The sequence below is a fragment of the Dipodomys merriami genome, unplaced genomic scaffold (assembly GCF_024711535.1).
Source record: "Dipodomys merriami isolate MVZ:Mamm:240054 unplaced genomic scaffold, mDipMer1.0.p SCAF_104, whole genome shotgun sequence".
NCBI lineage: Eukaryota > Metazoa > Chordata > Mammalia > Rodentia > Heteromyidae > Dipodomys > Dipodomys merriami.
Window position 1 is genome coordinate 467,253 of NW_027202316.1, and position 555,248 is coordinate 1,022,500.

At 41.6% G+C, this 555,248-nt stretch overlaps 4 protein-coding genes and 3 long non-coding RNA genes across 14 annotated transcripts in view; 2 read left to right on the plus strand and 5 right to left on the minus strand.

Annotated features, from left to right (window-relative positions):
- Positions 1-6,342: 6,342 nt before the first annotated feature.
- On the minus strand, positions 6,343-7,407 carry LOC138810807 (uncharacterized). Its single transcript, XR_011367242.1, has 2 exons — positions 7,006-7,407; positions 6,343-6,553 (listed from the first exon to the last, which is right to left on the minus strand). It is a non-coding gene; the product is annotated as an uncharacterized lncRNA (long non-coding RNA).
- A 4,681-nt stretch (positions 7,408-12,088) lies between these two features.
- On the plus strand, positions 12,089-43,888 carry LOC138810811 (uncharacterized). The gene is made up of 4 exons (XR_011367244.1): positions 12,089-12,220; positions 13,915-14,029; positions 39,766-39,918; positions 41,388-43,888. It is a non-coding gene; the product is annotated as an uncharacterized lncRNA (long non-coding RNA).
- An 81,326-nt stretch (positions 43,889-125,214) lies between these two features.
- Positions 125,215-147,582, minus strand: Stk17a (serine/threonine kinase 17a). The gene is made up of 7 exons (XM_069998106.1): positions 147,234-147,582; positions 141,910-142,122; positions 139,568-139,712; positions 129,913-130,039; positions 128,055-128,103; positions 127,789-127,968; positions 125,215-125,883 (listed from the first exon to the last, which is right to left on the minus strand). The coding sequence occupies exons 1-7, from the start codon at positions 147,431-147,433 to the stop codon at positions 125,562-125,564; spliced, it is 1,236 nt and encodes a 411-aa protein (XP_069854207.1). The 5' UTR covers positions 147,434-147,582; the 3' UTR covers positions 125,215-125,561.
- A 12,720-nt stretch (positions 147,583-160,302) lies between these two features.
- Hecw1 (HECT, C2 and WW domain containing E3 ubiquitin protein ligase 1) lies at positions 160,303-466,472 on the minus strand. 7 transcript variants are annotated; one of them, XM_069998155.1, is made up of 30 exons: positions 466,389-466,427; positions 389,459-389,504; positions 372,216-372,273; positions 333,927-334,251; positions 325,227-325,334; positions 287,243-287,337; positions 263,856-263,931; positions 261,807-261,976; positions 248,514-248,656; positions 244,165-244,265; positions 241,017-242,372; positions 235,812-235,913; positions 231,345-231,495; positions 227,499-227,638; positions 224,960-225,081; positions 223,063-223,248; positions 219,088-219,222; positions 210,441-210,546; positions 209,117-209,213; positions 203,749-203,832; positions 203,278-203,387; positions 198,756-198,876; positions 197,867-197,980; positions 196,941-197,093; positions 175,759-175,857; positions 174,771-174,900; positions 171,674-171,820; positions 168,070-168,184; positions 165,392-165,590; positions 160,303-161,445 (listed from the first exon to the last, which is right to left on the minus strand). In XM_069998155.1, the coding sequence occupies exons 3-30, from the start codon at positions 372,240-372,242 to the stop codon at positions 161,334-161,336; spliced, it is 4,824 nt and encodes a 1,607-aa protein (XP_069854256.1). In that variant the 5' UTR covers positions 372,243-372,273; positions 389,459-389,504; positions 466,389-466,427; the 3' UTR covers positions 160,303-161,333. The 7 variants fall into 7 exon arrangements, with proteins under 7 accessions (XP_069854256.1, XP_069854238.1, XP_069854247.1 ...); XM_069998137.1 differs by lacking the exon at positions 389,459-389,504 and having other exon boundaries at positions 466,389-466,472; XM_069998146.1 differs by lacking the exons at positions 389,459-389,504; positions 466,389-466,427 and adding an exon at positions 464,952-465,038.
- A 41,458-nt stretch (positions 466,473-507,930) lies between these two features.
- On the minus strand, positions 507,931-518,799 carry LOC138810862 (uncharacterized). 2 transcript variants are annotated; one of them, XR_011367250.1, is made up of 3 exons: positions 518,637-518,799; positions 512,319-512,507; positions 507,931-508,569 (listed from the first exon to the last, which is right to left on the minus strand). It is a non-coding gene; the product is annotated as an uncharacterized lncRNA (long non-coding RNA). The 2 variants fall into 2 exon arrangements; XR_011367252.1 differs by lacking the exon at positions 512,319-512,507.
- A 26,883-nt stretch (positions 518,800-545,682) lies between these two features.
- On the minus strand, positions 545,683-551,483 carry Mrpl32 (mitochondrial ribosomal protein L32). The gene is made up of 3 exons (XM_069998200.1): positions 551,323-551,483; positions 548,178-548,359; positions 545,683-545,988 (listed from the first exon to the last, which is right to left on the minus strand). Exons 1-3 carry the CDS (start codon positions 551,450-551,452, stop codon positions 545,734-545,736), a joined length of 567 nt encoding a protein of 188 aa, XP_069854301.1. The 5' UTR covers positions 551,453-551,483; the 3' UTR covers positions 545,683-545,733.
- Positions 551,484-551,623: 140 nt separating this feature from the next.
- Positions 551,624-555,248, plus strand: part of Psma2 (proteasome 20S subunit alpha 2) — an 11,340-nt gene continuing 7,715 nt past the window's right edge. Inside the window, exon 1 of the mRNA XM_069998185.1 lies at positions 551,624-551,730. Coding sequence (XP_069854286.1) covers positions 551,690-551,730 — 41 coding nt within the window. The 5' untranslated portion in view covers positions 551,624-551,689. The remainder of the gene's footprint in view (positions 551,731-555,248) is intronic.

Below are 555,248 nucleotides of genomic sequence, written 5' to 3' on the forward strand. Positions count from 1 at the left end.
CATCTTGAGCAAGGGAGATGGTGCATATGGGAAAAGATAGCATACAGGGAAGGGAGAACCCAGAATCTAGAGGCAGAAGGATGCCAAGGGTCTCCCTCCCCTGCCCAAATTGCCCACGGTGGAAACACTCGTCCACTTCCCTGTTACTTGAAAAGTGAAGGCCTCCCATCTCCACATTTCTCCACATCACCAAATCCAAGTCCAGGCTCCAGCACTCTCCACCTACTCTCCCCCTGCTCCATGGCACCAGAATGATCTCAGCCCTAGGATCTTAGTTGCGCTCATTCCCCTTCATTAGTATGATCGCCGTGTGTACTTTCCACTTCTGCCTCAGTGAACGTGGTGCAGAAATCACTGGCTCTCCATGCCCTCGCCCCTCATTCCATCAGCCCACTGAATGATCCCAGAGAATGGCCTCAAATCCTCTTGGACCCCAAACTGCCACATGTTCCCACTCTCCAGAAGAGTGGAGAGCTGAGGATACAGGACACTGAACAAACAGCCCATTCTTTTCAGCTTCCCACCTTTCACCCATCCTCTCATTAGCACACAAACATTGTGGCAGGCAGAGCTGAATTCAGCATCTCACTCTAATGCATGCATGTGAGGACCCATATGGATGCACATTGATGCGTGCTACTGTGTCTGTGTGGATGAATGTATGTGAGGTCATGCATATACCTCTCTCAATAGGTGTGTTGAACAAACCTCGTCTGTGTCTACACTTGTGAAATTCTCACCCCATGTGAAGCTCAGATCTTGCATTTCCTTTTTGTTTCTTTTGTTCATTGTTGGCTTGCATGGATTTGAGACAGAATCTCTTGCCTAGGTCAGACTAGCCTTGAACTTGGTATCCTCCTCCCAGAAGCTCCCACTGCAGGAATAAGAGGTCTAGACAAGGACAACTGGTTGGCAGTTTATTCTGTCTAGACACAATGTGCAGGGGCTGAATGTCTACAAGAGTGCAGTGAAAATGATGGACACCAGCTGTAGGGTTCCCAAGCCTTGGATGGGCACAGAGTCCTTTCAGTGTATGACATCCTCAAGCAGGTGCTGGGTGGAAGCCCTAGGAGTGAGTGGGTGACTGGAGGAGGCAGGCAAGCACAGGCACTTGTACATGGGGAGACAATTAAACTGGAAGGAGGGATCGGATGTGAGCCCAGTGTGTCCTCATAACCACAACATTAACTGGATAGAGGACAGAGGTTGGAGTGTGTCTAGATTTTCTCCTGACCTGCCACGGGGCCCAGCCAGCACTCAGGGGCCATTTGCAGAGGTCTGGTCTGAGGCTGAGGCTCAGAAAAGGGGACCTCCATTGGTGCTGTCATCTCCAGAGATGATGTCAAAAGGGCCAGGTTACCAGCACCCACATTGCTGTGCAGCTGAGCCAGCTCAGTTGTATGGAAAGCTGAGGGGCAGCAGGATGTTTTCCTGCTGTTGCCTGCTATTCCGCAGAACAACTCCACAGAGAGTTTGATTATAGTTTGAAGGCACTGGGTAATCCCCTGTCCAGGTCACCTGAGCAGAACTCAACCATGCATCCCACAGGTGAATCAAGGAGGAGGGAGGGTGAGTCCCCTCACCTACTACCTTCTGGCAGCCTCAGATCCCATATGTGGGTACATTCATGAGTGTGTGTGTGTGTGTGTGTGTGTGTGTGTGTGTGTGTGTGTGTGTGTGTGTGTGTGTGTGTGTGTGTGTGTGTGTGTGCGCATGCATGCGAGCCCAGCCCAGGCTATTTTCATGGTATGGCCCCAATCCTTTTCCCAGTGTGCTGCTGTTTCCATGTTTGAACTGTGTCTCATTTCTTTACCCCAGTTTGGGTGGGTTTTAGCTCCAACTGATTCTGATCCCTGCAAGGCAGGATACCTGCAGGGAGGCAAAGTGGAGAAGCTAGTAGACCACTTAGTGCCTGCCCTGCTCTTCGGAGATGCCTTGTTTATCCCAGTATTTCTGGGGACATACCACACTTTCATGACTGCCCATCCGTATTGAACCTGCTGTTCAATAGGTAAGCGCCACCTCTGATCCTTGGGACAGGCCCACTGGCTAGGCCTTGGCATGTGCTGCACCAGTGCGGATCTGCTTGGATCCTGGCTACTGGCATGCTAGGACTAACATCCTCACTGCCTGAGGCTGGAGCGGTGCGATGGGCCCTGAACAGGCCTGACCACATTATGACCTTACACCCCGGGGAGCGCAGGGCTGTGGGCGGACTGGGAGAAGCCCCTTCTCTCATGAAGGCCCCCTTCTCTACATCGAGGCCTCCTATGAATAAGACCTCAAGAAAAGCATTTTCCAAATTGACAGTGGTGGTTGATGTCCCATATGGATGTCCTGACCTACATGAACCTCACTAGGAAGCGCAAGGGAAACCCTGACAGACCCTGTGCTAATTCAGGTATGTGGGAGGAAGGTACTGGGCTCATCACCTTGTGTGGGGATACATTTCTAGACACTTAGAACCACTCAGTGAAAAGAACAGGGAAATCGTTGTTATCCTGAGTTCCATCCTGTGGCCAGAGAGACCACTGGGACTGTAGACTTCACATGTAGACACAGTGCATTTGACAGTCTCATGGTGACCCCTAGATACAGCCGTTTCCTTGATTATGAGGAGAAGGCAGGCATGCAGGAGCACCTGCAGCAGTGAGTGTGCCTGGGGGAGGAGGGAAGGCATGTGTCTTCATGGTGGGTGCAGTGGAGAGCTGGCTTTGGAGAGGCCTGGGCAAAGGGAAATAGCAGCCACTACTAAAGGAATGCTCAAGTCCAGGTAGAAATGTGTCCACGCAGGGAGTTAGTTTGGCTTGTTCTGTACTTGAGAGTGTGGGAGAAGCCTCTGGCACTGTGACCAGCCAGTCCCACGTGCCTGCCCTGGGAAACCTCAGGATCACACAGAGCAGCGAGGCCTACACTGTGCCATCATGGACAATCCTCTAGGATTCCGTGAGTGCACAAGGGCCAGGGTGTGCTGTTTTGGTTGAGAGTCAGGCAAAGACCAGTCACACATGGCTCTAGGACATTGAGGCCACTAGAGGCTGCATGAGTGAGGACAGTCTAGGTTCTGGGGACAAGGCACCCCAGGGCTGACAGTTTGAGGAGCATGCCCAGGGACACCAGGAGCTCCGTGTGGGTGGGGGGGTTTTACCTGTGATGTAGGTGGAGTAGCATCCCTTGTGTAGACAAGGTCTTTAGTGCAGCCAGGTGACCAGGCCTGCCATGGGCTATGGACTGGAGCAGGCCCAGGAGCCCAGCTCCCACACCTGTGCTTGAGGGGGTCCTGAGAGGAGGAGAGGCCCAACCTCTAACTCTGCTGCTTCTCCCACTACATCTAGAGCTTTCTTTCATATTGGGCTCATGGATGAGAGAGTACCCAGAGGATTTCACTGAAGCACTGGACATATCTGCCTGTAACACATGGTAACATATCTAAACTGCAATGTGCCTGGCTCTGTGGAGGAGCAGCGGGCCCACACATGCATCCCAAGCAGCCAGAGCTGGAGGGTGAGTAGCATGGGCTGGCAAAGGACAGAACAGGTGGGGGATTCCAAGCTTTCTCCACCTGAAGGCAGCTCCCAGCCTACCATGGTGCCCTCATCAGGACAGTCCAGGAGCCTGGATGGCTTGGCATGAAACCTGTCCTTGCTAGGCTTCCTGGGGTGGAGTCCAGGAACTGGGGCTTCTCAGGCAGGCAGGGGTCTCATGGCCTTAGGAATGACTGAGGGCAGGGCAGTGCTGTAGGAGATCATTGCTTGCAGCTGTTTGACCAGCTGCAAGGCTTGATGAGAAAACCAGTGTACAAGAGTCACCTGAACCACTGGATCCAACACTCCGCATAGAAGCAGGGCTACCATGACAGAGCTGGAAGTAGCTACATGGCCAGCCTGGGCAAAGCAAATCCCTGAGAACCCCATCTCCATGGAGGGAAGTGGGATGCAGTGATGCATGCTTATGATCCCAGTCATGATGGTAGATCATACTTCTACCCTAAAAGTGAGTATGGGTAGGAAGCAAGACCCCATAGTGAAAATAGCTAGTGACTCTGAAGTTCAACCCAGAGGGAGAGGGAGAAGGAGAGGGACAGGGAGAGGGAGAGGGGGAGAGGGGGAGAGAGATTGCACCAGGCACATGGCTAGTCCAATGCCAGAGGCAGGATTAGGATAATAAATTCTAACTCCAGAGTCCACTTTCCTATTCTTTGTGAAATGAGAACTAAGGACAAGAGACAGTATAAAAATGAGAATTTTAACAATGCCTAAAGACATATATGGTCATTCTCATTTTGCTAATGATTTGGTAGCAATAATATCTGTGTTAAATAACCTTTAGCAGTAATTTAGATAATCTTGCTGATAGCCGAGAACAAATCACTTACATGTGAGTTTTTTTATGCAAGTGGGAGGGGTACTGAAAAACTATATTCAACAACCTTCACTAAATCTGGAATATTTAAGACTAAATGTTCTAATTACATTCTCTGATGCTACACTCAAAATATTAAAAAAGGAAGTATCTAAGTGAAACTCATCTATTCCTGCATACTGGATTTATGAAAATTTGCATACCAGAATAGCTTTTAGGAATAGCTTAAAACAACACAAAGCTAAAAAAGTACCAGTGGGTTCCTTAAACATTTTCCCAACCTTTGAGCAATCCATTGCATCAGCCTTGAAGGCAAATTCTAATAAGAAAAGCTGAAATCCATCTTTTGCTTAAGAGATCAATCAATGTGCACTCAACAGAGAAAGGAAGTTGGGAGATGAGGCCTGCCCAGAACAGTTGCCTCCTCAAGACAAATGCCATTCAAATGTGTACCTGTAGCTGTTCTATTCTGAGAGCAAAGGGAGACAACTCAGTCATGCAGAATGTTTAAGGTAGGCAGACAGGCAAGCCACCATCCACGCATATAATCTTTTTTTTTTTTTTTTTTTTTGTAAATGCTTTTGGGTTTTTATGAATCACATAGCATTGCACAAGAAGTACCTCAAGCTGGGGCTGGGAAGATGGATCAGTGGAAGAGTGCTTGCCTTGCATGCCTGAGGCCCTGGGTTCGATTCCTCAGCACCACATTAAGCAAAAAGAAAAAAGCCGGAGGTGGCGGTGTGGCTCAAGTGGTAGAGCACTAGCCTTGAGCTGAAGAGCTGAGGGACAGCTACCAGGCCCAGAGTTCAGGCCCCACGACTGGACCCCCCCCAAAAGAAGTACCTCAAGCTCTGGATGAATTTGTGGTTTTCATGGGGGAGATGGTTGCATTGGCTTATTTGCCAAGTGCCACTGGAATGACAGACACTTAAATAGGAAGTGAGAAGACTGAAAGGAAAGATGATATGTCCAGAAAGGCTCATGGCCAAAGTGTTATAAACAATGTTTTCAATTTTCAAGGAAAATATGTGCCCATTATTTCAGTTACAAAGGAAAGAAGTAAAACGAACACAATTCATATACAGAGCTTTGATGTTCTTGAGTATATATTTTTTTATTTGGCAAGTGATATCCAGACAGACTTCTGTTCAGAGCTGTTTAACCTTTCATTATATGGGTGCACTGAGAATGATTATACCTGTGTGGGAGACCAATGTAGCCAAAGTATGGAATCATGCTGAAAAACCAAAGAGTTAAAGCCGTAAGGGACAGGCTGGCCTAGGACTGGAAAGGAATGAGTGTTAGCCAGTGCTTGGAAACATTTGTAGATAGGGGGTGTCTTTTAAAGTTTTAGAAATTAATAAAATAACTGACAGGAAATATTGGCCTAAAATGTGCAATGGGAATTTAGAAATTGCTACAGTATTTCAAGAAGACAATTTTGTGATATGTACCAACATATCCAACACATCCACTTTTTGATTCAACAATATCATTCCAGAGGGCTTTCTTCTTGTTGTTGTTGCTGTTTTTGCCAGGGGGCTTGAACTCAGGGCTTGGGCACTGTCTCTGAACTTTTTTTTTTTTTTTTTTTTTTTGTCGGTCGTGGGGCTTGAACTCTGGGCCTGGGCGCTGTCCCTCAGCTCTTCAGCTCAAGGTGAGCGCTCTACCACTTAAGCTACAGTGCCACTTCCGGTTTTCTAGTGGTTTATTGGAGATAGGAGTCTCACGGTCTCTCCTGCGCTTGCTGGCTTTGAACCGCGATCCTCAGATCTCAGCCTCCTGAGTAGCTAGGATTACAGGCATGAGCCACCAGCGCCTGGCTCTCTGAACTTTTTTGCTCAAGCTAGCACCCTACCACTTGAGTCACAGTGCCATTTCCAGCCTTTTCTGTTTATGTGGTATGGAGGAATCGAACTCATGGCTTCCTGCAGGCTAGGCAAACACTCTACCACTAAGCCACCTTCCCTGCCCCAAAGGTTTTCTTTCTTTTGTTGTTCTTGTTTTTGTTGGTGTGGGGCTTGAGCTCTGCACCTGGGTGCTCTCCCTGAGCTCTTCTGCTCCAGGCTATCACTGTACCATTTGAGCCACAGCACCCCTTCCAGTTTTCTGGTAGTTAATTGGAGATAGGATTCTCACAGACTGTTCTGCCCAGGCTGGCTTTGAACCATGATCCTCAAATCTCAGCCTCCTGAGTAGCAAGGATTACAAGTGTGAGCCACCGGTACCCAGCACTGAAGGTTTTTTAAAATAACATTTTAATGTTTTGGTACTGGATATTGAACCTGGGGCTCTCATGCTATACAAGTTCTCTATCACTGAGCTAAAGCCCAAACCAATTTAGGATATTTTTTGAAAAAATAGGGAATATGAAACAAAATAATAGAAAAATGTTTAAGCTGTATATGCAAAGATGTTCATTGGATCATTACTGATAATAAAGAAGAACATTTTAACTAATTGATGATATAAAATTCTGTGGAGTAGTTAATTCAGATTTAAAGTCATTTATTAACTCTGAGATAGCTTTCATATATGTCACTGAAAGCAGAGGCCAAGGAGCAGTATAATCAGAGATCTTTCGCCTTTACATACATCTATACCTAACATTTCTGTCAGCTTTATGTGGCTGTGACAACGTACCTGAGATGAGTGAGTTAAAGTGAGAACAGGTTTATTTTGGCTCATGGGTGCAGAGGCTTCTGTCCATGGTGCTTGGCTTTTACTGTTTCAGGGATTGTAGAATTGTGTGTGGAGTAGAGGAACAGAGCTGTTTACCTTTTGGCAGCTGAGAACAAGAGAGGATTGAGAGAGAGACAGAAACAGAGAGAGACAGAAACAGAGACAGAGAAACAGACAGAGGGCAGACAGAGAGACAGAGATAGAGAGAGGCACACACATAGACGGCTTGGGGTCCCTCAGGGCTTGCCCCCAATTACCTAACTTCCTTCCATGAGGCCACACCTCTCAGAAGCTCTCAATAGCAGCACAGACTCATAACCAAGCCTTCAGAACACCCCATCCCATCCCACTGATTCTTACAAAACTGTCACCACAGTGGTGGTTTATTTTACTCAAAAAGTAAGGTGGCTGGGCACCCATGGATCATACCTATAATCCTAGGTACTCAAGAGCCCAAGATCTGAGGATTGTGGTTGGAAGCCAGCCTGGGCAGCACAGTCAGTGAGACTCTTATCTCCAATAGTCCACCCAAAAATCCCTCTGAGGAAGTGGCGCTGTGGCTCAAGCCCTAGAGCACTTGCCTTGCGCTGAAGAGTGCAGGGACAGCATCAAGGCCCAGAGTTCAAGCCCCATGACCAACAAAAACAAAAACAACCCCCCCCAAAAAAAACCCAAAAAACCCTCTGAAAGTGGAGCTGTGACTCAAGTGGTAGAATGCTAGTCTTGAGCACAAAACCTGAGGGACAGTGCCCAGCCCCTACACACACAAATAAGGTGGTCAGCCTTATTCAAAGGAAGTTTCGGTAAATAAATACATGCAATTCCCTTGTTCATTCCTATAGAATGTACTAAAATCCAGCAGAGGACAGATCTTGTTGAAGCACAGTCCCCGCTCCTAAATGACACTAAGTATGTACCTAGTAATATCAAAGTAGTTCACGTTCAGCAATCTGTACGTCTGCAATCACTTATATCACTTGCCAATTCTGCTTCACTCCTATGACAGCAAAGATTCTTTCCCCAGGTCCAGTTTAGTCATGTGACAGTCTTTGGCTGGAAGACCTCTGCAGTCTCCTGGAGACTGGGTGGATTTCTGTATGACGCTATTGCAACATGAGGGTCACTGGCTTGGAGCTGAGAAATCTGACTTCACTTCCATTCTGTCACTTGATAACGCCATCGTTGGGTTCTGTTTCATTTATAAAATGGGTATAATGAAACATCTTTCCTTGGGTTGCTGTGGAACTGAACTTCAATAAAAGAAACCCTTTCTTTACTTCATTTTTGTGTCTTCAGATGTAAAATTTTGGACAAGGAATGTTAGTGTCTACAGTGGTTCATTATTGTTTATTAAAAAGCCACAAAGTCACAACATGCTGCCTGCCTGTATGCTGAAATCCTTTTCCTTTATACTTAGTCTCTTTGGAATAAACTACAGAATTATCATTCCTAAGTATTACAAAACTTTCCTAATTTCCATAAATGAATATGCCAATGGAAGAGATTCTTATCTCAATTATGAGTATTTAAGATAATGTAACTATGCTATTCATGTAACCTAACTCTTTTTTTTTTTAATTTTTTTTTGTGGTCCATTTGTGGGGCCTGAACTCTGGGCGTGGGCGCTGTCCCTTAGCTCTTCAGCTCAAGGCTAACACTCTACTACTTGAGCCACAGCTCCACTTCCAGTTTTTTGCTTATGTGGTGCTGAGGAATCGAACCCAGGGCCTCATGCATGCAAGGCAAGCGCTCTACCACTGAGCCACCTTCCCAGCCCCCCCCCCACCTACCTCTTTCTTATATTCAAATCCATAGTGTATTTTTCTAAAAGTAGGCTTTCCTTCTGTGTGTGTGTGTGTGTGTGTGTGTGTGTGTGTGTGTGTGTGTGTGTGTGTGTGTGTGCTCAAGGATATAAAATGCTATTTATGCATTCTGCCTTCAGGCAAAAATAAAAAAACCAACCTAGTGATTTTTCCTTACTCTTGACTTTCCTCACTCATGCCCCAAATTCTAGGCTTAGAAGAAATAACTACAGGATAGCAGACCTTTGGAAAGCAACCCCAAGTGGATGCAAGTGACCTAGGTCACACTACCTCCCTCTGACTTGACAAAACCGAGGACTAAGAGATTTCTTTGAGGGTCACCAATAAACAAGGACAAGGGAATGAATCCATAACTGGCACTGAAATTGGACGGGCAGTGAACTCAGTGGATGCTGCCTTAGGTTGAAGAGATTCAGAAAATGAAGAGAAGTCATCATGAAATAGTTAGCAGGGCCAGTCAAGGATGAATTTGAAAGTGCTACCATTAACCTCACAGCAATAGAAGAGGTTACATTGATAAAACAAGAGCTGATGTCTCAGGTCAGCTTTCCTAGGAAACAGATTCTGAGACAGAGGCTGACAGATGGGAGGTTGACCTTGGAGTGCCCTTGAGAGCTATGTTTGAGAAGGCCGGAAGGAAGCAGAAGTGGCAGAGGGAGGAGTTGAGCTGCAAGACCCCCATCAGGGACCTCTGAACAGCCAGAGGTGAAAGGTAACTAGACCACCCAGCCCTTAGTTACTCAGGGATGTGGTACCAAGGAGATACATATAGCACCCCACAGAGGTAATTAGAAAAAATAATTCGATGATTGGAAATTTTAAATGATAATCATCGGAATAAGACCCCATTAAAGTTTGTGGAGAGAAAGAATGGAGAAAGTGGAAGAAGAATTTGCACTCTTGCAAGGATGGGGAGCCTTTTTTTTGGCCCAGGGCCATTGGGACATTTACAACATCATTAAAGAATCATATGTATTGAGGCAGACAGATGGGTCTCTGACAGTCTAAGAGAGCCTAGAAGGACCAAATATGTCCATCCTGTCATGTCTGGTGGAACGGATGTTCCTTGTGCCTGGGGGTTATTTTTTTAAAAAACCTACAGGGTGAGAATAATGACAGAAAAGTTAGATCACAGAAATGCTGGGATCAGAAAAGTCAGGTAACCGAAAATCCAGCAATAAACATCTGATGATGTGATCAAGAACACAGACTTGAGAAAGATGGGGCTCATAGATGAAGTAAATAAAATGAGAACATATACACAAAACCATGGCATTTCATCATTAAATGAATTCAAACCAGGATGATTAAATGTATTGATTGTGAGGAACTATAGCTGGAGATGGGGATGGGGAGTGTTTTTGTTTTTCCTTTGCTATTTTTTACACTTGAAAAACATACAATATTATTGTTATTATTAAGGTGTTTGTTGTACAGAGGTGTGACCATTTCATAAGTCAGATCATGACTACATTTTCCTTTTTTGGACAATGTCACTATTCCCTTCACTTTCCTCCAGTTTCCTCCTCCTGTCCTTGCCCACAAGTTACTTCTATACTTTTTACAAGAGACATAATGAATAAGGAGTACTGAGATTTTTACCTGGATTATCCTACAATACATTAATAGCCATTATAAACACATTTTCCCATTGGCTCCATCTGTTGGGCATTTAGTATGTGCTCAGCACTGTCTGAAAGAAGCATTCTGATCCCAGCATCCCTCATCTTAAATCTCAGAAGAAAAGACAAAGTCCAAAAAATGTCAAGGTCTCATGGCTACAAGTACAAGTGGGATTTCCATCCTGTCCCCTCCAATACATGGCCCTTGAAAGATTCTGCATCATTTCCCTGATAAGACTGGATGGTCAGTCTACTTGTTGGCATTCATTGTCAGGTTGGAAGGATTCTTATGTTTTGTATTTGCTTTTAAAGTTATGTAATTACAATTTGTAGACTCTATTACTACTTTTAAGTAGTTATGTGAGGGGTTTCAGTTTAGCATACGAGTTTATGAGTACAGTGCATGTTGATGAATGTCACCCTTCCTGTCAAACTATGAGTGCAATTTCCTTGGCCACTGGCCCTTGAACAGGCGGATTAGACAATGGGTACAGGACTGGGTAAAAACACATTCTGTTCAAAAGTAGAGTGAAAGGACTAGAGAGAAGGGGTGGAGATAGTACACAGAATAATTTTCTGTTTGGAGGCAGATGATGGGAATGTGTTGGGGATGAATTCAGGATAATGGTGCCACAAAGAGGACCAGGAGTCTAACAAGAATGGTGTCATCCTTTTCATTTCCTGTGCAGGTCACTGACTTGGGGGCAGATGTAGGTGTAAGTATGTTGGCCTTCAGGCGCCAAGAAAGCAGACCGAGTTCAGTGTTCCTTTGACCAACCCAGAAAGATAAATACTTGCTCATTTGTGCCTCTCCCCAACCCACATGGCTATCTCCTGGACCTCATTTGAATTTCTCTCATTGTCCCAGCCCTTCCTTCAGTTGAGGCAGGACAGCTTTTCATTATTTCCAGCCTCGCTTTACTACAATAACTTTCTGTGAGTTATAGATTTATGTTGGTTAAGCCACCCAGTCTATGGGTTGTTGCTAGGGCAGACCCAGGCTGAAGAAAGCACTGTCCTTCCCACAAGCATTTTTGTCTCTGCCTTAATCCATTCTCTGCCCAATAGTATAGTCAGCCTTAGCAACAAAAGTGACCAGCAGATTCCCTTGCTTAGAACATTTCAGTGGAAGCACAAAAGCAAGCAAAACACTTACAGCACTTTTGAATTTAATAATTTATCCTAAATCCAGTTCCGGGCAGGTGGGGGGACACATGGCTTTCTATGCAAGGTGCAAACTTCAGCAGGTGGCTGCTTGGTGGAGAGACATGCTGGTCGTCCAGTGACTGAGCACACGCAGGGCAACCGGCTCTGTGTTGTTTCTGCCCTGCCGAAGGGGAGGAGCTGAGTGAAGCCCCGCAGTCGTCTCCGAGTGCGAGGCTGAATGGAAGCCTGTGCAGAGCTGCAGGCGCTGCTGGCGGCCCCGGCGGCCCCGGGGGCGGAGGTGGCCGGTGGCCGGCCTTCTCCCTGCGCCCTCGGTGCGTGCGCGCAGTCTGGGCGCGGGCTGTGGCCGTTCCCTCTGTGTGAGGTGGGGACGTGGGGAAGTCGGACCCCGCCCTCGGCGCGGTGGGCGGCGGGCGGGGGCGCGAGCGCCGGGCGGGCGGTTGGGGCCGGCGGTTGGCGAGAGTTCGTTGGGGAGCGCGCGGTGCTCTGCGCAGGTGCAGGCGGACCCTGCGGCGGGCAGGCGGGAGGAAGCGGAGGTGAGAGCGGCGGCGCCGCCCGACCCGCAGAGTGAGTGCGAGCGGAGCCGCAGGGCCGGCTGGGCCGGTGGGGGTGGCAGGCAGGAGGCTCCAGGGAGAACAGGCTGGGGACAGAGCCGGGCACGCGCTGCGGAGCCGGCGGGGAGGAGGTCTGGGCCAGAGCGGGCCTGGAACCTCCCGCCCCTCCCCCAGTTCCCCTATCCGACGCCCCGCCGCCTCCCTGGACTAGGGGACGACGACCGGGACGCGCCCGCCGAGCTCCGGACTGGGGGGAAGTCTGGGCGCCGAGGGCGGGAGTGGGGGTGCGGCGTCCCGGGCCGGGGCGCAGGGCCGGGGACCCAGCGAGACGTGTGCACCGGGACTGGCTCGCGGGACGTCGGGACGGCGGAGTCCGGAGCCCGGGCAGCTGCTCCGGACGCGGCCGGCGGGGACCTGGGCCGGGCTCCGGGTCGTGTGGAGCGGAGCAGCGCCCGGGAGCGCGTTCCGGGCCGGCTCGGTGGATGGGGCGGGGGGGGGCGAGGGGGAGGCGCAGGGGGCGCGGTGGACAGCTGCGATCCCCGCAAACTCCCGCCTCCTGGGCACTCGCCCGGACCCAGGTGGCGGGGGCTCGCGGTGACCCGGGCGGGAGGCGTGGCCCCGCCGGCGCGCCCCGCAGGACCAGGCAGCAGCGCTCGGGGTCGTGGAGCTGGAGCTGAGAGCGCCGCCCCTGTGGCCCTGGGTTGGCTTCCAGGGCTGAGGAATTGATGCCTCCTGTCTGGGGCTGGGTTGGAGCCAGGAAAGTCCCTCAGAGCCAAGGGCGGGAGCATGCACAGAGTGCAAGTGTGGCTGACCACATGGGGGGGGGGCTCTGTCTCCAGGGCCTCCCCTCCCACTGATCCTGTCGCCCATGGAAGTTGGTCAGGAGGGTCAGGGGCCTTTGGTTTCAGGAGCAGCCCTGGCTTATTGCCAAAGGACTTTCCTCCAGCAGGGCAGGTCCCCGCAGGGCCAGCCCAGGGCCCTGGACAGCTCCCCAGGCCTCAGCCTGCACAGGCCTCCCACCCCTGCCTTTGCTGAGACAGTAGGTCCATTCAGCTTTGTTACCAAAGCGCAAGCAACCAGATTTGAGTGCCCCCAGCCATCCAAGCAGATAGCTTGGCTTAGCAGACTTCCTGTTGAATTTGGAAAAGGTTGAGAATTGTTCAATCTGGCTGCCTTGCAGAGCAGAAGGTGCTTGCAACAGCTGGGCACATTCAGTTTGGCTTCTGTCTACTAGGCTAGGGCTTGCATGCTTAAGGAAGATGTGACATGATGACGCTAATTTTGTAGGTTCAGACTAGTTATTTAAAACATCATTAGGCCTGACGTGGCTGCTCATGCCTATAATTCTAACTGTTCAAGAGGACCAAGGTTTGAGGCCAGCACAAGCAGGAGAGGCCAAGTAACCCTTATCTACAATTAAACATCAAAAACCTAAAGTGGAGGTGTGGCTCTCAAGGGTTAGAGCACCAACCCAAGGCGGCAGGGCCTGGGACCTGATTAAAGCCCCACTACTGGCACAATAAACAAATAAATAAATGGTAAAACCTGCAGTGGAGTGAGCAGAGGAGAAACTTTCACAAACTATACACTGGGTTTTGGTTTTTTTAAATATTGTTATTGTAAAAGTGATGTACAGAGGGGTCAGAGTTATATAAGTCAGGTAATGAGTGCATTCCTTTTTTGACAATGTCATCCCTTCCCTTGCAGATCTTATGCCCAGATAAGGATCCCCAGAGACCACCAAGGAGCCGATATTCCTTGCACACGAGAGTCATTTATTACAAGCTCCAGCCTGGACTCACAACCATCACCAACGCAGCGGGTGAGAGTTGAGAGCTGTGACCCTTCCTTCAGCAGGGTTTTTATAGGGTTTCAGGGACATTCTATACATCATAGCATCACTTAGCAAATTATTTCACACCGCGGGAAAATAATAAAATAATTCTAAAAGATGATTAGTTTAACCAGTGCAGGAATCAACCAGAATTGGGGTTGGCTGGTTCATGGGGCTGATGCTCTTCAAAATGATTGGCTAAAGCAATGATCTGAGCTGCGACCAAGTGGTCTTTATCTTGCAGGAACACTTGGAACTTAGCTGTAGTTAGTGGAATTAACCATAAAGGGGATTGTTCCTGGTATTTGGGCTCAAGGGGAGTTGCTGCTACAGTTCCTGGAGTTTCAGATATCGTGCCTTAACAGGATGGAATCGAAACCTAAAATGGCTATATTATATTTTGTTCAGGCTTCACACATTCTCCCACTTTTCCCTATAGTCCCCACCCACAAGTTGAATAGTCCATTTTCAACATTGTGTAGTGAATACTGCTGCTGCCTTTGTTCATCCTTTGTGAACACCCTCCATTTCTGTGCTCCACCTTACCCTCCCAAAGACAGATAAATGAACAAGACAAGAGGAAGAGAAAACAAAAACCGCAACAAAGGGGAAAAAACCCACTTTTCCTGGAGTTCATTTTGATAAATATTATTTTATATGACCAGATGTACATAGATGTTGCGCCTCTGTGATCCTCTCCTAAAAATATCCTCCTGATCTCACTCTGTGCACACACTTGATCTTAATGACTAATGTATGGCTTGATATGTGGTGTGTGTGTGTGTGTGTTTAATACCATGCTGGGATTTAAACTCAGAACCTTGTGATATTGCTTGGGATTTGTCTGCTACTGCTGGCTCCAGACCTCAATTCTCAGCTCTCAGCCTCCTTAGCAGCTAGAATCATAGATGTGAGCAGCAGTGTATCTTTTCTTTCTTTCCTTTTTTTTTTTTCTTTTTGCCAGTTCTTAGGCTTGAACTCAGGGCCTGGGCACTGTCCCTGAGTTGTTTTTGCTCAAGGCTAGCACTCTACCACTTAAGCCACAGCACCATTTCTGGCTCTTTTTGTTTATGTGGTACTGAGGAATTGAACCCAGGACTTCATACATGCTAAGCAAGCACTGTACCATAAAGCCACATAGTAGGCCCCTCTTTTTTTTTTTTTAACTTTTTAATAATCCAGGAAGTTCTAGGAACCTATACTTTTTTTTACCAACTTTATAGTGACTCTGTGACAATATTGAAATAAGAAAGACATAGCTGTTTCCTGTAGACCACATACTGTTGGTTTAATCTGTAAAAGTCACTATTTCTAAAGGTTGAAGCAGTAGCAGTGTCAGTCATTTGCTTAACTTTAAAAAAATGCCTCTTTTAAGGCAGTATTTTTTTCTTGTATGTTCAAGTTTGAAGTCAGAGCTTTGTGTTGCAAGGCAGACACACTACCATGTGACCCAGGCCCTTAGTTCTCTATATTTTCTGTAGTTATTTTTTTGAGATAGGGTCTCACTTTTCATCCCTGCTGGCGTGAATGGACTGCTGGTCCTGGGCTGGCAAGGTGCACACTGCTGCTCCCTGCTGAATTTTCTGTTGAGGTGGGATCTCAACATCTTTTTGGCCTAGGCTGACCTGAAACCGAGATCCTCCTGATTTTTCTGTCTGCTTATGGAACACAGCAGTGTGCTAGGCCCAAACATCACCCTCCTGGAGGGATCAGAAACCAAGGACATGCTTTTCACTGTGGTGGTGCAGAATTACTTAGTTACTGTACTTTAAATCTGTGTGCTAGTTTAGAACTTTGTAGATCTTCAGAAATTTACTCTGCCATGCCTTCCTTTTCCTATTTTATGCCGAGCAGTTACCATATATGTGATTTTAATTAAGAGATTTGCAGAGACCCTGGAAAATCTCTTTTGCTAGTAGCCACAGTGCTGTGTTATGTGATTCAGTTAGGCATTTCAGCCAGTCAGGACTTGAACCCCTTTATCTAAAGAAGCAAGCCAAGGGTTTCTAACTTCAGCATTGTCCAAAACATAAGGATGTGAAAGCCAGCCCTCCATCCAGAGTTCCAGTGTGACCTTGGACTTTACCCATCCCCAAGCCTTCCAGTATATCAGCGTTGTGTTTGCAGGCGAAGCAAAGCCAGGTCATGTGCAGCATGCACACAAATTGCTCTGCTGAGTCAGTTCTGAGCATAATTTAAGCTGTGTGAGTATTAGCTGTCATGACCTACCTATCATAACCACAAATGAAGCCTGCCAGGCTTCAGTTCTCACAATCTATGATTAAATTAATGGCCTGTGTCTCTTCTGATGTTTTGCAAAGTTAGTGCATGGATAATTTGAGCAGTTTTGTCACTGTCCTCAAGTCAAGGAGGGCGGAGGGGGTAGGGCAGAGGGGTGATGGGAGAGTAGAGTAGGAGGGGAAGTACGTGTGGGCACAGGAATTCTAACATAGTGGTGAGTGGAGAATTAGTCATATGTATAAATAGGAGATGCTGCTCAAGGTTTCTGAGGCTCCATTTCCTCCCCTACTTCCCCTAACACTGGCTTCCAGAAATGGAGTGAAATTATTATTGGAACCACAACTTTAAGAATTGAGGCTACAGTTTGGGCTATTTTAGTTGTAAAAGTTAATAATGAAGTGTTGTAAGTTAAATCATTCCAGAAGCCACATCTTGGAGTCTTTATTATACAGTTAATAGGCTGCAGGCTGTCAGTTGTTACAAAGGCCTGCAGCATGCAAATACTCCTAACACAGCTAGGAAACATACTAAAGTGGAAAGAGAACAAAAACAATACCAACAAGCCAATTCAGCGCCAGTGGAGAGCTGAATTGGGACTCCATGATAACTGGAGACAAGCCAGGAGACAGGACAGAGGACACAATTACAGAGACACTCGTTGCATGGATCCAGCGGCTAGGCTGGTCAGGGCCTAAATAGGTCAGCACATGAGGCAGATCCTCAGGGAATTCCCAGTCCCAGGCACTAGACTGACAGATTCAGTAGCCTATCAGCCAAGTGCCTGCCCCTGCCTCCAGGGGTCCGGGCATTACCTGGGAGGCAGATGAAGGTGGGGGGGGGGGGTTCCTTCTCCCAGCATGAAGACAAGATGCCAGACTCTACCATCCACCATGTGGCCAATATGGCACCGGCCAGACCTGACCTCCTTATTTCCCTAGGAACAAAAGTTTTCCTCAGTTGAAAATGCTGGAAATGCTGGGTGCTGGTGGCTGGCGACTATAATCCCAGCTACTCAGGAGACTGAGATCTAAGGATCATGGTTCAAAGCCAGCCCAGGCAGGACAGTTCGTGAGACTCTTATCTCCAATAAACCACCGGAAAACTGGAAATGGCACTATGGCTCAAGTGGTAGAGCACTCGCCTTGAGCTGAAGAGCTGAGGGACAGCACCCAGGCCCAGAGTTCAAGCCCCACAACCTACAAAAAAGAAGAAAAAATGAAAATGCTGGAAACTTGGTACTTGATCCACTCCAGGGAGAACTGTATTTCTGCACAAAAGAGCAGTATTTGGAGGGATGGTGGGTGGGTAAGCACTAGCACATGGTTTGGAGAACCAGCATGGGGTTGATTCTTCCCCTGGGCAGGAACCCTTTAACCCTCATTCAATTTGGAAGCCACAGGAGAGTCTGCACATAATCTCCTTTTATCTAGGGTTTGGAGGTTGAACGTCTCAGGGGTATTTGGAGAACAGATCTGAGCCTAAAGCCAATTCTGTTGATTCTTTTTTCTGCTACCGTTTCCCTCCTCTACGTCCTGATGTCTGCATGTACTGGTTGATTGCTTCTCTTGTTGGTTTTCCTGGACTTGCCAGCCTCAGAGACTAAGATGCTTGAGTCAGACTTTTACTGTAGTAGCTTCTGGGGAGGATCTTCATTCCTGCATGCTGATAGAAATGCTCAGTGGGCATTTGTGGTTGTTAGCACCTGTAATCCCAGCTATTCAAGAAGCTGAAGCTGGAGGATCAAGAAGATGCATTTATGCCCATGTAATTGTAACCCCTCTGTACAGTATGTTCACAAATAAAATAAAAAAAAAAAAGAAGATGCATTTGTCCTAGTTCAGCTGAGGGAGTTGCTCAAGTTGCATGCCACCTTGGCTTCTGTCCCCAGCACCATTAAACACACACACACACACACAGAAGAAATGAATGCTCTTGGTTGTGAGGGCTGGGCCTGTGGTTGCCATGGAAACCAAGGGCTACTTGTTGCCACCAAGGCAGAGCTCTGCAGACCTGACTTGTCTTTGGATGTGCCATACTGCAGATGGCCTTGGCCTTCCCCGTCCCATGGGGACAGGTGTCCCTCAGCCTAGCCCAGGATAGATGTACTCTGGCATGTGAGCCAGAGTATAACTTAGTTAATCAAAAGGAGAACTATTGCCATGAAAAATGATTTTTTTTATTTTCTCATTTTTTTCTTATTCTTTTTGTACCGGTACTGGGGCTTGAACTCAGGGCTAAGTTCTCTCTTAGCTTTTTCACTGGTGCTCACCAGTTGAGTCACACTTCCACTTCTGGCTTTTTGGTGGTTAATTGGAGATAAAGAGTCTCATGGACTTTCCTGTCCAGGCTGGCTTTGAACAGGGATCCTCAGATCTCAGCCTCCTGAATAGCTAAGATTACAGGCCACCGAGTCCTGGTGAAAGCAACAGCATAGGCCCCATGGTGTTGCTGTTGTTTTAGACTATAGATGAATACAGAGTGTGTTAGGCAGGGTGGCTTACCCCGGGGACAGGGGAGGGGGGTTGTTCAGGTTTCTAGTAATGTTCTTTCTCTACTTACAGAACTGCCCTTGAAATTGGCCCTCTTATTTCACAAAGTCTGGGTCTCAATGCTATTGACATTTCAAGCTTTATAACCAAAAAGTTCCCCTCCCCTCTTCCTGGGGAGGGCTTTGCCCATTGTGTTGGGATAACCAAAAATGTGTCTACCCTGTCCAGATTGTCCACTGGGGGAGCTCCCAACCCTCTCCCCCCTCCTGCCTAGATGAGAACCCCTGCTTTGTTCTCCCTAAGAAGTGAGAGCAGTTGTATGATATCAGAACATCTAGACTTCTGCAGCAGGTGTAAGCTTTGTTTTTGTTTTCATTCTTCTGAGCCTAGAAGGAGGATTCCCACGTGGAAGATTCCCACTAGGAGGCTTTGCTCTTTGTGTTCACTTAATTTTCCTGGGGTTCTTTGCCCTTTGTGTTGATTTATTTTCCTTAGGCTCTCCACATTTCCTCCCCAGTTTCCTTCACTCCTACAAGGCCATTCATTGTCTTCCTAACACTCCCTAAATGCTTTGCAATTTCAGCCTTCCTGTTTCTTTCTCTTATTTACCTACATGATGGTGGCAGGGAGAAGTGGTGACTGGTGAGTTTGAGTCTTATTTTTCTAACAAGGTTTGGATTCTGAGTGCTGGTGACTGAGTTGATAGCCGCCTTTAGAGGATAAGAAGAGTAAGATGGGTGGAGGAGGGTGGGTAACTGGGCCAGCCTGGCTTACTTAGTGGCCAGAGTCAGAAAAGAAAGACATGTATAGAATAGAGGCAGTGACTTAAGGGCCACACACCTCTTTCTCAGTCTCTCAAGTCCTCTTGGCTAGCTGGGTAATAAGGGATAATTGGTACTTGGTTAGTGTCCCCAAAATATTGCAGCAGAAGGCTGGAGATACTTGTGTACTTGATTAAATTAATTAATTATTTTGGGTTGCCACTGGGGCTTGAACTTTTTCCTTTCAAGGCTGGTACTCTACCATTTGAGGTATACCTTTACTTCCCGCTCGTGGCTTTTTATTTGTTAATTGGAGCTAAGAGTCTCATGGACTTTTCTGTTCTAGGCTGGCTTTGAGCTGTGATTCTCAAACTTCACCTTCCTAGGTAGTTAGGATTACAAGCATAAGCCACCAGCACCTGGGTCCCAAAATCTTTACCCAGTTTGTCTGTGGAGATTTGTGTCCTAACCCAGCCACATTCTTCTCTTATATAATGACATGCCTTTTGTTTACCTTCTCTCTGGCTGTTGCATCAGGTGGCTTAAGCTGCATCCCTGGGCTGTTGATAAGCTGAGTATCCCCAAGCAGCCTTCTCAAAAGTCACAGCCCCATACCAACCGTTCACCCTTCCTTCCTTCCTTCCTTCCTTCCTTCCTTCCTTCCTTCCTTCCTTCCTTCCTTCCTTCCTTCCTTCCTTCCTTCCTTCCTTCCTTCCTTCCTTCCTTCCTTCCTTCCTTCCTTCCTTCCTTCCTTCCTTTCTCTGAACCTTTTCATTTTCAGTTTGAAATTGCCAGAGTTTAGGGTTCTGGGGTTTGATGGCTATGAAGTCAAGTCCTATGTGAACTATTTTTTTCCAGGCTACTACACACAATTAGCCTTGATTTTGAAATGTAATGCATTTCCAAATAATGTGTGTGTGTGTGTGTGTGTGTTAGCCTTAATTTTGAAGTGTAATACATTTCCAAATTGTGTGTGTGTGTGTGTGTATGTGTGTGTTTGGGCTCTTTAACTGAAATGTGTACTGACAGGTGGCTTTGCCCTGGGCCCTTCAGGAATCCTATGGCTTGGGAGGTAGAGCCAGTTGAAGGGTTTTGGGCAGATTGCATATATTTTGGCTGAGCAAGAAGTGAATTCCAATAAGACTTGGTAAGGATGGTTTCTCCATGACTCTTGACCACCCTGATCTGTGCTGCCTCACTGTGGCCCAGACTTTTCCAGTAGATTCACGGCCTAGTTCTTTCTATGACCACTTATGGAAGTCACCACTGACTTATTAACCATTTCTGACTAGGGGGAATGAGACTCTTTTTTCCATATGCTAGGTGATAAATTGGTGCTGAGTGTGTCAGATGCACACATCTACACACATTCAAGCAGTTATACTTAGAATGGAAGGTGGTCAGCAGCAGAGAAACAATTCTGTCAGCCACTGAATCCCATTTATTCTGGTGTGTGTCGCTTTTACAGTAAGTTGAATCAAATCTCATCGAAGCAAAGCTTTAGCCAAGGAGTGGGGGTGTTGTTACCACATCTGGCCTTCATTTATGGTCAGTGCTTTCTCAGTTCCATTCCTCACCTGAACCTGTTCTAGAAACCTCCCCTCCGTTCTGAAAATGCTTTATTTCCTCTAGGTGTTGGGGTTGTAGGTGATGATAATGCGCAAACCTAGCATGCATAAGGCCTTACTATTCCAGGCCCTCCGAGATAGGGGTAGGGATGAAGAAAAAAAAAAAACAAGAAAAAGGAATTGGGAAGCATATCCTGTGTTTTAGCAGTACTTAGGGCTTGGACCTCACTGTAAATACCTTGGTGCTCCACCACTTGAGTCATGCCTTTAGCCAAGCTTTTTGCTGGTTATTTTGGGAGAAGGCATCTCCTACACTTCTCTGCCTATGCTTGCTTTGAACTGGGATTCTCCAGATTTCAGCCTCCTAAGTAGCAAAAATCATAAGTGTGAGCTACCTCTGGGTCTGGCTGAAGGAATTGTATACTTAAAATCCATATAAATATTTCATTTGAGCTATATAACACTCCATCAATCCATCATGCACCATCTATTCATCATCTATCCGTCCATCCATCCATCCATCCATCCATCCATCATGCATCATCTATTCATCATCTATCCACCCATCCAGTCAGCCATGTGACAGTCACTCTGATTATATTGTATATTCTTTGGTCAGAGGACTCTTTGTGAGGAGCATGGGAGTGAGTGCTGAATTGGAGGAAAACCTGTTAAAAGACAGCAGTAATTAAATATACTAAATGTATGCTTACAGTGTTTGTTTTTAGAGGAAGGAGTTCACTACTGATCTGAGTATTAAGGAAGATAACATGCCCATGGAATTCTGCAGGCAGTGTAAGGAAGTCTGAAAGGTCCTGTGCCACCTCTGCTGGGAGCTGGGCATTTGAATTGAGTGGGAAACAAAGCTAATGGATCTTAGGGGAGAGAAAGAGGCAGTCAGATTTCCCTGAGAATTCTTCACTCCCAGAGTGACCAAGAGGGTGATAGATTAGCTAATATAGCCAGCAGGAAGAGGCCCTGACCAGTGTGAACTGTGAATTTCTGTCTTTGAGGCCTACCCAGGTAAACACCATGGTCTCTGCTAGATCAATCAGTCAATGAAGCAGTGTGCTTGCTGTGAAAATGCCATTTGAAAACAGTTCAGCCCTCCCCTACAACACATTTCATGTGTTGATGCTAGGTCAGGAGGGGTGGACATTTGCTCCTGATGTTCACAACCAAGCATCGATAAGAGCGAACCCTAAAGGATTTGCTGATTGATTGGATTTGGGGAAATAGGGAAAGAAGGAGTCTTTGAAGTCAAAGCTTAATAAGGGTTCAAATCTCTTTCTGAGTATACCAGATGGGCGATTGGGGTAATTCAGTGATCTCCCCCCCTCCTCAGCTTTTACTTTTCTCAACCACAGGTGGTCTGAGCTGTACACTTCATGGTGTTGAGGTAGATAAATGTAATCCAATGGAGTGCCCCAAATGCATCAGATTGGCCAGTGCTGTTGATGTTATTGTTAATCATTTTGTAATTTCTACTCAGGTTTTTAATTCAGATACCCTCCTAGAATCACCTAGAGATCCACTTGGTTATTTCATTGCTCCTCCTAAAATCTCATTATTTTTGTTCCATAATTCCTTCAAGAATGCAGAAGTTCCCTGCTGGCATATAGACCAGGATAAAGTACAGTCAGTTCTAAATGAAAAGAACTGGAGTAATGAATCCTGTTACCAGTTGGTTTGCACTTCCCTAAAAGCCTTGGTAAACTGAGGCTTACATCTACTTCCACTTGAACCAACCTGAGATTCTGCTGTTTTATTATATTTTTACTTTGGAGGGAGAGAATGGATGTTGCTGAGATTCTCTCCTTTTTCTCTGTTCCAGTTTTCTGGGATGTTTATGAAGGATTTACTTCATTCAAGCTGGATTTCCTGTGATTGCATGATATGTCAAGCAATCTCAGGTGTTATAATCACCCTTTATGTATGTGTATGTGTGTGTGTGTGTGTGTAAATGTGCTTGTGCATGTACTTGCCAAAACTGGATCTTGAACTCAAAGCCTCATGTTCTTGCTTACTTTTTTACTAAGGCTGTTGTTCTGCCATTAGAGCCACACCTCCACATTCATCTTTTTGCTAGTAAATTGGAGATAAGAGTCTTGCAGTTTTTTCTGCCTGTCCTGTCTTGAAACTGAGATCTGAGGATCTCAGCCTCCAGCGTAGCTAGGATTACAGCCATAAGCCACCTGCCTGGTGTATCATTGCACTTTGCACCACTTGGAACTTTCCAGTAGGTAGGAGATTATTGAAATTGGCTGTGGGCAGTGACAAGCTGTTAGATCTTTCTTCTTTGAGCTAGTTCATCAGATTATCAGCCAGATTAGAAATCACTCCCAGCATAAAAAATAAAGAACTAAAAAGAGGATGAGTATGGCTCTAAGTGTATAGATCTTGTCTAGCTCAATTGTTCCAGGATAATGAATTATACCAACTTGTACTTTGCAAAGAGCCCTCTGCTAGAGGCTGACCTCATTCCCTTTCTGGTCATTATTTCTGGTTATTGGTATTTGGCTGGGCTACTTTTCCACCTTCCACTCTTCTTTTCTTACAGGCTCGGCAGCTCCTGGTACAGCAGTTCATGTCCCCATGCACTAGTTCCTTAGTAATGGCTTTTATGGTGGAATGGTTGGGGAAAAGAAAAAGCTTCATTGTAGACTCTAAGATGCCATAGAGAGAAAGACATATGGAAATGGGAGGTGTTGTCCTGGTGTATATTTGGAGAGTGGGATAGGTGGATTTCTGTCTCCCTCCCACAGCTGTTGTCCTGAAAAGCCATTTATCTGAGCCCTGTATGCAGATCTCCATTGGAACTAACATTTACACACTGTCTCTAGTATACACTTTCTAATCCCACCTTTCTGCTTGGACTCAGGCCCTGGGTGCTTTTCTTGATTTTTGCTCAAGGCTAGTGCTCTCCTACTTTGAGCCACAGTGCCACTTCTGGCTTTTTCTGTGCTTAATTGGAGACAAGTGTCTCACCGACTTTCCTGCCTGGGCTGGCTTTGAACCACAGTCCTCAACTCTCAGCCTCTTGAGTAACTTGGATTGCAGGCTTAAACCACCAGCACCTGGCCCGCCTTCTGCTTTTTTTTTTTGTCTTGAAACTTTTGGTTTATTCCTGAATAATGTATTACAAATATGACACGGTCTACTCTCTTTAATATATCCGGGTCTACTCTCTTTAATCCGATTCAGTTGGAAATATATAAATAGGCATAAACACCCATAATCCTTCTCCTTTCTAAGACACTATCCACATATGCTAGGGTATTATACAAGAGTATGTCATCCACAACCCTTCCTTCCAGTGATTTCTTTCCTTCTACTGCTTATCCAATGAAAAGTGAATAGACACTACTAAAACACCCTAGTAATCACTAACATGTACTACCGTCACCAACAACCATTCCTGTATGTGACCAATTCACCACAGCTTTCTCCTCTTGTGTTCTTAAAACTAGCACTTTGTAGGATTCCTGTTTGACATTGACAAGCCAGAGGTGATCATTTACTAAATACCTTCTACATAGGAGGAGACTTAGAGGGCCACAGCTGGCAGTGTGACTATCTCAGAAGAGAAGCTAAAACCAGCAAAGTCATTCTGCATCCTAAATCGGGTTCTGAGATCCTTCTCCCAGGCATTTAGAATATCTCTCAAGGCTTAAGACCCATCCTGCCCCAGGTCATTGTGTCAGGGGAGAGCTTCAGGTTGTAGGCCAGAGTTTGTGTCAGGTCAGAGGTCCTGGTGTCCTGTCACCGTCTTGGTGTCACTCTGCTGTATCCCAGTGTCCTGGACATCAGGAGCCCCCAGAGGAGGAGAGCAGAAGTCTTCATGACAGCCCCGCCTCCTGCTCACAGACAGGCCCTACATATGCACAACATGCCCACCGGAAGACCAGGGCTCCAGAGGACAGAGGCATTTCTGGGTCAAGCCCCACATCTGTGCCCCGTGTCCCCATCCTCGACCATCCTGCTTCTTTCTCCCTCCCCCTGCCCCAGCTTCTGTGGGTGAAGCAGGCATGTCTGACCACACCAAGGGAGGGCCAGGTTGGGGGGGGGGGGCTCCTACACATGTGGTTATCTCGGCAGAGAGCACCATGGCCTCAGTCATTTATGTCTCTAGGATATAATTGCATATTATTTTCCTAGTAGCTATCAAGGGTTTCAGTGAACTATGGAAACTTGAGCTGTGGAAACTTGATCGTATCTTGGCTCTTTCCAGGCTGCTGTGCTTTATCCTGATGCTTGAGTGGCTGAGCTGCGCCCACCTCTTTGAAGCCAAGCAGCACATACAGCCAACCCCAAAGCTGAGTCTAATGAGTTCACTCTGGAAGCAGAGCAAATCTGGGCCCTTGGGTCTCCTGCCTCTCCCAGGGCCTTTTGCTCTCTCAAGGTTGGGGGTGCTGCTGTGGCTGAGTGTATACATGTGCTATTTATCCTTCCTGTACATCAGGGGCAACCTCTGTTCTAATTATGCATCCTGAAGCTGGAGGCAGACCTGAACCCAGATCCCACCAGTTTCTTTATCCCCACACGCCCTTCTTTCTCTGGGGCCAAAGTAATTCTTTGAGTCTTCTGGAACTTTCCAGTGGTCCCTAGGAAGCCTGACTGGATGTCTTTTGATCTCTTCCTCTTATACAATCACCAATATTCTGCCTTGATAACCTTACCTAATTCAAGCATCCCCTTCTTCCGGCAACCCCACTTCTAAACCCAATAGTCAAGTTAAGCACCTTCCTCTAGGTGCAAAGCTGCTCTGGGGAAAGGTGGTGTGTGTGTGTGTGTGTGTGTGTGTGTGTGTGTGTGTGTGTGTGTGTGTGTGTGTGTGTGTGTGTGTGTGTGTGTGTGTGTGTGTGTGTGTGTGTGTGTGTGTGTGTGTGTGTGTGTGTGTGTGTGTGTGTGTGTGTGTGTGTGTGTGTGTCCTTTAGGAAAAGATTGGCAGATTACATTTTTTTTAATTGGGTCTTGGGGCTTGAACTCAGGTACTCTACCACTTTGAGGCACAGCACCACTTCTAGTTTTCTGGTGGTTAATTGGAGATAGAGTCACAAGGACTTCCATGCCTGGGCTTGCTTTGAACCATGATCCTCAGATCTCAGCCTCCTGAGGAGCTAGAATTTAGAAGCATGAAGCAGTAGTCCAGGTTAATCATTCTTCACTTGTTGGAGAAGCAGCCAAATAAGCACATTGCTACTTGTTTATATTAACAGCTTTACAATGAGATTAACATTGAGGGACTCCAGTCTTTGATCCCAGCCAATTGTAAGTTTATTGCTAGTATAAAATTTACTATGTGTTTGTGTATCGGGTTGTTCTATGTGCATGGGACATTCAGGAAATGTTTACTGAATGAAAAGTATCCTAAAGGTTTGTGAGAGAACGGTTGAGCTGTGAGAGATCCTTTGGCTTGAGTGCTCTGTGATGGCTTGTGATCTAGTTCTCAGTCACTGTTGGGTGACAGATGGTCTCAGAAGCTTAGCTTTGCCCTCCCTGGGGTATGCTGTGGGAATGATGGAAGGAAAGAGAGGTTGAGACTTAATATCCATTCACAGGTTTCAAAAGCCTCTAATGTAAGATTCTAGGTGGTTTTCTCTATTTTCCCAATTTGAATGCCATGGTAACTTTATTCTTTATGGTCTCAATGCTGCTTCAAAATTACATGATATTTTCTTCCTGGGTATATTATCTGGTTGAATGCAGAAATCATATAGCAGGGTGAGAATTCAAAGGAATCACTAAATGATACAGGGCAATTTCTGGAGCTTACACTTGAATGTAGGGAAAGGTATATTGGGGGAGGGGGGTTGTTGGCAAGGAGATATCATCGGCATACCAACATCACTTTATTTTTTTAATTCTTTTAAATTTTATTAATTTTTTTTTTTGGTTGTGGGCCTTGAACTCACAACCTGGGTGTTTTCCCTGAGCTCTTTTGCTCAAGACTAGCACCTACCACTTTGAGCCACAGTACCACTTCTGGTTCTGGTGTTAATTGAAGATAAGAGTCTCATGGGCTTTCTTGCCCTGATTGGCTTTGAACCGCAATCCTCAGATCTCAGCCTCCTGAGGACAAGTTTCACCTTCCTAATGTTTATTTTCGTTAAAGTTCGTTGTACTTGTTCTCAGGAACTTTATTATGGTCCTTCACACATGCACCTATGGTAGTTTAATCAGATCTATCACATATTTAGGTACACGATTTGGCATGTGTTTACTTATATGTTTATCTTCTAGGTCTAGCAACCAAGTATGAGAGTGAATTTGTGTGTACTGGTTATTTCTGAGCTAGGGTCTCACTTCGTGCCCAGTCATGTGCCTGGACTGTCATCTGCCTGTTTTCTTTAAGTTTTCACTTGTTGATAACACATGAGTATCACTTTACCCAACTCTCAGTGGTGAAGGTAACTGGAAAACTTTCCTGCCTAGACTGGTCCTGAATAGTTATCTGCCTAATGTCAGCCTCCAAAGTAGTTAGGATTATGGGCATGAGCCACCTTCCTTGGCCATTCATTTCCTTATTCAGACATTTTTTAAGGGACAGTGAAGTGTTTAGACAGAGAATGTAAGAAGTAAGTGGATCTCTTTGGAGGTGCCATTATATAATACCTTACTACATATCAGGTCTATTCTAAGATGCTTACCTCATTTGTGACCCTCATTTGTTTTTGGCATTGTGTTTACTTAGGGACAGAAGAGAAAACAGGAGCATTGAGAAGGGAAATAATAGGTCTAATGTTACAAAGTCAGGGAATGAAAAGCCTGGGGTTCAATCTCAAGAGACTTTTTACAAATTTTTATTTTTGCAATTTGGGGTTTGAGCCTAGGACTTGATGCTTGCTAGTTAGGTGCTTTCCCACTCAAGCTACATCTTGAGCCCTTTTTGGTTTGTCATTATTTATTATTGTTATTATTATAATACTGTTAACACAATATTATATTATTTATAATATATTACATATTTATAAATGTTATAAATTATATAATACAATAATAAAACACTAGGTCTTAAACTCAGAGTCTAGAACTTTTGCTTGACTTTTTACTCAAAGTTGGTGCACTACCATTTGAGCCACAGCTCCACTTCTGGCTTTTTGCCAGTTAATTGGAGCTGCAAGTGTTTTAGATTTGTCTGCTTGGGCCAGCTCTGAGTCATGATCCTTAGATCTCAGCCTCCTGAGTAACTTGGATTATAGGTATGAGCCACCAGTGCCCTTCATGCTTAGGCTAGATGGGACCAGAGGCTATTTTTCTAAAGTCACTCAAAAAAAAAGTAAGTGTCATGTCACCTCAAATGGCTTTGTGGTATCTAGCATCCCTAGAACATTCCACTGGCAAGGCCTAACCCAGGCTTTCTTCCTGGGTCTGGCACACTGGGCAGTGGTGAGATCCATGGGTGGTTGTCACTGCAGAGAATTGAGCCTGCAATGTGCAGTTGCTAACAGGTGTGTGGTCTACCAGCGAGGCACTGTCAGCTTCAGCACACAGGAGTCAAGGTAGAAATGTGGGCAGCAGAAGCCTGGAGAGCCCTGAGGTGCGTCTGGGGGCTAGGTGAAGTCCTGGAGGCGGTATCAAGGCTAACATGCTGGAGCAGGTGGTTCAGCTGCCAAGAGCAGCCAGGCCTGTCATGGTGAGATGAGGTGTGTGAGTGGCAGGGTTGGGTCGGGTGTGTGTGGGGGGAGGTTCTGATGGACAGCAGCTGGGCAAGTCTTCTGACAAGGAGCCTCCTGCCAGGCTGGCCTGGCCACCTCCTCAATAAACAGCCAGGGGATCCCCAGGGGTCTCTATGCCTTAAGTGGGGAGTGGTCATGATGTTTAAGAGATAAGGGAGGCAAAAAGAGAGCAGAGCTTATAGCAAGGAAGAAATACAGAGGTTGGAAGGGGCTTAGCTGGGCTCTGGTGGCTCACACCTGTAATCCTAGCTACTCAGAAGGCTGAGATCTGAGGATCATGATTCAAAACCAGCATGGGCAGGAAAGTCCATGAGACTCTTATCTCTTATTAACCCCCAGAAAACGGGAAGTGGAAGTAGAGCGTTAGCCTTGAGCAAAAAGGAGCTCAAAGACAGCTCTCGGGCCCTGAGTTCAAGCCCCACAACTGACAAAACAAAAAGAAAGCAACTCGATGTGCATAGGATCAGAATGTGTGATGTCAGTTTTAGAATTTATGAAAATTTTTATTAAAAGTGTGAGAGAGAGGCCGCCGCTGTTGGCTCACGGCTGTAATCCTAGCTACTCAGGAGGCTGAGATCTGAGGATCGCAGTTCAAAGCCAGCTTGGGCAGCAAAGTCCATGAGACTCTTATCTCCAATAAACCACAAGAAAACTGGAAGTGGTGCTGTGGCTCAAGTGGTAGAGTGCTAGCCTTGAGCTGAGTTGCTGAGGGACAGTGCCCAGGCCCAGAGTTCAAACCCTACGACCAACAAAAAATTAAAAAGAGAGAGAGAGAGAGAGAACCATGGGGAGGAAGAAGAGGAGAAAGAGAAGGAGAAAGTTATGGAGGAGAAGACTAACATTCATTTCTGAGGAAGAGGGAGTCATGCCAGCAAATGGCTTATAAACTAAAGATGTAGTTTAGAAACAAACTGCCAAAAAAAGAAAATCCTAAATGTGGCCATTTTCATAAATCTCTTTATTTTATGAAAAGTAAGCAGAAATATTTTTGCTTAGGAAATGTGGTGTCTGGACTTACTGTCTTCTGTCAGTTATATCAAGAACTCTTGGAAAATAGAGCTAAAAAAGAAAGTTCTTTAAAAGAAAGCTAACTCCTTGAAAATGATGATTCTTACATGGTATACTGCTGATAGATTCATGTTTTTTTTTTTTTTTTTTTGGTCGGTTGTGGGGCTTGAACTCTGGGCCTGGGCACTGTCCCTCAGCTCTTCAGCTCAAGGTGAGCTCTCTACCACTTGAGCTACAGTGCCACTTCCGGTTTCCTGGTGGTTTATTGGAGATAGGAGTCTCACGGTCTCTCCTGCCCGGGCTGGCTTTGAACCGATCTCAGCCTCCTGAGTAGCTAGGATTACAGGCGTGAGCCACCAGCGCCCGGCAGATTCATGTTTTAAAAATAAAATTTTCCAGCCAGGAACTGATATCTCGGGCCTATCATCTTAGCTGTTGAGGAGGCTGAGATCTGAAGATTGAAGTTTGAAGCCAGCCAGGGCAGGAAAGACCCTGAGACTCTTTATTTCTAGTTAATCAGCAAAAAGCTGGAAGTGGAGGTGTGGTTTAAGTGGGCAGGAAAGACCCTGAGACTCTTTATTTCTAGTTAATCAGCAAAAAGCTGGAAGTGGAGGTGTGGTTCAAGTGGTAGAGTGTCAGGCTTGAGTGAAAAAGCCACGTGAGAACAAGGCCCTGATGTTAAGCCCCAGCACACACACACACACAATTCCCAGAATAATCTAAAATAAAGAACAAAGACTTGTCTGCTGTAAGATGATCTTCCTGTGGATAACAGGAAGGACGTGCGACTTGGGAACTACTGCTTAGATAGAAGTCTGGCCACTAATGTGCTAGTCCTGCAAAACCAGCTCTTTTGAAGCTGCAAACACAGCTTTGGAAACAGAAGGTTTAAGGATTAGCTATGGTGTATGTAAGTTATGAAAACTTACTGAAGGAGTTAAGTAATTTTGATCCAATATTCTAAATCCAAATATTTTCCAGTTGATTGTAGGAATTCACTTTTTAGGTTTGTGGAATACAGGGAATAGAACCAGTTTGTTTCTCTTAGACCAAAATTTCTTTGAGGCCTTTTCTTTCCCTCAGGTGAAAGGCAAATTTCTCAGTGAGTCTACAGAAAGCTAGCCACATATTATGCAGGGTGACACAGGCCTTGAAGAGCTGGCAAGGTAGGCAGGAATATTTGTGTGTAAGCAGGCAAATGTTCAAAAATACGACCCCTGGAAAAGACTTCTGACTGATTTTACTGGTCAGACAAGGAGCGCATGTCATCCTGAGGGTCTTATGCAGGCAGAGACGAAGCAGTGGGACTAGATGAGTGTGGTCTGTGTGGGAGCTTTGCTCAGGGTTGGCTCTTGGACAGAGGCACAATAGCTCACCTATTTGGTACAATAGCCATGAGATGGCTGTGGTACTGGTGTCTGGTTTATCATCTACAGGCTACACAATGTTCTTCCAAGTTGAGCCTCCTGTGATTCCCAGAAGACTGATTCTGTGCAGAGTGGAGTGGCAGCTTTTGTGTCTGCCAGCTTGTGGTAGGAGCTGCTTAGGTCCACCGAGCCATGGTACATGTGGTAGGAAATAGGGAATATGCTGATGGATTCAAGCTCTCCTTAAAGATATTTTTCTTTATGTCAGGTGCTAGTGGCTCATGCTTGTAATGATAACTACTCAGGACACTGAGATCTGAGGATCATGGTTCAAAGCCAGCCAAGACTACAGAGTTCATGAGACTCTCATCTCAATTAACCACCAGAAAATTAGACATGGAGCTGTGGCTCCAAGTGTGTAGAGCACTAGCCTTGAGTACAAAAGCTCAGGGACAGTGCCTAGGCCCTAAGTTCAAGCCCAGGACAACCTCTTCCCCCCCATATACACACCACACCACACACACACTCACACTCACACACACACACACACACACACACACACACACACACACGAATAAATCTAGGAATTTTGTTTTGTTTAACAGAGATCTACTGAGTCTCTGGTTAGATTTGATTGGCCCCTACATACTGGGGTAGCGAAGACCAAAGGATGGAAGGTGAGGGAGTCATGGAGATGAATTAAGATGACTTGTTCTCAAGGGACAAGAAGAAAAGGGAGAGATACAAAGTCCTCCAGGGTGAGTCAGTTATTGTACTAAGTACAGTTAGAACAGTTCCATCTCTGTGGGGAGGGCTGGGAGGATTGCTCTGTCATGGCAATATCTCACTGTTACAAGGGGGGCAGAAGAAAGACAGGGACATTTCAGCCGAGCCAGTGGCATAAGTGTGGAGAAGGGACTTTTCCATTTTTTCTTTTTACTATGAGAAGTATATTGAGCTTGTATAAAATAGGATTTCCTGAGCCCAGATGATGGGAGGTCTTGTATGTGAAACTTAGAGATTTCAATGTTCTAATCATCATTCAGAATCCATGATGGATTTTACAACAACAGAGAGGTGTGAGCAAAATTGAGGAGGGGGGTGGGAGCTATTTTGTCCAATCAGTTGGCATGGTAATTGGAGAAAATGAGAGCAGCGAGTTGCAGGGTTGTTTTCAGGGATCTGCTGATGGAATCCTGAGAGCAAAAGTGGTAGGAAGAGTGAGGGAATGAACATGGAAGATGCAGCTGTGGAAGGAGTGACAAGGAGATTTGGTGTCTTGTGTTGATTTAACCACAGAGTATGTCATCAGCAACTTATGGAAGCCATTACTGGAGATGGGCTGGTGCTCAGGAAGGCTCTGAGGTTGGGGAAGCAGAATAAAAGCTCCAGGATGTGTGTGTGTGTGTGTATGTGTGTGTGTGTGTGTGTGTGTGTGTGTGTGTGGTGTGTGTGTGTGTGTGTGTGTGTGTACTATAACCATCATCCTACCTTGAGATGAGAGAGGCAGGAGATCAGATGATAAGGGGTGGGGAGATTGAAGATGGAAGTAAAAGTCAATGTTTCTCCTGGGCTGCAGTGCAGCCACAGTGAGAGCCAGCGAAGGTGTTGGGGTGGGGTGGGGAGGTGGGAGAACCCGGTATACTGCTGGGGCATGTGGAGGCCCAGGGAACTGGGTGTGATGACTTATGCTTGTACATTTCATCAGTTAATGAAGCAGAGTTTAAATGCTCCAACAGTGAGATGTTTAAGACTGTTTGGAAACAAAACCACAGACTTAGAATAATAGTTAAGTCAATAAGATCCACAAACTGATTGATGAAAGAAGACAAGAATGGAAATCTAAGGTCAGATCTGAAAATGTTGCTGGAATTAGGGTGGTTGAGGGGCTCACATTTGATTGGAGCAGATAGAAGTACCAGAAAATGGACCCTAAGGCCAAGCCCTGTCCCTACCGTCATTTTAATTGGCTAGCTTCCATGGTCCTTATGTAATGCTCATTTTAATTGGCTAGGCTGCATGGTCCTTACATAACAGTCATTTTAATTGGCTAAGCTGCATGGTGGGTAATCAGGTAGCTGCCATTCCTTGTGGCCTTTAGTTTTTTCTTTAATCTTTCTGTATTGAGTCTCTAAGCTTTGTACTTCGGTGGTTTTTATTCATGTCATATATCCAAGTTCAGAATATTCTAGATACAATAGAACCCCAGAGACATCTGTCTTTTTAAACTTGATTCTGTATCTATGAATCAGACTTTAATTAAAACTCACAGTATGCTCTGAAAAGCCTCACCTAAAAAGCTGAATTGGGGGAACAGTTGTGTTCAAAGTCTTGTCCTACCTCAACAACAGTCTCCTTCTCTTCTGATCTGTTGATTCCATGTAATTTAAGATCAAACCTCAGCCTGGTTATTTATACTTTATTTTTTGAGGGTGCAAGAAGTCAGATTTGGCAATGGGAGAGTCCCTGATGAAGCTTACCACATCTGACATTCTGGAGGGGTCTGTGGCAGCTAGAAGCACAAAATTATTGTCTTTACAAAATTGTTGTGTCCTGGGAGATGTTTAGTTCCTAAAGCTCCTCTGACATTTAATTGTGAGAACTCATCTGCCACTTTGCTCACAGTGAGAGCCATAACCAGCTGACCAGTCCTTGCTAAGACCAAGGACTTGTGCATGGAATGTACCACTATAGGCCTCTGTCACCACTTCCATTCTTGTTCTAGAGGAAACCAACTCAGGATGTCAAGAACGCCCCCTCCAACCCTCAGTCCTGAATCTTCCCACTTACAGTGATTAGTTCTGGAGGACATTGCTTCAAATGAAATAAATCATCCCCCTAAAAAAGGGAAATAATACATGTTTTCACTTACCTATAAAAGCTAAAAAGGTTAGTCTTGAAGTACTAGGGAATAGAACCATGATTACCAGAACATGAAAATGAGTGGTTGGGAGTGGCTGGGGGTGGGGTGGGGGAGTGAAGTTGGATAGAAGAGGTAACATGTTTTGGTGCTGGGTTTGAACACAGGACCTCATGCATACAAGTGTATATTGTACCACTGAGCAGTACCCCCAGTTTAGAAGGAATAACTATAAAAGTTAACCCATTATGGGTCAAAGGTGATTGATGTTGGGCAGGGATGTAAATAGGGACTGTGGGGTAATGTATACGGTGAAGAACAGATAGACAGAGACAAATATAGAGACACAATTTACATATATATGCATTCAGTATATATGTGTGTGTGTGTGTGTGTATATATATATATATATATATATATATATATATATATATACTATATATGAAGGTAACAATGAAACCCACTCAACACTGCAAACAGGAGGTTCAGGCAATGTGATAATAAAACAAAGGGTGAACTTGTTCAAAGTATATTGTGTCCATCTATGGCATATAATAATGAAATCCCCCTGTATTATATACATGTGTGCTAATAATAAGTAGAAAAAAATGATTAATTATATGCTTCAAAATAGCTAGCAGAAATGTGCCAGTGGATAGGCCAGTGGATAGACACTCATGTGCCTCTGGTCTGTACCATGCCTGTATCTCACCCCATGAATAGGAACAAGGCCTAGGCAACAATTAAGATAAACACAAACAAAAATATTTAAATAAATTAAAAATGTGAAAACACAGATATTCTTGTTTTCTCTTCTCTCAGGAACTGTGTTTAGCAGAGTTCTGGGCAGAGGCAGATACTGTCTTGATGATGTTGAGGTAGCGAAGTGTAGGTCACCTGCTGCACAATGAGGTGAGGAATTGCACAGGAGCTACAGGGGCCCTGGGGGAAGACTCTATGGACAGTGCTCAGAATTCCCCAGTAGAGCAGATGGAGTGACATTGTGTCCACACAAGTATATTCTGGGGATAAAAAGCTCTTTGAGTAACAGGAGAGGAAAAAAGAGGCCTCTCCCTTTCTGGGGTGTTTCACTTTTAAAAGTTAATTCCTATTTAACTTACAGCTATTCAAGTTCCTAACAGCCCTAGGGATGTGGAAGTTTAGTCTGCAAGACAGATATACTAGTGGGGCAGACTAAGGAAGTACTGGATGACAATGCAGACAAGTTGACAGAACTAGGAAGTGAACTTACCCTATTGTCAGAGAGGCAGGCATAGACCATGCTTCTACATTGATACATATGTAGAAACACACACACATTCACATATATATGTGTACACATCAAGAAAAGCATATATACATACATATGTATATATATGTGTGTATATACATATACATATATGTATACGTATATATATATATGTATACATATATGTATATATATATATATATATATATATATATATGTATATATGCTTTTCTTGATGGGCACATCTGAAAATCTAGGACCATGCATTGTATTTCTTGGTTTTCTCTTCCTGTCTTCACCATCCGTTTCTCATTTGATTTGTTCTCTTTGTGTACATAGTCATCCCTGACCTTGGAGACAGTGTCTGTTCACGTCCCAAATAGAAAGAGTTTGGACATCTCTGGGCCCGTGCCTGCAATCCTACCCAGGCGGCTGAGAGCACATTCTCCCCACAGAGCAGGGATCAAATGCGCTACTCAACACTACCAAGCTTCTTGATGAAGTCAGTGTCTCACTAAATTTTTTTTCCAGGCTCCTCTGAAAGTGAAAGATCCTTCAGTTTCTCCAACCCCTCAATCACTGGTTTCAAATTGCTGCCTGGGTACATGGGATTACATGAATGTGTTCAATTTCTATTTCATATCCTAATTTGATTAATTTTGAAGAAATAATAAATAAAATAATTTACATATCAGATGGATGGCTCTAAGTGTTCATTTATTCTCCAGTGATGGCTTACTATTTAGCAGGATTACATTAGATACTATAGTTGAACAGGATGAGATTTCAATTCACTAACTTTCCTTCAGATCAGTCCCATTCAGTTCAGAATCTTCCTAGGAAATAGGAGACAGAGACACAAAGGTCAAGGAAAGCAATATTCTAAGTCCTCTACTGATGTATGGGGTCACAGGCACAGGCTATCTCAGTTCTCATGTCTGGCCTCTTCAAAGATGCCTACGTATGGGGTCCTTTTGGAAGATGGGTAGACTTTTGACAAGTGCTGGAAGGTCACTGTATGAAGGGGGAGATGTGTGAGCAGTGAACATGGGTTAGTGTCAGCCAGAGTCCAGAGAGGGCCTCCTCATTAGAGAGAGTTAGAGGATGGCTGAGAGTTAGAGAGTTAGATGGTGTGGTTGGCTAAATATGTTCTGCCAGACTATGCAAGAATAGCATGGAAGTGCTACTCAAATTTAGTTTGGGCCTGGTGCCAGTGGCGCACACCTGTAACCCTAGCATCTCAGGAGGCTGAGTTCTGGGGATCTTGGTTTCCAGCCAGTCGAGGCAGGATAAGGTAAGACTTGCCACCAATTAGCCACCAAAAAAGCTGGAAGCTAAGCAGCATTTCAAGTGGTAGAGCACTAGCCTTGAACAAAAAAGCTAAGGGATAGCACATAGGCCCTGAGTTCAAGCCCTAGGACCAGCACACACACACACACACACACACACACACAAACTCTGAAACAAACAAAAAGTTTAACTAGATGCTTGAGTTTCTGTTATGTTAATCTGGTTCATTGTACATGCATCTTATAATGATTTACTCATAAAGTGAGAACAAGGATAAGGTGTGGAGCTGAGCTCCTCAGGGCTTCAGGATGCTATGTGCCAGGATGCATGGCCACAGTGTGAATGAGAAAGCCTTTGCAACACTGGCCTCCTGGGCCTGACAACTGTGCCAGCTCATGGCAAGCTGTGTGAGCTGGCACGGGCACAACTTTCTCCTTAGCAAGATGGAATACCAATGTCCACCTCACCAGACTGTAGGGAAGACCTTAGGGAAGATATAAAGGACTTGGTAGAGATCATGGCCCACAGTAGCTTCTCAACAGATACCTAGATGAAGATACAGCCATGTTGGCATCCTGGCCTGGTGGTGGTCTCCTTATTCAGAAATCTTTGCTATGTTTTCCCCTTTCTTTATTTGTAATTATCTCCAGGAACTTTAATTTCTACAGATTAGACTATGAAGGGAATGCTACTTCTTATCTCCTACAGCTAACAATTCAAACCAAAAACCAGTGGCTTTATATGCTATGTATTTTCACATAGGTACTTTTGCAAGAGGAAAAGGGTCTTTTTTTTTCATTTCATTTTATTTATTTTTTTTGTGAACATACTGTACAGAGGGGTTACAATTACATGGGCAGGATAATGCGTACATTTCTTATCAAGCATTGCAGCCTCCTCCTTTGTTTACCTTTCACATCCCTTCCCAGCTTCCCCCACCCCCCCGCATCCCCCCACCCAATCCTCCCCCACTCCCCCCCGCCCCCACACCAACGTTGTAAAGCTCATTTTCGACATGACAACTTGTACTTCTCATTGTTGCAACAGGTCCACCTGTATCCTTAAACCACTTGTTTTTCCCCATCTCCTCCACAAGTTATACTGACATCAAATATAGTGAAAGCAGGGGTTATACTGTGGGGGAGGGACATACAAAGCAACAAAGAGATAATCTTATAAATGCATTAGAAACAAATGCATGAAAGAAAAAAACCATTGAAATACATATCTAAGGGTTCATTTTCCTAACATCACATTATCTGACCTTTTCCGCTTGACTCATAGATATACTAGATATTGCAAATAAGGGAAACCATGGACCTATGTTTCTTTGGGCCTGGCTTACTTCACTTAATATAATTTTTTCCAAGTTTTTCCATTTCCTAACAAATGGGGCAATGTCATTCTTTCTGATGGAGGCATAAAATTCCATTGTGTATATATACCACATTTTCTTGATCCATTCATCTACTGAGGGGCATCTGGGTTGGTTCCATATCTTAGCTAAGGTAAATAATGCTGCAATAAACATAGTTGTGCTGGTAGCTTTAGTGTGGTCTTGTTTGTAAACATTTGGGTAAATGCCCAAAAGTGGGATTGCTGAGTCATAGGGGAGCTCTATGTGGAGTCTTTTGTGGAACCTCCATACTGCTTTCCAAAGTGGTTGAACAAGTTTACATTCCCACCAACAATGAAGTAAGGTTCCCTTCTGTCCACATCCCCTCCCGCATCTGTTGTTGTTAGAGTTCTTGATTTTTGCCATTCTAACTGGAGTGAGGTGGTATCTCAATGTTGTTTTGATTTGCCTTTCTTTTATGGCTAGGGATGTTGAGCATTTCTTCATGTGTCTATGGCCATCCTTCTTTCTTCTTCAGAGAAGTTTCTCTTTAAGTCTTTAGCCCACTTATTTATTGGGCAGTTGTTTCTTTGAGGATTTGTTGTTGGGGGATTTAATTTTTTGAGTTCCAAGTATATTTTAGATATGAGACCTTTGTCCGTTGTATGGCTAGTGAAGATCTTCTCCCAATCCGTGGGCTTTCTATTGATCTTGCTAGCTATGTCCTTTGCCATGCAGAAGCTCTGCAACTTCATGCAATCCCATTTGTCCAACCTTTCTTTGATTTGTTGTGTTTCTGAGTCTCTATTCAGAAAATTTCGGCCTGAGCCAAGGAGACCTAGGGTTTCTCCTATTCCATCCTGTAATGTTTTCAGAGTGTCTGCTTTGACTTCGAGGTCTTTGATCCATTTGGAGTTGATTCTGGTGCAGGGTGATATATAAGGATCTAGCTTTAGTTTTCTACAAGTAGTTAACCAATTTTGCCAGCACCATTTACTGAAGAGGCTGTCTTTCTTCCATTCTATTGTTTTAGCTCCCTTATCGAAGATTAGATGGCTGTAGGTCTGTAGGTTCATTTGTGGGTTTTCAATTCTATTCCATTGGTCCTGAGGTCTGTTCTTATGCCAATACCAAGCTGTTTTGATTACTATGGCTTTATAGTAGAGTTTGAAAATTGGTATTGATATTCCTCCAGCAGTGTTCTTTCCGTTGAGGAGCGTTTTTGCTATTCGGGGTCTTTTATTGTTCCATATGAATTTTTGGATTGCTTCTTCTATTTCCTTGAAGAATGAGGTTGGAATTTTGATAGGCATCGCGTTGAATTTGTAGATAGCCTTGGGAAGTATTGCCATTTTCACGATGTTAATCTTGGAAAAGGGTCTTAAGTCTAATCAATTCCTCTCATGAGTAATCTAATATTTGGAGTTATCTTTTCTCCTATACCTGGGTTCTCAATCAAAAGTGAAGTATGACCTGAATATAACTCAAGAATGGTTCATTGGGGGCTGGGAAGGTGGCTCAGTGGTAGAGTGCTTGCCTTGCAAGCCTGAGGCCCTGGGTTTGATTCCTCAGCACCACATAAGCAAAAAGAAAAAAGCCGGAAGTGGCGCTGTGGCTCAAGTGGTAGAGTGCTTGCCTTGAGCTGAAGAGCTGAGGGACAGTGCCCAGGCCCAGAGTTCAAGTCCCACGACCGACAAAAATAAAAAATAAAAAGAATGGTTCATTGGTAGCTAAGGGTCTAGATGGCACCGTCTTAATAAACATAATTTCAGTGGTGAGTGTATTATGGTCAGGACAAAGCCATTATTTTTAGAATCAAAGAGTGGTCAGAATTTGTCTTTCTTGTGATTTGATTGCTTTCACCTTTAAATACTAGGAAGTCATTTTAGCTCCTGTGGACAATTTGCATCCATCGACACTCAACAAGACACTGTCTACAATGAGGATACAGGCAGGACTTAAATGAGTTTCCTTCCTTCCATATCTTCTTGGAAAGAAATGACAGAGGCAGGATGTTTTCCTTGATCAGGTAAGAGGAGGTGCTAATGTTGTAAATTAAAACCAGTTGGTCAGATCCAGAGAAGCCACATTTTGAGAGGCCAAATTGGGAGTCTTCATTAAAAAGTTGACATCTGCAGGCAGACTCCTGTCACAAAGACTTGCAGTCCTGTGAATACACTTAAATTATTAGAAAACTGAGCCATGAGAGCAGAGAGGAAAGAAAGACCAGAAAAACCATACCAACAACCCATATGAACCACAATGGAAGGCTGAAGTGGGAGGCCATGTTGATCAGAGGAGAGTCAGGATATGGACATAGCACACTAGGCTTGGCTTAAAGGCTTCTGAGCTGTCTGGCCTAAAATAGTGTCACGTCAGGGGACAGGGCACAGGAAACTCAAGTCTCTCCCAAGTTCAGAGCACGGAATTGAAAGGTCCAGTAACATATCATCCAAGTCTCCACCCCTGCCTCTCCCAATTCAGGCATGCCCAGCACCTGGAAGGTGGGAATTTCTCTTCCTTCACCTGGAAGTCAAGATGGCCCCAGTTAAACCCAGTATGCTATCCACTATGTGGCCATGATGGCACTGGTTAGACCCAGCATCCCTACTTCACTAAGATGCCAGAGACTGAGAGAATTGCAGTTTGACTCCAGCCTGTGGAAACAGTTCTGGAAATCTGGCTTTCACAGTTTTAAACACAAATGGGGTCAGATTAAGGTGGACTGACCCCTCTTGACAAACTCAGTCACGCTGACCACTATCATTAAAAGCTGGAGTTTATTGGATGGACAGGTTGGTGTTAACTCAACTTGGGAGTGAGCAGCCCCAAACTCAATTAGTTCAAGGTTTATAAAGGGAAAACATGCATTCTGTTAGAGTAGGTGCAAGCAAGCTGCTGTAGAGAAGTGAACCTTAGCAGTTATTTTGCAAGTGCATAAACCACAAACATTTCTGCAACAATTAAAACCACAAATGTCCCTGTAACAATCTCATGACCATTAGATGACATGCTCTGTGCAGTATTTTAGAAGCACAGCCCCTGTGTTCCTTCCAGGTTGTTTGTATGCTTGGCCTGCTGGGCATTTTTTCTACTGGAACTCTGGTATTGTGAAGTAAACACAAAGGGGAAGTGCTATTGCCATGGCTGCTTTCTTCAACTGTTTAATAGAGCAAAGATAATAAATCTTCCCGTAGCTGGCATAAGTGCCCAGTAGGGCAACTATTGAGGAATTATTTGAACTCAATAAAATGATGGGTAAAGAGGACTTATATTACCTAGGGCTCTGCCATTTGACTAATTTGCTTTCTGTGATCTATGTCTGCTCATTTGCATGTTTTCTTTCATCAGTGTACTTAGGGATTTAGGCAGGTACTTGCTTTGGAAGAACTGTGATTTTGGTTTGACTGTCTTTAGCTCTTCTTGCAGCTCAGCAGTGTCTCCCTCCCTGGAGCACTGCCCTGGGTCTGGTGTGACCTCTCTTTGATTTTCCTCCAGGGTCCTGCAGTTGTGCATGTTGACTCCAGTCCCTCCCAGCAGATTGAGGGTGGATTCCCTGCCTGCACAGAAGCCAGCCAGCAGCTTCCCATATAGATCAAGGCTGTTGCACAGGAGACGTTTCAACACTCAGATTTCAAGGCTTGTGGAATGGTCCGTGAGAACACTTCCAAACCTAGCCCCGAGCGGGACCTGTTCTTCCTCATTCTGCAAAAAATGACCTCCAAGCCTGAAAAGATTTCATCTTCAAGTAGGATATGTGGAAGTCTCTGCCATTAACTAAGGCAAAGAAAGAAAAGCACCCACAAAAACCATGTTATTACTGAGAAATTATTTTAACAGACTATTAATATTTTTTTTTTGTTTTTGGGTCCGGTCGTGGGGCCTGAACTCTGGGCCTGGGCACTGTCCCTCAGCTCTTCAGCTCAAGGCTAGCACTCTACCACTTGAGCCACAGCACCACTTCCGGCTTTTTTCTTTTTGCTTATGTGGTACTGAGAAATCGAACCCAGGGCCTCAGGCATGCAAGGCAAGCGCTCTACCACTGAGCCAACTTCCCAGCCCCAGAGACTATTAATATTTTAACTTAATATTTTAATCTAAATCACCCACCCACCCACACTCCCTAATGGGTAATCCATGACATTTGAAATGTGCAATGCATTCCCATGATGCACTGGAAAATGTGATTGGAGTGCAGGCATCTTGGCTGAAGAAAGGGCAGCCTAGGATAGAGCCCGATGCCCAGTTCTGCTGGAGGTCTGGGGCTCAGGAATGGCAAGATGCCCTCATCTTCTGTCGTCATGGTTGCCTTATAGATGTTTGGGGCAGACTGATATAATGGGTTGCAGTGTGCACAAGGCTTGGGTGAGCAGCCCCAGTGCACGCTGGGTGGGTGGCTGCCACTCCCACTGCTGAGCTGCTCACAGGTCTCCAACTGGGAGCTGCTATTGCTGCTGAGCTCTCTGCTTGAGGCCTGGGAACTGAATGGAGGGACTGCCTTAATTCCAGGGCTTCTCTGAGCACACAGGGCTGTCCACACCCACTGCCCCTAGGCCTGAGGCGGCCTTCGTTATTCTGCTCACATCCAAGTAGCCATTTGCCCAATCTTCTGAGTGAGGTCCACCATGGAACCCCAATGAAGAAAGTGAGGTGGGCAGAGCTCAGGTCACACCAGCCAGACACAAGGGGCTGTGTGGCAGGAGGTGGGAGGGCAGCCCCAGCTGATTGGGCTGCCTGTCCCACCACCCAGTCCATGGTGAGTCCCCGGCCCTGCAAGCCTATGTGCTTACTTTCTGGAGGGCTTCCTCAGGGGAGGGCTTCTCTTGTTGTTCCAGCTCAGGAAGCCTGCCCTGCGGGCAGGCTCCAGCTCCCTGGAGAGCTTGGAGCTAAGACAAGGAAGTGGCTGTGAGAACAGCAGGCTCCACACTGGGGCTCCCTCCCAGGGCTCCTGGGGACTCAGAAGCCCAAGCACCCTGCCTTCAGCAGGTCTCAGGGGGAGCCTGACTCAGGGTACAAGTTCTCAGGGGCTGGCACGGGGATCCCCATGTTTGTTGCCTTCACTGTCTACCCCAGCTCACCTTTCCGATTGACTTAGGCATTTCATATTGTTGAACTAAGACAGAAGAGTCAGGTCAGGAACCACGTGGAGCTCCTGACATGCGCTCTGCAGTTTCTTCATCAGTGCAATCACTTTGTATTCCTGGTTGAGAGAGAGGACAGAAGGGTGATGGGCCTGGAGGAGTGTAGGGTAGGCCAGGCAGTAGACTTTGGGTCTCTCCATGGTCTCACTCCTGTCTCTCTCTCACACCCTCTGCTCATGTCTCTACTGAGATCAGGTGTCCACCCCCAGGAAGCTATCCTAGATTCCTGGCTCAGGGCCCCATCTCCCGTCGTCTGGACCCAATGTGGCCATCTACAGAGGCAAGGGACCTGCACAGATGGCCACCTGCAGTGGAAGGTGCCATTTTCTCACCTCTCCTAGTCTTTGCCTTGCAAGGCAAAGAATCAGTGTGCTAAGAAAATACTGCTTGAACCCCGAAGGCTGCCTTACCACTTGGTGCCCCACCAAGTCTGTCCAGCAGAGGGCAGGCTGAGGGCACAGCTGGACTAGGATTGCTCTCAGTCTAGGGCAGGGATGTCAGGGGCCTGAGGACAGGTTGCTCACTGCTCAACTCTCTGTGGACATGGCAGAAACTGAGGCTTCAGTGACAAGGCCATGCTATTCCCACATGCTATGTCAGCTTGAGCACCTGCTGTCACACGGCCACCCTCACTGACCTCTCTCTGAGACATGGCCAAATGTCATCAGCAGCATTGAGGTCTGGGGGCATGGGGCATCAGAAGTAGCATTGCTGTGGGACTCTGGGGCTGGGGAGGACACGGGCTCTTGCTGGAGGTCAAGGGGCAGCATGAGGCTCTTTGTCCCTACTCTGCTGCCTCTGGCAGCATTGAGCATGGGAGTAAAAGGCTTTCATTCTCTAACCATTTAATCCTCCAGAGTCCCTTCTTTCCATGGGGTGTGACAGCTTTGGCTTGGGCCTTTAGATCTCAGGCTCCTTGTGACCATCAGCACTGTAGCCCTGGGCAGGCTAGAGAGCCTGGCAGGGCCTGTCTCCAGGGTGGATGTGGACATTTGCGTGCCCTAAAAGATGTTTCTGTGGCTGCCTGGTCTGGAGGAACCCGCTGACCCACGTGACTGGCAAGGCTTCCCTCCTGGGATGGGAAGGCCACCCAGAAACCAAGCCAGGGCCTGGCTTGGCGGTGCCAGGCAGGCAGGTTGTAGAGAGGCAGCCTCATCACAGGCCACACTCAGGAGGAAAGCTTGACAGGGAGACCTCTAGAGTCTCCCTGGAGGAGGGACAGAGACAAGATGACAGATGGGAGAGGGCGAGAGAGGGGAGGAGTGTGAATGCATTGCCCATTTTGGGGCAGGACTTCATCCTAATGGGAACAGAGCTGTGCAAGGAGATCCACTGTGATCCTAAGGTCACATGGTTTGGAGCCAAGTCTTGAGGGGAAACCTCCAGTTTCACCCCAATTTCCAGTGTGGTTTTGTTTGGAAGAGCACTGCACAGACGGGTGTGGGCATGTTGTGTCTGAAGGAAAAAGTATGGCACAAAAGGAATCCCAACCACACAGGCAAATCCTAAGCAAGGCCATAGGTGTCTGAGTTGGGCAGAGCCGCAGTCCCGGCCATGGGGAATTGCCACTGGGCTCCCAGATGAGGGACGCTAGGCTGAGGAAGCAAGGGTTGCCCAGGAGAAAGGTGCACCCACCTGCCAACCAATCTCCACATCTTCTTCAGGCCTTGGAGCTGGCTGCTCTGCAGAGCACACATGATGGAATGAGGGAGCAGATATTGTTACGAAGGTGGCACTCCTAGAGGTGAGGAAGGGGTGAGGTGAGCTGTGGAGGGAGCTCCTTGTGGTCCTGCTTTGGCCCTGGGACTGAGCCTTTGTTCCTGGGCTGAATGCGGAGATCATAGGGGAGAGGGTGGAATGGCAGTGGAAGCAGAGCAGGAGTGCACACAGTGCAAGCCAGGGCAGAGCACAAGGAGGGCTTGAGGGTTCAGGCAGTGGCTGTGAGTGGGCAGGCAGCCCCCTGGTGGGAGTGGGAAAGGGAAGAAGGGTCCCTGGGCCCCTCCTGCTCATACCAGAGCCACCTCTATCCAGTGCTGCACCACTTGGGCTCTCTGCTGCCTCCATGCTGTGGTCCCCGAGGCACGTGCTGATCACACAACTGGAGACCTGCTCACAGTGCTCCAGTATTGGAAGCAGAGTGGGTGCCAGGCCCTCCAGACACTCTTTCTGGTCAGGATGGACATATACGTATCTCAAACAGTGATAAAGGACGAGTCTTTTGAACAGTTTCTGCAGAGAGGAAACAAAGGCTCAGCGTGACTCTGCCCTGAGGCAGGTGTGGTAGTAGAGGTGCAAAGGAAAGCCCGCACGCCCAGCCCTGCCAAGCTGCTCACCACCGCCATGAGGGACAACTGCTTCACCTTCAGGTCGGGCAACCGCTCTTGCACTCGAGCTGTCTCCTCAGCATGGTCTGACTCCATCATGGAAATTCAGGATTGCTCCCTGGACAAAATCTGCACTCTCAGGGATCTGAGTCGATATCAGCTGGCCTGTCTGCATTGCTAGATGGTGGGCAAGCAGGCTCTGGCTTGGCCACACAGGGCAGAGCACCATCTGTGTCTTCAGCCACTGGCAGCTCATGGTCTTCGTCCAAATCAGTAACTGGATGAGCGTCCCTTCCTAAGCCTTCATCAGCGTCCAGCTGCGCAGATGGGACAGGTGCTATATCCCAGTTGGGTGGCAGAGGCTTCTGTACGGGTGGCTCTGGCTGCTCAGCAACAGGCTCAAGGCAGTCAGCCTTGCCAGCAAGCGGGCAAGACTGCACTTGCTCCCCACATGCACAGAGAACAGACTCCCATCTTTTCTCTCCTGCAGCCTATAGCTCTGGCCCTGAGCTGTTCCCTGCAGTGGACTTTGGGGCCTCTGGTTGAGCTGCAAATGTATCTTGTTCTTGGGTATGTAGCAGAATTGGGTCAGCCTGGCTTTCAGACAGCTGGGGTTCAGGAATCGGCACTGACATCCTGTCTTCTCTTGAATGTACTGGCACATCAATCGCTGGCTCTAAAGCTATTGGTGCCACTGGACTTAGTGCCTCTGTCACTGGGGGAGCAGCCACTATTTCTTTACCTGAGAGATGACCTACGTCATATTGAAGGTCAAGATCCAGACTTGGTGCTGGTGACAGTGGAAGGTAGTGGACCATTGACTTCATCTCTTCAGTCAAAGATGGTGAAGGCGAGTCAGAACATCTGTCAGTCTGGGGTTCTCGCTGGAGCTCCACTGCAGCTCCTGGACCTGAAGGGGCCTCTGAGGTTGCAGCTAGTTCCAGCTCTGACTGACATGGTAGTCCTGCTTCTACGCGGGGTGTTGGATCCAGTGGTTCAGGTGACTCTTGTACACTGGTTTTCTCATTAAGCCTTGCAGTTGGTGGAACAGCTGCAAGCAAAGATCTCCTACAGCACTGCCCTCCCCTCAGTCATTCCTAAATAAATGAGACTCCTGCCTGCCTAGGAAGCTCGTGTTCCTGGACTCCACTCCAGGAAGCCTAGCAAGGACAGGTTTCATGCCAAGCCATCCAGGCTCCTGGACTGTCCTGATGAGGGCCCCACGGTAGGCTGGGAGCTGCCTTCAGATGGAGAAAGCTTGGAATCTCCCACTTCTTCTGTCCTTTGCCAGCCCATGCTACTCACCCTCCAACTCTGGCTGCTTGGAATGCATGTGCTCCAGCTGGCTGAGCAGAAGATGGGCCTGCTGCTCCTCCACAGAGCCAGGCATATTGCAGTTTAAATATGTTACCAGATGTGGTAGGCAGGACATGTCCGGTGCTTCAGTGAAGTCCTCTGGGTACTCCCTCATCCATGAGCCCAAAATGAAAGAGAAAGCTCCTAATGTAGTGGGAGAAATAGCAAAGTTAGAGGTTGGGCCTCGCCTCTTCTCAGACTCCTCAAGCACAGGTGTTGGAGCTGGGCTCCTGGGCCTACTCCTGTCTATACCACATGGCAGACCTGGTAACCTGGCTGCGTCTACACAAGGGATGCTACTCCACCTACATCACAGTGAAACCCACACCACCCACACCACCTCCTGGTGTCCCTGGTCATGCTTCCCAACCTGTCATCCCTGGGGTGCTTTGTCCTTATGTTTATTATCCCCCAAACCCAGAATGTCCTCATTCAGACAGCCTAGAGCCATCTGCGAGAATGGTCTTTGCCTGGCTCCTGGCCCTTGTGCACACAGAGGTCCCTGCAACAGTAGTGTAGGCCTTCTCTGTTCTGTTTGGTCCTGAGGTTTCCCAGGGCAGGGACGTGGGACTGGGTGGACATTGTGGACAGAGGCTTCTTCCACCCCCCCCCGCCCCCCCAGGCACAGAACAAGCCAAACTAGCTCCCTGCATGGACACATTTCTACCTGGACTTGAGGCCTCCTTCAGGAGTGGCTGCCATTTCCCTTTGCCCAGGCCTCTCCAAGGCCAGCTCTCCACTGCACCCACTCTGAAGACACATGCCCTCCCTCCTCCCCCAGGCACTCACCGCTGCAGGTGCTCCTGCGTGTCTTCCTTTTCCTTCTCCTCATGATCATGGAAATGGCTGTATCTAGGGGACACCATGATAATGTCAAACATACTGTGTCTGCACATGATGTCTACAATCCCAGTGGTTTTCCTGAGCACAGGATGGAACTCAGGATGACAAGGATTTCCCTGTTCTTTTTACTGAGTGGTTCCAAGTGTCTTGAAATGGGTCCCCACACAAGCTTATGAGCCCACTAGCTTCCTCACACCTCTGAATGGGCAATGGGGGTGTCAGTGTTTCCCTTGGGCTTCCTAGTGAGGTTCAGGTAGGTCAGTCCCCCCAGATGGAATATATAGTACCACTATGAATTAGGAAAACACTTTGCTTGAGGTCACAGCCATGTTCGGCCTCGATGTAGAGAAGAGGTGTCGGGAGCCAAAAGTTGAGTCTCTCAACATAATAGGCTTGACTATCTCACTGGAACATCTTGAGGCTGAGTTTACAGAATCCGACCCTCATCCTGCCCTAAGTAAACATCCTGCAACTGCTAACAACCACCCTTTCCTCCTGCCCTAAGTAAACATCCTGCACTGCTAAGGCCAATGAAAAAGCTTCCTTAATGGCCAATGAAAAAGCTTCCTTATTCCAAGCATATAAATACCCCTGTGTGATTTTGGGCATTTACCCAAATGTTTACAAACAAGACCACACTAAAGCTACCAGCACAACTATGTTTATTGCAGCATTATTTACCATAGCTAAGATATGGAACCAACCCAGATGCCCCTCAGTAGATGAATGGATCAAGAAAATGTGGTATATATACACAATGGAATTCTATGCCTCCATCAGAAAGAATGACATTTCCCCATTTGTTAGGAAATGGAAAGGTTTGGAAAAAATTATATTAAGTGAAGTAAGCCAGGCCCAAAGAAGCATAGGTCCCATGGTTTCCCTTATTTGCAATATCTAGTATAGGTATGAGTCAAGCGGAAAAGGTCAGATAATGTGATGTTAGGAAAATGAACCCTTAAATATGTATTTTAATGTTTTCGTTTCTTTCATGCATGTGTTTCTAACGCATTTATAAGATTATTTCTTTGTTGCTTTGTATGTCCCTCCCCCACAGTGTAACCCCCGCTTTCACTATATTTGATGTCAGTATAACACGTGGAGGAGATGGGGACAAACAAGTCATTTAAGGATTCAGGTGGACCTGTTGCAACAATGAGAAGTACAAAATGTCATGTCAAAACCAGCTTTACAATGTCGGTGTGGGGGGGGGGAGGGGGGTATAATTGGGTGGGGGGAGGGGGGTAAAATTGGGTGGGGGGAGGGGGGAGGCGGGGAAGGGAAGTGAAGGGTAAACAAAGGAGGAGGCTGCAATGCTTGGTAAGAAATGTATGCATTATCCTGCCCATGTAATTGTAGCCCCTCTGTACAGGATGTTCTCAAATAAAATAAAATACAATTAAAAAAAAAATACCCCTGTGTGAAAAATAAAAAGTTGCAGCTTGATCAGAACCCTTGTCTTGCTGTCATTTCTCGTGTTTCGTGTCTCTTGTCCCTTCATTCCTTCTAGCTTAGGTTCACTGCCCTTGTTGACATCCTGCGGGTTGGGACAAAGCGGGTCTTCATGAGTGAGGGGCCGTCTCCCAGCTCCACCCACAGCCCTGTGCTCTCCGGGATTTAAGGTCATGATGTGGTCAGGCCTGTTCAGGGCCCATCCCACCGCTCCAGCCTCAGGCAGTGAGGATGTTGGTCCTAGCGTGCCAGTAGCCAGGATCCAAGCAGATCCTCACTCGTGCAGCACATGCCAAGGCCTAGCCAGTGGGCTAGATCCAAGGATCAGAGGTAGCGCTTACCTATTGAACAGCAGGTTCAATACGTGATGCGCAGTTGTGAAAGTGCGGTATGTCCCCAGAAATACTGGGATAAACAAGGCATCTCCGAAGAGCAGGGCAGGCACTAAGTGGTCTACTAGCTTCTCCACTTTGCCTCCCTGCAGGTATCCTGCCTTGCAGGGATCAGGAAGGGTGGGGGCTAACACCCACTGAAAGGACTCTGTGTCCTTCCAAGGCTTGGGAACCCTAGAGCTGGTGTCCATCATTTTCACTGCACTCTTGTAGACATTCAGCCCCTGCACATTGTGTCTGGACAGAGAATAAACTGCCAACCAGTTGTCCTTGTCTAGGCCTCTTATTCCTGCAGTGGGAGCTTCTGGGAGGAGGATACCAAGTTCAAGGCTAGTCTGACCCAGGCAAGAGATTCTGTCTCAAATCCATGCAAGGCAACAATGAACAAAAGAAACAAAAAGGAAATGCAAGATCTGAGCTTCACATGGGGTGAGAATTTCACAAGTATAGACACAGATGAGGTTTTCTCTATTTGGAAGCCTAGCCATGAGAGACTCCCATGTTCAACACATCTATTGAGAGTGGTACACACATGACCTCACATATATACATGGACACCACATGGACACACATTCATCCACACAGACACAGTGGCACACATCAATGTGCATCCATATGGGTCCTCACATGCACGCATTGGAGCGAGATGGTGAATTCAGCTCTGCCTGCCACAATGTTTGTGTGCTAATGAGAGGATGGGTGAAAGGTGGGACGCTGAAAAGAATGGGCTGTTTGTTCAATGTCCAACAGGATTCGAGGCCAATCTCTGGTCTCATTCGGTGGGCTGATGGAGTGAGGGGTGAGGGTATGGAGAGCCAGTGATTTCTGCACCATGTTCATTGAGGAGGAGATGGAAAGGGCACACAAGGATCAGGCTACTGGAAAGAAATCAGAGCACCTGAGCTACTAGGGCTGAAATTATTCTGGGGCCATGGAACATGGGGAGAGTAGTTAGGGACTGGAGCTTGAACTTGGAGTTTGTTGGTGTGGAGAAATATGGAGATGGGAAGCCTTCACTTTTCAATGAACAGGGAAGTGGACAGGAAGCGCCCCCACCAAGGGGAATCCTGGCAGGGAAGGGAAACCCTTGGCGTCCTTCTACCTATAGAGTCCTAGGTGCGCCCAGTCTGCTACCTCTCCTTGGTGCTATTGTCTACCTAGCTCAAGATGTTACAGTCAGTGCCCAAGGCTCTGAGGATGGTAATTTATACTCATTGGTATTGTTCACGCATGTAGGCCAAGAAGACTGGCTTCAGCCCAACTTGGAGTCATGTGCAGGCTTTTTCACAGGAAGTGTAGGCTAGAGTTTCCTGCTCTAAAGCCACCCAGCAGAAGCACCTGAGGAAACTCTCCAACACGGTGTCTGCCACCACCACCAGGACCATGCTACTGATCCTGCTGACCATGGCGCCGATCCTGCCCTCTATCCTGATGACTCAATGCCTGGCTCTTCCTGCCTGCTCTGAGGAAGTGACCACTTTGTAAGGGCTGCAGGTAGAATCCCGGCCCATGACAAATGATGTGATGCACTTGTTCTTATTATTTTATACCACTATAGACTCAATCTTTTTAAATTTCCCAAAGCTAGTATACCAATGACAATACTCCACCTCCCAGGCCGGTGGGGAAGAACTAAGGGAACCAGGAGTATGGCACAATCAATTCAGCTCCACCATGGGAAGTACTTGCCTTGCCCCACCTCCAGGGCCCCATTCCCAAATCTCACTCCCACAGCTGGCAGCGGCATACTCATCTTCTTTCTCCCGCAAACTTAATGGTAAGAATGGAGGCAAGCAGCTGAGAACATCCAACTGTGATGCAGTGCTGGCGGTGCCCACCGCTTCCTCTCCTACTTCTCCAAACAGCAGCAGCTCTCGACCCCCTCTGCCAGCACCAGGCAGTGCAGGACATGCTTCCTTTCTGCAGCCAGTCCCTTCTCAGAGACCTGCCCCGAGAACTTCTGCACAAACAGATCTTACTCTTTCCAGAAACTGTTCTTGGTGACACCTCCATTTGGTACATTATCTAGGGATCCAGATTTGAAATGGAAGCTTAAATACCTCAAGCCAGGTTAGCAGATTGCAAAAAGACAAGAGAAGCCTCATTTTAGACAGCATATGGTGGGGAGCAGGCAGACCTGGCCTTACTGTGCACCCAGATTCCTTGCAGCTGTGAATCAATGTGGTGACTCAGTGACATCCAGATATCCATCACTCTGCAGGCCATCATGGACTGTGATTACAACTTCACTGCAATCTGCTCTTGACTTATTTGGCCCCAGGATAGTAGAATCAACTCAATAACTTTTGTGGAAACAAGTTTCTCATGCAGGCCTTTTCTTTTGTGATGGTTCTGGGCACTGTCTCTGAGCCTATGTACTGAAGGCTAGGTTAGTGCTCTACCACTTCAGCCACAGCTCCACATATGGCTCTTTTGGTGTTGATTTGGAGATGAGTCTCCTGGACTTTTGTGCGGGTGCGGGCTTCAAATGGAGTCTGCAGAGCTCAACCACCTGAATAGCGAGAATTTCAGAAGGAAGCAAAGCCACCAGCATCCGGCTAGTCAGGACTTTTTACCTGGTATTTTACTGATCCTTCCAGGGGGTTCACACAGGAAGACAGGCAATCCAAGTACCACCTGCAATTGGTGAAAATTTCTTCATCGCAGTGTGAACAGTCGGTGAGGAAGAATTCTTAGTGTTCTTCTCACATTCTCATGACTCTCTCAACTCAAACATGCCAGAAAATACCAACTCTTGGGTCCAAAGCAGACCCCTTTGTTTCCATTCTGTTTCCCACTGAAACTCACATGAGAGCTCCTGAAAACCTACAATCCAAGTAGGAAAAACGTCAATTCTCCAAATTGTGACCCCTTTCTGTGGGTTGTTTCTCTCCGGATAGTAGGGAAGAGCTGTGATGTGTGCCTGTGCAATAGCGAGAACATTTTCCTAGGTAAATTCTGTCCTAAAGGAAGGATCTGGTCCATTCATGATCTGAGTGTGTACGGCAACTGATGCCATCCAGTCCCACAGAGCCAGGCCTGGGCTCACTGAAGGGGCTCCTCTGTGGCATCACTCAGGAATATTTACAGATGCAAATATTCCCCAACCAGGGCACTGACAGGTCATTCTTCTCTTTGCAGGAAGCTGTCCAACCACATCCACACCTGTGTCAGCATGTCAGCACCTGTCTGTAGGCATGGCTGAGGTGGCCATTTTCGAGCAAGTCCTGAAGAACCAGGCAGAGCACAGGCCTGAGATCGTCCTTCCACAGCATCCTGAGGACCTAGATACAGGTGTTTTTGTCACTACTTCTATACTGGATATTCACATGAGTTGGTCTTGAACAAACTCTGAATGCACACTTTTACAAAATTTAAACACAGCCACTGAATTAGGAGGGACTAAGGTTTGGGAGTAAGTGCAGGCAACACATCTTCCCTATGGCATGTGAGGACTGTGACAAGGCGCCGACAGTACCACTGGTGGTCTGTACTTGTTTCTGTGTGCTTCCAGCATGGCTGGGGAGAATGCACACAGCGTGAGGGCTGAAGAAAGGCAACTGAGGTGAATTGCAGAGCTTCTATCAGTTTGTGATTGAGTAGGAAATGCAGACTTGGTCCTTTGCTTGTGGACCTGGCTGGGGAGGTGCTGAAACCTAAGAAGCAGTTCCGTCCTAGTACAATAGGTCACTAGGGGCATGTCTGCCCACCCTCCCTGTACTGGCAGCCTGCTTTGGCTGCATGAGGAAAGCAGCCTCTGCCATTGCTCACTCCTGATGCTATGATGTCTGACTCACCACAAGCCTATCACAACCGAGCCTGGACTGAAGAGGCCGGAAGCCAGCCAAAACACACCTTTCCTCCTTGAAACAGTTTCTCTCAGTCACTTGTTATAGACAAGGAAAGTCCAACCACTTCCTTGTGAAGTCTCTTACCTTCTGAGTCTCAGTTGCCCCTTCAGTGAATCAGTATAAAGACTGAGTCAGAAAATACTGGAAAAGGCCAGGCCATTCTGGGGCAGGGTAATATATGAGGATCCCACTTCTGGGCATTTACCTAAATGATCACAAACAAGTCCATAGTAAAGCTACCAGCACAAATATGTTTATTGCAGCATTAGTCACCAAAGCTGAGATATGGAACCAACCCAGGTGCCCCTCAGTAGATGAGTGGATTAGAAAAATGTGGTATATATATATATATATATATATATATATATATATATATATATATATATACACACACACACACACACATATGTATGTATATCTATATATATATACATATATGTATGTATATCTATACATACATATATATAAACACACATATATGTAATCATATATACATATAAAATGGAATTTTATTCCATCAATAAGAATGGCACAACCCCATTTATTAGGAAATGGAAAGACTTGGGAAAATCATATTAAGTGGAGTAAGCCAGACCCAAAGAAATATGTCTCATGGTTTCCCTCATTTGTAATAATTACTATACATCTAGGATAATTTTATCAGGTGAGCTGAAAACCTCAAAAGCTATGAACATATGACCATATAAAATGGTGCTAAATGAAATGAACTCCAAGATATGGACACAAGAGTCTTTGTTTGTTGTTGTAATTTTAAAGTACTATGTGATTTTTTTAGTTTCCTTTCTATGTTCTTCCCCTGTTGTCACTGCATTTGATTTTGGTACCCTGAATCTTGTACATACATTTCTCTACTTCGGGGAGGGTAAGAGGAATAACAAAACATTGAAACAAGGACACCAGAGGACCCATTGCAACAATGATCCTCACAAGACAGTATATTAGAAATGAATGTTAAAACTTCAGGGTGGGGGGAGGAGTGAGGGAGGTGGAGGAGGAAAAGGATAGTGGGAGAACAACAAGGGAGGGGGTAACAATGCTCAACAAGAAATGTACTCATTACCTTACTCATGTAACTGTAACCCCTCTGTACAGCATCTGTACAATACAATAAAATCAATTACTTGTTTTTTAAAGGTCAGGCCATGGTGCTCCTGTGACATTGCCTTCTACTGCATTTGTACAGCAGGGATTGGAGGATGACCCCAGCTTTTCTAGGCATTTGATGGGCAACTTTCATGATCACCCTGTGTTCTCATTCACTCAACTACACTGTCTGAAGGTACCTTAAGGAATTCTGTCCTAAGACAACAGTTATCGGTACCTCTAATTGTATGATGATAAGCTCCAGACAGATGCCATGTTTGAGCTGAAGTGTCTCATTCTAACTTGTAGAATGGGATAAGCTGGGAGGGAGGAGAAAATAACTGGAAACATGTCAACACGCTCCTCCAAGGCATCATCAGAAGCCAGGACTGCATTCACAGGCTAGGATAGCTAAGAGACATTGGATGTAAATAAACTTTAGGTAATATAAACAGTCAGATTTATATCAGAATGTTTATCATGTCTTCAGATATGAGGCATTGCAGAATGGCAAGATGTTTCTCACACCTCCATTTCCTCATCCGTAAAGCTACATGAAGGGAGCTGGGAGCAGGGGTGCAGGCCCCGAGTCCCAGTTACTGGGGAGGCTGAGGCATGAGGATCACTTGAGCCAACTACATCAGGATCCTCCTGGGAAATGCAGTGAGAGGCCAATCTCTAAATTGAGTATGCAAATAAAGAAGTATACAGTAAAGATTCTAGTACTTGACTTCATCAACATGCTTCAATTCTATAAGCAACTATTCACTTGCTGGACAATGGAGGCAACACAAGTGGGACTAATTTCTAGTCTTTGCAAGCTGTCAGCTCTGCTGTGGTGGGACAACTGGCTGTGTCCCTTGGGGTTTTCTCTGTTGTCACCCTTGCATACAATGGACACAGCCCGAAGTCTCCTTTTCGTCAGGTTTCTCAGGAGTTACCATCTGTCCTTGGTCTCTAGGTGCACAGTCACCTGCATATACTGCTCCTCTTCTTGCTCTTCCAAAGTGGCAGACACCAGAGAAAGCTCACCCAACAGGGATACCAGCCAGGTCAGGCGAGAGATGCCACTAAATGCAGGAAAGCCAAACTGCCCTTCTTCCATTGGGCCAGCTGTGGGCAATCACAGGTGCTGTGAGGACTAGGAAGAAGAGAATGCCTATCAAAGGGCAGGAGCCAGGTGCATGGGAGAGCGCATGGACACAGGGACCTTGCCTTATCAGGTGGCCAAATGTAGCCTCAAAAAAGCAAGTCTCTTGTAGGTTTGAACTTCAATTTTGCTAGTAAAATGAGACATGCTACTGGCAATAGCATGAAATTCAGCTCTACAGAATAACAAAGTTCTAGGCTAAACATATAGTCAATCTACATGTCTACTTAGGCACACACACACACACACACACACACACACACACACACACACAGAAACACATCCTCTTCTAAAAAGGTTCAAAGTCACTATGAAGCCAGGCATAGCAGAGCAAACCCATAATACCAGCTACTTGGGACATGGACACTGGAGGATTGTGCACAGTTCAAGGCCAGCAGCTTGGGCAAAATTTAGTTAGGTTCTATATAAAAAAATAAGGATGTGCCTGTGGTCCCAGTACTCACAGGCAGGACTAGGAAGGTCACTGACTGCATCTGGCACCAGGTAAATGTTCAGGACCCTCTGACAAACAAACTAAAGCCAAAGGTGCTGAGGCATAGCTCATGTGTAGCAGGTAGAGAGTCCTGAGTTATTTGCCACTGCCGCCAATAATGTTAAAGTCTTCTGGCAAGAGGAGAACAACCATGGTCTACTAAGCTCCTGAAACCCAGATTCTTATCAACTCCATGTGAAATGGCGCACATCATGAAAATGGAAATAGAGAAAACAGCAACACTGGTCAGCTAGTTCAAGAGCATCAAGTTGATGGAGTGCTAAATGTTTCCTTATGTCTTCATAAAACCATACACTGAAGAGTGCGTTCATTAGAATTTCTGCTTGATCATGAAACTGACTGCTAACCCTCATCCTTAGCCCAAATCTTAATCAGAACCTAAACTTAAGACTTCATATTCATTAGATTAAGCTTGTCAACAATTTCTTATTATTCTGACATTAACACTTAAAACAATGAGCATGTTCTAGAGAAAGACAAAAAGATGTTGTAGCTGGATCTAGCAGCTCATGTCTAGAATCTTAGTTACTTGGGAGACTGAGATGTGATAATCACGGTGTGAAGTGTTGGGTCAGGAAAGTCTGTGACAGTCTTATCTTCAGTGAACCACCATAAAGTCAGAAGTGGAACTGTGGCACATGGTAGAGTGGTAGCCCTGAGAGAGAAAGTTAAGGGAGAGCACCCAGACTCTGAGTTCAAGCCCCAGCCTTGACACACAGAAAGCTTCTAAGTAAATATCCATTAAAATTCATGGAAACACCAAACTTAGAAGCAAAATCAGCTCCCTCCAGGCTGCCCACCATCTCCTGTAGTTCATCTCCCCTGAACATGTTACAGAACAGCTCCTACCAGCTCCTGCCACATAGTGAACTTCCAACCTGGTTCTGTCACATGACTGGTGTGTGAGCTCAATGCCTGTGAGCTTCTATTGCTTTACCTGTACTGAGGATAGAAATTTCCAACTTTACATGACCATTATGTGAGTTTCTGACATTTCAATTGTTATACTCCTTGTCACAAGTCTCCTACATCATTCTCAAGCATCAGGACAATAAGGTTGAATTGTTTTAGAACTCATGAGGAGATGAAGGATCTTACCACTCATTGAGGTCAAGGATCCTAAAGATCTGCTTTCTCTAATAAAAGGTGTTCCTGATACCCACATGAGCATCCATCCAACCATGAGAGCAGGAAGATCTTAACAGCGTCCTTTCCCACTGCTTATGCTCAAAGAATGACTACCATACAATAAATGATCCAATGTACAATACATGAAATGCTGTGCATGCTGTCAATGTTCCTCTAATTTCCCGGACAAGGAAAGGAGCTGAGTGTTCAATGAGTCTGCAGACTAAAACTGACCTGTGAAGAGAAGGGACCCTTTGAGCAGTTCTTTCCCCAGGACTTCTCTTTTCAGAAATGCAAATTCCTCCATCAAGAGTTCTCTCTGCTGGGCTGGGAAGGTGGCTCAGTGGTAGAATCCTTGCTTTGAATGCATGAGGCCTTGGGTTCGATTCCTCAGAACCACATAAGCAGAAAAAACTGGAAGTGGAGCTATGGCTCAAGTGGTAGAATGCTAACCTTGAGCAGAAGAGATGAGGGACAGCGCCCAGGCCCAGAGTTCAGGCCGCACAATGGGGCCAAAAATATACACACAAAACAAACAAACAAACAACAACAACAACAAAAGCTGCTCTCTGTGCTTTTCCTGCATGACTTTTCCTTTCATGACAAAAATGGGTTACATAGGCCAGTTCATAGTACTGTGTATAGTTGTACATCTTGAGATGCACACCCCACACCTCCTCCCACGTGCCAGCTGAAGGAGACTCCATGTAGAAGCTGAAAACAAGTAAAATTTTAAGAACACAGGATGGTAGCCACCTGTCTCCACAGACACCATGAAACTGCCAGGTGCCTGAGAGCCTACAAGGGGTTAATTTGTGTTCTGGAAAGGATTCAGTGCTATACACACACACACACACACACACACACACACACACACACACACACACATCTATGACCTGAACAGGCAAGAGTTAGACTAGAGGAAGGGAGATAGCATGTGAATCTACTAAAACTGAAGGATCCAATGATTTATCAAATTATCATGTCTTCAGGGTCACTGAGGAAAGCATCCAGTCTTTGTTTGTACAAGTAAGATGTTAACAGTTCTTGATGTGTGGTGGCATTTTCATATCTAGGTGTGATGCTCCCTCATATAGTAGCAATACTTTTCTATGACTTGCCAAATACAGTTATGATGTATACTTTTATCAGCAATGACTTTGCCTAGTCCAGCTTCCTAGGAAACCCTGCCTAATGTTGAGGGCTTTTCTGCACCCTGTGAGTGAGCAGCCATGAAACTTTCCCACTCACCTCCTGGTACAAGAATACAGATAAGGGGATAAGCAGAAACTTTCTGGCATAAAATGGTTGGTAGAAGCTGAAAGGCACAACATGATTTGATAAAAGCATGTCCACAAGCAGTAGAGACCAGCTCCTACCTTCCCTCCCTCTCCACCCCTCATCCCTCCAAGGAAAATGAGTTTCAGAGTCAGCCACGGTGGCTCACATCTATCACCCCACATACTCTGGAGGATTACCATTTGAAGCCAGCTGGTATAAAAAGTTGGCAAGATACTCATCACCACCAAGAGCTGGGTTGGGTGGCATAAGTATAAGGATCACAATCTGAAAGCCAATCCTGGGCATAAATGCAAGACCCTATAAGCCCAAAAGACTTGAGGGTGTGGCTCAAGTAGTAGACTGCCTGCCTATTATTCATGAGGTTCATAAGTTGAAACTCCATTATGCCAGAAGAAGAAGAGGAGGAGGAGGAGGAAGAGGGGAGGGAGGAGGAGGAGGGGGGAGGAGGAGGCCTGTCACTCTGCCAGAGGAGTGGAGGAAAGAGGTTTCTGATGGAAGGGTCTTCATACCCTACGCGGTACCATAGGAGGCGTGGGGCTGAGGTGACAGCAAGGCGGCCAAGAGTGAGGGGGCTGGCATATGTGCGAATATCACCCATGTCATATTAATGACATACGTGGAGGTAACATGTACACGGGATCTGCATAGGAGATAGACATGACACATATGTGTCACCAGCGACCTTCACTCCATGTTTTAATATGTTCAGAGAGGTAGAGAATGAGAATGGAATGAAAACAGGACGCTCTATAGAAGACTAGGCTGGAAAAGGAGTTTAAAACATGGCGCAGGAAATGCAAACCTTAGGACGGTTGTCAAGATAATGTCAAGAAAGAAGAACAGAAAGAATGTGGGAAAGAGAATTCACATTGCTGGTGGCTCATGCCTGTAAGCCTAGCTTCTCAGGATACTGAGTTTGGGGGATTTTGCACCAGAGCCAACCAGGGCAGAAATGAAATGTGCTCAAGGCTCCATGGCCATTGAGTGGCAAGCAGCTGGGCTGGAGGCATGATTCAGAGTATCCACTGTAAACACTCCCAGAAGAGTGTTATCAGGCACCCCAGGGAGGGGAAGAGAACGACCCATACTTCCAAGTTGGAGTTGGTAAACTGAATGGGTTCAATAAATGCTCGGTGTGATTAATATGTAGTATTTAGCCACTTGATTAGGAAATTTTAGGACAAAGTGAGGACTCTGATATAAACAACCAGGTCTCATAAAGGATCAGGAATCAGCTTTGGATTACTCTGTAGCAACCTGAAAATGAGCAGAGCCAGCACCCCTTCAACATTCTTATGGAAAATAGATGTCAACTAAGAATGTGCATAGTCAAATTAAGGCCAGTTCTAATAAAGATATTTTCAGACATGCAAGGCATCAAAACATTTACTTCACCTGGTGCATTTTTTCAAAGCTAAAAGGCACCATGTGTTGGGACTCAGGCCTATAATTCTAGCTACACTGGAGTTGAGATCTGGAAGATTGCAATTTTGAGGCCAGTCCAAATAGAAAGTCCATGGGACTCCATCTTTAAAATGAGCAGCATAAAGTTAACTGAAGGCATGGCTCAAATAATACAGCAAGCGTAATGTAGAAAAATATTAATTGAGCACAAGACCTTGAGTTCAAGTTCTGGTACCAGCAAGAAAAATAAATGAATGAAAGCTAAAGGGCAACTCACAAGATCCACTGGAGTAAAGACAGCCTCTTCAACAAATGGTTTGGGAAAAGTGACTAATAGAAGAAACAGAAACTAGAGCCTATGTCACCATGTATAAGAAACAACTCCAAAAGGATCAAAGAACTAGATATAACATTAGAAATTCTGAAACTACAAGAAAAGATAGAGAAAAGTCTAGAAGATATACGCACATGGTATTATCTTATGAATAGAACTCTCAATTGCCCAAAAAATAATAGAAAGAATGGACGAGGACTGCATGAAATTAAAGTGTTTCTAAACAGCCAAAGAAACCAAGAGCTATCCACACAATGGGAGAAAATCTTTGCCAGTGATGTCAGCAGATAAAGGATTAATATCTAGTATATACCAAGAGCTCAAAAGGTTAAACAGCAAGAAAACAGTAAATGGGCAAATGAACTGAGCCATTCTCAGAAGAATAAATGCAAGTGCCTAATAAATACAAGAAGAAATATTCAATATCTGCCAAAAAGGAAGTGCAAATCAAAAAAGAAAGATTCCATCTTTTGGGGGCACCTTTTTTTGGCTCATGCCTGTAATCCTAGCTACTGAGGAGGCTCAGATCTCAGGACAGATCTGAGGTTTGAAGCCCGCGTGGAGAGGAAAGTCTATGAGATCTTATCTCCAGATAATTTCCCCAAAACTGAAAACGGCCAATGCGGTAGCACTCCAGCCTTGAGAGAAAAATAAGCCCATCTTCCTCCAGTCAAATTAGCAGTCATAAGAAGTCAACAATAAATGCTGGCAAGAAAGGAGAATGAGGGAGGAACTGTCATGCTGTTGGTGGGAATATAAACTAATGCAACCACTATGAAATCAATATGAAGATTCCTCAAGAAATTAAAAGTATACTCACTTACAATCCTACCATACCATTATTGGGCATATATCAGAAGGAGTGTGAATACACAAGAAAGATACCTGCACACTCAATAGCAAAATGGTAGAATCAGCCTAAATGCCTAACAACTGATGAGTGGATAAAGAAAATATAATACACAAGTGCCAAGGAATATTAGTAATATGATACATATATACCATGTGATATACCCACATGGTACATATTTACTATATAATATTAGCCATAAAAAGAGTAGTTAAGGGAAAAGATCTGATCATCAAGTTGAATGAAAGAAGCCAAGTTCAAAAAGCCAAATACCATAATTTTACTCATCTGCAGAATGTAGACTTTAGTGTGTTTATAACAACACTGAACTTGATCATAACTACGGTATTGTTAGTGGAGATGTGGCAGATAAGAGATTGATGGAGTGGTAGATACCTCTCTTGGACAATGTAGATTACAAATTTACACCATTACATCTGACTTGTTTGTTGAGATGGGGTCTTACTAAACTTTTGCCTGGTAAGATCTTGACCAATTCCCAAGTAACTGTGATTACAGCTATGTATTACCTCTCTTAGATGTGGTACTTAAAAATCTTATTGATTAGTGGGAAAAGTGCTAGTCAGTAGGTACAGAGAAAGTGGCTTTGCATTTGAAAGTTCACATGTTGCAACTATGCAACTCACAATACCATTTAAAAATATTTGACAAATGAAATACTTATGACTCATTCATTTCATTTCTCATTTTTTCTAAATTCCATTCTAGAAAAGTTTTCACTAATAGTTGAAACTGTTAATATTTGGAAAACATTTTTTGTATTGTTTCAAGCATTTTTTTTTGTTTTTTGTTTTTGATTTTTTGGTCCGGTCGTGGGGCCTGAATTCTGGGCCTGGGCGCTGTCCCTCAGCTCTTCAGCTCAAGGCTAGTGCTCTACCACTTGAGCCACAGTGCCACTTCTGGCCTTTTTGTTTTTCTGCTTATGTGGTGCTGAGGAATCGAACCCAGGGCCTCATGCATGCAAGGCAAGCGCTCTACCATTGAGCCACCTTCCCAGCCCTCAAGCGTTTTTTAAACAGGAGATTTGAGGTTTTTATAAGCATTACATTCACCATTTAGATACATGTAACATTTTCCTAATTACAAACAAATACTACTTTGGAATTAATATTCTCTAGTTGTTGAATATGCACAAGAATAATTTTTTGTCATAATCATCTAATCAATTATTAAACTAATAAATTTTTAGTAATTCCTTCATTTTGTCTGTTTTTATTTGTTTATTTTTTATTCTGCTGGTATTGGGGTTGAACTCAGTGCCCAGGTGCTGTTTCTTAGCTTTTTCCACTCAAGGCTGGCGCTCTACCACTTGAGCCACAGATCCACTTCCTGCTTTTTCCTGCTTAATTGGACTTAAGAATCTCATGGAACCGGGCACTGGTAGCTCACGCCTGAAATCCTAGCTACTCAGGAGGCTGAGATCTGAGGATCACGGTTCAAAGCCAGCCTGGTCAGGAAAGTTTGTGAGAATCGTATCTCCAATTAACCACCAGAAAACTGGAAGTGGTGCTGTGGCTCAGGTAGTAGAGCGCTAGCTTTGAGATGAAGAGCTCAGGGACAGCACCCAGGCCCAGAATTCAAGCCCCAGGACTGCAAAAGTAAAAAAAGAAAAATGAACTTTAGTGCTCAGGCTGGCTTTGAACCATAATCCTCAGATTTCAGGCTCAAAGTAACTTGGATAACAGCCATGAGGTACTGGCCCCCAGTTTATCTTTTTTATTTAGTTTTCTGAATTAACTAGTATTAATTACGACCACTTAAAATATTTCTTCTTTTTAATATTTTATTACATACTGCTTACTCCAAAGAGAATTTAAAAATGATTGAAAGCATTTGTATATAGTCCAAGTCTATCTCCCTATCTTTTTTTTTTTTTTTTTTTTGGTCGGCCATGGGGCTTGAACTCTGGGCCTGCGTGCTGTCCCTCAGCTCTTCAGCTCAAGGCCAGCGCTCTACCACTTGAGCTACAGCGCCACTTTCTCCCTATCTTTATTAGAGGTAAAAGTTTCTCTACATTCTATAGAGTGAATTTGTAATGTTCCTTTATAGATTTTTCATTAACTCCTGAACACCAAGGAAAACCCAGAATAAGAGGCTTGAAGCAGATTTAAATAGACTCAGGGCATAAACTGAAAGGAAGATTGTACTGCAAACCCTATTGCCTTTGGAATCAAGACAACTTATCTGTGGAACTTCTCCACCATCTCCCCTAGCATTATAAAAGAGGAAGCTTTATGTTAGTCAAGCTCATCATGTAAATTGCTTTCATACTTTATTCTTCTTTTGTTGTTGTTGGCAGGTCGTAGGGCTTGAAATCAGGGCCTGTTCCTGAGTCCCTTTGTGCTCAAGGTTTACCACTGAGTTACAGTGCCACGTCTGGCTTTTTCTTTTTTCTTTTTTTTAATTTTTATTTTTGAGTCCTGTCGTGGGGTCTGATCTCTGGGCCTGGGCGCTGTCCCTCAGCTCTTCCGCTCAAGGCTAGCGCTCTACCGCTTGAGCCACAGCGCCACTTCCGGCTTTTTTCTTTTTGCTTATGTGGTGCTGAGGAATCGAACCCAGGGCCTCAGGCATGCAAGGCAAGCGCTCTACCACTGAGTCACCTTCCCAGCCCACGTCTGGCTTTTTCTGAGTAGCTTATTGAAGGTAAGAGACTCACAGCTTTTTCTAATAGCTGAGCACCAATGGCTCACACCTGTAATCCTAATTACTTAGGAGGCTGAGATCTGGCGATCACTGTTTGAGCCAGCTTGGTCAGGAAAGTCTGTGAGACACTTATTTGTAATTAGCTACCAAAAAATCTGGAAGTGAAGCTATGGCTAAAATGGTAGAACACTGCTCTGACAGGGCGAAAGGGGAAGAGAGACAGAGACAGAGACACAGAGAAAGAAGCCCTTGGGGACAGCACCCAGCACCCAGGAAAGGCACACACATGTGCGCGCGTGCGCGCGCACACACACACACACACACACACACACACACACACCAAAAAACTTTTGTAATAGGGAAATAATTTTGTATTCTCAAAAGCATTCTTGCCTTTGATTACTTGAATTCTTACCCCAGTACTGCCAAAAAGGAAAAAGAAAACTGTAAGGTGAATTAAATAGGTAGGTTTAATTAGGTAGCTGATGAAGAGAACACCATGCTGTATTCAGGCAGGAAGAGAAATTTATTCCAAACTGCCTGACCCCACTGTGCATGGTGAAGAGCACAGGGCTGAAAGGGGTGTGCTGAGGTCCTGACTGGGTTTAAGTAGGAAAGAGGCAGGGAGAGGTGCAGCCAGGTGTGGGGAGGGTATGACCTCAGAGCCTGGGACCCTCCCCTGGACTGATGGGAGGCAGTCCAGGGGCAGTTCAGGATATGATCTCAGAGAAAGGGGAGGTGACTGTTACCTAGATGACACAGGTACTGAGCAGAGACAGCCAAGAGGAGGCGTCTGCCCCACCTTCCTGGGGGCAGACCTTACAAAAACAAGCAAAAACACCAAAGGGTTCTTGGTTTTGTTTGTAGCTTTATCTTGTAGATGATAGGCAGGATTTCTCAGGATAGACTCAAGAGTTCCTGTGGAGAGAATCACATAGTCATTTCTGTGAGTTCAGAGACCCCTTTTGCCCTTCCAGTAGCCAAGAAACACCCAGTTGGCCACAGAGTGCCTAGTGGAAGATGTTCGCTATAGTGCAGAGCCCAGTGTGGTTCCTTCCTAACTCAGTATTTGTAAATTCGATACTCTTGGACCTCTCCACTTGGTTCTTTAAATGGGACTCAGGTCGGTGTGGACAGTGAGTATTACACTATCATTTTAGATTTTTTTCCTCCTTATCTGGACATAGACTCTCCTACATGAAAAAAAAATCCAATAACACAATGTGAGCCTACAGAATTTCTCTATGAGACAAATCAGAGGTTTCTTTTCTCTTCTTTGCCATTCTGTACTGTTCTTTTGCCATGAAAAATGTCATACCTATAATTTGAGGACAGAAGATAACAGACACATGTTTTATCCACTGTCCATAATCAGCAAATGTCAGAGACAGGCATGGTGGCTCATGCTTGTAATCTTAGCTACTCAGGAGGTGGAAAATGGGAGGACCAAGTTTCCTGGCCAATCTGGGCAAAAACAAAGAAAAAGAAAGTGAGATCCCATCGCAACCAGTAAAAAGAGCTAGATGTGGTGGGAAATGTCTGTTATCACAGCTACATGAGAAGTATAAATAAGAACATTGAGGTCTAGGACAACCTGGGCAAAAATTGAGACCCTATTAGAATAATAGCAAAAATAAAAAGGGTTAGTCGGGCGCTGGTGGCTCATGCCTGTAATCCTAGCTATGCAGGAGGCTGAGATCGGAGGACCACGGTTCAAAAGCCAGCCCAGGCAGGAAAGTCCTTGAGACTCTTATCTCCAATAAACCACTAGAAAACCAGAAGTGATGCTATGGCTCAAGCAATCGAACGCTCGCCTTGAGCTGAAGAGTGCCCAAGCCCAGAGTTCAAGCCCCACGACTGACCAAAAAAAGGGTGGGGGGTACAGCTCAAGTGAAAAAGCACCTGGGTTCAAACCCAGGGCTACAAAAATGTAGGACCATCATTTCACACTCAGTGTTTTACATTACTTAGTTTAAAAAGCAAGCATGCCACTAGATGGTGCTAATATTTAGGGATTAATTTTAATCAAGTCCACCAAACCTTAGAGAATCAGTTAAGTCATTGCTTGTCCTTAAAGAGTTTATAAAGATACTCATACAAATATACTCATATACTTAATTTAGAAATACTAAATGAAAAGTCAAAAGGACAAACCAAAAATATACCTAATATGGTCCCATGCTTTCATTTATAGATTTGAAAAGACTAATAATACTTCAAGAATTTAAGTTCTGCCTAATTTTTCTTTCAATATACTTCTTAAATACCTCTGACAATAACTTCTAAGGTAGCTCTAATTTTGAAGTGACAGTATGCATTATGCTAACTAGGTATTAGGACGTTAAAAGTATTTTGAGACTTGTGTATAAAGTATGTTGAGTGCAAACATTCTGCAGCAGTATTATTTAATATTGACATTTGGGGCAGGGAGGCTATTCAGTAGTGGATCTGTCTACAGTAAATAGGTGGAAATCTAATGATCTTTCAAAACTAGGCTCTGTATTAGAAGCAAATATACAACACACCATGATAATTACTACTTAGAAAAAAAATTCCCCCTTAAAAAATAGTTTCTACAGTTCTCATGGTTCATTTGAAACAGACAAATCTGTAATTAATAAAATAAGAATTTCTTTTTGTCAGTCATGGGGCTTGAACTTTGGGCTTGGGCACTGTCCCTGCACTCTTCAGCTTGGTGAGCACTCTACCACTTGAACCACAGCACCACTTCTGGTTTTCTAGTGGTTAATTGGAGATAAGAATCTCATGGACTTTCCTGCCTGGGCTGGCTTTGAACCGCAATCCTCAGATCTCAGCCTCCTGAGTAGCTAGGATTACAGGCATGAGCCACCAGCGCCTGGCTAAAAGTAAGAATATTTAATTAAATCTTAATAACTGCCTTGGTTGCAACCGGTAAGATGTATGGATTTCTATTCTCACAGAGATAAGAGCTACACATTTCTTTGGCTGTCTTGTCTGTAAAATTCCCCAGGTAAGGAATATGTGTGAGTTTATTTGTATTTGAACGTAGTGTATCAGAGTACAGAATTCACTTTTAGTGGTACCTTCTTTTCTGAGTACCCCAATACATGACTATCCCCACTCCTTTAATTTGATGAAGGCACTTAAGATAGAATTGTAGCTTTGCTAATCCATCCTATCCAGCTTTCCCAACCCTAGATGTCACTTCAATGCTAAAGTGAAGCTCTGGGGAAATTGAAACTGGGTTGATGATTTCAAAAATGTTAATGGTCACTGGGCGCAGGTGGCCCACGCCTGAGGATCACAGTTCAAAGCCAGCCCAAGCAGGCAAGTCCATAAGACTCTTATCTCCAGCTAACCACCAGAAAACCAGAAGTGGTGGTGTGGCTCAAGTGGTAGAGCACTTGCCGTGAGCTGAAGAGCTCAGGGACAACACCCAGATCCAGAGTACAAGCTCCATGATGGAAAAAAAGAAGTTTAGGGTCATTTAAAGGGAGTAGTAGTGAGAGCTTATGACACTAACTGTGTAGACCTTTTAGAGTGGATACAACAGTCTTTATGCAGATGGATCCTTTGTGTGGCAGAAAGCTGTATTCTTGGTGTTACCTTCAAACATTATCTACTTGTAGCAATTAGTTATTTAATCAGAAACAACTGGCAATGGCATTTTAAAGCCATGCTAGTGTACTTTAATGTCCCTGGAAACTGAGTAGCCCAAATCACGTGCAAGTAGGGCAAGCTATTTATGATTCACATCTCACCCTCACTATCAGTTTATGCAAGTGGTAAGCATAGCCTAACTGTTGGAACTACTAGGCAGGCATTGTTTTTGGCTCATGGCTGCTTCATGCATCAGCTCTTTAAACCTTCACTGTGGTTATGTTTATCAGATTTTACATTGCCTTTTGTTCTATGATTCTTTTTTTTTTCTTCTGTCAGTCATGGGGCCTGAACTCTGAGCTTGGGCACTGTCCCTCAGCTCTCCAGCTCAAGTCTAGTGCTCTACCACTTGAGCCACCGCACCACTTCCAGCTTTTTCTGCTTATGTGATGCTGAGGAATCGAACCCAGGGCCTCGTGCATGTAAACAAGCACTCTACGACCGAACCACCTTCCCAGCCCCTGTTCTATGATTCTTAAAGACTCTGTAGCAAGCATTTAGTCTTTGCAGTGCATTTTCACAAGGAAGCCACCCCATTCATTGGATTTATACATAAACTAGGTGTCATTTATACATAAACTAGTTAGCCCCTCTTGCATTTGTAAAAATATTTTATATCAGTTTTTTATGTTAGAGATTTTTTTTTGTCGGTTGTGGAGCTTAAACTCTGGACCTGGGCAATGTCCCTCAGCTCTTCAGCTCAAGGTTAGTGCTCTACCACTTAAGCTACAACACCACTTCTGGTTTTCTGGCGATAAGAGCCTCATGGGCTTTCCTGCCTGGGCTGGCTTTGAATAGCAATCCTCAGATCTCAGCCTCCTGAGTAGCTAGGATTATAGGCATGACCCACCAACACCTGGCTTATGTTAGAGATTTTAAAACAGGAACTTGACTGTAAAAAATCTGGTTTTTGTATTGAGGTCACTGAAATGAATCTAAACTTGATTTTCCCACTGTCTAACCATTTGTTTTTCATATTGTGTGTGATTCTATAACTTTTTTTTTTGGGGGGGGTCCGGTTGTGGGGCCTGAACTCTGGGCCTGGGCACTGTCCCTCAGCTCTTCAGCTCAAGGCTAGCGCTCTACCACTGGAGCCACAGTGCCACTTCTGGCTTTTTTTTCTGGCTTATGTGGTTCTGAGGAATTGAACTCAGGACCTCAGGCATGCAAGGCAAGCGCTCTACCACTGAGCCACCTTCCCAGCCTGATTCGTTTTGATCTTGCTGTCAATTTTCTTTTATATTACATTTTAATTATTTATTTATGTATTGGACAATATTGGTGCTTGTATTCAGAATGTTCCATTTGTCAGGCAAATGGTCTACCACTTGACTCTTGCCTCCAGTTCCTGATTTTGCTTTTTTTTTTTTTTGTTTTTTGTTTTTTTTTCGGGTTTTCTTTGCCAGTCCTGGGGCCACTTTCCCAGTCCCTGTATATTACATTTTAACATGATTCTTGATTTTCATTCAGTATTCACCTAATTAGTAAATGATCTTGGGAATTTTCTACTGATTTTAACTTAGAGTCACCCTCTCTGGATTGGTGCAATAAGAACACAGATATATTTCCTGTCTGTGATTCAGAAGTTCAAGTTTCTGAGTGGACGAACAACTGTCCACCTTTATATTAGGCACCACACCAACTGGTTATGAAGAAGCTCAGGTGAATCCTGGTACCTGTTACTGTGTTTGCTTTGAGTTACATTTCTGTTTCTCAGCCCTTGCCTAGACATGGTGCATTTATGTGGTAATGTTTTTGGATGATTAATATTTAAATGGAAATATGGTTATTGAAGGTCTTTTTAAGGAGAGAAGAATGAGACAGAATAGCGTACCTAACCCTCTTCTTGTGGAATTCCAGAATCTTCAGAAAAGTCCTTGCAGTTTCTCCACCATTGCAATGAGAAGAAGCTGGCCACAGTTACTGATGAAGTTTGGAAAACATGAAATTTTAATAAAACAGCTTTCCATGGATTATAATTATACTTGATTAAGGTTATGAACATTTTAATATACAGAAAAATTTAGAGCACAGCATAAGAAATTCCTTTGTACTTACTATCACTGATCAAATACTGATATTTGTCTACCTATGCACAGCTTTTTTTGGTTGTTTTAAAAGATATAAGTGGACACATTTGAAACACTTTGAATAATTCTCCCTAAATCTCTTTTTCTCCCTTCCTTCTTGCTCTTTGGTAAGATGTTCTGGTATAAGTCATTATGTGTGAATATAGCCATATACATGATAGCTTTGTTTTCCATGTTTAAAATGATAAATATTTAAATTACATATGAAAATTAAAATATATCATGCTGTACATATACAACTGGATTGTCATTAATTTCACATTATGCTTTTGAGCTATATTCATTTTAACTTATATTATAATTAATATTCTATTGTGCGCCTCTATCACACTTTATACATTTCCTGATGGTGTAGTGTCTGGCTGATTTGTTTTTACAGACAGTGTGGCAGTTGCTATTCTCACAGGAGTCTCCTTTTGTACCTGTCAGAGAGTTGCTGTAGGCTCTAGAGTCTAGGCTACATATCCAGAGGTGCAGGATGAAGGGCACATTCATCTTCAGCTTTATTAGTTAATATAAAATTATTCTCTAAAGAACCCCTTTTTTCACTGTATTTGATTTCAGTGTCTTGCATCTTGTATATATTTTTCTAATTTGGGGAGGGGAAGGGAAATAACAAAATGCTGACCCATTGTATCAATGAGATGTACAATACACTATGTTGAAAACAAACTTTACAGCTTCAGGGGCGGAGGGGGGCGGTGGGGAGGGAGAAGGGAGAAGTTGGGGAGGTGGGGAGGGAAGGGATGATAGGGGAAAAACAAAGGAGGGAGTAACAATACTCCATAAGAAATGTACTAATTACCATGTAATTACCACTAATTACTCATGTAACTTTAACCCCTTTGTACAGTATCTTTACAATAAAAAATACATGTTAAAAAAAGAATTTTTGGGGGCTGGGAAGGTGGCTCAGTGGTAGAGCGCTTGCCTTGCATGCCTGAGGCCCTGGGTTCAATTCTTCAGTACCACATAAGCAAAAAGAAAAAAGCCGGAAGTGGCGCTGTGGCTCAAGTGGTAGAGCGCTAGCCTTGAGCTGAAGAGCTGAGGGACAGTGCCCAGGCCCAGAGTTCAGGCCCCACGACTGGACCCCCCCCCAAAAAAGAATTTTTTTTAATTTACATTTCCAGCAATGTTATATGAAACTTTCGTCTCCTTACTCTCATCACTCTTGGTTTTATCTGATTTACTTTTTTGGCAGATGATTGATATATACCATAGTTCTCCTTTCTTTGTCATTTTGAATTACTCAGTTTTCTATATGTACAACTGTGGTCTGAAAATATTAATTCAAAAATTCCAGAAATATACTGTTCATTTCAAATTACTTTTTATTTGGTATTTTATTATAATTAATATATTTTTTGTCAATTTCTTATTGTGCCTAATTTGTAGTATATACTTTTTCTGGTAGGTAATTATGTATAACAATAAACAGTATACATAAGGTTCAGTTCTCTCCAGTTTCAGCCTTCACTGAGTCTTGGAATATATCCCCAACCACTTAAGGAGAAGGAACTGCTGTAACAACTCCATGTTGCTCCCGTTTTTATTTTTCTGATTATTAATGAGTGTATGTATAAATCGTTCAGGGGGTGAACTGAGGTTTAGGTGACTAGCAAAGTCCCACATCTTGTAGTCTAGTGAAGGGAAATGGAAATGAGCAGACAAGAGACTGCATAGAGAATACACAGAGATAATAAGTGTTCTGGACAAAGGAGAAGAGCACAGTAATGAGTGGAAAGAGGAGGAACATTCCAGGCAGAGAGTATTCTCTGCAAATGACTAGACCCTTGTACATTATATGTTCACAGATCTGCCAGGAGTACAGTGTGATTGGAATAACAAGTAACGGGCTGGGAAGAAGTTAGGATGAGAGAATTACTAGAAGGCCATTGTAAAGACTTTTAGCTGAAGTGTTACCATCTGCACTTTTAGGGGTTTGAACAGAGACAGGACAATCCATTTACAAAGGTAATGACAGTTGCTCTGTTGAGAAGAGACTATATGGGAGGCCAAGGGAGGAAGTAGATTGTCTGTTTAGGAAGCGCTTAGAATCGAGGCATAATGATGGTGACTTAGACTGCGGAGAATGAAGTGGGCAAGAAGTGCTCAGAATCTGGCTGTATTTCAAAAGTAGAGCCAAGATAACATGCTGTTTCACTAGCTATGGGCTGTGAGAGAAAAAGTACATGTTTGTTTAATTAATTTATTTTTTTCTTGTAGGTCATAAACCTGGAACTGAGGGTCTGAGCTTTTTTTGTCAAAGCCTAGCATTCTACCACTTTGAGCCATAGCTCCACTTCTGGCTTTTTGATGGTTAATTGGAGATAAGAATCTCATGGACTTTCCTTCCCAGGCTAGCTTTGAATCATGATCCTCAGATCTCAGCCTCCTGACTAGCTAGCATTATAGACTTGAGCCACTAGTGCCTAGCAGGAACTTGATCTTGAACAAGCAAATTCCAGGTTCCTATTTAGCATAAGGTTTGAGATGTTTATTAGATGGGTGCTAATACAGTCTGATAGGTCTAAATCAGAAATATGTCAACATAAGAAGTTTAAAGCCATGAAACTGGACAAAAAAATGAAAACAGCAGTCCAAGAGAACCCCAGTCTCTCCAGTGTTTCGAGCCAGAAGGATGAGGCTTGCAAATGAGAGACAGAAAAGGATTGTTTGGTGAAGAAGAGTACCAAGAGGGAGTGGTAACCAGCGAGCCTACTGTAGAAGTAGTTTTAAAGAAGGACTAGCCACCTGTTCTAATGGAATAAAAGGAATACTGAGACTTAACTTTGGTTTTAACCATATAGAGGTCATTAAAGCCTTTCACAAGAGCTGGTTTTGGTAGAGTAATGAAGAGCTGAAGCTAGATTAGGTGTACCTTGAAGAAGGAATGGAGGAAGCAACTGGAAGTAGCAAAAAATTACTTCTTTTTTGTGTGTGTGTGCAGGTCCTGGGCCCTGAACTCTGGGCCTGGGCGCGTCCCTCAGCTATTCAGCTCAAGGCTCGTACTCTACCACTTGAGCCATAGTACCACTTGTGGCTTTTTCAGCTTATGTGGTGCTGAGGAATCGAACCCAGGGCCTCTTGCATTCAAGGCAAGCACTCTCCCACTGAGCCACCTTCCCAGCCCCAAAATGACATTTTGTTAAGCTTATGTCTACAGAGAACAACTGCTAGTAGAGGAAGATGTGGGATTATGATAATTTGTCTTCAAAGATGGGAGTTATAATGATGTAATTGATGCTGATGTGAATGATATAGTAAGAAAGGGAAATCAGTGACACAGAGGGAAAAATTACTGGAGTGAGGTTAAGGAGAAAGAAAATAGGATCTGTAAGCTGGGTACTAGTGTCTCATGCCTATAATCCTAGTTACTCAGGAGACGAAGACCTGAGGATCAGTTTGAAGCCAGCCTGGGCAGGAAAGTTTGTGGGACTGTTATCTCCAATTAACCATCAGAAAACTAAAAGTGGCACTGTGGCTCAAAGTGGTAGAGCACTAGCCTTGAGCAAAAAAGCTCAGGGACTGCACTCAGTTCCCAAGTTCAAATTCTATGACAGACAAAGAAAGAAGGAAAGAAAGAAAGGAAGAAAGAAAGAAAGAAAGGAAGGAAGGAAGGAAGGAAGGAAGGAAGGAAGGAAGGAAGGAAGGAAGAAAATAGGAGCTGTTCATAGTGGAAGATTGATCAGTATAGGAGCACAGTCCATGGTGGCAGAGGGAAGGTAAAGTGCACTTTGGCATAGATGTAAGGAGACAGATTCTGATTGCTTCTCTTTTCTCAGTGAATTAGGAAGTAAGATCATCTGTTGAGCTTTAGGGATGGGGAAAATATGGAGAACAGAAGAGAAGAAAGGGTGTGATTTAGTCATTCGGAGATGAGAGAACTCGTGTCTGATTTCAAGGCCATATGGAAAAGCCCACTTGGAGTCTGTAGTCCTGAGTGCACAAGGAAGTCAGTCAGTACAGTTCTATTTCGAACTTTTCCCTAACTCCATTTACTTGTGCAGATTAGATTTACAGTATGACTTTTCTAGTACTGAATTGTACATGCTGCTGATAGAGGAAGAGGAAGCAAAATAATTAGTGGATCACAGTTTAAGCTGGTTGAAGGATGATGAATATGGGTTAGGAACAATTAATGAAAGAACTGGTGTTTAACTGCTGGGTGCTAGTAGCTCACTTCTGTAATCTTAGCAACTTAGGAGGCTGAGATCTGAGGACCACAGCTCAAAGCCAGTCTCAGCAGTCAAATCCTTAAGACTCTTATTTCCAATTAACTAGCAAATAAAGCTAGAAGTAGAGCTGTGGCTTAAGTGGTCGAGTGCCAGCCTTTATTTAAAAAACAACAACAACAACTAAGAGCGTGAGGGGAAGTTCACCTTCCCCATACACTCAAAAAAAGAGATGAGGATATTTGAAGGATGGTTGGAGAGTGAGATTCTAGAAATTGAAATTATAGAGAGAGCCAATGGTAATGACAGGTCCTAGGGTGTGCCTGAGGAAATGAATAACTAAGCCAACTGGAGTACTATAATATGGGTGGAAAGGATGATATCAAGGCTCATCTACACAGTTATCAATGTCTTCATATGTTCTTCTAGAGAGAATGTCATGACTAGGTGCTGAAATCTTCTAGAAGTAAGATTAGGAATGATGTGGTCTAATAGTGAGTCTCAAAACTGGAGTTTTAGGGAGGCAGGTGAGAATGGCAATGAGAAGCAACACCATTAAGCCTGTCTTTGGACCTAATGGAAAGAGGGGTTTAAGAGGGGTAAAGAGACCATCAGGAGAGAGCCAGGTTTTACCTGGCAGTGGCTTCCAGCCAGGGCTGTTTGCACATTTTAGCCAACCTGGTAAAGTGTGTAAACATTCCATTTCCTGATTCCAAATCCTAGTGATTCTGACTCAACCAGGGGTGGAGCTGGGGCCTAGGTAATACTTTAACTCCCAATAATTGAGATGTGTAGCCAGACTTGTGTCCCTGTTTTACGTGTAGGAAAGAAGTTGAGACATTAGGAATGATAGACATGCATTTCTGATAGGGAATGCAAAAGGCTTTGGGAGTCTGGGGGGTTTGCCTGCCCTCCCACCCCCGCCTTGTTTTTTGAAATTCAGGACTGGGGATCAAACCCATGGCCTTGTGTATGCTACCTCTCACTGAGCCACATGCCCAGCATCATTTCAAAATCTGTTGAACTTTTTGGATTTCCCATCCTATAAGTTATCTATTCTCACTCATGACTCATTTTTTGTCCTTTCTATTGGTAAATGTTGGTTTTAATTTTTGGCTTGATTATTTTGTTGTATTATGTGAATGCTGAAGATGATGTGCCTGTATACATCATGGAATGAAAATCCAGATCCACAAGGGGAACACACTGGCATCTAGCTATTGTACTGGCACCCTCTTCTTTTCATTATCCTCTTCTTTTGCTTGCTTTGAACAAGATATGTCTCTTCATGCATAAGTGCTGTAAGTCATATGGTGTATCATGGAGAACTAGGCGTAATATATGTATTTTCCTCTTAACGCACATGAGATTCACAGAAGAGGGCTTGTAAAATCCAAGGTAATATCTTCTCAGTTGTCATCTGAAAACTAGCCTGCTAGCAGTACCTTGTGACTAGAAATACACAAGAGAATATGGTCTTTTTCTGCTTCTGCCTACATCAACTCTGCTCCTGGCTGTCTGAAAATGAGCTGTTTTGGCAAATGGAGATGTGCCCTGAGTGACAGGACCTCACTCAGCTGGCTTACTAATGACTTCTACACCTGCCTGGTTTTGGTGCTGTGTTTAAGGTTGTAAGCTGGATTAGAGATGGAGAAGAGCCCTGGGAATGGTCACCATGGCTTTTAACTATAAAATAATTGAATTAATACAAACTGCTAGTTTCTGCTTTATTGATTTTCTGTATTTTCACCACTCCACTAAAAAAAAAACTATCCCAAATTTTGATTTGTAGAATGAACAAACAGAACGAACAAAAGGATGAACTTCATTTTTCATTTGTAAAAGCTGTAGGACATTATAATGAAGCTTTTTATTGCTGTAAAAAGAAGGCAACACCAGTATTATTTATTTTAGCTGTATCTTTAGCATCTATTAAAGAATAAAACTAATCGAAATGCCCTCCTCCCTGCCCAAGAAGTCTTGGCCCGTTGCTTCTGTGCACTGGGAGCGCAAGACATTTGGTAGCCACTTCTCTTTTAGCAGGTATGCAAGATGGCTTCTTCCCTGTACTTCAGGCAACTCCAAAACTTTTCGAAATTCTCCAGCACCCAAGACAGTCCTGGACTGCAGCTGGCACTGCTCTTTAACTTCCTAAACATCTGGTGCCTGAGGAAGTCACTCCAATTCTGTTAGATATTGAAGGTACCACAGATCTTACTGCTTTGTGAAAGACATTTTATTCCTTACACCAAAGAAAATGTTAAGAGTATCTGCTGACACAATGGGAAGGAATGCCGACAGGATGTCAGTCTTTTGAGCAAACAGGCTGAAGACCACCTTGTATGAGCTGCTCCAATCTTCAATTGTGGGAATGAGATGGCTAATCTACTACAGACAATCCAGGCTGTGGTAGATAATGAGTGAAGGCCTGTGTCTCTGGACTGAAAATGCACAGTGCTCAAACAGTTGCAGAGCTACACGTGGAGACAGTATTCATAACTGGGTGCAAACAATCAGATTCTTTACAGATGTAGCTCCTGGAGTCAGGAAGTAGAGAGAGACTGGAAATGAAGGTGTACATCTATCTTTCAGGAAGTGAAGAGGCACAGAAACTATTATTTGGGTATTGTACAAAGAGAGCTAATCCTGAGCTTATTGATAATCACTTTGTTTTATTGTTTATTTTGGTATGTGTGTGTGTGTGTGTTTGTACAAAGCATGCAAACTCTAGAAAGAGTTACTAAAAGGATTGAGGTATGCTTCACAAACTTTTCTAATGGCTTTTATACACATGGTGATGGCAAGAGCTCCAACAGCCATCTCGGACTTTAAAATGGACTTTAAAATGGCACACGTTCAGAATGGCAGGTTATCAGGATGAGAAGAGCCCCTGACACTAAACTACTCACTGGACTCACTGAGTAGTTTAGTGTTTCTATCTTATGTAGGCCCTTGGTTGGTTCTTGTTTTTGTTGTGTGTGTAGTTGATCCTAATGCCAACTAAGAAAGGCAGTGTGATAGAAATAGGATAAAAACCTAGACTGAGCAGGTGGTGACACATTTGTGATATTAATAGGACAAAGAAGAAACAGACAGGTTAGGGGCTTGTTGAACCTGGGAAGGTGGCTCAGTGGTAGAGTGCTTGCCTTGCATGCATGAGGCCCTGGGCTCAATTCCTCAGCACCACATAAGCAGAAAAAGCCAGAAGTGGTGCTGTGGCAGGTGGTAGAGTGCTAGCCTTGAGCTGAAAAGCTGAGGAACAGCATCCAGAACCAGAGTTCAGGCCCCATGACTGGCAAAACAACAACAACAACAACAACAACAAAAACCCTTATCATACTGACATGGATAAATCTCTGTGATTTAACAAAAAGTTTAAAACATAAAAATATTCAAGCTATACTTGAATGTCTTTTGTTTTCTTAGGCATATACATTGACCTCATGCACTAATTTCTTCAGGAATTTGATGACTTACACTTATGTCATAGTCATATCAAGACTCTCTTGCCTCATTTTCCTGTCTGCTAATGGAGATATAATTCTCAGCCACATTCTTGAATTATAAAGAGATTTTTATGCCTGGACATCCTAGAAGATAAAATAACATATGCAGGTATGCACAGTGCATTTGTGCTATTTATGCTGTGTTATTTTCTCTGTGGATTAGATATTAGATTGCTAGCCTTAGTCATCAACTGCTAAAGAATTTTTATCATGTGTTCTGAAATTTCATATGAAAATTATTGCTGGTCACATTTTTGGAAAATTAAATTTAGTTAGCCTCCTCCCTTAATTTATTATCATAAAACTTTCCAGTGTTGATTATTTTATTTATTTCTTTGTTTGTTTGTTTGTTTTATTTTGTCGATTGTGGGGCTTGAGCTCTGGGCCTGGACGCTGTCCCTCAGCTCAACTCAAGGCGAGTGTTCTACTACTTGAGCCACAGTGCTACTTCCGGTTTTCTGGTGATTTTTTTGGAGATAAGATTCTTAAGGACTTTCCTGTCTGGGCTGGCTTTGAACCTTGATCTTCAGATCTCAGCCTTCTGAGTAGCTAGGATTTACAGGCATGAGCCACTGGTGCCGGGCTCCAGTGCTGATTATTATAAAGTATAGATTTCACTGTGATTTTTTTTTTAATTCTTCAAGCTATTGTAAGAATGTTTGGGATGCAGGCGTATTTCTATCTTCCCTCTGATCTCTCTCCTACAGGACGAATAAGATGAATTTGTGGTGGTAGCTTGAAGCTTAAAGCCATCAGGAAGCCATTTAAAATGTCTTAGACAAGCTCATTTTCCTTCTGGCGACATTAATGAAAGCTGATGGTTTCTTTTTTGTTTTTAAAAAGTATGTCTTAGTCAGACACCAGGGCTCATACCTGTAAGCCTAGCTACTCAGGAGGCTGAGATCTGAGAATTGTGATTCAAAGCCAGCCTGGGCAGGAAAGTGTGAGATTCTTATCTTCAACTAACCACCAGAAAACTGGACGTGGCACTATGGCTCAATCAGTAGAGCACTTGTCTTGAGCTGAAGAGCTCAGGGACAGGCCCTGAATTCAAGCCCCACTACCAACATATATATATATATATATATATATATATATATATATATATATATATGTATGTCAGGTGTAGATGATGGCAAACAAGTTGACATTTGTGTGACACACAGAGTCTTTCCTAGTGATGACCACAGGTGGGAAAATAGAACCTGTAGGGCATTTTCTTAGCAGGAGCTGAGGTAATGTTTCCTGGGAAGCAGTGATTGTAATTCAGCAAGCTTTTAAGACATAATTTAATTCCAAAAGATTTTGTCAGAGAAGCATAAGGACTTTAAACAGTAAGACTACTGATAGCAAAAAAACAAACAACAAAAAAATGGAGATTGGGATTGAGGTCTCTATGCAAATTGAGGTCTCTATGCTCTAGATTGGTTCATTTTTTTCATGTAAGAGTGTTAAAAAAATAGTAGTAATGACTGCATGCCTATAATCTCAACAATTAAGAGGCTCAGGCAGGAAAATTGTTTTAAGGCAGCTTTTGCTATATAGTGAGACCCTGTCTCAAAAGTAGTAATAACAGCTGGGTGCTGGTGGCTCATGCCTATAATCCTAGCAACTTGGAGATCTGAGGATCGCCCATTCAAAGCCAGCCCAGGCAGGAAAGTCCAGGAGACTCTTACCTCCAATTAATTACAGAGAAGACCAGAAGTAGCTGTGGCTCAAGTGGTAGAGTAGTAGCCTTGAGTTCAAGCCCCAGGACTGGCAACAAAACAAAACAAAAAAAGTGGAAACAAAAATGTGGAAACTCTGTATCAGTGTAGTCTTTCATACTTGTACCATAACCTTGGAGCCTTTTTCTCCAAAACAAAAGGCAGCATATTTAAAAATCAGTTGACAGCTTTGTGTCTATAAAGATAAATATAGCACTGTTCAGTTAGTTAAACCAGGAATAATCAGTGAATCATCCAAGGACAAAAAGTGCCATATGGCAGCCCGGTGACAATTGGGGTGATTCTCACATCACTGTTAGGTTTTTAAAAAGAGGTAGCCAAGTAAGAACAGCAGCATGCATGTGGTATTCAGGTAAGGAGTAAGTTTATTCATAGATCTGGCCGGCACCAGGCCATGTTGGCTCTCCAATGTGCTGGGAAAGGTCTGGGAAAGAGAGCTGGAAAAGAGAGAGAAAAGAGCTAGAAAAGAGCTAGCAAAAAGAGTGTCTGGGAAAGGTGGGAAAGAGAGAGCTAGGAAAGAGAAGAGAGCTGGGAAAGAGAAGAGAAGGAAAGAGCTAGAAAAGAGCAGAGAGAGGGCGTCTGGGCCTGGGCTAGGCCTTATCTAGGGTATGGGTGGAGAAAGGTGTGGCCACATCAAATTCAGATGTGACCTCATCGGATGCAGATGTGACCTCGTCCAGGTGTCCCAGTTGCCTAGGTAACGCAGGTATTGGGTGGAGACTTTGCTGCAAGGAGGGTGGAGTCTGCTGGCCATCCAGGAGCGGACCTTACAATCACTTCCCCACCTGTTTCCTTCTCTACTTCCTTGAAAGAAAGCCAGACTCCTGTAGTCAGAACACAGTACCTTTTGAAAATTTTATGTAGGCAAAGGATTAACAGGAACATTTGCTTAGTAAATGTCAGGTTGGTTTAAAAACTCACCCCAAGTTGTTTGTGTTAATAGAAATTTTATTCAAAATGAAAGCCAGGCCTAAACTATTAATACAAAAGTTAAACTGGTAGAACAAATTTTATTTTCCAAGACTAGTACAAAACCAGTATATATAGACAAATAATACCTAAACAGTTATCTTAGTTTCATAGAATAATTCTCTGTAAAGAAACCACAGATGTATCATAACTGACTATATTTCTATCCATTCATCTAGTACATAAACCAAAACAGAAGCATTCTTGATTTTGCTTTTGGTATTAACCAAGGATTTGTTAAAGAAATACTACTACTGACTTTAATTAGTTAATTAATTAATAATTAATTATGCTGGTAGTGGAGCTTATTTGGCTTTTTTTGCGAGGCTGGTGATCTACCATTTGAGCCACAGCTCCACTTTTTGACTTTTTCTTTTAGAGATGGAGTATTTCTGACTTTTACACCTAGGCTGTCTTTGACCAATAATCTCTTACTCTCAGCATCCTGAGTAGCTAGGCATCCTATATTGAAGTCAAGCAAGCCTGATTTTCATCAGTGGCCCACTTATACTGCTTGAGTAAAATTAATGATTTTTGTATCTTTGATAGAAATTATGTCATTGCTATTCTGGAAAGGCCACAGAAGAAGACTTATGAAATTTAAACTACTGAATTATTTGGCTACACAAAAAGCAAACGGAAACAAAGGAAAATGTGGATGAGCTATTCTTTAATCCTATGATAGTTGCAACCCAAAGTATGTAAGAGCAAAAATGCTGGACTAGAAGCTACTTCCTTATATGTTTTATACAACTTAGGACACCATTTGAGTTTCCAAGTTAATTTAAAAAATAAATGAAATATTTTATTAACAATAAAAAATCATTTTTAACAATAAATCATTTTTCCTGCTGAGAAGAATTTGCATATGGTAATTTAAAACATGTTTCCATGGCTGGACCCTCGTTGCTCACGCCTGTAATCCTAGCTACTCAGGAGACTCAGATCTGAGGATTGCAGTGGGAAGACATCCAGGACAGGAAAGTCTGAGTGAAATTCTTATCCCCCCTAAACTACTCAGAAAAAGCTGGAAGTGGCACTGTGGCTCAAGTAGTAGAGTGCTAGCAAAAAGAAACTTAAGGACAAAGCCCAGGCCCTCATTTCATACCCCAAGATTGGCACCAAAAATAAACAAACAAATAATATTTCTAAAAAAGGCTAAGAAAGTAAGCCAGTAAGAAACTGCCCAGCCAAAAGTACAGGGGAAAGCCCACAAATGGCACTGGGAAAACTAAGCATCCACATACAATAGAATGGTGGCTTATGCCTACATGGCAGCTACTCATGATCAACTTCACTTTTTCATTCAAATTCTCCTCCCCATCCCCTTCCTGCCTCACCTAGCAATGGGGCTTGAACTCAGGGCCTGAGTTTTTGCTCAAAGCTGGTGTTCTACTACTTTGAGCCACAGCTCCACATAAGGTTTCCTGGTGATTAATTGGGGATAATTGTCACAGACTTTCCTGCTTGGGCATCTTTGAACTGAGATCCTCAGATTCCTTAGTAGCTAGGATTACAGGTATGAGTCAACAGTGCTAGGCTTTAAATTCTTTTGAACTGTATACAAGTCACACTTTTTTTCTCTTTGAAGCATAATCTTTCTCTCTGTTACATTATCTTTCTAAAATTCAGAGTAGTGAATAAATGATTTAAAGTGTTTATCAGGTTATTTTCCATCCAAAAAGTGAAATAAGGCTTGTCATTAATTTACTTTTGTAATTCAAATTAAAGCACATTTATACTTAATAGCTTTATCTTGTTTCACTGAGCAGTGACAGTGTTGCAGTAAGCACATCTATTAATTATATAGACTGGCAGAATATTTGTCATTGTAAATATTCCCTGTCCTGTATATTGGGGAATTAAGAAATGTGAACAACTGTCCTTTTTTTTTTTTTTTTTTTTGAATAGCTGTTCTTATTTGAGGATTTCTAAGAAAAACACCAAGAGCAATATCTGTTGAAAGTAAACTTGGATGATGACTTTTTACCTTTGAAATGACCTTCAAGCAAGTTATTGTATCAATTTTATCCGTTGTTTTGAAAATACCTGCTACCCAAAAGGTATTCGGCTGTGGAGAGCAGACTAGGTTAAAAAGAGGGTGATCACAGAAGGTCTGCCCTTAGGAGTCCTAAAGATAAAGTTCAATTACTGAGTCCTGCTCAATAAACTTATTCGTCAAGGAAACTTTGCCCTTGACTCAGGCTGTGTCATAAATCACACCCTCCAACTTTAGGATTACATCAGTCTGAAGTTATAGACCAAACAAACGGCTGCTAATTCTTTTATTACACAAGGACAGGCTTGTTATCACATTATTAGGAGTATCTCCAGAAGTTTTACTTCACTAAGGTGATTTCTCTAACTCTTCCTCAAAGCTTCAGAGCTTTGTAAAGCTATTTTCATTTTCAGAGCAAAAAAAAAAAAAATCTTCATGGTATAATTGCTTACCACTTTCCAAAGTCACATTATATTGGATCCAAGACAAGTAAATTTCCTATCAGCTGGTTAGCAAAAATAGAATCTTTTTAGAACCACATAACTCATGAAAAAAAGTAAAAGTTTTACTCAAGACTATCTTATAACTGTTGAAGTTTATAACTGTTGAAGTTTATCAAAGACCATCTTATAACTGTTGAAGATTTATAATCCATTATATTAAAATACTAAAGCCACTATTGGTTAGGTGAAGAGAAAGATGTATTTAAAAATTCTAATCTAGGCTGGGCGCCAGTGGCTGACACCTATAATCCTAGCTACTCAGGAGGCTGAGATTTGAGCATTGTGGTTCAAAGCCAGCCTGGGCAGGAAAGGCCTTGAGACTCTTACCTCCAATTAACCACCAGAAAACCAGAAGTGGCGCTGTGGCTCAAATGGTATAGTGGTAGCCTTGAGCTGAAGAGCTCAGGGACAGCACCCAGGCCCAGAGTTCAAGCTACACAAATAATCTAGGAAGCCATTATTGAAACATTTTTTTTTAAATTTCAGAATCTGCTAGCGAATAGGACTACAAAGATTACTAAGACCTCTTTTTGCACTGAAGTCTATGACAGTATAAGAGCATAAGAACACTCACAGCTTCCATTCCTTTCACAAAGCAGAAATTGCTTTTATCGTTTTATATCCATTATCTTTTTTTTTTTTTTTGTTCCAGTCATGGTGCTTGAACTCTGGTCCTGAGTGCTGTCCCTCAGCTCTTCAGCTCAAGGCTAGCACTCTACCACTTGAGCCACAGTGCCTCTTCCGGTTTCCTGGTGGTTTATTGGAGATAAGAGTCTCATGGTCTTTCCTGCCCGGGCTGGCTTTGAACTGTGATCCTCAGATCTTAGCTTCCTGAGTAGCTAGGATTACAGGAATGAGCCACCAGTGCCCCGCTCCCTTATCTTTTGAACAGTACTATTTGGGCTTTCCAGCTGGGGTAACAAAGTCCTAGAGAGATAAAATGGACTGTGGCATGGATACTTAACCCACTCCTGTGTTTCTGCATTGACTTTGTGAAGCGCCAGTGAGTGGTGGAGAACTTAGATACTCAATGTAATAAGCTATGGAATGTATGACAAGGGATCATATGGGATCTTCAGAAAAAAATCCAAAATTGAGTTTTGGGTCAATGTGACTGGATAAAACTACTAAATGGCCAAGCAACAAAAATGGTTTTGATTAGCCATTTAGTTTGATGATATTGAAGACATAAGACATTTAAATGTACCTTTTATTATTTGGACAGATATTATTGGACATATATTATTTGGAAGATATTGTACACACTGACAGTTCTACGTGGTTCTGCTATTACTCTTAGTGATTTAATCATGTCTTGTGCAAAAGGTTTAAAAGTAGAGATAAGAGCAGAGTGACAAAAGGACCTGTCGGCAGACCACCCCGCCCGCCTGATCGCGATCGCAATGATCCAGCACTCTCCACCCGAGCAGAGAGGTTCCATCCCGCCAAAGCCGCTCGGCGCCAGCAGTGCGACAAAGGGTCCTGTCTGCAAACCACCCGCCCACCCGATCACGATCGCAACGACCCGGCGGGGTCACTCGGGCCCCAGAGGTACCGAGAAGAAGCTGCCTGAGCGTGGACACTCTTGACCCGACAGCTTCGACAGAGGCAGAGACAGAAAAGAATCACACAGAGCCACCACCGCCCAACCCAACCCGGATTGCAACAACAACTGACCACCTACACCACACAGAAACAACCAGCTCCAGGGTGAGTACCCCACAGGGGAAGTGTATCCCTCAAGGGAGACCAGAGCTGGAGGGAATCCCCAGACCCTGACCTAGACTCCCTACCCCAGCACCCGGACCACAGGACCCACTAAAACTGGGAACTGTTTGAGAGCTCCACCAGCCCGTGGAGCACACTCAGCTGGCCAGGCTAGAGCAAGAGCACCCCTGGAAGGGAGCTTAAATGCCCAAGCCAGGAACAGCGCCCCTGGGTCAAGACTACCAACAGTAGAAGAAATTTGAACTGTGTCCCCCAGGCTGTATAACCTAGGTGGTATACACATCAGCACAGGCCTAACGAGTGCGCTCCAGGCTGCATAACCTAGGTGGTATACACATCAGCACAGGCCTAACAAGCGCGCTCCAGGCTGGGGCCAGAACCAGGCCCGGGGATCCGGCGCCTGAACAACACAACCAACTCCTCCCAATTGAAGTAAAAAGCTGAGCATACGCCTCAACAGAGGGGAGAAAACCAGGAAACAACACTCCCCCGGGAAGCACGCCTGTGACAACAAAAGACCTGGAGGCCCAGGACAAGAGAAGCCCAAACCCCACCAAAACTCCACCCATATACCCTAGACTGGGAATTGGGCAACACAGGCTGCCAGCACCTGATAGTAAGCAGGAGCTCAGACTGTTAAGGCAGCTCAGCAATAGAGTGATAGTCTTGGATGTATGAGGCCCTGGATCTGATTCCTCAGCATCACAAAAGCAAAAAGGGTCAGAAGTGGTGCTGTGGCTCAAACGGTAGGGTGCCAGCCTTGAGCTGAAAAGCTGAGGGACAGCACCCAAACCTAGAGTTCAAGCCCACAACCAGCCCAAAACAAATAAACAAAAACACATCAGGAGCCCATAGCAGACTCCAGCATTTGGGAGAGTGCATCCAGAGCATCTGTTCTTCACAAGAGCACCCATAGGAGCAAACACAAGCAGTCTAGGCTGCTCAACCCTTCCAAAGGCGGGAACTGCCAGCAATCTACAGCAGAGAGCTGAGAATCCTAAGTCAGAATAGCAGCTGGAAATAGGCTCCCAACAGAACCCAGATCAGGCACAGACTCTCTCTACCAATACAGAATCAGCAACCAAGCAAAGACAGACACACCAAAACAAAATTGAAGAGCAGTCTCCTGAACCTCCATGCGAAAATCACAGAGAAAAATCACAAGGTTTACTACCACCCAGGACAGCAAGCCCACCTCAAAAGCCAGCAGCCACACAGGGGAGAGCCCCAGTGGGAGCAAAGCAGGAATGGAAGACAAAGGCTACTTCCAAGGGTTGCTGGAGGCAATGACTCAAGAAATAAAGCGAGAAATTGATCAGAAATTGAAAGAGCACAAGGATGAACTATCCAAAGAGATACAGGGTATCAAACAAGAGATGCATGCAAAAATAGAAGCTGCACAAACCTCAGTAAGAAGTGAGATAAACGCCAAATTAGAGGTAATGCATACCTCATTGAGAGGTGAGATCAGTACTCTGAGAACCAACATTGAATCCATAAAGGGATCCATTTCTTCCATGCAAACCACAATAGAAGCCACTGTCAACAGAGTGAATGAAATGGAAGGTAGGGTGTCAGATACAGAAGACAGAATACACCAACTGGACCAAAAAGTGACAGATATGGAAAAATCACTCAAATTAAACCAAAGGGATATTCAAGAGCAAGCAGATAATGCTAAAAAATTTAACCTTCGCATAATTGGAGTGGACGAAGGTGAGGAATTCCAGAGCAAGGGAATGCAACAACTATTTAACAATATAATCAATGAAAATTTTCCCCACCTCAAAAACGACCATCTTAACTACATCACAAAAGCTTATCGAACACCCAACAAGCAAGACCCCAGGAGAAACACTTCTAGACACATTATAGTAAAAATGATAGATCTGAATAATAAGGAAACAATCCTGCATGCAGCAAAAATGAAGAAGGAGCTATGCTACAATGGGAAAAAATAAGAATTACTGCAGATCTCTCCACACAAACAATGAATGCAAGAAAAGCCTGGGAAAGCACCATACGAGCCCTGAGAGCCAATAACTGCCAACCCAGACTGATCTACCCGGCAAAGCTAGCATTCACATTTGATGGAGAACTGAAAACTTTTAATAGCAAAGAAAAACTAAATGAATACATAAACATTAAGCCAGCATTACAAAGAATTCTAAGAGGGGGGACACAACCTGAAGAAAGCAGCCAGGAACTGGGGCCTGCCCCAAACAGGCGTTACTCAAAGTCTAACTGAGCAAGCACAGGAGGAAAGGAAAAAAGAAAAACTTAGGAAAACAGAATGGCAGGGACAACAATGCATCTCTCTATACTTTCTCTTAATATAAATGGGCTGAATTCGCCAATTAAAAGAAAACGAACTGAGGACTGGATAAGAAAACAAGACCCATCCATCTGTTGCCTTCAGGAGACCCACCTCTCAGCCAAACATACAAACAAACTCAGAGTGAAGGGGTGGAAAAGGATCTACCAATCAAACGCCCCCAGTAAGAAAGCAGGTGTAGCTATCCTGATATCTGACAAAATAAACTTTTCATTAAAATCAGTACAGAAAGACAAGGACGGACACTACATATTAATAAAGGGAACAATCCAAGAGGAGGATATAACCATCATCAACTTATATGCCCCAAATATTGGTGCACCCAGATATGTCAAACAAATGCTCTCAAACTTACAGAATAAAATAGATCCCAATACGATAATACTAGGAGACTTTAACACACCACTCTCACCAAAGGACAGGTCTACCAACCAGAGGATTGGCAAAGAAGCTACCGAATTAAGAGAGGCCATACTTCAAGCGGAATTAACTGACATCTACCGAGTATTTCACCCTAAAACAACACAGTACACATTCTTCTCAGCAGCTCACGGAACTTTCTCCAAAATAGACCATATCATAGTTCATGCAAGGAACTTAAGCAAATACAAAGGGATCGACATAATCCCCTGTATCCTGTCTGACCACAGTGGAATCAAGCTAGCTCTCAATAACAAAGCATACCGCAGAAATTTCTCCAATACATGGAAATTGAACAGCACACTCCTTAACAATGCCTGGATAACAGAAGAGATCAGAGAAGAAATAAAGCATTTCCTACAATTCAATGAAAATGAAAACACCTCACAAAGAAACTTGTGGGACACAGCAAAAGCAGTCCTGAGGGGCAAATTTATTGCCCTCAGTGCCCACATCAAGAGAATGGAGACAGACCAAGTAAATAATCTCATGTTGCAATTAAAACAGCTAGAAAAACAGGAAAAAATGGGACCTAAAGCTACTAGAAGAAGCCAGATAACCAAATTAAAAGCAGAGATTAACCAATTAGAAAATCAGAAAACCATAACCAAAATAAACCAAACAAAAAGCTGGTTCTTTGAAAAAATAAACAAAATTGATGGCCCATTGGCTAGATTAATTAAAAAAAGAAGAGAGGAAACCCATATTAATAGGATTAGGGATGCCATGGGAAACATCACCACACGTACCCAAGATATCCAAACAATTCTAACAGACTACTTTCAAAAGCTATACTCTCTAAAGGAAGAAAATCGGGCAGAAATGGATGCATTTTTAGAGAAATACAAGTTGCCCAAACTGAGCAAAGAAGAAGTTAACCAATTAAATAAGCCAATATCCTATAATGAGATACAGGAAGCTATCAAAAGTCTTCCAACAAAAAAAAGCCCAGCACCAGATGGATTCACAGCAGAATTCTATAAGACCTTTAAACAAGAACTAATACCCATACTCCTCAAGCTCTTCAGAGAAACAGAGAAGGAAGGAGCTATCCCAAACTCATTCTATGAAGCCAATATCACACTCATCCCCAAACCAGGCAAAGACCCAACCAAAAAGGAGAATTACAGGCCAATCTCCTTGATGAACACAGATGCAAAGATCCTTAACAAGATTCTAGCTAACAGAATCCAGAAACACATAAAAAAAATAATTCATTATGACCAGGTAGGCTTCATCCCAGAGACACAGGGATGGTTTAACATACGTAAGTCAATAAATATAATCCAACATATCAACAGAGCCAAGGTCAAGAATCACATGATTATCGCTACAGATGCAGAAAAGGCCTTTGACAAAATTCAACATTCATTCATGCTAAAAGCTCTGGAGAAAATAGGAATAGAAGGAACATTTCTAAAAACAATAAAAGCCATTTATGACAGACCAATAGCCAATATTATACTTAATGGGGAAAAGCTACAACCAATTCTCCTAAAATCAGGAACAAGGCAAGGATGCCCACTGTCTCCACTCCTCTTCAATATAGTCCTAGAACCCTTAGCCAGGGCAATAAGGCAAGAAAAAGACATTAAAGCGATCCGCATAGGGAAAGAAGAAGTTAAACTATCCCTTTTTGCAGACGACATGATACTATACCTCCACGATCCCAAAAACTCCATCCCCAAACTCTTAGAAATAGCAGGATACAAAATAAACCCACAAAAATCAGTTGCCTTCCTATACACAGATAATGTACAGGAAGAGAGGGAAATAAAGGGAGCAACCCCATTCACAATAACCTCCCGAAAAATAAAATATTTAGGAATTAACCTAACCAAAGATGTAAAAGAACTATTTAATGAGAACTATAAAAAGTTAAAGAAAGAAATTGCAGAAGACACTAGGAAATGGAAAGACCTCCCATGCTCCTGGATAGGCCGACTTAATATAGTAAAGATGGTAATACTTCCAAAACTAATATACAAATTCAACGCAATTCCTATTAAAATCCCAATGACGTACATCACTGAAATACAGAAAACAGTCCAAAAATTCATATGGAACAACAAAAGACCTAGAATAGCCAAAACAATTCTAGGGGATAAAGACAATATGGGAGGGCTATCCATGCTGAACTTCAAACTCTACTACAGAGCTATAATAACAAAGACAGCATGGTACTGGCACAAAAACAGACCCGAAGACCAATGGAACAGAATAGAAGATCCAGAAATAAACCCACAGGCCTACAGCCAGCTGATATTCGACAAAGGAGCCAAAGACATACAATGGAAGAAACACAGCCTCTTCAACCGCTGGTGCTGGGAAAACTGGGCAGCCACATGCAGAAAACTAAAAGTGGACCCCAGCCTATCACCATGCACCAACATCAACTCAAAATGGATTAAAGACCTTAACATTAAACCTGAATCTCTGAAACTACTGCAGGACAGAGTAGGAGAGACACTTGAACTAATAGGCACAGGAAGGAACTTCCTGAACAGAGTCCCAGGGTCACAACAAATTGGAGAGAGACTCAACAAATGGGACTACCTTAAAATAAAAAGCTTCTGCACAGATAAAGCTATCGCAACCAAGCTAGAAAGACAACCAACTAATTGGGAAAAAATATTTACCAGCAATATATCAGACAAGGGGTTAACATCCTGTATATACAGGGAACTCAAGAAACTAATCCCTCCCAAACCCAACAAACCAATTACTAAATGGGCAAGGGAACTAAAGAGGGACTTCTCAAATGAAGAAATAAAAATGGCAAAGAAACACATGAGGAAATGTTCATCATCCCTGGTGGTGAAGGAAATGCAAATAAAGACAACCCTGAGATACCACCTTACCCCAGTCAGAATGTCCCACATCCACAAATCAGCCAACGACAAATGCTGGAGGGGATGTGGAGAACGAGGAACGCTATTACACTGCTGGTGGGAATGTACACTCATACAACCACTTTGGAAAGCAGTCTGGAGGGTCCTTAGAAAGCTAAAGATTGACCTCCCTTACGACCCAGTCATACCACTTCTAGGCATCTACCCTGAACAACAGGAACCAATATACAAGGACACGTGCACCTCTATGTTTATTGCAGCACTGTTTGCAATAGCTAGGATATGGAAACAACCTAGATGCCCCACCACAGATGAATGGATCCAAAAATTGTGGTATCTATACACAATGGAATATTATGCAGCCATTAGAAATGACAAAATAATGGCATTTGCAGGGAAATGGATGGAGCTAGAAGGAATCATGTTGAGCGAGGTAAGCCAAGAACGAAGAGACAAACAGTACATGGTCTCCCTGATAAGTGGATGATGAATCCAAAATGTTAGGTGATATGACAAAACTAACAGGACTTAAGAAACAAAGAACTCCCACTCATCTGGTTGAACCACTACTAAATATCCCCATGCTGCTGATCACATATATGGTATATAACATATGAGCACCGTTATATATTACAGACTGTGATAGACAATTTGCTCCAGGAAAGTTAGAATGAACTTGTGACTTTAAATGAGCATCATTATTCCACAATACTGTGAATTTCCGGAAATTAAGTAATCACTTAATCACAATCAAAAAAAAAAAAAAAAGAACCTTGGGGAAGGGAGGGAGGGAGGGGATGGTAGGGGGAAAACAATGGAGGGGGTAACAATGTTCAAGAGGAAGTGGAAGTGTACTCATTACCTCACTCATGTAACTGTAACCCTCTGTATAGTATCTTTACAATAAAAAAAATACAAAAAAAAAAAGTAGAGATAAAAGTATGATGAAGAAAAAGAAAGGACTCAGGGATATCACTTCCCTCCCCTTTTTTAGGGGAGGGTTTCTGATATTTTTTGATGTAATAAGACATCAGATTTAGATTATGAACCCAAATCTGTTTAGGAAAATGTCTCAACATTCTTTTACATTCGGTTGAAGATGTAGTTCACAGTGATAATAATGGTACTATAATGGATAGAAGTGATTTATTTCATTCATCACCCTGTAAACACCTATTACAGGCCTTGTAGGCCAGAGTTGCTCAATAAGAATTGATTCCTTTTTCATTTTCTCATTTCTGGATTGTGCAGTCATTTTGTATCAGAGTAGAATAAATTTATTAGTCACTACTTAGAAGAACATTTTGAAATAAAGTATTCTCATATTTAGTTTTCACATATGCTTCCATAAAAAGGAAAGCCATACAAAGGCCCATGTATGTAGAAGTACTTGAAAGTAAAAGATAAAGGAAGTTTGAGAACATAAAGTAAATGAAAGGAGAATGATAAAATGTCAATTGATTTGCACTGTTAGGAGCTCTATTCTGGTTAATTGTAAAAAAAAAAAAAAAAAAAAAAAAAAAAAAAAAAAAAAAGATAGTTCTAGCCAGGCATTAGTGGCTCACTCAAGAGGTTGAGATCAGAGGATTGTGGTTCAAAACTATCGCAGGCAGGAAAGTCTATGAGACTCTTACATCAAATTAACCACCAAAAAGCCAGAAGTAGAGCAGTGGATCAAGTAGTAGAACACTAGTCTTGAGCAAAAAAGCTAAGGATAGTGACCAAACCCTGAGTTCAATCCCCAGTACTGGCACATATACACACAAAAATTTAGTCCTAGCTGGTCTGGAAACAGGCATGATGAAGGTAGGCATACATTTACAATTTTAAATGTCAAGTCGGTGATTTTAGTAAGCCTCAGTGACTTAATAAAGTCAGCAGGACTTTCCTCTGCTCAATCTCTTGTTTTCTTTCATTTTTGGTAGTGCCAGGGTTTGAACTCAGGGCCTCACAACTTTCTTGCCTTGCTTGCTTAGCTGATGCTCTCCCACTTGTGCTACACCTCCAGCCCTTCTTTTGCTAGTCATTTTGAAGATAGAGTCTGGCAGACTTTTCTGCCTGGTCTGGCTTTAAACCTCATTCTCCGGATGCCAGTCTCCTGAGTTGCTCTCATTGCAGGTGTGAGCCAGTGATGGCATGATTTCGTGTTCCTTCTCCATACCCACTTTTCATTGTTTCTTCTTTGTTTTGAAGTGTCAAATGTTTCTTTTCTATTTCTTTTTGTCAAGATATTTGATGTTTCAAATCTTAGTTTTATTTTTATTTTTATTATTATTATTTTTTTGCCAGTCATGGGGCCTGAACTCTGGGCCTGGGCGCTGTCCCTCAGCTCTTCAGCTCAAGGCTAGCGCTCTACCACTGGAGCCACAGCGCCACTTCCGGCTTTTTCTGTTTATGTGGTGCTGAGGAATAGAACCCAGGGCCTCATGCTTACAAGGCATGCACTCTACCGCTGAGCCACCTTCCTAACCCTCAAATCTTAGTTTTAAAAATGTAAGATGAATTGTGGCTGGGATGTAGCTCAGTGGTTAAAGCATATCCCTAGCCTCCTTCCTCCCAAAAAGGACCAAATTAAGTTTAAAAATAAATATGCATGGGTATCTTTAACTCACATTTCCTGCATAGGCAGCAGGAAACTTTTTCCCCCTTTTTTATTACTCCCTACTTAACTCTATTATACTAAAATCTTTGCTGAAACCTAAAAATAAATCAATATGAATGATAATGGTTTCATCTGAAGCTTGGTCTGCTTTATTTTTATTTTTTTTGGTGAAATATCAAGTTCAACAATGCAATTCAGATTATAGAGGCATAAGTCACCCTAAGATGGGAACATCAGGCTTCCTCCGACAGATGAAGGTGTAAGTACTGTGGTTAAGGTTCATATTAACTTGTCCTAACATTTTTATTTTAAAAAGCACACAAACAGTGTTAGCATTGTTACCACAAAGTGTGCATCTTTGTTTCTATGATCACTGTACCATTCAGGAGATGGAACATTATTAATAATAGGTCTTGCCTTCATTGTAGTTATTCACCAAAGGTAACCACTGTCCTGTACCATAAATCTTACCTGTTTTAAAAATATACATGAAGACTATTATTCAGGGTAGGTATGATGATGATACATGCCTGTAATCCCAGCACTGGGTGGCTGAGACAAGAGGATCATGAGTTCAAGGCCAGCCTGAGCTACACAGCAAAAGCCTGTCTCAAAATATTACTCAGACTTAATAATGAAGAAAATTCTGTGAATGAACCTTGAAGACACTATGCTAAGCTTGAGGAGTCTAAAGGATCAAATTCAAACTAGGTGCCAGTGACTCACAGCTGTAATCCTAGCTACTCAGGAGGCTGAGACCAGTGGCAGTTGGAGGCAAGCCTGGGCATCAATGTGTGTGAAACTTCATTTCCAACAACAATCATTAAAAAGCAGGGCTGGAGACATGGCTTAAGTGGTAGAATACCAGCTGAGCTAGTAAGCCAAGTGAGTGTAAGGTGCCCTGAGTTCAAATCTTAGTAATAATGATGTATTATATAGAAAATACAAAAAAGCAAGAAAACTCATCAAAATGCAACATCTGAAGGTAAAGTCCCCATTCTGGTAAATACCAAGCAGTGAAGCTGCTAGATCACATGATAAGACATTTTTTAAGAAAGCTCCAAACTGTTTCCCCAAGTGTCTGTACCATTTTATATATTTTCACCAGAAATTAACAAAAATAGGTTATTTCACATCTATTCTCAGCTTTTGGTGTTACCAAGGTTTTGGATTTTAGCCATTCAAAAAGGTGTTTTAATCTATGCTTTGTTATTTTAACTTGCATCTTTCTAATTACATGATGATAAACATACATTTCATATGTGTATTTGCCATCTGCGTATCTTCTTTGGTGAGATGTTTGTTCAGTTATCTTGCCCAGATGTTTTACCAGGCACTGGTGGCTCACACCTTTAATCCTAGTTACTCAGGAAGCTGAGATCTGAAGAGTGTGGTTTGAAGCCAGCCAGGGAAGAAAAGTCTAGGAGACTCTAATCTCTAGTGAACCAGCAAAAAGGTAGAAGTGGAGGTGTCAAGTGGTACAACACCAGTCTTGAGTAAAAAACTAAGAGATAGTGCTTCAGGGCCTAAATTCAAGCCCAAGTCCCAGTACCAGCCCCTAAAATGAAATAAAGTTGTTCACTTTTTTACTGTTAAGTTTCATGAATTCTTTATATATTTGGGTAACTATCGACTATCATATAGCTCGTGTGTGTGTGAGCGTGTGCGTGCACCAGTCCTGGCATTTGGACTCAGGACCTGGATTTTATCCCTGAGTTTCTTTTTGCTTAGTGTTCTACCTCCACTCCACTTCCAGCTTTTTCTGAGTAGTTTATTAGAGGTAAGAGTCTCAAATGTGTGTCTTTTCCTCGGTTGTATTTCCAAGACCTTCATTCTGTCAGACATTTTTGGTGCAATTGGCAATTATCTGTTGATTGAATGAATGGGTAACAACTGCTATGTACATTGTTGTATTCTTACTGCAAATGGTATCAAACTGATGTGAGTTTTTACATTTTCTAACATAAAAGTTCCATTTCAATTTTTTTTTCATTTTAATTTGATAAATTAAGGAGAATGGTAGGTCATTTGCAGTAGTTTCAGAAGGATTTCCACTGTGGTTCAGGTAAAGTTGGTTTAAGATATGTCAGTGCTAATGTGCTCTTGATTTGCCCTCAAAGTGTAACACAGATTTACTTTTCCGAAGTAGTCATAAGACTACACTGGGAAACAACATGAGTCAGTCTCACAAAGCTTTATGAGGTGGTTACTGTCTGCTAGACACTGGAAGTTCTTAGTATCTACCAAATACACACACACAGAAGTTTGAAAATTAAAAAGAATATCATTTGCATTTTCTACTCTTTTTCTTGGTGTTTGCTTGTTTGTTTTTAGCCAGCCCAGGCTGGCTTCCAATAAACAAGCCTCTGTCTCACAAGTGCTGGGATTATAAGCATAAGCCACCACACCTGGCTCAGCTTTTTTATTCATACTTACATTTTTATATTTTTTTATTTTTTGTTAGTCATGGGGCTTGAACTCAGGGCCTGGGCGCTGGTCCTTAGCTCTTTCAGTCAAGGCTAGTGCTCTACCACTTTGAGCCACAGCATCACTTCCAGTTTTCTTGCAGTTAATTGGAGATAAGAGTCTCATGGACTTTCCCACCTGTGGCTGGTTTCGAACTTGGATGCTCTGACCTTAGCCTCCTGAGTAGCTAGTATTACAGGCATAAGCTGCTGGTGCCCAGCTATAATTACATTGTTATTAACTGGATTTCATAAAGGTGGAATGTGTCATGTTGATTTTTCTTTATAGTTGCTTTTCTTTTGGGGGGAGGAGAGGAGGTGAGATTTAAACCTAAGGTCTCACATATAAACAAGAGCTCTGCCACTAAGTTGTATCTCCAGCTTTCACTTTCAGATATAAGTATCTTTAAGTAGTTTTTGGAAGAAAGAAATAAAGAGGGGAAGGAAGGAAGGAAAGAAAGAATAAATGATGTTTGATATTAATCTTCATAACTGTCATATTTTTTCTTTGTCCCAATTAAGTAGTTTTACCTTAAATTCTATTCATTGACTCTTTTCACCCTGCTTTATATTTGTTTGACTATTTTAACTTTTATTGTTTAGCTTTTTTTTTTTTTTGGTCCGGTCGTGGGGCCTGAACTCTGGGCCTGGACGCTGTCCCTCAGCTCTTCAGCTCAAGGCTAGCGCTCTACCACTTGAGCTACAGCACCACTTCTGGCTTTTTTACTTATGTGGTGCTGAGGAATCGAACCCAGGGCCTCAGGCATGCAAGGCAAGCGCTCTACCACTGAGCTAACTTCCCAGCCCCTATTGTTTAGCTTTTTGAGGGGGAGGGATTTTAATTGTTCCTCTTAAAAGCAACATATATTTGAAAGACAATTTTTAAGCCTTTCTGAAGTTTTTTTTAAGAGGTATTTCTTTTTCTTGTTGTTACATTGCAAGCATTTCAAACTTTTTGTAGTCTAAAAGTAGAATCATTCCATTGGCTTGCATAGTTCTGTAGGTTGCCTTGAGTCAGCTAGATGACTCTTTTTTTCTTTTCTTTTTTTCTTGTCCCAGGGCTTGAAATCAGTGTCTAGGTGCTGACTTTTATTTTACTTTTTTGCTCAAGGTTAGCACTCTGCCTCTTGAGCTGTGGGCTCTGGCTTTTTTGGGAGTTGATTGGAAATAAGAGTCTCATAGACTTTCCTGCGTGGGTTGGCTTTGAACTACAATCCTCAAATCATAGCCACCGGCACCCGGCCTAGATGGCTCTTTTGCTCTGTGAACATTTCCCTGGGACCGAAGTCTTCTGTAGCTCACCAAAACTAGGGTGCCCACAAGGGCTCTTTCACATGGCTAGTGTCTTGGTCAGGATGAAGGGCTCCCCTGGACTGTTAGAATGGCAGGGTACCCACCTAGTCTCAGGCATGTCTCCAGTTGGATGCCACTTAATGGCATCTTAGTGTGGCCTCTCCAGTAGGGCAAATATCTTGAGCCATTTCTAACAACATTAAAACAGTAACAAAAACTTTTACCTCTGTTATAGTAAATGATGTCTTCAGCATGATTTCATACCTTCGATCTACCATCTTTTTTCCCCCCAGTTAATGTTTGGTACTTTAGGACTGAATGTAAATTTAATAGGATATATATCTTCTTATAAAGTGCTAGACAGCGCTGCACTGGCAGCTTACACCTGTAACCCTGGCTATTCAGGAGGATCAGATTTGAGGATTGCAGTTCCAAGCTAGCACTGGCAGGAAAAGCCATGAGACTCTATCTCTAATTAACCCTTAAGAACTGGAAGTGGAGCTATGGCTCAAAGTGATAGGGTTGCAAGCCTTCAGCAATAGAAACTCAGGGATAGCACTCAGACCCTGAGTTCAAGTCTCATGACCAAAACAAAGAAGTGCTAGATATTTTCATTCCTTTTGTACACAATGATTATTTAGGTCTAACTAATTGGGTTGGCTTAAGTGTTCAGCCATTATTTCTGGGAAGTTTAGATGATTCTTTTGTTGATAAATTGTATTATATCTTCAATTGATATTTCTAAGAAAACTGCATAGATTATGTAATATCAGAATTTACTGAAAATTTGTAATGTCTTGTCTTTGCACAGTTGAGTTTGCTAGTACAGAGAAATTAAATTATAATCACTGCTCCTCGGAGATTTATAGTTATTATTCCATTGTTTGGGGGAAATTTGCTGTTGCAAAAACACTTAAGACTATTCTAGTACACAGTTTTTTGGTTGTTTTTTTTTTTTTTGCAGGTGTGCCTCTTTGATGAACTGGTAAGGTAACATTTCCTTCAGGAAGTGTTGGTGAATGAAACTGGAACACAGTCTGCATTTTCATATCTTTTCAACTTGCTTTTTTCCCCTAGTGTATTTTAATTTTTATCTCATCTTCCATTTACTTCAGTTTCTTTAACAACCATTATTCTGTTGTTTTGATCTCAGTTCCTAAATCAGAACTTGTCATTTTCTACTATTGCATTTTCATAATTCTCTTCCTTATTCTGCACTGTGGGAAAATGTCTTGAATGTGACTTCCTCATTATGAAATCAGCCTTTTCTGTTTCTCAAGTTTCCTGAGGTCATTCCTTATCGGAGCCTCTTCCTGTTCCTCTTCTCATTGTGCTTGGCTCTTAAAGACAGTGTTTTTCTATCTCTACTGCGGTGTCCCAAATTGATGATGATGTTGTTGTTTGCAGGTCCTGGGGGTTGAATTAAGGGCCTGGGCGCTGTCCCTAAGACTTCTTTTGCTCAAGACTTGCACTTTACCACTTGAGTCACAGAGCCACTTCCAGCCTTTTCTGAGTAATTTATTGGAGCTAAGAGTCTCATGGACTTTACTGTTCTGGCTGGCTTTGAACTGTGAACCTCAGATCTCAGCCTACTAAGTAGCTAGGATTACAGGTATGAGTCACTGGAGACTGGCTGAAATTGATAGGTTTGTGTACTCTATTCTGTTTCTTGGAGTGAAATGTCAGAGCACCAGTGCTGGTCCTATGTCTTGCTCACTGAGGACTTGTATTTACCAGTAAGGATTCTAATATTTGAATGGGTGAGGACAGGGAGGAAGAAAGCTGAACTCACCAGTGTGGGAATGGCCTTCACATTCCTGCCTGCTGCAAACTGAGAGACTCTGAACTGAGGATGGAGGGCAGGTGTGGGGAGGGGGGCAGAGGGGAAGGGGACAAAACTTTCCACCACAAACTTCCTGGCTAGCTGCATTGTTTCCCTTTAGAAGTAAGGATACCTTATTTCTATCGTCTCCACAGTGAAATAGTCATAAGTGGTGACATTTCTCCCAAATTCTTCTAAGTGGCTATTGTTCAAAGTAGGTATTGCTCTGTCGTTCTTGTCTGTGTCTTTACATATGTGTTAGATGGAATCTGTGTGAAGCCCTGTGAGGAAGTAGCAGGTAGCCTTATCAACAAGTTGCACCTTTTTTTTCTTTTTGTCAATTATGGGGTTTGAACTCAGGGCCTAGATGCTGTCCCTGAGCTTTTGTGCGCAAGGCTAGTGATCTACCGCTTTGATCTATGGCTCCACTTCCGGTTTTCTGGTGGTTAATTGGAGATGAAGAGTCTAATGGACTTTCCTGCCCAGGGCTGGTTTTGAATGGTGATCCTTAGATCTCAGCCTCCTGAGTAGCTAGGATGACAGGTGTGAGCCATTGGCTCCCAGCTTGTTTTTATCCTTACCTTGCATTTGATTTATCTTTTTTTTTTTTTTTTTTTTTTGGTCATGGGGCTTGAACTCTGGGCTTGGGCCCTATCCCTCAGCTTTTCAGCTCAAGGCGAGTGCTCTACCGCTTGAGCCACAGCGCCACTTCTGGTTTTCTAGTGATTTATTGGAGATAAGAGTCTCACGGACTTTCCTGCCTGGGCTGGCTTTGAACTGCGATCCTCAGATCTCAGCCCCCTGAGTAGCTAGGATTACAGGCATGAGCTACCGGCGCCCGGCTTTGATTTATCTTTTAAAAGAAGTTATTTCTTTTTATTTACCCAGTGATCCTTTCTCCAGGTGTCATGGTCTTGCTGGTTCATTATCATACTTTTGATTAAAAGGTACTGGCCAGGTTTTACAGGAACAGTCTCAACTCTGCATGCCTAAGAGGATGGGGGGGGGGAAGGGGCTGAGGGGAAACCTCTGCTAGACAGCTGGCCTCATGATTAACTGCTCTGAGAATGAATGGCTACTGGAAACTTCCTCTAGATGCAGCCAAGTTATGTATTTTTGTTACTCATTCTTTTCTTGAATGCTAATATTGTATCTTTATCATGATTTTCTATGTTCCTTATTATTCTTTCATTTTCATGATAGTTTACTGCCTTAATATTTGTATCTTACTTTCTTAAACACAAACCCTACCCTTCTGTGGTTTGGCTGTGAAAGCGGGAAGGATGTGTAACTCAAAATGGGAGCACTCTTCTAGCACACTCACAGAAGAGTTTTCTCTCTTTTATTTCTCCCAGTAGTGTCTATATAGGTTTTTTTTATATCCTTTGTTTTATGTTGTCCTCAAATTTATGTGTTGAGAATGTATTGGCTAAAACTGTTTCTTGGCCAGGCATTGGTGGGTCATTCCTGTCAGCCTAGCTACTCAGGAAGCTAAGATCTGAGGATCAACAGTTCAAAGTTGGCCCAGGCAGAAAAGTCCTCAAGACAATATCACCAATTAACCAGCAAAAAGCTGGACTGGGGCATGGTTCAAGTGGTAGAGTGCCAGCTATGAGTAAAAATCTGAGTGAGAGCTTAAGACCGTGAGGTTAACCCTTGGGTACTAGTGCAAAACAAGTTAGGCAGCCATATGCCATTCAGAGGAAGAGAAACAGTGGACAGGTTATGCCGGGACATGATCCGACCTAACAAAGCCCTGGTTCAGAGAAGGGCCTTGACTGTTAATGAGCCTGCCAGGAAGGTCACATGGGCCATGTTCCAGACAGGCTTCTGGCCCTGTCCATATTTCAGGGGCCTCTAGTTTGGATTCTAGTATATTAATAAGGCATGATTTTTTTTAACAATTTAAGAGAGGTGGTCCAGAAAAAATATCATTTAAAATAGATCTACCTTGTAAGATATAGTCTAATTTCAGAAATATTATAATGTAAGAAAAATACTTCTGAAAATTAAAAGACTAAAGAGTGGTGAGGTATTAGCTGAAGACCACGAAGTTTTAGTTACACAGAAGCAATAGAATTTTGACATCTATTGCTCAGTGTGGTGACGATAGCTAATAATATAGTATATTTTAACATACTGTAGAGTAAATTTCATGTTTCCACTACAAAGAGTTTTAGGTATATGATGTGATGGACATGCCAATGATCTTGATTTAGCCATTCTACAATTGTGTATATAAGTGTGTATACACATACACATATAAAAGCATAACACTACCTTCATAAATATACATGATTTTTATATGCCAGTTATTATTGTTGTTGATGGTGGTGGTGGTGGTGGTGGTGGTGTGTGTGTGTGCGTGTGTGTGTGTGTGTGTGTGTGTGTGTGTGTGTGTGTGTGTGTGTGTGTGTCCTGGGGCTTGAACTCAGGGCCTGGGTGCTGTCCCTGAGCTTTTTTGCTCAAAACTATAGCGTTCTATCACTTGAGTTACAGCTCCATTAATGGCTTTTTTTTCCTTCTGGTTAAGTGGATATAAGATTCTCACAGACTTTTCTGCCCAGGTTGACTTCAACCCACGGTCCTCAGGTTTCAGCCTCCTGAGGAGCCAGGATTACAGGCATGAGCCACTGGTGTTCAGTTTCAATTAAATATTTTAAAACCAAATGCGTATCTTGTAGTTTATCCATCTTCTTTCTCCCTAGGTTTTGGGTGGTTGCTGTAAGGTCCGCTCCTGGATGGCGAGCAGACTCCACCCTCCTCGCAGCAAAGTCTCCACCCAGTACCTGCGTTACCTAGGCAACTGGCACACCTGGAAGAGGTCACATCTGCATCCAATGAGGTCACATCTGAATTTGATGTGGCCACACCTTTCTCTGCCCATACCCTAGATAAGGCCTAGCCCAGGCCCAGACACTCTCTGCTCTTTTCTAGCTCTTTCTCAGCTCTTTCCTTCTCTTCTCTTTCCCAGCTCTCTCTTTCCCAGCTCTCTCTCTTTCCCAGCTCTCCCAGCTCTCTTTCCGAGGCCTTTCCCCACCACGTGGAGGACCAAGATGGCCTGGTGCCAGCCGGAACAATGAATAAACCTACCCCTTACCTGAATACCACGTGCATGATGCTGTTCTTAACTCGGCTATCTCTTTTTAAAAACCTAACAGTTGCTTTGTCAGGAAAGTCATCTGTACTTACCTCTCATTACACTCAGGGATTTTTTACTTAGAAGCCACCAAATCTACTTGAGGCTTTCACCAGCAGAGCTGACCCTGCTTGCAATCTGCTTCTTGTTCAGTGCCAAAATCCTTGGAAGAGTCTATTCCTTTATTGCTACAGGCTTCAGTCACTTAACAAATGGTAAAAAAAAAAAAAAAAAGCACCTTTTCTTTTTTAAAAAACATTTAAGTTTTTAATTGTGAAAATACTGTACAGAGGGGTTACAGTTACATGAGCAAGGTAATGAGTACATCTCTTATTCAGCATTGTTGCCTCCTCCTTTGTTTTTCCCCTACCATCCCTTCCTTCCCACCTCCTCAACTACACTCGCCCCCCCACCCCTCTGGCCTAAATTGTAAAGTTCGTTTTTCAACATAGCATCTTGTATATCTCATTGTTGCAATGGGTCAACCTGTCAACCGGTATCCCTATTTAAACAATTTGTTTTTTCCCTTCCCCTCCCCAAATTATACCAACATCAAATACAGTGAAAACAGGGGTTATACTGTGGAGGAGGGACATGAAAAGCAATAAAAAAAATCACATGGCACCTTATAAATATGTTAGAAACAATAGCAAGAAAGAAAAAAACACTTGCGTCCCTATCTTAGGGTTCATTTCCCTAACATCAACTTATCTGACCTTTTCTGCTTGACTCTAGACATATACTAGTTATTGCAAATAAGGGAAACCATGGGACCTATGTTTCTTTGGGCCTGGCTTACTTCACTTAATATAATTTTTTCCAAGTTTTTCCATTTCCTAACAAATGGGGCAATGCCATTCTTTCTGATGGAGGCATAGAATTCCATTGAGTATATATACCACATTTTCTTGATCCATTCATCTACTGAGGGGCATCTGGGTTGGTTCCATATCTTAGCTATGGTAAATAATGCTGCGATAAACACAGTTGTGCTGGTAGAGGTTCCCCTGTGACCCAGCAATCCCACTTTGGGGCATTTACCCAATGATCACAAACAAGCATCTTTTCTATAAAAGCAGTTTACTTCCTTTTTGTTAATCTTGTGAGAACTGTTTTTCCTGAACAGTTTCCTGCTTTGGACAGGTGGCTTGGCCCTTGTTAATTACATTTTAGTTACATACATCCTTTTCCTGTTTAAGACATCCTGTTAGAAGCTCCTTGAATTTTAATATAATTCTATTAAGCCACATCCTTTTGCTGAACCTGAGCTCAGCCAATTTGAGCAGAGGGGCAGGGCCTGCCTTGTTGGGGATAAAAAGGGAGCAGTCTGCTTGCTCTGTGGACTTGCTTGCCAGACTTTGAACTGATAGAGAGCCCCCTTTCTGCAGAAGTAAACTTTGCCCTGCTAAGTTCCTTTTGGGTTGGTGTTAGTCCTATGTGACAACCCCAGCTATTTCCAATGAGGGGTCTGAGGGTAACCTGGATAGAGTAGTAAGTTTACTACTCTAGTCCTAGTCCTAACTTGCAAAAGCCCCAAAGGATCTCTTGACCAACCCTTGAAACTCAGGCCATGTGACTTGTGTGTACTCTGGGTTCCCATTACACCACTGCAGTTCCAGCCTGGCTGAAGATTAGGAAAAGGTTAAGTAAATACTGTTTGGGTCTCGCTCCTGTGACTTTATGTTAATTGGTCTAGTTGTCACTTGGACTTCTTTGTTCTCTCTCATAATCCCACTGCACAGCTCTGCTGCACCCTTCCTGTGCCTCCAGCCCTCCAGCTGCTCCTCTCTGTCCCCCTGGTGCTGCTTTTAGCACACAGTCTGGTCAGGAGGCAGGCAGCAGGAGCTGGTAGCTGTTTAACATAGTGTCCTTTGACTTTCAAATAAGGTTCAGTACTTTGAAAAACACTGTTGACTTCGGAGGTCAAGGCCACCTAGTTGTGTATTACAACAGTACTAGCCTGCTTTCTTGAGAAACTTTGACCTGTATTTTGTTCCACATTTCTGCAGCCAACAAGTCTCTTGACTTTCAAAAAGGGACATAAGATTTGTTCTTATCTGGCTACCTTGTCAAAACAAGTTTATTACAGCAAAAGTCACATTAACTTTAAATTTTTTCAGTTCTTATCAATTTATTTCTAAGATACAAAGTTCTCAGACATAATCTAAAATCCATTTCTACATCTCTATAGTGCCTTAAATCCACCTGTGCCCTCTTCTCCCCCTGTTATTCTCTCCTTTCTTTTCCCTATCCTTCTTCCTTCCTTCCATCTTTTGTGAGTGGAGCCTCCCTATTTCTCAAAACTTAGCTAATAATGCAGCTGATTAGAAAGGAGCAGGAACTGACCCTCCCTTCCAGCACCCCTATTGTACCTCAGTCCCCTTGGCTGGCAGTGGCTCTGTGGGGACCTGGTTGATCAGCACTACCTGAGAATTCCATTGAAAGTTCATATTGAGTCCTTACTGCAAAATTCTCATTACATTTTTTTTCTGGGACCCTTGATTGTGGCTTGTATTATTGGAAATCATAAAAATAGTCCTTTGGAAGTTGGAAACTTTTGACTTTTCTTTTTAATTCCCATGCTGTTATTTGCAACACCAGCCCAGTTTAGAGAATCTCATTCTTAGTATCTAAAAGAGAGGTCTTGCCCACCACCGATGGCTCATGTGTGTAATCCTAGCTACTCAGGAGGCTGAGATATGAGGTTCACAGTTCAAATCCTGCCCAGGCAGGAAAGTCCATGAGACTCTAATCTCCAATTAACCACCAGAAAATTGGAAGTGGTACTGTGGCTCAAAGTGGTAGAGTATTATCCTTGACTAAAAGAGCTCAAGGACAGTGCCCAGGCCCTGAGTTCAAGCCCCACAACTGACAAAAAAAGGAGAGGACTTTCTGAGGTTTTCTATATTGTAGGGAGCTGTCCTAGTCCTCTTCAGTGCCAGCTGTTTGCTGTAGCCCCTGACATGATGGACAAAGTACTTATTCAGGCTCCTTTTTCTGATGGGCCTGTAGGAAGCTCAGTGTCAAATATGTGGCATCTTCAGAAAATGTCTGGTGCATGATAGTAGGTAATTTTGTGCACTAACTTTAGTCTAGTTTTTCTGAAAATTATTTTCCATTTGTCTTTATTTCCTAATTTATTTGTGATCTTGTTTTCTAAAGTATGTATCTTTGTTAGTTTTCAAATCCTTTTTACATTGAGGTACTGTACAAATTGGTAAATAAGGTCTTAAATATTTTAAGATCTTTTTGATATACCATTGCCACCCTGGCCTTAGGTTATGGCTTTTTAGCTGTCACAGAGGCTATTGGCTGGTCTTGCTACATTGACTCTTTTGTCTTTTGTTTTTTTCTTTCTGGCCCTGGGGCTTGAACTCAGGATATGGGTGCTAGCTCTGAACTTCTTTTGCTCAAAGTTAGTGCTCTTCCTCTTGAGCCACAGTTTCACTTCTAGCTTTTTGGTGGTTAATCAGAGGTATGTCTTACAGTCTTTCCTGCCCAGACTTCAAACTGTGATCCTCAGATCTCAGCTAGAATTATAAGTGTGAGCCACTGATTCCCAACTGCCACCATGCCTCTTTATCTCCAATTTGCCGTTGTGCTATCGGAGATAGTTTTCTTCAGGCCCTTACCTGCAGAGTCAGAATGCAGCAGCTCAAGGTAGAGGGTCTCTCTTAGCATTAACCTTCCCCCTCACCCTTTCTAGACCCATTTTCTCCCTCTCCTCTCCTGCTCCTCATACTTCTACAGACCTTGTTTTGCCTGTGCTGCCTTCATTTGTCATTTCCTTCTCCTTTCTCTGCTCTGGTTAAACATCCTCTGTGTAAGTGTTGATGGCCTTCAGCGGTTAGCCACTTCCTGGGTGTCACTTCCTCTTTTGCTGCACAAACCAGGCTGCTGCTACTTCATGGGCATCTTGGTGTGATTTAGGAAGAGTCATTGCCTAGCTCTTGGCTAAATGTGTGAGTGTCCAGCTGCACAATTCTAATAGTTCTTGGCTAAATGTGTGAGTGTCCAGCTGCACAATTCTAATAGTTCTTGGCTAAATGTGTGAGTGTCCAGCTGCACAATTCTAATAGTTCTTGGCTAAATGTGTGAGTGTCCAGCTGCACAATTCTATTTGATGACCCTATCTGTGATGTAATTATTTGTCAGTATTCTTCTCAGGATCATAGGGAATAACTGTCTCAATATTACTTTATTATTCTGCCAGACCTCAGTAAAGCATCTGCTAAATAAAAGAAGTAGCAGAAAAGTAGAAGGAAGGGCATGCCTGCTGAGGCTTTGCACATTGAACATGAAGAATGCATATAGAACTGGGTGCCTGGGGCTCATGCCTGTAATACTAGTTACTCAGAAGGCTTAGATCTGAGGATTGTGGTTCAAAGCCTGATCAGGCAGGAAAGATTGTGAGACTTTATACACAATTAGTCACAAAAAGTGGAAAGTAGGGGCTGGGAATGTGGCTTAGTTATAAAGTGCTTACCTAGCATGCATGAAGCCCTGGGTTCGATTCCTCAATGCCACATAAACAGAAAAAGCCAGAAGTGGCACTGTGGCTCAAGTAGAGTGCTACTCTTGAGCAAAAGAAGTTCAGAGACAGTGCCTAGGCCCTGAGTTCAAGCCCTAGAACTGGCAGAGAGAGAGAAACAGAGACAGAGACAGAGTTTGAATCCCAGTTCTGCCACTTATACAGCTATTCCTTTGAGTCTGGCCATATCATTTAACTTCTTTGCCTCAGTTTGCTCATATGTAAAATGGCGGTGATAATGATTCCGACCTCATGGAATTACTGTTAATGTTATTATTTAAAGTTAATAGTACTGGCATAAAATAGTAAGATACATAAGTGTTATTATGCCTATTGTTAGAAATCCATATGTGGTCTTACTATGTGATACGAAACATCATTGTTTAATTATTCTATGTATATGTGTATACTTGTACTGGGACTCAGGGCTCCTTACTACTTCTCAAGGCTGGTGCTCTACCATTTGAGCCATACCTCCACTTCCATTTCTTTGTATGCTGGTATTGGGGCTTGAATTTGAGGGCTTATGCTTTTGCTTAACATTTATACTCAATGCTGGTGTTCTACACTTGAGCCACATCTCCACTTCCAGCTTTTTGTCATTGATTACAGATAAGAGTCTCAGATTTGCTGGTCTGGACTGGCTTCAAACTGGGATCCTGAGTAGCTAGGATAGAAATGTGAGTCACCAGCAGCCAGCTTCATTATTCCTTTCCAATTCTGAAAAGCTGTGTGTGTGTGTGTGTGTGTGTGTGTGTGTGTGTGTGTGTGTGTGTGTGTGTGTGTGTGTGTGTGTGTGTGTGTGTGTGTGTGTGTGTGTGTGTGTGTGTGTGTGTGTGTGTGTGTGTGTATGTGTGTGGAGAGAGAGAGAGACACACACACACACAGACAGAGAGACAGAGAGAGAGAAAGAGGCAGAGAATTGATTAAAGGCCTCATACATGCTAGGCCAGTGCTCTATTTCTGCATGAAATCCCTAGACCCTGAGAAGCTGGCTTTGATCCATGTACATATCAGATATGGCTACCATCTAGTTTCTGATCTGGCTGCCTGATCCTTGGCCTCATGTTTGTGCTGTGGTTAAAGCACCTGCCACCTCGCACTACTTACCACCCACACCAGTTTTCTAATTGCCCAAATAAAGGTAGATAGCACATAGACAGGAAAGCAGCAGGCTTAGTTTCAGCTTCCTAATTTGGCAGAAGAGGAAGGGGGTAACCAAAATCCTTGGGGTAAGGTTTGTTTCAGCATTTTTAACTTGTGGTTCATGTTCTAAAGCTTGGGCTAGCAGTAACTCTTGACTATACTAAACTAGTACCTAGAGAGAATTTGAGTTGGACTACGTGATTTTAATATAAACTATTTCCTAACTACAAACAACTTTCCTGTGATGACTGTCAAGAGAGTTGTGCTAAGGAAGGACCAAATAGTAATGAGATGTCTTGAGGCCAAGCTCCCATCAGAACCCCGCCAGAGCACCTTTCTCAGGCAGACAGTAGTTTGAAAATCGCCATCTGAGTATGTGTGGGCTTCCTCAGACTCCCAGTGGTCCCTGTGCCTGTACCTTCACTAGAGGGGTGGGTAGATGTTTTCTGCCTTGCTTTCTCCCTGGCTTTAGCAGCTGTGACACTGTGGGAAGGTCTGTGAGCATCAGTTTGGTGGCCCCACCCTCTTGAGCTCTTAAGATGAAGCAAGATCTGACTAATACATTCTTTGGAGATGATCTGATCATTTTTGCTATGATAACTGAATAGCCTTTCCCAGTCACATTAATATAATTGACTTTACACTCACCTTTGGTAAGCATTCTTACATGTTGGATGACATCTGCTCCCAACTCAGCATTTATTATGTTGGTTTGGACCTTCAGCAGCCTTTTCTTAGTTAAAATAGTGTAAAAGTAAATGATACAAAAATGCATTAATTTCCAGGTACCAGTGGCTCATGCCTGTAATCCTAGCTAGTGAGGAGGCTGAGATCTGAGGATCAGGATTTGAAACCAGCCTGGGTGGGAAAGTCTGTAAGACTCTATCTCCAATAAACTACTCAGAAAAAGCTGGAAATGATGCTGTGGCTCAAGTGGTAAAGGGCTAACCTTGAGCACAAACAGGCTTAAGGACAGCGCTCAAGCCTTGAGTTCAAGCCCCAGAACTGGTAAAAAAAAACAAACAAAAACACATTGATTTATTAAGATCTTTCTATCATAGATCAATTTCTATTATAGGTCAATTCTAACCCCATCCAAAGATGTGTTTAATGATCAGTTTTCAGATTCTCCTTATGAACACTTTCTCTAATAGCTGCTGTGGATTGAGTTGCCTTTGGGGCTTCAGAAGTGATAGGTAGACAGTTGTCATTATTCTCAGTGTTCTGGAAGGTCGAGCAACACCTAAGCCTGCCTCAGATCTAGTCAGGGAAGGAACTAGCTAGCATTTGACCCAGTTCTGTGCTGGGAGGCCTCCTACCCCTTCAGTTCACATTAAGGGCTCTGCTTTCTAAAGAAGCACAATTAATTCCAAGATTCAGTCTTCAAATTGGGACCCACATACTGATGACATCAATTTCTCCTATATCCTAACTTTCTTTTCTTTTCTTTTTTTGGAGAAATCCTGCTAAGACAAAGAGTAAGTTACCAAAATCACTCTTGGGCAAGGATGTCCTTATACTCAAATCAACCCAAAAGCACATGGAATGAAGTTTGGCCCAAACATGTATTTTGTTATGTCTTTGTGAATGCTTCTTGTCAAGATTTAGAACTCAGGCAGTCTCACATAAAAGGCCTTACTTCAGCTGGGTATTAGTGGCTTACACCTGTAATCCTAGCTACTTGGGAGGAGTTTGAAGCTAGTCAGTGCAAAAAGTTCACAAGACTACCTCAACAGAAATTGGGCATGGTAATATATGTATCTGACATCCTAGTTACAGTGGGAAGTAAAAATTAGTATCATAATCCAGACAAGTGCCCAAGCAGAAATCAGACCCTATCTCAAAAATGACCACTACAGAAATTAGAGGTACAGCTCAAGTGGTAGAGACACAGCCTTGGTGAAAAAGCTAAGCACGAGCATAAGATCCTGAGTTCCAATCTTGGCACCAGCACCAAAAAAAAAATCAATAAAAATAGACAAATAAAAATAAATAATACTAATAATAAAAATTTGTGCAAAAAAGGATATTAGTATGGTTCAGTGGTTGTCTGACTAGCAAGTGCAAGACCCTACGTTCAAACCCCAGTTCTTCCCACTCATAAAAAAGTGTTCTCATTTATGAAATCTCTTGAAAAGTGGCCAAAGATTTCTGGTCCCTCTCAACTACGGGGAAGACCTATTGAGAGTTGGCTTACGCAGACCCAGTTAACTGAAACCAGGCTTAGAGTTGCATGTGTGTGTGTGTGTGTGTGTGTGTGTGTGTGTGTGTGTGTGTACATGTGTGCTTATGTGTAGGGATTCATTTTAGCTGGCCATGTGTACCTCAGCACACTCTCTGCAATATCTCTCCAGCCTGGTGGGCATTTGAATTGTGACTATTCTGTCTGTACCAGCATCTCTGTTTTATGGTCTTACAGCTTTTCAGAAAAGCCCAGGCTGGTATAAGGAGTGGCTAAATGGCTACCAGTTACCAGCTACCAGCAGAATTGGCTCCATGGAGGCTCCTGTGCTCCTCCCAGCCAACCCTTGACCTTCAGAGAAATAGGAATTAGGCCAGGGTGCGCGTGTGGGTGCTGTATGTGCTAGGCTGGCACAGCTCCACCTATTCAATCAGCCTGAAAGTCATAATCAAAGTTTCTTCATCAGGGGGGTGGGGCATTCTTCAAAATAGGAAAGAAAGAAACCAGTGGCAACTGTAGCCCATTCCAAGCTTACAAGAGCAGCCGCTGCCACAAAAGGAGTAGCTTCCTGTTTATCAGCCAGCCTGGGACACAGTGGTGTGCTTCCAGGCAGTGGGGGCTTGGCACACAGGCCAGGTTCTATCTGTTAGGATGGTGGAGCTGAATGCTCTCTCTGTGCTTAGCCAGCTGGGGGGCAGCAGAACTCCAGTGCCCTGGGTCCTGAATGCGGGCCAGCCTCAGGAGGGCACTCCCATTGCTTTCAGAAGTAGCCTTGGCATTCTGTAGGGAAAAGAGGGCAACTGGCCTTGCCTGTTTGCTTACTTCCTCTTTAGTGCTGCTGTTCCCGCGGGACCCAATCTAGCCAAAGGCCCTAAGCACAACATGGGATCTTAAAACAATCAATTTGTATCTTTTGTTCATGCATCTTCGGGAATCAGCATTGCAGAACGACTTCGAAAACTGCTGCTTCACTTCAGTGTGTGGCTGGCAGGGGTGAGTGGGTGAGCTGCCAGGGGCATGGCCCCTCAACCTGCTCCTGTAGTCCTGCTCTTCTATCAAAGGAAATGCTTGAAATGCTTTCAGCAGCCAGAAAAAGGAGGGAGGACTGTTTTAGGGGCCTGTCCACCATTCCATTGGCTAAGGCTCCCTCAGGATCCTATAAGCCCCATTTCTCCTAGAGCCATAAGTACAAATAAAAGGACCAGGATTCATTTGCGTCAGTAGTCTTGCCAAGTAAGCGCAGCTTTCACTTGAATGTACACACAGGAATCAGAGAGATTTCTGAGATTATGTAAGGAAAGATCAGAGAGAAAGAGAGAATACCACATGGTTCACAGATGAGGAAAAGGGTCTGTATCTCAAGTGTCCTGTTATTCTCTGCAGATGACTTGAGCTAGGGACACTGGCAAGAGCAGAAAATACAAACAGGGTCCAGGACTACAAAATCCCCACAGAGGCAGTTTCTGGCTCCAATGCAACTACATTTGAATTTGTAAAGACATGACATAATTCCTGTCAGTGGTGAAGGCATTTAAAGTCATTTCAATGCTTCTAGTGGCCAAGTAGCAGCAGGTCTTTTCTCGACTGACTTTTTGAAGATCATTGTACTTGCCCAGCTGGTCTCCTCTCCCTGACCCTAGAGCTGGGTCCCTTCTTCCCAGGACTTGAAGGTGGCATAGTGTATTAGCAAGATGCACTCTCTACTTACTCTTTTCTTTCCTCTAGAGCTGGCTGCATCTGAGTGTGGAGGATGCCCAACAAGAGGGCTTCCAGGAATGCTTCCCAATGGAACACAACAGCCTTCTCTCCCATCTGAGAAAGGATAACAGAGAAATGGGTGCATTTGGAGACTGGGGTTTGGCCTTCTGTCGGATAGCCTTTCCTTTTACAGAAGCAGAGCTTAGTTGGGTGGTGAGACTGCATTGTGCAGCCTGTGGCCCTCCTTGGGTGGCCTGTCAGAGGAAGCCCTTTAACTCTTCCTGAGCCTCAGTTACCTTCCCTGATTGATAAGGGGCAGTAATCCATAGACCATATGAAGTGTGAGAATGAATTGAATTGTGTGTGGGAGCTGCTGTGATACTGAGAATTGTGATATATGTGAAACAGGAGAACAGTTCCTTGCCATTGAAATGGCTCAGTAACAATGAGCCAACGAGACCCCCATCCTCTCCCTTTCTTCTCAGAGGTGGCACCTATCTCATGCCTGGAGTCCACTCCTAGGATAGGGTAGAAGGGATGGTTCTCCATGGTCTTTCTAGACACAGACCACCTGTGTTACAGGCATCAGACTCACCGGAGAGAGGCTCTTTCTCCATGCTAAATCAAGACAGCCGTCAGGGAAGCCTGCCTTTGCATTCTCCATTCAGCAACTTCTCATGCCCTGTGTACTTCAGGGAGGTGTTTCCGGGGTCCCCAAGATTTAAGAGCAGTTCTGTTGACATGCTGGCTCAAATCTGTCAACTTGACAAGAAAAAAAGGGTGACAAATGAGAAAAACTTAAATGTACTGTTTCTTGACCCAAGGCTTTTGCGTGTGTTCTGTTTTATACTTCACCCCTCTCCCCCCTGCCCCCCCCCCGCTGACTTTTTAAAGAGTTATTTACTTACTGGCAGTACTTAAGTTTGAACTCAGGCTGGGGCTTCTAAGGCAGGTAGGCACTGGAGCCACACACCCAGTCTATATGCCTTATCTTAATTGATAAGGCAGCAGAGTTGTGAAGTCAATCGTCAAAGATTCTGGCCACCATTTCACCTTTGGCCTGCTGGAATCATGGCACTTTTGAACTGAGAGGAGATTTAGTGAGGAACCCTTAGCTGAAGGGAAATAAGGCAATGTATGAAATTTCACACATCCCATAGATACTGCCTTTAAAATCTGTAAAACGGACAGTTTAGAGTAGATGGTCTCTAATCTTCCATTCCCAAATTTGCACATCCATTTCTGTTGTTGCCCTGTACATATGTTTTATTACTTCACTTTCTATAGAGAATTGACTTGACCAACTATGTCATGAGCAAGCTTTATCAATAACATAGACAGGCACGTTATCTTGTTCCACAATGATAGAATTTATTGAATTACTAAGCATAGTGACACATCCCCATAATCCTGGCATTAAGATTCTAGCATAGCCTGAGATGCATAGGGAGTGTGAACCAGATCTTGTCTCAAAAATAAACAAAAGCAAACAAGAATCACGAGCTGCATCAATTTTGTTTGTAACTCACCAAATACTCATTCTATTCTATCCCAAGTTTAATTATTAATATTCCTAGTGCAGTACAAATTACACAATGATATAGACATTATAGAATGGCTAAGGAAAGGTTAACGCAGCCACGGGGCTCATAAAGGCCTTTACTGAATGAGGTACAGAGACTGTGCAGGTGATTAGATATTAACTTAGTGTATGCAGTCACAGCATTAGTTATACTGTAGCTGAGTTCCCAAAGCGCAGAGCTGATTCAAGCCACAGATATTGGGTCTGCACAAAGGCAGTTTCGTGCAGTAGAGTGGGCTGCACCAAGCAGGTGGTAGAGTTGAATTGAAGCCCTGGGGAAGATAGAGTGGGCAATTCAGCCTGCATGAATAATAACCATGACTCAGGCTTGATGAGTGCTGCAGGTGGGTGCTCCAGCTCCCCAGGGTTGGGTGCCCTTCTTCTTGTCTTAGTGTGTTTGCTAAGGTCACAGGCCTGGTGTCTCTGATAGGAGATGCATATGCCCTTGTGCCACTTGATTTAATTAGGTAGGTTTATAGGTAGTCATGTTTTATTTGTAAAAGTAAGTTATTTATTGATCTGTGCCCCATGGTTTGTGAGTTTGTGCTGGACAATGTTTTGTGTGTGTGTGTGGGGTGTGTGTGTGTGTGGGTGTGTGTGTGGGGGTGTGTAGGGGGTGGAGACATTTCTAATAAATCCTGTATGTCCAACATCTACTGGATATCTGCTTGCCCAGACAGGTTGGTAAGTCCTGCATTCAAACTGAGCAAACTTACGGTTTTACAGTAAATTAAAAATAAGTCACTCGATATAAGGGATCATCAGAAAGTTGTCCTATACCTCATAGTAATTTAGAGCAGGGCAGAGCCTGCTCTCTTCATGAGAGCAACAAAGAGAGGGTTGAGGATATAGCTCAGTATAGAAGACCCTGGGTTCAATCCCCAGCACTGAAAAAGAAAAAACCCAAAAAACAAAAGAAGAGAGAAAAGAAAGAAAAATTAAATAACCTGTGTTTTCCCTACTTACAGGCATTTTCCAGGACTTCCTGTTACCAATGGTAGAGCTTCCCTAGGAACTGGAGCTCTGAGCACCCCTCTCTCCTCACCATCTACCATGTCTAACTCAACAGCTGGGACAGTGAAGCAGAAACAATACCAGTATCCATCCCCCCCTCCCAAAAATGACTCTGAAAAGCATTCTGGGAGGTCATTCCTATCATCTCATGGTGTGACCTTGTTGTGGAGACCGGGCCTGGCAAGGGGTGGTTGTGGGCAGGAAGGATGGCAGGGCATCTGAAGCCAAAGCATCATGTGAGTGATGTGCACTTGTGTAAGTCATGTGTACTGGATCCTGCAGAAGCAGAAGCCTGTGAGTGTTTTCAGGGGAAGAGTGAGATGATCCGTTATTGTTTATCCAGAGACAGGTTTTCACTATGTAACTCTGCCTCAGCCTCCTGAGTGCTGGCATTACAGGCATGCACCATCAGGCTTGGCTCTCAGCATGTTTTCAGCATTTATCCACATTGTACAAGTATTGGTAATTTATTCCTTTTTTAAACAGTGGATTTGTGAGGGATCATTGTTAGCACCCAGAGCATTGGGTTTAGAATAAAGGGTCACCTCTCCAAATGGAAGAACTGCCATAGATAGACCTCACCAGACCTTGTGAAGACAGGCAGGGCATTTATAAAATCCAGTAAGTTGGCCAGCTGGGCTACCAGGAAACAAGTGGATCCTGCAGATGTGATGGGCTTAGCTCTAGGAATCACTGTTTGCTTATCTTTCCAGATGTTAACATGTGTGGTTACATTTATTCTGTCATTTTATAGCCACAGTTGAAGATTCCTGTCTCTGGATCCAAGTTGGCAAGATCCAAGTCCAGATTAGATTCTCTGGGGATGTCCCTTTCAGAGGTATTATGGGAAAGTGGAGGGTAGGGCTGAGGGGAGGGGGGCAGGAGGCCTTGATTCTCATTTCTCTTTGCTGTTAAATGACTGCAGTCATTAAAAGAGTAGGTTTTCAAAGTTTGAAGCTGAAAGCTTTGTATCTGGGCAGCAAGCCAGTGCTTTGCCTTTTAGCTCAGTCCAGACAACTGACCCAATACAATCTGCTGAATTGTCCTCTCCTTACACTACCGAGTTTGAACAACTTTACAGGTATAGTGGTCTAGGTCAACAGCAAATCAACAGTGTGTCCCAGCTTCTAGCTCTGCTGCCTAGGTCAGTACAAGTGAACAAAGGCAGAATTATTCATCACATTCTCTGCATGGCCCTCCACCCTTTAATTGGCTTTGCTTGTCGGGTTGCCAATAGCTACATCCACTCACTTCCCCCACAGGAAGCCTCTCTCAGAGATGTTTGCTGTTGAGTCAGGATGTGTTTTAATTCTTTTTTTTTTTTTTTTTTTTTTTTTTTTTTTTTTTTTTTTTTTTTTTTGTCGGTCGTGGGGCTTGAACTCTGGGCCTGGGCGCTGTCCCTCAGCTCTTCAGCTCAAGGCGAGCGCTCTACCACTTGAGCTACAGCGCCACTTCCGGTTTTCTGGTGGTTTATTGGAGATAGGAGTCTCACGGTCTCTCCTGCCCGGGCTGGCTTTGAACCGCGATCCTCAGATCTCAGCCTCCTGAGTAGCTAGGATTACAGGCGTGAGCCACCAGCGCCCGGCCTTGTGTTTTAATTCTTAAGGACAAAAGATGCCATGAGGTGTCCCCCAGCTAGCTTACCCTGGGCTCACTGACCTCTTAGCTCAGGATTAGTGCAGGAGCTGGCTGGGTTCCAGGCACTGAATTGAAGGCTAAAGTGAATTAGAAAACAAGGAGCAGTAGCTCCCTTTTCCATCCAGATCCCCCTTTCCTTTCAGCCTGATGTAAAATAGAATTTAAAACACTGAAGACATTCCTGACAACTGCTTCACCCCACCCCTATTTTTTTTTTATTTTTTATGGTTGATCCCCACCCCTCAGTGTTTTGTTGAATAGGGACTACTATACTTTTGAGTTTTTTTTTTTTTTTTTTTTTTTTTTTTTTTTTTAATCAGAGATCATCTTATAGTTCAGTGATAGGCAGCTGATCCCAGATTCCAGTGCAGTAGGGAGAAGAAGAACATGAGAAAGGAAAGTGGTTAGAGGGACAGTTTGGCCTCATCCTTCGCTGCTTACTATGGGACCTGGCCTTGCCTCTCCTCCGTGTTCTCTGGGGTTCATTCACAGCCTGACTGTGTGGCAGACACTCCGGGGAGCCAGTTCTCCAGCCATCAGTGGATGACTGTGCTGTCATATGGTAATTTTGGTGTAATTCTAACTGGACCACAATGAATGCTATTGTGGTTTTAAAAAAAGAATTAAATCTGGAATTTTTAAGTTTATAGGGTAATTTGTTTTGTTTTGTTTGTCTGTTGTGGGGCTTGAACTCTGGGCTTGGGCGCTGTCCCTGCTCTCTTCAGCTCAAGGCTAACGCTCTACCACTTGAGCCACAGTGCCACTTCCAGTTTTCTAGTGGTTTATTGGAGATAAGAGTCTCACAGACTTTCCTGCCCGGGCTGGCTTTGAACCGCAATCCTCAGATCTCAGCCTCCTGAGTAGCTAGGATTATAGGCGTGAGTCACTGGCTCCTGGTTATAGGGTAATTTGTTTAAAACTACTCCACAGCAGCAAAGCTCAAGCTCAAATGAACAGTATTAATAATAAAATGTTGGTTTCTGCTGATTCTCATCCCTGTCTGCTTCCTTTCCCTGCCCCCTAATTATAGTTTTCAACTCTGTCAATACAAATGTGACATTAGAATACAGAAAGACTAACTTTCTTTATTTTGGTTTCTCTACCCTGAATTCTTATGGACAGCCACTTTAGAATATTTTGTTTGCTTTTCTCCAAAAGTTAATTATCTACCTGATTAAAGATTTTGCAAGACAATTGCTTTTATTCCAGATATTCTGAAAGTTTTCGTCCTTCCTTCCTTCCTTCCTTCCTTCCTTCCTTCCTTCCTTCCTTTCTCCCTCCCTCCCTTCCTTCCTCCCTCTCTCCCTCCCTCCCTTCTTTCCTCCCTCTCTCCCTCCCTTCCTCCCTTTCTTCCTTCCTTCCTTTCCTTTTCTTTTGGACTGTGGGACTTGAACTTTGACTGTGGGCCTAGGTACTCCTGAGCTTTGAACCACAGCACCACTTCTGGTTTTCTGGTGGTTAATTGGAGAGTCTCATGGACTTTCCTGGCAGCCTGGCTTTGAACCGTGATCCTCATATCTCAGTCTTCTAAGTAGCTAGGATTACAACACCTGGCTAGCTTAACCAATTCTATGGCTGCACACATATTATAAAACTGCGATAAAATTAAAAACTAATAGTTCCTTATCATTATACTCTTAAACAACTTAACCACCAAGCAGAAAATCATATCCTTAGCTTTTATTGGTCTTATAAGGAAACAGTATTATTAGACCTTATGCAATTGTAATTATTTACATGAAGGACATTTATAAGCTCTTTCCTCTGTGTGTGTGTGTGTGTGTGTGTGTGTGTGTGTGTGTGTGTGTATGCTAGTAATGGGAGCTTGAACTTGGAGCCTTGTACTGTCTTTCTTTGCTTTTTCACTCACAGTTGCTGCCATGCCTCCAGTTCTGTGTGTGTGTGTATGTGTGTGTGCACGTGTGCATGCACGCTTGTTAATTGGAGATAAAAGTCTCAAGGATTTTCTTCCTATACTGACTTTGAACCTCAATCCTGAGATTTCAGCCTCCAGGATTACAGGTGTGAGCCATAGGAGCCCAGTTCTGTAGTTTTGTACTATTTTATTCTTGTGAGTACTGATTTATATATGGCTTCCCATCTGACTTTTTTTTTTGTCTGGTCCTGAGGCATTAACTCAGGGCCTGGGGCCTGGGCACTGTCTCTGAGCTTCTTTGCTCAAGGCTAGCATTCTACCATTTGAGCCACAGTGCCACTTCTGGTTTTTTCTGAATAGTTTATTGGAGTTAGGAGTCTCATGGACTTTCTTGCTGGGGCTGGCTTCAGTGATCCTCAGATCTCAGCCTCCTGAGTAGCTAGGATTACAGGTATGAGCCACTGATGCCCCGCATCTATTTGACTCTTTTGTGATAACTTTTACTTCCTGTGTTTACTAGAGATTTTTTTTCGTTGCTAGTGCCCAAATAAAGAAATAAGAAGTAAAAAGGAAGACCTCGGTGGGCCTTTGGTTCTGAAGTAATCAGCTTTTATAACCCAGATAACAGGAAATAGTCTTACTGGAAAACTCCTTGATTCCTCTTCGAGAGCTACCATGCTGGGTACTTTTTCTTAGTTTACTTTCATATGTGAACTTGAGTGTCTTCCTTCATGGGTGAGTCTGGATGAGCTGGCTTGGTCATTGCAGTAGACATTGTCTTTCCTTTTCTCTCAGGATAGTGATGAGATGATATGTCATCAGCCTACTACTTCCTATACACCCAGTACCTGTAATCACCGTGACTCAGACATGGACTCCCAGCCCCACTGGGACACCTTTGATACCACATACTGCCATCTCAGGAAGAGTGACATTGCCATGAGTACAATTTGAATAGAGCGCACATCCCATAGACACACAGAACAGCCCAGAGACGGGAGAAAGGCCTTTACTCAGAACAGGACTTGTAGACTGCACAAAATTCTGAGCTCACAAAGGAGAGCATACTTTTGCCCTTTGCTTCAGAGGCTCCACCTGTGACTAGCTTTCCTTGCTGGTTTGCTGGGTCACTGGGCAGGGCCTAACAGAGTCACATAATACTATACTAAAAGAGATTTAGCAGTACTGCTAAAGTGATGCAGAGCCAGAAAGATGACAGGTGGCTAACACCTGTCATCCTAACTACTCAGGAGCCTGAGAGTTTTTTTTTTTTTTAAAGTCAATTGTGGGGCTTGAACTCTGGGCCTGGGCATTGTCCCTGAGCTCTTCAGCTCAAGGCAAGCACTCTACCACTTGAGCCACAGTGCTACTAGGAGAATTGTGGTTCAAAACCAGTATGGGTAAAAAAGTCTGAGACTCTTATCTCCATTTAATCACAAAAAAGCTGGAAGTGGAGCTGTGGCTCACGTGGCAGAACACTAGCTTCCAGGCTGTGAGTTCAAGTTTCAGGACTTGCACACACACACACAATGATGCAGGAGACACTGTGAGGCTGTCTGGAGGGAGTGGTGTGGCTGGGCACATTTGGATAAGCAGACTTGACAAGTGCCTATAAGCAGTGCCTTTAAGAATAACAAATTCCCCCTAATGCCCCTTGCACCCCCCCCTTTCTCCAAGGCGGTGTGAGCTGCATCCAGAAGCCATGGAAAGGAAAGTTAGCCCTGCTTCCAGAGCTAACATTTGGCATGTAGTTTATGGCCATCAAAGATATGGAGTGTTTGATTCTACGGTTAATGAAGTTTTCAGAGACTGCTGAATCTATACTGACAAAACCTGTAGTACTTTAAGAAAAACATTTTTTTCTGTTATTTGTTCTATTAAAAAATAGAATTGTTTCCAGATATCCCATATTCACCTATAGGCAAATACCTGATAAGACAAGGTCTTATTACTTTCAGTTTCGGTAAAGTTGTATACCAAAGCCAAAGCAGAAATCAACTGTGTATATATGAAACCGCCAGACATATTTTCTCCAGCTATAGGCAAGGAAAAGAATCTGCCCTGAAATGGCCTTTAATATTTGTTTAATATTTGTTTTCAATTTGTCTGGATCAAAAGAAAGATAAAGTGTCAGGATTTCCCAGACTTCAGCTGGGGGGGGGTGTCTATAGGATTTGGAGGAGGTAAGGAAGGGAGGGGCACAGGAAGGTGCCCATGTTTCTCCCACAGGAAGACGCTTGGCTTCTCTGTCAGCTGCTCCTAGTTCAGGTGTCTTCTGATCCACTGCAGCACAGGTGCTCAGTTTACAGTACTGTAATTTAGTAAACGAGCGCTTGGCTTAATAATTGATTTTTACTTCTAGATCCTTTTCATGAAGTGCAGAAGAAACTAGACTGATTTTCCTTATGAAAGTGGAAGCAAAAAATTCAAAAGTAAAATATTAGCAAACTGCATCCAATGATATATAGTGGTGTATTATTATTATTTGCACAGTATTTTGGTGTCTCTCCTTTGCTGTGCTTTCTTCCCCACAGGAGGATTAGATATCCTTGTCTGTTGAGTTCTACATTAGAGACACCATGGGTCACAGTGTATCCACTACAGACAGCATGGGTCACAGTGTGCACACTACAGACACCATGGTCAGTGTGCACACTACAGGCACTATGGGTCATAGTGTACCACCACAGACACCAGAGGTCACAATGTCCACCCTACAGACGTCATGGGCCACAATGTCCACACTACAGGCACCAAGGCTTTTGGTTCAATCCCTAAAGCTACAAAATAAAAAAGCAAAGCTAAAATTAAGTTGGAGAAAAAAAATATACACACAAGAATAGAAAAATTAAGAAATCTATTGTTCAACCACTTTGGAAAGCAGTATGGAGGTTCCCCAAAAGACTTCACATAGAGCTCCCCTATGACCCAGCAATCCCACTTTTGGGCATTTACCCAAATGATCACAAACAAGACCACACTAAAGCTACCAGCAAGACTATGTTTATTGCAGCATTATTTACCATAGCTAAGATATGGAACCAACCCAGATGCCCCTCAGTAGATGAATGGATCAAGAAAATGTGGTATATATACACAATGGAATTCTATGCCTCCATCAGAAAGAATGACATTGCCCCATTTGTTAGGAAATGGAAAAACTTGGAAAAAATTAAGTAAGCCAGGCCCAAAGAAACATAGGCCCCATGGTTTCCCCTATTTGCAATATCTAGTATATGTATGAGTCAAGCGGAAAAGGTCAGATAATGTGATGTTAGGAAAATGAACCTTTAGATATGTATTTTAATGTTTTATTTCTTTCATGCATGTGTTTCTAACGCATTTATAAGATTATTTCTTTGTTGCTTTGTATGTCCCTCCCCCACAGTATAACCCCTGCTTTTACTATATTTGATGTCAGTATAACTTGTGGAGGAGATGGGGAAAAACAAGTCGTTTAAGGATACAGGTGGACCTGTTGCAACAATGAGAAGTTCAAGTTGTCATGTCCAAAACGAGCTTTACGTCGTCGGTGCTGGGGGGGGAAGAGAAGGATTGGGGGGGGAGACTGGGAAGGGATGAGAAGGGTAAACAAAGGAGGAGGCTGCTATGCTTGATAAGAAATGTACGCATTATCCTGCCCATGTAATTGTAACCCCTCTGTACAGTATGTTCACAAATAAAATAAAATTAAAAAAAGAAAAATTAAGAAATCTAAACTAATAGTGTCAAACCCCAGAAAATACATAAAGGATGTGCAAGTTCTCTGCACTGAGAAACTTGAAAAGTTAAAATGGACAGTCACAGTATGCAGATTGTAAGACTTAACAAGTAAAAGTTTTGGCTGGAACATAGAGATTGTGATTTCCAGGACAGCCTAGAGTTGAGACACTGTTTCAAAAGAACCAAAATTGAAACAACAACCAGGCTATTGGAGGGGAGGCAATTATCTAAAAATTTGGAAATACAAACAATATAAAAGCAAGAAAACAATCTTGAGAAAGGAATTGGAAAGCTTTATTTTAGTTGACAACACTGAAGTTTTGACAAGAGAATAAACAGAGATTAATGATATAGAAAAATAAATACTCACATATGTGGCTAAATGACTTTTAGGCAAAAAGCACCAAAGGAATTTCCCTGGGCAAGGAGTATCTCAGACAAATGGTGCCAGCAAAGCTGAACATTCATGTGGAGAACAAAGGCACTGATGCCTACCACACAGCACATAAGCAGATTAAGGTGGATCATGGATCTAAATGTAAAAGCTAAAACTATAAAGGCTCCTAAAAAAACTCAGATGTCTTTAAGACCTTGGCCTAGGTGAAGACTTCTTATAGCGGGCACAGAAAACATTTAACTTTAATTTTTAAAAAAATGGATAAAATCTATTTCATCAAAATTAAAACCTCCTTCGAGAAAACAGACAAGCAAAAGGAGAAAATATTTTAATACACAAATCTTCAAGACATAGATCTTGAATCTGGACTATATCCAATTAAGTAGAGACAAAAGAATCAATTGCTCATGAGAAAGGCCTTCTCATTAAGAAGGGAAATGCAAATGAAATCATGGTGAGGTCCAACTCATCACCAGGAGAAAGACTATAGGAGACCCCAAATGACCGAGGGAGGGACAAGGATGTGGAGTCATTGGGGGTACTTGTATACTATGCTGTGGGAACAGCTCAGAAAACTGTGGGGCCACATTCTTAGAAAATTAAATATGTATCCCCAAACCCCAAACCTGGCTAATCTATTCCTAGCTATGTAAGGGAAATGAAAACATGTTCACATGAATCTCTGTACAATGGAAGTATATTAGTCTTTCCAGATTAGCTCAAAACTTAAGCAGCCCAGAGCTCCATGACCAGAAAGATCCACAAGTGGTAGTATAGTCACACAGCACTGCCCAGTAGTGGGGCAGTTGGTGAACACATATTGCCAGATAATCTTAAAAATCCCCTTTAATTTTATTAGTCAAACTCTAATTTCTACTAGTGTAAGATTAAAATGTATTTTAAGATTTGCTTATTGATACTCTGGCTAATGATCTTCTCCCACATAAATCCCTGTCTTGGTGTCCAGGAAAAGAATTTATGACTTCTAAACCCACAGAAGCCTCTTGCCACAAGCCACACTCCACCCTAAGACATTACAAGGATAGCTCACCCCTGCCTAACATCTGCCAAGTGAGCTTTACAACCTTTTCTCTAATAAATCTTCCTCAAAAGGTAATTTTTAAGAAATTTTACAGTTAGCACCTGTTTTTTCCTTCTGATGCCTATACAAAAGCATGTTGGCTGAGGTGGCTTAAGTGGCAGAATACCTGCCTTGCAAGCATGGGTCCCTGAGTTCAAATCCTTGGACCTACAAAAACGGCTTTCTTTCCTCGTGTGTGTGTGTGTGTGTGTGTGTGTGTGTGTGTGTGTGTGTGTGTGTGTGTGTGTGTGTGTGTGTGTGTGTGTGTGTGTGTGTGTGTGTGTGTGTGTGTGTGTGTGTGTGTGTGTGTGTGTGTGTTGCGCACTAGTTCTGGGGCTTGAACTTAGGGCCTGAGCTTTTTGCTCAAGGCTAGTGATCTACCACTTGGAGCCATAGCTCCACTGAGTCTCACTTTCCTGTCCAGGCTGGCTGCAAACCATAATCCTCAGATATCAGCCTCTTGTGTAGCAAGGATTATAGGCCCTGGTGAGTGTCCAGCTTTGAAAACAACAAACTACAAGAAATACTGCAATTCAGTACATTTCTGATTAGTTCTATTATACTTTTTTTTTTTTTTGGTTGCCCTGGGGTTTAAACTCAGAGCCTTGTGGTTGTTAGGCTGGTGGTCTACCACTTAAGTCACATCCCCAGCCCTTTAGTTTAGTTTAGTTTTTTTTTTTTTTTTTTTTTTTAGGTAGGGTCTCACCATTTGTTTCTAGCCATGGCCTTTAGATGCTCCTTCATAGCTGGGATGACAGATGCATGGATTGAGATGGGGGTCTCACTACATTTTACATAAACATCTCATCACACTACAGTATATTATTAAAGTGCGTTATAACAAACAAAACTTATAAACTATATGAATAAACTTTAGTCCTCTATCTTGGCAACAGAGAAAAAAAACACTAACAGCATTAGATAAATAGAGATCTAGCTAGCAAGTCTTCAATGGAAATATTTTATATCACCTAATATCATGAAAGTTCTTCATACTGCTTATATATCAATAAAAACTAAAAGCTTGAGGACTTCTTTAAAAAGCACCACCCTACTAAAAGTTAAGGTACAAAAGCAGCTAAGGTACACACCAAACTAGCCAGGAAAAAGAAAATATATCATTTTCACAGCAATTATATTATTTAATGTGTTATCATTGTTTTGAAGAATTCCACATGATTCTAACTTAAAAACTTGATAAATCGATCAGGGGTCAATTATGTTTTTGTTTTTTTTTTCCGGTCCTGAGGTTTAAACTCTGGGTCTAGGTGCTGTTCTTGGCCTTGTGCTCAAGGCTAGTGCTCTACCACTTGAGCTCTCTTCCAGCTTTTTGAGGTTAATAGGAAATAAGAGTCTCACAGGCTTTCCTGCCTGGTCTGGCTTCAAACCGCAACCGTCAAATCTCAGCCTTCTGAATAGCTGGGATTACAAACTTGAGCCATTGACATCCAGCAGTTAGCCTCCCCCCACTTTTTTTTTTTTCAATCATGGGGCTTGAATTCTGGACCTGGAGACTGTCACTCAGCTCTTCAGCTCAAGGCAAGTGCTCTACCACTTGAGCCACAGCACCACTTCCAGTTTTCTGGTGGTTAATTGGAGATAAAGAGTTTCATGGACTTGCCTGCCTGGGCTGGCTTTGAACCATGATCCTCAGATCTCAGCCTCCTGAGTAGCTAGGATTACAGGCGTGAGCTACCAGTGCCTGGCAATTAGCGCCCCCCCTTTTTTTTTTTAAAGAAAAGCTATTTATATAAACTTGGATCAAACTTATATTTTTACTCTTTAAAATATCCTTGAGACTTGGCATTGTGGCTGCAGGTTTTCACTGAAAATTCTGCCAGAGTCCTAATTTCTTCTTGTTCTTTTCCAAGCTTGTTTAGAATTCTTTCCTTCCTTCCTTTCCTTCTTTCCTCCTCCCTCCTTTCTTTCCTTCCTTTCTTTCTTTCCTTTCTTCTTTTTTTTTGATGCCAGTCCTGGGGCTTAAACTCAGGGCCTGGGCACTGTCCCTGAGCTTCTTTTGCTCAAGGATAGTGCCACTTCTGGCTTTTTCTGAGTAATTGGAGATAAGAGCCTCATGGACTTTCTTGCCTGGACTGGCTTCAAGCTGTATCCCTCAGATCTCAGCCTCCTGAGTAGCTAGTATAACAGGTGTGAGCCACTAGTGCCTGGCTAGAATTGTTAGTTTCTAAAATAATGAAAGTCAACTCAGTAAGAAAATGGTACCACTGTTTGTCTTACCAATCTCATGGAATGCTGTATGGACAAGGCAGAGCACCCATGGGCTGTCAGGACAGCCAAGTACAGCTAGTCTCTCTTAGTGTCCAGCACAGTACCACATGTACTTCACACCTGGTGGCTGCAGGGTGTTACTTATGATCTTGGCCTTTGAGAGCTTGTGTGCCACCATGATCAGATCACAAAGGGATAGCTCCTAACTGCTCCTAGTTCATACCCCAGGAAGAGCCAACAGGTGTACATAGTGCACACAACTGACAAGATGTATTAACAAGAATATTAATAACTGCAAGTTTTATGTGAGGGCTATTTACTTCAAGTTATATACTTGTACATTTCATTTAAAAAATAAGAACTGAGAAGTCTAAATAACACTGAAGTAGTTTAAGCCTAATCAAATTAAGCTTATGTTTTGCGTTTTGTTTTGGTGCTAAGATTGAATGCAGGGCCTCCCATGTACTCTACTAGTGACCAATATCCTTAGGCTGAGTTAAATCTTTCTGGACAAGGTACTTCCCTAATGAAAAATAATAAAGTCAAGTTTTATAAATAGTCTGGTATTTCATAATGTTTACTAGCAGAGCAAAAGGGCTAAGAAACATCCCAAGTAGAGGCTCTGTGGGCAAACAATATGAAGAAATCTTTTCACTGAACAAAATGATCAGTCTTCCTTAGCCCATGAGGACACATGCAAGTGACCAAAGTGAAGTGATATATTTGGGGCAAGGGTGAGGAAGTGGCAGAGCAGAGTGTGGGAAAGAGATAGAAAAAAACATAATTGCCTTCCCTCACCAGACCCTAAACATTAATAATTTTAGAGGTGAAAAAAATCACCATTTCTTTTGTTAGTCACCGTGAAGAAAAACAGATTGGCCATTGGTAAGTTACAATCACTGGGAAAAACCATACAAATGCAAGTAAATCATTACAAAGTAATGAAAAAAATTCAAAAAATATGACACTATCAAACTCTAAGGATGGTATTCCAAGTGCCTAAACTACATGTGAATGTAAATGAAGACCTTGCCTTAACCCCAATAATCCAACAATCCAAGACGAAAGACTGTCAATTTTAGTAAGGAGATGGACATACATGTCTGCAAATGTAGGTGCATATAAATTAATAATAAAGAGACTTACCAGAAGTAAGAGTTTTGGCACTTTTACTGGGTTTTGTTTTTTAAAGAAAGTGAACACAAATAAATTTGTACACAAATTCCCATTCTCCAGAAAAAGGATGTAGAATTAAATGGTGCAAACACATCCCTTCTTAAAAAGAACATTGAAACAGATCAACTGCAAAACCTCCTGGTTGGCATTTATACAAATCTGGCTTGATTCACCTAACTGCACAAGTTTGAGAAGCTTATGTTTGTTTTTTTGACAGTGATGCCTGGTTTTCCACTTCTAGTACAGCACCTGGCCAGAGGTCCATAAATAACACAAACATTTTCAACGTAAAGAAATCTTCAAGTTTGAAAGGGAAATACTGTTCAGTAGATAAATTCTCCTGGGATTTCTTGCAGCAGAGGTTCCTCAAATTTAAATCGTTTGGAAATGGCTTTTTGTTCCATTTTCTCCTTTTCAGACTGTCTACATTGTCCTAATGTGTATGAAGTCACTACAATGAACTCCTCAGTTCCAAGCGAGTCCTCAGCTTCTGCTGTTTCAAGACCTGCCCTGATGTCAGCCACAGAGGCTCCTTCTTGGAGGGCCTTCGCCTCGAGGGCTCCTTTCACTTTGAGAGAAGGATCCCAAGTGCTGCTCGGGATCAACCACGGGTGTTTTAGGCATTCTTCAGCAGTGGATCGCTCTCTGTATAAAGGAATGCATTTCACAAGTAGGATAACGTTAAAAGTTCCGTTAAAAATCACACCCATGCCTCCAGCCTTGGAGCCAACAAACATTTTATTGTGCTTTTTTTTTTTTTGTCAGTCGTAGGGCTTGACCTCTGGGCTAGGGCGCTGTCAGCTGTCAGCTCAAGGCTCAAGGCGATCACTACCCACTTGAGCCACAGCACCACTTCCGGTTTTATTGGAGATAAGAGTCTCACAGGGACTGGGAAGGTGGCTCAGTGGTAGAGTGCTTGCCTTGCATGCCTGAGGCCCTGGGTTCGATTCCTCAGCACCACATTAAGAAAAAAGCCAGAAGTGGTGCTGTGGCTCAAGTGGTAGAGTGCTAGCCTTGAGCTGAAGAGCTGAGGGACAGTGCTCAGGCCCAGAGTTCAGGCCCCACGACCGGACCAAAAAAAAAAAAAAAAGAGTCTCACAGACTTTTCTGCCCGGGCTGACTCTGAACCACGATTCTCAGATCTCAGCCTCCTGAGTAGCTAGGATTACAGGCATGAACCACCGGTGCCCAGCTTTATTGTGCTTCTTAAACAAGGCCACCAGTCTTAGAATTTTGATGTAATTCCTCATAATGTTGAAAAACAGTATTTTAAGTGAAGCATCTCTGCAAATCTCTCTCTCTTTGGTGCCAGTCCTGGGCTTGAACTCAGGGCCTTGGGTGCTTTTGCTCAAGGCTAGTACTCTACTACTTGAGCCACAGCTCCAATTAGGGCTTTTCTGATAGTTTATTGGAGATACAAGTCTCACAGTCTTGCCTGTTTGGGCTTGCTTTAAACCATGACCCTTAGATCTCAGCCTCCTGAGTAGCAAGAATTATAGGTGTGATCACCACTGCCTAGTTGCAAATCTTGACTTTCGAGTGAAGGAGAACAGATGGAAAACAACCACTGTAATTCACTGTCAATTTCTGTTAAGAAGCATTTACTGCAGGGTACTTTTGCATATTCACTTGCTCATGGAGCCACACCTGAATTTGAGATCTGCTTTTTAAGCTCATCTGAAGAGGAACTTGATGTACCATCACTTTCTGTACTTTTTGGCCCTGCCCATGATGTATCATGGTGGAATCTTACAAAGGCCACACTGACCAGCACACCACCCTTGAAGGCCAGATTTTCATTTCTTGTAGTTTTTCTTTCAATCGATTCATCAGACCAAGGGTTCAATCTAATTTATTTCTACCTTTCTTGTGACTTGACTTTGGGGTGTCAGTTATAAACCACTTTTGTTTAGAACAAATAATTTAAAAAACTGTATATGAGTTAGATATAGTGGTACTTGTTTGTAATGCCAGCACTTGGGAGGCTGAGTCAGAGCAATGGTGAATCTGAGGCCCAGCCTGAGCTATTCAGAGTTCCAGGCCAGCCAGGGCTGGAACTCTTTCGAGACTGTCTCAGAAAAGCCAAACAAGATGGGCACAGTGCCTCAAACCTGTAATCCTAGCTACTGGGGAGGTGGAGACTGGAGGATGACAATCAGAGACCATCCTGGGTATAGACGTTGGAGAAACTCAGTAATTGCTGAATATGGTAGTGTACACCTGTCATCCCAAGAGACTGTGGGAACACAAGCAGGAAGACTGAAGCCTAGGCTAACTCACATATCAAGTAAGACAGGAACACGAACACACACACACACACACACACACACACACACACACACACACACACACACACACACACACACACACACACACACACACACACACACACACACACACACACACACACACACACACACACACACACACACACACAGAGCTCAGGCTGGGAGTGTAGCTGAGTTGTAGAGTATGGGCTTAGCACATTCTTGATCTTGGTTTGATCTTCAGCATCTCCCAACAAAAAGCTAAAGATGTATCAGCACTTACTCAGGTTTCCTAACTAGAAGTTTCTTGATGAAATCAATAGCTGATTCAGATACACCGTCAAATTCTTCTTCAGAATAACTTAAATTCATCTGTGAGATGTTCAAGAATGTTTCTTGCTTATCATCGCCTAGGAAAGGCGATATTCCTGTAAGCATGACGTAAGTCAACACACCAATGCTCCTAAGCCACAAGAAGATATGAGGGAAATTAGTGTCACACTCATTTCTTGAGACTAATCTGATCAATTTTGCATAATCAACTCTTACCACATATCCGTTGCTAGGCTGATAGGATCATAACTAAGAATTTCAGGAGCTGGAATAAGAAATAGAAGAGGACACTTAGATTTTTGAAAAGAAAAATCCTAATTTATTGATAAAAATTAAACATTAGAAACTAGAAGACATTATTCAAGATCTTACCTAAAATGAAATACATTAACACCAGAATTCAAGTGAATGTGAATATAAAGATGTAGCTACATTTCATACTTTTTTTTTTTTTTTTTTGGTCGTGGGGCTAGTGCTCTATCACTTGAGCCACAGTGCTACTTCTGGCTTTTTCTGCTTATGTGGTGCTGAGGAATTGAACCCAGGGCCTCTTCCATGCAAGGCAAGTACTCTACCACTGAGCTACCTTCCCAGCCTTGTTTCATACTTCTGTCATTATTTACTCCTAGTATTTAAAAAGTGTTTTTGAGTATACAAACATTGCAATATAAACTGACAATTCCCAACATCTCCTTACACCTTCTAGATTATAACCTTACATATTTCTCAGGGTACCCACATTTGTTCTTCTCCATGGCCCCATCCTAGTTACGGCATATCTACTTCAAACCCGGGCCTTCAGCTACTCATCCCATCCATCTATCCCCTTCATGGTGTACCCAACAATCAGCTGGGTGCTGGTGGTTCATCCCTGCAATCCCAGCTAAGGAACCTGAGATCTGAGGATCAGGGTTTGAAGTCAGCCCAGTAGAAAAAGGATCAGAATTTGAAGTCAGCCTAGCAGAAAAAAACCCTAGATTTTTTATATCCAATTACCCAGCAAGAAGCCTGGAGGTAGGAGGTAGAGGTGTGGCTCAAGTAGGACTGCCTACTTCTCACTGCTACCCTTAGAAACACAGCCCAGCCTCCCCTCTCCCAGCCTACCAGAGCCCCAGGCAATGTCCATACTGCCACCAAGACTCACACAGCCAGGCTGCAACACTTGTTGGCCTCCTGGTGTGAAAAGCTATTTTGCCAGAGTATAGCTAGCTAATCACAAAGAGTGGTTTCACCACTGAAATTCTAGCTTAATATTCTAGACTCTGTGTGCCATTTCTAAGTTATTCTATGATCATATTCTAATACAGCAGCTTTTTAAAAATCAGCCAAATCACAAATCCTCACTTTTCTTCTAGTCCATAAACAAAGGGAGAAGGGGAAAGAGGGAGGGAAGGAAGGGAAAAAAACAAAAGACGCATAGCTCACTTCTTTTTCTTTTCTTTTTTTTTTTTTTTTGTTATTTTTAGTTCTATCCTAACCCTAACCCTAACCCTCTCACTTCTTTTTCTACTCAACTTGTACCCATGGTGCCCTGCATCAGCTGCTCTTTTGCTGTAAGCTCACCCCTCCATGTTTAAGCCCCTTTTGCTTCAAGCCACAGCCCTCTATTAGGCCCGGAGCCCCCGGAAAGCCTCTATTCCTTACTTCCATGGAATCCCAGGGTTAGCAATTACCTTATCAAACTGATTCAAAGGTCCTTATTGTCTCCTATCCCTTTTGGAAGTAATCACTTTAAACTCTCAACCTTGGGCTGAGGCTACAGCCCAAGCTTAGCATACAGGAGACCTGGAGTCCAGCCCCAGCACCAATCCAAACCAAACAAATGACCTCACTTCTAACAAAAAGGCAGGCAAGAAAGCAGATTATCTCTTAGCTGTGGAGAAAGGGGATCATCCATTTGGCACTCTAGAAAGTTTTCAGTTTTTCAATTTAATTCAAAGCAATCAATCTCTGATGGTAAAACTTCAATACAGTAGACAGATAACCCCACTATGAGTCTGTCCACTCATGAGTACCCCAGTGACAGTGACACCTGGCCTTGAGCACAAGATCATCCATTCTCAGGAGTACATACCTACATATTCAGGAGTACCCATAATTTCTCGGAGCTCTTCACTGTTCTGCATTATTCTTGAAAGGCCAAAATCAACTATCTTAATGTCACCCAGTGGAGATTCACTTGTCAGCAGAATGTTCTGTGGCTAAAATATAAACACCCTCAAATTAATGAAACCACTTAAAAGTAGACAACACATAAAGCACAAATTTCACTTTTGAAACTGAGAATTTAACAGCAATCAGCCATTTTTTTTTAACAAGAAATACTTGATTAGGTATGAGCTCAGTCTCATGCTAGCTAGAGGCAGATGAGTTACCACCTGAACCATATCCCCAGCTCGTGTGTGTGTGTGTGTGTGTGTGTGTGTGTGTGTGTTACCACCTGAACCATATCCCCAGCTCTTGTGTGTGTGTGTGTGTGTGTGTGTGTGTGTGTGTGTTTTGTCAGTCATAGGGCTTGAACTCTGGGCCTGAACGCTGTCCCTCAGCTCTTCAGCTCACGGCTAGCACTCTACTCCTTGAGCCACAGCACCACTTCCAGCTCTTTTTGTTGTTGTTGTTGTTGTTTTTGTAATTGTTCAAGATAGGGTCTTGAGCTCTTTGGCAGGTCTGGCTGGGACTGTGATTTGCTTTGATATAGTTGGGACTACAATTGTAATTGTGGCTTCTTCTCCTAGACTGGCTTTTCCTTAGCTTATAAATGCTTCTATTCCCTAGCTTAAAAAATTAAAACAAAAGGCATTAGAGCAATTATCTCTAAAGACCCCAGACCCCAACTCCTTTTCCAGCCAGCACCCTCCTCCTGCTATTCCCTACAAGCTCCACTTCTCTAGGGGATCTATCACTTCTCAATCCAGTTCAAGCTGTCTGTATCTCCTACCACATCTGTCCTCAGAAGGTTATAATAACTGTAATAACCTGTCAGCCTTCCCTGACAGCCTTAAAATGTTCTTTTATTTTCTGGGATCTCTTCATCCTCCATAGATGCCTCACCATTTCATTTTTTAAAAAAATTCTGTGCTGTTCAAGATTCTCCTTTCCTTTATTTTCAGATGATTTCACAGATTAAAAGCTTCAGCTGCCCTCTCAAGACTTTGAGAGGATCCAAAGAAACCCACATCTTAGCCTTTGGCTAGTGGTAGGTCTTTAGTCCAGGAAACACTTGGAGCAGAAGTACACCCTCATCACTGCTGTCTCTCTTCCATATTCCCAGTCTCATTCTCCAAACAAAACACCGAAGTTACCTCAGTGGTTCTTCATTTTCTGCCATTTTTCACATCTCATGAGATTATGTGTCATGACAACTCCATTTCACTGTTCCAGACAAGCTGACCTAGCTGTCCCCTATCCCTCCCTCCTCTGCATAATACAAACACACCCCATTTTGAAGGACTGACTCCAAGAATCTGTGGATGGTGTAAGATTCCATTTGCAAATAACCTACACAGGTCCTACCATATAACATACATACGTGTGTGTGTGTGTGTGTACATATATCATATATATCCTTACATACCTATATATACACACACACACCATATAACATTACCAACATATAACATCTATATATCTCTATCTCTCTCTATATATAATATTATTTATATAATCCTACGATATAACATACAGTCTAGGAACTAAAATTTTCTCTAGATTATAATACTTAATACAATGTAGATATTACATAAATACTTGTTTATATTGTTGAAAGGAAGAAAAAAAAGTCTGTAGGTGCTCAGGTGCTCCTCTCTTCCTCGTTTCTCCTCCCTCCTATATTCCCTCCCCCAGGCAGGGCTGATTGGCTACTCTATCTTGTAGAAAGCAACTGGTTAAATGCTGCTTTCCTGCTCCTCCATCACACTGTGTTCTCAGAATGACCATGAAAAAGCACATTTTCTCTCCTTCCACTTCCATCCAAGCCCTCAGACAACCTCTGTCCTCCAGAGGTCGCAGGGCTGGTGATAGCTTGCAGTGTTTGCTCTTATACCTGAAGCTTTGCTCAAGGTAAGTGATCTACTACCACTTGAGTCACAGCTCCACTTTCAGCTTTGTGGTGGTTAACTGGAGATAAGAGTCTTACAAACTTTCCTGCCCAGGCTGGTTCAAATCATGATCCTCAGATTTCAGCCTCCTGAGTAGTTAGTATTTAAAGGTGAGCCACAGTGTCTAGCTGCCTATTTCTCCTTTGTTTGTAGACTCTTTTTCTCTTGGGTTCCATGATAGCACAGCACTCTAGCATTCCTTTCATCTCTCTGGCTGCTGCTACTCTCATTTTCTACCTCATGGCTGGCTGAATGCTGTTTTCTCACAGCTTGATCTTGAGGCTATTTTCCCTCCTCACCCCACACTTTCACTCTGTAGTCCACCTGCAACTACAACTTAAGTATAACCTAGACCTGATGACTCCAACTTTTATCTCTTCCAGACTTCTTCAACCAACTGCTTACCTATTTTCTCCCCTTTGATGTCTCCATACCACCTCAAGTTCAACATGACTAAAACCAGACTAATTTTTCCACTCCAATCAGCGTCTTTCTTTTGGGGGGGGGGTCAGGTATGATGGTTGTCTAAATGTTAATAACAAGAAATCCTTACTGACAAAGAGTTCATTGATCACGCTGGGCATGGTGGTACATCCACATAACCCCAGAACTGGGGATATTAGGGCAGGAGGATTGTGAGTTTAAGACTTGCTTGCACTACATCTTCAGATCCAGGCCAGCCTGAACTGCACAGAGAGGTCAAGAGAGGAAGAAATAGACTGCTTAGCTGAACTTGCTCTCCTTTGTGCTATCCTGTGCTACTAGTGTATGCAGAATGTTCAGGGAACAAAGAGGTAAGTAAACAGGATTAATTCCATCTTAGAAAAAGACTGAGGGATTATGGGAGCAGATCTGAAGGATTCTATCACTCAAAAAACTGTTTATTGAGTCCTTATTGAGGTATACTCTGAAGAACAGAAAACAAGACAGATCTCCTCTTTTAAAGCCTTACATTGTAACGTTATTTTTGCTGAGGATTAAACCCATACTCTGTCACTGAGTGGCACTCCTAGCCTGCAGCCCCACATGCTAATGAGGACAAATAAGGACAGATATAAAATGAAACTTCAGGGAGTCTGAAGTTCTCTGAGCAAGCAATAGGGTGAGCAGAGACTGGCTCTGTGGGGTACATACACCTGCATGCTCTTTTTAGAGGAGTCAGAAAAGGCTCCTCAGGAAAAGCAACATTTGAGGGAGGGGAAGATAACATTAAGAAGCTGCTAGAAAGGAAATCAATGTGGAAGTAAGATAGGTGGAAGGTACAAAGGTACAAAGGTACAAAGGCAAGCACAGACACTGGTGAAAGGGTATCAGGAAGTCCTGAGAACAATACAAGGCAAAACTGGCAGGAGAGGCAGCAGAAATGAGATAGGGAAGGAAAGGGAGCAGCTGAAATTACAGGACTCCGTAGGCCATTCTGGAGTCAATGACAAAAGACAAGCTACCACTCCTGTGTTAAGCAGCTTGAAGTTATGTGCTATGGTTGGACTTGGCTAGGTGACTCTCTAGGTCTCACATGTTGGGAGCTTGGTTGTCAAGGTGGTGGTGTGAGAGAGGTGAGACATTTAAGAGGTCCTGGCAGAAAAGGAAATGAGCTGTGGGGCCATGGAAAGTAGTCTTGGGACCTTTGGTTGGTTCTCTTGAGATGGTTCTTACAAAAGAGTGCACCAGACTGGTAAGTTATTCTCTGCTCCCATCTTGCCCAGTGATTGATTACTGTTGTGTTGTTGCTATATCTGCTAAAAGATCCTCCCCAAGACCCAAGCACCATGCCGTGGAGCCTCCTACACTGTGAGAACACAAACCTCTTACCTTTATAACTAGTCTCAGGTACTTTATTTCACTAACAGAAAGCAGATCAATACATAATTTTTTAGGGAAAAAAAACTATGCAGCACCATTAGTCAGTCTCTGGAATTTTTCAAGGCAATTTACAGTTTTAATATGTTAATAAAATATTAAGAGTATAATAGAATGTCAATTCTTCAGTAAAGCTTCATAGGACTTTGGCTCAGGGATGTGTGTTTATCATTAACATGGTTTTTCCCTTTCCAGAACATACAAAAAAGGCCATGTGAAATATTACTATGGGAAACAAAACTAGGTTGATCTTCTTGAAATTTACTTATAAATATTGATTTGTAAATACAGACATGATGACAGTTCATAAATGCCATTTATTCCTTTAAGTAATTGTAAATGTTTCCTTCTCCTTACAATCTGTCTATATTCTATATGCCTTGAGAAATACATTCTTTAGCTACTGTGAGAAACTTAACTGGTTTGGTGACAATGTCAAAAAAAGCCTACATTAGTATTATTAATATATGTGCTAGAAACAAAGGTAAGTACTTTAACATTTATAACTTTGATAATCCTTCTTTTTAAGGAAACAGCTTATGATAATGAAGTCGTGGTGCCTCAGAAGCAGGTCAGCCAATGGAAACTTCAGTTGGGCCTAATAAAGTCCACAGCTACAGGGAGGTCTTTCAAAGTCTCCTCCTGCTCCACAGCGCATACCCCCTGCAGCTGGGTAATTTCACTGGCCTACAATGCATTTAACATTTGCTCAACAATAACCAATGACCAAATGGCTAAGATCATTGTAAAGTTGAGGTGTTAATTTCCTTATTATCAAGAACAATTTGCTTAATATCATGGATAAGTTTTGAAAGAACATTGTTATCAGTCAGTCAAAGTTCTAGTAGATAAAGTTTTAATTATTCAAACTCAGCTTACCGTAGAGAAACAGGGTAATAATCATCCTAATGTGGAAACTATATATAAATGTCTTTATATTACCCCTGCTCTCAAGTTATATATTTATGCTTAAACTATGTGTGACTTGACTTCATGTTTAACCCCTCACCTAGCAGTGGACACTTTAACAACAGAACACAAGTGTCAACACTGACTAAGGCCCCACGACCAGATCAGGAGCATACCAGATCTCAAGAGAAGATTTCTTTGTGCTATTTTGGGTCAGTCCTTGCCCTCACAAGTAAAGACAGGCCATCGTTCGGAATGACTAATGCATCAAATTACTGAGGCGATTCAGAGGCTCCAGTTAACTTTGTCCTGACTTTGCTTTGCTCGAGTTATCTATTGCTTCACAGACTTGTCTATTCTACATGTTCTGTGCCATACAATGGGCTTTCCCTTACTTAAGAGTTGTTCGTTTTTTTTTTTTTCCTTCTAGTTTGTAGACTAGATTTATATTTCTGTGGACTCCTGAATCTGTGCCTGCTGTCTAGCAAACCATTTCTCATGCTCACTTCGAGGTGTTTGGCTGCAAGTTGTCAGTGAATCAGGTTTCTGGTGAGCCGAAGTCAAGCAGTGTATTCTCTTAGTATTAATTATTTCCTTGACAGGCGTGACTGCCACAGCTATTCTAACTTCCAGCTGACTTATGTCTCTGGGCACTCATTTCCCATTTTAACCACAGTGGCGACTCAAGATTTACTAGCTCAGTGTTATAATAGATATTGGGATTATCAGTTTTTGCTGAATTAAAACTTAAGAAAATTTACTTAGCTTTGAAGCAGTGTGGGAAAAATTTTTTTTAATAGTTTAGCCTTTCAAGTTCTTCCAGAGCCTGAGAGTAAACATCATACACATAAATTCTCACTGGACAGATGGCTCTTAAAGGTACAGGACAATAGATTCTCTTTATCCAGACTCAGAGAGGTCAACTGGAAATGACCTTTGGGTAGAAATCATTCCTGCCTGCCCTGCTGCCACACCAATCCCATCTCAGCAGTTCACTGAGAGACACGTGACTAGACACATGAAGAATGGAGGCAGAGGGGAAGCCTGAGAACTTCAGACTGCCTTGTCTGCTTGTTCCCCTGAGTTAGGCAATACAGAGAGTTTGGCAGCCAACATCAAAGGCCCATCATCATCATCAAGGCCTCTATTAAATCTAGAAAGAATTTTACACCGTGTGTTGAGAAAGGAATATAATTTATACTGAGGTATTGGGGAGAAAGGGATATAATTTCCTTGTGTAAATACACGGCTGAACCTGACAGTCAAGAAATTAATATTCACCTGAATTGCTTTCAAGTGACATCAAAGATATATTACACATGGTGATGGTAACCTGTTGGACTTGCTACTTAATTAGCTCCTAAGTAATAGTCACAGGTTAAACTGAAATAAAGCTCATTTCCTATATGTGTGATGTTACATAATTGGGGTTCTGTTCCTAGAAGACCTTTTTATATCATGAAACTAGTGAGACACAATAAAAAATTAAGTATAACTTTACAAAGTTGTGTTTGAAACCAGAGCCAGGTGTTGGGGCAAGCGTGCAATCCCAGCCATTCAGGATGGAGATAGGAAGTCTGAGTTTATAAGGCCAATCCAGGCAAAAGTTTAAAAAAAACAAACAAACCCTGTTTCAAAATCAAGCGAGGCACGGTGGTGCTTTCTTGTAATCCCAGCTTACTTGGAAGGTAGAAGTAAGAGGATCATGACCTTGGCCAGCCTGGACAAAAGCATGAAATTATGCTTTTGAAAAAGGGCTGGGAGAGTGGCTCAAGTGGGAGAACATTTTTGAACCAAGGACAAGGCTATGAGTTACCAGAGAATGCCCATGCCCTAGTTACTCCTACACTCCTAGCCAAAAAGTATAAAAGCAAATACACAAAACAAAACAACAACAAACTACCAAATAAGCATTATTTAAGGAATTCTTCATGGTTAACAACACTGTAGCAGCACAGGAGTCAGAGGCTACCTCTCCCGCAGAGGAGAGGTCCTGCATTGCACACCTGACTAAAGGCAAAAAGAAAATCTTGGTTCCTCCATCATGGTGGCGCAAACTAGGTCATGTGTGGTGCTACATGTGGGTGCACTAACGCTGTCCACTGGTGACCATCATGTGGCTACTGTTAAGTGATCTATGCCAGCCACAGTGCTAAGTATCTTGAGAGAGGCAAGTTTACCTTCTTTTATGCATTTTTCAGTAGGAAACCAATGTAAATGGTGTATAATGCCCCTGTGCTTCCAGTGTGTGTGTGTGTGTGTGTGTGTGTGTGTGTGTGTGTGTGTGTGTGTGTGTGTGTGCGCGTGCCAGTACTGGGGCCCTGGGAGCTGTCCCTTAGCCTTTTTGCTCTAGGTCGGCACTCTACCACTTGAACTACAGCTTCACTTACAGCTTGTTGATGGTTAATTGGAGATAAGAGTCACACTTTCCTTTGTGCTGGCTTGGAACCTCAACACTCAGATCCCAACCTCCTGAGTAGCCAGGATTGCAGACATGAGTGCGTCCAGCACCTGGTTAGCCCCCACACCTCATTTCAAATGGGACATTCTCAAGGCTGCTTCAGAAGTAAAACTCCAGCTCCCACATATACAGTCTTCTTTGAAAACATTCCCTCACACACTGGTATTTACACTGCTACACAAAAGGTGCTACTAAGGATCAGCATCCTTTGGCTCTACCTCATCAGAGGTGTCAGGGCCTAGCAGTTTGTTAGCAGAAGATTTTCCAAGTGACTCTGACTAGTATACAGCATCTTCTTTGTACACACATCACAGAGACCAAGGACATCAGCAGATGGTGAGCAGAGACAAGTCTACAATTCAGGACAGGGCTCCTTTCCTGGGGTCCAGCTTCCTTGGGCTGCTTCTTTCCTAATTCCATTTCCTCTGAGTGATGAGGCATTTTGGTAAGTGGATTAACACTAGGAACTAGGAACTGGAGTCATGGTGCTATGTTCTTTGTCTGAGGACTGTTCACCTCCTAAAACTAAGCTGTGTTTGATACAAAAGTTACCATCAGATCAATAGCAATCTCAAACTCTTCTTCTACCCAGATAACTCCAGGTGTATGCTAACAATATTAGAGCAGACACTTCCTGTCAGAATACACCAAGAATACTATGGTGAGCATTTATTTAACTGATTGGAGTATATTAAGAATGATTTGGGCTGGGCTGGTGGCTCATGCTTATAATCCTAACTACTCAGAAGGCTGAGATCTGAGGATCACAGTTCAAAGCCAGCCCAGACAGGAAAATCTATTAGACTCTTATCTCAATAAACCACCAGAAAACTGCAAGTGGCACTGTGGCTCAAAGGGAAGAGTGCTAGTCTTGAGCTGAAGAGCTGAGGGGCAGCGCTTAGACCTATGACCAACAACAAAAAAACAAAAAAAAACAAAACAAAAAAAAAACAAAGAAAGCTTTGGTAGATATTTACTGTTGGGAGTACACACTAAAAGTATTCTAGTATATATTTATTATTAGGAATACACAGAATTTTATGGCAGCTGTTTACTTACTGTTAGGAATATACCAAGATACTAATATACTCTTATTCATTATTAGGAATATACTAAGAATACTATGACAGATATTTACTTACTGTTAGGAATACAAGAGCATTATGGTACATATTTCATGTTTGCCTCCTAATACCCATTCTCAATCCTTTCTCAACCAGTTTGAAAATGACAAGCCTTGCACCACCCTAGCATACTTAGTCCCTCATGAGCCCAGCTGGTTTAATTAGCATGACTGTGAGGACTCTGAAAGAACTGTGGATGGAAGCCAGCTCTTTCTGTGGAGTCCCTGGGCAGCTGTGAGACCCAAGCAACAGCATTTGCCTCACCCTACCTTACTGCCATTCTTGCCAGAGCTGAGTGGGGCAAAAATGGAGAAGTAGTAACTACTCCCAGTAGTAACTGAAGGTACAATAATCCCTTGGCTTTCTTGTCAATGAAATTTCTTTTTTTGCCTATTCTAGTTTCAGCTGGGTTTTGATCACTTGAAAGTACTAGAAATGATCAACTGCCCTTTGTCTTCCTTTCCTACTTCTACCTCTTTGACAATTTAAAATGAGAATCCACTTGCCTCTAATTGCTCCAATTCTCTCATTTATTCTGTTATTTTTTTGGTGCCAGTCCTGGGGCTTGAGTTCAGGGCCAGGATGTTGCCTCTTAGCTTTTTTGTTTAAGGCTAGAGCTGTCCACTAAGTCACAGCTCCAGTTCCAGCGTTTTGGTGATTTACTGGAGACAAAGAGTTTCAAAACCTGAGCTGGCTTTGAATGGAGATACTTAGATCTCGGCCTCCTGAGCTAGGATTATAGGTGTGAGCACTCACACCCATCTTCTCTTTTATTCTTACCTTTTTAAATTTCCAAAATACTGCTTTTCAAATATTCCTATTAAAAAATAAAAATTATCTCTCTTCATGACATTTGAAACCTTTTCTCAACTTTACTATCTTCTAGTTGATGTCTAAATTCAATTTGCTTATTCCCAAACATTTCATAAGTCTTTCTATCTCTTAGGAGGTAAGTTTATTTTTCTCAAAATAAACTTAACCCCCCAAAAAAAATACTACCTTAAATCCTAATCCTATGAGGAAGTATCATCTATACCAGCAATATTCTGAGCTCCAATCTTTGGAAATTCTATACTTATATTTCTATGTACCTATCTATATATTCATTATCACCCTGATAAAATCAACAGGCTAGAAAAGTTAAGACTCAAGTCTGTGATCCTGGTTGCCTAATAAAATCACAAATCAACACACATTTGAACAAGCCACTGTTAACTATTAGACATTGGGAATGCCATTCTTTAGCAATCTCACCTGGTAAAGTAATACATATCTTACCTTCAAATCAAGATGAACTACATGGTGGGTGTGTAAAAAGTGTACACCTTCTAAAATCTGTCGCATGAGTCTTTGAACGTCTTTTTCTTTAAAGGCATCTTCTCGGTCTGCAACACACTGATCAAAGATTTCACCCCCAGCAGCACTAGAGAAAGACAAATTAAAGTAAAATGTGATTCATAAGAAAGGAAACAATCACTGGATGTCACTGGTTCATTGTGTAATCCTACTCAGGAGGCTAAGATCTGAGGATTGGGGTTCAAAGTCAGCCTGGGCAGGAAAGTCAATTAACCACTAAAATAAAGTACAGTTATGGCTCAAGTGGTAAAGCACTGGCCTTAAGCACAAAAGCTCAGGGACAGCACCTAGATCCTGAGTTCAAACCCCAGGACTTAGGCATGTGTGCACCTCCCACCCCTCACACACCAAGTTAACAGTGAACCCACATGATAAAACTAAAGATGAATCATTCATTGCCTGGCAGACTGCTGATTGTGAATATGGATTAAAAGATCTGGAGAAAAACAGTCTGAGCCAAGCCCAACCATCTCAGTAGCAAGAGAAGCAAGGATGATGCAGTGTACTGTCCTCACTGCCCTCTTGAGTGTGCAGTAAAGCAGTACAGAACAGAGGCTATGGAGTTGTCCTGGGCTGCATCCCAGCTCTGTTATCCATAGTAGGACCTCAGATGGATAATTTTCCTATTTCTTGTTTTCTTATTTGAAATCTTATTTGAAAACTTAACAATGTAAGGACTAATTTATCAACAATGTGTATGAGGCACAAAGCAAATGTATTGGCTGAAGACTTGACAAAGTGGCTGGGACAAATGTAATAAATCATGGCCAATAAGCTTTGTGCTCAGGAGCATCCACAGGAATTTCTGGTGAAACAGTGACAAGACACCTCTCCTTCGAGAAACCTTTAGCATCTGAAGGAAGGGGCTATATGTTTTCAATTTTATATTATTAGTCCTGACTGCACAGGCCAGGGTGTCAGGAATAGGTAAACACAGTGGTAAGTTGCCTGCTTCTGTAAGGACAAACCATGGATGTGGTTGAGCAGTTTACTATCTCACTAACCTGTGTATCTCTAGGCCAGCAGAGGGTAAAACTCAATGGCTAAACCACACTGATCTACGTTTTCAAAACCTGGTAACTGAAGCCAGAGAATCCACTTCCATAGAGGGCTTCTTAGTGAGGGATCAGTTTCAGCACATCTCTGTTTCCCTCACTTATCTCAAAGCAGCAGAAGGGACAACCTAGGCGGGGAAGTCCAGGGATAAGGGAAGGAGCTACTGGAGAGGCTGAAGGAGGAGACCCACTCATTTATCATGCAGGACTGTTAACGTAGATAATGGAATCAAGGATAGGTGCAAAGGTTTTCTGGCATGAGCAATGAAAGAAAGGAGATACTATGGGAAATAGGGAACAAAAGAAAACATAGACCTTAAAAGGACAACACTGAGGAAGAGGGACTGAGTTTGGCATGATTTAGAAATACATGTAAATAACAGTCAAAGCTACTCAAAAAGACTACGAACAGGAAAGATGTACAGAACATACACAAACAAAAACAATAATAGTACCAATAATAGTACCATGGGGAACACTTGTACTTACACAGAATAGAGTAAACGGCTCTTCAGAGAGAAAATTAAAACAACAACAATTAAAACACAAAAGCCCAGGACTGTGAAAGGCTAGGAAGAGTATAATTTCAAAAGAGTAAAGTAGTGGAAGGAATAAGGAATACTAAACTGAGCAGAGTAATTCTGTCAAAAAGGGCTGGTTTTGTAAGAGCAGATGGCGATGAGTTGAATTGTGAAAAGAGCACTGACACCTGAGCAGACGAATGACTCAATGAAGCAACATTGTGGAGTGACTGAAGGGGAGGAGAGCTGTAGACCATTCATGGAAGAAGTCATGATGAGAGTTCAAGAGCTAAAGCTGAGAATGAGGGATTTCAGAAGAGACTGAAATAAAGACAGAGGGTTTGAGAGGTCTACCAGAGGAGGAGGTCTGAAATTGCAAAAGACAGATCTCAGAAGAGGAAGTATAAAGGACACAGATAAGCCATGGAACTCAGACGCAGAGTCAAATGTAAAGGGCAGGAGGAATGGGGTGTTGAGGGAGTGGGCCTCTAACCATCTAATTTTCTCCACAAAGGGAGAAGAGGCTGGCTAATAAAAGCTAGGTACATGTGGCACAGTAAAGCAGAAAAGGTGTTTTTGAGGATGAGAAGGTAACAACCAGGCCCTGGCTCATTGATTGGCAAAGCTATGTGGTACCACTGAGGGGGTGGAGCCTATAGCAGACTCAGCCAAAGGGAACATTACTTACTATTCTAGAACCAAGATCATTTCTGAGGGAGTCTCATAGACTTCATGTAAGTTAATGACCCAAGGATTGTCCTGGGCCAGCTCAAGCACAGCAATCTCATGAATGATTTCCATCCGACAATCTTGGCCTTTTCTTCTTTTTCTCATGAACTTTGCTGCAAATTCTTTTCCAGAATCTTTCTTCACACATTTTCTCACCACTGCAAATTTCCCCCTAGAATCAAACACAAACACTCACTGTTAAAAGTGCAAAATTTTTCAGAGATGGTAATTTTTTTTCTTTTTCTTTTTTTTTTAAACTTCCCAATACTGGGGCTTAGACTCAGGGCCTGGGCGCTGTCCCTTAGCTATTTTAGCTCAAGTCTAGTGTTCTATAACTTAAGCCACAGCTCCATTTCTGGCTTTTTGGTGGTTAATTGGAGATAAGAGTTTCATGGTATTTCCTGCCTTGGCTTGCTTTGAACTGTGATCCTCAGATCTCAGCTTCCTGAGTAGCATATGCTACTGGTGCTCAAGAGAGTTTGGGCTATTTTAAAAGCTTCTGATAATATTGTAGAGAGTGGACTGTCAAATGACCCTAAATGGAGAAGCCATTGAAAGAACCCAGGTAGCAGCAGTGAGACAGGGAAGAGAGAATATTTATAAAATGTTCAAAATGCAAAAACACTAAAGGAAGGGAAAGATGGAGATGGTGGTGGAGACTGGCTTCTAGATTTTTAATGTAGGTACTGTGCTGCGATGAAGATTAGAAAAGCAGCAACAGAGCTTAGCAGGATTATATGTCTGGGATACAAGTCTGAGGTGTCTTTCATGGTAAAGAGAATCCTTTTCATTGGATGGATTTCAAATAACAGTTCAAGGGCTGAGTTACAGGCAAATGTAGGAGATAATGTAGATTATTATTTGAACAGTACATAGAGGAAGCAAAAAATCAAGCGAGGTTTTAGGTCCTGATTTACCCCACCTTACAAAGGAGTTACCTTGTTTAGATCTTTATTATTAATCAATCTGACACATGACAATGTGTTGTTATACAACTCATTGCTAGACTGTGAATCCCAGGGTTTCCTTTATCAGCCATCTTACATCTCCATCGTACCACCTAGCACAGTGGAGATATATCCCGCTCTTTCATCTTATGGACCAATATTTTAGGGCAACTTGACCTCATAACCTTTAACATGCAGGACTACTTGTCATCCATCCTCTCTTTACTGAACTTGCCTACTACTGTATCTTGTTCGCTTACTGTCAATGGTTTGTGCGTCTTACCTCACACTTACCAAACTCCATTCATTTTTTATGGCTCTGTTCAAATGTGACTTCCTTATAGGATCTTCTGGTGACATGTCATTGAGAACAGTGACTGATGGTTACATTTGGAAATAAATTCTAGAGCCCAGTGTAGAGTTTTATGTGCTTCCCATGTGACCATGTTGCAGTCACTAAGACAGTGGAGACATATTCTGAGAAATGTGTCTTCTAATCTGCACAGACAGATTAGAACCTAGGTTGCGGGATAGCACATAATGTACTGAACAGAGTAGGTCATTATAACTCAATGGTAAGTATTCGTGCATTCAAAACATATCTAGGAGGGCTGGGAAGGTGGCTCAGTGGTAGAGTACTTGCCTTGCATGCATGAGGCCCTGGGTTCAATTCCTCAGCACCACATAAGCAGAAAAAGCCAGAAGTAGCACTGTGGCTCAAGTGGCTAGGAGCTAGCCTTGAGCTAAAGAGCTGAGGGACAGCACCCAGGCCCAGAGTTCAGCCTCCACAACTGACAAAAAAAAAAAAATTCTAAAGTGTCCTATACTGGACACTAAGTTCAGATCTATGATATAATCAATCATAAAAATTTGTACAAAATATCATGGAACAGAGCAGAGCCTTCAAGGCAAATTTAGTTTCCAGTGGGGGTCAAATCCAAGCCTTGCACCCCTTAGGTAAATGGCTCTCTGCCACTAAGCTATTCCCTTAAGCCTCAGGAGGTGATCTAATTTGAATTCCACATGTATGAATTCTCTCCTTCTTACTTACCCAAATTTAGCTCCTTCTTACTTACCCAAAGAAGTGAATAAATGACTATAACTACTTGGCTAACTAAGGCATTTGATTCAAAGATCAGATTGTGTGTGTGTGTATGTATGGTACTGAGTTTGAACACAGGTGCTCTGCCTTTTGAGCCTGGCTCCCAAGTTCTTTCCTTTGGTTGCCTCTCTCTCTCTCTCTCTCTCTCTCTCTCTCTCTCTCTCTCTCTCTCTCTCTCTCTCTCTCTCTCTCTCTCTCTTTGCCTAGGGCTAGCCAGATCTCCATCCTCTTACTTATGCCTACTGCATAGCTGGGATCACAGACATGTACCACTATACTTAGCTTGTTGGTTGAGATAAGGTCTTGCTAAATTTTTGCCTAGGTTGGCCATGAATTGTGATTCTCCCATTTTCCACCTTCTAAGTAGCTGTGATTACAAGTATGCATCATTATACCCAAGCCTTGGTGATGAGATTTGTTATTTATAGTTTTACAAAATGACTAAAATTAAATTTCCTTTTATTTGTCCAAAATTATCAGATTACCCTATAATGAAGGTATGTGAAAGCACTTGTAAAACTGTAAAGCCCACATACTTATGAAGGACCAGTTTCAGCAAGGAGCTCATGTTTATAACTCCTCTCCCATATTAGGAAAATTCAACTATGAGTACATAATACAAAGAGCAAAACATGTTCCCTTGGTATGTGTGCATGGTGTGTGTGTGTGTGTGTGTGTGTGTGTGTGTGTGTGTGTGTGTGTGTGTGTGTGTGTGTGTGTGTGTGTGTGTGTGTGTGTGTATCACATCAGGGCTTTGTATATTCTAGTCAAGAACTATTAGTCCACTCACTAAGCCAGGTGCTAGTGGTTCACACCTATAATCCTAGCTACTCAGGAGGCTGAGACAGAGGTTGAAGGTTTGAAGCTAGCCTATGCAGGAAAATCTCTGAGATGCTTATTTCTAATTAACCACCAAAAAAGTGATGGAGCATTAGCCTTCAGCAAAAAAAGCTAAGGAAGAGTGCCCACTTCCTGAGTTCAATCCCCAGTACTGACACAAAACAAACAACAAAATCCTTACACTGAGCTACAGCCTCAGCCCTTGACCTAACACTTCTATAAAATTTACAAACATGTTTAAAATAATGTTCTGGTTGGGAACTAGACGATGAAAACACATTTATAAGGCCAATCATCTTATGTGAAATCAACATCATTTTACACTTACAAAAACACCTTTCCGTTGCTCTATTACCAACAAACTCAAGGTGAAATCAACATGTAAAACTTCTAAGTACTCAAGTCCATTTATCTGTTTCATGCCTCAGTAATGAAATCACTAATTTGGTTTACACTGGCACATATCTGGACTCAGAGTAAGTTACACGAAGCCATAAAAGAAAGTCTGACCTCTTACATTCACACACAAGAAAGGTTGCTATAGACTTCTCTGGATAATGAAAGAATGTGCATTTTAAAAAATGATAAACCTCACACCTTGTTATTCTGCAAACAACGCTGACCATCTTGGAACAGTCATTATACAGAAACACCCAAAGGAAATAGATTTCTGACTGAACACTTAACTCTGAGCCTTTCCATTTCACTACATTAAAATCCATATTATGGAATGGATACATCTTCTGTTTTTCCTCCCACATCATGGAAATATAAAATGGGTAATTTTGCAAGTTATATACTTGCCACAATGAACTGCATTTACTGAGGACTAAGCATAGCCTTAAGGCTATAGATGTGTTTTCTTTCTTTCAACAACTCTATGAGGTAATCAATGGTGAGGCAATCTTACCAAGGGCACAGAAGTGGCAAAAGACAAGAATCGATCCCAGACCTACTGACTGCAAAGCCCACACTATTCACAACCCCCTTCCTGATTAAAAGAAGGGGACCAAAGAGAAAAAAAGTTTTATTTTTCAGTTTCAGGCTTTGACTTTAAATATCTAGCTCTAAATTGCTAAGCCACTTCAGAATTTACTCCTATAAAGGACACAAACACACACACACACACACACACACACACACACACACACACACACCTTCAAAAAGTACAAAACAGAAGTTAAAAGAAACACTCCTGGGAGTGGGGGGGAAGGGGAGATCAGTACCCTAAGAGTTGATAGGAAGCAAATCCAGTTTTTCATCTGAAATCAGTCATTATCAAGTGTACAACAAGACAGGTCTTGCCACCTGAGGATGTCTGGGAATGCCTGACTTCCTTTTGTGGAACACAGCCAGACAACTCAAACAATGGAAAACTCACTTTTCCCTTTTCAGGTAATCAGGGTTCCTTTGGAATGTATGGAATCTCAAGGCATTTCAGTCCCTTGCAGAGTCTAGCCGAGTTCTCTCATGGTGTCATAATTAAATCATGCACTGTGGGCCAGAGTCAACAGAGAAATCGATATGGTTCTGGAAAGCATATTCCTCCCCCTGCCCCTCTTGGTGAACACTGAGAATAAGAAAACATTTTTAAGTTTCACACCTGTCCTGGGGAGGGGAGAGGGACAGGAAACATTAAAAAATATTTAAAAGAAAAACGAAACAAAACGATCTTTCTATCCCTGTTACCTTACTCTCTGCCAAGGCGTGCATTTTTTGGTCTCTGCTTGGAACCAATGTTTATTTTCCAAAACCCCACCTGCAGGCTGTCTTACCTGGAAGACCCAATTCCAGTTACCACCCGGAAGGCTCACGCAAGGCTGACAAAGGTTTGAGACAGAGAACCAACACGCATGTGAACGTTCAGGCCCAGATGGCACCGCGTCCCGGCCAACCCCACGCGGTAGGGACGGCCGCTGAGACGGCTTATTTCAGGACCAGACAAGCCAGGCGTGGAGACTCTACCTCCCCCGCCCAGTCACACGAGCGCAGTCCACTCCGGACCGGCCCCGCCAGCGCGTCCGACCACTCCTCGGCGCGGGACTGCGAACCGCACGGGCCCGGCCGCCCCGCCTCGACGCGCACCCCGGCCAGCCGCAGGCTCCCCTCACTCCGGCTTGATTCCACGCCGGCCGCTCGACGGGTAGGAGGCGCACACGCGCCTCCGTGAAACCGGTGCGGCCCGAGGCGCGGGTCCCACGGCGGGTCACCGAGCCTGGCTCGCGGGGTCCCGGCCGCGGACAGCCCAGCCGGGCTCCGTCTACGCGGCCCCCGGGCCAGGAGGAGGCGCCTGGTCAGGCCGCGGCCCCGAGTCCCCGGCGGGGAGACTGGCGCCCGCACGGCCACCCGCACCCGGCTCGGCGCCCGGCGTCCCGGAGCCCCTGCGGCCCTCACCTGCCCAGCTCCCGGCCCGGGCTCAGGCTGTAGCTGTCCTGGAAGGGCTCGGTGCGTACCGCGGCGCGGATCTCCGTCAGCAGCCCGCGGGCCTGGGGCGGCGACCGGTGAGGCGCCGTCCGCCCCCGGCCGGTCGGGCCCGAGCCGGAGGCGGCGGCCGACGAGGGGCTGCCGCTGCCCGGCTTCTCCAGCGGGATCATGGTGGTGTTCGGGCGTTCGTCTTCCCCGGCCACCTGGCTCACTCCTGGCAGCCGGCGGGCAACGCGCCCGCCCCCCGCCCCGGCTGCTTCTTGCCGGAGCGACCAGCCGCACACAACAGTCCTCCCCGCGGTCCGCGCTCCGACTGCAGGCTGTGGCCACCCGCACTAGTGACGCCCTACGCCGGCCCGCCCCCATTAACCACGCCCACGTGCAGGCACGCCCCCGAGAAGCCACGCCCCGAACACGGGCGCGCTCGGCTAGCCACGCCCCTAACGCAGGCCCGCCCCGCGCAAACTACACTCTCACGCAGGCCCGCCCTAAGAACCTCGCCTCCACACGGGCCACGCCCCCTCACCTAGGCCCCGCCCTTGGTGCCTTGTCAGTCTCTGCTCCTCGCGCGATTCCTCTGCACCCCAGAGGGGGAAGGTGCAGCCTAAAATAGCCGTAGGGAATGCCCAGCGCCACCACCCGGCTAGAAGGACCGACTGCATCACCCGGGTTGCAAAAGCTGACCCTGGATTCAGCAAAGGAATGTGTAAGAGCTGTGAGCCTGAGCTTGGGCACCCATTTTGTATGATGAGATGCTGGCTTGCTGTACAGCCTGTTGGGCTGGGGAGTTGCTCCTAGCTCCTTCCTAACTCTGGAAGCCAGAGTTTTGTATATATTATTAAGTACACACACAGATCAATAAAATAAGCACGAATAGGATATTGCATTCACGTGTGTGTGTGTGTGTGTGTGTGTGTGTGTGTGTGTGTGTGTGTCCTAGAGCTTGAACTCAGGGTGCTGTCCTTGAACTTTTTTGCTCACGGCTAGCACTCTATTACTTGAGCCCAGCTCCACTAATGGCGTTTTGGTGGCTAACTGCAGGAAAGTGTCTTATAGGCTTCCCTATCTGGGCTGGCCTGGAACCACGATCCTCTTGAATAGCTAGAATTATAGGACTAGGGTGCCTAGCCATAGCTTATTTTTAAGTAATGTTTTAAAAATTCAAATCAATGTATGTATTTGCTCCACTCAGACTGTTTCAATGGAGTTTTGCTCTGCAAATCAGTCCTGATTTTGTGATCAACACTTTCACTGAGAGTTCTTAGAAAGGTTGGCAAAATTTAAAACCTAAATAAATTACCTCTTTCTGAAGGCAATAGGGAACTTCAAAAGCAATAAAGACTTAGGTGACTGAAGTACTGGAAAGAAGAGCAGTCCAGGAAAGCATTATGCTTCAATGAAGTATTTAGTGGGTGAGAAAAAGTCTTCAACAATCTTAACTAGACAAGTATAAAAAAATTTACAACCTGTTAAGGAAAACATGCTGGTAAATACTAAGGCTCTTGCTTGGGACTCTTGAGGGTTATATCTTAGAAGTTTTAGTACAAGAGACATACACCAACCCTCACAAGGGCTAACAACTATTCTTGAAAGGCACCAGAGATTCCCCTGGAGGAAAACTCCCATCAGTCAGAACCACACATGTGATTGTATAAAACTTTATATATAATGCTGACAAAGTTATAAGAAAAACACTTGATTAAGTTAAAACTTCTTGCACATGTTTCAAGTCTATAATCCTAGTTTTTTGAGACACAGAGATTGATGAACTGTGATTCAAAGCTAACCTGGACATAAAATTTTTCAAGTCTCTATTTTACTCAATGGCTGGGCACCAAGATGCATGCATGCCTCTTATCAGCTCATAGGAGGACAATGAACAGTAGCATGAACCTGTCATCTCTAGGGACTTGAGGAAGCACAAGTAGCAGGATCATAGCCCAGGTAGGCCCAGGCATAAAGTGAGATCTTACCTTGAAAATAACCAAGGCAAAAGGTCTAGAGTCATGTTTCAAGTGGTAGAGCATCTGCATAGCAAACAGGAGGCTCTGAGTTCAATCTCCATACTGTTCTTTCATGTCAATAATGTTATTGGCAAAATTTAAAGGAAAATAAACTATACTTTCGTGTTATGGATAACAAGTGCAAAACAGAACAAACAATAAGAGCTATGTCGAAACTATATTAAAAAGAAGTCAAAGAAATCAAATATAATTTTTAAAGAGGCAAACAGAATAGATCCATATAAAGAATTCAAACTTACCAGGAATGAGAGAAATATCAATGAACCAATCAGGTTCCATATTGGCAGCAAAACTGGCACAGACTTCTAGGGTAATTCAATGCCCAATGTGAATGATAATGGACAGATACACTACAGAAAGAGACTTAAGTGCTTTTTATTTGCTTATTTTACTCTGATCTATACTTATCTGTATATTTCTGGAAATTTAGGTATCAGTTTCTGTAGGGCCCACTGTACCTGATTCTAACCATTTTCTTGGCCAGTCTGCTTCTGTATACAAACATGAGTTTATCTTGATCATATTGCTTTCTCCATGTATACGTTTCTCGCTTCCTGGTTCAATAAAACAGGGACCATTTATTTCTGTATCCTCAGTGTGCTTACATGACACTCTGTAAAAACTGATGAATAAATGTGGTTGAACTGAATATGCAATAGTTACTGCCTTCTACTAAGGTGATAGATAAACTCATTATGATTAGTTTACCTGATATGTAATGATGTGCCATTTTAATATAATAGGGTTTTTCCCCCCTGGATTATGCTGGTCCTTGGTCTTGGGTACTGTTCCTGAGCGTTTTTGCTCAAGACTGATGCTCTACCACTTGAGCCATAGTTTCACTTCCAGCTTTTTGATAGTAAATTGGAGATAGGAATCTCATAGACTTTCCAGCCTGGGCTGGCTTTGAATTGGGATCCTCAGATCTCAGCCTCCTGAGTAGCTGGGATTACAGGCATGAGCTATTGGTGCCTGGCTCATTTAACAGTATCTTAAACTATTACATACCATATGAAGAAGCCCACTGGACTATAAAGTTCTTGTTTGACAATAATACCGCTTACAAAAAATAATTTGGAATCATTTCTGCTGTATTCTGTGGTCTCAGAAGAGATGACAGGGATTACTAGGGTAACAACAATTCCTTTTGAGTCAGATCATTACCAGAATTAGGGAAGTTTCGGGGAAGTCTCCAAAAGGGAGGAAGCCTTTACCTGGACCTTGTGTACCAGGTTCCCATGTAATCGCCCAAGACAATGTGAGGACACATTGAAGTAGAGACCAAGAAGGTTGGTTGGTGAAGCAGAGCCAAGGATGGAGGGGAATGTACACTCCTTGTGGGGGTGGCAGTCCTGAGAAGAGGTGTGCCGGGTACTGTGGCATCAGTGGTATTTATGGTGAAAATGGGAATGACATTTGGCTCAAATTTGCCTTAGGATTTAAATTCAAGCTTGCCTTGGTGCTCCCCTTTGTTCTGGGCACCTGGTACAGTCCATATCCTTGCTATAGAACTATCTTGGCATTTCCATTGTGTCTACAGATACCCAGTCTGGTCAGCTACATTATGTGGGTCATGGCGACATAGATGTCTGCTTCCCCTGACTGTCCCTTTAAATAAAGAATAGAATGGGTTTTTATCAGATGTCCCCTGCTTTTTTTTTTTTTTTTTTTGGTCAGTCAGTTGTGGGGCTTGAACTCAAGATGTAGGTACTGTCCCTAAGTTCTTCTGCTCAAGGCTAGCACTCTACCACTTTGAGCCACAGTACCACTTCTGGGTTTTTTGTTTTGTTTTGCTTTTTTTTTTTTTTTGTCGGTCATGGGGCTTGCACTCTGGACCTGGTCAATGTCCCTGAGCTCTTCAGCTCAAGGCAAGCTTCTATCACTTGAGCCATGGTGTCACTTCTGGTTTTCTAATGGTTAAATGGATATAAGAGTCTCAAGGATTTTCCTGCCCAAGCTGGCTTTGAACTGCAATCCTCAGATTTCAGACTACAGGCTTGAGCCACCAGCACCTGGCCAGATGCTCTTTTAAAGGCAGTTGTCCTTTATAAGCTATTACTTGTTATTCTTTGCAAACTTTTCTGTGATCAAACATCAAAGGAGTTAGTTGTTTTGTCAAGGGTATATCCCTCAGGATGGGTATCTTTCTTAAAGCTGGACTAGCTCAGGTTCAAGAATATAGTGATCATTTGGAAAAGTGAACAAAATCAGAGAGCTATGTTGTTTTTCTTTTTATTCATTTTTTTCCCTTCGAACTGCATGTTGCAGCTTAGTGGGGAAGGGAAAGCATAATGCCAAGAAAAAAGTGTCTATGTACATTTAATCAACCATTCATAAGGCCACAAACTAGCTAGGCTTGCTTATTCAGCTGATGTTCTACCACTTGAGCCATACCACCAGCCCAGCTTTTTTGCTGGTTAATTGGAGACAGAGGCTCACAGACTTCTGCCCTCACTGGCTTTAAACCATAATCCTCCTGATGTCAGCCTCCTGAGTAGCTTGGAATGCAGGCAGGAGTTACTAACACTGGTTACTAATAGGTTTATCTTTGAATTCCTGTTTTCTGTTTTCCATTCCCTTCTTCCCCCATTATCTATTCTGCCTTGATGTGAATTTGATGAATTTTTCTTACGTTTCCTATATTTTCCAAGTATCCTTAATTGATTGTGTGTGTGTGTGTGTGTGTGTGTGTGTGTGTGCATGTTCATGTGTATGTGTGTGTGAAAGACAATAGTGGGGCCTGAATGCAGGGCCTTATACTCTCACTTGTTTTTTTTTCACTCAAGGCTGGAGCTCTACCACTTTAGCCTCTACTTCTGACTTTTTACTGGTTAATTGGAGATAAGGTTGCCTAGGTTGGCTTTGAACTAGGATCCTCAGATCTCAACCTTCTAAGGAGCTAGGATTACAAATGTAAGCAACCAGCACATGGCTTTTGTACTTGACTAAAATAAACTATTTTAAAAGTTATTCCTTGAATATAAAAGCTGTATTTTCCCATAAATACAGCTATACTGTATGATTATTTTAGCCACACTACCCAGTTTCTCCCTACCACCTCCTGTCCCTGATTAGGACTAGGTTTATATACCCATTGTTCCACATCAAGTTACAGCTTCCTTATGCTGTTATTCCTCTTTAAAAACTATTAGCCTTCTACATTCAGCTCTTCAAGGAAAAGCTCATTTATGAGATTAGTAGTTCAGCTAAACACCATCATTTCCTTTGACATCTAATGTGTGAGAAAAAAACCCCAATAATTGTTTTATACTACAGGGTTTTGTGCCACAGTTCACCTTTAGATGAAATGTGAGTGTGGACTTCAGTCTCTCAGGGATGAGTCTTCTGAATTTATCTTAGAAAATAGCAGCTTGTGCTGGTTTTCTCGCTTTCCCTTTGCCATTTGGCCCTTTCTAAACAAACATGACATTTGAAAGGATGGCAAGATTGTTCTTGGAGCTGTATACAATAACTCTGGCAAAGAGATTCATTCTGAAGTGAAATAGAAACACACAGATAGCTAAAGGTCAGGAGTGGGAGTCCGAAGAAGTTGAGAGAACATTCTATGGGACTGTCACCCCATGTCAACATCCAGCTGCAGAGACAAGATAAGCCCATAGCTTTGAAAGGTTGATTAATGTGTTTCCAGGTCAAACTTTGCACATGATTTATTCATCAATTAAGAACGCAAGTAGAAGGATCTATTATATTGCATTAGGGTTCTGTAGAGAATCAGAACCACTAGAATGTGTATGTGTATGTATATGAGATATATGTTTATATATAATTATAAAAGAGGACTTACGAGACTGGCCAGTGATTGAGATGGAGTCTCTTAAACTTATATGCTGAGGCTGGCCTTGAATCATCATCCTCTCATCCCTGCCCCTACGAAGTAGCTAGGACAACAGGCTTAAGCCGCAGCAACTGGCTTCTTTTATATCCTGAAGACATTGTTCAAGGACTTTTGAAAGTAGTTATAACATTTTATACTCCTACCAGTAATATATTAAACTTCTAGTTATTCCAGGTCCTTACAAGTGTGGGTTTTTTTGTCTGAGCTTTAAACTATTAGCAGTCTAGTGGATCCATAACAGCTCTTTAATTTTGACAAAGATAGTTGCTCAGAACCTTTAATTCACTGAATATTTTTGTTCTCTTTCTGGACTGTCTATTCCTTGGCTATTCTGGTTTGTTTTTGCCTTGGTGCCAGTCCTGGGGCATGAACTCAGGGCCTGGGAGCTGTCCCTAAGCTTCTTTTGCTGAAGACTGGTGTTCTACCACTTGAGCCACAGCACCCTTTCTGACTTTTTCTGAGTAGTTTATTGGAGATGAGTCTCACAGACTTTCCTGACTGGGCTGGCTTCAAACCATGATCCTCAGATCTCAGCCTTCTTAGTAGCTAGGATTACAGGTATGCATCACCAGTGCCTGGTTCCTTAGCTATTCTGTATGTAGCCACTAGTTATCTGAAGTTATTTCAATTACATTTAATTTCACTAAAATTAAATTCTTTAGTACACTATCCATATTTCAAATGACCAGTAGCTAAGTATGACATATAGATGCTGCCATATTGGACAGTGTAGATTATTTTTATTATTTTAGGAAATTCTGCCCCCAAACAGTTCTCTAGACTTCTATTTATTTGTCTCTCTCACTGTCTTTAACTTTTTATTTATTTTTTTTATTTATGGTGATCTTACTGAGGATCAAACCAGGGCCTACCATGCACTAGGATAGTCTTCTACTGCCAAGCTACAACCTTAAACTCTTTTTTCTGTTTTGATCACTGTAGTAAGTCTTGAAAACAAATACATTTAGCCCCTCAGCTTTGTCCTTTTTCAATGTTTTATGATTTTTCTAGCTTCTTTAAATTTCCATATATGTTTTAGAATCTGTTGGTCAATTTCTACAAAAATTCCCCTTAGATTTTGTTGGGGATTGAATTTGATTAATTCGACATCACCTTTTAGAAGACTGAACTGAGCAATAATAGGTTTAATTTTTTTATGACTATCTTTCTAATTTTGATATTATAGTTATGTTGGTTTTATAAAATGAGTTAGATTCTCATGTTTTTTGTTTTTTTGTCCATCATGAGGCTTGAAGTCAGGGCCTGAGCACTCAGGCCCTGAGCCTCTTTATGCTCAAGGCTAGTGCTCAACCACTTAAACCACCTCGCCAATCCTTGTTTTTGAGTGGTTAATTGGAGGTAAGATTCTCATGGGGACCTTCCTGCCTGAGCTGGCTTTGATCCGAGATCTTCAGAACTCATACTTCTGAATAGCTAGGATTATAATCATGAGCCACTGGCTTCTGACTCTCACGTATTTTGAATATTCTGGATACAATTAACACATCAATTGATTTAGGAAATATCCAATGAATAACTATTCTTAGCCAGAAACTGTTTCAGGCTTTGGCATAATAATGGCAAAAACAAACAAAGACATAATATCAGCTAGCAACAGAGAATATGAAAAAATAACGTGAAAGCAAGTAAAGGAGATAGGGAAGGACTAGAAGGCGTATTTTAGATCTGTTGGGTAAGCAAACTCTGGTACCATATCTAGAGATAGTTCTAAATGACTTGAGGGAAAAAGCCATGTCTATACACAGGAGAGGAGTGATTTAAGAGGAAGAACTCTAGACTGTGAAGAAGAATGTGTGCTTGTATGTATGTGGCTGGGGGAAACAGGTTAGAAGATGGGAGAGGCAGCCAGGGGCATGTCCTGTAGACTTCACCATCTGATGGGACACCATCAGGAGTTGAGCTGAAGAGTGGCATGAGTTAACTAGGGTTTTATGGATTGCTGTGACTATGCATGGAGGCTAGACTGAGGGTGGGGGAGAAATTGGGCACAAAAAGGCACATTAGGAGAGTGTGATGATAGTCTAGGAAATCACTGTGTAATGTAGAAACCTGTTAACTAGATAAGAAAACAGCAATGAAACTTGTGTAAGAGAATGGAAATTCAAAGTTGGGACAACTGGAATTGCTGGTGCATTAGATGAGGAGACTGAGGGAAGGATTTTGGGGCAATTTCCTTAAGTCCTAGATCAGGTATGTGTGGGAGATCTATAAAAAACAACAATCACCTTTCTGGAAGGTTACCCACATTTTTGAGGTTGGAGGCAGGGGGGGGGGAGGGAGGGAGGGAGGGACAGAAGGAGGGAGGGAAGGTCTTCATTTATTCCCTTGGGTTTCCATTTGTGAGATTTGTTTGTCCTGGCTCTCTACAAGTTCCTACTTTGCTTCTATTCCTGATTGTGGCTAACTGGTAGTTGCACATGCTACCATATTTTTTTCATCAGCTTCCACAACCATGTAAGATTTATCTTATTGCATACCATGCAGAATCATTGCATCTTCCTGATCAAAAAACTTAGCTGGTAGAAGTTTGTGATGTTTGCTATTTAGCTTTCCACCACTGTGACAAAACACGGGAGGAGACAGAGAGGCAGAAATCTATTTACAAGCCAAAGACCACACAGAAATCTACAACACCAGCACCTACAACATAGAGATGGGACAAATGCTCTCTCTAACCCTCTGACCACTTTGATCTCAAGCAACTTGTTTTGTTTCAGCAGCCCTCTGAACCATAAGGAGGGGCTTTGGAGCAGGCTCTGCACTTTTTGATGAATACATGGCCTGTGGCACATTCTTCTATCCCCTCTACACACCATCCTGGTAAATTTCCCACTGCTGATGCCAGGTCCAGAAGTCTAGGACCTATAGGGATATTGTGACAAGGCATCCTTTTAGTCTCCAAGATAAAGCTGCATGGCCCTGAGCACGTTCTCTTTGTCTTAGATTCTTAAAGTTCCAAGAACAAATACTCAGGCAGATGTATTGAGGCCCAACTTACAAAATCAATGACTCATGCGCACTGGTAAAAGTCAGTTCCATTTTTGACAGCCTCTGTTTATCCGGCTAGAGAACCTACTTCTGTAATCATATTTAAACCACATCTTGAGTGAAAGATGAGTGCGTCACCTTTTTCCTCTTACAGTATATAATTAATGAGTGTCAGTATACTCTGTGAAAAAAATACAGCCAGAGAAATCAGGAGATCCAAAGTCTAATCTTGATTTCAGAATAGTGACCAGATTAAAATTAAATAATATAAGCTCTCCCTCTCTGTAAATTATAGCCTAGGCCAATAGTTCTCTTATCCTGAAGAGAAAAACTGGTTTTAATTAGAACAAATCTGAAGCAAGCCTAGCATATTTATAAAACATCAAGATTCTGCTGGGTCCAGTGGCACAAGCATATAATCATATCTACTCAGGAGGCTGATATCTGAGGATTGGGTTTGAAGCCAGCCTGGACAGGAAAATCTGTGAGACTCATATCTCCAAAAGATTCTGGGCTGGGAAGGTGGCTCAGTGGTAGAGTGCTTGCCTTGCATCATGAGGCCCTGGGTTCAATTCCTCAGCATCACATAAGCAGAAAAAGCCAGAAGTGGTGCTGTGGCTTAAGTGGTAGAGCACTAGCCTTGAGCTGAAGAGCTGAGGGACAGTGCTCAGACCCAGAGTTCAAGCCTCATGACTGGCCAAAATAATAATGATAATAATAAATAAATAAATATCAAGATTCTGACTGAATCTCAGACAGCCCCTCTTAGTTTTCCTTCTCTCAATCCTGCACACACATTTTTTTCTCTCACAATAAAATATTGTCTTTTTCAAAGAATAAATCAGTTTATGATCACACAGTGGGAGTCCACATGGTATGGAGGGAGGAAGATTTCTGTATCGGCCAACGTTAACTTGTTCCTACAGGAAGGACACACACAGACTGAAGCCCTTGTGGTTTGCAGGAGGTCTAACACATACACTCTTGTTACACAGGCTGCTCCTTTGATTATGGGTTCATGACCCTATTCTCTGGGTCCTGAAGCAATGATTTATTTCTGGGTTTTGTTTCCTATAACCACCTGTGTGGTTTCATTGCCATAACCAGCAGGAGCACAGGCACAGTTCAGGTTTCCCGGGTGCCCTCCACTTCCCTTTGCAATAAGGAGCGTACACAGTGCCATACCAAAGTGAGTTTATTGACATTCCTTGGAGGTGTGTGATGAAGAGAAAGCGGGGCCTGAGAATCACGTGACATTTCTCTGGTCAATGTATGCAAAATCAGCCCAGTAAGGTGGGCTTCTCCTGCTGTTAACTAGAACAAAGACTTTTTTTTTGTTTTAACAAAATGTTACAGACATTTCTTTAGATAAATTGGAAGCTGCAGGAAATAGGCTAATGGAACAATATTTACTCTATACACTACCTCTAGGCACCTTTTGTTTTTTTTTTCTACTAGAACAAAGGGACTATATGTCACTAACAGGAAAAGAACACTTTCTCTTTTAAACCTTGTGAGAATTGGAACATCCATTCCAGGATTTTATGATTATAATATTGCAGTAATTTCATAATGAACACCAAAATACAGAATAATGATAATAATAAAGCACCACGTTTGTTATGTAAAGTTCTAACTACTTTCATTTGAAAGTGTTTCAACTTGACTGGGAAAACATTGGTAGCAATTAAGAAAATTTTCTGAATCCAGATTTCAGACACATGGCCTGACACATGGAGAGGTTGGTGTCACACCAGAACTGTCCTGGAAAACTCAGCTTCTCGGCCTGCCACATTCCTAAAGGACATATGGTCATGTATTATAAGGGAAAGGATTTAAAAATGTGATGTTTAAAGCCTGGGGGAAGATCACCTCTCTCCTAATTTTCTTATCACCCACAAGTTTTCTGTGTATTGTTGTAAAAAGAAATTCACAGTTTCCACCAGTTTATACATGTAGGAGGATGTCATAAAGAATTCATAGATCCATATTTCTGACTCTGCTGATTCCATTTCTATTTGAGAGATTAACATGGTAATATTACAGAACAAAATTGGTTGTTGTATTCATGGAATTATTGTTAATACCTTATAGCACTTTGAATGCATTTTTCAAAATTGTGACATAAAATTTCTCTTTATTGTTCTCATTTGTTTCCCAATCAAGGGCATTGTACTCTTACTAAAACTAGACTGAAAAAGATCTTTTTGTGAGGGGTGGGGAGGGTGGGAGATGTTGTAGCTTATAAGGTGATTACTTTTATTTATTTATTTTTTGCTTGTCTTGGGCTTGAACTTAGGGTCTGGGTGCTGCCTCTGAGCTTTTTGGCTCAAGGCTAATGTTCTACCACTTGAACCACAACTCCACTTCTGGCTTTTTGGGGGTAATTAAAGATAACTGCCTAGCCTGGCTTTGAACCAAGATCCTCAGATCTCAGCCTCATGAATGGCTAGGATTACAGGCATGAGCCACCGGCGCCCAGCTAGTGATTATTTCTCTAATCATCTTAATGGAATAAACTCATGTTTTAATTTCAAAAAATGTAGTAAGAAATAAATCAGTCTTAGCCACTGATTTGTGTTCTTTGAGATGGCTCACATCTCACCTGGCATGATTAATAGTAAAATGCAGTACATATATATATATATATATATATATATATGTATATATATACATATATATAAAATGAAATTATATAGAATTTAAAATCGGCTCATCTGTGAAGGAAAAAGGATATTGCATGACTGGCTTCTAACCTTCTCATGGTTTTGATTCCCTTATTCCCTTTATCTATGAGAAACTGAAATAGAATACTGGCATTCCATTAAGTAAGCATCACCTTCTCCCAGGTAACTTTGATGACAGCATCTCCTTATGGCACTTGTATAGTCCTATTGCTTTTGTCTTGGTGAGATCTGTCTAGAGGTGGCTCACAATGAAAATGTGTTGAAAAGCCATTTATGTTCATTTCATATCTGCTATAATTCCTAAAATAATTTGTTCCTTCTGTGTATGGGTAGAATACAAATTAATTAATTTAATTAATGCATTAATATTTATAAGTTCTCCAGTATAGATGCCTACGTCTCTTGTGACTGTCTTCCTTTGCAATACCTAGCATATACATACAACAGAAGGGGCTGACTGCTTGAATTAGTGAATATTTGCCTTGTATTAGACAAATTGTACAAAAGTTAGAGTAAGGATATGGTAAAATACCAATTTCATAAATAAATAACTGCTTCCCTGGAATCCATTACTTTTCTGAGTGAGATGTGTACTGAATTTTACCTGCCCTTCAAGTACTGTATCCTGGCACTTACATATTCTACCCCATCTTGTAAATCTTTTTAGACAACAACAGATGAGTAAGTCTCTCTAATATATCCTCTGCTTGACATCAGATATTTCATGCCACAAGAATTGCTGGTATTATAAATAATTCTTCCATGAAAATATTTTATTCAGGAGTGCCAGCAGACTAAAAAATGCACTGTACAGACACAAACTGGTATACTGAGCCAGAAGGCATAACATCATCTAAAATTAACTTTGTCTTACCTTTCTTCCTTGTTCTAATATCCTGGAAACACAAGATAATATTTAAATAATTGAGTATCTAGCTCTTCTTTTCCCAGTGAAGATAAAACACTTTCATTTAAGACACACTTCTGACAACATGGATACAAGATTACAAAAATAGCCAATGACCATTATGGTTAGGTTTATCTCAAATGTAATCAAGATTTCAGGCTGTTATGGAAGCCTACAACTGTTTTTCTAAAGGAAAAAAACATTGTTTTCTGAGATATCACTTTAGTGAATGCTAAAAGAACTTGGATATTTGTTTGGACACACATGAACGTGCCTTTGAGGATGCTGTGGATGAAGGAGAAGTACATATTGCCCTTGATCCCTAACAAGCACCATCGCTCTCTGCAGCTTCTTAGTTAGTGTGGTCCCTGGGGACAGTCAGATGTGAAGGAACTTGAGCATCATGATTAAAAAATAAATAAATAAAGAGAAAAATGTACAAGGAAAAAAATCAATATCAAAGATAACAAGAAAGTTTGTCTGCCAAGTAAATAAATTTGGCTTTAATACAAATCATGAGATTATCTGTACATTTTTGTGTATGTGTATGTGTGTGTGTGTGTGTGTGTGTGTGTGTGTGTGTGGAGTGTGTACGTGTGAAAAGCCATAGCTGGACTGAACAAAAACAATACATAATTTGAATATTCAAATGAATGCAATATGTCCTTTTCTTTCTTCTGTCACCCACATTCAACACAATGGGGGCTGAAGTCTCATCCTTTGGTTACATCAATCAAGGAAGGTTTCCTTCTTGGACATGTGCACAAGTTTGTGCTTCTGATGTGGTGAGTGCTCCCTATGGGTGCTCCTCCTCCTAGATTTCTCTGAACTCCAGTCGAGCCCCAGGTCCCCACAACCTTTGGGATGCACTGCCTTATATCAGCAGGACATGCTTTGCTTGCTGCTGTTAATAGTTGGAAGTGTCATATTTGCACCATATGTCTAGGCTGGTCCAAGCTGATAGGACTGATGCCACCTAGGAATCACGAGTCAAGTGTAGAAAAATTTCAGTCTTGCCACTGCTGTCCTTTGGATGGATAGAATGCTTGGGTGTGTGTGGGGGGGGAAGTAGAGCAAGAAGAAAACAAAAAGTTGATCAGCTCCTAGGTCTGGAGTTGGTTGATAGAAACTATTAAAATAAAATGGTGGTTCTGCTCAGAAGACGTGTGCATATAAAAGCTTGGAATGCTTACGGCTCAAAATTTCCCCTACATGATAGAAATGGACGTAAACATCGCTTGTCATTTGCTCAGGTGCAGCGTAACTTGCATTCATATTTCATTGTTAGTAATGGAGGTATGTGGAGATATGAACAGACCTTGAGACAGCTCTTAGTTTTTGTTGTTGTTGTTTAAATATTGCATACAGGCTAGCAGTTCATTGGAAACAGAGGAGATAAGCCTGACAGTTAGATCTTAGAAGAAGGCAGTTCTTCATGCACAGCTTTTGTCAATCCTGATTTGGTTTGAAAATTAGAAAACAAACAAAAATCATGGAATACCAAAATTAAAGGAAAGTTGATTAAGGGAGAGAGAGGAAAAGGGTGATGTCACTGGCTGGGACAATGTTGGCTGAGGCTCCCTTTCCTTATTCAAGTCCAAATGTGCTGGTTTCTTCTACAGCTGTTAATAGCTTCTCATACAACATGGAGTATGAGGGATATGGTGGAAGGTCCAATCGGTTGAAGCATGTGTGGGCCCTGATGGGGAAGAGAAGATCAGTGAGAGTCTTTCATGAATATTGATGGTTATGGATATATCTATGACTTCAAGTGAGCAGAATCATGATTTAGGACAAGCATAATACACTGCAAATCATAATATCTGTCTAGATGTTCATGGATCGGTTGAGGGAATAGAATGAAAAGACGTAGGGAGCTGGCATTTGTAAATTAACTACAATACAAATAGCAAATAGCAATCAACTTTATGCTATCAGCCAGTTTTTGCAATTCAAATATGAACTTAGACCCAGCCAGTGGAGGATGTAGAAATATCACTATTAAAGGAATATGAATTCCTATGTCTCCTTGTCTAGGTCTGAATTCTGGACCTCTGGAAACTACATGTATCAACAGTGTCCTGGAATTCTTTTTTTCAATTTTTAAAAAAATTATTATTAGAAAGGTGATATACAGAGGGGATTACAGTTATATAATTAAGGTAATGAGTATATTTCCTTTTGGATAATGTCACACCTTGCCTTGCTCTCTCTATTCTGGATTTCTGAGTTCACTTCTCCATCCATCTGAGGTGTACCCGGGAGACAAACCTGAATCCTTTGCCACAACTGAACATGTTCCACCTATACCCAAGTACTGCCTTTCAAGCATACCCGAGCTTTTCAAGACAGCCCATCCTCATGCCTTAGGCATTACCACACCACCTCCCTAGGTCTGTCTTACTTGGTATGTGTTGCATCCTGTAAGCCCATACTTGCCAGGGTCTGCCCTTGACCAAGAATGTTTTCCCTGACGGGCTGCTAACACCTGTGGCTGGAAATCTCCCCTGTGGGTCTCCAGCAGTGAATGACAGACTCATCACCCACAGATTACCCTAGAGCCGTATATCCCTGGCTGATGGCTTCCTTTGTTATTGTAGGTATGTGTACCAAATGGAGGGAGAAAGGCAGATCGGTGCAAATAGAAGCTCATTATATATCTTTTCCTGTGTAAGAGTTGTGGCTTGCTGAAATTGTGTTACAACATTCTAAGATACATATAAAAGGACTTTACAAAGTCACAAAACCAACCCATACACAAACAAAATGAAACTCTTTTCCTTGGAACATCATTGGGTAAAATTCTTCTTCTGATTACAAGATCCTTCAGGAAATTGTATCTTGTTTGTACTTTAAATAAAAATTATATAAGTGAGGTGACCAGGTATGTGTTGGATAAGGAAGGTGGGAAGAGGCAGAGGAGAAGTGGAATTTTCTGCACTGGGAGAATCTGGGAGGATGATGCTGGTGTTTTGCCTTCCTACCATCCATCCATTCCTCCTCCTGGTAACAGTCTCATTGTTCTTGTGGGACAAACACCAGCCCACTCTCCCAGTCCCCTATCCTTTTCAGTTCGTAGGACAGGCACAGGACAATAGAGTCTTAGGTCTTAAGGACTTAGGTCTTAAGAGCCTTAGATCTTAAGGACATGACTGGAAGGAAATACAAAAATTGACAGATTATCTGAGTTATCTGCAATCATTATCTAAGATTCAAGTTCATGTCCAAAGAAGAAAATAGTTGAAATATTTTGCATACCACTAGAGTGTTTGAAGGACAGGGAAAGCAAAGTCAGTACATGAAATCAGACCATGATCACAGTTTTATTCTCAGTGTTCCAAATTTCTGAAACTAGAACATACACAGGGCCATGGCTAATCAAGTTAAGTGGGGCAGGAAAATCCCAGTTGTGCCCTTTGGAATAGGTGAAATAGGAGTGAGAGGTGAGCAGATATCTTGGTTTCTTTCCACTGATCATTTAACAACCCTTGTGTGTAGAAAGAAAAAATCTCGTGTTCACAAGTTAGAAAGAACCAAATTAACTTCATAAGAGATAATCTGGAGGAATAAACTGAAGGCATTAGCAGACAGCACTTGCTCTTGATGGCCAGTGCCACTTTAATAGTTCCTTCTTGTTGTATTTACCAATAGCCTTGGTTAACTCCCCTAGATAAATTCTACTTTGTCTCATCGAGAATGAATGAATATAACCAAGTCACAATGGCTCCAGCATTCCTTCATGCTTATCATCACCACCCTCCAGGTGTGGCTTGGACAGCACAGAACACTGGCTGACCTCATTGTCTGTGCACTGGACCAAGAGTGGCCAGTTCAGTGTGGAGCAGTGAGTGAGCAATGGAATCAGATGTGGAAGACCATCTTCAGATCCCTGAGTAGCTTTATTACCTTGGGAAAGTCAGCTAGTCCTTCAGCGCCCCAGTTTTCTCACTTGTAAAATTGAAATAATAATATGTGTTGTGTGCACCACAGAGGGTTACTGGGAGGATGGATCACAGAATACACATGAATGCCTTTCATAACCCTCTGAATCATCCCAAGAGTCTCTTATTAATGCAGCCATCATTGTGATAATGATTTTAGGAACTGGGTCATATTTATGGTGACTTAAGGCCCTGGCCTTTTTTCACATGGCTTACTAGCCAAGTGAATCACCTTCATCTCCTAATTGATGTTTTGAAACTCCTCATGGATCTTTCCAATGCCACCATGTCAAATTCCACTCTGCTGATGTCAACATTCTCAAAATCTATCATGACTGGAAATTCTGCCTTTTCATTCTCTTGGCAGACCTAGTTCAGGAAACTCAACTCTTGATGGGACTAGGCAGATGAGCTGAGGTTCTGCTGCTGACCCAAGTGAAGGCTGACTCTGAGAATTGGATACCCCCAATATCCATCAGTACTTACCAACATCAGATAACCTCAGGACACCAGAAAGTTTCATGAGAACTATAGACCAGTACACCTTTGCATGTTAGGGATTTAGCAAAAGTTATTGTGGTTGGGGTCTAGAACAATACCTCAAAAGCCTATGTGTTGAAGGCATGGTCCCCACAAGGTAAGTAGGGACCAGGAAGTCCATCACTATTGGGAAGTGGTGGAATCTTTAAGCTGGGGAGCCACCTGGGAGGAAGTTAGGCCATTGGGAGCCTGCTGTTAAAGAAGATATGGAGATTCTACTCTATTATTTCTCCACTTTTTCCCCCATCTGGCTGTGAGTTGAATGAGCCTCCTTCTGCCAGGTGAATATTATCCCACTCAGGCCCAAAGCAATGGGACCAACTAGTAACAGGCTGAAACTTCCAAAACTGTGAATCCAAATACACTTTTCCTCTTTTCAAATACACCTTTCTTTTTTCAATCAGAAAGAAAATGATGCACACACCAATATGGAATTTCTAGTGATATGATGTAGGTATACATTATTATGCTGGAGGGGTTATTTTGAACTTCCAGTGTGTGTGTGTGTGTGTGTGTGTGTGTGTGTGTGTGTGTGTGTGTGTGTGTGTGTGTGTGTGTGTGTGTGTGTGTGTGTGTGTGTGTGAGTGTGTGTGTGTGTATGTGTGTGTGTTTGCCAGTCCTGGGGATTGAATTCAGGGCCTGGGCACTGTCCCTGAGCCCTTTTGCTCAAGGCTAGTGCTCTATCACTTGAGCCATAGCTCCACTTCTAGCTTTTGGTAGTTTATTGGAGAAAACAGTCTCACAGACTATCCTGCCCAGGCTGGCTTTGAACCATGATCCTCAGACCTCAGCCTCCAGAGTAGCTAGGATTAACAGCATAGCCACTGGTGCCTGGCACTTCCATCATTTTTGACTAACGCCCTTGCTGTCCTCCTCCCTGTATTCGGACATTCCACTTGAAATTAAGTTAGACTATATATGGATAAGAAAGTGTTCTGTGGTTAGCACATGCACCAAGCCATTGCAGTCCAGTGGCCATCAATCATCAAAAAGTCACTATGGATATAAGGTTAACCCAAATCTCAGGTACAACTCACTTGTAACTCAAATAACAAAGAAACTTGGAATGAAAAGCAAGGATTCCATCACAAAGGATGATCACCTAAATTAAAATGCTTTGCACTCTTCTGTGAGCTTTCCTGAAGGTTGGTGGGAGCTCTGTACCTGGGGAGAGATGTGATTTTCCCCCATTTCTCGATGCAGAAGCGCCGAAGCCCATTGCTTCCTCTCAGGGCTGCAAAACCTTCATAGGGTACACTGGAGGTTCCTGTTACAAACTGAAGCAACCTTAGTCTCTGCTCATTATTGAAGTGTTCCACTGCAGCCCAGAACCAGCGAATCACAAGATGTGCATCGTGATAACCTGATGGGACCAAGGACAGAGAAGAACAGAGGCTTTGGGAAAAGCACAAAGCAGTCACAGAGAGAGAATGGAGCACAATAGGTATGTTAACCAAACGGTAGCTTTGGTCTGCTGATTTCACTAATTGTGGCCTTTATGTAAGTCTAAAAGCATTTGTGCAACTAAACTAGGTCATTTTAAACAAAACACAGCTTTAGAAAATAGCTATTTTATAAAAGGAGTTTATATTCTGAGACATGTCCTAGGAGACATTTGCTTTCTATTTAAACAATTGGGACACTTCCCTGGAATATTCTTGACTTATATAAATGTAGCCAAAGACTGAAAAGGCTTGGTTTGGCTAAGATAGACCCTCCGTGAATATAGCATCTCATTATGTGTTAGTTGTTCTGGTGTTTCACTTGTCATGGCTGAGTCTAGAACATGAAAGAGGATGAAGATGAACAGCAAGCCTGTTGAAGGCTCAGGATTCCCCCAGCCATTTTCCCCTCAAAAGGAAATTCTGTCCCATTACACAATTGTTTTCCAAGTCAAGCCTAGGCTCAGACGTGCTGGGCCCATGGGAGACATACTGACCCTCTCAGAGCATGGATAGAGAGACCAGCCTCAGTAGGATCAGTTAAGATAAGTGATTCACTACAAATGAAGAAACATTCAAAGATGGGAGATAGTTATATGGGCTGGGGTAGAAATGGAGCAAACATCATAAAGGAAGTTTGGTGGGAGGGAGCTCAGCACTTGTAGGTAGAAGGGATGTGGAGGGCATGTTTGCAGGGGAAATAAAGAATACAGAGACGGAGGAAAGCACACAGGAACCAGGAAACCTGATAGTACAGAAGAGAATGTGTGGATAGGGAAGAGAGTTGGCAGCATTAGAGGCCTTGGGTGAGCAGAGATGTTCTGACTCAACACCTTAGGCTAGCCCAGAGGCTCGAGGCTTCTTGTGGCTGAGTGTATTTGGGGAATGAGGGATGCTAAGCTGGTGCCCCTAACTCTCTGTCTCTCTCTTTCTCTGTCTCTCTTTCTCTACAATACCGTCTATGAACAATGAGTTTTGATGCTTTAAAAAAGTGCTTAAAAACCACCAAACTCCTGTAAGTAATAAGGAACTCATCTGTGGATAGGGAAGTGGCCTATTTTGGCAAGGCTAGTTTAGCAAGAATGAATAGTAAGGAGGGACTGGAAATTGGACTCAAACAGACCATACTTAGGACCCTGTGGCAGAAAATCAGGACTGAGGCAAAGGGAGCTCCATGTTTATAGGAGAGAGACAACATTCCTGATGACATGCAGGCTCCTGGGAGCTGCTTTATACATGGAGTATTCTCTGTGAGTTGTCACAGACTTAGGCCAGGGATTATGAATGAAAGTTCAGGTGGAAGCAGAATAAGCATTAGCATTGCATTGAAATAAGGCCAAGGTTTATTTTTAGTTTTGGTGCTGACCTGGAGCTTGAATTCAGGGCCTGGGCACTCTCCCTGAGATTTTTTGCTCAAAGCTAGCTCTCTACCACTTAAGCTACACCTCCACTCCCAGCTTCTGTTGGTCATTAATTGGAGATAAGAGTCTCAGGGACTTTCCTGCCTAGGCTGTCTTTGAACTAGGATATTAAGATCTCAACCTTCTGAGTAGCAAGGATTACAGGTGTGAGCCACCAATACCCAGCAGACCATTGTGTGTGTGTGTGTGTGTGTGTGTGTGTGTGTGTGTATGTGTGTGTGTGTGTGTGATATGAATTGGGCTGGGAATGTATGTGGCTTAGTGGTAAAGTACTTGTCTAGCAAGCACAGGATCCTAGTTTCAATCTCTCACACTGCACTGCAAATCACAACAAAATGATGAATCATATATGCAGATGACAGATTATTACTTGGCCTAAGAAAAGAATGAAATAGTAACACATGTTACCATGTGGCTGAATCTCCCAACAGAATGCTAAGTCAAAGAAGCTAGACCTGTTGGAAGCTAGTGGCTCAGGCCTGTAATCCTAGCTGAAACCTGTAGGGTTATGGTCCAAGAGACTCATCTCCAATTAACCAGCAAAAAGCAGGGCTAGAATCATGGCTTAAGTGGTAAAGCACCAGCCATGAAGATAGCAAGCCAAGTAAGGTAAGAGTGTGAGGTCCTTGAGTTTGAGCCACAGTACCAGCAACAGACCCAAAAGATAGCATTTGGTGTGATTCTATCTATACAACATATGTAGAACATGTAAGCCACAGAAACCTAATGCAGACTGAGTTTCTGTGGGTTGGTTAGAGGAAAGAGAGGAGAGTGGAGAACAATTGCTTAATGGGTACATAATTTCCTTCTGGAGTGATAATTATGTTTTAAAACTAGCTAAAGGGTAGGGTTGAAGAACATTCTCCATGTCCTAAACTCTACTGAATTGTCGACCTTAAAATGGTTGATTTCATGTTAGTCGACTTCACTCCAACAACAACAACAACAACAATTTGTTAAGATCTCACTGTCAGCTCACCTCCCCGGTACTCCGTGTTGTTCCGCCAGTCATTCAGGTCAATCTCGGCAGTCCCAGCTATCACCAGCTCCAGCTCCCTGGCATCGAACACTGAGACAAGTCTGGAATCTACTACCTGAAATACAGATGAATTCAGCTCACGGCTCAGGCATGCAGGAAGGGTACATTTACTGCTTTCCTTTTAGATTGGGAAACTGAGCACTGTTTATAATTTCCTGTAGGTTTTTTTTCCCCAGTGCAATCACTTTTGAGTTCAAATCCAACCAATAGCAGTCTGAGATCTAAATGTTTATGTTTCTGATCCCATTTCTGCATGACAATCTTCACTTTCAAAGTGGTGATCTTAGAAGGTGGAATATTTGGGAGGTGACTGGGTTATGGGGTGCCTCGTGAATGAGGTTGGTGCCCTTATCAAAGAGGCCTGAGGGAAAGCCCTAGGAAAAACCTTCCACGGTGTGAGCACATGGCCAGAAGCTGCCATGTGTGACCAGAAAGTGCACCACCGTCACACACAGAATCTGTTAGTGGACTGAGCTAGGATTTTCCAGCCTCTGAAACTGTGAGGAAGAGATTTCTTTGTTTATGTGCTACCCAGTCTATGGTTATCTTATTATAGCAGTCTGAATGGATGAAGACAGCCACAGAGTTAAACATTTTAGAATGCAGCCTTTCCCAGGTGGAAACAAAAATAAAGAAAATAAAGATCATGTTATTTTTTCTCCACTTCAGACATATCTCTGATGGTGATGTTCCAAACAAATGTGGCTTCACTCAGTAGTCACACTTAAGTTTGCACAAAACATGGAATTTTAAAGGCAAAATGTGCAAGTCAGCTTGCAGTGACTACATACCTTTTGCTCTACTTAATATGTACTTACTCTTCCAATTATGACTCATTCCTAACATGGGACATGGAATACTAAAATCACTGGGTTTTCCTTCCTTTCTCTCCTCCCTTGATTTCTCCCCCTGCCCCTCACTTTTTGTCCATTGTAGGGCTTGAACTCAGGGCCTGGGTGCTGTCCCTGAGCCTCTTTGTGCTCAAGGATAGCGCTCTACCACTTGAGCCACAGCACCATGTCTGGTTTTTGAGTGGTTAATTGGAAATAAGGGGCTCACAGGGACTTTTTTGCCTATGCTGGCTTCAAACCAAGATTTTCAGATCTCAGCCTCCTGAGTATCCAGGATTGCAGGTGTGAGCCACTGGTGCCTGGCATTCCTCCCTCTTTTAAATATCTGTAAGAAAGTGTTCATTCAAGCTCTGTGCTTTGCATCTCCTGGCAGAGTGCCAGGTGCAAGCTGCATCTGCCATGATGCCTTCTTTAATCAAGCTAATGGTGGATGTACACTGACCCATGTTCCTGCCCATCCTGACAGGGCAAAAGAACTTTCCAAGCTGTAAGAAAACATTTTACAGTCCCTCTCTCTCCCTCTCTCCCTCCCTCTCTCTCTCTCTCTCTTCCTTCCTTCCTTCCTTGCTTCCTCCCTCCTTCCTTCCTTCTTCCTTTTTTTGGGCACTGTCCCTAAGCTTCTTTGCTCAAAGCTAATTCTCTACCACTTGAGCCACTTGGTGGCTAATTCTCTACCACTTGGTGGCTAATGGGAGATAAAAGTCTCTCACAGGCTTTCATTCCTAGGTTGTCTCAGAACTACAATCCTTAGATCTTAGCCTCCTGAGTGGTTTAGATTACATGCATGAGATACCAGCAGATGGCCATCCTCATATCCAAACTGGTGAAGTGTAAGGATGTTTTTTCTTTTTTTGTTGGTCTGTGGCTTGGACTCAGGGACTGGGCACTGACCCTGGTCACTGTGGCTCAAATGGTAGAGTGCTAGCCTTGAGCAAAAAGAAGCCTATTCATCAAGGCATCTGGTTGGTTCCTTATCTTAGCTATGGTAAATAATGCTGCAATAAACATAGTTGTGCTGGTAGCTTTAGTATGGCCTTGTTTGTAATAATTTGAGTAAATGCCCAGAAGTGTGGTTCCCTTTTAGACACATCCCCTCCAGCAGCTGTTGTTATTAAATTTCTTGATTATAGCCATTCTGACTGGGGTGAGGTGGAATCTCAATGTTGTTTTCATTTGCATTTCTTTTATGACTAGAGAAGTTGAGCATTTCTTAATGTGTCTATTGCCCATTCTAATTTCTCTTCAGGGAAGTCTCTCTTTAAGTCTTTAGCCTACTTATTCATCAGGCAGTTGTTTCTTTGAGGATTTGTTGTTGGGGGACTTAATTTTTTGAGTTATTTTAGATATGAGTATATTTTAGATATAAGACCCTTGTCTGTTGTATGGCTAGTGAAGATCTTCTTGCAGTCCATGGGCTTTCTATTGATCTTGCTAGCTATGTCCTTCGCCATGCAGAAGCTCTACAGTTTCATGCAATCCCATTTGTCCAATGATAGCACCAAATGGACTTGGAAAAAATTATATTAAGTGAAGTAAGCCAAGCCTAAAGAAACATAGGTCCCATGGTTTCCCTTATCTGCAATAACTAGTATATATCTAGGACAAGCAGAAAAGATCAAAAGCTTTGCGTATATGACCATATAAGGATGGTGCTAAGCGAAATGAACCCCAAGATAGGGACACAAGAGGTTTTGTCTTTCTTGCTGTTGTTTTTACTTATAATGTACTATGTGATTTTTTGTTTCTTTTGTATGTTCTTTCCCGATGGTATAACCCCTGTTTTCACTGTATTTGATTTGGTGCCCTGCATCTTGTATATACATTTTTCTAATTTGGGGAGGGAAAGGGAAGTAACAAAATGCTGAAATAAGGATCCAGGTTGACCCATTGTAACAATGAGATGGACAAGACACTGTTGAAAATGAACTTTACAACGTTGTGGTGGGGGGGGGGAGTGAGGAGTTGGGGAGGTGAGGAGGGAAGAGGTGATAGGGGAAAAGCAAAGGAGGGGGTAACAATGCTCGATAGGAAATGTACTCATTACCTTACTCATGTAACTGTAACCCCTCTGTACAGTATCTTTACAATGAAAAAACATATTTAAAAAGTTTCGTGGAATTTCCTGCCCTAGTTAGCTTTGAATCCTGATCCTCAGATCTTAGCTTCCTGAGTACCTAGGATTATAGGTGTGAGTAACCAGTGCTTGGGTAAGGGTGTCATTTTTATGCACAGGAAGCCTAGCAGTTCCTTGTCTCCTCAATTTATGGTTCAACAGGGATTACCTGGAAGTAAGTTCTGCTCTGACAAAACTAAACTGTGCTGAGAGTGGAAATCATCTCCCAATGCCTTGCTTTCATGTTTGTTTGTTTGTTTCAGTTAGCCAAAGGAAACCCCAGTTCTATATGCCTTGATAAGAGAAGCTGGGTGTTTCTGTGTCTGGCATAGCAGGGCCACACCAATGCTAGGCTTTTGAGAATAATTTCCACTTCTGATAAGAGGTAGTTTTCTACCCCAGCGAGGTCTTCCTGGCATTCTGGAAAGGAGAGCTGAGCTGTTGGCATGCTTTGCTTCTTTCTAATCTCACAGACTGATTTGCTAGTCTTCAAGGAGCCTTGAGGAGCAGAGACCCTAGGACAAAGCTCTAAGGAGGCTGTGGGAGGAGGATTGTCTTCCTCAGGCCGGCTGAGTCTCACCTCATAGAAGCCTCGCACCAGGGCCTCTGCCTGCTGCACCACACCTCTCTCCACACGCCACTTCACCATCCTCTCGATGTACTCCTTCTTGTTCTTCTCTGTAACCTGGGTGTTGGCACCTCCAGACTTCAACTCCCTCTCTGTTACCTTGAGGGGGAAGAGGAAGATCACGATGCCTGTCAATTTCAGCTCGTCTCCCAAGGAGTCCTTGTGATTTTAAAGGGGATGACTACACGAGAATTCCTCTTTATGTAGTTTGACATGGTCACCTGTTGTCTCCTTAGCCCTTTGTCCTTTTCTGAAATTAACTCAGAAAGCTTTGGTTATTTGGTTCTCAAGCACCTCAGAAGAGCTACAGTGTTTGTTCTAGAAGAAGGAAACACATTCCTTTAATTCAAAGGTGTAATGGGGATAGAAGACAAATGAAGAGAGGAAGAGTAAGGGAGAAGGCAAACTTCCTATTCAATGAATGGTCTAGGCAACTAGAAAAATTGAGGGGATAGATAGGGCTTGGAGGGATAAGGGAGAATGATAAAATAGGTGACATTGATCAAGATGCATGGTAATCATAGGCCACTGACCTGTTGGATGGTTACTCTTTTGTGCATCTACTTAAAGACAAGAAAAATAATTTTTTTTTTGTTTTAAAAAGGAAATGTCCCAGATGGTCCCTTACCTGAGCAGAATGTTGCAATGAGTACATGTTACTGTGGGCATACCTACTGAAATAGAAGTATGTACACATAATTTAGACATACCTTCACTCCCTTAGGTGGCCAGTACGAATTATAAAATATTGGTCAGCTGTTCTTAGAAAATTCTTAGACATGGATGCTGAGCCAAAGGCATGTAATTTAAAATGGACAAATATCACCAAGGAGCTAGTCACAGAGCAAACCACTGCCACCTACTGTGTTCCTCTACCCCAGCAACTAAATCAATAAACTCACTGAGTCCTGACAGTATAATAAAGGAACCTGGCAAATCACTGTAGCTTTAATATATTGTTTAAAGTCAAGAATGAATGAGATTGGGTGTTTCCTCCTATTTTTTTTCTGGAGGCTATTTATACAACTTTGCTAATTTTTCACTGGGCTATTGATTCACCATTTCTAATTAACTCATGAGATCTCTTCCAATATTGAAGGGACTAGCCTTTGTCTGTGTTATGTCTTCTGCTGCACTGACTATTATAACATGATAGTCTTGTGTATGAGGCATTTTGCCATGCAGAATTTAAAATACTTTTATTGAACTATGCCAATCTTTTTTGACTTTGAGAGTTTGTGAAATATTTATGGTAGCATTCCTTGTTCCAATATTAAAATTAAATATCTACTTTGTTTTATGTTTTCCCATTTGTTCAGGTTTCTGATTTAGTTGGAATGTACATCATTGTGGCAAGATAGATTAAGGATCTAACTTATCCATTTTAAGATGACTATCCAGGCATCTTAATATAATCTGCAAATAACTGTGTATATTTTACCCATTTACCTTGTCTGGCGGGGATTATATGAAGGATGTAATAAAAGTGCCTATTTCCAGAGGCATAGTATACTTTAACTATTCATTGAGCACATATACATAGGTAGGACAGGTCAATGAGTAACATAATCTTAAACATATTCTTTCTCAGTTATGCATGAGGATACTCTTCAGAGGTGTGCTCCTACAAAAAGAAATACAACTGACTTCTGACTGTTTTTACTATCCATTCGCAGTTCATGACTGAGATGGGTTGCTAGAGTGGGGTCTGGTGATGGGGTGGTAGCGAGGAGGCCACACCCACAGACCCAGCCTGCCCAGGTACTTATAGAATCTTCTGACAAGTCTCATCACAACCTACTACCAATGATCATACATTCTGGGTTTGAGCGTCATGTAAGTGATGTTCTCAGCACCTCGGTTATTAAATCTGCTCAGGCTAGAGATATTTCTGATAAATATGGATCTATTGGAGCAGAAGATTTAATTTCATATAAATAAATGCCAGCAGAAATCAGGGGGATGCTGTATCTTTTGCCAAAGTATTGAGACCTGTGCATTGCGGCGGGAAAGGTATCTGGATGTAATGAAAAGAATTATTTTAATAGATGTGCAAATCTAAGAAACACCTTACACATTATGTTTTGTTAAAATTTTTCTGCTCCATTTCTGTTGTTGATTTTTCAAAAGAGTGTACAAAGTAGGACAACATCATACTAAGAAAAAAAAGAAGGAAGCCGGGCGCCGGTGGCTCACGCCTGTAATCCTAGCTACTCAGGAGGCTGAGATCTGAGGATTGCGGTTCAAAGCCAGCCCGGGCAGGAGAGACCGTGAGACTCCTATCTCCAATAAACCACTAGAAAACCGGAAGTGGCGCTGTAGCTCAAGTGGTAGAGTGCTCGCCTTGAGCTGAAGAGCTGAGGGACAAGCGCCCAGGCCCAGAAGCCCACCAAAAAAAAAAAAAAAGAAGGAAGAGGACATGGGGAAAGTTATTAAAGGAAGTATCTCTGAAAATCATGGTTTGAATGAATGAGATTCCTTGTTCTCTAGTTAAAAAACAAAATCCTCTTAGTATATTATCCAGCAATTCAATTTCTGGAATTATACATTCATGTAATTCAAAAGAACTATTTATCCCCATAATTCAAAAGAATTGAAAGAAGGGACTCAAACAGACAGATCCCAATTCACATTTGCAACAGCATTAATCACAGTAGCCCCAAAGTCTCCATCAACAAATGAACAGATAAGCAAAATCAGCATGTACAGGTAAAATGGAAAAGAATGCTACCATGTGGATAGACCTTGAGAATATTATGTGAAGTGTAATAAAGAGACCAATGGTTTATGATTTCACTTATATTAAATATCTACAGTATTCAAGTTCCTAGAGGTTGACAGGAAGCAGGGAGTAAGAGAAGTGAATGGCTTTTTAATGGATAGAGTTTCAGTGTAGTAAGAGGAAACATTCTAGAGGCAGGATGCCCAGCAATGTGAATACACTTAATAACATTGAAGCAGCCACTTTTATAGTTAACATGTGTTAATGTTCTATGTGTTTTTCACAATAAAGGACATAATCTGTTTGCCAGTCTCACATCACACAAACCTGTCCAAACACCTCTTCGTTAACAGTGAATGTGAGGTCCAGGATGTCTGTGATATTGTTGTCCTTCATCCACTGCAAGCTCTGGTGAAACTCTTCATCCAGATATTCCAGGTCACTCAAATCACAGGGCCTGGGAGAATTCAGGGCAAGGCAGACACAGAGCTGAAAAAATGGCTGCCACACTTCATTCCAAAGTGCAGTGATGCCATTGCTGGCTAAACCTGCAATTTCCATACTTTTAAATTCAAATTCCATACTTTTAAATTCACTGATGAGTCAGTACAGTCAATATATTTGGTTCCTTCAGTAATTTTCCTTTGCAAAGGAACTGTTGACTCATAGCTTTCCATTATAAAACAACTAAGTTATAAACAAGTCAGTTTGACTTTAATAAAATGCTTATTATAATCATCAGTAACATATTTACTTATTATAATTTTATATAAGCAGATTAATATACGCTGTATGGTATTTGCCAGCAGTCTTCTCTTATCCTGATAAGAATCTCCAAATGCTTTGTGTGTGTGTGTGTGTGTGTGTGTGTGTGTGTGTGTGTGTGTGTGTGTGTGTGTGTGTGTGTGTGTGTGTGTGTGTGTGCTGGTCCTGGGGCTTGAACTCACAGCCCGGGTGCTATCCCTGAGCTTTTTTTGCTCAAGGCTGGCATACTACCACTTGAGCCATATTTCTAATGCTCGCTTTTTGGTGGTTAGTTGCTCATGGACTTCCTTACCCTGGCTAGCTTTGAACTGCAATCCTGAGAGCTCAGTTTCTCAAGTAGACAGGACTACGGTGTGAGCTACTGGCACCTGTTCAAATGCCTTTTTATGACACTTAAAGAGACCTGCAATATGTAAGCACTTAGAACAGGAAACTGCCAGAAACCACAAAAGAATGGTTACTGCAAAACAGGGACAAAAGGTGCCAGAAAGGATAGTGGTGGCATACTGCAGGCAGAGCTGGGAAAATCCATGCTTTATGGAGCACTTACAGCCTCAGGAGTGCCTTATAGAAGGGCCTTGTGAAGAAAGCATCCAGAAGGTACTGATGGATCAAAGCCAGGCCAAGGATACGACCACTAAACCGGAACCTGGAACACAGACAAGGCAGAGAAGTTTTGCTGTCAGTGAAAGTGAGTGTGGTCAAATCTTTTAACTTGATGTGTATCTCACTTTTATTTCTGTCATGCTGGAGACCAAACTCAGGGTCTCCTATACTATTAAGCACATGTTCTACCAATGGGCTATTTCCCTTGGTCCAATCTAATGTGTTTCTGTGTAGTCATCATCTTTTAATTTTATTTATTTATTTTTTAATATCTTTAAGTAGTTGTACAAAGGAATTACCATTAAACAATGCAGCTTATGATCAATGTCATCCCTTTTTACATTCTCACTCATCTCTCCCCTGCCTAACCCTTCCCTCAGTCTTCTTCGTTTTATAGGACATACATTGAATTCCTTTTTTGGGGGGGGGGTTCTGGTCGTGGGGCCTGAACTCTGGGCCTGGGCGCTGTCCCTCAGCTCTTCAGCTCAAGGCTAGCGTTCTACCACTTGAGCCACAGTGCCACTTCCGGCTTTTTTTTTTTCTGTTTATGTGGTGCTGAGGAATCGAACCCAGGACCTCATGCATGCAAGGCAAGTGCTCTACCACTAAGCCACCTTCCCAGCCCCACATACATTGAATTCTTGACTGATTCTCCCTTTCTCCTTTCTCCTTGACCCCAGTTACCCCTTTTTGACTTGACACTTCTAAGGCATTACACTATTTCGATTCTCCCTTCAATCTACCATATGTCAGTTAATACATCTGTCATACCACCTAATGTCATCTTAAATGCTTTAATTTACTCATCTTTAATTTACTGATTAATGTTGTGAGGGAGGCACACATCCCTGTCTCCTCCTTGTTCTTTACTATAAACAATGCTTGTGTGCTTGATATGTACTTTACTTCATGAACCAGGCTACAGTCATTTTATTTCCAGACTCTTCTCAGACACGATGATAAGATTTAAGCAGAACAAAGTTCTAGGGAAGGAAGAGGAATGGAGGAATTAGAGATAAACACCAAACCTAAAGGAGACCCAAAGGACACAGAAGGCTTTCTGGAAAGTGATTCCTTCACTATTCAGGCACTCTTTAACACCTGAAAGTCTGTGCTGAGAGGCAGAGGGCTTGAGAATGAGTCCCATGTGCCGTTGGAGCTCACAGACAGGAAGTATTACATGTAATCATCATGTGATGAGAGAGAAGCTGAGCGAGTTTCACACCCAGTGAACAAACTCCTTGTTGGGAAGAGCTGGTTGTATAGCCTTGCCCACCTCCAGATGTCATACTATTCCTGGAGCAATTGGTTGCCTGAAATTTTTCCTGGTGGACCGAAGCTACCTGGAGCCTGATCATGTCATTGCCTTGCTCTTAAGCCAGCTTCCATCTGCTAGGCCTGTCTAACACCCTGTGGCCACCCACCAAATGGATCTTAGCCATTATACCTACCCCAGAAATTGCTGGGTGGGGGGGTCTCTCTGCTCCCTATCTCATTTGATTTTCATCTACTCATGGACTTATTTGCAACTTTTCTCAGTTCTATTTTCATTCATTTCCAAGGAACTCAATTCCACTGCCTTTGAGGAGGCTCTTTTTAGACTCAAAGATTTTCTGCTCTGAGGGCTTTAGGGACACGACTCACATATAGTACAGTGTTTGTATAGCATGGGCCAAGCTGGGTTCCATCTCTAGTCCACTCCCCCAATTGTTTAAAAATTATATGAATGTAAAAGGGGGTTGTTTTTGGTGGGAAAACTAGCCAGAGGGTAATGGAGAGGGTGGATAAGATTGGAGTGCTTTACATATGCACCTATGAAGACAGAATAAAAAACCCATTAACATTATTTTTGGGGGGGGTCCGGTCGTGGGGCCTAAACTCTGGGTCTGGGCGTTGTCCCTCAGCTCTTCAGCTCAAGGCTAGCACTCTACCACTTGAGCCACATCGCCACTTCCAGCTTTTTTCTTTTTGCTTATGTGGTGCTGAGGAATTGAACCCAGGGCCTCGAGCATGCAAGGCAAGCGCTCTACCACTGAGCCACCTTCCCAGCCCTTAACATTATTTTTAAAAGAAAAGAAAAAAACAAAATGAGGAGTGGGTGCTGGTGACTTACATCATTCCTTCCTTTCTGGGGGTCTCAGGAATCTTGTCTGTATTATATGTAATCTCTGGTCCTGGGCCATGGTGCTGCTTCTCCCCATTTCCCACCCCACTACATTTTTTTGTCTGTTGTGAGGCTTGAACTCAGGGCCTGCGCATTGTCCCTGAGCTTTTTCACACAAGGCTAGAGCTCTACTAGTTTGAGCCACACTACCACTTCTGGTTTTCTGGTGGTTAATTGGAGATAAGAGTCTTACAGACGTCCCTACCTAGACTGGCTGCAAACTGTGATCCTCAGATCTTGGCTTCCTGAGTAGCTAGGATTACAGGTGTGAACCACTAGTTCCCTCTTTTCTCTCCCTTTTTATCTGCCATTCCTCTTTTCTTTTTGAGATAGGATCTTGCCCTATAGCCCAGGTTTTCCTTGAATTCATGATGTTCCTTCCTCAGTCTTACAAAGCTGGGATTAGAGGCATACAACACCACAACTGGCTTTTGAGCTGCTACTCTGTATGTGTGTGTATGTGTTTGTGCACACATGCACATACACATACACACACATACACACACACACACACACACACACACACACTTAGCTTGAACTTAGGTATGCCGCCCCTGCACTTAGGATCTTATATTTATGCTGTTTGTTTGCTCATGGCTGGCATTCTACCACTTGATCTGTTTCTTCAGTCTGACATCTTGCTAGTAAATAGAGATGGAGTCTTGCAGACTTTTCTGCCACAGATGGCTTCAAATCATGATCCTCTAGGTCTCTGCATCCAGAGTAGCTAGGATTACAGGAGTGATCCACCAATAACTGGCTTGAGCAGCCATCCTAGAGGCCTTGCTAGAGTATGGCTCCTATTCTCTCAGCCTTTGTGTCTCAGAACTCCTTGGCTAATGCCAGGGTTGCCTCGGATCTTTTTTTCTGGGTGGTCTGTGTTCATCTTAATTTTAACAAATTCCAGACAACGACTCCTCTGTCTTACCTTGTCCTTCTCTATTAGAGGGGTTGATGATGGAGTTGCCTGGGCGCTGAGAATTTATTTATTTTTTGTGCCAGTCCTGGGGCTTAAACTCAGGGCCTGGGCACTGTCCCTGAGCTTTTATGCTCAGAGCTGGTTCTTCATATTCAACTTTTGGTGGTTAATTGGAGATAAGAGTCTCATGGACTTTCTTGTCTTGGTTGGCTTTTTTTTTCTGCCAGTCCTGTGGTTTGAACTCAGGACCTGAACTTCTTTTGCTCAAGGCTAGCACTCTACCACTTGAACCACAGTGCCACTTCTGGTTTTTCTGTTTATGTGGTACTGAGGAGTCAAACCCAGGGCTTCATGCATGCTAGATAAGCACTCTACCACTAACCCACATTCCCAGCCCCCTGAATAGCTTTGAATCATGATCCCCAGATCTCAGCCTCTTGAGTAGCTAGAATTACAGGCATGAATCACCAGCACCTGGAGGTGTATTCAAATTTTTTATAATGAATGTGCATTACTATTGAATGGTTATTTACATCTAATCAAAGAGGGATAAGGAAAACCAGGGATGGTAGCTTCTCAGAATTGAAGTGGGTAGTGTTTCAGTAGGATTTTCATAGCAAATCACTCAGGTTTTTGTTAGGTGAAGAAGTAAATACGGAACAGGAGCCAGAAGTGAAGGAAGAGTGTAACACATGAAGATGGGAGAGAAAATGAATGGAATGCAATGGGTGGGTCCAGAGCCTGAGTAGGAGGGTGTGTCTAGAATTGTGGAGGAACCTCTAGCACATCACGGTTGGGGACACTTGTACTGGGTATGGAAATTGGATGTGACCATCTCAGGATTGCTATTCCAGCAAGGTGTGAAGCTCTCTCCCGAAAGTGGGGGTGGCAGTGGCTGGTAGCGGTTTCCCTACTTGTGAAGTGGAAGAAGTACCAGTAAAAAGGACCTGAGAGATGGCGGGATAATCTGCTGAGGTCAGACAGCAATGTGCATCTCAGGATTATCTTCATCTCTTGTGCTGGAGGTACAGGACAGAGCTCTGGCATTGCACACAGGAGAGCCAGTGCCCATATTGATCCACAATGGAGTCTTTTGTGCATCATCAGGGCTGCAAAGGTGAAGGGGACAGAACTGCACATATGGGGAAGAGTTTGAGAGGCCTCTGGAAGCGTGCAAGGACTGGGGGAGCAGCTGCAGTGGGAGAGGAGGTGAGAATACTGGCTACAGAATGATGGCTGGCAGGATTTGAGAGACTTCCGTTTCTGCTATGGCACAGTTTTGGGTGATAATAAGGTCAGAAGGGGCACTGATGAAGCAGATGGCAAGAAAGAATGTGGACCAAGGCTATAGGGGGGGTGTTAGCCTCTGCCTATTTTCTGTACCTACTGCTATTCAGATAATGTTTTCCAAGGGTTTTTAAAGAATCCTCTCTTCTGGGCACTGCAAAAAAATTGTTTAAATACTGCAGAGGTAAGGCATAACTTAGTCCTGAATTTCATCACTTCTCTGTGTGGATGCCATCTTACAAACTAGCTGAGAGAACTTGAAGTTGCCTTCATCTGCCATGAAAGACTCAGCCAACTGACAGGATATTATCTTCTGATTGCTAATTAGTGACTGAAATTAATTGCCCACCTTGATGTTGCCAATTCTGCCCCTCTCCATTAAAATATCTGCCCTACAGGGTCAGTGAGAGCAGGAAGGCTTTCCTCAACACCATAAGCCAAGCGGACAACTTTTTTTTTTTTCTTTAAGAGAAAGTTCTTCTGAAAGACTTATACATATAGTCTGCAAACAACTTACTATCGATTTGATTCTAAAATTTTAAGTAGAAATTGAGTCACGGCAAACTTGAAAAATTGATTTTTTTTTTAAGATGTGAGACTGGAACTTGAACTTGGTACCTGACATTTTTGCTCATTGGCTAGTGATCTATCAACTAAGACATTGAGACATACCTGCAACCCCAGCAAAAATTCTCTTTTAAAAATTGTGAATAGTACCTCCTCTTTCTTTTGCCAGTCCTGAGGTTTGAACTCAGGGCCTGAACTTATTTTACTCAAGGCTAGCACTCTACCACTTGAGCCATAGTACCACTTCTGGCTTTTTCTGTTTATGTGGTACTGAGGAATTGAACCCAGGGCTTCATGCATGCTAAGCAAGCACTCTACCACTAAGCCACATTGGGCATGGGGGCACCTATCTGTCACCCTGCATTCAGCAGTGGGAGGATTCTGAATTTGAAGCCAGGATGGGTTATGTTGTGAGACTCTATCTCAAAACCTAACAAAGGTACTGTCCTACGTGCTGGGATAATTAGAGAAAACAGACAAGGCCCCCAAGTTCCCATGGAACATATAATCTAATAATGTGACATGTCAGGAAAATATTAGAATTATTTAAATAAGCAGGAATTATATTCTGTAATTCTCACATGACTGGCATAATAATAAGGGTTCTGACAACATCTAGTTCCCATACTATCAAAACTCTATGTACTGATATAATCAGGACCAAAGATGGATTGAAGCTATTTAAGTAATTGGTTCTAGCAGGAAATACACATACATAAGTGAAACAAAGCAATGAAAGGAAATATTGAACGATTATGAGCTATGCAGCTCTATTGTTTTGAAAATTGATCTACTGATTGGAGTTTCCTTTAGATAACAGAATTAACTCATACGCGTTGAGATAAGAATATAAAGAAATTGTCTCTAGGGCTGGAGATGTGGCTCAAGCAGTCAAGAGCTTGCCTAACAAATATGAAGCACTGAGTTTGAAAAAAATGGTCAGATGACAGTCCTGCTACTCCAGAGGACTGTGGTTCAAAAAGGCCGGAGAAAAAAGTGAGACTCTATCTAAAAAATAACTAGAACAAAAAGGGCTGATGGTAGGGCTCAAAAGTTTTAAGCTGGTGTGGGTGGCTCACACCTGTAATCCTATTTACTCAAGAAGTTGAGATCTGAGGATCATGCTTCAAAGCCAATTGAGCAGGAAAGTCTGTGAGACTCTGATTTCCAATTAACTACCAGAAAACCAGAAATGGTACTGTAATGCCAAGTAGTAAAGTGTTAGCTTTGAGAAGAGTTTAGGGACAAAGCCAAGGCCTGAGTTCAAGCCCCATGACTGACAAAAAAAAATAGAGTTCTTTCCTAGGAAGACTGAAGCCTTGTGTTCCAATCTGAGAGAGCAGGCAGGTAGGAAGAAATCTGATCATGTGGAAAGCCAATCTTGGAGTCTGTATTTGCTATTCACTATATGAAAGTGGGAAGTTCTTCTCTATCTTGTCCCTAACGAGCCTAAGACATATGTCTGACTTGTTCTCAGCATAGATAGAGTCTGTCACCTAGATTATATCACATATCTAGAGCATTCCTATTTATTTTTTGAATGATTTTCCTGATATTATTCCACTAGTTTATATGTCTCCACTAGTGTCTCCTTTTCCACATGTCCTGAGGTTATTTGGATACTTTGCCTCTGTTCTCAGCTTTATTAGGATTAAATGTCTGTTCTGGGTTCTCCTCTATCAATACCAAATTCAATTCACTCTTTTTTTAAGCTCAGCCAATTATTTTCAAAACTGAGGCTCAACAGAAGTTAAACCTTTGTGTTTTCACCTCATTCACATTTTTTTTTGGTATATGCCTATATCAAGATTTGAACTCAGGGTCTCATATTCTCACTCAGCTTTCTTTGTTCATGCTTGGTGGTCTACCATCGAGCCATGCCTCTAGTCTTGTGTTTTGCTACTTATTTTGGAGATTGAGTCTCAAAGATTTTTCGGCCTCAGCTGGCCTAGAGCCTTGATCCTCTACATCTCAGTCTCCTCTAAGTAACTGGATTGCAGGTATGAACCACCAGTGTCTGGCTTTCACACTTTACTTTTGAAACTTCTCTCAATAGACTAAAAAGTTTCTTGAAGGAAAGATTTTTGACTCTGTTAGTCTGATTTGACATTTCAGCAATCAAAATGGAAAGTACATTATCATGACTTAACAGTATTTGGAATTCTGTCAAGACGAAGGATTTCATAGCCACCCTACTGACCATATATTCTCAGATCTGATGTTGTTTGTGTAGAACTTTCATTTCCTTTGTCCTCAAAGAAAAACTTTTAAGATTGGCAGCATTAACATCAATAATGTGACACTAAAAAAAAAAAAACAAAAAAACAAAGCCCAAACAAGAAAGTTTGGGTTTACTAATCAAATCACAATTTGAATGCCTAGTTTTTATGTTAGGATACTGACATAAGAAAATGAAAATAGCTCAAGTTAATTATTGTGAATTCTTTTGAAGCCTTTCTTCAGTTTAAAACCTAACAGCTTGAAGACTTTGCAATGGCTTCTCCCATTCTTGTGCAAGGCACAAACTCTTTCCATTCTCCAGCAATGATTGCACACACACATTTCCATATAATTTCTTTTCAAATACAACAAGCATACAGGAGAGCTAAAGAGAAAGCTGTCACCCAGGATGACCACCTTGTCCACATTAAAAACTTGAAAAAAATAAAAGTCTTTCCAATCTGAAGTCTTCATGGGCATGCTCCAACCTTTTCTCATCTACAAATAAGGGATAATAATTCTAATATTTGCTTACCTGCCTCACAGGGGAATTAAAAAGAAAAGTATTTAATGTTAATAGGTGCTTTGAAGATTAAAAGCTCTTGATAATTGCTAAGTTCTAGTACATTTAAAAAATAATCTCAAAGATATTCGCTCCTTATCCTTAAAACGTTGATTAATTAAAAATAATTATCCTTCCTCAGCATCATTATTTAAGTATGGAAAACCTTCAGGATACTCCCACATGGTTTGTTTCTATGCTTTACCCAATGTTATTGCTTTCATTTTTGGAATTTTGTGTTTTCTTTTCTTTTCTTTTCTTTTTTTTTTTTGTCGGTAGTGGGGTTTGAAGTCTGCGCCTGAGTGCTGTCCCTCAGCTATTCAGTTCAAGATAAGCTCTCTACCACTTGAGCCACAGCACTACTTCCCTTTCATTTCTTTCTTTAATTTTTTGTGCTTGTCCTGGGATTTGAACTCAGGCCTAGGTGCTATCCTTGAACAGAAAAAAAAAAACTCTCAAGAATATGGCTCTACCACTTGAGCCACAGCTCTATTTCTAGATTTTTTGTTATTAATTGCAGAGAAAAATCTCAACAGACTTTCCTGCCCAGGCTAGCTTGGAACCATGATCCTCACATCTCAGCTTCCTAAGTGGCTAGGATTACAGATGTGAGCCACCAGCACTGGCAAACTTTGTGTGTTTAAAACTTTCATGTATTCGAAAAAATCTAATAAAAATAAAACCCAAACCAACCATGTTGTTTCTACCTCAGATTGATTTCAACTATAGGCAAGAAAACTGTACAAACAGCTAGCTTTTCCTCCTCTTATTTGGTAGGCTCTTAACAATGTCAGTATCTGAATCAATATTTCTCAAATGTGGTGGTCTCTCCTTGGCACTGAAGTCCCTGGTTGCTTGTTAAGATACAGGTTTTTGGAGAACAGATCATTTGTGGTCGGTATGACAATCTGCATTTGAAATACCTTCAGCATGAATCCCTCATCCTGTTTTCAGAATGGAAGAAACAGCTTGACAGTGAGAAGTGATATTCTTGCTCTTGACAACACTTACCCAATTTTCTGTATGGCTACAGGAAGAAAGAATAAAGTAGCTGGGCACCAGTGGCTCACACCTGTAATCCTAGCTACTCAGGAGGCTGAGATCTGAGGATCACAGTTCAAAGCCAGCCTGGGCAGGAAAGTCCATGAAACTCTTACCTACAATAAACCACCAGAAAACTGGAAGTGGCACTTTAGCTCAAGTGGTAGGTAGAGTGCTAGCCTTGAGCTGAAGAGCTGAGGGACAGCGTTCAGGCCCAGAGTTCAAGCCCTATGACCACCCACCCTTCCCCCCCCCCAACAAAAAAAGAATGAAGTACAGAAACTTCATTGAAGAAGCCTCTACGAAGTCTCCTTTCAACCCTCCTATCTGATCTTTCTATCTCAGCAAGTATAGAGGAGTCTTCTTTTTGTCTTCTTGTGTTACCAGCTTCTTTCCCTGCTCTGGTTCTTTGCCTTCCTGCACCTCTTTCATCAATAAATAAGTGTAACGTTTCTGTGCAAGTCATTCCAGCATGCTGAATTCTCTGAGAAGTGTGGCTTTGGTCTGCTAAGCTTTGCCCTAAGTACTGGAGAAGTCCAGGGAACATGGAGAACTGTAGCACTGGCTACAGGAAGCTAAAACACAATTGGAAGGCCTGGACAAATGAAACTGCAGGCCAAATTTGCAGCTCAGTCTGGTAAGTTTAGACCTTTGACCTGAGCCAACTGCAATTCACTGTTTTCTTTTAATTCATCATTTGTGAAAACCCCCTTGCCTTCTCTAAATTATGTCCAGATTGAAACAATACCTAATCTCCATCTTATAAAACAGCTTAACTCTTATTAGTAGTTATCACAGTTCCTGACAAGCAAATGACATAACCATAGCCTTGTACCAAGTTTTCAAGGCTGCTTGAATCCATGCAACCCTAATCCATCTCCAATAAATACAATTTGATTTGTTATCAAGTATGTTGATTTTATTCTATCTATAGTCTTTGTCATGGAAAGTAAATAATTAAGGCAAGTGGGAGAGTCTTTCTTGGATGGTCCAGAAAGGATTAAGGCTGAGTGTGGGGGATAGTGCCTGTATGGGAGGCGGAAAATGGAAAGATCATGGTTCAAGAATAGCCTGGGCAAAAACAAAACAAAACAAACAAAAAAGCTCAGAAGACCTCATCCCAATGAGTAAAAGTTGGGCGTGGTAGTGTGTGCTTGTTATTCTTGCTACATGGGAAGCATAAATAAGAGGGTCACAGACCAGGCCAGACAAGGCAAAAGATAAGACCCGATTGAAAAATATCTAAAACAAAAATACCTAGCTCAAGTGGTAGAATGGATGCCTAGTGAGTCCAAGGCCCTGTGTTCATATCCTAGTAAAGTAAAGCAAAACTGGAAGGAATCAGAAGACAAATACCTGATCAATTATTCAGTTGCTCAATAACATGTATCAAATAACCAGAGTTGTCTAAGACATGACTTGCTTTGTCTATTCCTGCTGCTATTATATCAGGAACTGGGTAATTCACAAATAATAGAATTTCGCTTGTGAATCAGGGAAGGAAAAGGAGTCCAATATCAAGTCAGCAGCAGATTCTGCGTCTGGTAAGGCCTTGCTCCCTGCTTCCAAGTTGGCACCTTCTTGCTGTAACTGCACATGGCAGAAGGGAAGAGCAGGAGGAGCCAGGCACTCTTTTCAGCCCCAGAGAAAAGGGCACCAAACCTATTTATGAGGGTGGAATGCTAATGATGCAGCCATTTCCCCAAAGTGGCCACTTCTCAATACTACTGTGTTGGCAGTTAGGTTCTAACTTATGAATTTTAAGGGCATACATTCATTCAAGCTATAGCAATTACTGACAGTAAGTACATCTTGAAAGGATACACACACATACACATATTTATACACACATACACATATTTAAGCTACAGGTCCAGAGAAATAATCTTTGTCCTGCAAAATATTCTTAGTGCTACATTTTCTCCATCTCACCCTGGCCATGTTTCCATATGAGTGCATGAAAACAGTAGCTCTCAACAGTGACATGGTCCCTGAGGAGATATTGGCAATGTCTGGAAACATTTCTGGTGGGGATCCTACTATGCCTTATTGACTGAAGTCAGGGATGTTCCTATATATCTTACAACACACAGGATAGTTCCTAAAATATACTGTTTCACAGCTCTCATTGTCAATACAGCTAAAGTTGAGAAAGCTTTGGTTTGCAGAAAGCAATCTAGCTTTCTCTAACACTTTTAGATATCCCTAAAAAATATACAAATACACCCAGGGAAGAATGGTAGCACCTGTCATTTTTTAAATGCTTACTAAGAGCCATATTCTTTTCCAGCCACTAGGCAGAATAGGTGTGGTCATGGTATGAATTGTGTCCTCCTCCTGATTCCCCTCCAGTGCCTGAGAATGTAATTAGGTTTGTGAGGTCATATATGGGTAGGTGTTAATCCAGTATGGCTAGTGTCCTCATGAGAAGAGAAAATGAGGACACACATGTGAAGCCACATGTCAGCTATAAGACTAGGAGAGAGGTTTCACAAGATGTTAGCCTTGAGAACATCTTGATCTCTTAACTTTCAGGTTTTAAAATTTAAAAATATGAATAAATATAGAGATAGATAGGTCTTTCTGTGTGTGTCTCTCTGTCTTTGTCTCTGTCTCTCTGTCTCTCTCCCTCTCCCTCTATCTATTATGCTGTTTAAAGTCTCTAGCCTATGCTACTTCATTATGGCAATGCTGGAAAACAAGATAAACAAACTTTGCTGCTATATAGAAAAATCATAGACTAGACAATTACAAACAATAGGAATTTATCACAGTTCTAGAAGCTGAAAAGTCAAAGATCAAGGTGCCAGCAGGTTTCACATCTAGTGAAGACTTCCTACATTACATTCTTCCCCCCCTACCTCTTCTCCCCCATTCTGAGGCTTGAACTCTGGGCCTAGGCACTGTGTTTAAGCTGGTGCTTTACTTTTTTTGGTTGGTTGTGGGGCTTGAACTCTGGGCTTGGGCGCTGTCCCTGCGTTTTCAGCTCAAGGAGAGTACTCTACCGCTTGAGCCAAAACACCACTTCTAGTTTTCTGGTAGTTTATTGGAGATAGGAGTCTCATGGATTTTCTTGCTCCAGCTGGCTTTGAACTATGATCCTCAGATCTCAGCCTCCTGAGTAACTAGGGTTGCAGGTGTGAGCCACCGGCGCCGGCTAGTAAACAGACTCTTTAAACCCTTCTGTTACAAATCTCATCCCATCCAGGAGAGCTCTGCCTTATCTCTTAATGCTATCACCTTGTTGATTGAGTTTCAATTCAGGCATTTTTGGGGAGTACATTATTAAAACCATAACAGGGGCTGGGAATATGGCTCAGTGGTAGAGTGCTTGCCTTTCATGCATGAAGCTCTGGGTTCGATTCCTCAGTATCACATACACAGAAAACGTGGAAGTGGTGCTGTGGCTCAAGTGGTAGAGTGCTAGCCTTGAGCAAAAAGAAGCTCAGGGACAGCGCTCAGGCCCAGAGTTGACGCCCCAGGACTCCAAAAAAATAATAGAAATAAAACCATAACAAGTTCTTTGGTTTCCTCTGAATGGACAAAAAGGCTGAGATTCAGAGAGTAAGAGAGTTGTCTAGGGTTGTAGTCAGCTGAGAGTTGGAAGAGGAATCTAAACCTAGGTTTGTCTTTCTGCCATATGGTATTCTGCCTCAGGAACTGGAGGATTCCACTCTAACCCCCAACTATGCTGACTGCAGATGACAAAGGCAATAGGTTCAAAGCTCACACATATCTATATGGGGCCATGGAGCTGGGAGATGGAATGAAAGCCATAGTTGAGAGCTGTGGGTTTTCAAACTGTTTTGTGTAGAAGCCTAGCAAGGCGGAGGAGGGAGAAGAGACTGAGCGACGGGATGACCATTCTTCCATGGAGAACAGCTCCACTTCCATCTTTTCTACATAGTAGGGTTCAAGGAAATGAAGCAAATTTCATTAGGAAAGTTCTGGCTGGGTATATTTATCCACTTTTGTTTCTTAAAAGAATGGAAAAGAAGACAGACACACTCATCTCGAGAAGAATGTTTTGGAAAGAAGACAGGAAGAAGCTGCAGTGTTCTAAGTGGGCTTTCAGAGTGAATGCAATTTGGGTCCCTGTGGTGAGAACAGAAGCAAACTAAGTACAGTGCAGGCTTCAAGAGGGCAGGGGAAAGACAGAGCTGGCTGGGAGAGGAGGGGGCTGTTCCAAGGCAGGTGGTTTCTATGCATGTGCTGTCTAGGTCCGCTGAGCAAATTGGACTGCACCCAAGAACTGGAAACACTTAGTGCTGAACAAAGAGGAGCAGAGAAGAGAGTGGAGGTGGGTGGAGCAGAGCAGCTCTGTGTGCACAGGGCACTGATGCTGGACACTCATGTGAACAACTTGTAGAATTCCCCAATCATTAGAAGTATGAATAGTATATGGATGAATTAAATATTTATGACATTCCCCTTCCTATTAACAACTTAGCTACTTGTACCCAATGATACTTTCTTTAGCTGTGATAGATTTATTTTGCTCCACACACATAATTTTTATATAAATTCATAATTATGACTAATGTGTACTGTTTTGACTTCTTTTGGCTTGGAAAGTTCCTCTCACCTTGCCTCATTCCTTGAGATCCAGGTTAGTCAAGGTCGCATCCTTCCATGTTTTACAATTAGCTGAATAGCATTGTTCATGCAGTTCTGCTTTTACTTTGCTCAACAATTTCTCAAGGAAATTCTCCATTAACTAATCAGGGTTGATTAGTGGTGTGTGTGTGTGTGTGTGTGTGTGTGTGTGTGTGTGTGTGTGTGTGTGTGTGTGTGTGTGTGTGTGTGTACTCATGCATGTGAGCCAGTCTTGGGCTTGAACTATGGATCTAGGCCCTGTCCCTGGGCTTGTTTGCTCAAGGCTAGTACTCCAACATTTAAGCCTACAGCTCCACTTCTGTTTCTTTGGTGGTTAGAAATAGAAGTCTCACAGGCTTCTATGCTTGAACTAGATTCAAATTGCAATCTTCAGATCTCGGTCACCAGTGCCAGGCCAGATGAACTTGGTTTTTTATGGCTGAAAGTACTGTGCAGTGAAGATCTGCTGTTATGAATCTGACCATTTCCCTGATGATGGGCAGATACATTGCTTCCGTATTTTATTTTATTTTTTAAAGTTAAACTGAAATGAACACATTTGTGTGTCTTGTTAAACACACTACTACTGATTTAAAAAAGTCTATAGCCACAGTGTGTGAGTTCAATCCTTTGCTCTACCACTGGCCAGCCTTGACCTTTGGCAGTTTTTGAATCTCTGGGGATTAGTTTTCCTACTCTCTAAACAGAAGAGTCATAATAGGGTATGCAATTTACATAGAACTATTACAAAGATGCCAATCCTTATAAACAACTTAATATTACTGTTTCACTTCTTTGAGATAACATGGTCCAGAGAGCTTAAAATTTTTTAGGATGTATTGTGGATGGTGTTAAAAAAAATCACAAAAGTCACACAAGTTCAGGTAGCTACCAATGATGTGTGATGGTATACTTTCATCCGTCCCCTCCCAAAATTAACCCTAACTCCTTATAATTTTTCCCAGTTTGATAGTCACAAAGTGATGCTTAATTTGCATTTCCCTGATCCCTGGTGAAGCTGAAATCTTCTTTTTGTTTGTGGAGGGGGGGATGCTGGCACATGGTTGGTTGTTTGGATTGATTTTTCTCTGAACTGCTCTCCTGATTTTTCTAGGCGTGTTGTGCTTAGATGTCAAATGTCCTCTGAAGGCCCAAAAGTTAAAGGCTTGGTTATCAGTCTGTGGCACAAAAAGTGGTAGAGCCTTTAGGAAGTTAGACCTTAGGAAGGAAGTTAGGTCATGGGGACTGTATCCTTGAAGGTAAGATTGGGACTTTTGGCTTTCTCAAATACCTTGTCTCAGCAATAGAAAGACTACACTGATCATCTCCCCTCCCTGCTCCTCTCTCTCTTCTCTTTTGTTTGAGTTATAAGATCTCTCTGCAATGTCAACTATATGGATTTTTCTGCCTCTGATTTCCTTGAACTGAAAAACTACCTTTTCAAAACCAAGTGTCATACTTTTATTTGAAAATCTAATGCTGACAGTTCCAACAGGGTTCCAGTGTTGATTGAAAAGTTTTGCGTGGCAGTCTGGCTTAACTTCGTAGAGTGCTAGCCTCGGGCATAAAAGCTCAGGGACAGTGCCTAGGCCATAGGTGAAGCCCCAGGCCTGGCACAGCTCTTCCCCTCCAAAAAATGTTTTCAACTGCTCTAGGTATCTGGAATTTATTACATGGTCTCCATTATGTTTGTTCTAGAGTATGTATGCATAAAACAACTTAAATTTTTCTGAAGAAATTTTTTTATACTTATATGTCTTCAATTAGATAGGAATCAAAATAATTTTCTTCTCACTGCACAGTACAGCTGGTAGCATTCACTCTTTGCTAAAATGTCTCCCACAGCTCTAAAGAAAGTGAGTCAGGAGCCGGTCTCTGGTGGCTCACACCTGTAATCCTAGCTACTCAGGAGGCTGAGATCTGAGGATCAGGATTCAAAACCAGCCCAGGCAGGAAAGTCCGTGAAACTCATATCTCCAATAAACTACCAGAAAACCAGAAGTGGTGCTATGGCTCAAGTGGTAGAACACTTGCCTTGAGCTGAAGAGCTCAAGGACAATGCCCAGGCCCAGAGTTCAAGCCCCACGACTGACAAACAAACAAACAAAAAAGTTAAGAAAGTAAGTCAGGGAGTGATGTCATCCGGCAGACATTTCACAACTATACATCTAGCAGGCCAACTTCTTGCTTGATTGTTTTGTTTTTCTGACCTCTTGGTTTTTATTTAGGGAATTTCTCGGAAGGCTACTTAGACTCAACCAGAAATGGGACTGGCTAAGTGGTTGAAAGTTCTGGGAAGAAACCTAGGTGCTGTTGTTGGTGGGGGTGGGGATCCTCTTCTGTCAAGAAGGTCCTTGGAGGCTAAAGATCTGGGAGGCATCCAATGGGAGGGAATCTCCTTGTATGATGATTTTCACTTACTAACTCATGGCTCTGCAAATGTTGCAAAGTGTAGTTAAAGTGTGTTATCTAGGACTTCTTAAGTTCCATAAACTCTACAATTACACTAATACCCACCTGGATAAACTCTAAACATGCATAAAGGAGCTTCTTTCTGCCCCCAACTCTTGTTCCTCAAGACCTAAACACAGAAAAATTTCCCCCTTCTCCCCTGGTAGTAGCTGCTTGGAAAGGGAAACTGGGATAGGAAGGGGTTGTGCAGTTAGAAAGGGGCCCTATTGGAAAGCTTGGGTGGGTGGGTCCTAAGATGTTTGTTACAACACCAGTGCCGTTAGGGTTGCCACCATGACTGACAAACAACAAAAGCACATTCACTCAGAAAGTGAAGGGACAGTCATCATCAGGGTAACTGCCTTATGATGAAGTGTGGCTTCTGAAAAATCCTCTCATTGACAACCATGGAAAGAGTGACTTGTCACAGAATTTCACTATTTTTTTTTTCTTTTTTGTTGGTCATGGGGCTTGAACTCAACACCTAGGTGCTGTCCCTGTGTCAATCAAGACTAGCACTCTACCACTTTGAGCACAGTGCTACTTCTGGTTTTCTGGTGGTTCATTGGAGATAAGAGTCTCACAGACTTTGCTACTCAGGCTGGTTTTGAACTGTGGTCCTCCAATCTCAGCCTTCTGAGTAGCTACGATTACAGGGGTGAGCCACTGGCACCTGGTCCACAGTAACTTCTTCTTCTTCTTTTTTTTTTTTGGGTTAGGTCGTGGGGACTGAACTCTGGGCCTGGGCGCTGTCCCTCAGCTCTTCAGCTCAAGGCTAGCACTCTACCACTTGAGCCACAGCACCACTTCCAGCTTTTTTCTTTTTGCTTATGTGGTGCTGAGGAATCGAACCCAGGGCCTCATGCATGCAAGGCAAGCACTCTACCACTGAGCCACCTTCCCAGCCCCACAGTAACTTCTTAAAATGATGCAAACAGAACACCTTGTACTGGCACTGTTTTTTAGGAAGAGAAGAAACAACTGTTTACATTGTTTAGACTTCAGTGCATCTTCGATTTGCTCTGTTAACAGTGGCATTCAGAAGGCTAAAGACAGAAAAGAATTTCCAATCGTGATTGATTTCCACTGGGCATCAAGGGACAATCCCAGCTTTCAAAGTGAGGGCCCCGGCTCATGATAAACACTGTAATTTCTGGATTTTGTTTCCTTGTGAGTGATGCACAGTTACGAAGATTATCGTCTTCTTTGTCAGGGCTTGTGTGGATGATGGTGACGTCTGGCAGAATGAGGAAGGAAGCTGGCGGGGGGCCACACCCACCTGCCGGAGGTCAGGAGGCATCTCATGGCTGTGAGCCCTGGGAGATATGACTTGAGAACTCCTCCATTTCATGGGCTTCCTGGCTGCAAGGGACAGTCAAAGGTCTTCAGGCAATATCTATTGTCCTCCTCTTGCTGCAAACATTGTGTACAAAATTCACAGCCATTTATCCAGATGTGGGCTCTCCTACTCTCTTTCCTTTACTACAGTGCTGGACACGGCACTTTCCAATACTCAGGGCCCAGAAAACGCAACACTAGGCAGTTTCCTGTTAATCCAGTTGCTCAGAGATGACTTGTGGTGGGAGAAATCAAAGGAGTAACTCTGCCATCATGGCTTTCCTCAGGTCTCTGAAAGCCTCACATAGGCTTCCAGTTCAAAGCTAAAAAAAGAGAGAGTGTGTGGGTGCCTCCATTCACACAGCCATGGCTCCGACTGTGGGAAGAAAACCAGTTTCCCTCTGGGGTATTATGAGATACTGATAAGAGAACTGTTCAACTGGAGGCTTCATGATACAATCGGCTGCCTTTCTGAGGGAGCTAGGGGGGAGGTGCTCTGTATTCTAGGCTTTTCTTTTTCCCACCAGCAGGGGACTGCAGAGATGGATGTGTTTTGCACTGGAGCCTGGAATGAGAGCGCAGGCTAGTATTCACCACCTTGCAACTCACCATCCAATGCCCAGTGCTGAACTGTGACCTTCAGCCTATGCGAGTTCCATCGAGAGGGTGAATTGCTTCAGAAAAGACACCTATATTTTCGTGTCCAGGACACATGGCAAATATTCTCCACATGAGTAGGAATGTCAGTGGATAAGATCCAGCATGCGTGCAAGGCCAAGACCTTGAGGTGAACTAGAAGCTCAAGGGCTGACAATTGCAAGTCCCTGTACATTATGTCTCCAGAAAATGTCTTGATTCTCAGAACACCCACGGATTGCAGTTTTCTTCCTTCACGCAAACAAGTGCATGAGACAAGAGGAAGGAAGCAAAGCCAGTTGAGAGCAGCTGGATGGCTGTGTGGCTACTTTCCCAAAGGGAAACAGCTGGGGCGGCTCTCCAGTGGGAGGCCTCTCAGAAATGCAGGCATGGGTCCAGTGTGTCGCCACACAGAAATGCCATTTTTTGGGGGGTCGGGGATGTGCTGCTGCTTCCAGACACCATCTATACAATGTCACGCCCTGGATGTCTCCATCTATATCTTCCCAAACCTTCACCTAGAACCCTTGAAGCTCCCATCTTATTGCATGCACATCCCTTGGTACCCATCCTTTTCAGATTGCTTTCTCTCCTTGCCACAGCAGGCTGGCTCTGTGTGGTTGTGTGAAGTAGGACTCTCTATCTCTCTCAATGCTGTATGGAAGTGGTGAGCGTAGCTGAATTATCACAAGCAGAAACAAGCAACTCTTCTCCACCTGCCATGTTGCAAAGCTAAGATGACCAGTAGCTTAGGTATTTTGGACTTGCAGCAGGTTTGATTTGTGATTTGTGATTAATTGGAAATAACCTTATTGTTAGTTGCAAGTGCATTATATGTGTATCTCAGGCTAACACATGTGTGCGTATATATGTATAACATAATATTTAAGATATTGTTGGGGCTGGGAAGGTGGCTGAGTGGTAGAGTTGCTTGCCTTGCATACATGAGGCCCTGAGTTTGATTCCTCAGTACCACATAAGCAGAAAAAGTGGGAAGTGGAGCTGTGGCTCAAGTGGTAGAGCGCTAGCCTTGAACTGAAGAGCTGAGGGATAGTGCCCAGGCCCACAGTTCAGGCCCCACGACTGACACGCACACACACACAGACACACACAGACACACACACACACATACACACACACACACAAAGACATTGTCATTGTTGGTTTATTTATATATTTTCCCTTTTGGTGCTCATTTTGTCTTTGTTCCTCTCAACATACAGTATCTGCTCAGTTTTTGTGTGTGTGTGGGTCGTGGGGGCTTGAACTCAGGGCCTAGGGCACTGTCCCTGAACAATTTCACTCAAGGCTAGCTCTCTACCATTTTAAGCAATAGCACCACTTCTGGTTTTCTGGTGGTTAATTGGAGATAAGTCTCACAGACTTTCCTGCCCGGGGTTGGCTTTGAACTGCAATCCTTAGATCTCAGTGAGCCACCTGTGCCTGATTCATCTGCTTAATTTTTAATTGTTAAATGAATGAAGGTTTACCCACGACAGCTAGTACAGTCCTATTTGGTATGCCCTTTGCTGAAGGTATTGATTTAAGTTCATTAATCTCTAAGACACTCTTTTCAACCTGAAGCTAATAAGAAACAATGAAGAAATAATAGTACTTCTTTATTCTCGTGTGGGGAGCCTGACAAAATAGGTCCCGTGGGAGGACTGTCATTCAGTATTTTGGGCCATAAGCCCCTCTGTGATGTCTTGCCTGCTTCCTGCCTTCTGTGTGTTTCTCCCTCACAGCCTTCATCAGCCACTTATCCACAAGTTACCAGAAAAGGAGAGACAAAGGGCAACCTTTGATTCATCTTGTGCCAAACACTTGATGTGGAGACACTATCTCAGTTCAAAAACTTCAGTGTGAGAGCTGGTCGGTCAAGGTCGGAAAAGGGAGGCGTCAGGAGAGGGAGGGTAAGCTCCCATGTGGATGCCATGGGGGGGCTGTACTGATGCTGTGTAGCAAAGTTCTATGGGCTTGGGCTCCAAACCCAGGGGGCTCCCTTATCACCCCAACAGCTCCCTGCAGCAATAGCATAAGCAGGCTGTGTCGCAGAAGAGTCCAAGATTCATTTCCTACTACATTTCTCCAAGATGCATTTTCTTCTGCATTTCAGGAGCTTGTGCAATGAGATTGAGGGACCATTCTCAAATCAGACATCATGGTTATACAGTGGGAAAGTGCCTAGGTGTCTCATGCTACTTTCCGGAAACTTCTAAAACCTACATAAGAGGCATCTTGTCCATGAAGTTGCCCAGAATTGGCTGATAACTATCTTCTTACACATAGTCATAAGTGGGAATAGAATGCTACAACAGCAGAGAACCAGACAGTCCGGATTTTCAAGTTACAAGGATGCTTAGCAATGATCTGACCTAGCAGATTTGCCTTACAGCAAGAAACAGAGGTTGATGCTGAAGACACTAGTCCAAAGGCAGACCATTTAAACCCTGAATTGTCATGAGAGTCCTTCACTGGAGACTTTGGTGATTTATTGAAATTGTCATCATTACCTGTGTGGCGGCAGTGGCAGTGGTCTTCTTCTTCGTCGTCGTCATCGTCGTCATCTTCCTCCTCCTCCTCCTCCCCTCCTGCTCCTCCTCCCCTCCTCCTCCTCCTCCCCTCCTCCTCCTCCTCCTCCCCTCCTTCTCCTCCTCTTCTTCTTCTTCCTCTTCTTCTTCCTCTTCTCCTTCTCCTTCTTCTCCTTCTTCTCCTTCTTCTCCTTCTCCTTCTTCTCCTTCTTCTTCTCCTTCTCCTCCTTCTCCTCCTTCTCCTCCTCCTCCTCCTCCTCCTCCTCCTCCTCCTCCTCCTCCTCCTCCTCCTCCTCCTCCTCCTCCTCCTCCTCCTCCTCTTCCTTCTCCTCCTCCTTCTTCTCTTGAACTCAGGGCCTAGGTACTGTCCCTGAGGTGTTTTTGTTTGTTTGCTTGTTTTTAGCACTGTATCACTTGAGCCTCATCTCCATGTCTGGTTTTTTGGTAGTTAATTGGAGATAAGAGGATAAAGGTCTCAAGGATTTTCCTGCCTGGGATGGCTTTGAACTACAATCCTCAGATCTCAGCCTCCTGAGTAGCTGGAATTACAAACACGAGCCACCAATGGCCAACTACCTGTGTCTTCTTAGTCTGCAAGTCTGTAGTTGTTATATTACTGGTGTCCTTAGTAATTTATTTCATGTGATGGATAAAGATCATTCATGTTTGCTTCTGATCCATTCTGCTATCCATCTTGTCACCCCTCATAATATCTGGCCTAAAGCTCTAAATGTAGTGACCATAGAACAATGCTGTTGCCTTCTGGTTAAATAAGAACTTTCTACCATAAGAAAGGGAAGATGATAGTTCTTACCACTCAAGATGGTTTTCTACAAACGCAGACATGGGGCTGATCTGCACCGTGTAAGTATCGTTTGCAGAGTACTCAAAGAGTCCATAGTAAGGGTTGAAGAGCTCCTGAGACAAAAGGAAGAAAAACTCTCGAGAAGGACCGCTGTAGTCCAGCCTGCAAAGGAAGCATAGATCACGGATGATCAGTTTGTGGTCAGAAGTGAAATCTCCTATCCAGATTCTTGCAAGCTCTTTAGAGTTGGGGATCTGGGGGAAGCAGAGGCCATCTCAACTCTTTAGAGTGGATCCCAAGATGGGTGTCAATTTATGGAAGAAAAGAAGAAGATTGAGGACATTATTAACCAGGTATCTAGTTGGTTTATTAACTCTCATGGCAAGGAATCCTTTCTTCCAATCATCTAATATCTACCAGACAAAACATACAGTTGGCCCATTACAAAGAAGGCCTTTGTCATGAGAAACATAAAAGAACTTTCTGCAATTGTGTGTATATGTGTGTATTGAAAAGATTTCTAGTCCATTTTCATATTTTTTTAACTGGACTTGCCTCCCACTTAAGTGATTTCCATGATTTTATACAAATAAAAAAGCACATGAGAGGTTTGGTATGCAGCTGTGTATGGCACTTTGGAAAGATGAGCTTTATTTCTATTAGATACCCAATAGGACACACTTTTGGCCATGTAATCTCAGACTCTAGGACATGCCAATAACCCTAGGTTTTTGAAGAGCCCAAAGCCTAAAGCTTAGCATATACCTGGAGAGAGAAGGGCCTCTGGAGAGGCCATGATCAGAGTTACCTGGGGGGGGGGGGGCAAAGGCAAAGGCTTCTAGCTATCCTGCCCTTTCTTGAGAAAATTCGCCCCTGATCCTGAGGCTCTGGTCTGTGCACACCAAGGGGTCTGTATAAACCCCCGTGGTTCTCACCCCTCCTCTCCAACAAAGGTGATGTAGAGCTTGTTTCTCTGCAGCTCCTTCCGGGAATAGGCCATCACCTGATTGAAAGTTCCCTCCAACAAGTGGTCTCGACGAATAATAAGCCTGAAAAGGAGAAGTTCCGGTGAGTTTGGGCTCTGACGGCGGGCCACTGGACAGTGCCAGATGTGAGTTAGGAGTACCCAGGTATACGGCTTCACACTTCAAAGTGAGAGGGCAGGCATGGATCCCATCAGGTCCCTGATGGACTTAAGCCTTGTCAAACCATTGGTGGATGTGGAAAATGTGTACACTTATTATTGGATGCATCCTATTGGAGTTGACTATTAAAGATTCAATTAATAGGGATTTCTTCAATTAGAAGTTCTTCAATTAGAATTCTTAAATTTGAGGCTAGATTTTCAAGAAGAAAGATAATAAACTGAAAAAGAAAAAAATCAAAACAATAACATACATCTTTTACTTATTCTTCAATTGCAAAGTCACAGAGAATCTATACTATGTTCTATCGAAGAACAAGCAAAAAGATACATAAGCTTTTTATGTATTCCTTTATTTTTACTCAGTTCAGTTTTTCCCTACTCAGTTCAAGATTCTTGGTTTTCTGAAAAGATCTAGTACAGATGCCTTTGCCTGCAATCCACTCTTCCTTTTCTTTCTCCTTTCCTTAGTTTCAATTTCCTTTCCCCTTCCTTCTCTCTCTTGCATTTCTTCCAACTTCTCTTCTTTCCCTCCAATTCCCTTACTTGCTCCTTTTTCTCCTTTAATTGCTACCACACTGGGTGGCCAATCCCCACAAAACTAAGACAGAGATCTACAGAGGATCAATGGCTGGGAAAGCCTGTCCTCTGAACTCAAGGCTGAACCCTGGAGCACTCACTTAATCTTCCCGGGACCCTGACCAAATCCTTTGGCTTCGAGTTTTCGGTAGAAATTGCGGAGCTTGGCCTCAAAGTCTCTCCGGTACGGGGAAGGTGCTCTGGCACTGGCTCTCTGTAAACCTGCAGAGAGAGAAGCACAGGACCTGCAGTCATAACTTTTTCTTTTATTTATTTTTTAATTTTCTTTTGGTTCTGAGAATTAAATCCAAGGCCTCAAGCTCTTGAGGCAAATGCACTACCACTTGAGCCACACTTCCTAGGCCTTTTGCTTTCAGGTGTGTTTTTTATTTAAATAGATAGCATGTCCAGCATGTAAGTAGAGTCTATCAGAACATGTGTGTAGAATCCACCAGAAGCACATTCCTGGTAGGGCAACAGCTCTTTACTATATGCTTGTCGTGCTTCTATGCTGGTACTGATGCTGATGAGAACAGGAGGGCCCAGAGCATTTAGAAGCTTTACTTGATTACCTTGCACCCTACAGGCAGATTTTTACAACAATGACAACAACAACTACAGCAACAATTTCTTGACTTTATGCAGAAGAGAGCTTTTGTGATTTGTGGAGTGATTACTTAGATGTACTTTATCCACCTGTTAGTGAGATGGCCCAAGTCATGTTATTTACTGTACTTCCGGTACTAAGCTAACCATATAGAGTTTGTATAGCAGTAAATTCGTGGAAATAAGCATTTCATTAGGGAAGAAATGATCTCCACCCAGGAAGGTAAAGGAGCACAGTGCCTTGATATTCCAGAACATGCTGACAAGTCCAGGAAGGCTTCCCTGTAAAGATCTGAAGAATAAGGACACAAGGTCTTGCCTTATGACTCTGACTGGCCTTGAACTCACAATCTTCCTGCCTCAGCCTCCCAGCTACTGGGACTGCACGAGGGTGCCACCATGCCTGGCAGAAAAACCTCCCTCGAACTGAGAGAACTAATGAGCTAGGAGAAGAATAGTACAGAGCAAGGATCAGCATGTGTAAGAATCCTGTGGCAGAATGAAAATGGATGCTCTGGTTTATCTGGAACACAACTTGTAAGAATTGAACTGGTGCAAAAACAAAGCTTCAGAGGTGGACAAGACTCATATAAAATGGGACAGGGCTCATTTGTTAAACAATTTTGTCTTATGGTGAGCCTAATAAAGAAGCTATTACATGGGGGCTGGCATGTTATGGCAAATTATACAAATACTTATCCTTCTATAGAGAAGGAATACTGGTGTGGAGCTGGGTGGACTTTTGTGAGCCTGATTGAATACCTGGGAGAAGTCTCGGCTGAGAGCCCATGTGAACATGATTACTACTTTGCATTTTTTTTAAAGATTTAAGCTTTACAAAGTGTTGTTGCAATGACTTCTATGGTTCTCTGCCTCTGTAGCAATCAGGTAAATTTCACAAAGGCCCACCTAATGGGAATTACAGTTTTTAACACTAAAATATTTGTATTACATAATCTTGGATCCCATGGTCAAATCCAGAGAATAAAATATTAAATAATTTAACAAAAACAATTGAATGATAATGTAGATTCATAGCATGAGTGATACCTTTGGTCGCGTCTTTTACATAAAAGTAATCCAGGTATTGCATTCTCTTTTAACTAACTCTTTATTCTTATTTCTCTTTTTGCAGTTTGATATCCTACCCATACAAGGAAGTTAAAATCTTGTTCCTTGACCAAAGGCTGCATGCAGACGGAAGTGTAAGATGCAGATAAAATCTTGTTCCCTGACCAAAGGCTGCATGCAGACAGATGTGTAAGGTGCAGACAACCTCTGAAGCATGGCAGATCAGCATAGGCCAACAGCTCCCCCTAACGGCAAGCTCCTGAAAAGTAGGTCATGCTGTGTACATTGGAAATGTTTAATTGTCCAGCTACTGTCTCTGACAAAGCTTCTGTCCCTCACCCTCCACCCACCCCAGACAATGAATCCTGGGTTATGTTGTTTGTCAGATGTAGTAAGCATTGGACATTTCCTTAACTATGGCATTGGGATGCCTGTTTGGAAGGAGTAACATAAAGAAGATACAGGTGTGTGTGTGTGTGTGTGTGTGTGTGTGTGTGTGTATGTGTGTGCGTGTGCTTGAATGCAGGGTCTTTTTGAATGCACGGTCTTTCATTCTAGGCTGGCTTTTTTGCTCAAGGCGGGTGCTCTATCATTTGAACACATCTCCTTTTCCATTTTTTTTTTCTGATTAATTGGAGATAAGAGTCTCACACATAGCCTGGCGCTGGTGGCTCAGGTCTGTAATCCTAGCTACTCAGGAGGCTGAGATCTGAGGATCACGTTTCAAAGCCAGCCCTGGCAAGAAAGTCTGTGAAACTCTTATCTCCAATAAACTACCAGAAAACTGGAAGTGGCTCTGTAGCTCAAGTGGTAGAGCACTAGCCTTGAGCTGAAGAGCTGAGGGACAGTGCTCAGGCCCAGAGTTCAAGCTCCATGACCGACCAAAAAAAAAAAAAAAAAAAAAGAGCCTCACACACTTTTCTGCTTAGGCTGGCTTCAATCCTGAGTAATTATGATTACAGATGTGAGCCCCTAGTGCCTGGTAAAGATACTGTCTTTAAAACTTTTTCAAATTGTTATTATAAAGTTGATATACAAAGGGGTTACAGTTATGTAAATCAGGTAAACAGTACCTTTCTTTTGGGGAGAACTACCAAAGCTGCCTTAAAGAAAACTTTGAATGACACAACTCAGAGAAACCAAATGAAATGACATTGTAGTTCTGGACATGTATAACAATAATTCTGAGTGAGATAGAACTTCTAAGAGACAGATCACACTGCTAAGTTCTGTTTCTTCTCTGAATTTTCCCACAGGTGTCAACAGCTAAACTTGGATGCTGACCCTAGAGACTGTCAGATAAAAAACCCCTTGGTTTTTCAAGAGAACCTCTTTCACTTTTCACATTACAAGAAGAAAGCCTGGGTTAGCATAAAAACTTATAATAATGTGATAATACAAGCCAAATATAAGAGAGAAAGCAGGACTCTGGTAGTTTATGCCTATAATCCTAGATAGTCAGGAGTCTGAAATCTGAGGATTGCCATTGAAGCTAGCTGGAGCAGAAAGTCTGTGAGATTCTTTTTTTTTTTTTTTTTGGTTGGTCGTGGGGCTTGAACTCTGGGCTTGGGCTCTGTCTCTGCACTCTTCAGCTTAAGGCGAGTGCTCTACCGCTTGAGCCACAGAGCCACTTCCGGTTTTCTAGTGGTTTTTATTGGAGATAAGAGACTCATGGACTTTCCTGCCTGGGCTGGCTTTTGAACCTCGATCTTTAGATCTCAGCCTCCTGAGTAGCTAGAATTACAGGCGTGAGCCACCAGAACCTGGTTTCTGTGAGATTCTTATCTCCACTAAACTACCCCCCCCCAAAAAAAGGGCAGAAATACAGCTGTGGCTCAAATGTTAGAGCCTATCCTTGAGCAAAAGAAGCTCAGGGATAGCACCCAGGCCCTGAGTTCAAGCCTTAGGACCAGCACATAAAAGGTAAGGGTAATATCTGTTATCTGGATCCAGTTTGAGAGTATGGGTTTGACCCAATTAATTATCTTGATGACTTCCTAGATATAACTTTTCAGTTCAATATGTCATCCCACATTTGGAATGAAAGACAAATAATTTTTGTCACAAGCAAGAGTATCTATCTATCTATCTATCTATCTATCTATCTATCTATCTATCTATCTATCTAAAGAAAACACAAGGGGCTGGGAAGGTCGCTCAGTGGTAGAGTGCTTGCCTTGCATGCATGAGGCCCTGGGTTCGATTCCTCAGCACCACATAAGCAAAAAGAAAAAAAAGCCAGAAGTGGCACTGTGGCTCAAGTGGTAGAGCACTAACCTTGAGCTGAAGAGCTGAGGGACCGTGTCCAGGCCCAGAGTTCAGGCCCCATGACCAGACACCACCCCCCCAAAAAAAAGAAAACACAAGATGAATCATGTCATGTGGGGTTAAGAAAACTCTTTGGAATCTTTGTGGAAACACAAGAATGAGGACATGTTACTAGAATTGGTAGCCAACAGAAATCTGCCAAAAGGCTCTTCTTATTGAAATGCTTGAAGAGTGTCTTTTAATGCAATAGCAATCTAGCACAGGGATTCCAGCTTGCTGTGTAAAGGGACAGAAAAGTAAGTTTGGAGGCCATATCATTTCTCTTGCTATTGTTCATCTCTGCTGTACTGTGAAACTATGTGAACGTGTAGGATGGCCAAGTTCCAATGCAAAGTTGATGGGCCTTGGAATCTTTTCCTTAAAAAGATCATTTTCTTATATTCTGAAATACTGTGTTGAAATTTAAATGTAAACAAGCCCCATTCTAACTTGGAGACGTAAAAACAAGTGTCTGTGCCTGATTTAGAGAATGCACTCATGATAAGGATATTGAGAGGGATGAACAGGGGGAATGTGTGCATACACCCCCCTCCCACACAGAGCTGTCCTTTGCTCCCCTCTGCTGGTGGAGGACATATGGCCACTTACAGGTAGTATCAGGCCAGATTCTCAAGTTACCTGGGGAGTTCTGAGGTGAGGAACAGGGTGAACACCGGGGAGAAAAGCTGTACCCAGGGTGGAAGGCAGTCTGTAGAGGTACGTAGGACATGATCTCTTCTTCAAAGAGACTGCAAAGATTAAGAAAAGAACGTGTTCACAGGGCAATGGCAGTCAGAGTTCTCACCAAGAACAAAAGTGATCAGATTTAGGCGTACATCTCACTTAAACATTTTGTTTCTTTTTTTTGGAAAGGTCTGATTAATCCTACAAAAAAATCTCCATCAAGAACTTTATGTTGTGCTTGGGGCCCAGTTGTAAATCTAGTGACCTATCTAGGGGTGCACAGCAGGTACAAGGGTGAGAGCCCTTCTTCAGTCTTAGTCTCTAGAGACTTCTAGAACAAATGCTGGTGAGTGTGATTCAGGGTGATTGCAGTATGGAATCGCCAAGCTCAGCTTTTCTAGCATTTTCTCAGCTTTGGCTCTTTACCTGAGAAGAATGACTAGATCCGCATCACAGGACAACTTCTCAAGTCCATGGTTGCCCTCTGTACGAATGTAATGGATTTTCTCCCTAGAGAAATGCAGGGAAGAAAATGAGTAAGAATCACCCACCAACATGGAAGCCAAGAATGCATCTTTCTTCGGACTCCCTATTTATTTCTCTTAAATTCTGGTGCATGTTGTGGTACCCAGAGCTTGCTATAGATTCCGAGGATGCTCTAGAAGGTATGGTGTTCCTCAGACTCACACTGAGAAATGGAATAAAGTCAGGGCCACAGAGAAAGGGGGGAGGGGAGAGGGGGGAGAAAACAGGCATGGAGCTGGAGGGGGGAGTCCTGTGAGCTCATGGTACATGAAGCTGTGTTAGGTAGAGAATGAGGCGTGTCTTGAGAAATCTATGCTTCATGGGAAATTCTATAATGTCTACAATGGACACAGAGAATCTCCCTTAGCCTCCAAAACAGATCAGAGCCTTTATCAGATTGGTTACAGCACAGGCATTTGTTTCTCTGTTTAGTTAACAGCTCTTTTATTCTGACCTTTTTTTTTTTTTTCACAGTCTTCAACTCCAACCAGACAAATGATCTCAAGTAAGTCTATGGATAAATAGTATTCATTATGATCAGATGAACTTTGGAATTTGCTTCCTTGCTTTTCAAACATTATGCCCAAGAAGCACTCCATCACATGCCTGCTTTGGAGAGGTTAAACTTTTCCTTTTTTGAAGAAACACAGCAAGAATCTGGGGAAAACTTAAAGGATGAATTCTCCCCTCTTCCACACTTAATTATTTGTTTAAGTTTGACAAATCGAGACTCATGAAATGAATACCTTTCACTCAGTTTCCCAGAGTGGTAACATAGAGATTGAATTAATTTTTTTATTATCTATGCTTTTTCCCTCCAAATACTTCAGATACTACATGGTCTTGCGTATGACTGCATTATTGTGAACCCAGACTTTCATCTTAACTTGCTTATTTTCAGGCAAAAATAGGACCAATTTGACTTTCTGGTGTGGGGAATTTTAAATTTGAAGTGTTCTTTCTTTTTATTGGTGTCTATATTAATTGGGTAAAGGGGCTTCCCTGTTATATTTTTATACAGGTACAAATGTGCTTTGATCCAATTCGCCTTTTTTTGCTCTTTTCCTTCCTCCTCCATCTGAAATTAATTTTAGTGGGTTTCTTTATTTTCATACATGCATGTGAATAGATGGGCCACATTTAGAAAGGAAAGGGAAGCTTTTTAGTCCCTGCAAAGATACATAAAGTAGGACTGGATAGAGAAATGCTTTGGGATTCAATCTTGGCATAGCTAAAGTACTAGGCCTGTGAGGCACCTCTGTAGCACAGTACTCCTGCTGCATAGTACGCCTGTAGTCATTACCACTGCCAAGTACCACTGCCTCAGGGCACCACTGCTGGTAGGGTATCACAAGCAGCAGGCTATGGCCAAGTGGCAAGGTTCACTGTGGTGTTCCCATCTGTCAACATGAGTAGTGGAAGCCCAGCCAAGGGCACAAGTACCAGCCTTGCTTACCACCAGCTTCCTCCTCCACCTCTGTGCCTGATTTCATGTCTCTAAGCGTTGGCCCCCAAGTCCTGCCACCACCCCATAACTTTAGAAGGCACTCTCAGATCTGCTCTTCTGGCTTGCTGACTTTGGTTCATGGATGGCTTTTTCACTTAGGTACTTGGCTAATAGCATCTCACTGTACAGGTGATCCTAATGCCCCCAAAGCTCTACATTTGGGAAGACCCATTTTCTCTCTGCTGGGGGTAAAGGGGGGAGGATCATCACATTCCAGGGATCACCTTTATCCTAAGAGTAGCCAAGGGAGAGGAGGTTCAGAGTGGTCAGTGCACTGCTGTTCCCAGCTACGAGTGGCAGCCCCCCAGGCAGGGGCCCTAGCAGAGTGCCAGGTCTAAGGAGTATTGGTGGCTCTCCACCAGGTTGTCCTTCCTTCTGCCATCTCTGTGTGGATCCAGTGGTGTGAGGGATCTCCAGATGTCCCTGAGACTCCATCCCAAGTGCTCTAGAACCAGGAAGATATGGGAGGAAAAGCATACTGTCTGTCTTTCCTACACATGACCCTTGGCCACAAGGAAAGGTCCAATGCAAGCTTCTCAGAGCTCAGGCCAGCGCAGAGCCACCTGATTCATATTCTGGTATCTGTCTTTGACATTCTTCTTCACCAGCTAGTTCCTCCTCCACTTTTCCCCATCTCATAAATGATGTCATTTATCTTCTGCAGATATCTGGTTATGTTTTTATTTGCAGGGTGCAGGACTGAACCCAGGACCTAACATATGCTAGGCAAGTGTTCTTCCACTGAGCTAGTCCTCCAGACCCCTGGATATCGTTTAAAATTGCTACCTACTTCTCACCCTTCCATGTATAACCTATCATCAGCTCTTACTGTCTTTCTGTTCAGTGAAGGGCTGGTACTGGGGCTTGAACTCAGGGCCTTATACATGTCTCGTGGCTAACACTCAGCACTTAAGCTATACCTCCAGTTCTGGGTTTTTGCTGGTTAATTGGAAATCGGAGTCTCAAGAATTGATCTGCTCAGGCTGGTTTGGAGCCATTATCCTCAGATCTAAGATTTCCTTCTCCTTTTCCTCCTCCTCTACCTTGTCTACATCCTCTTCTACCTTTTCTACTTCCTCCTCCTTCCCTCTTCTTTAAGTTGACTTTTCTTTTCTTTCTTTTTTGTCAGTCATGGGGCCTGAACTCTGGGCTTGGGTGCTGTCCCTCAGCTCTTCAGCTCAAGGCTAGCACTCTACCACTTGAGCCACAGCACCACTTCTGGCTTTTTCTGCTTATGTGGTGCTGAGGAATCGAACCCAGGGTCTCATTCATGCAAGGCATGCCCCCTATTTGACTTTTCTAAATTTTAAAATGAGTCTCTAATGCTTTGGTGAGTTCATATTCCTCCAAAAGATAAGCAATGAACTCATTACTTAATGGTAGAATCAGTAATAAAGATTATGTGTAGCAATGTGTCAGATGCTCTTCAGGTAATGCAATCCCCCAGCAATTCCTTAGAAATCCCCTTCAGTTGTGCACTGTGAGTCAAAGAATGACTCCTAAATAGATGGCCCTGGGTATGGCATTGCCTTGTGTAGGGAAACCCCAGAAGGCAATTTTTGAATGCTGAACACAAATAGAAGTGGCAATTACTCATTCTAACTCTCACATGTTCATGACAAAGACTAAAAGTAGTAGTGCCTATATTTATCTTTAAGGTCAGGTTTTGAGGGAACAGACTAGATACTAAGACAGGAAAGTCAGAGACTCTGTTCCAAAAGGCTGACAGTGTGCAGGGAGACCAGGTAAATAACATAATACAATGGATCTAAAAACAACCTGGGGTATAAAAAGAATGACAGTAAAGCAACACAGAAAGAATTCTACAGTCTGCCTGGACACTACATGTTTGCCTTTGTTATAAGCCTTTAGGAAAGGATGAGGCACCCTTAATAGAGAAGCCACTCAGGCAGAGACCTTGGACCTTGTGTTTAGAATCCTGACTTTATTCATCCACAATCACACCTTGGGAATATTGTGTGAAGGACAGTAGGGACATGTTTTGATTTGTGCTATAAAGAGGTAACTCTGGTTATGGTACAATCATGGGGAGGGAGCTTTCCAGTAACATCCTAGGGAGAAATTAGAGGACCCAATGTTGGGTCATAATAGGGAGAAAGAAAGAAGGGGGGGACATGCTGGAGTGAATATTTGGATGTGGAGATGCAGGAAGAAGAAGGGCTAAAGGAAAAGGATGGTAGGGAGATTGGTGGTTTTCAGTAACACAGAGTAATAATACCAGGAGAAAAGGATTCCATGAGGGACCAGTAGAGGGAAAAATAGAGAATAATCTATCTGGAGGGTTGGCCAGGATTTGAACAGAAAAGGGCTACTGGAAAGTGTTAGGAAACAAGGGTAGAGTATACAGGTATCAGTCAGATTTAAGAGGAAAGGGGGGATGGGAAGAACTGTAAGCTTTCACAGGACTCCATTTGCCTATCCTATTCTTTACATATGTCCTCTTTAAAACAATTCTACAAGGCTAACATCATGACTCCACCATTTTGGTGATAAGGTCAGAAGTCAGAACATGCTGCCATCAGCTACCCTTGGGGTGGAACTAAAGATTTGGATTCCAACAAACCCCCGTGCATCTTTAGCCTTGGAAGGAAAGGGATATTTGAACATCTTGGTCAGAAAGCAAGATTTCAGCTTAAGGAGTATATTTTCTGTTTGTCACTGTAGATGGCTGCCCTTCTCAAATAAATTGTTTCAGAGATGCATTAAAAGAATGATCCCATGGACATGAGGATTTAAGTGGTCATATCACAGATGACACTTTTGGTTTCCTTGATCTTTCTTTCTTTCTTTCTTTCTTTCTTTCCTTCTTTCCTTCTTTCCTTCTTTCTTTCTTTCTTTCTTTCTTTCTTTCTTTCTTTCTTTCTTTCTTTCTTTCTTTCTTTCTTTCTTTCTTTCTTTCTTTCTTTCTTGTGTTGGTCCTGGCGCTTGAACTCAAGGCCTGGGTGCTATCCCTGAAATTTTTTTGCTCAAGGCTAGTGTTCTACCACTTGAGCCATAGATCCACTTCTGGCTTTTAGGTGGTTAATTAGAGATAAGAATCTCAAGAACTTTCCTTCCCAGACTGACTTCTAACCTTGATCCTCAGTCTCAGTCTCCCAAATAGCTAGGACAATAGGAATGAGCCATTGGCTGTTTCCTTGCTTTTTAAAAAAATATGATAACCAAATAATTGGTTTCTGTTAAACAACTACTCATAAGTAAAAACAATTTATACTGCTTTACATATATATGTATATATTTAAATTATATTAATTTATTTTTTGTTAGTCATGGGGCTTGAACTCAGGGTCTGGGCACTGCCCCTGAGCCTCAAGACTAGTGTTCTACCAATTGAGTCACAGCTTTACTTTCATTTTTTTGAGTAGTTAACTGGAGATAAGAGTCTCATGGGGACTTTTCTGCCTTGGCTGGCTTTAAACCATTTTTCTCATTTCTCAGCCTCCCGAGTAGCTAGGATTATAGGTATGAGCCACTGGCACCCGGCTACAAAGCTATTTTATAATGAAAATGATGTTTCCCTTTGTGTGCTTTCCTCCCAATCCTTGGCAGTGATTCCAACACCACACAAATAGATGAGTAACATCTCTGTGCTGGACTCTTCATTTTGAGGAATCAAGTTATAATTTAAATACATGAATAAAATGCATCATAAATTGCTGCTTTCTATCTAGGAAGAGATTTTTCTACCTAGAAAAGTAGTTGGAGAGATCTGGAACTCTAGGGATGGGTGTCGGACCCTACCTGAGTGCATGGTTCCTTGCCAAACTTGGCTGACGCTCTTGCAGCATTTCAAAAATGTTTGGCTGGCGAAGAAATGCCACAATCTTGTCATTATATGCTGAAACAGACAAAACGACAGAGTTGTAGTAGAGTTTGCAGCCCAGAGATTTCTAGAAAATGCCTACTTGATATCTAGATTATCTAGGAATTTGACATACTTATCAAAATAAAGATTAAGCTCTGGAATTTTTTCAAAAGGTGCATATTTGTATTTTGTAAGAGAGAAATAGTACATGGTTTTCACAAGATAGAATTTAACCTCTGATACATCTTCATCATGGCTTCTAAGATACTCAGCTGTATGACCATTTTACTTTCTTATTTTGAATTTTTTAATATGATGTGCTTCCATTTTATTTTTAACTGACCAAACTAAAAGTGATCTAGGAGTAAGTTCATTGTTCATAGTATGTCAGGAATGTTGCTGAGTGTTAACTCAAGTCTATGAACCAGTAAAGGAGAATAAAAAAGCTCTTCCCTGAGAGGCATTCTCCTCTCATCCTTCTTACTCTTCTTGGTCCTTTTGTTAAAGTTGATATGGCAGAAGATTCTTTGTGAGTTTTTGGTACTGGTTCTGGAGTTTGAACTTAGCACCTGGATGCTGTCCTTGAGCTTTTTTGCTCAAGGTTAGCACTCTGCCACTTGAGCCACAGCTCCCTTTCCAGCTTTTTGGTGGTTAATTGCAGATAAAAGTTTCACAGATTTTCCTGCCTGGGCTGTCTTTGAACTCAGATCTCAGCAGAATTACAGGTGTGAGCCACTGGTGCCTGACATAGTACTTTACTGTTACTACCTCCCACTTGGTGCTGATTTTTCAGGCCCAGTAATGGTAATACCCATTATTTTGACCTTTCACACCAATTCCTTAATACAAGTGGAATGTGTTTTGACAAGAGGCAGCTGAGGTTTAGAAGGAAGACCATACAAATTTTTCTGTATACACACATGGCAAGAGAGGCCTACATTTAAAGTAGCATCTAGTAAGGAGAAAAACGCATCACTTCCTTAAAACTGTGTTCCTCTGGGCTGGGTTGACAAATCATTAAAAGAAATAAAGAATGGACATGGTGGTATGGAAGAGGGTGGAATGGAGAGAAGAAGAGGAAGCTGGAAGGACAAAGGACAAAGTGAGCAGATAGGAAAGGAAAAAGGGCAGAGGATGATAGTAGCACAAAGTCAGGGAGTATCACAAGAGAGGAAGACCAAAATGTATAAAAGAGTTCATGATAAGGAAGCCAAGGCTAAATATTGAGTAGCATGGGGTTCAAAAAGCAGTGATACATACCCAGTGGCAATGACTCATGATGGTGTTGGCTTCGAATAGCAGCTACAAGGCTGTGTCCTGTCCTGGATAGCAGAGAAGCGCCTCTGTTTCTAGAGACTTCTGAGGCCTAAATTTAAAATATAAGCATAAGACTGTCATCAATTTATCATTAATCTGTCATCAATTTTAGGTGATGTTTTGATACTAATTTTTCAACATGAAGGTTAAAGATCATGATATCATCCTAATTTCAAAAAATAGTTATATCATCTGGGCACTGGTAGCTCACATCTCTAATCCTAGCTACTCAGGAGGTTGCAATCTGAGAATCTCAGTTGGAAGCCAGCCTAGGCAGGAAAGTCTTTGAGACTCATCGCCAATTAAGCACCAGAAAAGCCAGAAGTGGAGTTATGGTTCAAGTGATATAGTACTAGCCTTAGCACAAAAGTCTAGGGACAGCACCCAGACCCTGAGTTCAAGCCCTATAACAGACAAAAAGAAAAAAGAAAAGTTATATCATGAGACTCAGTAGACACTATGTGGAAAATGACCTGTGTAACTTGTGAGCACGAATGGGAGGGGGAAACTAGGGGAAAGTGAAGGAAGGAGTGACATTGTCCAAAAAAGAAGTGTACACATCCTGACTGATGAGGTGCTAACCCTTCTGTGCAACATCTTAATAATAACAATAACATTATATTAAAATTACAATTTTCTAAGTATTGGGAAATTCATTAAGTTCTAAAAAATGAGGAAGTACAGTAGAAGTATACTGTATTCTTGTTAGTAAGAAAGTGACTGAGCCAGATAGCTAGCACTCTCTTTAGATTAAGAAACATTTCTCAAGCCAGGTGCTGGTGGCTCACGCCTGTAATCCTAGCTACTCAGGAGGATGAGATCTGAGGATCACAATTCAAAGCCAGCTCGGGCAGGAAAGTCTGTGAAACTCTTATCTCCAATAAACCACCAGAAAACTGGAAGTGGTGCTGTGGCTCAAGTGGTAGAGCACTAGCCTTGAGCTGAAGAGCTGAGGGACAGTGCTCAGGCCCAGAGTTCAAGCCCTGTGACTGACAAAAAAAGAAAGAAAGAAAAGAAACATTTCTCATCATGTTAGATAAACTCTAACTAAAAATTATCAGTAAGTTTACAATTCTCATTTCCAAGAGGTAGCATTGAACTCCAGTCATAAACATGGAATAGGCTTTTTAAACAGTGGTGACTGCATTCAAAAAGCTTCACATAGTACCTTAGAACTACACACATATTTCAAAGTAAGATTAAGTTCAGTTTACAAAGACAGAATCTGAGGTGCCAAGAAATCTTGTCCTAAATTTTCAAGTATAAGAGAACAACAACGATTGTGACTAACACTGGACTGTCAACAATGATTGTAACTAACACTGGACTGTCAACAATGATTGTAACTAACACTGGACTGTCAACAATGATTGTGACTAACACTGGACTGTCAAGTGTTTGTACCTATCATGTCACCAGATTCCATCCAAAGTCTTGGCTTTGCTTTGAAATTTTGACAAAATTTTATGGGGTAAATAACTTGCTTAGCCTACAATAGATATTTGTGACAATTAACTCCAAAGAAATAAGTCAATTTTAAAAATCAGGAAATCCTTCTAAGTTCTAGAGCACAAATTTTCTACCATGATTCATATATATATTTTGTTTCTTAAAATTCTTAGAGCCACTCAGGTTGTGGTGGATTCTTGTAATCCTAGAACTCAGAAAGGGCAAGAAGATCACAAGTTCATGGCCCAGATGTGTTCTCTGTGTCTGTCTGTCTGTCTGTCTGCCTCTCTTTCTCTCTCACATACACAATCTCACACACAATCTCACACACACACACATACACACACACACAGAGTCACACATATTGCCACTGCAGAGTAACTAAAACCAGGGCACTATAGATTTTCCACATTGGAACACATTCAAAATTTAGTGAAGATTATGAATCACTCTAAAATATTTGAAAAAGTATGATAAATAGGCTCTAAGATATTTAAGAACTTTCCAAGTAATTTTATAAAACATTTAAAAGGAGTCTAGGGTCTGGGAAGGTGGCTCAGTGGTAGAGCGCTTGCCTTGCATGCATGAGGCCCTGGGTTCAATTCCTCAACACCACATAAGCAAAAAGAAAAAAGCCAGAAGTGGTGCTGTGGCTCAAGTGGTAGAGTGCTAGCCTTGAGCTGAAGAGCTGAGGGACAGCGCCCAGGCCCATAGTTCAGGCCCCACGACCAGACCCAAAATAAATAAATAAACAAAAGGAGTCTAAATACCTAGACAAAAATGGAAAAGAAATTCTCCATTAGAGTAAGTTACTTATACAAACAGGACACTAGTGACGCATGCTTGTAATCCTACCTACTCAAGAGGTTGAGATCTGAGGCTCATGGTTCAAAGCCAATTGGGGCAGAAAATCCATGAGACACTTATCTTCATTTAACCACTATAAAGTGGAGCTGTAGTTCAAGTGGTAGAGAGTGAAAAAAAGCTAAGGAACAGTGCCTATACCCTGAGTTCAAATCAGAGCACACACACGGCTCACACAGAACTCAGGAGAGTTCTGATGAAATCTTAAGAGAGTTTGATGAAATCTTAAGCTATGGAGTCTAGAAAGATCAAGCAATCCTCCAAAGGTCATTTAAGACTAGGCCATCTTGGATATCACAAATGGCAATGTAGGAAACACGTATGGTTCCTAATTAGGCATGGTAACTGTTGGAACTCCTTGGGTTTTACTTCCATGTTCCTGTCTCAAAGGAGTTAACATCCTTCCTGTGTGGAGATGTGCTCTTACTTTGTTATCTCTATGACGCAGTCTTCATTCCTTTTCTGGAAGCAAGGGGAGGTATATCCATCCTTTCTTTTTCTCCTGGACCTTCTCATTGCCATGACTTATTGAGGGACAAGGAACTAGATTCTGTGCCACATGAGTGATTTTTCACTTTGACCTCATCACACTCAGCTCTGCACAGCTGGTGTAACCAGACACCAGCAGCAGCAGGCTGGTTTCTCCTTGGCCGCTATTCTAGTCTCATCCAAATGGTAACAAAGTGATGGAAGAAAAGTTTTTTGATTACTAACCTAGGAAGTACTGAGTCCTTCATTTCTTTTTCTTTAATTTAAAAAATATATAAAAGTGTTCTGGAACTGAAATGATAACAGTTCTTTTCCTTAAAGGCAATTAGGTCAGTCCAACTGGATGTGTGTTTTAAATATTTTCAATGCAGAATTCTCAAAGACCACTTAATCAAAGATTATTTAAATGATGAGTTATGTGAGTAATTTGGAAAATGGCTAAAGTTCAGGAGACCCCACAATTTCAATCCAAGTGAAGGTGTTTAACTACAGGCGGGTCCTGGGGTTTGAAATAGGAAGGGTACCCTGCTATTCCTGACTCACAGGGATTTTATGTGTTGTGGATATGCCTTAGGGAACATGTAACCTCTTCTGAGTTCACCTGCTCACTGACAAAACTAAGCCAAGTTGAAAATCTTTAGAATCCAGTTGAGTTTAGGTACTCTAAAGGCAGATGGCTGGATGATGGGTATGTACAGGCCAACTACAAGCTATAAGAAATAATACTGGGGACAGACAGGACTAAAGGGTTCCCAGAATAGTAGAAAACTTGCCTGCCAAGGAGTGGTGCTAAATGGCCAGAGCAATCTGGAGGATAAGGATGGTTTGATAGAAATGTTCTCCAGTTTGGGGTATGTGAATTGAGGATATCAGGGAGGCTAGGAGGAAATTCTAGGATTCTGTGTTTGAGCTAGATTTTACAATGCATCCTTGCAGCCACACCATGGTACTTAGCCAGCTGAGAGACTGACTTGCAGTTCACTGCCAACTTCAGGCCAGAATGACTCTTCTAACTATTGAAAATGACTAGAAGACTGGATTTTCTTTTTAAAGCCCAAATTGTGTGACTCAAATTTTTTGACACTTGGGCTGTATATATATTTGTGTTTATGTGTGTACATATGTATGCATATGTATGTGTAAGAGAGAAACAGAGTCAGAGAAACAGAGACAAGAGAACTACAGAGAGAAAGAAGAGGAGGAGGAAGAGGAAGAGAGGAAGGAATCCTACTTCAGACATGCTAGGATTGGCTGCTCTACATATGATTGGGTGAAACCCTATTTTCAATAGAGACTACTTTTAGGATTTCTTTTCCTTTTGATGTTGATTACTTTAATCATCACTGGAAATGGGAAGGCTGAAAACATTTAGCTTTCTAGACAAAACAAAACAGATAGCCTGAGAAAATAATTTTCAGTGACTAGTAAACAAGCTTCCCTTCTGCATTACAATTTGGAAATGTATACTTTCTTTTTAAGGCTGTGATTGAGAAGTACAGGCTTTAAATTTTATCAGGCTAATAAACAGCTAATGTTCTCTCTGAAAACAATGGAAACATGATGTTAAAAATGTATCAGCAAGTGCAGAGGAAGGGTCCAATGGATGAATTTGCACCATTCCTGGATTCTTTTTGTGATTTAAGAATAGATCACCCAGGCACCGGTGGCTCATGCCTGTAATCCTTGCAACTCAGGAGGCTGAGATCTGAGGATCACAGTTCAAAGCCAGCCTGAGCATGAAAGGAAAGTCCATTAGACTCTTATCTCCAGTTTAAAAAACCACCAGAAAACCGGAAGTGGCACTGTGGCTCAAGTGGTAGAGAGCTAGCCTTGAGCTAAAGAGCTAGGGACAGTGCCCAGGCCCAGAGTTTAAGCCCCAGGACAAAAAAAATCAATAGCCAGTAGATGGTGGCTCACACCTGTAACCCTAGCTACTCAGAAGGATGAAATCCGAGGATTGCAGTTAAAAGCCAGCCTGGGCAAGAAAAATCCATGAGACTCTTATTTCCAATTAAACACCAAAAAGCTCGATGTAGAAGTATAACTCAAATGATAGAGTGCTATTTTTGAGTGAAAAACGTTGGCCAGGAAGGAAGGAGAATAGGAAGGGAGCAGGCTTCTCTTATTTCCTTTCATCAGCATGTCCACAAAGACCTAAATTCCTCTCACTAAGCTCCAACTCTGTTTGAGGAGAAAGGTGGTAGGCATTGAACACAGCTTCAATATGCTAAATAGACATACTACTTCTAAGCTACACCCCCAGGTCCTGTGCCTCCATTTTTAAAGATTTAAAGAGGACCAAATCTTTACCACACGGAATTTGGGGCATTTGGCCCCATCACCATGGTGGCTGTGGCCTCAAATAAGCCTCTCTTTCCTTCAAATCCCTCTTTACTATGATCTTTCCTCTGCTTGGCCTTCATTGTTTTCTTTTCAAGATTCTAGTTTGTACAGACACAGTAAGAAAATCTGAGCTGTGATTCTGAGTTCCCATGTGGTTTGAGCTATTCAGTTTACTTAACTATTAAATAAGATTTTTTTGTGTGTGCTGGTCCTGGGGCTTGAACTCAGGGCCTAGGCACTATCCCTGAGGTTTTGTGCTCAAGGCTAGTGCTCAAAAGTAGCCACAGCTCAACTTCAGGCTTTCTGGTGTTAATCTGGAGATGAGAGTCTCATGGACTTTCCTGACCAGGCTGGCTTTGAACTACAATCCTCAGATCTCAGCCTCCTGAGTAGGTAGAATTACAGGTGTGAACCACCAGCATCCAGCTAAAACAGGATTCTTATCTAGCGTGAGACTACTGTGTTGTGATGTCTGAATGGGGGGAGGGGATATGGTGGATTTTAAGTGTTAACTTTATAGGATTAAGAGATACCCACATAGTTAAAAAGCAGTATTTTTCAACATGTTTTTGAAGGCATTTCTGGAAGAGTATGGCATTGGTATCATGGACTAAGTAAGTAAAATCCACCCTCACTCAATGCATCATCTTGTTGATTGAGGGCCCAGATAGCACAAAAAGAGCAGAAGAATGGTGAATGTACCATCTCTTTTCTGAAGGTGACACTTGTACTTCCTGGGCTTTCACTGCACCCCCCCCTTATTTTTGGCAGTTGTGGAGCTTGAACTCTGGGCCTGGGCACTGGTTCAGCTCAAGGCTAGTGCTCTACCACTTGAGCCATAGCGCCACTTCTGGTTTTCTGAGTGGTTTATTGGACTGACGGACTTTTGTGCCCAGCTGGCTTTGAACTGTGATCCTCAGATCTTAGTCTCCTGAGTAGCTAGGTTTTACAGGTGTGAGCCACCAGCACCCAACGTGGGCTTTCACCTTTGGACTGATGGTTACACAACTGGCCTCCCTGGTTCAAGGGAACTCAAACATAGACTGCGCTATACCACCAGCTTCTCGGGTTCTCCAGCTTTCAGAGAGCACAAAGTGGGACTGCTCAGCTCCATAATCACATAAACAAATTTCCTGCCATCCATCCATCCACCCACCCATCTATCCACCATCCATCCACACACCATTTATCCATCCATCCATCTACTCATTCACTCATCTACACATCCACCCATCTACCCACCCACCCACCCATCCATCCATCTATCCATCCATCAATCCATCCATCCATCTGTCCATCCTTCCATCCATCTGTCCATCTGTTTGTCTGTCTATCCATCCATCTACTCTATGTTCTACCTACCCATACCCATACATCTACTCTAACGGTTCTGTTTTTCTGGGAGATCTTGATCACAGGTTTTTTGTTTTGCTTTGATTTTTTCCTTTGTTTTCACTGTCAGGACTGAGGAGATAGGGATACTTTCAACATTTAATGGATAGGATCAGGAAATAAAGTGCCTGAGATGCTGAAATAATTCTACAAATCACAACATTGTCCTGCCCCTCAATTCTGGTAGTCTTCCTTTGTTGAGAAGCTATGAATGAAATCATTCCTAAAGCCCCCCCCCCACTTTTTTGTCAGTTGTGGGGCCTGAACTCTGGATCTAGGCGCTGTCCCTCAGCTCTTCAGCTCAAGGCTAGTGCCCTACCACTTGAGCCAAAGCGCCACTTCTGGCTTTTTTTGCTTATGTGGTATTGAGGAATCGAAGCCAGTGCCTCGTGCATGGAAGGCAAGCACTCTACCACTGACCCACCTTCCTAGCCCCATAAAGCCTATTTTTCACACAGAAATTACCATTTTACTTTCTTCAAATTCATTCCATATGTCTTTAAAAAAAGGCCTCCCTTGGTCTGGGAATGTTACTTAGTGGTAGAGTGCTTGCCTAGCATGCATAAAGCCATGGCTTTGATTTCTCAGTACTACATAAATAGAAAAAGACGGAAGTGGCACTGTGGCTCAAGTGGTAGAGCACTAGCCTTGAGCACAGAGAGGCACAGGGACAGTGCCCAGGCCCTGAGTTCAAGCCCCAGGACCACCACCACCAACCAAAAAACCCCTCCCAACTCATCTGTGTGATATTCAAAGTGTTTCAAAAACCAAGACCCAGGAAGTAAGCATTTATTATTCTGGTCACATGGATCCATCCACTGCCTCCTACAGATCTTTCTCAATCCTCCCTCTGCACCTCTGTTCATGTTTTGCTTATGCTGTACACTAACTCTTCCTTTGTATCTAGCTAAATTCTACCAAGTTCTAGGTCAGGTATCTTACTTCAAAAGATACCCAACCTTGGCCTCTTTTGAACTTCTATGACACAGAGTCTGAACATCTCTCTTGGTACCCCATCAAATTCTCATTTGTATTTTTAGCCTGGCCTCAAAAACAGAATCCAAAGTTTTGCAGGGCACGGATTGTCTTATACTGCTTTGTATGCTACTAAATCAATATTTGCTGCACAAAGCTGAAAATAAAGTCAACATCACCCAGCACATCCTTTCTCTATTTTTATACCAAAGACCCTCCTGTCCTTTTATTCCCCAAGAGGAACCAGATATTTATTTTCTTAGGGTCTTTTTTTCTCTGGGTTCTGCCCTTTGTAAGATGTCCTGTGCCTCTCAGTTTCTCTGTTGCTCTGCTTGTTTTCCTCTGTTTGGCCAAAGCTACAGAAGTGATAGGCGGAGGGATGGTGAGGTTTTAAAATCTGATGATCAGAGTCAGTTGGGAGTGGATGCATTAAGAAGAAACAGATGCACATTAAGGCTCATTCATCATCATGTATTAGCTAGTTTTTTTAGCTTGTTTTTAGCTGATGAATGTGCTACCTTGCCATTAATGTTGATATTAAATGAACTGTATTTGGGCTGTCCAATCAAGGTCTCTTTTATGAGAAATGGTTCTCAGCTCCTAGCTCCTGAGATCCTGGTGGTTTCTATGAATAGAAGGCCCAGATTCTTTAGAAAAAGTCAGGAAATAAATAGGGACTGGTTTATAATATTACTAAGAATTACTTCTTTTCTTGAGAAGGGGGGGGTGGGACAGGGAAAGGTATGGGATGCAAAAACTAATTTGGAAAGACAAGAAAGAGATAGTTCAGGAAGACAACAGCTTTTCACGAAGCCATGAAGGGGTAGCTACTAAGTTGAAAGAGCAGTGACAACCTAATGAGCCACTTTCTCTATGAATTGGGTTAAATGATGACAGACAGAGAAGATACAAAACCAAGGAAGAGTAATACTAACAAGGGATTAGATATTCATCGGGCGTGACAATTTCCCCCAGTTTTTAGTCCACACATATACTTCCCACCACTGGATCCCAGTCACTAAGTGACAGTGTTAGCCCTACAGAAGAGCAGACCCTGTGCATGTGTGAGGACCATTACCTCTCCAGCACTGTAACTCCGGAGCCGCTGGAGGTGCTGTCGATGAGTCAGGTGATTGGGAAGGCGACCGTTCTGAAGAGGGATTCGAGGGTCAATGAAAGTGGTAGCTCGACTGTTGTGGTCCACAAAGAAAGACTGCAGACAGATCGGTAAGACAAAAGACACTGTGAGACAGTGGCCTGACATGGAATGATGCTTCAAGAGAAAGTTACGGAGCTTGGTCATCATTCTTATTTCTGCCACTTCCTCCCCCCGCATTTTAAAATCTACTCAGAACTCCTCTAGCCAGATGGAAATTGGGCAGGCTAGGCATCTGTTTGCTCAGCAGTTGAATGATAAGAAGGTAACTAAAATAATGCCAACTATCACAAGTTAAAAACAACCATCAAAATGCTTTTGAACCAAACACTATTAGTGAAGATATATCAGCCTTAAATGATCTCAATCAATGCTAATCTTGGATGTTTTTATATATCACCTGACAAAAGTAATCAAGGAAATTTTACACAGGTTTAGAAATTATTTTGGGGGAGATGTGAACTTGTAATAGCAAATATTGGGTATTATTGTAAACAAGACTTTTAAAAGGATTTACAAAAAAAAATCACTCAAAAATTTCATTATGGAAATAAAAAATACCCCAAATTACATCTTCTCTGTCTGCTATCATTTAACCCAATTCATAGAGAAAGTGGCTCATTAGGGTGTCACTTCACTTTCCACTTAGTAATTACCCCTTATGGCTTTGTGAAAAGCTGTTGTCTTCCTGAACTATCTCTTCCTTGCCTTTCTGAATTATTTTTTGCATCCCATACCTTTCCATGCCCCTCCCTTCCTCAAGCATATTACTTCTTAGTGGTATTATAAACCAATCCCTATGTATTTCCTGACTTTTTAAAAAAAGTATTTGGGCCTTCTATTCATAGAAACCACCAAGATCTCAGGAGCTATGGATTGAGAACAATTTCTCACAAAAGAGACCTTGATTGGACAACCCAATTTTTTTTTTACAAAAGTAAATATAAACTCCAAATATCATGTGAATCAATACTATAAAATTCCCCACACAGACAGGAAAAGGACTGAGTACCCAAGTTGGAATGTCCTGAAAACCTGATAGACTTAGCAAGGGAGGCTCTGTTAAACACGTTCAGCAAGGTATACCAGTTAACTACAGTTTGGTAAAAGCTTACAATTTCGACATCTTCAAATATTTCATAAAACAGGAGTATTTTCAGTAAGCATAAACTCTAAGTGGGAACCTTCTTACATGCGTAAACAGGCTTGCTGTAGACCACTGGTATCATGGATAGACAGCTGCAAGAAGATGGGCATTGAGGAAAAATCAGGAGTGCTCAGGATGCATGGAGCTCAGTACTCTAAAATAGCTCAAATGCACGCACAGTAATTCTGAACCTCCATGATTTGAAACTGTGTGCATATTACATCATGAAATTTCAGCTACACACATGAATAATGTTCTTTAAAACCAGATGTTATTTCATTCCCTTTACACAAATTCACTATTTTCACCCTACAGTGCAGCCCAACAAAGACACACTGCCTAAATGTTCACTTTGTCACTTCAACCACGCATATTACGTGCCTCTCCCCTTTTTGTCAGTCCTGGGGCTTGAACTCTAGGCCTGGGCGCTGTCCCTCAGCTCTTCAGCTCAAGGCTAGGGCTCTACCACTGAGCCACAATGCCATTTCTGGTTTTCTGGTGGTTTACTGGAGATAAGAGTTCCACAGATTTTCCTGCCCGGGCTGGCTTTGAACTACAATCCTCAGATCTCAGCCTCCTGAGTAGCTAGGATAACAGGTGTGAGCCCCTAGTGCCCAGCTATGTGCCCTTTTTTATATGTGAAGATTACCACAACTTTTGCTTTCTTTTGAGGAGACATGTTTTCACAAAATTGAGGGCAGGAACAGCAAATCACCCAGAGATTTCAACACAGCTGTGGATAATATGAAAGTGACCATCCTCAGATCTCAGCCTCCTGGGTGGCTAGGATTATAGATGTGAGCCACTGACACTGGCTTGCAAAGTATTTTATTTTAACCCTATAGTCACCTAGAGTTCATGTTGAATCCTTGATCTGCAAAGCTTCTGTGATTTTATTGTCAGTACCAGGGTTTGAACTCAGAACCTTTGCTTTCTCAGCTGGCACTCTACCACTAAATCCATGCCTCTTGCCCAGCTTTTTGCTGGTTAATTGGAGATGGTGTCTCATGGACTGTTCCATCTGTGCTAGCTCTGAATAGTAATTCTCCAGAAGTCAGCTGCCTGAATAGCTAGGATTATAGGCATGAGTCACCACTAAAACGTATGATTTTAAGATTGTGCTTAAATTTGTTATGTTAAAATATGGCATTACATGTTCTTTTTTTTAGTTTTTATAAAAAATGTGATCATTTAAAAAAATGTCCCACAGGCTCTTGAAAAGAAGTTGTAAGCTCTATTTTGATGTTTCTTTTAAATCATAGCCAAAAAACACAACTTAAAATGTACTATTTTAACAAGTTTCAAATGTACAGTTCTGTGATGTGACTTGCTTTGTTCTCTTATTAGTACACATCATCCCAAACTGAAACACTATGACTGAATAGCAACAATTCTCTCCTTTCTAAAGTCCCTGAAAAAATCTCCCTTCTACTTTCTGTCTTTATCAATTTGACCATTCTAAATGCATCATATAAATTGAATTGTAAAAAAAAATTTTCATGTCTGGCTTATTTCACTAAGTATAAAGTTGCTAAGACTCATTCACATTTTACCATGTGTCAGAATTTCACTGGCTTTTCAAGGCCAAATAATATTTCATTTAATGTACATAATATTTTGTGTAATCATCCATGTAAACTCTACTTTAACAAAAGGATCAATAAATGTTTCATTAATACAAAATTATATTTTACAGATCTCACCTGTTTTTCTTTATTTAGTATGATATGGTGTTTTTTAGCTTATAAGGTATAGTATATATATTTAAGATAGGTCTTTCTGTGTAGCACAGCACAGTGATTCATCACACTCGTGATCTTCCTGTCTTAGCCCCCAAAAGGCCTGAATTACTATAAATATGTGCCACTAAATGTGGTTCAATTTCAATTGTCATTGATTAATATATAGTCTTTGGCTCATTTAATAAATGTGGATTTGAACTCTCCTTTATATACCATTACTATTTCACATAATATTAATATCATATCTTTAAACTTTCTGCATCACTTCTTAGATATATTTCTTTATAAAACTAGATCTTGTTCCTAAATTTGAAAATGTTTTCCTTTGACATGTGAATTTATCTTATTTGTACCTATTGGCATAACTGTTGTGCTTGGATTTACTGTTCTAATTTCTTATTTTTTCTGTTGTGGGGCTTGAAATTGGGGCCTGGGCGCTGTCCCTCAGATCTTCAGCTCAAGGCAAGTGCTCTACCATTTGAGCCACAGCACCACTTCCTGTTTTCTGGTGGTTTATTGAAGATAAGAGTCTCATGGACTTTCCAACCCGGCTGGATTTGAACTGTGATTCTCAGATCTCAGCCTCCTGAGTAGCTAGGATTACAAGCTTGAGCCACCAGTGCCCAGCTACTTTTCTAATTTCATTTTTATTATTTCTATTCCATTGCAGTTTTTTCCCCCCATGCTTTGCACAAAAAATCCAATCCAACCCAACCCAATCCAAACCAACCCCAAATCCCTCTATTTTGTTTTATCTTTCAGAGGAATTTGGAAGAGAAAAGTCTTGTTTGCAGTGGCACACACAGATTGTGGAATAGCATGCATGCTGTGTTGCCCTTGCTCACTGCCCCCAGTGACAGTGTTGAAGGTGAGAATCTCCCATGTGGACAGTTACCACCTCCCTGCTTCTGGCTGGCCAAGAGCATCCCTGAATCACGTGACTATCTCACTTTCTTACCAGTCTTCTCTCTGGTGAATCAGCAATGGGTGAGAGCCTACCACACTCACCTTTCCCTGCTGGTCTGTTTTGATCTCCCAGCCCCGGGGTAGTTCCAGTCGAGTGTCTGCGAACATGTTGATGAAATTCACCAAGTCTCGGTTGTGCTGGTAGCGTTCAAAGTTTCGAGCATCTCGTCGGACTTTCAGAATCATGTGCTTTAAGCAGGTGCTACTGGTGAAGACTCGGTAGGCACTCTGAGCCCATTCAGGGCCGATTAGGGTGTGAAATGAGGAAAAACACACACCGAACATACTGTGAACACTTTATCATCCAGTAAGGTGATCACTATACAGAGATTTTATGTGAGTTTGACATGGGGGTGTCAGAAGCATGAATCTTGCTCAAGAAGTGAATGTCCAGTATCAACACCCATGGGCTTTTTGCCATCAGTTCTACCTGGTACCCTGCTGCCTTGGGCACAAAAGCCGTGTCTGTGAGCATCACTCCTTCCTCCCTGTTCCCTTCTCTGACAGCAGAGTTTGCCTCTGGTCCTCTTACCTGTCTAATACACAGCAGTAATTCAGGGCCCCTTGATGACATAAGGTGGGGACCTGAGGAAGTCTATCATGCCTGGGAAGCCTATCTAAATCTTTGGGGTCAGGGAATGAGAAGAAATGAACAAAGTTTTAGAAGTTTTTAAATGTGTCCAATGACAATTTAGTGGAACATGGGGCATGTGTGTGTGTATGTGTGTGCGCGTGTGCGTGTGCATGGAAAAAGGACACACTGAGTCTAACCACTAATCTCTTCCCAATCCAGCCACAGCCTCCACCACCAAACAGAAGCACCTGCCTAATGGAATCACTATGAGATCAGGTGCACAAAGAAAGAAAGACTCATGTCTCATCTATCTACACAGGAAATCTGAACATTAATGACTCCCTGAGGAATCTCTCTCAATGGAGCCCTTCCTTGCCATGCCCTCAGCCCCTTCCTGGTATGCTTCTCTCACTGGAATCACTGAACCAGCTCCTAGTCTTGGTCCCCATAATCTCTCCCTAATTCCACCAAAGCCCCTGGATGTGTAGCCCCAGTGCCCAGCGTCACCTTAAGTTTCTGTTGTCCACTGAAGTAGATACAAACTCCTTCACATGGATTATCAGATGTTTGTTGTTGAGTCTCCAACCCTTCTTCCCTGCCTGAGGGTATTCACTCGCCAGCTACACCAGCGCCAGTATAGTTTTTTTTTTTTTAATTGTGAAAATACCATACAGAGCGGTTACAATTACATGGGCAAGGTAATGAGTACATTTCTTAAGCATTGTTGCCTCCTCCTTTGTTTCCTCTTCCCTTCCACGCCCCCCCTCCTGGCCAAAGTTGTAAAGTTCATTTGTTGTTGTTCCTCATACATCAACTCTATGCCTGGACTTCTATCTGTCCACTGTCAACTCTCAGGACTCAATTTGGATGTCATCTTCTGCTCCCTGGCAGTCCCCAGATGTTTTATCTGCCCACGGTTTGAGCCCTGTCCTATTTTGTAAGGCTGATCTTTTCACACATTGTCACTCCTATTTTCCTAACATAGCTTTGTGTCTCTGATGCTTAGATCTATGACTAAACTTCAGAACATATTTGTTGAATGCAAGAGTGAGACGATATTCACTTTTATTTCTGGAAAACACTTCTCCCACAAAATGCACTAAAAAATACTTATGTGAAATCATATCACTTGAAAGAAATGGTTCAAAATGAAACCTAGTTATTGTTTTAGGAGAAATCAATAAATTTGTTTAGTGAAAGTGATTTTATAAAATGGGATAAGGCGAAGGGAATCTGGTCACTTCATATGAAAAATGGACTGAGATGCATTTTTTTTCTGGTATGAGGTAAAATTCTGGCCTCTTTTATCTGTCCAATGACCATGCAAAGCTCAATGGGATTGGGTCCCTGTGCATTTAGACTCACATAATTGGCATGCAGCACAGTGAAGAATTCAGGATTGGTGATAAACTTGACCGCGGGGGACTGCAGCAGCAAGGTGATTTTTTGTGAGTTGACGGGAGAAAGGGAGCCTTCTCTCCTCAGATCTGGCAAAAGTGAAGCAAAGAACAGAATTGATTGTCACTATAAAAGTCCTTTCTGAATCAGAACTGGCTTCAGCATGCAAGCTCTATCCCCTCAGCCACCTGGCTTTCCACCACACCCCACAGGGCACTCGTCCCTTAGTTTTAGACTTTTTCCAGATACTAGGATATTTTCCTATACATAATGAGCTATATTGGGTATGACCCGAGTCTAAACATAAAATATATTTCCTTCATATATACCTGATATACATAGTTTGAAGTAATTTGATGGGTTTTTTTTGAGACATTGTCCTGTTATATAGCCTAGCCTGGCCTCAAACTTGAGATCCTCTTGCTTCATCCCCGAGTGTTATAGCTGTGGGCCACTACATTTGTTTTATTCAGTATTTTTGTAAAATAATTTTGTGCACAAACCTAAGTTTCACAGTGTAGAATTTTCCATGTATGGCATTCATGTGGACACTGTTTCCTGGGTCATTTTGGATTTTGAATGAAGGATTCTCAACCAGTATTGCTTTCTGTAAGTCAGTTAAGAACCATTACTTCCTATTATCATCCTGGCATGACTTAGGCTCAAATCTTCAATATCTCCCCCTCTCTCTACCCCCCTTTTTTGATGCCAGTACTGGGGTTCAAACTCAGGACTTCACTCTTTTTCTTTCTTTTTTCTTTTGCTTTTCTTTTTCTTTTTTGATATTTTGCTTAAGGTTTGTGCTTTATCACTTGTGCCACACCTCCACGTCTGGCATTTTACTGGTTAACTGGAGCTAAATGTCCCATGTACTTTTCTACCTAGGCTGGCTCCAAACTATGATCCTCAGATCTCAGTTGCCTGAGTAGTTGGGATTATAGATGTGAATCACCAGCACTGGGCTAACACCTCTCTTCCACTCAGTGACTTGTATTGTATTACCAGTTGCTCAGCGTAGTTATGATGGTTGTTGGAAGAACTGGTCACATCAGACCCTATTGGCAGAGCAAGGATATATGTGTGAGTGCAAGAATAACCCCGGGGAGTCACTGGGCTGCACTCAGTTCACACCATCACCTACAGAACCACAGGATACGCATGCAGTGGTGAGTGCAAACCAGGAAATGTGGGACAACTTGTTACATAGTAATTACCAAGGAATCCAATACTGAACCCCAAAATCAATTTTCTGTCTCCCTGCTCTCCCCTCAGATTTCTGTTTCTATTTATAGTTTCTGTTTCTATCTGTAACTTAAATCTGTAATTTGGTTCTATCATGTAATTTCTCAGAAGATGGAACAAAGAAATTAATTTTTTTTTAAAAAAAGCGAATGCAGTCAGTTCTGTTAGTAACCTGGAAAAGGAAACAGAATGAAGGCTGTTAAACTTGGAGCCTTCTTTTGGCAAGTAAATCTGCCAGTCCACAGAGATAATGGATTATTAGGATATCACTGCACTAATCTGCACTAGTGTACTAGGTACAAAAAGTGAAAGCCAGTCTCATGCAGTGTGTGTGTGTGTGTGTGTGTGTGTGTGTGTGTGTGTGTGTGTGTGTGTGTGTGTGTGTGTATTTCCCTGTCCTGGGGCTTGAACTTAGGGTCTGGGTGCTGGCTCTGAATGTCTTTTGCTCAAGGTTAGCTTTAGCACAGGTCCACTTGAGCCACAGGTCCACTTCCAGTTTTTGGTGGTTAACTGGAGACAAGAGTCTCACAGACCTTCCCGAAATCTTCAGATCTCAGTCTTCTGACTAGCTAGGATTACAAGTGTGAGCCACTGGTGCCTGGAATTCTTATGCCTGTTGAATCCTTCATTGAGCTCTGGTCAGGCAGGCTCAAATACAAGAAGACCAGGAAAACCAGGCTCTTGGTAAAAATGCTGTTAGACAGCATACACCACTAGAAGCCTGTTGGAAAATCCCTTTGTCCTCAAATCCCTCCCCGGAGAGATACGAATTTTCTCCTAACTATGGACAAGTAATTTTTGCTAGTGCTTCTCTTTAGAAAGGGAATCTTTTATTGCATATTTTCTTGGTAAGTGTAAAAACTTAGAATACCAACAAATACATTTCCTTAGTGACAGGTGCCTAAGCCATGTGATTCAAAAAGTTATTGTGATGCACAAAGTTACCATGATGCACAAGGATTGTAGCCAGAAGGCCCATGTCTAGAATCCATTTGCTTCCCCAGCTCTGGGCTCCCTTCCATGGAGGTGGCATTCTCCTCATCTCCTTCCCAGGTTCCTATGGGGCAGCTATGCTGTCTCCCTTACCTTTTGGTACCACACCTCTCTCTCCTCTACCCTGGTCCCCTGTGTGTTCTCTCTCCCATAGACTATTGTTGGGGGGTCATCACTCTCCTGCCAGGTAGGCTGAGGGGCTCCCAACTCTGTCACATTGTCTGATGGCAGTGGATGCCATCCCTGATGGATGGGCTCTGGCCTCTAGTACCTAAGTTTGGCTGGGAAGATTCAGCTTCAGAGTCGCTCCCTCCACCTCCGCTTCCTCCTGCTGGGACTTGCTCACAGTTCTGGCTTCCAGATTCTTCTTCAGATCTCTCGGTTGCAATGGTTCGCTGAATGTTTTGATACCTTTCGTTAGAGAATGGAAAGACAGCTGTTATTCTTTTGTTTGCTTGCTGGCAGGCCAAGGCTCTGAATCAGATAATTGTAGAAATCTGAGAAGAATTATCTTAAATGTTAGGGGAAAAAACAGGCTGAAAATGCTCAAAAGATAGCTAAAATAATTACCAAGACAAGTATCCCTAGAGTATTTGATTTTACAAGCTAAGATGAATTTGGAGTATGCTTACTTAAAGAAAAAATCAACGTAGCCAGGTGCTGGTAGCTTCTGTTTATAATTCTAGCTACACAGGCTGCTGAGATCTGAGAATTGTGATTCAAAGCCAGCCCAGGCAGGAAACACTGTGAGACTCTTCAATTAATCAACAAAAAGTGCCAGCGGTGGAGTTGTGGCTTAAGTAGTAGACTGCCAGTTTTGACTGAATAAAGTTAAGGGACAGCACCCTGGACCTGAGTTCAAGCCCCATTAGTGGCACACACACACACACACACACACACACACACACACACACACACACACACACACACAACTAGCACAAATAATAACTAATGATGCAAAGTGATGACTAGCACTAAAACAAAATCAAACCAAGTCCAAAATAAGAGTGTGAGAAGTAAATGATGACTAAAGTATGGAATTACCAGTACATAATTATACTATGTCTACAAACTGGAACAATTATTCTACTCACTTACTCTTGTCAAGTAATTGATAAAATTGGGCAGAGGTTGTGGATATCTTACACCTAAAAGTATGTTTATCTCAAGGATCATCTTATTGTCCCTCCTACTTTGGGACCCTCCCTGTCAGTCAGTCACCTCCTCAGGTACTAAATATTTACTAGCCCTTTCACTACGCATAGCCCTGTGCTAGAAATTCAGGTTATAGGATTAGAATGGCCTTGTCCTTGGAATACATGTAGTTGAGATGGGGCAAATGGCAAATGGTGTGTGAACCATGACTCTAGCTGTAAAAGGCTGTTCTGGTCATGAAAGATGACCAGATGTGTGGGATCACAGACAAGGAGAAGTTGGAATAGGGACTTGCCTCCAAGAGTGTTAGGAAGGAGCATTTATCAGAAGAGAATGCATGGGAAAGCAGGGTGCCCTAGGCTGAGGATGGGTAAGCATCAGTAAGGACGTGGGGAGGATGGCGGGGAGCACCTGCAAGGTACCCAGCATTCACAGTTCAGGCCACACCATCAGAGTCACCTGCAAGATTGGTCAAAAACACAGAAGACTCCCACGCCCCATCTAGTCTCTGGGTTGGTACGTCTGGGGTAGCACCTAAAGTTGGCATTTCTGCTTCACATTTTAGCTACATCCAGAGTGGTCCTGAGGCTCCTAGTACAAGGATCAGCTTTGAAGAACTGTTGCACTTGCTGGTGAACAGCTGCTTAAAAACAGAGAGAGCCACCAGATGCTGGTGGCTCACACCTGTAATCCTAGCTACTCAGCAGGCAGGCATCTGAGGATCATGGTTCAAAGCCAGCTTGGGGAAGGAAAATCTATGAAATTCTAATCTTCAATTAACTACCTAAAAGCTGGAAGTGGAGCTGTAGCTCAAGTGGTTGAGGGCTAACCTTGAGCACAAAACTTCAGGGACAGCATCCAGACCCCGAGGTCAATTCCAGGACCAGCACACACACACACACACACACACACACACACACACACACACACACACACACACACACACAGACAGACAGTCCCAGATACATACTTAGAATGATCACCAAACATAGTGTGGAGAATGAATGAAGGACAGGAGCCTGGGGTTAGCAGCTGTGCTGAAGTCAGGATAAGCTGGGTATGTGGAAAGCAATGGTGGGTCATCCTTCTGGTGTAGGGAAATCATCCCCATACTGCAGGGGTTCCACAACCAGTTATACCTCTCAACAGAAGATTCCTGCCCCTTCTTGCCTTTTGGTAACTTGGGTTTCTTCCATATCCTGTATGACTTAGAAAGCTATCCAGTTGTCGGGTTCCTGTCTCCTCCACCTGTTTCCCTCACTCCACATGACTTCTGTTTTGCCTAATGACTCTCAGCCTCTTTTATGGTGAAGCAGTGATCCTTGTAAGAGTTCTATACAAATGCAAGTTATCAGAAAGTGACCCCTTTGTGCCCATGTAGTGTACGTTCTGTGGCTACCAAATTACAGAAAACTTTTAAGTGTTTGAAAGCTCTAGGTTAAAGCCTGAATACTTATCTGAAGGCTGTTTGACTATCTCTAAGGAGTTTTTTTCACAAGAAGGGAACAATTTCTCAAAACTTAAATTCCTTTTCTCTTTATCTGTTCCCAGAAGTCTGGCTGACTCCCCTAGTATGCTTTGCTCCACTGAAGAATACCAGGATTTACCCACAAAAGACTGCAAAGTTCCTGGAGGATCCTGGTTTTTTAGACACAACAATTCTTCAAAAGAATCTCTCTTTCCCATCTCTCTGTCCATCAGTTTTTCTCTCCCTTCTGTCTGTCTTTGTGTCTCTGTCTCAGTCTCTGTCTCCATTGCTGTCTCTCTCGCTTTTGAAAAGACCTTGCCATGTAGCCCTGACTGGCCTTAATTAAATCATTCTGCTGCCTCAATCTACTGAGTAGCTGGAATTACAGGACTACGCCACCACACTCCACTTTAAAAATATTTTCAAGCATTCAGAATTATTACATATGGGTATAGAGAAACTACGAAACTAGGGTACTATTGCAAATAAGTGAGAGGAGGTCAATCTGATGAAAGTACTAGAATGTGCAAAGGAGAATGATGTAGTGAGTGAATCAGATCCAAGTACATTGCATGCATATAAGGATACATCAAGATGAAATCTCCTTATCTATCTAACTGATGCTGGTACAAAATGTGGGATAAAGCTGGGCACTAGTGGCTCCTGCCTACTATCCTAGCTGGTCAGGAGGCTGAGATCTGAGGGTTGTGGTTTGAAGCCATCCTCAACAGGCAAGTCTATGAGACTCCAATCTCCAATTGAACGGCAAAAAAGCCAGAAGTGGCTCTGTGGCTCAAGTGGTAGAGTGGCGCTGTGGCTCAAGTGGTAGAGTGGCGCTGTGGCTCAAGTGGTAGAGTGCTAGCCTTGAGCAAAATAGCTGAGAGACAGTACTCAGACACTGAGTTCAAGCCCTGGGACTAGTGTATGCAGGCGCTTGTGTGCGCGGGCACGGACACACACACACACACACACACACACACACACACACACACACACATGCAAAATGTCGGATTAAAAAAAGAAGCCACAATAGAAAATACACATCATGCTTTCTGAGACTGTTTTCCTTGCAGGCGGCTTATAATATTTTTATAAGACCTATTGTTGGAATGTTTCAAGTTCTGTTCCCTTTTGAGAATCTTGTGACAGATATAAACTACTCCATCAGAAAAAGGGGGTGGGGGGAAGAGGTATATTCATATAAAATCTAGCATTCAATTTCTGGAGAGTTCCTGGGCTCCTTCCATGCCTGGAGAGGTGGTTGTGGTTAAGAACTACTCTTTTCCAGAATTCCCCATTGCTAAGTGACAATAAAGTCTAACGTGTCTTCTGCCACCAATTTAGCTTCCCAAGTGCACGCTATGAGCAGGTTTCTTAAGCTACTTCATTACTTTGCAATCTCCTCATTCTGGGCAAATGGGTGTAAGAGGACAGTGTGCTGCCATTCCCCGCTTCCTGGGGTGTACAGGAGCTTGTTGCATACTGATCACCAACCGCCTGTTGAGCTGCTCCATCTGGTGGACGGACCCCGATCTCCGCATTCCATCCGGGGTGGCTGCTGCAGTGGGGCGCTGCCAGGTGGTTGTGCGGTTCACGTGGTCCACATAAAAGACCCGCCCGTGGCTGTCAATTCGAGCTTCCCAATCTAATGTTTAATAAAAGGCAAAAAGAAAATCAAGGACAAGATCACCACTTCCAGGTCGGCTGTAGGTAGAACTCACCGTTGGCTCAGTGTCACCCTCTCCAAGCACCTCCTCTGAGTTTGGGAGGAGGGATGTGGAACTGGGCCTTCAGAAAAGAGTCTAATGCACTCACGCTGTCTGCAAGGTTATTTTCAACAGTGACTATGGTTCCTTGAATGTGAGCTATGCTTAGAACTAATGGTTTCTAAAGAGAAAGCCTGCTTAATTTATTTCTTAAAATATTCTGTTGGGCTGGTGGCTCATGCCTGTAATCCTAGCTACTCAGGAGGCTGAGATCTGAGGATTGGGGTTCGAAATCAGCCTGGACAGGGAAGTTTGGGAGACACTTATCTCCAATTAACCACCAAAAAGCTGGAAGTAGAGCTGTGGCTCAAGTGGTAGAGAGCTGTTTGTCTTGAGCAGAAAGGCTCAGGGACAGTGTCTAGGCCCCAGGACCAGCACACACACACACACACACACACACACAATCTGCTGGTTACTCAAGAGGTAGTTGTGGATGATTGGATGCATCCTCCAGGGATAGCTGATGCTGTGATTCTGAATGACAGCATCTTTTCTTTGCTAAATCTAACAGAAGGTGAGTGACAGAGGGACAATGGCTCTGAATTAAAACCAGTCTTAACTTTGGTCCTAAAATACTGCCCCTGCAACTTTCTCATGTCTATCAGGCTTTGGTGACTCATGAGAAGGGTTAAATACCTAGATAGGTTATAAATTCACAATGTATACTCAGTCTATAAATGACTGCCAAATATTTCTAGCCAAAACCAATGCAACCCAATAACAACTATTGAAAAAGATAAAAAAAATGTAAATCTCTTGTTGCTAAATAAACATTCTAAAACAGCAGGAGGAGCCTAAGATTAAGATACTCACTTTCCAAATTAAACTCAACCCATAGAAAGCTGAAAGGCAGGAGCACAGATGAGGTGCAATACATAGCACAGACAGGGACTGGGGTGGGGTGAGGTGCATGGGAAAGCCCCAGAAATGAATAGGCCTGGAAGTCATGTTCACATATGAACTTGGCATAGAAGAGCAATGGGTATGGGTAAAGCTGTTAGACTCCACACTTAACAATGGAGTGGAAAGAGCGGCAACCTGATCATGTTATGCTGCAAGTATATTGGATTTAAAGGAAAACAAACAGACAAACACACATGATTGCAAAAATGAGAAAAGCTCTCAAGAGGAAGTAGCTTAAGGATTCAGGTAATGACATAGCAACTTTTAACTTTTTAAATGGAAAAGCAAATTTGGCGTATTTGTGGTTTTATATGTAGACAGCATATTTGTTTGGAAACATCATGGCATAGGTCTGACTTGAAGGATTGCTAAATAGTTCCCAGTGAAAACCCAAATATTAGAAAACACTAAATGTAACTGCAAAATAAACTAAAGGGGAAAAGTGCTTAGATTTGTGTAAGTTTTTTCCAGAAGCCTTAGACTCAAAGTGGTGATTAGGTAATTCAGCTGTCAACTGTTCCTTGTAAATATGTAGAAAAGTGTTGAGAATCAGTCTAAGTGTCACTTGATAATTGGTTTGATCTTAAAAAACCCTAAAATGGCAATGCCTCCCAAACAATTGTTTTTCTTGAATCAACATGACTCATCCAACCAAGAGTAAGCGTTAATCTTTTAAGAGCATTTCACTATTTAATTCACTTGGAAAATGTCCTTTTAAACTATAAACTAGGAACTCTGCCTGTTCCTAGAATACAGAGCTGAGTAAAGCAGGAGTCCAGAGTAAAGGCAGGACTTGTTCACAGACAAGGTTTAAAGTTTTACAAATCCTCCAAGGATAAAAACAAGGGAATGAAGCAGTAATGATGATACTAAGTTTAACTATGTCTAAATCATTCATGAAAAGTGATGCTTAAAGCTTTTTAGGGATATAGTACATGTCTAGAATGTATAGTGCTAGTACACATTCTTGCACTTATTCATAAACTACTTGGCTAAGGGTAAGCAGAAGTGGTGAGCATGTTTTCTGGGTTGATTTGTAAAGAATTTATTTTGGAGGTACATGATTGTCATTCCAGCCCTCAGAAGGCTGAGGCAGGATGATCATGTGTTCAAAACTGGTCTGGGCTACCCTTTCTCAAACAAACAAACAAATGAACAAGTCAAGCACCATGCCTGTATTCCTATTCAGGAGGCTGAGAGTTGAGAATTGTGGTTCAGAGACAATCTGGGCAGACAAGCCCAAGAGATGATCTCTAGTTAATGAGTAAAAAGCTGGAAGTGGAGGCACAGCTCAAGTAGCAGAGCACCAGCTATGAGGAAAAAGAGGCTCTGAGTTCAAGTCCCAGTGTTGGCAAAAATAAAATAATAATATAAATTTAAGAGAGAACGAAAAAGAAAAGAATTTACTTTCATCTATTTTGTGGAAAAACAAAAATCCAAATAGGTTTTCTGCCCTTAGTAGGGCTAGATGGATTAAGCACTATGATGTTATCATTTGCTTAAATAGACACCCGAAAACCACCTGTACATAGTAGGGCAAGTTATCTAGTGAAGGCCACTTTTTGTGTGTGTGATGTGGGATCTGTTGAATGCTAATGTATATATTTTCTGTGAAGTATAAGATCAATGGAGACCCTAATTATGGATCTTTTTTTCTTAACTCGAACCCCCTGTAATGCTGTATATTACAGGTTTGGTTTTTTTTTTGTTTTGTTTGAATGAATGCTATCTTGTGTTCACAGTTTAGACCTTTCTCTTGAACTTCAGAGTTGCCCATTCGATTGTCTTCTTGACACAACTACTTGGATGGCATCTCAAATAAGATAAAAACCAAGCCTCTGGTCTTCCCCACCTATACCTGCTCTGCTATAGGCTTTCTTTTCCATCTCAGCTGTGAACAACTTCAGCCATCTACGTTAAAACTCTTAGGTCACACTCCATTCTTCTCTCTAGGTCACTGTCTCTGCCTCTCTCTTCTGTATACAATGTGTCATCAAATCTGTCTTCAAAGTCGACATTCAGAACCTGGCCACGCTCCATCTCCTCATGACCTCCATGAATGCCAGGCTGGTCTACTTCACTGCTGTTTCTCATCTGGGGTACTTGTAAACGTGGTATGTTGCAAACTAATTACCTAAAGTAAACACAGGCCAAAGAATGCAAAGAAACATGGATTTCTTGCATGCTGGAAACACTTTTTTTCCCCCAGTGGTAAAATCTATCAAATCTTAAAGGTCATTTTTTGTGTAAAAAAACAACAACAGAAATATCGTAGGCCCAAAGAAAGATGTTCTACAATTTATGAAAATATGTGATGCTAAGTGAGTTTATACCATTCTTAGAGGCACTAGTTCCTTTCCAAAAACTTATTAAAAGGAATATTAAAGGTTAGAACTAGAATGACATCCAGGTGCAGCGTAGTCCAAACTTAACATTTAATAGCATGTGAGGTGTTAAGCAAGAAAATCACATCTGAGTGATTAAATGATTTTCCTACATTCAGATGTCCAGTTAGATAATTATTAACTATACTCTTCAGCTACTAGGGGAAAGTGAAATTAATTTTACCCTACAGATGATACTTTGCCTGGTTCCCTAAGAACTATTGAAAAAGTGTGGAGCTTTTATCCATTGATGCAAGTTACAGGGAAGTAAGATCATGGGCCCCCATTGCTTGAAGTTGCTTTATTTGTGAATAACAAATCTGACAGGAAACAATAGGAACAGTCTGTTCAAAACTATAAATTTAAAACCAGTAAAAATCAGAGATTGGGCATTAGAGGCTCACATTTACAAGCCTAGCTTCTCAGAAGCTGAGATCTGGAGGATCACATTTGAAGCCAGCCTGGGCAGAAAAGTCCAGGAAACACCATCTTCAACAAACCAGCAAAAAGTTGGGCTGGTGGGGTGTAGGTCAAATCACTGAGTTCCAGCTGAGTGAGCAAGCAAGCTAGGAGAGCACACAGCTCTGAGTTCAAGCCCTGGTACTGGCAAATAAAGTAATAGTAGTAATAATAATAGATAACAATTTTAAGGACTATTCAAGTCTTAGAAAGAAATATTCTCCATTTCAGAAATGGAGGGACTCTGAAAATATATGGTTACCTCTTCAAGACCCCATGTGAAACAATAAAAAAACCAAAACCAACATATTGTAGGTGCCATCTTTGTTCCTGATAATAGTGTAAAACATGGGATTGGGGAAGAGTCTGGATGTTTACATACAAATTTTTACTGACCTGTTTAGACTTGACAAGAAGGTAAGACATAGATGTTAAAAACTAAAGCTTACTTGGTGGAAGAGGCTCATCGATTGTTGGGTAGTGGTGATGTTCAGGCCTCAAGGAAGGAAGCTGGCTTACTGGCTGGGAATTATGGAGTATAGGGCATTCACCTACGGACAAGATAGTCAAGACATTTAGATTCATTTATTGCTATGGCAACGTCATCAGAAAATCACGACTAAAACCATTCACTACAAGAAACAACGAGCAGAGTGGGCAGACTTTGTGTCTGCTTACTACATTCACAGTCATTCATGACAGAAGAAATTATTTTCTTTTACAAAAGGGAAGGGAAAAAATCTAAACACTTGATTACTAATGAGCTATGCCATACAGACCAATATGTAGGATCGAAGTCTGATTCCATAACCACTTGGACTTTCTTGATGAAAGGTGACATCAGAAAGGAACACAAGAGAAAATTAACAGAGCCTACTTTTAGCCTAGCAAAGGAAAATAGGCTTATGTGAGTAAAGTGAAGCATTTATAATGTTCCATAAAAGCTTGATGGCTTGCCAAAATTATACCTTGTCCTATGGATAGGATGGTTTCATCATAGATTTCAAGAGACACTAAGTTTCAGATGTGGGGAGAATTAAACTCTCAGATCATCACTTTCCAAGATGGGTCAAGGAGATTGTAAGGCCCAGAAATTTCTGTGGTAGGGAAGCTCAGAGATAAGAAAGTAAGCCTAGAGTTCTGTTGAAACTCAAGACTACTCTAGACATCGGAGGATTCAGACAAGCCACGGTGCTCTTGAAAAAGGAAAAGACAAGACATAAAGGAAGTAGATTAAAAAGTAAGAAGACTGAAACATGTGATTCTGAAAGTGAGATAGAAGGAAGAAGACAGACAGACTCAGAGAAATGTTCAACTTAAACCTTATAATCACAGAATGCACGTCTCATTATTATGGGTTTAGTTTGTACTGTTGCCAGTGCAAATGAGCTGAGGAATGTTCTAGAAGAGTGTTATTGTTTCACGATGATGCTCTCAGGTATGTGGAGTGATTATGTGGATGGGTAGCTGGGTACCTTAACCCTGGAGAGTGAAAAAGGCCCAGAATATAAAATGACCTCCATTTAACTCCAGATTGGTTTTCTCCTGCTTCACGCTGTGCTCATACTCTGTTGGCCATAGGACAAGAGGACAAGAGCTTTTCCTTCCTCTTTTCTCCATGGTTTATGCAAGTAAGGACACTCCTATTAAACTTCAGGTCAAAATGGAGGGAAGCTGTGAACAATAATGGTTGAGATCAGTATGGGATCTTGAATATTGATCATTTTCCCCAAATGTCCTTACATTGGAAGATGGCTATTTCCTCTCATTCTAGTTCCATTGGCCTGCTTAATCATAAAAAAAAATATTAGGAAGGAAGTTAGGTGGGCTTAGCTTAGTTATTTCTTAGAAGTAACAAGCTTAGGAAGTAGACTCTTTTAAATTATGTATATATATATATATATATGTGTGTGTGTGTGTATTTACATGATTATTCTTACATAAACTGTAGGATATTACTCAATCTTCTGGTTCCTTGAAGACTCTAATGTGCTCCAAGAAGGGCTCTCATCGCACCAAAGCACAATTCATTGTGGTATGTCTGTGTTTCAAACACAGCTTCTGTGGATGAGCAGAGACTATTCATGTGTGTTTTTATATGTTTAGTGTTAGAAATTAAAAAAAACAATGGTATAGTTGTTATGTCATCAGCTGCTGCATTTTAAATTTAGTTTCTGTTTAAAAAAAATCCAAAACTTACCTCATTGTAATTAATTCAATCAATCAGGTTAATTACTCCAAGCCAGTGGGAATAATTCTGTCATTTGCCTGAGGCTAATGGAGCTAACCCCACCTGCTTGTGAACCCCAAGCAAATGCAATGATGTGTCTGACACATGTCAGCTGACTGGATGCACAGAGCGGGCTGAAGAAGCAAGCGATTCTGATGCGTATGAGGGAGGACCCAGCCCCAGTGCATCACCCGCACCTCACCTACAAAGGAAGAGCTCAGACTGGCTACAGGGTCTGACAGTCTAGCCTATTTCTCAGCTACAAATACAGGAGGGACTTTAAAAAGTTTGTTCATAAATGATAAATTGTAGACACAGATAGACCTCTTAGAATAACATTAGAAGCACCTAATAATGTGAAAATTTGTCTTGAGTAGCAAGGAGTAGGAAATACAAATTGAAGTGATCTTCCTGTATGCTTTATATCATCTGTCTGTCTCTTTCTCTCCATACTACCTCTCTTCCTCTTCTCCCTCTCTCTGAATCTCTCTCTCTCTGTCTCTCTGTCTCTCTGTCTCTCTGTCTCTCTGTCTCTGTCTCTGTCTCTGTCTCTGTCTCTGTCTCTCTCTCTCTCTCTCTCTCTCTCTCTCTCTCTCTCTCTCTCTCTCTCTCTCTCTCTGTGTCTCTCTCTCACTCACTCTATGGCCCAGGTGAATTTTGAACTTTCAATTCTCCTACCTTGGCCTGGATTACAGGTATGCACTACTGTAACTGTATATCACACAACTTTAAAGTTAAACTCACTGTTTAAATGCCTGGAAGAACTCTAACTTGGTGAAATTGCTCACCAGATTGTTGAGTTGCTTTGTAACATAATCTCACCTAATTCTTCCACTTATCCTGTGGTGCTAATTCTACAATTACACCTATGCACATGAAGAAACTGAGGTACAGAGCACTTGGTGAGAATGCAGGAACTAAATATGAATCTGGAAGATCAGCCTTCAGGGCTTGAGCTCACAGCCACAACATTATCTTGCTCCTTTTATTCATTTGCAGAAGGAATAAAGGGGTTTAAAAATTGAAATGTAAAAATAGTTTTTCTAGAGGGAAATGAGGCAAAAAATTGACAAAGAAACCGGGTGTTGGTAGTTGACACCTCAGGAGCCTGAGATCAGATGATCTCAGTTTAAAGCCCACCTGGGCAAGAAAGTCTAAGAGGTTCATCTCTCCAGTTTACCCCCCTGAACCCTGGAGCTATGGCTCAAGTGGTAAAGCTCTAGCCTTGAGCAAAAAAAAAAAGGTTAGGTAGAGTGCCCAGTCCCTGAGTTCAAGCCCCAGACAGGCACAGAAAAAAAAAAAAAATACAGGCAAGGAATAGCAGTAGCCTATATTACTGTCCTTTTGGACTTCAATGGACTGGACAGAGTTGTAACAAGGTGCGCATTCTTGAATTGTTGCCAAATCCTCCACTAAGCCTGCCTTTGCTAACCTACTGCATATCTATAGTAAAAGAAATCTCAATCTTAAAAGGTACATAAGCCAGGGGTGAGGGGTGGGGGAAATACAGTGTTTCCTAAGGGAGCAGAAGCCACGCCCCATGCTTGTGTCAGATAGGTCTCTGTGTGAGGGACCAGCACCTAGTGAGGCACTGTTAGCTTCTGAGGCCAGGCGGAAAGACTGGCTGTTAAGTCATGTGTCAGAATCTACAAAGCCCCATGAGATCCATAGTCCCTTTCAAGAGCCACAGGAATGTCCATAGCTCTCCTTCTAATGGCCATAGCCAAGCACAGAGGTGCCTTCAGACACTTCATGAGAAACTGCCCCACAAACACTTCTGCTTATGGCTACAGAACCCTTTCCTACCTTTCTCCTGTTAGACTGCCAATCTTTCAAAGGCAGGACAGTGATTTTTTTTTTAGTGTGTGTGTGGGTTTGTTCGTTTTGTAAAATAAGCTTTGAAATAAATTTACACAGAGCCAGTTTCAATCAATCATGTGTAGATAATCTCTGAATAGGTAGGCCAAAATACATTCCAGGCTAAGACACTCTGAATGGCTCTGAGCTAAGAATGGGTAGAACACTTGTTAGTGCAAAAGAAGTCAAAGAGGAGGGGGCTTTCAATGTGAATAGTAATAGTTAGTTACATGCTTTTGCCTTCCTCTTGATGAATAAAGCCTGAACATTTACTGTCTGGTCTGAAGCATCAGTTCCTCTGTATAACCCTTTCCATCATGGTGTTATTATGGACTATCTTTCCATGTATTCTCTGATGCTGATCAGTCTCCCTGAAGCAGCACTTAACATCTAGCTACTCAAAACAATCTTGTTCAAGTTTTCCATCCTATGCTTACTTCTCAGGGCTGTATTTCAATGCTGTGCATTGCCATGATCTTTCTGGCTTCTCTGTGCCATTTTTTTTCTCTGCCAATTTCCTGTGTCTCTCTTACATGTGACAATTTTACTCACCTCTTCTTCCTCTGAAACACAGAACACCACTAAATACTTTAAATTATTTTTTATGCTCATTCTAGTTCCTGATTTTTTTAAACCTTAAGTGCCAAGCATTTGTTTAAAGAGCTAAGCAGCAAGAAAGTGCATTTCTGGCCCTCAATGAGCTTACAATCTAGGGAGAATACCATCACTTTTTTTTTTTTGTCCTTTTGGAAGCTGATTTACACCAAACAGTAAAATAACACAATCTCTGTTTTCCTCTTTTACAAACAACAGCACCATTTCATATTATTATGCAACTTTCCCCTTCCCCTCCCCCTCACTTGGTGGAAGTTGATGCTCAATCCTGCATAAGGAAAGACATATTAGAATTTGATCCCATAGGCAGGAACAAGAAAAGGAATATCTTTGGTTTAAAACACACATTTTAAAATATACATTTTAAAACTAAAGGTGATTTTCTTTTTCAATTAGCATCTTAGTTGAAGCAACGGTATTTATGCATTCGCGTTTTTCTTCCCTTCCATGAACCAACATAGCTAACAGGAGCCACAACCACCACCACAAATCCACACCAACCGTGATAACACGAAGGGAGCTGACAGAAACTGTGGTAAACGTCTACAGACTACCCACAGACATGGGGCTAGCTAAATCCTCAGACAGAAATAAACGGGTATTTTGCAACGAATGCTAGCCATTGGCTGCTAAATCTTCAATGCACTCTGGGAAGGCACATGGACTTTTCCATCTGGGATTCGCTCTCGGGTCTATCTTACGAGGCTGGCTACCCCTGGCACTTGGGTTGGTTGCCCCCACCGTTCTGCAGATGGGTGAAAACCAACAGAGAGACAAGCACACAAGTGCACGCTCACGAACGTCTGCTACTGATGTTGGGGGTTGTGAATCTGAGACCCGGTCGCCCAGCCCCATGCACACGTGGACCAGACAGGCCCTGGGCCTCCCGATGACTCTCTGCAAACCCGGCTCCTGCGTCCTGGGCTCCCTCCCACCAGGTTTGAGGTCTAACCTTCTCTCCGATCGCTTGGACCTGCCATGGGGGACTCCAGGGCGTCGGTGGCTCTGGCTCTGTCCGCGCCCTCGTGCCAGGGCCCAGTACCCGAGGGCTCGGCCTCGGGCTCGGGGCTCTGCACCGAATCGGGCGCCGACTCGAAGGCACTGTTCTCCTCCTCCTCCTCCTCCTCCTCCTCTTGGGATGAGAAGACGGTGCTCTCCGAGATCTTGGCGCTGTCCACCGAGGAGAAGCGCGAGTGGCACGCGAACCTGCTGTTGCCATGGTGACAGGAGGGGCTGTAGCACGAGGGGCTGTAGCAGGAGGAGCTGTAGCAGGAGGAGCTGTAGCAGGAGGGGCTGCAGCACGAGCCGTCACAGCCCTCGCAGCCCTGCTCCCCGCCCTGCCGGGGGCTGGAGTCACTATCGCTCCCCGTGCTAGGCTGTGCATCCCCGTCTGCGCCCCGGCCACCACTGTTGGCCAAGCTGGGGAAGTGGCTCCTGGGGTGGCCAGGGGCAGCCAGGCCTCGGGTAGCCCCTCCAGGCTCGGCCCCATCCTCGTCCAATGCCGGTGGGGGCTCAGCAGCCATGGTGTCCACCTCGCTGAGCGCATCCTTATCCGAGGAGTCCTCGAGGGTGCGCTCCTCCTCCTCCTCAGCGCAGTCCTCGGGGGCGCAGCCCCCGGCCTGGGCGGAGGGCAGGCTGTGCAGCAGGGTGTGGATGCGGATGTAGTGCGTCCTGGGGGTCTCGGGGTCCCCGCAGGCCGACGCGATCACCGTCTCCAGCTCCGACACCGGCAGGGAGCACGGCCTGCTTTTCCTCTTTACCGAGCCCCGCAGCTGCAGCCCGGCTTCTCCAAGGTCCAGCGCAGTCGCATCCCCCTCCGGCTCCAGCGCCTCCAGCTTCTCCTCCTTCTTCCCCTGGCCCTCCTCCACCTCCTCCTCCTCCCCTCGGGCCCTGCTTTCTGAAGCTGCATCCTCCTCTACCTGATCCTCCTTGCGGTCTGGCGTCTCGCTGTCCCCCAGCAGCAGCAATGGGGAGGCCTCTTCGCCCAGCTCCAGCTCCTCGGCCAGCTGTTCTGCACTCAGGACGGGCTGGGGGTCTTGTTTTGGGGCCAGAAGCTCCCCAGCCCCATCGGGTACCTGGGGATCCACGCCATCGTCTCCTGCCTCGGTGGTGACCACCGCTTCCTCCGCTTGCCCAGCCTGCTCCAGGACCTGCTGTCCCGCACTGTCCACCGCGCAGGCCTCCCTCGGGGGCTCGCCCGGCTCTGGAGGAGCCTCACTTGGAGGGGCCCCACCGCTGCTTCCCAGGAGGCTGTTTGGCACGTCTGCTGACTCGGGCTCGGTACTTAGGGACATCTCCTCATCATCTGCTGGCAAGAAGAGAAGCAAGTCATTCCTTCTGGAAGAAAGCATTGTGGTGCTAGTGCACAGCTAAGCCATCGTGAAGGGATTTCCACGTGAGGGGACTGGACCTAGGGGTTGATCCTCATCAACCCCTCTCCCTAGGCAGAGCTCTGCTACAGCAGAGTTCTGTAGCTCCTTAATGACAATTTGCAACGGTGGGTATATTCTAAGATTCTGAGTCAAGGGAATTTTTAAAAATTATTTTGTTGTTATTGCTGTGGTTGTTGGTGGTAAAATGACCAAGTCTAGCACTACCTCAGTGCTGGTTACATAACTGGTGCCCAACCATCCTTGATGATCCCTGTCACATGAATGGTGCCTGTTCTTAAGTGTCCTGTGATGGGTCTCCAGGGGACAGCTACTAAAATGGGAGAGCCAGATTCATAAGCAAGTAGAGAGAAGACAAGGGCTGGGTGACAGCCACTGGGAGCAATCACTGTCATTTGGAGCTTATTGCAATAGAAAACCAAACTAGGTCTCCACGCCAGGCAGCGGTTCATGGAACTGCAATCACTGTTTAACTCTCCCTTCCCAGCTGCTCAACTGGGTGTCTACCACATGTCAATGTCCCCACTGCAAATGACACTGTCTTTTCGATAAGCATTAAATCCTATGTCTACTCTGAAGAAGAGTTAGTCTTATTCTCAATATGCAGCAATGGCTGAATTTGACAAGATAATATAGTTGTTTTCTCCCAGTCTCGTTACATATTGGGTATAGAAAAGTGCAACTGCAGTTTAATGACTGGGTAGCAATAAATTCCAAACTCTTAAATTCTCAGAGGCTCCATTCATAACAGCAATGCATAAAGGTGTCCCAAAAGGACCTACCAATTCTCAGTGTGACCCACATCCATACATGAGCTGTGGGGCAAGAGGAGACACAAACCATCAGGCATACCATCATTGTTTTGTTTTTATTTTTTGGTCAGTTGTGGGGCTTGAACTCTGGGCATGGGTGCTGTCCCTCAGCTCTTCAGCTCAAGGTGAGTGCTCTACTGCTTGAGCCACAGTGCCACTTCCAGTTTTCTGGTGGTTAATTGGAGATAAGAGTCTCAAGAACTTTCCTGCCTGGGCTGGCTTTGAACCATGATCCTCAGATCTCAGCCTTCTGAGTAGCTAGGATTAATTACATACATGAACCACTGGCACCCGGCTCATGTCATCATTCTTATTGGTAAGTTTGTTTTGGCATGCAACAAATGAACATAGTTATGAATTTTTCTGTTTCACTTGTAGTTTTCATTTCATCTGTGGTATTTTTTTAAAAAAACTATTGTACAATAACAATAGTATTGTTGTTCTCTGACAACATGACATTCGTCAGATACTAGCCAGTTTATATCTAGCTATGAGTAAAAAGAGAGGCTTCTCATTCATTCATTCATTCATTCATTCATTACTCCTGTATGCAATTCCCAAACATCTATGGAGCACCTTCTGCTATAACCTAGAGGAGCTAGCCATAAAACAATAAATGCGATGTGATTCTGGATCCAGCTGGGCTGTGTGTCCATCTCCGTTCCCTTTTGTAATCTTCTACCTTTGGGCCACCAGAGTGAAGAGGAGCCTCTCAGTCCAGGGACAGCAACCTGGCTTCCAGAAAAATCACTGGCTTCTGGGACTCAAATGAAGCAGATAAGAGAACCACAAAACCTAGAACATGTCTGGAGAGAGCCATGGTTACTTGTGCTTTAGAGAAAGGAGCCACACTAAGACATTTGCCTAGGAGAAGACATGACGCTCATGCTGAAAATACCTGGATGGATGGAGGAAGTGATCTCAAATCGGAATTGCAGCTGTCCACTCACATGATCTGTTGGAAGCCTGCGGCCAAGTGTGTAGCTGACCACCCTGTCCCTGGAAGGAAATAAGTGCTGTCACAGATCCAGTTAGCACCTCCCCTGTTACAAACCACGCAGAGTACTGCTACACCAGCAACCCTAGAGAAGGCTTGGGAGCAGGAGCTGAGGATCTTCCTAGGTGCATACCAGATAACCTTGAAGTGATGGGAATAAACACATCTGGGTGCAGCTGGCACCAAATTCTTACGGAATACTGAAAGTCCAAGTCACCAAACTGTAGTCCATAATGTGACGCATGACTTGCTTTTGTATGGATATGACTTTTTATTTAACATATATGGGTAGTTAAAAACCAAAAACTCAAAGAAGAGGAATATTTTGAGGCATATGAAGTTTGTATGTAATTCAAATTCCAGAGCCCATAAGTAAAGTTTTATTGGCACACATTCATGTTTATTAGCTTACATGTTATCTGTGGCTATATCCATGCTACAGTGCAAGTGCTGATCCTTTGGGATAGAGAATGTAGCCTGATAACTAAAAATATTTACTACCTGGCCATTTACAGAACAAGATTTCCAACCTCTAGAACTAGAGGACAGAGAGAAAAAGAGAGAGAGAGAAAGGCACAGTTGTTCATTGCTTGCTTTTCCTGTGTAGACTGCCATTTTTCAAAAGTACAAGGAGGCAGTGCCAGAACATGGTGCCCTCAGGGTTATATGTGATCTATAAGAATGGATATTGGGGCTGGGAAGGTGGCCTGAGGCCCTGGGTTCAATTCCTCAGCACCACATAAGCAAAAAGAAAAATGCCAGACGTGGCGCTGTGGCTCAAGTGGTAAAGCGCTAGCTTTGAGCTGAAGAGCTGAGGGACAGTGCCCAGGCCCAGAGTTCAGGCCCCACGACTGGACCCTCCCCCCCAAAAAAGAATGGATATTATCAAGGTCGCTGCAGGTGTGCACTGTGCTTTGGGAAGCCATCTGCTATAGGACAGAGTAAAGGCTAGCCTTGTAGGCTTGGTTCATTGGCTTGTAACTTCCAGTTAAACCAATTAGAAAGATTCAACCTTGGACTCAGATCCCATCCATCTACCCTCTTAAAGTAGTTGTTTAAATGACTAAAAGGACAGCTATCCAAGAGGACAGTAGAGCTTTAGTAGAGTAAATTGTCCACTATCTTGGCTGAAACTGGAGCAATGACTACCTTGGGACAGCCAGAACAGGACACTCTAGTGTCCCTGGTGAAAATGAAGGCGTATTCCACAACCATTACTTTATATTCATTGCAACTTTAAAAATTTGTGGTATTCAAATAAAAACATAAATTATAGGCTGGTAGTGTTTTAGTGTTTCTTTCTAGGAAACATTGACATTACACAATGAACAATGTGTATTGGAATAACCCACTGGTTTGATATTTTCCTTAGAGAAGCATCAAATGTTGGTGTACTCAGTTTCATAAAAAACAACACTCCTGAATAAAAGGAACTTTTCATACATTAGTGTTATAAGAGTAGTGGGGTGTCTTCAACACTATTTTCACTAATAGATAATTTGGACAAAGAGCCAAGTAAGAAACTTCATAATTAAACTATATCACAGATGCATCTACAAATATTCCATCCAACAGAAGAAGAAAACACATTGTATTCTTCTCAGAAGCCCCTGGACCTTCTACAGCATAGATTATATTTCAGGCCATAAAGCAAGTCTTAAACAATACAAGAAGACTGAAATCATATCTTGTATCTTGTCAGATCATACGAGAATGGAATTAGAAATCAATAGCAAGATAAACAACAGAAGCTATAAAATATATCGAGATTGACCAATCAATACACATTTCAGTAATCAGTATTTCTTCAAGGAAAGCCAAGAGGAATTTTTAAAAAATCCTAGAGTCAAATGAAAATGAAAACACAACTTATCAGATCCATTGGGATACAGGAAAGGTAGTTCTAAGAGGGAGTTTATAGCTATGAATACCTACATTAAAAATATTGGAATCACTCCTTAAGTGTTCTAGCATATTATAGTTCATTTCTCTGCATGCTTTATCAGTTACTGGATAATTCATTCAAAGATATGCCCCACGATACTTATGGAAACATTAAAATTATGCTGTATATTCAGAGATACATAATATCACTGGAGAAAGAAATTGGGAAGACATGAAAACCAAAAGTGAGTGGGCATTTTGTAAATTCCTGCATGAAATTTTTGCAGAGTTTCATACCAGATAATATAGGACTACCTTTGATTAAGTCTTATACATGTGGTGTTTGTTTCTTAATGATAGATAAAATAACATGGTATTTTGCTGAAAAAAAAACCCCGCAAAACAGAGATCACAAATAAATAACACAATAATATACTTTAAGCTTAAGCTTTTAGAAAAACAAGAAAAAGCTACCTCCAAATTAATAAATGAAAAGACATACTGAAGATCCGGGTGGAAATTAATAAAATGGAGACTTAACAATATGAAGAATCAAAGAGTCAGTCAGTTCTTTGAAAAAATGAACAAGATCAACAAGTCTTAGCCATAGTAACCAAAAGAGAGAAAAGACTGAAATGAATACAATTAGAGTGAAAAAGGGATGCTTTAACATATGCAGGAATCCAGTAATGAAAACTCCTCTGCATGGTAGAGATGGGTCCTCACTGTGGCCTAGTACATAGAACAGTGCTCATCCATCCAGCCCTGAATGAACAAATACTACACATCAGATAACAGTGTGTTTAATGTTGAATCTTACCCATGCTCCTTTTGTCCATTAGCCTGCCAGAGCATAAAGGAGGGCAACAGTGAAGAGGTGTCATTGTCCAATAACAATTGTACTTATCACCTGATTTATGAAATGGTAACCCCTCTGTACAACATCTTGATAATAACAATAATATTATATGTTTAAAATGTTTAAAACTATGCCTGCTTTTCTTTATTATTTTTTTCTGGTCATACTGGTGTTTGCATTCAGGGCCTTGAACTTGCTACATTGGTCTCTGCCACTTAAGCCACACCTTCAGTACTAATTTATTTTTGCTAGTTATTTTTGATACAGGATCTTTCTTTTCCTCTCTATGGGAAGGGGCAGGAGTGTACCTGAGCCACAATTCACCTACTTTAGGCTATCCATCATTGTTGAGATCATAGACTCATGTCACCACATTCAATTTCCTCTTTGGAGGTAGAAAAGCTACCCAGTCTTGTCAATCCCAGCCTCCCATATAGTGTGGTACTACTGCATCCAACTATGTGTTGAGAAAGGTTTTTATGAAATTTTCTGCCCAGGCTGGCCTCAAACTCAGAGTTTCCCAGCCTCAGCCTGCCAAGTAGCTACAATTACAGGCATAAATCACTGATATCCAGCTGAATACTTTTCCTTATTCTTTTGAGATCTCATGATATCATATTGAAACATAAGTTTATATTTATAGTGATATGACTCACATTTTTAAATATAGTTGTTGTTACCTAAGAAAATACATATTATTCATGGAGAGTGTATCTGATCACAGTTGACTTTAATTTAGAGAATCTTGAGTAGACATGAATGCAAAAGTTCTAAAAAACAGAAGCATGCTGTCATATACAATTGAATTCTGCAAACAGCATAATTGCTATCATTCTATGGTAGTGCATGCTTTCAAATTTTCATCCATTTAATCTAGCATTTTCAAGTGATAGCATCTTCTGAGATGACTTTAGGCAAGAAACCTAGCATTTGCTATGGAAATGTTGCATATTGATTAAATCCTACATGCAAGACAGGCATGCGAATAACATAATAGTCTTCTTAGTCAAAACAAATGTTAATTTCTATCCATTCAGAAAAAAATGCCTCTTTGATGACTTCTTTTACTTTTTTATTTTTATTTTTTTGTCAGTTGTGGGGCCTGAACTCTGGGCCTGGGTGCTGTCCCTCAGCTCTTCAGTTCAAGGCTAGTGCTCTACCACTTGAGCCACAGTGCCACTTCTGACTTTTTCTGCTTATGTGGTGCTTAGGAATCGAACCCATGCACTCTACCACTGAGCCACCTTCCTAGCCCCCCATGACTTCTTTTAATAGTCTCAGGAGTTTTCTACTTGCTTACAGGATATATTACTAGTGATATACTAATAATGGGAAGGGAAAGGATTTGTTTAATTAAATGTGGCTTAGGCAATATAATTCATGGGAGGAACCAAGGAAATGTAACACTTTTAGGTTGACTTCCCATCAGCCTGTATTGTATGGTACTGCCTGAGGCATGGCCCATTGGCTGAAGTCTAGTAATATTTAGATCCCATTGTAGATTTACCCTATAGCGTGTCTCTCCAGAAGTCTCTGCACAGGCATCGACAGCTTTCCCAAGAAACGCTTGATGATGGGGCGGCTCTTGGCAAACTTGTCCTTTACCTCAATTTCCAGCACATCAGTGGGCAAGGACACGAAACTGAATTGCTGCAAGGAGAGAAAAGCAATTAACTGAGAGGTTCCAGGGCTGGCCAGGTCCCAGTCCATTTGCCTGAAAGAAGTCATGGTAAAAACAAAAATAAACAAAATCTACCCTGCAATATTTACATCAAGGTCTTACAAGTATGGGGAGTGACAATAGAATGTTCCCTCAGGGCTTAAAAAAAGGTTAGTCTCTGAAATTCAAACACTGACTTTGGTACAAGTTAAACAGCAAGAATCCTACTCAGGCTTCCTTTACTTGGCTTAAGTTATTGTCATACTTGAAGAACAAACACAACCATATATAAGTCAGAAAATGCATTCTCAATGAACAAAACCATATTTTATTTAAAAGATTATGATAACATATTTAAAAATAGTTATATGATACACTGTATTCTTGAAGTAGAAAAAGATAAAAACTTTCACTCTATAATGGTAAGGGATGTAAATGGATCCAACTTATGGAGATATGTATCTGTTGATATTTACTGGCATCTAAACCAAAAAATTGAAAGATTGAAAAATTCTTTCAATTCAGAATTCAAACACTAGGAATTTTTCTTCTTCACTAGTTCACATAAGTTCATGAAAGATGTATCTTCTAATGATGTCCATTGAAATGTTACTAACAATGTGGCAAAAGACTAGGAAATAAAACCAAAAACAAACAACCCACATCTATTGATCTTTAGGATACTGCTTAAACGGAGTATACCAAATCTTCTGAAAGCAAAAGATCAACATCATTAAAAAAATTATTAAAAATGCAAGCCAGGGGCTGGTGGCTCATGTCTGTAATCCTAGCTACTCAGGAGGCTGAAATATGAGGATCTGGGTTCAAAGCCAGCCCGGGCAAACTAGTCTGTGAGACACTTATCTCTAAAAACCACTAGAATACCAGAAGTGGTGCTGTGGCTCAAGTAGTAGAATGCTAGCCTTGAGCTGAAGAGCTCAGGGTCAGTGCCCAGCCCCAGAGTTCAAGCCCCACAACTGACCAAAAAAAAAGCAAGTCAGTATGTACTGATGTGAAGAGATACCCAACTAAATGAAGAAGCAAAACACAGAACATTTTAAGAATGGAATTCCATTTGTACTTTAAACCACAGAGAGACTGCAGGAAGGACAGACTTCAAAATGATAATTGACTGGTAGAGGAGATGAAGCTCAGCTTATAGATTTTATTTAATTTGATTCCTTACTATGCATTTGTTAAACAGTATGTGATGTGATTTTTAAAATGAAACAACAATAATGAAAGACTATGACTGTCAGAAGTAATCAATAAAAGTAAAAAGACTCAAGAAGGGAAATGTTGGCATTACCTGGTCTGGACTGTCTGAGAGGGGAAAGTCTTAGACAGTAACTTAATGGGGGCCGTGAAACAGCTGAAAATATAATTATTTTCTTTCAATTCTGATTAGTTCCTAAGAGCAATTATTATACTTAGTTTATTTCCATTCACGGAGGTAGAATATGATCAGTCAGGATGAGACAGGGCATGCTGCAGTAACAACCAACTTCCAAGTCTCAGTGACTGAAGATGATAAACTTGGATTTCCTGTTCTCATGCTCATCGTGAACTGTTTGGAGAGCCACTCTCCCAAACATTGCCAGTCACACTAGAGGCAAAGAGAGTCTGAGACAGTCTGCTCTTGAATGATATATGGGGTAATATGTGATGTCTCAACAGATGTACATTTGCATCATGTTCAAAGCCAGGTAAGTATATTTATCTCCTCAAATATTTGTCATTTATTTATTGTGAAAATATGCAACATTCTTTCTTCTCTGTATGTTGGGATCTACATTATCTATTGCTATCTTGTGCAACAGAACAGAAGAACTTATTTTTCCACTCTAAAGGGAACTCAGTACTCACTGATGAACATTTTCCTGTCCAGATTTCCCTGCTGTTCTCAGCCTCGAACCATAAGCCTTCTGTCACTTATACCATGAAATCAACATTTTTTGGGATTCTACATTGACAAGATCACCTGGTATTCATGTTTTATGCCTGGATTGTTATACTTCTAAATTACATTATAACTTAGTTTTAGTTAACGACTATATAATTCCTAAGAACCCATTATTCATGATATTTACAAAATTGAATTACAGACATATCAAGTTTGAGGATCAAATTTAGATGCAAGTCCTACTCCTAAGGTCTGTCTACCTGAGACTCAAGCTATCCGGTATATCCCCTTAAAATGTCTATTATTTCAGTCCATTATTTCATTCTGAATTGTATTATATCTTTTAAATTAAGTGCACAACAATAGGTTAAATACATTGTAGTATATGAGGACAGAATTATTTATAATTTTATAAATTATGAGTATTTATATAATTACATATGTTGCAGTATAATCATTACATATTAAATAATGAGATGGAAGATGCTTGTTTGATAATGGTGCATGACAAAAGAAAAACAAGTAATTACATATAACTCACAATCCTAGCACTACGCTTATTACATAGGCAAGTATAATCATTTATATACTTATTATATATTATGTATTTATAAATACATATATATTTACATAGATAAGTATATCTATTTATCTGATAGATACAATTATGATAAAAATATATTTACCTAATTTATCTAACAGATGAAAGCAAGTATAACAATTTTTATAGTAGTTTTTAAAAATCAGATATGCCTCTCTTAAATTTATTTTCATATTTTTTCTGTACTTCCTACCTTAATTGCTTTTATTAAAACAAGATTATTTCTACCTACAGTAGCCTGCAGAGGACACTGAAGTGAGCTTATTGAATTATACTTGAGAGTTCAGTGGCAACTCCTGGGTTCATTTCCTTTCATACAGAACTTCTTTTCTAACCTTTTTTTAAAACCTTTTTTAACCTCTCTTTCTTTTCCAGCACTATACCCAGATATCAATCTCTTCCCTTGGCTCTTGGAGTCCAGGTAAATCCCCAGCTAGGTCAGGCACTGTTTAAAAAAAAGTAGTGAGTAGCCCTGAAAAAGTAAAAACGTTTGTTCAGGGACAAGCTACTTGCACCAATGATCCTAATGCTAAGGGGGTAGATTTTGCTTAGCTCTATTTATTGACCTAGACTTTAATGCAAACCTCAGGAAATCACTGGAGTGAAATAATGGTGAGGGGATCCAGTCGTGGGGCCTGAACTCTGGGCCTGGGTGCTGTCCCTCAGCTCTTCAGCTCAAGGCTAGCATTCTACCACTTGAGCCACAGTGCCACTTCCGGCTTTTTTTTTCTGCTTATGTGGTGCTGAGGAATCAAACCCAGGGCCTCATGCATGCAAGGCAAGCGCTCTACCACTGAGCCAGCTCCAGCCCCTGGTGATTTTTATTTCTAGCTCTGCATGGTGACTTTCTAGACTTGGTCAATCGCCACCTCTCTGAACTTCAGCTTCTTCACTGTACAATGAGAAGGTAAGGCTCATGTTGTGTGAGGTAGAGTTCATTCCTTATTCATGGAGTAGGAGACCTCTGGCCCACAGGCCCCCAAATCATTTGGCACATGCTTTATGTATACTTTTCATCAGCTGTCCATGGTCCTCTGCATGTATTGCTAATCTTGTATGGCCCTTGCATGATATTACAAATATCTAAATGGCCCTTGGAAGATGAAAGGTTCCTACCCCCATACTACTGTCTCCTTTCTCCTTTTGAGTCTTCAATGATTAGACTGCCTTCAAATTTATTTACTCAGTTCAGCTGGCCTTTATTAGCCAATAATTCTGTATAGTTTCTCATTGTAATCTATAGGCTTGTTTCAAATACTGCACAGGCACGGCTACCTTTCTTACTACAACACCCACTCAGTCTTTGTATCCATGGAAACAACCTGCTTATTGATAAAAAGAGAAATTGTGAATGATATATGCAAAATATGTCAAAAAAGATGTTGTTGCCTCAAGCACCCAGCTATTTTGGCAATCTTAACTCTGAATCCTAGCTCACCTGTCAAAGAAATCAGTGTGGAATGCAAGAGAAAATCTTGGACAGTCTTAAGAGTATGGACTATGGCTAGCTAATTTCTATCTTCATTGTTTTTGTTTCTGGGGATCTCAGTGGAAATATAACATATGGTTGGGCCAACAAATGAATAAGTGACTTATTATCTCTTCATAAGTTACAAAAAAGCCAACAAAGGACTCTTGGCATGAAGAGATAAGAGTAAAGTTCCAAGTCACTTCTCCACTAGAAATCTGGGTTCTGTCTTGTCTCTACTTTAGGAACCAACTGACAGATACCTTGTGTGTGTGTATGTGTGTATGTGTGTGTGTGTACCCGTGCACGTGAGCACACTGTTCCTGGGGCTTAAACTCAGGGCTTGGGCACTGCCCCTGAATGCAAAGCTAGTTCTCTACCCTTTGAGCCACAGCTGTACTTCCATCTTTTTAGTGGTTAATTGGAGATAACAATCTTATGGACTTTTCTGCCTGGGTTGGCTTTGAACATGGATCAATCCTTAGATTTTTAGTCCCCTGAGTTGCTAGGATTACAGGCATGAGCCACTAGTGCCATCTCCAACTGACAGACTTTACAACTGCACAGAAACAACAAAAAGAAAGCTATCCAGGCCCAATGTTAGGGTCATTATGAGCAGGGGTGATTTCTACAATGTCAACATTCTTCTAATTAAAAGCAAACTTTTTCTGAGTTTAAGCACAAGTTTTACTTTGGGCTCTTTACCCTGATTTGCACTAGAATCATATGAGGAGTTTTTTTTGTTGTTGTTTATTTGTTTTTTTACAGGGGTACCACTGTTGGATCCCATTCCCCATCCCCCCCACCCCCAACACACACACTTTTATGCTGGTACTTAGGCTTGAACTCAGGTTTTGGGCACTGGCTGATCTTTACTTTTCTTGTTCAAGGCTGGCTGTCTACCATTAAAGCCATAGCTGCACTTCCAGTTTTTAGGGGTTAGCTGGAAATAGGAATCTCAGAATTGCCCTGGCTGGTTCCAACTACAATCCTCAATCTCAGCCCCTGAGTAGCTAGGTTTACAGGTGTGAACCAGCAGTGATCTGGATCTCATTCTTGACTAATTAAGTTAGGCTGCCTTTAGGGTGGAGCAGGCGCTGTCAGTGTTTAAAGCTCTTCCAGTGACTCTGCTCTGCTGTGATCACACAGGGTGCAGAAATACAGTTCTGTCAACAACAATGCCGTTAATATCAAATGACATTATTACTAGGAAAACATTCCTTAGAACAAAGTTAAATCTTCCTCAGTGGCCTCTGTGTTTAAGTATTTAAGTTACTGATCTGCAGCATATTTTTTCAGACCCCAGTTTAATACTTTATTCTTTAAACATTTAATAAATTACTCATTTTTAAATTAATAAGGATATGTATGTGTGTATACATATATACTATGCCCCCAAGTTCAGACAAAGATGACTACTTTAGTTATCTATAATCATGTAGACATGTAGCATTTGACTGTAGGATCTGAGTTCTGTAAATTGCATAGTTTTACACATATACTTTACTGTGCATTATGGCCTCATTTATAACATTAATTTTCCTCAGAAATAATAGCTTCTTAGTTTCAGTTGAAGTGTTATATATTCCAAATTAATAAAGCATTATTGTATTTGAGAACTTCCAAAGGTAGAATATATATCCCTTCAGCCATGTGTTTCTTACATATATATATGTATATATATACTCTCATATATATATATATATACTCATATGTATACTCATATATGAGTATATATATATATATATATATATATATATATGACTAGGTTGTGTATTGTATGGCTTTTGTTTTTGAAGATTAAATCAACAAATGTACTGTTCATAACTGGCACACAAAGTTGCTGTGTTTTTTGGGTAAATGATAGCTATTTTCAGCTGACAATATCTTCATCTCCTCACACACACACACACACACACACACACACACACACACACACACAAGAGGTTGGAAAATTGGAGGATACGTACATTTTTACTTGCAGAGTATCCAAATATAACTACTGACTTCATTTTTATATGGAAAAATTATTTTAGGAGACTCTGAAAGAACAGAGAAACTAGGGATTGAAGGACTTAAGGGTAGCTAAAATTAAAACACAAAATCTTTCACATATATTTTTTCTCTTTAAATAAAAAGTATGAAATAATTTACATTTGAATGTCCTACTTATGTTTTTAAAAATAAGATACTTTTTACTTATGATAAGTGGAAATTGTCTCAACTGTGAAGAATTGGGTAAAAGCTGGCTATATATAATTCAAATTATGTTAAAACCCAAATATAAAATATAGAGAGAGAAGTCAAATTTCCATTAAAGATAGCAGATATTCATGATCTCCTTTCCAAAGTAGGAAAATTCCACTAAAGGAAAGAAAGCTATTTGGCCAGAGACACTCACTTTGCTGTATGTAAATGAAAATACATTCCATGTGGCCTAAAATTTTAGAATCATATAGCAAAATCATACAATTCTACTTTGTTTATGTATGTGCTGGTACTGGAACTTGAACTCGGAGCCTGGGTGCTGTCCCTGAGCTCTCCTTAGTCAAGGCTATTGCTCTACCACTTGAACCACAGCTGCACTTCTGGCCTTTTGTGGTTAATTGGAGATACAAGTCTCATAGACTTTCCTGCCGAGGCTGGCTTTGAACTGCGATCCTCAGATCTCAGCCTCCTGAGATCTGATGACAGGTGACTACTGGTGCTGGCTCAATTCTACTTTTATAGACAGGTCAACTAATTAAAAGTAAGTTAGCATGATCATGGGAATTAGAGGTTACATATTTGATGGGGCTTATTCCTTTTTCTTTAACTTCTTTAGACACGTGAAGCCATAGCATAGGCCTCCTGTTTTCTCATGGAAAAATGCAATGATTTTTAGGTTAACTTTACCTCAGAGTTCTTGTCCTTTATTAAAGTTATAATCTTTCTAATAAAGATATTTAATTTCAGTCTACACTGAATTAATTTGAAACTATATCCATCAATCTCTTGACTGTTCACTTGACCCATAATCAGCTATCTAGCTTTGATGGAGTCTCTGCTATTGACTAATAGTGCTTCTTTTACATTTCCTCTTACATCACACACACAACAGGCTTTCATCAAAAGAAGAGGAAATACTATCAAGTTTGCTCTACTTACATTGCTGATTATCAGATAACTCATCCAAATTTATATTTTCCAGATGGCTCTCCTAGATGAAATAGACCAGCTAGAAACCAGATTTGAAGATGAAGGGTTTTCCTCCTATAGTTCTTGCTCAAGGTGCTTTTGATTGCTCCTGTCTTTAAAGTGACTTGTGTTTCCACTTACAGATGTGCCTGAACCTGATAGTTTCTGCAATTGGCTACTATCAAATTTACACCATTGTATTTCCCAGTGTTTTTTTTTAGAGAAGCTTGATGGTCCAAATCAATCTTGAAGGTCACTTGAACAGTACACTACAGTGTTGTTGAGAGAGGAATGAAGCAGGATTCCCTCGCGAGCACACCTTGATATGCAGAGTTGGGTAGAGGGGCTCCTTAGGGCCTGACAATTATGAGGAATGAACAGGAACAAGACAAGCACGATGTGGGCTGGTTGGGAGCCTAACCTGTCTTCTTTCTTACACATTCTTATCCTGTGCTGCACCCTCTCACAAAACTGAGCAGAATGTGGGTCAGTAGCACACAACAATGGAGGCATGATTTTAGTCACTCAGAATCTTCCCTGCAACAAGCCAATAAAAAAGTTCCTAGTCAACAAATCAAAGAAAGGTTGGCCAAATGGGATTGCATGAAGTTGCAGAGCTTCTGCAAGGCAAAGGACATAGCTAGCAAGATCAATAGAAAGCCCACAGATTGGGAGAAGATCTTCACTAGCCATACAACAGACAAGGGTCTCATATCTAAAATATACTTGGAACTCAAAAAAATTAAATCCCCCAACAACAAATCCTCAAAGAAACAACTGCCCAATAAATAAGTGGGCTAATGACTTAAAGAGAAACTTCTCTGATGAAGAAAGAAGGATGGCCAATAGACACATGAAGAAATGCTCAACCTCCCTAGCCATAAAAGAAATGCAAATCAAAACAACATTGAGATACCACCTCACCCCAGTTAGAATGGCTAAAATCAAGAACTCTAATAACAACAGATGCTGGAGGGGATGTGGACAGAAGGGAACCTTACTTCATTGTTGGTGGGAGTGTAAACTTGTTCAATCACTTTGGAAAGCAGTATGGAGGTTCCTCAAAAGACCTCACATAGAGCTCCCCTATGACCCAGCAATCCCACTTTTAGGCATTTACCCAAATGTTTACAAACAAGACCACACTAAAGCACAACTATGTTTATTGCAGCATTATTTACCATAGGTAAGATATGGAACCAACCCAGATGCCCCTCAGTAGATGAATGGATCAAGAAAATGTGGTATATATACACAATGGAATTCTATGGCTCCATCAGAAAGAATGGCATTGCCCCATTTGTTAGGAAATGGAAAGGCTTGGAAAAAATTATATTAAGTGAAGTAAGCCAAGGCCAAAGAAACATAGGTCCCATGGTTTCCCTTATTTGCAATATCTAGTATAGGTATGAGTCAAGCAGAAAAGGTCAGATAATGTGATGTTAGGAAAATGAACCCTTAGATATGTATTTAAATGTTTTTTTCTTTCATGCATTTGTTTCTAATGCATTTATAAGATTATTTCTTTGTTGCTTTGTATGTCCCTCCCCCACAGTATAACCCCTGCTTTCACTATATTTGATCTCGGTATAATTTGTGGAGGAGAAGTGGAAAAACAAGTCATTTAAGGATACAGGCGGACCCGTTGCAACAATGAGAAGTACAAGTTGTCATGTCGAAAACGAACTTTACAACTTTGGTGGCGGGGGGGGGGGGGAGCATTGGGTGGGGGGAGGAGGCTGAGAAGGGATGTGAAGGGGAAACAAAGGAGGAGGCTGCAATGCTTGATAAGAAATGTACTCATTATCTTGCCCATGTAATTGTAACCCCTCTGTACAGTATTTTCACAATAAAAAATGTTTTTATTAATTAAAAAAAGTTCCTAGTACCTCTGAATACATAATTGACTAATCAGTAGAGAAAAGGATAGAAGACCCCAAGACCCCAAGACTTCAGCCCCACCACTACTTCACATTTCTTCTTGATCCTCCCATGCATGTGTGTGTGTGTGGTTGTGAGAGAGAGAGAGAGAAAGAAAGAGAGAGAGTTCTTTTCTATCCCTTCAATAAACTTTGTATTGTATGAGCCACTTGTTGCCCAGTGTAGGCAATGGATATTCTTCCAGAATTGTTTTTGAAGCCACTGACAAACAAAACTGGTCCACAGCAAGCACACAATCTGGTTCAAACTCTAGTTTTGTTAGTGATCAGCTGTGTGACCTTGGCAAAATTACTTCTCTGTGCTTTTGTTTCCTCATTTTTAAACAAAGATAGTAATAGTACACTCCTCGCAGGGTTTTAGATGATTGATTATGGGAAGTATTTAGAATACTACTTAGCATAGCTTACTAGGTTCCAGGGAACTTAGTAAGAAGAGGGAAGGGTGGGAGATGCATTTCAGACAGATTTAAGCAAAGACAAGATATGTGCAAAGAGATGGCTGTATTTAATCACAGGAATCACACAGGACCAAAACTGCTGAAGTGGTCTTGGCACCAGATCTGAAGTAAGTTTCAGTGAGTAGGGAAGCTGAAGCCAGGGCACTGCAGAAAGCTCACGCAACACCTTTCTTGCTGATGCGTCTCCAACCAGAGTCAGAGCGTGAAACTCAGGTTTTGCTTCTAGTGATGTCAGGTTTGGCTGCTGGTGACAGGGTGTCTGCTGGGAAGGGGTTTTCTTCTCATGTATAACCTTGCAAGGAGAAGGCTTCTTTGGCCCTTCACTTGCTTCCTGCCTGCAATTCGGGTCTGTAGCTTTCAAGTAGAGGATGAGGCCATCTGTTAAGGAGGAGGGAGCCCTGTAGGCTTGCTCATCAGCACACTGTTTGGGTCATCTTTCTCTGTACTGCTTGTTTGTGATACCTGTTAGAAACGGCCAGGCCTCTTCTGCTTACAGCTTCCCCTGGGCACAATTGTGAGCAATACTTGGTCTTAGGCCCTGAGGGTGCTACAGAGAGTTGCTCTGACACCAGACCTTCATGCACTGAAAGCTGTGATACAATTTAGGGGCTGAAACTATAGTTTCAAAGCCACATAAACCTAAATCCAAACCCTACTTCTGCCAGCTTCCAACTGTTTAACCTAAGAAACCTCAATCTGTCCCCTTATTAGGGACATGTGTGATGAGATGAACAGAAATAAGTATTTTAGCTGGTGCCAGTGGTTCTTGCCTGTCTTCCTGGCTACTTGGGAGGTTGAGAATGAGAGAATTGCAGTTTGAGGCCAGCCTAAGCAGAAGAGTTTGCAAGATCCCCTTCTTGACCCATAGCTGAGCATAGTGGTGCAGGCCTGTCATCCTAAGCTGTTTGGAAGACTGAAGCTGGGAGGATGGAGGTTCCAGGCTAGCCCTGGCAGGAAGTGAGACTTTGTATAAAAATAACCAGCAAGCTGGGCGCTGGTGGCTCACGCCTGTAATCCTAGCTACTCAGGAGGCTGAGATCTGAGGATCACAGTTCAAAGCCAGCCCGGGCAGGAAAGTCAGTGAGACTCGTATCTCTAACAAACCACTAGAAAACTGGAAGTGGTGCTGTGGCTCAAGTGATAGAGTGCTCACCTTGAGCTGAAGAGCACAGGGACAGCGCCCAGGCCCAGAGTTCAAGCCCCACAACTGACAAAATACTACTACTACTACTACTAATGATAACCTGCAAAAAAAAAATCAGGGTTAGAGACATGGCTCATGCCTAGCAGATGGGAAGCCCCAAGTTTAAACCCCAGTAGGGCCAAAAGAATCTTTTCTGTTTTGTGCTATGTGGCAGTGTGTGCCCACAGGCATGGAGGCCATTATGAACTGAGATTAAGTTGTCAAATGCTTTGGTTGTGGTGGTAGTCCTGGAATGGAACCCAGGCTACTGGTAGGCCAAGCAAGAACTCTGCCACTGAGCTATATCCACAGCCCAAAGGTAAGTCTTATTTTAGAACAATAATTCAAGTATGGCATGAACAAGGCAGAGGACAGAAGTTAAGGGAGCATTTGTCAGTAGGCCACTAGAAAAAAATAATTTTTTCTCTTTTGGATGCTGGTCCTGGGGCTTGAATTAAGGGCCTGGATGCTGTCCCTGAGGTTTTTTTTTCTTTCAAGGCTAGTGCTCTAACAGCTCCACTTCCAGCTTTTAGCTGGAGTTTTACAGACTTTTCTGCTCACCTTGGCTTCAAACCACAATCCTCAGATTTCAGTCTCCTGAGTAGCCAGTACTGTACAGGTGTTTGCGCCACCAGCACCTGGCCAGAAAAATCCATCTTAAGCAAAGATTCAGACATAATTTCAGAATGTCAAGTGGCTTATAGTTGACATTTTAAGAAAAAATTATGTTGATAATATAGATTTACAAATGTTTTCTGGGACTTATAACACCCTTACGACTAAATGTCTGAAAAGAAATGGCTTCCCCCCCCTCCAGATGTTGTTAATTCCTGAAGCTTCATATTCCCAGGTTTAAGGAGCTCAGAAATAATGGTGACAACAGTTAGGACAGAAGGACACATGGCTCAAGATTCATGATTCCATGCTAGTGACACAGCTGTGGTTGAAAGTTGAACTCTGCTTCCCCTAGGTCCTTGTCAAAGCTCCCAAGGGATTTCTTCTGTAAAGCTCAGAATGGGGAGAAGAGAGGAGTAATTAACCTTAGAGAGAAAGTGATGTCATTTGAAAGAGACAATGAAACAGGTCTGCTTCCAAACATCTAATTACACTTTTTTTTTTTTTTACTAATTTGGCTTTTTAAAAACTTATCTTAAAGTTGTTGTACCAGAGTTGTAATTTAACAAAGCAGTCTATGATATCTTGACCCATGTCACCCCTTTCAATGTTCTCACCCATCCCTCCCCTCCCCACTCCTCTCCTCACTGTTCTTCACTTTATTGGAGATACATTGTATTCTTTTCTAAGGTATTAGAACATTTCACATCAGAGATGATGACTTTCCAATACAAGCCTGCACCTTCAGTGGAACTATGTATATCTTTGGCCATAATAAGCACATGAGAATTATCCCAGGCTCTTGATCAAGGATTTACAATACCTCAAATTTACAAATCCCCAGCTGGGATTTGAATCTAGGTCTGTGAGGTTGCATTATATTGCCCTGAACTTCCTGCCCTCCATCCACGGTTTGTAGGTTGGATTCTCAAGCTCCAGCCTACCTGCCTGGCAGCCAAATGAGCTGTATGAACTTTCTAAACCCTCTAGGAAAGAACTCATCACTATGGGGTGGAGCCTGACTGGGGTCTTTGTTGAAAAGCCCAAGGAGACACATTTAGAAACATAGAGAATCCTCTGTTACATATAACAAATGATTTTATACATAGTGCCAGTCCTGGGGCTTGAACTCAGGGACCTGGGCACTGTCCCTGAGTTTTTTGTGCTCAAGGCTAGGGTTTACCACTTGAGCTACAGTTTTACTTCTAACCTCTTTTGGTGGTTAATTGGAGATAAGAGTCTCATGGACTTTCCTGGCTTCAAACTGTGATCCTCAGATCTCAACCTCCTAAGTAGCTAGGATTACAGATTTGAGCCATCAGTGCCCAGCTCCCTGACTATTTACATCAAGCACTAGGCAATTCAATCAGGAGTATTCTAGAGTTTATTAATTCACCTGACCTAGGAAGATGAGAATGTTAGGATCTCTGGGCCTGGTCCAGAGAGCATTCTTGTTTGAGGATCGCATACTTGGAAAGAACTGAGGAGAAGCTGGAGAATGCTCAGAGCAAATGCTCCTCTTCCTGTCTACAGATTCAGATTCAAATTAAAAAATAGGCTACGAAGAGTAGCGGTGATGAAATGTTTTGTAATGTCCTGAGGGATTCTTTTAGATCACTCAAGAGCTTTAACCTACAGAGAACATGGCTCCCATCTTAAACCAAAGGTCTTAGAGTCATAGGCTCAGTAGCAAAGTTGGGGACTTCATGAAAGGACAAAGAAACACATGGGCTGGTTGATGGACAATCAGTTTCCTCTGCAGCTTAGATTTCCTTTAAGGGCTCCCAGCACATACCTCCGCCTGCCAAATGGGGTTCACAGTGTTGCCTATAATCTTGGATCTTCTCTCTTGCCCATGGTGAGGGAGGGCAGGGAAGATGCTGTGCTTCCCAGGCTGAATGGAAATCTTCAGATAAGGATCTGGGTTGAAAAACATCCCTTTCTTCAACCCCATGGCCTGGAAATCTAGAAAAATAACAGATAACCTAAATATGCTTCAGAGGTACCACACTGGACATTCTTCAAGGAGAAAAGTCCATCTAAAACATGGGACAATCTTTTTCACTTTAGACTGTTTTCAGCCTTGTTGCACACACGGGCCAAAGGATCGACAGAATTCACTGGTGTGTATTCAATTGTGTTGTGGTGAGAAATCCTCGGAATGAAACAAGTGGCATCATGGTTACTCTACTTCTCATGAGAAAGCCACCATCCATGGCTGGGCTGGATTCTTCATGCTCCCCATGCAGTGTAAGATAAAAGGGTTGAGGTGGGAAGTTGAGGGCCATTCTAAGAATGATGGGGGACACTACGGGGACAAATATGACTTGAGAAAGTTGATTGGCCCATGGTGTCAGTTTTTCTGCAAGAACTGTAATTGAACACAGCAATGTAGATTTTACTAAGTAAGGAGGAAAATTAGGATAAACAAAGAGAAAGGGTTAAAAGAGCAAAGCTCATCAGCCAGGAGGAAAGAAAACAGAAAACTGGCCTTAGTGGAGCTGAACACCTTTCCCTGAGAAGAGTCTGGACATATCCATGTTGTCAGTTTGGGCAAGATGTTCTGCTCTGTTTCATTTAATAGAAGATAGCTGATGACACACAATTTCATATTGTACAAAGAAAGAAGGGGATGCAGTAGGTAAGGGGGAGGAAAGTGTACACTACTGTGATAATTGAGCAAATTAATATCACTTTTAGTTGAAATGTGTTCATGATGTCAAGGAATAAAATTTAAAATTGCTTTGCTATTGGACTATGGGCCAAACCAAATGATTCACATTTTATAGACGTGAAACAAACTCAAGCAGAGATAACTCAATCAGTGATGGCATAAGTTGTGTGGCATTCACAGAAGTCATTATTGATACATAAAAAGGTACTGATATTTCCATAGGGCATTTACTGCAGAGCTATTTTGAGTTGGCCAAAGGTTATCTCCATAAGGGAAGTATTCCTCTCTTGTCTCTTACTATATTGTTGTGAAAGGAAAAAGTGTCCTCTTCCCCTCTTTTCTCCAACATAGACAGGCACACGTGGATGTGGTCACTGTATCTGAAACCCTACATTTGCTCTACTTCAACTTGAAAAGCCCAGGGGACTGTCTGTCATTCAAGGATGCTCATGCACCTGTGGTGCAGAGGTCTGTGCCCTCTGATCACTGTCATTAGTGTCCTTCCTGCCTTTGTGGGTTTGACCAACTAAGATTATTGTTTTCAAACTGTACTCAACAGGTCAGCTTGGCCTTCAAAACATCATGGCCCCTTGAAGAGCATTTTGATGGGATGAAGTATATGAAGCCCTGAGTTTTGTGTATCATTTTGGTGCTTTATTTTTTGTTTGGGCCAAGACTGGAACTTGAACTTGGTACCTGACACTTTTTTCATTGCTTAGTGCTCTACCAGCTGAACTACACCTCCAACCCCTAGTGCTTCTTTTATACCTTTAATTCAGACTGAATTTCAAAGTAACAGAAGAGCTCCAAAAGTAATACAGACTTACTGCAATCCCTTTGCCTAGTTTGTTACTGTGTTACAGAACCATGATACCTTTACTTTTCCCAAATTTGAAGCTGAAGGGCAGTTTGCCTAAGTAGTTAGAAAGAGCCTCTAATATTAAAAGTACTACATATGAAGTACTATAATACAAAAAGTACTAAGAAATTATCTTACTCTAAACTACTAACATTACTACTATTAACTAACATTAACAGTACTATTACTATTAACTACTATTACTATTACTGTTTACTATTAACTAGTAGGTTAGAGTGAAGTTGAAGCAGATGTTTCCTCTTGATTGCCACTTTTATTTTCTGTGTAAGGCCTCTAGGTGAGTAACATACCTGAGAGAGTAAAGCTGATCAGCCTCCGACTTCCCTGCCCTTGGACAGTCTCATCAGAACCAATGCTTTTAAAAATCTGTATGAAGAAAGAAAAGGAGAGGCATTGAAACAGATCTTCACACTCCAACTCTTAACACCAACACCCTCAGCCACAGTTATTTCCCTAGCTACAAGCAACAATATAACAGTGTTGAGATTTCATTGGGTACTTATTGATGAAAACAGGCTTCCAGCAACCCAGTGTCTTTCCCACCAATCTGCTAGGGGTGGGCACGTACCTTTCAGGAAAATGGAAATCAACAGATATAATTACAGAGATATTATAGGCTCTTTCTAACTACTTAGGCAAACAATACCTTTTCAGATTCAAATTTGCAAAAAGTATTTATTAAGGCAGGGTCTAAGGCAGAATAATGGTCAATAGATATTTACTGCTGTAATTATGTTGTGTTTCTATTTAGTAAAGTACAGTGTTAAACAGCTATATCTCCACTTATTATTACTTAGGAATTCCCAGCAAACTCTGTTCATTAGGGCAGATTGTGAACATGGCATTAAGAAGCTACCCTGATGTCTTTCTTTTTTAATTAACTGCCTTCCTGGGAAATTTCAGAATATAATTATTACATGGGCTGGGTATAGTCTATTAGCTATTTAAAACCAAGTTACAGAGATAGCTTATTTTTTATCATTGTTCAATATATGTGAATTGATTATTCAAAACAGCTAGAGTCCTTGATTATAGTCTCTTCTAGGAAGATTTTACTTAGAAATAATTTTGTGTATTTACTCCTAGAAAGAAAATAATTCTTGCTACTTACATTTGGATTATGTTGTATGTTTGCAGAAAATAAAAATCCAAGTATGAAGAAAATCTAGTCTTTAGTACTGAAGGAAAAAGGAAAAATCCAATAATCTCTCATTCAAAGCCCCTTTGTTTATAGATCATGTTAGTTATTCCTTCTCAGGACTTGAAGTTCCTGTCAATCTCTTAGGATCAGTGAAAGGATATCACTATTTCTCACAGCTTCAGAACAAGAGGACTAGACTATAAAGAGACTATTAGACCCATTGTCCCATTGAAGCAGGTATCCCTGGGGAGCCCTTGAGCTTGGTTATAGCATGAGAGCAAATCTTGGTGGCTTCAAGTTTATGGGACATCTCAGGAAATCCAGGGCTGCTCAACAGAAGGAACCAACAGGGTGACATATGGAATGGAACTTGTCTACAAGAGAGTTAAGAGCTTGTCAAACTTACACAAAACTCTGTCTCTTAGGAGTCTTATATTAGTTACTTTTGTAGAGCTGTAGCAAATAGCTGACAGAAACCACTTTATAAAGAAAGAAGAATTTGTTTTGACTCATGACTTTGGTGGCTCAGTTTATGGTTACTTGGCCCCTCACCTGGGCAGAAAATCACAGGAGCAGGAGCAGGACATGGTAGAATGCTATTTCATGATACACAGGGAACAGAGAAAAGGGAATATAAGAAGAAATCAGGGCAAGAGATAGCCCCAAGCACCACCTCCCTCCTCAGTGACCTACTTTCTAGGACATCCTACCTTCTACTTTTTTGCCACCTCTTAATAAGGTCACCATGAATTAGGAATCCATCAAGGAATTAATCTATTGATTAATCCACACTGATCCAATCACTTCCAAAAAGCCCATGTACTATAAAGGACATTTCACATCAAGTCATAACAAATTTCATTTGATTATAAGACCCAGAGTAAGACATGGCCAGGACTGGTGAGTTACAATGATGGATCCCAGAGCATTAACTTCCTTTACCTTGGAGAGCCCATTCCTTCCTAATCTATTTTGTTCCCATCCATCCATTAGACAGATTTCAGGGCGGGCAGGGGCGGGGGGTTGTGGGGCTTGAACTCTGGGCTTGGGCGCTGTCCCTGAGCTCTTCAGCTCAAGGCTAGCACTCTACTACTTGAGCCATACCACCACTTCTGGTTTTCTGTGGTCTACTGGAGATAAGAGTCTCACAGATTTTCCTGCCCAGGCTGGCTTTGAACCATGATTCTCATATCTCAGCCTCCTGAGTAGCTGGAATTACAGCCATGAGTGCTGGGCTAACAGATGATTTTAAAAAAAAACAACAACATCTGAACATAGATCCTCAGGCTGGTTCACTTTCTCTTTTTTTTCCCCCCCATCAGTCATGGGGCTCGAACTCTGGGCCTGGACGCTGTCCTTCAGCTCTTCAGCTCAAGGCTAGCACTCTACCACTTGAGCCACAGCACCACTTCTGGTTTTTCTAGTGGTTTACTGGAGATAAGAATCTCATGGACTTTCCAACCTGGGCTGGCTTTGAACCGCGATCTCAGATCTCAGCCTCCTGAGTAGCTAGGGTTACAAGCATGAGCCACCGGTGCCCACCAGTTGCTAGACCTTAAGAGCATAATCAGGACTTTAAAATTCCTTCACATTATGGAATTTTCTTCTTTTTCAAATTTCTGTCTGGAAAACAGGAATTTGTGTCAAGAAAACTTGGCCAGGCAGATCACATTCTCTTATGGTTAGTAACAATTAACTGTTAAAGTTGTTGGTTCCTAATTCTAGTTTTAAAACACCCACACCTAAGCGTGTTCCTTTCTTAGAATATGCTACTTGATGGAAAATGAAAACTATAATTATAATAGAGTTATAAGTCTGGAAAATGATATGGTTAAACTGATTTTCTCAGGCTGGTTAAAATGAGCTTAAACCTGTAATGCTATGAAAGAACAGTATATTTATTCCTTCATTAAAAAATTATCCACTTAATTATATTTAAGTAAGCCTTGGCTGGCTATTCACAGTCTTTTCAAGGAAGAGATTTGTTGTTTATTTTTAAACAACATCAAAAGGGAAGATAGAGAACAGGAGTAAGAGGTTCTTGTGTGCTATTGTTCATTTGGGTGATGACAGATAGTGACCATGTATTATGTTGGAGGAATCGACTCAGGTGACCCCATCTGTGCTGTGAGGTGGCATACTCCAGCATGCATTCCCTCTGGGGGAGGAAGGAGGATGCCCCTTCTTCCAAGGCAGGGTCCTTGTGGGGCTGCCAGACTCAGGTGAAGGTTTACATGAACTGCCATTCCTGTTCTTCCAAGTTAACCCTGTAGAACAATGCCTGGAGACTCCCTTTGTGTACTCAATTGTGCCTTCCTTACTCTTTACAACCGTTGATTACTGGGACTGCTCCACATTTGTTGGCAAGGATTAGCTATTCCTGCTTACTGACTTAAAGTTAAACTCTCATTGTCTGTGCTCCTCTAAAACTGTTTAAGATTAACTCTCTGCCCCCTGACTGAGGATTTACTTCTCATGCCTGTATGCTGTATATAAGCATGTGATGTTCCATTAAACTTTGTCCATACTTGCATGGTGTGGTCCTCTTTCTGCCTACCAGACACTGCATTCCCGGGTCTCGCTGTGTGAACAGCAACAGTATTGTACATTTTAAAAGGCCAGAAAAAAAGAGTTTTTTATGTATTCACCATAAATGATAAATGATGATAAATGTCTGAGGATACGCTTACCTTGATTTAAGCATTATGCAATGATAAATTGAAACATCACATGACATTCCACTAATGTGTACGGATTTTATGTATCAGCTAAAATAAACTTAAATTAAGAGAACAGGTCTATAGACAGGAAAAAAAAGACTATATTTTTCAACAGTTACTAAGCTCACAGGGAAAATACACTACTTAAAACACAAAATTCTACCTAGATATTTGTCTTTTTGCTAACCTTATTTACAAAGTTTTCTAAGCACTAGCCTGCTAATATGAAAACAGGCAACAGTGGCTGCCAAAAACATTTTCCTGGAAGTGAAAATGGTTGCTCAGTCTCAAGAAGGTTTGACATCCTGATTTCTTATTCAAGAGACACAGTTGAGGTTGAGAAATCTTCAGCAAGCAGACAAATTGTCTACGGTTTGTTGATGTGACACAAAGACTCAACTGAAATAGTTTCACCGTGGGAGAACCTGAGGCCAAAGTCACCTCAGGGAGATGGCTAGTCTCCTCAGGTCAGACCTGTTTCCTTTGCTGGGTGGCTTGTCCCATGTCAACCATTTTTATTCTAACCACTGTGCACTGGGCTGAGCTGCCCCATCTGTCTCCAATGAAACATTGTGCTCACAAATGTTTCCACCACAGACAAAAAAACCTATGGCTTATCAGATTCTAAACTGGTGGCTGGTGGGAATGGGTAGAGGATTGGGTAGGCTATTGCGAGGATTTGGGAAGGGAATTAAGAATTGTGGGATCAACTCACATGTTTTCTCTCTCATTCCTGTTCATTGGTTCTCTTCTACACTATTGAAATTCTACCTTTCCTTTACAGAGTATCCCTGCATGAAAGATGAGGCTGTTTCTAAAAATACTCCATGGTGTCTAGTCACGCAGTCCTACAGGCATGTTGGCCTACTTCCTCCACTTGCAGCTTTCCCAGGCTTATTTAGGTAGGGGCTCTCATTCCTACAGGCTGCCCTGCACACCTAGAAGTAATGGTGTCTGTTTTGGGGGCAGTGACACTATTCAAAGTTTTGGGTAGAACATTTTGTTTTTCAAAACAAAGAAATATAATGCTGAAGGCAAATGTGCATGCACATATAGGCAACAAAGGAGATTTCAAAGATTTATCTGAGCTGCTTCCCTGAGCGGCCCAGTCCTCCACTTTCTTCCTTTAGGTAAATAAAAACTATAGAGAGTACAAGGCCTTTCTCAGGACTGTGGCCATATTCTACTCATTTTGATACGGTAACTCAGTTTCTACACCTGTAAAGATCCCCAAATAATCTCAGAAATGTCTACTTTCCCCTAAAAGTTGACTTAAAAAAATTCAATTAGTAGCCAGGCGCCGGTGGCTCACGCCTGTAATCCTAGCTACTCAGGAGGCTGAGATCTGAGGATCACGGTTCGAAGCCAGCCTGGGCAGGAAAGTCTGCGAGACTCTTATCGCCAATAAACCACTAGAAATCTGGAAGCGGCGCTGTGGCTCAAGCAGAATAGCACTCGCCTTGAGCTGAAGAGCACAGGGATAGCGCCCAAGCCCAGAGTTCAAGCCCTTCGATCGATCAAAAAATGAAAAAATTCAATTAGTGATATCAGAAATTGAAATTCTTGACTTTGCTAAGGCTTGGTCTGTTTCACCTCATCCAGATAACTCGGATCTGCTACTATATGACAGGTATGAGACTCCATGATTGACAACAGAATTGAAAAATCAGATGCAAAGGAGCAGTAAGCTGTTCCATACCAACCATCCAAATTAAAGGGTTATCTCAGAGATCAGCAATTTCCCTAAAGTTCAGTATCTTTTGTGCCCTAAAGTCTGTTAGCATGCCCCCTCCATGTCAGGTCCTTAGCCCCTCCCTCAAAACCAGTTGATCTGGCTAGGCCTAACTGCAGCTGGCCTTCAGCCCTGGTCATTCCTCCCACTGTACTTCCTGGAGCCATGTTTTACCCCTAGCTCCCAGCTGCATCGGGAATGCTGCCTAAGTGTAACTGTTATAATCAGAAAACCAGCCCCGGCTACGTGCCAGCTTTAGTGTTCAGCTGTACACACACAGAGGACTTTCCTTACTTCCTGCCCCTAGTCCCTGACTATAAATGTGACCCTGAACAAAGGACATGGGCCATTTTCCCCTCTCCTGTGGGGGAGGTTGCCTGCCTTGTCAGCTCTGCTGACAATAAAACTCTTTTTTTCCTGTATGTCATCGTGTGTTTGTGTGGTCTTCTGGGATGGTGGCTTTCAAAGTCTATTGGGTAATCCAATAGACTATGAAGCCACCTTGAGAAACAAAATCAGATGGATAACTAGTTAAAGAAAACATGCTAATATTCTTTAGTGGAGAAAGAGATTCCTTGTACACCCCTCCTAGATCTCATGTGGGCTCTTTGGATCTAGAAACGGAATTCATCCAAGAGCCAATCAATGAGAGAAAGCCATAGGAGGGAGTTTCATTAAAGTTGAAAGTTTTGCTAAATTTATATGTATATGAGAGCCTTCAAAAGAATGTGCAAGTCAAATAAATGACCAAAGCATGGTGCTTTTGTCATTGAAATTAGTGAAGGAAGGACAAACGAGATGCATCTCTGGACTTGAGTAGTGAATTCTAGGGATCTTACAGATTTTGGAGGATTAGAGAAGTCCATGGAAGTTAAGAGTTAATTCAGAAGTTGTTTATTCAAATGTCTTTGAAAGAATCAGAATGTTTAGCACCGAACAGCAGGAGCTGAGAAACAGCTCATTAGAAGCACCAGGCCTTCCTAGTTTGTGATTATTTCATCTCTTCTAAGACATCTATTGCATTGTATTTTAGCACCTTTGAAATCAAGGTGCAGCTGATTACTGTTGTATGTATATACTTATAATTGCGAAGCTTTTTCGTAGATTCGTGTTACAAAGATCAACGATTGGTCCTAAAGTTTAAGGCACCTTAGAATTGAATTTGCTGAAGTAGAATTTACACAGCATACTAACCAACTAAAGTTCTTTATTCCCACTTGCAAGGAGATTAAAAATTCAAGAATGGAAGTTGAAATTTCTTGAGATAGGAGAGGGACAGGGGCAGGGACAAGCTCAGATCTGCTGTGTGGTCTCCACCAACGCAACCAACAGCTGTAATGGTCAAGTTCTTTTCCCTTCCTCTCCATGTTTTAAATGGACAATGAAGCCTAATTTGCTGATCTCTGAGAGCTGAAAGAACTAATGACTATAAAACATGTAACACAAAGTCTGGAATGGAGTAAGTGCTCTAAACTAGGCCAAGTTGTTACCATCTATGCTGTTACCTAACCTCTGACTTTTACTGAGAAAAATTACACAAGCAGATTGTCTAATAGAGTTCTCACTTTATAGCTGAAGGACACAAATCATAAAAAGGCCAATCAGAGGAACTGCCTGGGGTCACAGAGCTGGCAGTGCCAGACTCCAGAACACAGAGCCCTCACTTTGTCATGGAGGGGAAATGAATCTATTTGCTGGGAAATTTTTTCTGAAAGGGTCTCATTCAAGGTGGAAAGCATCTACAGGGAGTTCTGAGTGTATGTCTGATTATTTTAGGATCAGGGTGAACTTAGCCACTCATGGGAACCAAGGCATTTGAGCCAAGGCAGTGCTGTGCATTTGGGTTAATGTATACCTCTGGGAGGCATTTCTGTTTCTGAGGGTAGTTAGAAACTTTGGGATGAGTTGGAATGACTTGGCCATCTTTCTTCCTCTACCTTGAATCTCCAAGTCCTGGGTCCCAGGGGGTGCTTTGAGATATTTTGACATGTAGAATTATCCTGCTTCTGCAGTAAACATATAGTATTTTCTCTTGTGATTAGGCTATGTTGTATGTATGCATTAACTCCAAGAAAGGAAGAGTATAAGGAACAAGCTAACCAATCACATATAGGTGAGAGAAGGGAAAGAAGAAGTCAGAAATACAAAGTGAGAAGGGATGAGCATAGGACTGCTGGCTGGAAGGTGGAAGGGACCAAGGCAAGAAACTCTTGGAGCTGAGAGTGGTTCCAACTGAGCCAGCATGGAGACAGAAACCTCAGTCCTGCAACCACCGGAACAGAATTCTGCCCACAAGAAGGCACTCCAAGCAGGATTCTACTGAAGTCTTCCTGAGGAGAACTCACCCTGCTCCACATGTTATTTATATTGCACAACAATGAGCAGAGAATCTACCCATGTATGCTGGGTTTCTGACCTATTAGAGCTATAGGCAAACTTTGTAATCATTTGTAACATACTATTCATAAAACCTTTCATTTTTTTTTTCTTTAGCTTTTTTTCTTTTCCTTGGAAGGCAAAATGTCCTCCTGGTGGTAGAACCAACCACAGTTGAATTTCTCTGAGTAGCTATGTCCACATTGCATCCCCTGGGGGTCCTGAAGTATGTACTTGGCCTGGTTCCCTTTTGGCAAACACATAGAGCTCAGTTCGCCACTGAGGTCACAGTGCTACATGCCCTGCCAGGGGTACAGAGCATTTGGCGGATCCTGGAGCTCTACTTGTTACTGGATAAAAGTAATTCTATTTTATTCTGTAAGTGGCCTGAAATCCTTTTTTGGAGTATACCGAAACACACACACACACACACACACACACACACACACACACACACACACACACACACACACACACACACACGAGTTTCCTGTATTTCTAGACTTTGAGGACACTTTGTAGGGGGAACATTTTGGGAGCTCATGATTTTTCAATTTAAAGCACTTGGGAAAATGTTTTGATAGTAATACACATACATATATATATATATATATATATATACATAGATAATAAAATTGTCTAAAATATAACTGCCTCAAATAATTTTTTTGTTTCCCAACTTTTTGAAAATATACATCCAGATTAAGTTACACACACACACATACACACACACACACACACACACACACACACACACACACACACACACACACACACACACACATACACAGAGCATACTCCTTTAGTCTCCTGGAAGATTCTTTTATGTCCTTCATTCCTTTCACATTTGAAGTCACTTTATGAACTTATGCATTGACAGGTCATGCTTTTATTATGCTAAACCATGCTCTACTACACTCCAAAATCCAAAGGGAAACATCACAAGGACAGTCTGCAAAAGTGTATGGATGGAGAGAACAGGACTTAGATGGGTGTACAGGGATGCTGTGAGAATCACAGAGGGAGTTTGTCTACTTGTCCTTTGTCCTGTGACCCTGGGAAGGCAGTGGACAATGGCCATCTTTTGTTAAGGAACGGATTTTTTTTTTGCTGGTCCTGGGGCTTGAACTCAGACCCTGGGCATTGTCCCTGAACCTCTTTGTGTTCAAGGTTGGAACTTGAGCCAAAGCACCACTTCCAGCTTTTTCTGAGTAATTTGTTGGAGATAGAAGTATCACAGATTTTCCTGCCTGGGTTGGCTTTGAGCCACTATCCTCAGATGTCAGCCTTCTGAGTGGTTAGGTGTGAGTAGTAGGTGTGAGCCACTGACACCCAGTTAAGGAACTGATGGTTAAGAGACAAGATAACTGATTATCTGAACCCAGTGAAATCTGCGGAACATCCAGGGTTTGACTTGGTGGCTTAGAAATCTACAGGGAGATTCAGCTCAGCTGAAGCAGTTGGACTGGAAGGATATTAGTCAAGGTTATCCAGAGAGACAAGAGTAGTAGGATCTATACAGACATATAAGAACATATTTATGATGAGGTAATTGGCTCATAAAAGAATTCAGAACTGGCCTGAATAGTAGGAATGTGTTGTGCATCTGTTCAAAGGACAGGACTGGAGACTATTTTGCCATGATTGCATGTTTCAATTAATTTATTCATGTTTACTTTTATTATAGTGTAGGTTTAGAAATTTGAACTTCACCCTCTAGGTTAGAGAAAGCTATAGATGGTTTGATTTGGTTTTTATTGCTCTATAGTAATGGGTTAACTTCAATTACACATATTCATGGTAGACAATTGCAATGCTTTGGACAGTGAGTGTAATGGATAGAATGGATAGATTGGCACTTAAGGATTGCTCTAACGCAGAGGGAGGGTCATCCCAGCACCCCCCCCCCACCTCACAAATCCGATGTACACTCAAGAATGAGAATCCCAAAGGTAGATGATGTAATAGAGGCAAGAAAGACTAATCTGGAGGCAGGTGTGATCATTGAGGTGAGTGATGAGGCTCTGAAGATGCTGGGAAAGATTAGATGAGCAGAGAGAAGGGGAGGAGAGGAGAGGGGAGGAGAGGGAAGGAGAGGGGAGGAGAGAGAGGAGGAGGGGACTGGAAGGGAGGGGAGAGGGGGAAGAGAGAAAAGGAGGGAAAGAGAGGGGAGAGAATGAGGGGAGGGGAGAGATGAGCCCAGTACTGTTAAGTGGTAAATGAGTGATTTCATGACTGACTGAAAGAGGGTGTTGGTTGAGGAAGAGAAAAATCAGTTGCAGGAGAGACTGGATCCCTTTCTTTGCATTCTCTTTGAATTTAGAATCTTGTTCTTACAAATTCAGAAATTCTTGACAAGTATTGACCTTCCAGATCTGTGTTTTGCATATTATTATTTAAACTCACTTAAGGCTGTGAGAGGAACAATTTAGCTGTTTATATCTAGGCATATGAAAATGGAGGGGAAAAAATAGCTATCTTAGTTTCATGTTGGGAAGCCATTATTAAATTGAAGTACTACAAAACCTTTGCGTAAATTAAAGCATCGGAAGTGTGTCAGCAATGGTTCCAACTGGGTCAACACTCTGATTAGAGAAATGGGTTACACTGTGCACAGAGCACAAGCCGTACAGCCTCCACCCTCTCACTCAATAGCTCAGCAATTTGGAGGGGTAATCCAGAGCAGGCTGAACAAGGTTTATCTATCTGAGTGTAACAGTAAAACCCTGATAATATTTACAGCTCATTCCTTATATGTTTCTGCAAATATGTCTAAAAATGGTGGTGCTTTCACATAGATCTTTCTCTCTTCTCCTCAGTGAATTGCTTTAAAAATTTCTTAAGTTGTATCCCCATGTGAACATATAAAAAAATTGATTAAAGAGCCTAGGTGCTGGGGCTCACGCCTGTAATCCTGGCTATTCAGGAGGCTGAGATCTGAGGATTGCACTTTGAAGCTAGCCAGGGCAAAAAAGTCCGTGAGACTCACCACCAAGAAACTACTCAGAAAAAGCTGGTGCTGTGGCTCAAGTGGTAGAGCACTAGTCTGGAACACAAAGAGATTCGGGGACAGTGCCCAGACCCCAGGCTTAGCCAAAAAAAAAAAAAAAAAAAAAAAGAAGAAGAAGAAAGGACTAAAGAAAGAAAGAAGGAAGGAAGGAAAGAAGGAAGGAAGGAAGGAATAAAGAAAGAAAGAAAGAAAGAAAGGAAGGAAGAAAGAAAGAAAGAAAGAAAGAAAGAAAGAAAGAAAGAAAGAAAGAAAGAAAGAAAGAAAGAGAAAGAAAGAATTAAAATAATCATTTAAAAATTTTGGCAGACATGCTCATTTTTTTCTTGCCAATGCAATGTCTTTTGTCTTGGGACAGGTTTTGAGGAGACTTTTATTCTGAGAGAAAATGGAAATAGCCTACTAACATTGAAGAACTGGCTTCAGGTGTCCCTAAGACACACAACCTATATGTTTGCTTGCAGTAGCTGATGCATCCCTGTAGAGGGGTCAGAGGTGACCCTGCTACTGTCTCCAGACTGTTGGATCATGTGATGAATGAGTCGATAGGTACTTCCTTTTCTCTCACTTATGGCAGGAAAGTTTGTAATCTTTTACTACATATGAGTTTAAATCCAAGAATCTCAATCTTCCTCCTCCTACATTTCTAGGGACCATGAGAGGAACTCAGGCCCACTCTGGTTGTCTAGTTGTGATTTCCAAAGATAAGACTAAATACAAAGACATTTCTATTCTAGAAGTAATCAGTAGTAGCTGTGATCAAATTAGTTTCTTAGAAATACTCACTAGATCCACAATTTAGTCTGTTCGAAATATCCCTTATCATCCATCCATTCATCTACCCATCCATCCATCCACCTAGCCATCCATCCATCCATACATCCATCCATACATACATACATACATACACACACATATACATACATACATGCATCCATCCATCCACCCACCCACCCACTCATTCATCTATCAATACACCTAGCCATCCACCCATCCATCCATTCATTCACCTACCTCCCCCATCCATCCATCCCACACATCATTCTGGGCTAAGTGAATTTCTTTAATTAAACACCTCTATAAAGCTCCTGCTTTATTATTTTTGGAGCATTCAAACTTTCTGCATATCATCCATATATATTTGGATTATTATGCTGTCACTAAAACTGATATGCAGCTACAGAACTCGTAGAAATTAACTTTTACTCTAGGTTACTGTAAGGTGAGAAAGAGCTGAGATTAGCACAGGCATTATTTTATCTTAGCCACAGACAACCTGTGAGGTTGTTTCAACAGCTCTGTGAGTGGGATTCTTTTTGTTTTTACTCACTTATGTATAGCATGTAAATTGAGAAATTGAAGCTTTAGAAACTTAAATAACTTATACAAGGTTGCCAAGCTATAAAGTACCTAATCTAGGACTTGAAGAACCCAAGGTTATTGGGTAGAATGATTTTATAGGGCACCTGACATGTTCAAGCTACTGCTTTAGCAGGTGCTAAAAAATATCCCACAACAAGACAGGGAGGTAATGTGTCTGGATGAGCACAGGGGCCAAATATCAGCAAATTACATGAGCACCTTTGCGTGAAAATAGAGGAAATGATATTTAAAGCAGTGACCTACAGGAAGGGAGGGAGTGAATCAGGTAAATATCTGGGAAAGAAAACTTATCTCATACTGGTGCTGATATTGGGCGAAATGAACCCCAAGATAAGGACTCAAATGAGCATTCTTTCTTGCTATTGTTTCTAAAATATTTATAAGATGATTTCTTTTTTGCTTTGTATGTCCCTCTCTCATGGTATAATCCCTGTTTTCACTGTATTTGATGTTGGTATAATTTGGGGAGGGGAAGGGAAAAAACAAATCATTTAAATAGGGATACAGGTGGACCCATTGCAACAATGAGATGTCCGAGACATTATGTCGAAAAATGAACTTTACATCTTTGGCTGGGGCGGGGGAGTGGGGGGCAAATGGGAGGGCAGGGATGGTAAGAGGAAACAAAGGAGGAGGCAACAATGCTTGATAAGAAATGTACTCATTACCTTGCTCATGTAATTGTAACCCCTCTGTATGGTATTTTCACAATAAAAAAGCTTATTAATGAAAAGGCAAACTAAAAAGGCTTAGATATTTCTAGAAATGAAAGATCTAGGAAAAAAAGAATAAGGAATCAGCTTCTTGGTATTCATTTTGTTAAACTGTCAGCTACTCATTCAAAAGAGCTATATCATGGAACGCTCACCCGGTATATATCATACTTTAGTCAGTTTAATTGTGTACATATGCATATAGCCCTGTATGTATTTTCATAAATGTTTATATTTTTTAGATCTAATTTCCACATATGAGAAAAACATGTACTTTTTGTGTTTCTGAGCCTAACTTGATTCACTCAACATATTTTTTGCAGGTCCATTTATTTCCCTGAAAGTGATATAATATTCTTCCTGATGTGTGAACATAATTGTAGTTTGTATATACACCACATTCATGGTATCCACAGTGTGATCCATTTGTCCATGATGGAGCATATGGCCTACATAACTCGGCTATGATGAATAACTTGGATAGGGTGAATAGTGAAGTAGTGAACATGTGTATGTAGGTATCTTTTACTGCCAGGAAGCTGAAACATAGTTTGTTAAAGTGGGTTAGGTTTTAAGGGGAGAGCTATGGACAAATGGAGAGAGACATGGTAGCAAATATAGTCACAATACTCATTGCTCACTTGTGAAAATAGAGTCAGGCAATTTGAGGGGATGGGTGAGTTTCAGATAGATGAAGAGAAAAATGATGGTAGGGGTGACATTGATCAAGATGCATTGTACTCATAAATCAACATGTTGAATTGAAACGCCTTTGCATAACTATTTAAAATGAATGAAAATAAATTTAGACATGACAACTTGGGTACTTCTCATTGTTGCAACAGGTCCACCTGTATCCTTAAACAACTGGTTTTTCCCTATCTCCTCCACAAGTTATACTGACATCAAATATAGTGAAAGCAGGGGTTATACTGTGGGGGATGGACCTACAAAGCAACAAAGAGATAATCTTATAAATGCGTTAGAAACACATGCATGGAAGAAAAAAACATTAAAATACAAAAAGAGAAAAGGCATACCAATTCCAAGCAACCGGATTTTTTAAATCTCAGGTTCACAATTTTTAAAAAGTAGAATACTTTTCCAAACCTGAAAATATGGTGCACATACTAAGTAAAAAATATATGACCCAATACAATTAAATATGTTCTAAACTCAAGGAACTGTTTAAAACAGTGACTATTTATTAATGACTATATCTGAATATATACACATATTGTGTTTAGAAATGAAACAATAAGGCTGGGATCTCCTAATTGCCTGTGAAATACAGTCATATTTAATTTCCAACAGAGACACTATCATAAAATATAGACACTGTCAAGAACTTGGACTGGAATATTATCTATTACACCAGGGAAAATATAAAAAAAATCCCCAGGATCAGACTTCTCTTTGATCCTAGAACTGCTTGATAATTCTGACTTCCCTTTGGCCAAGCACAGAGCCTTTATACTCTAGCCATATGCCTAGGGACTTCATTAATATAAGGTATTCTGCCATCTTTGCTAACAGAATTGAAAAAAAACATAAAAGGAGAAAAAAGTTATCTCTATGCATTAAAGTGCAAGCATTTGATTCTAGTTTTTTTTCTGCACTCTTTCACAAAACAACACCAGAGAAAGCTCCTGGTCTAGAATTGCTGGTTGTGCCTGGTTGCCTACAGCATTTCAAATCCCGAGACACTTTTGCTATCCAGTGGGATTGAATGGCTTACCAGGACCTATGATTAATTACCATGGGGGCTAGTGAGGTTGCAGATGTACAGCAGACTCTTGAGTAAATGAACACTGAGGGCTTGCTCATTGATTCACTTGCTATGTGGTTTTGTCCATCAACCTGAACTTCACTTTCACATTGACCAAGAAAGTCAAAAAGCACTGATTGACATTACAAAATTGCTGCTTAGGTTTGAAAAGTGTCATTGGTGTGAGGAGGCAACTCTCTTGGCTTCTGCTCAGGAATTAGGTCTCGTGTCCCCATCCTTTGGGAATTCTTCCCTTACCACCTTTGTTCACTCTGCCACAGGTCAAATGCCATTTGCTTACATCAGCCCTGGGATCTATGAATTCATGACTTCACAAGATATTTGCTTTTCTGAAGAAAAGTATCGTGCAGTTGAACACCAGAGCTAAAAGTTGCAAATATAGAATCAGGATCTTTATATGTGAACCTCCTTATCCTTTTGTGAAATGTTAATTCAAGAGTTTTAGAGAGGACCTATTTAGGATTTTGCAAAACTGTTTTAAAACCACACTTTTGCCAATGTAACGAGCATTTATTGTGCACCTACTATGCAAGAGGCACCGTGCAGGCAGGCCTGAGAATACATGCAGCTCAGATGATACCAGTTGATCTGACTGAGGCTGGCAGACTTCTTAAGATTCCAGGCCTTGATTCCAGAGCTGGAGATAATAAAAGGCCTTTGTTTTTGCTAGCTTTTGAGGCTCTTTGGATGGCGAAATTGAGACTGAAGAAGTCACCTCTCTTCGGGGAACAGGGCAGGAGTTCAGCACTGTTAAACCATCACTAATGTTAATAATGAGCCTTTATTGTAAGCACCCCTTTGTGTTTATTTAAAAGAGCTGAGGTATTTGGGGCCAGGCAATATGACTTCCTAATTGACAGCCGTTAGGCCTTTCCCTAGTGCCCCAGCTGCCTTAAGCAAAGGATTAGCAGCCAACTAGCCAGGCTAGCATATACCAGCTTCAGTTGCAAAAAGCTATATAAAGGCCTTGAGGAAGCTACACAGCAACCATAGCTGCTTGCTGAAGATGCACAACTACTGCATAGGGACTGTACCATTATTGGTACTAGGGTTTGAAGTCCAGGCCTTGTTCTTGCTCAACTTGCTTGACTGGCTAACATTCTACTCCTGAGATATACCTCCAGCCTGCTTTTTAAAAATTTTTTATTTTTTTAAAATGTGAAAATATCCAGCCTGCTTTTTATTGGTTATTTTGGTGATATGGTCTCCATTACTGCCCTGGCTGGTTTCTAACTATGATTCTCTAGATTTCAGCTTCCTGAGTAGCTAGGATTATAGGCATGAGCAACCAATGCCTGGCTCTCATGAAAGAATTTAAGACATCTAGAGTTCCATGATTAAGGATTTTAATAAATAAATGCATATTTGATTTATTGGATTGTGTGGAGAAGATCAAGCTCATGTATATTTTATATTTTACATACAGAGATATGCATAGCATCTTAGGACACAGGGACTGTGCAGAAGAGAGCTGGTATAAACCTAGTTAAGTTAGGCCAAGGACTTCTGTTAGGGATTGAATTGTGTCCCTCCAAAATTCCTACATTGAAGTACTAACCCTCATGTAGCTGTGTAGGGGTTAATTCAGGCTACATGAGATCATGTGGTTGGGATTCTGACCAAAACTAAGTAGAGAAAGAGACAGCTGAGATATACACATATGACATAAAGGAAAGGTCCTATGAGGACACAGCAAGAAGGCAGCCTCCTGCTAGCCAAGGAGAGAGCCCAGGGGACAACAAGACTGCAGATACCATGAATTTTGACTTTTAACTTCCAGAGTAATGAGAAAAGAAATGTTGTGGGTAAAGGGATTTGACCTCAAGGCCTTGGTGCTGTCCTTTAGCTGTATTACTCAAGGTTGGTGCTCTACCACAGTAGAGCCACAGCTCTACTGCCAGCTTTTGGTGGTTAATTGGAGATAAGGGTTTCACAGACTTTCCTGCCCTGGTTGGCTAGCTATGATCCTCAGGCCTCAGCTTTCTGAGTAGGTAGGGTTACAGAAGTGAATCTCTGGCACCTGGCAATGTTTTGTGGGTATTTTTGGTTATTGTTGTCAGTCGTGGGGCCTGAACTCTGGGCCTGGGCACTGTCCTTAAGCTCTTCAGCTCAAGGCTAGTGCTCTACTACTTGAGCCACAGTGCCACTTCCAGCCTTTTCTGCTTATGTGGTGCTGAGGAATCAAACCCAGGGCCTCATGCATGCAAGGCAAGCGCTCTACCACTGAGCCACCTTCCCAGGCCCTGTTTTTTTTTTGTTTGTTTGAGCCATGCAGTTTTTAGTTACAACCAGAGCCCAGTAATCAGTGATCATCGTTAGCCCTTGTAGGTAGGAGATATAAATTAATCTTACTGAAATATCATGACACATTTTTAAAAGCTTTTATATGAGTTGCTAAGAGTTGTTAAGAATGCTTATTTGTTACTAAAGCTCAAGTTGTTTTTTTGTTTAACTCAGTGGTACAAGAAGTCATACAAGGTATATTTAAATAATAAAACAATCCAGCTTTATAATTACTTCACTTTGTCTTTATAGCTAATTCATTTCCTAACCAATCTCCATTCAGTTGAAATTATGTCTTCTGGGTAAGTTCTGTGTTTCACATGCTCGAGGAAGTGTGTGTAACTCTGCCTTCACCTATCACACACAAGTGGTAGAGTACAGAGAAAAGTTCTTCTTTAAAAAATAGTCATCTCATGCCAGGTGCCGGTGGCTCATGCCTATAATCTTAACTACTCAGGAGGTTGAGATCTGAGGATCGTGGTTCAAAGCCAGCACAGGCAGGAAAGGCCCTGAGACTCTTATCTTCAATAAACCACTCAGAAAACCGGAAGTGATGCTGTGGCTCAAGAGGTATTTGAGTGCTCACCTTGAGCTGAAGAGCTGAGGGACAGCGTCCAGGCCAAGAGTTCAAACCCCAAGACCAACCACCACCACCACCACCACCAACAACAACAACAACAACAACATTGTACAGAGCACATCCTGCTCCTGCATCGACATTGTGAAGTTTCTGTACTTCTGTAAACATTCTTGGACATGAATGTTGAACTCCTTTGGGTAAATACCAAAGGATGTGGTTGCTGGAATCTACTGTCAGTGTATGTTCAGCTCTGTCGGAACTTTCTTCCTACGTGGCTGCTTCATTTTTCACTTCCATCAGCAGTGGAAAGCAAAGAGTTCCTTCCACAGGTGGTCCCTGCATTGTGTCAGTGGCTTGGATTTTGATCATCCTCACCAGTGTGGAGTAGTAGGCCCCGCTTTTGATTGGCAGTTTCCTCATGACCTCAGTGTTGAGCATCTTTTCATTTGTCTATTTGCTCTTTGCCTGTCTTTTCTGGATAAGGGATGTTTGGATCTTTGCCTCTTTTTCAATTTATTCATTTTTATCAGTACTGAGTTTTAAAGATTATTAGTATAATTTAGATATCAATACTTTCTCTGTTGTCTTTTTCTCCTGATCTGTAGGTTTTGTGTGTGTGTGTGTGTGTGTGTGTGTGTGTGTGTGTGTGTGTGTGTGTGTGTGTGTGTGTGTGTTTTACTCTCTTGGTGGGGCATCTTTTCGTGTATTAATTGAAAATTACATTTTTCCCTTAGAAACTAATTTTAGGTTCTTACCTATTTTTCAAGTGATTTGATAATCTTTTCTTTAGTAATAATAAGTTCTATGTAATTGAGAAAGTTAGCTGTTGCCTAATTTTTAAAATTATTACTATTAAGTAGTTATACAATTCCATGTTTGCTTATGAGTATAATGCTTCCTGGTCCATGTACCTCCTCTTTTGTTTTCCTCTATTTTCCCCCTTTTGTCCCTACCCTCAAGTTTTTTTTTAAATTTAATTTTATTTTATTTGTGAACATACTGTACAGAGGGGTTACAATTACATGGGCAGGATAATGCGTACATTTCTTACCAAGCATTGCAGCCTCCTCCTTTGTTTACCCTTCACATCCCTTCCCAGCCTCCCCCCTCCCTCCCAATCCCAATCCTTCTCCTTCCCCCCCTTCCCCTCCCCCCTCCCTCCCCCCGCACCGACGTTGTAAAGCTCGTTTTGGACATGACAACTTGTACTTCTCATTGTTGCAACAGGTCCACCTGTATCCTTAAATGACTTGTTTTTCCACTTCTCCTCCACAAATTATACCGAGATCAAATATAGTGAAAGCAGGGGTTATACTGTGGGGGATGGACATACAAAGCAACAAAGAGATAATCTTATAAATGCGTTAGAAACACATGCATGAAAGAAACGAAAACATTAAAATACATATCTAAGGGTTCATTTTCCTGACATCACATTATCTGACCTTTTCCGCTTGACTCATACATATACTAGATATTGCAAATAAGGGAAACCATGGAACCTATGTTTCTTTGGGCCTGGCTTACTTCATTTAATATAATTTTTTCCAAGTTTTTCCATTTCCTAACAAATGGGGCAATGTCATTCTTTCTGATGGAGGCATAGAATTCCATTGTGTATATATACCACATTTTCTTGATCCATTCATCTACTGAGGGGCATCTGGGTTGGTTCCATATCTTAGCTATGGTAAATAATGCTGCAATAAACATAGTTGTGCTGGTAGCTTTAGTGTGGTCTTGTTTGTAAACATTTGCCTACCCTCAAGTTTTAATCCTTTTGTCTTTTAGTTTCAACACTTTTTAACTTCACCCTTTTTCTTTTAAATAGAATTGATGCTTTTTTGAAATGCAGAAACAAGAACAAAGTATTACCCAATGAAAAAAATGATACTCATAATACACTACATTGGAAATGAACTTTACAACTTCAGCAGGTAGGGGAACAAGGAGGGAGGAATAGGGGAGGGAAGGGATAGTGGGAGAAAAGGAGAAAAACAGAGGAGTAGGTAACAATGTTTGACAAGAAATGTATTCACTGCCTTGCTCATGTAACTATAACCCCTCTGTATATCATCTTTACAATAAAATAAAATTTAACCTAAGAAAAACAGAGTATAAACTATAAGAAATTTTAAACAAGAATTGATGCTTTTTTCTTTTTAGAAGTTTTTATGTTTTTTTTTTTCTTTTGTGGGGCCAGTCCCAGATCTTTAACTCAGGGCCCAGGCACTAGAGATCAGTTATTTTTTCTAATAGCTAAAATAAATTACTTTCTATTTATTAAAATATAATCAGGTTATTTATTAGAGATGATAATTTTGCCATCTTTTCTCCATATTAGATTCTCTTTTCTTTCTCTCGCCTAAGGCCTAGCTTGTACTTCTAAAACAATAGTGTCATGATGGTCTCTTTAGTCTTTCTCTGAACTTTAAACTGCTTTCATATTTGATGAGAAAATGTTGCTAATATTTGTCTTGAGATACACTTAAATTTATAGGTTAAGGAAGTAACTCACATTTGACTGTGGTGTGAACTTGTATGTGTTACATGTCTCTTGCCCCCAAACAAAGCAAACTCTTTAATTTGGGCTTAGGATAAAACCCAAACTTCCTTAAGTGGCCCTTAATAGCTTAGACAGGATGCATAGCACCTTGGGAAAGTTTTCTAGAAAGAGAATGGCTGATGTCATTCTGTCTCCTCATTCTTTCTTTCTCTTCTAGAAAAAGTCTGATGCTTTTACCAAGCAACACATATTCAAAACTCTGCTGCTTGACTAAGAACAAAATCTAAAGAGACTTTTGTTGGAGAGATGAATATAACATGCTCTGGGATAAATTAGCATAGTAAAGTAAAGGGTGGGTACGAGATTGTGGCTATGGTGTACCTGAAGTTTAGTGTTCTCCATCTGGAAAACCCTCAATCAGACTCTTAAACTTGTTAGTCCAAAAGTCCTCTTTGTGTCTGATGCCAGAGGATTAGAATCGGGCTTCCTTGCTGCCGATTTTCTTGTCTGTTTCCCATTATTGATTTACCCCATCCCAGAGAAGTGGCTTTTGAGGATGAGAATATGTCTTGTTTGGTGTTATATGCCCAGAAAAGCTCTGAGACATATATAGAGACATTTACACTGAATGCAAAAATGAATTATTGAAGCCACAGGTTACACAAATATGTATAAAATAACTGTTCTGAGCAGATTGCCAAGGCTGAGTAACCTGAGAACCACATGCATTGGTGAATGAGGGAGGGGGGGCTTCACAGGTGGGATTTGTTGCTGCCAGAGGACGATTAAAGGTAAGAAGCAATGAGCATCTTAAAACAATTCGTCAGATTAAGAGTCTGACAAAATGTGGCTGTGGTTTCTCAGCTGGAAGAAAGTACACACACGTTATGTCAACATCTAACCTCAACTTCTCTCTATTACCCTTAAAAGCAGCTTTCCCATTCGACATTTGACTTTGTGGAATGAAGACTGAATGTAATGTTGCAATAGACAGAAAGTTTCATAAAGTACTCCTTTCAAAAATCATCATAAAACCTTCTAATAAATGTCTAGGCAACACTGTTCCTTTGCATGGAAATAAATCACAAGCACAATTTTAGCACAACCACTCAAATTCACCTTTATTGTGTGTTATCTCTAGCATTTGATATATAGCTTCTTCAAATCATAATGCTTTCTAAAATTGTGCTTGCAAGGAAGAAGGTTCACAGAAATACATATAAGGGAAAGAAGTGAAAAAAAATCAGATATTGTACAATAAAATAATTTCAGACTGCCCGCTTCCCTAGCATACATTTATTTCATTAAGAAACTGAAGTTTTAGAACTGAAGGGGCTAAGTCCTGGGAAGTTGTTTCTTCTGAGGCTTATGGATGAGATCTCTCTCCTCCATGCCTGGTTAGGCTACTTCTGGTGATATGCTGTCAAAATAAATTATGGGCCTGTTAAGAAGGCACCAAGAAAACAGACTGACTCAAAGTCTTGTCTGGTGCGATAGCTTGGTTCTGGCATATTCTTCGAATGTCCTTGTGCTGAACTGTTGTCCCCAGCTTGTGGAGCCATGGGCAAGTGGTGGAAACAAGGAGGCAGGGATGGTGGAAATAACTTAATAATTGGGGTGGGGTGCTCTTGAGGGGATATTGTGGTCTCACATGTCCCTGTTTCCCTCTTTTGTTTCCTGGCCACCATGAGATAAGTGACTTCCATGCTTTGTTCCCACCATAACGCGGTCTCACCGCAGGCCCCCAACAATGGGATCAACCAACCATGGCTAAAACCTCTGAAACAGTAAGACAAAATAGACCTTTTCATCTTTCAAAGTTATGATCTAAGATGTTTTGTTACAGTAATGGAAAGCTAACTAACACCCATAACTATGATTAAAAGCCACATCAAAAAAATTAACCCATCAGTTTTCCCTAGATATTTCAGGGAAGCCAACTTTCCAGAGTCAGGCCTGGGCATGAGGATAGATTGAAAACATGGTTGTAGCAGCCTGAATATGCTGAGATTATGAGAGGTAGAAATTGATGGGATTGATTTGAGGAAAATGGACATGAATGTTCTCCAAGTCTCTTTGACTGGGGGAATTTTATACACAGAACAATGAATGAAAACAGTATAATTTCACATCTTGGGAAATCTTGTCAATGTCTGGTTAAACCCCCTTTGGCTGCTAGGCTAGGAATATCACTGCCTGAACATGAGCTTATCAAAAGTCACTTCACAAGGAAACTGATACATTGTCTTCCAAATTCTCACAGAAAAAGCCAGAAGAGACACTAGGCAATATAAATCAACAATTGCAATCTAAGGCAAAGGATAAGAATAATTCAAAATACCACAACTCTGATAGAATTTCCAGTCGACAACCCAATAAGAAGTATATTCTTGGACTATATGTGGTCCAGCCTCTAAACTTGGTGTGAGTGACCCTGATGAATTAGCAATATGATATCCTCTTCCTGCCTCTCTCTCTGGTGGCCTTTTCCAAATGACTTGCTGTACAGTGGCATAGGGCAGATCTGCATATGGGAGGCATTTTCTAAATTGACTTTTTCTGCTATCAAATATGCAAGACTCTCCTTTTTTTCCCTGCTGTTCCTACTGTGTCCTTTTTATAGTGAACCCAAGCTAGCATCCAGTCCTATGGGACCCTTCAGGATCCTGAAGTTTACTTATTTCAGTGTTTATCACCAACACTTTGATCAGTGTCCTTTAGGACACTACCAAACTTAATTCTAAAATAGCAAAGCAGTATTTTTTGTTATGTTTAGAGTCACAGTCCTTTCTAAATCATTCATATCTATATCAAAGACTTTCTCTAGCTTTTTAAAAATCTAGAATAAAAAAATCTTTTTCTCCTTTGCATGCCAAAGTCTTCCTTAGGTTTTGTTCAGCCTTTTCAGATGACCATACAAAATATCTATGGAAAGGGAAGAGATTGCAACTTTCAAGTAGCCTAATCAGTTTTAGTTGGAACTAAGTAAAAAAAACACTGTGAAGATAAAAAGTAGATTACTTTAAGGAAAAGAAAGCCTCTTTTGTTACAGAACTGTTCAGGGCTTTGGTATAAGTAATGAAAGGTGGGATTGAACTCTTGAATTTGCTACTGGCTGTTGGTATAACTGGAGATACAATGAGATACAGTACTTAGGAAACACAGGAAAACACTGGTGACATTTCTAACAAACAAATGGAATGCATGTTTAAGAATTGCTTTTGAGCATGTGGGCTTTGGGTCTCATTCTTCTTCACTGTTTTGAGATGTGTCTAAGTACTTTTAATTCCTTTCAATATGTCCCCATGTTTGTCGGAATACACACACACACACACACACACACACACACACACACACACACACAGTGTACACACACATCAGAACAAAATAGGAAGAAAAAGAAACACCAGGGTTGTGTGTGACTAAAGAGGAAGAATTGAGACTTACAGGAGCTGCTGAGTTTTTGACTGTGACGCTAGGGGTGGTAGCTCTCAGGGCTCCGCTCACTCCATGGTAATATTTGAAGCAGATCTTAGTTTCAGCTGAAAGACAAAAATAAAATGGGACTGAATAGTAGGGTAACACACCAGGAAGAGACAGCTTTGTCCAGAGGGTACAGCTCTAAGAACTGTAACCAGATTCTTTCCAAAAGCCAGCCAAGCCACACTAGACATTGACTAGCTACCTATGGTCCCACAGATGAGTCTTACTTTCTAAAAACACAAGATAATAAGTTGTTTTTCACAGTATTCATTAGCATCAGTGAGTTGTCCAGGGGTTTCATTTTGGCATGTTCACACTGCATACCATGCTCCTTGCTCAGATTCAACTCCTCATCATTTTCCATCATGCTTCAAGTGCCTTTCAAAACCAATCTCCAAGTATTTGGGCCAAATTCACCCTATTTCACTCTCTCCATTTGCTTTCCCTCACCTAAGAGAGAACCTTTTTTCCATTCCTGTCATTCAATTTTCTGTCGATTGCTCATAGGCATTTCACTGTGGTGGTTCAGCATGGACACACAGTATTTTAATCACATTGATCCCCTTGGCTTACTCTCATTTTCCCACTTCCCATACCCACTATTCTTCAACAGGTTTCAATGAGTTTCATCCTCCCATTCAGTATTGTTCAACCTCCAACTTTCCCTTTTTGTCCCTATTGTCTAATCCCTTCAGTCCCACAAATGTGTTATATATATATATATATATATATATATATATATATATATATATATGTATATATATATACATATATACATATATATATACACTATATATTATACATATGAATATCAGAATGTTTACATATGTTTATGTATACATTTATCTTTTAGCTGTAGAATATACATACAAGAAAAAAGTATGATCTTTATTTCTCTGAATTTGTATTATAATTTTCTCCATCTTTATTCATTTTCTTCATAGGGCACAATTTCATCCTTCTTTATGACTGAATGGTGCACCATTGTTTATATATTTCACATTTTCTTGGCCCATTCATCAGTTTTAGGGTATCTGGGCTATTGTTCTCATAGCCAGGCTACTGTGGAACATGTTATAATAATTATATGGTGCAATTGCATCCATTAGATCTTGACATATTCCTTCAGATATATGCCCGAGTGATATTGATAGATCCTATTGTATCCGCATGTTTAGGCTTTTGAGGGACTTCCATACTGATTTCCGTAGTGGTTGAACTAGCTAACATTTCTATCAGCCTTAACATTTTAGCGCCCATGTGAAATCCATTACTCAGACATCTCAGCATCTAATCTGTCCCATTGGTAGCTGTTGCTTTGAAATCTTTAGTCCTAAAATTTTAGTTTGATCCCTATGACCAGTCTGTTCCTTAGTAATATGCCATTATTTAATTCACTGCAATTAATATCTTAGTGATTTCAAGGAGGACTTTAATAATATGCTTTTCCATATTTTCTAACTCATCCACATCAATGATAGCTTTTTCAGCATCATGATTTACTTTTTGCAGATGGTAAGCAGAAAAGTTATAGCTTTGGGAAATCACACTGTTTGAGGTTGAATTTCAGCTTCACTATTTATATTGAGTGAGTCAATGAGCAAGTCACTTAATTCTTATGTACCTCACATTCCTTTTGTGTAAAATAAAACTGACAATAATATTCATTTCATGAGATGCTGATTAAGCAAGTAAGAATGGATAGAGTCCAATTAAACGCTTAGTAAGCGTTAGTGGTGGTGGTGATGTGTTAGACAATAATGTGATTTCATTGCCTTCTGGCATTTAGTACTGACCTGTAAAAATCTTGCAAGCAAACTGAGTTTAGTTCATTTAAATTATTTTTCCCAATTCACTGCTTATTAGATTTTGATTTAAACACTGAAACATTTACTAGCCTAAGTCTTGGTACCTTGTATTAATTTTATTTGAAATGATGTGAGAAATCTTCCATTTGAGATTCCATTTCTCAAATCTGCAAATTTGTCTGCAGTTGTAATGTCTATGGTATTCTTAGCACTAGCCAAATCACTAAGTACACAGGACCACATATAGTGAAGCATATAAAGCAAACTCCAAGAATTGGAAATAAGAGGTTCTTATTTTGTCCTATTTGCACTTATTTCTATTTTTTTCCTCTATTATAGTTTTCTGTGCCCTTTGTCTTGGATATAAGTTTATCTGATCCATGGGAAGGATAGGGAATCATAGAAACAGCAAGACCAAGGGTGAACTAATGCAACAATGACACTAGACACTATGTTGGAAATCAACTTAACAACTTAGTGGGGGGCGGGGAGGAAATGGGAGGGTAAGCAGGAGAAAATGAGGGAGGGAGTAACAGTGTTTAAAAAGAAATGTACTCATTACCTTACTTATGTCCCTGTTCATCACACTTACAATAAATAAAAAAGAAAATACATTTTTATCATCTAGAAATAATCATACAAAAGGGTTCCAATCCAACATGTCAACTTATGTGTCTTGACCAGTGCCATCCCTTCCATCATACTCCCTCAACTCTCCCAACTTACCCCTTCCCTCAAGTTACTTGGCTCAATTTCCACATATGAACACTGAATGTTATAACTGTATTTGCCCACCGTTCCACTATTTGTTTGTACCCCAATTCTTAATTATAGTGTTTTCAAAAACATTTACAATTTTCTCAGCAAGAACATGAAATATGCTCACTGTAGGAAAAGAAGAAAAGTACAAACAAAATAAAAATCTATGAGTTTTTGCACACTTGAGAGTATAAACTTTTTACAATAATAAATTTTGCTATTTATAAATTAAAATTCTTTTTTAATAGACTTTTATTGTGAGAATACTGAATAGAGGAGGGGTTACAGTTACATGAGCAAGGCAAGGAGTACATTTCTTATCAAGCATTGTTGTCCCCTCCTTTGTTTTTCTCCTACCATCACTTCCCTTCTATCTCTACAACTACACTCAACACCCCCCGCAACTGTAAAGTTGGTTTTTTGACATAGCATCTTGTACATCTCATTGTTGCAATGGGTCCACCTGTATGCCTGTATAAAAAATTTGTTTTCTCCCTTCCCCTCCCCAAATTATACCAGCATCAAATACAGTGAAAGCAGGGGTTGTACTGTGGGGGAGGGACATACAAAGCAACAAAAAAAATCATGTGGTACCTTATAAATACATTAGAAGCAATAGCAAGAAAGAAAAAAAAAACACTTGTGTCCTTATCTTGGGGTTCATTTCACTTAAAATAATTTTATCTGACTTTTTCTGCTGTCTCAGAAATAGACTATTTATTGCAAATAAGGAAAACCATAGGACCTATGTTTCTTTGGGCCTGGCTTACTTCACTTAATATAATTTTGTTCAAGTCTTACCATTTCCTAAAGTATGGGGCAATGCCATTTTTTCTGATGGAGGCATAGAATTCCATTGTGTATATATACCACATTTTCTTTTTTTTTAATTTAATTTTATTTTATTTGTGAACATACTGTACAGAGGAGTTACAATTACATGGGCAGGATAATGCATACATTTCTTACCGAGCATTGCAGCCTCCTCCTTTGTTTACCCTTCACATCCCTTCCCAGCCTCCCCACTCCCCCTCATCCCAATCCTTCTCCTTCCCCCTCCCTCCACCCCCCCCCCCCCCGCACCGAAGTTGTAAAGCTCGTTTTGGACATGACAACTTGTACTTCTCATTATTGCAACAGGTCCACCTGTATCCTTAAACAACTGGTTTTTCCCCATCTCCTCCACAAGTTATACTGACATCAAATATAGTGAAAGCAGGGGTTATACTGTGGGGGAGGGACATACAAAGCAACAAAGAAATAATCTTATAAATGCGTTAGAAACACATGCATGAAAGAAAAAAACATTAAAATACACATCTAAGGGTTCATTTTCCGGACATCACATTATCTGACCTTTTCCGCTTGACTCATACATATACTAGATATTACAAATAAGGGAAACCATGGGACCTATGTTTCTTTGGGCTTGGCTTACTTCACTTAATATAATTTTTTCCAAGTTTTTCCATTTCCTAACAAATGGGGCAGTGTCATTCTTTCTGATGGAGGCATAGAATTCCATTGTGTATATATACCACATTTTCTTGATCCATTCATCTACTGAGGGGCATCTGGGTTGGTTCCATATCTTAGCTATGGTAAATAATGCTGCAATAAACATAGTTGTGCTGGTAGCTTTAGTGTGGTCTTGTTTGTAAACATTTGGGTAAATGCCCAAAAGTGGGATTGCTGGGTCATAGGGGAGTTCTATGTGAAGTCTTTTGAGGAACCTCCATACTGCTTTCCAAAGTGGTTGAACAAGTTTACATTCCCATCAACAATGAAGTAAAGTTCCTTTCTGTCCACATCCCCTCCAGCATCTGTTGTTGTTAGAGTTCTTGATTTTTGCCATTCTAACTGGAGTGAGGTGATATCTCAATGTTGTTTGATTTGCATTTCTTTTATGGCTAGGGATGTTGAACATTTCTTCATGTGTCTATTGGCCATCCTTCTTTCTTCTTCAGAGAAGTTTCTCTTTAAGTCTTTAGCCCACTTATTTATTGGGCAGTTGTTTCTTTGAGGATTTGTTGTTGGGGGGTTTAATTTTTTGAGTTCCAAGTATATTTTAGATATGAGACCCTTGTCCATTGTATGGCTAGTAAAGATCTTCTCCCAATCCGTGGGTTTTCTATTGATCTTGCTAGATATGTCATTTGCCCTGCAGAAGCTCTGCAACTTTATGCAATCCCATTTGTCCAACCTTTCTTTGATTTGTTGTGTTTCTGGGTCTCTATTCAGAAAATTTCGGCCTGAGCCAAGGAGACCTAGGGTTTCTCCTATTCCATCCTGTAATGTTTTCAGGGTGTCTGCTTTGAGTTCAAGGTCTTTGATCCATTTGGAGTTGATTCTGGTACAGGGTGATATATAAGGATCTAGCTTTAGTTTTCTACATGTAGTTAACCAATTTTGCCAGCACCATTTACTGAAGAGGTTGTCTTTCTTCCATTCTATTGTTTTAGCTCCCTTATCGAAGATTAGATGGCTATAGGTCTGTAGGTTCATTTCTGGGTTTTCAATTCTATTCCATTGGTCCTGAGGTCTGTTCTTATGCCAATACCAAGCTGTTTTGATTACTATGGCTTTATAGTAGAGTTTGAAAATTGGTATTGATATTCCTCCAGCAGTGTTCTTTCCGTTGAGGAGCGTTTTTGCTATTCGGGGTCTTTTATTGTTCCATATGAATTTTTGGATTGCCTCTTCTATTTCCTTGAAGAATGAGGGTGGAATTTTGATAGGTATCGCGTTGAATTTGTAGATAGCCTTGGGAAGAATTGCCATTTTCACAATGTTAATCTTTCCAATCCAGGAGCATGGGAGGCTTTGCCATTTTTTTAGTTCTGTGTTGATTTCCTTTTTCAAGATTTTAAAGTTTTCATCATAGAGGTCCTTCACTTCTTTAGTTCAGTTAATTCCTAGGTATTTTATTTTTTGTGGGGCTATTACAAATGGAGTTGCTTTCCTAATTTCAGCCACACTTTTCTCATTGTTGGCATACAGAAAAGCCATTGATTTTGGGGGGTTAATTTTATAACTTTGCCAAATTTTATACTTTGCCAAAGTTTTGAATCAGCTTGAGTAATTTGGGAGTGGAGTCTATGGGATTCTTTAAATACAAGATCATGTCATCTGCAAAGAGGGAGAGTTTTATTTCTTCTTTCCCTATTTGGATCCCCTTTATGTCTGCATCTTGTCTTATTGCTGTAGCTAGGCATTCTAATACTAGATTGAAGAGAAGTGGAGAGAGTGGGCATCCTTGTCTTGTTCCTGAGTTAAGAGGAAATGGCTTTAGTTTTTCACCATTGAGTATAATGCTGGCTGTAGGTTTGTCATATACAGCCTTTATTGTATTGAGGAATGTTCCATGGATTCCTAATTTTTCCAAAACCTTCATCATAAAGGGGTGTTGGATCTTGTCGAATGCTTTTTCTGCATCTATTGAGATAACCATGTGGTTCTTATTCTTGCTCCTGTTGATGTGATGAATAATATTAATTGATTTGCGTATATTGAACCAGCTTTGCATCCCTGAAATGAATCCTGTTTGATCATGGTGTATGATTTTTTGGATGAATTGTTGAAGTCGATTGGCCAAAATTTTGTTGAGAAGTTTTGCATCAATGTTCATCAAAGAAATGGGTCTATAGTTCTCTTTCTTTGATGAGTCCTTGCCTGGTTTTGGGATGAGGGTTATGATGGCTTCATAGAATGTGTTTGGTAGTGAGCTTTCTCTTTCAATTTCATTGAAGAGTTGGAGGAGTATTGGTGTGAGCTCTGCTTTGAAGGCCTTGTAAAATTCCGCTGTAAAACCATCTGGTCCTGGACTTCTCTTAGCTGGGAGGTCTCTTATTGTTGTTTCTATTTCAATGCTTGATATGGGCCTGTTAAGCTGGTTTAACTCATCTTGGTTTAGTTTTGGCATGTCAATATTTGCTAGGAAAAGGTCCATTTCTGTCAAGTTCTCAAACTTATTAGCATAAAGTTTTGAGAAGTATTCCCTTATAATGTTCTGAATCTTGGTTGTTTCCGTGGTGATGTTTCCATTCTCATCTCTGAGTTTATTAATTTGGGTGTGTTCTCTTCTTTTTCTGATAAGATTTGCTAAGGGTCTGTCAATTTTGTTAATTTTTTCGAAGAACCAACTCTTTGTTTTGTTGATTCTTTCTATAGTTTTTTTGGATTCTAATTCATTTAATTCTGATTTAATTTTGATTATTTCTTTCCGTCTACTGGATTGGGGTTTATCTTGCTGCTCTTTTTCAAGGAGGTTTAGATGTGTCATTAAATTGCTAGTTTCAGATCTCTCCAATTTGTTGATGTAGGAGCTCAGAGCTATAAACTTGCCTCTGAGTACTGCCTTTGCTGTGTCCCAGAGGAGCTGGTAATTTGTGTGTTCATTTTTGTTGAATAGCATGAACATTTGACTTTCCTTTCTAATCTCTTCCATGACCCACTCTTGATTCAGCAGTGTGTTGTTCAGCCTCCATGTGATACCGGACTTTCTTTGGTGGCTTTTGGTGTTGAGTTCTAATTTTATTCCCTTGTGGTCAGAGAGAATGCAAGGTATAACTTCAATGTTTCTGAATTTAGACAAGTTTGCTTTGTGGCCTAAAATGTGGTCTATTTTAGAAAACGTTCCATGTGCTGCTGAGAAAAACGTGTATTCTGATGCTGCTGGGTGAAATGTTCGGTAGATGTCTGTTAAGTCTAGTTGATCTATGCAGCTGTTTAGATCTGTGGTTTCTCTGTTGAGTTTTTTCTCTGTTGATCTATCTAGTGGGGAGAGTGGTGTGTTAAAATCCCCAACAATTAATGTCTTTGGATCTATATGGGATTTGAGGGAAAGTAGTGTTTCTTGGATAAATTTGGGTGCTCCATTGTTTGGCGAATAGATATTTAAAATTGTAATATCCTCCTGAAGGAGAGATCCTTTAATTAGTATGTAGCGACCTTCTTTATCTCTTCTCACGAATTTTAATTTGAAGTCTATTTTATCTGATATTAGGATTGCAACTCCCGCCTGTTTATGGAGGCAGTTTGCTTGGTAGATTTTGTTCCAGCCTTTAACATTGAAAATGTGTTTGTTTTTATGGGCAAGATGTGACTCCTGCAGGCAGCAGATAGAAGGGTCTTGTTTTTTAATCCAACTAGACAGTCTATGTCGCTTAATTGGAGAGTTCAGTCCGTTAACGTTAAGAGATAGGACTGAGAGGTATTTGGGAGTTCCAGCCATGTTATCCACCTTCTTGGGGGCTGCGAAAACTGGGTTCTTCCTATGGTTCTTGGATTCTCAGTTTGGGTGCAGTTTCTTGGCCTTTGTTGTGGTCTTGTTGGTTTTCTATGTGTAGGACATCTTTAAGAATCTTTTGTAGGGCTGGTTTGGTGGAGATGTATTGTTTCAATTTTTCTTTGCTATGGAAGGTTTTTATTTGGCCTTCAGTTATGAAGGAGAGTTTAGCTGGGTACAGTATTCTTGGTTGATAGTTGTTTGTTTTTAGGGCATGGCATACGTCATTCCAGGCTCTTCTTGCTTTGATTGTCTCTGCTGAGAAATCTGAGGTGATTCTAATTGGTTTCCCTTTATAGGTGATTACCCTTTTCTCTCTGACAGCTTTAAGGATCTTTTCCTTGGTCTGAGTTGATCCTGTGTGGATTATAATGTGATGGTGGGATGTCCTATTCTGGTCTGGTCTATTTGGGGTTCTAAAGGCTTCTTGTATCTGAATAGGCCTATCTTTTTGCATGTTTGGGAAGTTCTCTGCTAGGATCCTGTTAAACAAATTTCCTAGACCATTAACTTCTGTTTCTAGGTGCTCCTCTACACCCATTATCCTTAAATTAGGCCTTCTGATGGTGTCTTCCAGGTGTTGAATAGATCTATCATATTTCTTGGACTTGTCTTGGATGGTTGTATGTTCTTTCTCTATAATATCAAGGCTGTCTTCAATCCCTGAGATTCGATCTTCTGCATGGTCTAACCTGCTGTCAAGACTCTCTACTTTGTTTTTTATCTCTTTTCCTTCTAATTGGTCAGCTTTGATGGCTTCAAGTTCTTTGTTGAAGCTCTGTTTTAGGTCTTGTATGAATCTCTTTACTTCCTTAATTTGGTGTTCAGTGTTTGTCCTCAAATTACTTAGTTGATTGGATATCGTTTCTTTGGACTCCCATTCCTTCTGTTGGGTTCCATTCAGCTTTCCCTTTGTGGTCTCCCTGTCTTTCTTCAGCTCTTTGTTAATGGATTCTATGGATGCCTTTAGTGATCTTTGTGTGTTCTCTACCTGGTCTCTCAATTCCTGTATTACTCTTTGATTAGCTTCCTCGCGTTCGTGGGATTCCTGCAGTTCTCTTTGAGTGTTCTCAGCCTGCTCACACCATTCCTCCCTTTCTCTTTGAGTATTCTCAAGTTGTTCACCCAAATCCTGTATCCGTTTTTGAGTAGCTTCCTCACGCTTATGATATTCCTGTATAAACTTCTGGGATGCCTCCTCTCTCTCCCTATCACGCTCATACAGAGTCCTTTGTACATTGTCAAACTTCTCATTCATCATGTTTGCCAGTAGTGTTTGTAGAGCTATTTGGGAACTCTCCTCTGGATTATTCATTATCTGTTCTAATCCCTGATTATCAAGATTGGGAATTGAGATACCCGAATTTGCCATTTTCCTTGTGTTTTTCCGGCTTACTCTGCCCATATGAGATGAAGATAGCACCAGTTTTGTGCTAGAACACTATCTTAAGGCAACCATCAACCAAAGTTTGCATTTGTACAGTCAATAGTCTACAGATACAATCTAGTTCAACAGATAAATCTATTCAACATCAAACAACTATATGTTAAAGGACTTCGAACCGCAGAAAAGAATTTGGAAAACCAGAAATTATTAGGATTAGGGAGAGATGTGGGTAAAAAATAGGAATAGATTGGTGTGGGGAGGCACAGGAAGAGTTAACTATGTCCTAATCACAATGCAGGAAATGGGTTGGGTAGGATGCAAGTAGAGAGAGAGAGAAAAAGAAGAGAGGGAAAGGGGAATGAAAAGAGACCAGAAAAAAATAGAAACGTAAAAATTAATGTTATTATAGAGATTAAAAGACCATCTATTTAGAGAGGAATGTGAATATGTTGAGAGAAAGGGAGGGACATAGAGGAGATGTGAAAAACTTTTAAAAAAATGCTTAAAATATTATATGGGTATAAAGAGGTAGTACTGCTATTAATGAATTTAAGTTTCAGAGGTTTTGAATTGAGTGATAAATTTGTGGATTAAGTGTGCACGCAATGGGGTATAGGGTTTACTAGTTAACTATGAGTTTATCTGAGGATGTGCAGGACAAGAGTTAAGTCACATAAAGAAGAACAAAAGAGAGGAAAAGGTGGAAAGGATGTGAAAGGGAGAAGAAAAGATCAGAAGTTCAGTAGAGCTAGACAAAAAACAAAAAGATAATTAAGAAAGAAAGAAAAAGAGAAAGAAGACAACAAAAGAAAGGAAGACGCTCATTCATGTATTCCTAAAATAAAAATTATAAGAGGAGAAAAAAAAAGTTACTGGAAAACAATTATTTTTTCAGAAGAGGCAAAAATTAAAGATTAATAAAAGTTTTAGAAGAGAAAAAAATTTTATATATATATATAAGGTAACAAAAAACAAAAAGCAAACAAAAAAGAAGAAAAGAAGAAGAAGAAAAAAAAAGTCCTTTGATTTTTTTTTAGGGGGGGAGGGGTGGGAAGAATCCTGTACATCCCTTTTGTCTGTAACCAGCCTCTTGTTGGAGTCTCTGGTCAGCTTGAGGTCCTGTGGCTTGATTGGTTTCTTAAGTCGGTTTGTTGGAAGAGGCAGAAAAATGCTCTGCTTTACCCAAGATTTTGAGATCCCCCTCCCAGGTTAGTTTTCTGGGAGGGTGATCTGCTTTGAGAATCACAAAAGAGGGGGATGCAGTGATGAGGCTAGGTTCTGGGTAGAGTTGAGGCCTTTCACCAAACAGTAGCTTTTCCCTGGGGCTATTTTGTGATAAAACTCACAGCGCCCAGCCTGGAGCCATTCTCAGGGTTTCTGTTTTTCAATTGATTGTGGTGGCTGCTAGATGGAGGGGCAGCCTCTGGCTCTGGTTACCCAGTGAGGAAAGCCACTCCAATGGCTGGCGCCTGAGCTGGGTGACTTTTCCCTGGATGGAGCTGAGTCTGGCAGGTCACTTCGCCATTAAGTTCTTGTGACCTGCTAAATGACTCATTTTATTCCAAGGCCTGAGTTGGAGCTAGCAGCTCCGCCGAGCTTTGTCGGTATCCAAGATGGAGATCACCGGTGCTGGGGGGGGAGGGGTGGCCTTCCCTCCTCTGCTCCCTGAGAAGGAGTGAGGACGTCGGGCTTCTACTCACGCCGAGTCTTGGATCCTGGGTCGTCTCTGGTCTGCAAACTGCAGGATGAAGATGTCCACTCCTTGTCGGTTCTTGTTGGTGTTGAGTAGAATCCGCTCGTCCACTGCATCTAAGGTTTCTGTTTTTCAATTGATTGTTGAGGCTGCTAGAGGGAGGGGCAGCCTCTGGCTCTGGTTACCCAGTGAGGAAAGCCTCTCCAATGGCTGGTGCCTGAGCTGGGTGACTTCCATGGATGGAGCCGAGTCTGGCAGGTCACTTCACCGCCGTTAAGTTCTTTATACCACATTTTCTTGATCCATTCATCTACTGAGGGGCATCTGGTTTGGTTCCATATCTTAGATATGGCAAATAATACTGCAATAAACATAGTTGTGCTGGTAGTTTTAGTATGGTCTTGTTTGCGATCATTCACGTAAATGCCCAAAAAATGGAATTGCTGGGTCATAGGGGAGCTCTATGTGGAGTCTTTTGAGGAACTTCAACACTTTCCAACGTGGTTGAACCAGTTTACACTCCCATCAACAATGCAGTAGGTTCTCTTCTGGCCACATCCCCTCCAGCATCTGTTGTTATTAGAGTTCTTGATTACAACCATTCTAACTGGGGTGAGGTGCTATCTCAATGTTGTTTTGATTTGCATTTCTTTTTTTTTTTATGGCTAGAGAGGTTGAGCATTTCTTCATATGTCTATTGGCCATCCTTCTTTCCTCTTCAGAAAAGTTTCTCTTTAAGTCTTTAGCCCACTTATTTATTGGGTAGTTGTTTCTTTGAGGATTTGTTGTTGGGGGATTTAATTTTTTGAGTTCCAGGTATATTTTAGATATGAGACCCTTGTCTGTTGTATGGCTAGTGAAGATCTTCTCCCAATCTGTGGGCTTTCTATTGATCTTGCTAGCTATGTCCTTTGCCATGCAGAAGCTCTGCAATTTCATGCAATCCCCTTTGTCTAACCTTTCTTTGATTTGTTGTGTTTCTGGTCTCTATTAAGAAAATATCAGCTTGTGCCAAGGAGACCTAAGGTTTCTCCTATTCCATCCTGTAATGTTTTCTGCTTTGACTCCAAGGTCTTTGATAAATTTAGAGTTGATTCTGGTGCAGGGTGATATAACATTAACCCTCAAAAATCAATGGCTTTTCTGTATGCCAACAATGAGAAGAGGGTGGCTGAAATCAGGAAAGCAACTCCATTTGTAATAGCCTCACAAAAAATAAAATACCTAGGAATTAACTTAAACCAAAGAAGTGAAGGACCTCTATGATGAAAACTTTAAAAACCTGAAAAAGGAAGTCAAAACAGAACTTAGAAAGTGGAAAAACTCACATGCTCCTGGACTGGAAAGATCAACATCATGACAATGGCAATACTTCCCAAGGCTATCTACAAATTCAATGCGATACCTATCAATATTCCAGCCTCATTCTTCAAGGAAATAGAAGAGGCAATCCAAAAATTCATATGGAACAATAAAAGACCCTGAATAGCAAAAACGATCCTTAATGAAAGAACAGTGCTGGAGGAATATCAATACCAGATTTCAAACTCTACTACAAAGCCATACTAATCAAAACAGGTTGGTACTGGCACAAGAAGAGACCTCAGGACCAATGGAATAGAATTGAAAACCCAGAAATGAAGCCACAGACCTATAGCCACCTAATCTTTGATAAGGGAGCTAAAAAAAAATAGAATGGAAGAAAGACAGCCTCTTCAGTAAATCGTGCTGGCAAAATTGGTTAATCACTTGTAGAAAACTAAATTAAAATTCTTTTTTTTTGTTGTCGTTGTTGGTTGTGGGGCCTCAACTCTGGGCCTGGGCGCTGTCCCTCAGCTCTTCAGCTCAAGGCGAGCACTCTACTGCTTGTGCCACAGCACCACTTCTGGTTTTCTAGTGGTTTATTGGAGATAAGAGTCTTACGGACTTTCCTGCCCAGGCTGGCTTTGAACCGCGATCCTCAGATCTCAGCGTCCTGAGTAGCTAGGATTACAGGCGTGAGCCACCGGCGACAGGCTTAAATTAAAATTCTTAAGCATGGTCAACTATTATTTAAAACTTGGGAGGTAATACTCCTCACTCTGTGGAACAGTTGAATATGTTTATATTTTATAAATATTCCAAATATTTATAAATGTATATATTTAAAATATAGATTATAATACTTATAAATATTTATAATATATGGATTCTTTATTAATACAAACACCCAAATATTTGTAAATGTAAACTTGGAAATATTTGGAAATTTGAGATTTTCCCTAACAGCATGACACTAGCAATGATTTTCAAAGTTCAAATTTGTTCCTTGAGATACTGGAGCAAAAATGGTTGGTTGCCTACTCAACATTCATGCCCTTTTTTGTCCTTAATAAAATCTTGCTGGGTGCTGGTGGCTCATACCTGTAATCCTAAGTACTCAGGAGACTGAGATCTGAGGATCATAGTTTGAAGTCAGCCCTGGCAGGAAAAGTCTGTGAGACTACAATTAACTCAAAAAAAAAAAATGCTGGAAGTGGAGCTGTGGCTCAAGGACTAGGCTTGAGCAAAAAACGCAGGGTCAGTGTCCTTGCCCCAAGTTCAAGCCCCAGTACTCGTGGGCATGTGTGTGCGCGCACACACAAACACACACACACACAAGTCTCAGCCATGCATTTTGCAGCCTCCTGTATAGATACCCTCTATGCCGTTTGCTACTGTTATTTGAGGATTTCTTTTGTAGCTAAACAGAAGCTTCCCTGATGGATATTGCAGCATTCTTCTCTTGGGTAGAAAATATGAACACATTAGTGATTCTCTTATTATAGTTTCCCAAATAGCTATTTACATTTCCACCAGAATATGTAATGTCGATGATGACCATCCCTTTGATAGTTGGAAATTTTCACTTAAAAATGGGCTTAAAATAGAATCTAATTATCATATCCACTTAATTTAATGACTAGTGAAGTTAAACACCCTTTTCCCCATCAAATTTTAATAGGCTGCTTGATTTTTTTAGCTCATTAAGTTTTTGTTAAGACAACTAACTTCCTGAATGGTGCCTGGATCCTCATCCCCTCCAAAACTGAAGTTTTGACCTCTACTAATTGTGTGTTTATAATTCTTATTTTAGGGCATGTATTCAGGAAGTACAGATTGATTTATTTCAGTTATAATGTCAATTTAATTATGACAATTGCATCTCTACCCCTTGTTAGTAGGTCAGCTGTAGCATTTATAGCATCTAAGTGAAATGATAGTTGTAAATCTATAGTAAACAAAATGCTCAATTAAATTTAAAGATTGTGTCTTAAATTGGTTAATTAGCACTTAATATTTATCAGACCATTCATACTATTTAATAATTTGAGCCTCACAAGAATCCTATGAAGTAGAGGCAATTATTAATTGTTTTATGTATCACATTTACATAACACTTGGCAAATAATCAGACATCAGTAAATTTTATCTATCAGTCTTATTTTACATGGAAGGAAAATGAAGCTAACACTTAAGGCTATTTATTCAAAGTAACATATATTGGTTCATGATAGAGTTCATGTTAAAGCCAATATGTCAGTTTTTCAGGCAATTAGTTTCTCAAAAAACTTTAATAACTCAAGTTTGTTGTCCAGCTAGCCAAAATGAACTTTCATTCCCAGCCATAAGTACCACATAATTCAAAAAACACAGAGAAGGGCTGTGGAAATACAGAAACATATCTGTCTGAAATATAATTGCCAGATAAAATATTGGACACATATATAAAACTGAATTTCAGATAAATAGGAAATAAAATTTTAATGTAAGCATGTCACAGTCATTACCTGAGGCACAATGCTATTAGAAAGATTATTCATTATCTCTTAAATTCAAATTTAAGTATTTTGTAATTCTTCCTCTAAGTCAGAAAACTATAGCCAGAAGTTATTGTAGACATAGTAAGACAATGGAAAGTAAGATCTAGAAGATAAAAATCAGACCTGAGCCCAGGTTTTGTAGCAGCTATTTCTCTAAGGGTCTCTGTGTTGATTCAGAAACACAGAATGGCTGGGTGCTGGTGGCTCACGCCTATAATCCTAACTACTCAGGATCATGGGAACTGAGGATCACTGTTCAAAGCCAGTCCAGGCAGGAAAGTTTGTAAGACTCTTATCTCCAATACACTACTCCAAAAAAGCCAGAAGTGGTGCTGTGGTTCAAGTGGTAGAGTGCTAGCCTTGAGCAAAATGAAGTTCAGAGACAGGCTCAGGACCAGGAAAAAAAAAATCCAACAAAAACTCCTCTGAGAGATTGAGAAGCATAAATGAGCTTTTGACAGACCTACAGAGCTAACAGACTAAAAGGAGAATCCAGGGCCTGCCAAAGAGGAGTTCTGTGGCAGATCCCCTATGATTCAAGCTAGGATCTGGAATAGCTTAACAGATTTTACTATTGACAAATACATCATTCCTCTCTGTCCAAATTAAGTATCTCAAGTGTTGAAGTTCAGTTTGAGGTGATTCTAGATTGGTAGACCCAGATCAGAAGGACATGTCTCAGGGAGAAGAGAATAGCACTTTAAGCCTCAAATGACTTTTGTAAATTTTCACCTACAATGTGTAGATGAAATTAATAAGCACTTGCTGGAAAAAACACAATACAAAAAGATGCAAGAATTGGGTGCTGGTGGTTCATGCCTATAATGTTAGGTACTCAGGAGGCTGAGATGTGAGGATCATAGTTCAAAGCCAGCCTAGGCATTAAAGTCCGGTCATGGGGCCTGGGTACTGTCCCTCAGTTCTTCAGCTCAAGGCTAGCGCTCTACCACTTGAGCCACAGCACCACTTCTGGCTTTTTTCTTTTTGCTTATGTGGTGCTGAGGAATTGAACCCAGGGCCTCATGCATACAAGGCAAGCGCTCTACCACTGAGCCACCTTCCCAGCCCGGCATTAAAGACTCTTATCTCTGGAAGTGGAGCTATGGCTCAAAGTGGTAAAGCACTAACTAACCTTAAGCAAAAATGCTCAGAACAGAGACCAGGCCCTGAGTTCAAGCACCAAGACTGGCACACACACACACACACACACACACACACACATACACATACACACATAACTGCATGAGACACAACAGCAAGGAATGTAGTCTCTAATATGAATCAACAAAGTCTGAACTTGAACAACTCTTAAAAACCCCCAAACCCAAAAGACTATAATTTTGAGATAGGGTTTAAATAAAGGATTAAAGAAACAAAGAATAAAACAGGGAAGAAATTTAGGGAATTGGAAAATTGGTCAGAAAAAAAAATTTCTAGAATGCAGCATGTTGAGAAAAAGAATGGAAACTAAAGAGGAGATACTAAACAAACAAATACCAAGGATACTAGCAGGCTTGGAAAATGTGCAATTGTGATCTAAAAGGAGAGAAGAAAAACTATGATGCTAAATGTAAAAATTCTTAGCTCATGCAATGGCTCACACCTGTAATCTCAGCTACCATGGAGGTGAAGACCAGTAGGATGAGTATAAGAACAACCCGGGTGAAAAATTAGCCAGAACTCAACCAAGAATGCAACACATACCTGAAAGCAAAAAAGGTTAGAGGTGTTCATGATGGAAGAGTTGCCTACCAAGTACAAGGCCTGAAGTGCAAACGTCAGAATTGAAAATAAAACCCAAACAAAAGAGCAACAACAAAACAATATCAAGCTATAGTTTAAGAAATAACAAAGACTCTCGCTGCTCTTCTCTAGCTCTCTCTGCTCTCTCTCTGCTCTCTCTGCTCTTTTCGAGCTCTTTCTCTCTTTCCCAGCTCTTTCTCTTTCCTAGGCCTTTCCCAGCCACATGGAGTGCCCACCTTGCCTGGTCCCAGCAGGTCTACTGAATAACCTACCCCTTACCTGAATACCACGTGCGTGATGCTGTTCTTACTCGACTACCTCCTTTTAAAAACCTAACAGAAATGGTGCCGTGACTTGGATAAAGTCAGGATAGCTGGGATTTCTCTCTGGGTTTTTTCCCCTCTTTTTTCTTTTTTGTTTGTTCTTCCCTTTTTGCTCTGAGGAATACCCACAGTTCTGACGGCCTTTTGCGAACCAGTCTGTCTGCGGTGGAATAGCGCATCGATACCATTGCTGCCTTCACATCAATGTCCACACCACTTCTCTACTCTGGTGAGTGAAACTACTCTCTACAGTTCTCTGTGTCTCTCTCTAGAGGGCTCTGGGGGAAGTCGGGACGCCGCTTCTGCCTGATCAGCTATCCTTCACTCACCAGACTGACTCTCCTACTCATTTAATGGGGTGCTGCGAGTCACGCCTGAGCCATGAAACCCCTTTGAAATGCCTCCTGCGCTCCCTGGAAAGCCAGAGTACCTCATTTTTATGCCATTCTCAGATGTAGACAGTTTTTGCCACTGCAATGGTAAATGGTCAGAAGTCTGTTTACTTTCAGGCTCTCTTTGCTCTCTCTCTGCCATTTATGTCCAACTTTACCTATCTCTCCCTTTCTCTTTTCTACATTTTGGCTTGTGCCCTGAAGAGTGCGATGCAAGCTGGGTCTCAGGGACCCCTCCCTCTAGGTTCCCTCTCAAAGGCTAGCCAATGTAGGCTTGGTCTATTTGTTCAGGCTTTCTTTGCATTCTTTCAGGAATTCGCCATCTTGGCCACGTGGTGGGTTAAGGGTTTGCCCCCATCTGACCCTTAACCTTCCACCAAGCTTACTACTCCATCCATCTATTCTAAGGTGCCTTGCTAACAAGTTGCTCTTTTCACAGGCCCTGGTAACTGAGGCCCATCTGATGTGCTTTGTTAGCAAAGATGTCTAAACATCAAAATTTTAGGTTTTGAGTTTTGCCTTTTTTGTTTTGTGTTGTGTATTCTACTACTGACTACATGGTTCTAAAATACTGGGCATATCTATGCTAAAATTCTCATCACATCTAATGAGTTTTGTCATTTCAGAATATTTGTTGGCAATTCTTGATAAGGACCAGTAAGCTCTACTTATTCTACTTGATCTCCTTGTTGCTTTAATTGGAAATAATAAAGGGCTTTTGTGGCAAAGATTTCAGTTCAAAGCCAGCCCGGGCTGAAAAATCCCTAAGACTCCATCTCCCAACTAACCTGCAAAGAGCCAGGCTGGAAGCATGGCTCAAGACTCTTATCTCTAACCAGCCAAACACTGGAAGTGCTATTGTAACTCAAAGTGGTAGAGCACTAGCCTTGAGCAGAAGTGCTCAGGGACCGTGCCCAGGCCTTGAGTTCAAACCTCCTTGAATACCAACTGGGACAAGCCATCCCAGCACCTAGACACAGCCAGTCTGGGGAACAAGGGAACATAGAGAGGAGTAAGAGGAGATGTCACATCAGCTACTTTGTGCCTGCCCTTTCAAAATTAACCAGAGCCGGGAGGTCAGTGGAAGTAAGAAGCCTGCCCATCCAATGTCTATACCTGTCTACCTATTAACTGAACAGGAATTTATATTCTTGCCTTTGTCACCTGACTTCTCTACCTAGTCGCCAGATGTCAGAAGTAGCTAGGGACATTTCTACCAACATTTTCAGCCCCAAGTCCTTCCTCTTGCCATTTATTTGCTGTCTAGTATTTTTTTTTCCAGCTCCTCAATGCTCATGAGACTTCTCTAGACTTCATCTAAAGACTCACGCCACCAAGGGTCAGCTGCTGCTCACTGCCTTCTCTGGGAGTGGACCAAATTCCAGCCTTTTACCCCTATTGTCGACGCCCCTTGTCAGCAGGAAGTAGCCAGAGAGAATCCTCGCCCAATTTCATGATAAAATTAAAAGGCTGGAATGTAAGGTCCACTCCTGGATGGCCAGCAGACTCCACCCTCCTCACAGCAAAGTCTCTACCCAGTACCTGTGTTACCTAGGCAACTGGGACACCTGGAAGAGGTCACATCTGCATCCACTGAGGTCACATCTGAATTTGATGTGGCCACACCTTTCTCCACCCATACCCTAGATAAGGCCTAGCCCAGGCCCAGATGCCCTCTTGCTGCTCTTTTCTAGCTCTCTCTGCTCTCTCTCTGCTCTCTCTGCTCTTGTCTAGCTCCTCTCAAGCTCTTTTCTCTCTTTCCTCTCTCTCTTTTCCAGCTCTCTCTCTTTCCTAGGCCTTTCCCAGCTGCGTGGTGTGCCAACCTTGCCTGATCCCAGCAGGTCTACAGAATAAACCTACCCCTTACCTGAAAAAAAGAAAAAGAAATAACAAAGAGACCAGACATCACTGTAAAATAAGAGAAAATTTAAAAAATCACTATTAGTCAATGAAAGGAAAAGCTAGATGACCTTCAATTCAAATGACAGGTGACTTCACAACTCAGAGAGAAACAACGGGTGACAAAGAAATGAGAGTCTCACAGTGCTGAAAGAAGATAGTGGTCAGCCTAGAATTCTATAATCCAGAAGAGCAATCTTTGAATGGAAAATGATTTTCTCCTACTATTGCCCAAACAGGAGCCAACACCATGAATATCTGAACTTCATGGCAAAGTTTATTTTTTTTCTCTCCACATGTTACAATGTTTGCAAAAGCTAAACACTCAAATTTTGTAATCTAAAGTATGAAAAGAATTGATGAATCTGATAAGAACAGGTTAGCACAGTGGCAAGACAGCTTTTATTGCGGAGTTGTTTATTTTTGCAGAAATAACTAAATTATATTATGGGGAAACATTCTTTAGCAAGGATAATAAACTTCTATCTACTAGTATTTCATTAGTGAAACAGATGTGAAAAAGTTATAAGCCCCATCCTCAAAACCCCATGAGAAGCATCTGTAACTTGAGAAGCTACAATTGCTGCTAGAGTGAACCTCGGTAGTTATCTAGAAGGTGGAACAGAAAGAAAAATGTTAGTATGTACTCAATGAGCTCAAGAAGCAATGGAAGAAGAAGATAGCAATTAAACTGAATCTGAAGGATATTTATTTTCAGCGAGAGAAAATAACAAGAGCAGGATTTTGGGAGAAGTAACATGTTGGCATAAAATTTTAAGACTTCCCACCCTATCCTACGTGCAATATGTTCATTTTCACTTTTGATATAAAACACATGAATTAAACGGATTTTAGGAAATAAGCAGCTTACAGAACACCTGTAACTTCTGATTAAAATGAAAGGGAGCAGGGATTCCAAATACACGGGTATAAATGGGATTAAGGTTCAATGACAAGGCATTGGTTATAATTTGAATCTTAAGTAGTTCCCAAAGGCCCACTATTGGATGATGGTAAAACCATCAAGTGTGGGCCTGGTGGGAAGAAGTTAGGTCACTGGAAGTGTATCCTTGATGGCATGATGGGATTTGGCTTCTTCCTCTTCCATTGCTTTTAACTTCCTGGCTGCCAGGAGCCAAGCAGGTTGCTCTACCACATGCTCCAGAATGATGTACATGATGTACTGACTTGCCACAAACACAAAAGTAATGGGGACAAGTGATCATAGATGAAATCCCTGAAACAGTGAGCCAAACTACAACTCCTTAGAAGTCAAGCATCTCATTTCTCTGTAATAGCAATGGAAAGTGAACATAGCATGGAAGGTTGAAGGTTTCACTATGATTTAACATTGGGAATTTTAGTTTAAAACTGATACTGATGGTTAGTTCCTCCTTAAGCTGTGACTCCAAAGCTTTGGTTGGGGCCACAATAGAGTGAAGAGGACTCAAAAGAAGGAAGTATTCCAAATAATATGTCATTTTAATAGCCATTATTAATTTGGATTGACACAATAAATAAAATCTTGCTCTTCCATCATTAGTGATTCCAATGATACTTTTGTAGTTAAATTATTATTGAAGTAATATTTGAATCAAACAGAAAACAAATTTTTATTTTTATTAAATAATACCATCATGATCTGTCAAAACTTAGTGATGGTATCACTAAGATGGGTTTATATTTTCATAAGTATTATGATTTAGAATGCTGGCTACAAATACATAGAGTGAAAGTGTACTTTATTGGGACAGAAAAGGTACTTTCAGAGGTGAAGATGATGTCTCAGAGAGAGAGAGGTTGAGAAAGACTAGATTCTGGCTATATTAATGTAATTTTAAATTAAAATGGAAAATAACTGGAAAAATAAGTCTAATTTTGAACTGAAAGGATGGTATCATGTATTTCATAGCTGCTAAACTTATAGAAACTGCCATGTGATGAAATTATGATTCTGTCATAGCCAAATTATGAGCTGCCTGCTTATTTGAATGCAAAACAGTTAATTAGAATGATTTAAAAAGCACTTGTGAAAACTTCATCTTTAAAAATCAAGTCGAATTTTATATTATTGATGAATCTCCTATGAATAATAGAGTAAACCCCATGTTAAAATGCAAGTATGATAAAATGTGTTCAAAACAAAACACTGTAAATGACATTAGAGCTTCAATTTATAGGAAGAACATATTTCAGGTTCCAGAATACCAAACTAAAAACAATCTCTTTCCTACTTCAATGCTGATTACCATCCACACTCAAAACTCCTCAGTTTCTGATGTCTAGAGTCACTGTATAACAGGTTAAATTCTCCATATCTCATAAAATTGTTCTTTAATTAAAAGTGAAGTAATGATGTTTTCCAACAAATAGAGATCAAGAGAGCTTATCACCAGTAGCCTGCATTGAAAGACTCATTCACAAGAGTTCTGTCCTTTTAAAGGAAAAGATCACAGTTCAAGGCTGCTTCCTGGGCAAAAGTGTGAGACACTATCTGTAAATAATTAAACACAAGAGGGTTGTAGGAGTGGATCAAGTGGTAGAAGGCTGCCTAGTAAGTCCAAGGCCCTGAATTCAAATCCTGGTAGTGTCAAGGGGGAATAAAAATGGAAGAATGATCTCAGACAGAGCCACAGATATGTGAAAGGCATGAAATGAATCACAATGGGTTAAAATAGGAGCAGAGCTCTGTTTCTTCATTTGGGTGTTGTTTACTCACAAGAATTCCCTTTCAGAAAATTCATAAGCTCTACATTTAAATTTGTGTACTTTTCTGTGTATGTGTTATGCTTCAGTAATGATTTCACCAAAATAAGGCAAAATAAAAACTACTTAGAGAAAAATTTACAGTCATGCATATATTAGAGAAAAACCAGCAAAGCAAGCAGCAATGACAGGAAATTGGAAAAAGAATCACAACGTGAAAGAACAGCCACAGAAAGAAAGAAGGAACTAATCTAAGATAAAAATAGGATTGGAACGTAAATAAATAGGAAGGAAACATTTAGAAGATCAAGCACACAAAAAGTTAGGTCTTTAAGAAGAGTATTAAAATAGCGGAGCATGGTGACTCATGTCTGTTAGTCCAACTACTTGAAAGGCAGAGATTGGGAGGATCAGAGTTTGAGATCAGCTGGGGCACAAAGTTAGCAAGACCCTATCTCAACCAACAAATGGCTATGCTGGTCTGTTCTTGTGGTTCCATCTGTTCAGGAGGTATAATTAAGATAAATTGGGGTCTAGGCCAATCCTAAGCAACAATGGGAGATCCGACCTGAAAAATAACTAACTATACAAAGGACCGAGGCCTGTTTCAAATGGGGTTGACCACTTGCTTAACAAGCACGAGACCCTGTGTTCAAAGCACCACTTACCAAAAAAAGGAAAGAATAACCGGGCACTAGTGGCTCACGCCTGTAATCCTAGCTACTCAGGAGGCTGAGATCTGAGGAACACGATTCAAAGCCAGCCGAACAGGAAAGTTCATGAGACTCTTGTCTCCAATAAACCACTAGAAACTGGAAGTGGCACTGTGGCTCAAGTGGTAGAGCACTGGCTTTGAGCTGAACAGCGCAGCACAGCACCCAGGCCCAGAGTTCAAGCCCCACGACTGACAAATGCAAAGGACATCACACAGCTGCCAGAGCTGTCCATCCTCTGTCCTGGATGTGATCAGCTGAGTTCTCTAAAAGCCTCCTCCGGCCATTCAGACCAGATAGCAGGGATCCTGGTAGCTTCTTCATGGCCAAGAGAAAAACGAGCAGTAGCACTCTCATGAATTCTAGTGCCTTCTGGGCAGAAAAGTCTTTAACTCTGGGTTACTGAAGCAAGATCCCCACATGTCAGCCCAAGTAGAGGGAAGGGCCTTGGATAGTCAGATTAGTGGAAGCCTGAGATTCCTGGATCCAGAATGTCTTAGGGCTGACAGACTCCATCCTATTGAAGAGCTCCAGCAAGTAGAAAGTAGAGCTACCATTACAAACACAAATGGTCAAGTGACAGAGCCATCCATTCCCATATCCCACTCTGACTGCAAATGTCTCCAGCCAGCTTTTCACCTGCTGGCAGGTCTTTCAGAGTCTTTCTGAGAAGTGTATACATCGGTTAGATATCAACCAACATCTCCCAGATTAGTGCTGTCAAAAAGTGCAAGAGTATATTTGGAACAAAGATATAAATATGTGAAAGGCAGTGTTTTGCATGTGTGTATGAAGAAGTTTCAATATAACCTTTTCAAATTGAGCCATACCTCCAATTCCGTTTTTTTTAAAATGTATATATAATTTTCTTATTATTAAGGTGTTGTACAGAGGGGTTATTGTTTATAAGTCCTTCTTAAGACCTTTGAAGCGGATGTTTTTATGATCTGGGACAGTTTTGGATACTACCTATAAAACTGTCTCACAGAGAGGCCCTCTATGGAAGGTGTATGGCTTTTTCAGTGTCCACAGTGAAGAAGTGAATCCAGGACCGTTTGGGAGCCTCACCCCAATTAATCCTCTTATCCGATAGAGACTATCACCCCATGCCCCCTTCTACTGTCTTCCAGGGGGTAGTACAAGATAGGGTAGCCTTTGTGAATCAGGATCTCTAGCATTCTTGTGGCCTTGTTTAGTACTGTGAGCTGCCGGGGTGTTGCCCACAAAGAATGGTGTGGGGAATGCCGGTCCTGCAGGTGGGTAAAACTGACACCTGTGATTTCATCTTGGAAATGAGATATTAGGGCTGCACCAGGAGATGGCTGGCAGGTGCCTACCAGGGGTGGGCTTCTCTGTGAATTGACTCCAGTGGAAAAGGCTTCTGGAGCTCTCCATTTTCTTTTCCAATTTCCTTTGACCCATTTCCCCTGGATCCCGAGGAGATGTCCACTAAGCTTTCTCATCCATATGACACTCTGTTAAGACTCATTTGGGCAGGTTCAGGTAAGGCTGAATAGTTTTCTGGGTAAAATCTTCTGGCAAGGAGCATTCAGGCCTGCTGTTTCCAGCCTCAGGAAAGCCCACCCACCAAGTTTGGCTCCCTGGCATTGAGGGCTTGGTAAATTCAAAGCCTGCATAATGATGCCAGTCCATCTGGCACACTGCATATTTAATGGGCAGCTGATTTCCCCTGTCACAGTGGATATGGATTTAGGATATAGTAACTCTACTTTTTTGACATTAAGAAGGCAGACTTGCAACAACCAAAAAGGGACATTATGGTGCACTGGTATGGGATTTCATGGAAAAGCTGTGCTTATAAGATGAGAATTTGCTGGCATTGTGCCCCTTGAAAGAATATTTTGGAGTTGGAGGCATTGCTCTTGGCTCTCGAGCTGCACTGGAACTGTCTGGGAAGAGGGTCTGTAGACACGGTTGTGCTGTAGTAGGTTGGTGTCAGGCCACTTGGCTCGCTTGGACATTTCACCTGAGGCTCTCAAACATGTGGTCCTATGACCAGGAACTGTCCTGGTTGGAAGTGCAGATGTAAGAGAAGCTTTCTGAGTTCCAGCAAGAGGAACGTTATTAAGTGAGCAAATAGTCCTAAGGTGAGCAAGGTGATACATGCCTGCAATCCCAACTATTCAGAACGTGAAGGCAGAAAGATGGTAAGTTTTAGGCCAGCTTGGGAACAATTGGTGACATTTTCAGAAACAATAAAAAACCAATAAAAAGGCCTTGGAGTATGCGTAAGTGGTAGAGAGCTTGTTCACATGGGCCTGAGATAGAAAGAAAGAGAGAGACAGAGATAGACAGAAACAGACAGAGAGATAGAGACAGAGACACAGAAAAAGAGGGACAGAGAGAGATAAAGAAACAGAGACACAAACACAGAAACAGAGAGACACAGAGAAACATAAACAGAGACGGAGAAAGACAGAAAGAAGGGAAGGAGAGAGAGACACAGAGGGACTGAGAGAACAGCTCTGCTCAGACATCAATTTTTTAACGAGCATGTCTTTGCTGTGTAGGCTCGGGAGTCGCAGTCTTGGTGAAACTGTTCCCATCATAGGCTAGCTTGATGACCACTTCTCACTTTGGAGCTTCCTGTAAGCTGTGTAACACTCTGCCACCTGTATTCTTAGATCTGTAAAAATGTTTATTCCTTACATTAATTTCTCAGGACTCTGCTCCTGATCTTTAAGAAATGGAGAAAGGAAACAGCCCTCCTCTTCCACTGCTCTTCTAGCATCCACTTCCAGGCCTCAGTAGTGGGTTTGGGGGCATGGAGGATCATAAAGGGGACTGGTTAGATTCCCCATGGGAATTAGGCCCTGTTTGTTAGGGAATCAAGTCCTCTACTTTCAAAGATAAGACTTGTCTACAACTTCTGAATTATAAGGAGCATGGCCAGCTCACTGTTCCCTGGGGTACACTCTTGCTATAGGTCTGACAGGGAGTCTGGGAGCCCTCCCAGTCTCCAACTCTTCCTCTAGCAAAGGCTTCCAACTTTAGGCTTAGGGAGCATTTGTGGAAAAGAGTAGACTTCATGGGTACTGTTTGTAGTCTCATGCTCTACACACTGGAATATTGAGCTTAATGAATCTATGGACTGAATTAATACTTATTAAATGCCTCTAACGGGAGATGCTAGCAAGATCCCAAACTTTAAAAATATTATCTAGAAGTTGAAATTATGGGAGAGCTTTACTTTGATTTTGTCCTCAATTTTTCTGGAAGGAACAAGACTGCCTCTGTGTGTGGGCCAGTCCTGGGGCTTCACCAAAGGGCCTGTCCTTGAGCTATTTTGCTCAAGGCTGAATTACATCTTGTGAGCCACACCTTCACTTCTGTCTTCCTACTGGTAAACTGGAGATAAAGGTCTCATGGATTTTCCTGCCCAGGCTTGCTTCAAACTATCATCTTCAGATCTCAGCCTCCTGAGTAGCTGGGATTACGTGTGGAAACCACCTGTGCCCAAGCAATAATGCTTCTTCTAAATAATGTGAACAGTCTCAAACTGACTCCAGAACTTTTTGATTTTTTTCCTGAAAGACTTTTAGATCTACTTTGACTACTGCTATGGTTTGGATAGTTGTGAAAGATTTAGTTTCCAGGAAACTTTGGGAGAAGGTGAAGCTTACCAGACAGAGGTAGGACTTAGTGGGTAGTTCTGTGTTCATTAGAGGCAAAGCTTTAACAAGGACAGTAAGACCCTGGGCCTTCCTCTTCCTCTGTCTTTCCCATATGGTCCCTGGATCAATAACTTCTTCTGGATGACGCCCCCTGTGAGATGCCCCCAACAGTGTAAAGCCACAGGTTCAACCCATCATGGACTGTAAGCTCCGTAACTATGTGACCAGGTTAATCTTTCCTCTTTATAAATTGATTATCTCTTTTATATTTCTTTCTTATTGTTTTTCCCCCTTCTTGAAGCACTACAGTTTGAACTCAAGGTCTTGTGCTTGCTAAGCATGTGTTATACCATTTGACCCATGCCCCTAGCACTTTTTTTTGCTTTAGTTATCTTTGCCCAACCAGACTAAACCATGTATGTCTGGGATCATACACACGTGTCACCAAGGCCAGCTATTAGCCAACATGAGGTCTCACTAACTTTCTGCATGGACTGGCTTTGAAATGCAATCCTCCTTATCTCTGCCTCCTGAGTATCTGGTGTTAGAGAGTAAGCCACAGTTCCCAGACTAATTATCTCAGGTATTTCTGACAGTAGGAGAAATCTGACTAACATAACTCCCAATGTCGCTGGCTATGGATTTAATAGTACAGTGAGATCTGGGTTCTTAAACTGAGGTACAAATCATTTCCTTGTCAATCATGTCAAGCCTTCGAGAGTAACACCTACTTAAGCATTTCCTCTGATGTATAATCCAATGCCTCAACCCTCCATGAGGCCCAACTTCTACCTTCATGGTGGGAATCCTGTGGGCCTACTTTGTTCTTATGGAGACACTATTGGCTCTGAAGGAATCGGGCCTAGATTTGTTATCTGTGAATATGAGCTCAGCTGTACTATCTTCCTGTGTGTCTCAGATACCTTCCCCAAAGGTGAGAATAACATCTGCCATCTAGAATTTTCATAAAGAATCTATGGGAGCAAGGTTCACACCTGCTAGCCTCAGAACTGAGGATGGTAGTTTGAAGCCAACCGGGACAGGAAAGTCTGTGAGACTCTTATCTCCAATAAACTATTCAGAAAAAGCTGGAAGTGATGCTGTGGCTCAAGTGGGAGCATTTTAGCCTGGAGCAACAGGAGCTCAGGGACAGTGTTCAGGCCCACAGTTCACACCTCAGGAGTTGCAAAAAAGAAAAAAAGAAAAAGAAAATTAAAAAATAAAGAATATACGGAGCGATGTATTTAAGGTGCTCAGAAGTTTAGCTGCTAGTTATACTGTTTTTCATCTTTTAGTCAGGAACGAAGCTGTAACCAAATCACAGCCCGGGGTCAAAGCTCTGTGGCTTACATACAGATCCCTGGGGCTGAGTTGGGACATCCTGGAAAATGACCCTGGCCGTCTCGGTGCCCATCTGCTATGACTATCTGTTTTGTTGGACACTGGGTGATCAGCTTGCCATGCCCTTCAGACATAGTCTCACCCTCCTGGCTGAAGGTCCAGACATGGCAACTTAGGTAGGTCAGTCCCCTCTCTGCCCCACATACATGCCTACCAAATTTGGCCTCTCCTTGCCCTCCCCTTTCCACAGGCTTTTAGAGGAAACTATGATGCATGCCTATCTTGCAGAGGGCAGAGCTATGAAGGGCCCCAGCCTCTCTGGCTGAGAGTTTTTTAAATTATCTCCCTGCTTTGAAGAAACGGTTATTCTTAAGTAGTTCTCCAAAGGGGTTGCAATTGCATGTCAGGTTATGAGTACAATTCTTCTTGAGCAAATGTCACTTTCCTTCTTTCTCTTCTATTTTCTCCTTTCTGTCCTTACTCACAAGTGACATAGTTTATCTTTTACATAGTATACATTGAATACAATGACTGCATTTGTTCACCCAATTCTCCTTCCATTCCTGGGCTTCCCTTTGTCCCTGCCCACCCCACCCACCCCCCAAAAAAGCATGTTTCCATTTCCTAGCATTCACTTTGAGAAGCAGTAGTTCAGTTGTTCTGAGGAGTTAGGTCTTTGGTTTTCTTCCCTGACTCGATTCTCCCTTAGTTTGTTTGTGTGTGAATGCATAACCTTATATATGTTATCATGCCTAGTTGTATTTTATATCAAGCATCCAAATATGAAAGAAAAATGCACCGTTTGTCTTTCTGAGTCTGGCTTACTTTACTTAACACGATTTGTTCTAGGTCCATCCATTTCCCTACAAATGACACAGTATCATTCTTTCTAGCAGGATGAATAAAATTCCATTATGCATAGGTACCACATTTTTCTTGATCCACTCATCTGTTGAGCTGTTTCCATAATTTGACTATGGTGAATAGTGCTCCAGCGCTCTTGCTGAGATTTTTTTCTGGGCCTGGGTGCTTTCCCTGAGCTTCTTTTTCTTCAGGGCTAGTGCTCTACCACTTGAGTCACAGCTCCACCTGCAGCTTTTTCTGTGATGAACTGGAGATAATTGGGCTTTCCTGCTCAAGCTGGTTTTGCATGATCCTCAGATCTCAGCCTCCTGAGTAGCTAGGATTACAGGCATGAGCCACCAGCAAACAGTTCTGGCTGAGATTTTTATGCCAAAGAGATTCATTCTGTGCGTGGATAGCTCTGAGAAGGATGGAGGAGAATAAATTCTTTTGTAGAGTTCTGAGTTTGGTCTACCATGTCTACATAGGTGAAAATCACTGTGTTCTAGCTTTTCCCTGTTAAGAAAAGTGGCACTGTAGGGTAGTCAGGAGAAGCAGGGTTCTTTCTCTTTCACCCCCCTCCTGTCCTCTGCCATCTGTTCTACTCACACTGCTGGGCACTCTGGTCAAGAGTTGACAGAAAAGGACTGAATCTAAAAAGTCTAGGGATCTGATTTGTCATGGGCCTCAACAAATCAAGCTATCTCTCCCCCTTTACTTCCAGGGACCTGGGTTTTTATTTTTTGCCTTCACTAATGTTCTGGTTACTATGGCGATATGGCAACCCACCAATCCATATCACTAGGCTCTTCTGTAGGGCAGACAACCACAGGCAGCTAAACCTGGACCCTAATAACAGTTCTGTCTCTCCCACCTTCTAGCTACTCAGGAGAAGAGATCCAGAGCATCACAGTCAAAGCCTGAATGGTCAGAAAAGTCTGTGAAACTGTGGCCCCAAAATAACCATCAGAAAGAAGGGCTGTAGGTTCTGCCCCAGTAGGGAAAGCTGAGAAAGCAAGTTCAGCAAATGACTGAGTTCAAACCCCAATACTACTAAGACAATGGGGGATCGTAGAGCACCATTTGGCTTCTCCCATTGGCTTGCCTGCCATGTCATAGTTCTCTGTTCTGTTTGTCTACACAAATACCTAGCGTTTCATTGCCACACCCCACTGGCTCATTGGCCCTGGCCAGGCCGAGCCACTGCACTTCTAGGATAGCCAATGGTAGCTCAGAGTAGGCCAGAGCATGGCTAGCAGTTTTCCCAGCCCCTCTCAGCCCTCTTCTTTCCTCTCTTATGCTGGAAGCCACAACTGAAAGTTTCCCATAAGTTTGCCTTGCACGAAGGATCTCCAAACCTATTTTTAAGCCCATCATCATATAACAAACAAACAAACAACACACACCAAGCAATGAACGGCTACTTACACTGCAGGAAATCTAAGTACCTTCCTCTTATCCATACTTGCTAACAGAATCCAGCCAGCTACAGCTGGCTGTTTCCTTCCACAGAGTTAGAAGTACGAGCCCTGCCTGGCTCTGCTTGTGGTTGCCTCTATACCCCCAAGTACTCCACCCTGCAGTCTTGCTTTTATTAAGACCTCGTCCACAAAGTCCTCTCCGAGCCCATCCAATTTCAATCACTTTTATATACTTTTGACAATCTAGTAAGATAATATAAAATATTTTATCATATGGTATAGTACTATAAAAGGAGCAGAACTATTGCTGTATTCATATTTCCATTTTGTCACATTACAGATTTGGTGGCTTGGATTCCTTCCTTTATTACCCCAGGGGGTTTTATTTGGCAAGAGTACTTCTTTCAGGTTTGTTTGTTTTTTGGGGGGTACAACCAGAGTTTGAACTCAGGATCTCATGTTTGCTCAGCTTGTTTGCTTGGCTGGTGATCTGCTACTTGAGCCACATCTACAACACAGCTTTTTACTGGTGATTTTGGAGATGGTGTGCTGTATTTGGGCTAGCTTTGAATTGTGATCCCTCTGGATCTCAGCATTCTGAATAGCTAGGGTTACAGAAGTGAGCCACTGGCACCTAGTTCTTTTGGGCATCATTTAAGGGCAGAAGTTAGGAAGACCAGCATGAGAATGGGCTAGGCCCAGAGACAGGACTGTGGGTTGGTCTGGGTAGAAGGGATACCTGTGAAAGCATGGAGTGAATGGAAAGGAAGGATGAAAGGAAAAGATTTTAGAAGTATTACTATAAACCCTCTACTTCTCAAAATTTAAAAATCACAAGAACAAGACCAATTTCTCTAGGAAATGCAGTGCAAATATAAACACGATGATCTTTTAGCATGGTTTCTATGGAGTTAGATCACAGCAGGGCAATGATCTTGATGCTCATTCTCACAAGTGTTTACATGGAGCTATGCATGTTCCCAACACAAAACCAGTGAAGCAGTGTGAGCTGCAGGGGTTAATGTTTAGTCTCCTCCAGTAGACTTAAACGGAGGCTTAAAGCTTCTGCCTAAATGCTTATTTCCCCTCACATTGAGACATCCCCTTGAAAATGAGAACATGTGTTTAAACATAGAAGTCCTTGGTACAAACCTTAGCTGTACAGATTCAAAAGGTGCAGTAGTCCTGCTGAAGCCTACCTGGATCCAAATAACACATTCCAACAGCATGCCACACTACCCATATGGATTGGGGTCTGATGAGGACCCTGTGTGTGTGGCAGGGCTGTCTGCCTCCAGCTCCAGCAGTTCCAGCCCAAGTTTTACTGTGCCATTGGCGAGGAGGGGAAAGCATGTACCAGAAGGGACTTTAGTCAGTGAAGGGAAGTCAGTCAGTTCTCCCCAAAGCCCTGCCTTTCCTTCAGTGCCCTTCAGCCTCTTACTTTTTGGCTGCACACCATTTCCCTGCAGAAAACTCACAGCTTTTAAGCCATGCAAGTCCCATTTGTCACCAAGGCACCAAGAAGTCCCTTTCCAGAGCAGAAATCAAAGTGGAAGGTAACTTCCTTGCCTGATCACTCTTGGAGCAATGCCCACAATCCTTAATTCAAAGCCTCCTAATTACATAGCACACCTGGTGTTTATAAAGCGCATGCTCTCCCAGATGTATACCTGGGCACTTCACCTGTGCTTTCTCAGGTAATTTTTATGAGGTCACCTTGTGGGGGGTGAACATCACCTTCATTTTCTAGATGAAGAGAGAGAATCTGAGAGTCTAACAGGAGATGCTAAGGGATGTGGAGTCTATAAGCTCCTGGGATAAATAAATCACCTCTCACTCAGCAGGAAGTTCCTGCTGGAGCTCAGGGTGAGCAGGGACATTCTGGCAGCTTCCAGATATGGAACTCGCATGACTTTAAATTCTCAACAGAATCAATTGCTTATATTTTCTGTTATGTAAAGTCGGGAGCCGCTGTGGCTTGATGTGGCTGTGTATTTAATTTAATTTTATTTATTTACCTAGTTTAAAATTTTTTTTCAGTGCTGGTACTAGGGCTTGAACTCAGGGACTTGGGAGCTGGTCCTGACCTTTTACTGCTCAAGGCCAGTGCTCTCCCACGTGAGCCACACAAGTTCACTTCTGGCTTTTTGGTGGTTAATTGGAAATAAGAGACTCAAGGACTTTCTTGCCTGGGCTGGCTTTGAACTCTGATCATCAGATCTCAGCTTCCTGAGATCTGGTGGAAGCCACCAGTGCCTGGCATTGTTTATAAGTTAGGATGGTTCTGTGGTCTGAGTGTATCCCCAGTTCCCCTACCAGCCCAAAAGTTAAGACTGAGTTGACAATGTAAGCATACTAACAGGTAGGGAACTGGGGAGGAGATGACAGAGTAATCAATGATCTGTGAAAGAGGTTGAAGAACACAACAGGTTCTAGCCTCTTGGATTCCTTCTTTCTGACACAGCAAGAAGGTGCCATCTTGGAAGCACAGAAGAGTCCTTACCAGACACTGAATCCTGGACTTTTCAGCCTCTGGAACTGTGAAGAATAAATTGCCATCATTTATAATTCATTCAGACTTAGGTGTTTTGTTATCATAGCTGAATGCACTAAACCAGATAGTGTGATGAAAATGATGTGCTACAATGGGGTTCAAGCACCATTGTAGCTCCTGGAAATTGCTGGCGTGATTCCAGGTCACATGTCCCACATGCTGGAAAGTGACAGCAGAAATGGCAAAGGGATCACATCTGAGGGATCGACCTGGGATTGAGAGAGGATCGGTGCTGGATGGCACTAGCCAGGGGCAGGATACTAAGGCAAGGGTACAGAAGCCCCGTGGCCATGGTTCTTTGATTAGGCTGGACAGAGTGAAAGATGTAGCCATGACTGTGATGACACAAACTGCGTGAACAAGGAAGCCACCTTGGTGGTGGCTTTTACCAACCAGGCTCTAGCCACATGACTCAGTTCTCCCAACTAGGATTTGAGGTAGGTAGACACACAGCAGATTTCAGCTGAAGATGAAGACCAAGATGGTCGGCATTCTGTATCCCCTCCCCCCAGGTGCTTCAGTTCTGAAGGCCTCCCTAGGGGAGCACACAAACAATGCCAGTGGCAAGAAAATGCAAAATAAAACCACATCTCTCTTCCCTTTGGTTAAGATGACATATCAAAAACAAACGGTCACAAATGGTGAAGCAGTGGAGGAAAGGGAACCCTAGCTTACTGTGAGTGGGAATGGAGACTGGGACTGAGATTTTTTAAAAACAAAATGGAGGTTCCCAAGGAAATTATAAATAGAATTGCAATGTGATCCAGCAGTCTCTTTTGAATGACAGTAAAGGGTCAATGGAGAGTGTGGAGAGTAGCCAAGGCTGAAGTACTTCATATCCATGTATGAAAATAGAACAATGACACTTTGTTGAGAGAAGAAGGGAAACTGGTAGAGGGGGTGAGTTTGACTGGGGTATTTTGTATGTATATAGCATAATGGAATCCCACTTGTGCAGTTAATAAAAAAGTAAAACTAAAATGTGGTAATTCAATTCCTTTATATACCATACTCATCATGTTGGATAAAGTTAAAAATTTGCCACATCTTTTGCTGTGGTGTTAAAATTTGCATCTCTTCAGTCTCCATACGCTAGCACGGTTCCTAAAGTCAAATTCTACATGCCCCCTAGTGAAAAATCATGCCAGACCATAGAAAATGACTCTGGATATACGTATGTACATATATATATATATATATATATACATATGTGTATATATAATTTTTGGTATTTTACATACATGTAATTCCTTGGAGAATACAAAGGATATTTGTTTAGAATATTTCTAAGTTGATAATACTTTCAAAATATGATTTAGTCAGACCATTTAAAAATTATATAAACCAATCACACTTACTTTTAGATTAAATCATAACCCCAAACGAAATGTGCTATTAAACCACTGCAGATCTGAGACCATATACAATGTGAGAGTAGACTTTCCTCAAGAAAAATATCAAAAGGCAAAAACCCCCAAAGAAGTAAAAATAACCTACAGAAGTATAAGGAAAATGTTGTTTTATTTTATATTTGTACATTTAAAAATTTTCTATTACTATAAAGGTGATATCCTAAGGGAAACGTATTTTATATTATTATTTTAATTCAAGAAAACACTATATATATAATTTATCATTATTAGCAGACTATAAAATGGTATTTTGAATCATAAAAAACTTCTCTAACCTTTTGAATAATAATCTGCTTTTTTTTTTTTTTTTTTTTTTTTTTGGTCGTGGGGCTTAAACTCTGGACCTGGTGCTGGACATGAGCTCTTCAACTCTACCATTTGAGCTACAGCGACACTTCTTGCTTTTGCTGTTTATGTGGGGCTGAGGAATCGAACACAGGGCCTCATGCATGCAAGGCAAGCACTCTACTGTTGAGCCACCTTCCCAGCCCCTCAATCATACATTTTTGAAAATGTAAATTATTTTACATTAAAAATATAAATTTGGCCAGGCACTGGTGGCTCACAACTGTAATCCTAGCTAACTCAGGATGCTGAGATCTGATGATCATGATTCAAAGCCAGCCTGGGCAGGAAAGTGTGAGATTCTTATCTCCAATTAACCACCAAAAACAAATAAAAAACAAAAACAACCCAGCAGTAGAGCTATAGCTCAAGTGGTAGAGCACTATCTTTGAGTGGAAAAAGTTTAGGGACAGTACTCAGGCTCTGAGTTCAAGCCTCAGGACTACACACACAAATTGTGTGTGTATGTGTGTGTGTGCATACATATATATAATTTAATGTACAATTTTAATTCATTTTTTACTTTTGGCTTGATTTGGTTTGGTTTTGGGAAAGAGTTTTGCTGTGTAGCTGAGGTTGCCCTTGAATTTATAATTCTCCTTTCTCCATCTCCCAAGCACTTGACCCATTCAGACTCTTGAAGCTGTAATTCATTGTAACATTTTTAATTTATTTGATTTATATACTGTGCCCTAAGTTAACATACAAATCATTTTCAAGCTCAATTAAGCTTTGTCTTGATAAATTTTTATTTTTGACAAATTATATTTGTCAATTTATGAAATTTGACAAATTATACTGCATTCGTATAAAATAACATCTTCTTAATATGTTGACCATTCATTTGGTGTATTTGCAAAATGCAGATACCCACTCTTTGCATTTAACTCTCATCCACTTTCCCAAAACAAAATACTGACAGCCTAACAGATATGCTGAGGACCAGAATCTGTGCAGGTTTACACAAGAACAATTTTTACATATTGTTTTCCTAAGGTGTTAAACTTTTAGTTAGTCTGAATCTAATCTTCACAGACCTTTGTCTTTGTAGGACACTCCTCCTTAGCTGGACACCATGGCCTGGGCCTGAAATCTGAGCATTTAGGGAGGAGAAGTTAGAGGATCTCAACCTTGGGACCAATTTAGGCCCCACAGCAAGTTAAAGTTCAGCCTGAAATGTTACACAAGACACTATTTCAAAAAAAGGATACTGTTCCTTAATCAAGTTTAAATATGCCTTCCCTTGATGATAACAATGCTTATATTTTAAAGAACTGCTTATATATTTCTCTAATGATAGTCAAACTATTTTTGTATTGCTAATGAAGATGATCATATGAAATGATTTGTGATTTTTAGATAAACATATAGCCATTTTTCTACGTATCACAGAAATCTTTAAACACTGCCTTTCGTTTGCATGCTGGTACGAGGGTTTGAATTTAGGACTGTGCTCTTGCTCAGCCTTTTATGGCTGGTGTGCAACCGCTTGAGACACATCGCTAGTTACAGCTTTTTGCTGGTTAGCCAAACATTATAGTCTCCCAGCTTTGTCTCTCCAGGCTGGCTCGGAACCATGAACCCCAGTCTTTAGCTAGAATCATAGGTGTGAAACATTGGTACCTAGTGCTGGATTAACTTATAACACAGATCCCTATTTCTTCATTGGCTCATGTGGATGAAGACACAGGAAATTTTATACTGTCAAGGTATATGGGACACATGACACTTGACTCTGGGCCAATCATATTGAAATTCCCACTCAGAGATTTCCTTTTCTTTAATATTTATTCCCCTGACCTTAAAAAGATAAAGTCTTACAAATTGTGCTCTTTCCTGTACCATGGAGAAATGCTACCACCCTGTGACCTTCGAAAGGTTCTTGTGCCATTTCTCAAATTAGTTAGACTTAAGGAAGAAAATAGACCCATAAGAAAAAAGGACAAACAAAACTTTCATCATAGGTAGGTTAGGGAAGCCAATTATGAAGTCTAACAGTCACTGGTAATACAATTTTTTAAATTATCTTTTTGGTTCTTACTGAAAGTTTGGAGGTTTCTATTATATATCACTAGCTGAAGTCATCTTTATACGCCAATCAAGCTATGTTTCTTTTGCTAGGTGATGGTATTTGTAAAGGGAGAGGTCTGCATGATGAGGCAAAGAACGTGTGCTGGGGAGGATGTGTGCACTAGGACAGAGGGATGAGTTCTAGGCCTTGGCAGCAGGACAGAGGTTTCAGCTGACACAGTACAAAAGAGAAGCCAGGAAACTTTTGGGCAGATGGCAGCAGAAATTGGGTTTGGAGTGTTTTGTCTGGCATCGGTGAGTCAAGGGAGATAATTATTAAGAAAAAGGAATTCTCTAGTGAGGAATTTCATTACAGATAGCTCAAAGTCAAGGCCAGCAGCCACATCTCATAAAATTCTACCCCTTTTGTACCTGGGCATCACCAAAATTCCTGAGTATTCATTTTGCACGAGCCAACACAAAAAAGAGGTGCTGGAGTCATTGCCAGAACCAGACACACAGGAGTTTATGGAGAGCAAGCATCAAGTCTTCCATCTTCAAATCTTAGTCCTTGAAAAACAATAGATTTTACAAAATATTTATCACATGAAAAAATAAAAATGAGAGTGTGCCTGTAATCCAAGCTACTCAGGAAGCTGAGATCTGAGGATTGCAGTTTAAAGCCAGCCCGGGTAGAAAAGTCCATGAGACTCTTATCTCCAATTAACTACCAGAAAAACAGAAGTGGTGCCATGGCTCAAAGTGGTAGAGTGCTAGCCTTGAGCAAAAAGAGCTCCAGTCAGCACCCAGCCCCTGAGCCTGAAACCCCACGATGATCAACAACAACAAAAAAGGAGAGAGACCAGGACATGTTAGAGGATATCGTTTTTTCTTGGACCACAAGTCAAGGGCACTAATAACTTCAGATTCCTGGCCATATATCCTTTTGCCTCTGAGACCTGGAAAGCTAGAAAAACAAACATCCGCACTTCCTTTCAGACCAGCTATTCTGAATAAATGAATACCTGCTAAGAGCACTCACACCCAGATAGACCAAAATCGAGAAGTTCATTAAAGGATTTGTCCATAAAAGTGCGCTTCCAAGCCTAAGCAGAAGAGAAGAACCTGGACTCGGGTACTTTAAATTTCTTTTCAGCTAGAAAACATGAAGTCTATACAAAAAATTGCAACATGGAGCCTATGGGGGAAAATATCATACCTCAACTCTCAATGTTTTCTTTTCAATGACAGAATAAGAAAGTATCTTGATAGGATATACAAAAACAGGCTTGTATGTGCAGAAATGTTAGTGGATGAGAAACCTGCCTGACAGAACTCTCACTTTGTCTCCATCCTATGGAATTGTAGCAAGAGCCAAAATCCAGAAGAAAAATGAAGAATAATCCCAACATGTTGAGGCCATGGGCAAAGAGCCTTTAAGGACTTAGCCAAGCTATAGTAGAGCTGAAAGGACATGTTTAGGAAACATGGTGTCACCTAGAGTGAATTGGAGCCCACTTGGAAATGTCATGGAATAGTAATGAATGGACATAGGACAAAAAGTCCCAAGCCCAAAGGCTCATGAACACTACTCAAAGCTTTCTTGAGTACTAAAAGAGTAGCTGTCTCCACTGGTCTAGATGGCTCTGACTCTCTACCATTCTAAAGCTTACAACTTTACTCTGAAATTCTTTCTAAGGATCTCACTAAATCTGCTTGTCTCTTTTGCAAGATATCTTTATAAATAGAGGCAAGACCGACATGAAAAAGGACAAAGAAGCTGAATTTTTGTTTCAATCATTTCTGCTGAACAAGAATGGTTATAGAGTACTCACGTTCCACAAAGTAAGAGCTGGCATCAATCTTCCAGATGATCTGACCACGATGAGAACCATTGACTCCACGGTTCTTATAATCCAGAAAGTTTTCAGACAATACTTCATCTGTATGTGCAGTAGAAGAAAACAGAGCAGAGAAATATATGTCAGCCTTATATTTTTGGGAAGAAATAAAAAAAGCTATGCCATTCTCAGCTCAACAGAAGGAAAAGCACCTGGAATCAGGAGCAGAGAGCTGGTAGCACCCTCAGATACCATCCACACCACCCACCCCCATTTTTAGCTCAGGGATCTCCTCGCCAAACACTCTTGGCAAGTGCTCATCTGCTGGCTCTTAACCATCTTTGGAAACAAACAATCACGGCGGTGCAGTTCATTTTCTCTTTGGAATAGCACTTGTATGTGTAAACCTCAGTACAAAAATCTTCACCTAGAACTTCTATAAGTGGGTTCCCATTTGAACTGAAGAGAAGACATTAAAAAAAAATCCAATACACTATCCATCTCAGAATCCTACTCTTCTGTGTGTCTTTTCTGGCCTGGGCATTATAACCATCGTATGCATGAGACTCTCCATCTCTTTATGAACTTGTGCATTCATTCGTTCATTCAGCAGGTAAAGTTCCTGTACCAGAAGCTGGGGAAAGGGCAAGAGGTTTGGTGTTTGGCCAATCAACCAATCTGGTCTCTTCTGAACCAAGGCTCGCAAATGATTGAGAAGACAACTGTCTGGCCTCTTCTGAACAATGCTTACAAATGCTTACAAAGCCAAGAAATAAATGCACTACTGTAACCTATAATAAGAGACGTGAAGGAAGAGAATGAGGTGATTTGATGATGAAAACCATCAAGGTAGTCAGGTGCTGCGGGATGAGAAAAGCTACCAGGGTATGACACAGATAAAGGTAGGTCTATGGAGGGCAGAGTGGGGAGATAATGCTGCTTCTCATATTAACACATTGCAATCCACTGATGTTCTTTCTACAGCTGGTACCCAGAGAGGGGTGATACATTCCTGGAGAAGGCAGATCCTGGCCAATCAAAGCGCTCAGTGCCTTTGAAATTAGGGATATGAATTTTCACCTTGTTCTTTTAGAGGACCTTTGCAGCTCCCACTTCACCAGTAAATCATCGTGTGTGCTAGCTGGAGTGCAGGCCGTAGGACAGCCATAGCTTGAGTCTAAATCCATCCCAGAGTTTGGAGGGACAACCTGAAGCAGAGTCTCTGGGGGCAGGCCCAGTGCCTTGGCTCCTCAGGAAGGAAATAGGATTTCCTCCCAAGGTTGGTTGCACTTCCCATGCTGCAATTGGTTGAACCCAGGAAACAGATGGTGGTAAGTGGAAATGAGGCTGAGCTTGAAGCCACAGGATCATCTCTTGAGGTCTTTTTTGTGCCATTTGCCAGTAGTGTTATTTCTGCAGCCTCTGATTCTTCATTGGCAAAATAGGGTAGTTGTAACTTCTGCCTCTGGGGGTAGGGGATCTTAGTGAATGAAACAACTGGTCAATATCCTTGTAACGTGTATGTTGAGTGCATATTTTTGGTTGCCCCTTCTTTGCAAAGATGACTGAGTAGAGTAATATCATTTCTGCTACATTAACAGCAAGAACTGTTTGCAAAATTTGCCAGTCTTTATATATTCATAGTGTGTGCTCACAACCCTGTTTGGGTTACTAAGATGATTGCATAATATGTTCTTACAGTAATTGCCTCATTTCTTTTTTTTTAAAGCATCATGTTTTCCTAGATATATATAATGATCACACCCAGGTAGAAATTTGCCTTATTATGGGAATTCTCCAACAAGTGGTATTTACTATCTGTTTTGGTCATCTGAATATTCTCTTTAATTTTCATGGTCAAGTATTCATAGGCAGTACTATCTAGAAGGGAGGAATATTCATTCATTTGTTTGCTAGATAATGTGTTCTGTATAATTGGCTACATTCCATGCATTATGTCGTGAACAAAACATGGACTATATTCTCAGGAAGTTTCTAATATATTTGAGTGTTTATTAAATAAAACAGTTAATTTCATTATAGTATGGGAAGTATAAAATGGTTTATGAAGAGAAGAAGGGGAGAAATCAGTCAAGAATCCAACATATATTCTACAAAGTTAAGAAGAGTGAGGAAAGGGGCGGGGAGAGGGAGGGATGGGTAAGAATGTTGAAAGCAGTGACATTAATCAAGATAGATTGTGTTCATAAACTGCTTTGTTAAGTGGAAACTCTTTTTACAACTACTTAAAGATAATAAAAAGGAAAAAAATCAGGAGACAAAAAAGAAAAATATGGGTTAAGTATCAAGGAATTATAGGAGCACAAAGAAAAGGATAGGGTAGGTAGGTGGGAAGAATTATAGGAAAAAAACTGATAGAAATGGAAAAATGACAAAATGACACTCATTTTAAAGAGAAAAGAGGTATAATTTGCTATACATGCTTAAATATAACATATTAAAAGGGATCAGCAATCGATCCTTCCCTGGCACTAATAATAAAACTTGGTAAGAAATGTCATCCAAGAAAATAGAGCAGTCTATTTTCTGGCCTGTCTCTCCTCAGAGGTCAACTTTTTCCCCAAAGGCATTTATCACCACTTGTTAGACAAGTCACTCATCTTCGCTTCAGAATCAAGTGTTATTGGCATTGTTGGCTGCTGCAGAAAAACAGAATGAATGTACATAACTTCATGTAGAAGGAACTTTAATTCAGAGAATTCAGAACTGGGCTTGAGGTTAGGGCCTCTGACCCTGAAAGAGAGCACTCTCAAAACATGTCTGTTTTGTTCCCTGTCACTGTTTTGTTTTTCCTTTGCAGTCTTTTTCCTTTCCTCACCTTGGACTTCAGGAAGGACAAGAATGATGTGTAACATTTTTATGACTGCCCCTAAGGCCCAGCAGAGCCTTGCAGGACAGATCACCCTCAAATGTAGACAATTGCCTATAATGATGATGTTACACCTTTAGCAGGGGAAATAATCTCATGAGAACCAGAACCTCAAATGATGATGGTGATTACAGCTTCTCCTGAATTCCCAGAGCCAAGAATTGACACAGTAATGGACCAGATTACCTGTGTTACCAGATAGGCACACCTCCTTTAACTTCTTCTGTAAAATCTCAACGTTCCCATAAACTTGAAGATAAATGTGTGGTTACCTGTAACTCTACCATCATAGACCGGACTGGTTAAACCTCATTTTTCTGCTGTTTACTAGCATTCAACTGTTTAGTTCAATAGCCCTGAGTGAGCCTTGTCCAGTTGGTTGGGACTTCCAGAATCGGAGCATTTCATTCTAAAATTCTGGTTACAACATCACCCCTCAGTATGACACTGTAACTGGCTCCCAACAAGGCTGCTCCTTTGCCTTGCTCTGAAAGGCCATGCCAGTACCTGATGAGTACGAGGTGTGAGGTCAGTGGCTGTAATCCAGGGAGAGGAGCAGGCTGTTCTGACAGTGGTTTCTCCTGCTATAAAGATATCTCTGCATCAACACCCACATCACTGCCCAAGCTGCCCATAATTCTGGCAAAATGCTTGCTGGCACTAGGTTCCGGCTCTCGACAAAGCCTAGTCTCTCAAGCCTCCACATTTCACATCTACTTTCTTAGTCTGGCTAAATGAAGAGAGCAAATTCGCATCCAGAATCTGACTAAACAGGTGTGTGGACCCTACACTTCTAGTGGGCTGGATCATGCCCTAGAGGAAGAAATGGGAGAAAAGAGAACGGTGGGCCAAACCATGACCCCTGCCACTGGAGCAATGGCAGCTCCCCAGACCCCACCTGGAGTCTATTTGCTCTGTGTTCTGTGTCAAGGCAAAGCTCGCTCTCTCTCTCCCTCTGTCTGTCTCTCTCTCTCTCTCATTCTCTGTCTCTGTCTCTCTGTCTCTCTCTCCCCCTCATTCTCTGTCTCTGTCTCTCTGTCTCTCTGTCTCTCTCCCTCTGTCTCTCTCTCATTCTCTGTCTCTGTCTTTCTGTCTCTCTGTCTCTCTCTCTGTCTTTCTCTCTCTCTGTCTCTGTCTCTGTCTCTCATTGTGAGCAACCCTGGTAGGAAGGTTACCTCTGCCATTACTGCAGGGTCTTGGGCAGTTTATTTAATGTCTCTGTCTCTGAATTTCTGCCAATAATGTTGGTATATATTCTAACTTTTTCTTGTGATAATGAACTTGACTATTTGGACTAGTAGTTCTAAGATAGTATCAAATTCTAGTAAGAAGCTATTTCTGTTTAGAGTCTGGGCTTAAAAGTGGGGCTTCATATTTTAAAACTCATGACAATTAATGAGCAAAACCTTTAATAATAACTTGAAACATTAGCTTATGCCAGCACTATTTAAAATCTAGCCATTATGCAATTTATAGAGAACATAAAGAGATGCATTCAATCTCTCTAAACAGGATTATATTCTCTGGATAATATTCATTTCTTCTGCTATGTAAAACCCTACCTCCTGCTCCACAATTTGTAACAGAGTAACAATTCTTGCAAGTTGCTAAAATTATCACAGAACTACACTAAGTTGGGATGTGATTTCAGTATGTGTTCGACTTAATGCAATACCACACACAAACACACACACTCACACACACACACAAACACACACACACACACACACACAGCATTGAACACTTACAGAACCAACAAGTCAATTTGATACAGACTACAGCTTCTAATTTCACATGAGTAGAACAACCCAGCAAGTACAGAAAGATAATATATATCCTAAGCCCCCAGTTTATGGACATACTTCAAGAACACAATATCAGAAACTGTTGAATTTTAATTTTTCTCCATGTTATCTTCTCTTGAGGAAGTTTGAATGTATGATTATGTCTGCTTTTATTAGATTATTATTATTTTGTTATATTATTATGTTGCTGGAGAATTTTGTTTTGTCTGTTGTGGGGCTTTAACTCTGGGCTTGGGCACTGTCCCGTGCTCTTCAGCTCAAGGCAAGCACTCTACCACTTTAGCTACATCACCACTTCCAGTTTTCTAGTGATTTATTGGAGATAAGAATCTCATGGACTTTCCTGCTCAGGCTGGCTTTGAACCATGATCCTCAGATCTCAGCCTCCTGAGTAGCTAGGATTACAGGCATGAGCCACTGGCACCCAGCTTACTGGAGAAATTTTAGCATGGTGTTAAGATGGGATTGTATAATAATGAATGTGATTTATTAAACCTGTATATTAATAAAAAATTTGTACAAATTATGAGAATATTATGCCTACTTTATTCAATCATATTTGCATGATTTTAATTGCACATTTATTTCACATCTAGAAACTACTTCCAATAAAGTAGAAGGAATGTATACTTTTAAAAACTTATAACAGAGCTGGGCATTGGTGGCTCACACCTGTAATCTTAGGTACTCAGGAGACCTAGATCTGAGGATCACAGTTCAAAGACAGCCCAGGCAGGAAAGTCCATAAGACTCTTCTCTCCAATAAACAACCAGAAAACTGGACATGTTGCTGTGGCTCAAGTGGTAAAGTGCTAGCCTTGAGCCCAAAGAGGCTCAAGGACAGTGCCCAGGCCCTGAGTTCAAGCCCCATAACCAGGAAAAAAAGCAAACTTGTAACATTAAAAAGAAATCAAAGATACTAGGTTTAAAAAATACTAGGATATAAAATGAAGGGGTAATAATATTGGGATAGATAGTCCCTTATTATTTTTATAACTAGAGATATCAATTGTATCCATCAAATTGTGTGTCCTTAGTCTGTTTCCTTAGCCTGAATAAGGCATGAGCATTGGTGAATCTTAACCCTAGATACAAAACTGAAAGTTAAGTAGGTACTACTGAATATTTACAAAACTACTGAAAATACTGATTCTTAATAAATATGCCTTGGTAGTTTTTTTTATCAAATGATAATCTTCTTCCACATTATTAAAAATTACTCTCCAAATGCCTCTTAGTTTGGATAGAAGTCTTTGTTTACCGTGTACAACTAAACCAAGCATAGACCTAAGGGTCAAGGCTAAGCTGAAAATTAGAAATCTTTGTCACAATGCATCTGGATAAAGCTCTTTGAAAAAACTGAACACCAGTGGCTCACATCTGTAATCCTAGCTACATGAGGGGCTGAGATCAGGAGAATCAGTTCCAGATTAACCCAGGTAGAAAAAAAATCTATGAGACTACCTCTCTCAGTGGCAGAAGCTGGGCATGGGGGCACCTGCTTGTCACCCTAGCTAAGGTGGAAAGCCTAAAATAGGCAGATCACAGTCCAGGCTCACACCTGGGCTGGAAACAGGACCCTATTTCCAAGATAATGAGTAGAAACAAGGACTGGAGGCATGAATCAGGGGTAAAGCACCTGCCCAGCAAGTATGAGACCCTGAATTCAACCACCTAGTACCACCAAAAGATAGATAGGAGGAAAAGAGAATGGAAATAAGAAAAGAGCGAATGAGAAACAAGAGAAATGAGAGAAAAGAAAGAAAGAAATGAAGAAAGGAAGGAAAGAGTAAGGAAAGAAAGAAGGAAGGAAGGAAGGAAGAAGGGAAGGAAGAAATAAAAAAGGGAACTACATCAAGCCAAATGAAGTCATACAGTGATTGCCAGGAGAAAATGCACATTATCTCATCGATTCCTTTCATGGATCTTGAATTACTCTACAAATGAGGGCAACGAAATGTCACTTTGTAGTGACCATGATGCTAATGCTGTTATCCCATTACTGGTCCGTATGGTCCTGGCTGAGGACAGCACTGGTAACTTGGTGGCAGTGTCTTGAGTAAACCCACACTTCACTCTCTACATTCGGATATCCTCATTCTCTTCTGGCAGGAGGAAGTCATTGTTGCTGGGAGAGCTTCAGAGCTCACTCAGTGCTGAATACCTTGTGCAGACACGTCAATGGCCCACTGCTGTGGAATGGAGCTGACACTGACCCAGAACCCAGCACATTTCATGAGCAGTATGAGCTCTGTTGCCAGAGGAAGCAGCGGTATGACCATGGAATCCATGGGATTGGCTTCTCTTCATTTGGCAATGACAGATTAGATGGAATCACTGTTCCTACATTTCTAGGTCTAGACCTACCACTCTAGCTTGGGCACGGTGCTGTGCCTCTTCAACAGAAGGTACTAAGGACTCTATCAAGGATGAACTTTTGAGACTCACAGATCATTTGGATTGGGAAATGATTTCATGCCATTGAAAGTGCTGGCATTAAAGAATTTCGCAGTTATCTATGTGTAGCTACTAAGGGAATCACAAACTGTCAGATTGAGATTCCCACACATAGAGTTGTGGTTGCATTTGGCTCAGTCAAAATGTCACGTTCACACCAGATCTGGTTCATTCACAGGCCTTCCATCCTCAAGATCACTGACAACTCTTTCCTCTTCACACCACTTTCTTCTCTTGTCCTCTGTGCTGTGTGTTTCCACTTGTCCGACCCCCTTACCACCTCCTCTGTCATCTTTATAAAGGGTACTCTGCCCCTCTTCCCCCCTTTCACAGACAGGGATGTTCTAATATTCCCATTCATGGATGAACTTTCATACACCCAGGGTCCAACACCTCCAATCTATACTCCTGGCCTGCAACTTTGGTTGAGCTTCAGACCTAGCCACTTCTTCAGGGAGCATAAAAGTCCCTCAGCTGTCATATTCACACTGTAAGTTCTGCACTGAGTGCACTTCTTCTTCCCCAAGCATGTTGGTCCAGCTCTCCCTCCATTGAAGAAAGGACCTCCTCACCCACCAGCTGTGTGAAGGTACCCCAGGATACCTTAAAGATGGGTATGTTTGTGTGTGTGAATGCTCCAGCTTCCTCAGACCATATCCTCCTATCATTGCCTCAGGAATAGCAGAGATTACAAGCCTTTGCCACCAGTAGGGCCTTCTTCATTTTAAGTGAGGTAAGCCAAGCGAAAGGAGACAAAAGGCAGAAGTGGCACTGTGGCTCAAGTGGTAGAACACTAGCCTTGAGCATAAAGAGGCTCAGGGACAGCACCCATGCCCTGGCTTCAAGCCCCAACACTGGCAAAACAAAGAGAGAGAGAGAGAGAGAGAGAGAGAGAGAGAGAGAGAGAGAGAGAGAGAGAGAGAGAGAGAGAGAGAGAGAGAGAGAGAGAGAGAGAGAGAGAGAGAGAGAGAGAGAAAAGATTCATGTTTTCTCACATTTGAGGAAGCTAGATCTAAAATACACCAAGGTATGATCAATTATACACAACTCTAGGCATTCACACACAGTGAGATCAAAGGAGGAAAATCTTCAGGGAGGAACACAAAGGCACAATGCCTATGTGCATCTGATCATACAAAATAATATTTATCGACATGAGCTCCAGGAAATGGAAACAAGAGGGTTTTTTTTTTCTTTGTTGCTGGTTTTCTTTTTTCTGTTTTGTTAGTTTATGCCTTTGGAAGGGAGGAGGAGCAGAAATGGAGGGACAAAGAGTGGACAGATGCAGCAGTCACTAGATACTCTGTTGAAAATGAACTATGCAACTTGTGGGTGGGAAAAGCTGGAGGAGAGCGAGGGAAGAGGTGACACTGTACTCTTTGCCTGACTTAGGTAACTGTGGCCTCCCTGTATGTCACCTTTATAATAACGATGTGAAGCTCCTTAATCATTAAAACTATGAAAATGTAGGTAGCTTATGTGTGAAGGATCGGGCTGGACACCAAGCCACAGGCCCGAGGCCGGGCTAGGAGGGCCACTCACCGATGAGGTACATGCCGATCCAGTCCCCCGCGTCCACCTCCTCCTTGATGTCCCAGTGGATCACCAGGTCCTGCGAGTGCCCGATGGAGTAGTAGGAGCTGCTGACCATGAGCGTGGAGCGGCTGTCGGAGGTGACCAGGTCGGTGTCGCTGGTGGAGCGGGGCAGGGCCAGGCCCTCGTGCGGGCCGCTCCGGAGGTCCACGTTGTGGAACTGGTCCGGGTTGTAGCTGTAGCGGAGCGGCTCCTTGCACCGGCGCCGGCTCTGCGAGTTGCGCGATGGAGACGCCATGGCGGCCAGGCCTAGAAACCTGTTCTGGTACAGATTCTGTGGGGACAGAGAGGTGGGTCAGGGTGAGGGCGAGCCAGCTCCGTGAGTGGGGGGGGGGGGGCGAGGAGCTGGCCTCCTGGAAGACGCGGAGCCGCCCACAGCATCGTCCTGGGGACGCAGGCCTTAGCTGGGGGCCACACAGGGACGAGCTGGGGGGGCAGGAATGAGCCCCCCAGGACGCCTGGGGTCTCTGCCTCACTCACCCACACTCACTAGCCTTCCCTCCTTCCCTCCCTCCCTCCCTCCCTTCCTCCCTCCTTCCCTCCCTCTCTTCCTCCCTTCCTTCCTTCCTTCCTTCCTTCCTCCCTTCCTTCCTTCCTTCCTTCCTTCCTTCCTTCCTTCCTTCCTTCCTTCCTCCCTTCCTTCCTTCCTTCCTTCCTTCCCTCCCTCCTTCCTTCCTTTTCTCTTTCTTTCTCTCCTTCTTTCTTCTTTCTTTCTCTTATTTCTCTCTCTTCCTCTCCCCCTCCCTTCTCCCCTTTCCCCTCCCACTCTGTCTCTCTCCTCTCCCCTCTCTCTCTCTCTCTCTCTCTCTCTCTCTCTCTCTCTCTCTCTCTCTCTCTCTCTCTCTGTCTCGTTTGTTCTGGTCTCAGGTCTTGAACTCAGGGCCTGGGCACTATCCTTGAGCTTTTTTTGCTCAAGGCTAGTGCTCTACCACTTTGAGCCACCGCACCATTTCCCACTTTTTTGGTAATTAGAGATAAGAGTCTCACAGACTTTCCTGTCTGCACTAGCTTTGAACCTTGGTCTTCAGATCTCAGCCTCCTGCATAGTTAGGATTACAGGCGGGAGCCACCAGTGCCTGGCTAGCTGATACTGGTAGAATGGCCCTGAATACACAACTGCCCCCAAACAAAAGCTGTACTTTTGTAGTTCTCTGACATCAATTCAGTTGGATGCAGTTTATCCCTGTTTAGGATAACTGATAATGAATCTCGTTCAGTGGTGCTGAGTGCTTGGACATGTAAGCCCTTACATGCATGCTGGTATTAGCAGTGGGCCCTGCGGGTTGCTCATCCAGCACCCCTGGGTTGCTCCTCTACTTGCTGCCCTTTCCATCTATGGAATGTCCTCAGGCCCTCTGAAATTTCTATTAAGAATTTCAGACATCCTAGTAATCTTTTTCAAATACCACAATTTCCAATAAAATCCAATCTCAAAGAACTGTCTCCCTCAGAGAAAATGTTATTATAGAAAACATTGAAGTTGATGGAAACAAAATACATGTTCTTTTTTTCTATTTCTTTTTTTTTAATGTCTCCAACATTGAGCTCTTAAAATGAGCAGAGTCAATGTGGTGAAAATAAATGGTTTGTGGGTACAGATAACTTAGGGAAATGGAAGCAAAAGCATCCTTTTGGTATATGAGGAAGAGGATTCAAACGCAGCAACTCCTTAGAACAACTAATTCACAGTCCAACAAAATGAATACCAAGATGCTGGGATTTGAGGTGCATGTAGTTGGCAGTGGCTAAGGAGAGGGTGGGGGGTTAGATAAATGAAGAGAGGAAGGGGGAGAATGCTGTCATGAGATTCAATACATATCCTATGAAACTAAGAAAATGGAAGGGAGGGGTTGGGGTGGGAGGGAAGGGGGAGAATGATTAAAGGGATGATATAACTCAAAATATATTGTACACATAAACAGTTTGAATGATAACCCTTTTGTACAACTACTTAAAGATAATAAAGAATGTATACATCTGAGACCAACAAAAGTGATTTTGACTTCATCAGCAAAGAATACTAAAATTAGGGTTTAAATGTACACTTGGGGGGGGAAATCCTGGCTATAAAATCATATATTGTTCCATCATCTATAACATTTTTTGTTCTTAAGAAGAGCCAGTGAAGGCCTACCAAAATGTTAAGTCATGCTCTTCAGATTGTGGGGACTGTAGCTTATTATAGATATCAATCAAATGGAAGTTATTGACTTCTTGTTTACCAGCCATGAGAACCAGATTTCAGTACCAGCCTACATTTCCAATTATAGAAGTCTATTTGGCAGTAATTTAGGCCTGTACTTTTTCCATCTTCAAAGACCAGGACACTTATAAAAAGTCCATTAGCCTGATAAAGCAGAATGCTAGAATTCTGAGTTTGGTTCTTCAAAGCCAGGTGGCAGGCTATTTGTGTCTCTCCTTAGAAAAGTCCTCTGGCCCTTCTGATGATACCTATAGAATTATGATAGATGGAGAAGCCAGGTTCCAGAAAGCCATCTCGTCACTCCACTGGGGCATGATGCTATTAGAAATTATCCTTGTCACTGTCAGGAAGACAGGCTGAGCATCTAAGCCCAAGGATGCCCAAACCACCCACTCACCTACCTCAAGGCACCCAGGCTATTCTGAGCTACTCAGAGAAGGTCTCTGGAAACTGATGATTCTCCAGGGGCTCTGTCCAAAGAGCTTTGTAAAACCTCCCAAATGGAAAGCCTGCTCTTGGAGAAAGAATTCTCCAGTTTATATACACTCTGAGTGGACTAATCACACATTATAGTATTATGTTGACTGAAAACTATTTAGAACTAAATGCAATAGTTAAGTTTATAATTATGAGCTAGAGCAAACCATAATCAAAGTTGGTATCACACCTACCAGCTTCCCATCTGTGTATCCAATTAATCTCTATGGGTTTTCACATGTGAAGAAGCTATTGTTAGAATTTAATGAGTTTGTGCAAACTGACTTATTAATATAGTATGATATCAATAAATGAAATCTACTACTAGGAAGGAGGCCAATCTACTTTAGGAAGGAAGGCCGACCTAAATGTATGGTGTGGGGAGCTAGCCATTAGTCAAGTGACCTTCATATCACCCAGGTCCTTCTCCCTCTCCGCACAGGCCCTACAAGTTGCTCCTATTCATGGCCCTGCAGGTTTCTGAGTAGAGTTAAAACTGCAGGTACAGCTGGGCCCTGATGGATCATGCCTGTAATCCTAGATATTCAGGAGGCTGAGATCTAAGGGTTACAGTTTGAAGCCAGCCTAAGCGGGAAAGCCAGAGAGACTCTTATTTCCTATTAACTACTAAAAGCCAGAAGTAAAGCTGTGGCTCAAGTAGTAGAGTGTTAGCCTTGAGCAAAACAAAACTCACGGCTAATGCTCAGGCTCTGAGTTCAAACTCTAGGATTGGCACCAAAACAAAACAAGCTCAAAACAAACTGCAGGTGTAACTTATAAAGGTGTCCCACAAACCAACACTCAGGGAAAGGACTTCCTTTACCTGTAAGGTTTATGACTGAGCAGGCTATTTTTGCATTAGTGTTGAACAAGCTGAAAGACTTTTATCCATGTGCTTTCAATCAGGGCTCAAAAAGATTATAGTGTTTTCTCTCTCATTGAAGTTAGCAATTCTGCTGTTGGATTTTCTTTTTATCAGCATTCCCTAAAATATCAGGCAGTTCTCTTGTAACTGTCAAACTATATGAGAGATCACTGTTTATAAGACCAGAACAAAGGCATCCATGGGAATGCTACTGGAAAGAGGGCATTTGTCTATCATTACTGAATTGGAGTGAATGACACTCACCTGGAATAATGGCCACTGCTTGAGCCATGCCATCAAATAACTCAAATGTCTTTCATTATCCTTTACCTTTGGTGATAGGTATGATAATTGTGGTAAGAGCTCTATTTAGAAACATTTTATAAGTTTTCAACCATTGGTTATGATCAGAGGCCTCCAGTTTGGGGCCTATTGGAAGCACAGATTTTTTTATTGTCCCTCAAGAAAGCAGACCCAATGAAAATAACCTAAACACTTTGTGGGGAGGTCAACTTCTTAAGGAGAAAAATTTCCTGGGCTGGATTTTTCCTTTTTTCTAACAGAGTCTGAATAGAAACAAAAACTACCATTTTTTGTCTACTTCCTTTGCTTTCCAACCTAACCACATCATTGTGGAAATGTTTTGAATTTAGGGAAGTGTTTTTGAACCATTGTTTTCTCATTTCTGGGACAGGCTTTGTGTATTTAATGTGGTGCATGATCTTGTATGCAGTATACATATTATCAAAATCAGAACCTTCTGTAAAAAGATGGGGTCCTAAAAGTAGAAAAACTATCACTTCTGGGGGGAGGGAGCATATTATCATGTATGGGGTAAGTTTCAGTGGTATTGGTGCTTGAACTTAGAGCTTTTGTACTTGGTAGTCAGCCACTCTACTGCTTTAGCCATGCCTTTAGCTCTTCTCGCCGTAGTTAGTTTTGAGATAGTTTCAGTCTTTTGCCAGGGCTTGCCTAGACTGCAATCCTCTTGTTTATGCTCCCTATATAAATAGCTGGGATGATATGTATACACCACTATGCCCTGCTACTGGTTGGTTGAAACGGGATCCTGTGAACTTTTTGTCCGAACTATCCTTAAACTATGGTCTGCTTGATTTATGAATAGCTAGAATTATAGGCATGAGCCTCCACCAGCACACAGCTAGATTTGTGTGTGTGTGTGTGTGTGTGTGTGTGTGTGTGTGTGTGTGTGTGAGTGTGTGAGTGTGTGTTTTGTTTTGGAAAGGCTACAGGGAGACACAAATTGCTACTCTATCATTGTCAGCTCCTATCTGACAAAGACATTAACACTTTTCCTGAGGAATGTTGTGAGTACCATTTCACACAGGAAAAGATGGGGGAAGAGGGAGAGAGAGAGAATACTTCTTTAAAAATTACCTCTACACTAAGAAATAAAAAATCATAAGACAGAAACACAGGCCCCGAAGGAAAGTTTATTAGAGTATACAAGATGCAATTATAAAACCTGCTATTATTTAGTTGTAAAAAAGCAGAAAATTTTTGAGTCCAAGAATAGATTTAATTTTGCTGAAGTCGATGCCTAGAGCTGTTCTTTTATCTTGTGCTCAGCTCCGGTTATGGCACCTGGAGGGAAGGGGGACTGAAAATCAAAATGTGTCTCTTTCTGCAAAGTATTTGAGAAAGTTTACAGCAAAAGAAATAAAGAAAACAGAAAAGTACAGACTGGATGGAAATAAGAAAATATGGAGAAGGGGGTAGTTATGCCATGCAGGAGATTTGCATATTATCTCATTTAAAACACAATTCCCAAGTTGGTAGGAAACCCAGTTTAGAACAGTTAAAAAAAACCTACCGTCATATTCTTGGAGCAAAGAAATAGGGATTTGAGCCTCTGTGTGTGTGTGTGTGTGTGTGTGTGTGTGTGTGTGTGTGTGTGTGTGTGTGTGTGTGTGTGTGTAAGAGAGAGAGTGAGAGAGAGAGAGAGAGACAAAGAGAGAGAGAGACAAAGAGACAAAGAGACAGAGAGATTGGGTCTCACTTTTATTTGGACTAGCCTGTTTGGACCTCAGCTCCCTCTTTATGCTTCCTGAAAAAGCTGGAAATACAGTCACATGCCAACACCCAGCAGTTGGTTGACACAGGGTAGGGAGAGGAGGAGCTTCTAAACCTTTTTGTCTAGGTTGACCTCAAACACCATTCTCTCAATTTCTACCATTGGAATAATTAGGATTATAGGCATGAGGCACTGGTACTTGACTCTTTCTGTATTTATTTATTTATTTTAGTTTATATGCTGAGACTTGTGCTTGAACTCAGGGCCTCAAGCTCTCCTTTGGCTTTTCCATTCAAGGCTGGCACTCTACTGTTTAAACCACACTTCTACTTCCAGTTGTTTGGCTGTGGGGGGGGGGGCAGAGGGGAGAAAGACAGAAAGAGAGTGTCCAGGGGCCTGAATTCAGGCCCTAGATGCTGTCTCTGAGCTTTTTTGCTCAAGATTAACACTATACGACTTGAGCCACAGCTTCACTTCCGGCTCCCCCTTCCCTTCCATTCCTTGGTGGTTAATTGTAGAAAGGAGTCTTACTGACTTTCCTAGCTGGGCTTGCTTTGAACTATGATCCTCAGATCTCAGCCTCCTGAGTAACTAGGATTACAAACATGAGCCACCAGCACTAAGGTATTTCCAAATTCTTAATAAAAGTTTTCACCTTAGACTTTGTGCAGAAGCACCATGTGATGTGGTGCATAATATCTTATAAATTACAAATATAGTAACAGATTCCTCATAAAAATCTTTGACCAAAACAGGGGTCATGTGGATCAAACCACTTACTAAGACATGAATCGTATTGTTTCCCTGTGGCCTTCAGGTTAAGGCTGAGAGTGTAGCTTGATCCTTTGATTAAGCTACCCTTGATCCTTTCTGAACTGTTGTCAACTCAGTGATTCCCATTTCCCATGTTCCTGTCTGGCTTGGGTTCAGATACAAGTAGAGCCTGGCCCTGACATGTTCTGTTTGAAACTGTTTTCCTTGTTAACTTCTTTCCTTTTCCTTCCTTCCTTTCCTTTTTGGAAGTCCTGGGTTTGAACTCCAGTCCTCATGCTTGCTAGGCCGGTGTTTTTAGTAACGAGCTACCCCTCTAGCTCTGCTTGACTGCTGGTTATTTTTTAGAGAAGTCGCACTTCCTTCCTGGATGCACATCTGGACTACATTTACCTTTGTTAAGATTCTTACCCTGGCTTAGGACAACAGACTCAATCCACTGTATCCACCTTTCCATTCGGGTGAGGTCTCATAAACTTTTCTGCCTCAATTGGCCTTGAGACTTGATCCTCCTAATCTCAGCCTCCCAGGTAGCTAAGCATAAGCCACTAGCACCTGGTTCCTTGTTAATTTATTTTCTGGTCAGTGCCTTTCTCCTAGAAGACCAGTACCATGCAAGCTGAGTCCTTGCCTTCCCTTCTTTAAGTTTGCATTTCCAGTTTTCTGGAAAGAATGAAATGATGTTTGGTGACTATTCTGCTGAATGAAGAATGAATGCACAGATACATAAATGAACATAGATGTGGGTGGTGCATGGGCTGGGTGCAATTGTCTTCTGTGTTTCACAACCATAACTCGATGCTCTACTTCCTGAATCCAGGATGACTCTAAATGCTTATTTTGTCCTCATCCCAGGTTCAGTGCCTGAACTCGCCAAGCTCCTCTTTTCTGAAGTTCATTGCTATGGCTCAAGTGAGATGCCCTCTTTCCCAGGAGCAGTATGGGAATGGAGATTGTTTAGCCTGGATGGTGCAGAACAGCTTTACCGAAAGCAACCACTGGTCCTGACAAGCTAAAAGCAGAAACCTCCCACCCAACCCAATGGCCTGTCCGTCTTAACAGAAGCACAAGAAAAAAAATTATGTCACCCACACATTTCCTCTGAGTCACCACTGCTAAGGAAAACAACTTGTCAGGCTATAAAGAAAAGACTCTACCTCCAGGGAAATGGGTCTGTCATCTGTCATTCAGGAATGGAATTCAGTGGACAAGACGGAATACCATTCTAGTGCCCTTCTTCAACTCATTTGCTGAAATTTGAGTTGTCTAGTCCATTTTATGTTGGGACTAAGGCGGAGTACTTTGTCTGGGAAATGGTTTATTTGGATTACAAATAGCACAGAGGGGTACATCCTGGAAAGGGCTCCGTTTAGCTGTGTCCTAACATAGAGAAATGGAGCAGAAGACAGCAAGCATAATGGCCGGTCTTGCTTTATAACAACCTGATCTCTTGTAAACAAATTCATTCCTGCAAGATCCAACCCAAGCCATAAGACCAGCATGGACCCACAGGGACTAGAGACCAGAGCCTCTCCTCTTAAAGGTACCACAACCTCAACACTGCCACACTGAGTGCTAGGCTTTTAGCACGCAATCCTTTGGAGACAAGCTACATTCAAGCTATAGCATGCATGTATATACTTTTCTTTGTGGAAACTGCTGTGTATGAGAAAGGTTGGGGTCCAGAGGTAGATGTGGGGGGACTGTGAGCAGACTTTGGCTCCCTGTTAGATATTGGAGCTTTTCTTAGGAGAAAAGTGGGAAGTGGCTGCCATACCATCATCTCTGTCTTTCTCTTCAGCATTCAGACATCTGTTTCTAACACTTGGGCTTCAAATTGTGTTTTCAATCTCCAAGCCATGTGTTGAAAAAGCTTTCTTTTGTGCTGGTCATTGTGTGTGGGGAAAAAAATCACAGAATTATATAAAGTAAATTGTGTGGGCTCCTTTTCTTTGAAAAAGAAATTTTTTAAAAAAATCCCACACATCTCTGGCTAACCAGGAACAGAACATTAAGTTGAAGATTTTAGTAAGTTAATCAAGCCAAGCCAGAGAATATCCACATAGGCAGCCATGATTTTTTAAAGCAAGGGGGACAGCGAGATACATGATTTTAGGAACACATAAAGCCTTATCACTGATGAAGACATCCACTCTTAAGTCTCAGGGTGGCTCTGGGCCTGCTGACTATGGCAGCAGGAAAGTCTTTGTTCCTTGTGGCTCTACTGCAATGCTCATACACACAGGAAATGAGCAGGAGTCCTGCTGGCCTTGCTGGGTCAGTGCGTACTTTCCTCTGTTTGGGTCCTGTCTGAGAGTTCTTGGTGCTGCTCAGCCTGCGTGGAAGTTCCAGTGGTAAAGTTGTTGCAATCCAAGTGGTTTGTACAAATTGAGCCGTGGACAGGGGGCTGTGGATGTAGAAGGGAGAGGAAGGCGGGAGGCAAGAGGCTCAGGGATAGTGCCCAAGCCCTGAGTTGAAGCTCTAGGAAAGGCACACACACACGTACAAAGTAGAACTATCTTTAGTGATCAAGGATAAAATGAGATAGTTGAAAAGACAAGGAAGAAAAGTGAATCCATCAGCTTTCTGTCAAGATCTTAACATTGATAGAAGAGAGAAATATTAGAGCAAAGGTCAACAATTGCCTTTGAAGTGAGCCATAAACCAACAGGCAAGTTGATGCAGTCAGAGTTCTAGATTGAAAATTCCCACAGTCTCAAGAAAAATGGTGGTCAAAATAAGCCAGGCAGGCAACCTGGGTGGATGCTGTATTACTTTAGTATCAATTATTCATGGGACTTGAAAAAGGAAGGAATGTTTTCTACTTTGGAAACAAAACAAAATGGGATTTGTTCTTTATTCCTAACAGTAGTGGAGAAGCTCACTGAGATTTTGATGAACACTGCTTGGGAATGTCCAAACCTCTCCATTCAAAGTTCTTCATGCCCAAGAACAATAAAGGAACCCTTTATTCATGGCTTTAAATGGCAAGGCATCAACTCTTTGGCTTGCTGTGGAGCATGGAAGAATTGCTTTAACATACTTAACAGGAAGTGCCTTCTTAATACTTTTCATGCTGTTAGGATTTGGATCTGAAATGTAGCCTGAAGATCATATGGTAAAGATTTGACTGCATTCCTGGGAGGTAGTGGCCATTCTGGAAGTGAGGCTGAGCTGGAGGAAGTGGGGCTTATGGGCTTTGACAGTGGTTAGTGAGACCCCCCTCGCCCACCTTCCATTTCCAGACACCATGAGGTGAATAGCTGTGGTCTACCACCCATGGACACGTGTTTTGTTCTCATAATGGTCAGAAAACAATGGAACCAAGTGACAATGGACTGAAACCTCTGAATCTGTGGGCCAAATTAACCTTTCCTCACTGAAGCTGTTTTTCTCACAGCAACACACACACACACACACACACACACACACACACATACACACACACACACACACACACACACACACACACACACACACACACACACACACACACACACACACACACACACACACACACACACACACACACACCCCGACTTGGGAATACTAAAGAAAAGGAACAAATGAATTCATGTGGTTTAGAACCTTAGAACTCATGAACAAAACTATAACCCACTGTGGGATTTTCTTTTCTTTGCTTTTCTTTTGGTAGGCTGTAGGGCTTGAACTTAGGGTCTGGGTACTGTCCCTGAACTCTTTTGCTCAAGACCAATGCTCTACCAGTTTGAGCCCTAGCACCACATCCTGGGATTTTTTTGGGGGGGGGCCTCCGGTCATGGGGCCTGAACTCTGGGCCTGGGTGCTGTCCCTCAGCTCTTCAGCTCAAGGCTAGTGCTCTACCACTTGAGCCACAGAGCCACTTCTGGTTTTTTTCTTTTTGCTTATGTGGTACTGAGGAATTGAACCCAGGGCCTCATGCATGCAAGGCAAGCGCTCTACCACTGAGCCACCTTCCCAGCCCTGGAATTTTTTTTTAAGACTGTATATATTTTTAAATTTTTTTTTGGGTCCGGTCATGGGGCCTGAACTCTGGGCCTGGGCACTGTCCCTCAGCTCTTCAGCTCAAGGCTAGCGCTCTACCACTTGAGCCACAGCACCACTTCTGGCTTTTTTTCTTTTTTGCTTATGTGGTGCTGAGGAATCGAACCCAGGGCCTCATGCATGCAAGGCAAGCGCTCTACCACTGAGCCACCTTCCCAGCCCTGGGATTTTTTTTAAGACAGTATTTTCCATTTTTAAGACTTGAAAAAGGAATGATTTTATGTAGTCCATCTCTTTTGCTTACATGCCTGCCAGCACCCCATGAGCTTGTCTGTTATACTAAACATGAACCCGCAATGAAGTGACAAGCCACAGTACTTCTCCCCCTAACCCAATGGCCAGTTCAGGGGATCCTTGCTTAATTGCACAGTATAGGTTTGCATTAAATTTAAGGAGAATATAGTTTAATTGATACTGTCTTCTTGACTTTCCGTTGTAATCACCAGAAGGTAAACTGGATGATTAGAATCTCCCTATGACATTCCCTCTCTCCCACACTCTCCCCTCCCCCCCCCCATAGCTTGATGCCCTCAATGATACAGAAATGTATTCAAGGGCACATGCTGCCATTCAATGAGCTGTAAGACAAGCCAGAAACGCACGTCTCTATGATCTGAATATTTTAGAATTATTACGATAATACCTCCAATTTTCCATTTGATCTAGCATGCAGAAAACAGTAGCGATGAATGTTTTGAGTCCCTTCAGAGACCTGTGTGCATGTGCAGAGTGGGAGATCTACAGCTATTATTCTCCTCTATGGGAGGCAGTGGCTACAGACTTTCTAGCGCCAGGAGGTACCTGACTGCTGTTCACACAGTTCATTAGGCTTTCACGCAAAACTCCTGGAGACAGTGACATGAGACAGATAAAAGAGAAGATGAAAATAAGGCTGTTCAAGAAGCATTCGTTCTGAGGAACCAAGGGCCACAGGTCAATGCTAATGAGTCTTAACAGCCTGCATATTCCTCACACTGGCTTTGTGTTTGGGACATGGCAATCTCTTTCCCACTAGTCAGAAGACAAGGCACTACTTGGTGTGGGTGTATGGCCAAAAGCAGGCCTTTTATTGCTGCTTGATTAATATTTGTTTATTAGTGTTACTTGAAAGTAGCTAGAGCCACATGTGAGGATGGCTTTAAATAGCTACATGTTAGCTCAAGTCATTCTTAGGGAGTTTTAACACTCAGTTGCCAAAGTAAGCTTATTAGAAGAAAACATAAATGCAAGGAGGATGTGGGGTGAATCTTCAGGACAGGGAGAATGGTATGCCCCTATCCATAAAACAAAGGGCACAGGGGGGGCGGTGGGAGGATGGGAAGGGATGGGAAGGGAAAACAAAGGAGGATGCTACAATGCTTGATAAGAAATGTACTCATTATCTTGCCTATGTAATTGTAACCCCTCTGTACAGTATTTTCACAATAAAAAAAGCAAAATAAATAAATAAAATAAAATGTTCCTTTGAAAGAAACAAAACAAAAACAAAAAACAAAGAGCACAAGCACTAAGTCTTGGTTCCAGTCAAAATCCTGAAAAGCATAATCCCAAGTGCTGTAGCCCCAAATGGAGAAATCCTCAAAGATCAAGATCCTTAATACCCTCCAAAGCACAGTCCTATCTGGGTGTGTGTTGCATGTGTGTAGGACCAGCTACCTGTGAGGCTCAGACAGAGGATTGCTTGAGCCCAGGAGTTAGGGGCCAGCCTGGACACCCCTCACTGGCCCTATCCCTCTCCTTCTCCCTGTTCTCTCTCTCCCCCTACTCTCTCTTTTTCTGGCAGTACTAGAATTTAAGTTCATGGCCTTGCACTTGCTAGAGAGATACTCTATAACTTAACTCATGACCCCAGACCGTTTCTGTTTTAATTGATTTTCTGGTTTAGTTTTGTGTTGTGTTTTTTTTTTTTTTTTTGTCTCAAGCCGGCCTTTGACTCCAATCTTCCTGCAGATATATATGCCCAGGCCTGGCTTGTTGATTGTAATTGGCCCTTCCTTTTGTGCCTGGTCTCTACTTCTTGAATAGCTTGTAATTAGAGGTGTGTGCCATTAAGTCTTCATTTCGTTAAAACAAATACAACCAACAATATATGTTCCAAATATTAAAATACAGAAAGATGAAAACTTTTGAATGTTGAAATCCTGAGAGCCCAAATCCCATTTTGCGGGAGGGGGAAACCATAGGAAATGCGGTGGTTTAGGTTTTAGATACATAGACAAGATGATGGATAGTGAAAAACTAGGATTAGTATGTTTCAGGTTCTTCTCTGGGTTCTATGTAAGATAATTGCATTATGTTTGGCAAAGGAAATATCTAGAAATCTGGCGAAGCATTATTTTGTGGGTGTCTGTGAGGAGGTTTCCAGAGGAGATTGGCTTGTGGGTTTGGGTGGGCCAGGCAGAGATCTGCTCTCATTGCGGGTGGGCGCCTTCCAATGAGTGTCCTCTCTTAGAGGAGGGAGAATGTTCTTCTCCTGCCTTGGAAGTCAGAATCCCAGGCTTATTGGCCTTTGTATCCCAGGTTTTATGCAAGGGTCATTGCCCTGCTCCTCCATGAGCCCCAAGATCTCACCTTGAGATATTTCAATAACTACACATCAAATGCCTTGAAGGGTCAGCCCTGGGCAAGCTCTAAAAACTTCAGAGAGCATCCTAAATGGAGCAGTTCATTTCTCACTGGATTCACCAGCCTTACTTTTCCCCATCAGCACCCATGTGGCTTCATTTCATAATCTGCAATACTTGAAAGTGGACAGAAACCTGAACCGAGCCAAATGACAGTGTCATATTAAAAATTCAAACTTTCTCCCTGAATGTGTGGTAATTGAGTCATCTCAGATTCAGAGTCACAGGAGAACATTTATTAATTATAAATTAACAAAGCATTATTCATTAAGTATTAATAAACAGTTATTTATTGTTTTAAATTAATAATTAATTTATTAGAATGCACATGAGCCACACAAAAGATAAAAATTCAAGTAAGAGCCAGATGTTTGATGCTTAAGTAACTCATTCTTAGGGAGAGAAAATGAGGGAGCTTTAAGCCACTGCAGAGGGGCAATCAATTTTGAGGGGAAATAGATAGACACGAAGAATAGACCATAGGATGGGACAAAGTACTACCAGGCACTGGCATGGGTTTAAGTTTTTCAGTCTCTTCACTGGTAAATGGGACATTATCATAATTGTGTTTCTTCTAGGAACCTTTCTTTAGTCAGAGAAAGAACTTCAGAGAAAGCCCTTTCTTGTGCTTTGGGTGAAAAAGGAAAGTGAATGATGACAAAGAGGTAGATCAAGATGATAAAGAGGATCTGGGAAGGTGGCTCCGTGGTAGAGTGCTTGCCTTGCATGCATGAGGCCCTAGGTTCGATTACTCAGCACCACAGAAGCAGAAAAAGCTGGAAGTGGTGCTGTGGCTCAAATGGTAGTGTGCTAGCCTTGAGTTAAAGAGCTGACAGTGCCCACGCCCAGAGTTCAGGCCCCACGACTGGCAAAAAATGAAATAAAATAAAATAAAAAGATGATAAAGAGATAAGAGGTTAGGGATTGCTAGGGACCTTCAGACCAGTTTTAGTTTCTCCAGACTGACCTGGTGAAATGCTATACTTTAGCATGTCAATTTTGAAGTCCAACATGTGAGTAAATCTGCAGTAGATGAGAACAAAGAGGATTTGTCTTTAAGCTTGAACAGCACCACAGGCCATGATTTAGATTCTTCCCTATGAATGAACATTACCTAATGCACTAAAATAACATTGCTTCTTATTGTAAAATGCAAAATCGTACAACCACACCAGAGATTCTTCTGACCAAGCACCCTCAGGTATAAATGCAAAACTTGAGGATGGAACATAGGGAGCTTGCAGAGTCTCGAAGCATGATTTGAAATGAATGTTAAGATTTTGCCTCATACTCTCATATGAGCTGGGCTGACCACAAAGTTCTCAGAACCCTATGGGAATTCTAATTGGCTAGAGGAAAATAAAACTGGGAAGAGCACAGCATAGTGAATGAAGATGAAGATAGGCAGGGCTAAATGAAGTAAAGTTTGCTCGAAATGCTATCCCAGGCTTTGACATGACCTGACTTCTCAAGGGCTCTAGTTTACAAACAAATCACATTTTATTAACATGACGCATTTCTCATAATTGAAACTGTGGGACCATCTCTCTCACGTCCTCAGAAAAACATAATGCTTCCTGACCACCCTCTACCTTCTGCTTATTCAAAATATATTTACAAAAATGAAACATATTCAGAGGGTTCATTCTTCCAGAGCCCATAGCTAGCTGGAAAGAAGATGTCCTTACATACAACATGAACCCCATGTTCTCATGGACATGAATCTCTGAGTTCTAACAGAGCTGAAAGGTGGGAGAGACCATAGACAAGACGTGGAGATGACAAACTGTACTGGGGAAAAATGATGGCTCTGGAGAAAGTGGGGGCAGGAATGGAAGTCAGGAAGGAGGAGGAATGGAAATATAAAATAAGGTGCTCAGGAAGGCCTCCTGGAGCTGATGCAGAAGGAGGAGAGGAAGTGGCAGTCGGGATATCAGAGGAAATAGCATGGAGAGCAAAGGGACGAGGCCAAACAGAAGGTGACCGAGTGGGAAATCCCTGAGCAGCGGGGGAGGCAAAAGAAGACCTCATCACATAGGCCTTATAGACGGCTGAGCCCACAATGTGCATGTTCCAGAGGGGGCCTGAAAAGACTAATGAGTGCATACGGACAGGACTGAGAAATAATTGAACACACTAGATGTAGAGACGGAATGAGTCAGAGATTATGCCACCAGATTTGTCCTGCAAGAGGAAGGAAGGAATTGCTTTTTTTTTTTTTTTTTTTTTTTGGTCGCTCCTGGGGCTTGAACTCTGGGCTTGGGCGCTGTCCCTGCGCTCTTCAGCTCAAGGCGAGCGCTCTACCGCTTGAGCCACAGTGCCACTTCCAGTTTTCTAGTGGTTTGTTGGAGAGTTTATTGCAGCATTATTTACTATAGCTAAGATATGGAACCAACCCAGATGCCCCTCAGTAGATGAATGCATCAAGAAAATGTGGTATATATACACAATGGATTCTATGCCTCCAGCAGAAAGAATGACATTGCCCCATTTGTTAGGAAATGGAAAGGCGTGTAAAAAATGTTATTAAGTGAAGTAAGCCAGGCCCAAAGAAACATAGGTCCCATGGTTTCCCTTATTTGCAATAACTAGTATATGTCTGAGTCAAGAAGAAAAGGTCAGATAAGGTGATGTTAGGGAAATGAACCCTAAGATATGTATTCAAATGTTTTTTTTCTCTCATGCGATTGTTTTAACACATTTATAATATTATTTCTCTGTTGCTTTGTATGTCCCTCCCCCACAGTATAACCCCTGCTTTCACTGTATTTGATGTTGGTATAATTTGTGGAGGTGAAGGGAAAAACAAATTGTTTAAATAGGGATACAGGTGGACCCATTGCAACAATGAGATGTACAAGTTGTCATGTCGAAAACAAACTTTACAACTTTGGTGCGGGGGAGAAGGGGGCGGCACAGGGAGGATTGGGTGGGGGGGCCGAGGGGAGGGTGGGAATGGATGGGAAGGGGAAACAAAGGAGGAGGCTACAATGCTTGATAAGAAATGTACTGATTATCTTGCCCATCTAATTGTAACCCCTCTGTACAGTATTTTCACAATTAAAAAAAATAAAATAAAAATAAAAAATAAAACAAAACAAAACAAAAAGAAAGAGTCTCACGGAGCTTCCTGCCCAGGCTGGCTTTGAACTGTGATCCTCAGATCTCAGCCTCCTGAGTAGCTAGGATTACAGGCATGAGCCACCAGAGCCCAGCTAGGAATTGCTCTTAAGTGAGCGTGGTGGAGGAGGAGAGTGCAGACAAGGATGCCAGCTTGGACATTTGCATTTGAAGCACTGATTCCACAAACATCTCTAGAACTCAAGAAATTGTGGAGTTTTCACTTCCATGGCTTGAGGGAAATGTCTGACCTGAGTATATAAATGCAGAAAAAAATCAGTTTCTAAATATTATTTGAAAGTGGATGAGACCTCCAGGAAGAGGGTGTAGATGGAGAAGAAGAGAGACCAAAGTGAGCCCTACAAGAGCCAACATTAAAGGTATGGAGAAATCAGAAAGAGAAAGAGCTGGAGAGAAAACAGCCAGAAAGTGATGAACAACACAGCAGGAAGATATGTCTTTTTGGAAGCAGAATGATAATATTTCGTGGAAGTCGCTGCCAACCATGCCAATTGTGGGAAGGTGAGAATTCAAATGGATTTACAGGTCACTGGTTACTTTAACAAGAGCAGATGTATAGAAGGAGTTGAGGGAGAATGCTTGATAAGAAAGGGCAGAAAATGGGAGCCAACCAGATGTCCCCTGGAGGAAGTTCTGGTATGAAGAAGAGAAAGAAAATGGGGGTGGGGAGGGGAGAGATGACAAGAGCACTGAGAGGATCTGAGACAGGGCACTGCTGTTTGCTCAGGAGGAGGGTCTAATACAGAAAGGGGCCACTTCCCAGAAGCCATCTCCATGGCAGAGGGTAGCGCCTACCACTCAAGTGGGTACAGAGGGAGGATCAGCCATCCACCTGTAATAAAAGGTAGGAAGATTGCACAATGGTTGCAAGTGGATATTGGAGTGGGAGGCTGCTTTTTCCTGGTCCTTACAATTGTCTTGGCCAAGTGTGGAGCAAAGCCATCCACCTTCCACCTAACAATGAGGCTGGGAAGGAGATGGATTCATCATCACATTGGTCTACCTCTCACTTACTATATGTGGAGAACTAAGAGATCCAGCACTGAAGAAGTGGGGGGCGGAGGATAAAAGAAACTCAAGCAATCTGAAGACCCAAGAGAAAGCCTGAATCAAGCTCTGACTGATGACAGATAGCTCAATGCTGATTTTTTAAAAAAATTATCTTTAAGTAGTTGTACAAAGAAGTTCCCATTCTACAAAACAGTATATGAGAACAAAGTGACAACATTGTCACCCATCTCTCTTAACCCATCCCTTCTCTCACTTTTGTTTTCTTTAATTGAGATTAGGTGATTACATAAATTTCACATATTTCACAGTATTGTGGAATAGTGATAGTTAGAGTCACAAACACATTTTAATTTTCACAAGGCAAATTGTCATTCTCATGGTCTATACAGTTTGTGAATTCTATGAGCTTTGACTTACAAGTTATTTTTTTCCGCCTCAGGTGATGTTTACATTTCTTTCCTTTTGCTTTAGTGTGGGCTGTTCCCACTTATTCTGGTTTCCCTCTGTTGGGTGCATAGATCTACCATATATATTGTCCAGAACATGGAGTCATTTAGCAATGATATGACAAATTGGGTGGCTGTCTTTTGTTTCTTGAATCCTGTTTGCCATATCTTCTTGTATTTTGGCTTTATCGTCCACATATCAGGGAGACCATGTGCTGTTTGTCTCTTTGATCAATGCTGATTTTCTATGTACAAATAAAACTTGGCAATGTGGGCTAAAAGATCTGCTCTCTATGAGCTAAGAAGGACTCTGGTGTGTGCTGCTCAATGCAGTCAATTTCAGCTTAGGAAAAACAAAACTGAGAGAATAGGGATGGAGAGTAAAAGTGTGTACCATATGGAGAAATTGTTCTTAAGGAAATAGCAAAGTGGAGAGAACTTTGTGCAGAGTACACAACCATCAGCTTCAGTTTGAGTTCTGTTTTCTTTTCTCATATTTTTATTATCTTTAAGTAGTTGTACCAAGGAGTTGCCATTCAACAAAGGAATCTGTGAACACAATGCATCTTGATTGATGTCAACCCCTTTCAATATTCTCACCCATCCTTCCAACCTTGAATTCTGTTTTCAAACAGAATATGTCAGTGGACATTGGACACTGTCTTTGATTGAAGACATTTAGCTATGCAAAAAAAAAAGTGAGCCGGTGCCAGTGGCTCATGCTTATAATCCTAGCTACTCAGGAGGCTGAGATCTAAGGATTATGGTCCAAAGCCAGCCAGGGCAGGAAAGTCTGTGAGATTCTTATCTTCAATAAACAACAACAAAATGGAAGTGGCGCTATGGCTCAAGTGGTAGAGTGCTTGCCTTGAGCTGAAGAGCTGAGGGACAGCACCGAGGCCCAGAGTTCGAGTCCCATGACTGATGAAAGAAAGAAAGAAAGAAAGAAAGAAAGAAAGAAAGAAAGAAAGAAAGAAAGAAAGAAAGAAAGAAAGAGACAAAGAGAGAGAGACAAAGAGAGAGAGAGAAGGAAAGGAAACGAAAGAAAGAAAGAAAGAAAGAAAGAAAGAAAGAAAGAAAGAAAGAAAGAAAGAAAGAAAGAGTATTAGCAACCATTTATAAGAAGATGGGTGGGATTGGGACCCATGGGGGAGAATAATAGAAAGGGTGACATTGATCAACAGGTATTGTACTAGTGGTACCCCTTTATACAATTACTTAAAGATAATGAAAAGAAGAAAGGAAATAAATTATTTATAATAGCATAAAGATAATGGAATAATGTGTAACATATGAGAGAAAAGAGTTGCTTATCACAACTTTCAAAAGTTTTCATCTTGGGAGCTGGGGAGGTGGGAAGGGAAGGAATGGTAGGGGAAAAACAAAGGAGGGAGTAACGATGCTTGATAGGAAATGTACTCATTACCTTACAGTAACCCCTCTGTACAGTATCTTTACAATAAAAATATATATTAAAAATTAGTAAAACAAAAAAGTAATCATCTTGTGAATGTTTACCTACAAGTTCTTTCAAATAGTACCTTGTAACTAATACTCTTTTTTTTAACAAAAATTGAATCTTTATTTAAATTCTATAAAATTACTGAGACAAATTTATTTTTAAAAAAATCAATGACTAACTAGTAACAGAACTCCTGGAAATCTCTAGTCACTTTCTGGGAGTGAATTCTCGGGGGAGCCTCACACACAGGAAGTTTATGAGTCTTGACATGGAAATCAATGTTGCTGGCCTTTTGATGACTCTAAAGAACAAGCTAGCTTGGAGGTCAGTCTGCTGGATTGATCTGAAACAAATTGTCCCTTGTATGGTTTTCATACAATGCGATTTCTCACTGTTGCTGGCAAGTCTCTTACAGATGAGAAAATAAGTTATACAGGGTCACTGCTTTCCACTGGGTATCTGTCAAAAGAATACATCTGAGCCCTTCAATCAGTTATACAAGCATGCCTGTCTTCTCCCGGAACCTGTATTGGAAGGCGCCCCTGTATTAGATCTCAATTAATGAAACTGTTGTAATAACGAAAATCTAGTAAAGAAATTCAATAAGAGCTGACACCATAAAATACCAGAAACCACCAAAGGGAAATGGCCTGTGGATCAATTAGCAGGATATTAGCAAATACCCCATAAAGCACTTGACTGAATGAAATGACAGCCACTGTCCAGTAGTGAACTATGACTGAATTTGGTGGAGGAATATTTTGTGTGTGTGTGTGTGTGCGCGCACACACGCACACACCAGTCCTAGGGCATAAACTCAAAGCCTGAGTGCTGTCACTTAGCTTGTTTGCTCAAAGCTGGCACTCTACCAGTTGAGCCACAGCTCCATTTCTGGCTTTTTGGTAGTTAGTCAGAATTAAGAGTCACAGGGACTTTCCTGCCCAGGCTGGCTTTGAACTATATTTCTCAGATCTCAGCTACTTGAGTAGATAGTATTATAGAGTGAGCCACCACCACCCGGTTTCAATGATATTTTCCAAAATAGCATTTTAAGTAATCGTTGTAATGGATTTTTAGAAGATATTTCTAATTTTTCAGCCTTGCAAATATCAGGTAAATATCTTTCCTGAGTAGAGTTTTGTTAATTCACTAAGGATGCTGTTAAGTCAGTAATTCTACTTATACTGTCCAGCTGCTCACCAAAGCGTATGTTTAAAATTCATTTATATCCAGGTGCCAGTGGCTCATGCCTGTGATCCTAGCTACTCAGGAGGCTGAGATCTGAGGCTCATGGTGTGAAGCCCGCCCAGGCAGAACAGTCACCATGAGACTCTTATCTCCAATTAACCACTCAAATGGCATTGTGGCTCAAGTGGTGGAGCACTAGCCTTGAGCACAAAGAGGCTCAGAGACAGCGCCCAGGCCATGAGTTCCAAAACACCATTAATAACTTCTCTTTCAGAGTGCCTGCCCTGCACTGAGTTTTAAATGTTAACATTTTTTACATTTGATAGGCAAATGGAATGGTATTTACATTAATGTTTTGTTTCCTAATGTAAAGAAATAATCTCCATTTCTGTGTCTCACATCTGTCATGTGGCTTGCCCAGTAGCAGAAAAATAATTGAAGAGATGTCTCACATCTTTTCTATTCCCATACAAGTGTTTTACTACTCTTTGGTACTATCATGAAAGCATATTTTATAACTTCTCATATAGTAAAGGCCCCTACCCTTTTCGGAGTGGTGATTTTTCAGTATTTCCTTATCATTTTCTTTTGTTTATTAAAAAAAACTTCTAGAAAGTGGAACATTTATCTTGTTAAGTATCTGAACTTCTTTTCATTGTTATCCTTATGTTATTTTATGATTAAAAGATTTGAATCCTTCAACTCAAGATAACATATATATCCATATTTTCTTTTGATTTTTTATGAGTTTATATTCAAATGTATCAAAGGCTAAGATGTGGCTACAGAAATATCTCTTGTACAATATAAGAAGGCATAAATAGTCAAGTTATCATTACTATTTACAAAATTAATATCTAGATCAACTTCTATTGCACTTATATAGTTCCACTAATGTTTTGTTGTATTGGCTGCCTCATCTTGTTTGAATTAATTTTTTAACATTAAATTGATTTTGCATACCTTTCTTCTCCAAGTTTCTAGGTTTATATTGTTCCATTGAGTTTTATTGCAACATACTTACATGAAATTATATTTATATAAGTCTATCTCCTTAAAACCTTTGGATTTATACTTAATTTATATATTCATTTATGAAGGACTGACATTTTATTATGCTTCTATCCAGCCACATGATGAGTCTCAATTTATTCCAATGTTTTGTATCTCTTAGAGAAAATTTATGATTTTCTTTGGAGTTTCTGTCTACTTCTTTTAAAAATTATCTCAGGTACTCTACATATGATCGATATTTCTTTCTTTTGTATTTTTTAAACTAGATACAATTGGTTTAGATTAAATCTAAAAGCAAGAATGATAGATTGTTGTGATAATGTGATAATGATAGAGTTTGTGATCATTTTGAGGATTCTAATATGTTCCATTATGAAAGTTGGCAGTCTCTAGTTTGCTTATTTTGCAATGTATTTTTAGATTTGGATACTCTGGTTATGCAGCCTTCAGAAAAATAAAGGTCTTAATAAAAATAACTTAGCAATCAGTTTATTGAATATGTCCTATCTTTACCTATCTCTGATAACTGTCAGTGAATTAGGCATTATGACCTAAAAATATGCCTCTATTAATTTGTTGAGTTAATCCTCATGGCCTAGTAGTATATTGTGAGTTCCTGTAGATGTTATATTGATGGTCACAGTGTTAATATTCCATTCCATGGCCAAATGGTCAGTATTTTTAAGTGCGTGTATTATTCGATTTTTTAAATATATTACTTATATCTTTTTTTCTATGTCAAACAATGGTTTAAACATTTCAACAAAAACACATAGCTACCCATTTTCCCCTTTTCCAAAAGGTTTTGCCTATTTTAAGTCTACATTATTAGGCACATAGATATTCACAGCCCTTTGTCACTTTAGATTATATTTCATCAACATAAAATTAGGGTATTTATCTACTAAGAACTTTTAAAATAAAATAGACTTAGTAAAAAAACTGATTTTTTTTGTGTGTGCTAGTCCTGGGACTTGCACTCAAGGCTGGGGCACTCTCCCTTACCTTTGCTAACATTCTGCCATTTGTGACATAGCTTCATTTCTGTCTTTTTGGTGGTTCACAGAAGATAAGAGTCTCATGGATTTTCCTGCCCTGGGCTGGCTTCAAACCACTCTCATTAGATCTCAGCTCCTGAGTAGCTAGGATAATAGATGTGAGCCCCTGGTGCCCAAGGGCTTTTCCTTTAATGACAAGATTTCATTCTTAATTATCTTGTTTTATATCAATCTCTTTAAGATAGAATTAATAGCATTAGAATTAACCATCTTAGATTAATTTTGTGAGAATTTTTATTGTTGGGAGATATTTATTTATATATATTTGTATGAAGATACACACACACACACACACACACACACACACACACACACACACACACACACACATCTGCTCTGTCTTCAGGTCCCAGTAAAAACGCCTGAGATAGTTGGAAATTCCTGAGTGAAAGGAGGGTCTTCCATTATTCATAAGTAATTCTGTATTCTTACAGAAGTAAGTCTTACAGAATACAACTTATATGAATTGACTTGCAGAGAAGTAATCTATTGGTCTGAAAAGAAAATATATGTGTGCTGGCCCCAAGCACTTCCAAGTGCTTACACTTTTATGGTAAACCTGAAGAAACATGGAAATGAATTTACTGTACTAAGTCACAGATTAATTATTTTCATATGTTATGGAATAAAAAGCAGATTGTAGATACATTCATTTCTTGACAATAGTAATTATTTTCTACAGAAGACAGATGCTCTTCAGTAAAAATGCAAGCATAAATTAGAGATTTATGAGGAAGGATTTAGAGGTTTATGGATAAAGAAAATATGGTGTATATATACACAGTGAAATATTATTCAGCCTTAAAAATTCTGTCCTTTGCAATAACCTGGACAAACTTAGAGGACTTTATGCCAAGGGCAAGTGAACAAAAGTAGGCACAGAAAAGGAATTTTGTATGATCTTGCTTACATGCTGTGTGTGAAAAAATAGAAATCATGGAAGTTGATAGAACAGTGGTTACTCAAGGCTAGAGGAGAAGAGCAGGGGAGATGTTGCCAAAGGGTTCAAAATTTTGGTTAGACAAGGTGACCAACCATTGCAGAATAGCAAAGATCTGTCTCATGAAGTTGCAATTACAGTTAAAAATAATATACTGTTTCCAAAATTGGTAAAACAGTAGATTTTCAATGTATATGAAGTGATGGGTATGTGAATAAGCTAGGTTTAATCATTCCATTGGAAGATAATTATATATCCAAACATCACATTTATCCTGTAATATATACAACTCTTATATATCAATTAAAAATTTCAAATAAAGCTGTACGTAGGTGGCTCATGTTAGTAATCCTAGCTGCTGAGGAGGATGAAATGAGGAGGATTGAGACATTCTAGTTAGAAAAGTCTGGAAGACTTCGTCTCCAATAAACTAGAAAAATGCTGGATTGGAGTGGCTCAATTGATGGAGCACCAGCTGTGAACAAGAAAGCTGAGGGAGAGCTCAAGGCCCTGAGTACTGGCACACACAAACATTTTTTTTACTGGTCCCTGGTGCTTGAAGTCTGGGCCTGGGCTCTGTCCCTGAGCCTCTTTTTACCCAAGGTGAGTGCTCTACCACTTGAGCCACAGCATCACTTCTGGCCTTTTCTGAGTCATTTATTAGAGATAAAAGTCTCACAGACTTTGCTACCCAGGCCGGCTTTGAACTGCGAACCTCAGAACTCAACCTCCGGAGTAACTAGGATTATAGGTGTGATCCACTGGTGCCCTGCTCATAAACAATTGGTAGTGAAGAATTATACATTCTAACAATATTTTGTGATTTGTGAATAGTCAGTCATGAAAATAAAGAATAGAGACATATGGAATAAAACTACTAGTTATGTTAGAATAAAACACATCCTGGAGCCATGTGTCCTTCTTTCTTTGGCTCTTCTTCATGCCTCCCTTTTTCTGCTTCCTAGCAGGTCTCCCTATGTTCTCATTATTATCAGAGAAACTTAACCTTTACAATGGTTCCTATGTCCCCTTCTTCCCAAATCTCACATGTTGGAACCTGATCCTCAACTGCATTAATGAATACTATTTAGAAGTGGGACCTTTGGGAAGTAATTAGGGCTAGATGATTTCATGAGGGCGGGGCCCAAATGGCCTTAGTGCCTTCTTAATAGGAAGAGGCTTGTGCCAGCAGCTTGCTCTCTCCTTTTGCCTGTTCTGAGGGATATGCGCTCAAAGGCTGGCAGTGCTCTTGACTTCCTAGCCTCTAGAAGGACAAGCTATGTGCAGCTTCATTCCTTATAAAGTTCCCAGCCTGTGCTATTTAGTGATAGCTATGAAACATGGTCTAAGACACATGGTTCACCTTGCAGTGAGCTGTGCTATGATCAGCTTGTTCACAGTTCCCTGTGACTCTTTGTTTATTCTAGTGTAAGTGAAACTACACACACACACACACACACACACACACACACACTCACACACACGCACACACACAAATGCACACTGAGTAGATAGTACAAGTGTGAGTCTCCAAGCACCTAGACTGGTATTTATTCTTTTAAGTATGATTTTTTATGTATATCTGAGTAACCTGCTTGATAACTTATACATGGTATAAGTTATCATAAAGAGGCAATGCCCTTCCTGAGGTCAAATCACACATGTGTTATGTAGGGCCTAGGGGGTCTTAGAATGGGATTGTGGGAAGACGAATAAAAGTAATTGTTCAGTGATGGTGTAATTTCTGTATATAATGTCTACTTTACTGACCATGACTATTTGGAGGAACTAAGGAGAAAATGATGTTTAACTAAGTAGTTATTCTTTGTAATAATTTTCTTTCCTCCTAAGAATGCATATTATTCTCATTACTGAATTAAAGACCCTTTGGAAGGAGAAACTACTTTATAGCTGGATTGTTATTAGAGCAACTGAGTGATTACAGATTCCTCTGGTGACATCATAATGTAGAGAAGGAATATAACTTTAGAAGTCAAGAAGACTGAACTGAATACTGCCCCACCTCAGTATCTAGGAGGGCCTGGGAAAGTTCCACCATGCAAGAGAGCAGTAACATGGATATTCTTGAAAATTGCTGGGGATGTTAAATTAGATAGGCTATATAAAATAGTTGACAGTTGAGGTCTTATTTGATGAATGGTAAATGTTTTCTTCCTGCTTTAAATAATATATCAGTTTCTTTGGGTTTATGAATTTGTACTGGCTAATTTGGTTAAGTCTAAAGTAAACAAATAGCATTGGAAAATAAAAATGTGGCCAGGCCAATGGCCCTATCTACTTGGGAGATGGAGTTTGGGAGGATCACATTTCAAAGTCCACCTGGGCAAAAGTCCATGTGATACACCATCTTAACAATAGCTGGACACGATAGTACACATCTGAAAACCTAAAATAAGAGGATCATGGTCTAGGCTGTCCTGAGCTTAAACATGAGACCTTATCCTCAAAATAACTATAGCAAAAAGGCCTTAGAAGTGACTCACAGGTTTTATGCCTAGCAAGTACAAAGTCCTGAGTTCAAACTTCAGTACAACTATAAAGAGTCTGCCAGTTATTCATTTGCCATGAAACAGGAACATCCCTAATGTCAAGGCCTTTGCTGTTGCAAGGGTAGGCCTAGAATTCAGATAGTCCCTAAAGGCTGAGTGTTAATTTTTCAATAGTTGCTTGCTATGAAATGTTGCTAGAACAGAACAAAACATTTTGTTTGTCTCCCTGCTGGTGTGAATATTCCTTGTGTTACCCAGAGTACTAGGCAATTAAGATGAGGCTATGTCAAGTAATCAGGAATTTGGAGCTTCTAGTCCTGAATCCCTCCTAAAATCACCATTCAGGACCAACTGAAGTTGGGGCAGAACTTTTAACCATCACTAGGGGGCAGCAAAGAGTTCAAGTCAAGCGAAAACAAGAGAATAAATCTGATAATGAAAAGACATTCAAGCTGGGTGCCTGTGGCTCACACTTGTCATCTTAGCTACTCAGGAGGTGGAGATTTGAGGATCTCAGTTTGAAACCAGCTTAGGCAGAAATATCTGTGAGACTCATCTCCAGTTAACTAGCAAAGAGCTGGAAGTGGAAAAAGCTAAGCCAGGTGAGGTCCTGAGTTCAAAGTCAAGTAATACTCCTCTAACCAAAGCAACAGAGCTAGCACTCTACATACAAAGCAAGCCCTGTATTATTTTTCTAATAGTCAATTTCATCTACATCAAGATTTCATCTACACTTTTTTTTTTCTGGTCCTAGAAGCTGGGCACTGTCCCCGAGCTTCTTTTTTGCTGGAAGCTATCATTCTACCACTTAAGCCACAGCACCACTTCCAGCTTTTTCTGAGTAGTTTATTGGAGATAAGATTCTCAGGGACTTTCCTGCCTGAGCTGGCTTCAAACTGTGATCCTCATATATCAATCTCCTGAGTAGCTACGATTACAGGTATGAGCCACCATGCTCAGCTTCATCTATACTTTCTAAGCAAAAGGCTTTCAAATCCTTTGCCCTAAAAGTTCTCTTGGAAGGCCCAAGTATTTACAGCTATCTCCCGCAACCACATTGCTATTGTAGTTCCTCCTAGGAAACTTAGTGTAATGGACAAGAACTTGTTCTGTGGAGCCAATCCTCTGCTGACATTTACCAATTACAACCCTGGACAAGTTACGTCAGTTCTCAGCTTCCTCATCAGTAAAAGTGAGACTAAAGTACCAACTACCGATGACACCTTGTGATTTTTTTAACTCTGTCTCCCTTACCTGCCCATGTCTAATCAATAATTAAGTCTCCCTAGCACTTTTGTCTACTAAATCAATAGTAGTTCATGTTCACTTCCCACATGAGACTAAGCAGCATTTCTTATTTGAGTCGACTCTACAACCTTCTGGGGCTTCTTCATCTCCCCTCTCCCTTCTTTATCTTGAAGAATTTATATTGACGTCTCCAAATTCAGTGGTCCTTTCCATTTCTATCTTGTTGATAAGCTTGTCCTGGAAATGTTGCTTTTAGTGCAGTTTTCATTTAACTTATGACACCCTTGATACACACAAAGTTAATGTGTTATTTATTAATTATTTTACTATTTCACTATGATATTATTAACAAGGGGAAATCACTTTGATGTGACTTTTACTCATGTTTTTATGTGGCTTGAACTGTAATTCTTTCTTCTTGCACTGCTCAATAAGACCTCTTATGCCAGACATAGCTTATGATTCGTGCACTGACTTTCTACTCACAGTTTTGGGAATTATGATACAGCAAATCTCAATGGTCTTCTTGGAAGGCATTAAAAATGTTTAGGATGTTCCACTATTAGTCTAGAATGTGCTATATACATATAGATATATGTGTATATACATACATACATGTGCGATATATATATATTTAAAGGATCCCTGGTCACAGAAAAGAGTGAAATTTTGCCTAATTATCCCAATTATATCTATGCTAATGAGCAAGACATGTTAGAGATTAAAAAGGTAGCTTTAGAAATGATAAAGATTCATTTGGGGCTGGGAAAGTGGCTCAGTGAGTGGGTAGAGTGATTGCCTTGCATGCATGAGGCCCTGGGCACGATTCCTCAGTACCACATAAGCAGAGAAGCCAGCAGTGGTGCTGTGGCTCAAGTGATAGTATGCTAGCCATGAGCTGAGGAGTTCAGGGACAGTGCCCAGGCCCAGAGTTCACGCCCTACAACTGGCAAAAAAAAGAAAAGAAAAAAAGAAAGAAAAGAAATCATTAATTTGGGGGGAGGGGGAGATGGGAAGGGATGGGAAGGGAAACAAAGGAGGAGGCAACAATGCTTGATAAGAAATGTATTCATTATCTTGCCCATCTAATTGTAACCCCTCTGTATGGTATTTTCACACACACACACACACACACACACACACACACACACACACACACACAAAAGATTCATTTGGGTGATCTTCCATACGTCTTCATATTAAATAATGAGGTCAGATTTCCTGAAAGCAGGTGACATCACTTTTTGTAATAATGAAAAGAAATCCTTCTCTCTTAATTAACCGTAAGTCACACATTTCAGTTCCTAACTTGAAAATCTCTTCCTCTGGGACACTTCCTGAACAGGATCCTATCCATGTGTGAGAAAAATGGTCAAGGTAGATTGCTTGCTTCCTTTCTGTTAATCTTGTGAGAATGATTTTTCTGAAGGATTCCTTCTTTGGCCAGGTGGCTTGGCTCTTATTAATTACATTTTAGTCACATACATCCTTTTCCTGAGCACTTTAAGACATCCTGTTAGAAGGTCCTTGAATTTTAATTACATTCTGTTAATGAAGCCACATCCCTTTGCAAATTGTGAGCCTGAGCTCGTCCAATGTGAGTAGAGAGGCAGGGTCTGCTGAGTTAGGGATAAAAAGGAAGCAGCCTGGCTGCTCTGTGCTTGCTTGCTGGCATACCTTTCTACAGTTCCTTTAGAGTTGGCATCTTTATTCCTATAGGACACCCCAACATCCTGAGCTATTTCTAACACACGTAACCCCACAGGCACCCCTCCACACATGTGCTGGTGATGGTGTGTTCCTGTCCTTTAGGTAACCTGAAATTTCCATGACTGACTGAAGTCACCCAGTCAAGGCTAGCTCAGTTCTTCATGCTGTCTCCTGTACCAAGCACAATGTCTGGACCAGAGTAGCCATTCCACAGATATTTATGTTAAATAACACAACTGGTGAGTAAATCTGCCCTTACGCAATAGTGACTAAAACTACCAAAATAAAGTAATATAGTATCTGAAAGTTCTTAACCCCTCAATCGTTTTTATTTCAAAACTCTTTTGTTTGAGCTGGGTGCCTGTGGCTCACATTTACAATCCTAGCTGCTCAAGAGGCTGAGGTCAGAGGGTCAAGCTTTAAAGCCAGCCCAGGCATACAAATCTGAACCTGGAGAAAGCCAGATTAGAGATGCGATTCAGGTGCTACAGCACTAGCTTTGACTGAGAAAGATAAGCGAGAAAGTGAGGCCCTGAATTCAAGCCCCAGTACTGGAACAAGAAAAACAAAACAAAGGAAAAAGACACCTCTTTTTCTTGGAAGATTCCACCCAAGGAATCAAGATAGATGGTTTCTTGGACCTCATTAGGCCTATCTGCTGAGCTTCTAGAAGCTCTCATTCTTAAATAATACAGGGCTGGGGTTCTAGTTTTGAATCTATTATGTTGATTAGCGAGGACACTGTCTTTCAACTTCTGAACTCATAATTGTACTTTTTCAAATTGAATGTAATAGGAAATTGGGAGTGGATTATTGAGCTGAGTGTACAGAGAAACTATAGTACAGCCCAGTGAGGAATTACAAACTGATCCTTTATTAATAATAAGAAGCATAACAGGAAGGTGTAATCCAAGATGGTGACCACAGGAAAAAAATAATAAAATATTCTATCCTTGAGTGACACCAAAAGGGCGCTGGGAAAGTGGAAACACAACACCTGGTTCTATTCCATACAGCTAATTATCCAAGGGAATGAGAGATTACAGATACAAGTGCTACAATACAGGGTTAGTGGACCATGTCCCATTTTCTTCTAATAATTACCTGACTTGTTTTTTAACTTAACTTGGTCTCCATTATTCTACTTTCAGGGACCACTTATTCTCCATTGGAAAAAAGACATTTGCTGTGTTTCATCTTTTGCAGATTCACAAAGACCTAGATAATGCTGAATTGGAGCCACAGTCAGGAAACAAGTACCTCTCAGCCTATTGTTAAACTAATCTGGGTAGACATGACAGCAGTCAATCAAGGAGAATTGCCTGGAAAATTCCCTTAGGAATAGCAGCCTTGATAGACCAGCCTTCAAAGACATCAACTCTACTCTAGGTTATTATGGGGCAACTTTAACCAAGCACCCCACTTCTCCAAGGCTGTTTCCTTGAATATACTGATGCAGGGTTACACTTATAAGTAGCTCTGCTCAATTCTTGAGATTGGAGCGAGCATCAAGGAAGACACCAGCACAGGACAAATGTAAAACAGAATTACTAAAGTGATGGGATTTCACCCTGCTTCAGGGCTACTGGCAGCCACAGTAAACTAATTGGATGTGTCCTGATAATTCATGTTTGTAAATATGTTTCTAAATATGTCTTTGCAAATATGACAAGCTCTTATTTCAGAAAAAAGTGGTAAGGGGGCTGGGAAGGTAGCTCAGTGGCAGAGTGCTTGCCTTGCATGCCTGAGGTCCTGGGTTCCATTCCTTAGCACCACATAAGCAGAAAAAGCCAGAAGTGGTGCTGTGGTTCCAGTGGTAGAACGCTCGCCTTGAGCTGAAGAGCTGAGGGACAGCGTCCAGGCCCAGAGTTCAGGCCCCACAACCGACAAAAAAAAAAAAAAAAAAAAGAAAGAAAAGAAAAAAGTGGTAAGATTTGAGCTGATCCAGTTTGTGGAGGATAGATCCTGTATGTCTGTATCATTATCATCATCATCTTCATCATCATCTTCATCTTCACCATCAGCTTCATCATCTCTTCATCATCATCTTATCTTCATTTCCATCATTATCTTTACCTTCACCATCATCTTCATCATCTCATCATCTTCACCATCATCTTCCTCTTCATCATCATCACCTTTGTCATCTTATCTTCACCATCATCTTCACCATCATCATCAACAGCATTTTCATCTTCTTCATCACAATCATCTTCATTGTCATCTTCAAAAACATCTTCACCATCTTTATCAACATCATCATCTTCATCCTCCTCCTCATATTCATCATTACCTTCTCCAAAGGTTGAACAATAACAATATGCCAGGTGTGTGGCTCTCTGTCTTTTCCTTAATGCTACTATTTCATTAAGTGCTTCCAAGAGGCTGAAGTGCTACCACTCATTCAAGGAAAAGACACTTGTAGATTCCATGAAGTTGTCCAAACGACTTCCAAACTCAGCTTCTCATCAACATGACTGAAGGATTTTGTTTCAAATGAAAATACCTGCGTCTTTCCAGAAAGCTGCTTACGCAGGATCTCCATGACACAAACCCCAGCAGCTGAAAGTGTACTTCCCAGCTCTGTAGATGATCTTACTGGGCAGCAGGCCTGTGGTTTACTCGGCTAAGTGCCTTCCCCAAGGAAACACAAACAGCAGAAAAGCTGACCTCCATACCAGATTGGCTCTTAACCATGCTTGTTTTGTCTAACTGATGATTCACGGCCCGTTAAATTTAACAACTATTGTCATTGACTTGAGTTGGGTTTTCCACATTCTTCATCCACTGTTAAACTACAGCATGAAGTAAATTACTTTCCCCCTCATGACCATTTAGGTATTTATGATGAATGACTTCCCTTCCAAGGGTCTTTCATACTATGGCCCATGGCTAATAGCATGGTAACATTTACCTAGAGCTAAATGGTCTACCTACTGAAGCCTAAGATTACAAGCTGAGTGGCTATGTATTTGAGTCTGGGAACTCAGAACCAATTGTCACAGAGCACCCACACACTGGGGAAGGAAGCTTTTTTTAGGAGAATTTTTCGGCTATGAGAACTATGCCAAGAGAATGGGTCTAGAGGCAGCTGGGAAACCCAGTATCCAAATTAGGCAGTGGGGGGGGGGGGATAATAGGCTAGTGCCTTCCCAACTTTGATGTCCACATGAATTTCCTAGAAGTCTTATTAACATATAGATAAATGATTTGACATCTCTGGGATCAGCTGGGTAATGTACATTTCCAAGGCCCTACATGATGGTAACTCTGCCAGGCCAGGAAGATTGGAAAATATAGGCATGCGCAGCCACAAAGAACCTCACCCTTGGGCAGGTAAGTACAAGCCTGGGGTGTAAGGATCAGTCTGTCACTAATGGAGATGCTGATGGGGACAAAAATGATGGAGGCTCTGCAGGTGCACCTCTGCAATGAAGAAAGACATGCTAAAGAGAAAGCACTGCACAGCAAAGAATTGGGTATCTATTATGGAATAAGAAAAGGTAATTCATGTAAGTACAAAGTAAACTCAGAAGGCCTGTGAGCCTTCTAATCAATCAAGGTCATGACCTTGATCTGCTTTTGGAAATATTCAATGTATACCAGGTAAGATAGGCGAGGATGGTGCTGGGCACTGGTATTCTTGTGATGTGGGCCAAGGACCCCACAGGAGCAATGTATCCCATGGAGCAATGGCTCTATGTGAAACAACTTTGCATATTTGCAATTTTGGTGGCGATGGTACACCTCTGTCTCTTAGGTAATGACATTATCCCTTGGAAGTTCACCCAGAAATGAAGCCCACAGGAGCAAAATAACATGGCCTTAGGGGCTAACTCCATCTGGGAAGGGGAGAGTCAGAAGGTTTTGGGGTGGAGGCAAAGATGGAGTAACCAGAGAATGGAGTTAAGTTTTAATCAGACAGGAGTGGTGTAAACAAGTGTTAGCCCTGTGACCGTGATGTGTGAGGACAACTAGATTTTGTGAATTCATACTGTGTGCCTTGTCCCACATGAGAACCACACTAGACTGCAAAGGTCAGGGCTCGTTTGTCACCCAGATGGCTTCTGTAACTTAGCTGTGATCATCTGACACTGTAATAGCTCCTTTTAATCCTCATGTAGAACCAAACCTTCATAAATTGTCTGAGAGAGAAAAGTTTCCACAGGGCCCCTTGAATAAGGAAGTGAACCTACACTGGTGACATTGCTGTCCTTGGAGAGGAAATGAATGCTAGCAGAAATGACATCAAAATATGCTACAGTAGGGTCATTGTCAGAGACCAGCATGACAGTGGGCTCAGTGGGAACTGGGGGTCATTTGCCCTTCTGAGCCAATGGGGCCCTCTGTACTCAGCCCTGCCAAATGTGACAAGCAGAACTGGGCCTAAAGTTCTCAGATATTCCCATCTTTTTTCCAGAGGGAAGCTAAGCTCCTAAATGTTTATATCAGATTGTCTCTTTTTAAAAAAAAAAATAGTCATAAACAAAGTCAAATCTAAAAGATCTCACTAGTAGCTAAAGAAAATAATCCCATTTGAAACCACAACCCCCCCCAGACTACCTTTTTATGCAAGGTTGCAGAGAATACGGGTTTGTAGAGATGGCATCCAGTGGCGGGGATATAGGCAGATCATGAAGCATGGGGTGTACTGTGTTTTCTTGTCTCTACCTGTTTTGATCCTGCTTTGTTCTTTTTTTCTGAACACTTCCCAGTTCCTGACATCATGTTCTATACTGATTTGTGGGGTTTTGGCATTTCTTCCTCTCAACTGGAACAAAATCCATCTAAGAGTAGAGGTCTATTTCTATGAAGCAGTATCCAACAGTAAACACTCAGTAAGTAGTTGCTGAATCATGAATCATTAGCTCATGTCTTCATGTGAAAACTTCAATCCAAATTGAACTGTGTCCAAGGGCCCAGATTTCAGGGTTGAACCCCTAATTCCTAGTAGTTCATGTTACTACGTTGGGCCAGAGTAACTCAGGATAATCTTTATCTGAAAAAATTAAGAATAAAATCCTCCAAAATTGACTTTTATTTTTTATTTCTGGATATTTTTATGAAAAAAAATTACACAAGAGGAAAATGAAAATAAATACACATCCAGCCATGGGTGGAATATATTCAGCCGCGATGGTGAAAATACTGACGGGATAAAATCGTGTAAAGCAAGAATCTGCATTAAGAAAACATAGCTGAGCAGACAGACTCTGGACCGTATCTGCTGACAGACAGTGCAGTGCGGAGATGATGCAGAACATTAGCTGTGTTCTCTAAGAATTCTGGGCATGAGAAGCGGGGAGGGGTGTGCTAGGGAGCTCTTAGTTCTTGCTGAAAAAGAAAATTTCAAGCTGAAAACCCAGAAGTACAAGAAGAGAGGCATTTGTGGCTGCGTATACAGCTAAAATGCCATTGCTTAAACAAAATCACTCTCCAAATAGTACGTAAAACAAAGCTCCAAACAACTTAGATATACACACATTTTCTGCCACACAGTCTGATGAAAATAGCTATATCTTGTGCATGCCCTAGTTTAAACCAAAACCTTGAAATCCACACAGAATCTTGTCTACCTTTCTATTTCTAGACAGAAATACATTTCCTTTTAAGTGTACATTATATATATATATATACATATATACATATACATATACATATATATATATATGAGACAGTCCAAGCTCTTTATAAAAAGCACTTACTTTGAAAGAACAGGACAGATTATGTATTCAAACAAAAGGACCTTCTTAAAGAGCAGGCTCAGAAGCTGTTCAATGGCCATGGCCTTGATTTGTGCTGGAGGCTCTGGTCCTGCTGGGTGTGGCTAGGAGGAAGGCAGGCAGCCTGCCTGGCATGGTTCTCCAGGGGTGCTGCGTCAGGATGACGCTCCAGCACAGTTACTGGGACAGGCTGTGAGCAAGTCAGCAGGACAGTTTTATTTTGGTGCTGAGATTGCTGCTTCCTGATGGGAAAGTACTGGTGACAGAATCAGCCCCAGAAAACAAGCAGCAGCTCAGGCTCCTCAGATCACCTGAGCTCTTGGGTGGGGAGGGGGGATGGGGGGCGGTGGGGAGAGGGCTGCACCCACCATCACCTGTTGGGCAGAGGACAGTGGGCTCGTGCAGGAGATTTACTCAGAGTTGTTGGTCTCCTGGGGGTGGTTCTTTGACCCTGCCAAGGGCATGATGCAGATCTCCATGGCAGTGTGGGAACATTAGTGAACGTGAGTCCCAGAAAGCAAAGTTACAGGCAGAGGCAGGAGGAGAGCCAGAGAGGAAATCAGAGCAGTCCCTAACTCAGTGGGTTCTAGAGCTGTGGATTCACATGCAGGGGCATTTGTCAAGTGTCCCTTCAGAAGTTACTGTAATACAGAGGCCTAGGAACCTGGAACATGAAGATCAGAAAGAATAGGAAGGGGAAAGCACACAAGTGGAGAAGGAGGAGGAAATAGAGGAGGAGGAGGAAGAGGGAGAGGAGGAGGAGGAGGGAGAGGAGCAGGAAAAGGAGGAAGAGGAGGAAATCAGCATTGCAGTTGAGGTCCTACATCAGTAAGTGTAGAGAATTAATGATGTGTTAATTTTCTATTGATGTCAAAGATGAGAAACTAACTGTAGGATTGGATTTAGGATTTCTGATGACTTGATCAGATTATGCTTGGATGACATAATTACCCCAACAGAAGGCAGATACAGTGGATGTTTAGGGAAGTCAGCTGTGGGTTCCAGATGCTTGAGGACCCCTACCTCTGACGGAAGTCCTGTCTAGACAGGGGCGTGGTGGGGTGGAGTAAGGCACAGGAAACTTTGAGACTATTTTTAGTGTGGAAGACTTAAACTGGAATACAAAAGTTATTAAGCCATAGGTCTCCTTTACTGTGAGGCCTGAGGTCAGGAGAATGGACTGACAAGGCATGTTCTATGTCAGGCCAGGGGGCATGCAGCCATAAGCAAATGAGATGGGATGGAGCATAGGGGTCAACACCTGAGCCCTACCATTATCTCTCTGAGTTTCACCTTCTACATAAGAAGTGTCTGCAACTCCTCAGATTTTAATTCCTGTTCTTTAACACTTTCAACCTGTAGCACAATTTATTTCTCCCCAATACTCTCATTCCTGTTCCATCTTTCCCCCATTGAAAGCAGAGCTTTTAAGTGATAAGCCATACTTTGCATACAGGTGCATCACAGCTCTGCTCTATGCAGTTCTAGGTAAGTTATGAAAAGCCCAAGAATGGGTCTCCAGAAATGGAAATCCCCTTACTGAAGGGTCTCCTGCCCAGCTGGGTTGTCAGCTCTCAACTGCTACCTGCTAACTCCTTCAGCTTCACCCCAGCTTTGAGTGCTGCTTGCAGTCTTATTGGGTGGGTGCAAAAGGCACAGTTTCAGAGCATGACAATACCTTCTTAGGCCATATCAGGGAGGTATAGAAAATATTATCATTTTAAGTTCGAAAAGGTTAAGTGAGACACAAAAGTTATGGATTCCTAAGTGTCTATTAGCACATAGGGTTTGGGGCTAGGAGTTTGACATTGAACTTCCCTGACATTGGAAATAAGGTGGCGAATTCTGTCTTCTCAGGTTTCCAGGGGGTGATGGTTCTACTCACACTTCACAAATTTAGTCCTCCACAGCACTGAGGTTGGGAGCATTAGTTGAGATCAAATTTCTCCTGGGCTGGAAATGTGGCTCAAATGTGTTTGTCTGGTATGTAAAATGCCCTGGGTGCAATTCCCAGCATCACCATTAAAAAAAAGAATAATAATCAATACTCTTTCCTAAGGTGAGTCTTTTGTATTACTGAGTGAGAAGAATTCATTTGCATAAATGTAGAGGGACAAGATTGGATCATCCTGTTTCCAGATCACTGAATACTATCACCCAAGATGACTTTGTGTGTAGACTTGAAGCTTTTATTTCAAGTCGACTTGTATGTGAAGATGCACAGTACCTAAGATTCTCTAGGACCGAGGAACCCTAACTTCCGGAGGACAGGATTTCTGTAAAGAAGAAAATGGGGCAGGGGGAGCACACCAAAGGTATGACCTGGTATTTTAACATGATTTCTCAATGTATCTTTACAGTCAATGAAAAAACATAGTGGTTCAGGGAGACTGTACAGAGATTGACAAGCTGGGCATTGGAAGAAACTTTCTCTTAGCAAAGAGTAAGCTTTTCTCAAATGGGGAGGACTGGAGAGAAGCTGAATGAGCTGAGCACAAAGCCCCTGCTGAGTTCTCACAGGCAAGGCTGTCCCAGAGGAGAATTCCCAGTAAGAAAAAGGGAGACTTCAAAGTTGCTGTGTTGTCTGCCCCTGGACATTTAGCAACAAAGGATTAGGTCCTAATTAAATGCTTCCTGAACCCAAGATATAGCATGCTCCTTTTCTAGGTACATCAGAACTAACTATTCATGAGTAATATTGTCCTCTGCATGCACTGGTGCCAGTGCCTTTTGGAAGAGGAGACGTGGCTTGTGTTTGAGTGTGGCCTCTCCCTCCTGCCCAGTGCTAAGGCAGGCAGTGAGCGCCTCTTGTTTCTTTTCTCCTTCATGTGGGTTATTTCAAGGGTTAGCTAAATACACACGTGCAAATGCTCAGCAAATTTCCAAGGCACAATGCAAACACCAGCTTGGATTTCATTTTTTAAACAGAGGCATCTCTTAAGGACAGGGTGAGGGATCTTACCAGAGCTGTCTAAGGGTCTTGGGGTCATAGTTTCCACTTTTGACACAGAGAGCACAGTGGAATGAATCTCTGCTCCTCACTTACCAGCCGGGAGCAGTGACTTCAGCCTTAGTGGTCCTGCTCCTAAGCACAAGAAATGGGAACCATATTGCACCTACCTCTCAGGAGATGAGCCTGCAGGGAAAGCATGCAGCATAAATCGGATGCATACTGCCTGGTCAGTGGCAACTGGGATTCTTATAAATACAAAAACCTTGTCATCACAAGCAAACCTGAGACACAAGAAGGAAGGGACTTGGCAGGAAGTCTGAGAGGATCTGGTAGAAAGTATCTTCCCAGTAAAGCCACTCTGAAAACGGAGAACAAGGCCCACTTTATGGCTTCTGTAGCATCTTGGAGGCCCTGACTGAGCTGGGAGGAGAAATTGGTTTTTGTCTCAACCATTTTTTCAGTTGTCCATCTGAAATGTGGGGCAGTGACCCACAGCCCAGTGGATCTCTGGGTAAGAGCATATATTTCCAAATACAAATTTACTTACAACAATGGTACATTCTCAACACACAAGAAATGACATGCAGAAAGCATCATCTCATTGTGGAGCGCAGTCAGATCCTTGGGGGTAGAAGGTGGAGATGCAGGTGGTGGGAGGGGCGAGTGATGGTCTCAGATGTCAGGGTTACACTTGACCGTGGCTGGACAGCCATGATGGGCTCTGGATGAAGGCACATTCCATTATGAGTGGGGGGGGGAGGGAATTATAATGGAATGACATGGATCGTTTCTTATAATCAGAAAATCACACTGACCTTCACACTACACAGGTGCAGCAGCATAATGACCCACCACGTGTACGCACATCAATTCCTGGGGAAGAGTCCAATGAGGTTAACTCAGTGTGTATCCAAAGCAAAGAAAATCAGTGACATTCCCACACAGAGACCATTGTTTTCCACCCCCTCCGCCTCCCCTTTACATCCCCACCACCCAGGTCTTGGGCTTGGGGCAACAGATATGGGAACAGAAAAATCATACAAGGATCATACTCATTTTCATAACAATACAGCAAGTGGTATTTTTCTATGCCATAGTTTGAGTTGGATTTTGAACATTTAAACTTCAAAAGAAAGAATCAGATGATAGAACATCTTTTTTCCTTTCCAAGAAACAGGGCCTTAGAAAATCCTCTGAGGAAACTACACAAAAGTGTCCTTTGATCGTCCCATTTATAAAACCTTTCACCACTAAAAAAAACCCTCATATTTACAACTAAATTGATACACATATCATCTCAGAACCTTTACACAGATATAAAAGACTCAAGACACATCTTCCCTTTTCAGTAAATGATCCAGTAAAATCACTATCATCCCAACACCCTTGGCTCTGTACCCATCTTGACAAAATTAGCATAAAGGATTTAAACAGAGAAATGACAGGCATAGGAAAGACATGAATGATGTCTCTCACGGTCCTCTTAAGCTATGTGATTTTGATTCTTCAGTCTTTATTCTGATTTTGTAACCTGGTCCTTCTCTAAAGTCAACCTTTCCATGGAAGTAATCAATATACAAGTTCATTGCAGAACAAAGCAGTATGTGATGTCAGCATTCCCATACGCCGATGAAACCTGAAGCTGTGCTGACAAATGAGTTTGTAGCAGAAACAAAGAGCATTCTGGGTGCTCACATTTGGAACACAGCTTGAACAGCAGGGAGAAAAAATTTAGCATCCATACATGAAGTCCTTCTCAGTGCCTGACAGCCGGATGGGTAAGCACTGGAAATTTTGGAAACAAACCACATAAAATTCCTCCTTCCAGCCCACTACCCAGTCATGGCTACTGGGCTCCTACCTGCTTCATAGGAAGCTCTAGGCCTACTCTAGTTGTGGTCTCTTCTTAGATCACCTATTTCAGATGAGAGGATGTCACATCCTCAGTCACACTAGAGACTCATGCTTCTGTTCAGCTCAGGATCAAGATGTCAACACTGGTATTTCTTAATGTCTGTGACAGCTCAGAGTGCTCATCTGGAGTTAAAACACAGTACCTGCTGAGAGGACTTCTCCCAGTCTCCCCAAAGGGACTCAGGATTTTTGCCCTTTCTCCCCAAACCCAGACTTGGTAATGGCTCCTCTGCTCACCAATTATTCCCCATCATGGACATAGAAATCTACCTCAGTTATTCTTCCTTCCACAGACTCTTTTCTGTCTAACCAGGTACCTGTCCTACCTGCTAAGTATTCTGCTTCTCACTATCTATGCATTCTCCATCACAGCCCAAGTCTTTCTACTACCCAACTCTAATGAACTCTGGTCTCTCAGGTCCACCCTTTCCCCAGAGCATGGATTCCATACAATAAAGAGCTCCTCTTTTAGTTTTTTAAAGGAACTTGGTTGTGTCTCACCTCCTGTATTGGTGACTTCCTACTTCCTTTAGACTGAGACTATTCCATACATGGAACATGTATCTAGTCTTGCCATTCCTACATCACAGCTGCCTACCTTCTTCACCCCTGCCAGGAACCATACTGTGTTCCCAGGTACCTGCTTTTCCTTCTACCTGAGTGATATTTTCTTCCCTCAGCTATTCATCTGTCTTAATCTTCAGTTCCTCAGCCTCCCTGTTTACCCTTCACCCCACAACAGAAGGCCTGGAATACAACCTTGTAAGTTACTTTAATGGTGCTAAAATTAATTGTAATAAACTATTTAAATAACTGTCTAAGATCTGATGAGATGAGTAAAACTGACTTAGAATTCCTGAGATTGGGGCTCTCATCCTTGGTACTTTCACGTGGCATCTGGTAAAAGGGCATGATCACTATACCTAAGGTAAGGAGATGAATGACCAGGACTGAATAAGTCATTGAAGGATTCACGGTTTGAATTGCAGGAGATCAGAAAGATGACTTTGGCTGCAACTTCCTAAGACAAACATTGATCCAACCAATCAAACACACATACATTTTAGGAAAGTAAGTAAAACAGGGGGAGGAGGGAGAAGAAAATGAGGAAGAAAACTGGTGTCAGCACAGAGTTAGGCAATGTGCATGTGACCCTTATGCTTGAGTCACAGCTACTGTCATGTACTAAAGACACTCCCCACCACTACCATGCTCCCCACAAACTATGATCTACTGCTGTACAGACCAGCCCTGTTAGCTTTATCACTTACCTCCACATTCCACCCAGAACTCTTGTGTGGTAGGGAGAGGCTTGAAATAGCATGCCACACTCCAGTAACTCCACAACAAAGCTGTCTAAGAATAATAGCTGATCCCAGGGTGTTTTCATTCAAAACAGATTTCACCAACAGACTATCAAAACATTTCCTTGTATAATAAGCAACATGATGGGCAGAATTATAAAAGACAGAAGGACTTAACTCTGCCCTCAGCAGCATGGGGCTTGCTTCTCCTGGTTTTATATTTCATCTAATTTCCCATTAGGTGTACAGTAACAAATAAGTCTTCATTATTTCCATGATCCAAAATCAGATAGGTAGATGACAGACAGACAGTTGGACAGTCAGATGGACAGACAGACAGACAGACAGATATGGATGGATAAGATAGATGGATGGGTAGTGGTGTCTCATACCTGTAATTCTAACTACTCAGAGGGCTGAGATATGAGGATTGAGGTTTGAAGCCATCCCAGGCAGGAAAGTTCATGAAACTCTTACCTCCAATGAACCACCAAAACAGTCAGAAGTAAAGCTGTGGCTCATGTGGTATGTATAACATCATCCTTGAAATAAAAAATTAAGAAATAGCACTCAGACTGAGTTCAAGCCTCAGTACTAGCACAGAGAGAGAGGGGGGTAGGGGAGGGAGAGAGAGGGGGAGAGAAGGGGGGGGTCTGAGAAAGAGATGATAGATATAGATGATTAAAAGATAGATAAACTGGTGCTGGTGGCTTATGCCTGTGATCCCAGCTGCTTAGGAGGCTGAGATCTAAGGATCATAGTTAAAAGCCAGCCCAGGCAGAAAAGGATGTTGGACTCTTATTTCCAATTAACCACCAGAAAACCAGAAGTGGAATTGTGGCTCAAAGTGGTTGAGTGCTAGCCTTGAGCAGAAAGGCTTAGGGACAGTGCCCCTGAGTTCAAGCCATATGACTGACAAAAAAAGAAAGAAAGAGAAGATAGATGGATGATAGACACATCTGTACTTACATTCATACTGATGAATTGCATATCGACCTCTACTTATAGAGTCTGTCAGTAGTTATCTTTGAGGAATGGAGATTGCTTGGGGTTTTAGCAAGTCTGAGAGGTTTAATATAGCAAAGCCATTAATTGGCAATCTCCTCCATGCCTGGCATCAGTTTAGGCACTGGGAACACAGTAGAGAAAATGAAATTCTATTATTTATATAGTTTCCTACTTGTGATGCTCAATGTATGTTAACCCATTTACTCTTCATAACAATCTTGCAAGGCACTTGCTATTATGGTCTCCACCTTACAGCCAGGGAAACGGAGACACAGAGAGGCTCTGTGGCTTGCTCAAAATCACACAAGTAAATAGTAAGGAGCAGAGGCAAGGTTGAAAGCCAGGCACAGAGGTTCAGAGCATTTGTTTCTGTCTCGGCTTCACACCGGCCACTGAGCAGCTAGACAAACTCCACAGAGCAATTAGAGCACTGATTTGAGAGCTTTCAGATGCTCTAAGCTGCTTTCTCTCCTTCCTTCCTATCTTCCTTCCTTTGCCTTTGTTCTTTGTTTCTGCTTTACATTAATTGTCTGAATTTTTTTGTACATGCATCTGTATGAGTACTGGAACTTGAAATCAGGGTCTGGGAGTTCTTCCTTAGGTTTTTTTTAACTCAGGACTGGAGCTCTACCAGTTGAGCTATAGCTCCACTTCTGTCACTTTGGTGGTTAATTAGAGAGAAGAGTCTCATGGACCTTTCTGCCCAGGCTGGCTTCAAACTATGATCCACAGATCTCAGCCTCATGATTGCAGGTGTGAGCCACCAGTACCCAGATATCAATCTTTTTTTTTTGAAATTCACCCTTGTGTACATTTTGGTTTTTTTACTGATAATGTTTAGTTACCCCTGCAAATTTTTCCAAATGCTATTTATGTAGCCTTCAATGTTTTAAAATAAAGGTCTCATACTCTGCTAATTCAGGACTATCCGTCTTTTCTATTCCTACACATAATTATTAAATATTCGCTTGTGTGTGCACAGATGAGAATGTAACTATATTTATTCTGTGTTTATAATACATACCACATTAAATAGTACAGGTTACCCAATCTGTAAAATAAATTCCAGGTCTGCTATAGTTGTTAGCTCTCTAGAGAGCTGCGGGTATTCACATGCAAAGTAGAGAGCTATCATCACCCACCCAAAGGACTATCATGCAGTGTGCCAGGAGCCCACCATCTAGCCCCAGCCAGCCATGTTCTGGTGCCTAAAAGCCCCACAGATTTTGTTAGTGTGGTTACATTCAACCAACAAGTGAACAGAAGTCTTTATACATTATATGATCCCACCCAGGTGTACGATGTTTCTCTACTAAGCTCCTGTTTCTATTTCTTAAGTTAATTTTCATAGCTTTCTTCTTCTAGGTTGCAAAGCATCCTGTTGTTTTGTCACTGATGTTTCCTTTCTCTTTCTCAAGGAAAAAAATGTTTTGAAAATCATCCTTGATGTGAGCATAGCATGCTTGTCTTATTCTGCATATCCATCCCCTAGTCTCTTCTTTGCTCTTTCAGAATCTGTCAGCCTGGTATTCTTCCGCAGGGATGTGATGTTTCTCTTTAAATTAGCATACATTCGTTCTGCCGGGGAGGGGGTGCACGCTCTCTGTGACATTCCCACACATGTACAAGTGTATTCCAATCCAAAGCACCCACCACTCTCCTCTACACCTCTCCCCTTCTCAAACCAATTTTAACATGTTCTACATATCTGTGCTCATACCTGCAAACAACTACTCCAGCATAGTCATCCTCACGCACCCCCTAATTACTCCAGTCTCCCTTGCAGCAACCCACCTTCCCAAATTTGTTTCTGGTCATTCTTTTTTTGTTGTTTTTAGTGTATATTGAGATTGTACCAAGGTGTATGTCAGATATGTGTACATGTTTTGTTTTCCTCAAAAATAACGCCATTACTTTTTCTTCCCACTAGCTATTCATCAAGAATTTTTATTGAGATTATACCATAATACATTGTTGCAATGTATTACAAAATCATACATGCTTACTCTTTTCTCCCTCCCTTCCTCCTAAATATTTCCATAATTTGAATATATATATATATACATATGTATATACATCTATACATATATAGATGTATATAGTGGTTGCACTAGTTTCCATTCCCACCAACAATGTACAAAGTTCCCTTTTCACCTGAATCCTCACCAGCATTTATTGTCGTGTTTTAAAAAAGTTATTTATTATCTCTACATAGTTGTACAAAGGGCTACCATTCAGGAAATTTGTTTATGAGCACACTGCATCTCAGTGTCACCTTGACATCATTCTCTCCCATCCCTCCAACCCACACCCTCCCTTCAATTTTCCTAGTTTTGTAGTATACGCATTGAATATTCTGACTGCACTCTCAGCTCCCACTTCTTCTCTTCATTTCTCTACCCCTGCCCTTGACCTCCCCCCCACCAGTTTTTCTTGATGGATGCCATTTTAACTGGGATGAGATGGAATCGTAGTGTAGTTTTAATGTACATTTCCAAGGATGTTCAACATTTCCTCATTTATCTATCAACTATTTGTATTACTTCTGTTAAGAACTGTCTGTTCAATTCACTGGCCCACTTCTTACTTGGATTATTTGTTCTTTTGCTGTTCAGGATTTTTTAGCTTTCTGTATATTCTGGACATTAATCCTTTATCTATTGAAAAAGGTTTTGAAGATTTTCTTCTATTCTGTGGGTTATCTCTTGATTCTGTTAGCTGTTTCTTTTGCTGTGAAGAATTTTTTTAATTTAATGCAGAGGTTTTTATCTTTCTTGCTGTTGTTTTTTAATGTATTTATAATGTACTATGTGATTTTTTTGTTTCTTTTGTATGTTCATCCCCCATGGTATAACCCCTGTTTTCACTGTATTTGAGTCCGGTGTCCTGCATCTTGTATATACATTTTTCTAATTTGGGGAAGAGAAAGGAAAAACAAAATGCTGAAATAAGGATACAGGTTGACCCATTGTAACAATGAGATGTACAAGACACTATGTTCATTATGTTGAAAACGAACTTTACAACTTCAGGGTGGGGAGGGAGAAGTTCAGGAAGTGGGGAGGGAAGGGATGATAGGGGAAAAACAAAGGAAAAGGTAACAATGCTCAATAGGAAATATACTCATTACCTTACTCATGTAACTGTAACCCCCCTGTACAGTATCTTTACAATAATACATATATATATATATATATATATATATACACTAAAAAAGAATTAGTCAATTCTCATTCTTATTTTCTGGACAACTGGAGTTTTATTCTAAAAAATAATTACCTGTGCATATGATTTTCAGAGTTTTTCCTATATTTTCCCTGTAGTAGATTTAAAGTTTCAGGTTTTACTCTGAGTTATTTGATTTATTTAGAGTTGATTTTTTTGGTACAAGGTCAGAGGTAGGAGCCCAGTGTCAGGCTCCTGTTAACCTGGCACCCTTTGTTAAAGAAGCTGTCTTTTCTCCAGTATATTTTTTTTTGCTCCCTTGTCAAAAACTAGATGTCTGTAGTACTATGCTTTTGCTCCTGGGTTTTCTATTCTGTTCAATTGAATTTTGGAGCCAATACTAAACTCTGTAGTATAATTTGAAGTCTGGTATTGAGTTATCTCCAATGCTGTTCTTTTACTCAGGGCCTTTTATACTTCCAATTCAATTTTTGGATTGACTTTTCTGTTTTTGTAAAAATGACATTGGGACTTTTTTGGGTATTGCATTGAGTCTGTATATTGCTTTTGGCAGCAAGCCCATTTTCATGAGATTTATTTTGCTAATCCAAAAACACCTTCTGTTGTTTTCTTCAAGGTTTTACAGTTTTCATTGTAGAGGCTTTTCACTTTCTTGGTTAGGCTAATATATAAGTATTTAATTCTTGGGTTTTTTTTTTTTTTTTGAGGCTAATGTGGATGGAATTATTTTCCTGATTTCTTTCTTAGCCTGTTCATTGTTGGCATCTAGAAAAACTACAGATTTTTGAGGGTTAATTTTAGGTCATGCTACATTTTTGGAAGTATTTATGAGATCTGGAAGTTTATTGATGGAATCTGTGGGATCAGTTAAGTATAGGATCATATAATATGCAAATAGGGTTAATTGGACTTTTTCCTTCTCTGTCTGAATGCCTTTTATTTTCTTCTCCTGCCTTATTGCTCTGGTTAGCAATGCTAGTACCATAGTGTATGATAGTCAGGATGGTAGAACCCTTGACTCATTCCAGACTTTGGGGAACATGTTTCAGTTTTTCCCCCATTTAATATGATATTGGTTATAAGTGTGTCATAAAAATCCTTCATTAAGTTTAGTCATTCTCCTTCTATTCCTAGTTTCTTAACAGCTTTTGCTATAAATGGATTTTGAATTTTGCCAAAGGCATTTTCTGTATCAATTGAGATTACCATGTGAATTTTTTCTGCTTGGTTCTCTTTATATGATGTATTACATTTATTGTCTTATGTATGTTGAACCATCCTTGTAACCTGGGAAAGAAACCATCTTGATCATGGTGTATGATTTTTTAAAATGTGTTGTTGAATTTTTTTGTCAATAATTTTATTGGAAAACTTTACATCCATGTTTATCAGTGAGACTGATCTATAATTCTCTCCCACCTTCCCTCCTTTCCTCCCTCCCACTTTCCCTCCCTCCCTCTCCCCTTCTCTCTCTCCTATGTCTCTGTCTTCTTTGGGAGTATAACACGTGCTTGTAGAATGAGTTGGGTTAGCACTGTTTTCTTTTCTATTTCATGGACAAGTTTGAGAACCAATGGGATTAGTTCCACTTCAAAGGTCATTTAGAATTCAGCAGTGAATCCATCTGGTCCTGGGCTTTTCTTTGTTTGCAGTATCCATTGTTGCTTTATTCTCATTGCTTGTTATAGATGTGTTTAGCTTGTCTATGTCTTCTTGGTTTAATTTTGGCAAGTCAGTTGTGTCCAGAAATTTACCCATTTCTTCTATATTTTCTAGTTCATTTGAGTATAGGTTTTCAAGAGTTTCTCTCATAAGTCTGCAAATTTCTTTGGTATTTGTTGTGATATTCCATCTTTCTTAATAATTTGAGTCTCTTTCACTCTTAATTTTGCCAAAATAGCTAGGAGTTTATCTATCTTATGCATTTTTTCAAAGAAATGGCTTCATTTCATAAACATTTTGAAAATTTTAAAGTCTCCATTTCTTTAATTTCTATCCTAATCTTTAATATTTTAAACCAATCTAAGTTTGGGTTTGGTTTGTTTCTGTTTTTCTAGAAGTTTGAGGTATAGCATTAGGTTATTTATTTGAAAGTTGTACTTTCTTAATACATGCACTCATAGGTGTAAATTTTCCTCTCAGCACTGCCTTTGCTGTATCTATCCAAAAGTTTCTGGTAGAATGTGTTTTCATTTTCATTAGATTCTGGGAACTTTTTGATTTCTTCATTTATTTCTTCAGTAACCCACATGTTATTTAACAACGTGTTGTTCAGTCTCTCTCCCTGGGTTTACATATTTTCTGTAGTACCTTTTGCTGCTGAGTTCTGGTTTAATTATGCTATAATCTGATAGAATAGAGAGAGTTACTTCCCTTTCTTATATTTGATAAGACTTGCTTACATAAAGTGGGGTGTGGTGACACTGGGAAGCTCTGGAAAGGCAAGTGCCATGTTCTCGCTGGCATTGAACAAGCTCATGCATGGCTGCTGGCTTAAGAGCACACCAAAGGCAGAGAAAGGTAAGGGAGGAAGTCAAGTGACTTTGTGAGAATCCAGGACAGACACAAGAGTGGCGTAAACAGAATGGGTGTGCTGAAGGGACAAGAATTTGTGGGGGTGAGAAGTGTACAAAAATGACAGCTGAGCAAGATCAATAGAAAGCCCACTGATTGGGAGAAGATCTTTACTAGCCATACAACGGACAAGGGTCTCATATCTAAAATATACTTGGAACTCAAAAAATTAAACCACCCAACAACAAATCCTCAAAGAAACAACTGCCCAATAAATAAGTGGGCGAAAGACTTAAGAGAAGCTTCTCTGAAGAAGAAAGAAGGATGGCCAATAGACACATGAAGAAATGTTCAACATCCCTAGCCATAAAAGAAATGCAAATCAAAACAACATTGAGATATCACCTCACTCCAGTTAGAACAGCAAAAATCAAGAACTCTAACAACAACAGATGCTGGAGGGGATGTGGACAGAAAGGAACCTTACTTCATTGTTGGTGGGAATGTAAACTTGTTCAACCACTTTGGAAAGCAGTATGGAGGTTCTCAAAAGACTTCACATAGATCTCCCCTATGATCCAGCAATCCCACTTTTGGGCATTTACCCAAACGTTTACAAACAAGACCACACTAAAGCTACCAGCACAACTATGTTTATTGCAGCATTATTTACCATAGCTAAGATATGGAACCAACCCAGATGCCCCTCAGTAGATGAATGGATCAAGAAAATGTGGTATATATACACAATGGAATTCTATGCCTCCATCAGAAAGAATGACATTTCCCCATTTGTTAGGAAATGGAAAGGTTTGGAAAAAATTATATTAAGTGAAGTAAGCCAGGCCCAAAGAAGCATAGGTCCCATGGTTTCCCTTATTTGCAATATCTAGTATAGGTATGAGTCAAGCGGAAAAGGTCAGATAATGTGATGTTAGGAAAATGAACCCTTAAATATGTATTTTAATGTTTTCGTTTCTTTCATGCATGTGTTTCTAACGCATTTATAAGATTATTTCTTTGTTGCTTTTTATGTCCCTCCCCCACAGTGTAACCCCCGCTTTTACTATATTTGATGTCAGTATAACATGTGGAGGAGATGGGGACAAACAAGTCGTTTAAGGATTCAGGTGGACCTGTTGCAACAATGAGAAGTACAAAATGTCATGTCAAAACCAGCTTTACAATGTCGGTGTGGGCGGGGGAGGGGGGTATAATTGGGTGGGGGGAGGGGGGTAAAATTGGGTGGGGGGAGGGGGGAGGCGGGGAAGGGAGGTGAAGGGTAAACAAAGGAGGAGGCTGCAATGCTTGGTAAGAAATGTATGCATTATCCTGCCCATGTAATTGTAGCACCTCTGTACAGTGTGTTCTCAAATAAAATAAAATAAAATTTTAAAAAAAATGACAGCTGTTACCAATGCTGACTGCATGTAATGTGGAAAATCTCTAGCTAGCCTTTGCATGTTCAGTGGTCCTGGTACTCATGTGGCTGTTGTAGAATGAGTAGACATGCCTGCTGCTTCTTACCTGCTTGGCTGAATACCTGTGATGAAGCTTATTTCTGCTTGATATTCCTGCTTGATATCTGACATGATAGGATATATGTTTCCCATGTTAGGAGCCATTCTCTGTTCCCACCTGTTTTTCTTCCATTACAAGCACAACTCCTATTATACACATTGCTTCTCTGCACCCACTTCCAGCTTGACTGTATTTGGGGAAATGGAAGAGCCCCATGTAAAAAGGAAGAAAGGAAGCTTCTGCCTGACTGGTGAAAGCCTGGTGTTAACAAGGACTTACAGGTCAAGGTCCATGTGATCTTTAGGGAGTCACTGACTCCAGAGTCAGATATACCCATCCCTCTGGGCCTGAGTGCCATCCCTCAGCTCCTCAGCTCAAGGCTAGTGCCCTACCACTTGAGTTATTACTCCACTTCTGGTTTTTCTGGTGGTTTATTGGAGATAAGAGTTTCATGGACTTTCCTGCCTAGGCTGGCTTTGAACCACAATACTCAGATCTCAGCCTCCTGAGTAGCTAGGATTACAAGTGTGAGCCACCGGCGCCTGGCATCCATCCCTATTTCTAAGTTCTAAAATAGTCTTATTTCACAACACAGTGGAAACTTCCATAAATTATTTTCATGGAAGTTGTTTTGTTTGGAAGAAAGGGCATCCAGTAAAAATCTATCGCTAGTCATAAGTCAGTCTTGTACTCTACAGACATGTAGAAGAGTTTCTCAGACACTGAGAAACAATCCCTTCTTTGAATTCACAATCTACTAAAGATATTAAAACCCAGACGATTGAATGCACAGATCCAGATGAATGTGACAGTGTGTGGCCAACTGTCATGTTTTCCACAATAGTGTTTCAAAAGTCCTGGGGACTAAATAAGTTACTGGATAATAAAGTATTGTATGAAGAGATAAAAGTTATATAAGTTGTGATTCTTCTGTAACTTTATCATTTCCACATTGAAGGTATATGGACACATACACAGAGTTCCCTAAGAGGATGAAAGTTCTGGGAAATAATGTTGGCTGGCTGGGGAAAGAGAGACATGTGTTCTGGTTTGGGATCTAGTCTTCAATATACCTGCCACAGGAGAATATCAATCTTCCTAGAACTGTGCACAGGGGCAAGGCATTTATTTCCACAAACCTGAAAATGAAGATCTCTAAAACTAAACACCCTTCACAACATTAAAAAGCACAAAGGAAAGGAAACTAATCTCCTTGACAATTTCATGTTTCTGGGGTTAAAGAGTTCTGAGCAAAGGCCCCTGGGTTCAAGGATGATTGACTGGCCCCCTCAAGACAGAGACTTCCGGAAGGATATAAAGTCTCATCTCCTGTGGAGATGGTTGTCAGGCTGGAGTTTCTTGTTTGCTCTCCCTAGGGAGGATCATTTTGTGTCCCAGAAGGGAGGAGGGCCAGATGTGTCATGAGCTCCTACATTCGCTCTGAGAATCATAATTTTAGGGTTTTTCTGCTGTGGCACAAACTCTTTCACACAGGAGGAAAAGTCAACTCCCATCATTCACCCGGTAGGGAATTGGGCATGGGGAAACAATGGTGAGATTGTTATTGTAATTATTCTCTTCTTGGATCCAGAAGCTTCATGAGTTCTGTTAGAATAACTAAATACATGTAGGTATAAAAAATGTCATAAACTGTGAGTTGGCTCAGATGAGATTCACTGTTATCCTCCTGAACCATGAGCCATGAACCATGATGCATTCTCCTGGATGCCCTTCTCATCTAGCTCACATGTTCCTGCCCACTGCCATGTGACCTGCTCTGCCACGTGACCTGCTCCTGTGTATGCTTGAACATAACTACCCTCCCCTCCATGGACTTCCAAAGCCAGCCACATAACCCAATATGCTTTGTCCACTTCCTACAAGAAGTTGCTAGGCAGGTGCTCTACCTCCGAGCCATGTTTCCAGCCCTCAAGCAACAAGTTTCAAGAGATCCTGAGTTTTCACCAGTCCTCTTGCTATGGTACCCTCTCCTCTGAGAGCAGTGTGCCCTAGTTCTCCACGGGGGTTGTGGGTTAGGCCTAGATGTAGCACGTCAGAGCCCCCACCCACAGAGTGCAGGGGGCTGCAGCAGACCCATAGCCTAACTGCAATGAGAATAGGAAATGGGCCTTTGATGTGAAAGCCATTGATTTCACAGGTTAGCCAGCAACTCAGACTAATTGACTCGTGCCCTCAACCTCCATTTCTACCACTGCTCAGGCAAGGTGGACAGAACTGTCCTGATTTGAATCTGATTTGAATCTGCAATGCTGTGCTTCACAGTGCCTAAGCCAACTAACTTTGAAGGAGACGCTTTGTGTTTCATGGGTCAAGGAGGCTGTGGTTTACATGTCGTCTTGGAAAGTAGCACCGAGAGGCATCTTTCTTCTCCCTGTGACCCATTCCAAGCACCTCCGTTCACCAAGTCCTCTACTTTCTCCTTCTGTGTTCGCTGCTGTCTTCCAGTGAAAGTACAAGCTCTTCCTTTATGAGCACTTCTCCCAGATAACGTCAACTCTGAGATCAAATTCCTCCCAGATGCTAGAATGTCAGGACTGATGTATGTGTCCTTCACTATGTTCCTCACATAGACTCCACTCTTGAGTGACAACAGAGAGCACAGGACTTACAGCATGCTGAAACTGCAGGTCTGTGCTCTTGGCAAGAATACATAGCTACTTTCCTTATTTTCCCTAAATTGTTTTGGAGGGATGCTTGAATTCAGGGCCTTGCACACTGTAGCTTGGATTTTTTAAATTTTTTATTGTAAAGATACTATACAGAGGGTTACAGTTACACAAGCAAGGTAATGAGTACACTTCCTATTGAGCATTGTTACCCCCTCCATTGTTTTCACCCTGCCATCCCTTCCCTCCCTACCTTCCCCAAGGTTCTTTTTTTTTAAATTGTGATTAAGTGATTACATAATTTCCCAAATTTCATAGTATTGTGGAATAATGATGCTCATTTAAAGTCACAAGTTCATTCTAACTTTCCTGGAGCAAATTGTCTATCACAGTCTATAACATATAACGGTGTACACATATACACCATACATGTGATCAGCAGCATGGGGATATTTAGTAGTGGTTCGACCAGATGAGCAGGAGTTCTTTGTTTCTTAAGTCCTGTTAATTTTGTCGTATCACCTAACATTTTGGATTTAGCATCCACTTATCAGGGAGACCATGTACCGTTGTCTCTTTGCTCTTGGCTTACCTCGCTCAACATGATTCCTTCTAGCTCCATCCATTTCCCTGCAAATGCCATTATTTTGCCACTTCTAATGGCTGCATAATATTCCATTGTGTATAGATACCACAATTTTTGGATCCATTCATCTGTGGTGGGGCATCTGGGTTGTTTCCATATCCTAGCTATTGTGAACAGTGTGTAGCTTGGATTTTTATCCAAGCCTGGAACCATACTTCCACTTTGACTTTTTGCTGGTTCATTAGAGATAAGAGTATCACAGACTTATTTTTCCTGCCTGAGCGCTCTTCAAACCAGGATCTTAAGCGTCTTCAACTCCTGAATAGCTAGAATTACACGTGTGAGCCACCAAAGTCTGGATGTGTCTGAATTTTTTTAAATTTAATTTAATTTTATTTGTGAGCATACTGTACAGAGGAGTTATAATTACATGGGCAGGATAATGGGTACATTGCTTACCAAGCATTGCAGCCTCCTCCTTTGTTTACCCTTCACATCCCTTCCCAGCCTCCCCCCTCCCCCCCAATCCAAGAGGGACATAAGTCTGCAGCTTCTCAGGTCTGCATTGCCTCATCAAATCACAGTATTGGGTCCTTAGAAGTCTATTTGGCTGACAGGCAGGGAGGTCCCCCTTAAGGCATAGACACAAATAAGATGTTACAGTTTAAAAGACTTAAACGGATGTTCCTGCAAGATTGGTGTTCTAGAATAAGAGCAGTTCCACATCAGAGCTTCTGTGGTGGGAGCAGAGGAAGACCTGTGGAGGGAGGTTACCATCTCAACCCTTGTTATCCAGAAGGTTAGGCAAGATTGCTCAGATTATGGCCAAGGGCTTAAAGGAGCTGAAAAGAAATAGGTCATGGCTTCATGTTCCCTAACTAGAATCTAATCGTTTCAGGGATCTTAAGGCAGAACTGGCCCAGTGACCCAAGTGAGATAACATGCCCTGGTACATCCACAGATGGATGATCCTGGTCATGCATCCAGTGGCTGACTCCTGGATGTATGCAAGGCCCAGAAGGACACTTTCAGATTTTTATTTTCCTAGACAGGTGGGGGAAAAGCAACATAACTACATTCAAAGGGCTGTGATGGGAGAGATGGATGCTTCCCAGTTTGTGGGTCAGATACTATAGTACAGGGAGGGAGAGAAAGCTAAAAGATGAGTTCACCTCTCATGCTGCCTGTTTCTGCCTTCTGGGATGACTTCTCTCTTTTTGGTGATACTGGGGATTTGAACTCAGAGCCTTGCGACTGCTAGGCTGGGACTTCCAGCCCTGTTATTTTGCTGGTTGTTTTTAGGATAGGGTCTGTCTGCTTGCCTAGGGACACTTACGCTGCTCTCTGCCTCCTCTTAGGCTTCCCAGTGTTTCTGGGATCACAAGCATGAAATGCCACATCTAATCTCCCATTCATGGAGAGAGTCTCAGGTCTGCATGGGCCGCCCTCACCCTGAGATCCTCCTGTTCTCATACAGCCTCCCAAGCAGCTGGGATTACCAGTGTCCACCACAAGTCCCCGATTGCCTCTTGGATCCTAAGCACATTATGTAACTTCTCCAAATGCTAGTTTTACTTGTAAGTAAAGACCACACGTACTCTGTATTGTCCTGGGCAGACTCAGGAGGGGAAGGCCTTAATAGTGGCTATAGACATATAGCATCTAGTGCCTCTAAAAGTTAGCCCAACTAACTACGTCTGAGTCTAGCTCTTCTCTACCAAAGAATCTCTGCCTAAACACTGCCCAGGTTGGGCTCATGCCTCTTAAAACATGTCACTGCTTTTGCACTTGGGTTTTTCCCATCAAGTCTGTTCAGTCGGTATCACTGTGTTTTTAACAGCCTACTCATAAAATGGCCTTGGTTATCAATGCTTCCCAAAGCACAGACAGTGGGCTCCGACACACTGCAGTATATTTCCCATAACTCTCCCCATAGGCCTGCTTCCTTACCATCTCCATAGAAACATATTGTCAAAGCTAATTGTTCTTAGGATAAGGCTAATCATTCAAGGTATGATATCCTGAATCCATTTTTGGAGCCTTGACACATTTGGTCCTGTGGTTTGGCAAGACCACTTTGTGCTCCAGATTGGTTAAGATGATCAGGATTGTCAAGGTGATAAAGAGCAATGGCCCTGCTGAGTTGCTGCTCTGAAACGGAAATCCAATCTGGGATCTAAATATACCTTACCTTGAACCTGCTGCCTTTGCGGTGTTATTTTTTTTTAGGTTAAAAATATAAGCAAACAACCAATTTTCCCCTGCAAAATGCTGAATGCTTCAAAGTCCTTCCTGACATAGACTTTATGGGGGCCACTTAGGTAGTTCCCCAACAAAAGGCAATACAAAACTTTTCCTCAAAAGGTGAGTAACTGTGACACATGGCAAATATGTAAGAGAGCAGCACAGAGAAACTCCACAAAAGCTGGAGATCATAGGGGGGGATGGGCAGGAAGAGAAATAGACTCTATGAGTGGGTGGAGACTGACAGGAAGGGCTTGGAGGGCAATGAGAAAGATTGAATACTGTGCAAGTAGACCATGTGCACCTATGAAAATGGAACAAGGAAGCCCATGGTGATATTATATTTGAGTGGGGATGGAAACATGGCGTAAGCATGCGTAGAGATATAATAACATCCCCCCGCCACACAATGCTATATAACTGATACAAGCCAATAAAAACCCATTAAAAACAAAAGATTCATTTTGAAGCTTATCTCAAACTTTGTTAGATTTTATGCAAGAAGCATAATCTATAAAATTTTAAAGGAAGGAGGGGGATGGGAAGGGATGTGAAGGGTAAACAAAGGAGGAGACTGCAATGCTTGATAAGAAATGTACTCATTATCTTGCCCATGTAATTGTAACCCCTCTGTACAGTATGTTCACAAAAAATAAAAATAAATTAAAAAAAAATTTTTAAAGGAACCTCATCAAAACCAATTTTTTTTGTGCTGGTCCTGGGACTTGAACTCAGAGTCTGGGTACTCTCCCGGAGCTTTTCTGCTCAAAGCTAGTGTTCTATTACTTAAGCCACAGCTCTACTGCTAGTGTTCTATTACTTAAGCCACAGCTCTACTTCTACCTTTTTGGTAGTTTATTAGAGACAAGAGCCTCACAGACTGTCCTGCCTAGGCTGGCTTCGAACTATGATCCTCAGATCTCAGCTTCAGATGCTAGGATTACAGGTATGCGCCACTGGTGCCCAGTGAAACCCAAAAATTTTTATTGATTTATTTTTATTACCTTTAAGTAATTGCACAAAGGGGTTTCAATTCAATATGTTATATTGTGAATATAATGAGTCTTAATCAATGTCACCCCTTCTATCATTCTGTCCCCCCAACCCCATTTCACATATGTACATTGAACAGTGTGACTGTTTTCATTACCTACCTACTCTTCCCATTCATCTGTCTTCCCTCCCCTTGACATCATCTCTCTGTAAAAAAAACAAACAAACATGTTTCACCTACCAAGTAGTCATTGTTAAGCTGTAAATTAGGGGTACTCACAGGGTGGGTGGAGTCAAAGGGAAGGGGAAGACAAATGAAAAGAAGGGAAATGCAGAGAAGAACCCAATGTATATCTTACAAAATGAAGATGAATGAGGGAAGGAGGAGGAGATGAATGAGAGGAGGGGTAGGTAGGGGCAGGGTTTAGTGTGAATGGTGAAAAGGATGGCACTAATCAGGATATGTTATATTCATAAACTGCTTTGTTAAATGACAACTCCCTTGTACAACTTCTTAAAGATAAGAAAGAAAGAAAAAAATGTTGTAAGTTAATTGTTCAAAGGAGCTACACCCTGGCGATCCTCCTCTGTGTATACCACACTTTAGTTAACATGTTTGTGTATACATACTTATGAGCTGGTATGTGTTCATATAATCTTTTCCTTTGCAAAATGCTAAGCTTGAAAAGGATGACAAAATACAGTACAGATGAAGAACATACCTGGAAGCCATTGAAGTCATTTAGCAAATGATAAGTTCGAGTAGAAAACAGACAAAAGGGCATGGGTAGAGAACTAGAGGAAATTCGAATGGCAAGTGAAAAGATGCTCAAGTCATGTGCAATTAGAAAAATGAAAGTTAAAACTACAAAGAATTATCGCTAAATTGTTCCAAGAATAATGAGCAAAAATCTTCATGTGAAGATGTTCAGAAATCATTCATCCAACTGTGGGGATATAAAATGCTCCAACTACTCTGGAAAACAATTTAGCATTTCTTTTTTTTTTAGGTAAGTTTTTTCTATTGTGAAAATACCGTACAGAGGTGTTACAATTACAAGAGCAAGGTAATAAGTACATTTCTTATCAAGCATTGTTGCCTCCTCCTTTGTTTTCCCCTTCCCATCCCTACCTTCCCATATCCACAACTATACTTCCCACCCCCTCCCGCCAAAGTGGTAAAGTTCATTTTTCGACATAACATCTTGTACATCTCATTGTTGCAATGGGTCCACCTGTATCCCTATTTAAACAATTTTTCCCCTTCCCCTCCCCAAATTATACCAACATCAAATACAGTGATGAGACTAAGCACACCACCAGCAATTCAGCTTTGTCTGGAATAGGAACAATTAAAACAACCCCCTTTCCTGATACCAGGCAGTGCCTTGTCTGCACCCTTCCCCCTGTGCACCCTGAAAGCCTCAGGCCGTGGCCCTCCCAACCCTAAGGTAAGAATTACTTCCTTTGGAAAGTTCATTTCTCTCCAGCCCTACAAGGATCACAAGTTGGTGGCCATGCTTATTTGAGACACCGTCACACTTAGGCCAAATCTGAGTGCAGACCTGGAGCCAGTTAATTAGCTGGTCAGTGACCAAAAAGAGTTCTTCTCCTGAGGATACTGGAAGATGTGAGTGGTTAGGATTAGGGCTGTGAGGTCAAAGGTCATGGAGAAGCAACGGAATATATATAGCTCAGAAAGATAAGAGAGAGGCATAGCCCTTGCTAATTGATGAGTGAGTCTATCTGTTGTATAATTGTACAGTCCTCTTCTTTCTCTACCCTTCCCACATTTTAGAATTTAAATCAGCTTAAGTAGGTTTGTCTTGACATACCTTCTTTCCAGGGTACCTCAATCCATTTACAAATAGAAACAAGCCACAGTGTCTCTCATTAATTTGATATAGACGTTCAACTATCACCCAACATATACCCTATTTAAAAGAACTCATGCATTTAAAGTAGAGAGATGCATGTTTCTTATCCCTTATCTCATTCACAGGGAGAGACTTCATTAGCTGAAGCCAGAAGTGTATTTTTCATTGCAAAGACTCAATTATAAGTCACATAGTGGGTTTAGGAACAAATTTCAAGCATAAATTGTCAGTGAAACAAAATGAGGAGAGCTGACAAAGGTAAGGAAGTTTGTAAAAATTCTTCTAGTGCACTTTAAATGGGTTTTTATTAGGTGAGGTCCAATTTGCTTGCATAATTGGTATTAAGCTGATATTATTAACATGTGCTCCTGGTTAAAGGACACAACACACATGGAAGCATGTGGCAGGATAAATAGTAGCTACTAAATAGTTCAATAAATCACTCTGCCATGGCCTTGGATTTTGTTGTTGTTAGACAACAGGGAGACTAGTTAGACTGAGAAGGACTAAGAGCAATTAGCATCTGTGTTCGTCAACTTTCTGTCACTATGACAAATATTAGAAACAATAACCTTATAAAGAACCTTATTTTGGGCCGGGTGCCCGTGGCTCACGCCTGTAATCCTAGCTACTCAGGAGGCTGAGATCTGAGGATCTCAGTTCAAAGCCAGCCTGGGCAGGAAAAGTCCGTGACACTCTTATCTCCACTAAACCACTCAGAAAACTGGACGTGGCACTGTGGCTCAAGTGGTAGAGTGCTGGCCTTGAGCTGAAGAGCTGAGGGACAGCACTCAGGCCCAGAGTTCAAGCCCCATGACCAACAAAACAAAAACACACCTTATTTTGGTTTCAAGTTTTAGAGAGTTCATCCCAGGGCCTGTGATGACACATTGTGGCAGGATTATTTGGTGGACTCAACTTGCTCACCTTATTACCAGGAAGCAGAAAAGAGCATTGAGAATGGTAGTACACTCCTGTAATCCCAGCTATTTGGGAAGCAAAGACAGGAGGACCTTAGTTCAAGGCCAGCCTGGACAATGTTAACCCAAGGCCCTATCTTAAAAACAAATTCATAAAAGCAAAAAGAATGGAGCACATGGCTCAAGTGATCACAGTACTTGCCTAACATGCATGAAATTCTGGATTCAATCCCCAGTACCACCAGAGAGAGAAGGACAGGGTGACAGTGAGACCCCATAATTCCCTTGATGGCATACCCCCAGGGGCCTAAGGACCTGCTAGGTTCCATTTCTTAATGTTTCCATCACCCCCTATGAGCACCAAGCTGGGACCAAGGCTTTACCACGGGGCCTTTGGAGGACACTCAAGATCCAAGGTGCCAGATGCCAGGGGCTCAGGCCTGTAATCCTAGCTGCCTGGGAGGTAGAGAACCGGAGGGCTGTGGTTATAAAAGGACTCCATCCTAATCCAGTGCAGGACACAAAAACATGTGCGTGTCATCCCAAGTTACATGGACACTGAGATTGGGAGGCTGAGATTTGGAGGATGGCCCTGCCAGGCCAGGCTTGGCAGAAAAGTCCACAAGGTTGTGTTCTGTCTAGGGAAGCCAGATGCAGTGGTGTACACCTGTAGTCCCAGGACAACGGAAAACCTGAAAGTACATAGACTGTGACTCAGGTGTATGCCAGGGTGGGAAGCAAGATGCTATGTGAAAGAATGGAGGTTGGGCTCAGCGGTATCCATCTGGCGTAGCAAGTAAGAGGCCCTGAGCCAGCCCTGGTAGGAAAGTCTGTGAGACTCTTATCTCCAATTAAAAATCACAGAAAAATCCAGAAGTGGTGCTGTGGCTCAAGTGGTAGAGCACTAGCCTTGAGCAAAAGGAGCTCAGGGATAGTGCCCAGGTCCCAAGTTCATGCCTCAGGACTGGCAAAAAAAAAGAAAAAGAATGCCAAGCCGGGTAGTGCACACCTGTACACCTGTAATCTCTGTAATCTCAGTATTCAGGAGGCCAGGGGGAGAGGGGTCATAGCCCAAGTCTAACTCCAGCAAAAGGACAAGACCTGATTTAAATACCCATGCACACACACACACACACACACACACACACACACACACACACACACACACACACACACACACACACACACACACACATACACACACCCCAAAACAAAACCAACCCAAACCAATAACTAGAAAACAAATGACTGGAGATACAGCTCAAGTGGTAGAGCACTTGTGTAGCAAACAGGAGACCTTGAGTTCCATTCACAGTATCACCATTAAACAAATAGGGTATAGACAACATTTTCTAACAGTTAAACTTGCACAGATATTAATAAGTTAAAGTCTGGAAATAAATTAGCTCATTTAAAACTATGAACTCAAATCTCTCTTTGGTTAAAAGGGCTTTTAAAATTGCAGTTGTAAGCTGTGTAGAAATTAATAACAGCCACACACCCATAGCTCACACCTGCAATCATCTACTTAGGAGGCTGAGATCTGCGAATCAAAAACTAGCCTAGGCAGAAAAAATCTGTGAGATCCTATCTCCAGTAAACCAGCAAAATGCCAGACTTGGAGGCATGGTTCAAGTGGTAGAACACCAACCATGGGTAAGAAAGTTGACCTCAAGCTCCAGTTTGGGCACAAAGAACAAAGAAGAAATCATTGGCAGAGAGAATGTTATGAATGACATCTCAATAGAACTATAGATGGAAAACCCATACCACTAAATAGGGTGGCACCCTAGCCAGCACATGCCGCTTTTGACTACCTGCTGGTTCAAACATGGAAACTCTTCTGTCTGGATTGGTAAACAGCGCTGTATGCAGCCTCTCCCCTGGGCTGCAGGCATGACTCCCTCCCAGCCCTCCTGAGCTGCGGCCCCTTAGAGGCTCAGCAAGCACAGCCAGGGCTCTGCAGCAGTCTCCCCCCTCTTCAGAATGCGTACACAGCTGAACAGCTTAATTGTTTATATTGCTAACTGGGAAAAATGTAAACATGGGACCTGGGAAATCTTTCGATTTCTTAAAATTAGGAAGATAATTGCAAAACAAAGCAAAGAGAGCAGGAAGAGTAATGAATAAGCTCCTTTAATACAAGGCAATCTCTCCTGGCCCATCCTCTTATTCCTATCCTGGAATGATCCAAGCTGCCCTTGCCAACAGCCCCTCTATGAATCTCTTCTCAAGTTACCTGTCCTGAGCTTACTGATGCTCTGCAATACCAACCATCATAATATGCAAATAATGGTGAAATGGAGGTGGTCAGGTGGTAGGATTATAATCTTGAATTGACTAGCTATTTTTTGCTAGAGAGATGGTAATGGGAAGGTAGAGAGGGAGAGAGAGAGGGAGAGGATTTACACACATGCCTGAGAAACTATGCCACATATATCATTCCAAAAATTTATCTAAATATATTCAAATATGTTATTATTTCCAGAATGAGTTATTTATATTTATTACCCCAGTGGTCAATTAAAAAAAATCTTTAAGCCACGTGCTGGTAGCTTACGCCTATAATCCTAGCTACTCAGGAGGCTGAGAGCTGAGGATCACAGTTCAAAGTTAGAACGGGTAGAAAAGTTCCCCAGGAGACTTATCTCTAATTAACCACTCAAAAACCAGAGGAGCTTGGCTCAAAGTGGTAGAGAACTAGCCTTGAGCAGAAAAGCCTAGGAACAGCTCCCAGGCCCTGAATTCCAGCCCCACAACTAACAAAAAATAGAAATGAAATGAAATGAAGCTCTTTGCCCATCAGCCATAACTTCCTTATCACAGATATTACTTTATTACTTTTTTACATACACAAGCATATACACATTCAAAAAAGAAGAAAAGAAAATGTACCTGCAAACTGAAAAGAACTAGAAAAATCAGAGAAAAACCTCTATGAAAAATGAGAAAAGCATGTAACTGCTATGAGTGTGTGCACGCACACATATTTATGAAAAAATAGAAAAGGAAATCAAGAGAACAAAAACAAACAGCATTAGTATTAAAGGAAGAATAACAATCATCAGCAGGAAAAGCAGCTTTTTCTTCTTCCCTCTCTTCTCCTTCCTTCCTTCCCTCCACTCTTCCCTCCTTCCCTCCCTCCGTTCCTTCTGGTTGTTTGCTGGTACTGGGGTTTGCACTCAGGGACTCTCTTGCTAGCTCTGCAGGCACTTTATTGTCTCAGCGACGACTTCATTCCTTTTTGCTTTTGTAATTTGCAGTTTTGCCTAGGCTAGCCTTAAACTGTGATCCTCTTACCTATGATGTCACATAGCTGGGATTACAGCCTTGTGTTGCTATACCCAACCACAGGAAATTGCATTCAAAGAATTAAATTTAAAGTATGTTCATAACATTTCCATACTTTTTCTCATTGCATTGATATTCCCATTCTAGTTCCATAACATAATTTCATCCTAATATATACGTTTATGATGTCCACTCTTTATTAATTATGTCATATTTCTCTGCAACACAAATGTCCGTAGATTTAAATTTTAAAATGGTGAATGGACTCAGTCAATGTACACTCATACAAGTATAATTAGGAAGTGTCATGTGACAGGTGGGGGGAGGGAGGTGGTGTCAAAAAGGAGGGACAGGGGACAATGATGGGAGGAAGGGTAACATTGATCAAGATTCTGAATTCATATAACTTGACATGTTGAGTTGAAATCCCTTCCCTCAACTATTTAAAGATAATTTTTAAATGATTTTAAAAGGTCTTAACACTAGCTCTAGTGTTAAACTATTTCTTCCAGATTGGCTAGTTAATTAGCATTTATGTTAAAATGGTTATTAGTAGACTATAATTAATCCAGACAAAAGAAGTATAAATGTTATTTTTCTAAAAGTCATTTATGACACTGTTTTCAGAGCTACAAGTCAATAAATCAATTCATTGGGCCTGTTTCAGGTTCTGAAAGTAAAGGTTTGGAACACATCTGGAGTGAGAAAAGATGTGAGTTGGCTCTGGAGTAGCTTACTTTCTGAGAATGATGCGGGGAATGTTCACCAGGAGTGGCCAGGCGATTGCAATCACACCTGCTACTCTTTCTTCAAGAGACACATTGATTAACTTATGAAAACATAGGGGAAATAGCTATATTTCTACCTTCATGCATTTACCATCACAATACTTTGATAAATTGATTTTATAGTAACTCAAGCTTTTAGTGTATTTTAGTGACAATCTCATAGCTACAGATTTAATTATTCTATGTATGGAAAATACATATTACATAACAAATAGCAAAGCCATTTTATCAAATCAATTAGCTAAATCAGATTTTTTTGTCCTGGTGAGAAAAAAACTTTGGTTTCAGTTTTAAGCCCAAGTGTGCATTTCAAAGACCATTAAAAAATATGACTAGGAGTCAAGTCGAAAATGCTATTTGCAAGATAAATTACTGTAGTAAAATTGCAATGATGATCTAATGTGTTTATCCATTTTAAAGTACATTATACACACAAGATAATAAGTCATTCTCATCACTTAATTCGGTCCAGCTAAAATTGCTAGCCGAATGCAGGGCAGAGTAATAACCTTGGAATTCATTTTGCAATTGTGGACACACTGTTGGGTATTGATGAACAATTAAATCAGTCTTGTGGTTGAAGCCTGAAATGACTTCAATCATTTTGTAAGTCATAATTATTGCAATTTTAATAGACTTTTAAAAAGAAAGAATAATATATTTCTAGAAATAGCCACTCTAACAGCTAGCTCATAATTTTGTTTTGTGTTGCTAGTAGGAAAAATATTAAATTTTTATAAGAAGATAGATTACAAAGAAAGAGCTTATGATCTGATTTGATAAGCTAGATATTGATGACTTTAATAACACACTTCTAATCAGAGAGAAATTGATTTACAATTTTGTGTATTTTGTGCTGAAGCCTTGACAATCCTGCACGTTTTGAGAAGCATCATGATTATGTTTACAAGAATAGCTGGAAACAAACAACAACAACAAAAGAAAAACTACTATCCTCTTTGAAAGGGCTGTTCTTTCAGTCAAGGAATGAACACTGAGGAACAGGTGTGAAGAGCACCCGATTTTACATGGTAGGTGTGTGGGGAATAGATGTCAGTGTTTCTTACTAGAGTTTTATTTGTCTGACTCTTCAGGAAATCTCCCTTAAGAGCTCCTTTCTCAGTGGCCAATGAAGGGTGGAGATGCAGTAAGGGGAAACCTTCTTTACTCTATAGAGCTCAGTTGCTACCCAATATGCAGGCAAAGCATCCCTAACAGTGACTCAGCTCCACGTCTTCACAGAAATAGGCAAGACCAGAACAGAGGGGAACTTTCAAGGGTCCATGATATCTTGACTTATTATTTACCAAAAGGTTTTCTCTTTGTTGGATGCTTTTGAAGTATTACACCCTTGTGGATAATGCACCAGGGAGATGCAGGAGATGCTTCTCTTTGGAGAAGTGTTATTAAGAATATGGATTTATTCTAGCAGGTAAATTTCAGAAAAAAATACACGAGGGCTGAGGGGTTAAGAACAGAAGTCCATTCCATATCCATGTTTGTTTGTTTGTTTGTTTTTTGCTTTTATTTTGTCAGTAGTGGTTTTTGAACTCCTGGGCTAAGAGCCGTCCCTGAGCTCTTCAGCTCAAGGTGAGTACTTTACCACTTGAGCCACAGCACCACTTACTGGTTTTCTGGTGGTTAATTGGAGATAAGACTCTCACGGACTTTCCTTGCCTGGGCTGGCTTTGAACCATGATCCTCAGACCACAGCCTCCTGAGTAGTTAGCTTGGATAACAGGCATGAGCCACCACAGCATCCGGGACTCAATATCCATATTTGAGAATCCTCTAGGAAGACTTTCTCTCCAGGGGTGCTGGCAGCATGTGAGAGGAAGACTGCTTCTAGGGGAGATGGGGTGAGTTCACCAAACATCCATTTCAATCTCCATACATCCCAAGACCATGCCATGGTGCCAGAGACAGTGCAGTCACAAATAAATCAGTCTGTTCACTCACAGAAGAAAAGGATGTCATGCAGATTAAAAGGAGGAACTTGAAAGCCAAAAGCAGAGCCAAGTTTACTGCACGTGCACATGCACCCCCCCCCCATCATTGATTGATTCATTGATTGATTACCAGTACGGGGGCTTGAACTCAAGGCCTGGAAGCTGTGTCTGAGCTTTTTCCTTCAAGGCTGGAGCTCTCCCACTTGAGTCACAGTTCTACTTCTGGGCTTTTGGTGGTTAATAAGAGATAAAAGTCCTTTGGATTTTCCTGCCCAGGCTGGAATTGAACTGTGATCCTCAGATCTCAGCCTCCTGAGCAGCTAGGATTAAAGACATGAATCACTGGTGCCCAATGACTCTATCTTTGTGATAACTGATTAGATGGTTGGCTTTGGATGACAACAGGCATATTAGTTTCTATGAAACTTCTTCAGTTAAGAGATTCATTGAGTTTCAAGTTCTCCCAAAGAAGGTAAAGAAGGCAGTGTGACAAGTGGCAGGGTCCTTTGGCTGTTACTTTGCATGAACCCCACAGAAGTCTGGCTCCAAGCAGGCAAGGAAGCTGCAGGTCTCATAAAAGAAAACCTCAAGACACAGATAATTTCAGACCTTGGCCAACCCTATTCAAGTTCTTGGAACAGAATCCAAAGTCTAAAGATATGGTTCTGTGCATTAAAGTCTCCCTACCCTCTGACATAGCCCATCCATCACCTTAAATGGAGACATAGCAGAACTGTGCATGCCAGATAACCTAGTGTCAGAACACTAGTACCTGGCCCTTCTCCATGACTCTATTAATTATCCCTTCACGTTTCTGGAACTCCCAACCCCTCACTTTATTTCAGCTCCTTTTTGTCAAGATTCAAATGTGTTTCCTCCTCTCCCACATTCTCCTCAATTGAATAACCTACTTCTCTTCTCTTCTCACAGACTGTGATTTATATTCCTCGTTTCCCTCTTCTATATCCCCTTGAAATCCTACCCAGGGCTTTAACTCAGGACCTTGTTTTCTTGCTTGGCTTGTTTGCCCATGGATAGCACTCTATCACTTGAGCAACGCCAGATTCTCCAAACCTTAGACTCCTGAGTAGCTAAGATTACAGGCACGAGCCACAGGCACCTGTCCTGGAAGAAAAATATTGATGGGAGGCCCAGCAACTTAGAAAAAATGTAAGATGGTTAATATTTAAAGGATGATAATCTAGAAGTTTCCAAATGTGAGGAACAATGCAGGCAACACAGCAAACCCCAGCCATAATAAATATAAACACCATTTTGCATATCAGAACACAAGAAGCAGACTACTTTAAAAATTATCAGAAGGAAAACGTTATCTAAAACATTACAGCAATTAGGCAAAAACAGCTAAGTACTTCAGAAGACAATGTAATAATTCATTCAAGGGAATATATATTCAAGGGAATACATACCAAGGGAAAATAAAACAGCTAGCCTACAATTATATATTTAGCAAGTCTGTAATTCAAGGGTCAAAGTCAACTCAGGTGCAACAAAGACAGAGCTTTCTTTCTTCCTCTGAATAGCCGAAAGATCATTTCAGCACAGAAAATATTGAATCTAGAAGTGAATTGGACAAAGCCACATGAAACAAAGAAAGTAGATATTGCTTTAATTCATTTAAATATGAACTGTCTAAAAATAATGATAAATGACCAGACGTGGAAGTTTATAGGAAAAGGAACAAAAGCATTCTAAATGGTAGTCATGGGGGAGGGGCCTTGTACTGTTAGAAGACAATACATGCAAAGTGCATGTCAGTTGAGCACTGAGCAAGGAAGAAAATTATTTTAAAAAATTGTAATTTGCCCAAAGGGAAGCAAGAGGGTGGGAGAGAAGAGTCCTAAAAGCACAATGGACTGTTTTCCCCCCAACACTTTCTTCTACATTCTTTCTCTCCCCTCCCCTCCTAATCCCTTGATTTATGGAACCGTGGATACTTCCTAGAAGATTTCCTTGGCTACACTTCAGACCAGCTATCTGCTCCTGCAGCAGCTTGTACTTGAGCATCAAAACCTTTAGAAAGCTCCCTTCTAACAAGTCACTGCAGAGCTGTAGCTACAAGCATTCATCTACCTGTTGCCAGCATTTTAAAATTTGTCCTCTGTCTCCCCTTCCCCTCCTCTGCTGCCAGAGGGAATTTACACAGAAAGGGTTAATAGGTGAGGGTTTTTTTTTTTTAGTCATTAGGGAAAAGTCAGGCTATGGAAAGGGAGTGCTATTGGGCACTAGGGATTAGGCTCCCTATAGGAAATACAATGCTAGGAAAGGAAAATAGCTACCCTAAGAGCCTTGGCCCCAGGAGAAATAATTGGGGCATACACATGCGTATTCCTGCCTTTTGTTCCACTTTTTCAATAAGCTACACCACAGCTTTTGTGACATTTTGTACTCATCGTATGACCTGGCTGAGTTTCTACCCCATCCTAATTTGTATCGTGTCCACACAGGAGAGTTTGTGAGTTTAAACAGGCAGAGGGCCAAAGCAGCTTGTGCTGGTGGCATAGCGACCCCATTCCTACCATAGCTAGTTATGTTGATATTTCTCTCATAGCATTCTCATTGTTGATATTTCTTTTCCTCTGCTTTCTCCTTTGTTCTAAAACATTCTCTCTAAAGTCCCTCTCTACAGTCCCTGCAATAGCTTTGGAATCTAGGAAAGACAGGCCTGAAAGATAACATTGTTTTATGACAAGGAACTGAAACTATCCTTAAGGAACGGCAGAGATAGGACACCCCCAAATGAGCACAATTATCTATGATGAAGAGGGTACACCCTAGAGCAGGAGGGCTCAGATTTCAAGGAAATCACATTGTTCTACCAAGTAATGACAGTGAGAACAGCTTCTGAAACCCTGAAGAACCCGAATGGAGGTAATGTCCAACCAGGTCACACCTATAATGGGGGATTCTTAAATACAGAGACCTTTGCTCCTTGCACTACATTATTCTTCTATTTAAAAATGCTCATGTCTGCACCCCAAAGATGGCTGAAGATGAACTGAAGTTCTGCCTTCCCATGGGTGCTAAGCAATAAAACTCCTTTCGCTGCCATTCATCTCTTTACTTGGCAAACAGGGGTGAGTCTCGGGGCAAATACCACAATACATTTTGGTTCTCTTCTAGGTGAATGTAGTTAGGTTAAAACACTGCCTCACGTTTCCCATTTTACACTGAGCTCCACAAATCATGAAGCTGTTCCTGGAAGGGATTTCCCTTGTGAGAGTACCTCCGCCTGCCATGAGCACCTTCACCCGCCATGAGCACCTCCACCCGCCATGAGCACCTTCACCTGCTATTCTTGCTCAGCTTTGTTGAATCCCATCATCATCCCATCATCTCTGAGGAGCCACAAAGGCCTGTAGGTCATTCTCTCCTAATGTGTCATACCTGGTTTTCATCAAGAAGATTGTATTAACTGGTAATGTCATGGTGATGTAGCTCAGTGGTCCAGGGTTTGCCTACAATGCACAAGGCTCTGGATTTGATCTCAGTCAGGGGTGAGGAGGAACATAACCTTAAATAGATGTAGCAGCTCAGGGCTGGGGAAGGTTTTACAGCCAAGGCAGCCATTGGCCTATGCCAAAGTATCTCCCTACCTCTCTCAGGACTGCTGCTGTGAGCTGTGGTGGGTGGCTATAAATCCTTGGGGCAGCCATGAACCCAGGAGATATGGTCCTTTGTAGAGGACTTGTCACTGCCTCTGCAGAGAGGGCTAGAACAGGTTCTAGGGATGAAGTGCTGGGGAAGGAGTGCTGGGTAAATGGTGCCTTCCCTGATTTGTTCAGTCATTACATCAAAAGACAAGAGTTCTGCTCCTCCACAGTGACAGCCATCTGTCATAGTAGGTTGTGTGAGTCCTCACTCAGACTTGAAAACAAGCAATGTTCTTGTTCTTCTCTTCTCTACTTTATGAATTTCCTTGAGTACAAGCTAAATTAATCTTCACCTACAAGTTCTACTTTTTAGCATGTCACCATAGAGAATGATGCACTGGAGGAGAGATGGGTGTGTTATGCGTTCTAGTTAGTTGTCTTTTTCCTTCTCTTTAAGAAGTTTCACTTATCATATGATGTGAATGAATGAATTTGCAGTATATGAATCTGTATTCTGAGTTCACTGATCTACTCCCATAATCAGTGATTTTGTAATGTGAACACATACTCATTCATATGTATATACTTTTTAAAAAAATAATTGGGTGCTGGTGGCTCACTCCTGTAATCCTAGCTACTCAGGAGGCTGAGATCTGAGGATCGTGGTTCAAAGCCAGCCCAGACAGGAAAGGCCGTCAAACTTTTATCTCCAATAAACCACCAGAAAACCAGAGGGACAGCACTCAGGCCCAGAGTTCAAGCCCCACGACTGACAAAAAAATAAATAAAAAATAAGCAAACTATCTAATAGGAGGTAAAATGTAAAACCCTTTGAAATATAATTTATTTTTTCTCACTCTCTGACATACATGAATTTAAATTGTAGGGAAATATTCTTCAAGTAAAAAATTTTAAAACACCATAGTGTATGTGTGAATATGTGTGTGTGTGTGTGTGTGTGTGTGTGTGTGTGTGTGTGTGTGTGTGACAGAAAGAGGGAGAGAGAGAGAGAGAGAGAGAGAGAGAGCGATACTGGGACTTGAACTCAAGGCCTGGGCCCTGTCACTTAGTGTGTTCCACTCAAGACTGGTGCTTACCACTCAAGCCATATCTATATCTCTGCTTTTGGCTTTCTGGTGGTTAACTGAAGATAAGAGACTTACAGAGTTTTCTGCCCAGGCTGGCTTTGAACCACAATCCTCTGATCTAAACTACTGAGTAGCTAAGATTACAAGCATAAGCCATTGGCACTTGACTGGTTCTGTAGGTTGTTTAATATATATACATATATATATATATTATGTACACATATTATATGATTATATATATGTACACATATTATATGATTATATAATATATATTAATGTAATTAATGTAATAATTAATATAGATGTACATATATGTATATGGAGGTAAGAAGTAGGCCTAAGGTCTCACAAATGCTAGGCAAATACTCTTCTGCTGATATAACCCATTCCACCCTAGAGTTATATTTAATATGTAATGATACACAATCCCATCCAAAATTTTAAATATAAGCATGACAACATACTTTTGTACCCTCAAAGAAAGTGTGGTCTGTGAAAAGACAATATTGAAAACACTCTCCCAGACCTCACTGTGGCCCAGCCTGCCTCCACGTAAGATGTGCACTGACTCAGAAGTACCCAAAGAAAGCTGCCCGTTGCCCTTTCATCTCTGAAGGCGTTAAATCAAAACGGCAGGAGATTTCATGCACTATAATTACCCTCTGAGAGCCAGCACCACACAGCAGGACTTGTGCAAGCTCCTACCCTGGATGTGAAAGTTAAACTGGATCTTCACAGAGGTGCTGGGTGATTGTCATCAAAGCATCATTCACGTCATACAAAGCGAAACAACTAAATATGACAAATTCTATCCAGGCTCTAGGGTCAGAATCCAGTAATTGCCTTGGAAACATCAAGACACATTTGGGTTAAGACAGAGGCCCTGTGTGGTGATGAAAGTAAAATACCTCTAAAGATAGAAGGCTTAAAAACAAATCCAAATACAGAAATTCTACGAAATGTCAAGATTAAGAAACAAACAAAAAAGGAATATCTCCTACAGTGCTGGAGAAAAGGGAAAGAGTAACCCTTTATGGCTAGTAGGATCTCCACCAACTATGGTACTGATGGATCTGGCCTAGCAGGAGTAAGGACTCCCCTCATTTTTAAATTATTTATTTATTTATTTATTTTACTCAAGGCCTTGCACTAGTTAATTGGAGATAAAAGTTTCATGGGCTTTTCTGCCTGGGTTGGCTTTGAACCATGATCCTCAGACCTCAGCAATCTTTTTGGAAAGCTATTTGATTATACATATTCCAATAGGCCTAAAACATGTATGTCCTTCTTCATTCTAAGGAAGTCAGCTAGCTGCCAACCCTCCAGAGTGGTCCATGTGGCAAGGAGTAGAGGTCTCCTGCCAGCAACCAGAAAGGAGCTCAGACTTCAGGCAATAGCCACAGGTGTAAATTCTCCTAACAACAACAACAACAGTCTTCTACTCTCATTCAACTGATGACTTCAGTCATGATTTACAAGTTTCTTTTTCTTTTTTTTCTTTTTGTCAGTCGTGGGGCTTGAACTCAGGGCCTAGGAACTGTCCCTGGGCCTCTCTGTGCTCACGGCTAGTGCTCCACTCAACTCTCTTTTTCATCTTCACAAGGCATCCTTCAGCAGTGTTTCTCCTAGATACTCAAGCCTCAGGAACCAACAACGATCCCATAACCCCCGATATAGACAATATGGAGGAGAGAAAAATTTGTATTTACAAATCTATTTATTTAGTGTTAAATACAGTGCAGAAACTCCAAATAGTCAATATATCTGAGAGGGAGATAGTCTAGTATTTGAAGATCTCTCTGAAAATCTAGAAAGATGTGGCTTGAATTTTTTGAATAAAGACGTCACTGATCAACTGAATATTTTATGAGCAATAATCTTTGATTATTTCATGGCTCCCCCATATCAATGCATTCATTTCAATGCCATTATTTTCAAAATCTCTCTAACCTTCTTGGGATTTAGTAACATGAAGAAAAACACATTGTCCCTCCCCTTTCCAACTGTGCTATAAAATACATTTCCTTGGCTGTGACCATGTGTGTGAAGGAATGTCAGAATGGAAGAGCACTTATTAGCTTTGAATCCACTCATCAAGTCTTCCATTATGCCCAAAATTGCTCTGTGGAAAAGTCATCACAGTTAATAACCTTGCCCATGTTAGAAAACAAAACAATATACAAAAAGGCCCAGGTTCAAAATATGTTGCAGTTCTCTTGTTAAATTCTACAACATAAATAAATAAAAATCAATCAATCAATCAAATTAAAAATACAATCGTTAAAGTAGAAATTCATAGTGCAAATCAAAGGCTCAAATTCAGTCAATACAAAATAAATGGTTTGAGACAATAATATAATTAGGAACATTAGTTACAGAAGTCACAAAGCAAGATTTCAGCATGACCACAAGGTAATAACACCTAAAATAACTTAATATGAACAGTTTAATGAACTATTAAAAAGTGAAGTAAACATCCTAAAATATAAAAACATAAAATTAGAATATCAAAAGGCCCTAAAGTTATCTAAAAATATGGGATGTGGTGTGCAAAATATGTCCACTGAGTCTTTGAGATGACTTTGAAAAGGTGGAGGGAGTCCAATTTTCTTTCACTTGAGACAAGGGCTGGACTTAGTAACTCATTTTGAGTGAAACTATGATGTCTGACTTTTCAGACTATGCCTTTGAAGGGCCCCGTGGTCTCTTCTTGCTCTCTCTGGGATGGTTTTGTCTAGGAGGACACACAAGCAGCTGAGTCCCGAGGAGCAAGGGCTACAGCTATATGACCAAAGGGAAAGCTACAGAACCAGCTGCTCCCCTTTCAAACACTGCTGTCTTGACTGACCTCCTGAGAACCATCTGGAGCCTCCCAGCAAAGCCCCCGTCAAACCTAAAGCCCTTAGATATTGTGAGAAAATTGGTATTTGTTATTTTTAATTATTAAGTTTGGGGTAATATATAAGGCAGACATAGATAATAAACACAAACTGCTATTTTTATAACAAATAAACAGCAAAAGGGCTATAGTCTAGACCTGGAAAATGTTCTTACAGAGGCTGATGTGTCAGATGCTTGTCATCAGCCTGTGGTCATATTAGAAGGTGATAGAATCTTTAAAAGATGGAACTACCAAGCAGGAGGTTCAGGGACACTGGGAATACATCTGTGAATGGGATAATGGGACAACTAACTCTCTCTCTCTCTCTCTCTCTCTCTCTCTCTCTCTCTCTCTCTCTCTCTCTCTCTCTCTCTCTCTCTCTCTCTCTCTCTCTCTCTCTCTCTCTCTCTCTCGCTTCCAGTCACCACAGCTTTGTTCCACCTCATATACCCCATCATGAGATGCTGTGTCACCACAGCCTTAACAACAGAACCAAGAAATCATGCATTGAAATCTCTGCAACTGTGAACCAAAATAAACCTTTCCTCCTTGGAACTGAATGATCTCAGCCATAAATGATCTGTGGAGGCCAGAAGGCACATTCTGATGGACCTTCCCACTGAGGACTGAGGGGCTATCAATGCAGGGAAATTCCCAAAGAAGGTCTGTGAGAAGTACTTACTCGGTATCTCTGAGGCAGTAAGCCCTGGGAACCATTTCCTATTCAGGACCCATCAAGCAGAGATGGTCCACCCACTGCAACAAAAACAATTAGTCCCATCTTATCCCAGCTGGCTCATGCTAAATATAGTGACAAGATGGTTGCATTTTCAGGAATTTTGCATGCCAGTTGTTCAATATAACACTATAAAATCACTATTAAAATTAAATTTCATAAATGAAATTACAGTTAACAAAAAAAATGGCTCATGCCTGTAATCCTAGCTACTCTGGAGGCTGAAATCTGAGGATTATGGTTTACAGCTGGGCCAGGCAGGAAAGTCCTTGAAACTCTTATCTTTAATTAATCACCAAAGAGCTGGAAATAGAGCTGTGGCTCAAGTGGTAGAGTGCTAGCCTCCAGCAAAAGAAGCTCAGGCACAGTGCCCGTGTCCTGAGTTCAGGCTCCAGGACTCACATAAAGAAAAAAAAGGTAAATAACATGAATGAGTATCCTAATTATTTTACTACATTTTGCAAATGTCTGTTCTCTTGAGATCATTCTACCATGTATCAAATCTATATTATGGGAATGATTACCTCTAGTTATAGAGTAAACCAAAGTGCTTTTTCCTACTCTTAACACAGATTTCTCCTACGACCCTTGGTCACCACAATATGTGTGGATTTCTTCCCATCCAGCAATCCTTCAGTAGATTCCCAAGCAGACACCGCTTCCCTTGAATTGAATTCAATTCAATTCTACCACTATTCTATCTGCAGATAGAGTCAGATCCCACATGTTGAGGGCACTGTCCTCACTTGAGGTACCAATCACAAGGAGTAGGTTGTCACTTATGTTTCTGATCCACTGGCTATAAATTGGAGTTCCCGCACACATACTTTTCAGTGAGAGGCAGTGAAGTCTTTGGAGTCAATGAGTGAGTTTACTAAAACAGCCCACAGAACTTCAGGAAAGGACATTGCAAAGGATACAAGAGAATAACCAGATGGAAGAGATACCCAACAGGTATCCAGACATCTCGGTGCATTCTGATTATCTGGGAGTGTCTTGGCCCTTTAAAGGGTTTAGTGGAGGCTTCATTAAGTAGCCACAATTGGTTTGATCATTGGCCATGGACAAACAACTTAACTGCAAGACTGTCCTTCTCCCTTTCCCAGAGGCTGGGGATGAAGTAGGAAGATGGAGCTGAAAGTTTCAATCATAGACTAGCTAGATCCCAGTTTGAAGCCCCAACCACAGCCATCTCATACAAAGATATGCATATTTCACTGAATATCTTACTACTCTGTAAGGATCTGCTACTGATTATCTGTTTGCAACCCATGCATGGTAGCCTTGCCTTGGTAGTTTGAAATCAACTACAATGAGGGGGGGAGCAGGTACTTACAGTATAGGATGTGAGAAATACAGAAAATAGCGTTTAAACTCATTTATTTTTTAATTGTAGAGAAAGAATTGACACCACCAATGAAATTGTGTCATTTGTGTACTTGTTACAATCTGAGTAGCACAAAATATTAAGGAAATATTTTCTGATATTCAAAAGTAATTGATTCAGTAGTATGGTTGCTTCCATCACAAAAGAATAATGTCTTCATCTAGTTTCTTATTGCTTAAGGTAAATGAAAGCATCCAACAACATTTTCATTGTCAGTTGTGACTGGTAGGGTGAATATGAGTACAGTAATACAGAAAGAGAGAGAGAGAGAGAGAGAGAGAGAGAGAGAGAGAGAGAGAGAGAGAGAGAGAGAGAGAGAGAGAGAGAGAAACATTTATCCAAAATGCCTAGGTTTGAAGCACTTATTAATATACCATCAACACTCATTCAAGCCAAATATAGTAGGTAAATTGATTGCTTTGACTAATGAAAAGCCAACATTATGTTTGGCAGGGTTTGGTGGGGTTGCTTGAGGCATCTTTGCTTGATGGCAGGAGCAGGAGGGCCAGGAATAAGGCAGGAGAAGCCGATCTATTCTCTAGCCTCGCCTTCACCTACCAATTCCAGAGTGCAGGCTGAGAGAGCTGGTTTCATGGAGGAACAGTTTAGGGAATTAATGTTACTGCCACCTCAATTGTAAGGGAAGTGGTGGGGTCAAGTGTAAATGGCAAGTGTGCACCTGTAAAAAGACCGTAATTTATGCCTCTATGTGCTCAACTGCCTGGCATCTCTGCTCACAAGGCACTGGGCTTAGGCAATGCTCTGTAAATATTAGGTGCGACTTGCATTGAAATAAAGCTATAGCGAGAGCAACTGCATCGTGTTGGGGATGCATGCATGGAGGAGGACAGAGTGTGTTGCTGGAACACTGGGCAAGTGGGCTAAGGAAATCTCTGTGACTTCTTATAGTTCAGCTTACACTGACATCATTGAAAATACACACACACACACACACACACACACACACACACACACACACACACACACACACACACACACACACACACACACAAAGAAAACAGTATACTTGTTAAGGAAGCCCAAGTCAATCCCAATGCTCTCACACAGCCTCCTGCAATTAGAGGTGGTGTGAACTAGAAGCACCGTGGGAAGCTTGTCTCTAGAGCCCCTCTGCTGAGAGTTACCCTGGAAACCTTCCTGACCTGGAGGCTCAGTCGCTGTCACCCAGCCTGTGTCTGCATACACCGGTGATGTCCCTAGCTTATGTCCCACAAGGCCTTGCAAGGAACTCCTATGTAAAAGCTACTACTAACTTAACAACACTGGATGGTGGGGTGAAGAGGACTATTTGGAGCAGCTGGGGGACCCAACTGATGGGCTGATGGGGAGAATCTCAGGAGAGTGTCAGCGCTCAAACATCTCTGTGGACAAAGGCAATAAACTATAGTACTCCATTTGATTTCCTGGGCCAAACTGAATCTGTATCAATTTTATTTATAAAAAGTTATTTCCTGTTTCCCTATGCTAATTAATGCATCTTCTGGGAATGATGTGCAGGTGACAGAATCCAGTCAACTTGGGAAGTGAAACCACAGGTTCTTTTATAGCCCTCTGAGTGCAGGTTTCTGATTGGGATAATTTGGATGTTACCTATTTTCCCCAAGGTAGAAATTCTGATATTCCTGGTCTGGGCTGCAATGTTTAACACAGATGATGTCCAAGTATAGAGAAAAAACACTTAATTGTGTTTTTCTTAAAAAACAGGAGTATAATTTTTGCATGCAGATATATTTGATCTCTCAACAGAAAAATGCATGCATAGAATTTCCCCCAGTTAACTGTTGGTCTTCTTTGTATGGGTTAACATAACTGTAACAAAAGTTTAGGGAACAATAAAAACGGAATGATTTCAATTTCTTTTCTTTTTTTTGCGGGGGGGAGAGTCCTGGGGCTTGAACTCAGGGCCTGGGTGCTGTCCTTGAGCTTTTGTGCTCAAGGCTAGCATTCTACCACTTGAGCTACAGCTCCATTTCTGCCTTCCTTCCTTCCTTCCTTCCTTCCTTTGGTAATTTATTAAAGATAAGAGTCTCATGGACTTTTCCTGCCTGGGCTGGCTTCACACCACCATCCTCAGATCTCACCCTTCTGAGAAGGTAGGATTACAGGTGTGAGTCACTGGTGCTCAACTGACTTCAATTTTAATACCACACTTAGCTCATAAACTCAAAGCATTTCTATGAACACACTGTAACTAAGGCAATTGTGGTGTTATCCTCATGCCCCAGGCCTCAGACTTGTAGCCAGAACATTCCATTACATCCTCTCTGCTCTCAGTGAGTCCCCCCCCCCACACACACCTCTGATGCTGTACAAAGACCAGAGCTTCATTCCAACTATAGCCCTTGGGCTCAGCTGTCATCTGTGCTTGGCAGCATCATAGGGTGTCTGTTTACCATTTCAAATTTTCTGTGGCAAGTAAGAATCTGCCTTTATTTTGCTTAAGTGTCAACAACTTTGATGGTTTCTCACTGTAGGAAAAGAAAATGTAAGGGATGAATGATTTTTCAGGATATGTTTTCTGTTTTTCTTTCACTTCAGAAGAGCCTGGCACTTCGAGGAAAATGGTTGATATTCTTCGGGGCTTTTTTTCCCCTCTAGAAAACATTATTTTCATGGTTTCATAAATTGGAATCAGGTGTGTTTCTCCACAAGAAAAAATATTTTCAGGAAGAGTTTGGAAAATGATGCTTTTGCTAGTGAGCTGTTCTATTTTGCCAAGCTGTCCCTTCATTAAAGAACAGATAATGGGAAAGACTTGGAAAAAATTATATTAAATGATGTAAGCCAGGCCCAAAGAAACAAAGGTCCCATGGTTTCCCTTATTTGCAATTACCAGTATATGTCTGAGACAAGCAGAAATGGTCAGATAAGTTGATGTTAGGCGAAATGAATGTCAAGATAAGGATTCAAATGTTTTATCTTTCTTGTGATTGTTTCTAACATATTTATAGGATGATTTCTTTGTTGCTTTGTATGTCCCTCCCCCACGGTATAACCCCTGTTTCACTATAGTTGATGTTGGTACAATTTGTGGAGGGGAAGGGAAAAAACAAATCGTTTAAATAGGGATACAGGTGGACCCATTGCAACAATGAGATGTACAAGTCGTTATGTCAAAAAACGAACAAAGGAGGAGGCAACAATGATTGATAAGAAATGCATTCATTATCTTGTTCATGTAATTGTAATCCCTCTGTATGGTATTTTCACAATTAAAAAATTAAATTAAATTTTTTAAAAAAGGACAGATAATGAAAAAACCCTTGAGAGGCAGGGGAGGAGTTCCCGGTGTGATGAGGTGATCCAAATTCCCATGCACTGCACACCTCTCACCACGGTGCTCTAGACATGCGTCGGAAGCTCTTTAGTCTGTTGTCTCTCTTTCAAGTAGGAATAAAATAGAATCCAAGTCCCAGGACGAGTGTGAGGACTAAGGGAGATAGCACTTTACACCGTGACTGGTACTTACTAACTGGCTACGTCCTTGTCCTGCAGAGCTAAAAGCTGATTGGAGAAAAGGCATTTGCTACTTCTTTCTGTGTAGCAAAGTGCCTAGTTCAGCCTAATAAATTACTAAGTCACAGGGAAATCATATACCTGTCACAAAACGCGTTAAACCCAACAATGCAGTTGGGTTCTCTTGCCAACATCCCCTCCAGCATCTGTTGCTATTAGAGTTCTTGATTATAGCCATTCTAACTGGGGTGAGGTGGAATCTCAATGTTGTTTTGATTTGCATTCCTTTTATGGCCAGAGAAGTAGAGCAGTTCTTCATGTATCTATTGGCCATTCTTATTTCCTCTTCAGAGAAATTTCTCTTTAAGTCTTTAGCCCACGTATTAATCAGGCAGTTGTTTCTTTGAGGATTTGTTGTTGAGGGATTTAATATTTTGAGTTCTAAGTATATTTTAGATATGAGACCCTTGTCCGTTGTATGGCTAGTGAAGATCTTCTCCCAATCCGTGGGCTTTCTATTGATCTTGCTAGCTATGTCCTTTGCCATGCAGAAGCTCTGCAATTTCATGCAATCCCACTTGTCCAACCTTCTTTGATTTGTTGTATTTCTGGGTCTCTATTAAGAAACTTTCGGCCTGTGCCAACCATACCTAGGGTTGCTCCTATTCCATCCTGTATGTTTTCAGAGTGTCTGCTTTGACCCCAAGGTCTTTGGTCCATTTGGAGTTGATTCTGGTGCAGGGTGATATATAAGGATCTAGCTTTAGTTTTCTACAGGTGTTTTAACCAATTTTGCCATCAACATTTACTGAAGAAGCTGTCTTTCTTCCATTCTATTTTTTTAGTTCCCTTATCAAAGATTATGTGGCTATAGGTCTGTGGGTTCATTTCTGGGTCTTCAGTACTATTCCATTGGTCCTCAGGTCTGTTCTTGTGCCAGTACCAAGCTGTTTTGATTACTATGGCTTTGTAGTAGAGTTTGAAATTTGGTATTGATATTTCTCCAGCACTGTTCTTTCTACTAGGATAGAGCTCCCCTATGACCCGGCAATCCCACTTTGGGGCATTTATCCAAATGATCACAAACAAGGCCATACTAAAGCTACCAGAACAACTATGTTTGTCTCAGCATTATTTACCATAGCTAAGATATGGAACCAACCCAAATGCCCCACAGTAGATACATATATTTATATGTATATGTATATATATGTATATATATATATATATATATATATATATATATAAAATGGAATTCTATGCCTCCATCAGAAAGAATGACATTGCCCCATTTGTTAGGAAATGGACAGACTTGAAAAAAATTATATTAAGTAAAGTAAGCCAGGCTCAAAGGTCCCAGGGTTTCTCTTATTTGCCATAACTAGTATATGTCTAAGGCAAGCAGAAGAGGTCAAAAGCTATGTACATATGACCATATAAGATGATGCTAAGCAAAATGAACCCCATGATAGGGACACAAGAGGTTTTATCTTTCTTGTTGTTGCTTTTAATGTACTTATAATGTACTATGTGCTTTTTTTGGTTTCTTTTGTATGTTCTTCCCCCATGGCATAACTCCTGTTTTCACTGTATTTGATTTTGGTGCTCTACATCTTGTATGTACATTTTGCTAATTTGGGAAGAGTAAGGGAAATAACAAAATGCTGAAATAAGGATACAGGTTGACCCATTGTAACAATGCGATGTACAAGACACTAGGTTGAAAACAAACTGTACAGCTTAGGGGGGAGGGAGGAGTTGGGGAAGTGGGGAGGGAAGGAATAGTAGGGGAAAAACAAAGGAGGAGGTAACAAGGCTCGATAGGAAATGTACTCATTACCTTACTCATGTAACTGTAACCCCTCTGTACAGTATTTTACAATAAAAAATATATACTATAAAAAGCGTTAAAACCAGGTTTGGCTTGGAATTTGGCTGTACCCAGAGGCATAATCACACAAAACAGGTGCCCCAAAGCCTTACCAAATAGGGAGCATGAAAGTGCAAAAGAAAGAAAAAATAACATCACCAATGTTCAACGGAGAAAGAGGGCACATCCTACAGGGGAGTAGAGGCAGAGCCGAGAAGACAGTGAAGAGGTGAAGGGCTAGGGGTTTGTAGAGGAGAGAAGATGAGAAGTGGGGCAGTGTCACCAAAAGTCACTGTTCTGGGCTGCATTTTCCAGCTGGCTCAGTCAGTTCTCACGAACCCTCTAAGAAGTAAGTGCTATATTATTAAGGATAGAAGTAGGCTCAGAGGGATCTAGTCACTTATCCAGAGACACACAGCTGACAAAGCGCAGGCTCAGGGCTGCAGACCAAGCTTGTCAGAGTCTGCAGGCTTTGCTTAAATCATTGTACAAGTACAGTAAATGTGGGGGGCTCACATGGTAAGGGATGAGCCCAGACTGCTTCTGGTATCAATCAGACCAAGTCCTCAAAGTTTTGGTCATTTGTTAATGGAAACACATGAGAATTTTCCACGATGGAAGCTCTGAGCATAATGATGGAATGGTAGAGTGAACTGGGAAGCTCCCACCACAGATGGACCAGAGAGAAAACTTCTTCCAAACGTCTACCATTCAGCCTCTCCAATGTCATTGTCTCAGAAGCCGAGTCACTCACCCTAGATGTGTGGGAAAGCAGGGTTCATTCCTTCAAAGCCTCAAAGTATCTTCTAGAGTAATAGTTCCAAATATGTTGATCTTCATCAAGCACAATATTCATATGTAAATCACAACAGTATTTGTCAACCGTCTCAGAGAATTTCCAACTTCTCTACTTTCTTCCCTTCTAACTTCACTCCTTCCCCTACAAATTTCCAAATTTTAGTGAAGTGATTCTTCAACTTTAATGTTGAAGAAGAATAGACAGAAAAAGACAGTGCCAAAACACAGATCCTCAAACACCAGTTCTTCCTAGGGATAAAGCTTAGGGATCTGCATGTGGCATGCACTGGTTAATATTTCTAGTGTAAGTCATTGCCAGACAAATTTCTAGAAACTCTAATCTAGAAGCACTATTTCCTTAGAGAAAAACCCATATTCTTGATTGTTACCGATGCATACTGAAAATAGCCTTGACATATAAAATTAAGACTGTTTCCCTTCACTAGAATTTCATTGTATAATGCTTCTGACTGTAGACTCCCTCCTCCTCTCTGAATAAAACATGACAGAGCCAAAGAAGACAGTGGGAGCCCCTTCTGCCATCCACCCACAAAACACACACCATAATGGACTCTAGAATTGAATCCAAGGGTGCACAAGGCCCACCATTATTTATCAATAACTACTCACTGTTAACTGCAAATACCATTTACTTTATCAGGTAATCCATTTTTCCTCCCCAGGTAGAGGAGAAAAAAAATAGGTAAACATTATGCTGAGAAAATACCATGTGTCTTGCTGAGAAGAATTATCTAAAAGGTTACTCAAATTTGAGCAGACCATTAGCCAGTGTGAACATTAAGAGAAAATGTACTTTGGTGGGTAAAAGAGGAATAAAACTTGAGGCATAATTTGATATTGAAAAGGTAGAAGTACTGAGAGAGCATAGAAGTGTGCCTTTGAGAGGGAAAAATGTCTAGAATATTAAAAAAATATGTCCACGAAAACTTGCATTGGACAAAGAAGGAGGGTGAGTTTGAGGAAAACAAGTGATAAAATGACACCCCAATATTCCTATTAACCTCTTTGGTGCATAAAACATTTATAAAATTCCCTAAAGCATCTTCTCTCATCTTTGGCTTAGGTCTGGCAAAGAGTAAATTTACTATTTGCCTTTGAGTTGGTTACATCTGGGCTAGTTATGTGTGGTATTAATACACTGTCTTTCATCTGGACTTCACAACCTGTTATAACTAAAGAAATTCATAACTCCCTATCTGAATAAAAATCCACCAGAGTTGATCTTACTGAAACTCAGTTATTACAAATTCCAATCGAGATGTTTTACTTAAGAAATAATGGGGACATTCACAACAATATTCATCAGATCTTCCAATCTGCTTGGAAATTTTTAGAAGGAAGGATTAGGGAGATGTTGGATACAAAATGTGAGTTTTCTTAAACCCCAGGCAGGTCCTCACAAGGGTGATCAACAATGCTTGTCTTTGGGGACAGGGGAGAGCTACCACCCCTTTAAGCCACTGTTAAAAATTCATTCAAGCCAGGTGCTGGTGGCTCATGCCTGTATTCCTAGCTACTAAGGAGGCTGAGATCTTAGGATCATAGTTCAAAGCTAGCCTAGGCAGGAAAGTCCATGAGAATCTTATTTCCAATAAACCATCAGAAAACCGGAAGTGGTGCTGTGGCTCAAGTGGTAGAGCACTCACCTCGAGCTGAAGAGCTGAAGGACAGCACCTGGGCCCAGAGTTCAAGCCTCACAACCGACACACACACAAAAAAATTCATTCAAATTTTGTTTATTTTTTTCCCACATAAGGCCATTGTTGTTGTTTGAATCTTAAATATGCCTTAAAAAATATAAATAAATAAATAAATAAATAAATAAATAAATGTGCCTTAAAATGAAGGCTTGACAGACCAGGCAGGAAATTTGGTGAGACTCTTAACTCTAACTAACAAAAAGGCCAGAAGTGGACCTGTGGCACAAGTAGAAGAGCATTAGTGTTGAGCACAAAAATTCAAGAATAGTACCCTGGTCCTGGGTTCAAGCCCCAGGAGAACAACACAAATAAAAAGCAAAAGAAAAAAATTTAATGCTTTGTTACTTGTCCTAAGACTTAGGCCTAAGTTGTTCAGACCTGTCATATGGAAGAAGTGGTAGGACTTTCTATGCATTTCTGTTGGAGGTTTCAGTTTGGTTGTTAATCTTTAATCAAGTGTGAAAACTTAGATTTTTGACCCAAGCTGGGAAAAAAAAAATGAAGGCTTGATCTCCCAAATTATGAGACTGTTGATGTGGTAGAAACTTTAGGGACTAGATCTTCATTGAAAGCATTTGGATCCCTGAAGCCAACTCTTGAAGGGTTTTGGGATCTGAGCTGCTTTCTCTCTCTGCTTCCTGGCCACCATGAGGGGAGCAGCTTTCTGTGTCATCAGCACTCCCAAGATGCACTGTTGACCCAAAGCAATGACGACAACTGACCCTGTACTGAAATCATGAGCCAAAATGAATCTTTCCTCCTTATTGTTTATCGTAAGTATTTGTCATAGCCTAGGGAAGCAACTAACACAGCCCTCCAGGGAGATTTACAAGGAACCAGTCAAAATCATGCAGTCATTCTGAAATGATCTAGAATAAACTTTTCTCATTACAATATTAAATTCTGCATCCAGGAGGCATTCCTGACCACCATTTTTGAACATGTGAAGCATGACCTCTGAGAATGTTCAGCATTGTGCCTGCCGGAACCCACCCTTGATCAGAAAGCTTTCCAATATGAATTTAAATGAATTTCCTCAACAAAACTTCCTTGTTTTCTCTTCCATAGAGAGTACCACTTTGAGAATTGTGGCAAGTAAGCATAGCAGTCAGCTCCACTCTTGTATTGCATGATCATCCTGTTCAGCCTTGTACACACCATGTTGAATAAGAGATTGCATTTATGGAATCCTACAATCTTAGGCTTCCTTTTTTTAAAATTTTTTGGGGGGGTCTGGTCGTGGAGCCTGAACTTTGGTCTTGGGCACTGTCCCTCAGCTCTTCAGCTCAAGGCTAGCGCTCTACCACTTGAGCCACAACGCCACTTCCGGCTTTTTTCTTTTTGCTTATGTGGTGCTGAGGAATCGAACACAGGGCCTCAGGCATGCAAGGCAAGCACTCTACCACTAAGCCACCTTCCCAGCCCCAATCTTAGGCTTTCTTGCTTGGCCCACCCCACCCATTCTTTACAAGTTAAATCCATCAGGACTTCTCCCCAAGTCTTCTTCACTAGATAAGGCTCCTTCACTCAGTGCCTCATTTGCTAATACCAAAGATCTATTCCAGAATATAGGTCCAAAATCTATTCCAAATCTATTCCAAAATTCTGGTCCCAAGTGGGACCAGACTATCCTTGTGGTAGTCACTTACATCTGGATAAAAGTCTTACACTAGAGTATACCCTTAGTTTATCTCTCCCCAGATGGCCCTAGTCTCAGGCTGAGTTTTATATAGAGCCAGAATATATCAAGTAGAGAGCCAAGGTCTTTGTAGTTGGGAGGGGTGGGATAATTTAACTCTGAGCTTTGTGTGGGTGCAGTATAAGACCACAGTTCCGGAGAGACTCCAGAACAGGAGTCAAGACTAAACATTTGAAGGCACAGTCAAAACTCTGACAAAGGATAAACCAACAACCCAGGAAGAGGTGAGAAAGTCTACTAATGTGTGTCCTTCTAGATACTCCTTTGTTCATCCTGAGTTAGCATGTACTGTGTCCAAGGATTGCTTACAATGCTATACAGAAAATAAACTATTTCCCAAAACCAGGTATTCCCGTGAGCATCCTATAATTAGGGCAGACTTGTAATTGTCTCATTTGTTCCCTACGGGGATCTGTGCCAATTAAAAGGTTTCTGAGTTCTGGGGAAGGGAGAGAGGAAGGAAAAGACTGAACTTTGATCATCTCATCCCTCTTTTTATTATTCATCTTCCTCTGACTTAAACCATGTTTATCAAAGTGGCACTAAATATTAAGTAACATGTTCTATATAAGGGTCTATGAAATACTTTGCAAAAAAAACCTCTGTAGTCTTTAAAGACACTTGATGAAAATACTAAGCTGTTGAGTAGTTTTGCTTGTTTTATTTACAAAAGATATAGATAACACTCTGCAAGTGTACAAATCTTACATCTGCTTGAAAATTCAACTCATCAGAACCTGAAGCTCAAAGCATACAAATAACACTAAGCTAATCTCAGAAGCTGTGAGAGAGACACCCCAAACAATTTTAGTTTTATTATTTTCAAGTGCCATCTCCATAAAAGATGTATTGCAGCGGAGAAAGGATGAGAATGCAGTTTTGGAGAAGATTGTATATTAAATACTTCCCAGTCAGATAGTTAATCGTTTGCCAGTGCACTTTTGCCATTTTCTAGGATGTAATAGAACCCAATCCTTTCCATACCATTACACTCAATACATCTGTGAGAGCCTACTATATTGTATTAGTTTTTAAGACTTTAATTGGCATATATCATGAAAGGGTTTAATTACCATAGATGACTAAAGGATTTCGTTGTAATAATTCCATACATACACCAAGATCAAACACACACTTCCATCACCTTCCCTTACCACTGCCTTAAAAAAATATCAACAGAGTTCATTATTTGTTCTCATACATGCATGCTTTGATGACATTTACTCTCACTCACCCTCTCCTTTAACCCCTTCCCTTCCCACTGGGACCTTCCCCCAACAACAGAGTGCCTGTTCTGGTGTCCTGCCGTTCATTATTTTCATTTTTTGGTGTATAATAATTGTTCAAATGGACTTTAGCATGGCATCTCACACACTGAATATTATATAATTTAGTCAGATTTATTATTATCATTATTTTGGTGTCCTAGAGAATACATCTAGGGCCTTGAGTAGTCTAAGCATGTGCTCTACCACTGAGCTATATCTCCTGACCCAATTAATTATTTTATGGTACTGTCTTCTCATCACATTCCCAGCAGGTGGCTCATCCGGGCCCTAAGCATGGACGAGGCCACACATAGTGGGCTTACTGCACGCAAGTGTAATGCTTACAATTGAAAATGTTCATTCAAACCTTCAGCAAGCCCTGAAAAAAAATACCAGATCTGTGGGATGGGAAATTCAGTTATGAGAAACGAAGATGCTATAAGAACAGCCCACTTGAACTTAAACATCTAAACAGGTGTGTTTGGTGAGTGACTGAGTAGCTCAGCCTGCAGTGGAATGATACTTCCCATTGTATGGAATGGTTCGGGACCTCCTGGGTTATATAAGAGCAGTCATCATTCCCCACTGAAAGGCAGGAATGTTATTTCTTGAGCTCATCCTTATTTTCATTAGCTGCTATTCTAAAATGAAAATTTTAGAAAAGGGTTTAGATGCAAGGCACATAGGTTTTTCATGCTTGTCTATTCTCTTCTAGCCACTTACAGTGTGATCCTGCTGATCCTCTATAAGGAGCTGGAAATGTGACCAGCTCCAATGGCAATCCTTTGTCCAAGTTCCAGGGCACTGGTGTCATGGCTGGATCCTCTCACTGCTTGGCCTGTGGCACTTTGCTCTCTTCTTCGCTGAGTACTGTATCTGCTGCTCCTTCTTTCAAATGGATTTCTGTCCTCATCACCACTGGGCAGGGGGCTACTTCCCCATCCTTCCCACCTTGGCCTCCTGGCCTAGTTTGTAAAATCCATATCTTTAACATTCTTCAATTCCTCTTTGGATAAACTACATTGGTTTCCTCCACCATTGACAAGCTCCATTTTAAAAAGAAATTATTTTAAAGTGACACATAATACTTAACATATTTACAGGGCCTATGTGATATTTTGATACCTGTATACAATGTGTTCTGGTGTTCTATTTCATAGTAAGGTAAATGTAGCTGATAATGATGTATAATATATTTCCATTTTTTTAAAGCTACAATAAAACTTTTTAAATAAGTTTTTTATTGTGAAAATCCGGTACAGAGGGGTTGCAATTACATGAGCAAGGTGATAAGTACATTTCTTATCAAGCATTGTTGCCTCCTCCTTTGTTTTTCCCCTACCATCCCTGCTCTCCCATCTCCACAACTACACTGCCCCCACCAAAGTTGTAGTTTGTTTTACAACATAGCGTCTTGTACACCTCATTGTTGCAATGGGTCTACCTGTATCCCTATTTAAACAATTTATTTTTTCTCTTCCCCTCCACAAATTATACCAACATCAAATACAGTGAAAACAGGGGTTATACTGTGGGGGAGGGACATAGAAAGCAACAAAACAATCACCTTATAAATATGTTAGAAACAATAGCAAGAAAGAAAAAACCACTTGGTCCTTATCTTGGGGTGCATTTCACCTAACATCATCTTATCTGACCTTTCCTGCTTGTCTCAGACATAGATTAGTTATTGCAAATAAGGGAAACCATGGGACCTATGTTTCTTTGGGCCTGGCTTACTTCACTTAATATATATTTTTTCCAAGTCTTTCCATTTCCTAACAAATGGGGCAATGTCATTCTTTCCAATGGAGGCATAGAATTCCATTGTGTACATATACCACATTTTCTTGATCTATTTCATCTGCTGAGGGGCATTTGGGTTGGTTCCATATCTTAGCTATGGTAAATAATGCTGCAATAAATATAGTTGTACTAGTAGCTTTAGTATGGTCTTGTTTGTGATCATTCCGGTAAATACCCAAGCTTGCAATGTTCTCACCATGAAGAAATGATTAATGGTTCAGATGGAGCCCTGCTTACCCCATGCATGAGCTTACTTCTCAGCTACCCCAACATTTGCCTTCCCTGGCACATTCTCCAGGTAAGACCTGTTGACAAGTGGTAGGTAGCCTTGTGGAGAGAACCTCCCCTTTAGCTTAAGCTGGTTCATGTGACTTTCACCTCCAGACTAGCATCTCCTTTCATTTCCAGATCGCAGTCCCTAGTCATCAGTCATCAAAGTATTGTGGCAACATGACAGAATTGGACATTGAAAGTCCTCTTTCTCAGCCATGAACAGCACGTGTCTCCCCCATAATTACCCAATCATGTACAAGGGAGGTTATGTGATTTCTTTCTTCATAAAAACTAAAGGAAAGTAATATTAATTTTCACGTAATACATGAGCACATTTAAACATCACAGAAAACAAAAGCCAAGTCTTCCTAGCAACCATTCCCTGAGACACTCAGAATGACTTGGGTTTATTGTTGGTTTGGTGTTCATTATATATTGAACAAAGACAAATTCCCTCCCCCACTCCCCTTAAATGTTCAATTCCACCAATCTAGTGGGAGTAGATTCACATCTTGTTTTAACTCTTGTATTGCTAATTACAGGTGAAATTGAGCTTGTTTATATTTGTTCACTATCATATTTCCTCCATCAATTATCGGTTCACTAGCTGTGCAGCTCATCCCTGTCCATGAATATGTAAGTGCCAATTAACTAATGTCCTCTATTTCTAGTCCCCACTTGAGTTTTTGTTTATGTGATTTCCTCTTTCTTCTAGAAGTTTGCAATCCAGTGAAAGCCAAATTTGTCATATGTTTCCCTTAAGGTATTGCTTCAGTTGAAGGTCTCTTCTACCACAACTCCCCACCCCATCTATAAAATCCATTCTTTTGAAGCATAGACTTCCTACAATCTAGCAACTCCTACAACACACAGAGCCCAAGAAAGAAGGGTGAGGGTTCTGAATCTCCAAATCCAACCTTAGATAAGGCCTAGCCCAGGCCCAGACGTGCTCTTTCTGCTCTTTTCTAGCTCTTTCTCAGCTCTCTTTTACTCAGCTCTCTCCTCTTTCCCAGCTCTTTCCCAGCAGATCTACTGAATCTCCAAATCCAGCATCCCTTAGATGTCTACATACAGAGCTGCACACTCACCCAGTACCCTCATGAAAAGACTCCAGCTCAATGAAAAACTGGATGCCAGAACACGTGCCTGTCCTCCTGGCTACAGTGGGAAGCCTCAAATAGGTGGATTATGGCTCAGATGTTGCCAGACAGGAAGGGGGACCCTATCTCAAAGATAACCAGCAAAAAAGCAAGCTGATGGTGTGACTCAGCAATAGACTACCTGCCTAACAAGCACAAGACCATGATTTCAAAACCCTGTACTAGATAAATAGAGAGAGAGAGAGAGAGATACTCTGTACAACAACTAGATATATACCTTGTACAAACCCTGTAATATACACACACATACATTTGTATCTATCTATGTCTCTCTCTCTCTCTCTCTCTCTCTCTCTCTCTCTCTCTATATATATATATATATATATATATATATATATATATATGAGAGTGTTGTAAATATCTGTCTAGTTCATAGTATGTTATAACTTGGTTGGTGGGCATGATTGATGCATAGGAAAACAAGTATAAAAAGTAAATGTAAATCATTACAGTAGTTTAATAATGTCTTTTTGTGGATAAAATATTTCAAAGAAATGGAAAAGGCATCCCTCTAGACTGTAGCTATGTCCTTTTCAAACACACATAGAGCAAATATAAAGACAATCTGATATGCTCAAAATAATACAAACTTTACAGAATGAATACCTTACACCTTTATCAATCATTTACTGAGCTGTCATTAATAATAATAGCTCTTACACCAGGCTTTAGTCATACACATACATCCTTAAAAGCTCATTTCCCTTTCTATTATTCCCTAATTCTCTACCCTCATGATATTTACTCTAATATAATTCAAACATAGTGAGCTAAAATTAGAAATGTCATGTTAAGGGCTACCAGTGTGTTTTGAAAATCTCTAACTGGAAACACATAGAAGAAAAAGAGAAATCTGGATACAGAATAAACATCATGGAGAGTTGAACTACATGCCCGTGAGAGAAAATAAAAAATCATTTTCTCTCTTTAGTTCCTTATTTTCCTGATTTAGGGACTCAGAAGCCTTCCCTAGTGCAATTGAACTTCAAGCCAGAATTGCTGCTGGTATTTCTCCAAAATGCAGAGGTTCTGGAACAAGCCACGTAATCACAGGTAAAGACCAAGGACAAAGGCTCAGACCTGCACAGGGCTCCTCATTGTGAAGACACTCCCTGACAGCCAAACTTGAGCAACAGGATGGGCAAACACTGAGCACAAGCAAACACTGAGTCATGATCCTTACTGATTCTGGAAGAAGCGTCTGCACACAGGACCACTGCACCTCAGGCCTGCCTCTGTCTCTGTGAAGCACCAGGCGCTGAGCCAAGACTGCTGGTTCCTGACAAGGGGAGGTGGGGGCAGCAAGACTAGCCTTCCTGGCTAGCTCCTGGGGATGCAGGGCACATAGCACTGTCCATGGCACCTGCTGCAGGCAGCCCAAACTAGATGAATATGCAACCCCAATCCAGAGGACATCTAGGGCCCTCTGGATTCCAAACACCTCTGGATATTCCTCCAGGAGGCCACTGGGATCTTAGCTCAACTTGTACAAAAAGAGAAATGTGCATCATCATCTGGAAATGTTTTATGGCTCATATACTTTCTGGATGCTTTAATATTTTATAAGGCATAAATAAATCATAGAAATAAACAACAAGGAATGACTAGCAGGGCAGAGCCCTCCTTCCTCTTGCTTTCCTGGTGCCTCACCTTCCCCATCCTTCCATATCTGATTTCTTTCTGCTCTCAGCCTCCCTTTCCTTCCTTCATTTATCATCTTCCTTTCATTCACTCTGCCTCCGCCCAATTCTGGGCCTCTACCTATTCTCCCCAATGCCTACCCTGCAACATGCCATGAGAAATTGAGAGCAGAAAAAGAGCCTGGTATGGCGATCAGGGTAAAGCCTCCTCTCCCATAAAGAATTCCTCACCATAGCCTTAAGCATCACTCATGCAAACCACTGAGCATCATGTCATGACCCTTTGCCCCAGGAAGACTTGAAAACAGTGTACTGGCAAGACCTAGAGATGTGCACTGAAACTGAACACTGAGTCATAGGAGCTAATTTAGGAGCTTGTGCAGGCTGTATGTGTGCCTCTGATTGGATCTGGGAGCTGATAGGGCTCACAGGTTGTCCAATGATCTTGAGTTACATATCTCTCGCACAGAGGCATCTTATTAACCCTTGTCCAATGCATTGCAGGTGGTGCCCTCCCTGGGGATAATCAGAAGCTCTGCTGATCATTTTCTTCTATGAATCTTTGCTGTTTTATGTCTCCCTCTGTCTGCGGGCTCATTCTTCAAGATCATACAGACAAAAAGCCTGATTGAGGTTTTTCAGTTTCTCAGTATCAAAATCTGCCAGACAGGTAGTAGAGACGGCAATGTAACCATTGTGGTTACAAAAATAATCTACCACCTACAGTTCTTTCCCAGTTATATTCAACTGCATTATCTTCTACATGCTGTGTGTCCAAATTTGTCCACCAAATCCAACTAGGCTGCAGAGTGATTCATTTCTTAGGGGTTAGGTTCAAGATGAGATAGCTCTTGGTGACAAGGTATAGCAGGTAAGGAGCAACTGATCAGTAGCTTAGTAAGAATCAGATCAAAGCTATTTGGAGAACTTAATTGGTCAAAGCTAGGGCAGCTCTTTTCAGATGCCATCACTTGGGCTCTGGTCCTGAGTTCTGGCTGTAAGAAGCCCAAATGCTTACAGTAACCTGTGGCAAGTTCCAGTGGATGAGTGGCCCATGGCCTGCAAATGGGGCTGGTCCTTCCAGTGGAAGGTCAGGGTGTCCTACCATGGTGGGTTGAGGCCTGTAGTCAAGAGCAGAGGCTGCCTCCACTCCCACTCCTCTGGGAACCTTCTTAAGAGCCAATGAGTATAGCAGTTGGTGAATAACCAATACTTCTATTAAGGCACATTATTGAGCATCTAGATGTAAACATTAGTATTTTATCTACCAGATGATTGACTCATTCCTGATTGCACTTGTTTCTTTCATTAAGGAATAGAAAAGGAAATGAGAGATACTTTTAAAGCTTATTTAGGGTATTAGTTTTCATAGGCTTCCATAACAAATGAACACAAACTTGTTGGCATAAATGATAGAAAGGGAGGCTCAAAAGGAGGGAAGGGGGAGCTGGGAGTGTGGCTAATGTGGTAGCATGCATGCATAGCAAATACAGTCCCTGAGTTCAAAACCCAGTCCTACCCCTCAAATGATGAAATAATAAATAAAACTGCAGAAAATAATTCACTTAACGTTCTGGTGATTCGTGTAAGGTCCATTCCTGAATGGCGAGCAGACCCTGCCCAGTAACTGTGTTACCTAATCAATTGGGACACCTGGAAGAGGTCACATCTGCATCTGATGAGGTCACATCTGAATCTGATGTGGCCACACCCTTTCTCCCACCTGGTCCCACCTCTTACCTGGTCCCACTTCCCTTTACCTGGACACACCTTTCCCCGCCCCTACCCTATATAAGGTCTAACCCAGGGCCAGACGCTCCTTTTGCCAGCCGCGTGGAGTGCCAACCTTGCCTGGTCCCAGCAGGTCTACTGAATAAACCTACCCCTTACCTGAATACCGCCATGTGTGGTGCTGTTCTTACTCGGCTACCTCTTTTTAAAAACCTGACCATTAGAAATAGCTAAGTAATGAAGTACAAAATCAAGGTGTTGGTAGGTAGTGCTTACTCCAAAGGCCCTAGGGGATCATTGGTTTCTTATGTCTTCTGGCTTCTGCTCTTTTCTCTGTCTCTCCTCTGTGAGTCTAAAATAGAGACACTTCATTAATTCAAGATGAGCTTCTCATCTCAAGACCCTTGACTTGACTACTATTTTCTGGGATTAGGACGTGAGTGTATCGTTGAGAGAGCATCATTCACTCCACTGTAGGAAGTAAGACTGGGGTCCCATAAGGAGAAAGGGAGATTGAAGAAGATCTCATTCAGGGGGCGGTCTGAGAAGGGCATTCTAATTCTGTTTGTGGTATCTGTAAACAAAGCTCCATGTTCTTATAACAGTGTAACAATAACAGCTATGACATCTAGACTGCTTGTTATATGTCAGGAATTCTTGGCTGATTCTCTGCAAAATTCCACAAAGAGGCAGATATCATTACTGCTGCTGTATATCTGACACGGTGTGTCTTAGAGATATGAAGGAAGGAGTATGGCTAAAATCACATGAGCAGAGGCCAGGAGAGTCACATATCTGTGAGTCCTAAAGCCTGGACTAGTAACCAAGACTATTGAGCTCAATAGCAGAAACCCAGTGTCCTGGGACCCAGCCAGAGAAGAGTCAGGAGCTGAGCAGAAGCACAGGGCACTCAGAAGCTGAGAAATAGTCTCAAAATTTTTCCAGTTTAAAATAAAAGGGAGAGGAGGAAGAGGAGGAGGAGGAGGAGGAAGAGGAGGAAGAGAAGAAGAGAGAAGAAAAGAGGAAGAAGAGAGGAGTCGAAACAGCAATAGCCACCAGGTTTCCACAGCCAAAGTACTGGATTAGAAAATAATGCAGAAAAGAATAAATCCATCAAGATTTATCCTTAGTCTAGAGCTAACAAATACTTTTCATCCTGGGGAAGATTGTGAGCTATATACATCAAGGATGAGTAGATATGCCACACACACACACACACACACACACACACACACACACACACACACACACACACACACACACACACACATTTACAATTGCTTATGATGCTCAATAATGAGAGATCTTTTTTTTTCCCCCTCCATGAGTGGTGGGAAAAGAGAGATCACAAGGCAAGTGACAGCTGCTACCACTGCATCTGCATATCCAATAAAGATGAATGGGCTGCAAAAGAGCGAGCAGATGAAGAGCCCTGACATTTACCAGGAATTAACAGGAAACGGATCACACTGCAGCCTCAGTTCACAGCACACAAATGCATACAAGCAATGCCTACAACAAATGTACTTCGCACAAAAGTGAATACGGAGAATTTGTGGAAGGATAAAAGTGAAAAGGAACAATTAAGATAATAAAAATTAAACATAAGCTTAGTTAGCCACAATAACAGAATCTCAGTAACACTTTAATTTGTGCTCCAGGGTGATGAAAGCAGTAATTGTCTCCCTGACATTCCCTTACAGTTATTATCAACCTCAATTTGATTACTGCCGGAAATGGGGAGCTCACTAGCTCACAAGCCTGAGTTACCCAAAAGCTCTTTTTGAAGCACCTTTCCTAAACCAAGTGAAAAATATGTGTGTGTGTGTGTGTGTGTGTGTGTGTGTGTGTGTGTGTGTGTGTGCGCTTCCAATGTAAGAACTGTGCACAATATTAGCACTGGTTTTTTTCACAGATAGCAATTAGACCAGTGCTGTGAGCAAGCACTGGAATACCCATAGCAACCAGAGATGGAACCAGTGAACTTGGGAGCAAGGCCATCTCTAGTGGGTAAGTCACATGACTGATCCAACAGGTTATTCTGGGATAGCTGAGGAGAGAAAGCTTCCTGGAAGAGTGCTTGGGGGAAGAGGAAATTCATTAGCTGAACCCTGAGAGTACATGAGGTCTGCACCTCAGGGAGAAGTTGTGGGTGAGTCTGCGTGGGTGCAGAGAAGGGGGACACCTTCAGCGGGGAGGTTAGCCAGGATGTCACCCATTTAATTTAAAAAAAAATCAGTCATGGGGCTTGAACTCAGGGCCTGGGTGCTGTCCCTGAGCTCTCCAGCTCAAGGCTAGTGCTCTACCTCTTTGAGCCACAGCTCCACTTCTGGTTTTCTGGAGGTTAGCTGGAGACAAGAGTCTCCAGGACTTTCCTACCCAGGCTGGCTTCAAACTGTGATTTCAGATCTCAGCCTTCTGAAGAACTAGGATTATAGGCATGAGCCACCAATGCCTGGCTCTAATCAAATATTTCTGAGGCCACTTACTGTGTGTTAGTTACAGTTGTTGAGGATATACAGAACAGGAAGTAAATGTAACAACACATAAGCCTCATATGGTCCCATTTTGGTGTAGTCAAAGGTAATCAAATAAAATAAATAGTGTAAGACACAGTCTAGAAACTAACCCAATAAGTAAACAAGTCTGTTTTGGAGAGATTCAGTGTAACTTGAGTGCAGCCAGATGAGCACCGGAAAGAATCTTCAGAATAGCCCACTGGCCAGTTCTCTTCTTTTAGCCTGTGTTTTCAGTCCTCCTTAGAGCTGTAGAGCCAACTGTGTCTGTCCTGACCAGCCTCCCCTAGCTCTCCTCAATCCTAGGCCAGGTCTGAAACTTTCCTGATAGGAATCCTACTTAAAAGGATCATGAAAAACATTCTACCAATGGCATTTTTTAAAAAAAAAAAATCAAAGGGAGGAAGTAGAGCTAGAGCACTAACTTTGAGCAAAAATGCTCCAGGACAGCACCTAGGTACCACCCCACAACCCCCCCCCAAAAAAAACAACAAAGTGATATCAAAGACCATCTCATAGAAACCAAAGAGCAGCTGCCAAAGGGGGCTTCTCTAAAAAAGTGACTCCGATTTAAGTTCTATACTTCTCTGAACAGAACTCCACTCTGGCCCTGCTTTGGGTCCTTGGCTCTCTCCAGCCCCCTGGCCTCACAAACCTGCCTCCCTCTTGGGGCTCCATAGTCCCTGAAGAAGATGGATGGTTTACAAAAAGAAGTAGATTACAGAAATTCAATGGGACAAGAAGAGCAGAGCCATAAATACGGACAATGGCAGAGCTACTGCCTAGGAAGTATGAGGCCCTGAGTTCAAAACTCTAGGACCACTCCAATAAATAAATAAATAAATAAATAAATAAATAAATAAGGTAAATAAGATGATGAGTTAAAAAAAAAAGATGAAGCCAGTGGTTAAAAAAAAAGAGGGAGGGCTGGGAAGGTGGCTCAGTGGTAGAGCGCTTGCCTTGCATGCATGAGGCCCTGCGTTCGATTCCTCAGCACCACATAAGCAAAAAGAAAAAAGCCGGAAGTGGCGCTGTGGCTCAAGTGGTAGAGCACTAGCCTTGAGCTGAAGAGCTGAGGGACAGCGCCCAGGCCCAGAGTTCAGGCCCCAAGACTGGACACCTGCCCAAAAAAAAAGAGGGAGCTGCGAGAACTAACTTAGGGCTGTCACTCTAACCCTTATAGACAAGAGGGCTTGTTCTTGAGTTGAGAGTTGGCATCATCATTTTTTATCCTTCTGCCACAATTAAACAAAATTACATTTTATTTGGAAGTGCTAAGTTCTTAGAATTGGTCAAGAAATGTTGGGATGCGTTCATGGGAAGTGGATTAATTGGAGGCATTAATGAAATGCATTAAAATTATTTTAAAGAGAGACAATTGACAGTGTGCTTCCAGCACATGAGTCAAAAGGTCAATGGAACAGCCACGAGAATATAGAGTCACACAAGAGCCATCATTCCCAAAAGCAAGCCTCTGCCCATCTAAAACCTGGTAGCTGATAAAAAAAAAAAAAAAAAGTGGGACTTTCAAACCAACGAGAATTTGATAACTTACTCAGTAAGTCTTGTAAGGCATTTATGGAAGGAAAACACGTTATGGTTGTCCATCAGTGTCCTAGACACCCAGGGACACCAAAATCTGAAGATGCTCAAATGCCCTCCATGAAAGGGTATAATACTTGCATATAACCTACACGCATCCCGCATCTACTTGAATTCAGCCCTAGATTATGTATCATACCTAATACAAGGGAAATGCTAAGTAAATCGTTGATATATTTCTTGGGGAATTATAATAAACAAAAAGGTGTAGATATTCAGTATGAATAGATATTTTTTCTGAGTCTGCAGCTGGCTCCATCTGTGATGTGGAGTGGGTAGCTACAAAGTGCCGGCTGCACCTGTAAATTACCAAAATAGAGCTTAATGTTGAAACGGAAAAGAAAGCCATGAATGTATTAGTAGAAATTTCCAGGGGAAATTATATTCTAATGAAGGTAGGATAACAATGCTTTCTGTTCCAGCCATAAGACAAAAACCTGCCATCTTCAAATGAAAGGTGGGGATATTATATCTGAAAGAGGGGAGAAAAAATTTTCCTATGAAAAGTCATCATAAACCAAATCCCAAAGCAAACAACAAATTGGAGGGAAATGTTGAATATGTGTATAAAAGGAAATAATTAAAGGTGTCTTGCATTATAGACCAAATGACAAGTAGACTCGTGGAGAAATGGCTGATGACCATTAAAATGCCACCCCCAAATTAGTTAAGGCTAGAGGGACAAAAGTTCACTAAAACGGTAATTGCACTAGTTACCAAATAATCAAAAGAAAAAGTATTTTAATTTTCTCTTGTATCAACTGTCAAGGGCTTTAACAAATGCTATATTTAGGAAGACATGAGGATTGCTAACCGGCTTGGACATGAGTAGAGCTATGAATTCATACAAGTTTTCTGATGGGTAACATCAGTATTTTTTTTTTAAAAAAACCGTCAACATCCACATATATATAAGTTCTCCTTTTAGGAATGTTTGAAGGAAACAAACATGTATGTATGTAAAGATTTTACAAAAAATAAAATGCCAGTTATTTGTACAAGGGAGTTGGTTACACAAACTGTCAGGTTCCTGCATTGGAATGAAGCCCTGGTGTAATGTCTGTCCAAGTCTGGTCTCATCCACTGAGAAGTTGTCAACAAGACAGTCTTAAAATCAACACCCCTGCCTCCCTTCCCATCCTCTCAGAGCTCCTGCTGGTTCTTCATGGATGAACCCAAAGGAGAAGAGAACTCAGCCTTGCAGCCATACCAGTGGCCCAGACAGAATGAGAAGGAAAACGGATGGCTTTGATGAGCCAAAGGGAAGATTGGTAGCATAAATTGCCATTGAAAAGTCTTGTGCAGATGAATTCTCACCTAGAATTTTCATTTATAAAATGCCAAACTTTATAAGCAAGATAGGATCCTTTTGCATTGAAAAGTATTTATCAAGCATGATTTATGACAAAATGAAATGTTTGCAGGACATCTCAAAAAGCTTCAAACACAGTTATATCTACATTTGGAGACAGGAGATAAGTTCTTATGACTTTATTTTTCTTGCATGACTATATTTTCTACAAGTTCTGCAGTCAGCATGTCAAAAGATATTAATTCATTTGCTTAAGCAAAATTACAAAATGTAAGACTACCAAAGAATATGGGAAAATAGTATGATTTTCAAGTATTTTAGTTTTTGTTTATGAATGATAATCATCCATATTGTGCTATACTTTTTGCCTCTTATTTTAACAAATTTTTGGAAGCAGTGTGTCTATAGAAAATGAAAATATAATAAATAATAATTAGTATTATATAGTAAATATTTCTTGAGTGTTGCTACAAATTAAACACTACACAAAATGCTTCTAAGTCAATGTTCACAAGAAGTTAAAAGCTATTAATATTTTCAATTGTAATTGCATTTGAAGCTAAGATACAAGATGCAAGTAATTAGTATCCTGACTTGGCTTCTCACCAAATGTGGAACAAGAACTCAAATCCTAACAAAGATCAAAATCCATTCTCTGCATTTCTGTGGATATAAGGAAATTTGATTTTGGAAACAAAGTCAAACCAAACTGTATAAATTCTATGCTTATAAAAGTAAATCCTGACACTAAATACTTTCACACAGAACTTTATTAGCCTAAAAAGGAGGAATAGGCTTCATATTAGTTTTATAATACTCAAAATTATCATTTAATACTCTACTAAGAAAAAAACAACATATCAACAATGTAAACATTTGATTCTTTTCCTTCTTTCTTTTTCTTCCTTCCTTCCTTTCCTTCCTTCCTCCCTCCCCCAACCCCCTCTCTTTCTTTCTTTTTTCTTTATCATGGGGCTTGAATTCAGGGCCTGGGTGCTGTTGCTGAGCTCTTTTGCTCAAAGCTAGCACTCTGCCACTTTGAGTGACAGTGCTGATGGTTAATTGGAGATAAGAGTCTCAAGGACTTTCCTGTCCAGGCTGGCTTTGAACCATAATCCTTAGATCTCAGCCTCCTCAGTAGCTAGGATTACAGGCAGGAACCACCAGTGCCCAGCACATTTGATTATTTCTTTAGTGTTAACTAATATAAGAAGAATGAACCCTCTGACAAACATTTTTCAAGCTACTAGAAAAAAATCAATTTAATCAATGATGTCTCTGGAGTTTACTAAATATTTTTATATCAGCTCATCATAGCTGAAGCAATGCTTCTCACATATTTCACTCTATCTGTTAAGTGTTTGATTTTCTATACTTAAAGTTGGAGAACTACCTTTTGAATATCTGCTTCTCCTGTAAGGTATGAACTCCTTCAAGATAAAAATACATATCCTGTTAGTATTGGTGTTTACTATATCTTACACAGGTGCCCATGTTTTGTTTTGCTTTGTTTTTAAGTTTTTTATCATGAAGATACCGTGTAGGGGTTATAATTACATGAGCAAGGTAATGAGTACATTGCTTATTAAACATTGTTGCCTCCTCCTTTGTTTCCCCTTACCATCCTTGCCCTCCCATCCCCCCCCAAAGTTGTAAAGTTCGTTTTTCAACATAACGTCTTGTATATCTCATTGTTGCAATGGGTCCACCTGTATCCCTATTTAAACAATTTGTTTTTTCCCTTCCCCTCCACAAATTATACCAACATCAAATACAGTGAAAACAGGGGTACTCATGTTTTTGATGAATATGTATCAGTCATGACAGGCTATGTCACACATTGTAACAAATAAACCCTTCAATTTTATTGGCTTAAACCAATAGAATTTTCTTTTCCCAATCATATCACATAATGTAATCTGAGTTGGGAATGTTGATAATGAGAGAACAATTGTTATTGGAAGCTTCTGTTTGACAGCTTTCTGGTCACCTTAATGCAGAAGGACAATATGGCCAACAGTGTTATAAACTACAACCAAAGGGTAACATCAATACCTCTCATATTCCAATGGCCAACACATGTCATGTGACCACACTTCATTCAACATGCAGGGAAGGGCAATAATTCCATCTGTTTGGGAAATAGGGAGCCAGAAATATGGTGACAGGAGATATGCTTATTCTAAAAAAATTCTTGGAAAGTATTATGTAATTATTAGCACTCAATAATACATTTATTAGCTGGTGAGAGTGTGCTAAGTTTATATTTTTAGAAACAAAGAGAGACAAGCATAGAAACTGGTAATTTTATGTATTCTTGATGTCAAAAGTATGACAATACTGAAATATCTACTAATTTTGTTCCATTATATGTGACAAAATTCATATTAATTTACTGTTATTCACTGTTGTTGTCTTTCCGTGGGTATTAAGATAAAAGGAGTAACCATTGACTAATAATGACCAATAACAAAAGAGAAGGAAGACTGTGTTGACTGAAGGTTACCCATAATTCATTCACTTACTTCAGTGAACACCCTTTAGAAGTTTGTGTTGTAATGCATATTAAAATGTTAGTATGCTTGAAGAAATCATTTTTGCTTCTTCTGGGAAATCAGATTTTTATCTTGGGTTTCTTAGTTAATGTCAAGAAAAAAAAACGTTTATTTACAAGCCTTTCCAGTGATTCTAGAGCGTAGATTGGTGCAGTTAATTTCCTTCAATTAAATGTTCCTGAGTACTTCTGTGCAGCTATTAATTTTCTTTCTGCATGGCTGTCATAGGATTCATTCTTGATTTATTGTTTTAAACATTTGAACAAAACAGGGGTGTGTGAGATGTGGCCCTGTTCACGAGGCTGTGAGCATATGTCTTTGTGTTTATTCATAAATTCTCTAGCTGCTATACTGTAGGTCTGTTCTGGGCCATTCTACAGTTGATTTACATGTACAATGCATCTTGATCAGTGTCTCCCCTTCCATCATGCTGTCTCCCATCTATCCCAACTCAACACATCTCCTCAAGTTTTCAAGCTCCATTTTCACATAGAGCATTGTGTCTGTATTTGCCCATTTTTCTCTCCATTCAGCCTTTCCTTTCCTATTTATCCTAGCCCCTCAGACACAATCAGTTAATTGTACAAAAGAGTTAAATCATGGGAATCCAGCCCTGCATAGTTTAGTCAGTTTGGATATCTATCTATCTATCTATCTATCTATCTATCTATCTATCTATCTATCTATGTCTGTCTGCCTATCTATCTATCTATCTATCTATCTATCTATCTATCTATCTATCTATCTATCTATCTTACCTACCTACCTATCTACTCTTTCTATCATCTGCCTGTAAGTGTTTTCACATGTTTATATCTTATAATTAATTTCCACATAAGAGAAAAAAAAAGCACCTTTGGCTCTCTGAGCCTGACTTACTTCATTCAACATAATTTTTCCAGATCCATCCATTTCTTTGTAAATGAAACATTATTTTGTTATTATTATGTATGTATACACATACACATACCCCATATACATATACACACCATGTCCATGTATATATACATATACATATATTTGTACTTGTGTGAATTATGTGTCAGTTATAGGGCAATAATGCCGCATTGCTTATTGTAAGTTTTTTTTGTCACGTATGGGGCTTGAACTCAGGGCCCGGTGCTGTCCCTGAGGTTTTTTCACTCAAGGCTAGCATTTTACCACTTTGAGCCACAGGACCACTTCTGATTTTTCTGGTGGTTTATTGGAAATAAGAGTCTCATGGGCTTGGGGCTGGGGAGGTAGCTCAGTGGTAGAGCGCTTGCCTTGCATGCCTGAGGCCCTGGGTTCGATTTCTCAGCACCACATAAGCAAAAAGAAAAAAGCCAGAAGTGGCGCTGTGGCTCAAGTGGTAGAGTGCTAACCTTGAGCTGAAGAGCTGAGGGACAGCGCCCAGGCCCAGAGTTCAGGCCCCACAACTGGACCCCCCCCCAAAAAAAAAGAGTCTCACGAACTTTTTTGCCCATGCTGGCATCAAACTGTGATCCTCAGTTCTCAGTCTCCTGAGTAGCTAGGATTACAAGTATGAGCCACCAGTGCCTGTGCACAATGCTTTTTCACCCAAGGATGGCACTCCTCACTTGAGCTACAGCTCCACCTCTGGCTTTTTGGCAGTTAATTGGAGATCAGAGTTTCATGGAGTTTCCTGCTTAGGCTGCCTTTGAACTATGATCCTTAGTTCTCAGTCTCCTGAGTAGCTAGGATTACAGGCATGAGCCACCAACACCAGGATTATTGCAATTTTTGATAAACTCAAATTTTCTATAATGTACATTAGTTAACGGGTTCTTCTTTCTGTATTTTTATAGATATCTTTTATATTATATAATATTATATATACATATATATGTTCATACATACATGTGTGCATATATATATATATACATATATATATATATATATATATATATATATATATAGTATAAAAGAAAATTATCTTTGAAGAGTTCTTGACTTTTTTGGTCTTCCAAAAAGTAATTTTATTTCCTTGAGGACATCTTAAAAGTTTATTCCATCGCATCTCCATGAAAACATTGCTAAGAACTTTCCTGGGCCTTTTGTTTCATTAGGTATAGCAAAACTTACTTTGAAGTGTCTTACTTTGAAGGCTATGTTATCAGGTAGCCATGTATTTAAGGACTATTTTTCAAGAAGTCTGAATTTGCTGCACAGTTTACAGAAGGAAAACTCATTAAGTCCTGAGAGCCCTGGACCTGTCTGTCATGCCATCTGTGCCCCTATACACAACCTTGCCAAATGCAATTCAGGCCTGAGAAGAGACATCCAGTGTGAAATCAGCAGGGTTGGTAGTGATCTAGTTCTCATATTTAAGTCTTTCTTTGTATGCAGATGTTCCTTGACTTTTGGTGTGGCTATGTCTTAATAAGCCCATTATAACCTAAAAATGCATTTGATACACCTAGTATACTGCTATGATTTAGATAAATGTCCTCCAAAGGCCCACGGGTGGAAGACTTGATCCCAGCCTGCGACACTGTTGGGAGATAGGCTTAGTAGGAGGAAGTGATGTCATTGGGGGTGTGGTCTAGAAGGGGATCTTGGAATCCTCCTCATTTCTTCTCTCTTCCTGTTGATCAGGCGTTGAGCCATTTTCTCTGCCACATGCTTTTATGATGTGGTGTTTCACCACAGGCTCAAAAACAGTGGGTCAACAGACCATGGACTGAAAGCTGTAATTGTGTGAACCAAAGCAAACCTTTCTGTTTTCTGAGTTGATTGCCACAGGTTTGTTTGTGTATGTGTGTGCGGTCCCGGGGCTTGAACTCAGGGTCTGGGCTCTGTCCTTGGGCTTTTTTTTTTTTTTAAGATTGGTGCTCTGTTACTTGAACCACAGGTCTACTTCCATCTTTAATTGAAGATAAGAGTGTCATGGACTTTCCTGCCTGAGCAAGCTTCAAATTGCAATCCTCAGCGCTTGGTTACTGACTAGCTAGGATAACAGGCATTAGCCACACAAGGGAGCCTGGCTAATCACAGGGCTTTTTTGTTTTGTTTTATTTTGTTTTTTTAAGAAAGTGGATGATTGAATGAAAATGGTTTTACTTTGTAAAGTTGAAAAATGTCAGTTAACCATTGAAATCAGGAACCTCAAATGTTATTGGATTTTTTAATGAACAAGGATAACTTCTAACTATTCTATGGAACAATACTGTTTCTCCATGCAAGAGGCATTACTCTGCATAAACATTTCTTAGATTCTACCAATAGCAGAGCTTTAAGTAGGGAGAGTTTCCAGCAGGGCTGGGTTTGCCTTTGATTGAGCTCAGATTAAGAGACATCCTAACACATCTTAAACACTTCTGCTGCTTGCACAGAAGTACAACGTTCCCTTCAGAATTCCTCTTCTAGTGCTAGGTGTGCAAATTTCATCTCAAATGCTTACTGATATATCCTGATATAATCCACCCATCCTCTTCAAATAAATACATATAAGAAGTGAAGAAAGACAAAGTGAAATATTTGTGGAAACTGAGTTAAAATAGAAAATTCATAGAAGGATAAGACGTTTCACTAAAGCAGAAGTGAATAGGGGAACGAGTACAAATTAAACTGGAGCAAATTACAGGGAGACATTCTTTGGCAGAGAAAGAAAACAAAAATGAATAAAATTGGAGTTTTCTGATAGGTAATTAGTAAGGATAAATTAATAGTTATCAACTTTTACCCAGTAAATGGGAAGTGCATCTTCCTTATAAATAAAACAAGCTCAAATGTATCAATGTATTTGACAAACAGTATCACTGAACCACATGCAGAAATAATGCAAATGATTAATAAAATTTTAGCACACACACAAATAATTAGAAAGGCATTTGTGTTAAATAAGTATTTTACAGACTAGGGGAATGGTAGATTGCTTGACTAGCAGACACAAGACCTGACCTGAGTTCAATTCCAGGACTAAAAAGAAGAAAAAGAAAAGCAGAAGGAGGAGCAGAATGAGAAGAAAAGCAAAGAGCAGAGGAGAAGAGGAGGAGGAGGAGGAGGAAGAAGAGGAGGAGATTTTTGCCCGTGAAGATATCCAAATCACAGTTACAGACACTTCAGAAAATAAAAAAAAATCATTCACTATTTGCAAACACAAGAATTGACTTAATACGGTCAGATAGATGCAGAATTTGAATAACATGAAAATTAAAAATATACCTCCAAAGGGAAATTGATGTTTAAAAAGCCACTAAAAGCCAACTAAGACACTGAAAGTAAACATCCCATTTACCTCAACAACAAAACTATAAAATATTTTTGTGGTTTGAAAGCTGCCTCCAAAATTGAAGTTGAAATTTAAGCTCCACTCTGGTAGAACCAGGAGGTAATTCTGACCTTTAACCCTGATAGTAGGTTAGATACTGTGGGGATGGATTTGTAATGAAGGTGAGTCCTTCTGCGCATGCTCTCTTATTCTTGCCCTCCCTTTGATAAATGCTCACTCACTGTCAAACTTGTGCCATGCTATGACAAAGCAGGAAAGCCTTCACCAGGCATTGCCTTTGACCTTGGACTTCCTAGCCACCAGAACTGTGAGAAATAACTTTCCTTCCCTTTCTACAAGTTCTCCAGTCTGTGGTAGCTGTTAGAGCTGCAGAAAATGCATCAAGATATTCAAGTACCTGAATGTAACCTTGCAATAATGAAAAAGTAAGGGCTGTAACTTTTTCATCTCAATTTTACATGCTTTATGTGAACTTTCTGATTTGTAGAAGTCCACAAGCAATGCTAATGTTCTACTGTGCCTGAGGGAAATGGACTTGGAAAATGGGGTAAATTGTCCAAGGCATGCTGGGAACCTTTATCTTTCTTCAGTCTTCAAAATCTTTCCATTCCCCCTGTCCTTGATCAGCAGCACAAACCACACAAAGAAATCCCACGGACAGAACCTTGAACTGAATGTTCTCAGCTGAGTTCTCAAATGAGAAAACTAGACATTAAAAAAGCTTTCATTGTTGTTTTGTTGTTGTTGTTGTTGTTGGCCAGGTGCTGCTGGCTCATACCTGTTATCCTAGCTACTCAAGAGGCTGAGATCTAAGTATTATGGTTCAAAGCCAGCACAGGCAAAAATGTTCATGAGACTCTTACCTCTAATTAAGCACCAAAAAAAAAAAAAGCTGAAAATGAGCCTATGGTCCCCAAGTGGTACAAAGAAACTGAGGGACAGTGCCCAGTCTCTCTCTCTCTCTCTCTCTCTCTCTCTCTCTCTCTCTCTCTCTCTCTCTCTCTCTCTCTCTCTCTCTCTCTCTCTCTCTCTCTCTCTCTCTCTCTCTCTCTCTCTCTCTCTCTCTCTCTCTCTCGTGTACAAATTCTTAGATGTTGACCCCAACAAAACTCCTGATGAACTTTCTTTTCTGGAGGGAGATTTTTTTCCTATGGAAAGGTTATCTTAGAGTTCACTGATGTGCATAGACAGGGAATTAATGCAGTTTCCTCTCTTTGTCCCTTCCTGAGCTTTGTCCTGACAGCACAAGACTTGAAAAGCCTTCAATCCACAGGGACAACAGCCACACTTTAAAGCACTGCGTGTGAGTGCAGAATGAGGAGGTATGAAAAAATTAGAGACTCAGAACTATTCCCCTCCAAGTGAAAGTTGGCAATTAAAAAGCCAATTTACATCACATAATCATGGAAAGTTCTAGATATGGAGAGGAGTTGAAATAGGAGAAGGTGTGCATACTGAAAACTGGGTTTCATATCCTCTTCCGCACCCCTGCAATAAATAGAAAATCAATTCTCAGATGGAAATTTTAAAACAAAGCTCCAGACTAAAAGGCACCAGGCACAGAAGAGGGGCAAGGTGCATTAACTGAACATAGCCACCCAGACTCCTGCCCTCCCCAGTTCCCAGAACTCTGGCAATCAAACTCACACCCACAGGAAAATATCTAGAAGTTTCTTCCCTGAAGAAAATGTCCAGATGGAGGGGAAACACCTGCAGATAGGAGAGTGGGAGGGCTCTCCAACGTTGTGAGCTCCACCAATCACTACATTAAATCTCCCTTGTATATAACCAGATTGAACAGGAAGTACAGAGACTTCCTGAGTGTCTGTGGGCATAAAGTAGAACCAGACTTTATTAAAGGGCAAAAAGCACCACACAACACCAAAGCCTTGTATAGGAGAGTTCAGCCTCTACAGGGCCAGACTCCATACATGCCAGAGAGCTACACTGCCCAATGTCATGATTGGATTGCCCAAGATCATGATGGTATAATGGTGGCCCACATCTCAAGACTGAACATAGAGAGCTTGTCAGTCATTGATGTCAGACTGCGACGGCAGTGAAGACCATTTCAACTCTAGTGTTCTGTGATGTCTGCTGCATGGCAGCTCCCTTTCCCTGTCAGCTCAGTCCTATTTGTTCATGGGTGGTGAACTTAGAGGCACTTTCCATACCCAACTCTAACTCAGAGTCCATTTCAAGAAGAATCCAAAGTAATATTTGATACAAAACAGGTTTTCAAGACTTGAGAACAATTGTTGTGGCTATGAGTGGTAAGCTATGGGTGGGGGTGGATAATCTTTGCTTATTGTCATTATTACAATATAGAAATGGGCAGCTCCTATCGTGCGTGGGCTAGGCTTTGTGAACTAGAGTTTAGCAAAATTATCCTTGATATTTGGCAGGGGAGACTGAGAAGATGAGTGTGTGGTTTGTCAAACATTATTATTGTTGTTGTTGTTGTTGTTGTTATTTTGTCAGTTGTGGTGCTTGAGCTCTGAGCCTGGGTGCTGTCCCTGAGCTCTTTAGCTCAAGGCAAATGCTCTACCACTTGAGCCACAGTGCCACTTCCAGTTTTCTGGTGGTTAACTAGAAATAAGGGTCTCACGGACTTTCCTGTCCAGGCTGGCTTTGAACCACGACCCTCATATCTTAGCCTCCTGAGTAGCTAGGATTATAGGCGTGAGCCACTGGCTCCTGGCCCAAACATCATTTTTGGAAGACTTCTCTGGTCAGTGGCCAGTCTCTTCTTAACTCAAGTTCTCATAAGAGTACATCTTTTTTATTTCTGGGAATGCTGGGAATTGAACCAAAGGTCTTACACAGGTTAGGCAAGTGCTCCTCCACTGAACCATCTCCCCAATCTTAGAGATCTTGACATTCCACCAAGTCCATCTCTGGAGAATCTTGGAGATGAAAAACCACTGTTCACTTTTTAACTACAAAAGACCTGTAATTTGATTTTGAACTAAAAAAAAATTCACCATTTTCTGAAATATTTTCCCTACCCTTGATACAAGAAAAAGTCTATGGAGAGGCCTAAGAAAACTCTGGACCTCCAAGTCATCAAGCTGGAAGACTTTTATAGTTCTACTTTGAAAAGCACTTCTTGTTTCTCAGTACATACATTTCAGCTGCTTTGCCATCACAAATAAAAATAAATCTACCTTGTCCTTCTAATGCAAAGGAATGTACCCTGAAAGCCACGTGAAATCATGATTCTCCACCCAAAGGGCAAAATGCACTCTGCATTGCTTTTTCAAGAGGCTGAAATAATGTAAAGCTAAATGTTCAATTATTTACTCTGATAAAAGATCCCTTAGCCTAAAGTGCTGCTTAAGCACACACACACTCATGCATGCACACACACACATATTCTTGCATGATTAAATCTGTACTACCATTAGAAAAAAATCAGAACAGGAGCATTAAAATGTTTGCCTGGCCACTATCTATTGTTCTTCAGTTCTAGCTTTAAAAGTCTAGGAAAGGTTTCCTAAGTACAAAATTTCCAGTACTTCCAATTTCCTCAAGGGGTTATACAAATTTGTTAGCACAAAATGCTTCCTTAAAATAGTCTCTGGGGGTTATATGTGCCCCTCCTTGAGGTTTGCTTATGTCCCAATCTGGGGATCATGAGAATGTGAGCTCCTTGTATTTTCCACACATCCACCTGTTCTGGATTATGTACCATACATGAATGTATAATAGAAATCCCTAGCTGCAAGCTACCTGACAGGAGGCTAGCTAATACTGCTGCTTGGTGATATGTGAGGCTCATCATCCTCATTTACAGGCAAGTGCAATGGGTATTGCCAGAGAACCCTGGCCCAACATCCATCCTCTGCTCCAGCCCTCTAAAGCTTCTTACAAACTCTGACATCATCTGTAGCTAAACTCCACCCCAGCACTTAGAGGACTAAGTTAGAACTGACGAATACTCTCATTTCTAGGTTTAAATATATATACTCTTTTCTTCTGTTTTTCACAACTTGATGCTTATTCATTTCATTATTATCAATCTAAGGTGTTACACATCTTGAATTGTAACAAAAAATATTTTGGTGATAGTATAAATATGTATAAAAACTCAACTATTTTTCACCCACAGGTGACTTTGTTCCCAAAAAGACATATGGAAATGCCTGGAAACACTTTTTCTTGTTTTAGTATGATTTTTAAAAATTAATTAGCATATGTTAGTTGTACACCTGGTGGGGAAGGTGTTCACTGTAACATTTTCACATATGCATACAATGTATCTTAGTCAACTTCAGCCTCTATCAACTTAGGGGTAAGGGGGAATATTAATGGGCAGAAGCCAGAGATATTGCTAAGCATCTTACAAATTGCATGGAAGCCCCTTACAAGGCAGGACTGTCTAGTCCTGAATGCCAATAGTGACCAAGGCATAATGGTATAGTGTAATCCCAGCTACTCAAGAGTCTGAGTCTGGAGGATTGATATTCAAGCCCAGCTTTGGATGGAAAAACAATTACAAGACCCCATTTCCACAGACACAAAAAAGAGGCCAGGAATGGCAGTTCCTGCTTGTAATTCTACCTCTGCAAGAAGTCTCAATAGGAGGGCTGCAGGCAAAATATGAGACTCTACTTAAAACTACCAGAAGTTCTAGTAGTGAAATCTTGATGTCTAATTTCAATCAGGAGAAGTGACTGACTCTAGGATTGAAACAGGCTGGATTAATTTTGTAGTTTAGTAGTTCCAGAAATGAAGTGCTGAAGAAAACCAACCAAGAAGTCACAGTTAGAAAACATGTCCAACAGCACAAGGGTCATCTGAGGGAGCTTCTTACGGTGGAAAAGAGGTAATGAAAGAATCACTGACTTATACCTCAAAGAGTGAAATAAACATTCATGAGTCCGTGCTGACACAAGTAGATGATGACCAAAGGAGAAGAGTCAAATCTTCCATGGAGAATTCCATAAGATCCCAGTAGATATCTGTCCTTCAGAGGGAAGAACACACTCCCCTCACCAAGAGTGTTGTACACAGTGACTTCGTGCCAAAGAACACCATATGGAAAGAGGAACCTCACTGGAGAAACCAAGTAAACCCTCTAGGGGCCAGGTTACACAACGCATATAGTTCAGATCCTTGATAAGAGAGAGTGAAAACAGCTACGCTATAAGAAAGGCACACTCAAAACCATGGTTCCCACCATGGTTACAACAGGCCAAGAGCTGTTGTAAACTAAGCAAGTTGACTCATCCATGGGCCCAGAGGCTGCAAGGGGGAAATTCCTGGGTAGGCCGGAGGGGAGGAGGGGAAATGGGGCTTCCAGGTACTCATCAGGAAGAAAGGAGAAATAAAACGTTTCCAAGTGAGTCCCTTCAGTGGATTCAGGCAAAGAATGGCACAGCCAGAGGGTTCTTTTCCAGTATACAGACTACTATCTTCATCTTCCAATTTATCTAAGAGCAGATCTGACATAGAGCAGAAAGATGATGACTCTCTGGGGGTGATAAATGTCCCGTGAAGGCAAGGACATACCCAGATAGAGAGCTCAGGCCTTCTTTCAAAGCACCACAGGAGCAAGAACTGTGGCAGAATGGATATGATAAATGAGCTCCCCAAAGCCACCCTTAATTCCTGCCTCCTCAAGAACCCCCCCTGCTGCTTCATGATTCATTTACTGGGAGCAATCTGTGCCTGGGGAATGAAAAGAATAAATAAACATGGAATCAATAAAAACATAACAAAACAAGACAAAGCCAAAGCTCATGTTTTCAGTAAAGAGGTATTTAATCATCAACATCCATGAAACCATTGAGTGCCTATGGTAACTACTAGAAAGAATGACATTATTTTCCATTACCTCTCCAGGTTTGAGGGTTATGATTCTACCCTTCAGAGCTAGAGAAAAAGGTGGGTCTATTGTACAGAGGAATAGCATAAGAAGTTGCAAATTAATCCACTGTAATAATTTCCCAGTGTGTATGGCCTACATGGCTAGAATCTTAACCAAAAAAATCAGAACAAAGCCAGGCACCAGAGGCTCACACCTGTAATCCTAGCTGCTCAGTTTGGTCAGGAAAGACTGTGGGAGTTTTATCTTCTATTAACCACCAAGAAGCTGGAACTGGAGTTTTGTCTCAAGTAGTAGAGTACCAGCCTTCAGTGAAAAAGCTAGGCACAATGTCTAAGACTTGAGTTCAAGCCCTGGTACTAACACACACACACACACACACACACACACACACACACAGAGAGAGAGAGAGAGAGAAAGAGAGAGAGAGAGAGAGAGAGAGAGAGAGAGAGAGAGAGAGAGAGAGAGAGAGAGAGAGAGAGAATAATATGCAATTGGATTTGAGCTGGGTTTTTTGGGAGATGTAAGATAAAAATTAATGATAATATAGTGAATATAGTGAACATTCCAGGAAGGAAAAAATAATTACTATAAATGGCATGTGTAGAATCTGCTAATGAGGTAAGCAATCCTTGAAAGGGGTGAGTGTTAACACTGAAGGGTTAGCACTCAGGGTCTATGAGGAGAAAGCAGTTCCTTGGCCAAGTATAGCAAGACTGTGATTCTGATGATAAGAAGAGCCACCTGGAGCTGACAAGCCCGTGAAAAGGAAGCGAGGAGAGAAACAGGAACTCTGCTTGTAAATACTTTAGACCACAAGTAGTAAGCCCTAAAAGAATAAACAGTGAAAATGGGAAGGAGGAAAAATGAATATGGTGGTACACATCTGTAATGCCAAACTACTAGGGAGGCAGAGGTGGAAGGAGTGTTATCCAAGGCTGGCTCTGGGCAAAAGTGTGAGACCCTATCTGAAAAACAAAGCAATAGAAAAATGGGCTGGGGGTTTGGCTCAAATGATGAAATACTTCCCTGACAAGTGTTGAGGCCCTGAGTTCATTGTCAGTGCTACAAACAAAATGATTTTTTTTTGACAGTCGTGGGGCTTGAACTCTGGGCCTGGGCGCTGTCCCTCAGCTCTTCAGCTCAAGGCTGGTGCTCTACCACTTGAGCCACAGCGCCACTTCTGGTTTTCTGGTGGCTAAGTGGAAATAAGAGTCTCATGGACTTTCCTGCCCAGGCCTGAGATCCTCAGATCTCAGCCTCCTGAGCAGCTAGGATTATAGGCATGAGCCACCAGTACCCAACAAAATTTTTTTTTTCAGGAAAAGGGTAGGTTTATTCATCATTCAGGCTGGTAACAGGCCATCTTAGTCCTCCACATAGTGGGGAAAGGCCTGGGAAAGAGAGAGCTGGGAAAGAAAGAGAAAGAGAGAGAGCTGGGGAAAAGAGCTAAGAGAGAGCTAGAAAAGAGAGAAAATAGCTAGAAAAGAGAAGAGCTAGAGAAGAGCTAGAAAAGAGCAGAGAGGGTGTCTGGGTCTGGGCTAGGCCTTATCTAGGGTATGGGAGGAGAAAGGTGTGGCCACATCAAATTCAGATGTGTGACCTCATGCCATTCTCAGATGTAGACAGTTTTTGCTACTGCAATGGTAAATGGTCAGAAGTCTGTTTACTTTCGGGCTCTCTTTGCTCTCTCTGCCATTCATGTACAAAATATTTTTTTTAAGAAAGAAGAAAGTGGGATTCTGGAACAATCTCTGTCTATCTAGTGCTAAACTCCATGCTTACCTAGACACTGGTTCTCCATGTTTAACTCCAACTTTTAGGGGATAGAATTAGATTGCCATTGGCAGGAGAAGTGAGTAAATTTTACTTTGGACACACTATAGTGGAGAGGATAAAGAATTTCTCAGCTGAGCAATGAAATACCATGGAAGCCCAGTGGGATCAGAGTTGGATCAGGAAAAGCCTGTGCCGGTGCATGTACATCGATTGCCATCATCCCACTGGGATGGGAAATTTTCCAGATCGCTGGGAGAAATTTCTCTTAGCTCACCAGTGTGGGTGGGTTGTATGTATCAAGAAGGGTAATTGTGAAGAATTTCAGGGTAGAAGCTTCCACGTGTAGCCTGTATCTGTTGCCAATGGGAGGCTGGGGCAAAGGTCACACTCCTCCACAAAGCTGTCACTCTCCAGGAAGAGGATCGGCCTTCCTCTGCTCTCCATCTTCCTCAGTCCTGAGTCCTCAGCATTTCTCCTTCCTCAGTTGCCTCTTTATACATAGGATGGGAGGTAAGAACACTTTATCTGTTATCTGAACCCAGCTGAAGAAGTAATACCAAACAGAATGTTCTCTGCACTGGGGCTGCAAACCTGCAGGTGCATGTTGTATGTCATTGTTCGTCAGGAACCAAATTCTGTCCCCATGATCAGAGAACCCCTAGTAACAATCTTAGGACGAAATCTATTGAAACAAGGAGGCAAGGCTCCAGCGATAAATGCCAGGAGGACACTCAATATTGGCTGGCTCTGTTCCCTTGTTAATATCAGAATGCTCTGGTTCTGGAAAAAGCCTCTGAGGACAGAGGAGACCAGACAAAAACACATAAATGCCCTGTGTCACATAAATGCCATCCTGAATGGTTTTTGCTCTCCAAAGGGGAAAACTGTGGAAAAAAAAAGTTACTAGCAGCCAACCAAGAGGCATGCAAACCAACATAGTTTGATAAGGAGCTCCTAGCAAGTATAAAAACAGAGTAAATTACATCTCTTTTACATTCTGAATAAAATCATCATACAGGCATAACAGGCCTTGTGAAATCAGATGAGAAATGATGGGGAGAAAGAGACCTAAGAAAGTTGACTCCAGAAGAAACTCAAATTTAGAAATCAAACAAAACTAGATACTATAACATTTGAAACTTAAAAAGATTTGGGTTGCTTAGAGAATCAAGAAAAATTTAAAGGCAGTAGTAGAAATGAAATATTCAGTAGAGTGGAAGAACAAATTAAATGTGTAGGAAAGAAATAAACAGCTCCCAGAGGACACACATGAAAAATGAGGAGAAAAAAGCTACACCTGAAAAGGTGCTACCTGTGGACACATGATGTGTCATTTTTTGTCTATTCCTAAAGGCATCAAATAAGTCACTAACATTTGCTTAAACAAAAGAGATGCTTATTATTCTTTCACCCAGGGATAGAGGGTGGTAGGAAAGCTTCAGAATGTTGTAAGGACTCATACTATTTTCTTAGGCTTTTGTTCCATTATGTTTAGTGTTTGGCTCTTTCTCGACTACAGAATGGCTGTTAGCACTCCAGCCATCAGGATCACCTGACAGCTCTACAATGGAAAAAGAGTAAAGAGAAAATACATCATGCTAGATGACTCAGATCCTTTTAAAAAGCTTTCCAGAAGATGGGTGTCATGGTACCTGTCAGCTCTCCAGCTATACAGGAGGATGAGATCAGGAGGATCACTACTGTAAGCCAATCCCAGGTTTAAAAAAAAAGTTAATGAAACACCTTCTAAGAAAAAAATTAAAGGAGGTAGGGCATGGTGGCAAATGCATGTCTACTCACCGATGGTGGGCTAGCTCAGGCAAAAAGCAAGAAAATATTTCAAAAATAATGAGAGCAGGTTGAGATCTGAGGATCGCACTTAGACCAGAGAGGACAAGAAAATCCATGAGACTCTTATCTCAAATTAACCAGCAAAAGGCCAGAAGTAGAGCTCCAGTGGTACCACTGTACCATCCTTGAGCAAAACAGTTCAGGGACAGCATCCAGTCCCTGAGTTCAAGCCTTACGACTGGCACCAAAATAAGTAAATAAGTAAATAAATAAATAAATAAATAAATAAATAAATAAATAAATAAATAAATAAGCAAAAATGGCTAGTGTTGTGGTTTAGGCGGTAGAGTGCCTACTAGCAATAGGAAAGCCCTGAATTCAAGCTCCAGTATCTCTAAGAGACAACCATGAAGAATGTGTTACTAAAAATGTGCACATAATGGACATAATACGCAGCTAAATTAAAGAGAGAGTTCTTGTATTAAGTCATGTAAAATAGACAATCTCGAAATAATCTTATTTTGAAGAAAGGAGAAAACAGAAAAGAGAAAAGAAGGGAGAGAAAGAGAAGAGGAGGGGGAAGAAAAGAGATTAAAGGAAATTAAAACTATAGATTAAAAGCAACTTAAAATTCATATGGGAATAACGGCCAAATTTTTTAATTTGGGAAAACAATTTCTTAAAGAAAAAGGTAATTCCTTTGTCTCAAACAAAGGCACAATCTTTAGGTAGACCACTATGGGATTAATGAGTTAAGCAAAGGAACTCTGGAAAGGGTCACAGAGTGCAAGTTCAGTTCATTAATGGGGTTTTCCAAATTCAAGGAAACATACCAATGACATTCTATTCATTTTACGGGAGACTAGAAAAAAAATCTAATTTTTTTTAATAAATTTCAAGCATATAAAAAATAGAGACTAATTCATTCATTTACATAATTATATATGTATAAAACTAATGTGAAATAGGACAGAATTCAGAAAATTAAGTATTTTGAGGTTTGATGCATTTGAAGACTATATACATAGCTTAATGTTAGAAAATCTATTACTATACAAATTCAGGTTCAAAGCCAGTTGGGAAGGCAAAGTCCAAGAGCCTTTAACTTTGAAGATAACTGGCAAAAAACCAGGAACTGTGGCTCAAGTGGTAGAGTGCCATCTTAGGAAGCTCAAGGTCCTGAGTTCAAGCCCCAGTACTGCCAATAGGAAAATCTATTACTATAATTGATCATTTCATCAGGTCAAAGGGGAAAACATGCTGATCAACTTTAATAATTTTCCCCAAATTCAATGTTGATATGATTTGATGTTTGCAAATATTACATGTTTATACAGACCAAACTAAAACTATAATAACATTTTATTTAAAATAGAAATAGCTTATATCATTTAATAGTAAAAACTAAATCCAGCTAAATGAAAGACAGAGAAAAGAGAAGGCCTTCTTTGTCATTATTACTTATATTACTCTTTTTTAGTCAAATGTATAAGTACTTCCACCCAAATGAATGAAAAAGGAAAGAGGGACAAAGGGAGGGAGGGAGGGAGGGAGGGAGGGAGGGAGGGAGGGAGGGAGGAAGGAAGGAAGGAAGGAAGGAAAAGAAGGAGGAAGGGTGAAGAAAGAGGAAGAGAGAAGGAAGAGAGGGAAGAATGGACAGAGGGAGGGAAGAAGGGAATACATAGAGTAGAAAATTAAAAATAAACACTTGATTCTTTGCGTGAAATAATGTAAAAGGCTCCTATTGGCCCAAACTGGGTTAATATGAGCATCAAAAAGAATCATGATTGAAATTGATTAAATCACACTGAGTAAGATAAAAAATTATAAGAGCACAACAATGCTTCTCCCAGAAGTTGTGTGGGTGTGTGAGAGAGAGAGGGAGGAGAGAGAGCAACAGAGACAGAGACATTTCTTTTCACAAAAAGAATGACAACTAATAAATGTGGACAGGATTTTATTACTGGAAAGTATCCATCTGGCAACCCCCCCCCAGTGCAATAGTGGACTCAGGAAGGATCCACTGGATAATAAAACAATTAAATGAAAGGTTGTTAGGGAACAGGAATTTGTCCCCATTACTGAGGGTGAAGACAAATTGTGCCTTTGATGAAAATGTCTGAAGATGATTACCTTAATGAACGGCATCATAATCAAATGTAAAAACACACTGTCAGCCACAGCACAGATGACAAAGAATTGCTGTTTGTTGTGTACAGACTTCATTCTGATTGGTAAAGAAACACCATGACTTGACTCCAATGAACGAGGGCAGAGAATTTACATCAACTAGATGCAAACCTGTTCCTTCTACCGGGAAACGGGACCTACCAGTGGCCAGGATGGCATCAGAACCTGGGTGTCTCTTCTACCCCATGTCTTGCAGGGGTGGCCACCCGAAGCGTTCAGTCCCAGCCACATGACCACAGGAAGAAATAGAAGGCCAGAAAGCAAAAATAGGTGCCATTAGCCTGTCCCTTCTCAGGAAAACATGCTTTCCTCAGAGTAGCCACCTGGCCACACCCGCTGAGAAAAAATGGTTGAAATTCTCATTCTCCCTACTGACCAGGCAGAGACATGTAGCCTGGTAGATGCTTCGCATCTAGTACAGGTGGCTACAACTTCTCTCAAACCTGATGCCTCTATGCAATTCAGGAAATCTCACGTATCTTTGGCTGAGTGTTCCTTTTGAGTAGAATTTCTGTGGGAAAAATATAAAATGAAATGATTTGGGTACATTGTGTTCATCAGCTCAATGTGTCTCCTTTCTACCCCTCCTCAAACCAAAAGACACAGTCACTTCAGGGCATGCTAATAAGAAAATGGCTGAAAATACAGGGTTGTTTGTTTCACTGCGCGAACTGACCAGGCCCCAGATCACTTCAGGCCTCAGTGTTCTCATCTGTAAAATGGGAACTTCCCAGACAGATTTAGAAGAATTAAATACAATGTCATATATAAAACATACAGAAAAATGCCGCAATAAATCACAGCATTATAGATACATACATACATACAAGTATTATATAAGTCATTATATACTCAACTAAAATAATACCTATAATGTGAAATACTGGTATAGAAGAAAATGTATTGATATACTACTAAATGGATACAAGTTGTATTTACAGTATCAGTTCTATATTATAATGTTATGGTTAGAAGAAGTATAATGGTTCTTCCATGATTGTTACATTGCAAGTGGTCATTTTATTCTTTATAGTGTTTTGTTTTCATATGATGGATTTAACATAATTCTTTTTATATGACTCAGGTTCTATCAACTTTTCTTAAAGGGACAGTTAATGATCTTCCCAAGTTTGGTTTTTTTTGGGGGGGAGGGGTCCGGTCGTGGTCCTGAACTCTGGGCCTGGGTGCTGTCCCTCTTCAGCTCAAGGCTAGTGCTCTACCACTTGAGCCACAGTGCCACTTCCAGCTTTATTTTCCCCCGCTTATGTGGTGCTGAGGAATCAAACCCAGGGCCTCATGCATGCAAGGCAAGCGCTCTACCACTGAGCCACCTTCCCAGCCCTTTTTCCAAGTTTTGAGGGTCTATGATCTTTCTTTTTTATCCATACCATAGTAGCATGAATCAGCACCAAGTGCTAGAAAAATAATGACAGTGTTCTGATACCACTTTATTTACCAGCCCTAGTCTATTGACTCTTGTTCTGGACAATGATGGGTAGATGTAAGTTATAAATTTCAAACAAAAATTTCCAGATGATATGGGAAAACTCCGGCAAAGTGAGGAATTTTCCCAATCATATGACCAAAATGTAGAAGTCAAGGAAGGTTTGCACAGTGCATTGGAACAGTGTGGGGAGCTTCAGGCTGCTGAGGTTTCATTCAAAATGGAAAGCAGGAGAGCAAACCATACCTACAAACCCTTGTTCTACATGGATGTTGCCCCAAAGCCGTGGGATCATTTCCCATGGCACATTGGAGCAGTTGAAGTTTTTCATGGCAAAGTCAGGTTAGAAAGCAAGCATTCTTGGAGCTCAGTCTGTAGCAGTGGCAGACCTGCCTCTTCCTGAGGCGCCAAGCCCACCTGGAGCATCGGCCTACCCAGAATCCCTCACCTGGCTCCGCTCAGTGGCACCCTGGCAAGCCAAGGCCTTGTTCTTCTTGAACAGTTCTGAGTATTAGGAAATATTCTGTATTATCGAGTGTTTGCTCACGTGTTTTTGTTCTCCTCTCAGAGTAGAGCAAAATACAACGTGCTGAGCCCTTCAGCCACATCTCAGATCTTTATTACTTTTTTTTTATTTTTAGTATCCTTTATTTCTATTCATTCTACTACAGACTTCATGGTTGGACATTCCCAAGTTCACAATCATTTGGAGATAGACCTTTGAGAGGTTGCAAGGATGGAGCCCTCACAAATTTTCATTTGTGTCCTTATAAAGGGGCGCAACAGAGCTCTCTAGCCCTATTGCCACAATGTCACACGTGGGAGATGCAGCATAAGTCTGCAATCCTCAGCCTAGCAAAGGGTCCCTACCTGATGCGAACAGTTCTGCGAGTCTGGCCTGCAGAGCAATAAGCCATTAATACCTGCTGTGGATAACCTCCTGGTCTATGGTGCTTTGTTACAGCAGTGTGAATGAACGAAGACATCCTGAAAGCACAGTTTCTCTACAGTAGAAGTTGTAAGCTAGAGACCTCCAAATTGAGAGACTCAAGTACTGTTAAATTTTCATGTTGCATGAGATAAAAAATCTGAACACGAAAGTCTTCTAAAAATCCAGTGTTGGGCTGGGAAGGTGGCTCATTGGTAGAATGCTTGCCTCACATGCATGAGGCCCTGGGTTCGATTCCTCAGCACCACAGAAGCAGAAAAAAACCAGAAGTGGTGCTGTGGGTCAAGTGGTAGAGCACTAGCCTTGAGCTGAAGAGCTGAGGGACAGCGCCCAGGCCCAGAGTTCAGGCCCCACGACCAACCAAAAAAGAAAACAAAACAAACGAACAAACAAAAAAGTCTTTTGGTTCTCTTAAGGAAAGGATGTGAAGAACTACCAATACAGGGCTCCATTCCCACAAACCCACCCACTGGCTCAAAAACCACACGCCATTCTCAGTTACCTCACCCACCTGAGGACACCTAACTGAGCTTTCCGCCTCACCTTAAAGGACGCTAATGAAGGGTGCCAAAGAGCATCCTGACACAAGCCCTGAGATCACTTCCTGCCTTAGGTTTAAATGATTCAGGTTCTGTGACTTTGGGAGACAGTACTCTCAGTAGGTTTCATCATTTGGAAAATAAGGGGGTGAAACAAGATAAGGCCTCAGTTCCTATCTGGGCAGTGGCTTATGAATCTATAAATGGCTTTACTCATTTTCAAATCTCACTGAGCTCATTGCCTGAAAAAATGCCCAAGGGCATGAGTTCCACCTGCTAATAGCACTTTGAAAAAAGAAAACAAAGAGATTCGGAAAAAAAAATTTAAATATATGGATCCCTCAAAAGCTATTTGCAAATTCATAGCAAGATGTAATAGATGTAACAGCAACAAACCAACAACATCAGCAAATCCATTCATTCTCTTCTGCTTCTAAAATGAAATGTCTAAGTTGAGAGTTCTAAAAATTTACACAGAACTTGTACCACAAAGTACTTGGAAAGGGAAGAATGCGTTAGGGGCATAGAGCTAATGCCTTCCTCCCAGGTCCCCCCATTCCTATCATTCCTTACCTGCAGATACAAAGTGAGCTTCTATTTGTTTTATTTCTCTTGCCAGAGCCCCTCACTTTCCCTCATAATACTGAAATGGCTCTTCCAACACTTTCTCCAATAAACTAAATCATAAAAAATACCCTAGATTAAGGTGGTTGCCATTTCACCAAGAGTAGGATGTAGGTTGATCTCTAGAGAGAAGTGTCTAACCTTCTTAACTTCTCTTTTCAACCCAAAGCCCACCCTATTTAAAGGACTATAGGACCCCTACCCAACAGTCTCAGACAGGCAAGCAGGCTGGGGCTCTGTGTCAGCGTCTGGAAACTTCTACCACCCTGGACTCGTTCACTTGCTAATGATGCACACCAGCCAGGCACCACTTTGCCTGTGGACCTAGGGCAGGTGGAAATCATAGAAATGGGTATTTCAGGCAAGTCTGAACCTCAGGTTGCCCCCTAAGGACCTTCCAGTTCCTAGTGAATACTTAGAGAAAAAGTGCCATGTTCTACAAGTTTCTCTGGATGGCTTTGGATTTTTAAAAAAGCTTGGTATTGTATATACATTTATCAGAATTAGGGAAGGGAAGGGGAACAACAGAATGGTGAGACAAAGGATAAGGGGGAACCAATGCAACAGTGATACTCACAAGACAACATGCTGGAAAAGATCTGTGCAACTTGAGAGTTTGGGGGAGGAAAGTAGGAGAAAAATGAGGGAAGGGGTAACAAGTTTGACAAGAAATATACTTATTACTTATGTAACTGTAACCCTTCTGTACATCAGCTTGACAATAAAAATAAAGAAATTAAAAAAATATCTCTCTCTCTCATACATATATATGTGTATGGGAAATATATATATATATATATATATATATATATATATATGGGAAAATTTTGAGTCATGGGGAAGCATACTATATAGCAATGGGCTTTCAGGTAACAGACTCCATGCCTCAGCCCTAAGGTATTTAATGTCATCATCTCTTGGGAAAATTCACTCTTGGGAAAATTAAGTTTAACTGAAGAACATCACAATGATTTCTAAGCCTTGACAAAGGCAATGTTTAGTTTAATGACTAAACTATGAGTGACTCATCAGGAAGCAATATTGTACATTTGTGGATCTCAGTCTAAGCTCCTTCAAGACAACAAATGGGGCTGCAGATTCATTCATGGTGGAAATAATTCTTACAGCATGAGAGATACTCCATAAATAGCACACAACGTAAAATAGTCACCATGAAACGTCACAACTTCTCTAATTTTCCTTCTTTCTTTTTTGCCAGTCCTGGGATTTGAACTCTAGGCCTGGGTGCTGTCCCTAAACTCCTTTTGTTCAAGCTTAGTACTCTGCCACTTGAGCCACAGTACCACTTCCAGCTTTGTCTGTGATTAATTGGATATAAGAGTTTCATGGACTGTTCTGGGTGGGCTGGCTTTGAACTGTGATCCTCAGATCTCAGCTTCCTGAGTAGCAAGGATTACAGGCATGAGCCACTAGCTCCTGGCTCAATTATCCTTCTTAAGTTAGATAGTGCCCCATTGTGTAGATTCATGCTGCTTTGGACATTTTTTTTGTTGGTCGTGGGACCTGAACTCTGGGCCTGGGAGCTGTCCCTCAGCTCTTCAGCTCAAGGCTAGCACTCTATCACTGGAGCTACAGCACCACTTCTGGCTTTTTCTACTTATGTGGTGCTGAGGAATCAAACCCAGGGCCTCATGTGTGCAAGACAAGCACTCTACCACTGCGCCACCTTCCCACCCCCTGGACAATTTTTTTTTTTTTTTTTTTTTTTTTATAGAGCAGTACTGTCTGTAAACTCAGGACCTCTCGCTTAATAGGCTGGCACTAAATGCCTCCAACCATTTTTCTGTGCTGACTGTTTTTGAGATATGGTCTTGCTTCCTGCCAGAGTAAACAACTATAACATGATGTGGCCTATTCTAGGCTTCCCATCATTGCTGGAATAATAGGTATGTGCTACCACAACAATTTCTCCTGTTGAAAAGGAGTCTCCTATACTTTTTTTGCCCAAGGCTGGCCTTGGAATCATGAGTCTCCAGTTTTCACCCTTCAAACTAGCCAGCATTACAAGTATGAGCTACCAACTTCAAGATGTCCTTGACATTTTTCTTTAAAATTCTTTTAAAATTATCTGTAAGTAGTTGTACAAGAGGTTTTAATTCAACATATCAATTTAGATCATGATCAGTGTCACCACCTCTTTCATCATTTTTCCCAATTTGGCTATTTTAATTATAAATTATAAGTAGATTTTTGTCTAGGTGAATATCCCCAGTAACAGTATAAATGCTTGTCACAAAATATACATGTAGCATATGCTAAGGAAATGTTTTCTGAATTAATAAGTACATAGAAAATAACCAGAACTTCTTGAGTGCATGTGCTTATATATCATATAAATATATATTTTATGTGATAATTATTCTACAGATTTTTTGGGGGGGGGTCCGGTCGTGGGGCCTGAACTCTGGGCCTGGGCGCTGTCCCTCAGCTCTTCAGCTCAAGGCTAGTGCTCTACCACTTGAGCCATAGCGCCACTTCTGGCTTTTTTCTTTTTGCTTATGTGGTGCTAAGGAATCGAACCCAGGGCCTCATACATGCAAGGCAAGTGCTCTACCACTGAGCCACCTTCCCAGCCCCAGATATAATTTTCTGTCCCCTGGCCAAGTCTTTTTTAATAATTTTTATTGAAATTAGGTGATTACATAAATTTCTCATATTTCACAGTATTGTGGAACAGTGATACTTAAAGTCGCAACACATTTTAACCTTCACAAGGCAAATTGTCATTATCATGGCCTATAAAGTTTGTGAATTCTATGAGCTTTGATAATACAGCTATTTCTTCTACATCAGGTGATATTTACATTTTTCCTCTTGCTTAGTGTTAGCTGTTCCCTCTTTCCCTCTCATTCCCTCCTTCCCATTGCTGCCTTTGAGTTACTTTGTTCATTTTCATCAATGTCCAGTGCAGCTGATGGGCCCCTCTGTTGTATGTTTTCCCATTTCCCTCTGATTCTGTGTCTTCCTCCTAGCTTTCCTCAGATGTGCACATAAATATACCATATATGAGGTCAAGAACATGGAGTCATTTTTCAATGATATGACAAAATGAGTGGGAGTCCTTTGTTTCTTAAGTCCTGTTTACTTTGTTGTATCTCCTTGTATTTTGGCTTTAGCATCCACATATCAGGAAGACCATGTGCCATTTTTCTCTTTGCTCTTGGCTTACCTTGCTCAAAATGATTTGCTCTAGTTCTATTCATTTCCCTACAAATGCCATTATTTTGTCCTTTCTAATGGCTGCATAATATTCCATTGTATATAGGTACCATAATTTTTGGATCTATTCATCTGTAATGGGGCATCTGGGTTGTTTCCATATCTTGGCTATTGTGAAGAGTGCTGCAATGAACAGGGAGGTATATGTGTCCTTGTATCCTGGTTCCTATTGTGATGCCTAGGAGTGGTATGGCTGGGTCATAGGGGAGGTCTAAGGTACCTCCAGACTTTCCAAAGTGGTTGTATTAGTATACATTCCCACCAGCAATGCAGTAGGGTTCCCCTTTCTCCGCATCCCCTCCAGCAATTGTCGTTGGCTGAATTTAGGATGTGTGGCCAAGTCTTTTTTTAAGAAGCTCATATATTTGTCATATACATATGTATTATGTATGCATATGCAGTGCTTCTTTTCCTTTTTCTTTCTTGGGGGAAAAAGGTGAAAATAACTTGGGTTCCACCATTTTTCCCATGGATGTCACACTGTGATTAGAATGTACGCTTCTAAGACAGATTCATTTTACTTTATTGAAACACAATAAGGAAGGATGTTTGCAAAATTCCTCTGACAGATAAAAAATTGTGCAAGCTTGCTGTAGAGATGCTATTAACAAAGAAAGCAATGCTGCCAATAAAACTTCCTGCTGAAATTACACCCAATGACTTTAATGCCAATTATCCATAAGAGAGGCTCCAAGAGGTACTGACCACCTCACATTTCATAGGAATACCAGTTTAAGGAGAATCCCTAAGTATCCCTTCAAAGCCAAGTGGCCAAGATCTGCACGAGAGAAATGAACAAATCACAAATACTGAAGGAGCAAATAGGAGGTGGGGACACAAAACCCATGTCTCTTATTTCCAAGTCTCTTGTTCTTTGAGATCCTGACAGTTCTATTCAGTGGCTTCTTTTTAGAAGAGCTAAAAATCAAAGTTGGCTCAAAAAGGAAGTTCCTCAGATATTGGAAAAGATGAGTGGGAAATTTCCATATAGGGCTGACTATGTTCAGGAATGACATTCCACAGAAATGAGCTTCTGTCTCTTCTCTGCGAAAGCTTAGGAAAAGCCTCACCAATGCTGTGGAACAGGGAATTACCAGCAATCCACGTCATTCAGCCTTTTAGCAGTTACTGAATGCAGCACAGACTGTTCTAGATACTTAGGAGTCAACAGATACAAATTCTAGTCCTTGCTCTGTGATAGACACCTGTGATCTTAGCACGTCACTCAAGAGGCAGGAGGCTTTTGAATTCAAGACCAGCCTGGGACACATAGCAGGGCCCATCCCGAGGGCTGGTGATCTAGCTTGGTGATGCACAAGGTGGTTCATGATCATCTTCCTCTTCCTCCCCTCCCCACCCCCACACTCAGAGAAAACTACAGTCCTTTTGGTTCCTATCTCATCTACCTCTCTAATTAACATCATGGTTTGCATTTTACTGATGCTGATACTGTGATTAACATTCTAGAAGCAACACAGTGCAGATCTTCTCAACTTTTTGGTGGTTTGCTGGGTCCCTCAACTCACTAAATACCCATTGAAGGAATTACCCATTGTGGTAGCCTGCAGGACAAACATGGCCTAGATGCCTATGGACGTGCAACATATCCGTAACTGAGAGGTGCTCATTGGTCAGCAGGAAGACTGCAAGCCAGAGGAGTTAATGGTGAGCACATGATGTTACCTGTCAGTGAGACTTCAAGAGGAGGGGAGAAGGTGATTATCCTACTGAGAAATTGAGTGACAGCTTCCACTAGGAGGTGGGAATTTAGAATGGATACCAAAGATCAGTAAATTTAGAGGGGAGTTTCAGAGCAGAAAAGTGTTATATTCAGAGAGAACAATTCAAATGGCTGCATCAGAGGACAGAAGGGCAGGCAGGCTATGGACCTACCAATGGGCTTTCAGAGTTGGTTCTCTCATTGTGTAGACTGGCCAACTTGAGGGTTTTGAACACAGGGATAGCATGCACATGCACACATTCACAACGACCCTGTGACCTGGACGAGGCAGAACCAGAGTGCAAGGAACAGTTTTTATCAAGTCCTGGTAGCAACAATTCATTTCAACACTAACAGCTACTTGCTAGATGCTGTAGAGGGGCAGGACAAGCGGGAGCTGGCCCCTGTTTAAGCCCAACCCTCACCACAATCTTGTGGAGAAGGGAGGAATTATTGATAGAAAAGGAAACATATACTCTCAAAAGATCCAGGGGCTTAAAGCCATTCAGATGAATCCAGTTATTTTATTGGAAAATTTCTGATATCACACCTGTAATAATCCTGGCTACTCAGGAAGCTGAGATCTGAGGACCATGATTCAAAGCCAGCCTGGGTATGAAAGTCCATGAGACTCTTATCTCCAATTAACCACCAAAAAGCAAGAAGTGGAATTGTGGCTTAAGTAGTAGAGCACTAGCCTTGAGTATAAAAGCTCAGTCATGGCTCCCAGTTCCTGAGTTCAAGTCTCAAGACTGGCACAAAAATAGATAGATAGATAGATAGATAGATAGATAGATAGATAGATAGATAGATAGATAGATAGATAGATAGATAGATAGATCAAGCAGACACAATGGCTTTTATGATTGAGTTCCAGTTAAGGAAAGCATCGATGATTACATCAGTAAGTCAGTCAGCAAGCATTTATTGTAGTAGATGTTCAGTTCCAGGTGTGGGTCCAGGTGTGAGGTAAATAATCATGTTATGCTCTAATGGGGTTACAAGTTAGTAAGGGAGTGAGGCAATAAGTATAATACATGGCCCTGCCATGAAGAGAAAGAGAACATGTAAGTAGAGGAGAGTATGCTACCAGTGTATCAGGGAACTTTTTCTGAAGGAATGATAGCAGAGGACTAAGGAACCGGGATACAGAGCCGGGAATAGCTCCTCCTGGTCTAGAGAAGAGCCAAGGGAAGAGTATGCTGGGTATTCTTGTGAAAGGCCCAGGACACTGGAGACTGAGGCCCGGGGAGCCAGGGTAAACTGGAAGGCAGGAGCCAGCGCCAGTGATCAAAATGATTGAACAAGCCAGGTGCTGGTGATTCATGCCTATAATCCTAGCTACTCAGGAGGGTGAGACCTGAAAATCAAGGTTCAATGCCTGCCCAGGCAGAATAGTCCCTTATCTGATAGTCTCTTATCTTTAACCTTCAAAAAGCCACAAGTGAGGGGGGTTAAAAAAGTGCCTGCCTTGGGCATAAAAGCTAACCAAGAGTGAGATTCCGAGTTAAAACTTCATGCTACACACACGCGCGCGCACACACACACACACACACACACACACACAGCACACATGACAGAGGGAAATTTAAGTAGTTTTAAGGATCAGTGGTAAAAGCAATTATGAATAATGGTAAAATGTGATCTTTATTTGTTGCTTTGTATGTCCCTCCCCCACAGTATAACCCCTGTTTTCACTGTATTTGATCTTGGTATAATTTGGGGAGAGGAAGGGAAAAAACAAAATGTTTAAATAGGGATACAGGTGGACTCATTGCAACAATGAGATGTAGAAGACACTACATTGAAAAACGAACTTTACAATTTTTACAATTTAGGCGGGGAGGGGTTCGGGGGAAGGAGTGGCAGGGGGAAACAAAGGAGGAGGCAACAATGCTGAATAAGAAATGTACTCATTACCTTGCTCATGTAACTGTAACCCCCTCTGTACAGTATTTTCACAATAAAAACTTATTTTAAAAATGAATAATGGTAAGGAAAATGGAAGTCTTTTTCCAGGATAAAAATGCAATGAGCATATGATGACATAATTTCTGTCTATACCTTACAGAGGTCAAAGTTCAGTGAGTGGAGTTAGGGACTGTGAGCCCAAGATCTTAGATGTCTCATTCTCATCTCTCTCTATTATTTTTTTTCCTTTTAGCCTAAACTTTACCTCTTATAATAGTGAGAAAGATTGAAGTTTCTGTTTCTCAAAATGTTCTGAATTGAACACACAAAGCTGGGGAAATCATGCAAGTTAAAAAGATGTCAATTTAAGGACAAAAATAACTGAATTACAATCCCTGGTCATGGATGTGAATTTTGGTCTTTTTTCCTTTTCTTCTTCTTTCACACACATGATATTTCCCTGACATCTGTGCAATACAAATATATCTAGAAAGTGTGAACTGAAAAATCTGTTCCCCTAAATATATAAAAGAGACCCTGAATGAAGTCTCCATGATGGCACTCGTCATCATGGGCACAGATGGCCTCCTTTTCTAGCTCTCTCTCACTCCCCCAATACCAGCTTGGGTTTCATCCCCTGCACATCACATGGGATAGATGCTTGATAAGAGCAGAAGCACCCATCCACAGGCCACATCCTTATTTTGCAATCCCCATGATCATCAAGCTTTGAGCAAATAAATTGGGAAAAGCACAGTTCCTGGATAAATAATGTACATGCTATACCTCACTTGCTGCTATGGATATACAACAGACCTGGGAATCTCTGTGTAATATTTTGCTAATAAGTAGCAGCAGCATTGTCAGCTTTCACAATATAGTACCCCTGACACAGAACACAATAGCCGTTTACCAATAATCCCATGTGTACACCTTATGGGATGGGATATTTAAAACTGCTAATGCACTCTGTTTCCTAAAGTGTTGTAAGAGGTTTCAAGACCCAAATGCCTGATATTTAGGTTCCCAGTGACAGTCAGAAAGCCAAGGAGAGGAGTCCAGAGAAGCTCAGACTCCTAGGTACTTCTCTCCAGCATCTCCAGGAACTGAAAAGCATGAAATAACCCATTTGAGGCAGAGCAGGCCTGGGGTCTGAAGGAAGTGAGAGGAGACCTAAAAGGAGGAAGATAAAACTCCCCTAAGGAAGAAGCCAAGAGAGGGGGATATGGACCCACCCAAGAAGGAGGCCGAGGAAGAGGAATGGCAGGCACCTATCAGGAGGAAGAGGGAGACATTCACCCACTCAAAAGCAGGTCCTTGTCCCCCAGACCCAAGGAACAGCCAGAGACTTGCATCCATGGAGAAGCCACTAAGCATGTTTCCTTTCCCTTTGTGATTCCTCCATGGTCTGTGTCCATCATTCAGTGCACACACCTCAGGCTACACTCTTGCTCTTGCTCATGTTGACCCCTTCCTAAAGTTTCTCCCTCCAATAGGGCTTCCTCTCTAGCCTGAAAGTCCTTAACTGCGTCTGTCTCCAAAGCATTCACTTCAAGAAAATATTTCCTCTGATGCAGCCTATTATGTTGAGGCTACCGTGATATGTAATAACTCAGAATACAAGCACAACTTAAGGTCAGCCGGAACTGCATGCTCAAGTATAGAACATTATAGGTGCAATAAAGTTTCTAGTTATATAAAAAAGAAAACGTTCAGAGTTTTCAGAGGATTCATTTTGTCTCTCCACCTCATGGTATCTCCACTTGGAAAAGCATGCTAAGCAGTAAATCTCAGAACCCAGAAAAAGTTGCAAGAAGTGGGATGTTTGTGAGGCCATGACTGGGGCAGTATAAAGCTGATGGTAGTGTAATCCTTGGACATATCTGGGTGTGGGGATGTTACAAAAGATTGAACTGAGCTATAGAATGAGGAAGAACCATGAACCAGTGGCTCACACCTGTAATCCTATTACTTGGGATCCGGAGACTGGGAAGATCATGATTTGAGACCAGCCTGGGTAGAAAACTTTAAGAGATATCAATACAGTGGCACATGCCTAGCATCTCTAGCCATCTGGGAGGCTGAGATCACAGTCCCAGGCCAGTCCAGGAAGAAAAGTCCTGGAGACTCCAATGCTACATACAGGAGGAAACCAGATGCAGTGGTACGCAACTGTGATCCTGGTACTAGTGGCAAGCCTAGAGTAAGTAAATCTTGGCTCAGATATGTTCCCTGGTAGGAAGACCTTAATCAAAAAAATAATAATAATAACCAATGTAAAATAAGGCTGGAGGCATGGTTTAGCAGAATAGCACTAGCCTAGCAAGTCAGAGATTTTTGAGCTCAAATCCTAATAAGAATTGGGGAAAGAAGGAGCAAAATGAGAAACCAAAGAAATTGAAAGGGGAAAATGATGGCTGTATCAGAGGGGATATTTGCAGGTGATCGAGCTGGGTTACACATTGAGAGTTACACACTCAGTGGTGGGGAGATAGACCTTTATATAGAGAACTTAGAACCTTGACTCTCAGACCCAGAAAGCCTAAGCATTTTGTTCATTTAGGGAAGGGTACAGTTTTTCACCACTTTAGTCCTCGCTGGGAACAAGAAATGACCAACCCTCTCCCCCCCCCCCACATAGTAAATTTAGCATTATAAACAAGAATTACACCAGATAAACAGCATGAACCTAAGCCTCAAAGTGTTTATTAGATAGTCCACAGATGGACACATGGCCTTAAATATTTCTACATAAATTATACAGAATATAAACTGCAAAGTTCAATTGTCACTAATATTTTCACCATCCAATTGGTTCATCAGTGGAATAAAGCAATAGAAACAATAACAGAATCATGGTGTCAGAAGTGACCTTTGGGATTGCCTGTTTCAACTTACTAATATTTTTGTGGGGGAGGTACAGGGGACATCAGGATTTGAATTTAAACCCTCTAGCTTGCTGGGTTTGCTTGTCCAGTGCTCTACTATTTGCATTGTAACTCCAGACTAGATTTTTGCTGGTTATTTGGAAATGGAGTCTCCCAGACTTTTCTGCCTGGGTTGGCTTCAAACATAGATCCTTAAGATCATGGTGTAACTAAGATTATAGGCAGGAGGCACCAGCACTCAGCTCTTGGCTTCACACTTTTACAGAAGAAAAAATCTAAACCTTCAATAAGCTAAAGCAAATTGAACTCACACAGAATAGTTCCCATTCTTCTCACTGAGTCCAAGCACATCAAGTGTTCCCAGGGTGTATTACAGAAAGGACAGGCAGGTATTGAACTTCCTAAAGAAGGAATTAGTTGTGTGGAGACAGGCAGGGTTTCACATCCAGGTCCAGGAATCTGCCTGTGCGAGGACTTAGGCTGGCTCCAGTCTCACTGCTGGATCATTCCAGAAGCACAACGTATGGTGACTGTGATTTGAACAAATGTGGGTCACTCTGTGACATTTCTGAACATGTTGATTGTCCTCGCAAACTCTGGCTCTTAGAATCAAGACTTGAAGAGAAGGTGGCAAAAAGTCTCATCCTTCTATTCAAGTCCAGGTTCCAGGACAGAGTGCTTGGACCCAATAAGTTTCCTTTTCAGGCAAGACAGAGCTAGCAGTGAGCAGAGACATTCTGTCAAACTGAACATTTCAGGTCATTCATTACCCCAAGCCTGCAGCATCTGAACGTAATCTCTCAGTGCCATTGTTGGTTTGTTTGTTTGTTTTACTGAGAGGAGTGGATCTCCTCTCAAAAGCAGCCATGTGGAAGGCCTGGATTTGAGTCCTGGCTCACCATTTCCCTTAAGTATCTTACATAACTTCTCTGATTCCCCCAGCTGAGTCACGAAGCAGCAGAGAATTCCTACCTACCTCTTGCCCATACAACCAACGGGCATTTGGATGACCTGAAATCCACCCAGCAAACCTTTCTGGGGACAAAGTGCTAAGTGCTGGAGAGAGAGGAGTTGAACAGAACAATGTCCTTTAGAAACTCAAACCATGCTTAGACAAGGAGCGCCGTGGCACATTTAGAATTCAGGTGACTGCCATCACCAGTGCTACCTTAGCTGTGTGGATGCAAAGGCTAAAGGGAGACAGGAGAGGAAGAGGTTAATTACACCTGGCAAGGTGTGGATTAGAACTTTGAAGCTGTGGGAAATTGTGGGGCTCCGCCTGGGCCAATGAACCACTCTGCAACCACTTGTAAATTGTGATTATTACTATAAACATATGACAATACTTTGTTTACCTGTTCAGAATCATCCTTATCTTTTTGGCTTCTTATAATGCATAACAATGCTAGCAAGTTTCATGAACAATACCAAACGGCAACAAGGAAAGTAAATCATGTTACTGCTAATGACTGTATAGGATAGGAGAACAATCTAGAATCTTTTATTAGAAACAAAACCAATCATTGGAAATAAACTAATTCTCAATTATCCAAGACAACATTGGAATGAATAACTGAATCTTCAAATAAGAAAACCTATTACCCAATTAATTCAACATTGTTCTCTGCTTCCCAACCCTCCCCCTACATGTTTTTACTACAGTGGACAAATAATAATGACTTGTTTGAATTGTTGGTTCGTTTCATTTATAGGATAAGATGCAGATGTGGAGTTCAAATTTTTCAAGTCTAAAATCTAGAAATTCTATAATGTCTTGGTTGGCTAGTATTGTTTGGGCTATAATTATTTTTCTTCCCTAACTGGGTAACTTTTCTCAACCTTCTCTCAGTTATCTATCACTTATGCTACTTGAGTCAAGATGAAGTTGGAGAATTAGCTAATCCCACCCACTTTATAGGTACAGAAGGAGATGAGAGGAAGATGATCACATCTGGTGATTGCATCTGCCTTTTAACATTTGCTTTATCAACACTCCACTCTGATGCATGAAGGCAAAGCTAAAGCACACCTATAGCTTTTGAAGCCCTACATGTGCAAAAAAAAAAAAAAAGTAAAAAGATATTATAGCCACAAGGAACACAACTGCAACCCTCCACACTGGCACACTGCCAGGCTCTTCCGGCCTTAATCATGCCAATAACATCACAATAAAAAAAAAAAAACTTAAGCAATTTGCCTTCACGAAAAACTATCTACAAACAAAAAAAGAGTATTCCCATTCCGCAAAGCAGTCAACTGCACCAGCCTGGGACCCTGGTGCTGAACTCGTCTAAATATGGCTTATGAAATGAAATACTCCAAAGCCCAATTTGCCTGTAAATCTGAGAATTAAAATAGCGCTTCATTTCCCCCAATATTACATTCCAGAGTCGGGAACAAATGGAGGAAGCAGCCAACAGGAAATTCAGCCACGATCTAGTTCTCTGCCCGCCGCGCACATACGTTGGTGCTCGGGTAAAGCATTCGGACTCTAATCCCTTCTTAGTGGAAAAACACACATTTTCAAAATGAATCCCCGATCTAGAATTGAATTACCGTGAAAGCCACAGCCGGGGCGAGTCCCCTGATGAGACGCGCAGATCTGGGAACCTGCTTTGAGCCGTCTTGGACCACGACACTGCTGGGGGCTTACAGGCTGGCCTTTCCCGGTAGGGCATCTACCTCCCCTAAACCGCGAATAAATCCCGGGGAAGGGGGCGGGTTGGTAGGAGAAGCGAAGATGCTTTCTTTAGTCTGTCTTTGAACTATGCCGCTCTTCCCGAATCCATATCCATGTCTGCGGAACACAGACTTCTCTTTCCAAAAAGAGAAGAAAAACAAGGGGGCGAGGGGAGAATTGCGCCACTGCAGATCCCCCCCCAATGAAGTGCGCCCCGAACTCCAGCCGCGTCACGTCATATCTCAGACACCCGGGGAAATCCTCCCGTGCTAGCGGGCGCCCGCTCTATTGCAGAGCGAGGCGTGCGGTGCCGCCCGGGCATCTCCGCAGCCTGTGTCGCTGCCAGCTCCCCCCCACTCCACCTCCCGCCACCCCGCGCTGAAATTGGGCAGGGAACAAGTTACGGTATCCAGCTTGGGTATGGAGGGCAGACCGACCACGGAAACCATCCAGCACCGAGGATGGAGGGATGATCACTTTGTTTGAGATCTAGGCTATCCCTGCGTCGGGGGAGGAAAACGCACCTCCAGCCGAACAACACCAACAACAACAAAAAAAAAAAGAACGAAAGAAAGAAAAGGAGGACCAGACGCGCTTTCCCCAGCCCCTCCCTGCCCGGCCTGTGTGCCGGGCGCAGCTCGGAGAGGCGACATGACCGACAGCTCGCGCTCAAACTCAGGTGGCAGGCCCGGCGGAGAGGCGCGGCCAGCCGGAGCACAGGGAGGGCGCCGGGGAGCCCCGCGCCACTCAGCACCACCCACCCCCCAGCCCCGTCCCCAACCGGCCACCACCCAGGGGAGCAAGGGCCGCACCTGGCCACCTGCTTGGACTGGAGACCGCGGGCCGCACGCTGGTTTAACCGCCGACATCGCCCGGGACACAATTGTCCAGAAGCGAGCCCAAAGCCTAGCGCACAGCCGGAGCTTTGGTTTCCCCGGGGTGGGCGTGGGCTGGGAAGGGGGATTACGTCGCTCTCTCCGCCCCCTCCCCTGACACCTCCTCGCCACTGGGAGGGTGCCGAGGGGCGGGGGAGGCGCTGCGAACCCGCTTGGGGCTTCTTTGTTTCTCTTGGTCCCCCTCAGGAGGGCCAACGTGCGCCCACCATACCCAAGCCGGGGTCTCCAGCCGGGCCCGGGCGGCGACGCGCCCCGGGCTGACAATTGAACCTCGCGGGAGAAGCGGGAGGGTGGGAAGGAAGGTGGATCCCGGTCCCGGGGAAGGGAGGGCGCAGCTGGGGCCTCGCGAGCAGCTCGGAAGCCGCCCGGAGGAGGGCGGAGGGGAGGGTCGGGGTGGCAGGCAGAGCCCCGGCTTACCTTGGCAGCCCCGGACTGGGCACAGATCATGCTCCCGTCAGCACGCTGGTTAGAATCGGAGGATGCACGCGCCCCTCATCCGTGCCTGGCACCGGGGAGCTGTTTGGCGAGACCCACGGCGATCGCCGCCCTCCGGCGCTGCGCTCGGGCTTGCCCGGTGCCCGGAGCGATCGGCGGCGGAGCGGCTGGAGTCACGGAGTGACGGTGCTCAGTACAGGAGGGGCCGGCTCCGGCAGAGGCGCGCGCGATTGCGGCTGCCACCACGGCGCCCCACGAGCCGCCACGCAGCACACTTCATCGCAGTATCCTCCCGCCCGCATCCTCTCCCTGCTTGCCTGCTCCTCTGTGGGTACCAGACTCCCCGAACCAACCACAAGCCGGGTTTGCTCTCATTAGCGCTGCCCCGCCCTGCAGCCTCCGCGCGCGCACCCCTCCCTCTTCGCCCCTGCCAGATATATATATTATATGATTATATACACATACACATATAATCCAACACTGAGCCCCCGTCCTGGGCAGGTCCAGCATCCTCCATGGCTCATCAGCTTGTGTGTGTGTGTGTGTGTGTGTGTGTGTGTGTGTGTGTGTGTGTGTGTGTGTGTGTGCAAACAGTGTTTTCAGAAAGGATGCAGTACAGACACCCCAGTCAGGTATCCTGTGACAGGTGTTCTTACCTGTTTTAAACACTTCCTTCACCTCATAGTCACAGGTACAACTCAGGCTAGCCCCCGTATCTTCACAACAAACACACAACAAACAACTGCTGTTACAAAGACGGGGGTGGGTGGCAAACCACGTCCGTGGTTGGCAAACCTTTCAATCCAGCTTTCATATGAAACAGCACTCAGAATTCTAGGACTGGACGTAAAATTGAACTCCCCCTTTGTCCCACCACCAGTGGTCCCTGGTGACCGGCCTTTCCCTAAATGTAAATCTATGTGCCTTAGGTGGATATTTGGCTTACGTGTGTTCGTATCAGATGCTGAGAACAAACAAAATCTCCACCTTCGATGGTTCTGTGAGTCTAACTACCTTCCTCACAACGCTCAGTAATTTCTTCCTATTCTTCTGCCCATGATCCCCCTCCCCCATGTAAGCCATTTTTTTTTTCATATCCTGACAACTTCCCTTCTTACTGAAACCTCCACTAGAATAAACACAAGTTTGACGCTAACCAGCCAGTAGGTCTTACATACACCTCTCAAAACCAAGTTTCCTTCTGCTCAAACGGAGGTGCTGGACAGTGTCTCATTTCATGGGACCTCTCACCACCGATTTTGCTCTCCAGAAACAGAAACCTTGGACAAGCTGCTGTCCCTTTTGGGGAGCATGTCCCTTTTGGGGAGCATGTCCCTTTCTTTCCTTATTCCACTTGGGTTCTTAGTCCTTTCTAGGCACATCTCTTTGTCTGACAGCATCGGGCCTTTTGGTCAAATGAGCTCAAAGTTGACTATTTAGCAAAGCTCAGCTACGGAGCCACACAAAAAGCTAGGCACACAGTTCTCCAGGTGATGTTACTGTATTCTCTGCCACTACTGGGGTTTATACTCAGGGCTTCCTACTTGCTAGACAAATGCTCTATTACTTGAGTGATGCCTCCAGTCCTTTTGGTTCTGGTTATTTTTCAGATAGAGTCTCACTTTTTGCCCAGGCTGGCCTGGACTTTGATGTGCCTATTTACAATTTCCACTGTAGCTGGGATATCAAGTGTGTGACACCACATCCTGCTTTTTCTCCTGAGATGGGATTAGGGTAATCTTGCAAACTTTGTGTTTCTTATAAACTTTGGGGCTGGCCCAAACTTCAATTTTCTGATCTCAGCCTCTCACTTAGCTTGGATGACAGGCACATACCAATGCTTGCAGCTGTTAATGAGATGCTGAGACACCATCTTACATCCAAGTTCTCATATCTAAGAACTCTCTTGGCAAGCCAAAGTTACCAAGAGTTCTGCTTATATTTTGTTTTACATGCTTTTTACTTTTACATTTTATACATAGTGTGCGGCCCATTTTGATTGACTATCCATTTTTGGTTGTGAGATTTTAGGTTGTTGTTTAGTTTACGTGTTTGTTTATGCATATGGATGTCCAATTGTTCCAGTGATGTTTATTGAAAAGACTATTCTTTCTCAATTGAATTGATCTTACAAATTTTCAAAAAATCCTTTGATCATATTTGTAGGGGTCTCTTTCTGGACTGTTATAGTGCTGATTTACTTATCTATTTTTAGTGCTACATTATTTGATTTATACTATCTGGAAGTTAGGCCATGTGAGTGCTCCAGCTCTGTTATTTTTCAAAATCATTTGGGCTATTTTCATTCCTTTACCTTTCCATATGAGTTTTAAGATCAGTTTATCAATATTCATTGCAAAAAATTCCTGCTAGGATTTTGATTGAGAATATGCTAAATCCATATATCAATTTTGGAAAAATTTACATTTTAATAATCTTCCAAATTATGGAAAACCATAAAGAGTTTTAAAGTCAGTAAACAAAAAGAACCTTTTTATTTAAATATACAGAAAAGTAAAATGTTTATTGTGACTTTAAATGGGTAAGAATTTTAGATTAGTCAGATGTGCTCATAACAGAAGGGTTTGATTAAAATGTCAGCTAGCTAACTTGTCCTCACTCATTATTACATCAAAATACCTTTTTTGGGGGGTCGGTCATGGGGCTTGAACTCTGGGACTGAATGCTGTCCCTCAGCTCTTCAGCTCAAGGCTAGTGCTCTACCACTTGAGCCACTGTACCACTTCCGGTTTTCTGAGTGGTTTATTGGAGATAAGAGTCTCAGGACTTTCCTGCTGAGCTGGTTTTGAACTGCGATCCTTGGATCTTAGCCTCTTTATAGCTAGGATTACAGGCATGAGCCACCAGTGCCTGGCTTTCTACTCTTAAAGAGTAGAAAACAGAGAAGCTAGGTATTGTTCTAAGAGAAGCTAGATATTGAAAATTCTTGAAGTGTCAGCAAAAAAAGAAACATCTGCATAAAAGGAAAGTGGACAAAGGATACTGGCAAACATTGATGGATGATTTATGACTGCTTGAAAAATGCTTAAACAGTGCTTGGTGTAGTGGTCCATGCCTGTAATAATCCTAGCACTCAGAGGCTGAGGCTGAAGGGTTGTGAGTTCAAGGATAGCCTGGGCTACAAACAAATAAACAAACAAACCGAGACTCTTAAATGGCCCTATGAATCAGTTAAGTGCGGAGGCCATTTTTACCAAAGAGTATGGTTTATATATGGTTGAGGGGTCCCCCAAAGGGTCCTTCCCTGGCTAAAGCTCTCAGGGTAATAAGTATTGGAAGGTAGAAGAACCTTCCAGAAGCAGAACCCAGTGGAAGGCAGTGAATGGGAACTCAGTAGAAGAAGAGATCAGTGGAGTTCATTAGACGTTAGCTCCCAGGAGAGTGGGTTCTTATGTCAACAGTGAGCTTGCCTGAATCCCGCTGGCTTTCTCCTCTCACTGTGTGATCTCTTTCTTACATGCTCTTGCCAGGATGCCATCTGTCACATTATGATCCAGCTAAGGGGTCCCAAACCAGAAACTAACCAATGGTGCCACTCAATCTTAAACTCTCAGCCCCCCAAACTGAAGAAGCTAAAGACATCTCTTATCTTTACAAAGTACCCAGGTGTGCTAATACTCTTTTCACTGCTGCAACAAAACACATGAAATAAACAACTTAAAGGAATAAATATTTATTGTGGCTCACAATTTCAGAGGGTTCAGTCCATAGTTGCTTGTCCCATGTACTTGGGCAAATCATGATGGTAGTAAGAGTATATGGTAGAGAAAATAATCCACTTTATGAAGAACAGGAAGAAAAGAGATAAGAATGGACTGAGACTAGGTGTAACCTGTACAGGCCCCTCTGCTAGCTGGGGAACCAAGCCTTCAACACATAAGCCTGTATGGGTCATACACTGAAACCACAATGTGAGGCTCAGGTATTTTGTTACGGCAACACAACGTGTACTAATGCTTCTTCAACACATACATTACAAATAGTAGCTGGAAGGTAGTGAGATTGATATTATACTTCTAATGTGGGAGAGTAAATCTTATCTGAAGTCTAATTTGCCACATTTCAGGGGTTTTAAAATAGCTTCTATGATTAAATGTAATGAGTAAGTTCGTTATGCTGCATTACAATCCCAAAACTTCGTTCATAAAATAAAAGCTATATATTATCCTTGTATGAATTGGCAATACATTGCTGATCAGGGCCAGACTAAGTTTCTCTAAGTTGAGTTCACTTGTGTGGGCAGCGGCAGGCTACATGGAAGCTGGCTGACTAAGGACCACTTCGTCTTTGCAATGAACATGGGACCGCCTGCCTCTGAATTGCAAGGGGCTACTCATCTTCCAGCACGCTAGTCCAAATTTGTTTTCATGGCAGTGGCTGGAGTCCAAAGAGAAAGAGTAGAAATACACAAATCTTCTAAGGTCTGGACTCAGAACAGGCACTGACACTTCCATTTTATTAGCCAAAGATCATCCAGCCCAGATCCATATGGAAGATTATTTCTCCACAGAAGAATCAAGGTCACAATGAAAATAACTCTGTGTGTGTATGTATATGTGTGTATAATATATAAAGATATATATCTTTTTATATATAAAGGTATATCTGTGTATATGTATAGGTACATATGTATGTGTGTATATATGCATCCATACACATATGTTTATGTACATCTATATATATTTAACAAACTGAAAAGTAACATTATTAGAAACAAAACAAGACAAAAATGACTATGTTGTCCAAAATCTTGACAGGACAACAACACTTCTTTGATATGAGTATGCTGAGAGATCTGTTCTTGGACTGTATAACCATGTTTCACCCTTGGAAATCTTCCAGCTTTTTTTGGGGGGGGGGGTCCGGTCGTGGGGCCTGAACTCTGGGCCTGGGCACTGTCCCTCAGCTCTTCAGCTCAAGGCTAGCACTCTACCACTTGAGCCACAGCGCCACTTCCGGCTTTTTTCTTTTTGCTTATGTGGTGCTGAGGAATCGAACCCAGGACCTCAGGCATGCAAGGCAAGCGCTCTACCATTGAGCCACCTTCCCAGCCCCTCACCCTTGGAAACCTATCACAGATCATTACGACCTCAAATACAGTGAAGTGAAACTTTGTGACCTCCTTTCTCCACACTTTCTCTGACTAACTTTGAAACATTCACCTAAACAGACCAGAGAGCATCCTTCCACTGGGTGGCATCTGTCATCTGAGATGGAAAGTCTCATAACTGCTCCTCTGGGTTTTTTGTCTTTTTCTCCGTGCATCCACTCAGATCTATATCTCAGAGCACAGATATGATGGAGAGCAGAAGGGCCAGGCTGGGATGCATTGCTCTCTGGAGTGCTTAGTCATCCATGGCGAAAGCTTTAAGGAACTTCAGAGGGGCCAGGATGAGCAGCAAGTCCTGGAACAGGGTAGAGACTGAAACCATATAAGCTCTTCAAAGAACTGCAGACAGAGTTTTTAACTTCATTAAATAGCTTAAACCATCCTAAAGGATGATTATACTCAACCACAATCCTGCAGGCTGTATGACTACCAGGCCACGGAAATGAATGGAGTGTGTGGATGTGTCTGACCTCCAGGTTGCCATTTGAGAGTGGAAAAACACTGAGGCCCAAAACAAAGAGACTGACAGTATCCCACTCAACTCAGGCTGGAAAACAAACAAACATCCAGGAATGAAGATGTGAACTCTGTAAAGGTATCATGTGCCACAGTTCCAAAGGCAAAGAAACCATAGGAGGAGATCTGTGAAAGCAGGAGACAAAACAAAATCTTTCTTCCTCTTCAGTTGATTTGCTCAGGTATTTTGTCATACTAGTAGAATGCCAATGCTGTTTCCACAGAAGGGAGTTGGATGTGGTGATGCATATCTATCATCCCAGCAACTATGAGAAGCCTAAAAGTAGGCCAATTGCAGCTCAGGTGTGTGCTGAAGCAGGGACTTGGTGACCTGAGATCCTGTCTTAAATAAAACAGTGAAAATAGGGCTAGAGGCATGGCCTAGTGGTATGGTGCTATGCTAGTAATCATAAAGCCCTGAGTTCCAACTCTAATACAGCCAAAAAACAAAAACAAATGAATACTCAGTAACATATAAAAGTTACCCTCATTTAAAGTCACCTAGCCTAACATGATGAGACCCTTTCTCAAAAAGAGATTGTTTTAGGCTTTACAAATTATAAAAATAATACTACACCTTCCCACATCACTCTATTCCTATTTTTTACCCACATCTCTCGCTAACCCTAATAATTTCTGGTTTGCCAAATTCTTCTTTGTGGTTCGTAGCCCATCAATATATAGTTGTTTGATGTTGAATAGATTTATCTGTTGAACTAGATTGTATCTGTAGACTATTGACTGTGCAAATTCAGACTTTGGTTGATGCTTGCCTTAAGATAGTGTTCTAGCACAAAACTGGTGCTATTTTCATCCCAAATGGGCAGAGTAAGCCGGAAAAACACAAGAAAAATGGCAAGTCCGGGTATCTCAACTCCCACGCTTGATAATCAGGGGACAGAACACATAATGAATAATCCAGAGGAGAGTTCCTAAATAGCTCTACAAACACTGCTGGCAAACATGATAAATGAAAAGATTGAAAACCTACAAAGGATTCTGTATGAGCGTGATAGGGAGAGAGAGGAGGCAATCCAAAGGTTTATACAGGAATATCATGAGCATGAGGAAGCTACTCAAAAACTGAAACAGGATTTGCATGAGCAGCTTGAGAACACTCAAAGAGAAAGGCAGGAATGGCATGAACAGGCGGAGAACACTCAAAGAGAACTACAGGAATGGCATGAAAGGGAGCGGGAGGAAGCTAAGCAAAGAGTAATACAGGAATTGAGAGACCAGGTAGAGAATACACAAAGATCACTAAAGGCATTCATGGGAATCATTAACAAAGAGCTGAAGGAAGTCAGGGAGACCACAAAGGGAATGCTGAATGGAATCCAACAGAAGGAATGGGAGTCCAAGGAAACCATAACCAATCAACTAAGTGATTTGAGAACAAACACTGAACACCAAATTAAGGAAGTAGAGAAGTTCATACAAGATCTAAAACAAAGCTTCAACAAAGAATTTGAAGCCATCAAAGCTGACCAATTAGAAGGAAAAGAAATAAAAAAACAAAGTAGAAAGTCTTGACAGCAGGTTAGACCATGCAGAAGATCGAATCTCGGGGATTGAAGACAGCCTAGATATTATAGAGAAAGAACATACAACCATCCAAGACAAGTCCAAGGAATATGATAGATCTATCCAACACTTGGAAGACACCATCAGAAGGCCTAATCTAAGGATAATGGGTGTAGAGGAGCATCTAGAAACAGAAGTTAATGGTCTAGGAAATTTGTTTAACAGGATTCTAGCAGAGAACTTCCCAAACATGCAAAAAGATAGGCCTATTCAGATACAAGAAGCCTTTAGAACCCCAAATAGACCAGACCAGAATAGGACATCCCACCATCACATTATAATCCACACAGGATCAACTCAGACCAAGGAAAAGATCCTTAAAGCTGTCAAGGAGAAAAGATTAATCACTTATAAAGGGAAACCAATTAGAATCACCTCAGATTTCTCAGCAGAGACAATCAAAGCAAGAAGAGCCTGGAATGATATATGCCATGCCCTAAAATCAAACAACTATCAACCAAGAATACTGTACCCAGCTAAACTCTCCTTCATAACTGAAGGCCAAATAAAAACCTTCCATAGCAAAGAAAAATTGAAACAATACATCTCCACCAAACCAGCCCTACAAAAGATTCTTAAAGATGTCCTACACATAGAAAACCAACAAGACCACAATAAAGGCCAAGAAACTGCACCCAAACTGAGAATCCAAGAACCATAGGAAGAACCCAGTTTTCGCAGCCCCCAAGAAGGTGGATAACATGGCAGGAACTCCCAAGTACCTCTCAGTCCTATCTCTTAACGGACTGAACTCTCCAATTAAGGGACATAGACTGTCTAGTTGGATTAAAAAACAAGATCCTTCTATCTGCTGCCTTCAGGAGTCACATCTTGCCCGTAAAACCAAATACATTTTCAATGTTAAAGGCTGGAGCAAAATCTACCAAGTAAACGGCCCCCATAAACAGGTGGGAGTTGCAATCCTAATATCAGATAAAATAGACTTCAAATTAAAATTGGTGAGAAGAGATAAAGAAAGTCGCTACATACTAATTAAGGGATCTTTCCTTCAGGAGGATATTATAATTCTAAATATCTATTCGCCAAACAATGGAGCACCCAAATTTATCCAAGAAACACTACTTTCCCTCAAATCCCACATAGATCCAAAGACATTAATTGTTGGGGATTTTAACACACCATTCTCCCCACTAGATAGATCAACTCGGCAAAAACTCAACAGAGAAACCGCAGACCTAAACAGCTGTATAGATCAACTAGATTTAACAGACATCTACCGAACATTTCACCCAGCAGCATCAGAATACATGTTTTTCTCAGCAGCACATGGAACATTTTTCTAAAATAGAGCACATTTTAGGCCACAAAGCAAACTTGTCTAAATTCAGAAACATTGAAGTTATACCTTGCATTCTCTCTGACCACAAGGGAATAAAATTAGAACTGAACAAAAAAAAGCCACCAAAGAAAGTCTGGTAACACATGAAGGCCGAACAACACACTGCTGAATCACGAGTGGGTCATGGAAGAGATTAAAAAGGAAATTCAAACGCTCATGCTATTCAACAAAAATGAACACACAAATTACCAGCTCCTCTGGGACACAGCAAAGGCAGTACTCAGAGACAAGTTTATAGCTCTGAGCTCCTACATCAACAAATTGGAAAGATCTGAAACCAAAAATTTAATGAGACATCTGAACCTCCTTGAAAAAGAGCAGCAAGATAAACCCCAATCCAGTAGACGGAAAAAAATAATTAAAATTAAATTAGAATTAAATTATTAGAATCCAAAAAAACTATAGAAAGAATCAACAAAACAAAGAGTTGGTTCTTTGAAAAAATTAACAAAATTGACAGACCCTTAGCAAATCTTATCAGAAAAAGAAGAGAACACACCCAAATAAATAAACACAGAGATGAGAATGGAAACATCACAACAGAAACAACCAAGATTCAGAACATTATAAGGGAATACTTCTCAAAACTTTATGCTAATAAGTTTGAGAACTTGACAGAAATGGACCTTTTCCTAGCAAATATTGACATGCCAAAACTAAACCAAGATGAGTTAAACCATCTTAACAGGCCCATATCAAGCATTGAAATAGAAACAGCAATAAGAGACCTCCCAGCTAAGAGAAGTCCAGGACCAGATGGTTTTACAGCAGAATTTTACAAGACCTTCAAAGCAGAGCTCACACCAATACTCCTCCAACTCTTCAATGAAATTGAAAGAGAAAGTTCACTACCGAACACATTCTATGAAGCCATCATAACCCTCATCCCAAAACCAGGCAGGGACTCATCAAAGAAAGAGAACTATAGACCCATTTCTTTGATGAACATTGATGCAAAACTTCTCAACAAAATTTTGGCCAATCAACTTCAACAATTCATCCAAAAAATCATACACCACGATCAAACAGGATTCATTTCAGGGATGCAAAACTGGTTCAATATACGCAAAATCAATTAATATTATTCATCACATCAACAGGAGCAAGAATGAGAACCACATGGTTATCTCAATAGATGCAGAAAAAGCATTCGACAAGATCCAACACCCCTTTATGATGAAGGTTTTGGAAAAATTAGGAATCCATGGAACATTCCTCAATACAATAAAGGCTTTATATGACAAACCTACAGCCAGCATTATACTTAAAGGTGAAAAACTAAAGCCATTTCCTCTTAACTCAGGAACAAGACAAAGATGTTCACTCTCTCCACTTCTCTTCAATCTAGTATTAGAATGCCTACTTACAGCAATAAGACAAGATGCAAACATAAAGGGGATCCAAATAGGGAAAGAAGAAATAAAACTCTCCCTCTTTGCAGATGACATGATCTTGTATTTAAAGAATCCCATAGACTCCACTCCCAAATTACTCAAGCTGATTCAAAACTTTGGCAAAGCAGCAGGGTATAAAATTAACCCCCCAAATCAATGGCTTTTCTGTATGCCAATAATGAGAAAAGTGAGGATGAAATTAGGAAAGCAACTCCATTTGTAAAAGCCCCCCCAAATAAAATACCTAGGAATTAACTTAACCAAAAAAGTGAAGGACCTCTATGATGAAAACTTTAAAATCTTGAAAAAGGAAATCAAAACAGAACTTAGAAAATGGCAAAACCTCCCATGCTCCTGGATTGGCAAGATTAACATAGTGAAAATGGCAATACTTCCCAAGGCTATCTACAAATTCAACGCAATACCTATCAAAATTCCAACCTCATTTTTCAAGGAAATAGAAGAGGCAATCCAAAAATTCATATGGAACAATAAAAGACCCCGAATAGCAAAAACGCTCCTCAACGGAAAGAACACTGCTGGAGGAATATCAATACCAAATTTCAAACTCTACTATAAAGCCATAGTAATCAAAACAGCTTGGTACTGGCATAAGAACAGACCTCAGGACCAATGGAATAGAATTGAAAACCCAGAAATGAACCTATAGACCTATGGCCATCTAATCTTTGATAAGGGAGCTAAAAAAATAGAATGGAAGAAAGACAGCCTCTTCAGTAAATGGTGCTGGCAAAATTGGTTAACTACTTGTAGAAAACTAAAGCTAGATCCTTATATATCACCCTGCACCAGAATCAACTCCAAATGGATCAAAGACTTCGGAGTCAAAGCAGACACTCTAAAAACATTACAGGATGGAATGGGAGAAACCCTAGGTCTCCTTGGCTCAGGCCGAAATTTTCTGAATAGAGACCCGGAAACACAACAAATCAAAGAAAGGTTGGACAAATGGGATTGCATGAAGTTGCAGAGCTTCTGCATGGCAAAGGACATAGCTAGCAAGATCAATAGAAAGCCCACCGATTGGGAGAAGATCTTCACTAGCTATACAACAGACAAGGGTCTCATATCTAAAATATACTTGGAACTCAAAAAATTAAATCCCTCAACAACAAATCCTCAAAGAAACAACTGCCCAATAAATAAGTGGGCTAAGGACTTAAAGAGAAACTTCTCTGCAGAAGAAAGAAGGATGGCCAATAGACACATAAAGAAATGCTCAACATCCCTAGCCATAAAAGGAATGCAAATCAAAACAACATTGAGATACCACCTCACTCCAGTTAGAATGGCAAAAATCAAGAACTCTAACAACAACAGATGCTGGAGGGGATGTGGACAGAAGGGAACCTTACTTCATTGTTGGTGGGAGTGTAAACTTGTTCAACCACTTTGGAAAGCAGTATGGAGGTTCCTCAAAAGACTTCACATAGAACTCCCCTATGACCCAGCAATCCCACTTTTGGGCATTTACCCAAATGTTTACAAACAAGACCACACTAAAGCTACCAGCACAACTATGTTTATTGCAGCATTATTTACCATAGCTAGATATGGAACCAACCCAGATGCCCCTCAGTAGATGAATGGATCAAGAAAATGTGGTATATATACACAATGGAATTCTATGCCTCCATCAGAAAGAATGACATTGCCCCATTTGTTAGGAAATGGAAAGGCTTGGAAAAAATTATATTAAGTGAAGTAAGCCAAGCCCAAAGAAACATAGGTCCCATGGTTTCCCTTATTTGCAATATCTAATATATGTATGAGTCAAGCAGAAAAGGTCAGATAATGTGATGGTAGGAAAATGAACCCTTAGATATGTATTTTAATGTTTTTTTCTTTCATGCATTTGTTTCTAATGCATTTATAAGATTATTTCTTTGTTGTGTTGTATGTCCCTCCCCCACAATATAACCCCTGCTTTCACTATATTTGATGTCGGTATAATTTGTGGAGGATAAGGATACAGGTGGACCTGTTGCAACAATGAGAAGTACAAGTTGTCATGTCGAAAACAAACTTTACAACGTTGGTGCGGGGGGGGGGGTGAGGATTGTGTGTGGGGGGGTGGGGGAGGCTGGGAAGGGATGTGAAGGGTAAACAAAGGAGCAGGCTGCAATGCTTGATAAGAAATGTACACATTATCTTTCCCATGTAATTGTAACCCCTCTGTACAGCATGTTCACAAAAAAATAAAAATTAAAAGAAATGCACTCATTACCTAGTCCTGTAACTCTGAGCCCTCTGTACAGTATTTTTACAATAAAAATATAGAAAAAAATAATACTACAGATGTACTATAGATGTTCAAGTAATACATTATTATAGGTATAGTCATTCAAGTAGCACATTATAAATAGATACAGTAGTGGAACTCTCCTTCCTGCCACCTTGCCTGTACCCTTCCTGTCCCCTTAAGATACCCAATGCAACAGCATGAATATAAACTCTCTCTTCTAGCCTATAGTCACATGTGCATGGGCTTTCTTTGTGTCTGTGTTTTTTTGTGTGTGTTTACTGTTACTGTTTACTGCCTATAACTGTTTTCCTTTGAGGTTTTGTTGTGGACATTTTCAAACCTACACACAAGTGGAGAGGAAAGAGTAATGAAGAATTGACCCCAACAGAAAGATTGGAAACAAAAAACCTGCCAAAGTAAACAATAAGTTAAAAAGGTGGTTGAGGCAGGCACTCTCTCACATGTAGCTAGGACAATTCCAAAGTTCTTTTGTGCCAAGCTGCCTGCACACACTTGGTTTTGGACCAAGAACAGGTGTCCTCTAGGGACGGGAGGCCTCTGGGAGATCAGAGTCTTGGTCTTGCATTTGGCTGACCTCCCCAATGCTTAGACAATGTTTCCCTTAAGATACAGTTGACACTGGGCACTGGTGGCTCATCCTTGATACTCAGGAGGCTGAGACTTGAGGATTAAGGTTTAAAGCCAGCCAGAGCAGGAAGATATGTGAGACTCTTATTTCCAATAAACTACTCAAAAAAAAAAAAAGTAACCAGAAGTGGAGCTGTGGGTCAAGTGGTAAAGCACTACCTTTGAGCAAAACAAAAAATACTTAGGACCGCTCCCAGGCCCTGAGTTCAAGTCTTAGGACCAAGAAAAATAAAAAGAATGAAAAACAGTTGCAACTGTGAGAAGTTCCAAGTCTCAATATTTTAGGCTAATTCCATTTTGGGGGGTAGTACTGGCATTCACACTCAACGACTCCTGAGTTTAGCACTATATTGCTGAACTGTGCCTCTAGCCCTCTTTTTTTGGATGGTTATTTTTAAGATACAGTCTCTCTTCCTGCCTGGTTATATACCTAGATGGCAATCTGCCTGCTTTTAGGCTTCCCACAATAGCTAGCATGACAGGAGTGTATTACTGCTCCCAGTTGTTGCTTGGGAAGGGGAGGGGTCTCATAAACGTTTCTCCCAATCACAGCCTCTCAAGTAGCTAGGGTTACAACACATGGCCTCCAATCATCTGTTGAACTGAGTGAAGATTATTGTGATATTATATTGCTTATTAATTCTCCTTGCATTTCTAATAGCTTTTGCTTTCTTTATTTTTAAAGCGTCATTTGGTGTATCAAAGTTCATGACAGTGGACGCTGTATTTTGAATCTCAGTTTCATCAAAGAAAATTTGTTGAGTCTAATGATAAGTAGCACTGGACTTCGCTATGTACACATATGTAACAGCAGTAAGCAAGGTTGTTGGTGGCAAAATTTGAATTCCAGCTTTTCCTTCCAATAAATGTTTCTATCTTGGACTATGATGAATTATACCATTATATAATGTTATACCCAACAGCTACCCAGTTGGTGGTGCTTTAACCTCTCCAGACTAAAATACAAACGGAAAATTTGTTGTGTATAAAGATTCACCCATTAATATTAACATGATCCCAACCATATTTTTGTTTGTACCCTCCTGATATCATGTCAGCCATTTTGTTTGAGATTTTTAACTTACTGATTATTATCTATTGTTATATAAGAAATAACTTTAAAACTTAAATGGCTTAAACAATAATGGTTATTATTTTGCAGGTTCAATGTATCAGGAGTGGTTTAATTGGGTAGTTCAGATTAGTCCCTTGTGAATTTACTGTTAAGATGCCTCCTAGGAAACTAGGGGTGGTGGTTCATACTTGTAATCCCAGCACATGGGAGGTGGAAGCAGGAGGATTGATGGTTTCTGTCTAGCCTGAGGTTATAAGGTTATAAAATCAAGGCCATCCTGAGATAAGCAGGGAGAACTCTCAAACAACAGCAACAGTAAAAGAAAGGGTGTCTCAGGGGTCTGAGGGCTCCAATCTGAAGCTGGACTGGGTGTTAGGGATGTTTCCAAGAGGGATTCTTCGTATTCTTGCAGAAAAAGTGCTGGTTGCTGCAGGCTGCCATGTTTCTTGTATGTCTGTTTAGCATGGAAACTGGTTTCCACTGAATTGAATGATCCAGCAAGAGAACAAAGAACTTGCAAGACCTCGATTATTTCATTTCAGAACTCTCATACTTTCACTTCCACTATGTTCTAATTTGTTCTAATTTATTAGAAACAAGGGGGAGAATTGTGCTTTACTTTCTGTGAATGACCTCTTCTAATTTCATGGACTTCTTTTTAAATGATAACAAACTCTCTCAGACAAGAATAGTGCGCATTTGTTTGGGAGACAAGCCAATCATACTCATTGTCATCTAATTGTAGAATTTAAACTATTCATATAAACTATTATTCATTGATCTCCTTGGTCTTCAATCTCTTCTAGTTTATCTAGTCCTCTGGCTAATTCCTTCATTTTCTTGAAGAATAGGTTTACTGGTGATGTGTTCCTCAGATTTTGTGTGTCTGAAATATGGTTTTGAGAGGGTGTGTGCTAGGTATAAAATTCTATGTTAACATCTTTGGTTTTGTTTTCTGTCAGTCCTTGAAAGATATGGCTTGCCCAGTCTTGGGCTTACAATGGCTCGTGTTGCTTTTCACATGAAGCCCACCTCACTATGTACTCTGTTTCTTTGCTTTCAAAATACTTGACCACCAGTTTAATATTATAACTGCTTATTTTTCCCATGTCTATATGCTGGCAACTTGGGCTGGGTTCAACTTCAGCTCCCGATGGCAATCAGCTGCACTAAGCCATGCATCTGAAGTCAATTGGCAATGTGGCTCCTGGCTGGTCAGGAAGACCTCTCATGTCCATCTGGCTGTTTATACTCTTTTCTGCCAGGATCTTCCCTCGTGGTGGCCTGCCACCCTCTGCTGGTCTCACTTGGGCTTTTTCATGTGATTACAGAGTATATTATTCTCTTTGTTATTTTATCTTTGGCTATATGTGCCTTTTTTCCTCCCTAGTATTATGTGTGTGTGTGGGGGGGGGGATTTTTGTGACAAGGAAGACAGCCAATCTTCGCAAGCATCCAGTTCTGCACTCCTGTGCTCAAAGCAAAGCTACATACCCAGCAACTGTCCCTTCCCCACCCTGCATCCATGTACAACCTGGGACTGCCTGGTGAAATCTCCACATTGGGTGTGGAGAAGCCTGCAGCATCTTCCTCATATACCTTCTTTCTTCCTCTGTATGGCTGGAGGGGAAGACCTCCAAAGAGTGGAACTGTATATTGGAAAAAATGCTCTTCTCAAAGTGAGCCATGCTACCAAGAGATCGGCACTACCCTTAAACTTGCCCATATAAAGTCACTGGATTTTACCATAGTAACTAGTTGCTTACTACTATTGACATAGGTCCCTTCAAATTTCAAGTGTGGTTTGTAATAGAAGTTTCTCTAATATAAGAGTAGGAGCAAAACTGTATTGTTTTGTTAGTCCCATTTCAGATGAAGACTCCATAGCTTTCAAATTGACTTTTCTATCTTCCCATACAGTTCTTGTTATTTTATTTATTAATATAATTTATTACTCAAATGATATTATTAGGTAAGATAAGTTATTAATATAAATATGTGTGGTTTGATATAGACAGATTATCTTAGATTATTGTTGATTCACCAGTTGTTCTGTAATATATATTTATTTATATATTACATTATATATTTTTTATATTATTTATATACTTATATATTTATATATATAATCTTTTTTTGGGGGGTCAGTCATGAGGCTTGAACTCTGGGCCTGGGCGCTCTTCAGCTCCAGGTGAGTGCTCTACCACTTGAGCCACAGTGTCATTTCCAGTTTTCTGGTGGTTAATTGGAGATAAGAGTCTAACAGACTTTCCTGCCTGGGCTGGCTTTGACCTGAGACCCTTAGATCTCAGCCTTCTGAGTAGCTAGGATTACATGCTTGAGCCATTGGTGCCCAACTATATAATCCTTTTTAACAATACTTTTGATTTGGAAATTCAGTTTCACATTTAGAAAAAATAGCTATATGGGACTATCTTGGCTTTTTATTGGTTTCTATGCTGTTTATCAGCACTGATTTTTAGAACATGTTAGAGCTCTTTAAAACTGCTTCCTTTTTCTAGCTAGCTGTAGTTTATTGCAACATAATTTCCAAATTTGACCATTCTGTTTTTCTCTTGCCTATAAATTTATTTTTGATTCAGATTTTGTGTTAGAGTGGGTCTAGATGCATCTCTTTTTTGTGGATTTGTACTTGGAACAGATTTTCATTCTGCATAATCTGGTGTTTTCTTAGCAAAGAAAAGTTTTCTTAAGTGGTGTCTTTAATTTTTACTGCTGTTTTCATTTGTCTTCCTTTCCTGCTTAAGAGAGTCTGGTCAAAGCTCCCTTCTCATGCTATTTACATACTCTGTAATATCTGAGAACTTTGTATTTTTGTCCTTTTTGTGTTAAGAGATTTGTACCTTTGGAGATTTAACCATGTTGGTTGATCCTCTCATTGACTCTAGTGGCAAGTTTTATTCTTCATTTTCAGTAATGACTTGTAATTTAATTCTTCTGTTGTGTTTTGGGTTTCCTTCTATAGTTTTCCTAAATTACCAATCTCATTCTGCCTCTTCAAAATTTTCTCACACTATCCCCTCCTTACTAATTTCAGACATCATGTCTTCAGTTTTATTTTGGAGATGCAATTTAACAAAAATTCTTCTTCTCTTGCTAAGTGAAAATCTCAATAGTATGTGGGGTTTTTTCCCTCCTGAGACCTCTAGACTTGATTCTATTTCTCTGGTTCTGAATATTCTCTCCTTTGCATCCTGTCTCCTTCTGGGATTCTTTGGGGGTTTTTTGTTTTTGTTTTTGGTTGGACGTGGGGCTTGAACAATGGGTCTGGACCCTGTCCCTCAGCTCTTCAGCTCAAGAGGCGCTCTACTACTTGAGCCACAGCACCACTTCCGGTTTGGAGATAAGAATCTCACGGACTTTTCCTGCCCCGGGCTGGGTTTGAACCTTGATCCTCACATCTCAGCCTCATGAGTAGCTAGGATTACAGGTGTGGCCACTGACGCCCGGCCTGCTGGGATTGTTTTAACTCATCCTTGACTTAAAACCTTCAGAGTCTTCAGGGGCTGGGAAGGTGGCTCACTGGTAGAGCGCTTGCCTTGCATGCCCTAGGCCCTGGGTTCGATTCCTCAGCACCACATAAGCAAAAAGAAAAAATGCCGGAAGTGGGGCTGAGGCTCAAGTGGTAGAGCACTAGCCTTGAGCTGAAGAGCTGAGGAACAGCACCCAGGCCCAGAGTTCAGGCCCCACGACCGCACCCCACTCCCCCCAAAAAAACCCTTTAGAATCTAACAAGGCACCCAGGGGGCTCATGCTGTAATCCTAGCTACTCAAAAGGCTGAGCTCTGAGGATCAAGTTTGAAAGCTAGTCAGTGCAAGAAAATCTTTGATACTCTTATCTCTATTTTTTTTTTTTTTTTTTGTCAGTCATGGGACCTGAACTCTGGGTCTAGGCCCTGTCCCTCAGCTCTTCAGCTCAAGGCTTGGGCTCTACCACTCACAGCACCACTTCCAGCTTTTTCTGCTTATGTGGTGCTGAGTAATCAAACCCAGGGCCTCATGCATGCAAAGCAAATACTCTACCACTGAACCACCTTCCCAGTCCTTATCTCTATTTTTTATCACAGAAAAAGCTGCTGTGGTTCAAGTGGTAGAGCGCTAGCCTTGAGCAAAAGGAACCCAAGAACAGCTCCCAGGCCCAGAGTTCAAGCCCTGAGACAGAAAGAAAAGAAAGAAAGAAAGAAAGAAAGAGAGAAAGAGAGAAAGAGAGAAAGAGAGAGAGAAAGAGAGAAAGAAAGAAAGAGAAAGAAAGAGAGAAAGAAAGAAAGAGAGAAAGAACCTTCAGACCCAACAATTTTTAAAATTTGCTTTGAGACCTTTTTTTGCCAGATTTAAATAAAAAAAAAACAATAGCTAAAATAGTTTCATGGTTATGTAAATCTATCCTGTGATTCATACAATATCCTGGATCCAAAAGAGACTCCAAGACACCCAGTTAAAGGAGCTAGGAACTTCCACTGTGAAGTAGGAGAATGGCCTTGAGCTCAGAGTAGGTTGGGTTTATATAGGGGTAGGTTACATAGAGTTACATAGATGAGTCATGCAAGGTAGGTGTGTCACATGTTCATTGGTTGTAGTTTTAGGTGGACTTTAAATTCATTTGTTCTTTATGGTAAATGTCATACCTAATAATTTGTAACAGGCTACCCATAGTGGGACCACTCAGTGGTGCTCTTTAATTGATGGACCTAAGGCCCTGTTACTGGGGCAAGCGAGCAAGCAAGATTACAGAAGAAAAACATAGCCTTGAGTCACAGGAGCATAGGCAAAACATAATCTTGACTTTGTCAGCAGGACCAATACTATCAATGCTATTGACACTATTACAGAAATGATTTTTATTATAAGCTCCTGACTAATACAACAACTCAGTGCAGCTGGTGATAAGCCTCAAGACTGTCAGTAGCCTTCTGCAAAGCTGCCAGCTTGGTAAACCTGAATGAGGGAGACATATTTTTTTTTGCTTTTAGCAAGGATAGAGAAAGGGCTAAGGCTGACTAATGGTCAGCCTTTGTCTGGGGTTTTTCTTTACCGAGAGGTTTTGCCCTTTATCAATAATCTTGTTCTGTTTTCTGATTTCACATTTTAGTTCCCATGGATATTCTTTTCCCAGGGAAAAGGGGGTTCAAGGGAGAGAGTAAATTTTCAACAGCAGGAGGGACTGAGGCCAGAGACTAGGAGAAACTTTTTGCCAGTCAATAGCAAGTCAGATATTACAACCCACAAGATTTTTCAGCTGTCACCAAGAATAGTGAATTAATAAATTCTTCTGATAAGCTAGTGGCGAGACTAGGAGGTTGGACCTAGAGGAAGGAAGTCAGGTAGGTCACTGTGGATGTGGCCTTTGTATTGGACACTAACTTCTTTCTGCTTTTCTTTTTGCTTCCCATTTGATGTAATTTCCTCCACACATTTGCAGCATGATATACTGCCCAGTACCAAGCCTATAAAGGAAAGAGTGGGAGGCTAAGAGTTCTGATCTGAAACTATGAACAAAACTAATTCTTTCCTCTAAGTTGATTAATTAGCCATTTTGTTACAGTTACAGAAAACCAACTGACACAATACTGAATCATTGTTCCTAGGGGAAATGAAGAGTTTCCTATGAGCCTCTGGTCAAACAGACTTGTCAATTGATGTATATATACTTTGTTTACTACATATTTCTGTTTAAAGACACCTTATTTAATATATATATATAGTTGATATACTAACATAAACTCCTGGCCCTACAGCCTTGTGATTCAGGCCTAAGTGAGGCGCACACACACACACACACACACACACACACACACACACACACACACACACACACACACACACAAATTTTCTTTGTAAAACATATGACAACCTTTTTGGGCAAAGAATTTCAGCAGTAAACTTGAGGCCCACTGTAAATACAGGAGTCATAGCAACATGCACAAGCACATAAAAAATGTGGTTCAATAAACTACAGAAAGGACTTCGTTTACAGTATGAGAATCAAAAGAAGAAGGTAGAGCCTTGGCTTGTTCAACCCAATTTGCATTGGGCAACTCAAAATTTTACTGCTCTATACAGGCCCATGGACTGACCTTGGAGGGAACTGGGAGAGGTAAATGTTAACTTATGAGTATGATGCATCCTGACTGTGTCATCCAGGTGAGTGTTTCTAATTAGACATAGATGTCATTTTCCTGGGTATTCACCATATCTTAATCTCTTATTTCCTACAGAACATACCCAGAAAACAGGTATTCAGTGTAGACCAATTGTCAAACATGTTATCACACCGTTGAGATGTACTATATCCCTAAAACATGCTATTGTCTTTACTCATGGACATATTATCAGTCTGTTCTCAATCAATATCATCCCCCCACCACAAAACACAAAGATGACTGGGTGACAGGCCAAGGGGAAGAGTGGGATTAAAGTGTCATTTCCCTCCAGACTCTTTTGTTCTTCAGCTTTAACTCCACAGACAAGGATCTGGTAGAACAATTTTGTACATGGAAGTATAATCTAGGGGCTGGGGGTTTAGCCCAGTGGAAGGGCGCCCACCCGGTGCGCGCAAGGCCCTGGGTTCGGTCCTCAGCCCTGGAAAAAAAAAAGAATTTGGGAAGTCTAATCTATCTAGCAATGCAATACTACCCAAGCACATTTTTAATTTGTAAGACTGACATTAACCAGGACAAAACTCACCAGTTACTCTGTTCTGTTTCCTGCATGTAGATTTTTTCCCCCAGTGACTGTGATTTCTGAACTCTAGTGTGAGAGTAAGGGCTCAGGTTGGAAGAGGCTAATGTTGAAAGAGAATCTCTGAAGAGAGGGAGAACAATGGAAACTGGTTTCTTCTGTTGCAATACCTAGCTGTGGGGGGAAGGTTGCTCAAGCCTCAAAAGTACCTAACATAGGGGGTCCTAGATAGAACAATCAATAGACAACCAAGGTGCCAAGGCTGCTGAGAGACCTTGTAATGTCACACTACCATCAAAACATTCTGAGTAGTAGCTAGCTCATCTCTGGTTACTGGTATGACTCAAAGACCACAGGAACTATTTTGGAACTACTTTGGATGGAGTAATTCTCTTGGGACTTTTATATGAACCTGAACCAATCAAGGAGCCTAAGTAATACTGGAGACTGAATCTTCTGCCAGCATTGCAATTATATTTGATTTGGAAAGTAAGAAATTACATATCTCACATCCTGTATGACAGCATAAAATTCATAATGCTAAACTTGCCCTGAAAGTAGGCAGATTACTTTGCCTTTTTAAAATTCTGTGTTCTCCTTTGTAACAGAGACAGCAATTCTTATAGTTATTCTGGAGATGAGTGATAGTATCTGTGAGTATGTGTCAGTTCTATCCTTACAGCTACTTTCTGACTTTCTCTGCCATAGTTAAGCTATGTATTATTAAGTATTTTGCTCTGTGTTTATTTCTTAGTGTGGACATAAAAAAAAGATCAGAGGAGAGGTGCAAGAAATCAAAGCGTTGGTCCTTGCATGGGGTGTGTACTACAGAAAGCCACTCCAGAGTTATAGAGAAAGTACCAGGTTTTGTTAAGAGGCAGAGGCAGGATTAAGAAGACAGTTGATTGGAGAACTTCATTTTGACTTCCACAGGAAAGGCAAAGGAAGATGAGGTCAATAATTTGGATTGGTTAGTTTTCATCATTTCAGCAGACTCTGATTTGTAGGAGTGATGTCTTGCTGCCTGGTTCCGGGCCCTGGAATGGTTTCCTCACACAAGGATACTTACTGTGTGATTATCATAAAAAGGTGTGGCTCTGCAGAGGTTAGTTTGCATATCTAAAGGTCAGGGAGGGACAACCTTCTTTCTGCCCTTTGAAGGCTCTATATTGTTTTTAGGAAATACATTGGCAATGGACAAATGAACAACAGCCTTTGTTGCATTCATTTACTTACATACATGCACATGGCAAGCCACACCAATGAAGCTTTTATAGCATCTGGAGCTACAGAAAGATTCCTTTCTTAGGGGTGGGGGAACTTGGGGCTATAGCTTCAGAGAACTCAGTGACAGATTGTGGAAGGATAAGGAGAAAAAAGAGACTGATAGAGAACAACAGCTGTCATATTATTCAAATAAAGGTCTCTTAGGAAACACCATAGCCCAGGACAAGGTCTGCCTGGGTTTAATTCTTGATATCTTTGGTAAGTTTATCTTCCCTGATGATGAGGATTCCTGAGAGGGACCCAGGACAACTGAGTTCCTCTCAGGAGGACTCATCTTTAGGCAGATTATACCACTTCAAGGAAAGCCCATCCCATGGTTCAGGGAGGAATCAGGTCAAGAAGACTTTGGATTTCCTTTCAGCATGACAAAGTGCCATACTTGTGGATATTGCTTTCTAAGTCCTCCAAAGCCATGCCTCTGACTTATACCTTTGTTACCTCTAGGAATTGGTTCTTGTGGGGGAAGTAATCTCTTTCTAGCCAAAAATAATCCTTAGGATGTCAAAACATCATGATGTACAGAAAATTTAAAAATATAGACAATATACCTTCATCATCAACCATGTTTATTTTTGTGGAAGTTTGCAGAGGTGCATTTGTGCAATTACATCAACATTCTTATAGACCTGTCAGTCTTGGATACCCTAGGTTGGCTGTACTAACTTTCTGTTTTCAATTACCCCTAGAATTCATTCCCCATCTACCCCCAGGGAACAGGGATCCTCCTTTTTTTAGGTAGAACAACTTTCAGTATCCTTCCTCCTCCTCCTCCTCTTCCTCCTCCTCCTCTTCCCTCTCCTCCCCCTCCTCCTCCTCCCCTTCCCCCTTACCTCTTCCTCCTCCCCCCCTCCTCCCCCTTCCCTTCTTCCCCCTCCCCCTCCTCCCCCTCCTCTTCCTTCTTTCTCTTCTTCTTTGGCTTGAACTCAGGGCCTCACACTTTTGCTTGTCTTCTTTGCTCAAGGCCAGTGTCTTACCACTTGAGCCACACTCCATTTTAAGTTTTTTGCTAATTAATTGGAGATAAGAGTTTCAGATGCTTTCTTGCCTGGGCTGGCTTTGAGTTGCAATTCTCAGATCTCAGGATTACAGGTGTGAGCCACCAGTGTGCCCTGATGACTTTTAATTTCAGATGGAAAAAAAAGCTAATATAGATATAGATAGATACAGGTATCAGTATAGAATTATTCTGTCCATTATTTTACTTTTGCACTTGAAATCTTCTTAGAGTGGATTTAATGATGTTCACACATATTGATAAGTAAGATAAAATTACCTTAGGAACAATTAGAATAGGAAATAAGGGTCAAGGAAGATAGGTACAAGAACCAGACACCAGTTGATTTCAATTAAAAAACAAAAACACTGACTACACTTGGAGGAAAGTGTCAGGCATCTATAAATAAAGCATTTTCATAATAATCTCAATTATATTCTCTGTTCGATTCTATGTCAATTCATTATGCTCTTTTGCTTCCCCACAGGTAGGAATATGGTAAGAATCCTCAAAGATAATGCAGGCTATCCTTTCACACTTATTCTGCTCTACTCATCCATGCATAGACAAATCATGATGCTGAAATGAATGTGTATGCTGGCATTTATCACAAGAATGAAGAAAAGAATATTAAACTAGGTTTTGACAGATTTGGGCCAACAGGTAAATCTTTGTTGTAAAAAAAAATCTTATTTAAAGCAATGGGAAGAGCAACGGAAAATGGTAATTATGCCTCCAAAGCATCAATGTCTTCAAACAGAGAATGCAAAGGAAGATAGCTTTCCAGAGTTTTAACACAGGAGATTTAATACTGGATCAAAAAGAAGGTGCTTGCTCCCACAGCTCTCCAGAGGTCTCAGATCACATTGTTATACAGTCTTGACAAGAAACTACTTCTACAGATTCTTACTCACTTCGTTATGTACTGACGGCTTCAAAGGTAACTGTATTGACAAGCTAGACAAACAGTATTTGTGCCACGCAAGTTGAAATTTCTAAGCATTTAACATCAGAAAAATTTCACTTTTCTGCCCATGCTGGCTCCTAATCTCGATTGGCTGGATCTTTGATTCCTAAGTAGATAGAATTATATGTGGTACTTTGTTTATCTTTTTCATTTCATCAAGATAGATTTTTATCAAGATAGATTTTAAAGAACAGTAAAGCTTAATGTTAATTTAATTTTTTTAGATTTTTATGGGAATGTTTATTGGGTCTCACTGATGAAAGTTTTTCCAGTCCTAAAAGTTAGATAGTATCCTGTATAGTCTTTAGAAGATTTTGAAACATTCATTTTCTGTACCCTTCATTTTTGTACCTATTCCATTAAATTTGGGGCATGGTGTGAGGCAAATTCAACTGCATATTTTCCATGTGGATAAGCCAATTCTTTCTGCATCATTTATTGGGAAATCTATCCCACTCCCATTGATGGGCCATTCATTTTCTAACATGTATCAAGTTTTCTTCTATGCATCAGCCTGCTTCTGGGCCCTTTCTTTTGTCATCTTGTCAGTGCATTCAAGCCTGTCTCAAAAGCTTGATTTGAAGGTACCATTTTGGAAAAGTCAAAGCCAATGAGACAGAAATCAGCCCCAAGGTGGTAGAGGTTAGGAGTGCATATGGACTTGAGGAAAACTGGAGATGGACTTACAAAGCATCACAACCTACAAAGCACCCACATTACCCATCAGACAAGCTCTATGACTTCATAAAGGGCACAAAGGCCAATTTCCTGGAGGGACTGGATGCTCTGGAATTGTATTGGAAATGCTTTTGAGGACAGAGAAGAAGGGTGAGAGCGTTGGGAGGTACAATGCTAATAACTAAACATTATTGCTTGAACTTTTAGGGACCATGGGACCAATAAAATATATGGGCTTTCCTCAGAGACAACTTGCTGGTGACTCATGCCTGTAGTCTTGGCTACTCAGGAGACTGAATTCAGAAAACTGAGGTTTGAAGCCAACCTGGTCAGAAACGTCCATGAGTCTCTTACCTCCAGTTAACCAGCAAAAAGCTGAAAGTGGAAATGTGCTCAAGTACTAGACTGCCAGCTTCAAGTGGAAAAAATAAGTGAGATCATGAGACTCCCGAGTTCAAGCCCCAGTACAAATTTCCTCTCTCTCTCTCTCTTTCATACACTTCTATCTCCACACTAGTCTTTTCATTTGAGTGTTGTAAGCATTATGATGTAAACATTGTGCACACCTTTGGTCCTCAGCCCCACCCAGACCTGAGCTCCTCCCAGCCCTGGTGTTCTCTCCGTAAAGCTGGCCCCTCCCTCTCTCCGCTCAAACCCACCTGAGCTCCCATCTACCTCACTTCCTACCCCAAGACCCTGCTGTTACCTAGACAGTGCAGTGTGCCATGTGCTCCCTCTCTGGGGGAAATATGGCTCCTCTAATAAACCTTGTAATAGTCTTTCTCCTGTGCCTGCCTGCCTCTGTGCGGTCCCCTGGGATGTATGTGATGGATCCTTTCATTGGTGGCCCGTATGGGGATAGGCTTCCCGGTGGATTTGCTCCCCCCTCCACTTTGGATGCAGGTCTGACCAGCTGCCCCGGGACCTAGCCTAGGGTCCTACACTCTTGTTACCAGAGGACTACCAAGGTAACTTTCTCCTGACTGAGCACTCTACCTGCTGTCCATCAAACACAGGCTAATTAAGCTCTACCCCCAGGTAAGTGAAGAGTCTTAGATTTCACCGTGCAGGCTCCATAATTGCCCAAGTATCTAGCTGATGGACTCCATGGCTAAGGGACATTGTGGAGAAACGTGACATTTCCCACTGGTTGTTTCCCACGTTTTGAGCCAAATTCACTGCCAAGGACCTCACAGCAAGATTTTGGTTCCACATGACTTACCATAAAAAAGGACACAACTAAATTTCTTTACAATCAAACAAATTTGGCCCAAAATTTAAAACTCCACTTCTGTGAGTGCTCGAGGAGGCTCTCTCTCTCCTCTCTCTCTCTCTCTCTCTCTCCTCTCTCTCTCCTCTCTCTCTCTCTCTCCCTCTCCCTTCTTCCAAGTGAAGGTATTCAAAAGGTCAATTGATATAGGTAAAATGCTCCAGACAACTGGGACAAAACTAGAGTTGAGTACTAGTTACTAGGTGGGTCAATTTTGGGCCCCAGGGAATCCCCATGCAGCACTCTTCAATACAAGTATTTGCTATGCTAACTGCAAAGCTCTGGAAGAATGTAGCCCAGCAATAATTTGTTTCTACTTGTTGAGATAAAAGAATGGATGAGTTTAAGTTTAAACCCCTACCCTGTGGGGTCCCTCCTCTGCGGGGCCCCTCCCCTGTGGGACTACCTCTGCAGGCCCCATTCTTGTGGCATCCCTCCCCTGCAGGATCCCTCCCTTGTGGGCACCTCCTTCCTCTGCAGGCCCCCTCCTCTGCCTTTGTAGTGGGTGTAGTAGGAAGACCCCTACTCAGGCAGGCAAGCCCACCTAGTCGTCCGGAGTGACAGAGCCCACTGCAACAAAGTTGTTAACAGAGAAGCAACTTTATTGAGAAGGTTCCTCCACTGACTGGTCAGGGCCACAGCACAGGTTCTGGAGCTGATACTGTGACACCCCCCAAGCAGCCCACATACTTTGGTTTTTAAAGGCAAAATTCACAAGGTCAAGCCTAGTCTTGCAAGTGACCAATGATATTGTCACAGTCATACCTCTGTGCTTTGCTCTGGGCTTGCTGGAAACTTAAAAAAAAAAACCTATAAGAGCAAACTGGAATAGCAATTATTTTGGTAACCCTACTTTTTCCTTTGTGCACTTTGAGGCAAATGTTAAGAACAATTTTACTTTTAAACTTTATGTCCAAAAATTCATTCCTAATTTTTAAGCCTCATTAATCTCTTTTATTATTTTATACTTTAGTTTTCATTTGCATTTTGAAAAGATCCCTTGAAATCTTGAGGCCAAGTGTCACTCATTGTCTCTTGGCTGCTTGTTTTAAAACAGATACACATTAAAACTTTTAAACTCAAATGACAATTTTTCCTTAATGCAAGAATTGCAATCACCATCACTGTACCAAGAAGCTATACTTAACACCTTTATGTCTTTTAAAAACATATCCTAATTGTAGAACATAACTGAAAGCAAGTCACATTATACAAACAAGCTTTTTAATCCTCCTTTTAAGGCTTTTTTTATTTTAATTTTAACACATCCAAGGGGCAGTTTTAGCAATACTAATTGGATCACCACATCACTAATTTTTACCATCATGTTTCTAGTATTTATCTACAGGGAAAAGAGACAGAACAAAGATGGGCCACTCAGGCCCTCCTATGGAATAGGCATGCACCCAATCCGACTCTTTAGGGTAAGATGAACTGCGTTTGTACCAGCTTGCCCTCTTTCACCATGCATGGACTCCTCCCAGGGCCTGTCCCACCATCTGTGGACCCCCCAAGACCTGTCCCACCATGCATGACCAGCTGAACTGCACTTCTGCCTGCTCACCTCTCATCCCTAAAGATAGGTCTTCTGTTGGCTTCTAAGTTTTTCCCCTTTCTTTTCTCTTGGTTCTTGAATGAAATACACAGTTTTAGACAGATAGAACAGGTAACATCTTTGACAGTGTTAAACTAACCTTTATATTTATCCCCCAAATTTTAGCCAAGGGAACTAAATCCCAAGCAGCCAATGCATTTTTGTTAAGCCAGATAACTTAATTACAGTGTAAACAGCATTATGCATTTTAAAATATTAGATTTTGAAATACCAGATTTTTTCTAATTTTCAAGTTAAAGAATCCTTAAAAAGCCTTTTAAACAATGTGAAGATTCTTTAAAATTTTTGGTAATGTCCAAACATCATAACCTTTTGAATTTTAAACTTAAAACTCACCCAATTGTTCCAGCATGCTGACAATTCTTATCTTTAACATGTTCACAAGCACACAAAACACACTCACACAGATCTTAAAGCAAGCAAAAATTAAAATCAGTTGTACGTACATTTTCTAAAATCTTTAGGTAACAAATATTTAAGACAAGATTTTCTTTTCTTTTTCTTTCTTTCTTTCTTTTTTTTTTTTTTTTTAACAAAGTACCTTTGTTGAGCTTCATTTTCCCAGGGCTTGCTTGTTTAGCAAGGCATTTCACCAATTGGTCTTTTGAATACCTTTAGTTGGAGGAATACTGTGGGGGGGGGGGAGGGGGAATCACCTGAAACTAAACAGGACCAGCTGAATGTCTCTGAACCAGGCTCACAGCAGTCTACACCCTCCCCTCAGGCAGCCTCCATAGGGAGAAAATTCAGTTTGAGGCTTGTAGAGGACCAAACAGGGAGGGGGATATAGCAGGTCTGACCAAGCCCAGGTGAAGGCTGGAACTTTTATTCCCCCAGAGATGTTCAAATAAATAACAAAAATACAAATAAACACAAAAACCAAGGATCCACGTTTAACACCAGTACTAATTCTAAAACAGGACAAGACAAGAACCGAAGGCTGAGTTGGGGACTAATGGGCCCCCAGCTCATCCCTACCAGAACTCTGTGCTGTTCCCACTCAGCAAGCTGAATCCAGAGTCTGCTGAGTGAGCCTGCCACTCTCACCCAGAACTTTCCTATCTCAGAAAACATAGAACAGAAAACACACCGAAGTAAACAAGACAGACAAGTGGCCACAAAGAAAAAATCAGGTCTCAGAGAATGGGGCAATATCTCACCACCATTCACTTACTCAAACCCACTCTACTCCCCTCCAGAAGATTTTTCTTTTAGATTACTGCAAACGTTGACCCAGGGGCCTTCCAAGGTGGAGGAGAATTCCCAGTCATCTTGGGGCAAGAGAAAGAAGTCCCTAGTGGCCGTCCCCTCAGACTGGCAGGTTCTCCCCCATGCTCAGACCCCCTGGGCCAAGGCCTGAGGCTAAGATCTTTCTGGGGCCACTTGCAGGTGGTCAGTGGCAGTTTCATAATTGACAAAGAAGGAAGTTACAAAAGCAGAACCAGCAGGTTTTTGTTTGTTTGTTTGTTTGTTTGAAATCTTTAAAATGAAGTAGGACAAGGTCTAGAGGTGTCCCAGGAGTGGACTCACTTTGTCCCATATTTTTCCTGTAAAGTAAATCCAACTATAAACATGGCAAGCAAAAACAAAAGCACAATGAGACACAGACAGACACGATTATACACAGAATGAGGAAGGATCCCCAAACCCAAAGTTACTTTTTCTCTTAACCTATTTTCTCCACAAGCAAGCCCCCATCCAACTAGGACTGGTAGGACTGGTGGAATTGAGGGTTCCAGGTGTCCCTGGACCTCCTTGGCTGTAGGGGACTCTGCTGCATCCAGCCTCTTCCTACTTTTAGCCTCACTCTAGCACCTTCTTTACCTAGGTCGACCACACTTACCTCAAGGCTTTTCTTGAAACTTCTCTCCAACAGCCAAGTGCCCATACACTGTCCTCACGGCCAGGGACTTCAATCCCCCTCAGGTTGGAGCCGCTAAGAGCTCTATCCCGGAAGAGCCCCCATTAAATGTAGTAGGAAAACCCCTACTCAGGCAGGCAAGCCCACCTTGCCATCCGGAGTGACAGAGACCACCGCAACAAAGGTGTTAATAAAGAAGCAACTTTATTGAGAAGGTTCCTACAGTGACTGGTCAGGGCTGCAGCACAGGCTCTGGAGCTGATACTGTGACCCCCCAAGCAGCCCACGTACTTTGGTTTTTAAAGGCAAAATTCACGAGATCAAGCCTGGTCACGCAGGTGACCAATGAGATTGTTACACACCCAAAAGATTGCAGTCATACCAGACCACACACAGGTGGCCAATGAGATTATAGTTTGTCACATAATAGCTGTTTAAACCAGCCTATCACTTTTGGTTTAAATGACTCACAATTTCAGCGGGTAAGGTGGAGCTTATGGTAAGCACGTACAGTAAGCATGCACAAAGGAGGAGTTTAGTGGAGTTTACCATAAGCAAGTGAAAAAGGCAGAGTTTATGGTAAGCTCGTGATGTTGCCAGTTTGACCAGATTACAACCTATCTGTTTTATGGGTCAGTGCTTAACTGAACAATCAAGGTGGGTTAGGTTGTTCAGGGGAGGGGGACCTGGAGGCATTCTTTCCATTCCAGGAACTGGGCTGGTTGGAGCCAAGGTCTAGTTAATCTTTTTTAAAGGTTTTTTCTAAAATCCCTAAAACAAAGGCAAAGCCCGGAAAGAAGCTGTACCAGCTCAAGTCTCTCTCAGGTCCTACTTTAGTGGGGAGTGGAACCTGAAGCTCCATGTGTGCCAGAAGCACACTGTCAAAATCTTCAGCTCTCTCTAGCATTGACCATATGGCAGATGTCCCATGTTGGCATCATGGGAGCTCAGCTGCTGTTTTGAGCCAACTTGATTTTGCGGCAACTCAACTTGATTCTGCAACCTTCCCCCTCCCCTCCTCCAATCTCCCCTTCCCCCCCCCCGCCCCGTCCTGACCAGCTCAGATGCCATTATGCCATGCCACATGTCTGTTCCTGTCTTGTCTCTTGTTTACTAAAAGTTTCTTGTTGTTGGCAAAGTTTTGTATTTTAAACTGACCACGAGCTTCCATCATAATTAGGCAAAGTAATACTGCTAAAATTTAAAAAAAAAATTTAAAGGCTAATTTTAAAAATCTAAGCACGCTCTATAATCTGTGTGCAAACATGTCTGTCTGTCTATATTATATGTAAATGGTTATGTTTGCAAGGTTACCAAGTACTCTGCTTACTAAAAATCTTTGTCAATGGAAGCTGTGATTTAATCTAAATTGCTTTAAAACTTTGTGACCTGACCATAAGCCAAAGAGAAAACAGGCAGTTTTAAAAGGCCTTGGGAAAAGAGAAAAGATGGTTTCCTTTGCAAAGTAAATTGGTAATTAAGTTGGCTGTGATTTATGTCATTCCTATGTCCATCTATGCTAAACAAAGGCTAAGGTTTTAATTCTCTGTTTTCTCCCCTGTGTGAAACCAGTGGCACCAGCCTGCAAGAGCCAGTGTGAATCAGTCTTTAACCAATAGATGTAGAAATTTTTGCAGGCAACCAGCAGGAGGTGCAAGAGATGCCACAGCCTTACCAGAATCCAGCCTTGCTCCATCACACATGACCAAAAGCATGCCGATTTTTTTTTTTTTGGGGGGGGGGAGTGGAGAATAAACACAAGCCACTTAAGATATTTGTTTCTGTAATGCTAATTCCCACAAGTTAGACCATAAGGGGTGTATGAGCAAAGGATATAAGTTGACTTCTATACTATTTTACAATTGGATGTATTTCTAAAGGAAAAGAGATACTAAATCTAGATTCCCAGTACAGTGCTGCTAGTGCATTAAGGAAAATTGCTAATTTCCTAAAGGTAACTCACACTGCAGGAAAAAAGTGGCCAGTTTAAACCTTGGGCCAAGAGGTAAAGGGTGTAGTCCAGTGTTTCAATGGGGCATTTAAATGCAAATTAAAGTGACTTTTAACAAGTGAGATTAAAAATGGCTTCCCCTTTGTGAAAATTTGGGAAGTTGTGGGGAGTGGCTGGCCTCCCAGACAAAGTTTAAAATTAAAATTGTTGTGAAAGTTCTTGTTTTTTGGGGGGTTTTTTTGGGTCTGGTCGTGGTGCCTGAACTCTGGGCCTAGGCACTGTCCCTCAGCTCTTCAGCTCAAGGCTAGTGCTCTACCACTTGAGCCACAGCACCACTTCTGGCTTTTTTCTTTTTGCTTATGTGGTGCTGAGGAAACAAACCCAGGGCCTCATGCATGCAAGGCAAGTGCTCTACCACTGAGCCACCTTTCCAGCCCATAAAGGTTTTTTTAAAAGTCCAAAAAGAACAATTGTTCAATTGCTATGGCCCTTAGTAATTGTTAGTCAATTGTTAACAAGTTATAGGTAACCTCTATCTCATTGATAAATTTGTTGCTTTAATTGGAAAGAAAAAGGGCTTTTGTAACAAAGACTCCTTTTGCCACAGTTCAAGGCCATCCTGACACAACAAATCCCTCTAAAACTCCATCTCCCAGTTAACAGCACAGAGTCAGGCTGGAGGCATGGCTCGAGATTCACCTCTAAGCATCCAGCCAAAGGCTGAAAGTGGCATTGTGACTCTAAGTGGTAGAGCAATAGCCTCAAGCATAAGTGCTCAGGGACAGTGCCCAGGCCTTGAGTCTAACCTGGTAAATGCCAACTAGGACAAGCTATCCCAGCAATGGATGCTGAGACATAGGCCAGGTCATTGTCAGTCCTGACAATGGAAAACCATGGAGAGGAGTAAGAGGAGATGACATCCTAAATGGAGTCACTTTATGCTCACCCTTTCAAAATTAATCAGAGCAAGGAGATCAAGAGAAATAGTTGTTTGCCCACCTAATGTCCATACCTGTGTACCTTCTAACTGGACAGAAAGTTAACAGTCTTTTCTTTGTCACCTGCTATTTGTATTTATAGTAGCCTCTGACTAGTACTCCCAACAGTCCCTTATGCTCTCTCCTGCCCAGTTACCCAAACGACCCTAGAAACCCCCTTTCTGCCTTTCTGCCCTGAGTACTCCTTCTCCCCTATAATGGGCCACACCTGGGCTTATGCTCTCAAATGGAACTTTTCTGGCCCATGGCCAATGTGTGTTCTCCTATGTCTTTCATATTAAGTTACCTTGTCACCTCGTCAGCTTTCTGCCTAATCTTTCCAAAAGTCTCTTTCAACAGGAAAACATCCCCTGCCCAGGACACCACTTGAGAACAAGTCAAGGCCATCCTGTTACCACAGGCAACCGCAGACATCACTTACACTGCCTTGCCCAGCACAGACCCAGACCCTAAAGACCCCAGCTCCAGGGATTCCTTGATGCCCCCAGTCCAAAAGGAAGAGCCCATGACTAAAGAGCCCATGACACCCATTGGCTCTGGCACCTTTAAATATCTCTGCTACCTCCTCCTCAGGTTACTGTGATTCCAGGATGCCGGGAGTCAGGTACTATGCTTTGTCTCCAATCTGAGACAAAAAAAAGGCAACTTCAGGTCTTTGATAGCCCCTTCTGGGAATCAATCCCTCCATGACATATTCTTCTCTTGGGGTACTAACAACAATTTTTTGCCTTTTTATTGTCTTGCATTTTAGATAACTATTGCCATGGAAAAAGGAGGATCTTTACCAACCACTGTCAAGCAGATGCTTCTTGGATGGTACCTGGCCAAACAATGAAACAGGGACCCCTGACTACTTTGCCCCTTTACAGCAAGAAGTAGCTCCAGAAGAAATAACCTCTGCCCATACTCCGTCCCCCTCCACCTGGTACCCTCTATTCTTATTAAACAACAGAGTGGAGAATGTAAGCATTATGCTCACCTTTGGTCCTCAGCTCCACCCAGACCTGAGTTCCTCCCATTCCTGGAGTTCCTGCCATACAGCTGGCCCCCCTCTCTCTCTCTCTCTCTCTCTCTCTTTCTCCAAGATCCTGCTGCTACCTAGATAGTTCAGGGTGTCATGTGCTCCCTCTCTGGGGAAATATGACTCCTCCAATAAACCTTGTAATAATCTTTCTTCTGTGCCTGCCTGCCTGCCTCCAAGTAGTCCCCTGGGATGGATGTAATGGATCCTTTCAAATGTGCCTTCTGTAACAAGGCTAAGGTCAAAATCCATATCAATGGCCATTGTGGGAAGAAAGGTCAAGCTTAAATATGATGACCAGTGCTACCACTGGATGCTTCCTGGTTTTATTCTTGTAATTACTTGTAATTATAATGGGGACTTATCTTTTCCCTGTTCCTGTCAGTTACCTATATAATTTTTCTATTTGTCTTGCTGACCAACATGCTTAAAACCCTTCAAGTATGTGTATGTGAGCCTCTTCTACTATTTCTAAGGTTTCTTTAATAAACACAAGTGCAGCTTCTATAAGGGAAGATTTTACTATGGATCATGGTTGCTTTTATTCTAACTAAATGGATTCCTGGCAGTCCTAGGGCTTGAACTCACAGCCTGGCTCCTGAGCTTTTGTGCTCAAAGCTAGTCTACTTGCAATGTGTGTGTGTGTGTGTGTTTAATTGGAGATAAGAGTCTCATGGACTTTTCTGCCCAGGCTAACTTCAAACTGAAGCAGGATAGCTTAAGGGAATTGAGGCCTGATGTAATCAACTCAGAAATCTGGTGTCTAGAAACATAGAAATGCTATCTTAGCTTCAGAGAGAGGCAACTGAATGTTTTAAGAAGGTAGAGAAGGAGAGAACAAGTAACTACAAATCAACTAGTTCCTGGATGCAATACTTCCCTTAAGTCCATTTATAAAGATGGGACTAGCCTTACCAGGGTTTTCCATGAAGTCTTTAACAAGATTTGGCACCTCTCTCTGGGTTGGTAGCCCTTATTTAGTCCTATTTATCTGGATTTCAGGATCATCCAATGGAAATGATACAGCAGGACATTTGTAGGAATACTTAATAAATTTATCCCTTTACTCATTCATATTACTTAGTGCTTGGAGGGGAGTAAGGACAGGACCAGCTTCTCTCATATGTAGCTAACAAACTTGGTCTAGCTTGTAAAAAGAGAATGAGAAAGACCTTTCTTAAAAACTATATGGTAAATATTGTATTAAGTGAAGTAAGCCAGGCCCAAAGAAACATAGGTCCCATGGTTTCCCTTATCTGCAATAACTAGTATTGTGAATCATCCCAGAAGACACATTTTAAAATATAGAATATTGGAGTCTTTATTATACAGTTAACAGGCTGCAGGCAGCCAGTTGTTACAAAGGCCGGTTGCACCCAAATAACACAACTAGGAAACATGGTAAGGAGGAAGGAAATAACAAAAACAATACCAATAAGCCAATTCAGCTTCAATGGAGAACCGAATTGGGATGCCATGATGACTGGAGATGAGCCAGGAGACAGGAGCGAGGACACAATCACGGAGACACGCGTGGCATGGTGTAATGGCAGCTAGGCTGGTCCAGGCCTAAACAGGTAGGTGCAGGGGCAAGATCTTCAGGAAATTCCCAGTCCTAGGCACTGGACTGACAGATTCAGTATTCAGTAACTTATCAGCCAAGTGCTCCCACCTGGGAGGCAGGTTATGGGTGGGGGAGAGGGGAGGGGAATGTTCCTTCCCCCAGCATGAAGACAAGATGCCAGACCCTACAATCCACCATGTGGCCAATATGGCACTAGCTAGACCTGACCTCCTTCTTCAGTAAATGTCTAGGACAAGCAGAAAAGGTCAAAAGCTATGTACATATGACCATATAAGAGGATCCTAAGCAAAATGAACCCCAAGATAGGGACCAAAAGGTTTTATCTTTCTTGCTGTTGTTTTTAAGGTACTTATAATGTACTATGTGATTTTTTTTCTTTTGTATGCTCTTCCCCCATGATATAATCCCTGTTTTCACTGTATTTGATTCTAGTTCCCTGCATCTTGCATATACATTTTTTCTAATTTGGGGAGGGGAAGGGAAATAACAAAAAGCTGAAATAAGGATATAGGTTGACCCATTGTAACAATAAGATATACAAGACACTATGTTGAAAACGAACTTTACAACTTTGGGGAGTGGGGGGAGTTGGGGAGATGGGAAGGGAAGGGATGGTAGAGGAAAAACAAAGGAGGAGGTAACAATGCTCTATGCCTTACTCATGTAACTGTAACCCCTCTCTACAGTATCTTTACAAAAAATATATTATTTAAAAAATAACAACTATACGGTAATAAATAATACTGTGACCAAAGATAGAAGTTCTACATAGGATGCAATAGTCATAGTAGTACTATGTTTTCTAGAGGAGATATACTGTAATAAAATTGGAAAAAATAATAATCATAAATGTCCAAGAAATTAAGCAGTATTTACTCTTTCCTGTAGGGATGCCTTAGATTTCAAGAGAAATCTTGAACTTCACTTTGATGGACAATGAAGGAATCACAACATGTAAAAATAATAAAAATGTATTGATTTTCAAACAAACAAACCAAAACCTATACAGTAAATGTGGCTATGATGAACCCCCCCCCCCAAAGAAAGAATATAAAATGTGCAATTGTTGGGACCAGGTCGAATTAAGCAGATAGGGTATTGATTAGATCAAGGAAATTTAACTGGGACAAACAGGTCCCAAGTAACCTGAGAAACATAGGTATAGACCCTGGGAATAGAACAAGATGCTGTCTGACAGTTACAGAAACTTGATCATTTGTATTGATTAAGAATAGGACTGGGCTGAATGTTTCACTTCTAAGGTAAGGGCTTGAGTAAAGTACAGAGTTAAGCACTGCATTTGTAAGGATGGCTTGTCTCACCTCTAGGCCATTTTGGGAGGTAATGTTTTCCTAAGGGCTAAAGCAGAGCCCTCCTAGCTCACACTGCACTGAGCCAGGTATCTGCACTTCAAAGGAAGGCTTGTCCCAACAACAGGCCTTGGAGCTGGGTGCACAGCCCCCATCTGCCTAGGCACCAGGATATCTACAGGAAGTTGTTTGGGCTCAGCCACCTGACTTTGCTTTGATGTCATCTGTAATCAATAACTGCTAGTTATGCTTTTGTAACTTGTTTCTTTTCAATTATGGAACTGCCACTGACCACCTGCAAGTGGCTGTCCCCTCCCACCCCCACCCATGGCATCTTGTCTTTAAATACCCTGAGCTATTTGCCATAGTCAATAAAGGTTCCTAGTTGATTGACTGAGTGTTGGTGACTCCTTTTGCTGATTGTGGGTTTGAGTCCCACTGGCCCTGGGGACACTGGGATATTTCACGGCAAAGGCTCCAGCTTGTTTCCCAAGACTCACTGGTTGGTGGCCATATAGATTTGATGATTTTATGTTGTTTTGGAAAATAAAGGGTGGATTCCATGCCACATATGGTTACTTCTCTTTTTAGTAATACAGCTTGATAGATCAACTATTCAGTGAGAAGTAGTTTAATGCCTAAAATGATTTTGACTTACAATATGGAACCAACCCAGATGCCCCTCAGTAGATGAATGGATCAAGAAAATGTGGTATATATACACAATGAAATTCTATGCCTCCATCAGAAAGAATGACATTGCCCCATTTGTTAGGAAATGGAAAGACTTGGAAAAAATTATATTAAGTGAAGTAAGCCAGGCCCAAAGAAACATAGGTCCCATGGTTTCCCTTATCTGCAATAACTAGTATCTGAGTCAAGCAGAAAAGGTCAGATAAGTTGATGTTAGGGAAATGAACCCTAAGTTAAGTATTCAAATTTTTTTTTTTTGTTTTTTGTTTTTCCTTTCATGTAATTGTTTCTAACATATTTATAAGATGATTTCTTTGTTGCTTTGTATGTCCCTCCCCCACGGTATAACCCATGCTTTCACTGTATTTGATGTTGGTATAATTTGTGGAGGGGAAGGGAAAAAACAAATCGTTTAACTAGGGATACAGGTAGACCCATTGCAACAATGAGATGTACAAGTTGTTATGTAGAAAAACGAACTTTACAACTTTGGTGGGGGGTGGAGGGAGGATTGGGTGGGGAGAGTGGGGGAGTATGGGAAAGGATGGGAAGGGGAAACAAAGAGGAAGCAACAATGCTTGATAAGAAATGTGCTCCTGGGCTGGGAAGGTGGCTCAGTGGTAGAGTGCTTGCCTTGCATGCCTGAGGCCCTGGGTTCGATTCCTCAGCACCACATTAAGCAAAAAGAAAAAAGCCGGAAGTGGCGCTGTGGCTCAAGTGGTAGAGCGCTAGCCTTGAGCTGAAGAGCTGAGGGACAGCGCCCAGGCCCAGAGTTCAGGCCCCACGACCGGACCCAAAAAAAAAAAAAGAAATGTGCTCCTTATCTTGCCCATGTAATTCCTCTGTATGGTATTCTCACAATAAAAAAATAAAAAATAATAATAAAAAGGAATATACAACAAAAAATCAATGCTATTCGATGCATTTATTATCTCTATTAACAAACACTGTAAGATGATCAGTAATGTGTAAGGTTTAGCAATAATTAGAAGCAAAGAATCTACACTCTTTTTTACTATAATATTCATTGATCTGTTTGTTCTTTTTGTTTTCAATCTACCAAGGGAGCTTTTGCTCAACTCAAGATAGAAATCACAGCTCAATTTCTCTCTCAAAACCATTTTGGCATTTTAATTATGTGTCCTAGCCTTATAAACAATAATTATTTTCTAGAAAACTTTATTTCATTGCTATCTCAACTATTTACTTCTTTTACCTTCCTCCTGATATTTTTATCTTCCTTGAGACATGGTTAATTCATGGTTTGAATACTTGCAGGTTTCAGAGCATCTCTCCACTTCCCACTGCCATGATAAAAATTGCTAGGTCACATTCCTTCACTCAGTACTCTGGTATATTATTCCACTGTCTTCTGGCATAATTACATTGCTGTGAAGACTGGAGACAAGTCCTTTAAACTGGTTTTACCATCTGTGTTCTTTGGGAATTTTTTTTCTTTTATCTTTGAACCTCTGAAATTTCATAAAGATAAAACTTAGTTGTCAGTCTTTTCATTTTCTAAGATCCACAATGCAAAATAGTTGATAATGCTGAGAAGTTTCAAGAATTTCTTCTATTATTTCTTCAATTGTGTTTCTTCTTCCATTGGCTCTGTTTTCCCCCCCTGTAATTTTCTTGATGCAGAACCTCCACATTACTATCTTCCTTAGAAATACTCTACTTTCCATCTGAGTCTCTTTTTCTAGAACATTCAAGGCAGCCAGGTTTGGAAGCAAGGAAAAATCTTGCTGAGCAAATTGGTTTCAACCATAGGAGTGACATGGCCTCAGGTCCCCAAAGATACTTAGATGGAGCTCGGGGACTTCCTGGGTATCTAGATTATTGGGACCCATATCACTGGCATGGGAGGGCAACTTCAGACTCCCCAGATCCATCCCTCTGGGGCACAAGGACTTCTGTGGGTCAGATACCTTCCCTGTGTAAGCCACTGAAACTGACTTTCTGTGAACTGACTTCTCAGTCACTATCTTGGGCAATCTCTTTTTCTTTCTTCTTTAGAACTATTTTCCATCAAGAAGCTGATTTCAGCCTTCCTTTCAGAGATAGGACTAGCAGCCAGATTCCCAAGTCTTTTCTTGCATGGATATTTCTTATCTGGGAATATTTTCTACCATTTTGCCTTTTATTTTCTCCTCGTGGTCTCGGGGCAGAAGAGTTTTGCCTGGGAAGCTTTCATTTCAGATGTTTCTTTCCCTTCTCCCACCAACCATCACTGTGGAATGTCCACAGGTTTGTTGATTAGCAGTTTCTCCTGTAGATGGCTAGAAAATTGGGCAGATCATGCTGCTAAGGACTTTTGTTAAATTGCTTTAACATTATAGCTAGGAAGTACATCAATAGTCTCTGAGTGGCCTAAATAGCATCAAGAAGCATCATTGCTACCCATTCAGTCTATACTGAATCCCACAGCTAAGTAACAGGCTCCATTTTCTTCATCTGGGACTTCCAGTACTGGCTCTATTGATCCTGATGCAATATGTTCTTTCAGACATCTCCAGGATCATGCTGTGAGGAGCTACAAGTGAGAATGCCACGTGTCTTCACTCATTCACTTGGGGAGGAAAGGGCTGGCTCTGGGATCCACCTCTGAAATCCTGTTTCTAATTCCCCCATTCATTATCCACTTCACCATTGTCATTAACAAGAAGAAGTTTGACAACGTGGGCCCCAAATCCTCTTGGACAAATGCTTCTCTTCTGCCTACCAATTGAGCTTTTCAAAATTCACACATTATTTCTCTAGGGCATATTAAGAGAGTCCTTCCCTTATTTTGCCTGCATTTTGTGTATGGTTCTCCAAGCAGATCTCCAAAAGAGACTCAACCAGGGAGGTCTACCATCTAGGACAGAATCTAGAAATGCTCTGACAGCTCCTGTCCCTTCCATAGTGGTACACACTGCAGTGTGTTCTACCTCCTAGTCCCACGAAAGTAGTATCTGATTGATAGTCCCTGAAGGACTTACTAGATATGGGAGATGGGTGAAACTGCCATCAGGGCCTGGAACACCTGCTCAGAATATTTTCTCCTCTGACCTCAATTATTTAAGAGAATTGAGATCCAGTTCAGAACTGAAAATTTGAAGTCATATTGTTAAAAGGTTTTATAGTAATAGAATCATCCTTTTCCAATTTTCTGTACAAAACTCAGTCATTCACACTCTTGTGCTGATGGTACACTATTCTAGGTCTTCAATCTACAGTTGTTCATTGAAGTGTTTCTTTTTTAAGGAAATATCTGGTATCAAGAAATGAAATGAAGTGAATGCAGTGTGTCAGTCCATTGCCATGGAAGAAATCCAGCTCTTTAACACTAAAAGCTGAATCTTCATGGAAAAGAAAAAGATAGTAAGACTTTCTCCTCCTGGGAGATTTTCTTGAGCTGCCTCTGCTTTATTGTATTTCAAGATTTCCCACTAACAGTTGTAGTATTCCCACTCTCCCCCCCTCCCCCCGCACTCAAGTAAACTAAGGTTGTCTAATTAAAGCAATGGATCATTCATGCTGTTTTTCAGAAATCCTGAGCTAACACAACAATTTCAAAGTGGATTCTTGTACACAGCATCCTAATTGTATTAAGCACTGCACAAGTATATGGAGACACAGATATTCCTTTCTTTGCCTTGGAAAGCCAGCATTAATTGAACCACAGCATGATTTTGGAGATTAAAAATATTTCACACATGTTGACAATAAAATTTCTCTCACTGTAATGTGCACAATTCGTACCCAAATTTGTTGTAATTTTCTATAGACAGCTGATACTAGTTTTAAGAGAAAAGAGACAAAAAATAATTAACCTAAAAAATCTTCACAGTCATGTTTTAAGTCATGACTCTTCCTGTTTAAAGTACCAGGGAGTTTGCACTTCTTGAGAGAAAAGATAGGGATGTTTTAGTGTAGGCAGTAGGACATTGAAACTCTGAACAAACTGTGAGAGGACCTGGAGTACTGAGAATGGAATCTAAATTTGGAGGTACATGGTACATGGAAGAGGAGGACAATCAGTGATTAACATCAGAAATGCCTTTTCTTAAGCCTTTTCTTTGAATGCCCTTTTTTTGTTTTCTACAGATGTTTTCTTAAGGGAGAGGATTACAATTTAACATGTCCACTTATGTGTCCAGTGCATCTTGATCAGTCATACCTTCCATCCTCTGTTTCCTTCCACTTTTCCTTCTGCCACCAGTTACATTCCACTTCCTTTTTCACACACATATATTGAGTATAATTATCATCATTATTATTATCATTATTCATCCAGTGTTCCCATTTCCTCCATTCATTGTTTCCCTTCCACTAATCCCCCTATACTCATTCAAAACTTGTTTCAGCTTTCTGATATTCATTTTGTTAAACTGTTAATTGTTCAAAGGATTTACACATGAAGATTTACTCCTGCTCTATTCACTATACTTTAATCAGCTTGGTCATGTCAATATGGGTAAGTTCCTGTATGTACTTACCTGAAGTTGTTTTTTTGGGTCTATGATCTACATATGAAAGAAAATATGTACCTTTGTCTTTCTGTTCTTTTGGAGGGAAATGAATGGATGGAGGTGGGGAACCTCCTATCAGTCTAAACACATTTTTAAATGAGATATCTTGGTCTTCAAAATCTATTTGCTTTTTATTCTGAATTGCTACACATGGGTGAGAAAAGAGTTCAAATGGCTAAAAAAGGGGAAAAAATCTTGTCATATCCCAATGCTCCAGTTCCCATTGGTAATTATAGCTTTTTGTACCCTTTTCAGAACTTCTCTTAGATGTATACTGCCTCTGTGGCTTTACAGTTGTAATCCTTTTATCTCCATGTCTGTATATTAATATGTATATATTAAAGTAGCTGTATATCTAGATCACTAAGTAGCAGTTAGGATGACTGAATTCCAATGACAGATATGGTAAAAGTCACAACAGTGGTCTGAGGATGCAGGCAGCATGGACAGGCCTCCTTCCTTTATAGCGATGTCTGGGTGGAGACACAGGAATTCCCTTTACCTTTTAAGGCTCCTGTGTCTCACTAGAATGAGGGTGCCAGGAACAAAAGGGATCTGTTCTTCCACCTCTAGTCTGTGATACAGTATTCCCAGATGGTCCATGTTCTTCCAGATCCACAGTGTATTGTTCCAGGCCAGGCTCCAATGGAGCTCTCTCCCTTTACTCACCCCTGCAGGCATGTATTCTGGCTGTCCATGGGTGCTTTGGATTCCTCCATTTCCCACTGGGCACCTTAGGTTTCCTGACATGAGTTAAAGTGACAAAGGATGGGAGAGAGTTAAATTTCACCTAACATATAAAATTAAGTCCAAGAAGTTTAAATTTTTCAGTTAAAAAGATAAATTTGCAAATGAACCATTGGAAAGATTGTTAACCATTTTTAGCACCGTGGGTCAGATAAGATCTTCTTACAAAAAGAAAATTCATTCCTTAGAAAAAAAATTCTAAACAAAATGTATGGAAAATTCCCCAAAGAACAAATGAAAATAGTTTAAAATCAAGAAAAGTTGGTCACTTTCACCAGTGACTGGAGAAAGGCAAACATCAAATAGCTATCATTAGAGTGACAATATATAAAAGCAATAATAAAGCTGGCACTGGTGGCTCATGCCTGTAATCCTAGCTACTCAGGAGGTTGAGATATGAGGACTGTGTTCTAAACCAACCCAGTCAGGAAAGTCTGTGAGATTCTCATCTTCAATAAACTACCAAAAAAAGCCCTACATGGAGCTGTAGCTCAAATGGTAGAGTGTTAGCTTAAAGCAAAAAAGCTCAGGAACAGTGCCCAAAATGAGTTAAAGCCCCAGGACCAGTTCATGATTGTGTGCTCTCTCTCCCTCCCTACCTCCCTCCCTCTCTCTCTCTCTCTCTCTCTCTCTCTCTCTCTCTCTCTCTCTCTCTCTCTCTCTCTCTCGCTCGCTCGCTCGCTCTCTGTCTCTCTCTCTCTCTCTCTCTCACACACACACACACACACACATAACTCCAATAACATTTGATGTTGCTACTTACTATAGGAGTCTATCAAAAACTATTAAAAATACATGTTCTGAATCTAGTAATTCCATGTGTAGGTTTCCATCCTTGAGGATGAGCGAATGCAAAGCATATGCAAAGATTTTTCATTGCAATATTTGTGAAGACAAGAAACAATACTTATCAGCTTATCAGTAGGAATGTACTTGGATAAGACTATGGTACTTCAATACTGCAGGATAATCTGCACAGGTAAAAGAAAAATGACGTAATTTTCTATACATCGGCATGGGGGAAAACCAATGTCATAACACATTTGTGTGTGTGTGTGTGTGTGTATGTGTGTGTGAGTGTGTGTGTGTGTGTGTGTGTGTGTGTGTGTGTGTTGGTCCTGGGGCCTGAATTCAGGGGATGGGTGCTGTCCATGAACTTTGTTGCTCAAAATTAGTGCTCTACCATGTGAGTCACAGCTCCATTTATGGCTTTCTGGGGTTTAACTGGAGATAAGATTCTCATGGACTTTCCTGCCCAAACTGGCTTCAAACCTCAATCCTCAGATCTCAGCCTCCTGAGTAGGATTACAACCATGAACCACTAGATCCTGTTTATGACACATTTGTAAGCAGATACCATAGCACAGTAATATGAACAAACAATCATATTTATGTAAGGAATAAACATACAGTAAACACATAAGAAATATATATATTCACACACATATTCACAAACACATGTACATGCACATACATATAAATTTGAATAACTTTACTAAAATAAATACCTGGTGACAGTTAATGAAGAGTACCTGTGTGCTAGAAAATCAGATTGGAGAATAATGAAGATTTACTTTGTGTCTTATATGGTTTTTAAATATTGTATTAAAAGTATATATTGTTGTGTATTTCTTGTGCAAATTTCTAACAAGCATTTAATGACTGGCAAACACATTTTTATGTAGTGGTTCTTCTGGATTCCAGAGCTGTACATTCTTAGTTTTCCTGTGTCCCCACTGGCTACTCTTGCCTGGGCTGTAAAGGTACCTCCTCATCTAGAGAAGCCCTAAGTGTAGGAAGGCCTCTGAGCTCAGCCATGTCATTCATGCTTTCTCACTCAACAGTTGGTTCCTATCTTTCCTCACATAAGCTCATGGTTTTGCTGATAGGTCTTCACAATTAGCTCCAACCTCTAACTTTGTCCTGATTTGTTGTATCCTCTAGATAATTTTGGATTTAATGATGGTGGATATATGGGAATAATCAAACTTTAGTTTGTCAAGGACAAGATTATTTCTCTTTTTGTGTGTGTCTGTGGGTGTTCTGTCCTGTTCTTCCTACAATCTGCTCCATTTATCAAATTACTTGAGCCAAAAGCTTTTAGGCTATAACTTCAATCCAAATCCTAAGACAACTGCGACTCCCTGCTTTAATCTTATTCTTTTCCAAGCCATATCATCTCTCAGCAGGATTGTCATAGTAACTTCCAAAACATGGTTTCCATGCTTTTACTCCTCCTGGTGGTATACTGTCTAGTTTTTCACTCAGCAGCCAAGTCACCCTTCTGAAACCTGATTCAAATCACATACCAGGTCATTTCCCAACTCAACATTCTGTAATGATTCTATCATATATTTAATATTTCAAATCCTTTAGCCCTGGATGGACCTCAACTCTTGATGACCATCTAGCCCTGGATTTGCTTCCACTGTTGACCTCAGCTTCTGCTTCTGACCTTCTATTACCTGTTACTCCAATTCTAGTGGGCAAGACAGTTGTTCCTTATGAATACCACACAGCATTCTATCTTAGAGTCTGGGTTCACCCTTGGCCTGAAAGTTTTCCCTCAGATGCTTGTTTGCATCCTTCTCTTACTTCCTTTAAGAATTTACTCTAATATCATCATATCAGAATGCCTTTTCTTACCATGCTAAGTAGAAAATTTCAATCATTTGTTGCTCTATCCTGCACACTACAACTATTTACATGTATAGCGTTCTTGGTGATATGGTGAAATAGAGAGCAGGAGAAAAGCAAGATCAAGCAGGTACTCTAAGTTTGTGCTGGTCTAGTGGTGCTTATTAACTTTGAGGTTCACTAATAGGTATTTTGGGCGGGATGTTAGTTGAGCAATTCTAATACCAATATTTTCAGATCTGTTCTTTGGATCTGAACAAATTCCTTAAAGAACCATTTTTCCTTGAAAGCAAATGTCTGCCTGCTAATATTCTCTTTTCCTTTTCCTCTGTCCCATGACTCCCCAAACAGGCCTACAGGGGCTGGGAAGGTGGCTCAGTGATAGAGTGCTTGCTTTGCAAGCATGAGGCCCTGGGTTTGATTCCTCAGCACCACATAAGCAAAAAGAAAAAAGCCGGAAGTGGCGCTATCGCTCAAGTGGTAGAGCGCTAGCCTTGAGCTGAAGAGCTGAGGGACAGCGCCCAGGCCCAGAGTTCAGGCCCCACGACTGGACCCAAAAAAAAAAAAAAAAAAAACCAAAAACAGGCCTACAATTATTATATGTATGTAGCAATGTAGACATTTTTAAACTTTTGATTCATGTATTATATGTGTGTATGCATATGTGTGTATGCATAGATATATGTACACATGCATATATATATACATATATATATATATATGGAGACATGCACATATAATTGTTCACTATGACAAATTCCCACTGAGTGCTCACATGTGAGCTGCAGACTGATCAAGAGCAGGGCTTTGCTAGCTCTCTGGAGTCCCCCTTCCTCAAGGTGCCTGTCTAGCCACACTTCTTGCCTACAGAAACTAATCCTGAGTTTTACAATGTTAAATTGATGACATGATCATTTGCTATCACATCTGAGGTGGAGGTAAGGGGACAAATTTAAGCAGACTTTTACCAAGCAGGTGACCATGACCATATTCTGAATTTCTCAATCTTCCTTCTATTTAATCTATTTCTTGCTGCCTTTGTTCCTTTTAATACAGGTTTAATTGCATTTTCTTTTATGTTTCAGGCAACTAATACTTGTTATCATACCTCCTTATAAAACAGTTGCTCTTAGAGATGACTGTTGGCATTCTGATGTCTGGTGCCTGTCACGCTCATCAATTCTATGCCACCTGCCAAATACATCTTGGCTCAAAATTTCTCAATGCCACTGTGTCCTTCTGGTCATTCTCCATTCCTTTTTAGCATTTCCCTGATGAAAACTGAAATTTCTTTCAACTGCAAATATAATCAAAGTTTCCATGAACAGAATAAAATAGAAACAACATCCATAATGCCTCTCTTACTGCATCTAGCATTCTGTGTAGAGTTTAAAATGCAAAAGTTTCCTTGATTTTCCTTTGGTTTGCGTGTATCAGCCTAAAACATGTATGTCCATGGTGCTATTAGAAGGTAGTGGACCTTTATTAAAAAAAAAAAAAGCCTAGTGGAAGAAAATTAGGTTATTTAGAGTGGGTCTTAAAGGACCCAGACTCCTTTCTGTCTCTCTTTGCTTCTTGGCCATCATGAAGTGAGAAGCTTTCTCTACAATACATTCCTATCATGACATGCTTGCCTTGCCACAGATCTAACAGCCAAAGGTCAAGTACTTGGGACCAAACTTCCAAATTTTGTGAGCCAAGATAACCCTTTCCCTCTTCTAAGTTGATTATCTCAGACAAGTTGTTATAGTGATGGAAAGCTGCTTAACCTATCATTTAGTTTAAAAAGATTGTATATATCATGGAAAAACTATCCTGGAGCATTTGCACAGTATAGAAAAAAAAACTTTTTTTTTGGTTGGTCGTGGGGCTTGAACTCTGGGCCTGTGTGCTGTCCCTTAGCTCTTCAGCTCAAGGCTAGCGCTCTAGCCATAATACCACTTCCCACTTTTTCTGTTTATGTGGTGCTGAGGAATCAAACCCAGGGCCTCCTGCATCTAGGCAAGCACTCTGCCACTGAGCCATCTCTTTTTTTCAGATAAATGTTAAGTGGTAGGCAAATTATATTTTTCTTACTGTTTTGATAGCTTGTTCTGTGAGCTTGTATTTTCTCAAATACTGGTCATATTAAGGCCTTTTCCAGTTAGTTAATTCCTTGTGAAATTTTATAGGCTGAGATAAGAAAAGTGAAATGCATTTCTGGGGACTGAGAGCAAACAATTAGATACAAAACACAGTGTATGAGCCTGACAGGCAGAGCACATTGTTATACAGAATAGAATTCCACAGAGTGGAATTCAGAACAGGCTGTCAGTGGAGGACTTTCTGGGTTCGATGAAGTGTTTCTATGTGGAGGCATTTAGCCACCTTCTTCCCCCTTCTTCAATCCTCTGACAGGGTTTCCTGCAAATAGTTGTTGTGACTTAGTTGGTCTGGTCAATCAACATTTTTTATCAAAGTGTACCAAAAAATATTTACTCTGATAATGACCTGATTATATTGGATCTAGAGAAGTAAGCAAGAAGATTAAAAATTGGTACATTCCCTCAAAATTGAGCTATGAGCTGGGCACTAGTGGCTCTACCTTGTAATCCTAGCTAGTTGGGAGGCTGACAATGGGAGGATCATGGTTTGAGATCAGCCTGGGCATGGAAGTCCATGAGAGTGTCTCCATGGTGGGAAGCTAGATCCAGGGGTGCTCCCTGTGATCTCATGCCTAAAGGAAGATCCCTGCTCAAGAATGTGCCAGCGTAGGGAATGAGACCCTATCCTATAGATAACCAGTATAAACCAGGGCCAGGGCATGGCTCAGTAGTACTGCATTGGCATTTAACAAGTGCAAGACTCTGAGTTAAAAGGTACTAGTACAGCCAAAAAACAAAACAAAAAAACCCTAAAACAAAACAAAACAAATAACCTAAAACTGTGAAAATATGTAAAGAAATAATTGAAATACCATGAATATTATTCGTGACTTACATAGATACCAAAATAAAATATCCTATTTTTAAAGAAGGCTCTTTAATTTCTATGGTTTTAGTATGCTAACTAGCCATGCAAAGATTCGTTCTTTAAGGTGTATCTTTTTTGATGAAATGGATTTGTACTAACCTCCTTCCTTCTTATTGTACGTGAACAGTGGTACAGGGTTTTCAATGCATTTAATTGTTTACTTATCACCAACAGCCTCAAGAATAATCTGCAAGTAAGCTCCTCTTTTCAGGAGAGGAACCTTCGTCCTGATCTCATCAGTCCCTCTGCTCCCTGGGGTCCACAGCTCTCTTGAAAGAAATGCCACGCTATTTATTGATAAAGTCAGCAGCTAACAAGCCCTTAGACTTTCCATTCAACCAGTCTTTGTTTAATTCACCATTTTTACCAACTTAATTGACCACTTTGTTGAGCCTTGCCCTTCTGAACCCCTCAAACACTTAAGAGCCAATAGGACCCCTGGGTGGACACTTAAATTCTAGGAAAATTGGAAGCCTAACTTGTAAACAGCTAAGCTTTTTCTCAACTCTCCTCAGATATTTTCTATTTTCTCCTGTCTCCTCTTTTGGCTCTGTTTTAGGGTATCTGTTTGTCTATTATTAGGCTTGAATGTGCAGAGACTTCATTCACTAGCTATTTGTCAATCACTCTGCTCTGATGAGTCCATGTGCTGTACAAACACCTGTTTATCTCCAGTCTTCTGTTTCCAACTTCTTCTAGTATGTTTACCATTAAAATGTCCCCGTTACCTTTCTTCAAAATAATCATACCCAGAATAGAAGTGCTCATGGCCTGCTGCTTCTTACAGCTAAATCTTTGTTCCCATTTCCAGAATTATGATGGTTCATTTCCAAAAGACTAGTGGCCTAACCTGGATTCAGAAGGCGATTGAAATAGAATCTTACTTTTCATTGACTAGAATAGTAGATTATTATGATTTAGACTACCTACAGTGTCTTATAACGAATTAATGTATACCTATTATATTTTATTGATGCAAATGCAATGAAGCAAAACAACATATATGTTTCTCAAATACCACCATCCATTAACTAAAATTGATAAGATGATGTGATATATTGAAGTCTATTCATTTCTCCTTTACCAAAAAGTCCCATGCATGTATATACTGATGATAGGTGAGTTACAGAATTCTGATTTTCTAACCATTCATTCTTTTTTTTTTTTTTTTGGGGGGGGGTCTGGTCGTGGAGCCTGAACTCTGGGCCTGGGCACTGTCCCTCAGCTCTTCAGCTCAAGGCTAGCACTCTACCATTTGAGCCACAGCACCACTTCTGGCTTTTTTCTTTTTGCTTATGTGGTGCTGAAGAATCGAACCCAGAGCCTCAGGCATGCAAGGCAAGCGCTCTACCACTGAGCCACCTTCCCAGCCCTAACCATTCATTCTTTGACCTTGTTAGAGCCAAACTTGTGGGGCAAAAAAATATGAAAATAATTGTGCATTATTAAATTTTTGATTGGCTTTATGGTAGTAAAAATAAATTAACTCTCTAACTGTCTTCAATCATAACATGATCATCAAAGTACCTGAAAGAACCCAAAACAAAACAAAATACAAAAAACTAAGCAGAGCAAAATGAAAACCTACCATCCTCATTTAAAAAATGCTGAAATTTCTCATAAACCTAATGATTCTGTGCACATAACTACCTCATGCAACAAATCATTAATAGAACTAAGGATAGCCTAAATTCTTCAAAGGAATTTTTTTCTGAGAAAAAATAAGTCTCCAGAGACTCTACCTTATAGTGATACATGAACTCCTTTCACTTTGATGCAAGAAAAACAGCAACAAAGGCTAAGGGGTGTGTGTGGGAATTAACACTCTCTTCTTTCAGAATTACCAAGGAGTCCTATATAATTAGTCTGCTATGAAGGTTTTTTCCCCAGCTTTATAGGCTAACTATATTGCTGTATAAGATTAGAAGGTAGGCCAGCAGGATTAAGGGGTTACTATTAGATGACAATGACTTGAATGCCTCTAATGCCTTTGTGAGAAAGATGCCACAGCTCCCCTGTGGGTAGCCCTGAATGAAAGTGATAAAATGTGAACTGCTTTGGAAAATGACTATCTTTTCCAAGGGTAGTTGCAAAGCCATTTTCTATGTTCTTTGCTTAGTGACTTCCTGTTTATTCATTTTCTGTCTCTAAACCTAGAATAAACAACTATATGTGTGTGTGTGTGTGTGTGTGTGTGTGTGTGTGTGTGTGTGTGTGTGTGTGTGTGTGTGTGTGTGTGTGTATTTTTCAGGTAAGGAGTAGGTTTATTCATCCTTCTGGCTGGCACCAGGCCATGTTGGCCCTCCATGTGGCTGGGAAAGGCCTGGGAAAGACCTGGGAAAGAGAGCTGGGAAAGAGAGCATCTGGGCCTGTGCTAGGCCTTATCTAGGGTATGGGTTGAGAAAGGTGTGGCCACTTCAAATTCAGATATGACTTCAGCAGATGCAGATGTGTCCTATATGTGTTTTATTGGCTACCATCTAACATTCTTGCATGAAAATAAGTTCCAGTGTTTAAAAAACCTGTATGAATAATATGTTTATGAAAATAGCATGGTCTTAAGCCTAATTTTACCTGAAAGTTCAGCTATGTAGCTCTATTTCATCCATCCATTAAATTAACCATCTGTGGCCACTAATGTTTTTATTGTTCAATAATCATTACAAACTACCCAATGTACAAGGGACAATGATAATGATAATGTATGCACAATGCTAAAAGCCCAATGAGAGTGCATAATATGCAGCTGACTGGACAAAATAAAAACAGTATTAGCAATATAAGTACCCAACTTCCCATTTTGTAGCATTTGATTCTATCCATTCTAATTGTTAAGTAAAGCTAATGTCATGGACATTTATAACCCCTTGACCAAAGCACAGCAGGTCCAAGTCGAGCTTGATGGCAGCATCACATGCACTCATTCTCTAGTACTATGGGTTGGATCTGGTGAAGGATCAGTATTGGTTTGGTCCCAAGTGGTAGAGGTGGTGGGAACTTTATAAGATGGGGGCCTAGTTGGAGGAAGTAGGTCCTTGGGAGCAGCCCTTGAAGGAGGCCTTGAAATCTGTCCTGTTTCTATCTTTTCTCTAGCCACCACAAGTTGAGCAGTTCTTCTTTACCATGTACTTCCCCTTGTGATGTTACCATAGGTCCAGAACAATGGGGCAATGTGACAATGGACTGGAACCACTGAAATAAAAAACTAAAGCAAGTCTTTTTTCCTTATAAGTTGATTAAGTATTTTGTCACGGCAATGGAAAGCTAACACACCTAGGACTTGAGTAGATCCCAACACAGGGTGGGGATATATAATCCTACTTCAGAGAAAGAACAAATGCTTAAGAGTAACGTTATAAGGAAAGTGGGTCAGAGGAGGGGAGGAAGGAAAAAAAATCCCAAGCTACTACAATAGGACCCAAAGTAGAATAGTAACTCAATTTGTGACTTCTAGTGTATGATTTTTTATACTATAATCAATATAATTATTTTCAATGAGAAAAGGAGTTATTAAGTTAATATAACTGAAAGTCCTAACCAAATTTGGGGCTTCCAGAACTATGCTTATAAATCATAATCCCAGGAATCATTTTGTCTCTGATTCAACAGCTACATTTGTAAGTTTCAAAATAACATTTGGAAGGTGATATGCCGCCCCAGTGAAAATGAGTCTTTCCCAGCAGTTCTACAGAACTCTTAATCACAGGACACATTAGTTCTAGTTGTCCAGTGGAGTTGTATGTCTGAAATAATTTGTGTTTTTGAAACTAGTTTGTATGTCAAGATGAGTTCAATAGTTACTTAGGTGAGGCTATATTTTCATTCCTAGAAATGTAAGTGAAGTCAGTAACACCTGGAAACACTGAGGATGAGCTTAGGGAGTTAGGGAGAAATTATCCCAGGGAAATCTGAATACATAAAAATGCCAAGGCCATTAGGGAGAACTATTGGTTTAGTTCCATGGATCCTTTCTGGTAAAAGAATCAACACAAAATAGAAAGACATTGCTATTTAAAAACTGAAATGTATGGCAGTATTTCAGCAGAACAAGGGCTAAGGAAATGGGGTAGGAACACCCATCATGGAGTGAGGTTTTAAAGTGGGGAATGAGCAGGGAAGTTGAAGGTTCTTTTAACAGATTGGAAGATATCAAGTGGGACTTTTCCACTAAACTTTTAAATGGAAAACTTGATTTTCCCAGAGCAAAATATTTGGTCCCTGCTTGTTGATTACTAGTTACTAGTTTGGTACTGCTTGTGGCAGATTAGTATTGGTAAGTACCCATTTGTTAGGGAGGATAGATGTCTGGCTAGTAGAAATGGCAGATGTCCAATGTATCAGTGCCAAACTGAGGCCAGCCATTAGAATGATGGTGTAAAATAGTGCCTTCCCCAAATCCAAGGCCCCATCTAACCTCTTATGTTGGTGTAGAGTTAGGTCAGGACCTAAGTGAGTATCAAATTCACAAGCTGTATTATTGGAAGAATTGCGGAGTAATAACTGAGCAAGCTTTCTTTCTTTTCTTCCAGAATTGTTCTGCTGGTTACTGGAATCTCCTCTGAAGCTTCCAATTTCTCTTGTTACTGAAAGATAGACAGAATCATATTTCAGAGGGACTGAGGAGAAAATATCTTAAGAATATTAAAGAACAAGGCAGATAGTGAATGGTGGGTGACAGATGAAAGGAAGAGAATAAGATTAGAAAGAGAGCAACAGAAAATTAGAAATTTAAAAAAACCAGTGAGTAAGATCAACAAAACTAAACTGCTTCTTTGTGAAAAGGAAATGTTAAGGAAACTCTTTAATGAGGTAAATGACAAGATGGAATATAAATAATATTGGAAATGAACAAAATATATATGACTAAGATAAGGTAGAGATCTTTATAAATATGAGACTATAAACAATTTTATGTCAATACATTTAAAGTTTTACTAAGTGCAATGTTTTCTTAAAAAGAATATAAATGATCAAAAATAAAATCAAGAGTTTTCTTGTTTTTTGTTTGTTTGTTTTGTTTTTGGTCTGTCATGGGCCCTGAACTCTGGGCCTGGGTGTTGTCCCTCAGCTCTTCAGCTCAAGGCTAGCCACAGCACCACTACTGGCTTTTTCTGCTTATGTGGTGCTGAGGAATCAACCCCGGCCTCATGCATGCTAGGCAAGCACTCTACCAGTGAGCCACCTTCCCAGCCCTCAAGAATTTTTTTAAAGGTGGAAGTCAAACCTTTCCTTTTAAAATGACCTCATGGATGCTATGTTAAGCCAGGAATCAACATATTTGAATGATAAAATAACAAAGTACTTCCTTCCTATTTCTACTTCCTTCCTATTTCTCTTGTGTTAATGACTTTCCCTTATGAAGACTCACAAATAGATTTGGAGAAACTTGAAACTTGTCCATTAATTACCAGGAGCTCATTAACTGTTCTCAATTCTTCACTGTTCGGTGTTGCATTCCCTAATAATTTTTTACCTAATGAAAAACACCAATTGCTTCTCAAACTGCCAGAAAACCTTAACAAAGGGGTGGCAAGAAATAGGACCCAAGTTACCCCCGGTGAAGTAGAAAAGACTAGATCTTGACTGCCAGCCACCTCTAAAGGTGCCCTTTCTTGTCTGCATAGTCTTGGACCTGACTTTCAAACTACTTAGTTGCTTCTTAATTGCTCCTTTCTTTCCCATGTCTTTGGAAAACGATCAACACAATTAAATTAAAGGGCTAAGGGCTGAAGCAATGGGGCTCTTTTGTTGGCTTTTCCACTATTACCCTGGAAGGGTGCCCCAGGCAGGGCAATCACATCCTCAACTGTAGGCAGGAATGCTTTTGTGAATTCCATCACTGAGGCCAATCCAGATTGAAAGTATTCTTCTACAAAGAGGTAGATTTTTCGAGGGTATTTTCTTGGTGTTTCATGATAGGCTTAACTATGTGTGAATAAATTATGCTCGAATTTTCAGAGCTCAAAAAATTAATGTAGCAAATAAAGCCTCATAATTCTCATGCTGGGAGAATAGGAATCATGGAAACGCTCCTGGTCTCAATTTGCTGCCATCAGCAGGGTAAGTGAAACAGCCATTTGCATTTGTGGTGCTCTGCTAATGTGTTCACAATTTGGAACCTGTTCACTTCCTACTGAGAGCAAAGTGAGAGCCTTTATTCCTCCCCTGGGCACCATGCACAGCATATTCTGCTTGGAGACAGAGAACTGGGGTACATTGTTCCCTTCTACATCACCAACTGACCAAGGAAATCAAATTCACTCACCACTGTGGTCATTAATAAGATTGTTTTAAAATGATAAAATGGGACATCACTTTAAAGGAATTACACAGATTATTTTTCAATTAAAAATAGAGACATAGCTGACAGCCAAACACTTGGTTTAGAGAGTTATTTTATAATTGGTTTTTGATTTGGGGCTGTTCAAGGGATCTGTTACACAAAGTTCCAATCATGTACATTGCTTTTGTAATCTGAAGGGTATTTTTGAGTTTTAACTGTCTAGGCAATGCTGGATAAGGAAAAAATATGAAAGAAGAGAGGGAAAATATCAATGAAAACAATACAACTACAATGTACAAAGTGTGCCTTAAGTATTATAAAATAGTTCATATAGTAAATTCACTTAACTGTTGTTGGAAACTAACTAGATGTGGCTGGGATCAAGAATAGATTGGAAGGGCTGGGAATGTGGCTCAGTGGTAGAGTGCTTGCCTTGCATGCTCGAGGCCCTGGGTTCGATTCCTCAGCACCACATAAGCAAAAAGAAAAAAGCCGGAAGTGGTGCTGTGGCTCAAGTGGTAGAGCGCTAGCCTTGAGCTGAAGAGCTGAGGGACAGCACCCAGGCCCAGAGTTCAGGCCCCACGACCGGACCCCCCCAAAAAAAAAAAAAAAGAATAGATTGGAAGACTTTGACACTGATGGGGCATCTGTCACCTCGGAGCCACACTGTCTCCTTCCTACTGCAGACAGAGAGAAGAATGCTCAAAAACAGAAGTTGTGTAAAAGAATCATAAGAAAGCTGCACCCATAGCTCTAGGTCCTTTTTCTGCCTCCCATGATGAAGGACATTCCTATATCTCAACTTAAGCCTCTTTCATAGGGAAGGCACTCACCCTCCCAGTAACTAATTGTCTGCAATTTTTTTCTTCAGCTTGGGTCTCCTCTTCTGTCAATCAGCCGATTCTCCTAAGGGATCTCTGAGGCTCTTCTTCTACGTGATTGTTCTTTTTATCTAGGGACTTGCCCTCTGAAATAACTCATGAAATTATTATTTTTAATATCCCATGAGAAATAAAGAACAATTATGGTAAAGCCCCTATTCCTCCAGAAGGACGACTAAGGAAAGAAGGAATTAATTTTGTATCTTACATCTAATAGCATAACATTAATAAAATAGCTAGAAATAGAATAGAAGTCCATAGGTGGCCTGAGGTCCAGTCAGTTCAGCAGCCGGCTTTGGTAATATGTTGATGTAAGAGGTGAGAACAAACTTTGAGAATCAGGCTAACAGGAATCCAAATACCACTTCTACCTCCAAACAGCCCTCACTTCCTTTGCTCATTGCCTGGGAAATGGAGAACTCTGCATAACTCTAAAAGATGCTGCAGAGCAAAAGTGACTCAGCTGTACAACCAGCGCACTGCTTGATATGCATTGGCCCTCCATAAATCTTTGCTTCTCTCATACACATTCTCTGTTCGTTCTGTTTATTTGCATTTTGCTAACTTTTGGGAGCGTGTTTCTTTTTTTCAGTAAACTTTTGAACACTGGATGATACTAACTGTCCATTGAGCTAGCCAGCTGTTTTGCCTCTGTGACAAACAGCCTGAGAGTGAAGTTTTCGGATACTCCCTCACAGACCACCAGAGACCACGATCAATGCAAACAGCCAAGAGTCGTTTATTGCAAGCTCGAGCTTGGTCCTGCGCGCACTTGGTAACTGGTGACGCTAAGAGGCCCAGAGCATAGAATCAGCAGTTTTTATAGTATTGAACAAACAACTTTAAGGAACTTTTACATAAGAAATTACATGATTGGTTAACATTTAGAGCAAGCTAAGGTGGGCAAATATACTTTACAGAAAAATATCCTTGGTTCATAGTTTGACCACAAACGGTTATGAGTCACACCTGGACCCACAGTATGCATGGCATGTTTCACCCTGGGCTCTGAAGAACCAGTTGGTCAGAACATTATATGGTTTTAACTGAAACTCTTAGCCCTAGGTCACTCAGGGGCAAAGTCACTCGGGGGCTAATACCTGCCTTAAGCAAATGCCATCTATGGCTCCAAGAATTGTTTTGCATGGCTTTCTGTCATAAATTCCTGGCATTGGGCTAAAGTGGGTCATGAGTTAAGTCGCAGAACTGAGATGGGGTCTTAAGTAAAATGGAGTTGCTTAGGTTTCTCAAGAGAAACAACATAAAAGAAGGAATGATTTATCTTGGCTCAGGGTTTTAGAGAACTCAGTCAGATAGCTGTGGCCCATTACTTTGAGCCCGAAGTGAAGCAAGACCTCATGGTGGTGAGAGCTTCTTACCTTGGTAGTTGGGGAGGAGACAAACAGAAAAGCCTAGGACAAGATGTAGCCCTCCTGGGAAATGTCCTCTGTGACACACTTCTTCCAACTATACCCCACCATTGGAGTTTTTACCACTGCCTACTTGTGTCATCAAATCACAAATTATGAACCTCTGCTCTTTACTGCTAAACACCATGCCCAATACTGGAACAAACCCATGCAATCAGCCTTCACTCTCCTTTTCTTTCTTATTGTGGATAGCACAGAGTGAAAGACCACCATTCTTTTTCTTTTTCTTGTTAAAAAAAAAACCATCAAAATAATACTTAGTCAATGTGGCCAACCAAGTAATCTAAAACCAAGAAGGGAGGATTTAAAAAATGAGGTTTTATGGTTGACAAATGTCTTGATCATCCTTTCTAGCTCTTGAATTTTAGGTAGTTTTTCCAGGGGCTTCTGTCTAAGGACATACATTTGAAGGATTGCTTGTCACGATTTTGCCTCTGAGGTCACAGGAACATACACTGAAGGGAGAGATAGAAAGGGATTGCAATGCAGCTATTATGCTAGACTGAGGCTCTTTGAAAATTGGATGCATATTGTGTTTAGTAAGCAGATAGGGGCTTTCCATTATTGATATTATTTTGAGCACTGATGTTTTTTACATGCTGTAGTGAAGATGTACAATTTGAGAGAGGAAACATTACTCTCAGAGTTGGGTATTTTTACTTGGCAACACTAGAGTAAGTTTCCTTCTTTATCAGAAAAAAAGTGAAAACATTTTGATTTTATCTAACACTTTAAAATAATGGATTATCTTTAAGTATAACCTTTGATTAGAAGAAAAGATAAACAGAAGGCAAAGGATATGTTGGCATGTAGTCTGTATCAGACAGATGTGGGGTTCCAAATCTAGCCTCACCACCTACCAACTGAGTACCATGAGATTTTTATGTATATTATTATGCAATTATCCTTAGTGTTTTTGAGAGGATTAATGGGCTTTCAGGGCTTAAACACATTACCACCTCTCCCTCCTGCAAAGTGGCAGAATTTCAATAAAAGCATAGTAAGTTCCTAAAGCCAAACAGGATAGGAAGAAATAGCAGGTGATGGATGTCAACAGTGTTGTAGAAGATGAAATATGTGAAAACAGTATGTGTATCTTATCACCAAGAAATAAATATGCTTGAAGTGTTCAGAGAGTTTACCAGGAAGGAACGATTATTACATCAAATCTGGGAGAAGAACACGAAAAATGAAACAAAGCAAAACAACACACATACACTTACACACACACACATGCACTAGAGAAGGCTGACATTGAAGACAACTTTGCTCAGGGACAACTGCCAATCCAGGAGAGGATACCAAGAATACTTAGTGACTTTTGCAGATTATGGAGTTGAGAAAAGGAAATATGAGAACAACCTAAAGGTAGGTTCCGGGTAAATCTACATGCTCTGGGTTTGGGCCCTGAAGGACTGATGTACCCTGGAGTGAGGAAGAATTGGAGTAAAGTAGTGTTCCCACCAACTGCATCACAGCTTGAGATAGCCAAGGGCTCTGGGAATGTCAGTCTCTGGAAATGAGTCAATGTGCTTCATGATGATTTTGCCCTCAGGTGGAAGAAGAAAAGAAAATCATCATTAATTTAAAACATCACAACGCTACACCTCAAATTACTTCCATATATTTTAAAATACAACACTTTAGGATTGTAGACATGGAAGTACCAGAATACCACCCAAAAAGTAACGGAAATGTGAAGCCTTGAGTTCAAACATTATGGCAGCAAAAACAAAACAACACCACAAACTCAAACAACAATAACAAGCTCTTGGAAACCAATAAAAAGGAATTCACTCACCAGCAGGAACTGGGAGGGGGACTACATAAAGGAAAAATAACAGAAACAACTGACAGCAGAAATAGATGTACATGGCTCAAGACCCTGGAATTACTAGACACGCTTTAAAACTACTCCTCTTAGATATGACAAAGTAAACAGAACTCAAAAAACAAAGGACCTCAACTCAAATTGTCGTATCATTTCTAAATGACTCCATGCTCTTGACCCCATATATGGCATATATATGTGCACATCTGAGGGAAGCTAGGAGGAGGGCAGAGAATCAGAGGGAAACAGGGGAAAATACACAACAGAGGAGGGGTCCATCAGCTGCACTGGACATTGATGAAAAGGAACTGAGCAGCTCAAGGGCAGCGATGGGAGGGAGGGAATGAGAGGGAAAGAGGGAACAGCTTACACTAAGCAAAAGGAAAGAAATGCACATACCACCCGATGTGGAAGAAATAGTTGTATTGTTAAAACTCATAGAATTCACAAACATTATAGATCATGATAATGACAATTTGCCTTGCAAGGGTTAAAATGTATTTGTGACTTTAACTATCACTATCTCACAACTCTGTGAAATTCATGTAATCACTTAATATAAATAAAATTATTTTAAAAACTACTCTTATTAGAGTCAAGAAGCTAAAACGTCAACAAGAAGGCATAAAAATGACATGTGTTTTGAAAATAACCAAATAGGATACAGTAAAGTCACCAGCACAACCTGTTTATTGCAGCACTTATTCAGCATAGCCAAGGTATGGAATTAGCCCAGATGTAGAATATATACACAAGGGAAGTTTACTCATCCATTAGAAAAAATGATATTGTAACATTTATAAAGAAATGGAAAGACTTAGAAAAATTATGTTAAGTGAGGTCGGGGCCAGAGAGACAAAGAATGCACATTTCCCCTTATATATGGAAGTTAGATTTAGCATATAAACTTAAGTAAAAACATTGGGTGGTAAACAAGCATATACAACTGTATTAGCTGAAATACGGTAGATTCAAGGGAGAACTGCAATAGTGCAATTCTTTTTTTTTTTTTTCTTTTTTGTCGGTTGTGGGGCTTGAACTCTGGGCCTGAGCGCTGTCCCTCAGCTCTTCAGCTCAAGGCTAGTGCTCTACCACTTGAGCCACAGCGCCACTTCCATAGTGCAATTCTTTAGAAAGGCAAAGCCATAGTTCAACAAAATAAACACAAGGAAGTGGTGCTGGAAGGGGTGGGGTGGTGTCAAGGTGCAAGGGGTAGACGAATGAAGAATGGGAGAGGAGGAGAATATAGCCAAATGTATATTCTATATAATTAAGAGTGAGGGAAGGGATGAGTAGGGGAGGAATGGGTGAAAATGTTGAAAGGGGTGACATTTATCAAGACATCTTGTCTTCATAAACTGATTTGTTAAATGGCAACTCCTTTGCACAACTACTTAAAGATAATAATAAAAATAGGGTAACTAAAATTAAAAACTATTTCATTAGGATTTGTCAGACTAGACAAATTTAAAAAGAAAATTCACAAACTGGATAAAATTCCAGAAGAGATACTTTTTACAGCATAAAACTAAAAATGAAAAATTCAAAGAACAGAATCATATGGGATATAACTAAAAATTCTAACGGATAATAATGATTTCAACTTTTTAAGACTATAAAGAAATATCAATTCATAGATTCAAGAAGTACAAAGAAATCTCAAGCTAGAAAAGCTGGGAAGAAATTCATAACGATAAACAGAAGAGTAAAACCAGCAGTGGGTATAAAGGAAGGAGAAAAAACAAGAACAAAAAGTAGATCAGCTGGTTATTTGTGGCTCACATCTGTAATCCTAGCTATTCAGAAGGCTGAGATCTGAGAATCATGGTTTGAAGCCAGCCTGGGCAGGAAAGTTCATGAGACTCTTATCTCCAATTAACTGCCAAAAATGCTGGAAGTCTAGCTGTAGCACAAGTGGTAGCACACTAGCCTTGAACACAAAAGTGCAGGGATAGTGCCCTGGCTCTGAGTTCATGACTTAGGTCCAGCATACACAAAAAATTATACCACAACGTTTTCCAAAGAACTGGGCCAGGTTTTGGTGGCTCAGGCCTGTAATCCTAGCTACTCCAGAGACAGAGATCTGAGAATGAATGTTTGAAGCATGAGTAGGCAAGTTTGTGAGACTCTGATCTCCAATTAATCAGCAAAATTCCAGAAGTAGAAGTATGGTTCAAGTGGTAGGGTGCCAGCCTTGAGCAAATAAGCTAAAGAAGAGCACATGACCTGAGTTCAAGCTTCAGTACTAGCACACAAAACAAAAAATCATAACAAAAACCAGAGCTTTTTTAAATGGAAAGTTTGAAAAGAAAGAACAAAAGTGATAATTATGTAGATTAAGCAAAATGACTGTAGTCTTTCCACTATTGTTTTCACAAGGTTCATACTGTTGGTAGACTTAAAATTACATGACAGGCTTAAACTGAATTAAAATATGCTAATGCCCTTGCCTTGTCTAGAGGGCAGAGTTAAAGTAACATTAAACGCTATTGAGTCAGCACTGATGTATAATCTTAGGAACTAAAACAGTAGCATAAAAGTACACATCTTCCACAATACCAAAAATGGAATCATTAATGGAAAAATGTAAACAAAGACAAGCAAATATAGAATAAAAAAGTAGAAATTGTATGGTAAGTTCATGGATTTGTCCTCAAATCAACATACATGCTATTCCATAGGGGGTACGGTAAAGTTATAACTCAAAATAAAAGTGGAAATTTGTAAGACTGACAAAATGTACATAATTTAAGAAACACATGTTTAAAACACAAGGAAATAGTGCACAACATGATATATATTATATTATACATATTACACATAGTACTTCTATAGAGAAAATAGGACTACAAAATGAGTCATATAAACAAAAACTAAGACACAGATGAAATAATATTATGAATATTAAAGTAGATTGTGTGTGTGTGTGTGTGTGTGTGTGTGTGTGTGTGTGTGTGTGTGTGTGCACTGGTACTGGCACTTGAACTCAAGGCCTAGACACTGTCCCTGAGCTTTTGTGTGTGTGTGTGTGTGTGTGTGTGTGTGTGTGTGTGTGCACTGGTACTGGCACTTGAACTCAAGGCCTAGACACTGTCCCTGAGCTTTTGTGTGTGTGTGTGTGTGTGTGTGTGTGTGTGCGCACGTGCACTGGTACTGGCACTTGAACTCAAGGCCTAGACGCTGTCCTGAAGCTTGTGTGTGTGTGTGTGTGTGTGTGTGTCTGTGTGTCTGTGTGTGTCTGTGTGCGTGCGTGCTGGTACTGGCACTTGAACTCAAGGCCTAGACACTGTCCCTGAGCTTGTGTGTGTGTGTGTGTATGTGTGTGTGTGTGTGTGTGTGTGTGTGTGCACTGGTACTGGCACTTGAACTCAAGGCCTAGACACTGTCCCTGAGGTTTTGTGTGTGTGTGTGTGTGTGTGTGTGTGTGTGTGTGTGTGTGTGTGTGCACTGGTACTGGCACTTGAACTCAAGGCCTAGACACTGTCCCTGAGCTTGTGTGTGTGTGTGTGTGTGTGTGTGTGTGTGCACTGGTACTGGCACTTGAACTCAAGGCCTAGACACTGTCCCTGAGCTTTTGTTTGTGTGTGTGTGTGTGTGTGTGTGTGTGCGCACGTGCACTGGTACTGGCACTTGAACTCAAGGCCTAGACGCTGTCCCGAAGCTTGTGTGTGTGTGTGTGTGTGTGTGTGTCTGTGTGTGTCTGTGTGTGTCTGTGTGCGTGCGTGCTGGTACTGGCACTTGAACTCAAGGCCTAGACACTGTCCCTGAGCTTGTGTGTGTGTGTGTGTGTGTGTGTGTATGTGTGTGTGTGTGTGTGTGTGTGTGTGCACTGGTACTGGCACTTGAACTCAAGGCCTAGACACTGTCCCTGAGCTTGTGTGTGTGTGTGTGTGTGTGTGTGTGTGTGTGTGTGTGTGCACTGGTACTGGCACTTGAACTCAAGGCCTAGACACTGTCCCTGAGCTTGTGTGTGTGTGTGTGTGTGTGTGTGTGTGTGCACTGGTACTGGCACTTGAACTCAAGGCCTAGACACTGTCCCTGAGCTTGTGTGTGTGTGTGTGTGTGTGTGTGTGTGTGTGTGTGTGAGTGCACTGGTACTGGCACTTGAACTCAAGGCCTAGACACTGTCCCTGAGCTTGTGTGCTCTGGCTGCCATTCCCACTGGAGGCACAGCTTTGCTTCTGGCTTTTTGTTTGTTAAATAGTTAACTGGAGGTAAGAGCCTCATAGGCTTTAAACTGAGATCCTCGGATCTCAGTCTACTAAGTAGCTAAGATTATTGGCCTGAGCCACTGGCACCTAGCTTAAAGTAGATTTTTAAAGTAACAATTAATTACTAAATAGGAGGAGAGGAACAAAAGAATGGTATGTGGTTCTCTTAAAAGAAACAAAATTTCTAAATATTTAGATATCAACAACAGTCTTTCATGAAAAGAAAAAGTTGGATAGTTATATGAATAAATAGAGAATTTATCATAACTGATACAAACAACAGGCAAAAAGAATCAGCAAATGTTTATATCAGAGTCACATCATATCTAAATGACATATAGAACACTGCAAACAGCAACTGCAGAATGAGCAATATTTTTCAAAGCACATGGACCATTTACAAATATTGATCATACTGAGTCATAAAGCAAGTCCCAACAAATTACAAAATACTAAAAGCATACAGTATCCTCTGATCACATTGCAATTAAGAGAAAAATAAATTTAAAATGTAGTTCATAGAACATTATGCTTTTTAAAGTTAAGAAAATGTTTACAAATCACCTAAGGTTAAAACTAATAATAAATTGAAATGAAACTAGAATAGATTTATTTATTTATTTATTTAATTTGGGTTCTGGTACTTGTGCTTGAACCCAGGGTACAGGTGCAGTCCCCGAGCTTTGTGCACAAGACTAGTGTTCTACCACTTGAGCCACACCTCCACTTGTAATTATTTTGGGTAGTTAATTGAAGATAGGCCTTTCATGAACTTTCCTGCCAGAGCTAGCTTGGAACCTTGATCCTTACATCTTAAACCTTCTGAGTAGCTAGGATTACAAGCATGAGTCAAGGGTGCCCTGCTGAAACTAGAATATATTTTAAGTCAGATGGTAATGAAATAGTCCATATCAAAATTTTCCAGATACATCAAAGCCTTCACATAAAGGGAAGGATTTTAGCTTTACTTGTCAAAAGGTAATAAATATCTGTCTCAACAAATTAGGAAAAGGATAACAAAATGCACAGGATGGACAAAAGTGACTAGTGAAGAGAAGAGCAAAATTAATGAAACAGAAAACAAATATTGAAATAGGATTAACAAGTTTTCCTCCAAATGGATGTTTGTTGAGGCTACTGAGGAGGCTGAGATCTGAGGATCACGGTTCAAAGCCAGCCTGGACAGGAAAGTCCGGTGAAACTCTTATCTCCAATAAACCACCAGAAAACCGGAAGCAGCACTGTGGCTCAAGTGGTAGAGCGCTCGCCTTGAGCTGAAGAGCACAGGGGCAGCGCCCAAGCCCAGAGTTCAAGCCCCATGACTGACAGAAAAAAAAATGTTACTCGTTAGAAATATCAAGGCATTTCACAAAGCAAATATTCTTTGTGGGCAGCACTAGCAGCATCTTTGATGCCTCATCATGGGACTAACTGCCACAGAAGCTACAGGCCCGACCTCTAATTACACATTAATTTGTCCTGCTTTTGGATTTCATTGTAATGGATAGAAGAAAATTTTTGGAAGATGAATAAAATTGATAACCCACTATAGGAGGCTTGTCAAATTAAAAAGGAGAGAAAGAACAAAAATAATTCATGTCAAGAATACAAAAGGGAACAGCACTATAGATCCTACAGAGTAAAGAGGAAAAAAAAAGTGAATGTGATTGAGATCTTAAATGCAATGGTAATTTTTTAAAGTATCGCATTTTAAAATGGACATAAAAAAGTGGAAATCTGAATAATTCTGTAACTATAATGAAACTGAATATGAAATTAATTTTTATGACAAATAAAAAAGACTTCAAAGGACATTCTGCCAAACATTTATTGATGGAATAGTTCCATCAACTCTTGCAGAGGATAAGGAAACAATTTGTAATTCATTTTATAAGATCATCCTGTCCTTATTACCAAATATTGATATTACAACAAAGGAACATTACTAGTTCACTCTCACATTCATCCATTCAGAAGCTCTAAGTACAATAGTAGCAAACCAAACTCAGTAAAATATAAAAAGGATGATACATCAATAATATGGGACTTTTTCAAGAATTAAAAAAGCTGACCATTAGCAGATAAATGTGGTAATTTATTAATCAAAATTCTTTGCTCACCTATAGAAATAGTTATACATCTGCATTCTATTTATTATTAAGTATCTTTAAGGAGTTGTACAAAGTGTTTTCAGCATGTTAACTTATGAGCACTATACCTCTTGATCAGTGTTACCTCTTCATAATTCCTCATCTATCTCAACCCCACCCATTGGCCCAAAATTACTTAGTTCCATTTTCACATATATACACTATTATGACTGTATTCACCTACCATTCCTCCCTTTGTTCATCTCCCCACTCTAAGTTCTATCCCCCTAGGATAAAATCTTTCATTTTTCTGGTATTTATTTTGTTAAACTGTCCGTTAATTGTTCAAAGGAGTTACACTATTGGAATCTACCCCTGAGTATACCATACTTCAATCATGTATATATATATATATATATATATATATATATATATATATATGTATATATATATGACTGTGGTTTTATATGTGATCTTATATGTGTGTATTTTAGATCTAATTTCCATATTTGAAAGGAAACATAAGCCCTTTGGCTCTCTGAGCCTGATTTATTTTGCCTAACATTTTCCCAAGTCTATCCATCCTTTTTCCTGTAAATGATGTATTCTTCTTCTCTCTATATATATGTTATTTATATGCACAAATATGTATATGTTTTATACATATAGAACATTTTCTTCAGTGTTTTAATCAACATTTTAGGTAATGTGGGCTGTTTCTTGGCCATGGTGAACAGTAGAGCAGTGATCATGGATGTACAAGGGCCTTTAATTGTATCCTACAGTACATGTGCATTCTTGCCAGCCAGTTATTTGATTTGGCCTGGTGACTTAGCTTGGCCAATATGCTATCAGTAGGTATAAACAATGGTTAGAGTTCTTTCTTATATCTGTAGTGTCATCATGCTAAGAATATACTTACTACTTCTAGAAAAAGAAACAAGGAAAGATTTGAATTCAACCATTGATTGGTGCTAGACTAGCCAACTTAGCAGAAATCAAATGAGATCAGCCATTCAGCTGTTTTTAGACATTGGAGTTGAGAGTGTTTTGTTCAAGTTCTATTTTGACAATAGCTGTCTAATTGGCAGAAGATTAGGTAAAATTCAAATTGGATCAGAAGGATACATAACATACAGCAGCCTGGCCTACATTTAGTCAAAATAACATTTAATCTGAATTACTTTGAAATGTTCTCATTGATGCTGTTTTTCATTTTTATGGGCATTATATCTCTCAGTAATTTTTACATTTCAGGTTTAGATATTGGGTATATGAGGAAATAAACTCAGGAGAAGGAAAAGTGTAAGCAAAACACACTAGGAGGTCTGGTGGAGAAACAGCCAGCTAGTATGGACCACCTAAGTGCCCTGGGAAGAGAGGAGGAAGAAGCAATCCATTGGAGTCACTTCATGAATTGCTTGAAAGTCACTCGAAAAACCCTTCTAGGGACAATGAGAAGAAAAGTAAAGGCCTTAGGCAGAAAAGACTGCATTATTCAAGAGGTACTTTAAAAGATTAATCTGACTTTAGTCTATTGTTTTCATGCAAATGTCTAAAAGGCCTTATAGTAAATCAAAGAGATTTATTTTTTTAGTACAGGAAAGATAAAATGAGCTAGAGTTCTCTCAGTAGGATTGACCATCCATAACAGGCTGGCTATCATTCATTTTTGGAAGTGCAGGTATAAAATAAATGTGTCTTAAGGCCAGGCGCTGGTGGCTCACACCTGTAATCCTAGCTACTCAGGAGGCTGAGATCTGAGGATCGTGGTTCAAAGCCAGCTTGAGCAGGAAAGTCCGTGAGACTCTTATTTCCAACTGACCACAAGAAAACCAGAAGAGACACTGTGGCTCAAGAGGTAGAGTGCTTGCCTTGAGCTGAAGAGCTGAGGGACAGCACCCAAGCCCAGAGTTCAAGCCCCACAACCAACATATAGAAATAATATAGAAACAAACAAATAAATAAATGTATCCTTTGGGTAATTTATGCCAAGAATCCAAAGGAAATATTTTGCTAGGTGCTGGTGGCTCACACCTGTAATCCTAGCTACTCAGGAGGCTGAGATCTGAGGATCTCCATTCAAAGCCAGCCTGGGCAGGAAAGTCTGTGAGACTCTTATCTCCCATAAACCACTCTGAAAACCATAAGTGGTGCAATGGCTCAAGTGGTAGAGCACTAGCCTTGAGCTGAAGGACAGCATTCAGGCCCAGAGTTCAAGCCCCATGACTGACAAAAAAAAGAAAAAAGAAAAAAAAGAAAGTATTTTATGGCCTCAGAGCTCCAGACTTCCTTGGTTTTTCAAATCATTTCCTCCTTATTTCCTATCTTTCTTCTTTCCTTCCTTCCTTCCTTCCTTCCTTCCTTCCTTCCTTCTTCCCTCTCTCCCTCCCTCCCTCCCTCCTTTCTTCCTCCCTCCCTCCTTTCTTCCTTCCTTCCTTCCTTTCTTTCTTTCTTTTCTTTCTTTCTTTCTTTCTTTCTTTCTTTCTTTCTTTCTTTCTTTCTTTCTTTCTTTCTTTCTTTCTTTCTCTTTCTTTCTTTCTTTCTTTCTTTCTTTCTTTCTTTCTTTCTTTCTTTCTTTCTTTCTTTCTTTCTTTCTTTCTTTCTCCCCCCCCTTTTTTTTTGCCAGTCCTGGGGCTTGAACTCAGGGTCTGGACACTGTCCCGGAGCTTCATTTGCTCAAGGCTAGCACTCTACCATTTGAGCCACAATGCCACTTCCAGCTTTTTCTGTTTATGTGGTTCTGAGGAATTGAACCCAGGGCTTCATGTATGCTAGGCAAGCACTCTATAGGCAAGCACTCTACCACTAAGCTACTGTCCCAGCCCCTCAAATCATTTCTTATAGTACAAATAAATTTAAGGAAAGTTTGGAGACTCTCGATGTTCCTGAAAACTTACTTTCCTCTTGCATCCTTCTTTGCCATCGATTTTTACCCTCAGGTAAAAACTGCAATCCCTTCGTTATCTTACATATGCCCGGGTAGCTAATTCTGTTCACAAATTTGTCTGAATACTGGAACAAAAAAAAACCCTAAAGACAGCAGAGCATTCATCACCCCTGGACTGACCCATACTTCCTTTAGATTTTTAGAACTAAGCAAGGAGGTGATGCTAGTTTAATCCTCAGTCTACAGCAGTGCTATCATCTCCTGGGTGGACAGAGCAGCTCTCTGGGAAAGTAAGGAGTGCCTGAGCTGGGCTCCAGACTCCTGAGTCAGAAACTTGAAGGATGAAGAAGAAGAATAGCCACAGTGGTGAGCATCAACACCAATTGGCCTGGAATCTGAAAAAACTGGGTGGAGTTCACTCAGTGCTCTCCCATCTATGTCCTGAGTGGCGCCCCCTGGTGTTCACAGTGCCCTGGCAGCAGATGAGATGAGGAGTGGCTGACAGGTGGCCGTCCTTTTTCTGCCAAAGAGATGCTGTTGGTTTTGGGGCTCCTTTTTCTAACGCATCCCAGGGTGAGCTAAAAACAACCTAATGGCTGCCTTCGACTTTCAAGCTCTAAAAGCCTGTTTTGGTTTTGAGCCAGTTCTTCCCTCACCCTCTCTAAATTGTTAAGAGTGGTCAAATTTCGTTCTCACTTTCATCTGATTGCTTTCCAAAAGCTAACTCTGAGGTACCAGAGAGGGTTGGAGAGAAAAGGATTCAAGGAATTTGTTTTATAAGCTTGAAAATTCAGATTTGCGGGGAGAGCAAAAGCACTTCCTGTTCTGCCAATGCACTGCAGGCAAAAGTTGCAACCCAACTCATCATAAATTCATATTATATATACACACATATGTGAATACATATGTATATATATTCACACAAAGATACAATAGGCAGACAGATGTATACACACAGTCATATACATACATACATACATGCATTCATACATACTAAATAAAAAGAGATAATATGCTATCTAGACTCAATCTGCTCTACACAAAAGGTTGGACACTAAGGGGAAGAGGATCCAGTGGCAAATGAACTGAGATTGGAAACCTATTACTAATTCAGCAGCGAGTGCATTAGGGATGCTTAGCTGCAGAACTGTCAGATACGATTAAAGAGCTGCTCACGGACCTAGCCTCTTCATAATTCATGCGCCAATTTCACTTTCTTTTAGGAGTGGTTTCTTATCAATATAAATTTGTCCTTGGGATTGAATTGCTACTAATACCAGCTATATGTTGGGCTGTTTAATTCATAGATATTCTTAGTAAAGTTGTAAAAAGCATGTAGCTGATTGAAACCCGATTTAAACATTCTTTTATAATGTTTTTTTTCTAAAATAATTCCAGTCTTATGAGATATGGGTTGATCAAAAACTAAATTTACTAGTAAATTTCTTCTTGTATGTCCAATATAGTTCTAAATCCAGTTCTCCCTTCAAACCAACAACAGTTCTAACTCTGATGTAACAGAAGCAATATACATATTATATAAATATATTATATATTTATTTAAGTATATTATATATATATTGGTTGAGTGTTTACTATACTCTTCTATTAACTTAAAGAAAAATTACCAGTTAGCACTATGGATAAAACAAATGCTTTACTTATAATTAGTTCCTATGTATTTAAAGATGTTTACAAGGAAAAGCAGTTGGGGTTTGAATTGGTATTTTTCTCCAAAGGTATATTTTAATGATTCAGATTTAAAAACACATAAATATATGAAACATCATTACACCCCACTTACAATGGGGTGTATTACTAATGTTATTACTAATTTTTGCTGGAATTCAGTCTATAGTTTGAAAGACACCTAGGTTCATGTGGCATTCTAGAAATGGCAAAACTATAAAGATGAGAAGATATTTTGTAGTTGTCTGAAGATCAGGGGTTAGGAAGGATTGAAACTAAAGGGCACTTTTGAGGAGTTGAGAGAACTTATTAGTATCTTTACTAAGGATGCATGCTTGTCCATCAGTGGTTTTAGTTACTGTCTTGTCAGTTTATCATCATCAGTGATCAGAGCGTATCTCATTTCAGAAGGGCTGGTGTTGTAACCTTCATTCTCCAGGGAAGTTTCCATTACTATGTTCTCATTTGGTAGGGACTCCCCATTCACAGAAACTATCCAGACAACACTTGTCCATGGCTCTTTCTCACCATTACACCTTCCCTTGTGCTTGCGTGATATGTTTTGGTCCCTAGAAACAGAGGACTTGGTGTGTTAGTGCACCCAGGAGTTTGGATGGCACTCAGTTGTCTCCAGTCTAGTTATTAAGGAAAAGGTGATTGAAATAAGTGGAATGGATCAATGGGACCAAAACCTAGAGCAAAATCAGCCCTGTCTTATAGCCTAATACTAGGAACAACAACAACAACAACAAAAAATAGTGACCCTGAAGCAAAGGCCGGAGTATTAAGAGAGCCCAGTTTAATACTAGCAAATGTTCTGACAAGTGAAAAACCAGGATTATGTAACTGTTGACCAAAAGTGCAGCCCCCAAGGATGCTCCCAGGTATTGCACAGAGCAGATCCCAAGAAGACCAAAATGTGACTTCTTGGTTTCAGGGATAACACGTAAGCTGCCCTAAGATCTTTCTACAAGGAAGAAGAGAGAGCTGAAGGAGACTTCAGGAACTTCAACTGAGAATCCTTTCAATTGAGAATCCTCTAAATTGGTGAATTGGCCTTAGGACTATGAAAGTATGAGATGTGGCACATATACTCCTGGACCACATAACACTCAGTTTTACAAGGATCCCCTAAGATTGGGAAGACTCCTGATTATTATGGGCAGTCTCCAATGCTAAAAAACAAGTCCTCACCGCACTCTGAAAAAAGGCACCATCTCTACCTGCATCTGTTCCACATCCCTCCCATCTTTGGTTACCAGTGGCCACAATACATTGATCTCATTATTATTTACCAATTAGTTCTTACTGATTTTCACCTTCTACACTATCCTCTCTATCATCTTTGGAATCTCTCTTCGTCCTCACCCCCTTGGAGGACGATTCCCTGGGCATCCCAGCATGGGCAGCAGCAGGTTTTCTTAGTTCTGTGTTGTCTTTTCTCTTCTTCCACACACTGGTCATACAGATATCCATGCTGCTGACTCCTCTCCACTCTCCCTCATGCCCTGATCACAGTCTCCTCATCAACACCAGTCCTATCACTTGAACACAGTGTATGTATTTGGAGGCTAACAGACATCCTAAGCCAGTGGGATTCATTCTCTGAATGCTTTCTTCTTTACCATCTGTCCTCATTAGCCACTCTGTCTTGTAACCACACTTTATGCTGGGGATTGCCAACACATGGCACTTGGCAATATTGTCAAACTTGCCCCACGCTAAGATTCTTATGAATTGGTCCAGTCTCCTTTACCCTGAACTGGCTAGGGTATCTGACCCTCCCTAACATAGAGAAGGAACATCTGTGTCCCCACTCAACACTGCACAATGGCTGTAACTTTCAAATCTCAGAAGCTATTCTCTCATGACCACCCACTCTTCAAATATATTAAAACTCCACTGCTCTATTAGACACTTAGCATCTTAGTAACTTTGACCTTTTGCAAGTGACCCAGCCTTCCACACTCAGGAGCAAACCAAGTATTCATTTCCTTTGTTCCTTTCTGGTCCTGCAACCATGCTAAAGCAAAGGAACTGTACCCAATGTCAAGTCAGCACAATGTTTTCTGGCATCCATCTTTCTGTGTGACATATTTCCAGTTTTGTATTGCTTCCCCCTTTTCTGGGCTACTTTATGAAACCAAGCCCTAAGACCTAGGGTCTTTAAAGTCACTCATGTGGAAGCTTAACATGGAAATCAACAAAGGAAAGAAACAGGCTTCTGTGGGGGTCTCAGGTCGACTGGTGAAGGAAATAGATGGATCACCAGGCTGAACAGTAAATACCAGGTTATGGGGACAAAAGTCCTTTGACTATGGGCAAATCCAGACACAAGGAAGGAACTGAAGAACATTTCCCATATTGTACTATAGTAAACCCCTTGAATGTTCATAATTTGCTTTTACAACCTCTGTCCTTAGGTACTTGGCTCACAGTAGGTGCTTAGTAAATTTTTAGCATTCATCACTTGCCAACCATCACTTAATAGATGGAGGAACCAGATGTCAAATAATATCTTCCAACTTTGAAGTATCACTACTCAGGGTCTTGGGTTATAGCTTGGTGACTGAGCATTTGCTGAGATGCACAAGGGCCTGGGTTCAATCCCCAGCCCCTCAAAATAATAAATGAATAAATACATAAAACCTGTTTTTTGGACCTAATTAGTAGGTCTCACACTAGACCTGGGATAAAATTTGATGGTTGTTTGCAATAAATTGCTTACCTTTTTAAAGCTTTCCTGCTTCTAGCTCAGCTGCATAGTGGGCAGGACCATTTGCCGAGGTCACAGGGCATTCTATATTTGCTAAAAGAGATGATTCACTGTGCCCTCTAAAAGCAATAGCTGAACTTGTGTTCTTGTTAGAGACTTGACCTTGAGGGAAGTGTAGACAGCCCTGTGGGAAGCCTAGCTACTGAAAATGATGAGGGGCTTGGAGGCCTTCCAAACACCAGAGAAAGTTGCAAGGGAAATGTGCAGGGTTAAAAAAAATGAAACAAAATAAAGTTGTTGTCTCCTAGCCCTAAAAGAAATATTAATGCAGCTTGAAGCAAATACAATTCTTCAGTTATTTCAAACATCTTTTTATAGCAGTGTTCCCTAAGACTGTCTACAAATGGTTATAATATGAAACACATAGCAGAGACAAAGCTTTCTGTTGAATTACTGATTTCTTCCTTCTAGAATAGGAAAACTACATTTCCGAAACTGCTATGCTCATAATGAGTCACAAGACTGGTGCCCTGAAGACCCCTATGAGATTCTGTCAGGTTGTTCTCTCTTCTCTCTCCATGCCGGATGGAAATGAATGTGCTAACATTTGGATCCATGTGATAGAAAGGTCCAGGATCCCAGAAAGTCATTCTGATAAGCTGGCTTGTTTATAAGAATAAACTTTTATTGTCATTGGCTAAAGAAAGAATGTAGATTATAGAGTAACTAGCATTAATTAGTCTGGTCAATCTACATTACCAAGATGTCTTATTGCTTAGGAAAAATGATGAATATCATTTAAAATAAAGCTCATCTTAGGGCAATAGAGGTTGTAAGTTTTTGGAGCTCTCTACGCTCCATGTTACTTTGGGAAACCCATTCTCACTCTGCTGGACACAATCTTTTTCTACATGTGGCTTACCTGTCAATTTCCTTAAAGTCTCACGTGTGTAGCCCCTTTTTTCAGAAAAGCCACTTTCCTAAAGTACAATCTCCATCATTTTCTCCTCTTGCATCTAGTTTATTTCCTTTCCTAGCACCAATAATCAATTTAATGCACATTTCTACATGTGCATTTTGAATTCTTTAGTAGGTGGAAGCTTTGTGAGAATGGAGACTAGGTGTATTTTGTTCTTTACTACAGCATCTAAACTCAGCACGTTATCTTCATGGTTGAAAATAGTTTTATGAATATATAAATAAATAAGTACATGCAAGATTTTGTAGCTAGCACTGCAGAGAAACAAAGACAAACTGGTGTATCAATGTTTAATAGTGACACTCAAGCATACTAAAAGGGACACACTAAAAAACGTCCAAGAGTATTTTTTAAGAGTGAGCAGCCATCCAGAACCAGCTTCCAATGGCCAAAGATGGAAAGAAAACTTGAGAAGAAAATATATAACTTAGTACTGATTCACAATCCAAAATATAAATATCCAAAAGTATACTTATCCTGACATAAATAAATGTTAGAAAAAATAAATGAATGGGAGTAATAATTTGGGAATCATAATACTGGAAAAATAATTTACATAGGTATTTGCCCTTCAAAGAGATGGAGCCTATCTCCCCTGACTCTATGGTATACTTAGTGACTATTCCCAAGGAGAACACAGAAGGGGAGGAGATGGAGGATATAGTAGAAAAACTGGCACATCTGAAATCTGTAGAGTTGAAGTTCTGGATGATCAGGTGGGAGAAATTCTGATTCAATCCTGTAATGCAGGAAGTAGAGATCTGGGAATTGCTGTTCAAATTCAGCTTGGCAGTGAGCAAAACTCATGAGTTAGGGACTTAAGAGACTCCTTCTTGGTCAACGGCTGAGTGCAGCGACAATGCACCTATCATCCTGTGTACAGAGGAAGCACAATGGCTGGATGCAGTGATGCGCACCTATCATCCCATGCAGAGGAAGCACAACGGCTGGATGCAGTGATGTACACCGATCATCTCCTGTACAGAGGAAGCACAATGGCTGGGTGCAGTGATGTACACTGATCATCTTCTGTACAGAGGAAGCACAATGGTTGAATGCAGTGATATACACTGATCATCTCCTGCACAGAGGAAGCTTAATGGCTGGGCACAATGATGTACACCAATCATCCCATGCACAGAAGCACAATGGCTGGATACAGAGATGTACACTGAACATCTCCTGTACAGAGGAAGCATAATGGCTGGACAGTGATGTGCACTGATCATCCCATGCACAGAGGAAGCACAATCATTGAGTGCAGTGATATACACCGATCATCTCCTGTACAGAGGAAGCACAATGGCTGGACCCAGTGATATACACTAATTATCTCCTGTAGAGAGGAAGCACAATGGCTGGGTGCAGTGATGTGCACCTATCATCCCATGCATAGAGGAAGCACAATGGCTGGACACAGTGATGTACACCGATCATCTCCTGTTCAGTGGAAGCACAATGGCTGAGCGCAGTGATGTGCACCAATCATCCCATGCAGAGAGGAAGCACAATGGCTGGGCACAGTGTTGTGCTCCTATGAATCAGCCCAGGTGCAGAGGAAGCACAATGGTTGGGTGCAGTGGCAGGAACCTGTCATCCCAGCAAAGAGAAACACGAATAGGAGGATTGCAGTACAGGTTAGCCTTGTCAAAAAGTGAGACCCTATCTTGAAAATAACTGATTCAAGAAGCTGCTGCTAAAGTGACCTACCTAGCAAGTATATTGGAGTTCAAATCCTAGCACCACCAAAAATAATAATAATAATATCAGAAGTGATGGCAACAGAGTACTCTGCCTAGTGTGGAGCCCTTTAGAGTGTAAGGCCCTGTGTGAATGAACAGGTCATACACTGGAGGTCATCTCAGGCCATCAAGCCTGTGTGCTGCTCTCAGCTACACCAAGCCCAGCAGAGCAGATTGAGAGCTGATCAGACGGCCTGAGCTGGCTTTGAACCACAATCCTTAGAGCTCAGCTTCCCAAATAGCTGGGATTTAAGGCATGAGTCACTGGTCCTTGGCCTCAAGTTTAGTTTTGAGAGATATTAAGCTAAGAGGAAGGTAAAGGTTCAACAGCAGAGACTAACTGATACAGACACTAAATAGAATCTTAATTTCTTGGGAAATGGCCACTTCCAGGTCTGGGACAAGAAATAAATGAGCCTGAGTTGGAAAGCAAGGAAGCTCCCAATGACTAATGGTAAAATGAAACTTCAGCTAAGTACTGCAGTCTATGCTGATACATCTAAAGGAAAGTGCACTGATGTTTGTGCCTAACTTGGGAAAAGAATAAGGAAGGGTGCATGGATGGATAGGTGGATATGTAATGAAGCCAACAGGCTAAAATATTCATAGTAGATTCTTTAATTAATTTATTTTTTGTCATTCATGGGGCTTGAACTCTGGGCCTGGGTGCTGTCCCAGAGCTCTTCAGCTCAAGGCACGTGCTCTACCACTTGAGCCACAGCGCCACTTCCATTTTTCTGGTGGTTAACTGGAGATAAGAATCTCACGGATGGGCTGGGAAGGTGGCTCAGTGGTAGAGCGCTTGCCTTGCATGCCTGAGGCCCTGGGTTCGATTCCTCAGCACCACATAAAGCAAAAAGAAAAAAAAAGCTAGAAGTGGCACTATGGCTCAAGTGGTAGAGCGCTAGCCTTGAGCTGAAGAGCTGAGGGACAGAGCCCAGGCCCAGAGTTCAGGCCCCACAACTGGACCAAAAAAAAACAAAAAACAAAACAAACAAACAAAAAGAATCTCACGGACTTTCCTGCCTGGGCCCGCTTTGAACCATGATCCTCAGGTTTTAGCCTCCTGAGTAGCTAGGATTACAGGTATGAGCCACTGGGGAGCCTGGCTCATGGTAGATTCTTTCAAACACCTGATATTAAAAAAAATCTTTCATAATGAAATTTTTTTCTTCCGGTCATGAAATCTGGGCCTGGGCACTGTCCCAGCTCATCAGCTCAAGGCTAGTGTCCTACCACTTCAGCCACAGCACCACTTCTGGCTTTTTCTGTTTATGTGGTGTTGAGGAATCGAACCCAGGGCCTCATGCATGCAAGGCAAGTGCTCTACCACTGAGCCACCTTCCTAGCCTCTTCATAATGAAATATTGAATAAGTAAAGGATACAAGAGATGGTGTCAGTGGCTCACACCTGTAATCCTAGCTAATCAGGAGGCTGTTACCTGAGGATTATGGTTCAGACACAGCTTAGTGGAAAGTCCAAGAAACTCTTTTTTTGGGGGTCCAATTGTGGGGCCTGAACTCTGGGCCTGGGCACTGTCCCTCAGCTCTTCAGCTCAAGGCTAGCCCTCTACCACTTGAGCCACAGCGTCACTTCCGGCTTTTTTTCCCCTGCCTATGTGGTGCTCAGGAATCGAACCCAGGGCCTCATGCATGCAAGGCAAGCACTCTACCACTGAGCCACCTTCCCAGCCCAAGTCTAAGAAACTCTTATCTCCAATGAAGCACCAAAAAAGCTGGAAAGTGAACCTTTGACTCAAGTGGTAGAGAGCTAGCCTTGAGCAAAAAAGCTTAGGGACAGTGTCCAGAACCTGAGTTCAAGCCCCAAGACTGGTGCATGTGTGCATGTATGCACATACATGCACACACACGATGCAGGAACCCAAAATGCCTAAAACATACTTTAACTATATACAATCCAGTGTATTCATAATGGTACAGCAAGATCAAGTCAGTCCAGTCACCATCAGTGGTTACTACAGTACCAACCCTGTGTTCTAACAGTTGGCCAATAAGCGGAAAGGAATTCTTTACTCTCACCCATAGGACCTGCATTTCAGGGTAACTAAAGGACTATTTGTCTCCCCATGTCTCTGTCTCTGTTCCTCCCTGCTGCATATACTATGCCATTCTCTGCCTGGATCATTCCCATATGCACAAATGCATGTTAAGCTATTTATATACACACTCTTTACTCTCATATCTGTTTTCCTTCTTTTGCTTCATGTTTCTGCTCCCAGACAGGGGGAAAACTCTTGGTTAAATTTACCTAGGAATGCTGTGTTTACCAGCTCAGCAAACATCTAATCTTTAGCCTACTCCAATATGGCTCCTACCAACCCTGAAATGGAAATTGCTTTCGTCATATCACAAATGAAGTCCATTTGCCACCATCATTGAATGCTTTTCTCTCCTACTTCCTATAGCAACTGACAGAGTGGGTGACTCCCTCCTGCATCGCTCTCCTGTCATGAGCCAAGTGTGAGACACTACTGTTCTTCAGGGAAGGGGGCTACTCTGCCCACAGATCCATGCAAGGTTCTCTTAAAAACTTGCCCTGGTTAATCTTGTTCATCCCATGCCTTTAAATACACTCCATCTGCTGACTGTTTCCAAATTTAGACAGTCTCACATAATTCATCTCGACATCTGTTTGGATGACCAAGTATTTCAAATAGTGTCTACAATGGGGATCTGCAATTTCCCTCTAACCATCCCTCACTTCGCACTGGCTTCTTCACATGCCTTTATTGTTCAAGTGTCAGACCTGAAGTCATTCCGTGCTTTTCCCTCTTCCATCAAGTATATCCAGTCTGCATCGAAAGCATTTCGGTTTCCTCTAGTTTTGGCTGCTACCATCCGAATACGTACATGTTGTCTAGATAACTGTCAGTGATCTGCATCATGACTCTTTAGATCCATTCTTGTTCTGCTTCGCTGCCTTCTCTCCACGTGCCTCTTTGGAGTTAGCCATGTTATGGGCTAGAGGCCAAAAGAGTTGTCACAGGTTGTATGTGTCATGAGAGAGGCATCAGAAAGGACTGGAGTTTTTCTGTATCAACACCTTCACCAAGGTAAATTTGGGTAGGGCACACCTTGGGCTTGTAGGGATAAGAGCTCAACTTCTGGTGTGTTTTCCTTGTACTGTGCATTTGTGAAATGAGCCAAATGAGCATTTAAGGGGAAAGTGGCTTCTATGATGTGTTAAATCTTGAATTAGGAACAAGTCTGAGATAAACAGGAAAGTTAGACCTAGCTGCACAGGCATGAGAATAATCTTTGAGAGTCTGCTTAAAGTACAGGGGGAACAAAATAGGAGGGCACAATGAGACTTTTCTAAACTCACAGTACTTTCAGAGCACTCTTTATTCAAAATCCAATGTGTTTTACTGCTTCTGATGGAAATGGTGAGTATTGTCTCAGATTTCTACTCAAGATAATGCAGCAGCTTATGATCTTTGCAGAAGTCAGTGACAACCGAAAGTGATTACATCTTTCCTAATGTACCCAGAGGGTACAAAGGAATTACTCCTGGTTGGAATTACTGGATTAGAATAACATCAATGAGGACATCAATTATTCCTTTGTAGCCACCAAAATGTTAGTATGTCTTAGGGAGACATAACCAGGAGCATCTTGAACTCTATATGCTGAAATACTCTTGGGAAAGAATTTATGAGCCCAAGGGCACAGGGTGGGAAGAGGGCCAGGGAGTGCATCTTGGGGGGAAGGAAGTCAGCCTCAAGCAGAGGAAGAGAGGCCAAAGCAAACTGGGCCTTCTGCAAACTGCTCTGCCTAGCAGCAACACTTTCTGCCCCTCTCTGTGTAATTCCCATCTATGCCATACACTGACAGTGCTAGTAGGAGCAGACAGTATCCCTTTTACTACTGGGGTCCAGTTTATTATTTCATTTGCTAAGACTCTCCATGCAGTTCATCTGCTGCCCCCTAGTGAGGCTGCAAAGTGATGCCTGGCTGAACTATGCAAGCTTGTTCTGAGCTCTATACCAGGGTTCTTGAGACATGAACATGTCAGTCCTCTAGTTTTCCTCCATTTCACTCTCACTAGCAACTTTAAAAATGTGGAGTGAGTGAGCACGAGGTCAATAGGGGGCAGCAGCAGACCCTGGGCTTTGCAAGGAATGTTCTTGGTAAGATAAAAAGCAGCCCTGTGTAGACTGAGTACCAGCTCTGTCTGCCTTAGGATCTGCCAATGCAGGTTCCCTTTGTTGTAAAAACCAGGGAAGAACAGCAAACTCAACAAGCAACTCAGCTTGTTGCTCAGCTGGCCCTCTACCACTTGGGCCACAACTCTGAGTAGCTAAATCCCCACTGCCTGGCTTCTGTTATGTAATGTTGTCTAAGAAAAGCCACTGGCAAACAAAGCCAGAGTCTTTTTTCTTCTTTTTTGTGGTACTGGAGATTAAGCCACATCTAAATGTGTAACTCTTTACTAGGATACTTTCATTTTGAGACAGAGTTCTGCTGCAATTGAAGCTGGACTTAAATTCATTATCTTCCATTTCTCAGGAGTGCTGGGATTACAGACATGAGCCACCATACCTAAGCCCTTGCTATAAATTTTCAAGTTTTTTTGTTTTCAGATTTACCAGCGATAACAGTTTTCAGATTATATCACATAAGACTGCTGGTAAAGTATGTTTTAAACTATACTGAGGATTTAAAAACAGGCACAACAACATGGACACAAAGATGTATACTGTTTTAGGAGTGATGTTTTACTGTGAATTATGGTAACATCTTTGATATCAATTCTGGGTGAACCAAGATGGCCGCTTCCTGTCTCGTTCAATGATCCTCTTTTCTCGGTCCTGTTCAGATGGTGTTTCTCCTGTATACAGCACCACAGTCTCCACGGTGGGAGCCTTGAAGGGACCTCCTTCCTGCTTCCATATTTGCCGTCGGATTTCTGTAGTTTCCTTGCACACTTTCTCGTAGCAATAACCACAGAGGACATGCTTCTGTTTCAGGTGGCCACATTCAGGACAAATATCTATATTGTTCTTTAAAACAACAAACAACAACATGTACTACCTAGAGGCAATTCAAGGTATATTATCATCAATGAGGCAAGATTACATTTCAGATCTCTGAGAGGTCCTATGCATCAAGTTCAACAGCACTTTAACAAGGGTACTGAAAACAAGTTTGAATTGTTGTTTTTTTTTAAAAAAGAAAAAGGTACTAAAACTCAGGTTTACCAACTTTGCTGCTGCTTTTTTTTTCTTTTGAGATGAAGTCTCACTATGTAGAGTGACTTTCAACTTGAGATCCTGCTGGGATTGTAGATGTGCACCGCCACACCTAGCATACCTGGTGCAATTTTGAAGTAAATTGGTTCAACATGAGTCAGAGGATGACCAAAAAGTTATGAAGAGACACCCAGTGTCTTCTTTTCATGATCAAAGTACCCAAAACAATGTACTACACATAGCTGGCAATAATTCAAAACAGAAAATAAAAGCAAAGTAGTCAGAGAAGTTACATAATAGATTGATGCTGGCTCTCATTCTTAAAATCAAAAGTCCTCCATATCAAGTTTTAGGAAGTCTGAAGGACACTTTTTGGTACCAGATTAATTTCATCCCATTCCTACCTCAGTAACAGATTCCAGCTCAGGTTCTGCATGTCTAACAGTGAATGTAGAAGGTCTGTTCTAGCATTTCATTAGCCAAGGATACTGCTATGGAATGCCACAGAGGAAATAGTAAATGAGACAGTGTTCAAGAAATAAACTGACAGTGCAGTGATAACAGACACTGTAATCCTTTGCTGTCTGAAGGTAGCAATGTACAGAGACAATTTTCCAGAGAAGAATGTGGATCCTAAAACTAGACGCCAGGGCTCGAATCCTACCTCTAACCCCTTCACAACTGTGTAACCACAGGAAAATTCATGTTTTTGTTTGTTTGTTCTGTTGTACTGAGGTTTGAACCAAGGGTCTGTGCAAGGACTCTAATGTCATGCTTTTGGTGTGTGTGTGTGTGTGTGTGTGTGTGTGTGTGTGTGTGTGTGTGTGTACACGCGTGGTGCATGCCAGTCCTTGGAGTGTGTGTGTGTGTGTGTGTGTGTGTGTGTGTGTGTGTGTACACGCGCCGTGCATGCCAGTCCTTGGATTTTAATTCAGCATCTGGGTACTTTCCCTTAGCTTTTTCACTCAAGGCTGGTACTCTGCCATTTGATCCATGGATCCACTACTGGCTTTTTGCTGGTTAATTGGAGGTAAGAGCTTCACATACTTTCCTGCCCAGGCAGGCTTTGAATCAGAATCCTCAGATCTCAGCCTCCTGAGAGGTAGGGTTACAAGTGTGAGCCACTGGCACCCAACTGAGAAAATTCTTTTTATCTCACTTTATGTTAAAGATGAAGACATGGTATTGGTGTTAGAGGATTGGTATGAGAACAGAAGCAGATAATAACAGAAAGCACTGTGTGACATAGGGCATTATATAATAGCTAGTAGAATCCAAGCTTCAATATCCCTTCTGCTTCTGATGTTAATTTTAGGACTTGCCATGGTTCATGTTTTTTCACTTGTGGTTCAACTGCACAGTTCAGTACTGACACTGTTCAAATTTTCAAAGTTAAATCCAGTCCTTAGTGCAAACTCTGACTTTAATTTTAGGACTTGCCATAGTTTATATGTTTATTTTAGTCAGTTGCAGGGCTTTAACTCAGGACCTGGGCACTGTCCCTGAGCTCTTTTGCTCAAGGCTAGTGCTCTACTACTTTGAGCCACAGTGCCACTTATAGTTTTTGAGTGGTTAATGGAGATCAGAGTCTCATGGGGGACTTTTCTGCCCAGGCTGGCTTCAAACTGCAATCCTCAGATCTCAGTCTCCTGAGTAGCTAGGATTACAGGTGTGAGCTACCAGTTCCTATTTTTTTTTTACTTTATTTATTTTTTTATTTTTTCTTTTTTATAGTGGGATCAAGCCCAGGAAATTGCACTTATTAGGCAAGTATTTTGCTACTGAGCTACATCCCAGCCCTGTTTAATCATTTGTAGTTCAAGTCACAGTTTAGGACAGATACTGCTCAAATTTAGTTGTGTGGGCTTTTTAAATCCTCAGTTCACTCTCCAAACTCATCCCTTGAGTATGTCTTAGTAGGCATACAAGATTTGATTTATCCAAGAACTATATAGTGGTGGATGTGAAGAAAAATACACTCCCCAAAATGAGCACATTACCTTAATTTTAATAAGCTTTTGAGGATTTCTTCTCCTACACCGGTTAACTTCAATGCTGCGCCTGCTTTTGGGAGCTGCCATCCAAAGGACACTATCCAAAAGGCTGAGATTCTCCTTACGTGCACTGGAATCATTTGCTAGTTCTGTAAATATGCCTGGACCCTGGAGTGCTAACGCTGGTCCTGTGAGATAAAACAGGAAGACACATAATTCAACTGTAGATTCAAAATGACTAGACATAATTCTCCTAAATAATCAACTGTGATGGCATTAAGCATACACATACAGATATAGTCAACAGGTAACCTTAGCTATTAAGTACTAAAACTCTCAGAAAAGGCTATTTATTCATTTATTTATTTCTCGTGTTTGCTAGGCAAGTGCTCTACCACTTAAACCATCTGTTAGCTCCAAAAGGTAAATATGTATTTATTTATTCATTCATCCATTCATTTTTGTGATTTATACTTTGTGATTCTGGGGCTTGAATTCAGAGCATTACACTTGCCATCAGCTTTTTCACTCATGGCCAGTGCTCTAACACTTGAGCCTCATCTCCAGTTCTGGCTTTTTGCTGGCTGGTTGGAGATAAGAGTTGTGAATTTGTTTGCCCATCTAGCTTTAAGATGCTCAGGTCTAAGCCTCCTGATTACAATAGTGAACCAACAGATGCAGGACACCAAAGAAAATTTTAAACATGAAATTTCTTACTAGAACATGCTTAAATGAAAGTCCATTGATTTTCTCTCCTCATGCAACATGGACTTGAGTTATTCCTAAGCATGAATTTAAAATGCTCAACAAGTGCCAAACTTAAAACAACCAAAGTCACTCAACTGTTCACATTCCATATGGTAGATGATGCATTCCCTAAATTCACTTCTCATCTCCACTGACATAACTCTGAACTTTTTTTCTTTTTGTTGGTTCTCGGTCTTGAACTCAGGGCCTGGGCACTGTCCTTGAGCTTTTTCTGCTCAAAGCTAGTGCTCTATCACTTGGACTACAGGACCATTTACCACCTTTTCTGAGTAGTTTGTTGGAGATGAGAGTCTCATGGACTTTGCTGCCCAGGCTGGCTTTAAACCATGACTCTCAGATCTCAGCCTCTTGAGTAGCTAGGATTATAAGTGTAAGCCATTGGCACCTGACTGTACTGACCTTTTTAAATATTACCAGCTGAGCACTGGTGTGGTTCATGCCTATAAGGAGTAATTTCAGGAGGTAGAGATTTAAGGGCTGAGGCTTGAAATCACCTAAGCAGAAAAGTCTATGAAATTCCATCACTAAAACAATCAGCAAAAAGCTAGGCTGGAGGTGTGGCTCAAGCACCAGCCAAGCAGGCAAGCTGAAAGAGTATGATGCCCAGAGTTCAAAGGTTAGTATGGGGGTTGAGGATGTACTATTACATTCACACCCAGTAGGATCCTTTATGATGTAACTTTGTAGGTCTCCTAGTTCATTAAACTCTTCAGCATTTTTCATTCCTGTCTATTCTCTAAGAAAGATGTTAGCTCACCACTTGTATGTGATTATTCATTCACCTATCAATGCTTCACTTTTCCCTAATGGGGGGGAAAGGGATTGAAACTGGGTCTCACTGTAAGTCCAGCCTGGCCTCAAATTCTCCATCTTATTGCCTCAGCCTCCCAGTTCTCAGATTACAGTATTACACACAACTTAATGTCTTGCTTTTCCTTTCCTAAACTGCTTATAAAGTCAGAATTTCCTTTATTCTTTACTATTTTTCAGAGTTGTAATACTTTGAATTTTAAGAACTCATAGACGTATATACATAAAGCTCTCTACTCTTACCAGTATTCCTATTTGATAGACCTGATGGCTAACAGCAGACTCTGTTACCTTCCCTGAGCTTCCTTGTTTAATTGTAAAGTGGAGAAATCTAACAGGACTGTGACAAGAAACACAAGTGTTTGGCATATAGTGGATCATTCTTTCTCTGTATACATCATTCTCACTGTTGGGATTCTTTGCAAGTGTGAAAGTGATAACCGTTTGAAACCCAAGGTACTTCTAATGAAAGTCTGTTCCTGCAGGGAAGACCAGAATCAGAATTGATCTACATAGACCTTAAACTCCACAAAGGTGAACAAATTGCATTCCACCTATATCAGGAAGAGCAGTCAAGAGGGTCCTTGAGTGGTCCTTCTTTAACCTGAGAACTTAAGAACACTGCATGCATGACAACTGTCCAAAAGACCTTCATAAAGAAGTGACTGGATTCTAGGATGTTACTAGTGGCATTTCACATGTCCCCAGCATGATCTGAGTTCCAAAAGACCTGCATAAAGAAGTGACTGGATTCTAGGATGTTACTAGTGGCATTTCACATGTCCCCAGCATGATCTGAGTTCCTTTAAAATTGCCTAAGAAAGTATCATGCTTCCAGGAAAATTTACACTTTTTGCTTTGATCAACACACACTTCATAGGCACAGGAACTCTCTTAGATTTACTCAGAAGGGCTCAGTACTGTAAAGTTGTACTCAGAAGGGTCTTTTCTTGGGAACTAAAGGCAATTCCTGTGAAATATAATCCACAAAGAATAGGATCTCAGTCTCCCAGTCGCTACTGGAAAGACTCGATAACGTTGAGATACAGATACACAGACCACTCGTTTCAGTTCTTTGGCTCCTATAAACTCCCACCCTGTTCTTCCGTGCTGATTTGTATAAATCAGCTTTACACAAACTGGAACGGAGCTCCTATGAGTAGGGATATGATGATAGGTTTTACATAATCTATCTGTGAAACAAGTTAAGGCGTGTAACGATTCATGAGCCAACTGACAGGTTTTTTTCCTGTGTGTGTGCTGGTCCAGGGGTTTGAACTCAGGACCTGGGCAATGTTCTTTAGCTTTTCCACTGAAGGCTGGCACTCTACCACTTAAGCCACAGCTCCACTTCGGGCTTTAGGATTTTCCTGCCCCGGCAGGCTTCGAACCGGTATCCTCAGATCTCCACCTCCAAAGTAGGTGGGATTACAGGCGTGAGTTACTGGCGCTCGGCTGACAGGGCGGTTTACGTCACCGAAGACGTCTCTCAACACCAGGCCTCAAATCAGAACGCTGAATCGTAGGCCTATGCCCCCTCCTCAACCCACTCCCAGATCCTTCTGTCACCTACCCCACGGAGGGCTGGGAGGGCTTGGCCAGCTTTGTTGAAGTTTCCGTTGCAGCAGCCTCCAACAGTCTCGGAGTACACCGCGACCCGAAGGCCACGGCGGGAACACCAACATGAGCGCGGAGGACACCATCTTTCTCGCCGGAAGACGGAAATCACAGAGCTGAGTCCCGTTCCCTTTAGGAGCATGCGCACAGTCCCAGAGTGGAGCAAATGCGCCTTAGGGAACTACAACTCCCAGCATGCACTGGTAGAGCCTCTTTGAATTTTCTCCAATCATGGAGAGTTGAGGAAGGAGAGGGCGGGGAAACTAAAAGAAACCGGCTTCAATACGCATGTGTGCAGATGCTCCTTGGCTCTCCGAGTAAAGATGGCGGAGCGAGGGTACAGCTTTTCGCTGACTACATTCAGGTATGGAAAGGACCCCCAAAATGCTCCCTGTAGCAAAGGTTTGCAGGAGCTCACCTGAACTCCATTTTTGTTTGTCCTGGCTCTGACTTAGGGCTTCGGCGGGTCCAGCAGGGCTGGAGGTGGAGATGCAGCTTTGCAAAGTCATTTGCTCAGCCGGCCCGAGCCCGAGAGGCGCCAGTGCCCGAGAGGCCTGGAAAGCGCGGGACTGGGGGCCCGGGTCTAATTGGAGGCCCGGACGAACGAGGGGTCAAGGCTGGGGACGCGGGCAGAACTGGGGACTGGGGACTGGGGGGCCCCAGGCCCGGCATTCACTCTCCCCCGGTGACCCGGAAAGACAGGAGTTGGGGATTAGCTAGGTCCAGGCGGCCCATGTACAGCTCATGGTTTCCTTCCCGGCCCACGGAGGCTTGCCTGATGCTGGGAGGTTTTGAAATCTGAATCTTTGGGGGGAAAAATGATCTCTTTTATTTTCCCTTTTTAGGAAAAAAAAAAAAAAGCTTAGCTCTGCAGTTGTGTGTGAGTTTTGGTGTTGGCTTGGCACTAGCGTCTTTGAAAGTTGTTGCTTTCAGTTTCTTCCCTTGAGGTCTACAAAATAAAAAGCGCTCATTTTCTAACCGGATTTTATGTCCTTCCCCTCCTCCTCCCCGTGTACGTTGTATATATTGCTTTGGGAGGTGGAAGAGTGGAGGATCTGCTTTCCAAAGATTTCTGGCTCTTATTTATGCAAGAAGGAGTTCAAGAAAAAAGTATGCTCTTGTTCCTTGTGTAAGAAAGTAATCTCAGAAGGATTTTCAGAATCAATCATAATATGACCATTTTCTTAAGAGTTGGCAGTGTCCCCTTTAGCTGTTATCCTGTCTGAGCCCTAACTTGTTGAATACTGACTGTAGGTGTAGCTAAACTATTGCTTCTCACTACCTCCTGTGATGAAAATTATCTCAATACATTAACAGATGAGCTAATCACAGCTGGAACAAACTAAGTAACTTGCCCAGGAATAGCTGAGTTGACATTCAAATTGAGTTCTTTCTGATGACAGAATGTTATTTACTTTATTGTATGCTTATGTGAATACACATATGTATAATAATCATATATATATATATATATATATAAATGTAGAGAGGGAGGGAGAGAGCACCTCTTGGCAATTTTCAATTAGAAGTAAGGGTATATGATCTTCTGTAACCTTTGAATGGAATGTATTTAATTCTGCAGTCAAAGATTTCATCTATACACTGAGAGAAACTAAAATGTATGAGGCAGTTTACTGTTTAGATAGGTAAACAAATGTGATCTTCAGTATCTAAAAATATGTAATAGGTTGGTATCCCTTTGCTGAAGCCTGCAATCCTAGCTACTCAGGAACCTGAGATCTGGTGTGTGAGTGGGGTGGGGAGGGTGTGTGTGGGGGTAGCAGTTCAAGGCCACCCAGACCAAAAAGTCAATAAGAAGAATCTCTCTTCATCTCCAAAGTAACCAGCAAAAAGTAGGGCTGGAGGTATAGCTTAAGTAGTAGAGCACTAGCCAGCCAAGCAAGTGCAGAAGGGGCTTTACATTAAAAACCCAGTATTTTAAAAAGAAAAGAAAAGAAAAAGGTATAGACGTAGTAGGACTGAAATAAGAAATAACCATATGTCACCAGGGGACTGAATCTTTTTATAGTAACCTTCACTAAAATTTTTTTTTCTAATAATGTATTCAACCTGTTTAAGCCAAAAAAAGGTGTTGTTCTGGCCTGTGTAGTTAGAATTAAACTTGATTGTGAAAGAGACTAGAGGTAGAGCTGGAATGTGTTTGTGGATTCTATTTGTCTGCGAATATTGACAAATGTACAAACTAACTGATACCTACTGATGAAAATGTTTTGTTGTTACCCAGGAACTTTACTGTAAAAGATGAAAGAAGAGGACAGGGGTGTGGCTTCAGTGGTATGGTTGCTTGCCTGGCAAGACAAGGCCCTGGAGCTGAAACTCCAGGACATCAAGAAAAAAGTGAAAAGGAAAGACATGATTTTTAGATTGGTAGTAAGGAAAAGCTTATGTTTCGGGATAAGCTTTGAGATTAGAAGATGAAGAGCCAACAGTTTGTGAAGATTTTGCGTTGAAGAAAGCTGTTGACAGTATAGACTATAGTGCCTGCACGCAGGGTCTGTGAGGCTAGCATGTTTTTATTTTATGTGAAAAAGAAGTTATGGGATTTCAGTAGGAGTGAGAAAGAGGAAGGCTTGTTCATATGGCAGGTGGAGACACCAGTGCTCTCTGAGTGGGTAGGGGCATTGCTGACTCTAGTAGATATTTGTTCTGAAGTTCATGGCATGATGATGGTCAATGATAAAGATCTGCACAGGTCACTCGAAACAAGGTAATGTGAATCTTTAAGCTCCATGAATTATGCTAGAGAAGAATACTTGAAAGCTGGATGGCTTCAGAAAATCATTTGATAAAATAACACCTAAAAAAATAAAAAAGCTTAGACAACTTTCTAATATAAATTCTTGTTGGAGTCATTCCACTTGAATCAGCTAATATTGTCGGATTTTTAAGCTGTTGATCTTAGGTGTATTTCTTAAATTGATGTAGAAATATCTTGTCTACCACATGAGCATGGATTCCTAGTACTAGATTATATGCTAGAAGCTAATGGAACAGAGATTACACATGGAAGAAGGCATCTATTATAAAAATAGTTCTAGTATGATGCCATGGAAGAAGTTCAGGAGGCTGTAGGCATGAGAGTGTGGGACTGAGTCTAGGCTGAGAGGGAAATCATGAGATATCTGCTAAGGAGAGAAGGCCAGGAAGATGGCTGGGAAAGAGGGCACCAGAGCAGTATGGTTTCCCACCAAGAGAATGGTTTGCCAGATGAGCTTTTAAAGTTTGCCTAGAGCAGGAAGATGGTTCAAGTTGAGACCTGAGTGACAAAAAGAGCAGCCATAATTATATGAAGCTAAAATAGATGGCCTTCTTGAATGTAGGATTATCTTTTCAGTAGTAGGTGGGTCACTTTTAACAAATTATTTTCGTTTGTGAATTTTTTTTTACCCTTTTAAAATGATTAGGTTGGTTTTTGACATATAACAACTCATTCCAAGTAAAGGATGACCTGGATTCAGTTACTTGTGCCTCATACCTGTTAATAGAACTCAGGAGTCTTAAGATCTGAGGGTCAAGGTTCAAAGCCAGCCTGGGCAGAAAAGAAGAAATTCTAATTAACCAGCAAAAAAAGCTGGTTTAGGTAGTAGAGCACCAATTGTGCTCAAGCAAACCCAGAAGTATGAAGCACTGAGTTTAAGCCCAAATAAAGTAAAGTATGACCTGAAAGGCCAGCATAGTAGTAGCATTTGGAGATCAAACTCATGTGACTGGATCTGTCCAGTATATGCAGTGATGAGAAAAACAAAAACACAGAATATATGTGGGTTGTGTAAAATCACAGGGCTGGTAAGTGGTAGAAAGGCAGTTGTGATGCTGCTCTTCTAAATGGTGGACAAAACCCAAGAAAAGGGAATTAGGGCT

What these genes read in the sequence shown, in the direction of transcription:
- Hecw1 (XM_069998118.1), bottom strand. Translation starts at nt 466,418, where the DNA reads ATGATCTGTGCCCAGTCCGGGGCTGCCAAG. An exon ending in ACCCCATTTGGCAGGCGGAG is followed by an intron (nt 248,657 to 261,806) that starts GTATGTGCTGGG and finishes CTCTCCTTGCAG; the next exon opens with CAATTCAGTTTCGTGTCCTT. An exon ending in TATAAGGCACTCCTGAGGCT is followed by an intron (nt 174,901 to 175,758) that starts GTAAGTGCTCCA and finishes GAATTCTCCCAG; the next exon opens with GCCCTGTGATTTGAGTGACC.
- Mrpl32 (XM_069998200.1), bottom strand. Translation starts at nt 551,452, where the DNA reads ATGGTGTCCTCCGCGCTCATGTTGGTGTTCCCGCCGTGGCCTTCGGGT. An exon ending in CCCTCCCAGCCCTCCGTGGG is followed by an intron (nt 548,360 to 551,322) that starts GTAGGTGACAGA and finishes TTTATCTCACAG; the next exon opens with GACCAGCGTTAGCACTCCAG. An exon ending in AAAAGCTTATTAAAATTAAG is followed by an intron (nt 545,989 to 548,177) that starts GTAATGTGCTCA and finishes GTTGTTTTAAAG; the next exon opens with AACAATATAGATATTTGTCC.
- Stk17a (XM_069998106.1), bottom strand. Translation starts at nt 147,433, where the DNA reads ATGATCCCGCTGGAGAAGCCGGGCAGCGGCAGCCCCTCGTCGGCCGCC. An exon ending in AGCCTAGCAACGGATATGTG is followed by an intron (nt 127,969 to 128,054) that starts GTAAGAGTTGAT and finishes CTTGTGGCTTAG; the next exon opens with GAGCATTGGTGTGTTGACTT. An exon ending in CTTCTAGTTAGGAAACCTGA is followed by an intron (nt 125,884 to 127,788) that starts GTAAGTGCTGAT and finishes TCCTTTATACAG; the next exon opens with AGAGCGATCCACTGCTGAAG.